The 408047-nt window shown below is 48.4% G+C and overlaps 2 protein-coding genes, 1 long non-coding RNA gene and 1 other non-coding gene across 21 annotated transcripts; all 4 read left to right on the top strand.

The window, feature by feature from the left end:
• Positions 1 to 10041: 10041 nt before the first annotated feature.
• On the top strand, positions 10042 to 379677 carry ST3GAL3 (ST3 beta-galactoside alpha-2,3-sialyltransferase 3). 18 transcript variants are annotated; one of them, XM_039483724.1, is made up of 14 exons: positions 31672 to 31729; positions 33866 to 34110; positions 38642 to 38786; positions 113599 to 113646; positions 116473 to 116598; positions 133321 to 133363; positions 180207 to 180299; positions 255419 to 255513; positions 274233 to 274296; positions 285639 to 285734; positions 288306 to 288492; positions 322949 to 323095; positions 345579 to 345725; positions 353129 to 353496. In XM_039483724.1, the coding sequence occupies exons 3-14, from the start codon at positions 38666 to 38668 to the stop codon at positions 353219 to 353221; spliced, it is 1260 nt and encodes a 419-aa protein (XP_039339658.1). In that variant the 5' UTR covers positions 31672 to 31729; positions 33866 to 34110; positions 38642 to 38665; the 3' UTR covers positions 353222 to 353496. The 18 variants fall into 18 exon arrangements, 13 of the variants coding, with proteins under 13 accessions (XP_039339659.1, XP_039339660.1, XP_039339656.1 ...); XM_039483725.1 differs by lacking the exons at positions 31672 to 31729; positions 33866 to 34110 and adding an exon at positions 10042 to 10117; XR_005583510.1 differs by lacking the exons at positions 33866 to 34110; positions 345579 to 345725; positions 353129 to 353496 and adding exons at positions 307550 to 307727; positions 313642 to 313783 and having other exon boundaries at positions 31617 to 31729; positions 322949 to 323051.
• On the top strand, positions 48324 to 64681 carry LOC120369923. Its single transcript, XR_005583511.1, has 3 exons — positions 48324 to 48428; positions 56501 to 56564; positions 64605 to 64681. It is a non-coding gene; the product is annotated as an uncharacterized LOC120369923 (long non-coding RNA).
• Positions 63313 to 63418, top strand: LOC120371205. Its single transcript, XR_005584200.1, has one exon. It is a non-coding gene; the product is annotated as a U6 spliceosomal RNA (small nuclear RNA).
• A 14207-nt stretch (positions 379678 to 393884) lies between the features above and the next one.
• ARTN (artemin) lies at positions 393885 to 407574 on the top strand. Its single transcript, XM_039483450.1, has 5 exons — positions 393885 to 393950; positions 394322 to 394424; positions 404506 to 404573; positions 404812 to 405001; positions 405441 to 407574. Exons 2-5 carry the CDS (start codon positions 394334 to 394336, stop codon positions 405863 to 405865), a joined length of 774 nt encoding a protein of 257 aa, XP_039339384.1. The 5' UTR covers positions 393885 to 393950; positions 394322 to 394333; the 3' UTR covers positions 405866 to 407574.
• Positions 407575 to 408047: the final 473 nt, after the last annotated feature.

The following is a 408047-nucleotide window of genomic DNA, read 5'->3' as shown; positions in this document are numbered from 1 at the left end:
CCATCTCTGTACCTTTTCCATTTCCAATCTCTCTCTTTTGGGATGGGGTGACCAGATCTGCACACAGTAGTCAAGGTGTACACATACCATGGATTTATATAGAGGCAATATGATATTTTCTGTCTTATTATCTATCCCTTTCTTAACGATTCCCAACATTCTGTTCGCTTTTTTTGACTGCCGCTGCACATTTGAGTGGATGATTTCAGAGAACTATCCACAATGACTCCAAGATCTCTTTCTTGAGTGGTAACAGCTAATTCAGACTCCTTCATTTTGTATGTATAGTTGAGATTGTTTTCCAATGTGCATTACTTTGCATTTATCAACATTGAATTTCATCTGCCATTTTGTTGCCCGCTCACCCAGTTTTGTGAGATCCCTTTGTAACGCTTTGCAGTCTGCCTGGGACTTAACTATCTTGAATAGTTTTGTATGATCTGCAAATTTTGCCACCTCACTGTTGACCCATTTTTCCAGATCATTTATGAGTATGTTGAACAGTAATGGTCCCAGTACCGACCCCTCAGGGATACCACTATTTACCTCTCTCCATTCTGAAAACTGATCATTTATTCCCACCCTTTGTTTCCCATATTTTAACCAGTTACTGATCCATGAGAGGACCTTCCCTCTTATCCCATGATGGCTTACTTTTCAAAAGTCAATTTAAATTTAAATACATTTAAAAAAAATTATATTTTTTTAGAAATCTAGACCTGTTATGTGTTTTGGTGTAACTTGCATTATCCTTATGTTAAATTTGCATTATCTTAACAAAACCTTTACTTTATTCATATCTCTTTTATATATCTCATCGGCCCTGACACCTCCCCTGTAAATTCGAACACATCCCCGCCGCCCCCATTTCAATTCCTGGGGAAACTACTGTAATGTCACATCTCTCTGGTTGGTTGTTCAGTAATAGCGGATGCATTGTGTGATCTGCTGCACAGGTACAATATTTACACCAGGGTGAACTGAGCATTAGAAAGCTACAGTCCAGATGCACCATCCTTTGCTGCGTCTGCGAATGTAATGTTTGGTTCTCCCTCTCTGGTGCTGGGCAAATCCCCAAGTGTTGAAGTGCCAGGCTGTTCCAGTGTGGAAAGATTAAACACTTGCCCCCTTCACAGCCACATCTGCAGACCGTTTCAGAATGTAAAGTCTACTGTCAAGTCCCTATTTGACTTTCTAGCTCGTGCCAGGGGCACAGTTCCATGCTCCGTAGCTTCACACCAGGTGTGCAGGGTCCTGGGGGATAGACTTAGAGGGGTTTGATTTTCACTGAGCTTTCTGGACATACAAACGTCTGTCTCTTGCGTAACCTTTGAATTGCCTGGCTCTGCCTTCAACCTTGCAGCTCTGCTGCCTGACTGGCCCTGCCGTTAATGGTTAACTTTCAAACTGGCTCTTTTTGCTACTTTCATTGCTCCAGCAGGATCAGTCACTTCACTGCTCCTGTCTCCTCGCTTGGTTTCTCAGCAACTTCCTTTCAGTGGTGAGGGCTGTGGAACAGCTGGACGTGTCGTTCTTAGCCACTGCGCTGCGATGTGGCCAAACTGCTGTTGAAACACCTGTCTTGAGCCAGAGCGGGCAGGACTTCTGCAGCCTGACTCGGATGCTGTGGTGATGGGCATGACTGGAGTCTTTTGCTGTCCCATCTCTAGCAGCTCTGAGCTAGGGAGAGCCGGTGAATCTGCAAAGAGAGGGTGGGACCAGAAAGGGTTAACTGTCCACCACTGCGCTGTGCGTCTGGCCTGTGGCAGCTGAATGCTGCCTGGGGCTGGCAGGAAGAAGGTCCGTAGCTCAGTTTGCTTCTGGTTAGATAGTGGGAAGGTGGAGCTGAGTCGCACTGGAGCTGCGAGGTCTGGACTGCATTGAGGGCAGAGATACGGACCTTGTTCAGTTGCTTCATGGCTCTCATGTCGCCTCTTCCAGCAAAGCAAAGTGGCCTGGCAGCAGGTCAGCCTTGATCTGGAGTTTTCTGTCTGAAGACCCCTAACTAAGCTGCCCAGGGCTTGCTGGACTGGCTACAAGCCTGGCCCTGTGCAAAGGCAGGGGCAGGTTCCTCCCGTCCCGGAGCCTGAGTGTAGGGGGCTGTACGTGCCACACGGTGCCTGGAGAGAGGGGCCTGCAGAGGCTGGAGGGAAGGTCAGTACCGTAATGCAGGGCAGTGGGCTATGGAGGAGATGACAAGGCTCTGGGGCGGGAAATCTCCTCTTTGCTTTTTATAAATGTCTCCCCCTTGGTCACAGATGTAAACGATGCAGAACAGCTGGTGTCCAAGGGGACTGGCCAGGAGGCCAAGTCTCTCTGGTGCGTCCGGTCTCTTGTCTGTCTCCTTCCGGTGGGTCACTTCCTTTTCCCTGGAGCATGTTCGGCTGGGCCATGGATGAGGGGTTTGGGGTACAGGAAGGTGCTCTGGATTTGGGGGGGCTCTGGGCTGGTGCAGGGGATTGAGGCGCGGGCTTCCCGCCTGTGCTGGCACCGTGGACCGCACTGCGCCCCGGCAGCGGCCAGCAGCAGGTCCGGCTCCTAGGCAGATGTGCGCAAGTGTCTCTGCGCGGTTCTCGCCTGCAGGCACCATCCCCCCCAGCTCCCATTGGCCAGCTCCCGGCCAATGGGAGTGCAGAGCCAGTGCTTGGGGTGGGGGCAGCGCGTGGAGCCTCATGGCCCCCCTGCCTAGGAGCCGGACCTGCTGGCCCGCTGGGGCCCAATGCGGAGCCAGGACACGTAGGGACTAGCCTGCCTTAGCCCCGCGGCACCACCGACTGGACGTCAGCAGCTGAGCAGCGCCGCCATGACCAGTGCCTGACATTCCACGACCCACTGTCCTAGACGGTCTCTAGGAGCCAGGCGGCTGCTACATCTTCCAGGGGAGCTGGAGGAGGGACACTGGGCCCCAGAGGGAGACATGACGGCTCTTCTCTGGCCGCCCTGCCAAAGCACAGAGGAGAAGGAATAGTAGGTGCAGGGGGAGCAGTGCATTGCATTGCTGCTGGGATGCAGGCAGCACGTCGGCAGCCAACGCTCCCAGCTACCTATGCCAAAGCTTGCAGCGAGGAAGAAGCCTGGATGTTCAGTGAGTGGGGGAGTTCTGGTGGTGGGCAAATTCCCATCCTCCCCTGCCCCCTCCTGCTGCAGCTCCTAGCAACTCCCTTGGAAACGCCTGTTTCACCAAGCGCTTCTCTGGATTAGCTTGTACTCCAGCCACTGGCCTCACGCTGCTCCTGGCCCTTGTGACACTGGTCTGCCCTCTGCCACCTCGCTGGGAACTCTGAGAAGAGCGTTCTCCCTCCTGCTCACCCTGCGCCGTGCTGCTGCCCTGGCACAGCTGTAGCCCTTTGGCCCCAGGCAGCCTTTCTTTGCTGATGCGCCCCAGGCGCCTGCCACTGCTGAGCAGCCTCCAGCGGGAGTGTGCTTGGCCTGGGTTTTTCTTGCTGCCCTGCTGTTCCCTAGCAGCACAGGGTAGGTGGGTGATGCACTGGCGATGGTGGGCAGGGGAACGGGACCCGTCTGGCAGAGCCCACCTGTTTTCTCAGCTCTGCCCCACCCTGGGAGCCACAGGCAGCACGGCCAGTTCTCTGCTCGGCATTGGCCAGGCCCAGTCTCTCAGTGGCATTGAGATGCTCCGGCCCAAACCAAAGCTGCTCTCCCAAGGGGAGGGGGATGGAGGGGGTGTAACCAGGGGACTCTCCTCGTGAAGGAGCAGTGAGGTTATTTCACCGCTGTATTTGGCCCGGTGCAATGGCTGCTGGGATCCTGCGTCCAGTTCTGGTGCTTCAAGAAGGATGTTGATAAATTGGAGAGGGATCAGAGAAGGAGTCGAACCGACTATTTTAAAGTCCGGGTGGGATGTTTTCCTACAGATCTGGCTGGGAGTTGTTCTGGGGATGTTCTGTCCTGGCGCCTGTGCTATCCACGGGGTCAGACTCGGGGACCTGGACTTTGACATGTACAAAACCTCTCTGGGCTTTGCTCCACTGCATGTTGTGAAATGCAGCCACCGAGTCCCTCCTGGGTTTCTATTGCCTTTGCAAACTCGATATTTGTAGCCGAAAACGTCATCTGTGTCCTGTGGGGCAGGAGGAGACACTCGGGGGCTGGGACTCGAAGCAGGAGGCAGCGCAATGGCCCTGGAGCCCTAGTGACTCGAGGGGGGGCCCTTGCCTTCAGCCCCCCTCCCCCCATTGGCTCCCTCTGAGCCTGGGCAGCTTCCCTGGAGCCTGGATTCTCCTGCGCAGTCACAGTCCGGTTGGTGGAGGGAGGAGGGGAGGTGACGTGCTGGGTCTCCCCTCCCAGGTTCCCAGGGCCTGGTCTGTATTTGTCCAGTCCCTCTCCTGGAGGTGGCAGGCCCAGGAGCCGTGTGCCTCTCTCCCTGCACGAGAAGCAGACACAAGGCCCCGCTTGTGCTCCCCGGCAGCCCCGCCGTGCAGCCGCAGCACAGTAGCGCTCTGTTCCTGCTGGGAGAACAGGAAAGCAGCCAGTGGAGGCCACCCTCCTGCGTGGGCGGGGAGCAAGCTGGGGGATCGGGGGTGATTCTAGCCAAGCAGTGCATGACAGGCCCCGTCCCCCATTCCCAGGGCTGTGCAATATTGATCCTTCTCTCACAGGGGCCGTCTGCATCCTGACTCCCGTGATGCAAAGGGGAAACTGAGGCAGGCCTTGAGCCCTGATACGATACAGGTCACTTGGTGATTGGCAAAGTCAGGACTTCTGGTCTCCTGCTCTATCCCACTAGACTCCCTTCCTCCCCTAGAGCCAGGAAAAGACCCTCAGGAGCCTGGGCCCACTAGACCCCACTGCCCTCCCAGAGCCGGGGATAAAACCTCGGTGTCCTGATTCCCATCCCCACCGTCGCTGCTGGGTCTGACTGGCTTTGTTCTTTCGCTGCAGGCTGCGTGTGTCCTGGGAGTTGGGGTCCGAAAAGAGGCACCGTTTCTGACCAGGAGCAGCTCGGCCGCAGGTTCGTGCTGGCTCTGGAGCACCCTGAGGTGCTGATTTCCTCCTGGCCACGCAGCATGATCCACGGGACGCAGGCATCAGAAGAGGGGCGCTGAGGCTGGGACTCAGGTGCCTTGTCTGGCCCATCACAGGCCTGTTACGGAGACTGGCAGTGGCCACAGCCCCTGGGCAGGAGGCACTTGCTGTCCCATGTGTCGTCTCAGTGTGGCAGACTGGGCAGCCGTTCACCCCTCCCGCACTGGGATGGTCACAAGACCCATTAGTCCAAGTGACTCAGCCTGACGCTGGGAGAAGCCGGTGGCCAAGGCAGATGCTGAGTGAGTTGGGTGCAGCGGGCTGGGGTTGGCGCCTGCCGGAGGAGCTGCCTGGCCCCCCGTGCTGGGAGGGGGAGCTGCCCCTTCTTGGGGGAGAGGGTGTTGGACCTGGCACTGACCGAACCCACTAGGAAACACAGGGGTCTCTGCCCCAGCCAGGGCCCTGCGCACACGCCCTGGGGGCTGTGCAGGTCTGTGTTTGCCGTGGGTATTTCTGTGCCAGCGCCTGGGGGCAGAGGTGCCTGTGCCATGCATTGCGGGGGGTGAGGGATGGTCGCTGCAGGGTTAAGGTACCAGAGCGGGGCTCCAGGAATGTGGGTTCAGTCCCTGGCTCTGCCGTGTGAGCCCCCCAGTCTGGACAGCTCAACCTGGGCATCCATTCCTGTCTCTGCAATGGTGCTGACCCAGCCGTGGCCCCCATGGGGAGAGGATGAATCCATCAGAGCTGGGAGGGGCTTGTTTCCTTTAGGCTGGGCACAGACATGCCGGGCTGCGGGAGGAAAATGGTCTGTCTGGCTGAGTGCAGGGCCAGGGGTTGTGTTGAGCTGGCCAGGTGTCATTTGACAAGGAAGGCCCAGCTCGCGGGACTAGTGGGGTGGGACAGGCTGGCACCGGAGATGTCTGTGACAGTGCCTGGCATGTCAGAGATCCCTGATAAACTCCCCTAACCTAGCTGTGAATTCCAGCGTGATATTAGCACCTGGCAGTGGGGGCTGTGGGTCAGGACTCCGGGGTACCAGCAGAGCCATGTAGGGTGAGGGGAAGCCTGGGGCTTCAGTAGGAGGGGGCTGCGGGTTGGGAGTGAGGGGCACCGGCAGAGGTGGGGGGAGCCCGGGGCTGGGGTAGCGGGGGCGGGGGTCGGGAGTGCGGCGCACAGACAGAGTGGTGCGGGGTGTGGGGGAGTCCTGGGCTGGGGTAGCAGGGGACTGCGGGTCAGGAGTGAGGGGCACTGGCAGAGTTTGGGGGAGCCCGGGGTTGGGCTAGCAGGGGCTGCAGGTTGGGAGTGAGGGGCACCAGCAGAGCTGGGGGGAGCCCGGGGCTGGGGTAGCAGGGGGCTGCAGGTTGGGAGTGAGGGGCACCAGCAGAGCTGGGGGGAGCCTGGGGCTGGGCTAGCAGGGTGCTGCGGGTCGGGAGTGAGGGGCACCGGCAGAGGTGGGGGTAGCAGGGGGCTGCAGGTCGGGAGTGAGGGACACCAGCAGAGCTGGGGGCAGCCTGGGGCTGGGCTAGCGGGGGACTGCGGGTCGGGAGTGAGGGGCACTGGCAGAGCTGGGGGGAGCCTGGGGCTGGGCTAGCAGGGGGCTGCGGGTCGGGATTGAGGGGCACCGGCAGAGGTGGGGGTAGCAGGGGGCTGCAGGTCGGGAGTGAGGGACACCAGCAGAGCTGGGGGGAGCCTGGGGCTGGGCTAGCAGGGGGCTGCGGGTCGGGAGTGAGGGGCGCCGGCAGTGCTGCGGTGAGTGATGGGGAGCCCAGGGCTGGGAGTTGGGGTTGAAAGGTGTTGGCAGAGTTGAGAGGCGCCCAGGGCAGGGGATGAGGGAATGGGACGAGGAGGGAAATGTGCAGCTGGAGGTGGGACTCGGGGAGTGTGTCCTGCATAATAATAAAACGTGCGGTTTGCAGGGCAGGCGCTGCTGGCGAGCAAGCATGACAGACGGGAGTTGGACTGAGCCAGCACAGAAGGCAGGCGCGAGGGAGCCGGTGGCAGCTCCTGTCGGCACTCGCTGGCCTGGCAGCCCTGCTCTGTCCTGTGGCTCGGAGCAGAGGCCCAGCGCCAGGCCCAGCGCGGCCCCTGCTCTCAATAGCTCTTTGTGTGCCGCTCTGCGAGCCGAAACGCCCGTTTCCCGTTAGCTGGGGGAGGGGCAGGTGCCGTCTCTGAGCTACCTGGGCCTGAAGTGGAGAGATGCAAAGCTCAAGTCAGCAGAGCTTGGCCGCCCGTCAGAGCCTCCCCTCCCAGGGCCCGTGTTGCCCCTGCTCCGGTCCTGGGCTGCCCATGCCCGTAGTGAGGCGCGCCAGGCTCGGCTGTCCAGGGCCCCAGGAAGAGGTCAGGGAGCGCTGAAGCCGCTGCTGAGGCTGGGGTGGGAGCAGGTGCTGGCACTGTGTGAACCCGGCAGGAGCTCGCCGTGGGCAGCAGCTCTCCAGGTGCGTGTGCGTGACGCGGGGTGTGCGCCTCTGTCTGCCCCTCCAGCCAAGGGGCTGCAGCCTTGGCATAAACGGTGCTAGCAACTTCCCGCCTGCCCGGCTCCTCCCAGGGTCTGTGCCCCACACGGGGCATGGACTAGCCTGGTCTCCCCTGGCCTGATCCCAGGAGCTGGGTTTGGGGGCGGGAGCTGGGGGCCGGTGACACAGGCGGTCAGGGTGGCTGGGCTGGTCCCTGCTGCCCATAAGCTGTGAGTGGCTCTGACATGCTGCTAGAGGCCCCGTAGCTGCTGGGGAAGCGTTACCCCCCCCCCCCCGATGTAACAGGCATGGAGATGCGGGGGCTGGCCCAGCTCTTTATTGGATCCCCCCCTGCCGTGCCAGGTGCTGCACAGCACACGGCCCCTGCCAGGGCCTCCCTCCGCGGCTCACACCCGTCAGCGTAACAGCAGCGACGCTGCCTGTCTTGGGGTGTGGGAGGCTTCCTGTGCCGGGAGCCCTGCCGGGGTGGGGAGTGCAGAGGGAACTCTGGCCATCCCACAGCTGGGCTCGCCCCTGGGAGGGCGCCTCTGTCTCACCCCACGGCAGCGAGGGCAGGAGGCTGGGGAGTGGGGATCCTCTTCCGGGGGGATGAGCAGAAGGGGCAGGAAGCCCCCGCCTGTCCCTGCTGAAGCCCCCGGACTCCTTTGGCTGCCCCCTCGGCAGGGCCCATAGTCGCCCTGTCCTGCTGGGTGCCAGCAGGGGCTGCTCCTGCCATCGGCGCATTCAGAGCCTGGGGCTCCGGGTGCCCCCCACTTGGGCAGCTGCCTGCAGGGGTGGCTCCAGGCCCCAGCACGCCCAGGTCCTCCGAAGCCGCGGGACCAGCGGACCCTCTGCAGGCAAACCGCCGAAGGCAGCCTGCCTGCCGTGCTCGGGGCGGCAAAATTCCTAGAGCCGCCCCGGCTGCCTGTCTGGGAACTGGGGGTGATGGTGAGTAGCCATGGCAGCGTCGCCCAGCACATCCCCGGGGCCAGCTGTGGGTGCAGTGAGCGGCTCCAAGGCCCGGCTGCATGGGCTCCTGGCGCTGGCGAGGGGCCGATGCTGCGGGTGCCAGGCCCTGGGCCCAAGCATGGGGGTGCGGGGGAGCGAGATGTCTGCACTGCTCCCCCCGTCCCTCCCTGCACTAGGGGCCAAGTGTCTAGTGTTTCCCACCGTGCACGTTGCTGGCCAGCCGCTGGGCTGGAATCTACCGGCTGTGCCGGGTAAGGCCCTGTCCCAGGCGGCTCTGCCCATTGCCGTCAGCAGCCAGGCAGCCCAGGGTCAAACTCCGCCCGTGAGCCAGGGACCAGAAGAGCACTTGGCACTGAGCCTTTCCCAGGCTGGGGATCTGGGTCGCCGTGGGACCCGCTGGCTCCGGGCGCTCCCATGCCCGCCGGGGCGGTGGAGCTCCGAGCAGACCTGGGGCAGCAGTGGGAGGGACTGGGACCCGTCCTGCCAATCTGGGGCCCTCGGGGCAGCAGCGTTGTTCGCCGGCGCTGCCAGCCCCTGCCAGAGCCTGCCTGCGACAGTGCTGGGGCCAGCCGGAGCTCGGCCTGCTGAGGAAACATTTGGCTCCATTTGCTCTAATCACACTAATTGCTCTCCGGCTGCAGAGCCCTTGGGGCCGGGCAGACGCTGCGTGTGCCGACAGCCTGCTCCCAAGGAGGCGCTGGCACAGCCGGATGTCAGCAGGTCTTGCTGCTCAGGCACCAGCCTGTTGCCCTGGGGATGCCCCTGCTCCGGTGTAATTGGCCACGAGCTTCCCCTCGTCTGCCGGAGACAACGCGTCCCGCTTGCCAAGCATCTGCTCCCGAGTCGCTGCCATGGGCAGGCCCCAGTGGGCGTCCCAAACGCCAGGGAACTCGCAGGCCGGGGAGGCCACCACGTGCCAATTAGTTTGAAAGCCTCAGAGATTGTGGGGGAGTACGTCTCCTCCTCCTTTGGGGCAGCATGGCGGAAGGGGCAGCTTGGGCTCGGTGTCCAGTCCACTCCTGGGTTCTGGTGAGTTATTCGGTCCCGTGATCAGGGCAAAGGCAGCGGAAGGGCTTTCGCTGTGTGTGGGTGAGGGGGGACCCAGCTGAGGCCCTAGGGAAGGTCCCTCCTGACAGAGCCCAGGACAGCGTTGCCGAATGCGTGGGGGAGCACGACCCCTCGAGAGTTAGCAGCTCGCTGCTGCCTGAGTACACGCACGCCTTGTGCACACTCACCTTCTCTGTCGTGCAAGTGCATCCCACAGCGGGAGTGCTGCTGCAGGAGGGGCCCAGGTGGGTGCAAGGATCCCCATGAACCGTCCCTCCAGTTCCCGGCAGCCCCAGAGCTGATCTCCCCTCCTCTCCTGGGTGATTTTTGTTTCCCAGCTGGTGAAGTGGAAAGGCTGAAGCGATCCCTTTTGCACTGCAGCTGGGCAGTTCCTGTAGCTGCAGCTCTTGCTGGGCTCCAGAGGGTCGGTGGGATAATCTTTCTGCCTTGGATTAGCAATTTCTTTCTCGCTCAGCTGCCAGGGTAACAGATACAGCAGCATGACTTCAGTCAGCCCACTCCTGGAGCTATTTTTAGGTCTGCCTGTGCTGATGAACAGGAGATGAAATGACAATCTCTCTCTGAGCCCCTTTCACCGCCCGTGCACCAGGATTACAAACTGGAGGTTGGCTGCCTGTTGCCAAGAGGGAAGCTCTGGAGTCCAGGTGAGGCTGGGACATGACAGTTTGGGCACGAGAAGGGACGCTCCTGATCTGGAAAGGAAGAACAAGCTGTAATAGCAACGTTATCTGCCATAGCTCTACTGCATGTGTTTGCGCGGCAGAAATGCCCAACGGTGCAGTGTCTGTTCTATCATTATGGAAGGTTTCTGGTGCCAGTGAGTCAGAGGAGGGAAATCCAGCTGTGTAATGCGTGTGGTTTGAGTGTGTCTTATGGTGTCTGGTATTAATTAGAGCTGATCACATAACACACACAGTGGTTTGCAAATATTGTTGGGGTTAAATGTGGTGAGTTCTCGCTGCTGCTAGTTGTGGGGACGTGGGGTTTGCTACTCATGGTGGCTGCAGCTTGGAGGGGAGCGTTTGTGAATCCCCGAGGTTTCACAGAGTCTGTCACCGGTGACTGTTTTCTCGGAAGTGCTTGTGTGAAACTGTTTGGCATTCTCCTTTTTAAAGAGTCCTGCAGTGAGCAGACACCATACCATGTGATTTACATGTGGCTAACCGCACGCTACCAATAGCCAAGGGCACGTAGTCAAAGTGAGGAGTTCTTGGACATTCCTTAGGGGGCTGTTTGTCCTGGGAAGGCTTCCAGGCCTCAGACCCATGCAAATATTAAATTCCCCTCTAGGGGTTGGGTAAAGTCCAAGCACTTCCCTCCTGGCTGCCTCTGAAGTTGGAGGAACATGGGTAGTCTGGGCAGCTGTCGGCAGTCATTGCCAGCTCTCCTCGATTGTGGGCACAATAACCAAGGCCTCTCCTCAGGGAACTAAAGGCCTCCAGGGAAACCGTTTGCTCTGGAGGGCCCGTGTGCAGTTTGGAACAATCCCCATTTTACAAATGCCAATTCATCCTGTAATAAACCAGAGGGAGACAGAAAGGGTGCAGAGGCAGTGCGAGAAAGCAGGCCAGGTGAGATGGTTACTGGATCTGTTCAAAGGATGTTAAAGGCCTGGCCCAGACATCACTCCGTCGGCTTTGCTTTCCATCTCCTAACACGGGTCAATGTGCCACATGCCCATTGGCAGTGTACAGACAGCTCAGAGGGAGCCATGCTATTAGGAGAAGCAGACATGTCCATTTTCTTTCCTTGGCGCAGAGTATGCTGCCCAGGTACTGTGTTCTATTCCAGGATGAGGCTGTCCACCTGGGGGGGCAGTGGGCAAGGATGCAATGCTGGACACAGAGTTTAGATATCCAGGTGAGAGAGAGAGAGAGAGAGGGAGCAAATCCTGTCCCCCTGCTACATGCATAGTCCTGGCGACAGAGGAACCTGTGTGGTGCTGAGGACAGCAGAGCAGAGGTAGGACTTGAGAAACTTTCTCAGGGTGCCTTGCAGCTCAGAAATGAGCTAAGTGGAGTGGATTTTTGTTCACAGCAGGGACTATATTGCTGCCCTTCGGGGATCAGGTGTATTTCTGGGGAGGGGGAGGGGATATTCTATAGAGCCCAGCCCTGTTCACTGCGGTATTTAAGCACTGTCTAAGAATGCTCTGAGACGTGATTTACATGTGCCAGATGTGACATGTCCCTTCTCTCCCCATGGGCAGAATTCTATGTGTAACGTGGGATGTTGCTTTGGTTTTATCAATTAGACGTACATGCTGCTCTGTGTTTATATCCGTGAAGGCTGGTCGGAGAAGTGCCTGGCACAGGGAGCAGTAGGTGGGGAGTTTTGAGGAGCTTCTTCAGGTCTGGGGGAGCTCATTCCGTGATCTGGGACAGGCCCCAAGAAAGCACTGTCTGCCACACAGACAAGCTTTACCCTTGTGTTAGACAGTCCTGTTGTGCCTGACAATATTGAAAAATTGGAAGGGATTCAAAGAAGAGCTATGAGGATGATTTAACGTCTGGAAAACCTGCTCTGCAGTGAGAGATGAAAGGAGCTGAATCTATTTAGTACATTCAAGAGAAGGTTCAATGGTGGCTTGACCAAAGTCTGTTGTTGTCAGTTGCTGGCTGTGTGTGTTCTCTCTGCGTGCTGCACTGGCTGTGGCCAGAGAGCCCGCACAGCAGGCTCCAATCCAGCTGCCCCAAAGACCACAGACTCGGTTTCTGTAACGAAGGCACTCGGCCAGGTTTGTTGCCCATGCAGCATGCTCATAGATCCCCGGATCAATGTCTATACATGCACATGTGACAATGGACGCAGCTCCGTGAATGCTGGGACTTTCCATTCCCCCCTTGGCCAGACAAAGACACCCCCTCGGACACCCCTCTTTACACCTCAACACAAACAAGTTACGCATTGCCCCGCTGATGTGCTTAGTTACCACCCTTCGCCTTGTACATGTTGGTTCGATCAAAATATCTCTATCCAGCACGCTGGCATCCTGACCTTATCTCTAAGGGGGTCGGTGTGTCCTTGTATCATCTTCAGGGAGTGTTTACACACCATAACCTTCATTCGGGGTGTTCTGGTGCCACCTTCTGGACTGTGTTCACGGGAATCCTTAGCACCTAGGAGTGCTTGTCTGCAAGGCCAGCCCTGCTCTTGCCAAGTTCATGTATTGGTCAGTGACCCTGCAAGCAGGCATCTGCTTTGTAACGGGCAGGACCTGACTTTAGTTTGGCGCGTGGGCCTTACACCAGGCCCTTATACTCGGCCTCAAGTCTCAGGCTCTTTCTACTACATCTCAGAGAGAGCCCCTTAATCTAGCAGACAAGGCCAAACAAGATCCAGTGGCGGGACATGGAAGATAGCCAGATTCAGACGGGAAATAAAGCCCAAATGTTTAACAGTGAGAGCAAGTATTCGTTGGAATGACTGACCGATGGACGGGGTGGATTCTCTGTCACTTTGTCTTTAAATCAAGACTGTTTCTAAAACCTATGCTGTGGCTCCATTACAAATTTCTGAGATCAGCGAAAGAATCACTGGATCAGGTTTGATGGCCTGTGCTTTGCAAGAGGCCAGACTAGATTAAAATAGTGGTTCCTTGAAAACATTAGAATGGCCACATGGGGTCAGACCAATGGTCCATAAAGCTCAGTATCTTCTCTCCGACAGTGGCCAGTGCCAGATGCTTCAGAGGGAATGAACAGAACAATCGTCCAGTCAGAGGTTTAGGGACACTTACAGCATGGGATTCCATTCCTGGTCATGTTGGCTAATAGCCATTGATGGACCTATCATCCATGAATTTATCTAGTTCTTTTTAGAACCCTGTTATAGTCTTGGCCTTCACAACATCCCCTGGCAAGGAGTTCCACAGGTTGACTCTGCATCGTGTGAAGAAATACTTCCTTTTGTTTGTTTTAAACTTGCTGCCTGGTTCTTGTGTTATGAGAAGAAGTAAATAACACTTCCTTATTCACTTTCTCCACACCAGTCATTATTTTATAGACATCTATCATATCCCCTGCTTAGTTGTCTCTCTTCTAAACTGAACAGTCCCAGTCTTTTAAATCTCTCCTCATATGGAAGCTGTTCCATACCCCTGATCTTTTGTATTGCTCTTCTCTGTACTTTTTAGAATTCTAATGTAAGCAGAGTCTGAATGAGCTCTCTTGACATCTAGTGGTGAGCTGTGGAAAAGGACTTTAGGAGTTGATCTTGTTTGCATGGGCTCACCTACCCTGCCTAGGTGCTCAGCATGATGGGATTGCTTGCCCAAATGGTCACTTTCGGCTGGGATGGGATCCCCAATCTCCTCGTTATTGAGGCAGAAGTAATACTCTTGGCACGGCGAGTGGCTGGCGGAGAGGCCTGGCGAGTGAGTGCCCGAGCAGTGGAGCGAGTAGGGTGCCTCTTTACCCCCCCCCCCGACCCAGGATGGGAGGTGAACTCAGCAGATGAATCTCTGAACTGTGGGGCTGCACTGACCAAGGACAGTGAGTGGGGTGCAGAGAAAGGATGGGCCCACTAAGGGGACTTTTGGGTTGCTGGACTTAAGAACCTGAGGGGAAACAGACGGTGCCCAACTTATTTGGTGGTGGGTTTTTTACTCATAGTTTATCAACCCTGTTTGTGGTGTTTCCCCAAATTAATGCCATTATTTCCCTCCTTTTATTAAATGTGTTTTTGTGCTACACTCAGTCTCTGTGCTTGTGAGAGGGGAAGTGTTGCCTCTCAGAGGTGCCCAGGGGTGGTGTGTAATTGTCCCAGGTCACTGGGTGGGGGTTCGAGCCGGTTTTGCATTGTATTGTTGAAACGGAACCCCTGGATACTGAACCCAGCCCTTGTTGCTGCCAACTCTGACTGGCAGAAGGGTCACACTAATGTGTCTCTTCTGACATAGGGCAACCAGAACTGCACGCAGTATTTAAGATGTGGGCGTACTGTGGATTTATATAGAGGCAATATGCTATTTTCTGTCTCATTATCCGTTTCCTAACGGTTCCTAACATTTTTGGCTGTTGCTGCACACTGAGCAGACCTTTTCAGAGAACTATCCACAATGACTCCAAGATCTTTCTTGAGTGGTAACAGCTAATTTATTCCCCTTCATTTTGTATGTATAGTTGGGATTATGTTTTCCCCTGGGCATTATTTTGCCCTTATCAACTTTGAATTTTATCTGCCATCTTGTTGCTCTGTTGCCCAGATTTGTGAGATCCCTTGGTAATGCTCTGCCGTCTGCTTTGGGCTTTTGTACTGGCTGCAAACTTTGCCTCCTCATTGTTTGCCCCCTTTTCCAGATCATTTATGAATATGTTGAACAGCACCGGTCCCAGTACAGATCCTTGGGGGACCCCCCTATTTACCTCTCTCCGTTCTGAGAACTGGCCATTTCTGCCTGCCCTTTGTTACCTGTCTTTTAACCAGTTACTGATCCATGAGAGGACCTTCCCTCTTATCCCTCAACTGCTTACTTAGCATAAGAGCCTTTGGTGAGGAACCTTGTCCAAGGCTTTGTGAAAGTCCAAGTACCCTATATCCACTGGATCCCCCTTGTCCACATTTGCTGACCCCTCAAAGAATTCTAGTAGATTGGTGAGGCGTGATTTCCTTTACAAAAGCCACGTTAACTCTTCCCCAACATATCCTGTTCATCTGTGTGTCTGATAATTCTGTTCTTTACTGTAGTTTTAACCAATTTGCCTGGTACTGAAGTTAGGCTTTTGGGCCTGTAATTGCCAGGATCGCCTCTGGTGCCTTTTTAAAAATCAGCGTCACATTAGCTACACTCCAGTCATCTGGTATACAGGCTGATTGAAGCAATAGGTTGTATGAGACAGCTAGTAGTACGACAATTTCATATTTGAGTTCCTTCGGAACTCTTGGGTGATACCATCTGGCCCTGGTAACTTGTCGCTGTTTAATGTATCATTTTATTTCAAAATTTCCTCTATTGACACCTCAATCTGGGACAGTTCCTCAGATTTGTTACCTAAAAATAATGGTTCAGGTTTGGGCATCTCCCTCACATCCTCTGCAGTGAAGATGAATGCAAAAAATCCATTGAGCTTCTCCACAATAGCCTTGGGTGCTCCTTTAGCACCTCGATTGTCCAGTGGCCCCTCTGGTGGTTTGGTGGCTTCCTACCTCTGATGTACTTAAAATTAGTTTTGGTCTTTACATCCATGAATCCTTATGTTAATTCTCACCTTGGATCTGGAATTTTCATCTGCGCACACTGGACTACAAGAGAGAAGTGGCTTTGGTGAGGAAGGAGTATTTCAGGTGGCTGAAGGTTTCAGTTCTTTCCCAGTGCAGTGTCTGTGGTTGGCAGGGTAAGGCTGTTGGTGGAGATGACTGTGATGTTTTGATTCTGTATCTTCTTGTTTTGACCTTTGCCTTCCCAGCAAACTTAACTCTGCCCCCTTCACATGTGGGTTACACCAGGTGATCCTGTAACCCTGGGCAAGATCCTATCCCATGGATGTGGGTCATGGACATTAGATAATATATGGAGATACACCTATCGCAGAGAGCTGGAAGGGACCCTGAAAGGTCATTGAGTCCAGCCCCTGCCTTCACTAGCAGGACCAAGGACTGGTTTTGCCCCAGATCCCTAAGTGGCCCCCTCAAGGATTGAACTCACAACCCTGGGCTTAGCAGGCCAATGCTCAAACCACTCCCCCCCATGGGCTCTGTTATTGCCTGAGTTAGCAAGACTTGCCTAACTAGCTGTGCCGCTGACCTTGAGTGGAGCCTCTCTCTCGCCTCTGGCCATGTGCAGAGCTGGGGGGACTGGTGGAGTTTGGGGTTCCCTCTTTCCCAGGCTGCAGCTCAGGCATGTTGATACCGGAGTGCTCACCAAAACGTGTGGCTGCTGGGCAGTCAAATGTGGAGTGAGTGAGTGCTGATTGTTTGAGTGGCTGCAGGGCCACTGATCTCCCCGCTGTGCCTGGGACAGTGATAGTCCCTGAGCAGACTCCACTTGCGCAGAGATCAGCTTCCACTCCCTCCCCAGGGGAACGGTAATCGCTGGCACTGATGTGCGTGTCCTCACTGCACTGCTGAGTGCGGAGACCAAGAAACCTTCCCCTCTAAGTGCCCTACTGTGCCAGCTGCAGCTCGTTAGCATCCCTCCCCCACTTGGTGAGGCCCAGTCCAGAAGGCAGATGTCAGAGGGGAATTAGCAGGGGAGGCACATTCCTGTACCGTGCAGTGTGTCTTTGGAGCTGGCTCCTGCCAGACACTCAGCTGGTAGTGACCAGCGCAATGCGAGCAGCAAACGAACCTGACATGGTAGGTGATGGAACAGCAGTGGCACCCTCCCCTGGTGAGGGAGGGGCGCACCACTCGTGAGTTGTTGTGGCCACCATTCCACATACACCCCCTGGGTCTAGGTCTCTCCTCCAACAACCCAGCAATCCCGTCTTGTGTTGCAGTGAGAGCCCCAGCCCCAGGTATTCCGGAGGGACATGCCAGGTCGACATCGGAAGAAGTTTGCAAGTATAACGATCCCGACAACCCCTCTGTGCAGAGAACAGCTTATACCAGTGATAGAAGGGTTCTGTGGGAACAGCTTATGGCAGTTTGGGTATAAAATAAGTGACACTGGTGACACCTGTGCAATGGCCCTTTACGGGAATTCTTTGGACATCCCACCTGTGACTGATCAGCCGATGTGGTGAGACAGGGATGGGTTGATAACTTGAACTCACCTCGTGCTCATAAAAATCAGCACGCAGCACAGGCGAGTGGGATCGCTGTAGAGTGTAGGAAGGATCTTGAAGGAGTCCCTGTGGCTGCCAGGTGTGTGGCCTGCAGGAAGCAGCAGGTTTAAAACAAATAAAAGGAAGTTCTTCTTCACGCATAAGCCCGCACCGGGGCGGAAGAAGAGGGCTATCCCCTCTAATTCCCTAACTACTATGCTATACAACTAACTATACAACTTTAACAAGAAATCTAACAAACTATTAACAACTATATACACTAAAACTATTGAGAACGCTAGGGCTGTGGAGGTAAGGGAGCACTCCACTGTTCCTACTAGCCGTCACGGGCGGAAAGAAGGAACTGAGGAGCGGGCGGGCCGGCTGGGGTATATATCTAGCGCCATAGCGGCGCCACTCCAGGGGGCGCCCAACCGGCCCGCCGGAGTTGCTAGGGTAAAAATGTTCCGAAGAACCGTGCACGCGCGGCGCACACACCTAACTGGAATGGATTGGAGCAACACATCTCGAAGAACACCAGTTACTACAGGTGAGTAACCGTCTTTTATTTGATATCACATTTGTCTCAGTGGGTCTTCTCTGGCCTCACTGCCTGTGATCCTTTGAAGGGTCAAAATCCATGGTGAAGAGCAGCAGGTCTAATTGTGGTGTCCTGCCCTGCTTTGACTGGCTCTAGAACTGTGCCGAGTGCTTTCCGGAGTGGGGATGTCTGCTCCCTGGGCCTTACCATAACCTCACTGGGATTTGGCCAACCTTGGTTCCACTGGCCAGGTCCAGCTCATGAGCCCTGCAGAGCAGCCCTTGTTCCTTTTGCTGCAGCCTCTGGAGGGGGCCCCAGCTGAGATGCTGTCCTCTGAGAAACACCTGAATTGGAGAAATTGGCAGCAACATGTGAAAGGGATCATCAGAAAGAGGTATGAAAAGGAACAGCTACTGCAGTCTCTCTGCCAACATGTCCTCTAGTTCAGGGGTTCTCAACCAGGGGTACGTGTACCCCTGGGGGTACACAGAGGTCTTCCAGGGGGTACATCAACTCATCTAGATATATGCCTAGTTTTACAACAGGCTACATAAAAAGCACTAACTAACTAAGTCAGTACAAACTAAAATGTCATACAGACAATGACTTGTTTATATGCTCTATGAAATGTAAGGACAATAGTTATATTCCAGTTGATTTATTTTATAATGATATGGTAAAAATGAGAAAGTCAGCAATTTGTCAGTACTAGTGGGCTGTGACACTTGTATTTTTATGTCTGATTTTTGTAAGCAAGTAGATTTTAAGTGAGGTGCAACTTGGGGCACGCAAGACGCATCAGACTCCTGAAAGGGGTACAGTCGTCTGGAAAGGTTGAGAGCCACTGCTCTAGTTGTCTCATGTCCACACCCATCCTGGTGGGCTGAATTCTCCTGGAACGTCCTGCCCTAGCGCTACTGGCCAAAGAGTTTTCCTCTCTCCTCCTTGTTTGTGTCATTTAGTAGATTTTGAAAATCTCACTTCTCTTCTGAGATACCAGATGTGTGTCTAGGAGATGGGAGAACCCACAATGTCTGCAGAGGGAGACCACGCTTGCGTAACCAAAGTGCTCTGCAGAGCAGATACAGTGCAGGAAATAGAAGGGCTGTCTTCCTCGTGATGCCCTGGCAAAGAGCCTCACGCTCCAGATCCGTTTCTAGGTGATAGTGTGCACATGTTGGTGATAGTGTCAGACACCAAAGATTAAAGCGCAGGGCAGAGAATTAACCTACTCGCGCCTACTGGGAACTGTACTAAGATCACCAGCTCATTTGACACAGGTTGTTGATCAGCTGTCAGATAGTGACCAAAAGTTGTTACCGCTGATTTAGATCTGATTTGTATTTCCACTTAGAAGGAAAGAGCTCCATATCCCATTACCATCCCCTGAGCCGTCCAGCTCAATGACCTGGATTCAGCAAGTGCTGAGCTTGCAGTGCGCAAAGTTCCACTTACAGCAGGGTTCTCAAACTGAGGGTTGGAACCCCTCGGGGGGACACAAGGTTATTGCATGGGGGGTTGTGAGCTGTCAGCCTCCACCCCAAACCCTGCTTTGCCTCCAGCCTTTATAATGGTGTTAAATATATAAAGAAGTGTTTTTATTTATGGGGGAGGGGGGTAGTCACACTCAGAGGCTCGCTATGTGAAAGGGGTCACCAGTACAATAGTGTGAGAAACACTGACTTATAGTATGTCTCTGTCACTGGCTTGCCGTACAATGATTGGCAGTTCTCTGAGTCTCACTTCCCCACCCTCCAGGGGGTGCTGAGGTTCAGTGAGTTAATGTTTGCAAAGTCTGTTGAGATCCTGAGTAGATGCTGGAAAAGAAGCTGTAATGTTATTTCTACTGACAGTAGCAAAGGAAAGGGGGGGGTAAAAGGTGTGTGGGTGTGTGTGTGTGTGTGTGTGGGTGTGTGTGTGTGTGGTGGCACTCTGCATTACACCATAACTTGTTTCTGAATTATCGATAACTCGGAACCAGAGGATACTGAATGCTTAGGCAGCAGTGTGCTCACAAACCAAGCCCAGGCAGGTGTATGGGTGGGGGGCTGCTACAGACCACTAACTCAAACCAGAGAACAGAAGTTGCTCCTTAAACATCTATATGTAATGTGTGGAAAGAATAATATCATTGTTATGAGGGTTTCAATTTGGCAGACACAGGTGGGAGGTTTCATGCAGCTAGCAGTAAAACAGCTTTCTAAAATGTGTAGATGATTTTCTAATACAGAAGGTATTGCCACCAACATCATGATGGATAAAGATGAATTAATCAACAGGTGGTTGACTAGGGACCAGTGATCATGACATGATTACGTTCAATAAGGGCAAACAGAAAACAGTCTCAGACAGTAATATATATGCTTGATGCTTCAAAAAGGCTAATTTCCCAAAGCCGAGGAAAAGTATGAATGCAATTGATTGGGAGGTAAAATTTAGTTAGAAAAATGTGAAAGAAAATTGGGACTTCTTTAAGATGAGTTTATTAGAGGGCAAAAAACCCCGATTCCACACTCAGGAAAGAGGACAACTTTGGTTTAAAACCCATCCTGGTTCAGTGGCAAAGTGAAGGCAGCACTTCAGAAACAAAAATGCAATATATAAAAAATGGGGGGTGGGAATAGAAATCAATATATACATTTGAAGTAATGAAGTGTAGAAAACTGATAGGGGAAGCTAAAGACATCAGGAAAAATCCATGGCTGGCAGGGATGAGGACAATAAGGAGTTTAAGTGTATTAGGAAATAAATAAATTTTAACAATGGTATATGTCTATTTCTAGATGGAGATGGTAATATTGTCTACAGTGGTGCAGAAAAGTGTTCAATAAATACTTCTGCTCTCTGTTTGGAAGGATGATGTACTCGTATGAGAATAAGGAAGTACTTTCCAGTCCATTAGTAACTAAGGAGAATGTTAAACAATGTCTGCTAGGGATAAACATTGTAAAATCAGCAGGCCTGTGCAACTTGCATCCAAGAGTTCTAAAAGAGTTGGCAGAGGAGTTCTCTGGCCCACTGATAATTTTTAATAAATCTTGGAATAATGGGGAAATTTCAGAAGACTGGAATAGTGCAAATAGGATGACTTGGGTAAGGCCAGTTATCCTAACATCAATGCTGGGCAAAATAATGGAAAAGCTAATACAGGGTTAAATTGATAAAGAAATAAAGGTTAGGCATATAATTAATGCCAGTCTAGACGGTTCCTAACATTCTGTTCGCTTTTTTGACTGCCACTGCACAGTGAGTGGATAGTTCTGTAAAAACATCCATGATGACTCCAAGATCTTTAGCTGTTTTCACTCAAGAATTTAGACCCCATCATTTTATACATATAGCTGGGATTATGTTTTCCAATGTGCATTACTTTGCATTTATCAACACTGAATTTCATCAGACGTTTTGTTGCCCAGTCGCCCAGTTTTGTGAGATCCCTTTGTAACTCTTTGCAGTCAGCTTCAGATTTAACTATCTTGAGTAGTTTTGTATCGTCTGCAAACTTTGCCACCTTACTGTTTATCCCCCCTTTTCCAGATCTTTTATGAATATGTTGAACAGCACTGGTCCCAGTACAGATCCTTGGGGAACTCTGTTACTCACCTCTCTCCACTGTGAAAACTGACCATTTATTCCCACTCTTTGTTTCCTATCTTTTAACCAGTTACTGATCCATGAGAGGTCCTTCCCTCTTATCCCATGACTACTAACTTTGCTTAAGAGCCTTTGGTGAGGGCCATTGTCAAAGGCTTTCTGAAAGTCCAAATACACTATATCCGCTGGATCACCCTTGTCCACATGCCTGTTGACACCTTCAAAGAATTCTAGTAGATTGGTGAGGCATGATTTCCCTTTACAAAAGCTGTGTTGACTCTTCCACAACATATCATGTTCACCTGTGTCTCTGATAATTCTTTTGTTTACTACAGTTTCACTCAATTTGCCTGGTAGTGAAGTTAGGCGTCCTGGCATGTAGTTGCTAGATCACTTCTGGAGCCCTTTTTAAAAACAGCATCACATTAGCTACACTCCAGTTATCTGGTACAGAGCCTGATTTAAGTTATAGGTTATATAGCACAGTTAGTAGTTCCGCAATTTCACAGTGGAGTTCCTTCAGAACTCTTGGGTGATACCATCTGGTCCTGGTAAATTAAACAGTAATAAGTCATCAGTTTGTTCCACAACCTCCTCTATTGACACCTCAGTCTGGTACAGTTGCTCAGTTTTATCAGTTAGGAGTAGGAGCAGGGAAGTGATTTTACCTCTTTATAAGACATGGGTGAGACCAGTCCTGGAATACTGTGTCCAGTGCTGGTGTCCACATTTTAAAAAGATGTCAAAAAATTGGAGAGGGTGAAGGAAAGAGCCACAGAATGACTGGAGAGTTGGAGAAAATGCCTGACAGTGAGAGACTTAAAGAGCTCAATTAGTTTAGCTGATCAAAATTAAGCTTGAAAGATGGTTTGCTTACAGTGTGTAAGTACCTTCACAGGGAGACAATATGGGGCACTAAATAGCACTACTGGAGTAAGTGATACCAAGAACCAATGGCTGGAAGCTGAAGCTAGATAACTTCAACTTAGAAACAAGGCATACATTTTTAATAGTGTGGGTGATTAACCACTGGAACAAACTACCAAGGGAAGTGGTAGATTCTCCATCTCCTGGTGTCTTAAAATTAAGACTGAGTGCTTTTCTGGAAGATATGATTTAATCAAAATGCAAATTCTTATGATCAATACAGGCATAACTGGTTGAAATTTAATAGCCTGCGTTACTCAGGAAGTCAGAGTAGACAATCTAATGTTCCCTTCTGGCTCTAAAATTTCTGAATCTATAAAGGATTCTGGGAAGCACAGTCTGGCAAGACGCTGCCATTCTTAGCTGGTTGGTTCAAGTTCCAGGTATTTACCAGGCGGGGCAATAGTAACAGGGACTTTCTTCCCTGTAGCAACTGCAGGTGGCAGAATTTATCACCTAAGGTTTGATCATTATAACTTGTCATTCATATGGAACCCGTTTGTATTACTGTATTTTTATTGCAATAGTGTCTAGTGGCCTCCACCAGAGCAGGGTCCCATTGTGCCAGTGTGACTGAGACACCAATGAGAGGGGGAGGGGGACGGACAGGGTATGTCTACACTACAGCTGCGAGCGGGCCGCCCCAGGTGAACAGCCGTGCTAACTTCACTCAAACTAGCAAACTAAAAATAGCAGCGTGGACATTGTGACACGAGTGGCATCTTTGTCTAGCCACTTGAGCTCGGACACGGGGGTTTGGGCAGCTTGGACTTGGGTGGCTGCCCATGCCTCAATGTCTGCACTGCTATTTTTAGCATGGTAGTGCAGACAAAGCTAGTGTCTCTCTCTCTCCCTGGGCTGGGTCCTGTAGACATACACAATAATACCAGCATGTTTTAGCCCAGATTATCTAAGAATTGTTAATGCAGTCAGTAGCAATTCATCACAATTTGTATCCAGTCATGGGGATTTGCATTGCCTGTGCTTGGGGAGCTATATCAAATTCCGTGATAGCTATCTGATTCATTAACACCTACGTTAGCGTGTGAGGCTTCAGTGAAAGTATTGGCAAGAGAGCTTGTGTGATGCAGAATGGCCCAGGTGAGAGGGAATCCAGCAGAGTGATTTATATGTTTGGCAACCAGCATGAACAGGCAGGAAGCGACATTTTCATTCTGGGACAATTTACTGCAGAGAAGAGAGACACAAATGTCACAGGCTTTTACATTCTCCTAGCAATGGAAACATGCTCCTGCCCTGCTGATATGCTGCTCTTACAGGCAGCCTACTGCATCTTCTGAGTTAACGATTGTACCTACCATATTGTGCATCTCTTGCATCTGAAGAAGTGGGTATTCACCCACGAAAGCTCATGCTGCAGAACGTCTGTTAGTCTATAAGGTGCCACAGGATTCTTTGTTGCTTTTACCATATTGTGGTACTGCTAAGAGTCCTCAGTCTGGCTGGGGGATTTGCTTTGCCGGGGTAGGTACTGGACAAGCACAAGGGCAGATGCAATCCCTACCCCAAGGAGTTTACAGCCTCCTCTTTAGGAATGGCAGGAGCATTTTCATAGGCTAGGACTGATTGACAATCCCTGCCCTTTCACTTGGTCACTTTGAACTGAAGAACTCCACAGAATTCTGGAAAAGAGGGAGGGCAATATGTTGAGATTTAATTATTCCCCAGCTGTTCATCTTCTAGCAAGATCCAGCTTGACATCTGCTTGAGAATGTGTAAGCTATGCAGGGTCATGTTCATACTAAAGCCCTGGTATATGAGCTAAATTACTCCACTAATCATTGCCCTAATTCATCTCATGGTGATTAGACAGCTGCCTGCAGAGGGATGGCAGTACCTGTTTTCCATGGGTGCACAGTGCTTGCCTCCTCAGATTTTCAGTTTGGGTGCTTTCACCTGATACTGTGGAGTAGTGTTTTCAGAGGAACAAACCAGAGGCTGACTAACAAGCCAGAACCTTGTCATTATTGTCTTAACTATCTAGATTCTTGCTTCTCTGGCCCTTTGTCAAAACCAGGTCATCTGCTCTGCCTGGAGACCAGGTGGTTTAATTTTATAGACTCCTAGACTTTAAGGTCAGAAGAGACCATCATGAACATCTATCTAGTCTAACCCCCTGCACATGGCTCATTGCACAGAACCTCACCCACTCAGCCCTGTAATTGACCCCAACCTCTTCCTGCGTTACTGAAGTCCTCAAGTCATAGTTTAAAGAGGTCAAGTTACAGAGAGAACCTGCAAGTGATCTGTGCCCTATGCTGCAGAGGAAGGCGAACCCCCCCAACCCCCTCAGTCTCTGCCAATCTGAGCTGGGAGAAAATTCCTTCCCAACCCCAAATATAGTGATCAGTTAGACCCACTAGCCAGACACCTGGGAAAGAATTCTCTGTAGTAACCCAGAGCCCTCCACATCTAGTGTCCCATCAGCGGCCATTGGAGATACTTGCTGCTAGTGTAACCCACACACCACCTGGCTGCGGTGTTCTGTTCCATCTAGTGGCACCGAGACCACTTGGAGATTGAGTCTGGTACAGCCTAGGCGAATAGCCACATGGCTTTTAGCTCATGCAGTGCAGGCTCATGCATTTAGCTCCAGAGGTCCTCGGTTCAATCCAGCCGATGACCAGGGTCTGTCAGTGTTACACTATCAGTCGTAGATTGGCTACCTGCCATTGTAGGCAGTCCCTCATACCATCCGCTCCATAAACTTGCTCAGTCCTGAAGCCAGTTAATTTTTTTCACCCCACTGCTCCCCTTGGGAGGCTGTTGCAGAACTTTTCTGGTGGTTAGAAACCTTTGCCTAATTTCAAGCTCAAACTTGCTGATGGCCAGTTTATATCCATTTGTTCTTGTGTCCACACTGGCACTTAACTTAAATAACTCCTTTCTCCTTGGTATTCATCTCTCAGTGTATTCATAGGTAGCAATCATCTCCTCTCAGCCTTCGTTTGGTTAGGCTAAACAACCCAAGCTGTTTGAGTCTCCTCTCATAAGGTAGGTTTTCCATTCCATGTAGTAGCTCTAGTTTTCACTGCACCTGTTCCAGTTTCAATTCCTCTTTCTTAAACATGGAAGACCAGAATTGCACATGGTATTCAGATGAGGTCACACCAGTGCCTTGTTTAGCATTATATCATGGTAACACTTGCCAGTCTCTACAAGGAATACCTTGACTGATGCATCCTAGCATTGCTCTAGCCTTTTTCACGGCTGCATCACATTTTGTGATCAATCAGTACACCCAGGTCTTTCGCCTCCTCTGTCATTTCAAGCTGATATATCCCCAGTTTATAGCAAAAATTCTCATTGTTACTCCCTAAATGTATGACCTTGTACTTTGCACTATTACATTTCATCCCATTTCTATCACACTAGTTTGCAATATTGTACTGGGTTGAAGGAGCATAGTCCTAGATTGGAGAGGAGATGGTAAGGGATAAACCCGCTCAACCTAGGCGCTGACTTCAGGGCTGCTCCAGGGCTGGAGCACCAACAGAAAAAAATTGGTGGGTGCTCAGCACCCACCGGCAGCCCCCCCTTCTCCCTCCAGAGCTTTTTGCCCACCAGTGCTGGCAGCTCCACCGATCAACTCCCCCTCCCCTCCTAGCGCCTCCTGCCCACCCGATCTGCTGTTCCAGAGTGTGCAGGAGGTGCTGGGAGAAGGGGGGACAGAGTGCTTGGGGGAGGGGGGAGGGGGCCTGCGGCTGACCAGGGGTTGAGCACCCCCCCCCCGGGACAATTGGAAGCTGGCATCTGTATGAGGATTATTGGGGTTTACAGAAGAGCTATGGAAGAGGCCAAGAGACTTTCCCGGTCCTTGTCCATAGACACCGCAGGGCATGCCCAGCTGGAGTTTGCTGTGATTGCATTTTCTCTCGGTTACGATCCCTTTTCGTATTTGTGGGTTTTCTTTTTTCTTTTTTTTGGATAAACATCATCCTCCGAAAACGTGTCTCTAGGCTGCCCAAGCCAAACTCTGACCCCTTGTATGGGCTGCACTCAGCCGTGGCAATCTAGTCTGACTTCCTGTATAACACAGGCCAGAGAACTTCACTGAATTAGTTCCCATTTGAACTAGAGCAGACGTTTTAGAAAAAATCCAATCTTGATTTTAAAATTGCCAATGATGGGATGATCCACAACTATCCTTGGTAAATTGGTTCAACGGATAATTAATCTGATTAAAAAAATGTGCCTTATTTCTAGTCTTCAACTTCCATCTGTTGGATCTTGTTACACCTTTGTCTGCTAAACTGAAGAGCCCATTATCGAAGTTTTGTTTCCCATGTGAGTATTTATAGACTGTGATCAAGTCAGCCCTTAACCTTCTCTTGGTTAAACTTAACAGATTGAGATCCTGGAGTCGCTCACACTAGACAGGTTTTCCAGTCCCTTAATCATTCTTATAGCTCTTCTCTGAGCCCTAATTATTCAACATCATTCTTAAAATGTTGACACCAGAACTGGACACAATATTCCAGTAACAGTCTGACCTGCGCCACATATTACCTACTCCTACTTGAGATTCCCATTTATACATCCCAGGATCCCATTAGCCCTTTTGGTCACAGCATCACAGTGGAAGATCATGTTCAGCTGATTATCCACCATGACTCCCAAACCTTTTTTTCAGAGTCACTGCTTCCCAGGATAGAGGCCCCGATCCTGTAAGTATGGCCGACATTCTTTGTTCTTAGATGTATAACTTTACATTTGGCCATATTAAAATTAATAGATTTACAGGTTCCAAGGCCAGATGGGACCCTTGTGATCATCTAGTCTGATTCCCTGTACAACGGAGGCCAGAGACCTGCCCCCAAATAATTCCTAGAGCAAATCTTTTAGAAAACATCCATCCAGTCTTGATTTAAAAATGGTCAGTGATGGAGAATCCACCACAACTCTTGGTAAATTGTTCCAATGGTCAGGGGCGGCTCTAGCAATTTCGCTGCCCCAAGCACGGTGGCACGCCGTGGGGGGCACTCTGCCGGTCGCCGGTCCCGGTGGACCTCCTGCAGACGTGCCTGCGGAGGGTCCGCTGGTCCGCCTGCGCATGTTCCACCGAAGCCGCGGGACCAGCGGACCCTCCACAGGCACGTCTGCGGGAGGTCCACCGGAGCCGCCTGCTGCCCTCCCAGGGACCAGCAGAGCGCCCCCCGCGGCATGCCGCCCCAAGCACCCGCTTGGCATGCTGGGGCCTGGAGCCGCCCCTGCCAATGGTTAGTTACCCTCCCTGTCAAAAATGTATGCCTTATTCCCAGTCTGCCATTGGATCATGTTAGACCTTTCTCTGTTAGATTGAAGACTCCATTATCCAATATTTGTTCCCCATGTAAGTGTTTGTAGGCTGTAATCAAGTCACTCCTTAACCTTCTCTTTGTTAGACTCAGAGTTCAATCATCACTATAAATGCATATTGTTTGCTTGTACCCAGCTCACCAAGTGATCCAGATCGGTCTGTATCAGTGACCTGTCCTCTGCATGACAACTGTGGGGCACATTGTCATTTTTGTGTGTCAGACCTGTCTGACACCCATGTGTCCTAAAGCAAGTACAATATAATACAAGTGCCATTTGGATATCTCAAAATCCTTTGCAGAATTAGATAATACAGTTGCAACATTTTTTTTGCTGCAAAGTCAGTGAGGTTTAAAAATCTGGATAGTTGAAAATAGATGAAGAGCTGATGGGGTGTGGAGATGGCAGGAGCTGCAGAGAAAAGGGCTCTTACACCCAGAGTGGAGAGTTGTGCTGAAAAAGGGAGAGAGGGTCAGTGCTACACAGGAGCTTGGAGTGGGGGAATAAGAGGAGAAGAGAGAAGACTATGGAGGATTTTTAAAGCAGGGAGAATGGGTTTGAACTGAATCCTGCAATGACCAGAGACCCAGTAGAGTTTTTTTGAGGATGGAGTCAGGAATGTCTGGATGATAACTTCATCACAGGTGAAGCTCAGGTGGTGGTATGCAGGAGGAAGATGGGGGATGCATGCATTTGATTAGCACCAGGTAGAGTTCAGTTAGTTGATTAGATCTTTCCATGTATTTTGCCATGCAGTTTACCAGGCTAATATTATTTGCAGGTGTTGGCATCAATTTGGGGGCTTTTGTTTTTTGAGATGTTTGGGAACTGTGATCCACAGCCAGAAAACGCCATCACAGTCGACAATGCTGTTGACAGGTTCCTCGGAGAGAGAGAGAGAGAGAATGAATGGTACCTGGAGACTGGTCATCCCACCAGTGGTCCATGTAGGACATGCTGTGGGGGGGGGGGTGTAGGAAGCTCGTGCTGCCATTGCTTATGCTGTACTTATTCTGGGATAAACAGAGAATTTAACGGTGGTATAAATCTGGAACCCTTTACCAAAGAAAAACCATGGTGAGTTATTTTGGGCTTATCTATGGCAGGCATGGGAGAAGTGGTTATACTTTGTTTACTGCTTCCTTTGAATGCATTGTTCTGCTCCCTTGAAGAGCTTCTGCAGCCTCTTTTCTATCCCTGGGACCTGACTGGTGCCGTTGCTGCTATTATTGCCCCAGTGAGTGACTTGTCTGAGCTCTCTGAATCTGTGTGGCCTGCTGGCTTTCACTTAGTGAGCATATCTCATCCTTAGTATGGATCTGATGCACTGGAGCAGAGCAGTCTTGTCTTGTTTCCATTCTGCAGCCACCTGAAGGAAATGTCCAGAGTAAATAAATAAATGTAGGTGGATTTAGGGACACGGGGGGGAAGCTTCATATTTTTGACATAGGCCCTAATTCTTAGGCTCATGGAGCTCTTCTTTGATTTTTTTTGTTACCAGTGCAGCATGGGCGTTAGAGATGGGGCAATCCTCGTGGCTCCCATACAGTCTGCATGATGCAGGATTGTTCCCTACACTACCTCATCTGATAAAGATTTTCCTGCTACCCCACAATTTTCCTTTACCTCCTTGTTACTCTCCCCCTTGTGCCTTCATATCCCTTCTTAAGCCCCAATTCTGCAAGGAGCTCTATGGAGGAATGGACTTTTTGCCCCCAGTGACAGGGCTCTCTGCAAGCAGCATCCATCCCCATGGAGTTAATTGCCAGATCAGGATCTTACTGTGCTCACCCTTCCCATATATTTTATGCTTAAAGCCCAGCTGTACTGTTAATGCGCAATCCTGCAGTCGCTGAGGGAACTGCATTCCTAGTGCGGACAAAGGCAGTGGAGGAATCTACCTCTTCACTGAAGGTTCTCAGCACCCTGAAGGATGACAGGATTTTTAGTTCTTCTAATCCAATCCCTCCAGGGCTTGGGCATTTTTGTTGCTCTGATCTGCATGCCTCCCGCTTCTCCCAGCATGGCCTGACAGGCCCAGGTGCAGTGCCCTAGAGCACTGCCTGCAGCGAGGCAGTACTGCCAGGCTGCTCCCTGCACTGAGTCACGACTGAACTGGAGCAGAGCTGGGACTGTGGTGTGACCGCTCTTCCCGTCTCTGTGAGTGCCAGGGGATGAATGGCTGTCACGGGCTCCTAGCACAGCCCCTGCACTGCCAGCAGGGCTCCCTCCCGGGGGGCTGGGATGGAGACAGCGCCAGGGCTCGGGGTTAGATTTTTCCACGTGGGGCCGGGCTGATGCCAGGGCTTGCGATGTGGTAGCAGCAGCCAGGCGCGCAGCGTGCAGGGCTGGCGGAGGTAGCTGGGTCTCCGCCCCTCACTCGCTGCCACGGAGCCCCAGGGGTTGGACAGGCTCCTCTGGCCAGCGGGGGTGGTGGGCCCTGGGGGGTGACCAGTGTGGGGCGGGGGCATGTGCAGTGGAGGGGGGGACGCTGTGTAGCGTGTGGTGGGGGCGGCGTTGTGCAGTGGAGGGGGGCGCTGTGTAGTGTGTGTTGGGGCGTTGTGCACTGGAGGGGTTGTGTGTGTGTGTGTGTGAGGAGGCGTTGTGCAGTGGAGGGGTTGTGGTGCGTGTGTGTGTGAGGGGAGGTGTGCAGTGGAGGGGTTGTGGTGCGTGTGAGGCGTTGTGCAGTGGAGGCGCTGTGTGGCGTGTGTTGGGGAGGCATTGTGCAGCAGAGGGGGTTGTGGGGTGTGTGTGAGGGAGGCATTATGCAGTGGAGGGGTTGTGGTGCGTGTGTGTGTGAGGGGGGAGGCATTGTGCAGTGGAGGGGTTGTGGTGCGTGTGTGTGAGGGGAGGTGTGCAGCGGAGGTTGTGGGGTGTGTGTGAGGCGTTGTGCAGTGGAGGGGGTGGTGGTGCGGGTGTGTGTGAGGGGGGAGGCACTGTGCAGTGGAGGGGTTGTGGTGCGTGTGTGTGAGGAGGTGTGCAGCGGAGGGGGTTGTGGGGTGTGTGTGAGGCGTTTTGCAGTGGAGGGGGTTGTGGTGAGGTGAGGCGTTGTGCGGTGGAGGGGGGTTGTGGGATGTGTGTGTGTGAGGGGGGAGGCGTTGTGCAGTGGAGGGGGTTGTGGGGTGTGTGTGTGGGCGCTGTGCAGTGGAGGGGGCGCTGTAGCGTGTGCTGGGAGGCGTTGTGCAGCGGAGGGGTTGTGGTGTGTGTGTGTGTGGGAGGCATTGTGCAATGGAGGGGGTGTGTGTGTGTGTGTGAGAGAGAGGAGGCGTGCAGTGGAGGGAGGTTGTGGTGTGTGAGGGGAGGCGTTGTGGAGGTTGTGGGTGTGTGTGAGGAGGCGTTGTGCAGTGGAGGGGTTGTGTGTGTGTGAGGGGAGGCGTTGTGGAGGGTTGTGGGGCGCTGTGCAGTGGAGGCGCTGTGTAGCGTGTGTTGGGGAGGCGTTGTGCAGCGGAGGGGGTGGGGTGTGTGTGGGAGGCGTTGTGCAGCGGAGGTTGTGGTGTGTGTGTGTGGGGAGGTGTGCAGCGGAGGGTTGTGGGGTGTGTGAGGGGAGGCGTTGTGCAGTGGAGGGAGGTGGTGGTGTGTGAGGAGGCGTTGTGGAGGGGTTGTGGGGTGTGTGTGTGGGGCGCTGTGCAGTGGAGGGGGGCGCTGTGTAGCGTGTGTTGGGGGAGGCGTTGTGCAGCGGAGGGGGGTTGTGGTGTGTGTGTGTGAGGGGGGAGGCGTTGTGCAGTGGAGGGAGGTGGTGGTGTGTGAGGGGGGAGGCGTTGTGCAGCGGGGAGGGCGAGGGAGCGGGAGGGGGCTGTTCCCTGGCGCCGAGGCCCGGGTTCGAGTCCTGCCGGGTGCGTGAGTGAGGCGGGACCAGCTCTCGCCCAGGCACCCCCGTGAGGGGCGGTACCTTGGTGGCCCCCTGGCGTCCCGGGGAGGGACTGTCGGGCCCGCGCCTCCACCCCTCTGATTGGGCAGCGCGAAGACCACCGCCCCGTTGGATTGGGCAGCGCTGTGTCCATCCGCCCCCCCACTCGGCGCAGGATGCTCCGCGCCCTGGGATTGGCTGGGGGCCGCCCCGCCCCTAGAGCAGCCTGGAGTCCCGGCCGGGCCGCCCGGCACCTCCTGCCGCCGCTACCCGGCCTGGCGGCGTCCGCCCGAGGGGCCGCCGGGGCCTGCGCGCCGCGCCGGTGAGAGGAGGGGCCGCCGCCGGGCGCGGGGGTCGGCGGGCTGGGTCGGACAGCGCCGGCCGGTGTGTGGGGGGCCGGGCCCCCTCAGCGCCCCGAGCATCCCCGCGTCCCGCCTCAGCGCCCCCAGTGCCCCCAGGGCCCCGCGTCTCTTGTCCCGCCTCAGCGCCCCCGGGCCTCCCCAGCGTCACCCCTCTCAGCGCCCCCCCCAGGGCCCCCTTGTCCCGCCTCAGCGCTCCCCGGGCCTGCCCAGCGCCCCGCCTCAGCGCCACCCCTCAGCGCCCCCGGGCCTCCCCAGCGTCCCGCCTCAGCGTCACCCCCTCAGCGCCCCCAGGGCCCCTTGTCCCGCCCCAGCGTCACCCCCCTCAGCCCCCCCCCCAGGGCCCCCTTGTCCCGCCTCAGCGCTCCCCCCCGGGCCTGCCCAGCGCCCCGCCTCAGCGCCACCCCCTCAGCGCCCCCGGGCCTCCCCAGCGTCCCGCCTCAGCGTCACCCCTCAGCGCCCCCGGGTCTCCTCAGCGCCCCCAGGGCCCCTTGTCCCGCCTCAGCGTCACCCCTCAGCGCCCCAGGGCCCCTTGTCCCGCCTCAGCGTCACCCCCTCAGCGCCCCCAGGGCCCCCTTGTCCCGCCTCAGCGCCCCGGGCCTCCCCAGCGTCACCCCTCAGCGCCCCCAGGGCCCCCTTGTCCCGCCTCAGCGCCCCGGGCCTCCCAGCGCCCCCTCAGCGCCCCCAGGGCCCCCTTGTCCCGCCTCAGCGCCCCGGGCCTCCCCAGCGTCACCCCCTCAGCGCCCCGGGCCCCCGCGTCCCTTGTCCCGCCTCAGCGCTCCCCCGGGCCTCCCAGCGCCCCTGCCTCAGCGTCACCCCTCAGCGCCCCGGGCCTCCCCAGCGCCACCCCCTCAGCGCCCCAGGGCCTCCTTGTCCCGCCTCAGCGCCCCAGCGCCCCGAGGCCCCCTTGTCCCGCCTCAGCGCTCCTCCCCAGCGTCACCCCCTCAGCGCCCCCGAGGCCCCCTTGTCCCGCCTCAGCGCTCCTCCCCAGCGTCACCCCCTCAGCGCCCCCGAGGCCCCTTGTCCCGCCTCAGCGCTCCCGGCCTCCCAGCGCCCCGCCTCAGCGTCACCCCCTCAGCGCCCCGGGCCTCCCCAGCGCCCGCCTCAGCGTCACCCCCTCAGCGCCCCAGGGCCCGCGTCCCGCCTCAGCGCCCCGGGCCTCCCAGCGTCACCCCCTCAGCGCCCGAGCGTCCCAGCATCCCCGCCTTAGCGCCCCCGGGCCCCCACGTCCCTTGTCCCGCCTCAGCACCCCACCCCTCAGCGCTCCCGCGTCCCTTATCTGCTCCCGGCCTCAACGGCTCCTATCGGTCTCAGCGCTCCTGCCCCCTTAGCGCTCCCTCCTCAGCGTCCCCGTGTCCCTTGTTCCCTCTCAGCGCCCCCCCAGTGTCACCTCCCGTAGCGCCCCCCGCAGCCCGGCCTCAGCGGCCCCCCCACCCCTCAGCGCTCCCGCGGCCCGGCCTCAGCGGCTCCCCACCCCTCAGCGCTCCCGCGGCCCGGCCTCAGCGGCCCCTCTTCTCTTGTCCCCCCTCAGGGCCAGAGCTAGAGCAGGGTGGGCATTGGCATTGTGGCCCCTTTGGGAACCAGGGGCCGCAGGGCCAGTCCGGGTGCAGGGCTTGGGGCCATGTGGGTGTTAGGGTGTTTGTTCAAGGCTGCCCCAGGGAAAGGGGGCTGATTGCTGCTTAGCACTGTGACTGCCCTGCTTGGGCGTGGGGAGGTGGGGTGGGTTAGGCTTGGCAGCCTCAAGTCTCTTTACTTCTTGTTGTGTCTGAATGTCGTATGTTCCGTTATTCAAATTGCACTAACCTTTCTGCAGAGGTGGATCTGCGGTGTCTGCTCCCTCGTCTGCCATTGACTAGGACCTTGACTGGAGGTGCTACACAGCTTCCAGGGCTGAATGAAGTTTCTTGTTTCACTCCTGAACTGTTCAGTTCCAATCTAAATGTTTCTGAGCTCTTCAGACAGAATGTGGCTAAGCTTGGTAGATTTGCCACTCATATGTGGGCTCCTGCTAAGCATGGCTTTGTGTGCATGTGTGCTCGAGCAGCAGTTTATGCTACTGCAGGAGCAACAGGAACCAGTGTCACTTTTGTCTTCTCCAGAATGTATCTCGCCATATCCCTGTTGCAGCTAGTCTCCAGGACGGAAAATTGCATCACATGACTCTGGCCAAAAGGCACAGAGCTGACTGGTTACCAGAATACAGATGGACTACAGGCCCCTGCAATCACCTGTCATTATCCAGCACTGCCCTCTGAACTCGCTTGGAAAGCTGGGAAGAGAGTTGTTGAAGAAGAATCCCTTCCACTCTCTCTAGATTCCCTAAGCCACCTCAGTTGACCTTGTGGTAAATGGTACTAAAGATTGCCATCAATGACACCAGATTTTTGCCTATCACTAGAATGATCGTTAATGAAGTATATCAGTGCAGTCTCTAAATAGCTATTCTTTTGGTAGCTGTGTGTTAAGAATGCTCCTTTAACACAATCCTTAAATCCAGTTTTGAGAATCTTTCCTGGCTTGTCTGTCCTCCATACCAATGCTGTCACTAGCTATCACCTGAAGGGCATGGGTACACCTCATAAATTATAGCCCAAATTTCCCCCAGTGCATCCTGAACTACTGTAAATGAAAGAAGTTCCCCTAATGAAGATGGTACATTTTTTTTTTCACGATTGATTTTGATCCCAGTGAAACAGTCTAGGTGTGGGTATTATCATTTGTATTTATACCGTAGGTGGAAAATCCTTACACTGATAAATGCTCAGAACTGTTTCTGTGTGGAGGCAGGCTGCTCACTTATGCTGGTGTGGGCTTCAGAGTCTTAGTGATGGAAGAGGAAAGAACTCTTGGTGTCCTCCACAGCTACAGTGTGTCTGATGTCTATGGTTCCATCTGATGAAGGAACCTATGAGGAGAATGGAGGGGTTGCTGTACTTAGTGGTTGAAGACACAAGATCACAATCTCCTCCTTGGCCATTGCCTGGAGCATGACCTTGCTGTAATGTGGCTACCTCCTCCTTTTCCCTTGTCTTGAATTGTCTTGGTGAAGAAGGTGCTATCTGTCCTGTAGTGGTTCATGTGATGTAGAAGAGGCTTGGGGTAGCTGCTGTTCTTATTTTCCCTCCATTGGTCCCAGATGTCTATCTGTAGGCATCTTCTTTGCCAGACTAATTGTGACTAGGGCTCCCTAAGCTTCAGAAATGGAGAAGTTTCTTTAATCATCCTTTTAATTTTAACATTTCAAAATGATCTGAGGGATTCTGATGGTCATTGTGGGAGCGACACTGCTAAACCCTGTCACAGTGCTAGAAACTGTAAAGCTACTGCCTTCTTTCTGTGTCATGCAGTATTAGATGGTCAAAAAACTGAACTAAGCAGCATGCAACTCTTTGCTTAATCTTATTCAGAAGTGTGCATAACGGAACAACAGTGTTATGGGCTGCTTTCTCCTTAGATAACTGCATTACCTGTAGTACTACTTAATGTTACATTTGCCCTGCAAGTAGAAGGGTAACATTTTTCTTCCAGTGTACTCCTGTTGTGCTGGCAGGTAGTAATAATGCATGCTGAACTGCTCCTGGGCTATGAATGTTACTCATGGTTATGGGGTAGAGTGCTATTTCCTTTAGCGAAGCCCAAGTGTGCCTTTGGGGTTTTAGCTGATTGTTGGCTGGGATACTGAGGGTTTTGCTCTGCACAGAGGCGGCAGGGTGGGTAGAAAATGAACCTGCAGTGATGAACGCTACTCAAAAGCAAAGTAGGCATCTTCAGGAAGCCTTCCTGGTGGATGACCTTTATGTGATATTACAGAACACAGATCTTCTGGTTGCAAATGCACACGAATATGGGAGGCAGGGTATGGGAATTCTGTCAGTTCTACAGTAACTTCCATTGTTCTGTGCAGCTTAGGCCCATAAAATTTACGTCACTCAGGGGTGTGAATAATCCACCCTTTAATGGAGACAAGGTCTAAGAGTGTCACAGCTAATTATAAGACCAAACAGCTAGTTTACTGTAAGTAGTAAGTACATATTTAAAGGGACCATTCAAAGTGAAGTGGCCTGTTAACTCCCCTGTACTCATAGGACAAACAGCAGGGGAGTGGGTTACAGATAGTTGTAATAAGCCATAAATCCAGTGTCTTTTTAAGACCATGATTGTTAGTGTTTAGCAAGTTATGAATTTAAGCTCCCAGGCTTGTCTTTTGAAAATGTTGTGCAGGTGTCCTTTGAGGATGAGGACTGATCAGATATAGAATAATCGTTTTGCGAAGTGTTCACACACAGGTGATGTGGTATTTGTCTTTTATTATTTTCCTGTGCAAGTTCATTGAGAGTGTAGTGATTGTGTGGTTTCACCCCATAGTCACTGGATGTGGTAACCACATGTTGTGATAGGAATGCGTAAGATCCTTGGATCTCTAAAGATGTGTTGGGGAGTGCGTTGATAATTGAAGCAGTGGAGATGTCTGCATGTTTTGCATCTGTTGTTCTGGCAGGGTCTGGTACCGCTTTTAGATGGTGTGCCCTGGTCTGTGGAGAACTTGCTTCTGTTGATGAGGTTGGGGGGTTGTTTGAAGACCAGAAGAGGGGATTCAGGAAAGATTTCTCTCAGGATAGGGTCCCCATTCAGTATGGGTTATAGTTATTTGATACCCTGTGTGGGTTCCAGTGTGGGGTGTTAAATAATTACTTGGGGTCTGTGCTTGGAGGAGGTTTTATTTCTGTATTGAAGCCAGCTTTCTAACTACTTATGCTAAGCTTGTCCCTCTAGTTCTACAACAACATATTCTTGGAACCTTTCACTGGGATTTTGTAGAATCTCCCCAGCATTTCTGAAGTCTGCTATTAAAGTTAAGCTGAGGGGATGTTAATGGAAGACTTCCCTGGTGTGAACTTTTGCTGTGTTTGAAACAGATAGTTTAGAACAAGGCTTGGGTGGGGGGGGGGGGACCCAAACCAGGCACCATTTATAAGTAGACATGAAAGACAAGGTCGGGGTTCCCACCAGCAAGATCGAGGAGTACCACGTGGGTGAGAAGTCTACTGTCCCCTCCCCTAGCTGCCTAGAGGAGTGGAGAGATTTCTACTAGGATGTCTTAGGAGCCCGCTTGTGGGGCTTTTATCATTCGTATCAGCCTGTGGCTGGTAGATTTCAGATATACTTAAAGATCCCCATTCCTCTTTTTGCTTAGGCCTGGTTTAAATCTAGTTTTTGTATTGGTGTAACTGCTATGGTTATGGGTGTGGCATTTTTAAAAAACTGAAATAGTTATACTGAGGTAACAGATTTCACACTAGGGGGTTGTGCCCCTGTACTTTATTCACCTTCCTGTAAAGGTATAGGCTCTTTCAGTAAAAGCATTTTTATACTAATATAACTGGTCCACATTGTGGAGTTGTACTTCCATCCTTCCTTGAATGGGTTACAGGTTTTTGAATCTGTCCACTGGTACTGAGTAAATCTTTAATTGTCATTGCTGAGAGTTATACTTAAGAAATCAACCATCTTCTTCCTCTAACTGGCAACCTTCTCATCTTCACCACACAGGACACTAGTGCATTTTCCTTCCCCAATAAGCTGTTTTGTGAACTTTCCCATATTGCAAAAAGAACAGGAGTACTTGTGGTACCTTAGAGACTAACAAATTTATTTCAGCATAAGCTTTCGTGGGCTACAGCTCACTTCTTCGGATGCATAGAATGGAACATACAGACAGGAGATATTTATACATACAGAGAACATGAAAAGGTGGAAGTATGCAAACCAACAGGAAGAGTCTAATCAATTGAGATGAGCTATCAGCAGCAGGAGAAAAAAAACTTTTGAAGTGATAATTAAGATGACCCATAGAAGGTGTGAGGAGAACTTAACCTAGGGAAATAGATTCAGTTAGTGTAATGATCCAACCGTTCCCAGTCTCTGTTTAGGCCTGAGTTAATTGTATCTAATTTGCATATTAATTTGAGTTCAGCAGTCTCTCTTTGGAGTCTGTTTTTGAAGTTTTTTTGTTGCAAAATTGCCACCTTCAAGTCTGTCACTGAGTGGTTAGAGAGGTTGAAGTGTTCTCCCACTGGTTTTGGTATATATCATGTGCCAGCAATGCCCCTCTGCCATGTACATTAGCCAAACCGGACAGTCTCTACGCAAAAGAATAAATGGACACACATGTGACATCAGGAATCATAACATTCAAAAACCAGTGGGAGAACCAGCATGTTGGTATAGAGTGTTTAATGCAGTCTGTTATACAAATTAACTAATTAACACCTTTGAGGATGACATTGGTTGAAGTCTTGAAATGGTGTTTTGTGCTGTCTCCTACTGGTGAGAGTAGTAGATGTAAAATTTAAGCACCCAAGTGAGTTTTCTTCCACTTTGCTAATTAAGGAACCTGTAACAGGATTATGGGGGGAGTTGAGGGAACTGAAATCTATAATTCCAAACACCCTATTTATTACTTCTCAGGAATTCCTGCATGCTCTGAATGTTATGTTTTTCTAATGACACTGTCTGGGCTTTTCTATGCTGCCTCCCTTGGAAGAAGCTTGTTTAGGGTCTGCTTAGCTATGATAGCCTGACACTGTATTTTACGAGGTCAGCTGGCTGCACGCACACAGTGAATTGAAAGTGAACTGAGCAGGCTTCTTGTTATTATGTAGTGTCCTAATGGCTCTTTAGAATGGCCGTTACTGACTGAGACCAAAGTTATGTTAATTTTAATTTCACTGGCATCATATTTGGATAACTTGTATGAGTTTTACATTGCTCAGAACATTGACTTGCTTCTTGACTTTCTCATGTTTATAGTGCACTTGCTCTTGAATGAATTGCAAGCTAGATGATTTAAGGTTCAAACTGTTTTTCTCCTCCAGGTCATGTAGAAGAGCAGATTTCGTATGAAGATGGGATTGTTGGTGTTTATGCGTAACCTGCTGCTAGCCCTTTGTCTCTTTCTGGTACTTGGATTTCTTTATTACTCTGCATGGAAGCTGCACCTTCTCAGATGGGAGGACACAAGTAAGTATAGGAACTCTTGCCAGTCCATCTTTAAATGCTCATGAAGTAGTTGTTACATGATGATGTGGTTTTGTGTGTTTCAAGTTTGACGTAGTAGAGTGATGGGAATAAACCCAATCAATTGTTGGAGCTTCAGCATATTGTAGAGGTTGAATTTGTAATTATTTACAGATCCTCTTCATGGCTTTGGATTATCAATGGGTACAAGAACAAAGTTCATGCATCTAATATATCAATTATAGGCTTGCCATTTTTAGGTTTTATTATTTTTTTGTGGAATGGGATCCTTAATTATATTGTCCAAACTAATTGACCTTTGGAATTATTTGCATCTGTTCTGGGATGAAGTGTTGCTCACTGTGTATTTTTTTAAATCTTTTTGGCTTGTGGCAAACAGGTAAAGCAAGATGATCTCTCTCCAGGTGCTTTTGAATGTCTTTAGTGGGCTCTTCTTTCCATCTCTGGATTTTTACATTCTCTATCCAGCATCTCCTTATTTCTTCCTTACATCAGTCCTCATTTTCCCTTTCTCCACTACCTTCAGTACTTACCAGTTATCTGTCATCTTGAAGGATGTCTCCTCCATCCAACTGAAAAAAAGCTTGTCCTTATTTTTAAGTTATGAAAGCAGTTACTCAAATCCATGCTGATTATTTAATGTTCCTTTGCATGTAACTTTGGTCTGCAACTGTTTTTTTCACTATGCTATTTCCGTAGTACAGGGTACTCCTCACTTCCACTTCTCTTGGTTTCTTATCGCATCTTGTCTGATGACTGAGTCTGTGAGCTATAAGTACCCAGCTCTCCCTTATAACATCATTCAGACAGTAGGAATGCTGTTATTGAGTTTGTTTTTAACTTGTCTGGTATTCAAGTAGGTTAGAAGATACTTTAGATTGCAAGACCTTCTGGGCAGGAATTGTCTTTTTGTGTGTGCTCAGCAACCAACACAAATGGTGCTTCAGTCCTGATTGGGGCCTTTGGGTGCTATTACAATATAAATATTAATAGCTACTGCTATTAATAACCTGTGGGGAAGTGCTTCCATTCTGAATGGAAGGAACAAGCTGAGTGAGGTTTTAAAATGAATGCAGTGGCACAGCCTGTCAGTCTGAGAATGCTGTGTATCTTCATCCTTCTTTTTCTTCTTTATTTTTTTAACAGTATCAAAAAGTGTCGAGGCTTTCCAGAACCTGTTGAAAGACATGGTTCCTACCCAAACAGATCACAATCTGATTTTAATTTGCTTATGCTATCTGTTGTCTGTACTGTACGTGGTGCATGACAAGATGTTAGCCTAGGCTCTGAATTTCCTCTTTTTTTTTTGCACATTTTTGTCATTTGTTCATTTAGTTTTGTGGGTGGTATGCTAAAATGACTGACGTTTTTAATTCCAACATGATTCTTTATGTAGTAATGACAAATGCTTAACTTCTTGTTCAGCCTTTTAAGTCAGCACATGTGACATCCCAGATCTCCAGGAATGCAACATGTGAATGCATGATGCTGTTGGTTGCTACAGGACACAGCCTAGCAGAATAGCTTCTGAAGCGCCTGCTTTCTAAGCAGGTTTTATATCCCTATCATGCCCAGACACAATGAGATGAATGCAGGATGAAGTAGCAACTGTACAAATACACAGAAAAGGATCCTGCTTAAGATGCATCTTACTGATCTCACAGACTGATAAGAGCAGAAAAAGAGTTATCTGTTAGTACAAAAGATGTTACCAGGAACATTACAAATGATGTCTTATTGATCCCCAAAGGAGCACTAACAGATACTGGTGTAAAAATGCAAGTTTTCCTAAGTCCAGGCAAGCCTCAGGTTCCCCTTAGATTCTAAGTGTGTGTGTGTGGTGCATATAGTTGATTTTTTTCCCCCCAAATACTCTCTCAACTTATTCTTTGAAAGAAAAAGTATGAAGTTTAACTTATGTTTTAAAAAAAAAAAACACACACACACCCCACAAACCCCTAGGGAACCACATACAAAAACCCGTTAAAAGGAAGTTAAGGTTGCAAAGTCAAAAGACTTGAAATTTAAGAAATGCCAAAAGTAAGGTTGCCCAGGCATTCAGTATTCTTTTTATCCTTATTATTCAGTGTGTGCCCTTACCAAGTAATTAATGACTGTACAGCATACACATGAGAGAGCAGAATTAAGGTTACATTTACTAACTTAAGTACTTGACTTGACACCCTAAATATACTGTTTCTTTAAGTAATTCTATATACTCTTTATCCATCTCCTATAACCAATGTTTTTGTCCTGACTGAATGATTGACTGAATGACTCTTAAACTTTTGTGGTGTGGTGTTCATCTCCCTTGCCATTCTGCTCCATTCTTTGTGCTACTAGCAGCATGAAATTCACTGTAATCCTGATGACTGATGCATCTGTACTCTCTTCAGAGATCATGATTCTAGTGAATTTAACTCTTATGTTGTGCTTGCCATAGAGTGGTATGGAGTACAGTGAAAGGTGCAGAGAATAGGAGAGATGCTATCAGTGACCGAAGCCCCTGCCACGTCAGGGAATTGATTAGGTAAAATATGCCTAGGTGATCCTGTTAGATGAGTGTGAATGGTGACACTGTAAGGAATCTAGCCATACTAGGCTTTAACCTGCTCTCTAAGCAGTTGCTGTACCGTTTGAGCTAAAGAAGAATGCATGGCCAAAAAGCTTCCTTAACACAGAGTTAAGGTTCCATCTAGTTTAAGGCCAGAAGGGACTGTAAGATCATTGAGTCTGACCTGCTGTGTATTCTGGGCTGTTCATCCAAATATCCTTATATTGGGCTCAAAGACTTTAAAGCATTTCGGTCCTAAACATTGAGTACCATAGGCAGAGAATAGGAGAGATGCCACCAATGACCGAAGCCCCTGCCATGTCAGGGAATTGATTAGGTGAAATATGCCTAGGTGATCCTAGCAGGGGATCCATGCTGTAGAGCAGTGGTTTTCAAACTTTTTTCCTGGGGATCTAGTTGAAGAAAATTGTTGATGCCTGTGACCCAACGGAGCTGAGGGGTTTGGGGTGTGGGAGGGGCTCAGGGCTGGGGCAGAGGGTTGGGGTGCAGGGGTGAGGATTGCAGGATGTGTCTGGGAATGAGGGGTTCAGGGTGTGGGAGGGGGCTCTGGACTGGGGAAGGGGGTTGGGGTGCAAGAGGGGGTCAAGGCTCTGGGCTGGGGCTGCAGGCTCTGGGGTGGGGCCAGAGATGAGATGTTTGGGGTGCAGGAAGTGGTTCCAGTTTTGGGGAGGCTCAGGGCTGGGACAGGGAATTGGGACACAGGGTTGGGGTGCAGCCTTACCTCCGGTGGCTCCCGGTCCACAGCGCAGCCGGGTGCAGAGGCAGGCTTCCCACCTATCCTGGCACCGCGGCCCACGCTGCGCCCTGGAAGTGGCCAGCAACAGGTCTGGCTCCTAGGTGGAGGTGTGCAAGTGGCTCTGTGTGGCTCTTTCCACAGGCACTGCCTTCCCCCCAGCTCCCAGCCAATGGGAGTGTGGAGCTGGTGCTCGGGGTTGGGGCAGCACGCAGAGCCCCGTGGCCCTCCTGTCTAGAAGCTGGACCCGCTGCTGGCCGCTTTTGGGGTGCAGCAAGGTATCGGAACAGGTAGGCACTAGCCTGCCTTAGCTGGGCAGCACCGCCGATGGGACTTTTAATGTCCCAGTCAGTGGTGCTGACCAGAGCCACTAGGGTCCCTGGGTGCTGAGCAAGGGAACCCAGTGCCTTACATGTTGCGACCCAATACTTGGTTGTGACTTGAACGTTGAAAAACACTGCTGTAGAGGAAGGTGATGGTGAGGGTCCTCCCAAGGTCCCTGCCAGTCTGATCTGGGAGTGAGGGGGTGGAATTCCTTCCCAAGACAAAATCTGGTGATCAGTTGGACCCTGAGTATGTGAGCAAGATGCACCAGCCAGGCATCTAAGAAATAGGATTATATGTATGAACTCAGAGCACTAGTCCGTTCCATGTCCCATTACCAGCTGTGGCCAATCTCTGATGCTTTAGAGGAAGACGGGGGAAACAGACCCCAGAATATATCAGGCTGATTGCCCATATGACGGGGAGGAATCTTTCCTGACCCCTGCAGGCATCTATCTGAAGCATGAGATTTGATCATAGTTATTGTCTTAATGCAGAGCTACAAGTGTTATGAGTATGTTCAGCGCAACACATAGCTTCCTGTTCTTCCCATGGCCTGTGAAGGAGGGGAATGAACAGTGTGGTTCACAGATACCAAGGCTGGATGGGACCATCAAGACTAACCAGTCTAAATCTCTCTCTCTCTCTCACACACACACACACACACACACTAGAATTTATTTCATAAGCTGAATTCAAGCATGCTTTTAGAAAGATATCCAATTACACCTAATGACTCCAAGGGGTGTTGAATCTACCACCTTCCCTGGTAAGCTGTTCTAATGTTGAATTTTGTTTACTGTTAGGAGATTGCATCTTGTTTCAAGGTTGTTTTTTGAGCTTCAGAATCCAGTGGCTGGAAGCTGTTATGCTTTTGTCAGTAAGGTTGAAAACTCCCACACTATCATATATCTTTTTCCATGTGTAAGTACCTATACACAGAGATTAGGCCACCCCTGAACCTTCTCTGTGATAAGTTTAGTTCCTTAAGTCTCACAGTGTAAGGTTTGTTTTTTATCCGCTGGATCATTTTTGGGATCCTCTTTCAAAATCTTGCTAGTATTTTCACATCCTTTTTCAAGTGAACTGGGCACAGTACTCCAGCATTGGTCTGACCAATAAGGAGTATAGAGGCAAGATCTCTTCCCTACTTCTACTTTATATCTCCTCCTTATACATCCAAGGACTACATTAGCCATTTTTGCCACAGCATTGCAGTGAGTGCTCATGTTAGGGGTCATTGTAGGTAATCACCTCAAATCCCTTCTCTGAGTCACAGCTTTCCAAGCCAGTCTCCCATCTGGATAGATACAGATTGCATTCTTTGTTTCCAGATATATTACTTTGTTAAAACATGTTTTGTTGGATTGTAACGATCTGCAAAGGTGATTCAGATCACTCTGTCAGTAACCCATCTGTCCTCCTTGTTATTTAATACCACCAATCTTTGTCATCTGCAAATATTACCAGCACAGATTTCATTTAATTATCTGGATTAATTAAAAAAAACCCAACTGAATAGTGTTGGACCAAGCACTGATCCCTGAGAGACCCTGCTAGATATGCCCTGCTCCTTGATGTTTTCTCCATTAGCAACAATATTTTGAGATCTGTAACTGAGCCAATTTTAATCCATCTAACGTGTAAGCCCTGTTAGTTCCATATAATGTAAGTTTTTTAATCAAAATGTCATGTGGAACTAAGTCTAATGCCTAGGAGAAATCCAAGTGTACTGTATCAACATAGTTGCCTTTTATCAGCTAGGCCTCCAACAAATCAAAACAAACCAACAACCACCCAGGTTTGTTTGGCAAAATCTGCCTTCTGACTGGCATTAATTATATTTTTAGCCTCTAATGCTTTGAAAGTCCTGAGTTAACCATTCCATTATCTTACCCAGGATTGATGTCAAGCTAACTGGTCTGTAGTTCCCTGGGTTGTCCCTTTTGTGCGCGCTCTCCCTCTCTCGCTCCTCCTTTTTTTTTTTTTTAACGCATATTAACAGCCCTCCAATCCTTTGCAATTTTGCCAGATATCCAAGATTTGTTAAAAATTAACCTTAGTGATTCAGAGAGCTCCTCAGCTAGTTCTTGTAAGACTCTTGAGTGTAAGTTATCTGGCCTGTGGAATTGAAAGTGTTTAACAGATGTTGCATCACATCATCCTTTGTTACATATGGTAAACTTTCTGTTCCACCTGCAATACCATATGGGATGGACATATCCTTCTGGTTTGTTTCAGATATAGACCAGTAATATCTATTGAATACTTCAGCCTCTTCTACATCACTATTTACAGTTTTACTGTCTGCATCTGGGAATGGACTTATACCTGACACGGGGTTTTTCTTGTTCCTAATAATTTTGTTAAAAATTTCTTCTGACTGTTTTTAACTCTTGTGGACATTAATATTTCATTTAAGGGAATCCTTTAGCTTCCCTTAAGTCACCTACATTTTTAATTTGTAACTTATATTCACTGCAATTTACTTCCCCTCTCTTCCATTCTTACTTATTTTATTACTGCTTTTACATCTACTTTTAACCAGGATGGCTTCTTGTCTAGTGTAACTCTTTTTTATGTCTATGGAATCATGGCTGTTTAGGTACCTGGTAGGATGTCCTTAAATAGCTCCCAGTTTTCATTAACACTTCCCACTTTAAATTTAATGTTCCCATTTATGCTGACAGTTGTTTTAAACTTGAAAAACTGGCTCTTTTGGAGTTCCAAATATACATATTATTGGTCAGTGCTGTGTTCTCTTTGCACAAAGTAAATGTACATTGATTGCGATCACTGGTGCCTAGGTAATTGCTGGTCTTAGGTCAGCACCTAACCTCCTTGTTTGTCAGAATGAGGTCCAATATTGAATTATGTTGGGCCTAATTTTGCGGGGGGAGGGACTCTGTACATCCTTTCTGTAGCACAGGCGACTTGCTACGTGTAGCATAGGTGTGAAATGGCCCATTTATCTCGGTGGGTGCTGTCAGCTGAATGAGGACACCCTGTAGAGATATTACATGTACTGAACATGCCTGTTCTTGTTTGCCATCACAAACTCAGTCTGTCATGCCTAGTGAACCTGGTAGGAATTCAGTGAGCATCTCCCAGCACAGAATTGATCCAGCTCTTCTTGTGTAATTTTTACCATGGTACCAAGTCCCTCTCATATCAGCCCAGTGGCACACTACCATACTAGACTTTATATCATGCGCACAATAATGCCCCCCAGCCTGTCCCAGGATGGGATTTGGCACTAGATGATTACTGGTGGAGTGCTGAAATTCCTCAAAACTGGCACTCACCCTTCCCTTCCAAAAGATAAATCTGCAATAACTTGAAATATTTTGTTTTCTAAATTGGTTCTAGATAGTGTTTAGTATTTGAGCTTAGGGGCAGTCCAAGGACAAATGGTTCCAAATATTTGAGAATTAAAAGCAGGTGATTTTGGGGTGCTGTAACTTGGGAGCTCCTTGACCAAATGACCCAAGACGTGCACCACCAACATATACCAGGGCTTTGGAGCGGAGCGCTGAGCTGGAGCTGGAGCGCGGAGAAGCTCCGGAGCAGTGGAGCTGCAGGTTTTTGCCTGGAGCTGGAGCGGAGCCGGAGCACAGGTCCAAAGCCCTGACATATACTCCGATCCCTTAACAGTTATAGCAGTTTTCAAGAGACCTAGGCATATAGATTTTAGAACTGATTTTTTTTCCCAAGGTGCTCTCACAAAGTTGTCCAACTGTAAGCATGGCAATTACTATCGCGTCTCCATAATTCCCATCAGTGTTCCCGCTAATATTTTCCATTCATGTGCGGAATGAATTTTGTTATGTGCAGCACCAGTATCGAGGTAATATGCGGATGTGTGCCATCACTTCCATACTTTCACGGCAACCCTTATCCCACTAAGAGCTCACAATGTCCCACTGCTAGTACCATCTTAGGGATGATCTGTCTTCAGGTGATGTCTGCAATACCTATCTGTTCATTCCTACAAGCCTCCTTCTACAAGGATCAATACATGCTTTGCAAACTATACATATAAATGCACCACTGAAATGCAGCCACCTTTGAGGAAGAAAGTCAGCAGCCAGCTAGGCCAACAGCATAGAGAGCACTGTGCAATAGTTTGGAAAGAGGAGGGGAATTTTGGATAGGAAGAATGTTTTCCTCTTATGCAAAATGCTTGAAATATTCAATGTTCAGACTGGTCTTCATCTGTAAAGGTCTCATATGAATGTAAAATATAATATCACAATTTAGAAATCAAAGTAAATGTTTCTTTTTAAATCAGGACACTAAGGCTCAAAATATTTTTTTTAAAAACTCACATTCCCTTTACTACCATCCTCTTGTATTAACAATACAAAGCACTTTAAAAGTCCTATAAACTATTCAACCTTCATGTTGTTTATATTTTACACTGGATTAGCTTGGACAATTAAAGTAGCACAGTCAAGTTCACCTTCCGATTCTCATGCACACACATAATGTTCCAGTGTCTCGGTTGTTACAGTGAAACACATACAGCTCTGTAAATTTACACAGCACTTTACAAATACATGGGCTCAGGCAAAATTTCACTTGACATGAAGTTCTCCCACTTCTTTCCATGAGGCCACTCACATGAGTAACAGCTACATGAGTAATACTTTACTGGATCAGGCCCCTAGATAAACCACATTTCCTCCTGCCCACAAAAAGCTTTGCAAACACTGTGAGGGGTTTAAATTCACAACAGGGAATTATTGTTACTGGAAATCAGACAAAAACAGTCACAAAAACATTTCCATTAGTCCTAGTTTTGGTAATTTCCTTTTAAAACACAAATAAAAAAGCCAACAATATTTAGTGTTTTTCATTTATAAATATCACAGTGTTTTACACAGGAAGGTCAATATTATTATTCCCATCTGGAAAATGGGGAAACCGAGACACTGTGTGGGTTGAATTGGGGGTACAGAATAAACATCCCAACCTGTGGCCAGAACAGATACATACCCTCTTTGCAGTTGCTGTACCAGACCCTGCGATTCCTGCACACTAGTCTAGTTACATTCCTTGCCATGTCTACTGGATACATATAACCATGGACTTTTTCCATTCCTTGGCCCATTCCTTAAGCCCCTTTCTGTAATGGCCTATGCATAGTTAGTGTGGAACCCAGTTCTGTGACATGCGGGAGGTACAGTGTCCTCTGTGCGCTCACTGAACAGTTACCCATTCACATGTAGTGTAACCACGACAGTTCTGCTGCACTGGGGGACTTTGTGTGGCAACCCATTTTCCTGGGTGAATTTCAACAAATCTGTGCAAAGCTGACATTCACCCTAATGAGGGTTGCATACGGCAACAAACAGACCCCGTAGTTTTCCCAAGGCGAGCTCAACCAACATATACTTGTTTATCATCAGAATATGTCTTCACTTTATTTGTCTTACCTAGAGGTCTGTTCCTTTGCAATCTATAAATGAGAGAGGCTCACTCCTTCAGGCTGATACTTAAAGCTTTCATGGAGTGCTTGACACATGCTCTTACTTCTGAATTCAGAGCACAGTTCAAGTTGAGGGACAAAGTTATATTGATCCAGTGACTAACCTCAATGCAAGAAAATTTTTGCCAGCTGATCCAAGTAATTGATCTCTCATGCAATGGTAAGCCAGGAACAGTGAAGTACTAATTTTGCCATTTTTTAAAAGCATGAGAAAAAATAATGTAGGTAGTGTAACAGCGAAAAAAAAAATTAAATGATAGGTAATGGCCAAGAATGAGGTTTATAAGACCTTTACATGAAGTTAAAACTTATCAACTGGTGTTTTATCGAGGCATTATCTCCTGGCTATTCAGATGGTGACAAAACACATTCTGGTAATTGATACTATGCTGACCAGGGGAGACAGGCATCACTCCAGTCCCCGCCGCTGGCTCTTTGACTCTAAATTGACAGGTCCCTTTGCAGTGGACGTTGGTGCTACTCCTTTGGCAGTGCCAACAGGTGGCTCTTTTGTTGAAAGCGTTTGGTTGCACACTCCAGGGCCCTCTTTCAGGCAGAGGGCTAAGGAAAGAGGAGTGGTAGAAAAGTGGGTCAAATATGTAAACATCGTTGTTGGTTAACCAATTTAAGAAAGCTACTTGCCAGCATGTGGGTCACACTCTGAGGCCATGTCGCTGTCGAACTTCAGTGAAGACACTACTATGCTGATGGGAGAGCTTCTCCTGTCAGTATAGCTACCACCTCTCGCAGAAGTGGATTCACTATGTCGACAAGAGAAGTTGTGTACACTGTCTGCGTAGTGCTGTATACACTGGGGGTTAGGTTGGTATAACTGTGTTGCTCAGGAGTGTGGATTTTTCATGCTCCTGAGCAGTATTGTTATACCGATGTAAGTTTGTAGTGTAGACCTGGTCTGAGTGTCTGTGTATAGCTACAGCCATGGTCCAGCAGCCTCTCAGCATGCATCTGTCACGCTCTGGCTTCCACCAGCTTTGGTTATCACTTGCAGAGTGATCCTAACACACTCCTAGTGCTGGATTTTTCCCAGAAAACATATGTTTAGCATGGGACAGTGCAGACATATTAGGTCTGTTGCCCATCTAAGGGGCTCAAGATACAACAGTTTGCCACTTCAAATGGAGTTACTGCCACAGTTCCCTACACTGGATTAGTTTTGATTAGAGGATAAAACAAGTTTATTTAACTACAAAGAGAGGGGTTTTAAGTGAATACAAGTACTAAGACATTAAAGTCATAAGAACATAAGAAAGGCCGTACCGGGTCAGACCAAAGGTCCATCTAGCCCAGTATCTGTCTACCGACAGTGGCCAATGCCAGGTGCCCCCGAGGGAGTGAATCTAACAGGCAATGATCAAGTGATCTCTCTCCTGCCATCCATCTCCATCCTCTGATGAACAGAGGCTAGGGACACCATTCTTACCCATCCTGGCTAATAGCCATTTATGGACTTAGCCACCATGAATTTATCCAGTCCCCTTTTAAACATTGTTATAGTCCTAGCCTTCACAACCTCCTCAGGTAAGGAGTTCCACAAGTTGACTGTGCGCTGCATGAAGAAGAACTTCCTTTTATTTGTTTTAAACCTGCTGCCTATTAATTTCATTTGGTGACCCCTAGTTCTTGTATTATGGGAATAAGTAAATAACTTTTCCTTATCCACTTTCTCCACATCACTCATGATTTTATATACCTCTATCATGTCCCCCCTTAGTCTTCTCTTTTCCAAACTGAAGAGTCCTAGCCTCTTTAATCTTTCCTCATATGGGACCCTCTCTAAACCCCTAATCATTTTAGTTGCTCTTTTCTGAACCTTTTCTAGTGCTAGAATATCTTGTTTGAGTTGAGGAGACCACATCTGTACACAGTATTCGAGATGTGGGCGTACCATGGATTTATATAAGGGCAATAATATATTCTCAGTCTTATTCTCTATCCCTTTTTTAATGATTCCTAACATCCTGTTTGCTTTTTTGACCGCCTCTGCACACTGCGTGGACATCTTCAGAGAACTATCCACGATAACGCCAAGATCTTTTTCCTGACTCGTTGTAGCTAAATTAGCCCCCATCATGTTGTATGTATAGTTGGGGTTATTTTTTCCAATGTGCATTACTTTACATTTATCCACATTAAATTTCATTTGCCATTTTGTTGCCCAATCACTTAGTTTTGTGAGATCTTTTGAAGTTCTTCACAATCTGCTTTGGTCTTAACTATCTTGAGTAGTTTAGTATCATCTGCAAACTTTGCCACCTCACTGTTTACCCCTTTCTCCAGATCATTTATGAATAAATTGAATAGGATTGGTCCTAGGACTGACCCTTGGGGAACACCACTAGTTACCCCTCTCCATTCTGAGAATTTACCATTAATTTCTACCCTTTGTTCCCTGTCCTTTAACCAGTTCTCAGTCCATGAAAGGACCTTTCCTTTTATCCCATGACAGCTTAATTTACGTAAGAGCCTTTGGTGAGGGACCTTGTCAAAGGCTTTCTGGAAATCTAAGTACACTATGTCCACCGGATCCCCCTTGTCCACATGTTTGTTGACCCCTTCAAAGAACTCTAATAGATTAGTAAGACATGATTTCCCTTTACAGAAACCATGTTGACTATTGCTCAAGAGTTTGTTTTTCTATGTGTCTGACAATTTTATTCTTTACTATTGTTTCAACTAATTTGCCCGGTACCGACGTTAGACTTACCGGTCTGTAATTGCCGGGATCACCCTTAGAGCCCTTTTTAAATATTGGCGTTACATTAGCTAACTTCCTTTTCATTGGGTACCGAAGCCGATTTAAAGGACAGGTTACAAACCTTAGTTAATAGTTCCGCAACTTCACATTTGAGTTCTTTCAGAACTCTTGGGTGAATGCCATCTGGTCCCGGTGACTTGTTAATGTTGAGTTTATCAATTAATTCCAAAACCTCCTCTAGTGACACTTCAATCTGTGACAGTTCCTCAGATTTGTCACCTACAAAAGCCAGCTCAGGTTTGGGAATCTCCCTAACATCTTCAGCTGTGAAGACTGAAGCAAAGAATCCATTTAGTTTCTCCGCAATGACTTTATCGTCTTTAAGCGCTCCTTTTGAATTTTGATCATCAAGGGGCCCCACTGGTTGTTTAGCAGGCTTCCTGCTTCTGATGTACTTAAAAAACATTTTGTTATTACCTTTGGAGTTTTTGGCTAGCCGTTCTTCAAACTCCTCTTTGGCTTTTCTTATTACACTCTTGCACTTAAGTTGGCAGTGTTTGTGCTCCTTTCTGTTTGCCTCACTAGGATTTGACTTCCACTTTTTAAAGGAAGTCTTTTTATCTCTCACTGCTTCTTTTACATGGTTGTTAAGCCACGGTGACTCTTTTTTAGTTCTTTTACTGTTTTTCTTAATTTGGGGTATACATTGAAGTTGGGCCTCTATTATGGTGTCTTTAAAAAGGGCCCACGCAACTTGCAGGGATTTCACTTTAGTCACTGTACCTTTTAACTTTTGTCTAACTAACCCCCTCATTTTTGTATAGTTCCCCCTTTTGAAATTAAAGGCCACAGTGTTGGGCAGTTGAGATGTTCTTCCCACCACAGGGGTGTTGAATGCTATTGTATTATGGTCACTATTTCCAAGCGGTCCTGCTATAGTTACCTCTTGGACCAGCTCCTGCGCTCCACTCAGGATTAAATCTAGAGTCGCCTCTCCCCTTGTGGGTTCCCGTACCAGCTGCTCCATGAAGCATCGTATCGAGAAGCATTAAAGTATCGAGAAATTTTATCTCTGCATTTCGTCCTGAAGTGAAATGTTCCCAGTCAATATGGGGATAATTGAAATCCCCCACTATTATTGGGTTCTTAATTTTGATAGCCTCTCTAATTTCCCTTAACATTTCATCATCACTATTACTGTCCTGGTCAGGTGGTCGATAATAGATCCCTACTGTTATATTTTTACTAGAGCATGAAATTTCTATCCATAGAGACTCTATGGAACCTGTGGATTCGCTTAAGATTTTTACTTCATTTGAATCTACACTTTCTTTAACATATAGTGCCACTCCTCCCCCTGCACGGCCTGCTCTGTCCTTCCGATATTTTGTACCCCGGAATGATTGTGTCCTATTGATTGCTCTCAGTCCACCAGGTTTCTGTGATGCCTCTTATATCTATATCCTCCTTTATCACAAGGCACTCTAGTTCACCCATCTTATTATTTAGACTTCTGGCATTTGTGTACAAGCACTTTAAAAACTTGTCCCTGTTTATTAGCCTACCTTTTTCTGATGTGCCAGATTCTTTTTTATGTGACTGTTTATCATCTGATCCGGCCCTTACATTATACTTCTCATTCCTCTGCTCCTGACTATAACCTGGAGATTCTCTATCATCAGACTCTCCCCTAAGAGAAGTCTGTGTCCGATCCACACGCTCCTCTGCAGCAGTCGGCTTTCCCCCATCTCCTAGTTTAAAAACTGCTCTACAACCTTTTTAATGTTTAGTGCCAGCAGTCTGGTTCTACTTTGGTTTAGGTGGAGCCCATCTCTCCTGTATAGGCTCCTCCCATCCCAGAAGTTTCCCCAGTTCCTAATGAACGTGAACCCCTCCTCTCTACACCATCGTCTCATCCACGCATTGAGACTCCGAAGCTCTGCCTGCCTACCTGGCCCTGCGCATGGAACCGGGAGCATTTCTGAAAATGCCACCATAGAGGTCCTGGATTTCAGTCTCTTCCTTAGCAGCCTAAATTTGGCTTCCAGGACATCTCTCCTACCCTTCCTTATGTCATTGGTACCTACATGTACCACGACCACCGGCTCCTCCCCAGCACTACACATAAGTCTATCTAGATGCCTCGAGAGATCCGCAACCTTCGCACCAGGCAGGCAAGTCACCATACGGTTCTCCCGGTCATCACAGACCCAGCTATCTACATTTCTAATAATCGAATCTTCCATTACTAACACCTGCCTTTTCCTAGAAACTGGAGTTCCCTCCCCCAGAGAGGCAACCTCAGTGCGAGAGGCAACCCCAGCACCATCTGGAAGGAGGGTCCCAACTACGGGAAGGTTTCCCTCTGCTCCCATTGACTGCTCTACTTCCCTGGGCCCTTCTTCCTCCTCAACAGCACAGGAGCTGTCTAAGCGGAGGTGGGACAATTCTACAGTGTCCTGGAAAGCCTCATCAACATATCTCTCTGCCTCTCTCAGCTCCTCCAGTTCCGCCACCCTGGCCTCCAAAGTCCGTACATGGTCTCTGAGGGCCAGGAGCTCCTTGCACCGACTGCACACATACGCCACCCGCCCACAGGGCAGGTAATCATACATGCGACAGTCAGTGCAATAAACTGGATAGCCCCCACTCTGCTGCTGGGCTTCTGCCTGCATTGTCTCCTAGTTAGTGAAAGGGTGGTTTACGGAAAGTAGTTTTGGAATGTAGTTTGGTTTATAGGTTTTAGGATTTTAGGGGGGGGGCACAGGGAAGGGGTTACGGCCGGCGAGGGACTCCCGCTCCCTTCCCACTCCCCTTCTAAACTCCCTTGTGAAACTCCCTGTTAGCAGCCCCTGGTCGCTTGTGCGCAGCTTTATAAAGCCCTGGCCTGAGTGAATGCCCCGCCCACTGATTAAGGCTCAGCCAATTACCAGAGGCTTCGAGCTTTCAAACCTGCCTCCAACTGCCAGCCAGAGCACACGGTCCCTCAAACAACCAACCAAACAAACAGACTGACTGACAAACACAAGCTCGGCACACAGCAAGTAACCCCCAAACACAAACAAACACACACTACAGACAGTCACTTACCCCACAGATGCTGTATTAGCTCCTCCTTCACCTGGAGAACTCCCTTGCGAAACTTCCTGTTAGCAGCCCCTGGTTGCTTGTGCGCGGCTTTATAAAGCCCTGGCCTGAGTGAATGCCCCGCCCACTGATTAAGGCTCAGCCAATTACCAGAGGCTTCGAGCTTTCAAACCTGCCTCCAACTGCCAGCCAGAGCACACGGTCCCTCAAACAACCAACCAAACAAACAGACTGACTGACAAACACAAGCTCAGCACACAGCAAGTAACCCCCAAACACAAACAAACACACACTACAGACAGTCACTTACCCCACAGATGCTGTATTAGCTCCTCCTTCACCTGGAGAACTCCCTTGCGAAACTTCCTGTTAGCAGCCCCTGGTCGCTTGTGCGCGGCTTTATAAAGCCCTGGCCTGAGTGAATGCCCCGCCCACTGATTAAGGCTCAGCCAATTACCAGAGGCTTCGAGCTTTCAAACCTGCCTCCAACTGCCAGCCAGAGCACACGGTCCCTCAAACAACCAACCAAACAAACAGACTGACTGACAAACACAAGCTCAGCACACAGCAAGTAACCCCCAAACACAAACAAACACACACTACAGACAGTCACTTACCCCACAGATGCTGTATTAGCTCCTCCTTCACCTGGAGAACTCCCTTGCGAAACTCCCTGTTAGCAGCCAGAAATGGTTACAAGAAAAGTAAAGATAAAATGCTATTACTAAACTTAACAAACTAGCCTTGGTTCAAGGTGAAATTCTTACCACACATTTCTGCTAGTATTGCTGACCCAATTTCAGGTCAAGATCTGCTTTCAAGGTCCAATGGCTGGCTTCTTTTGTCCTCTGAGGTGAAATAGAGAGATGAACAGGGAGAGAGAACTTGGGGTGGTTTTGCCCCTCACTTTTATAGTTGTCACCTTTTTGAAGTGTATTTTCCAGAGAAAGACACACAGATAAAGCTCTTTCCAGCTCAGAGAAAGGAGACTTGGAGTCTTGTGGGAAAGAGGTTTCATGCCACTGTTTGCTAAGATGCAGAATTTGTTTGTTCCTGTCCCCCTTCTTTACCAAAGAATGGCTACATGATAGGTGATGGCCCATCAGCTCTGATGGCACCTGGCTAGAGGTCTTTTGAGAAACAGATTTACCCATTCCTCAGACTTGTGTGGTAAACACACGTTAGTCATGATTTCAGCTTATGTTCATACCTTTGCGTGTAAATGTTGCTACATGCATTTCACCATGATATTACTGACCAGCAAGTTACTAGTTTTTAAATGATACTTTACAAGGCATTTTCTGTGAAAAGATTATTATAATAGTGTGTTGGGTGTGAATCCAGGGGTGCATTCCATCACAACCTCCTGGGTCTGAATTTTTGAGTTTGGTTTGCTCTCTTGAGTTAATACAACATCCTTGGAAAATGGACAGTATGGTCCTACAAGTTATTTCTCCATTTTACTTTTTTCAATTGTATAATATTTCTATCAATATGTCAAGTATAAAAAAACCTATCTGTGCTTTTGATATTCTTGTCAAAACTTAAATAGTCAAAACAGTAATACTGTGGTGTTGGTCTGAAAGTATCCTAATAATGGTATTGGTCCATTACTAAATGGAAATGGTAGAGTTATCAATAATTATGCAGAAAAGGCAGAATTGTTATATAAATATTTGTTCTGTATTTGGGAAAAGACAGAGGACGATAACACTCTTTCTAGTCCTCTGGTGTCTCAGGAGGATATTAAACAACAGCTACCAAAATTAGATGTATTTAAATCAGTAGGTCAAGATAACTTGCATTGAAGAGTTTTAAAAGAAGTGGCTGAGGAGCTTGCTGGACCGCTGATGTTGATTTTCAATAAACCTTGGAGTACCAGAAGACTGGAAGAAAGCTAACATTGGGCTAATATTTAAAAAGGGTAAACAGGATGACCTGAGTAAATTATAGGCCTTTGGTCTGACATGGATCCTGGGAAAGATAATGGAGTGACTGATATGGGACTCGATTAATAAAAAATTAAAGGAGGGTAATGTAATTAATGCAGATCATGGGTTTATGAACGATAGGTCCCAGCAGACTAATTTCATAGTGTTATTTGATGAGGTTACAAGTTTGGTGGACAATTCAAGAAGGATGTTGATGAATTGGAGAGGATTCAGAGAAGAGCCACAAAATGATTAAAGGATTAGAAAATATGCCTTAAATACAATGAGCTCAGTCTATTTAGTTTAGCAGAGAATGTTAAAGGGTGAATTGATCACATCTATAAATACCTACTTGGGGCACAAATAGTTAACAATGGATACTTCAATTTAGCAGAGAAGGTATACTGTGATCCCATGGCTGGAAGTTGAAACTAGACAAATTTTAGACTGGAAATGCCTAAATTTTTAACAGTGAGAGTAATTGACCATTGGAGCAGTTTACCAAGGAGTTCTGGTAGATTCTGCATCACTGGCAATTTTTAAATCGAGATTGGATATCATTCTAAAAGCTCTGCTTTAGGAATTATTTTGGGACAGTTCTCTGGCCTGTGTTATACAGGAGATCAGACTATATCACAGTAGTCCCTTTTGGCCCTGGAATCTATGAAATGTAAGTTAATGACACTTATATTAATGAGGAAATGTTGAATGTTTGAACAATTAGCTGCATGCGTTTGTATTTGTCCGTATAATTTTCTTACTGTTGTACATTTTTGATTGCTGAACAGCATGACCAATGCATGTTTTATGCTTACTAATGCTTTTATTCATTTCTGTAGAAGTTTTGCAAAGTCTCCTAAAGGTTCCTGAAAATCACATGGCAGGCATCCACCCTGTGGTACTGTAAGTGTGAAACCATTGCTGTCCCAGCTTTGCAAGAGGGGATAGTTCTATTTAGGAATGCTACTGATTTGAGTAATTGTCCATTTAATAATGCTTAAATCACTAGTAACTTTATGGCTTGTTTTACTTACTGCACCATTCTATATTCTGCAAAAATACTGTATCCATTAAAAAGAAAGATTAAGAACAAAGTGTACTGGGAAGGTTCTCCTAAGAAAGGAATCCAATCACAGGTCTCTGGATGAACAGTTGCTTGTTTCTCCTTAGAAACTTAAGGGAGTTCAGGATGGAGAAGAGTGCGCTCTGTAGTGAGCTTTGGTAGGCTGGAAGGATTCAAATTGAGGGACAGTTACAGCCGAATGTTTACAGTAGTGAATGCTGGAATCAGGGCTTGGAAAGCAGCTTTCATTTTACACCATTATTTTTAAACTTGCTTATAACTTTCTAACAATTTTCCTTCAGGGTTGAAGCTTCCCAAAGCTGACTATTTTTGGAAAGTATAGTGTTACTCATGGACTATTCTGCTAATGATCTGTGGGCAAAGGTTACATAAATACTGATTAACTGCCCAAAAACTTTATTAATGCAGTTAAGGTTATTTAGTGCTCCCTTGTGGACTTACAGACCATGGACAGTGGATAAACATAACCCTCTGAAAACCAAGAAATACAATTAAGGTTATGTGTCCAACACCAAACCTGACCTACGCCTAACAAATTCTGCCATTTTGTGTGTTGTCTAATCCAATTCTATACCATCATTCCCCTTTGTACACTCTGTGGCCCTCACTGCTAGGTGCCAGAGCTTGTATTGCCTTTTGAGGAGAGGTTGCAGCAGTTGGGGTCCTTATTTTCTGGGTGTTTATACATAACATCTGAAGAGAAGATCACAATGGGTGTGTCCTATGCTGCAATAAAAGGCTGCGTCCGGCCTGGGTCAGCTTGAGCTTTGGATCTATAAAATAGCAGTGTAGATGTTTGGCCTCAGGCTGGAGCCCAAGCTCTGAGATCCCATGACAGGGGAGGATCGCTGAGCTTGGGCTTCAGCCCATGGTAAACATCTACTGTGAAATGACATAGCCTTAGATTATGAGCCTGAGTCAGTTGACCCAGGCTCTGAGAATCCGTTCCAGGGTTTTTTTCTTGCAGTGCAAGTATACCAAATGTCTCCTTTTGTCTCTGACATCTAAGAATATATGAAAGGAGTTTCAGGTTTGCTCAGACAGATGCCATTGACATTGCCCTAGGTATGTCAAGAAAATGGGGGAATATGATTGCTTATCTCAGTCTAATACTCTTGCATATTCTCAGTGCCCACTAGAACTCTATAGCTGCATTGCCATTCACCGATGCCTCTCTGCCACACTATTGTACCGGGGAGTTGTAGCCAACTGTTAGCATATATCACAGAGCAGAACAAGGCTCAGTCAGGGGCAGCCAAACATGGTGTCCTAGAGGGAATTCTGAGGCCAGGGATGAACATTTATCAATATCTGGCAACTCTTCAGGGGTTTGTGAGGAGTAGGTAAATGGTTGAGTGTAAGTCAGGCTTAGCTAGCTACTGTTCAAGTCTAACCTAAGGTTGGCCAAAACCTAAGAGTTCTTCTTTGAATGCTTGTTCCTATCCATTCCAACCAAGTGTGTGCGTGCCGCGGGCACGCCAGCTGGATGATTTTTCCCTTAGCAGCATCCGTAGGGTCGGCCTGGGCGCCCCCTGGAGTCGCGCCTTCATGGCGCCCAATATAGCACCCTGCCGGCTCCCCACCCCCTCATTTCCTTCTTACTGCAGTGACGGCTAGCTGGAAAACATTGCTCGCTCTAATGGCAAGCGCTTTGGCAGTGTCTTCTGTAGTTTTTTGTACAAACGGTTTAAATAGTTAGAAGTTCGTTAGTTACAGTTGTGGTAGTTTAGCTTTGTTTGGGGGTTTTCCCACCAACAACATCTTCCTCATCTCCGGAGTATGCCTGGGTTCCCAGGGTTTAAGGTCTGTGAAGATTGTGGCAAGTTTATGCCCAAGAATGACCCTCACTCTTCCTGTCTGCCTTGAGGAAAGCCACCAGAAGGACAGGTGCAGGATCTGTAAAGGTTTCCGACCCAGAGCCCTTAAAGACTGGGAGCAGAGACTTAAAATCCTGCGAATAGAGGCGGCACTACGCAGTGCTCTGGTGCCGACAGCGCGTGAACTGGTGCCGACTAAGGACCTTCGGCACCACCACGGCCTGGGCCATAAGACACCATTGTCGGTGTGGAACTGCTCTCAATCCCCAGTGCTGCTAAAGAAGAAAAAGCCGGAGAGGGGTCGGTCCCTCCCGCCAAAGTCTAAAGGCGCGGTGGTGTCCATGGGTATCTCGGGACAGAACACCTCGTCCCTGCAGCCCAGTCAAGTCTGAACCCCCCACGGTCCCCAGATCACCAAGATGACCAGCTCCCATCTACGCCGGAGGCGTTTGAGGTGGCCAAGGACCTGATGTGCCTCTCGGTGCCGACCTCCTCACAGAGGAGGGACAAGTCGCCGGTGACTGCGCGGCCCCACTTCCAGTCTAGGGGCAAACCAGTGCTGATGGCACACCGATCTCCAGCCCCAGCGCACATCTCCCTGCCACAGCCCATCCACGTAGGAGAGCCGCACCAATCCCCGGCCTCTCGGCACCACTCTCTGGCAGCACAGGGCACAGCTCCTCCGTGGTTTTCGTGTTCGGAGACCCCAGAGTCGGAGGCCGACTCTTACCACCTCAGCAGGTCCAGATCCTGCCGGAGTCACCACTCCTACTCGGCACTGTGGCCTCAGCAGTGGCAGCCATAGTTTCAGTGGCCCTTTTGGACACTGTGGACATACCACCAAAGCCAGGGACAGGTCCAAGGTCCCAGTCGGTGTCATCAGTGTCCTTTGTCCCACCACAGACAACACTGGCACTGCCGACCAGAGCGCCAGCCCTGCTGTTACAAACAACAGCTCCAGCACTGACCCTCCCATGAGTGGCATCGGCAATGGCTTTGGCTCCGACTCCTCCGGCATCGATGAGGTTGGCACTGCCGCATCCAGCGGCTCCTGCACCAACTGCAGCACCGAGGCTTCAACCTCCAGTGGCCTTGGCACCGCATCCCATGGAATACCTCGTGCCGAGAGCTCCAAAGGGCGCTGAAGGCAGTGAGCAGGGTCCACTGCCAGGCCTCTCGTCATCCTCGCCAGACTAAGTGGTTGCAGGGGCATCAGTGGCCCCAGCTCTGGAGGATAATAGGGTTCTCCAGCAGCTCCTACGCTGTGCTGCCCAAAGCCTGGGTATTCAGGCAGAGGAGGTGGTGGAGGAATTGGTCCCAGTTGTGGACATTCTTGCACCCTCAGGTCCATTGTGGTTAGCCTTACTGCTGATAAAGATAATAATTGAAACGACTAAATCCCTGTGGCAGACCCCTCCTTCTTTGGCCTCTATGGCCAAAATATATGAAAGGCGTTATTTTGTCCCTTCACAGGGGTATAAACACTTATACCCACCCACCCCCTGACTCGTTGGTAGTTGATGCAGCCAATCAGCGGGAGCACCAGGGTTTCCAGGATCCCACCCCAAAAAATAGGGAGGCGAAGAGACTTGATCTGTTCGTCAGGAAGGTCTGTTCAATGTGGGGGACTACAGCTCTGCATCGCAAACCAACAGGCTATCGTAAGCAGATATGCACGTAATGTCTGCGTTGCAATGGCCAAGTTTGCAGAGCTCCTGCTGCAGGACTTTTGTACTGAGTTCTCCGCATTAGTGGAGGAGGGGAAGCTGGTCTCCTGAGCTACCCTACAGGCGGCTTTGGATGCAGCGGATGCAGCCTCAAGTACACTAGCCATGGGGGTTGTAGTGAGGTGGGCTTCCTGGTTGCAGGTCTCTGGTCTACCCAATGAGATCCGCGGGGCGCCCAGAGCCCTTTGAATCCTGCCCGCAGCTCCGGCGGCCGGGCTGGGGCCGGATTTAAAGGGCTCAGAGCTCCCCGCAGCGGCAGGAGCTCCGGGCCCTTTAAATCCTGCCCGCAGCTCCGGCAAGGCTCAGGGTTCCCCACAGCCACGGGAGCTCCAGGCCCTTTAAATCTCACCCGCAGCCGGAGCTGCGGTGGGGATTTAAAGGGCCCGGAGCTCCGCGGCAGCTGGAGCCCTGGGGGCTCCCAGCCACCTCTGCAGCTGGGAGCCCCAGGTTGATTTAAAGGCCCTGGGGCTCCCAGCCACAGCCAGTGCCCCAGGGCCTTTAAATCTTGAGAGGCACCGCCTCTTCCGGTTGGGGCTACGCCTCTTCCGGTTGAGGCCATGCCCCCTCAGGACTCCAGCTGTACCGGTAAGTCCTGTAAGTTACTTTCACCCCTGCTCCTACCCCTCTGTCGGAGTAGCTGGCAAGAAGGAACTGAGGGGGTGGAGGGTTAGTAGGGCTTAAGGCGTGACTCCAGGGTGGACCCAGGCCAACCCTATGGACACTGCCAAGGGAAAAATCTTCCGTCTGGCTTGCACGCGGCACGCACACACCTGGTTGGAATGGACATAAACAACACATCTCAAAGAACGACCGTTACGAGAAGGTGAGTAACCATTTTTTTCTTTGCCCCCATTCCCCACTTTTGTGCATTTTCCCCACTGTCTGATACATGTTTGGGAAGAGCACAGTCGTGTGATCTCTGACTGATGGGTTGGGGCATTGCTTGGAGAGGGCAGAATAGGAGAGTACCTTAACTCTCTATTCCTGATTTTCAGAGCTTTCAAATTTAGCCAGCCTCATATTCTGCAAGGCGCAAGGCAGTGGTAGGCTTCATTAACTCTGTATTAACACGTTTTTTGGCAGTGAATTTCCCTTGTCTTTTTGAGGAATTGGTGATAGTGAGAGTGTGATTGAGGGGCTTCCTGTGTGTACATCGTTGCTACTCACTAGCTTGAGGTAGCAAGGGCTCTCCAAAGTCTCTATTCCATTTATAGGGGGAAGGGACTTTCCTGCAAGCCTCCTGTGTTGAAGGGTGAAGTGGGTGAATTTTCAACGGAATGAGAACACCCTTTTAGATGAATACAGCTCTGAGAGGTGTGAACTGTTCCATTCATCTCAAGCGATTGTGACGTTACACTCCATATCCTTTATGAAAATATACATATGATATGGATGAGACATAACTGAGGGCTAGTCTACACTTACCAGCCGGGTCGACGCGGTGAGTTCGACTTCTCGGAGTTCGAACTATCGCGTCTAATCTGGATGCGATAGTTCGAACTCCGGAAGCGCCGCAGTCGACTCCGGTACTCCACCACTGCAAACGGCGGTGGCGGAGTCGACCTTGGAGCCGCGGACTTCGATTCCGCAGCGTCTGGACGGGTGAGTAGTTCGAACTAGGGTACTTCGAATTCAGCTACGCTATTCACGTAGCTGAACTTGCGTACCCTAGTTCGACCCCCGCCCTTAGTGTAGACCTTCCCTGAGAGGTACTTTATGCAAGATGGCTCATGTGAGATATCATTGGAAAGGTTATGATTTACTGAATGTGATTATCCAATTTGTATGCCTGTATCATTTCTGTATCTGAAATTAGAAATATTGACCATATATCTGTATTTCAAATATGCTACTTTGGGTATCATAGAATCATAGAATATCAGGGACCTCAGGAGGTATTTAGTCCAACCCCCTGCTCAAAGCAGGACCAATCCCCAGACAGATTTTTGCCCTAGATCCTAGCCCACAACTAGCCCTTCAGGTACAACAGTGAAAAGCCAGACAGGGCTGATGGCCCATCAGCAGAGACAATGGACTGTGAAAGGGCTTAGTCATCTTCTGGATGCTCCAGACAGCCTACAAGTGATGGCTGCCACAGTCCTGCAGAGACATGGGTCTGAGTCATGTGGTACTGCCCCCTACCCCCAGAATGTCAGTGTTTTTCCACTGGAAGACAAAAGGTTCCCACCATACACAAGAGCTATATAAGACAGGGGAGTGACATCATTGTGGTGGTTCTCTGCCTCCCCACCCAAAGAGACACTGAAAAACACCTGGAAGCAAGAACTGAACTGGAGGGAGAAAAGTTGATCCCAAGCTGGGAGGGCGCCTGGCTTGTGAGTAGTAATACTTAAAGTCTCAAGTTGCAGGCCAGTGCAGTTGCCTTTTAAGACTCTCTGTAATCTGCCTGTGACAATATTTAGGGTGAGAAATTACTATTCGTAGCCAATTTCTTCAGTGAATCAAGCTTAGTTTCTGTGTTTTGTTTTGTTTGCTTAGCAAACAGAACAAAGTAGATTACTATCTCTTTAACCACTTAGAATCTGCCTTTTATAGTTAATAAAATTTGGTTTGTTTAGTATTAAACCCAGTTTGTATAATTTCTAATGGGGGGGGGGGGAAGAAGTCATGCATATCTCTCTTCACATTGAGGGCGGGGGCGAATTTATGAGTTTACATTGTACAGATTTCTCTGTAGTGCAAGACAGTATTATTTTGGGTTTATTCCCCAAAAGGGGCATACACATGAGTGCTGGGTGAGTCCTCTCTCTCAGAGCTGACTTCAGTCTGTCTACTGCTGGGTGTGTGTGTGTGCGAGCGAGCGATCCAAGAGGCCAGAGAGCCTAATTCAGCAAAACAGAGAGAGGGAATTCAGGCTGGTGGAGCAGGAGAGTGTCAGTGAAACCCCAGTACATCAGGTGGCATCCCGGACACGGGGGTCCAGCCCGTCACCGTGGTGTTCTTATCCCCCTCCCTGCTCTTGCCATTGTGTGTCTGGTACATGTACAGACCAGAATGCCTGCTCTTCCTTCTGCAGCACATGGTACTGAAATTGGAATGATACAGAGTTGATTAGCATGGCCCCCGCACAAGGATGAGATTCAAATTTGTGTCGCATTTCCATGCCTGTTTCAAGTTGCAAAACTCATCATTGTGTGTAATGCTGCTCTGCAGAGAATAGATTCATCCTGGGTGGGAGTTTTGTGCCGATCTCTCTCTTTTCCTTTTCTTTGTGACAGGTAGGTCCATCCTATAGCAGCCTAGCCTCACATCACCATAGCAGTCGTCATATCCTGCATGCAGTACTACTCATTAGACTGTCCTGGGTGGATCTTGCATAGATGACAGTGGGGATACATTTGTGGGGTGCTGAAGTACTTCAAAATTACAGACACTACTTACACTTTCAGAAGAAGCCCCATGATGGATCTGAGCACCAAGCAGAAGCAGATTGAAAGCACTAATGGGCACAGGAAATGCTTTGAGTCATGAGCCTTGAGTTAAAGAAGCAGTGCTTGTTCCTCTAAGGGCTGGTGTACGCTGAAAACTTATATTGGCGTAGCTATGTCTTTTAAGAGTGTGAAAAATCCATAACCCTCAAAGATGTAGCTATGCTGACCTAACCCGCAGTGTAGACAACGCCAGGGTGATGGAAGACTTCTTCCTTCTTTCGATCTAGCTACTGCCTGTTGGGGAGATGGGTGGATTAACTACATTGATGAGAGAACCCCTCCTATCTCTGTATTGAGTGGCTATAATGAAGCACAAAAGCTGCACAGCTGGGGCACTGCAGCTGTGCCACTGCAGTGTTTCAGGTGTAGACTAGCCCTCAGTCACCACATGAATGTGAGCTCAGTGTGTCTCTCACAAAGGAGTTCCTGAAGAGCAATAGGTCATGAGAATGCAAATTGTAAGCAGTGATACTAAAGCTTTTATTGTGTAATAATTTTTGTAATGTTTCTCAACCAGTTCTTTTGTACTGTTGAGTAGCTGGGGAGCTCGTGGGAAGTTTTTTGTTTGTTCCCCCCTCCCGCCTCTGCACCAAAAAAGTTTTATATGAATTGGATAATATTAAAAGTAGCTTTTTTTGTGCACGGGCTTGTGCCCTATCTCAGAATCTCCTTTCAAAATGATCCCAAATTTGCAATCTGACCTCTAAGCCAGTTCCTGTAGTATGTGAAATTTAAAGGCCTGTGTTGTGCAGGAAGTCAGATTAGATAATCTCGTTGTCCCTTCTGGCTTTAAACTCTGTGAATAATTTGGCCACACATGAATGTTCTGAGAACAGGAACATTTTCCTTTCCTTTTCTCACAGGTGCCATGTCTCAGAAACCGCTTGATCCAGTGACCCGAATATACACCACTAATACTACCCCAGACTCCATTGATCACATCACTTTTCAAGACAATCTGAGTATTCTTATGGATTGTGGAGCACTTTGAAAAATCATCTGCTGAAAAGAAAGCTCATCACAATCTTAACTATGGAGCTAAGGAGAGGCAATTCAGATAACAGCAGAAAAGCTTAAGAGATCTATTTTCCAACTGTAGTGAGTGGGATACAGTGTGACGGGTTCCTTTTAATAAACACGCACAAAGTGAAAATGTGCTAACACTAAAACAAGTAAAGCTCTCGAGGGGTTTCTTAGAAAATATTTAACCAATGACTTGCTGCATACTAAGACTAACTTTAAAGGGACATTTCCTATTAAATATCTATTTAACCTTGTGAAACTGCTTTCAGAAGCTGTTTATACCCTGAGGCGGCTCTAGCTTTTTTGCCGCCCCAAGCACGGCAGTCAGGCAGCCTTCAATGGCTTGCCTGCGGGAGGTCCCCAGTCCCGCGGCTTTGGCGTACCCGCTGCCAAATTGCCGCTGAATCCACGGGACCGGCGGACGTCCCGCAGGCAAGCCATCGAAGGCTGCCTGACTGTCGCCCTCACAGGGATCGGCAGGGCGCCCCCTGTGGCTTGCCGCCCCAGGCATGCGCTTGGAGCGCTGGTGCCTGGAGCTGCTGCTGTTTATACCCTACATCAGAAATGAATTTGTTTAAAAGCACCTCATGGTTCTGTATAAATATTATTATAGGACTGACTAGAGACCCCAGTCAAGTTTGAGGCCCCATAATGGTAGGCACTATGCTAATGTATTGAGAAACAGTCCCTGCTCCGAGAGTTTGCAGTCTAAACAGACAAGACAAAGGGTGGGAGGGAGGGGAAGCAGAGTGATAGGGAGATCAAGTGACTTGCCCAAGGTCACACAGTACTCCTAGATCTAGTGACCTGCTGGCCAGATCATGCTGTATTCCCGATAATCAATAACGCTACATCTGCATACTTCAGAGAACCAACAGCTTATCCAAATTGCTTTCTGGGGGCAGAGATCTTCTACTAACTTTTGTTGCAAATGCAGAATAGCAATATTTCAGAATACTGTATACACAGTGTTCTAAAAGTTGGTAATAATCTAAATGGCTGCTGGTGGTATGATGTAGAATACCACAGCTATTAGACAAGGAGTAAGAACTTTGGTAAAGGTTGCTAAAAAACAATTAAAAAAAATACCCCAAGTACTGTGTTTGGAAATTGGGATTTTTTTAACCTTTGTAGTTTTTAGCTGTTTTGGCAGTAGAGCTTTAAAAAAAAAATTGCAAGATTTTTTTTATAATGGGAAAGTGTATTTTCATCTATCCTCAGAAACATTGAACTGTGTTTATTAAAACCTTTTTAAAACATCACTTTCAGGCCCAGATTAAGCCTATAGAATTATCACATGAAAGATGAATGAAAACGAGGTTATAATGGAAATACTCGCACAACCTTAACTATAGCTGTTGCTAGTGCTTTGGCTATAATTACAAGACTAATTACTATGAATTTAGTTGTCATGACCCTTCTGCTTTGTAAGGTTCTTCCCACGCAATCTCAACACTTGACATCCCAAGTGGACCATAAGTAGTGTTCTACTTACATTGCAATGAAAACAGCAATAGATTTTGTATGTCTAGCACTGCTATATGATCCATTACTGATTAGTGAAGTCTTATTTGGGATATTAAAAGGGTCAGTACCACTTGCAAATATGATTTATTATTACATTTTTGTTATCCTCCACATATTCTAGTTTGATGTTTTTGTAGATGTACAACAGACTATTAAATATAAAAACCTAAGTTAATAGAACATTAAGATCACATATTTAAACACTAGTCAGATACTGAGACTGTTAAGATCATCATTGCTATGCTAACTGACTTGTATTTTATATTGTCCATTAAAAATAACAGCATGTTACATAGATGAACATTTCCCAGCTTCTGAATGCTTAAGTTAGATTTGCATATACTGCTTTAGCTCTGTGTGCTGTGTGTACATGCATTAAAGGTAGTCTCTAATCGCAGGATCACATTTTGCTAATACAATATAATAAACTTTTTATAGAATTTTAGGCACAAGCTTTTACAGTCTGTTACCATGTGCGTCAGACAAATGTCATTTATGCATGAGGTGATCCGTACAAAGTTATGTGACAAATTACTCCTGAGGGCATTCTGCGCCAAAAAATTAAAATTTCTGTGCACAATATTTTAAAATTCTGCAAGTTTTATTTGTCAATAAATAAATGCAGGGGCTCCAGCATGGCAGTGGGGAGCACAAGCCACTGGTTGTATGAAGGTGGGAGATCACCCTGCAGCCTCCCCACACCCTACCCCGGGACACAGACTCAGTGGTGAGGCTGCACCAAACCCTGACACAGCACAAGGTCTGGGCCTATCCCAGAAACACTCTGGGGCCCTGCCCCTCTGTGCCAGGTGCACCAGGTGTGAGGCAGGCTGGCTTAACCAGGCAGGGTCCAAGTGTGGAGGGGATCCAGGTGTGGGGTGAGAGGATTCTGTGTGTGACAATTTGGGTGCAGACAGCTCAGTGGGGGGTTGAGACATGGGGGGATCTGGATGCACAGAGGCTCATTGGGGTGGGGGGTTCCAGGGGCAATGGGACTTTGTAGGGGTTTCCAGATGAAAGTAGTTGGGGCTCAGTGGAGGGGTCTGGATGTGGGGGCTCAGGAATGTGCATGGGGTGGGGCTTGTCAGGATGGGGGTTTGAGTGCAGGGAGCTCAGTGGGGGAGGTCTGGGTGCAGGGGGACTCCAGGTGCAGAGTTTGTGGTTCAGTGGGGTTTGGGAATGGAGGACTAGGGGGGTTCTGGCTGTATGGGGTGATGCTTGGCGGGAGTGTCTGTGTATGGGTTGGGTGAATGGGGGAGCAGCTCCCCGCACAGTCACCCCTCCCCCCACAGGCGGTGGGTCTGAGACAGCCCCAGCCACATCTTGCAGGGGAAGAGGAAGTCCTGTCCTCCCCTGCCTCCAGCCCAGCCAGGACTAGCAGCTGATCCTGGCTCAGGGTAGGAGCCCCTGGCTGGGGTGTCCCCAGCTCTGCAGTGATTTATCTCTCTGTCAGCTGCTCTGGGTTCCTGAAACAATGTACCTGCACAGCTAGGGAGTGGTTTGTAACTGCACTTGCAGGTTCCCTTTGCTTCCGTGTCAGAGAGTCATTTTCCTACGGGGAAGCAAAGAAATCTGTGGGGGACGTGAATCCTGTGCCCATGTAGTGGTGCAGAATTCCCCCAGGAGTAACAAAGATATATTATATGTGTTTCAGTATTTGAGAAATAGTATGTTTTCATGCAATTAAAGACTGTGTATTAAAACATACACAGAAAGAGGCAGAGGTAAGTTGATGTTTCCTAACTTGAGTGCTTAACTCCTAATTTTTCAAAATAGTTTTGTGCAACATCCTTGTTTTAAAAAATAGAAAAAAACTGTCTTGCTCCTTGATTAACTAAACTCCTCTACAGTATGCTGTGCCACACATATCACATGGCATTGTTTCAAAGGATGATTTGAAATCTTTGGATGGAAGGTGCTAGAGAAACCTAAGCTGCTGCTATTTGTATTTATTTGCCACTCCTCTTGTCTTCTCATACAGCCCTATGGAGGCAAACATGTCCTGTCAGCACTTAACAAACAGCATTGCTTATGAGAGCTGCATCACAGCTGTGAGTGGGGATGATGGCTTACCAACACACATTCTATGAGAGGAACAACAAGAAGCAATGGTAGTAAGATTGCATAAATCCATGATACCTGAGGAGATAATCCACCAGTCAGGTATCAATGCTTGTAATGAATATAGCTGGTAATAAGGAACCTGACATTGATAGAAATTTCAGTTTCAATAACTTTAAGAGCCACTTTCATTGACTATGAGTTTGAAACCTGTCTAGAAGGCTAAAAAGTCCAGCCTCTGTTGGATTAATTACTGTTCTTTTGTATAGTGTTTTCAAATATAGTTCGTTCTCTTATGTAGTACCACTTTAGTTGTTCTTGTATCTTTTCAAGGAGGGAGTTTCCCCCATAGCTACCTTTTTTCACCCTTTGTTTCCCCCCAAGGAGCTTAACTAATCTGTGTTAAAGTTTTCTTAAAAGATTCATTTAAAAAAAAGGTTTGAAATTTGTTCAAGTATGTGATTGGAACTGAGTGGAACCTGGGACACTTTGAGGTTTGCATTTAATGTTAAATCTTTCAGTAGCTTGGCTAACAGAGCTAGACAAAAACAATATGAATCTTTGCTCAGCTGTCAACTTTGTTGCTTGTGATGTGAAATCAATGACTACACTGGGAGTGGGATGTGAAGAGCTGTTTATATTTGTGAGAAAAGTGTTAGCAGTTTCGTGATGTTTGCTGACAGCCATGTACCTCCTTAGGAACTCTAGATTCTGCCTTTTATGATATCCCTGAGAAGTATTAATACTTTCAGTACTGAGCTGTTTTCTTTCCTTCCTATTTCAGTCTCTTATCTTTATATAAACAATGGTTTTGAAAATGACATGTGTTTTGTAAAACACACAGAACACTACTTGCATTTCTGTTTGAGGACTTTTATTTTCCCTTGTTGGCTTGGTGACTTTGTCCTCTGGCTGGCTGTTGTTTTGTTCAGAGATTTTTATGTTTATGAAGCCAGTGTAAGACTGCTGGGCCTATAGGGCTGGAAAAAATCCTACTTAGTTTCTGGAGTTTGAGAAGTAGTAGTACAAAGTGGCTTAGTGAAGTGTTTGCTATGATTGCAACATACCACTTGAGGGCAATAGATCTTTTTTTTTTCTGCTCCTGTGCTTGATCCTACTTGAGTGTCATTATTCTTTTATTCATCCAGTGCAGTGCAACATTAACTGTGATTGTTAGACACTTTCTGTTGCATATTGATCAAATCTCTGCCATTTTATATATAAAAGAGCATAGCATACATCTTTTATTACTGTTCCGAAGCTATGAATCCTTAACAAGCATATGCTGCTCTCTGGGTAAATTTAAAATATACATATTTTTGCCAAAATGTTATTAATGTCATTTACGTTCTCTGCAGATCATTTCCTTTCATTCCTAAGAGAACCAAATTTTATCATGTTACTTTTCCTCAGTGATTCATTTAGTATGATTAACGCTAAGATTTTGTCATGGATATTTTTAGTAAAAGTCACAGTCAGGTCATGTGCAATAAAGAAAAATTCACAGAAACTGTGACCTGTCCTTGACTTTTACTAAAAATATCTATGATAAAATGGGAAGGGTCTGGGCAGCTGTGGGGTGGCAGGGAGCTCTGGGGCCCCCACAACCCATGGGGGCTCAGATCTGCAGGGGTTCCCCCTGCCCTGCTGCAGCCTCCGGGGAGTTGTGGGGTATCCCCACTGCCCATGGTGGTTTGGCGCTTGGGGGCCCGCTGCCTTAGGCGGTGAGGGTACCTCACAACTCGCTGCGGGAAGCAGTGGGACCCTGCACCTCCTAGCCGCCGGGGCTGAAGTCACAGAGGTCTTTGGAAGTTATGGATTCTGTGACTTCTGTGACCTCCATGACAAAATCGTAGTCTTAAATATGATATCTCAGGAATTCATGTCAGTGACTTGTGACAAGGTTGGTCTCCTTGTAGCGGGTTGAATTCACCAGTGTGTGGCGGACCAGTACAAAGCCCATACAATGTTTAAATTCTACAGGATCCTGGTCTTGATCAGTGCATGGGATGGATGGGGTTTAGTGAACGAGGCAGCTGCTCAGTATTTTGCTGTATCTTCATAATTCAGTATGTGTCCCCATGCCTTATTTACTGCACAGCATACAAAGCTTGCATTGAATTAGGAATTTTTTTTATTTCCTCCTGGGCTTTTTAATTGCATTCATTACTCTAGTATTTGACAGTCCCAGAAACATTAATGAAATTATCTTCATAACATCCTACTGAGATTGGAAAATATCATAAATCATAGAAGGTTAGGGTTGGAAGAGACCTTAGGAGGTCATCTAGTCCATCCCCCTGCTCAAGGCAGGACCAACCCCAACTAAATCATCCCAGCCAGGGCTTTGTCAAGCCGGGCCTTAAAAACCTCTAAGGATGGAGATTCCACCACCTCCCTAGGTAACCCATTCCAGTGCTTCACCACCCTCCTAGTGAAATAATGTTTCCTTATATCCAACCTAGACCTCCCCGACTGCAACTTGAGACCATTGCTCCTTGTTCTGTCATCTGCCACCACAGCCTAGCTCCATCCTCTTTGGAACCCCCCTTCAGAATGTTGAAGGCTGCTATCAAATCCCCCCTCACTCTTCTCTTCTGCAAACTAAATAAGCCCAGTTCCCTCAGCTTCTCCTCATAAGTCATGTGCGCCAGCCCCCTAATCATTTTCACTGCCCTCTGCTGGACTCTCTCCAATTTGTCCACATCCTTTCTGTATTGGGGGGCCCAAAACTGAATGCAATACTCCAGATGTGGCCTCACCAATGTCAAATAGAGGGGAATAATCACTTCCCTCGATCTGCTGGCAATATTCTTACTAATGCAGCCCAATATGCCGTTAGCCTTCTTGGCAACAAGGGCACACTGTTGGCTCATATACAGATTTTCACCAATGTAATCCCTGGGTTTACTCTGGTTTACAGAGAGAACTGTAGGCACAGAAGGTTTATGGCCAAAATTTGCAAAATTATCTGTTAATTTTGGTTGACGTAACCAACTTGAGATGTCTGGGATCTGATTTTATTTCCAAAGCTGCTGAGCAGTCACAAATCCCATTGACTTTGATTGGAGTGGTTGGTGCACTCAGCACTTTTGAAGATCATATCCTACATGTTTGTAGTTAGAAACCCAGAAAATGAGGTTTGCCTAGCTAGTGGCCACCTCTGAAAATATTTTGGTCTAAGTGACTTGCCCAACATCCTATTAAAAAGTCCATTCCAAGCTCTGGATGCCATTGACACTTTCTAAATTATACAAAGTATGAAATAAACTCAGTTATTCCCACAAACACAATACCCTGTACACAGCAAAGACAACAATAACAAAAGCCTTAAACCCTCCAAAATCCTCTCTATTTAGTTTCATAATTCTGTTTGCTCCTCATGAGTGAGGGAGAAGTGGTGGATCTTGCAGTACACCCAGACAATTAGAAACCTGGGTTCTGTTCCTTGCTCTGTCAAAAGTCAAGTGTGTGATCTGGTATTTCATCTGTAAAATGGAGCGCGGATGATGTTTGTCTGCTTCCTTGGGTAGAGGTGAGAGTTCTTGCTTAGGCCTGGTCTACACCTAAAATTTAGACCAACCTAGCTTCATCGTTCACAGAGACGTGCCATGACATTTTTAGTCAGGCATGCAAAATAGTGTCTTCTCTTCAGTGTGACCTCACATGGACCATACATGCAAGGTCGCACTATGCAGAGGATGTCACTTTGTTTGCATGTTCGAGGGCTGGATGGAATCATTTTGCAGTCACAGCCCGTCCTGGGGCATGCCACTGATTGCTCAGGGCTGTGAAAAATGTTGTGACCTGTGCAACGTAGTTAGGTTGACATAACCGCCACTGTAGATGCAGCTAGGTCAACAGAAGAATTCTTCCATCAACCTATCTACCACCTCTTGGAGATGTGGATTAACTATATCGATGGAAAACCACTTCTGTCAGTGCAGGAAGCATCTGTGCTATGAGGCTGCAGCACTGTAGCTGTTCTGCTGTAATGTACACACACCCTTAGTAACAGAGGTGATTGTGAAGTGTGTAGAGCTATTAACACTGCTCGGTGGAAGAGGTGAGAGTTGAGCTGGTGGTCCAGGGCATCTTTCACTGAACCAAATTTGGTCTATGTCCTGTCTGGAGCGATAGCGCTGCATGGTTATTTCAAAATGACGAGAAAGGCTCTGCAGAATCAGAGAGCATGTGCAGTGAAGTTGAAATGTTCAGAAAATTAAGAATAAGTTGTTTAGCAATTTCTACTGTGCATGTACAGAAGAGGAGTTTCTTTAGTTTATAACTGTGCCAAATCTGGGCATATGATCACGGGGACAGTAAAAATCAACTCCCTGACTTCAGGACTTCCCCTGCCAATTTTCAGGTTTCTGTTGCAAATCACAGACCTGTTCAAAAATCGGCTGAAAAAATGTAACACTGGCTAACCTACCAATTTGCACTAACCTTGTTCTCAAAAACAACTGCAACGTTTTTGATCAAACCAAAACATTCAGGTTGAGAAAATTTAAATTACTCTGTGTCTCCAGACCCAGGCAGAATTCATACAATGGTACTGAAAGCAACAAAAGACCAAAGAATCATAGAATTATAGAAATGTAGGGCTGAAAGGGATCTCAGAGTCATCAAATCCAGCCCCCTGTGCTGAGGCAGGACCAAGTAATTCTAGACCATCCCTGACAGGTGTTCGTCCAACCTGTTCTTAAAACATCCAATGATGGGTATAAAACAACTTCCCTTGGAAGCCTATTCCAGAGCTTAACTATCCTTAGAGCTAGAAAGCTTTACGTAATATCTAACCTAAATCTCCCTTGCTGCAGATTAGATCTATTACTCCTTGTCCTACATTCAGTGAACATGGGGAATAATTGATCACTATCATCTTTATACCATATTTGAAGACTATCAGGTCCCCTCTCAGTCATCTTTTCTGAAGAGTAACGTGCCCAGGTTTTTAACCTTTCCTCATAGGTCAGGTTTTCTAAACCTTTCATCACTTCTGTTGCTCTCTTCTGGACTCTCTCCAGTTTGTCTCCATCTTTCCTAAAGTGTGGTGCCCAGAACTGGACACTTTATTTCAGCAGAGGCCACACCGGTGCTGAGTAGAATGGGACAGTTACCTTCTGTGTCTTACAGACAACACTTCTGTTAATATACTCCAGAAAGATGATAGCTTTTTTCCGCAGCTGCCTCATTTTCTTGACTCTCATTCAGGGTATGGTCCCCAGATCCTTTTCAGCAGTACTACCACCTAGCCAGTTAGTCTCCATTGCACAGTTGTGCATTCGAAGTTGCCTTCATAAGTGTAGTACTTTGTACTTGTCTTTATTGAATTTCATCTTGTTGAATTCAGACCGATTCTTCAGTTTTGTCAAGGTAATTTTTAACTCTAATCCTGTCCACCAAAGAGATTGCAATCCCTCCTATCTTGGTGTCATCAGTAAACTTTATAACATACTATCCACTCCCTAATCCAAGTTATTAATTAAAATATTGAATAGTACCAGACCCAGGACTGACCCGTGTGGGACCCTCCCTGTTTGACAGTGAACGATCAGATCCAGACTAACACGGATATCCCTCTGATGCTGTTTTTAAAGACGTCAAACTATAGTGCCAACTACTATGTTAATGCATCGTTGTAAAAACACCACCTGCCCTGGATGATTGCTAACTTCCTAGCCATTTTTTAAGAGAAACAAGGGTGACTGGGTTGGGGAGGGGACGGGGGGGCGGGTGGGGAGGAGGAAAATCTATTACAAAGTGCTTAGATGAACATCTGATGGATATAAATCAGCACAAATACTTCAAACTTTTAAGGTTCTTTGGAAAACTTAAAATAATAAAGGGCACTGAGGAATGTGTATTAGACTTTTTTCAGAAGCTTTTGTAAAAAGACTAGATGAAACTAAAAGGCCACAGGTATGAAACTGATAAGAGGAAATACTAGTTCATATAATGCACAATTAGCCTGTGGAATTCTCTGCCAAAGTAGATGAATGAGTTCAGGAGTTTAGCAAGTTTCAAAAAAGGAGGGGACACTTTTCTGTAGATAATGAGAACATCGAATTTAAAAATGAAGAGCCTTGGAAGGGATGTAACCTTTCCTACTTCAGGGCATAAGACAAGTTCGATCTGTGCACATGCTTTGGGTCTATTTGCTGGATGGAAGAGCTAAAACAAGCTCAATTTACTGCTGCTGCTAATGAGCCATCAGGTGCCACGTATTGAGCCAAGGTGGACCAACTTTGGCAATGAATTTAGCAGTGACAATCTCAGTTAGTTTCCCAGACCTGAGGAAGAACTCTTTGTACACTCAAAATCATGTCTCTCACAACAGAAGTTGGTCCAATAAAAGAGATTACCTCACCTACCTTCTCTCTCTAACATCGTGGGACTGACACAGCTACAACAACACTGCATGCTTATTGAGACAGTCCTCCTTCACATGAGTTTGTGCCCTAATCTTGCAACACAGTTTGTTAATGACTGGCATAGGATGTCATTATGGCAGAATGGAGGATATGTCTGTGTCAATTTACATTCGGTTTGCTGTTTTGTGAACACCATGTTATATTTTCAATCTACTTTTTCAGTGTAGTTTCATTCGTGGCTTTGAGCATTCGTTCTGTAGCATTTGTGGTTCTGAGCATTGGTCTAGCGGGTAAGATGTTGGACTGGGTATTAGGAGACCTGGGTTCTATTCCTGACTCTGCCACAGATGTGCTGGGCGATCTTGGATATGTCACCTCCCCTTTGAGTTAGTTGGGGACTGATCCTGCTTGGAGCAGGGGGTTGGACTAGATGACCTCCTGAGGTCCCTTCCAACCCTGATATTCGATGATTCTATGAAGAGCTTGACACCAAATGCAAAGACTCTCAGCTGGTCTACATTGGGAACCTACATTGGCATAGCTGTGTCTCTGCCATTTCATCACCAGAAACGGAAGAACACATTGGAGAGAGTGCAGGTAGGAGGGACACTGCCTTCACTAAAGATGATGACCAAATCCAAGGACTCTCAGCAGTGGTAAAGACACTGTGTGTGTGTGTGTGTGCGCGCACCCATTGAGGAGGTAGTTATTTTCCATAGATCTGTAAGGGCAAGTCTACACTACAAAATTAAGTTGACCTAAATTATGTCGACTTATAGCCACTGCAGTAATTAAATCGCTTGTGCATGTCCACACTAAACTACTTGTGTCAGCAGTGCACGGCCTCACCAGGAGTGCTTGCACCAATTTAACTGTCAGTGTGGGGCATTTATGGGATGGCTTCTGAAAGGCAACCACAGTCGATGTAAGCAACATAGTGTCTATGCTGATGCTGCCTCGACCTAACTACATCGACCTCTCGTGGAGGTGGAACTATTAAGTCAGTTTAGTGGGAGAGAGACATTGTGGGGGCTATGTTTTCGTGTAGACACTTGCAGAGTTAGACCTGGTCTATACTACAGATTTAGGTCAACATAAGGCAGCTTATGTCAACCTAACTCTTGTGCTCTGTGTGTGTGTAATTCCTTTGCTAAACCTGTATTTCTTGCTTTACTGCCATGTCACTAGTGGGGTTACTTAGCAAACCAGAGCTTCCACAGGCTAGTTGTGAGGGAATGAGTCTAAGCAACAGGGGTTTCAGGAGTGCTGTGGCACTGATTCCGTGGGCTAGGTGGCTGGACTACAGGGTCCCACTGTCGAAGAAGGGTGTCATACATGGGATCTGCATCTGGGATTGTTCATGAGAGACCCAGAGCTAGAAGCCGTAATCAGACACTGCCCATGCTCGGGGACTTAGAAGAAATGGGGTTCAGTAGTTGAATTACATAACAAAAGGCTGGTGGCCAGAGAGTGGGCTGGACCCAATTGTGACAGTTGTATTCAGAGAAACTGAATGTGGCATGATGCCAAAGACCATATCTTTATGTATTTTCACTAGTCACAAGGCTTTCAATGGGCCTGTCTTCTCCCGTCCCCTGGATTTCCCTAGATATCCCTGCACTGTCGTAGCTCTGGTTATTCAGCTGGATGTGAAGGCACTCCTTTTACTCTAATCAGTCTTACTTTGATCTCTAGACTAAGGGGCTAGTGGTCTAATCTATTGTTCTTTCTACAATCCTCTGTTCTTTGGGGCTGGTCTTCTGTTCTTATATCATTAACGTTTTCCTCAATATAATCTGTTCTAGTCGTATGCATTTGTCTGTTACCATGAAGAAGGCAAGCTTCCCTAGACAGCAGGAGTCTTGGAAGTCTTCATGCAGTAAATTTTGTTTCGTAACTTACAGAAGAGCCTTAGCCATGAATTGACACTCCTCCCCTAAACTCCTTTATTTAGATATTCAGCTGTGATTTATAGCCTACTGAGGTATCAGGTGGATCGGGCAGGACTTTGTGGGTCCCTGGGACTGAAGTACCATACTAACTCCATTACCTTTTAAATCACCCCCATACTCTGTGCTTGCTGGAATCTAGCTTTTTTCTGCAAATTTCAAAATTTCACTGATGTCATTCTAGGTAAAACTAAATTGAGATGTTGCGGGATGTAGGGGGCTCCGAATTAACCAAGACTCTGTTATCTTGAAGTTCTGTTACCAGATAGAGGAGAGAGATGATGTGGAGAAAGGAGCAGAGTGGGTCTTGCAGGACTTGTAGACCCTGAACCTCTGAGCCATGGTTCTTTAGGGATCTCAAACTAGTGGAACTGTTTGGAAGAAAAGAGCTATTGCATCCTCCTATGCAATCAGATGGCCAGAACCATGCAAGGATATTGGATGGGAGGGAGAGAATGTAAATGGTAATTGTGTCATTTGAGATACATTTCACTAATCCTTATTAGGTACTTTCATTTGTGCGCCAATGGAAAAACTGGATTGGCATGGGAACCGTTTCTTGCATTTGAACATATTCCATTATTGCCACCGGCTGTTAGTGTTGGGCACGTCTGGGTTGTGATTACATGTATGGAGGCAGTGGAAATGTTGGACAGAGATCAACTCTTCACCGGAGTTGCTGTAAAATTATATTTGCAAGCTATTTCCCGAGCAAGAGGCTGTTAATAGTACATTCCTCTCAAATCCAAGAAGTGCAGTGACCTTGCTGAGGATATTTTCCCTTGTGAACATGTGTCCAAAGATCATTTCTGCTTTTTCTCTGCTGAGGGAGGATAAGTTGGGTCCCCCTCTTCCTCCCCAGTGGTTGAGCACCCACAATTTCAGTGAACTTAAATGAAAGCTGTGGATGCTCAGCACCTCTGAAAATCAGGCTGTACTTTGAAATTAAAAAGTCTTAGATATGGCAGACAGGTGCGTCTGTACCCACAGTACATCAAGTTCTATATTTGTTTGTCCTGAGTGCCAATCCATGGTAGCTGACAAGCTACTTTCAAAAGTAGAGAGACTTTACATTCACTGCATTGCCAGTTTACACACATTCTGTCCCTTTGCTGAATCTCTTCATTTACCGTACATCTATCCTATCTTCTTTGTCCCATACAGTGTGCCATAGAGAGGGTCATGGCAGGGTGACAGTTCCACATAATATTGAATCTTGTTGGACCTTTGAAGTCCCATCATCTTGCATTTCTGAACTTTTTCCAAAGAGCTAGTGTGGCAGTCCCACCACTGTCTAATGGGTACTTTGAGGCATTGTGTATATTCATTTTTTATGAAGTCCCTTTAAATAGTCTTTTAAAGTGTTTTTGTGTTTGTAAATATATGTAATACAACATGAGTTTTTCTGTTCCCCTGATGGCTATAAAGGTCTTTTCAGCAGCGGAAAAAGAAACTGACTAAGGTCCTGATCCTGTACTTGAATCCATTCAGCCAAAAGAGTTCACGTGTGTGGATCCAGTTGCGGGATCGGACTCTGAGTTAATATCCAGGAAAATGAAGCAGAATGCAGGCAAATGCACAAATAACAAATTGAGAATATTTTGTTACTGACTTTTTTCAGTGTTGGTAATCTTGGTTTTTGCATAATGTGTATCTGAGGATTTACCTCCTCAAGAGTGTCTTTTCCAGACCTCATGAAGTTTTAGTTGGGACACTGCACATAGAAAGGGGAGCAAGACCTTGGGGAAGTAAATAGCTTTGTGTCTTAAGCCAGGCTAGTCAATCTGAGAGAGACCAATGTAGAGTGCCTTGACTTTGAGAGAGACTAGATGGATTGTAGGGAAACCCAAATATCCTTGGCTTACAAATAGATGCCTTTGTGAATTTCCTTTGAGGGGGGATTTGATAGCTGCTTTCAACTACCTGAAAGGGGGTTCCAAAGAGGATGGATCTAGACTGTTCTCAGTGGTACCAGGTGGCAGAACAAGGAGCAATGGTCCCAAGTTGCTGTGGGGGAGGTTTAGGTTGGATATTAGGCAAACCCTTTTTCACTAGGAGGGTGGTGAAGCACTGGAATGGGTTCCCTAGGGAGGTGGTGGAATCTCCTTCCTTAGAGGTTTTTAAGGTCAGGCTTGACAAAGCCCTGGCTGGGATGATTTAGTTGGGGATTGGTCCTGCTTTGAGCAGGGGGTTGGACTAGATGACCTCCTGAGGTCCCTTCAAACCCTGATATTCTATGATTCTATGTTTGACTAGTCTCACTTGCAACATTAGAGGGCACTGTTGCTACAAGCTGCACTCACTACTGATGGAGAAATGAGCAGTGTGGATTTTTGTAGTCCTGTCTTTGTGTTGGTCTTTGGAGCTATGTAATTGACTGTTACAAGTTTTTCTTTCAAAGGTCACCCTCCATGCTTCTCTCCTGTCCTCTGGCTTTGCTATGTGGTTGTGCAGTTTCATGTCCCGCATTTAAGTAGACAGGGTATGGCTGAATTGTTCCAGATGATCACTGGTTCTTTTAGATTTTTCACTGGGCTGTTTAATATATCCTGCAGCCTTTTTGCATGTTAGAAGGCTTTTAGAACTTGAATGATGCCAGAGTTGCCTAGTTATCTTTTGCATTCTCTGTCTTGCAACTGATAGAGCCAGATCTAAGTGGTGTTTCCAGTCTGTTTAATCAAGCACCTTTAAAGTTCAAGGATGCATTTACATAGGAGTACATACATACTGTTACAAGTGATCAGAAAATGTTGACTTGTCCACCAGCAAAGCCCATCAGTAGAAAGGAGCTTCTCTGGCGAAGGAGGGGCAAAATTGAGTCCAGTAGAGGGGGAGAGGAGATTTTTCTTCTCCTTTTCTCCCCCTCTCTTACCTTCTGTTGCTCCAGCACATAACAGATCCCCAGCCAGAGCATCAGTGAAACTGATGCAATTCTACAAGCTTCCTTTGTTCAGTTTGCTATTTCCTTTGAGCACAGCAGTAGCAAAATGAAATTTACCATAAGAAGGTCTGTTTCACTTTTATGCCTCCTGGAGCTCTGTTCGCTTAAAGCTTCCCAACATGGGGATTTTTCTAGCATAATTCTGCTGGTATAATATAACTCCTTATGTGGCTACTCTTATTGTGGAATAGGTGTGTCTACATGAGGAATTACACTGGTATAACTATGTGGTAGAATTCCCCATGTAGATAAGCCCTTAGGAAATTTGCCCAGGGACCACTGACAGTAGGAGAGTAAGCTGGTGTTAGGTTTTTTTCACATACTCTTTGAGCTTTCAGGGAAGCAAGCCCAAATCTGATAGGGAAAGTCAGGTCTGCATCTTCTTTTACTGGGAAAGTGAAATTTGAACCAAAATTTCAGTGTTCTGAAAATGCTTTTACTCCATGGCTAGTTTGGAAGGTCTCACCTTGTGCTGTAGAAAATTGTTTAAAATTATGTCTGTTCCAAAAAGAGGTGCTACAAGATGGTTATGGAAGGCCCTCTTCTGGGTAAGGGGTCTATTCCTTCTACGAGATCTCTCTTCATCCTGCGTTCATGTCAGTACTCTAATGATAACATCACATTTTTCATTTTGTAAACGGTCTCTGGAAGCATTCACTGTGGGTAATGCAACCACTGATGACTGATCAGACACCCCAGTGAATACAAGCAAGGAAACGGTCTTCCCCAGGCCCAGCCAGGACTCCTCTCCTGGATTTCCACTGTGCTCTCCTATCCTTTGGACCCCCAGCCTATGGCACAAGGTACTAGAAAGATCTCAGATGAGATAACCCTACCAGATGCTAGTGGTATCTTTTTTCTATATTTAGTCAGTATCTGGGACCAGATCGTCTAGGGTAGGATCACACATCTTCCCAGAGCTGGCACACATACTTGGGGTGTTCCTCTCTAACCACTAAAGCCCTTGGCCTTATGGGCCAGGTACAGTAGATATCAGTGGTGGATAAGCATGATGGAGAATCCACATAACCCTGTCCACCTGACTATGTGTGGGGCATTAACAATTCCAAAAACTCAGCCAAATGTAAAAATGAAAGCCAGTGTGGTCTGACTGCGTTAACAGCACAGAGTAGCTGTCTCTATTACATACTAGCTCCATCAGCAGCAGCACTTGAGCTTCAACCCACACCCCCGATGGGTCAACTAGTTTGAGTTTAAAGCACCACTTACCTCAAGCTACAGGCTTTGTGTTTGTTCATGGGACTTGGGTTAGTGGCAACACTCGAGTTATGTCTTAGCTAACAACGTTGAAACGAAGACAAGCCCAGAAACTGATTAAACCCTTCTGCAAGACACTGCACCTTCCTTTCCCTGTTCATAACCTACACTCATGGGTAGGATCTGTTCCTAATATCTGCCAATCTCATAAATAATATGGTTAGTGACAGTACTGACACTATTGATCTCTCTGATCATGCAGCTGTCTTCCTGGATTTGCAATTTATCCTCATTCATAGATTCCATGGACAGAAGGGACCATTATGATCATCTAGTCTGACGTCCTGTATACAGGCCATAGAACTTCTCCAATTTAATTCTTAGAGCAGATCTTCTAGAAAAACGTCCAATCTTGAGTTAAAAATTGCCAGTGATGGAGAATCTACCATGACCCTTGGTAAATTGTTCCAATGGTTAATTATCCTCTCTGTTAAAATTTACACCTTATTTCTAGTTTGAATTTGTCTAGCTTTGACTTCCAGCCATTGGATATTGTTAAAACTTTATCTGCCAGACTAAATAGCTTATTATCATGTATATCTTATAGACTATGACCAAGCCATGCCTTAACTTTTTCTTTGTTAAATTAAACAGGTCGAGCTCCTTGAATCACAGAATCATAGAAGGTTAGGGTGGGAAGAGACCCTAGGAGATCAGCTAGTCCAACCCCCTGCTCAAAGCAGGACCAACTCCAACTAAACCATCCCAGCCAGGGCTTTGTCAAACTGGGCCTTAAAAACCTCTAAGGAAGGAGATTCCACCACCTCCCTAGGGAACCCATTCCAGTGCTTCACCACCCTCTTGGAACCCTGCTTCAGGTAGTTGAAGACTGCTATCAAATCCCTCACCCCCCCACTCTTCTCTAAATAAGCCCAGTTCCCTCAGCCTCTCCTCATAAGTCATGTGCCCCAGACCCCTAATAATTTTCATTGCCGTCTGTTGGGCTCTCTCCAATTGGTCGACATCCTTTCTGTAGTGTGGGGCCCAAAACTGGACACAATACTCCAGATGTGGCCTCACCAGTGCTGAATAGAGGGGAATAATCACTTCCCTCGGTCTGCTGGCAATGCTCCTACTAATGCAGCCCAATATGCTGTTAGTCTTCTTGGCAACAAGGGCACACTCATATCCAGCTTCTTGTCCACTGTAATCCCCAGGTCCTTTTCTGCAGAACTGCCGCTTAGCTAGTCGGTCCTCAGCCTGTAGTAGTGCTTGGGATTCTTCCGTCCTAAGTGCAGGACTCTGCACTTGTCCTTGTTGAACCTCATCAGATGTCTTTTGGCCCAATCCTCCAATTTGTCTAGGTCACTCTGGACCCTATCCCTATCCTCCAGCATATCTACCTCTCTCCCCAGTTTAGTGTCATCTGCAGAATTGCTGAGGGTGTAATCCATCCCATCATCCAGAGCATTAATGAAGATGTAGAAGAAACCGGTCCCAGGACCGACCCCTGGGGCACTCCGCTTGATACTGGCCAACTAGACATCAAGCTGTTGATCACTACCAGTTGAGCCCGACAATATAGCCAGCTTTCTATCCACTTTATAGTCCATTCATCCAATCCATACTTTATTAACTTGCTGGCAAGAATACCATGGGAGACTGTATCAAAATCTTTGCTAAAGCCAAGGTATATCACATCCACTGCTTTCCCCATATCTACAGAGCCAATTGAGTCTCACTACAAGGCATATTTTCTGATACTTTAATCAGTCATTCTTGTGTCTTTTCTCTGAATCCTCTTCAGTTTATAAACATAATTCTTCAATTGTGGACAACAGAACTAGACACACTATTCCAGCAGTGGTTGCAGTAGTGACAAATACAGAGGTAAAATAACCTCTCTGCTCCTATTTGAGATTCCCACGTTCATGGATCTAAGGATTGTATTATCCCCAGGGGCGGCTCCAGGCACCAGCATGCCAAGCGTGTGCCTGGGGTGACAAGCCACTGGGGGTGCTCTGCCGGTCGCTGCGAGGGCGGCCAGCAGGTTGCCTTCGGCGGCATGCCTGCGGAGGGTCCGCTGGTCCCACGTCTTCGGCGGACCTCCCGCAGGCGTGCTGCCAAATCCGCGGGACCGGGGACCTCCCGCAGGCAAGCCGCCGAAGGCAGCCTGCCTGCCGTGCCTGGGGTGGCAAAATACCTAGAGCCGCCCCTGATTATCCCTTTTGGCCACAGTGTCACACTGGCAGCTCTTGTTCCTCTGATTATCCACCACGATTCCCGCATCTTTTTCAGTTACTGCTTCTCAAGATAGTCCCTCATCAAGTAAGTATGGCTTACATTCTTTGTTCCTAGATATATATGTTTACATTTAGCCATATTAAAAGGCATATTGTTTGCGTGCACCCAGTCTACCAAGCAATCCAGATCACTCTCTGTCAGTGACCCGTCTTCTTCATGGTTTACTACTTCCCAGTTGTTTGTGTCATCTGCAGACTTTATCATTGATGGTTTCATGTTTTCTTCCAAGTCATTAATAAAAATGCTAACTAGCGTAAGGCCAAGAACAGATCCCTGCATGACCCCACTAAAATGTGCCCACTTGGTGATGATTCTCTGTTTACAATTACCTTTTGAGACCTATCAGTTATCCAGTTTTTAATCCATTTAACATGTGCCATGTTAACTTTATATTTATCTAGTTTTTTAATCAAAAACTTGTGCGATAGCAAGTCAAACACCTTACAGAAGTCTAAGGCCATGTCTCCACCACAAAGTTAAATCTACTTAAGTTATGTCAATGATCATAAACTGCTGTAATTACTTCACTTGTGCATGTTCACATAACACAGTTTGTGTCGGCAGAGTGCGTCCACAGTTGGTGCTCTAATACAGACAGGGAGAGCAACACACCGTGGGTAGCTATCCCACTGTGCAAGTCGCCACCTTCTGTCGCTTGGAGTTCTGGGAATGGATTGCAGTGCATGATGGGGGTGGGCTCATGGCGTAGAGCCTCCACGTAGGAGCTGGAGTGGGGACATGCCGCTGCTTCCGGGAGCTGCTTGAGGTAAGTGATGCCCGGAGCCTGCACCCCTGACCCCCTCCTGCGCCCTATCCCCCTGCCCCAGCCCTGATCCCCCTCACACCCTCTGAGGTGTACTTTTTATAATTTTTTAAAAATCCAAATAAATAAGACTTTAAACTGTTTGGAAATGCCATGTTCTATTCCTTGAATGAGTGATCAGTGGTCCATTGTTATGCACTATAAATGTGTATATCAAGCTTCCACTTTTACTAATCACCTTGTGGCATAGGTGCCAGCTCTGGGTGGTCTGGGCTGGATCACCCATGGAAAAAAAAAAAGTGGGTTCTCAGCACCCACCAGCAGGCCCTGCCGATCAGCTCTTCCTCCCCACCCCAGTGTCTCCCGCCTGCTGCTGATAAGCTGTTCTGTGGCAGGCAGCAGGTGCTGGGAAGGGGTGGAGCAGGGGTGGGAAGAGGCAGAGCAGGGGGTGGAGCCTTCGATAAAGGAGGGCCTTGGGCAGAGCCGGGGTCGAGCACCCTCAGGGAAATCAGAAAGTCTGCGCCTGTGCCCTATGGGCTCTCCTCCTCCTCTCTTCTACTTATCCCTTTATTTCCCTGCTTCCTAGTCTATTGATCTTTTTTTCCCTTGGGAGCTGCATTCCTTCCTTTCATTGTGTAATTGTATATCTCCACGAAGTCAATAAAAACTTACTATCAAAAATGGAGAGGCTGTGGGCTTGCCACAGTCTGGGAAGTGGCCATTTTCCGGTCTGGACTGGGTCACAGGCCTGCCTGCAGTAAGTCATTTTTAGTTGGCTAGCCAGGGGCGGTTGCACTGGGGAGGGAAGGCAGCTGCTTCTCCATAATAAGGTTGATAAAATAACTATTGCCATTTATGAGGAGCTCTGCTAGTGGAATAATCCAAAAATGGTGAAAACTGTAAAGTGTGTTAATCTCAGTAAGTCTATGAAATTCTGGCTTGTGGTGGCAGGTGCCTGGAAACACTAATAAGAAATTAGGTTCCGTCACAGAATTTTAACGGAACACTGGTCTTCCTGAAAATATCCTGTTTTGGTTTTTTTTGCGGAAATTGAATACATTTCAAATTGGAAATTACTCTTGGCAACTGTCAATTTCTGAAGTTCCAACTCATGGTGAAATTGAGCTGGCAGTTTCTTATATGTCTAGCTTGAAGCCATTCAACATTCTGAAGATGTTCATGTTGAAACGGCTGTTCTTCTGCGAGTGGTGGTCCCTACTGTATTTCACTGAGGGTTACTCATGTGCACCATGCTCCTGGAGCTGGAGAATTTGAAAGCAGTGTCTGTTGGTCCTCATGTGTGCCCTGGCTCACCTCATGCCTACAGTCTACAATCCCTAAGGGCTAAAAGGTGGGTGGACCGACCACCTCTTCTGTTCCTTCTCACCGCTGCATAGTTCAAGTTGCAACCTTTAGTGTCCGCAGTTTCAACTTTGTTCTACAAAATAATCATATAGGTTTTAATAGTTTTTACTGTTTAGCATTAGATTAGCCTAAAAAACCAGGGGAGACCTCCCCCTCAATGCCCCATTTGAGTACCGGACAATGTCCAGGGCTCCAGGCTTCAAACTGGGTGCTTCCGAACCACAATTCTTCTAGGTCAGTGACAACCACCAGCTCTGCTTGTACTGCCTTGGGGAAGCACACATCACGGCAAGGCGCAGTATCTGGCAAGATGATAGTTTGCATCTCTACCTCTGCCCAAACCTCCCTTCCTGTCCCCTTCGGGGAGCACGCTTACAAGAGTATTGTCAAACAAGAGATGATCTCCTTACTGCAATGAGGAGTGATTGAACTCATTTCTCCTCAATATCAAGGGAGAGAGTTTTATTCAACCTGCTTTTTGATACCCAAAAAGAAGGGCAGTTGAAGACCAGTCCTTGACCTCTGCCATCTCTACTGCTTCATTTGCAAACTCAGATTTTCCATGATCATATTGGCAGTGATAATTCCATCTTTAGAAAAGGGCATGTGGTTCATGGCTCTCAGTATAAGGGACACCAACTTTCATGTAGACATTCATCTCGCCAACAGATGCTTTCTCAGATTGATGATGGGCTCCAACCATTTTCAGTCCAGAATATTCAAAACAGTGACCACCCCCGGAGTCTTTACCAAGATATTCTTGGTAGTAGCGGCCCATGTCAGATGTTGTGGTCTCATTGTCTTCCCGTACGTCAATGACTGGCTCCTTGTTGCCAGTCCTCACGGGGAACCTGTGCATCAATTTCCATGATGCAACACCTCCTCTCCTCACTAGGAGTCAGCATAAACACTGAAAAATCTGTTCTCAGCTCCGCACAGATTCTGGACTTCATTGGGGCAACCTTAAATTCTACCGCCGCAAGATCAGACTTGTCTAAGAACAGGTTCCAGTTAACGAACAATATCATAGCTCATGTCACAAGCAGCCATCGAGTACTGGTCAAGACATGTCTGTTTCTCCTAGTTCACGTGGCCTTATACCCATATGTTACCCCGTTCTCCAGATTCCACCTTCATTGCCTTCAAACTTGGCTGCAGTTGGTATACTTCTCAAGCTGCCATTCCATCAACCTCATGGTGACAATTCCAGCCAAGTTAGTGTCTTCCCTGTTGTTGCGGACAAACCCTCAATAGATGTATGGGCATCCCTTTTCTCCCTTCCTCTCCAGACAGGATCATTGTTATGGACACATCCCTATTAGGTTGGGGCGGCCCACATGAACAGCCACACACCCTGAGGCTTCTGGATGTCTGAGAGCCCAGGATGCACACCAACATCCTGGAGTTGTGAGCAGTCCAGAAAGCATGCGAGTCCTTTCTTGCGTTCATTTGCACTCACCATTTCCTTATAATGCCGGACAATGTTATGACTGCCTTCTACATCAACAAGCAGGGTGAAGCAAGATCCACCTCCCTGTGTGCAGAAGCATACAGCCTCTGGAACTGGCATATCAGCAATCAAATCACCCTATCAGCAGCCTACCTTCTGGGGAAGCAAAATGTGCTTGCAGATTCCTTCAGCAGACATTTCACAGTTGACCACGAGTGGCAGCTCCACGACTTGGTACTGTACAATATTTTAACTCGATGGGGAACTAGGGATCTGTTTGCCTCTCAAGCAAACAGGAAATATACCATGCATTGCTCTGAGGAGCCCTAGATTGCCACTCCCAGTGGACCAATTCAACTATGCCTTCCCTCCACTACCTCTCCTGCCATAAATTCTACACAAAATCCAGCAGGACAGAGTGTGGGTCATCCTGATTGCCCCCTTCTGGCCCAGACAGTTCTGATTTCCCAACCTTCCACGCATGTCATCCCGACCACCAATCATCCCAATGTTCCGAGTGCCTGACCTAGAGGAATGGCAAGATCAAACACCCTGATCCATGTCTGTTCTACCTCAGGGCTTGGTATTTGGATGGGCATCGTCCTTAGAACTTTCATGCTCCACAGCCATATGAGACCACCTGTCTAATAGAATGGACGCTACTAGAAAATGTTACTTAGCTAAATGAAAATGTTTCTATTCTTGGGCACACCAAAGAGGCAGATCCTTCATATGCTATATTCCATAACAATAAGGTTTCTTTGTGTCTACACCCCAAATTCACACCTACAGTAGTTTTCAGAATTTTACCTTAACTAGTCCATTCTTTTACCTGTGTTCTTCCCAAATCTGTCCACTTCCACAGAGGAACAAAGACTCCATTCCCTCAGTGTTTGGCAGGCCTACCGACAGAGAAGAAAACCACTCAGGAAATGCCCGAGACAGTTGGTTGCTATTGCAGAAAGAATCAGAGGGCATGCCAAATCCACTCAGAGAATCTCCAAATGGATCTCTGGTTGCATTCTACTCTTAGCAGTTTTGGAACCTTCCCACCCCTGGTAAAAGTTCATTGCACCAGAGTGCAAGTAAGATCTCTGGCATCTCTTCAGGAGATACCCTCCTTGACATCTGTAAGTGGCCACTTGGTGCTCCGTTCACACATTTGTGAGACATTATGTATTTGTGCAGGACTCTTCTGCTGATGGCTCCATTGGGAAAATGGTACTCCGCTCAGCCCTACTTCTCCATCTTCACACCCTCCTTCCTCCCTATTTAAGTACTGCTTGTCAATCACTCTCTTTGGAATACAATAGGGATCATCACTTGAGGAGGAGGAGGAGGTTTACTTACCTGTAACTGGAGGTTCTTCAGGATGTGTGGTCCCTATCTGTATTCCACTGTCTGCCTCCTTCTCCTCTGCTTTGCATCTTCTCTGATGTGTGGTAGAGAAGGAACTGGAGAGGCAATCTGTCTGCCATGCCCGTTATCCCATCAGTCGGAGGCATGAGATAAGCCAGGGAGCATCTGTGGACCAAAGGACACTGCTTTCAAATTATCTGGCTCTGGGTGCATGGCACACATGCGAAACCTACAGTGGATACAGATCGGGACATGTGACACTGAGCCAGAGAGGGTTAAGCAGATGTGTTGATTTAAGAGGGTTGTGTTGGTTCATGAAACTTGCTTTAGTTAGGTGCTTAGAGTTGGTTCTAAGTCCACTGATCCTTGTTCAGATCAAATACTTCTCTGTATGTAACTTTTGGGTGCTCTGGGAGTTTATTTTTCTCACTGGATTATTTCTTTGCCAAGTGCTAATTTTAAAGGGATTCATTATATTTTTATGTTCAGTATAGTGAATAGAATGTTTTTTTCTTTCAAAAGACTCCAGCTATATTTGTCTAGGGACTGCATAGTTTCATAATTTGCTTCTTCATTTGCTGCTGCACTTTCAATAGTTTTTATTGCCCTGCAGCTTTCTGCATATAGAGATGACCAGCAACTTAATGTGCCTCAAAGCTGTTCTGATGAAGGAGGTTCTTTTTCTTCTGAGATCAAACCAAAAAAATCCAACAACCTAGAAATGGGAATCGCAGCACATGACTGAGCAGAGCTACCACGGTCTTTCTCTGATTTTGAATTTGACAACTTTCAGATCCTATATCTGTCGTAAACGTTGTGTGAGATGATCAGTTTTTAACCTGCTAAGAGTTGTGCTGTTCACATTTCCTCTTAAGTGACTTTGTTCTAGAACATCTTTACTCCTGGTATATTAGAGTTGCATTTTTTTTTGGAGGAACACATGTTTCACATCTCTCTGTATTTAGGGGTTAGAAATAAATCATGGTTCTTTGGTGGCTAGAGATGTGCACTGTTTTTCTTTATTGTAAAAAGTGACAGAGTCCTGTGGCACCTTATAGACTAACAGACGTATTGGAGCATGAGCTTTCGTGGGTGAATACCCACTTCGTCAGACACATTCACCCATGAAAGCTTATGCTCCAGTACTTCTGTTAGTCTATAAGGTGCCAGAGGACTCTTTGTTGCTTTTTACAGATCCAGACTAACACGGCTCCCCCTCTGATACTTTATTGTAGAACACATTAAATCACAAATTTCTCTGCAGTATGAAGCCAGTGAGCCTGTAGGGAATGAAAAACCAGTAACCTCTTGAAATTCAAATTCTGGTGATGCTGCCAGTTAAGGCACTGCAACCATGCAAAGACAGCAATGGAAAACAGATCCACAGGCTGGGTCTGTTAAATATCAACTTTCATTCAATAAATATCCTGTTTTGGGTCTTAGTAATGAAGAAAAAAGTAGGGCATTGCCACTTTCGACAGCGGGTACCTGTAAAGTGCTCTTTGTCAGAAGATAGTGTACCCCTCATATGCCTCTTTTCTTGTACCTTAATCCTGCCTGTCTTTTTTTTTTTTTTCTGTTCTCCGTAGAACTGAGAGAGCGGGGAAGTGTCAGTGTAAAGCTGCTGTGAGCTTGCTGACCGTTCTTTTGGCAGCTGGGCCAGATGATGTATGCTTTATGGTTTTGGGAGGCTTTTGACCACTGGCTTCATATCAGAAATACCGGTAGTAGATCATTTTCAAAGAAACCCAAGAGCACATGTTCCATGGTGGAAGTATTTACATTTCAGGAGTACTGGTTACTCCTTTTGATGTAACAGAACTTCCTTAATGTTGATTTTCTTGCAAATGTAGTTAAAACTGAGAGAAATGTCAGTATTTTAAGAGTTATATAGTTTACCCAAAAGGGAAAGGAAAGAGGATTCAATCACTTTCATATGTCAATGTAAGGGCAAGGATTGGATAGTACAGATGCAGTGGACTGTAAAACAGGTTGAGGGCATGAAAATTGTGGAGTTAATCTAATTTTCATTTAATTTCATATAGATAGCATCTTTTAATTAAAAAGATGATTGATACCTAACCTCATAAAGCACTTTTTGGATAAATAAGTGCAAAACATTATCACTCGTATAATTCCCAGACAAAAAAGTTCTTAGAATTAAGGTTGAAAGTACCTGCTAGTAAGTTAAGGGTAAAAAACATTGCCACAAAACATTACATTACAAACCCAAGAAATTCAGACTTGCAATTACATTTAAAAGAAATCAAACATGTTGGAGTATGGAAATACACCAGTAAGGCACCCAAACAACCTTAACTCTGTCCTATAGCAACATCATTCAATAACCATATGATTATGGCATTTTAGTGTTTGTGATCTCACATTAGTTTTAAACTGATTTTTAAAGACACATTTGAGTTTTTTCTATATATTTTTCTCTTCATGATGACAAGTCACTAATAGACACTCTCAACCTTAATGCCCTTTTAATGTCGTGTTTTTTTTTTTTTTTTGGTCTCGGAATTTCCTTGGCATTTTAAATAATTATTAAAAGTTTCATTCACGCACCAAACAAGAAACCCGAAGGGAATGCTACCTTACTATGTTGCTAATGATTTGAAGACCTGTATTATCACTCTTAATTTCCTTTTTAATTTTTTTATTTTTTAAGGACATATTGGAGCAGCACAATGTGCTGTCCAGTTGATCTCAGTTTACAGCCAGAGTAGCAGCCAAAGTGAACTACATGCCGTATTTGGCAGGGACCCCACCAGCACCACACAGACCACTGTGTGTACCTCTGAGAGGATTCAAAGTGTACACAAGCATACAGTGTACTGGTAACTTTTTGGCCTTAAGTTGCAGTTGATTTATTGGTTTAGAGGGCTATGTTACAGAGATAAGTGCTGTGTGATAGGAGGGATGGGGGAGCCCAGTCCTTGAGTCCAAGTGTCTCTGTATTTTAACAGTTTCCCTGTTGTCCTGCTTCAGTCCCTCTAGCACTCCTGCCTCTGTGACCAGTGGAGCTGAGGCAGCAGTGCCATAGGAAACCTTTTAAGCACTGGTGCCTAATCACAGAAGACTAGGGTTGGAAGAGACCTCAGGAAGTCAGATAGTCCAACCCCCTGCTCAAAGCAGGACCAGCCCCAACTAAATCATTCCAGCCAGGGCTTTGTCAAGCCGGGCCTTAAAAACCTCTAAGGATGGTGATTCCACCACCTCCCTAAGTAACCCATTCCAGTGCTTCACCACCCTCCTAGTGAAAAAGTTTTTCCTAATATCCAACCTAGACCTCCCCCACTGCAACTTGAGACCACTGCACCTTGCTCTGTCATCTGCCACCACTGAGAGCAGCCTAAACTGTCATGCAGCCATGTAGTCTTTAAAGAGCAGTGATAGTTGAGTCTCTCAAGCTACCAATGAGAACTCCTGACATCTGTCCAAACTCCATCATATCACTGATTCATTACAATCGATAGGCTTGCAAAACAAATGGTGATTGGTTTGAGTTACCTCTGTTACTATGGCTTCTCTGAAGAGTCACCTGAGCTGTTGCCCTGATCTGCCTGCAGCCTATGTAATCATAACAATTAGATACAGGTCATTAACAACTTAGGCCTGCTCTACATTACAAAGTGAGGTCCATGTAAGTCACTCTGCGTTGACTTATTTATGCATGTGTCTACACTCAAATTTGTCTCTGGCTAGCACAAGCATCCCGCTACAACGATGTACTAAAACCATGTCCCCGAATGCTGCAGATCTGTGATTGACCTATTTTGGTCAATGCAGTGTGAGTGTAGACACTGCTTGACCTATGTTGATCCTCTCAGTTCTCCAGCCAGTGTCTCACAATGCCCATGTCCAAAGTAGTCATTGTCACATTGTAAACTCTATTGCCCAGGAGTCACAGACCAGAGCTCTGTCCTCCCCTTTAAAAACCCTGGTGTTTTCCTGGTTGCCTATTTGGCAAGCACACCTTGCAGCTCACTTTTGTTGTATGCATCCAACTAGCCATGGCTCCATGCACACACAGGGTTACTAAACATGCTTTTGCCTGGAGCAGGCAAGAAATGTTGGATCTCCTGGGCCTGTTGGGAGAAGAGGCTGTGCAAGCCCCCACTATGGACCAGCTCTAGAAAAGAGGATGTCTCTGAGCAGATTGCATGGGGGATGCAGGCAAAGGGGTACAGCAGGGATCAGCAGCAGTGCCATGTGAAAACAAAGGAGCTTTACTAGGAATATCACAAGATGAGGGAGAGCAGCAAGAAATCTAGTGCTGCCCATCAGACTTGCCGTTTTTACAATGAACTACATGCCGTATTTGGCAGGGACCCCACCAGCACCACACAGACCACTGTGTGTACCTCTGAGGAGCCCAAGATAGAGACTCCTGCCCTGAACAGTAAGGAGGAGGAGGGGGGAAGACATGGTGGGTGACTCCAATGATGCCACGAGCCAGGATTCATTTGAAACTCAGCAGAGTCTAACCAGTCCCACCAGGCAAGTGCAGATGAACTGCTCATGAAGGGGAAGGGAGTTCCGGTAACTCTGTGGATGCATTTGTTCTTAAAATGTTCTAGTTGCTTTTCCTTCCCCCTTTCCCCTGCCATTTAAAGATGGCGCCTGGCCTATCCACAAATGGACAAGACAAAGATATTGACTTTTCATTGTTTTACCGGTATACCATGAGAAAATAAAAAGTTAGAAAGGTAAATTCAGAACCAATTCCTGCACAGTACTATGGCACTCTGATTACATGATCCACATCCATTTAGTGTCCAGTGGTAGGGTAGAGGTGGAACAGAGGTAGAGTCGGTATCTGCCTTTCAGTTCCTTGTTGCCTTGGGGGGGGCGGGGATTGGGGAGCACTTTATGTGAAGAAAGATGTCCCTTTTATCCCCCTGAGAGATCTCGCTTAACTTGCGTGGGGATACTCTGCAATCCCCTCCCAAAGGTTTCTAGGATTGGCGGCCTTATTTCTTCCTCTGCAATAGGAACTTTGCCATGCGACTCTGCAGTGAGGTTGGCTGGTACCGTTGCAGCAAACAGGCTAGTGACATGTGCGTAGGTGGCTTGGGGGAAACCAGCAGCAGCTTAGTTCTCTGTGCCTTTGTGACATTCAGGAGTAAGACATCAGCCAAAATCCCTACTGCCAGTGAAAAATAGTGCCAATGTTCACTGCCCAGCCTTCTACTTGTACCCATGGAATAGAGGCTGAAATTGTATAGCTTCATACAACAGAACTTCACCCCCCAACCCTTCCTCCCTACCACACCGCACTCACCATGGCTGGAGCTGGAACACGGTGCTGTACCGAGGATCCCCAGAGCTGAAGTGTCAATGGGCATTTCTTCTTCAAAGTATTGATGGGAATATGGGAAGGGAGTTGTGAAACATCTTTCCCTTTCCATTGTGACTGAAAATCTAATGGTGCATCTGTTCTTAGCAGCAGCTTCTGACGTGGTGGCCTGGAGGGAAGCCTCTTCCACACCTGTAGAATTCCTGACCCCGATGAGAAGGAAGAGGACTAAGGAGGACATCTTCTGTGAAATCCCACAAGCCAGGGCCTCCCTGCGCTGTGAACACAGGGCTTGGAAGGCCAATATGACTGAGAGCATGGAGAAGGACAGAGAGGACAGGCAAAAGGCCTGGGAGTCCCAGGAGGACAAGGAGTGGGAAGTGCACCAGGACAATTGGTCTTCTGAGGCAGAAAACCCAAATGCTGCAGACCCGGTTGACGTACTGGTCCCCAAATCCTGGACTCATCAGCCTTTCAACTCTGGAAAAACTCCACGGTTGCTGCTCCTTACATCTTTGAGTATGCCACGTGGTATTATGGACCACATCCTTATCCCTACCACTCCACACTGGGGAACAAGGAAAACTTTAGCTTCACATACACTGACGTGTGCAAACCACAGATTGGTGTATGTGTAGCCACAATGGAACAAAGTATCTTTATTAGTTCAGAACAAATATTGCAGAATGCATAGCTGCAGTCAAGACATCAAACAGTACTTATAAACGTGCATCAAGTACCACAGAATTTATAGCCTCAGGAAAACACCCAGCCATATGTATATATGGACAGCAAGCACCACACAGTTCATAGTGGCAGGCAAAGTCTCAGACACAGCAGTAGTTATCTTACAGCAGGCAAAAACCAAAAAATACATAATTCAAATTACTAGTGAGGTAATTTGCCAAAGACTCTTCGATCTACCAAAAGTCTTCCTTTTTGTTGATGTACTCAGTAGAATGGTAGGCTGGTCCCAAAATAGGGATGTGTGTTCCATCTATTGCTCTACCACAGTTCAGGAACCCTGTGGCCACAAATCCATCCACTATTTCTTGCACATTGCCAAGAGTCTTCAGTCCTGTGTGTCAGGAGACAATGGCCCTATACACTTGCATGACAGAGGCTCCCCCTCATGGATTTTCTAACTCCAGAATGATTTCCTACTGAGTGATAACAATCTGGCATTGCAAGTTTCCAGAGTGTGATCGCCACTTGATTCTCTGCTATCAATGCTGGTCTCCTTCTGGTGTCCCTGTGCTGGAGGGCTGGGGCAAGCTTGGCATACAGATCCAGAAATGGGGCTTTTCGAACTCAACAGTTCTGCAGTCACTGCTTGTCGTCCCAAACCTGCATTGGGACCAAAAGTGACACTCCGCTGTCTGCAGCTGCTCTGTGAATGCCACAAGGAACCTAGAATGTATGTATGTATGTATTTATTTATTTAGCTACATCCATCAACAAATTATCCTTGAAGATACCCTCATCTTCCTCATTGTGATCTCAGCTGTTGCAGTGCTTCCTGAAGGTCTGCAAATACAGGGAGAATTGTGTGTCCTGTATTCATAGTGTTCATGATAACAGTGCTGAGCTCTGTGAGCTCCATGCTTCTGGCAGAAATGCCAGACACAGAACGCCACTGTGCAGGTTTGTGGAAATTTTTTAAAAAAGGTGCAAAAATTATGGGATGTGGAATGTATTATGGTATGGAGAAAGTTGCATGCTGGGTACTTGACCTCTAGCTCACAGAAACCCCTGAGTGAATTGTTAGTATCCCAGAAAACATTGCAAAAATGTCCCAAAAGACATTGCTCTGGGCGATGTGGCACACTGGGATTACCTACCTATGGTGCACTGCACTTCATATTGGCTCAACCACATGCAGCGCCAATGCAAGCAGCCAACTATGCACGCACCAGAGCACTATACACACTTTGGTGGCGGTACACCAATGTAATTTGTACTGACCGAAGTTTGACATGTATGCATGGCCTTAGTTTAACTATGATGTAATTTCTTCAAAGATAGACTACGTACAAGGTTTCAATTAACGTTAAATCCATGGAAAGTGTCAAGAGTTTGTGGTGGTTTTGTCTTTATTATTAGTTATTCAGGACAAAGAAAAGACTGAAAAAGATGCTGAATTTCTTAAAGGACTTGTTTTAAAATTATTTTAAACTCATAAGCTAAGTAATGGATTTACTTGTAAATTCTCAGAAAATGTATTCTCTACTTAAAAAAGCAAGTGCTATAAGTTTGGGGGCGATGCACTGTATTTTTCATACGTAACAAAAGGGCTGACTACGTCAAATACAAAATAGAACTTAACCTTAACTGTGAACCCTTCACCAGCACCTCCAGAATACTACTATTTGGTTTTCTGGACAATGAGGCCTAACCAGAAATGAAATATCAGAACATTTGAACTTTTAAGAGAACTAAGCACTTTAAGGAGATCAGGTTTTTTTAGGATCTGTGTGGGATTGATCAAATGTTTTCTTTCTGTCATTAAGGGGAAAGTCTTCTGGGATTCAAGATCCTCTCCATCCCACACTACACTCTTGATCTTTCTCCTCTTGACTGAGGAGTAAGTCTGTCTCTCCTCTGCCCTTTAAAATGAGGCTTCTGGAAGCCAAGCTTACCTCACCTTGAGCTTCTCCAGCACCCTGGCAATCCCCATACCTCTGGCCATACTAGCTGGTATGGGCTTCACCTTCTGGAGGGTGAGTCTTCCAGGAGAGTGGTACAGTCAAGCTCATCTTCCTCCACAACTCCTGAGATACCTGAGGACACCCATAGCCTCAGTGAGACCACCCTCTAGTTCATATGTATGCAGATGTACCTTCTAGTAGGGATGATGATTGGGATTCCCCACGGGATTAGAAGTAGGACCAGCTGGAATCTCACCTGTTGTCTCTGGACAGCAGGCTGGGCTTAGATCCTACTTCCCTGCAAGATATCTGGAGCTCTCAACATCTGTTTCAATGGCTCTGGATCCTAACCTGTTGTTCGTCTAGGGGAAGATCTGGCCATTTGTGCTCTTCAAAGCTAGGGCTAGCCAATCTTAAGAGATCAGCCAGCTTTTAGTACACTTTTACTGAAACTCTGGATCTGAGAATAAGCAGCAAGAAATTGTATGTTACCGACTTGCTGTGGAATTCATGGAGGCTTTTCTGGACTAATACAAAAGCATTTAGGGCCAAGCATGCTGTTGGCATTCAGTAAATAAATATTTTTTTTTCACTGTTCTTTTGGGGTGAAGTTCCTCTCTGACTTGCAATTTGTGCCTGCCTTGTCTTTCACCTCTGGTTGACTGACTACCTTGTGCAACAGAAGCAATCAGAACATGGTGTGTGTATACTCTGATGCTATGCAGCACTGCTGTTGCTGTACAGCCTGTGCTTATGTGAAAACTGGATACAAGCGTGAGCCCGGTACAGGGTTCCTGTCCGAGTTGTGAAGCGCTGTATGTGGGCCACTTTTGTACAGCAGTACTTAACTGGTTCCCTGATTCCACCTGCAGCAACTGTAGGAAGGGGACCATTTCTCCTGTTTTTCAAGGACAAACACCAGGCAACTGTGCTATGTCATGGCATTCCTGTGCTGATACCAAGAGAACTTGTACTTCAAATGTTGAGGTTTTTTTGTTGTTTAAATGTGCCTTGCAACAAAAAAGCAGAATACATCTTAGGCAATTTCTAAAGCGGGAAGTAGAAAGAGAAGCCTGTGGAAGATTCTGGGAACTACAGGGCAATGACCTGAGCTGTGTCTCTGAGGAGCTCCAAACACAGGAACACTGATAAATGAAGTGTCACATTATGGTCTCTCACACAGCTTCGTATACCACTGAGTTGGGAAGGTTACATAACTCCATATTAATATTAGTCTTGAGATTAAATCACATCAAACTTCCCAGTTACTGAGTGACTGTTCCGGAACTGTCAATAAAATCCTTCTGAAACCTTTGCCAGCTGGAGCATGAAAACTAAAGGTTTCCATTGTGGTTACTGCTGGATAAAGGAAATAATTTTAAAATACTTTAAGCACGTTGAGCATGCAGCAGTGTTTGGAATATGAATATTGTACTTCGCTTTGCAAACACACTATTTGTTCATGAATGGCCTGAGGGAGAGTGGCCAAATATGACATCAGTAAACATAAGGAAGCAGGAGGCTTTGTAGTAGTGCAGAGAAAAGGGAGATTGATCACCTCTCCCATAATATAACAGTGAGAGAGGCTTGATTAAATTAAAAGGTAACTTTCAGCATTGAGAAAAAGAAATACTTTTCAGCCGATAATTAACCCGTGGAACTCAGTGCTACTTGATACTATTGAGGTAAGTAATAGAATCATAGAGTCATGGAACCATAGGGTTAGAAGGGACATCAAAGGTAATCCTAGTCTAACCCTATACCAAGATGCATGATTTGTTGTGTCAAAAGCATCCAAGGCAGATGACTATTCAGCCTCCTTTTGAAAAATCTCCAGTGAAGGAGCTTCCACAACCTCTTTAGGCAGTTTGTCTCATTGTTCTATTGTTCTTACAGTTAGGAAGTTTGTCCTTAGATTTAATCTAAATTTGCTATGCTGTAGTTAGGACCAGTTGCATCTTTTCCTGGCCTCTGTGGCAAGAGAGAACAACTTTTCTCCATCTTTTTTATGGCAGCCTTTCAAGTATTTGAAGACCACTATCATGTCCCCTCCTAATCTCCTCTTTTCCAAACTAAATACACTCATTCCTTCAGCCTTTGCTCATGTAGCTTGCATTCCATTCTTTTGATCATCTTTGTCACTCAGCTCTGGAGCCTTTCCAGTTTCTCTACATCCTTTCTGTACATTGGTGACCAAAATTGGACACAGTAATCCAGCTGAGACCTAACCAATGCTGAGTAGAGCAGTACTATCACCTCCCATGACTTGCATGCTCTATACCTCTGATAATGTAACCTAAAATTGCATTTGCCAACCCTCCCCCCCCTTTTTTTGGGGGCAACATCATCACATTGATGACTCATGTTGAGGTTGTGATCCACCACAACTCCCAGATATTTCTTACCAGTGCTGCTGCCAAGCCAGCTCTCCCCCATTCTGTATTTGTGCATTAGGTTTAAGGGTAGCACCTTACCTTTGTCTTTGCTGAATTTCATTTTGTTGTCTATAGCTCAGTTCTCCAATTTATCAAGATCCTTCTGAATTTTAGCTCTATCCTCCAAAGTATTGGCAACCTTCCCCCACCAGCTTTATGTCCTCTGCAAATTTGATCAGTAAGCTCCCTATTCCTACATCCAGGTCATTAATAAAGCTGTTAAACAACAATGACCCAGAACAGATCCCTGTGGAACCCCACTTGAGACCTCCCTCCAATTTGACGACATCCCAATAATAGTTACTCTTTGTTTGCAGTTGTTTAACCAGGTATGTATCCACTTAACAGTAGTTCTGCCGAGCCTCCAATTCTCGAGCTTATTTATCAGAATGTCATTTGTGACTGTGTCAAAAGCCTTGCTGATGTCCAGGTATATTCTGATCCACCAAATCAGTTACCCTGCCAAAGAAGGCAATCAAGCTGGTTTGGCATAATTTGTTCTTAGTAAATCCATGCTGACTGCTAGTGATTACCCCTTCATCCTCCAGGTATTTTCAAATTGAATGTTTTATATCTTGCTCAAGTAGCTTCCTCAATATCAAAATTAGGTGACACAGTGGTTTTCATTCAGAGACATCAGAGTTCTTTCCAGAGGTGTGAGTGTGCATATTTTATATATGAGGAAACGTGACATAGTGAGATTGAGTGACTTGGCCAAGTAAGTGACTCATGCACTAAGTCAGTATTGTAACTGGGGGCGGGGGGGTGGATCTAGATGGCCTTGTTTGGTACCCTAGGCGCATTGGTCCACACTGCCTTCCTAGCTTTGTAAGTTTAAAACTGTGATGTTTATATGAATAAGCATAGCATCCATAGAGAGGCTAGCTTGGATAAAATTATATGGGTATTTCAATTCTCCGTTCTGCAAGGGATAAGTGGATTGTTACTTGGGTCTGGGAGAAATTTCCCCCTTTTTTAATCTTTAACAGTAATGAGCACTATGGGAACTTTAAGCCTCTAGCTGCCTCAGGTTAGAAAATAACTTTCCCCATTGTGGGGTTTGCTGCCCCTTCCTCTGAAGCATCTGGCACGTGGCACCATCAGAGACCAGATACTGGGTTAGAAGTACCACTGGCCTCATCAACTATGGCAGTTTCTGTGTGCAAAGAATGAAATAACAAGGGAAGCGACTAGAGGGCAAGTGATGGGGAAAATTCATTCTCAACCTGATTGCAGAACTGAGCTCTTACATTTTGATGCTATGAATGTAGTGGAGGCTGTTTTCTGTTGCTTTATCATGGTTGTGCTCTATGGAGAGGCTATACTGAGATACGCTTTAATGCTAAGTTGCTGTGGAAATTGCATTAGTTGATAGATGTATGTATAATTTGGAGAATACATGCTAAAGTAAATCCTGTGTCCTTGTCTGAAATACTCCCTGGTGAAACAGTCTGATATCCTGTTGGCTGCTTAAATTCTTACCAACAGCAAAACATGAAAAATAACTGATGGGCAATGGGTTTTGGGCAGAAGAAGGATGTTAAAGAGCAAAGGACCTGGTGAACACACACAGGAGAGGAGGAACTCTGTTTCTCCATGAGAGTGAAGATATAAACCTTTCTTTTTCCCCATTCTTGTCTCAAGTGGGTAGCAGTCATTCTGAAATCAAGTCAGATGACTATTGGAATTGTCTTAGAACTTGCAGCCTGTGTGTGCCAAAAACGGAGCCATCATCTCTTAAGAGGTCTTAAACTGCTGGAAGTGCAGGGAATGGGAAATGTAGCAGAAGATTAGGACTCCCACTAAAAATCAGTAAGCGGTTTCTCAATACTTTTTGGTAGTTTTAGGGGAATCTTGTTTTGAGTCTAAGGGGCTCTGACTTGTTTTGGGTTATTTAGCTGTACATTATTTTTAATTTTTTTCTAATGGATTTATACAATTGTTTTTGGCCATTTATTTGCTGTATGGTTTAATGGGACAAGAACCTAAGAATGGCCATACTGGGTCAGACCAAAGGTCCATCCAGTCCGCTATCCTGTCTACTGACAGTGACCAATGCCAGGTGCCCCAGAGGGAGTGAACCTAACAGGTAATGATCAAGTGATCTCTCTCCTGCCATCCATCTCCACCCTCTGACAAACAGAGGCTAGAGACACCATTCCTTACTCATCCTGGCTAATAGCCATTAAAGCCTCACTATTGGCAGAATTGAAGATTTTGGTTTTCTGTAGATTCATAACTTCCCCCAGCCCTGTCCTTTTAAAAAAATGGAAATTTTGTTTTGGAAACTTGGGTTGGTGTTGAGCAGAAACATGTTTCTATCTGAGCCAGAACTTGTAAACCTCCCCCCACCCCCACCCCAGTCCCAGGTCTGTTTCCCAATACGGAGGTGGCCATGTGGTACCCGGAGTAGGTATTCCAATTTAATGAAACAGAAACACAGTAAGTATGGAAGGGAACCTCATTTTGAGGCGGTTTATTAAAGTAGAAAATCCGGAATTTATTGGAAATGGTTTTTACAATCAGATGTTTCCTGTTGTTGGATTCTAAAGTGACTTTTTTCCTCTTGTAAAGGGAATAAAAATGAACTTTGGGCTCAGTTCTCCTATCAGTTGGAGACAATACTTGACCAAGGCTTCATTCACATGGTTCACTTGCCAACAGCTTGCAGTCCCCATGTTTCACGTCACCATGCACATCTGCAGTCAGAAGTTTGTGTGCGCGGTATATATGGTGTGTTATAGATATTCACTCTTGTGCTCATGATATTGAAAATGTTGTAATAACTCAGCAGCGAAAATGTGCGTAAGGTTTTAATTTCTTGCAGTGCTTATGCATGGGAGTACTTTTTGTATTTTTTAAGTGTGTGTGTATTGAGAAAATAATTGATGAGTAAAATCTTAAAAACCTCACTGTTAATGGGTAAAGTGATATATAAATGGCATTCAAGTAAATGCCCAATGTTGTTGTTTTAAAGCAAAAAATTAACCTTGGTAACATTCTGCAGCTCCATTTTGGTTAGCAGTGGGGGAAGCGCTGCTGTAGATAAGGTTTCTGCAGCCCCCAGTGTTCTTAACACAGTGTTGTCTTACCTTGCTCAGAAAAAGGACGACAAAAGTAACATGAATTAATGCTGCCAAAGGGAGTGAAGTGAATATAAAGAGCTTGAATGAAAAGACCCAGAGGAAAAGCAATGCTAACTTGAAAGTAGGATCATCGATAAATAAGGAGCATAAAATTCACACCTTTACTTGATTTGCCTTTACTTTCCTGAGTGTTCCTGTGTAGACATGGCCTGAGAATCATTAAATGGATGAATTCCTGTTCTAGTCTGTGTTTAATAGGAAAACTAGGACACCTGGGGAAGCCATACGTGCCCCCGAAAGGGGCCAGGCACCCCCAACCTCTGCAGTCAGAAGTGACTCTCAGCCAGCTACCTCTCTCTATCTGATGTAAAACTGTTAACTCCTGTACATTAAAGTGACCAGAAATAAGTTTAATAGCCGCAGGTATGCCTTATTTCTTCCCATCCCCCCACTCCCCTCCGCCCCAAATTCAAAGAGAGCTGCTTTTGCTGAAATGTTTAGGGTTATTTTTTCATAACTAGCCATAAACCTTTGGGTGCTTGGGAAAGCTGGGTGAGGCAATATCTTTTACTGGACCAACTTCTGTTGTTGGAGATGATTCCTCACTTTTTCCAAAGTCCTTCTGCAGAGTTGGTCTCATAGCCTGGGATCAACACGGCCACAACAACAATGGAAGATACCGAATTTTGCCATCTGAAATGGAAACTCCACAATATAAAAAGGGAAGCCACATTTAACAGCAACATCTACTTCCTTACCAAATGAAGAAACAAAATATCATCCCCAGAGGACTCACTAGCTATAACCCTCTGAACACTATCTACACCTCTAAATACGCTGAAAAACTCTGCAAAAGGACTTCAGAAAAACTGAGGAATCATCTGCTGCATCAGAAGTTGTTCCAATAAAAGATAATACCTCACCCACCTTGTGTCTCTCGCTTAGAAGAGTGAGTTACTGCATATGTGCCCTAACAAAACTCTTCAGAGACGTGTTTATTCTGGGAGTTAGTTCCAAGATAGAATGTAAAGTCCATTAAAAAAAATCCTAATATCTTATTTCTCATAGTTATTTAGCTAATGACCCATACTGTACATTCAACGCAGTCTGATTTTAACTGTGTCCCCAGCTGGCTGACTTCCCTTCCCCAGCCAGGGCAGAACCTGTCTCTTGGCTAGTGATGGGGTACACTGTGCCACTCCTGCTTTACTCACATTAACTTTGATTAGGCAGAATCACCTGTGTTCATTCTAGGCTGCATATGTTACTAACTGGAGGTAGGAAATAGCCCAAATCTGTGATGTGTGCACTCCTCATGCTGTATAAATAAGATTGAGACTTTCTCTGTGAAGCCCACGTGTGTGTACATTGATTTGAACTACTCTAAGGCAGTCAGTATAATGACTGAATTTGGCTAGTACAAGGAATGTTTACCAATACTCACCCCAAACTTGGGATCCAGTTGAGGACTGAGGCCTTATTTTGTAGTTTTGCAAATTATTTTTGGTCCAGTTCAGTGTTTTTAAAAAAGGTAATATTGTATTTTCATCTTGGACCCTGTTCACAGACCTTGTAACTTGGGGGTTGGATTTGGCAATAAAATTTGCCCCTGTTGTGTGCTACAACAAGGTCCTTCTCAGGCATTTTAACCATTCTTTACAGAACTAGTGGACAGGTAAAAATGTGTGTAATCGAGAGCTGGATTGATCACAGATGCAGTCTTGGGTCTGTTATGCTGTTTTTGTCAGAACAGTTTCAGTACAAGTCTAATCTAAATTCACATGGTAGACATGAACTCCAAAGGTGCTGTTACAGTCTGTTGGGCTTTTAGTATGCAATCCAAGGATTCATACACCTGTAATCAGGGTGGATTTGATTTAATCAGGGTTTTCTACATAAAAGTTCATTCTTGTTGGTTGTTATAACCTTAATACATATTCTTCACAACTCAGATAGATGTAGGTTTAACTTTTAGAAGGTACACACTATACATTTTTACACAGTGATTTATTTTGAAAACTTTTCACATTAGTTTTACAGCTATATCAGAAAATGAATGATTGTTTGGTTATTTCATTTACCAAGAGTAATTGAAGCAGATATGTATGAAGTCATTGGGAGGTGAGCTATCTCCAATTCAACAGGTTAATCATTAATATTTGGAGGATTTTCTTGCCATACCGTATTAGGAGGAGAACATCACCAGACAGACATTTAAATTGTTTTATTTAACTAAAACAACAACGTTATGTATTCTGGATTTTTTTTCTTCAACAGCAAACAGATAATTTTTTAACAAAACAAGCATATGTCCGTCTCTTCTCACATTTATCTCCAGACTTCCTCTCCTTGTCCAGATCTATTCCGCCCCCAACAATCTTCTATTCATTGAACTTTTTGAAACTTTGCACTTTTAGAGAGAGGTAAGGGATTGACGCTGTGTATACAAATTTGCAGAGGGACGATAGAGCTGAGGTCTGTTATTTCTCACCTCTCTATATTATTTATTTATTTTAAAACATTTTTGCTGCAAACAAGCATGTTACCTCTGGAGACACTAATCCACAGTTTGAGAACTGCAAAACTAAGCATCCCTGATGGTATCTTCTAGACTGAGCACTGAGTCCCATTGGGTAGATAGAAAGATTAACCTAAATAATCTCTACAGAAGCCTGTGGAACCCCATAAGATTGGGTCCCTAACCCATGAACTATTGGCACTCATCTACAAAACTTTTCTTAAACATTACATGGATATATTGTCTCATACTATAGAATTAGAATTTAAAATCCCTATTCCATGATGAGATATCTTTGAGCTATAATGCATCTTAATTAAAACTATCTTTAGATAAGTTTTTTTTTTAAAAAGCATTTTATCAAAAAAATCCGATTTAAATTTAAAAAATCAGATTTTTTTTTAACTCATTGATTTTTATCCACCCTGCCTGTGATGGATTGCTCCTTTTTTAGAGAAGTAGTATTAACAAAGTAAACGCATTTTGCTACCTATAATTAAATTAGCCAATGCCTGGTAACTCCTCTCTGCAGCCAAAGCTGTCTCTTGGGCTGGCATTTCTTTTCTCATTTTTGAGGTGGGGAGTGTTCTGATACTGTTGGTTCTTTCTGCCAAGCGGATCCACTGTGGTGTGTCTACTGTACAAAGTGGTGAGTGCTAATCATCCTCCACTTCCCATGCTGAATGGTGGAATGTTTCTCTTTAACATGGCTCCAACTGCTCCTGTGTTTTCACTGCGACATGGCCTTTGCAGAGCTTTGGAAGGGATCAGGAGACCAAAACCTAGTGAGTTGGGAAACCCTACACACCTTCAAGTCACTAAACAAGTAAGAGATTAATAGTGTCTCCAACTATTTAAATTCTTAAATTTTCCCTACTATCTCTTAAACTCAAATAGGCAGTAGTGGTTTTGGTAACTAATGAAAAATATTGATCTTATCCTTTATCAATGTGCCATTGAAAATAGGAGGTCTGCGTTTGCATGACAGACCATTTCACTTACAGTACAATCTTCTGATTCCAACGTGGAAAAAGTGACTCTAAAGCCTCACTTGGACTGCAATAGTAGACTTCTGTTTCATGAATGTTGTCATTGGAAATGCCACCCTAAATGTAGGTACCTGGTGATCAGGCTTTGGACACTTGCGGTCTCTGGTGATCAAGCTTTGGATGTGGGAATTTTTAATAGCATTCAGTGCTCCCACTGGTTCTGTAGTGGGCCTGACAGGATATCTGGAGAGCAGTGTTATGGAATTAAAAACACTGCTGTCCTAACAATGTTCATGATGCACAATTTGGCAGAAAGAAGTACAGTTTCTAAAGCCTGTACTTTTTTAAAGGAGATGGGCCAGAGTGCCGTCTCAGCATATTGCTGTGTTCTGAGTATGGCTTGGTTTGTGGAGCATATTACTATAGTGATATGTGACATCCTGGCTGAGTTAAACCTTTATTACTAAACTCTTATAACTCCTCTGAGACTAATGGTTTGCGTTTTGTGATTTCTCAGAACCACTTCCAAAACAGCATGCAATATTAGTTGGTGAATGTCTTTTTTTTGTTTTTTTTGGGGGGTGGGGAGGGGGATGGATTGTTGGGGGGTTAGTCTATAACGAAAATCTGTTCCTGCTGAAAACATCTTCTCTGTGTGTGTAGGATTTGAAAAGATATTACTTCAGCTTCTTTGGTTTCTGGTGGGATAGGGCAGTCTCTCAAAATCCTCTGAGAGAGAATCTGTAAAAAGAACACAAAAGCTGGGAAGTAACTTCACAAAGAGACTGTTTTCCAGTAAAAAGTATTAACTGAAAAGTTGAAGTAACACTTTAGAAAGGTGAACTAAAACTGGATTTGGCTACATCCACTGCACACTACTGTTGTTTACTATGCTCTGTCTTTTACCCCATCTTACGTTCAGTCCTTGCGGCTGAAGTAAGACTCGATGGAAACACAGGTAATCATATATTGTACAGGGCATCTGAATTGACTGAGCAGTGGTAATATTCAGCAAACTGGTGTCTTTACTGAATGATGAAATCAGTGCAGGGACAGCAGTTGCGTAAAAGAATGGCTGCCTTACTTGTGCCTGCATCAGTTCAGTATGGCCGTACAGCTTGCTGGCTGCTGGAGTTTTGTTCACATATTGCTCGTAATCGTTGGTGTATCAGTACTGTCAGGGACAGTCTGTGTTGTATCCAGATTGGATTGATTTAAATCAAAACAATTTAAATCACCAGTTTAAATCATAATTTAAATCAGTAAGGAGGAAACCTTGATTTAAATTACTAATTTTAATTGTGTTTTGCATTTGTACTTTTTATTGATTCTCATTAGCTGGTAACCATTAAATATGTTTGCAACTAAAATCTAGCCTTTACACTAACTTTAGATTTTGTTGTGAAATAAAACACTTGATACATAAGAAAAAAGGCTATAAAAGGTTATGAAAGTATGTTTTGTGTTTATAACTAACTGATTTATAAACAAAGGAAGTATTATCTGTAATTAATTAATTGTTTCTGGTTACTGTGCCCTTCAAGATTTTAGAACTAGTAGATGTCATCCTCTCTCACGTAGGTTTTTATTAATAGAATGAAAAAGGAAAACAAGCTTCCCTGCTTTTTCAGTTCCCAGTTGGTTTCTTTCTTTTGAATGAACTAGTCATTGAACTGAGCATGTTGAATAAACTGAAATTAAGAAAATACACTCTTTGCATCTGCAGAAGAGGCTACTGCTGTCAAAAGCTGGTTTAGCACTTCAACAAACTCTGGTTCTAGGTGCTTAACAAGAGACTTCCACCAGATCAGTGGTTTGACTTACTTTAAAACTTGGCAGCAGACATGTATAGCATAATATTATTTTTTGTATTTAATTTAAATGATTTAAATAGATGATAGGTTTAAGCCTTAACATAGGTTGTCATAATTTCAAGTATCAGAGGGGTAGCCATGTTAGTCTGGATCTGTAAAAGCAGCAGACCGTCCTGTGGCACCTTATAGACAAACAGATGTATTGGAGCATGAGCATCCGACGAAGTGGGTATTCACCCACGAAAGCTCATGCTCCAATACGTCTGTTAGTCTATAAGGTGCTTAAAAAAAACCCCTATATTTAATTTAAATTTAAAAACAGATTATTTTATTGTGTTTTATTTTATGTTTAACCACTTACTTGATACAGAGTGGATAAAAATATCTATCCGCTAGTGCTCAGTAACTCTTACTTGGAGCAGAAGACTTGTCTAACTAGCTGTGTAGCTGATTTAAGCAAAGCCTTCTTCTCACTCCTGGCCATGTGCAGAGCCTATCAGAGCATGTGGAATTTGGGAATCATTCTTTCCCATGCTGCAGCTTTAGTCACATTGATGCATGCTCACCAGGCTGTGTCATGCTTTACGGAACTGGTGGCTACTGGGCAGGCAAATGTTTAGGGAGTGCTGATTGTTTGAGTGGCTGCAAGCCTGCAAGGCACTCATATGCTGTAGCTCAACCAGAAATGATGGGCTTGATGAAGGAATTATTGGGTGAAATTCTGTGGCCTGTGTTATGCATGTAGACAGATGACATTGTCATAATGGCCCCTTCTGACCTTCAAATCTTATATAGCTTTTGAAAGAGATATAAAAGTCAGATCCTGACCCCCTGATTTTACTAAAAATCCCATGGCCAGAGCCCTGTGTGGATACAAAATGTGAATCCACATCCAATCCATAATCCACAAACAGGATCTGTGGATATAAAGCGGATATCTTCAGATTTGCAGGGCTCTACCCGTTCATTTTGTGTCTAATCTAAAAACTGCTGTGGTGACTGAAGAGCTAGTGAAATTATGGTTTAATCTAAAGAGATAAGACTGAAAGCTGAGCTGCTGAGAAGACAAGGGATTTTAAGACAGACTTTTAAAAGTTTTATGTTTTTGTTTTGTATTTCACACTATTTATCTCCCAGTGCTTAAGGAAAAGCATGTCTTTGTTTAAGATTCAGCATCCTTGCCTCTTCAGTTTATCTGTCATAAAGAAGGGAAAATTGTAGATGAAAATTTCCTAACTCAAAAAGTGTTGCATCCAGCACATTACATCCAGCCTGGGGGAATTCTATATAAGACCTCTTCTTGACTGATAAAGAAGAATTTATTTCAGAATTAAAAATTAATGGTTCCTTAGGTACCAGTGATTGTGACTTAATCATATTTACAGAATATTGTCTAGTAATATATGTATTTGACACTTTAAAAGGTCACGTTCACAAATCTGAAAACAATTATGAGCCAAATCCAGGTGGAAGGAAGAATTTAAACAGAAAAATAAATGTGAATAATAGTTGGGAATTATTCAAGAACCATTTACTAAATGTCCAACATACCACAATTCAGGAAGAAGGCTGTATTGGTTAAAAAACCAAAGTAGTGTAGAGGGGAAATAAAAGCAGCTATAAAAGAATGGAAGAAAGGGGAAGTTGATAGGCATTAATATAAATTAGAAGCTAGGAATTGTAGAAATTTGATAAGGGAAGAGTTAAGGACAATAAGGAATTCTTAAATCATATTAGGAATATATTTTTATGGCTGACTTAGAACAACGCTTCCTTTGCTCTCGTCCCCTTACGCCCCTACTCTACTTGCACTACATTGATGACATCTTCATCATCTGGACCCATGGAAAAGAAGCCACTGAGGAATTCCACCATGATTTCAATAATTTCCATCCCACCGTCAACCTCAGCCTAGATCAATCCACACAAGCAGTCCATTTCCTGGACACTACAGTGCTAATAAGCGATGGTCACATAAACACCACCCTATACCGGAAACCTACTGACCGCTACACTTACCTACATGCCTCCAGCTTCCATCCAGGACACATCACACGATCCATTGTCTACAGCCAAGCTCTAAGATACAACTGTGTTTGCTCCATTCCCTCAGAGACAAGCACCTACAAGATCTCTACCAAGCATTCTTAAAACTACAATACCCACCTGCTGAAGTGAAAAAACGATTGACAGAGCCAGACGAGTACCCAGAAGTCACCTCCTACAAGATAGGCCCAATAAAGAAAATAACAGAACACCACTAGCTGTCACCTTCAGCCCCCAACTAAAACCTCTCCAGCGCATCAAAGATCTACAACCTATCCTGAAAGATGATCCCTCACTCTCTCAGATCTTGGGAGACAGACCTGTCCTCGCTTACAGACAACCCCCCAACCTGAAGCAAATACTCACTAGCAACCACACACCACTGAACAAAAACCCCACTGATCCAGGAACCTATCCTTGCAACAAAGCCCGATGCCAACTCTGTCCACATCTATTCAAGTGACATCATCATAGAACCTAATCACATCAGCCATGCCATCAGGAGCTCATTCACCTGCACATCTACCAATGTGATATATGTCATCATTAGGGTGACCAGATGTCCCGATTTTATAGGCTCCTATTACCCCCCACCCCCTGTCCTGATTTTTCACACTTGCTGTCTGGTCACCCTAGTCATCATGTGCCAGCAATGCCCCTCTGCCATGTACATTGGCCAAACTGGACAGTCTCTACGAAAAAGAATAAATGGACACAAATCTGACATCAGGAATCATAACATTCAAAAACCAGTAGGAGAACGCTTTAACCTATCTGGTCACTCAATAACAGACCTGAGGGTGGCAATTTTGCAACAGAAAAGCTTCAAAAACTGACTCCAAAGAGAAACTGCTGAGCTTGAATTGATATGCAAACTAGATACAATCAACTTAGGTTTGAATAGAGACTGGGAATGGCTGAGCCATTACAAACATTGAATCTATCTCCCCATGTAAGTATTCTCACACTTCTTATCAAACTGTCTGTACTGGGCTATCTTGATTATCACTTCAAAAGTTTTTTTTTCTCTTACTTAATTGGCCTCTCAGAGTTGGTAAGACAACTCCCACCTTTTCATGCTCTCTGTATGTGTATATATATCTCCTCAATATATGTTCCATTCTATGCATCCGAAGAAGTGGGCTGTAGCCCACGAAAGCTTATGCTCAAATAAATTTGTTAGTCTCTAAGGTGCCACACGTACTCCTGTTCTTTTTATTAGGAACAAAAGGAATCCTAATAATGGTATGGTTCCTTGACTAGATGTAAGTGGTAGAATTGTCAATTATAAAGCAGAAAATCCAGACGTGTTCCATAAGTATTTTTGTTCTGTATTTGGGGGAGGGGGGATGTCTGCGGCTAAAATAGGGAAAGAATGAGTTAGCCTTGGTCTACACTAGTAATATGTTGGTGAACAATCCACATCCCTGAGCAATGCAGTTCTACTGACCTAACTCCCGGGGTAGACAGCGCTGTGTTGATGGGAGGGCATCTATAGCCTCTTGGGGATGTTATAGACTAACAGACGTTTTGCAGCATGAGCTTTCGTGGGTGAATACCCACTTCTTCGGAAGAAGTGGGTATTCACCCATGAAAGCTCATGCTGCAAAACGTCTGTTAGTCTATAAGGTGCCACAGGATTCTTTGCTGCTTCTACAGAACCAGACTAACACAGCTACCCCTCTGATACTTGGGGATGTTGATTACCTGCACTGACAGGAGAAGCCCTCCTATCGGCCTAGGTAGCATCTTCACTAAAGTGCTAGAGTGGTGCAGCTGCAGCCTTTTTAAGTGTAGCCACGTCCTTAAGAATTACTTAGACAAGATGTTTTAAAGTTGCCAGAGCCTGGCAAAATACGTCCTACAATACTTAAGGAACTGTCGGAAGAGATCTCTGAGTCATTAGCGATCATCTCTGAGAATGTGTGGAGGCCGGGAGAGATCCCAGAGGACTGGAAAAGTGCAAGTGTAATACCTATCTATGAAAAGGGAAACAAGGACAACCCAGGGAATTGTAGACCAGTCAGCTTCACTTTGGAACTCAGAAAGATAGTGGAGCAAATAATCAATTTTTATTCTCCTAGGGCAGTGGTTTTCAAACTTTTTTTTTCTGGCGACCCAGTTGAAGAAAATTGTTGATGCCCATGACCCAACGGAGCTGGGGATGAGGGGCTCAGGGCTGGGGCAGAGGATTGGTATGTGGGGGTGAAAAGGCTCTCTCCCCAGGGAACAATTGGGGTGATTGCTGCGGGCTGGGGCTGGGAATGAGGGGTTCAGGATGTGGGAGGGGGTCGGCTCTGGGGTGGGTTTGGGGATGAGGTGTTTGGAGTGCAGGAGGGGGCTACGGGTTTGGGGGGCTCAGGGCTGGGGCAGGGGATTGGGGCCCGGGCTTACCTTGGGCAGCTCCTGGTCAGCAGCACAGCAGGAGTGCTAAGGCAGGCTGCCTGCCTGTTCTGGCATTGTGGACCGTGCCCCAGAGATGGCCTTTCTGGGGTATAGCATAGGGGTGGTCTCTTAAAACCAGTAATTGGTAAAGTACAAGCTCTAACCACATGCCTTGTCCTCCAAACAAAAAGGCAAGTGAGGCAATTCTTGGGCCTGCTGGGATATACCAGAGGTTTATCTCTAACTTCACTTCACTCATGGCCCTCTAACAGACTTTATAAAAAGATAGTAACCCCAGAAAACTCCAGTGGGATGGGAATTGTGAAGATGTTTTTAAGACATTGAAGCCCCGCCTGTCAATTGCCCATGGTTTTTAATCTTGACTTTTTGCAAGAATTTATATTACATACAGATGCCTCAGATATCGGAGAGGGCCCTGTGCTTTCACAGGACTTTGCAGGTGAGCAGCTCTCGGTCCTGTATTTAAGTAAAAGATTGCTCCCTGGGGAGAGGGCCTTTTCAATTATCAAAAAACTAGCACTGGCAATTTAAGCGATTCGTAGATTTTCTCAGTACTACCTGCTGGGTAATCCCTTCTCATTGATCACTGACCCAGGCCCCTGGCATTGGTTGAATACCATGAAGGACTCGAACCCACGTATACTGCAGTGGTACCTGGCACGTCAACCTTGTAGGTAAAGAGTGTGTTTTTTCAAGGGAGGTCGGCAACGCAGACACTTTGAACCAGGAACTGCTACCCATTTTGATGGATGGAGCATGTGATGGGGCACACCTTAATCCCAGCCAGGAAAAGGTTAATGAGGTCCTCTGGGCTCAGCTGACACTAAATAGGCATATGTACAGAGCCTCTCCACTGGGAGGAAATGAGCTTAAAAGGGAGTCTGTCACAGGAAGGGGTGGCAACCAGGAGGGAGACTGCTGTGCTTCAGAGTTTGCTGATTCCTGCAACAAAGCTGCTGGGAGGAAGACTGCTTGTGAACCTCTGCTGCCTATAAGAGCCCACCAGACCAGGCACAAGCTGATTGCAACATGGCGGGATTGAAGATAAGTCCTGGTCTGGAGTCTAGCTGTATTTAACCTTCAAAGGCAAGCTAGGCCGACGAAGTGGGTATTCACCAATGAAAGCTCATGCTCCAATACGTCTGTTAGTCTATAAGGTGCCACAGGACTCTTTGCTGCTTAGGCCTCTATAGACTCTCGTGAAACACTCAGAGACCAAGTGTTCCCACAATTGTAAGGACCTTTAAAGGAGAAAGGGTTCTCCAAATACCCAAATGGGATCTACAAAGACCCAGTTTATCACAGGATGACTTGATCACATTCGATAAGTACCTACACGGGGAACAGAAATTGGGTTATACTGTAGAATCCTCTTCAGTGTAGCAAACAGAGGTCTAATGTGATCCAGTGGCTGGGAGTTGGAGCTAGACAAATTCAGACTAGAAATAAAGTAAAATTATTTTATACCTCAACAACATCCCCCCAGCAATGGGGCATTATTATTAACTATTCATGATTTTTTAAATAATGTGTATTCTGGCTGTGCCAGCAAATGCAGGCATGCCCCAAAAGAGACAGTCCCTGGCTCAAACAGGATCAGCATTCAAATCCTTTTTTTCTATGATGTAGATAGCAAGCTGAAGCTTCTCCCACTTCTCAACACATGTGAATCCTCTGGGTGCTCCAAGCATTAGACTTTTGCTGTGCTACACAGCTAAACAAATAAATAAAACCCATGCTGAACACGTAAGTGTACCTATCTGTCAGGTTTCATATGTATAAGTCATTTATTTTTCATCTGCTAATCACCATCTGAGATTCTCTAACTTCAAACAGCACCCTCTTTTGCTAGATGCCTGTTATTGTCTGTAACACTGGGGAACAGTGGGCATGCATACCTGACTGGTGAAGAGGTTCATGTTCCTCCTGATGGAACATAGCAAGGGGGATTACCTCCTTACAAGAAAAATGCAGAGTACTGCAAGAAACACAATGCAATGATTTGTAGTTCTCTGCCTTGTAATGGCAACGGGGGTATCGCTTAGAGTGACATCTGTAGGCCGTATATGCTGGACTGTGGTGTATTTGCCAGATGGCATGTGATTCCTGCCGCAGTACAACTAAACATACTCTGAAGGTATGGATTGATTCATATGCACATTAAAATGTGGAGTATGCAGCCGCTACATGATAAAGAGAAAAGAGAAGCCTCTTGTAAACAATTCATGGATTTATTTAAAAGGGGAAAATGAACTTGTACTCTTGTGTTACAGATTCAGTGGTTCTTTCCTTTGACTCCGTTGGACGTACAGTAGGCTCAGGTACAACATCCCCTTCTCCCCCCTCTATCTCCCTCACAAAAAGGCTTTTATTTAATTAGACTTGGTAGCCATGTTGGGAGGCAGATAACAATGAGTCAGATCTTGGTGCAGGATTACATTGAAAATTGGCTGTCTAACCAAACTGGCTAAATATATCCCTTTGTTATGAGCACTGGAAATGTTAAGGGACTTATTGTGGCACAAGGTCTTGTCTGCATTTGAAATGCTACAGAGACACAGCTGCAGGAATGCAGCTGCATTGCTTTAGTGCTTCAGTGTAGACACTACCTATGCCGATGGGAGGAGTTCTTCCCTCGGTTCAGGTAATCCACCTCCCTGAGAGGCGCTGTCTGCACGGGGATTTAGGTTGGCTTAACTACATTGCTCAGGGGTGTGGATTTTTCACATGCCTGAGGGGCGTAGATGGGTTGATCTAATTTTCTAGTGTAGGCCACTTCCAATACTCAGGCCATGTCCACACTAGTACTTTTGTGGGTATAACTTGCATCGCTTAGAGATGTGAAAAAAAACACCCTCTGAGGGACATAAGTTACACTGATAGAAGCACCAGTGTGGACAGCCCTATGGCTACAGGAGACGCTCTCCTGCCGACATAGCTACCACTGCTCGTGGGAGCGGTTTAATGATGTCGACGGAGAGCTCTCGCCTGTCAGCGTAGAGTGGCTATCTGAGCAATCTTGCAGCAGTGCAGCTGCTTCGGCACCGCTGTGAGCTCGCTGCTGTAGATGTGAAGTCAGTCAGGCAGAGGAGCTGGGCGCACACAGTGAAGTTAATGGCCCAGTTTCTAGTGTGAAAGACATTGAATTGATGTTGCCCACTGACTGGGGAACAACGGTTTCATTCTGCCAGGAGAGGTTCTCAGCTGGACGTGCAATTGAATTATGTGAGGGAAGGGTGAGGAGGAATGCTCTGAGGAGGGGAATTTCTATAGTTTCTCAAGCAGGGCTGTGATGTTGTTTTCTGCAGAGCTAAGCAGAGTTAATGAACCCAAGGGGAGCGTCTGGATGATTACATTGCCCTCTGAGTATGACCATGTGTATTACTGGCCATCACATAATTAAATTGAAGCAAAAAACAAAATTGAAAGGTTCCTTTGTGCTTGGGCTGCTTCAGGGAACTAGTGAATATTAGCTTGGCTGTCTGCAGCACAACATGGTCTTTAGTTAAGGCACACGGCACTGAGGTAGACATTTCTGTAGAGTAGCCACAACATTGGATAAAATTCAGTTGACACAGTTTATAGTTGTGTGTGTGTGTAAAGTACCTACGCAGGGGTTCTCAAACTTCATTGCACTGTGACCCCCTTCTGACCAAAAAAAAATAAAATTGCTACATGACTCTAGGAGGGGGAACCGAAGCCTGAGCCTGCCTGAGCCCTATCGCCCCAGGTGGGGGTGGGCCAAAGCCGAAGCCCAAGGGCTTGAGGCCTGTATCCTGAGCTTTGGCGCCGAGGGCTGACACTGAAGCCTGAGCTCTGCTGTCCAGGGCTGAAGCCCTTTGGCTTCGGCCCCAGGTGGTGGGGCTTGGGCTTTGGCCCCGGGCCCAGCAGGTCCAACACAACGTGTCCTTTTATACCTGCTAAAAGTCTGGCCTGATTCCCTTTCCTTTTCAAAAATGAAATTTGCTCCTGGATTTCTTTTGTCCAATACTCTTTCCTCCCAGGTTGGTAGGAATAGTTTGCTGCCTTCCAGCATGGTACTAGTCTTCTGCCTGCACGCTTATCAAACAAAGCCTGCTGCCTGGCACTAACAATGAAGCTTGTGCAGAAAACTCAGACTTACCCTGGCCTTGGTGTCATTTAGTTCATTTTTAAGCCCGAAATGCATTCTGATGTTCTTTCGTCATTCTCTAGAAACTGATCTATGAAGAGTGCATGATCTGATTCAGGAACAGCTTAGGGTTGCTGGCACTGCGTGCAGAATGGAAATGCCGCCAGGTTTTGGTGAAAACAGTTGTCTTGGTGCTTTGCATTAACCCCTCCCCCAAACCCTGCGACACTAACTACTGTGCAGAGTTTTCTCTTGTACTAAAGGACAGTTTCTTTAATCCTCAGAATTGGGCAAGAATGGAAAAGATTAAAAGTATATGAAATCTCTGGGTGAATTCAGAGGGGCATAATTCGATCTTGGTTTCCCCTGAATCTTTGCTTAGCTACTTACCAGTTTTAAAGCATAGTTAATTCCATGGATAATCTGAGTTTGGCATACCTTTACAGAACCCTGACCGGTTACTCATCAATGGGGAGTTACAATATTATCTTCCTATGTGCCAGTTTTCTATGAATGTTAAAAATAGGAGCATTATCACCCGAATGGGGTGTTACAATTTGAGAGAAGATAAATAATTAGAAATTTAATTTATTAATGAAAAACAAATTCTCTTGATCAGTGTCTCTGAATTCGTATTTTTGTGAGGGGTGGGGAACAAGGCTAGTTGTAAGCAGGCTGACTCGCTGGGACTATTTGAAGAGACAAGTCCCTGCACTCTGATTTATTACATCTCAGGGAGAGCAGTTGGAGTCCTCAGGAGGTCAGTAAAACACCCTTCTGTAACTCCATCTCCCCCAACAAAATCCAATTTCTCTCTTCTTATTATGAAGCAACCTGCTACTCTGGAGAGAGGGACTGAGAAATGCCCAAGAGAATAGGTTTTCCAGAGATCTGTGTGCTAAATTGCCCTTGTATTAAAAACCTTGGATTTATTATGCTGCAAATTCTAGCTCATGCTGAGAATTGAGACATGTAATAAGACATCAGTCTGTGTGTGGTCTCTGCCCACTGAGGGATAGCTTTCCTTGTTAAACAGGAAGAGGAGAGAGAAAAACTGAGACTTTTGTTCTTCTGTCGTCCATCCCATCACACCTTGCTGCGAACCCAGGAACTGGCAGTGCCCAGAAAGAACCTGTAGCTGCACCAGGCCCAGCCATTCTGAGTAGGTGTTGTTTCAGGTCGGGGTATGAAAGGCGGAAAAGTTGAGTATTAAAAAAAATAGTTTAGTAAATTAATTATTCAAGATGAAGCTGTCAATCACAACATCATTCCTAGGATTTCATATTTTAAACAAGCATAAGGAAACTTTCTATTGTTACCTATCAGCTCTGTGTTCTTGGGGAGTCAGGGGGCAGTGTCCAGCATGTCTGACTCATGAAAGACACCCCTCACCCCCAGCTTCTGCGTGAACCAAAGCCGATCAGAAGCAAGACTTACAAACAGCAATGACAAGACGGTGGAAGAGACACCTAAACCCCTCCGGACAAGGGTGACAGCTTGGAAATGCTGCTTGACCCAGCCTGCTGAATCGAGGGACATATAAGGGGTCAGCTTGGTAGTGTTGATTAACCTGGTCCTCTTAGATGCGCTCTGTTAGAGTGTGTGTGTGTGTGTGTGTGTGTCTGATTCTGGGGCTGGAAGAATCCAGCCCTAGGGAACCTAGGTCCTGCAGGATAGCTCCATTGGGAGGGGACTTGCAGAAGGGAAAAGTAGACCTAAAAGTAGATGAGAACACAAGTAGTACATTGATAGAATTACAGAACCCCCCCAAAGAGTAACCCTAATAAAGACTATACCCCAAAGTAATGGGCAAATCTGGTAACACTATTTACAAATGGGCAGACTGGGTACTTCGTTTAACTTTTTAGAAGTGCTCAACCATAACCACTAATTCACGTCTTTCTATGGCCAGAATAATTTCTTGAATTGACTGTAAGACTTCATTTTGGTTTTGTATTTACGGTTCTGCTTATGTGCAATTCTCACCTTTCAGGAGTGCCGAAAGACTGCTGCACTCGTAACTCTTCAGCAGGTGGAGGTCGGGGTAGTCAGGATAATTCTGTGAAATGTGCAGAAGGATTGTCCGGCGGTCACTGAGCACCTAGCTATGTGTTGATTCACAGAATAGCATTGGCATGGAGCCTGTGGCTAGCTGATGTGATGAGAGATGGAGTGAGGTTTAGAAGCAACAAAGAATCCTGTGGCACCTTATAGACTAACAGACGTTCTGCAGCATGAGCTTTCGTGGGTGAATACCCACTTCTTCAGATGCAAGATGAGGTTTAGAAGTGTAAAAAGACATATGGCCCTAAATAAAGGGGTCCCAGAGGCCACATCATGATCTTGTCTGATAGTTGGGGCTGGATGTTTCTGGGGTTCTCCTTTGGCCCATGCATCAAAGATAAGATCTTGAGCAGCAAGGGAAGGTCCGTGCTTTAGTCCTGGGTGTATTGTCTGGACCAGCTTTTTAGTTGGGGCCAGACATCATAAGAACCTGTGTTCTGAACTCTGGGGTCTTCAAAGCAGAAAACAAAGTAGAAAGGGAGTTTGAGTGGAGCCTGGATCTCATTCACCTGGAATGGACGCTAAGTGCTTTTTTATAGTTGCTTTGTTTTACATTCAGATGCTGGCTACACCCACTTAGAGCTTAAAAATCAAATTTATATCTCCACTAATTTTGTACAAGAGGTTGTTGGGTTTTTTTCTGTCTGAGAGCAAGCAGATTAATTGCTCTGCTCTAGGCGTGGGGAGGATAAAGGTGCATTGAAGATATCTTTCCCTACAAAGACTGCTGGAAGCTATAGATTGAGCTTTACTCGCCATCTTGCTAACATGCAGATTGAAAGTGGTAAGAGTTTTGGTACACACATGCCTGTGTGTAAATCGTATCTGTGCACCTGTCAGAAAGTGAGGTTTGATCCACAGTTGCCAACTTCAATGTGGTAAATAAGCACCCCGACTTTCACAATAAGCCAAAAATCAAGCTAATCCTATTTCAGAACAAGGCCAAAACAAGCCAGTCCCTAAGAACTCCGACACCCTATGTGACTAGATCCCCCGACGTGAGTCTGGGACTATGGTGGGCCCCCTGTGCTCTCTGCCCCTGCTTGCCCCTTGCCACTGCTTGCCAGGAGCCGATCAAAAAAAAAAAAGAAACAAAAAGCTACAAGTCAAACAAGCTACAAGCCAAAAACTAGCCAACAAGCAACTCACAAGCCAATTAAGCCAAAAACAAGTCCAATTTTTGCATTTTTTTGTGGTGGGTTTGGCATGTCTTGGCATGTCTGGTTTGATCTCAGCAGTACCCTTTGGTATAATAGCAGCTGGTTTAAGCTGCTTTGTTCAAGCAATTTAAATAGTATACAGGTTTTGAGCCTCCCACATATTTTAAGGTTGGTTTCTAATCTGACCCTTCTCCTCTGGGGAAGTAGTGTGGACTGATGAATATAAAGAGTGGTTTTCAAAAATGTGTGAGTGATTTAAGAGCAAAAGACCTATGGGAATTTAGGTGCTTGTGAAAATCCCACCCAAAATGTACTGTAAAGAAAAGTATGACACAGAATGCAGTACAGAGCTAAGTGCCAGAAAGAGAGTCTGGGATCCTAAATGACACATTTTAGATGGACCCCTCTGATCAAGTACTGACTGCTTAGCCGTTGCATGTTTGGGGCTGTGTTGGTATCCAGAGCTCCTTCTACTGAACTCCTGGACCCTGATTCTTTTCTTCAGGAAAAGCTGGAAGGTGTTTCTCGCTCTACAGCCAAAAGGGGCTGTGAGGTGGGAGGAAATATAGCACCTTCTTTTGCAGCAGCCTGCTCTTTATTCCCTAAGGCACACATAGGGTTAATTTGGTGGGTCAGAGGGTTTTGTTTAGTACAGTGGATTTTGGTGGTTTATATTTACTTATTCTGCAGAACTGCTTTCCCTTTTTGTTAATCTTTGATTAATGGGACTTACTTCCTATTTTATTTATCTGACTGTAGACTAAATGGGAGATGGTGGATTTTTGCCAATGACTTTCATGTGCTGGTTTTCTGATGTAGACAGTCTTTCCATGACTTGACCAACATACTCAGTATCCCTGTCTGTTCCCTCACCACTCCTGTTGAGTGCAGCTGTGAGGGTGTCCATTCGGAAATGCTGAGAATTGGTTTATAATGGATCTTACAGTAATAAAACTTCAATGTCATTTTTCTTTGTCTTTGGTATCTCTGCAGATTGTCAGCCTCCCCTGTAGGTCACTGAGAGCTCATGTACATTACTTTTTTATTAATATTATCTTTGATTTTTACTAGGAAATATGATACAACTTCTAAAATGGAGAAACATATTCTCTTGAAAGATTCACTAAGGGATCATTAACTGTATTTACGCAAGTGGACACGTGGCATTGAGTGAAATAACAGTTTATTTAGCAAAGAATGTGAATGGATTTAAGCAGATAACTTCTTGGGAGAATAAAGGGCATATGCAGTTCATAGGGTGAAATCTTTCACCTTCATACCGGAATTCATTCCCTGAATTCAGTCTAAACCAGACTAATAGATTTTCCTGTCCATGGAAGTTACTGTAATTTATTAGGAAAGGAAAAAACTCTCAAGATTTACACATTCCATTCACTTTATTATGAAAACTGGAACCGCTCAGCCTTTAATAATACTAAAACATTGTGTTTGGAATGACATCAGTTGTCTCATTCTCTGAACTAGTGAAACTGGCACCTATTTTGAGGGCAGGGTCATGACTAAGGCTTTTGTCATGGTTATTTTTAGTAAAAGTCATGGACAGGTCATGGGCAATAAACAAAAATTCACAGAAGCCGTGACCTGTCTGTGATTTTTTGCTTTTGTGGCTCCATGGTTTTCCCTGCCAATGTGGTGGCTTGGAGCTGTGGGGCTCCTGCTCTGCCCACGGCAACTGGAAGCTGCTGTGGGCGGGGGGGGGCCCTCCACCCATGGCAGCTGGGAGCTGCAGGGTGACCATATTTTCCAAGGAGAAAATGGGACACCCCCAGCTGCTCACCCGAGGCATCCCCCTCCTCCAGCATGAGGCCGTCACCCATTTTTGGAACCTTTCAGGAGGCCTCCTGTTGCTGGATCCCTGCCAGGGCCCCTCTGGCTGCCAACTCCAGAGTCCTGCAGCCCCTGGGGCTGAAGCAGAGAATGTCACGAAGGTCTCTAGAAGTCACGGATTTCACCTGCAACATAAATGTTGCCTTAGTCATGACTGCTACTAGAGACACCTCTTCTGATGGATCATCCATGGAGTGGTATTGGCGACTGCTTCTCAAATGATTGCTCACTTGCTCTTCTTTCTGGTTGGGAATGAATTAGGTAATCACTTTGTCGTGAAGAGGACCTCTCTAGTATATTGCTTTCTACAGGATATAAAGCTGGGGCAGATGTCTTAGGGGCCACCTGGTCAGAGATTACAGGGAAAGGCAAATTAAGGGATATTACTTACTTTTGCTGTAAAATTTGGAACAATAAGTAGTAGTCTCATGATTTCTGGTGTCACCAGTATTCTCAGGGGATTGGTGATAGGATATGGAGCCTTTCTCCTTGAGCATATAGGTTTGAGTTGCAGCTGTGTTGGTAGAGTTAAAAAATCATTGCCGTGTGATGTAATCTGTGGAAAATGAAGTATTGGTCTCAGGGTATTGGATATTTATCCACATTAGCTGGCACAATTATTGTGGTGATTATTATAGGCTGAGCTGGTAATGGCTTTCTACACTTAAGGTTGCCCAACACTTCTTATTATCAGACCCCGTTTTCAGTTGCTTGTGCCTGTGCCAAATTTGAATGGTATGGATTGAAATTTCCTATGCTAGCTGTGCGTCTCAGGCTGAAATTTTGGGAAAGTTTCAGAAAAAAGATTCAGCCATTTCTGAGAACAAGATTTGGGAAAAATACATTGTTTTGTCTATGTTTTTAAAAATGAACTTATAAGTGTTTCTTTGAGAGAAGCTCTAGTACTGCCTGTACTTTAAGGTGACCAGAGAGCAAGTGTGAAAAATTGGGGCAGGGATTGGGGGGTAATAGGAGCCTGTATAAGAAAAAGACCCCAAAATCGGGACTGTCCCTATAAAATTGGGACATCTGGTCACCCTACTGTACTTTGGAGTCAGAACGTGAAATTTTGTAAAGGGGGATTGTCAGCATGGTATCAGGGATGTGCCTTCTGCTGCGCCAGTTAGAAATGAATGCCAAGTTTTGTAAGTCTTTGAAAAATCTCAGCTCACGCATGACCAGTACAGACTTGTTAGAACTTGACAGCTAAATTCCCCAGGTTCCTACATGTACTGGGCGTGCTCCAGACTAGGGTTGCAGGGGCTGAGCGGAACTTCCTCTGCCATTGATGCTCCTGGCTGCTGTGCCGCCAGGTGCAGGAATGGAGCACAGGGAGACTGTCTTCTGCTGTCAGTGCTCCACCTGCTGGTGCTCGGGCAGTGAGCAAGAGGAAGCTGCCTGACTTGAATGCAGGGGGAGCAGATTGGGAAGAGGAGCAGCATGGGGCAGATAAAGGAGGAGCTGGGGGTACGGGACTGGAGCTGGGCCAAAAGGCTGGGCCTGGGGTAAGTAGACCAGCCCACCTTAATTCTGGCATTTCCTAATTTTTGACTGCTTGGTTTTGCAATCTTAATGGTGTTTTTTTTAAAAACACTTTTTGTGTTTAATTATTTATATAACTCTCCAAATCATGCTACATGCTTTTATAGCTTTAAACAGGTTCCTGCACCAAAGAGATTGCAATCTAAGCAGTAGAAAAAGGAATCAACTCGAGTCCCTGCTTCTCCCAACACTTTCAATATTACCTTTCTTTAATCTGGACCTATGTTAAATATTGAAGTTATTTAACCCTTTGTTTTCCCTTCCCTATTTTAGTTACTTATAACCCACTTATTCCTCTTCCTCGCTGATTCACATTTCTAGTGACCCTTAGCCTATCTGCTTGCAGTCCTTCCTACCCCTTCCTCTGAATAGTCTTCTCAGTCTTGATAGAGACTGAACTGCACCAGGACAGGGTTGACACGTAGTTGGGGAGAACTACTACTACTAGAGGACTTCAATCTTCTGAGTTGTCCAGCTTAATTCCTCTGACAGTCAGTAAAATTTAAACAAAGGAATTGGACTTGCGTTCCCACCATGCTGTATAAGAAGTTTAAAACTGTAATTCCATATCTAGGCCCTGATCTGCAAACAAGCAGCAATTCTTTCTCGATTTTTGTGGCACAAATCATTCTATTCACAGTTATCAAGTAGATGTTGAAGGGGTAGCACTTGTGCCTTCTGGTGTGATTATTTGTGGGTAAATGTTTCAAAATCAGGCTCATAGTGGGAGGCCAAAAATACTGTGAGCCAAATTCATCCCTGATATATTGACTGCAGTTGAGTTCACACCAGTGAAGAATTTGGCCCACTGGGTTTCTATATATCTGTGTGGCTATCACTGTAAAACACAAATTTGAAAATTTGTATTTGGTTTAATCCTTCATGTCCTGGGACGGTCTGTTTGGGTGGTCTGTTCACAGTTTACAGAGATTAGACTAAGTGCTTCCCACTCACAGACCAGCAGCTGGATTACTGTTGGATGCTTGGGAGAAAGGGCCATATTTGTGCCAGCATTTAACTTGGCACATGATTTGCATCAGTTATAGAGCTTGCTATGCTTGGCTGTACTTCTGTTTTTATAATCCCTATTACACTTTTATTATTAAATTGTTGACAGCCATTAGGTTCTGATTCAACTCTGGTCTTCCCTACAGTATATAAATGTGTTTTATTTCTGACCTGAGGAGATCTCATGCTCTTCTGGGGTTGGAGAAAATTTATTTCCCATGTTCATTCAATTCTGAGCTTCCCCACATTACTCTGCTGTTCTTTGTCAGCTGTGGTCTATAATTTCCTAGCATGAGTGAGAATGTAGTCACCAGGTCTGTTCAGTTACATCTACCTCTCAGCATAGTGCTTCTTTAGTGTATTTCCCCTGTGGCTTGGAGGGGAAACCCTTTTCCAGATTCTCTCTCATACTGTTCTGCCAGTGAACCCATTGTAAGAATCTTTGTATTTGTTTGTTTATTTTAATATCTTCTTTTTTGGCCTATTATTTTCTATATCACTCCTGTTGTCATGAATGATTTAGCCACAGTGCCTTGGAATTAATGGGAAATCCTGTTGTCCACACCAGAGTGGCATGAGAGACTATGCAAATAGAGAAATCTGAGGGGCATCGCTCTCTGAGGGAAATACTGTAACTATGAGTTCGGATCAGGGTGTGTTTTCCACACAAAAAGATGTGTGGAAAGACAGTGAGAGCTGTCTAAAGAGAAGGACCTGGTTCCTCTTTTCATCTTAAAAATGCACTAAGACGCTGTAGCGGTAGGTGTAGTATAAGTTTGTAGATCAGAGGTCAGCAGCCTTTCAGACGTGCTGTGCCGAGTCTTCGTTTATTCACTCTAATATAAGGTTTCGCATGCCAGTCATACATTTTAATGTTTTTAGGTCTCTTTGTATAAGTCTATAATATATAACTAAACTATTGTTGTATGTAAAGTAAATAAGGTTTTTACAACGTTTAAGAAGCTTCGTTTAAAATTAAATTAAAATGCAGAGCCCCCCCGGACCGGTGGCCAGGACCCGGGCAGTGTGAGTGCCACTGAAAATCAGCTTGGGTGCCAAAGAGGTTGCCTACCCCTGTTCTAGATAGATCTTAGGGTCTGTTAAGGCTATGAAGTTTGCTCGGTAGTACTTTGAGAATGGCTCTCCTGTTTTACCTCTTGACTATACAATGTGTAGTGACTGGAGACTTGATTTTGTAGTAACAATATGCTAAGCGTAATTTCAAATAAGAATACTGTATGGACTTGGGCAATGTCCACACTGCACTGCAGTGTAGACTATGGGGGTGTGAGTTGCACAGCACAACAGAGTGTCGCACTCCAGCTGCCCTGTATGGACCCTGCTGATGCAAACTAAAAGGTACCTGGTGTGTGTCTCCACACAGGACAGGCAGAGTGCATCACTCTGGTGTGCTGTGCAGTTCGTACCCAGCAGCACAGTGTCGACAAGCCCTAAGACTGCATTATGCACTCCGATTTCCAAACGTGCTATCATGGATTGCTTTTGTGCCCTCATTGTGCTTGATTCCAGTCATATGGATAGTAATTATAAAGCCTCTGCCTCCACTCACCAGAGTGCTTGTACAATTGCACAATATCATAAAGGCAGGTTAAAAACAAAGCAAAGTAAAATAAAAATCACCTTAAAATTGAAAGTGTATGAATGTATTTGTACTGTGTGGACATAGCGTATCATTGTGGGCCTGTTTGTTCAGTGGAGCCTGAACAAAGAAGTCTTGTGGTGCTGGAGTCTTGCTTTTCAGTGTTGTGCTGAACAGTAAGGGTTGACTCTGAACTGTGTTTGAATGAAGTTTGCACCTCAGAAGGCCTGTAAAATGAACTTCTATAGCAGAACAGACAGCACCAAGTTTCTGACATCAAATAGCTATCACCGGTACTTATCTCTGAGTGCCTCATAATCTTTTAATGTATTTTATCCTCACACCACCCCTGGGAATGAAGGCAGTGGTGTTGTCCTTGTTTTTCAGATAGGGAACTGAGGCACAAGAAAGCAAAGTGACTTGCCCAAGGCCACCCAGGGAATCTGTGGCAAAGCGGGGACTTCAACTCAGGACTCTGTCCTAGGCTGGTGCCTTAACTGCTGGACTATCCTTCCTCACTGTTAGTGAAGGTTGGGTCTATAAATCTATAAATAGCCATTGGTAGAAACAGAGGAATTCCCAGAGGTCCATCTAGTCTAGTATCCTGTCTCTGACAATGGCCAGTACCAGATGCTTCTGCAGGGTGTTTACATCTTCCTCTGAAGGAGGTTGTGAAATAAGCTGCCCTCCACAGTAGGCCTCAACCTGATCTCCAGTAATTAGAGATTGGCTTAAGACCTGAAACACGAGGTTTAATATCCCTGCTAATCTTTATCCTTAATTGTAACAACTCTGGATATTTTTGTTATCCATACAATCCCTTTTGAGTCTTAAATTCTTGGCCTCTGTGTGGCAATGTGTTCCACAGTTTAATTACACATTGTATGAAAAAGAATTTCCTCTTTTCAGGTTTGAATTTGCCACCTTTTAATTTGATTGACTGTTTCATTGTTCTTGTATTATGGCCCAGGGAGGAAAGAAGTTTCTGATCTCCCTTCTCTAGATCATTGATTCCATTATATACTTTTATTATTCATAGATTCATAGTTTAAGACCAAAGGAAGGGACTGTAAGATCATCTTGTCTCACCTCTTGCGCATCATAGGCCATTAATTTTCACCCAGTTGTCTCTGTATTGAGCCCAATAACTTGTGTTTGACTAAAGCATCTTCCAGAAAGGCAGCCAGTCTTGATTTGATCATGTCCCATTTTATTCGTCTCCTCTCTCAGGGTAAGTAATCACACTCTTTTCATATGAGCCTTTCCTGTGCCCTGGATCATTCTCCTTGTTCTTCTCTTAACTCTTTTTACTTGAATCTTTTTGAGATGGGGACACCAGTCCTGCACACAGTATCCAGGTGAGGCTGCACCACTGATTTATACAAAGGCATTAGAATATTCTCACTGGTCACTATCATATTCCTGATTTTTCCTAACATTGTGTTTGGGGTTTTTTTTGACCCCAGCTCCACGTTTGAATAGAGGTTTTCATTGAGCTGTCTGCAGTGACTCACTGGTCCCTTTCTTTAATTATTCAATTAATCTAGAACTCTGTAAGGTGTCTGAGTAGTTTAATTGTTTTCCCTGCTAATGTGAGTTACTCTGCATTTATTGAATTAAATTTCATTTGCTGTCATGTTGCCCATTCATCTAGCTTGTTTAGCTCTCTCTGAAGTCCTTCACAGTCCTCTCTGGTGCTGAGTAACCTAAAAGACTGTATGCTATCTGCATATTTTACTCCTGGGGGAATTTTGCGCAACTGTGCATGCATAATTAATGAGCTGAACATATTTTTAATTTTTTGTGCAGAAAATAAGCTTTGCCAAAATGTTGCTGCAGTTCTGCCTTTTGCCCACCAGAGGGTGCTGTGGTGATAGCACAAAGCAGTAGCTCCCGGCCAGCACAGGGAGGGAATAAAAAAAGCCTGCCTTCTTCGCAGTGCCTGTCAGGCCAGGCCAGGTCAGGAGGCAGGGGCTATGGGGAGACAGACAGCGTGAGGTGCTGGGCGGGGGGAGTCAGATGGGCTAGTGGGGGAGGACAGACTGGGGTAAGGGCTGAATGGAGTGGAGGCACAAGACCACAGGGAGGAGGGAGGTGCAGAGGGAGGGCGTGCAGAGCTACATAGGGACAGGGGCGTGGCTGAGTGGGGGCACAGAGACACTGGGGTACAGGGACACATAGGGACAGGGGAGTGGCTGAGTGGGGGCACAGAGACGCATGCGGATGGGGGAGGGGGTACAGAGCCACATAGGGACAGGGGTGGGGTGCAGAGCCACATGGGGATGGGAGGAATCAAGTGGGTGTCTGAGTGGGGGTGGAGGGACAGGTGGACTGAGGTTTCAAGGACACATGGGGATGGGACAGATGTGCTTGACTGAATAGGAGAGGCTAGGGGTCAGCCAGGGTCTGCATGGGGGAAGCTCCCTAACAATCCCTTCCCAACCCTCAAAAAACCTGTTCCATACTTTCCCCACCCATACCAACAACCCTCCAAGTTCACACCCAGGCTCCTTCCCAGCAATTTACTTCCCTCTCCCTCAGCTCCTCTGTTATCCCTGACTCCCCCAAGCCTTTGCACTGCTTCTGAGGGGTGCGGGAGATACGGTTCTGTATTGTAGTGTAAATGAATTATTACTCAGAGTTCTGTATTAATATACCTAGTAAGGAATCTGTTTGTCAAAAAAACATTTCTTGAATCTGTTTTTGTTGTCTGTATTGTTACAGACATACTTGCTGAAAGGTATTTTGAAATAAATGACCAAAAATAATTGAAACTGGTGTGGTTATATTGTGTTATTTTGACAAATAAAATGTGCAGAATTTCCCCAGGAGTAATATTTACTGTCTTCCTACTCATTCCCTTCTTTCCAGATAGTATATTAAACATCACAGAACCTAGTTATAGAATCCTAAGATCCCTGCTGTTAGCCTTTTGCAACAATTAAAATGACCTTTTAATTCTAGTCTTTGCCTTCTGTCTTCTAGACAGTTTTTTGTCCATGAGAATAGTTCGCTTCCCACCCTGTGACATTTTAGCTTGTGTAGTAGACTTTTGTGTGGGGCCTTGTCAAAGGCATTTGGAAGTCTAAGTAAATTGTACACATCAGGTTGTTCGGTTATCTAATCCAGTCCCCTGCACTCAAGGTAGGACTAAGTATTATCTAGACCATCCCTGACAGGTGTTTGTCTAACCCAGTGGTCTCCAACCTTTTCATCTGGTGGGCGCCAGACGAAGGACCGTGGCGGCGGTTGAGCATCCGCCGAAATGCTGCCAAATTGCAAGCGGCGTCATCGAGAGGTGTCGCCACCAAAATGCCGCAGAAATTCGGTGGCATTTCGGCGGATGCTCGACCACCGGCCAGGACGTGGGCGCATTTAGATGCCACTGTGGGCGCCGTAGCACCTGCAGGAACCGCGTTGGGGACCCCTGGTCTAACCTGTTCTTAAAAGCCTCCAGTTACAGAGAGTCCACGACCTTCCTAGGCAATTTATTCCAGTGCTTAACCACCCTGCCAGGAAGTTTTTCCTAACATCCAACCTAAACCTCCCTTACTGCAATTTAAGCCCATTGCTTCTTGTCCTAACCTCAGAGGTTAAGGAGAACAATTTTTCACCCTCCTCCTTGTAACAATCTCTGATGTACTTGAAAACTGTTATCATGTCCCCCCTCAGTCTTCTCTTGTCCAGACAAAACAAACCCATTTTCTCCAATCTTCCCTCATAGGTCATGTTTTCTAGACCTTGAATCACTTTTGTTGCTCTTCTCTGGACTTCCAGAGAAGGTCCACATCTTTCTTGAAATGTGGCACCCAGAACTGGACACACTACTCCAGCTGAGGCCTTATCAATGTGGAGCCGAGTGGAAGAATTCCCTGGGTTGTCCTTACTCCCCTTTTTATAGATAGGCACTATATTTGCCCTCTTCCAGTTGTCTGGAATCTCTCCCATTTTCTATGAGTTTTCAAAAATAATCGCTAATGGCTCAGAGATCTCCTCAGTCAGCTCCTTGAGTATTCTAGGATGTATTTCCTCAGGCCCTGCTGTCCTGAAGGCATCTAACTTGTCTAAGTACTTTTAAACTCGTTTCCCCCCTATTTTAGCCTCAGATCCTACCTCATTGTCACTGGCATTCACTCTGTTAGATGTTTGATCACTACTAACCTTACTGGTGAAAACTGAAATAAAAAAGGCATTTAGCAGTCCTGCCATTGTCACATTTTCTGCTACAGACACCCCTCGATTGATGCATTCATTCCGTTCCGAAAAGCCTTGCGTAACTCGAATTTTGCATAAGTTGGAAACCTGTACATTACGCAAAAATTTCCGCAACTCGAAAATCCTATTTCTGGCTTATGGAACTTTTTCTGTAAGTGTGAATTTGCGTAAATCGGGTCTTGTGTAACCCGGGGAGCATCTGTATTGTCTCCCCCCCCACACCACATCCCATTGAGTAATGAGCCTATTCTGTCCTTGGTCTTCCTCTTGCTTCTAATGTATTTGTAGAATGTTTTTTTTTTGTTACCCTTTATGTCCCTCGCTAGTTTAATTTTGTTTTGTGCCTTGGCCTTTCCAGTTTTGTCTCTACATGCTTGTGTTGTTTTTTTATATTCATTCTTTGTAATTTGACTTAGTTTTCACTTTTTGTAGGACTTCTTTGTTTTTTTTGTTTCAGATAATTGAATATCTCCTGGTTAAGACCCAGTGGTTTCTTGCCATACTTCCTATCTTTCCTATGCAGTGGGATTGTTTGCACTTTTGCCCTCACTGTCGCTTTGAAAAACTGCCAACTCTCCCGAACTCTTTTTCCCCTTAGATTTGCTTCCCATGGGATCTTGCCTACCAACTCCCTGAGTTTGTTAAAATCTGCCTTCTTGAAATCCATTATCTTTATTCTGCTGTTTTCCGTCCTACCATTCCTCAGAATCATGAACTCTCTCATTTCACTTTCACTCAAATTCTCAATCAGTTCCTCACTATTTGTCAAAATCAAATCTAGGACAGTCTCTCCCCTAGTTGCTTTCTCCATCTTCTGAAATAAAAAATGGTCCCCAATTCCAATAACTTGTTGGATAATGTGTGCCCTACTGTATTATTTTCCCAAGAGATAAGTCCCCCATCACCACCAATTCCTTTGCTTTGTATGATTAAACTGACTAACCTGATTGCCTTCTATGACGAGGTAACTGGCTCTGTGGATGAGGGGAAAGCAGTGGATGTGTTATTCCTTGACTTTAGCAAAGCTTTTGATATGGTCTCCCACATATTCTTGCTGGCAAGTTAAAGTAGTATGGGTTGGATGAATGGACTATAAGGTGGACAGAAAGCTGGCTAGATCGTTGGGCTCAACGGGTAGTGATCAATGGCTCTATGTCTAGTTGGCAGCTGGTATCAAGCGGAGTGCCCCAAGGGTCGGTCCTGGGGCCGGTTTTGTTCAATATCTTCATTAATGATCTGGAGGATGGCGTGGACTGCACTCTTAGCAAGTTTGCAGATGACACTAAACTGGGAGGAGTGGTAGATATGCTGGAGGGTAAGGATAGGATACAGGGGGACCTAGACAAATTGGAGGATTGGGCCAAAAGAAACCTGATGAGGTTCAACAAGGACAAGTGCAGAGTCCTGCAGTTAGGACAGAAGAATCCCATGCAGTGCTACAGACTAGGGACCGAATGGCTAGGCAGAAGTTCTGCAGAAAAGGACCTAGGGGTTACAGTGGACGAGAAGCTGGATATGAGTCAACAGTGTGCCCTTGTTGCCAAGAAGGCTAACGGCATTTTGTGCTGTATAAGTAGAGGGATTGCCAGCAGATCGAGAGACGTGATCATTTCCCCTCTATTCGACATTGGTGAGGCCCTGTCTGGAATATTGTGTCCAGTTTTGGGCCCCACACTACAAGAAGGATGTGGACAAATTGGAGAGAGTCCAGCAGAGGGCAACAAAAATGATTAGGGGGCTGGAGCACATGATTTATGAGGAGAGGCTGAGGGAACTGGGATTGTTTAGTCTGCGGAAGTGAAGAGTGAGGGGGGATTTGATAGCTGCTTTCAACTACCTGAAAGGGGGTTCCAAAGAGGATGGATCTAGACTGTTCTCAGTGGTGGCAGATGACAGAACAAGGAGTAATGGTCTCAAGTTGCAGTGGGGGAGGTTTAGGTTGAATATTAGGAAAAACTTTTTCACTCAGAGAGTGGTGAAGTACTGGAATGGGTTCCCTAGGGAGGTGGTGGAATCTCCTTCCTTAGAGGTTTTTAAGGTCAGGCTTGACAAAGCCCTGGCTGGGATGATTTAGTTGGGGATTGGTCCTGCTTGGAGCAGGGGGTTGGACTAGATGACCTCCTGAGGTCCCTTCCAACCCTGAGATTCTATGATTCTATTTTGTTAGTTGTTTTAAAATAGTCTCATCCACCTCTTCTTCCTGGTTTGGTGGTGTATAGTTGGCACCCTGAATGACTCATCTCCTAGATAGAAAGAAAAGAAATAATAATGATTGCAGGGGGTGGGGGTGCACCCAGCCATGGTATAGGGAGGATAATGGGGGACCATGGTATTGTGGGGGGAGGTGGAGGGCATACACAGACTCTGACATGGGGGAAATGGGGGACACAAAATTTCTGGCAGGGGAAGAATGGGGACCTGGGTACAGGCAACATTTGGGACTTGGAGGGAAAAGGGAGAATGGGGGCAGGGCCGGCTCTGGCTTTTTTGCCGCCCCAAGCAAAAAAAGCAAAACACAAAAAAAACGGCAGGGCCGGAGCGGCAAAGCAAAAAACAAAACAAAACAAAAAACACCTGTGAACACCGGCAAAGCACAGACACACAGGAAAAAAAAAACCTGCGGGGCGGGCGGAACCAGAGTGTAGGGGGACTCCCTGTGCTGCAGACATGCAGCGGAGTGCGCGCCCGGTCGGGAGGGGGAGGGAGAAGGGGGCGGCCAGGGCTTCAGCGGGGCGGTCGCCACGCGGCCTCTCCTGCAGCACCGCCTGCCGGGAGGGCTCTGCGCCGCTCTGGTCGGCTGGGAGGGAAGGACGCGGGCTGCCCTGCCGAGTTTGCGGCAGGCACTCCCCTCTTCTGTGCCGCCGCCCCCTACAGGGGGGCCAGAACGGCAAACCAAAAAGAAAAAGAAAAAGAAAGGCATCCGGTATGCCGTCCCTTGGAATCTGCTGCCCCAAGCATAAGCCAGCTCGGCTGGTGCCTGGAGCCGGCCCTGAATGGGGGGCACAGAGCACCTGACATGCGGGGATAGTGGCAGTGGTATGGGGGGGAGACAGAGCCTCAGGGAGGGGTAAGGGGATTGCATGAGTCCCTGAAATAGAGGGAGAATGGAGGAATGCAAGGAGCCTGTGCTGTATGCAGTAAACTCAGCTACAGGTGCTGTGAAGCGTGCAACCCATTGTGAGCTTGGATCTTAATTCTCCTCATTTACCAAGGGTGAAATCGCGATCGCATTGAAGTCAATGGAAAAACCTCCACTGACTTTGGTGGGGCCAAGATTTCATCCCAGGTACGTAGTTAAGCTGTCTCCTTCTGGCTGTATGGTGTTTGGATGACCCGTGAGCTCATAAGCAATATTTACACCAGAGTTTCCCAAATCATTTTATAATGAAGACTAACTCTTAGCAGTGAGGCCATCTTATAGGCCGCCTCTTCTCAACACCCCCCAGTTTCACAGTAGCACGGGCTATCCTCTTGCTCCTTTCCCCTGGTATGTGCAGGAGCAGCATTTTCATTCTTTTTCCTTTAGTATGTCCTGATTGTTACACTCTTTGGAGCAGGGATCATGGTTTTGTTATATATTTGTACAGCCCCCAGTTCAGTGAAGCCTGGCGGAGGCTGCATGTATGGGGGCCCCTAGGCACTACCACAATACAAATAATGCATTATAGTAATAAGCAAAAAGTAAGTCTCTTGGGATGTATCACCTGGATTCTCAGAGAAATCATTATTTTATTACAATAGTTTAATTGATTTACAAGATTACACGGTATTTCTAGTTGTTAAAATAAGTGTTTGCATTCAATTCTACACATGAATCATAGAAACAGACTTTCCCATGGGAATGTTTCTGTGGCTGTTCGCTGTTGTTCCTGAGAGGCACAGATTCTGACTAGCTCATCCCCGGATTCTCATTGCAGGGCTCCAGAGCTCTCCACTCCTCTCAGATGCAGTTCCTGCATTACCAGCTGTACCCAGAGCGTAACTGTGCCCCTGTTAGCAACCCTGGTCAGGAGAGCACTTCTTTAATCGCAAGGCTGGAGGCAGGGGGTGGTCTTAGGCAGTCAAGAGAAATTGGAAAGCTCTACCAGTTCCCGAAGTGGGTGAGTTAGTGACCAGACTAGCCCCACTCCAATCAGGAAAGCATTATATGCCTTCCTATTCCCTGTCTTGCATGGTGCTGCTTCTTTGGGCTCTTCCTGCAAAGGTCTCAACTAGTTCTAATGACTTTGGAATTAATGAACCTGAAGATTCAGAGGAATTATTTTGGGGCTGTGCGTTTAATTAATGTTACTCTGTAATGTGTATAGGTTGACTACACTGTATATTCAGCTGTCATTGCCAATCAGAAATAGTTGTGCTGTTCAGTGAGGAGTTGCTGTCCTGTTTTGTGGTGGGAGAAGTGACTAGCTGCTGTTGTTTCATGAAGTCTCCTGTTTTTGTCTTTCAGAATATGACAAACTGGGCTTTCTTCTGAAACTGGACTCAAAACTGTGAGTAGAACAATGGGAATGCTACTTTCCTTTGCTTTTTTTGTTATGGTTTCTATTGCAGACAACAAAACGTCTGGGTTACTCGTGCAGTGTGTGGATTGGTTGAGAGGACAGTGCATTGTCAGATGGGAGAGCTGAGGTTAGGAGCAGACTGAAGGTTCCTGCTTTCTGGGTGTCACTGCTGCATGCCTAGCTAGGCTGGCAGAGACTTTGGTTCACTCCCTTTCAATTCTTGATGGCTGATCAAGAGGATAGTAACATCAACCTTAAACTATGCCTGTCTTTCTGCCTTATGAGTCTTATTCCGAGTCTTCAAAATAAGGAAAGGTTAAATAAGCCTGAGGAACCATGGAAAATAGTAAGCTGTAATGTAACTCAGAGGTTGGAAACTGATTCCTTCACATCTGGGCCATTCACACATGACCCCAGAAGCTTGTTGAAAAATTGGAGATGGTGCAAAGAAGGGCCACAGAAATTATTTGGGGGCTGGAAAAAATGCCTAAAAGCAAGAAACTTAAGGAACTTAATCCGTTTAGCGTATCAAAAAGAAAATTAAGAGGTGAGTTCAATAAAGTGAATAAATACCTTCACAGGGAGATACCAGGTACTAACTGGCTCTTTAACATAGCAGAGAAAGACATAACAAGAATCGGTGTCTGGAAGTTAAAGCCAGACAAATCGAAATTAGAAATAAGGCACAAATTTTATCCATGAGAGTGATTAACCAGTGGAATAAACAACCAAGTGGAGTGGTGGATTTTCCATCTCTTGAAGTTTTCAGATCAAAGGAGGCTGCCTTCTAGGAAGATGTACCATCATCTCTGTTTTTTTTCTGGCTTAAAGAGTAGTAACAAAGTAGCAGAAGATACTATGCATGTATCTGAGATGATAGAAATAATTGTGTATTAGTTACTGTATAGAACCCCAAAAAAACTGCATGAAAAGACTGTTTAGGTTGGAGGTTCAACTCCATTCTACACATGGGAAACTGAGGCACAGAGATTAAGTGAAAAATAGTTAACTAGTTTGGGGTGCCCAATTTGAGAAGCCGTGGGCCTGATATTTCAAAGTACTTAGCATTTTATAGCACTTTCTATGTTTAATGCAGAGGTCCCATTGACTTCAGTTACAGTTGTGAGCGTTTGGCACTTCTGCAAACCAGACCCCAGGTGTTTTAAATTGGGTACTCAAAAAATGAAGCTTATAACTTGGTCAAATTTGGGTAAATTTTCACAGGGATGATCAAAGGTACATCTTTGACACCAGGCTGACCATCCCCTCCTTCCCCTGCCAAATTTCAAGTTTCTATTTCAAAGCATGGAGACGACAGGGCTCCTCAGTTAAACATCTGTAAGATTTTTTTTTAACAGAGACAAAATAATGTATTTTCCCCCAATATTGTTCTCAGAAATGACTGAAGTGTTTTTGATCTAACTTTCCAAAAACATACAGCCAGAGGCAGAAATCTGGGATAGGAAATTTCAGCCCAAATTGTTTACATTGGCAAAATTATAAACAAGTGAAAACAGGTGTGATGGGTTGGACCCCTCGGAATGCTGCCTGATGTGCTGAGATACCACTGAGTCTACCTGTTCTGCCAGCATGGGCCCCCTTTAACCTGTCTTGCTGAGCCAGGCTTTTAAAACCTCCTGTAACACACACATAGGCAGGGCCACCCCCAGCTGCAGATCTGCTCTGGGCAGACTCAGCCTAAGGGACTTGCTCCAGCACTCACATGTCTACCTCCCTTGGAATACAGACCCAAAGATATATTATGAAATTCGCTCCCTCCCTCAATGTGGAGAGAGGTGTGCACATTACTTGCCCCCACAGTTAGAAATTACAGAAACTGGGTTTAATAATAAACAAAACAAATGTTTTTAAGTATAAAAGGCAGATTTTAAGTGGTAAAAGGGGTAACAAACAGAACAAAGCAGATTACTAAGCTAGTTTCACTAGAGAAATTGGTTACAAATAGTATTTCTCACTCTAGATATTGTTGCAGGCAGTTCACAAAGGTTCTGTGGTTCAGAGTTCCAGCTGTATTCCTTTTCAGACTGGACCCCTGTCTCAGTCTGGAGTCCCCACTTGCCTTCCCTTTTGCAATCTCTATTCTTGGGCAGACAGGCCATGGAGAGGAGGAGTCCTATTTGCCTTCCTCCCCAAATGTGACCCCCCTTCTTTTACTGTGGAAAGTTACAAGAAGTCCCAGGTAATGTTTTCGTATCAGGTGACAAGACCACCTGACTCTGTAGGATCACAGTGTCCATGAGTCAGGGGCAGTATGGAGTGTCCACAGGAAGGCCAAGCTTTTCACAGTCCATTGTCTTTGCTGATGGGCTTTCCGCCCCATCTGGCTTTTCCATTGTTGTACCTGAAGTGTTAGCAGGGGGCGTCACCAGGGGTGGCTCTAGACATTTCGCCGCCCCAAGCACAGCAGCATGCTGCGGGGGGCGCTCTGCTGGTCGCCGGTCCCATGGGACCAGCGGACCCTCCACAGGCGACTGGCAGAGTGCCCCCCGGGGCATGCGGCCCCAAGCACGTGCTTGGCGTGCTGGGGCCTGGGCCCGCCCCTGGGCGTCACCCAAAGTAGCGTAGTTGAAATACAGATACATAGTCAATATTCCTAACTTCAGATACAGACATGATACAGGCATACAGATTGGATAATCACATTCAATAAATCATAACCTTTCCAATGATATCTCACATGAACCATTTTGTAGAAGCAGCAGAGAATCCTGTGGCACCTTATAGACTAACAGACGTTTTGCAGCATGAGCTTTCGTGGGTGAATACCCACTTCTTCGGATGCAAGCATCTGCTTGCATTCACCCACGAAAGCTCATGCTGCAAAACGTCTGTTAGTCTATAAGGTGCCACAGGATTCTTTGCTGCTTCTACAGAACCAGACTAACACGGCTACCCCTCTGATACATGAACCATTTTGTATAAAGTACATCTCCGTTATTTCATATTCATATCATAAGCATATTTTCATAAGGAATATGGAATGACAGATCACAACAGAGTCTTATGGAAAGGGTTAGGCAGCCTTAGCTTTAGGTGTTCCTACTTGCACCACCTATAATGATGTGAGAACTATTATGTGAGCATGTAATTAACAATTATATTGCAATGCTGCACACTGATGGGGTTGCCTGCAGGAAGTAGCAGCACTAGGGCATTGTGTGCTTGCTTCCCCGGCTTGTAAGGCAAATGATATGTTGCATTGGGTAACAGAACATTGACCTGCGTGGCAGTGAGGTGCTGAGCTTGCGCCTGCTGGCATCAGGGACAGCTGGCCACGGCGCCTGGCCTGGGTCTGAAGAGGTGTTTTTTGAAAATGGATTATCACTGTTCATGGGTTAATACTGGGTAGGAGAGACTAACCAGAAGGACTGTGTACCATTTATAATGTGTATAGCAATAATTTTCCTGCATGCGCCAGTCATGATGGGACTTTACTTTCTGTATTGCTTTGAAGAGGACTGGACAAAATACAGCTCCTTCTCTCCACCAGCTACAGTGATACTTCTTATCCTGTTGTGTTTTGAGGCTCCCCTGTTTCTCATATTCACATCTGTACTGCTTGGGTCTCAGGTGTACTCCTTCTGCAATGATGAAATGGGAATAGAACGATTGAGAATGGAAGAGAAAAGATGGGCTAAAAAACAAAATGGATCCACATGAAAACTATATTTAGCCATCCATTCTCTATAGCAGGACTTACTCCACTGGTACTTCAGAGCAAGGAAAGGCAGACCCATACCAGTATTACTCTGAAGAATTTGTGACCAGCATTTCCAGTAAACCAAACCCCACATTTCAGCACTATTGTTATATACATTTTACATAAATGTTTAGAACAAGAAGAAAAAATATTAACAGTGAAAGTAATTAACCATTGGAACAATTTACCAAGGACTGTGGTGGATTCTCTATCACTGACCATTTTAAAATCAGGATTGGATGGGTTTTTTTTTTTTAAAATAAATGCTCTGTGTGTGTGTGTGGCGGGGGGGGGGGGTCCTCTGGTCCATGTTATACAGGAGGACAGTGTGAGTAATCCTAGTGGTCCCTTCTGGCCTTGAAATCTGTGAATCTGGGCAATCTTAATGCAGGCCTTTCCTGATATTTGAGTACTTCTCTGCACGAATTTAACATTAGCCCTCTTTGGTCGGAAAATGTGCAGGGGAGATCCCTATCCAGCCAGATGGGCCCAGGAAAAGAAAGTCTCCATAATGGAGCCAGACTCAGGGCAGAGACTCAAGCTGTCAAGAGCAGCTACAGAAGCTGTCTCAGCAGGCACTGGTGGACACTGATGATACAAGACTATACTTGCTACAGTTTTTCCTCTGGATATTCTTTTTCTTCTTCGAGTGATTGCTCCTATGCATTCCATTTAGGTGTGCGCGCCGTGCGTGCACGGTTCTTCGGGCGCCCCCTGGAGTGGCGCCGCTATGGCGCTAGATATATACCCCAGCCGGCCCGCCCGCTCCTCAGTTCCTTCTTTCCGCCCGTGACGGCTAGTAGGAACAGTGGAGTGCTCCCTTTTCTCCACAGCCCTAGCGTTCTCAATAGTTCTAGTGTATATAGTTGTTAATAGTTTGTTAGTTTCTTGTTAAAGTTGTATAGTTAGTGTATAGTATAGCAGTTAGGGAATTAGAGGGGTTAGCCCTCTTCTTCCGCCCCGGTGCGGGCTTATGCCCGGGGCACCGGGATTCAAGCCCTGCGTGGCTTGCCAGCGGCCCATGCCAGTGAGTGACCCGCACGACTCTTGCCTCCGCTGCCTCGGAGAGTCGCACCGGTCAGATAAGTGCCCCATTTGTGTGGCTTTTAAGCCGCGTACGAGGAAGGAGCGGGACTCTCGATTAAAACAGCTCCTTATGGAGTCGGCTCTCCAACCTCCGGCACCAGCTCCATCGGCGCCGAAGCCGGCCTCCGTGAGCAGCGCACCGGCAGCACCGAGCCGCTCCGGTGCCGACGCGTCCCGGCACCCGGCACCGAAGACCCGGCACCGCTCCCTCTCCCCGGGGAAGAAGCAAAAGGTGCCGAAGACGGCCGCTGCAAAACAACAGCACAAGCCGTCAGCCCAGCCGCCACCGACTACAACGGTACAGGCTGAGGCAGTGCACAAGAAGTGCACCGGGCCGTCGACTCCGGCGCCGCAAGGGCCGTTGAGTCCGGCACCGCCCAGCTCCCCGGTGCCGACCGAGGAAGAGCTGAGGCTCCCGTCTACGCCGGAGGCGTTCGCAACGGCGAGGGAGCTAATTGACCTCACAGCGGATACGGGCCATCAGCTACCGGCACCGCCGGTGCGGACACTGAAATCCATTGGAAAGCCTCTGATGATGCGCCCTCCTTCTCTTGGCCGAGGTGATCGCGGCACCATGATCCGCTCTCGCTCCCGTTCTCCTTCAAGAGGGCGATCGCCACCGCACCGGGCCCGATCCGCACGGCGGTCGACGTCGAGACGCCGCTCCCCATCTCGTCGCCGGTCGCAGTCCCGGTACCGCTCGCAATCGCGGTACCGGTCGCACTCCCGGCGGCGTTCCAGGTCCCGGTCGCCGAGTCGCCGGCACCGCACCAGGTCCGGCTCCAGACATCGCGGACGATATCGCGATTCGCGCAGCCGCTCAAGGCGCCGCCGATCGCGCTCGAGGTCAGTCTCCCGGCGCCGCCGGTCGAGCTCCCGGTACCGCGCCTCGCGCAGATCTCGTTCGCCGATCAAGCCACATGACGACCGGCACCGTCCATCGGCACCGGAGAGGCAGTTTATCCCGGCACCGGATGTTCACCCGGGTACCGCCACGGCCCCTCCCTGGCCTTCGAGGGAGCCCTCAGTTGCTTCTCCGGAGGGCAGCGCGGTAGACTTCAGAGCGGGGTCTATTCCGCAAGACCATGGACCTCAGCAATGGGGGTTTTGGGTACCCTGGGCCCAACATGAGCAGGGGCCTCCCCTTCCACCGAGACAGCCAGGTTCGGCGCGTTCGGTGCCAGAGGCCACTGTAAGCAGGCCACCCCCGTCTCCCACGCCACAATCTGCCCCCCGCGATACACCGTTGGGGCATGAGACACTGGCACCGGGCAGACCAGACGCGGAGCCAGCTCCTGAAGAGGTGCTGCCTGGTCACTCCTCGTCCTCCTCTCCCGACGAGGCGGTGGCGGGGGCGTCGCCATCAGAGCCCCCGCCGATAGACCTCAAAGCGCACCAGGACCTTCTTCGGCGGGTAGCGAAAGCCATCAACCTGCCAATCGAGGAAGTCCAAGAGGTCGATGACCCCATCACGGACGTCGTGGGAGCAGACGCCCCCGTGAGAGTAGCGCTGCCATTCATCCGCACAATCCAGCGGAACAATGCCGCCATCTGGCAGTCGCCCTCCTCCGTCCCTCCCACGGCACGCGGCGTGGAGAGGAAATATTCGGTACCACCAAAAGGGTACGAATACCTTTATGTCCACCCGACTCCGGACTCGTTGGTAGTCCAATCCGTGAACGACCGGGAGCGTAACGGACAGCCTGCCGCTGCGCCGAAGTCAAAGGAGTCCAGGCGCATGGACTTGTTGGGGCGCAAGATTTACTCCGCGGGCGGTCTCCAACTCCGCATCGCTAATCAAATGGCCCTGCTCTCCCGGTATACCTTTAACATCCTGGGATGTCTGGGAAAGTTCGCGGAGCTGACCCCACAGGACTCCCGCCGGGAATTCTCAGCGCTCCTAGAAGAGGGCAAGTTGGCCTCCAGGACCTTGATTAAAGCTGCGGTCAACTCAGTGGACTCAGGGGCCAGGACTGTGGCATCCGGTGTAACCATGCGACGCATCGCGTGGCTACAGTCATCCACTTTGCCACCGGAGGTACAATATACCCTCCAGGACCTCCCCTTTGAAATGCAGGGCCTGTTCTCGGAGAAAACTGATACGAGAATTCAGACCCTGAAGGACGGACGAGTGGCAATCCGTACTTTGGGGATGCATACACCAGCCACTCAGAGGCGTCCGTTCCGGCAACAGCCCTATCGGCCCGGGCCGCAGGCCCGGTCTCGGCCATTTAATAACCGCAGGGCCCCATTCTGCCGCAGACCATCGGGCGGGTGGCGTAACCAGTCTCAAGGCTCGTCCAAGGCTCCTCAAGGTCCCAAGTCGACCTTTTGATGGGACGCCCGAGGACGGCACACCACTCTCCCCTCAGGATCCATCCCTGTTGTTTTCACATCGCCTTTCCCGCTTCCTCCAGGCGTGGTATTCGGTAACATCAGACGGCTGGGTGCTCAACACCATCCAGCACGGCTACCGCCTACAGTTTATTTCGCCCCCTCCCTCCCACCCACCCTCCCCGTCCCTCTTCAGGGACCCCTCTCACGAGCAAGTCCTCTTACAGGAGGTCCAGTCTCTGTTGAGCGTGGGTGCCATCGAGGAGGTGCCTCCCGGCAGGCGGGGCAGGGGATTCTACTCCAGATATTTTCTCATCCCCAAGGCGAAAGGGGGTCTTCGTCCCATCTTGGACCTCCGAGAGCTGAACAAGTACCTCTGCAAGCTCAAGTTTCGGATGGTAACTTTGGGGACCATTATCCCTTCTTTGGATCCAGGAGACTGGTTTGCCGCCCTCGACATGAAGGATGCTTACTTTCATGTGGCAATTTACCCCCCCCCACAGACGCTACCTGCGCTTCATGGTCAACGAGGCCCACTACCAGTTTGCGGTGTTACCCTTCGGCCTCTCCACCGCACCGCGGGTATTCACCAAATGCATGGCGGTCGTAGCTGCGGCCCTCCGTCGTCGTCGGATTCACGTGTATCCATACCTCGACGACTGGCTGATTCGTGGCCGTACCCAAGAGCTGGTAGCGGCTCAGGTATCCGAGATACTGCGTCTGTTTCGATCTCTCGGCCTGCTTGTCAACACCGACAAGTCCCACTTAGTTCCGACACAAAGAGTGGAATTCATAGGAGCCGTCCTCGACTCCACTCTGGCCAGAGCCTGCCTCCCTCAGGCTCGGCACGAGACGTTGGCATCCCTGATACGGACACTTCAGGCCTTTCCAACGACAACAGTGCGGTGCTGCCTTCGTCTTCTAGGTCACATGGCAGCGTGTACGTTTGTGACCACGCACGCAAGGCTGCGCCTGCGCCCGTTCCAAATGTGGCTGGCATCGGTGTACCACCCTCAGCGCGACCCACTGGACATGGTGGTGGTGGTGCCGAGTCCCGCTCTTCAGTCGCTCACCTGGTGGCTGGATCCGGAGACAGTCTGCGCAGGGGTTCCGTTCCGCCCTCCTCGCCCATCGATCACCCTGACCACAGACGCGTCGGCGCTGGGATGGGGGGCTCACATAGGAGACCTGCACACCCAAGGTCTCTGGTCAGCCCAGGAGCTCTCCCTCCATATCAACGTCCGGGAGCTGAGAGCGATCCGTCTGGCGTGTCTCGCCTTTCGGACCCACCTTCAGGACCGCTGTGTAGCGGTGTACACGGACAACAGCACAGCCATGTTCTATGTCAACAAGCAGGGCGGAGCTCGGTCCTTCCCGCTTTGCAAGGAGGCGATGCTCCTCTGGGATCTTTGCGTGACCCACTCGATTCGCCTCGAAGCGTTTTTTCTACCGGGGGTGCAGAACACGTTGGCCGACCGTTTGAGCAGGTCCTTCGCCTCCCACGAGTGGTCCCTTGGCCCAGATGTGGCTTACGCAATCTTCCAGAGGTGGGGGTTTCCCCAGATAGACCTCTTCGCCTCCCGGGCCAACAGGAAGTGCCACAGGTTTTGCTCCTTCCAGGGTCAAGCTCCAGGCTCCCTCTCGGATGCATTTCTCCTGCCATGGACGGAGCCTCACCTCTATGCGTTCCCCCCGTTTCCGCTCGTCCACCGAGTATTACTCAAGCTTCGGAGAGACAGGGCACGCGTAATACTCGTCGCTCCGGCCTGGCCGAGACAGCATTGGTATACCCTGCTGCTCGAGCTATCGGTTCGGGAACCCATTCCCCTTCCGCTATGGCCGGACCTCATCACTCAGGACCTCGGCAGACTTTGTCACCCGAACCTGCAGTCGCTACATCTTACAGCTTGGTTCCTGAGTGGTTGACCGACGCAGAGAGAGGATGTTCGGCAGCGGTGCAGCAAGTTCTGCTGGAAAGCAGGAAGCCTTCGACGCGCTCTACCTACCTCGCGAAGTGGAAACGCTTTGCGCTATCATAGAATCATAGAATCATAGAATTCAAGATCAGAAGGGACCATTATGATCATCTAGTCTGACCTCCTGCAAGATGCAGGCCACATAGTGAACCCTGCCCCATGCAAACCTCCAGGGCCATTGCCAATCTTCCCTGGAGGAAAATTCCTTCCCCCCAAATATGGCGGTCAGCTGAACCCGAGCATGCGGGCAAGACTCTCCAGCCAAACCTCTAGAAAAGGTTATGTCATACCAGGCAAATAATTGACCTATTGACTAAGCCCGTTATCCTATCATACCATCCTCCATAAACTTATCTAGCTTAATCTTAAAGTCATGGAGGTCCTTCTGTTTAGACTGTTCCAGTATTGCACTCCCTGATGGTTAGAAACTAATTTCAAGCCTGAATTTCCTGACTGACAGTTTATATCCGGTCCACATTAGCACTGAGCTGAAATAATTCTTCTCCTTCCCTGGTATTTATCCTCTGATATATTTAAAGAGTGTAATCATATCTCCTCTCATCCTTCTTTTGGTTAAAAACAAACCGAGCTCCTCAAGTCTCCTTTCATACGAAAGGCCTTCCATTCCTCGGATCATTCTAGTGGCCCTTCTTTGTACCTGTTCTAGTTTGAATTCATCCTTCTTAAACATGGGAGACCAAAACTGCACACAATACTCCAAATGAGGTCTCAGACTAGCACCTCCTTATCCCTACTAGAAATACTAATGCCCAAGACCGCATTAGCCATCACATTGCCTACTCATAGTCATCTTGCGATCAACCAGGACTCCTAGGTCCTTCTCCTCCTCCGTTACTTCCAACTCCCAGCTTATAACTAAAGTTCTTGTTAGACATCCCTAAATGCATAACCTTACACTTCTCACTATTGAATTTAATCCTGTTACTAATACTCCAGTTTACAAGGTCATCTAAATCTCCTGGAGAATATCCCGATCCTCTTCCCAACTTGGTGTCATCCGCAAACTTTATCAGCCCACTCCTACTCTTGGTTCCCAGGTCAGCAATAAATAGATTGAATAAAATCGCCTTGAGGAACTCCACTGGTAACCCTTCAATACTACCCTCTGCAGTCTCCCTTTAACCAGCTCCTTATCCACCTCTGGATTTTCACTGATCCCCATCTTTTCCAATTTAACCAGTAATTCTTCATGCATCAAATGCCTTACTGAAATCCAGATATATGAGATCCACCGCATTTCCCTTGTCTAAAAATCTGTTACTCTCTCAAAGAAGGAGATCAAGTTGGTTTAATCCATGCTGTAATCTATCCCAGTTGCCATTTAAGATTTTTCCATGACTTTGCATACTACAGATGTTAGACTAACAGGCCTATAATTCCCGGGTCACTTTTTTCCCTTCTTGAATATAGGAACTACATTAGCTAATCTCCAGTCAGTATTTATTAAAGATTATTAATATTCTAGGATGAAGATTATCCCCGATTTACTTCCGTTAAGCTGTTCCAGTTTGGCTTCTACCTCAGCTACCGTAATGTCTACCCCATATCTTCATTCCCATCGGTCCCTCTATCACTATTCCTTAGCCCTTCATTAGCCTCATTAAAGACCGAGCCAGAGCAAAGTATTCAGATATTGTGCCATTCCAAGATTATCCCTAATCTCCACTCCATTTAAAGTTTTAAGCGGTCCCACTTCTTCTTTCTTGGTTTTCTTCCTATTTATATGGCTAAAAACCGTTTGCTATTGGTTTTAATTAGATCCATCTCCACTCATCGCTTTGCCTTTCTCAGCTTCTCCCCCCCTCTCTGACCTCAAATAAGGTAGGTTTTTTGCCCCCCCCCATTTTCCACCCCTCTCCTGGCTTTTGCTTTTTTAATGACCCCCCTAGAAAGACTTGCTCATCCAGCTCGGTCTAAAACTGCTACCTGATACATGCCTCTGACAACTCCTGCAACTTCAACTTGAAGTAACCCCAGGCGTCATCTGCCCTTAGATCCCTAAATATGTTAGCCCAGTCCACTTCCCTAACTAGTCGCCTTAATTTAGTAAAATTAGCCCTTTTGAAATCATACACCCTAGTCTCAGATGCACTATTGATTATCCTCCCATTTATTTATTAGCTCATGATCACTCAACAATGTCCTCAACAAGGTCCTCGTTACTCACCAAAATCAAATCTAAAATGGCATCCCCCCTCGTCGGTTCAGCAACCACTTGATGAAGGACTTCGCTATGGTGCGACCAGCGAAGTCTTAACCCATTCTCGGCCCCCATCCAGACCGTCCTCGATTACCTCTGGTACCTGAAAGGTCAAGGTCTCGCGATCTCGTCCCTGAGGGTGCACCTGGCGGCTCTGTCAGCCTTCCGGCCCGCTATAGGAGGGCGCTCCGTCTTCTCCAACCCAATGGTAGCCCGCTTCCTTAAAGGGTTAGACCGTCTCTACCCTCAGGTGCGTCCGCCTGCTCCGACTTGGGACCTGAACCTGGTTCTCGCCCAGATGATGGGCCCGCCCTTCGAGCCCCTGGCCACGTGCTCTCTGCTCCATCTTACCTGGAAGACGGCCTTCCTCATGGCGATCACATCCGCCAGACGAGTCTCGGAACTCCGCGCCCTGACAGCAGGTTCCCCATATACCGTCTTTCACGGGGACAAAGTGCAGCTTCAACCACATCCGGCCTTCCTCCCCAAGGTGGTGTCGGCCTTCCATCTCAATCAGGAGATCTTCCTCCCGGTTTTCTTTCCAAAGCCGCACGCCTCACCTCGTGAACGGCAGCTCCACACTCTGGACGTCCGTAGGGCCCTCGCCTTTTACATCGACTGGACAAAGTTCTTCCGGCGTTCCTCCCAGCTCTTTGTGGCAATTGCTGAGCGTATGAAAGGCGAGCCGGTTTCCTCACAACGGATTTCATCCTGGGTGACGTCCTGCATACGAGCGTGCTACGAGCTTGCTCGCGTCCCCCCGTGCCACCTCACCGCACACTCGACGAGGGCGCACGCCTCGTCGGCCGCCTTCCTGGCCCACGTTCCCATCCAGGACATCTGCAGAGCGGCTACCTGGTCTTCAGTCCACACCTTTGCTTCCCACTACGCGTTGGTGCAGCAGTCTCGGGACGACGCAGCCTTCGGCTCTGCAGTATTACACTCCGCCACATCTCATTCCGACCCCACCGCCTAGGTAAGGCTTGGGAATCACCTAACTGGAATGCATAGGAGCAATCACTCGAAGAAGAAAAGGCGGTTACTCGCCGTAGTAACTGGTGTTCTTCGAGATGTGTTGCTCCTATCCATTCCAGACCCGCCCTCCTTCCCCACTGTCGGAATAGCCGGCAAGAAGGAACTGAGGAGCGGGCGGGCCGGTTGGGGTATATATCTAGCGCCATAGCGGCGCCACTCCAGGGGGCGCCCAGCCGGCCCACCGGAGTTGCTAGGGTAAAAATGTTCCGAAGAACCGTGCACGCGTGGCGCGCACACCTAAATGGAATGGATAGGAGCAACACATCTCGAAGAACACCAGTTACTACGGTGAGTAACCGCCTTTTCTTCTGCTGTTTGACGAATTGCTCTGATCCACCCCTCATCATCGCTTGTCTCCCTCCACCCTGTCCTCTATGCTCTTCTCATTCTCCCTTCCCATCTTCCAATCACCTCTCCCTTTGTCTTTAGCTTTTAGCTAATCCCTTCCAGCCTTCCCTTCCACTCTGCTTGTGTGTTCTCTCTTTCTCCCACCCTTTGTCTGTCTTGTCTATTTAGATGGTAAGCTCTTTGGAACAGGGACTGTTTGTTATTCTGTGCTGTACCTCGCACAGTGAGACCCTGGTCTTGGTTGGGGTCTCTGGGTGATAAAATAATAATATATTTTCTTTACTGACTTCTTAAATGAAATCTGTATATAGCATCATAAATGTGCATGTTTGGCACCCATCATGTGAGTTAGTAAAACACTCCTGAAAAGCTTGCAGACTGAGGCCTGACATGAAGAAAACAAATACTGTGAAATTAGATTATGGCTGTGGGGCAGGAAGTGCTGCATGGATAAGATCATGTGGTTGTTTACGGTAGTTGCCATTAGTGGATTTGGTATTGTGCTCTCCTTGTATTCTGAATACATGCTATGAACTCAGTGAAAGGCAAAGCTTAAAAGCTAGGCTAGCTAATAAGTTTTCTACAGAACTTAATAATGAAGATAGTACTGTGGTGGGAGCAGTTGGTGTTGGACACCTGGGCTCAAGGCCTGATAGATCATGTGTTCTGTGTTGAAGACCCTGTTGATAGAAATGGCTTCATTACATGGCTGCTGCTGTAGGTGTGGTTGGTATTCTGCCACTCGTGTGTAATTTTATAATGTTGCCTTAACTATTGGCAGCATGTGAGAACCTTGTGTGACCAGGTGAAACACTTGGGGCAACAGAACTCAGTTCCTCCTGATTCCCGTACTCTTCAGTTGTTCCATGTCTGTCTTTTTTGTCATTAGTTGGTGACATTTAAGGTATTCATGAAGGACTAACCTCCCTTGTGAAGGTAGCCCTGCAGTAAGACGTAAATGCCTTGGTTCACAGTTTAAAACAAATTATACACAGGAAATTATTTAGCTGGAATAAATATAGGGTGATATTTCACATTTGGCAGTTTAATTTTACCCTTGTTGCTATCTCTGCCTCTTTTACACTGCACATGCCCAGTCCAGGTTATTCAGATTGATTTATAGTGTAGTTGTTATAATTATAGCTATATAACAATTCTTTTGCTTTTGGAATTCTCCTGTGTTTATGGGAGTTGCACGGAAACCAGATTTGTTTTTCCCCCTTTGTAGGAATATCTGGAATTGCTTTGAATTCTATTTTCCTTTGAAATGTTGTTTCTGATGCATACCTCCCTGAAATGTTTAGCAAGGCTGGCCTTGCAGGGGGAATCTGACTTGGAAGTGGAATGCAGATCTTTATAATATTGTGCTGTTCCCCTTTTAAAGGGACATCTGGAAAATAGTTCTCTTTGCACAGACTGTTTCAGGCCAAAAACCTTGTCATTAGTGAAGAAAAATCACGCATCCCGAGGAACCCTCCTCTCAGCTGGGAGGAAAGCTTTGCAATATATATGTAGGAGGGAGAGACTTCTTGTTCTCTTCTGGCATGTATTGGCTAACTATTATGTAGACTCATTCTGTGGGAATACTTTGCATTTTTTTTTAAAGGTAGGGTTTGTTAATGACTTGCAAGTGGCAAGAGAGAGGGGGGAGTGGCAAGGTGGACAAATTTGCAAACGGCACAGGTTCTGAGTACCTTCATGGATGCTCAGGGAAAGAGGTCTGTTAAGTGACTCAGTGAGTTGTTTATTTTTATTTATTTACATTTGTACCTATCATATATGCAGTTGCAGAAATTAGAATCTCTAACCAAAAAATATGCATAGCGCATGAAACAAATTGGACTCCTAGAAGACCTTCCAATTCTAAGAATACTTTAATTTGTCTCGCTTCAACTTCCGGCCATTGGATCATGTTAGTCCTTACTCTGCTAGATTGAGGAGCCCATTATTAAATATTTGTGCCCCATGCAGGCACTTATAGACTGCAATCAAGTCACCCCTTAACTTTTTCTTTAAGCTAAATATATTGAGCTCTCTGAGTCTGTCACGACAAGGCATATTTCTAATCCTTTAATCATTCTCATGGCTCTTCTTTGAACCCTCTCCAATTTATCAACATCCTTCTTGAATTGTACACTGGAACTGACCACACTATTCTAGCAGTGGTTGCAGCAATGCCAAGTACAGAGATGAAATACTCTCTACTCCTACTCGAGATTCCCCTGTTTATGCATGGCAGGATCGCATTAGCTCTTTTAGCCACAGCATCACACTGGGAGCTCCTGTTCAGCTGATTGTCCACCAGGACCCTCAGATCTTTTTCAGAGCCCTAGCTTCCCAGGATAGAGTCCCCCATTGTGTAAGTATGGCCTATGTGCTCTGTTCCTAGATGTATACATTTGCATGGAACCATATTAAAACTCATATTGTTTGCTTGTGCCCAGTTTACCAAGCAATCCAGATCTCTCTCTGTTGGTGACCTGTGATCTTCATTATTTATTATTCCCTTAATTTTTGTGTCATCTGCAAGATTTATCAGTTTTGGAACAGATTGATAAACTAAACAGTAATAAATCATCAGGACCGGATGGTATCACCCAAGAGTTGTGAAGGAACTCATATATGAAATTGCAGCATTACTAACTATTGTTTGTAATTTGTTGCTTAATCAGGCTTTGTACCAGATGACTGGAGTGTAGCTAATGTAACGCCAATTTTTTTAAAAGGGTTTGGAGATGATCCTGGCAATTGCAGAAGCCTAACTTCAGTACCAGGCAAACTGGTTAAAACTATAGTACAGAACAGTCTCATCAGACAGCTAGATGAATACAATATGTTGGGGAAGAGTCAACATGGCTTTTGTAAAGGGAAATCATATGGGGGAATCACCATTCTATTGGAATGCTTTAAGGGTATCAGCAAGCGTGTGGACAAAGGTGATCCAGTGGATATAGTGTACATGGACTTTCAGAAAGTCTTTGGCTCTAAAGCAAATTATGCAGTCATGGGATAAGAGGGAAGGTCCTGTCATGGACCAGTAACTAGTTAAAACATAAGAAACAAAAGGTAGGAATAAATGGTCAGTTTTCACAATGGAGAGAAGTAAATAGCGGGTGCCGCAAGAATCTGTACTGGGACCTGTGCTTTTCATCATATTCATATATGATCTGGAAAAGGGGGTGAATAGTGAGATGGCAAAATTTGCAGTCTATAAAAAATTACTCAAGATAGTTAAGTCCAAAGCAGACTGCAAAGAGTTACAGAGAGACCTGGCAAAACTGGGTGACGGGGCAACAAAATGACAGATGAAATTCAGTGTTGATAAATGCAAAGTAATGCACATTGGAAAACACAATTCCATTTAGACATACAAAATGAGGGGGTCTAAATTATCCGTTACCACTCAACAAGGAGATCTTGGATTAACTGTAGAGTTCTCTGAAAACAGCTGCTTAATATGCAACAATAGTGAAAAAAGCGAGCAGTGTTAGGAACCATTAGGAATGGGATAGATAACAAGACAGAAAATACGATAATGCCACTATATAAATCCATGGTACACCCCCACCTTGAATACTGCATGCAGTTCTGGTCACCCACCCCATCTCAAAAAACATATAATTGGAAAAGGTATAGAGCGAGGCAACAAAAATGATCAGGGGTATGGAACAGCTTCTGTGAGGAGAGATTAAAAAGACTGGGACTGTTCAATTTAGAAAAGCGATGATTAAGGTGGAATATGCTAGAGGTCTATAAAATCATGAATGTTATGGAGAAAGTGAATAGGGACGTGTTATTTACTCCTTCACATAAAACAATGACTAGGGGTCACCTGATTAAATTAATAGGTGGCAGGTTTAAACGAGCATAATCATAGAATATTAGGGTTAGAAGGGGGTCATCTAGTCCAACCCCCTGCTCAAAGCAGGACCAATCCCCAGAGAGATTTTTACCCCAGTTCCCTAAATGGCCCCCTCAAGGATTGCACTTGTCCTTGTTGAACCTCATCAGATTTCTTTTGGCCTAATCCTCTAATTTGTCCAGGTCCCTCTGTATCCTATCCCTACCCTCCAGTGTATCTACCACTTCTCTCAGTTTAGTGTCATCTGCAAACTTGCTGAGGGTGCAATCCACGCCATCCTCCAGATCATTAATGAAGATATTGAACAAAACGGGCCCCAGGACCGACCCTTGGGGCACTCCACTCGATACCGGCTGCTAACTAGACATGGAGCCATTGATCACTACCTGTTGAGCCCGACGATCTAGCCAGCTTTCTATCCACCTTATAGTACATAAGAACATAAGAAAGGCCGTACCGGGTCAGACCAAAGGTCCATCTAGCCCAGTATCTGTCTACCGACAGTGGCCAATGCCAGGTGCCCCTGAGGGAGTGAACCTAACAGGCGATGATCAAGTGATCTCTCTCCTGCCATCCATCTCCATCCTCTGACGAACAGAGGCTAGGGACACCATTCTTACCCATCCTGGCTAATAGCCATTTATGGACTTAGCCACCATGAATTTATCCAGTCCCCTTTTAAACATTTATAGTCCTAGCCTTCATAACCTCCTCAGGTAAGGAGTTCCACAAGTTGACTGTGCGCTGCGTGAAGAAGAACTTCCTTTTATTTGTTTTAAACCTGCTGCCTATTAATTTCATTTGGTGACCCCTAGTTCTTGTATTATGACCCCTAGTTCTTGTATTATAGTCTTGTATTATAGTCCGTTCATCCAGCCCATACTACTTTAACTTGCTTGCAAGAATACTGTGGGAGACCGTATCAAAAGCTTTGCTAAAGTCAAGGAATAACACATCCACTGCTTTTCCCCTTATCCACAGACCCAGTTATCTCCTCATAGAAGGCAATTTAGGTTAGTCAGGCATGACTTGCCCTTGGTGAATCCATGCTGACTGTTCCTGATCACTTTCCTCCCCTCTAAGTGCTTCAGAATAGATTCCTTGACGACCTGCTCCATGATTTTTCCAGGGACTGAGGTAAGGCTGACTGGCCTGTAGTTCCCCGATCCTCCTCCTTCCCTTTTTTTAAAGATGGGAACTACATTAGCCTTTTTGCAGTCATCTGGGACCTCCCCCGATCACCATGAGTTTTCAAAGATAATGGCCAATGGCTCTGCAATTACATCCACCAACTCCTTTAGCACCCTCAGATGCAGTGCATCCGGCCCCATGGACTTGCGCTCGTCCAGTTTTTCTAAATAGTCCCAAACCACTTCTTTCTCCACAGAGGGCTGGTCACCTCCTCCCCATACTGTGCTGCTCAGTGCAGCAGTCTGGGAGCTGACCTTGTTCATGAAGACAGAGGCAAAAAAAAGCATTGAGTACATTAGCTTTTTCCACATGCCCATGATGCCACCCTGCCTCGCCCACTTATTAGATTGTCAAATAATCAGCTTTGTGCTTCTCCCCTGCTGCCCCAGATTGCTTGTGAGGAGTTCCCTGTAAACGCCTGCATAGCTACCTTGTTAACTTCTTCAAATACCTCCTTAGAATTCTCTTTGCTGTGCACACTAAGACCACTGTCTATCATGCTGTCTGATGTTTGTGTTTCCATGTACTTCCTTGTCTGTGTGTCTGTCTCTGTCTCTTATCCTGTATGTAGATTGCAAGCGGACTGTGGCCGGGACAGTCTTATTTGTTCTGTGGTTTATAGCACTTGGCACAATGGGGTCTGGGTCCAGGACTAGGGCATCCAAGCAATGACGGTGATATCGATAACATCCGCGGAGACGAAGGAATGGTTACGTAGCAGTAACTTGGTTCTTTGAGGTGATGGTGTCCATCTGGAATACATAACCTGCCTCTGTCCTTGCTTTTGGAGTCCTCAGCTAACTCTGGTTTAATTGTGAGGGAATTGAAGGAGTGTGGCAGTTGCCTCACCTGTTATGCCCTCACATGGGCTCATAAGGAGGCATTGGGTGCATGCGCACCCCCAACAGGCACTGCTGTCTAACCTCTCCATCTGAAAATGGGACTAAAAATACTACTACTCTCACCGTGGTTGTGAAATTAAATTTAATTAACATTTGTGAAACACTCAGATACGATAGTAATGAGTTCTATAGAAAAGCCAATGAAGAAATTAGTAATTGTCTCTCCAGAGCAGGGTTTGAATAGCATGTAGTAAATAGGGAATGGGACCACACATTGAACAACAAGGAGAAAATTAATATTGAATAGCTGCTCATTAAATTAGCACCATCCGTTCTGAGGCAAGCGTCCTATGAAAAAAATAGTATGTGATCATATAATTAAGACTATAACATAATGCATATGCACTGGGGGGGCACATTAAGTTTGCACAGGCAGCCTTTATTAAGCATTACCAAACTTTTGAGTGCTTGACTTTGCAACCTTAATAATGTTTTTTGTGGTGATGTTTTGTGAGGGTAATTTATTTTAAATTATAGAATGAGAATTATATTGTGCTAACTAATTCAATGTAATTGACATAAATATTTATTTATTATGTTGAACAAGAAATATTTGGACTATTTTCAAAATTGAGCGGTAAAGCATGGAATGGAACCATAACCTAATGCTACCAGCCATTTTCACAATGAAGTTTGAATGGAGCATCATTGCATTAATGGCAGGTCTAAACGCACTGATAGCACTTGACTTAATAAAATGATCGTTGCTGATGGGTGACTACACAGTGATGCAGAAGGATACTAGTATGTAGTGTGAGACATAGAAGTGAGATATTTATCGTATATGTGCAAAAGATTTGCCAAAAAGAAACTATTAGATCAACTTAGATGATTATAATGGCAACCACTATTAATAAATAGGATTTTGTATACATTTTGGGCTTACATCAGCTTTTTGGGTGCTTATTTAAATAAAATGAGGGATGTTCTTTAAATCTTCTGGGCTCAGTGGCTAGACACTCTGTGGTACTGAGTAGTTGGCATATGTTGTCTTGCAAATTTATTTTGTAGTGGAGATGTGGGAGATGTTACAGAGATGTTTGAATATGCAGTGTAATCACAAACCTGATCTCATAAGAAATAAAATGTGAAGAAATTGAGGTCTTAGTTTTTTTGGCTCTCCGTTTATTTTTTACAAACTTTCACCCTCCAAATTCAAATGAAACTTGATCCCGACTGTTAGAGAGCCATAAAAATGGAGGGAGCCTGTGCTAGGAATACAGAAAGATTGGATTACTGCTGTTTGTTTAAATTCCTTCCCTTCAGAACTTCAGTAACAGAGCTGAAACAAACCTTTTTCTCTTCACCTTGTTTCTGGGGTGCGAGGTAGATTTGAAAGTGTGTGTGTGTGTGTCCTTACGTGGTGCTTTGCCATCAAAAACTGCCAAAAAAAACCCCAAGTGGTAAACTTGTGGAATTCTAGACTTCCTTGGTACTTGTTGCAGAGAGATTTGTCCCTGCCTATCTCTACATTGATTTTTATCTTTTTCTTTCTTTCCCCATAGAGTCATAGAAATTAGACATATCACATTTTTTCCAATCTGCCAGGGTAGGAACATTCTCCGTTGTGTATTTCTCATTGTTTCCACAAGCCAATTTTAACTGTCTAAGGTAATGGAGCTTCCATTGTTCCCCTTGGGAAACTATTCTATGGCTTAATGCATCTCTTTCTTTGCATTATGCGTAAAGGATATATACACTTGTTCTGAGGCCCAGAAGGAGATGGGAGGCAGACCATTTGAGAGTCTCTGGGTAAAGATAAGAGTTAAAAATAGGGGTGATGTCATGGTGAGGGTCTGCATAGACTACCAAATCAGGAAGAGGAGGTGGATGAGGCAATTCTAGAACAAATAACAGAAATAGCCAAAACACAGGACCTGGTAGTAATGGGGGACTTTAACTATCTAGACATCTATTGGGAAAGTAATACGGCAAAACACAAAATTGCCAATAAGTTATTGGAATATACTGGGGACAACTTTTTTTTCCAGAAAGTGGAGGATATAACTAGGGGCATAGCCATTTTAGACGTGATTCTGACCAACAGCAAGGGATTGGAAGTGAATCTGAAGGTGAAAAGCAGTTTGGCTGACGGTAATCATGAAATTTCAGGATTCTAAAGAAGGAAGGAGCGAGTGCAGCAGAATAAGGATAATGGACTTAAAAAAAAAAAAAGATGTTAACAAACTCAGAGAATTGGTAGGCGAGATCCCATAGGAAGAAAATCTAAGAGAAAAAGGAGTCAGAAGAGCTGGCAGGTCCTCAAGGAAACAATATTAAAGGCAGTACTGCAAACTATCCGGATGCAAAGGAAAGAAAGGAAGAATAGTAAGAGGTCAATATAGCTCCACCAGGAGCTCTTTAATGACCTGAAAATCCTACAAAAAGTGGAAACATGGTCATATTGATGAGGAACACAAAAGAACAAGCACAAGAATGTAGGGACAAAGTCAGAAAAGCGAAGGCAGAAAATGAGTTACATCTGCCAAGGGACATAAAAGGCAACGAGAAGAAATTCTTTAAATACATTAGGAGAAAGATGAAGGAAAGTATAGGTCCTCTACTTAGCAAGGAAGGCGAGCTAATAACTGGTGACATCAAGAAAGCTGAGGTGCTTAATGCCTATTTTCCTTCAGTCTTCACTTAAAATATTAATGATGACCAGATACTCAACACAATTAATATTGACAATCAGGAGGAAGGAATGCAAGATAAATAGGGAAAGAACAGGTTAAAGAATATTTAGATAACTTTAGATGTATTTAAGTCAGCAATCTCAGAGCCATTAGCAATTATTTTTTAGCGCTTCTGAGGACAAAGGAGGTCTTAGACTAGAGAAAAGCAAACATGGTACCTATCATCTTTAAAAAGGTGAACAAGCGGGACCTGGAGAATTATAGACCAGTCTGCCTAGCTTCAGTACCTGGACAATTCTGGAGCAAATTATTAAACAATCAGTTTGCAAGCACCTGGAAGATAATACGGTTATAAGGAATAGTTAGCATGGATTTGTCAAAAACAAATCATGCCAAACCAACCTAATTTCCTTCTTTGATGGGATTACTGATGTAGTGGATGGGGGGAAGCAGTAGATGCGATATACCTTGATTTTAGTAAGGCTTTTGGTACTGTTCCACATGACTTCTCATAATCAAACTAAGGAAATGTGGTCTAGATGAATTTATTATAAGGTAGGTGCACAGCTGGTTGAAAGACCATACTCAAAGAGTAGTTATCAATGGTTCACTGGCAAATTGTGAGGGTATATTTAGTGGGGTTCTGCAGGAGTCAGTCCTGGGTTTGGCACTGTTCAATATTTTCATTAATTACTTGGATAATGGAGTAGATAGTATGCTTAGGAAATCTGCAGATCACACCAGGTTGGGAGGGGTTGCAAGCACTTTGGATAACAGGGTTAAAAGCCTCACATGCACCCAGATGAGCAAAAGCTTGATTCACTAGATGTAAGGAGAACATTGGCCTTCTAGTTGGATCCTCAGCACAGTTATTTGTCAGGATTGCAGACAGGGCAAAGTGGTTTCCACTCAGAGGATTTCCTCTTGCATTTGGTTGTGCTGCCAGTTAGCTAATATCACACCACTCTCCAAGAGCATTGGCTCATTTGACTAGAGTGCAAGTGGCTTCAGCAGTTTTGCTTGGACAAGTTCTATTAAAGACATTTGTAAGGCAGCAGCCCGACCATAATTTCACACTTTTACTGCTCATTTTGCCATTTCCCATCAGTTCAGGAATGATGCCAGTTTTGGATGGATTGTTTTTCAGCTGCTGTTTAGGTAGACTCTGAACCCACCTCCACGTTAATCTGCTTGTGATTCACCTGCAGTGGAATAGATTTCTAATCACTTGACGAATTAAAATCAGTTACCTACCTTTCTGTAACTCTTATTCTTTGTGATGTGTTGCATATGTCCATTCCACGAGCCACCCTCCTTCCCCTCTCTACTAGAGTCTACCCGGTAAGAAGGGACTGAGGGAGATTGGGAGTGGCTCCACCTTCGTATACTGGCATGCAGTGGCACATGCTACATAGGGCATTCGAGCCACCCTGATGGGAACCTCTGTGTGGAAAAAGTTATCCGATGACTGTACACATGTACAATGGAGCAGACACGTGCAGCACATCTCAAAGAACAACAGTTACAGAAAGGAGGTAACCATTTTATGTGAATGATAATTGGGAACTATTTTAAGAACAATTTATTAGATGCCTCAAAAACACGATTGCACATTGAAGAGAGATGACTACACTGGTTAAAAACCAGGTTAGCTTAGAGAGGGTAAGTGAAAACCGCAATAAAAAAATCTAACAAAGGGGAGGTTGACAACAATGAATATAAATTAGAAGCTAGGAATTGTAGAAAATTTAAAGGGGAAACAAAAAGACTCCAGAAGAAAGTTGTGACTAGCAGATTTAAGGACAATAAGTAGTAGTTTAAGTACATCACCAAGAAAAGGAATTCTAACAGTGGTATTGGAACACTACTAGATGGAAGTGCATCAGTTGTAATGCAGAAAGATAAAAGTGTTTAATAAATATTTCTGTTCGGTATTTGGGAAAAAGCCAAATGATGTAGTCAGATAATCTGATGATCAGTAAGTACTTTCTATTCCAGTAGTAACTCAGGAGGATGTTAAACAGGAGCTACTGAAGACAGACATTTTTAAATCAGTCCATCTGGATAACTTGTATCCAAGATTTTTGGGGCAAAAATGGCTAGGGAGGTTTCTGGACCATAAATATTGATTTTTAATATGGCCTGGCCACTTAAAATTTAGGTTGAGATAACTGCAGTGTTCAGAGGTGTGAAGAATCTGTACCCTGGAGTACTGTATCTATGCTGACCTAAGCCCTTGGTGTAGACAAAGCTAGGAACAAATAATGTAGGCCATGTTACAGGGTGGAGGACTCTATCCTCGACCTTGTGGCCATGGTCGATCTTCAGCTGAGCATGAGCTCCCAGTGCAACACTGTGGCTAAAAGGCTAATGTGATCCTTGGCTGTTCCAACAGGAATTATGTTTGTCCATCGTTGTCGATGAAGACCTCAACAACTCATTCGTTTGATGACTGGCTCTGTGCGTCCGAAGATGACTGATCAGTCTGATTCAGGCGTGGAACGTCCTGTCACACGTCGGGCAGACATGTGATGGCACTGTCGATGATGTGCGGGCAGCTCTGGACTTGCGCAGCTCATGCTTTCTTTCAGCCTCAGCAGTACGCCTCGCCTCAGAGGTATTACTGCCTGTGTGAATGAGGCTGCGCCATGCTGGACGGTTCAGTGCGAGGGTTTCCCATGTGGCAGTGTTGCTCTCGAGGGACTTCAGAGAGGTCTTCAGCGTGTCCTTGAACCGCTTCTTTTGTCCTCCATGGGAGCACTTTCCCTGGGTGACTTCTCCGTAGAAGAGCTGTTTAGGAATGCGCTCGTCTGACATTCTCACGACATGTCCAGCTCATCTGGTCTGGGCTCTCATCAGCAGTGTGTGAACTGATGGCAGACTGGCTCTGGTAAGGACTTCAGTATCGGGCACTTTGTCCTGCCATCTGATTTTTAGAAGCTTTCGCAGACAGAAAATGTGGAAGTGATTGAGCCTTCATGCATGACTCTGATAAACAGTCCACGTCTCGCAGACGTACAGCAGAGTTGGAAGCACCACTGCTTGGTAGACCTTCAGCTTAGTTGGTAGGCTGATCCCTCGACGTTCCCAGACGTTGGAGCGCAATCAGCCAAATGCAGAGCTGGCTTTAGCAATTCTGCAGTTTACTTCATCATCGATTTACACTGCTCGGGAAAGGGTACTGCCCAGGTACGTGAAGTGGTCCACTGCCTGAAGTCTGTCCATTTACAGTGATGGACAGTTCTGAGTACGGAGCGTGGGGAGCTGGCTGGTGCATGACCTCAGTCGTCTTGATGTTAATGGTGAGACCGAAGTTGTTGCATGCAGATGAAAACTTGTCCATACTGGCTTGCATTTCTGGCTCTGTACTAGCATTCAGAGCACAATCATCGGCAAAGAGAAAGTCTCGAAGTACAATTTCCTTCACCTTGGTGATGGCACGCAGTCGCCTCAGACTGAATAGTTTCCCGTCAGTTCTGTACTTCAGGCCTACTCCTTCAGTGCAGTGTTGAAAGGCATCAGTCAGAGTGGCAGAGAATATCATGCTGAACAAAGTGGGTGCTAAAACACACCCTTGCTTGACGCCATTGGTGGCTGGGAAGGCCTCAGATGTTTCACCGTCATCCAGGACACGAGCCATCATACCGTGATGAAATTGACGTACCATTCGTATGAATCTGTCTGGACAGCTGAATTTCGACATGATCCTCCACAGGCCCTGGTGACTGACAGAGTCAAACGCTTTTGTGAGGTCCACAAAAGTTGTGTAGAGTTCATGATTCTGTTCTTGACATTTCTCCTGTAGCTGACGTGCAGCGAAGATCATGTCAATAGTCCCACGTCCCTTGCGGAAGCCGCACTGTGATTCTGGCAGTAAGCCCTGCTCCAGGTGAGTGATCAATCGGTTCAACAGAACCCGTGCAAGAACTTTCCCCGCTGTAGAGAGCAGCGAGATTCCACGGTGATTGTCACATACCTGGCGATTGCCCTTCCTCTTATAGAGGTGCACGATGGACGCGTCTCTAAATTCCTGTGAAATGGATCCCTGCTTCCAGAAGGACTGAAACAGCTCAGTGAGTTTCTGTAGCAGCACGGGTCCACTGACTTTGTACACCTCTGCTGGTATGGCATGTGACCCTGGGGCTTTGCCACTTGACAGCTGGTTGATGGCTTTCTTCACTTCGTCCTCTTCTGGTGAAGCATCCATGGAGTCATTGACTGCAACCTGGGGCATCTTGTCAATGGCCTCATCACTGATGACTGAGGGGCAGTTGAGAACTGCTTCAAAATGTTCAGCCCATCTCTGGAGAATCTGCGTCTTCTCTGTAAGGAGCACAGTGCCATCAGAGTTCAGGAGGGGAAAGCTCCCAGAAGACTGTGGACCATAGAGTGTGTTGAGGGCTTCATAGAACTGCTTATAGTCGTTCTTGTCCGCATATGCCTGTATTTCATCTGCTTTGGCGCTCAGCCACAAGTCCAACAGGAATATCGAGTATGAGTAGGGAGGTTATATTACCTCTGTATTTGGCACTGGTGCAACTGATATTGGAATACTGTGTCCACTTCTGTTCTCAAAAATTTAGAGAAGGAAGTTGAATAATTAGATCAGGTTCATGGAAGAGCCATGAAAATGATCAATGGACTGGAAAACGTACCTTATCTGAGACTCAAGTGCTCAATCTGATTAGTTTATCAACGCGAAGGTAACAAATGAAAGGATGGGCTGAAGAATAATAAGATCATGCAATTATCTTAACTTAGGCATGAGCACTGCTTCATGGGTCAGTAATAATTTTTTGGGTCCTTTACACATTTTCTTGGTTCACTTTTTATGGGTATCATAGTAGAGGTTACCCTTAAGTGATTTAAATGATCAGACTCTAGTGTTTCATTTATCAGAAATCTGAACGTGATATGTTGTGTAACTTTAAGTAAGACTTTGCACCTTTCTGTGCCTCAGTTTCCCCATCTGTAACATGAGAATGAGAATACCTTCTTCCCAGGGTTATTGAGGCATATTTCACTATGCGTAAAATACTTTGAAATCCTGCAATGAAAACTTTTCTATAAGGCATCTAGTCATAGACAAAGGAGATGATAATTCCTCTTTATATTTCTCTTGTGGCCCCACCTGGAATATTGTGTACTATTAGGGTACCTCACTACCAGAAATACATTGGAAAGTTGAAGGGAGTGCAGTGTGGCAAGTTACCTCCTTCACCTCGTTTGCCTCAGAGTTTCTCCCTCGGAAGGTGGGGGCCTGGAGTAAATCAATCCTACTCTGTTGGGTTTCTAGTCTTCACTCTGGTTTATTGTTCAATATATTTACAAGGTGGTCTCAGGGTCGGCCTGAGTAGTTCTCCTAAGCAAAACAACAAAAACCCCAAACTCGGCACAAAAAGGAATACTTTTCCCTGCCCCTTCTGGGGTGTTGCCTTATTACGCTGGCTTCTGGTGGCCAGTCCTTTACCAAAGAACAGTCAACTTCCTATAAGGAGAACAGACAGCCTTCCATCCAGGAGAGACCTTCTCTCCCTGCTGCAGTTTGCTTCTCCTGCCATCTCTTCCTCTCACCAGAAGAGGGGTTTTTAAAGAAATCTTTAAAAAATCACTGGCAGCCCTTAATTGGCCTCAGGTGTCTCTAATTAACATGAGGTAATCTCTTTTCAGTTTATAGGGGAAAGGACCTTCACCATTTTGGGACTGACATATCTGGTTTCCGCCACTCTTCTATCTGTCAGGTCTGACTTTGTCACAGAGAGGAGACACAAAAATGACCAGAAGACTATAGAGTTTGATTTAGGAGGAAAAAAATAGATGGTAAAAATATGTTTTATATATAATGTAGCTGGGCTAAGTGATGAATCAGTGGTGAAGGTTGTAAAAACCATGAATGTAGGGGAAATATGTATGATGGTAGAAAGGTGGTAGGGGTGATGGGATGAAGCCGAAAGCAAAACTTAAGTAGAACATCAGGGAAAATCTTTTTGATAGTGAGATTCATGAGGCTCTGGAACAGTTTTCCTAGGGAAGTGGTTGAAACCCATCACTAGGACATTTAAAACTAAGCTTGACAACACCCTGCTTCTGTTTTGATCCTTGGAAAGCACATGTTTTCTGGAACTGTCCTCCTTGCGTTGAATCTTCTGCAAAATTATCATAAGTTGTCATCTTAATGTATGTCTCAGCATCACTCTCTTCCTGCCCTAAGTAGCTGAGGTTGTGAAAGCTCAGTGCATTTCATCGTTTTCATTTAGACCAGCAAATGTTATCTAAAACAACTTGTTCTTCTGCGAATAGTGTCCCTCTAGGTGCTCCGCTTCAGGAGCGCTTGTGCCCTGTCCCTTTGATTGGAAATATTTGGTAGCTGTGCCCATTGGGCCTGCATGTGCGCACCATACATCCTCATGCCCCATGCCGAGACTATGTGAGACTGCAGTGGCAACCCCCTCCAGTTCCTTGTCAATTACCTTTAGCTTGAGACGGAGTCTGTAACCTGTGCCTGTTCTCTATTTAGCATTTAGGTAGACAGTTTATAGTTACTTACCTTTTGTGTTTTCTTTGTCTCCCCACCCCCCCAAAAAAAATTAGTTTAAAAATAAACCCTTTCATTCTTAGATATAGTTAGATAGTAGTTTAGAACTTCCCCTTCTGGTGGTTGTCCCTTTTGTTGTTTTCCTTTGGGAATGCTGGATTCTCTGGTGTTTAAGAGGTGAGTCTCCTGTCGTGAGACTATTCCCATCAGTAATGGGCATTCTCAGTGCTACTGTTGTTTGGGTGATACCCATATTCCTAATAAGTGCAAGTTCTTCTTCAAGTGATGGTCCCTGTTGTATTCCACTGAGGGTTTTATGCATGTGCACCATGCGCCTGGAGCCGGAAAAATGTAAAAGTAGTATCTGTTGGTCCGTGCATGTACTCTGACTCGCCTCATGGTTTTATCCGAGGTGATAAAGGGTGGGGCAGACTGACCACGTCTTCAGTTCCTTCTCATTGCTGCATCGTCTGGGCCAGAACGAACAATGTCTGCTTCTATGTGACGGACTTCAACAAACACACTTTTATATTATTAGTTTTTTACAAAATTTCAGGTTTCAGAGTAGCAGCCGTGTTAGTCTGTATCCGCAAAAAGAACAGGAGTACTTGTGGCACCTTAGAGACTAACAAAGTTATTTGAGCATAAACTTTCATGGGCTACAGCCCACTTCTTCAGATGCATAGAATGGAACATATATTGAGGAGATATATATATATATACACACACACATACAGAGAGCATGAAAAGGTGAAAGTTGTCTTACCAACTCTGAGAGGCCAATTAAGTAAGAGAAAAAAACTTTTGAAGTGATAATCAAGATAGCCCAGTACAGACAGTTTGATAAGCAGTGTGAGAATACTTACAAGGGGAGATAGATTCAATGTTTGTAATGGCTCAGCCATTCCCAGTCCCTATTCAAGCCTAAGTTGATTGTATCTAGTTTGCATATCAATTCCAGCTCAGCAGTTTCTCATTGGCGCTTCAGACTTCTTATCAAACTCTCTGTACTGGGCTATCTTGATTATCACTTCAAAAGTTCTTTTTCTCTTACTTAATTGGCCTCTCAGGATTGAGAGGTTCAAAGTACCATGGAAGACCTCCCTTTTGATGGTTGCAAGCTCTTTGCGTACTCAACCCCTGGCCAAGAGACTTAAAAAAAAAAAAACAAAAAAAAACCTCCCATCAACTACAACTATATCCTCCCAGACATCCATCTCCTCCAAGTCACAGTTTAGATGGTGGGTCAAGAGTCTCAACCATCCAGTTGATGGGACTTTACAGCTGCGATATCCTACCCGCCCTCCCTCCTTTTGGGTGCCACCTTTACCATTTTCAGGATACACGGCAGCATACAACATCAGACAAATGAGATTTGGAATCCATACCTTCTGGTTACACTATCCATTTCAAGGCTCTCACTCCTACCCATCCCTGTCCTGCCTCAGGAACCTTTCTCACCATCAATTATTAGAACAAGAAGTGACCTCACTGTTAAATTTAGGAGCAATAGAACCCGTTCCTGTACAACACAGAGGAAGGAGATTCTACTAAAAATACTTGTACCCAAATGGAGGGTGGAGATCAATTTTAGCCGTCACATCAGGCGCTGCCTCCCGATAGTCAGGCCTTGTGGTTGCCGTGGAGGTTGAAACTAGGCATAGGGTTGGGACTGGGCTGAGGGTAGTACTGGAACCAGGTTCTGGGGACAAGCAGGGGTCAGAACCGAGATCAGAGGCCCTAGACAGGCCCAAATCAATACTGTGGCTAGAGACCACATGCAGGCCAAAGAGTGAAGCTGGGTGGTCAGAATCTGAGAGTCCAAGGGGGTCAGGAGTTGGAGGTAAGGCTGGAGTGAGTTGATAAAAGGGCTGGAGCAAGGTCAGAGTAGGGTAAGGACAAGGCTGGAGGAGACTGGAACAGGGCTTGGGCAAGGTTGTGGCAGGAACTGGATCAAGAGCAGACTGGGAGTCGAGAGAGTCTCCTGTGAGGCACCATGAGAATTCCTGGTCAGGTAGTGCTTTTGCAGACTGATTTGCAGCTCTGGTGAGGTAGAAGAAATATCTAAGCCTGGGGGGGTCATCTGACCTAGGCTCCGCTCAGGAATAGGCTGCTGCTGCATGCCTGAAGGCTGAGTCACTGCAGACTCCTGTGGAAGGGTAAGTCAATGCAGATGAGTTGTTATAGCATGCCTGATTATTCACTCCGGTTCTGTTTGAGGGGCAGCTGAGCAAGCAGCCCTTGTTTGGCTGTGGGTTTGCCTCACACTTCAAGTCACTAAACAGATACGTAAAACAGAAAAAATTCAGGATGGTGACTCTGGCACCAATAATTCCGTCATTAGAATTAGGAGATTGGTTCGTGACTCTTGACCTACAAGACGCATTTTCATGTCACCATTCCCCCATCGCATAGGAGATGTCTTAGTGTTTGTTGTTGAGTTGGAAGAACCCAATACAGGGTGCTCCCTTTTGGGCTATCTTCGGCACTCAGGGTGTTCTCAAAGAGTTTGACAGTAGTTGCTGCCCACCTAGGTCATTTGGGCATAATTGTTTTCCCGTACCTAGATAATTGGCTGATAAAGAGTAGAACCTGTTGGGAGATGTTGGAGTCTGTAGATCACGTGTTCTCTGTTTCAGTCTGGACCTTCAAATCAATCTTGAAAAGTCTGTTTTGAGTCCACTACAGCATCTAGATTTCATAGGGACTTCCCTGGATGCACTGTCAGGGAGAACATACCTACCATCCAGCAGGTTTCTTGCATAGTGAACCTCGTCTCAAGGATTCAGCGCAGTCCTCGAGTTACAGTAAGAGATTGCCTTGAACTGATGGACACACATTCACATTGTCTTTGTAGTGCAGCATGCCAGGTTACATCTCCAGGGTCTACAGGGACGGCTTTTAACAGTTTATAAACCCAGCAAACACAATCCAGGCAGGTTACTGTCTGTTCCCCAGTGGGTTCTATGCTAGTGGAAGGACCCAACCAACGCCTGTGCAGGTTTTCCATTTGTTCAGCTTCCCCCTACCATGATGATAACATCAGATGCTTTGCTTTTTGATTTGGGGGGCATTATCTGACACTTCCCAAGGTACAGAGCAAATGGTCGCCACAATAGCAGCTTCTCCACATCAACCCTTTGGAATTGAGGGCAGTCAAAAATGCTTGCCTACGCTTTCTACCTCTTATCAAATAGAAGTCAATAAAGATAATGACAGACAACGTGGCATCCATGTATTATATCAACTGTCAGGGAGAAGCACATGTCCCATCTCTCTGTGCTGAAGCAAGAAAACTCTGGAACTGGTGCAAAACCAAACATGTAGTCATCTCAGCTTCTACCTCCCAGGTATTCAAAACACCATGGCAGATGACCTCAGCAGACGTTTCTCTCTAAATTACGAATGGGAACTAAACTGCAGAGTCCTTCACATGATATTACCAGCTTGGGGGCTCCCGTAGGTTGATCTGTTTGCCAGGGCAGCCAGTGCAAAATGCATCACATATTGCTCCATAGGATGTCTTGATCCCCTAGCTCTACGAGTCACACTTCTCATCTCATGAACCAAAGGACTTCTCTACACATATCCATCAACATCATTTCTCTTGAAGAGTCAACAAGATTGGGCCAGAGTCATACTAATTGCACCAATGTGGCCAAGACAAGTCTGGCATCCCTATCTCATCAGTCTTGCTCTCGTCCTTCATGGAAGCTTCTGATCATTCTTTACCTACTGACTCAAGAAGCAGGTCAAACACTTCAGCCCAGCTTACATATTGTGAGGCTCCAAGCAATGGTTCTCAAGGATAGAGAGGTTTTGTTGCTGAAATGTACTACAAGTTTTATTAAATAGTAAAAAACCATCTACAAGAAATACGTTAGCTCCAGAAATGGAAACGATACCATCTTTGGTGTAACAGTCCATCAGATTTTCCCAACTCACTCTCCTCTTCCTAGGATACTGGATTAGTTGTTGGAATTGAAGACATCAGGTCTTTCTGTGAATTGTGTTAGGGTACGTTTAGCAGCCATCCCAGTCTTTCACACATCCATAGGGGATTTTTCTCTCTTCGCTCACTCAGCTGTGGCAAGATTCCTTTGAGATTTGTCAATATCTTCCCACAAATTGGACACCTACCCCTAGCTGGGACCTAAACCTAGTCCTTAATGGCCTTATGAACCATCTGTTTGAATCACTAACTGTGTTCATTACTAGATTTATCTGTGAAGACAGCCTTTCTGGTAGCAATCAGTACTCCCGTAAGGGTAAGAGAATTGGGGGCTTTAATGATCGACCCCCCATTTATGGTGTTTTTCAGAGAGAAAGTGTTGCTACGGGTCCATCTAAGATTCTTACCTAGAGACCTCCACTGTTCCTTTTCAGGTGACTCCTGAGCCGTGTCCCCCTTGTGCAGTAACTGGAGTTCTTTGAGGTGTGTCCCCCTGTGGGTCCTACACTACCTGTCTTCCTCCTCCTCCTTTTCTTCAGAGTTGCTCTTATGGGACTTTGTGGTGAAGAAGGAACTCAGGACAGTTCACCCATGTAGCCCTGATAGCCTTGGCATGGGGCATGTGGATATGTGGGGTGCATGTGTGGGAGAATCGGGCACCACTACCAAAAAATTCTGATTTAAATGTGCAGGGCATAAATTCACCTGAAGTGGAGGGACAAGCATCTTGAAGAACTTCAGTTACTGCACAAGCTGAGTAACCCCTCCTTTTCATCCTTTCCCTTTTTTTTGTCAGAAGAATTCTTGTCAATTATTTCTGCTTTCTTTCTCAACTTTCAGTGTCCCTATAAACACAATTCCCTTATTTTGCTTCTGAGGGCTTGGCTACACTTACAAATTTGCAGCGCTGCAGCAGGGTGTGAAAACACACCCTCTCCAGTGCTGCAAATTGCGGCGCTGCAAAGCGCCAGTGTGGTCAAAGCCCCAGCGCTGGGAGCGCGGCTCCCAGCGCTGTACGTTATTCCCCACAGGGAGGTGGAGTACGGACAGCGCTGGGAGAGCTTTCTCCCAGCGCTGGTGCTTTGACTACACTTAGCGCTTCAAAGCGCTACCGCGGCAGCGCTTTGAAGTGTAAGTGTAGCCAAAGCCTTATGGTGCTAATGTTAAAATGGATGTAGAGTGCAGTCCTATGTAGATGGCATTGCAGTCATGTAACTTAGAGATGACAAAGGCATGAATTATGGTGAGAAGGTCTGTATTTGTGATGAAAAGTTGACTGTACTCAAAAACAAAACAATGTGAAACTTTAGAGCCTACAAGTCCACTTAGTCCTATTTCTTCTTCAGCCAATTGCTCAGACAAACAAGTTTGTTTACATTTACTGGGGATACTGCTGCCCGCTTCTTATTTACAATGTTACCAGAAAGTGAGAACAGGAGTTTGCATGGGACTTTTGTAGCCGGCATTGCCAGGTATTTACGTGCCAGATATGTTACACATTTGTATGCCCTTCATGCTGGCCACCATTTCAGAGGACATGCTTCCATGCTGATGACGCTCGTTAAAAAAGCAATGTGTTAATTAAATTTGTGACTGAACTCCTTGGGGGAGAATCCTATGTCTCTGGTTCTGTTTTACCTGCATTCTGCCATATATTTCATTTTATAGCAGTCTCAGATGATGACCTAGCACATGTGATTCATATTAAGAACACTTTCACTACAGATTTGACAAAACACAAAGAAGGTACCAATGTGAGATTTCTAAGGTTTAAGAATCAGAAGTGCCTTCCAAAATCTGAGAAGGATGAGGTGTGGGGCATGCTTTCAGAAGTCTTAAAGAGGAACACTTTGATGCAGAAACTACAGAACCTGAACCACCAAAAAAGAAAATCAACCTTCTGCTGATGACATCTGACTCGGATTATGAAGATGAGCGTGTGTTGGTCCGCACTGCTTTGGAATGTTATCGAGCAGAACCTGTCATCAGCATGGACGCATGTCCTCTCGTGTGGTGGCTGAAGCATGAAGGGATATATGAATCTTTAGCGCATCTGGCACATAAATATCTTGCGACGCCAGCTGCAATGGTGCCATGCGACAGCCTGTTCTCACTTTCAGGTGACATTATGAACAAGAAGCGGGTAGCATTATCTCCTGCAAATGTAAACAAACTTGTTTGAGCAATTGGCTAAACATGGAAGAAGGACTGAGTGGACTTGTTGGCTCTAAAGTTTTACATTGTTTTATTTTTGAATGCAGTTATTTTTTGTACATAACTCTACATTTGTAAGTTCAACTTTCATGATAAAGAGATTGCACTACAATATTTGTATTAGGTGAATTGAAAAGCAGTAGAAATATTTGTATTAAAAAATATAAAGTGAGCACTGTATACTTTGTATTCTGTGTTGTAATTGAAATCAATATATTTGAAAATGTAGAAAACATCCAAAATATTTAAATAAATGGTATTCCATTATTGTTTAACAGTGCGATTAATCGCAATTAATGTTTCTAATCACTTAACAGCCCTAATAAGTATGTATATGGGGAACATACATTTAATAATGGAGTCTGCAATCTAGCAGTGAAAGGTCTAACACAATCTAATGGCTGGAAGTTGAAGCTAGACAAACTCAGACTGGAAATAAGGCCTAAATTTTTGACAGTGAGAGTAGTTAACCATTGGAACTAGTTTACCAAGGGTCATGGTGGATTCTTCATCCATGACCATTTTAAAATCAAGATTGGATGTTTTTCTGAAAGCTCTGCTCTTGAATTCTTATAGGGCAGTTCTCTGACCTGTGTTACACAGGAGGTCAGACTAGATGATCACAATTGTCCCTTTGGCCTTGCAATATATGAATCTGAGCATTTTTAATCCAATTTTCTGAACAAAGGCTGCATTGTTGACAGGTGGTGAACATAAGCATCACCTAAGGTGCCCAGTGTAGATAATAGACAAGATTTTAAAGCAAGCAGCAAAAAATAGTAAGCTCAGATAATACCATGCACCATGTTTTCTGCTGCCTCATAAAGACCGTCTTATAAAGTGCTCTGTGAATGAGGCCATATCTTGTTTTGTAGCAAAGGAAAATAATGACAGAAGAAAGGAAATCCATGTTTGATCCCCAAAGAAGCAACTGATTCAGAAGTTACCTCTAAGTGTAAGGTCATCCCAGAGGAGGTACCTGTTTGTTCATTTTAATGCTCTTACTCACCTAGTAATCAGTGCACGCTTTTGTTATATAGCTGTCTGGTTACTGATGTCACCCAGATTTAAACCAGATAACTGTGTGTGAATTCAATTGATGAATTACGTGTGTACTCCCTGCCCTTTTGTACAGCTTCTTCTTATAGAGGAAGGATTGTAGTCTGATTTAAGCAAAGGCTTTAATTCTGTGCCAGGATTTTGGATCTTGTTGAAAAATCATAAAACACGTTTATATAGTTAAATTGTATTCACTTGGATAACCTCATGGGATACATATCTCAGTTTTGTGGAGGTCTCGAGGGGACTGAGGGACAGCAGTCATACAATCTTACTCCAGGATGTTTCTTTGACATGGCCCATGTTCTGTGTTAGACAGCATTAGAAATAATTATCAATGAGCATCTTTGTAACAGTTTCTTAAAATTTGAAAACTGTGGTGACTGATGTTAATGTGGTCTAATAAAAATGTCCCCAATGGGATTAAAATGTAAAATTCCTATTTCAAGGGCTCTGTAAAAGGCTAACCCAATGTGAGTAGAGTCGGGGAGATAAACAAGTGCTAAATGATTTGCGATAGCAGCTGCGGTTGGCTTATGCGTGCTGTTCTGCCTCTGGCACTCTGGAACATGAGTTTTATGACTGCTGAGAAATGTTAACTGCTTTGCCCCTCAGGCATCAGCAGTTCTGGATATTTTTGTGGTTTTCCTAATTGACAGCTCAAACATCCGCTACACTGCACCCACTGGCCACCGTACATGAGTCAAATGCACTGAACACTTCAGCCTATTAATTCTTTTACAGGAATTGTGTGGATGATGGCATTTTAATTTGATAATGAAGGCAACAGTATAGAAGCAGCATGGGGGAAAATTTGCATGTTTTGAGAGAAGGGGATTTTTGTGTGAATTCTGGGATCATTTTCAAGTTGATCACTGTGGTTTAAATAGTTATGTCAGTCGTTAGCTACTCAAACTGTATGCTAGTAATGACTCTCTGCCATGGTGGCTACAGATATATTCCAGTTGCTTTCAATTTCATGTCAACTTTGCTGACAGCATTTGGTAGTGGTCCAGAGGCAGGTATTATAGTGCCTATGTGTGAGACAAGGAGGAAGTAGGGAGTACTAGTTCAGGAGACACTGTTATTCAGTAGTTAGTGCAGGGATTTTAATCAAGACTCTAGGATAAATTCCTGCTTCTCATTGATTCAGTGTTTTGAAGTCATATAATTCAGTGGGCAAGTCATATAATTCCTGTATATTTGAGGGTAGCATAAAAAAGGTCAATTCATTTATTCATGTCTGAATATCACTGATATCATGACAGAATTCTAAGCTCTTACACAGTTGCCGTAGAGTTGAGCGCCAGGGATGTCTCCGACCGTGGGAGAGATCATCGTATCTCACTGGAAACCACTGCCCACCATAAAACTGGACAGCCCCCAGACAATAGCTACCTCAGTCTACCTCCTGCAATGGGTGCTTGTAGCTTAGAGTTTTATAACTTGACAAGTGGACTGTAACCAATGCACCAGGCAAATCAAGTAAAAGAAAGAAAACATCCTTAAAGATAGAGAGCTGGAACATTTGCACCATGCCAGCTGTATTATCTGAACACCTTGAACAGATCAACGATGCATGTGAAACTGTTGTGATTAGTGATGAGCTGAAACAACTCAATATGGATATCGCATCCCTCCAAGAAACACGGCTAGCATCAAGCAGATTTCTCAGAGAAAAAGACTACACATTTTTCCGGCAGGGGATAAGTGCAGAAGAAACGCGAGAGCGCAAAGTGGTATTTGCCGTCAAGAGCTTACTTCTGGGGATGGTTGAGCCACATACAGATGGATCAGAAAGAATTTTGGCACTATGCTTGTTCACATCTGAGGGCCCAGTCAACCTTGTGAGTGTTTATGCCCCAACACTCTCTTCATCTTCTGACATCAAGGACCAGTTCTGCGACTAGTTGAACACCACCATCAGCAAGATTCCAAAACACAAATATGTTTTTGTGCTAGGGGACTTTAATGCAAGTGTGAGAGTTGAAACATGGGCCAGCTGTCTTGGTCAACATGGAACTGGTAAGATGAATGGAAATGGTCAGAGACTGCTAGAATTTTGTTCCTATTACAATCTCTGTGTAACAAACTCATTCTTCCAGATAAAGCCACAACACAAAGTGTCTTGGAAACATCCCAGATCTGGCCACTGGCACCAACTGGAACTTATCATCACAAGGCGTATCAACCTTAACATCCTCCTCATTACCTGCAATTATCAAAGTGCTGATTGCGCCACAGACCACTCTCTGGTACGCAGCAAAGTCAGACTTAAACCAAAGAAAATACACAGATCTAAAGTAAAAAGATTTCTCATATTAACATCGCTGGGTAGAACACTACTCTGAGCTTTACTCTTGTGAAAATATTGTTATGGATGCAGCCATCAGCGCCATCAAAAGCCTACCTTTTATGAACCAACTCAACAATGAACCAACCGTTGAGGAGCTTAGCTTTGCCATAGATGGCCTCTCCAATGGAAAAGCCCCTGGAAAATACTGCATACCGTCCAAGGTCATAAATGCGGAAAATCTATTCTACTGCAACATCTTCATGGTTGCTCTGCCTGTGCTGGAAAGAAGGCGAAGTACCACAAGAAATGAGAGATGCCAACATCATCACTCTCTCTATAAAAACAAGGGTGACAGGAGCGACTGTAACAACTATCATGGCATTTCCCTTCTTAGCATTCTGGGAAAAGCCTTTGCCCGAGTTGCCCTCAACAGACTTCAGACCCTTGCAGACAGAATCTATCCTGAATCACAGTGCGGCTTTCAGAGTCGAAAGGTCTACTATCGACATGATCTTCTCACTGAGATAACTACAAGAGAAATGCAGAGAACAAAAGAAGCCCCTCTACATAGCCTTCATCGATCTCACAGAGGCTTTTGACTTTGTCAGTAGAAGTGGACTATTCACGCTTCTAGAAAAGATTGGATGTCCCCACAAGCTCTTAAGCATGATTCAATCCTTCCATGAAAAGATGTACGGCACAGTCCAACATGACGGCTCAGTGTCTGAGGCTTCCCAGATTCGTAGCGGAGTTAATCAAGGCCGTGTACTTGCCCCAACTCTTTTTGGGATCTTCTCCTCCCTGCTACTGAAACAAGCTTTTGGTTACTGAACTGAGGGACTCTACTTGCACGCAAGATCTGATGGAAAGCTATTCAATCTTGCAAGACTCAGAAGACTCGGGAGGCCCTTATCCAACACCTCCTCTTTGCTAATGACACAGCAGTGGCACCCCACACAGAAGCTCATCTTCAAAGCCTAATGGATAGTTTTCCAAAGCCTGCCAATACTTTGGGCTTACTATAAGCCTAAAAAAGACGAACATAATTTGCCAAGGAGTTGAGGAAGCACCCTCCATCAAGAGCAACAACTGTGAATGTGAAATGGTGAATGAAATAACATACCAGGGGTCCACTATTGCAGTCGATCTTTCACTTGAAACCGAACTCAACATCCGCATTGGAAAAGCCACCTCAACAATGTCTAGACTTAACAAGAGGGTATGGTAAAACAACAAACTGACAGACCACACAAAGATCTGCGTGTATGGAGCGTGTGATATCAGCACGCTTTTGTATGGGAGTGAGACAGGGACTTTATACTCTCATCAGGAAAAGAGGCTCAACGGCTTTCATATGCGTTGCCTTTGTTGAATCTTTGGAATCTCCTGTAGGGACAGAGTCACCAACACTGAGGTGCTCAAGAGGGCCAGCATACAAACACTCCTCAAACAGAGACACCTGTGCTGGCTTGGGCATGTGTGCTGAATGAATGATGGGTACATACCAAAGGACATCCTCTATGGTGAACTGGCATCTAGTAAAAAACTCAAAGGATGCCCAAAATTGTGTTTCAAGGATGTGTGCAAGTGAGACCTCAAAGAAATGGACATGGATGTGGACAAATGGGAATATCACACTCAAGACCACAGCCTTTGGAAACAAGAGCTTAACAAAGGTGTCTGGAGTTCCGAGAGGAAACCATCCAGTTTAGCAGAGGAGAAAAGAGCTTGCAGAAGGCAAAGCCCAAAGGTCAAAACGTCACCTTTAAATGTGACAGATGCAGCAGAGATTGTTCCTCTCAAGTGGGTTTCTTCAGCCATGTTCGCGGCTGCCAGAAAGCCAACTGAGTAAATTCTTTACCTCTCAAGGATGCATACCCATGGTCTCTTGAGACTGAAGGATGCCTACTACTATTACATGACACAATTGTGAGAAGTCTTTTCAATCCATTACTAACTTTCCATCCATCTTTTCACTGGTTGACCCCTACTGTCATGACCCTCCACCATTCCTTCCATAGTAACTTTCTTCAGGTTATTTCCATCTCTACTCCTAGTGTGACCAAAGTACGTAAGTTTCCATCTGTTGATTTCTGGCATCAGTTTTCTCTCCAATAATATTTATAATGTAGGCCTTTTTCTTTTTTTCATCCAGGAGATACCTTAGAATCTTTGCTAGCGCCACATTTCAAAAGCTTCAGTTTTCTTCTTGTCAGAAGCATTAACTTCCCATGATTCACATCCATAAATTCTGCACATATGTTAAAGAGGCTTGGGGACAAAACACACCCTTGTCTCACACCCTGGCCAGTGGAGAACCACTCGCTATAATTGAACTCAATGAAAGTCTCTATCACCACCACCAGACCATGGTGTGAATAGCAGATTAACATAGTATTACAGTAAACCGGAAACAGCAGATTAGCAGTCTCAGCCATAGGTTTGGAATACCTAGACTCCCTGGAATGCCAGGTTCAAATCCTGGCAGGGATGGCTCAGCTTTTTCTATTGACATAAGTGAATTCTACATTATGCAGTTTGATGCCAAGGTCTGTTGGAGAAAACCTTAACAAATTGAAGGGCTTTCTGTCCTGTAAGTACTTCACTGTTCAGACAGTAAAGATCTAGTGTCACTTCAGAGTTAGAGTTTGCCTAGTGCATCTAAAATTTTACCCTCTTTCCTATACATACACATATCCTTACACACTTTACAGTGTGCTGTAGTCTGGCTGACTGGCATATCACGCTCCAATTTCTGGCTGCATTTTAGTGGTTCTGGGGTCTTTTGAGTTAAAAAGAGCCTCTTTCTGTATATGTAAAATATTTACCTCTCTCACAGAGGTGCCTGAGTTATTTGATGTTTGTAAACTACTTTGAGTTCCTTGATTGGACGGCACTGTCCAAGTCCACACAATCATCATCATTGATTAGTAGTACTGCTCTCTGTTTGACAGGAGCCAGGCAGTCTTGGTGACCCAATTATTTATTTAGGGTGGGATTTTTCAAAATCAAAGGAAGTGAAGAACACAAACCCCATTGAAAGTCACAGTGGGACTTGTGCTGCTAACTCCTTAGGCACTTTTTAAAATCCCACCTTTACTGTTTTCCTTTGTATGTTAGTAGCACCAAGGAGGAGAGGGACCCTGTTGTACTAGGCCCAGCATACAGACATAGTAAGGTGTGGCAAAGTTCCTCCTCTCCTCTAGTAGGTCCTGCGCTTATTGGCGGATTTCCTCCCCTCAGTGGTCTTCCCCTTGGATGAAACCCACAGTCTGGATCAACTCCTCCTATGTCTGATTAGGAGTAGCGAGGCTCGGGGGGGAACCCGGGCCCGCCCTCTACTCCGGGTTCCAGCCCAGGGCCCTGTGAATTGCAGCAGTCTCTATAGTGCTACTTGTAACCGCTGCTTGACCGCTACAACTCCCTGGGCTACTTCCCCATAGCCTCCTTCAAACACCTTCTTTATCCTCACCATAGGATCCTCCTGGTGTCTGATACTGCTTGATTGTATGGTGTTTCCTCAATCCTCCAGTAGTACACCTTCTCAATTCTTAGTTCCTTATGTCTCTGGCTCCCAGCTCCTCATATGCACTTCCTTCCTCTGGCTCCTCCTCCCTTGACTGGAGTGAGCTCCCCTTTTTATACCAGGTGCCCTGATTAGCCTGCCCTGATTGGCTGCAGGTGCTCCAATCAATGTAGCTCTCTCCGGTGCCTTCTAGGAAGTTCTTAATTGGCCCCAGGTGCCTTAATTACCCTGGAGCAACTGCCATTTTGGTTCCCATGGTACTAGGGATTTGCTTAGCCTGGGGATAACATACCTGTTCCTGAGTACTTTCCTGTAGCCATCCGGCCTTGCTCCATCACATATCCCCACCCCCCCTCTGCTCAACACCATAGGGTTGGGCAATTTGGGACGCCAGGCAGTGTGCTCGTGAAAGACCATCAGCATTGCCATGGTGGCATCCAGCCCTATGCCGTATGCGGAACTGGAATGGTTGGAGGGATAAGAACCACCTGGTGACCCTTGCATTCTTCTCCCTATTTCTCTGCATCCATTGAAGGGGTGCATGGTCCGTCACAAGAGTAAACCGTCAGCCTAAGAGGTAATAACGCAGTGTCTCCATGGCCCATTTGACAGCAAGGCATTCTCTCTCGACTACTGCATACTTCCGTTCTCGTGGGAGCAGCTTTCTGCTTAGGTAGAGAATCGGGTGTTCTTCATCTCCAATCGTTTGGGACAGAACTGCCCCCAACCCCACCTCAGAGGCATCTGTCTGTAAAATAAATTCCTTGGTAAAGTCCGGGGCTATGAGTACGGGGTCATTACAGAGGGCTGTCCGAAGGTCTACAAACGCCTCTTCTGCAGCGTTGGTCCACTTCACCATGTCTGGACCTCGAGCCTTCACCAGATCCGTTAGAAGACTTGCCCTACTGGCGAAGGGGAGAATAAACCGTCGGTAGTAGCCTACCACGCCTAGGAATGCATGGACCTGCTTCTTTCGGGTCGGCCGGGGCCAGTTTTGAATCGCTTCTAGTTTATTAGTTTGGGGCTTCACTATACCTCTTCCTACAATATATCCCAGGTACCTAGCCTCTGCTAGTCCTATGGCACACTTAGCAGGATTAGCGGTGAGGCCAGCCCGCCTTAAGGTGCGTAGCACTGCCTCAACCTTCTCCAAGTGGGTTCCCCAGTCTGGCGTATGGATGATGACATCATCTAGGTATGCAGCTGCATAACTAGTATGGGGGTGCAGCAGCTTATCCATGAGGCGCTGGAATGTGGCTGGGGCCCCATGTAACCCAAAAGGGAGAACAGTGTACTGGAATAGCCCGTCTGGGGTGGAGAACGCTGTCTTTTCTTTCGCTTCTTTGGTCAGGGGAATCTGCCAATACCCTTTTGTCAGATCCAGTGTAGTCAAGAAAAGGGCGCTACCCAGTCGGTCAACCAGTTCGTCGATGCGTGGTATGGGGTATGCATCAAACTGGGATACTTCATTCAGTCAGCGAAAGTCATTACAAAATCTTGTGGTACCATCAGGTTTGGGCACTAGAACAATTGGACTGCACCACTGACTGTAGGATTCTTCGATAACGCCTAATTCTAACATTTTCTTTACTTCGGCCTTGATTTCTTCTCTTTTGGCTGCTGGGATTTGGTAGGGTCTCAGTGTTATTTTGGCTCTGGGGATCGTGCGGATATGGTGATAGGTCTCAGTCGTCCGCCCCGGTTTTGTAGAGAACACATCTCGGTTACGATTAATCATGTCGGCTGCCTCGATCTTTTGATTGGCGTCAAGTCGGGTGATATCTTCACTTGCTCATGTACGTTATCCTCCTGGGGAAGAGTCTCCCGGGTGACTAAGCATGCCTCTCGATCATGCCAAGGTTTTAGAAGATTGATGTGGTAAATTTGCTCCGGTTTCCTGCGGCCTGGCTGCCGTACCTTATAGTTTACCTCTCCCACGGCTTCAATCACTTCATAGGGTCCCTGCCACTGGGCCAACAGCTTGCTTTCTGCTGTGGGCACAAGGACCATCACTCGATCCCCTGGTTGGAACCGTTGAAGCTTTGCTTGGTGGTTATAATGGGTCCGTTGGGTCTCCTGTGCTTTTTCCAAGTGTTCTCGTACAATGGGTGTAACTTGGTCTATCCGATTCCTCATCTGTAGTACATGCTCAACTATGTTCCTTCCGGGATTTGGCTCCTCTTCCCAGGCTTCTCTGGCTATATCCAATGTGCCTCGGGGGTGGCGCCCATATAGTAGTTCTAATGGAGAGGAAGCCTGTGGAGGCTTGTGGAACTTCCCGGATGGCAAACATGAGGTAAGGCAATAGGGTATCCCAGTCTTTCCCATCCCGGCTCACCACTTTTCTGATCATGGCCTTGAGGGTCCTATTGAACCTTTCCACAAGGCCGTCCATTTGTGGGTGGTATACAGAGGTCCGTAGGGCTTGTACATGGAGCAATGAACAGAGATCTTTCATCAACTTAGACACGAAAGGTGTCCCTTGATCAGTCAGCATCTCCTTGGGTAGCCCAACCCGGGAAAATATCTGTACTAGCTCCTTAGCTATTGTCTTGGAAGCTGTGTTGCGTAGGGGGACAGCTTCCGGGTATCGGGTTGCATAGTCTAGTACAACCAGCACATGTTGGTGGCCCCGAGCTGTCTTCTCTAGGGGCCCAATCAGATCCATGGCTATGCGTTCAAATGGTACCTCTATTATTGGAAGGGGTATCAAAGGGGCCCGTAAGTGTGGGCGAGGGCTATGTAGCTGACACTCTGGACAAGAGGTGCAGTATCGCCTGACATCTTCATGTACACCTGGCCAGAAGAACCTCCGCAGGATCCTGGCCTGGGTTTTCTCTACCCCTAAGTGTCCTCCAAACAGGTGACTGTGGGCGAGGCTCAATATGGCTTTTTGATGTTTTCGGGGCACCAGAAGTTGATGTATCTCCTGCTCCTGCATTTGCACCACACGGTACAGGAGATCTTTCTTCACTATAAAGTAGGGTATTGGACCTCGAACCTTCCCTTCCACTGCTATCCCATCTATCTCAGCCACCTCTTTCCTGACGTTATCATATCTGGGGTCCTCTGCCTGGTCCCGTCCGAATGTCTCTCTCCCAGGACTACCCTGCCTGAGCTCCCAGGGTTCCGGCTTCTGCTTCTTCCAATGGCCTGCCGCCATCATGGCTGGGGCCAGCCTCTGGCCCACCTTCCGTGTTGGTAGTTTCTCTGTTGGCTGCTCGTGCCCATCTGCCTACTAGCGCAGTCTTCTGGCCCTGGGTCAGGATCTGGGTTCCCAAAGCCTTTGCGGCCTTCCTTTCTTTTTTTGTCTTCCGGGCCTTTTGGGGGGCTGAGAATAGATCCTGAGAAAACTCAGAAAACAAATGTGTATAAGCTACATTGCTTAGATGTAAACAGCTCTTCTTATTAAATCAACAGAAGGAAGCTGTTCCTTAAAATGCAGATTTCTCTGTAGCATATTTGGGTGTTCCCTTGCCATGAGAGATTATGTTGTGATAAATGGGCCTACAAATTTCCACTAATTGTTCAACTGTAAAAAGTGAGAGAAAGTTCATAAAGTGCCACAATAAGTGATCACAACAAATGTTGATGAGAAAAGAGACAAAAGAGAGAGAGACTGAATTAGTCCAAACAGAAAGGGCTGTACTGATTCCACTCAAGGACTGTGTTAAGATGACTGGTAAACAAGAGTAGTAGAGGAATGGAAATCAATGAACCAAAATTGGTGTGTTTAAAATTTGTCTATTGGAGGTCAAAATAATAAGAGGATGGAGTATTATGCCCAACACCCCTTTCTGGGGTTCTTAAAAAGAGAAGACTTTTGGGAAAAATTAGCACCAGAAGCATCTGTCTGCCAATAATTGCTGGAGCCAACTTTATCGTCCTGGCTGCCATCCCTACTGTCTCCTCGGACCTGGGACCTTCTTCATGCTAATCCTGAAAGATGTCCTGATCAGACTGGGTCAGAGAGAGGGTGCCCAGATGACATCGCCACCAGCTCCATCTAAATCTTACATGCCACCTGTGATGTGAGACTTTCTCTTCTCGTCACTCACTCACATATACACACACATACCCACCTCTCCCCCGCACTGTGCCATGTTTGTCTTCTTTTCCTTCCCCACCTTATTTCTTCTCTTTCCTAGCCTCGTTTTTCCTTCTGTCTAATACGTGTCTGGCTTAGTCAGCCTAGACTGTGTATTTTGCCACACTGCTGTGAGCCTGTGATCAGAAAGAGGCGGCTAAATGCAATATCATAAACAGCCTGATGCTGATACCAGTTTTCCAGGTCTCGGAGTGTCTGGTAAGACTGTGGGCTGGGCTGTTGTTTCTCCAGCAGTGAGGTTGCAAGAGTCAATATCAGAGACAGAAGCTTCATTTTGTATCTCTGCTGGTCTTTTCTCTCCCCCTTCCATGTGTGCGTTTGTCTTGTTTTGTCTTCTAGGAAACAGGATCAGACTTTAACAACAACAGCTCCAGCGTGTTTTAATGAATGTCTTCTCTTTTCCCCAAAAAGGATAGTTATTGCCATCTTAAGAGACTTTAGAAGGAAAACCCTCCATGTTTGACAGACTCTCTTGGAAGGGAAAGAGAACAAGGAATGTTGTTAAAATGAAAACATTAATTAATACTTTACATTTCAAATGCTTTAACTGTGTTTTCTCCCCCACCCCTGGTCTTTAATAAAAGGTTAGAAGGATTTTTAATGGCGTATTTGCTGTGGTACTAAGAAGTATGTGGTCCCTTAACCTTGTTTAAAACTGTTCAGTGTTGATAGTGACTGGTCATGTTAACACCTTTAACTCTTTGGATCTGCATATTCCAAATGAATACAACAGATCCCAGTGCCAACAGGTGTGGGAGGACAAAATAACTAGAGGCGGGATCCATGTAGGCAATGCTTGGAGAAGAAAAAACAGTTCTGGTGGTAACTGAGATTCTTTGAGAGGACTGTCTGCATGGATCCACACTACTCGCCTTCTCTCGCCACTATTTTAGAAACTTATAAAAATGTCTTTGTTGAATAGTTGCTATCAATGGTGCAATATCTCTCTGTTGCTGTAGGACCATTTCTCATCAGTTTTTTGTTTGGAATAATTTTTGTGTAGTGGCTCGCATCTAGGTATCTACAGATATTGTAAAAGCACTATATATCTGTAATATGGATGAGTATGATTATCTCCATTTTGCGGATGGAGAGGTTTGCTCAAGGTCACACAGTAAGTCTGTGGTAAAGTTGTGTACTAGACTCAAATCTCCTCTCCGAGTGCTAAGCTTTAACCACTTAGACTGTGTGTCAGTCACTGCTCTTTTCTTTAGGCTTCTGTATGTGGAGTCACTGCTCGACCCTTGAATTATGTGACCGGCTGTGCTATTAGGCCACTTCCCAATAGAACAAGGGCAGCTCTGTCTATTTGGCTGCCCAAAGGATCCATCCCCTTTAAAGTCTAAACAGTGGCTGGTGACTGTAGGCTAGTAGAAATCTGTTTTGTAATTTGATTAAAATGTTTGAAACTTGTCCTGTAAGTAATACTTGCACTGACATCTTACTTCTAGCATGTAGTAGAAAAATAGCCTGAACAAGTTCTCTGTTACCTTTTAATCTTCACTTCCTTTTGGAGAGGCAGATGTCTAAAATAGTATCTGGCTAGCTTTAATTCCTTCCTGGAGCTTCACCTTCCTAAGAGTGTGAAGTCCCTCAATAGAAGTAGTGATTTAGTGGTGTTTCAGATATTTCTGACCCCACCTTGGTTTGATATTCTCCCATATTAGTGTAAAAAACAAACAAAAAAACTTTTGTTTCTGTTAATATTCTTCATAGCTGTTTTGGAGAAGCACTGTTAAGGAAAAGATTTAAATAATAAAAGGATCAGGGTGACACACTCAGCATTTACATACCCTGGAAAGTCTTGACTCTCATCCTTTTTTCCACAGGCCTCCAGAACTAGCATCAAAGTATGCAAATTTCTCTGAGGGAGTTTGCAAACCTGGATATGCATCAGCGCTCATGACTTCCATCTTCCCAAAGTAAGTGATCAGTTCCCCAGTGTTTGTAATTTACAGCCCTGCTCTTCCCAAACTGTCTTCCCCCTCTGCATGCAGGATTCTATGTAGGCCTGGCTTAACATGAGTAATTGGCTGTGAGTGAGGCCTTCCATTTACCTCCCTAATCCTGTCTCCCCAGAAATGATCAGCAGGCTGGGAACAGAATATTTGTACTAGCTAAGATAAGGGGGGATACCCAGGGAACCATTTACAGTTGACAAGATAATAATGAATCAGATAAACCTGGAATGTAAGATGAAGTAAAGAGTAAGTCATGCATGGACAGTGTGTGTTGTACATGGATTAGTTCCTACAAAGCGACCGAGCCAATCCCAGAACATGTGATGCAATGTATAGTAAATACAATGTAATGTACAAATGTATATAAAGGAAGAGGTTTGCTGTGTAGCTTTGGATGTGTGGTATACTCTGTACCCACCCCCTGTGCTTTAGCCTGATCAACTCAAGTGTAGTTTGATTGTATGCTAGGAAAGGAGGCTGAGTGACGAGACTGGAATTGAACTGAGTTTGTGGGGAACCAAGTGGAAGAGGTTTCAGGGGAACCTTGTAGGTAGCTTGTCTTGTAGATGGTTGCTGCATTATTTTGCTATTCTAGTTCCAGTGGATGCCCCTTGTGAAATCCTGGCTTTATGGAAATCAATGGGGGTTTTGCCATTGACTTCAGTGGGACCAGGATTTCACCCCATGAATATATAGTACAGTATCTTCAATGATGCAAGTAGTAGATCAACAGAGAGTGTAGGCTCAGTGCCAAATTCATTGCTGGTGTCAGGTGCAACTCCATTGAAACTACAAGTGCAGCTCCACTGAGTTGCACCTGCTGAATTAGTGGTAAATTTAGCTATCTGAGGTAGAAGGGTTATAATCTCCTCTACCTGCACACAAGGGCGAACTGGGCAGCAGAGTTTTCTAAATAGTGTTTAGAGAGCCCAAGGCATACTATGAAGAGTCTGCTGGTCTTGCAGTATCTCATTCACTTTTTCCAATGAAATATCACACTAGTCTCCTCATCATCGCCTCTGAACAAGTCTGCTGTGATATTGTCAACCCTAAGTGTTCAAAAATCATGAATCAGGTCCCCAGAATCATGAAATCGGCTTAAAAATAATGAATTAAAAATAATGTTGGGGTTCTTTTGATTTGTCTTTTGTTTTTAAATTCATAAATTGATAAATTCATGGTGGCTAAGTCCATAAATGGCTATTAGCCAGGATGGGTAAGAATGGTGTCCCTAGCCTCTGTTCGTCAGAGGATGGAGATGGATGGCAGGAGAGAGATCACTTGATCATTGCCTGTTAGGTTCACTCTCTCAGGGGCACCTGGCATTGGCCACTGTCAGTAGACAGATACTGGGCTAGATGGACCTTTGGTCTGACCCGGTACGGCCTTTCTTATGTTCTTATGTTTTTGAGTCTTTCTGATACTTTTGGGTCACATTTTCACGCTTTTCCCGGAAACCATGATGTCTGGAATTTTTTTTTAAGTGAAAGCTGAGATTCTTCTTCGAGTGCTGGTCACCATGTGTATTCCATTGTGGGTGTGTGTATACACCTGGAGTCAGAGAATTCTTGCAAGCAGTGTCTGTTGGACCACTCGTGCGCCCTTTACTTTCCTTGTGCTTCCAACCAAAGGAATAAAGGATGGAGTGGCCAACCATCTCTCCAGTTCCTTCTTGCTGTCTTGTAGCTTGGCTCCGAACCTCCAGAGTCCAGAGCTTTTCTTCGATTCCTTTGCTCTGTAAATATTTCAAAGGTTGCCTTAGTGCCTTTTTATATGCTTCTTTATAGTTAGTTTTACAGCTTTTAGCAGAGTTTTCTAATTAAATAGAATCCCTGCCTTGGGGGCATCTCCCCCCTCCCCCCCCCAATGCATCATTACGGGTATTGGATTATGGCCAGAATTCTGGGCTTCAAAACTGTGTGTCATGTCCCCATTCTTTCTCAGTCAGCGACAAGCATCAGCATTGTTTGTACTGTCTTGGGGAGGCCCATATCATGGCTAAGTGTAATACCTGCCGCTTTTTCCCTAGCCATACCCATGAGGTGAGGGGACTCTGGCTTAGAAAACCCCTCCTGGAGAAGGCCATGAGGCTGCAGTTGGACCCAGGCTGTGAAACACTCCCCCACACCCCTGGTACATTGGCTGGTTACACCGCATGCCTCCTGCTGTGAGGTCTGACTCTGTTGCTGGGGAATCCATACCCACAGAGCACCCCATCACGTTTTCATTGGGTAGGCAGAGAATGCTTGCATAAGCATAAGAGCAGGTCTACCTCTAAGTCTGCTTCCGAGATGTCTGACACAGCTCTTCCTAAATCAAGCAAATCCGCTCTTTCAACTCCAGAAGACTTATTATGTCCTGAGTCCCAGAGCCATGTCTCAAAAGCCCGTAAACCAGAGTATTGGACCCTGTACCGGTGACACTCACTCCACCAGTACTCTCTAAGTCAAAAAGTTGGAGTCTGTTGGTTCTGGCACAATCAGAGCTTCTACCACCAATGGTACTCTTTCTGTCTTTCACTCCGGCCACATGGAGTCGTCTTCCTCCGACGCCATCAGCATGAACGTATCAGACTGCTTGCATTGCAGGGAGGCAAGACTTATACTACACTGTAGGACATCTTTGCTCTCCCCGAGGTCCTGTTTCCCCCATCATCAGGACCTTCTTGCACTAGGGAGATTGACTCTACCAGGGGATGTTACCTTTGACAGAAGCCTATCCCCTCTTCCATCTTCCAACTGCAACTTTCCTCTGTTGGAGCTGCTATTGGATCGAGACCTTTTCTTCTCTTTCTTGGGAGAGTCTGAAGCTCCAGAGGAGTCACTGTCTCCTCCTCTGAGAAATGTTATCCAGACAGGAGATCCAGAGCCTCCTGGTACTAACCTCCGCCTCGACATTTACCTTGGGACCTTTGGTACCCCATGCCTTGGGGATACCCAGATCCCCCTCCTGAACCAACATACTGTATGGTATGGGACCTGTATGGAAGATAGACAGAGCCCCCATGAGGTCTGCAAGGGAATCACTCCACCATTGCCCTCTAAGGGAACAATCAGCCTCCTCCTGACCTCATGGTGGAGGAGGAATACAAACCAGTTTACAATATTGTTGTCATCTTCTCCTGATGAAGCAGTAACCCCACTATCTCTGTCCCCTCTGGATGACCGTAAACAATTTCAGGATTCATTGCGAAGGGTAACAGAGAAACTCCAGATCTCTCTAGTGGAGGTCCAAGACCCAAAACACAAACTCTTGGATATCCTGCAAACCACCAGTTACAGTTAATAGAGCTATGCCAGAATTTGCTAGAGCAGTCTGGCATACAACAGCCACATGTGCCCCTAGTCCCAAGAGGGTAGAGAACAGTATTTAGTTCCAGCGAGGGGAGCAGATTTTCTCTTTACCCACCCTACACTGAATTCTCTCGTTGTGTATGCTGCCAGAGAGAGATCTAGACAACATCATCTTAAATCTTCTGACAAGGATGCTAAACATCTAGATTTCTTGAGAAGGAACACTTTCACATCTACTAGCCTTCAGCTTTGTATAGTGAACTGTCAGACAGTGTTGGCCGAGTACTACTGTCTCAACTATTGAAGATTCACAGATTTTTGTAGACAAGCTACCACAGCAGGACGGAGCTCACTTCCAGGCTCTTATTGAAGAGGGTAAGCTGATGGCTAGACCCTCAGTTCAATTAGTGGTTGATGCAGCAGACACATCACCTAGAATGATGGCAGTGGCCATCGTGCTGTGCCATGAATCATGATTGCACACTTTGGGGCTTCCCAGTGAGATCCAAAACACCATGGAGTCCTTACACGAGGGACTCCAGTGTCACCCTCCGCTTCCTGGGTGTAGGTACACCTGTCCCAAAAGGGAAGTATCACAGGCAGCTTGCAAACCTAGACCAGTGTCTTAACAGTTTTATCACCAATGGTCTTATAGCCCTCCACATACGAGAGAGAGAGAGTACAGAAGTGTCATTTGCCTGCAGCTCCCATATCTACAGCACCATGTCAGTCCCATCCTCCAGTAAAAAGATATTTTTGACAGATGCTCAAGAGCTGCACACCATTTATGATGCCACCAGTACCCAATTGCCACATATCCTTTGGGGTCATTTAGCACTCGGGGGAGGGATAGCTCAGTGGTTTGAGCATTGGCCTGCTAAACCCAGGGTTGTAAGTTCAATCCTTGAGGAGGCCACTTAGGGATCTGGGGCAAAAATTGGTCCTGCTAGTGTAGGCAGGGGGCTGGACTCGATGACCTTTCAAGATCCCTTCCAGTTCTAGGAGATTGGTATATCTCCAATTATTACCTATTACTTTGTTTTCACAACTGGAGTGTCATAACCACAGACGAGTGTGTGTTAGATATCCATTCTGGCTGTGCGCTCAGCTTTACTTCCCTACATCTTCCAAAACCCTAATCCCCATTCCTCTTCAGGGACCATTCTCTGAGGGGATTCCCAGGCCAGTGTGTGAAATCCCTTCTCCAGCAAGGAGCAATAGAGCGCGTTCTTCAATACCAAAGGAAAGGCTTTTACTCTATGTACTACTTAGTCCCCAAAAAGACAGGAGATTGGAGACCTATTCTCAATCTCAGCAATCTCAACAGCTTTATTTGTAAAATGACATTTCACATGGTCACTCTGGCATAAATAATCCCATCGCTGGAAAATGGCATATGGGTCACAGCTCTCAGTATGATGGCATTTTCTCAGCTTCACGGAGAGAACTGAATAGTTTCAATACAGGGTATGCCCATTCGGCCTTGCCACTGCCCCTAGTGTCTTTACCAAGGTCTTTCTGGTAAGAGCAGCTCATTTCAGACAGAATGTCTTCTTCATTTTCCCCATCTTGACAATTGGCTTCTCGTTGCCAAGACACATCAGGAAGCCTATAAGTCAACTTCATCAGTGCTTCAGCTACTTTTCTCTCTGAGTCTGTGTGAATTGGAAAAGTCTGTCTTTGCTCCAGTGTGGACTAGACTTCATAGGGGCCACTGTAGATCCAGTCATGGTGAGAATTTACCTATCAAGGGACATCAGCAACCATAAGCAACCTAAGAGATCCGGTTATGCACGACCCTCAAGCTCCAGTCAGAGCTTGTTTTTCCCTCCTGGGACACATGATTTCACGTACTTACATTACCCTGACTCCACCTAGCTTGCCTTCAGACGGCGCTCCAGACCAAACACAGTATAATGCCATAACAAGAATTCCTTGCAGAGTCCCGTCTACCCTGAAGTGGTGGAAGTATTCCCATCAGGTACATGTAGGCATCCCCTTCCTATCCTTCTTGCCAGGCAAGGTGATCCTTACAGACACTTCTGTCTTAATGGTGGGCCCACATGGACAGACATATGGCACAGAGCACTTGAAGATCCCGAAAGACCAGGATGCACATCAACCTTCTGGCACCCTGGCTAATCCAAGAAGCTTGCAAGGTTTGTTTACAATTCATCTGTCCCAATATGTCCACATAATATCAGACAACAAGACAAGCCTCTTTTACACCAACAAACAGGGAAGGGCGAAATCAGTCCCCTATGTGTAGAAGCAGTCGCCCTGTGGAATGGTGTATCAGGTATTGAATCATCCTGTCAGCAGCTTATCTTCCAGGAACTCAATGTGTTGGTGGACACCCTCAGCAGGGATTTTGCTATTGATCACGAGTGGGAATCACATGACTCAGTAGTAGATAGCTTCCTCGTTCAGTGTGCTCCCCCACTCAGGATCTTTTTGCCTTTTGAATGAACAAGAAATGCAACATATATTGGTGCAGAGGAGCTCTAGGACTACACTGTTAGGGCGATGCGCTCGTTCTCCCCAGGCAAACCACCTGAGCTATGCCTTTCTTCCCTTACCGCTCCTACCTCAGGTGTTACGGAAAACTCGTCAGGACAGGGCACCGTCCTCATCACCCCCAGTCGTCGCGCAAACAGTTTTGGTTCTCACATCTCCAGTGATTGTCATCTCGTCCTCCATTCAGCATCCAGTCCTTTCCCAATCTCTTGACCCAGGAGAAGGGCAGGATCAAGCATCCCAATCCCAAAGTCTTCATCTTATGGCTTGGTTTTTGGATGGGCATCAAAATTAGAATATCCCTGCTCTGAAGCAGTACAACCCATTCTGAATAATAGCTGAGAGGACTCCACTAGCAAATGCTATCCAGTCAATTGGACATGATTTTTCCATCTGGGCGCTGCAGAAATCTGCATCCCCTGAGTCAGCAGGTACTCCCCTCACATTGGACTATCTTTCTCTCCAAACAGCTGGGCTCTCTCTATATGAATCCACCTGGCAGCAATCAGTGTGTGCCATCCACCATCAGATGGGTATTCAGTTTTCACTCACCCATTGACTAGCAGATTCTTAAAGGGCCTAATCAGGACTTTCCTGTCACTAAAGAAAATCTACTCCTCATTGGAGTTTAAAGCTTGTACTTTCAGCACTCACTAAGCTTCCCTTCAAACCATTAGCCACCTGTTCTATGTCTCACGTCTCAATGAAAGGTGCATTCCTTGTGGCCAGAAGGATGGGTGAGCTGAGAGCCCTAATGGCAGATCTGCCATATACAGTGAAAGCTGTTTTATCTGGCATGTTGGGGGAATTGGGGGTAAGTGAAAAATTCTGGTTAACTAAGAGGGAGGGAGTTTGGGTTTGGGATGGGACTCGGGGCAGGGGGTTGGGGCATGGGAGGGGATGTGGGGTGCCAGATCTGGGCAGTGCTCACCTCGAGCAGCTCCCTGCAAGCAGTGACATGACCTGGCTACTCGTAGGCGGAGGCGCAGCTAGCTGGCTCTGCGTGCTGCCTCCGCCCGCAGGTGCCACCCCTGGAGCTCCCAATGGCCGGGAACTGCGGCCAATGAGAGCTGTGGAGCCAGTCCTCAGGGCGGGGTGGGGGCAGTGCACAGAGCCTCCACCTAGGAGCAGCTGGGACATGTCGCTGCTTCCGGGGAGCCATGTGGAGCCAGGTAGGGAGCCTGCCGGCCCTGCACTAACCAAACTATAAACCGGACTTTCAATGAAGATCAGAAATGCCAGTTTATAGAGCGTTCCAGTTGGTGCAGTGCTGGATAATACAGATTTTTCTGTACTATGTTCCAAAAGGACAAAATCTCTTTACATCCTAAATTCACCCCTAAAGTAGTTTGAGTTTCACTAAACCAGTCAATCCATTTATCTCTGTTTTTTCCAAAACCACATGCATCTGAAGAGGAGAGGAAACATCATCCCCTGGATGTACGATGCACTCTTGCCTTCTAACTGCAGAGGGCAAAACCAATTAGTAGATCACCTCGACTATTTCTTGCTATAGCAGAAAAACTCTGAGGTCAGGCTATATCCTCACAGAGGATGTCTAAGTGGATCTCTGTATGCATCCTGCTCTGTTGCCATTTGCTGCATCTTCCTCCCCCCTCATGAGACGAGGGCTTGTTCTACAAGAACACAAGCAATTTTAGTGGCATCACTTCAGGAAGTACCTTTACTCAGCATCTGCAGAGCAGCTACATGGAGTTCCATCCCCATGTTTGTGAGACCGTATGCACTAGAGTAGAACTGCACTGCATCCTTTGCGACACCTGTTCTCTGAACGGCTCTGCATCCTTGCATCCTCCTCCTATTGGTCAGTTACCCACAGTGGACTACACCTAGGGACCAGCACTCAAAGAAGAAGAGGTAGGAAACATTGAGGGGAGGGAGTGGCCAAAGCCCTGCCCCCCAAATGGAGCTAGGCTTGAGAGAGGTGCTGTGAACCCTCTCCTGGAGTTAGATGCCTCACCCAGGTCAGCACTTTCTCAAGAAAGGAGGAAGTGCTGGTGCCTTCCTTACGCTCAGGTTCTCTGGCCCAAGTGAGTGCTGAGCTGTAGTGTTGTTCTCAGTCACTCTTTCTGGCTCAATGACTGTATATTTCAGACAAGGTGGAATATCTTCAACAGGAGGGATTGCGAGAGCCCCACTACAGAACACCTCCTGGAGCCCATTGGTTAGGGCACTCACCTGGGATGTGGGGGAGCTGGGTTTAAGTCCCTCTCTGAATCAGGCAGAGGAGGGATTTGAACCCAGGTCTCCCACATCCTGAGTTAGTGGCACTGGGCTTGTGGATGCCACTTCTCCCATCATATTTTGTATAGAACCGGATCTGATAGGCATGTTCTTAGGCAGCCTCTGGGCACCCCAACCAGAACAGGTCCTAAAGGCAAGATGTAAGGAAACACTGAGTTTGTGAATCCTGCTGAAGCTTCGACATGATTTAGGCGCTGAGCTGCTTGGTGCTGTCAGAACTCAGGTGGCTTTGTGCAGGCTCAGTGTTGCTGGTCCCCTCTGGCAGTGGGGAACCAGCTCTCATTTTCCCAGCCTGGCAGTGGGTCACACCAGAGTGAGGATATTGCTGCAAGATTACAGTATTTTCATTGAAGCTCCTTTCATTCTTAATGTCCAGTCTCTGCCGTCTGTTACCTGGCCTATCTGCCATGGAAAATCTACATGCAAGAGAGTGTATGTAATTTTAGCAATGATGTCAGTGACATTATAGCAGATTCTTAGTGTGAGTAAAAAACACATCTGTTGTAGAAAGGGGAGTAACTAAATAAAGAGGGGAGGATGTTAAAAGCTGAATAAAATAGTTACCTCTTGTTTTACTGAAGTAATGGGCTTTGTTTTATATTCACTGATTCCACATATTGAAAATGTTAAAGTTGAATAAAGCCATACTTTAAAGTCTTTGAAACTAAAAGTCCTTTGTCTCTGCCTTCCCTGTCTAGGGGGAGAGGTCTGAAACTGACTGGTGCGTATGCCGCCTTTAGAAAAAGCAACAAAACAAAAAGCAGACCTCTCGATTTGCTGTGAAGGGAGACGAACAGCCTCTCTCTCAGGAATGTGACTGCTAAAAATCTATTTTGCTTGCTTGAGAGTAGATGTAGAGAATGAGCACCACCATATTTGCATATCAAAAGGATACCCCTAACCTCTGAGAAGGGTTGGGCTGCACAGGCTTTGAAATAGCTAACTGTGAGAGGGGAATACTGGATTATGAGGCTGAAAATTACTCCTCTGAATCTCTGTGGCAGTGCTTCAGGCTTGACCAGTCTCAAATTAAGGACTTGGATAAGAACTTCATGGATGGGCAGACTATCCCCCCTCTGCCTGCTGGAGAGTTTTGTGCAACTTTCTCAGAAGTGTCTGGCGCTGACCAATGTCAGCTGCAGGTTACTGGGCTAGATGGTCTATGGGTCTGATCTAGTCTGACAATCCTTATGTTCCTATGTCTTAAACACCTTTCTTCCTAGTGTAGACAGGGCCTCAGAGTGTACAGGGATAAGCTAAGACCAGTACCTGCAAATTGGATTCTGTTTATTGAATACCAACTTGACACTCTAAAGTACTCTAAAGAGATTTAGAAATCCCCTCGTTATTTTTGATCTTTTCAGAGGTTGAGAAGTTTTTTTTAAACAAAATGCTTTTCAGAAACAAAGTTGGAAAATAAAACAGAATTTGAAAGAGATGTATCAGTGTAACTCTAAGAATTTAACAGAAGTACAGTATGCATGTATATGGCAATCATAAGAGAAGGCATTAGACATAATAAAGAGAAGCAGCTAAAGTATCCAGCCTTGGTTGTTTTAGAAAAATTGTTTTGTTCAAATTCTAAAAAAGGAAGGCAAGTTGTATTGAAATCAATATGACCTATTTGTGTCCCAGACACTTTTAAGCCAAGTAAGTCTGTCAGGAGGATCTTTCTTTTTCCAATACGCAGCTAAGGAGCATATTGTAGAACCAACCAGTGAGAAATTAAGTTTAGAATTCTTTAACCTATAATCCTTTTTCACAGGGAAACCCAAAAGTTTCCATAAAGTGTCCAAGAACAGTCTGGATCCATTGATTTCAAGGACTAAATCCAAGATACCAATCCAAACTTGGGCCACCTTCAGACACTTCCACCAAAGGTGGGGTGAAAGTACCACTTCTCAATGCCTGGCAACCTTTCGGCAAGCATGGAATTAACACTTAAACATTTTGTATTTGAAACTACACTTCATAGTGACTTTCTTTGATAGGGATGCACATAGACAGGTTAATAGGTCTTTTCCAAATTTGGGACCACTGCTCAGAATAGTTGTCTTCTATCAGTTTTGCCCCTTTGTCATATTTATCTTACTGTCACTGTTATCTTCTATGCCAGTTTTATGAGTTCTGTGTAATTATTGGAAATTAAACTTTTAGGGCCTGAAGAATCGTGTATTATTCCTTTTCTGTACTAGATGTCTGAAAACCCTTCCAACAGGTGTGTTAAGTGTATTATGTCTTAACTGTAGATATAGGAGAACAGGGATCTGGGGTAGTTTAAATGTGTATTAAAATATATCTAAACTATTCCTATTCTTAAATAACTGACCCATAGATCTTAGTCCAACCTTCTCCACAGAGTTCAAATGTTAAGTACTAGTTCTCTTGAGAAAAATCCAGGTTATTTCGAATTAGCGTAGTAGGGGCAGGGCAAGACTATTTAATATAGCCATAAAGTTTAAGGCCCAAAGAGACCATTATGATCACCTAGTCTGCCCTCCTGCATAGCACAGGCCAAAGAACTTCACCCATTGATTCTGACATCTATCATATCCTAGTTATCTTGATTTAAAGATTTCAACTGATGGAGAATCTATTACATCCCTTGTTAAACTATTCCACTAGTTAATCACCTTCACTGTCTAAAATGCATATCTTATTTCCAGTTTCAATTTTTCTGGCTTCAGCTCCCTACCGTGGGATCTTTTGTCTTTTCCTGATAGCTTACAAAGCCCTAAGTATTAGATATCTTTTCCCTGAGTAAGTGCTTATAGACCATGATCAAGTCATCTTTAACCTTCTCTTCAGTAGCACTCCGTGTGTTTGGCTATCATTGTAAGGCATGTTTACCAGACCTCAGATCATTCTTGTAGCCCTTTTGTCAAATCTTTCCAGTTTTTCAACATTCTTTTTAAAGTGTAGAAACACCACAGTATTCCATTAGGTGTTTCACCACTGCAGTATACAGGAGTAATGACACCTCCCTACTCCCAACTAGATACTCACCTGATTATGCATTCAAGAATCATGTTAGCCCTTTTAGATGTAATATTGTACTGAAAGTTCATGTTCAGTTGATTATCTACCATGACTCCTAAGTCTTACTCAGAGTCACTGCTTTCAGGATGCAATTTTCCAATCTGCATATATGGCCTAGGTTCTTGTTCCTAGATATATGACCTTGTATTTGGCTGCATTAAAACGCATGTTGTTCAATTGTTCCTAGCTTACTAAGAGATCTAGATGGCTCTGTATAAGTGATCTATCCTCATTCTCATTTTCTTCTCCATCAGACTTTGTGTCATCTGTGAACTTTATCAACTGTGACCTTCTATTTTCTTCCAGCTCGTTATTAAAAATATTGACTAATAATGTGTTGGGAATCAGTCCTTGCAGGAATCCATCCAGAGCATCCTCACTAATTTCTCATTCCTCATTAGCATGTACTTTTTGAGATTTTTCAGTTAGCTAGTTTTTAATCTATGATATGTGTCATATTGATTTTGTGTAGTGCTAATGTTTAATCAAAACGTTGTACAGTACCAAGTCAGATGCCTGACAGAAGTCCAAGTTTATTATGTGAACTCACTTAACTTTATCAACCAAATTGGTAATCTCATCAGAGAAGATTAAGTTCTTTTGACAAGTCCTATTTTCCATAAAGCCAATTAATTATAGTACCGTCCTTTAGTTCTTTACCGATCAAGTCTCATATCAGCCATTCCATTGTTTTGCCCAGGACTGATGTCAAACTAACAGATTTATACTTACCAGTTTATCCCATGTAATCTTTTTAAAATACTGACACAACATTGGCTTTCCTCCTGTCCCTGGGGACGTCCCCAGTTTCCCAAGATTTATTACAAATTAACATGAACAGTCCAGAGAGCTCCTCAGCCTAAACTCTTCAGGGCAAGTTATCCAGACCTGCTGATTTTAAAAGGTTTAACTTGAGTAGATTCTGTTTAATATCTTCCTTATTTACTGTTGAAGTAGAAAGTATTTAATCATCATTAGATAAATGTATCATCCAGTTTTCTTCCAACAACCGAGCAAATAGTTATTCAATACTCCTGCCTTATCTGCATTATTATCAACAATTTTATCTAGTAACAGGCCATTATCGCTGCTAGGATTCCTTTTGTTCCTGATATATTTTTTTAAATCTTCCTTATTGTGCCTAACCTTATTGGCTACTGATTTTTTCATTAGAAACTTCAGCTTCCCTTATCATTAGCATGCATATCTTAATTTCTATTTACATGCATTGCAATTAGCTTCCCTTTTTTATTTGTTTCATATTTATTTTTGATTGCTGCTTTCTCATGTTCCGTCTTAAGCAGCATGTTTTCTGTTAACCAAAGTAGCCTTTTTTGGGTCAGGTGCAGGACTGCTGCCTGAGGAATGGTGTGGAGAAAATTAGAAGTAAAAGCACCCTAAGTGACAACCAGTTACTCAATGGCATCTCTGGGTTCTGGTTCAGTGAAATAAGCTATTTTTACTGGGACTTAAGTCAGCTTAAAGATTTCAGTACTCAGCTAATGTTTTGACCTTTTAATGGGGAAGGCTATCTTGCTGCATTTGTGTTAACACCAGAGCGCTCTATATGCCTGGTCTGTTTTGTGTGGGTCTGCACATGACTCTCTCCCCTTTCTTTCTGTGCGCCCTATTCTTGATCAGAATAGAAAGGGCACTTTTGCCCACAAACCACAAATCTGCTGTTCATATGCTCGTTAAACAGGATTCAGCTGCGTACAGCTTTCCAACCACAGACTCGTGTGATGATGGGCTAAGACCAAAAATAAGATTTGTGGTGGATTAGGGAAGGCGTGTTCATAGCCCATGAATGAGCCTGAATTTGCTGCTGAGAAGAGATAATATGGGGAAAGGGTGCTTAAAGGTATTTGACTCAGTGAATGGAATCCTTACGTGCTGAATGTCCCTCTCCCAAAAGAGGTTATCTCTTGAGACTGCCCTTTGACCTAGAGAGTGAAGTGGATTTTGACCAAGGATGAGAATTTCAAAGCAGGAGTAGAGAGAAGAGGGGAAATTCAATAGCATGGTGGAACTGTTAGGTCATAATGTGACCACAGGAATGAATGGGCATACAAGGCAATGGAAAAGATGTATATGGCCACAGCTGTAGTGGTAAGAGCCTCTCTTAGTAACCCAAGTCATTGACATGAATCATAGACTTCCTTATTTTGTTGATGGCTGGGAGCAGAAAGGCTACAGTAGTTTGGTTAATTATTTTGATGCAAGCTTTCTAGAGATTCACAGATTGTCATTCTCTCAGTATTAACTCATTCCATTCCAAGTCCTTTCATCTTTAAATCCACAGCTCATTCTCCATGCTGAGAAAAACAACCCCCATTTGAGCACTGCTGGGTTTACATTTCCCTGCTGAGCTCTCCTTTTTAAATAAGTTTCAAAATACATTTTAGCTCTCACAGAAGAAGGGGACTAATAGTGCAGAGTAGAGCCGTGCATAGAACGATAAGTGCTGTGTAAATTTCCACCCACTGCAATTCTGCCAGTGCCCCTCAGCTCTGTTCTGCAGCATCCCTTGCTGTTCTCATCTTGGTCTTTATCACTTCCCCCCCTCCCTCTCTCTCTCTGTCGGTGCATGTCAGTTCTGACCTGAACCCTGCTTCTCTTCCAGTCCTGGGCTTCTCCAAGCTCTGCAGGTGATTCTCAGTCCTAACCTGCAGTACTCCCAAGGAGAGAGAGTACTGGATCTTGACGTCAAGTATCAGAGGGGTAGCCGTGTTAGTCTGGTTCTGTAGAAGCAGCAAAGAATCCTGTGGCACCTTATAGACTAACAGAAGTTTTGCAGCATGAGCTTTCGTGGGTGAATACCCACTTCTTCCGAAGAAGTGGGTATTCACCCACGAAAGCTCATGCTGCAAAACTTCTGTTAGTCTATAAGGTGCCACAGGATTCTTTGCTGGATCTTGACAAAATGTATTCTTTTTTTTTTTAATGTGGGTAAAAATGGGGAAGTAGAATGAGAGTATTACACTCTCTTTCACTGGGTACCTGAAGCAGAATTTGAAGTTAAGACCCACATAATGAAAAGCTGAAGAGTTAACAGATCATGCCACCAAACTCCATTCCACAGTGAGTGTTGCCACTTTTCCAAATATTTCTTCTTCAAAGTTAAATGGGCATGCATTTTTTAAGACGTACATGTAGTGCAGTGTCTAGCACCATAAGGTCCCAATCTGGTTAACCCTATAGGTGCTTTCACAGTTTACCTATTGAAAGAATACAGTTTAAAAAAAATCAAGATTTAAAATCCTACGTGGAACACATTGTTTACCTTAAAATTAAAAATCAACATATTTTAAACTAAAAGGTCTTTCTCCCTTGCCAGGGCTCCTCCATCACATGCTCTTGGCTGCTTGCAAAACAAAATCACATTCACCTCAGTTCAGCTTCAGCACAAGTGCTGAAGTAGCTGCTGTTAAGTGTCTATTCAATTCAAAGGCTGCAGTTGTCCTCACAGATTAATTCAACTCATCTAAACTGAGCTAGTTGGATCTGCTGTGGTTGTTAACCCCTGCTGTGTTTTCCTATCAGAGAGATTTATTTCAGTTATTAGTTTAATATCTTCGTCACTTTTCCCACAAACCTATTAACTCACAATAGTCCCTCAAATCACAACAGGATATAAGTGAGGGAGAACTCCTGCTATAAAATCAGACTGATTTAATTTTATCTAGCGCTCTGCATGTGGAACACCTGCTCCCTCCCCATGAACTCCCATTCTCTTTGTGATACGTGTTCAAAATGCTGGTATCGTGGGTCTGTTCTTACCCATGCAAGCTAGCTCTGCTGGAGTGGTCGGGTTAACAGTGATGCCACTGCTAATTATTAGTGCACCAAGACCTTGTATAGAGAATGGGGGGAGGAGTTCAAATTGTTCACTGGGATTTTTTTAATACTTCAGTGCATTTATTGATACATTTCAGAAAAATCTAAAAATCAACTCACCAATAATAATATTAGAAGAAGAATGTATAAAACCTTTAAAAAAGAGACAGCTTGTCTGAAGTGGGGATTCCAACTCCCAGGTACTGTAATGCATCCTGTCCTTGAAGATGAACGTACTTGTAAAGCTTGACCAACCCTTAATAGTACTGCATGTGCAACATGTCTTCACCAACCCCATGAGTTCACAGTGCTGAACAAAAGTGTCCTGGGGAAGCTCTGGTTGTAATTGTTTCCTTCAAATATGCTTTATGCAATCTTTGTTTTAAAAAGCATTCCTCTGTTCAGTTTAGGAACCTCTTAAAAGTTTAGCATGGGACTGTATTGTTGTGTTGAACTAGAGCTGTTGGATTTTAATTGGGTCCATAGTTATCTTGAAATTGTGTCCCTTCACCACAAATTCAGTTCAGTTCTGCACTGACACAAGGTCTTTGTACCTGAATCTTAGTGTCTAGTTCTAGATACAATATGGCTTCAAAATGTGTAAAGCAGAGACTGAAGTCATGTGGGTGACTTGTGTGGAACCAAGACAGATGAATATCAACATTGAGGGCCATTATCTAAATCTAGTTTCTGCGTTCATTCAAGTACCTCATGGCTGGTCAGCAGCAAATGACTGTAGGCAAGGCTGCTGAGCTTAGCGGAAGTCTGGCCCAAAATAAATAGAGTGCTTTATGATAAACAAATACCCAGGCTACTTAAGAGGCAACTATACAAAACCATAGTAAGGTCAGCTCTTCTGTAAGTATCAGAGACATGAGTGACCAAAAAGGCACTTGAAAAGACATGAAGCCATTGAAATGAGATGTTAGGGGGTGGGAGTGGCAGTGGGAGGGGTGACATTGCTGGACCACATGTAGAATGATGTCATCGGGAGAGAGACCAAGGTCTGTGATATCCAGGCAAAGCTGCAAGAGAGGAAGCTGAGATGGTGTGGGTATGTACAAAGGATGGATGAAGGGGATCCTGTTAGGAAGGCGTTTGAGACTAGAGTTTGGGGATTTGAGAACAAGAAGATAGCCAAGAAAATGGTAGTCCCATTGTGTACCAAGGGATGGAGTGAATATGGAATGAGAGTTGGTCTGGCAAGCCTGGAAAAGCCTGGTCTGGGGATCCAACCCCTGCTAGTTGGGAAAAGGGAAAGAAGAAGAAATCTGCTCAGGACCATGTGATTGTTGGGCATGACTGTATTATGTTGCTCTTCTTTGAGTTATGGTCCCTGTTGTATTCTACTGAGGGTTTACGCATGTGCACCATGCATCTGGAGCTGGAGATTTTGAAAGTAATAGCATCTGTTGGTCCGCATGTGGGCCCTTGCCTCACCTCATGGTTTCATCCAAGGAGATCAAGAGCCACATTTCCAGTTCTTTCTCACTGCCGCATGGTCCCAAGAACCTCCAGTTGCAGGTAAGTAACCTCCTCTTGTTATGGTCGTGTCTAGAGGCCCCAGCTGAGAATGGGGTCCCATTGCTCTAAGTGCTCTACAGACTTAGTCAGAGGTCTCGATACAATTTACTTTTGAAATGGATGGCATTCCTGTGCTAACATACTAGAACGGGGACAGTATTCAGACTCCAGGTCATTCTTCAACTGAGATATTCTGCCATGGACTTTGTTCAGTCTGGATAGTATATGACAGAGACAGAAACTGTTTTAAGAGTCTGGGATTTTATTCAGCTTCCGAGGAAATTTGCAAATAACAGTGACAGGAAAAAGGCTCCTTAGAACGCTGATCTGGTAAGTTCAGCGTGGGTTCCTGGAGCTCAAACCATAGGCTGAAACTTACTTTCCTCTGCTGTTCTGAGACAAAGACCTAAGGAGATAGATAACCTGCACACTCTTCACAGTTCCAAGGGTTGAGTTCTGGGTGACAAATCAATACAGGCATGGTTCCCTCAGGAGAACGCTAACTACTACCCACTTCCTTAGGTGGCCCCAGCGCTCAGTCTGTCAGACCTCATGACATCCCAAACCAGTAGAAATGAAGGATAAAATAGCAACTAAACAGAATAAAAGATGCTCTGAGCTATTACAACGAGTATTTCAAACTGCTGTAACAGTACCGGTTTCCGTGGATGCTGAGTAACTGATGACTGAGACTCTTAGGACTTCTCTACAATTAAAATGCTGCCACACTTCAGTATAGATGGGAAGTGTTCTCCCATTGGCGTAGGTATTCCACACCTCCAAGAATTCTCCCATCCACTTAACACTGTCTACACCAGGGTTTAGGTTGGTTTAACTGCTTTGTTCGGGGGTGTGGATTTTTCACGCCCCCCTAGTGACTTAGATATAACAAGCTAATTTCCTAGGGTAAATCAGGCCTAAGCTCTCTACCTCTACCACATTTCCCTCCCTTTCCCCAGCTATTCCAGGAATCTCTGTGTTGTATGAAACTGAAGTATGATCAAATTGCACAACCAGTCATCCAAGCAATGTTGTTGTTAGTTCCACATCAAATCCCAAACTGGTACTTAGTGGTGCATACAGTCAGTGCCTCTCTCTCTCTCTCCTTCTTCTTCTGCACCTGCACTCATTAATTGCTGAATGTCTAAAAAACAAAAGCCAGCTCTAGTATTGTTGCCTAGCTGTCAATCTTATGTCTAGAGATAATTTATAGTTGAGCTAGGAGAGAAATCTGAAGTCTCTTCCTATTCCCATCCCTGGTCACCCTCCAAGAAGTTTCCCATAGCCAATTTATGCTGGCCGTGAATGTGAGTAATGAAGACCTGCCAATATATGCAAGAATGTTAGGCAAATTAGGAACAGTCTGATTATGAACCCGCCAAAACTACAGAAGTCAAATGAGAACATAAGAAACCAGAAACTCTCCCAGTGGGAGTGCTGACATTCAGAGGAGGCTCTTTTTCAGATGGTGTGGACCAGAAACTGGGAATGAGTGAAGGGTTGGATTGCTTGATGATTACCTGTTCTGTTCAGTGGGGCACCTGGCATTGGCCACTGTTGGAAAAGAGGATATTGGGCTAGCTGGATCTTTGGTCTGACCCAGTATGGCCATTCTTATGGACAGAGGTTACCCAGACTGTACTGGATTGCAGAGGAAAACATCACGGCTGTACTGCCATCTGTGTTCCATCAGTACAGTGACCCTCTCCGCTTGTGCTTTTTACTGTAGTCCTGGGCTAAATACACAGTGAAGGAAAATCAAGGAGTGAATTAGGACAGTATTATATTTCTTCCAAATCCTGCACATGAACTGTGCAGCACCCATCTCCTCCCTAAGTGTCAGTGTGAGAAATAATCAGTTGGCAAACAGTACCACTCAGGATGTCCCCGGGTGGTCTTCTGTCACAGTGTGGTGGCTGCTTTTCATTCCAAAGAGAGTTCTTGCTTTCTCCTTGGAAGAATGCTCCTCTTGGTTTCAGTTGAGGGAGGAAATAGGAGAGTTAAGATAGAAAGAAGGGACGTTTACAGGAAAATTAGCAGCCTGGAGAATCTTCCTGTTCCTGAAGGGCTCTTACAAACTGATGAAACACAAAACAATCAAAACTATCTAACTTTGAAAGTGGTCACTTTGCTACACACTGAAAACAGAGGGTGACTATAAGTGGATTGTATATAGGTGGCAGAATTTTTTTTTTATAATTTCAACAGATATCAATGTTTGTTTTAAGAATTTTTTTATCAATTTAAATTGTCACAGTTGTACAAAATTGTGTTTTAATCCTTTTGTGTTAGATTTGTATTGATTACATTTTCAGTTGTGGGAAATTAAGGGATATCAGACAGTGGGGTTGCTCAGACAACCAGGATTCAAAAAGTTAAAGATTTATAATTATTAAAACACAAATTGTCAACAGCACATGTCAAAATATACAAAGTAAATATCTTTAAATCAATAAGTTCTCTAGTAAGTTCTCAAGCACCATTTTTCTTTCTTTGCCTCTCTGTAAAGTTCAATTATTAATCAGTTAAAATATTTTTTCATCGGTTTGTCTGTACAGTGAAATTGATATTTACCAATTAAAAATCTCATCCTTCCAAACCTATGGACACACAAACCTGCTTCACACAACCACAGTCAATGTGTGGAACTTGTTGCCAGGGGATGTTGCGAAGGCCAGAAATATAACTGGGTTCAGAAAGGAATTAGACAAGTTCCTGGAGGATAGGCCCATCAATGGCTATTAGCCAGGATGGGCAGGGACACACACCATACTTCAGGTGTCCCTAAACCTCTGACTGCCAGAAGCTGGGGGTGAACGACAGGGGATGGATCACTGGATAATTGCCCTTTTCTGTTCATTCCTTCTGAAGCACCTGGCATTGGCCACTGTCAGCAGACAGGATACCGGGCTAGATGGACCATTGGTCTGACTCAGTGTGGCCATTCTTATGTTCTTATAATTACAATAGTCTTAACTAACACACACACACACACACACACACACACGTACAAGTCTCTGGTGCCCGCAGCCTGGAAGCCAGGGAGCGGGGATATGGGTAGGGGAGTTTGGCCTAGAAATTAGAGCAGAGGACTGGGGAGCCAGGACTCCAGGGTTCTGTTTCTGATGGTTGTGCCTTGACTCCATGATTTTAGACAAGTCACTTTCCTGTCTGTGCCTCACTTCTTAGCAAATGGGGACACGAATATGTCCCTCCTGGGTGGGATGGGGGGTTGTGAGGCTACATCCCTGAAAGGCTCTAAGGTGCTTTGGATTGGGGGTGGGGTGAGCACAGCCAGTGGCTACCCCATGCTCTCAAGGGGTAGCCCTGTCCTGCTTTTATCCTCCTGGCCTGGTAAAGTGTTTTACAACCCTAGCAGACTGGCAGAGTGCTGGTCTCTGACTCTGTTCCCCTCTTCTCCCCTCCCCAGAGCCAAGCAGCCATCAGGGCAAGGAACAAAGAGCAGGTCTGGATGTGCCGGCAGTGGGTCTAATGGGGTGGGGAAGAGGCCGGGGGAGGATGTGCCACCTCTGGGAGAGGTGAGCTGCGCAGAGCCACTGGTGTGTGTCCCCTGCACCCTGCTCCCCAGGGTGGATGGGGAGCTGAGGCCCCAGGCTGGCAGTGGCTGCCTAGCCCTGTGTGAAGTTGCCAGTGGGAACCCACTGTGTGCTGGCTTGGGGGTCAGGGCATGGGGGTGTGGGGCAGAGAGCCCGCAGAGGTTTGCACCATCTCATGGCCAGGCTGGGATGTGACGTGGCATACACTCTGCTCTAGAACACCAGCTGTGGGGGTGAGGAGGAGGCCTCAGGCGTGTGGAGCAAGAGCCAGATCCTAATTCTCTTTAATTTCAGTTGGAGTTAGGTGCCTAAATACCGTGAGGATCTGGGCCAAGATCCTCAACCACCTGCTGTCATCACCGTGTGCGAGTGGACGATACTCCAGGGTTGCCACCCGCACACAACATTCCTGGCCGGCTGCTGGAGTATTTGCATGGCACTGTGCCATCCAGCTTGCTTCGCCCTTCTCCAGGCCTCTCCATCCCAAGGTTTACAGGCAGCCATTGGCCACCCTTACAAACTTTGGTGCTTTAACTGTGCCAGCAGAGTTAAAGTGGCAAAAACTCCGTGTGTAGAAGCAGTTAGCCTGGTATAAAATTACTTAGACTAGTTTAGTGTATTCTGGTTTGGTGATGCCAAGTAAGTTCCAAAGGTATGAAGTATCTCATCCCAGTGCAAAGGCATCCATACATTAGTGCTAAAATCACTTCCCAGCCAATATGGTTGTGCTGAAAAATCACGATAGGTCAGGGCAAATGAGCTTTACTGCCAGGTTATTCCAATTTAAGTGCCTGCATGTGTCTGGTTTTATTTCTACTCCTAAATAATTAGATGTGTCTCTGGTTGTGGGCTCTCTGCTTTCTCATGTCTCCATCTGAAATGGTCATTTACAGGCTTGGATTTATTTATTTAAATTAATTGACTATTAAAGCAAGAGAAAAGAACTTTTTTGGGGAAAGAGCTACTCCAAATATTAGGAGCTGTTAGTTACTTCAGGAAGGAGGAACAGAAGCAACTGACCAGAGCTGGGCAGTCAGTGGAGAAGCAGTTTGGGGCTTTCTTCACCATCATGGACTGCTGCAGGACCGGTCTGCTACAGACTGTACAAGACCACCACCCTGGAGTATCTTCTCACTGCTGAACCCTGCACCTGCAGCTCAAGTACTTTGGACAGCAACCTTTATGGTTCACAGCACAACGATCCTTGAGCTGTGCATCTTACACTTTGTTTTTGGAGGAGGGAAAACAGCTTTTGAAGAGTGTGCTAACAGGAATGCTCAAAGCTGAACCTAGTTGTTCACCAGGCGGCAGATGAGAGAGGAGCAACACAAGCAAGCTGTTCCCTGTGTCCTGTGTTTAGATTTCGATGCTGGTTTGTAATGCATGGTGTGATGGATGGATCGATATTTAAAGCTACCGGCTCCAGGCTGCCTTAATGTAACCTGTGTCTTGGCAAACAGGCGCCTCCATGGAGCAGGTTGTGGCAGACTCTCTGCCTTTGATTTGTGTTTCTTGTTTACTTAAACATCACCTGGGGGATTGAGACAGCTGTAACGGAAGATGTGGGGCTCAAAGCTCTGCTGAAGAAGTTAGCATGCATTCTCCCACTGCTGAACTTGTTCCTGCTGCCCTGTGCCTGTTGGCAGGGGAGTATCCGTAACTCAGGGAGGGCAGGGTAGATGTACAGGTCCTGGTGTAAGAGGACAGGAATGTAAAAACCTCACCACCTTCCTCACAAAGCCTGAAATGCTGTCTGGGACTATTGGCCCCCAACAGAATCAGCCTTTGGCCAGCCCTGCTCTACAGGCAAACTACAACGAACTATTTATGGAACAACAGGATACTAAACAGTTTATAAAGGCAGAGTCTGTTTACTTCTGCTGTGTAGCTGGTCATTTCAAGTGGGGATTTCCTCATATGTCCAGGATAAAGAAACTTGGCTTAAATAAACACGAGTTTGTAAGGAAACTGATGACCCTACACTGGACTGGCTCAGCATTCACTGCTGTTAAACTATCCTGGATCGAGTTCTGTTCTCACTTACCTTTGAACTTCTTTGGGTTGCATGAGAATAACAGTATTTGGCTCCTTGAATGTTGTGAGCATGTGAAATTACTTGGGGGTTCCTTGATGGTACAGTAAGAGTAGAACTCCTTGCAGGGATGGGAGCAATGTCTGTGCTTTTCCCTTTGCTTTCAGACTGCTATTTGAAAAGCATTTTTCTGTGCCCTCTGTGGTACACATTAGATCAAGAAAAGAGAAGTTATTTCCCTGCAAAAAGAGCAAGAGAGTTTTCTGTCCTGCTCAGCCAGCCAAGTAGGATTTTCTCCTGGGTTCTGCAGGAGAGGTAATTTTAGCAGAAAGAGGAAGTGTCCTTGCCCTCCTCCCAGTTCAGTGCGGCAGCCAATCTGGGAAGTTCCCACACCCTGGCCCAACTAGAGGGCTTGAAGTGTCTGAGAGATACTGACTGCAGAGGCACCCCTGGTGACATGCTTTTCTCCCTGGCCCCACAACTCCGGCAGATGAGAGCTAGGGCACTCCCAAATCAAGCCCAGCCAGGAGGCATGGGAGCGTCTGGAACGAACGGCTTTGTTCATATCCAGCAGCAGGACTTGACTTCCCCCATGTGGCAAAGCAACAGAGATAGGCAGGGCCTAGACTAAGCCCTGACCCAGGGTCATGGAGAGTCTAGGGAATGGACTGAGCTACCCTCACAGACAGTGACGTCTCTCTCTGGATTTGGCAGAGGACCTTGTCTGGGGAATGAAGCTGAAGGAAGCCTCGGGTTCCCCTTCTATAAACTGGTTAAAGCAGAGAAGCTTTGTGCTGGGAAGCTGATGCATTAAAGTATTTCTCCTTTAGGGTTTTTTCTAGCATTCGATGCTAAGACCCTGACCACGCTAATAGAAAAGGCGTCCCCGTCCTGCACCCCTGTTTGCTGGTTGCTTTCTGTCAGATCAGCTGTGTAGCAACACAGTTCTTGCAGGCGTGTAACACTTCAGCATGTGGTGTGTTTTTATTCCTGGAAATCCTGGATGAGGAAAGAAGCAGCACCCTCTCTGGGGTAGCACTTCCCTCCTTCTCACAGTTAGCATCCAGACACTGCTCTGCTTTCTGAGTTTGAGGAAGCAGTGACAGTAGCTGGCCTTCTGACAGTAACAGGAGCTGTACTGTGAATGAAGCTGCAACAGGTGGCTGTAAGATGCAGAAAGAACCCACTCTGAGTTTCGGATTCTAGGTGAAGTTTATCATGCTGGCCATTAGAACTATCATCTGTCAAACACACGTACTGGGGAAATCACAGAGTCATTGTGACAGATGCCATTCGGGGGTCACCCGTACAGACTCCTTTTAACGACTAGAGGCACACTTTTTAAGCAGTTTGTTGTCTTTGTTGTTAAATGTTTGTCTTTATTCATGTACTATTTGTTTCATTTTGGTGAAGGTCCTTAGCTTTTTGCAGTGAGGGTCAGTGAGCTGAAAGTCGCCCCCATCAGTGAGTTTATTATGGATATTTTCACTGACAGGGCTGTCTTTATTCAGTTAGATTCAAAATATTTGAACGTCATTTTATGATTAACAGTTAGAAGATTCCATCATTAAAACAAGCTAATACCGGGAGGGTGGTTTATTCTGAGATAATCCTGTCTCTAGCTAGACGAAGGGAATGTTTGTCTCATGGGATTGCAGAGCCTTCCTTGTCCTGTACCCTCTTTACTCCGCTGAAGTCAAATCAGCCGAGTTGTTTCCCAGCACACTAATTGCTCTTGGTTTATTACAGAGACTACTTGGTGCCCTTTCTGGAGGACTGTTTGTTCCGGACAGCATGTTTTAGGATATGTTTGTATGTGCTGGCAGATTTTTCAGGTTTTTATTTTTTTTTAAAGGTCACCCTGGGTTTAGGAAAGTTTAGAGAGCAGCAACAGCTAAAATAGACACAAGTAATTCAAACAAATCTAGAATCGTGGAATTCTCTTCATTCTAGATGCTTCTCAGTCTGAACTGCCCTAGAATTGCCAAATGACTTAACTGAATTGACCCGTTCCGAGCCGAACTCCGTTTCATTTGTTGCTTTTTGTGCATCGCTGCCTTAGGACTTTCATAGTCTTCTAACCCTGCGATCGGTTATTGGTTTATCTCTGTGCTGCATGGCTGTCTCCCTGCTGCATCAGTCCAGTCATTCCCGGTGGCCACAGCCCACCCCGGAAGCCACTCTATGCATGCACTGCTCCTATGGGCTGCTGCTTCATCTCCAGGTCATGCTGTTCCATTTGCTCCATGGGCTGCCAAGCTTCATCTCCACGCTGCACCATTCCTTTGGGTCACAACACTGTTAGCGTGCACCTTGGGCCACTGTTCAGCTTGCAGCAGCAGCGTGCCATAGATTCATTGCCTTGTTCTAGTCACACAGGCTATTGCCGCAATAATAAGGGTTCGGTCCTGCTGGCGTTGCATTACTTTGTTGTCTCTGAATGTGTAAGACCTGTTCAGCAGCCATCTGATTGGAATAGTTTGATGTGTTGCCATGGTAAGCAGCACTGGAATGCACATTGGGAACACCAGAAATGCAACCCAACACGCAGGAAATAGCAAATAATTTTAATGGGCGAGGAAACCTGAACCTTTCGAGTTCTGGACTGGCTTCTGAAAATGGAAGATCAGCAAGGTGATGTGGGAGCCCTGGATCCAAGCCGCTGAGTAATGGAACCAAACTGTCCCGTGAGTGAAATTATGTATCATACGGAGCCATAAACCATGGGATTCCATTCAGGAATTGCTTCACAAACAACCTGAGAATATTCCTAAGATTTGACCTTTGCCTTCCATCTGCTCAGCTCAGCTCTCATCTCATCCTTAGGGATGGGTGCAGAAGACTGGGAAGGAAAGAGAGGAAAAGGAGGGGAGTGAGATGAGGCAAAAGGGTCCTGTGATGGAGTGTCTACCCGCACTCACCCTGCAGGGTTTAATGCAGGCCAGATAGGCCAGTTAATCAATTTGGCAGCTAATTAAGGGGGCTCAGCTGGGCAGGAGTAGGCAGGGCCTATAAAGCCCAGGAGCTGAAAGGAAAAGGGGCTGCTGGGAAAAGACAGACACCCCCAGGAGAAAGGGAGGAGTGAGTGGAGACTGCAGGCTGCAGTCAGTCCCTGGAAGAAGGAGGCGGCTTTGGGAACTGGCAGGCCCAGGAAGACAAGGGGAACCAGTAGCAGGAAGAAGCCCAGGGATAGTGTAGTGAGGGCAGAGAGACAAGGCCCAGACTCCTGATCTGAGTGCCCCTGGGCTGGAAGCCAGAGAAGAGGGCAGGCCCGGGTTCCCGTACCAGCCACTGGGTGAGTGGCACTGAGGCACTGAGCGAGAGGGCTGCCTAGGTCTGTTGAGGGGCTAAACCCTCCCCAGAATGGGGGAACACGGACAGTGACATGACTGGAGGGCCAAGAGGCTGCGAGAGGGGTTGCAAGCAGACCGCAGAGGCAGAGTGATGGTGTGCACAGCACGGACAGGGGGCATCAGCCTCGAGCTAATCCCCAGAGTACCAGGAGGATGCGCCATTCTGGCAATGAGTGATGTGACCCATGACAGGTCCCAACATGTCTGTCTGGAGTAGGGAGGTACCTCAGTTTGAAACAAGTGATCTACCTCTGCCAGATGCTTCCACGAACCAGCCCAAGGAGTTGGAGCCTGGGATGTTGACCAGTTTGTCCACCTTCGGGATAGAGCAGAGGAAGGATGATGCTTTAAGGTGAGATATCACTGAATTGCTGTCATTAATCAGACGGTAGTGAAACCTGCTCAAAGTGTTCTGGACACTCCTGGAATGCAGGAGAAGAGAGAACAGAAGATCAAAAACCAAACTCCATTTGGAATAACAGAAATCCACAGTGTTGAGTGAATTCACTCAAAGGTGACCCGAAATGTTACGTGTCACTCTCGGGAGAGGATTCTGAATTACAGAAATGTCAAGCTGGAAGGGAACTTATCTGGTCATCAAGTCTAGTCCCCTGCACTGAGGCAGGACCAAGTAAAATTAGACCATCCCTGACAGGTGTTTGTCCACCCTGTTCTTAAAAATCTCCAGTGAGGGGGATTCCACAGCCTCCCTTGGAAGCCTGGTCCAAAAGTTAACTACTCTCATAGCTAGAAAGTTTTTCCTAATACCGAACGTGATATCCTATATCAAAAAGAGTTACATGCAGCACAGGGGAAATCTATATTAGACCTCACCATGACACACACACAGGAATTGATCACAGAGCTAAAAATTAATTGTAACTTAGGTACAAGTGATCATGACACGATTACGTTTGTTATGTGCAAACACAAAGTCCAGACCAGTGAGGTAGGTGTGTGTGTGTGTGTGTGTGTATTTTCTTAGTGCTTTAAAAGGGTCAGTTTCACGGAGCTGAAAACAATTATGGGCCAAATCAGCTGTGAGGAAGAATTTAGTGAGGAAAAATGGGAATTGTTTAAGAACACCCTACTAGATGTCCAAAAAGCTACAATCTGACAGTTGAGGAAGAAGGCCATATTGGTTTAAAAATGACTTGGTTTAGGGAGGAAGTAAAGGGAGCTATAAATATATAACAAATGGAAGAAAAGGGAAGCTGATAGTAATGAATATAAATCAGAAGATAGGAATTGTAGAAAATTGGTGAGGGAAGCCAACGAACACAAGGCAAAATCTATGGACAGCGGAGTTAAGGGCATGAAGAAGTTATTAAAGTATATTAGGAACAAAAAGAATCCTAACAATAGTATTGGTGCATTACTAGATAGAAATGGTAAAATTGTTGTTAATAAAACAGAAAAAGCAGAAGTGTTCAATAAATATTTCTGTTCTGTATGTGGGGAAAAAATAGATGATCTAGTCAGGTCATATGCTAACAATCTTTCCATTCCACTAGTATCCGAGGAGGATGTTAAATGCAACTACTGAAGTTAGAACATTTTTAAAATCAGCAGGTCTGGATAATTTACATCCAAGAGCTGGCTGGGGGAGCTAAGTGGACCATTGATGGTGCTTTCCCATAAGAAGTCTTGGAACACCAGAGAAGTTCCGGAAGGCTGCAAGAAAGTTCTTGTTGAACTAATATTTTAAAAGGGTAAATGGGATAACCCAGGTAACTACAGGCCTGTCAGTCTGACATCGATCTCTGGCAAGATAATGAACAGTGGATACTGGACTCGATTAATACAGAATTAAAGGAGGGTAATGTAATTAATGCCAATCCACATGGGTTTATGAAAAACAGATATCAGGTCAGTTTGATAGGATCTTTTTTTGGTGAAATTACAGGTTTGGTTGATAAAGATAATAGTGTTGACTTCTGTAAGGCACTTGACTTGGTACCAAATGACATTTTGAATAAAAAAAACCTAGAACAATATCAAAGTAACATGGCACATATTAAGTGGATTAAAAACTGGCTAACTCCGGTCTCAAAATGCAATAGTAAATGGGGATTCACCACTGAGTGGGTGTTGATGTTCTAGTGGGGTCCTATAGGAATCAGTTCTTGGCCCGACGCTATTTAACATTATTATTAATGAGTTAGAAGAAAACAAAATCATCACTGATAAAGTTTGCAGATGACACACAAATTCGGGGAGTGGTAAATAGTGAAGAGGACGGGTCATTGATACAGAGAGATCTAGATTTCTCGGTAAGGTGGGCACAAGCAAACAATATGTTTTAATATGGCTAAATGTAAATGTATACATCAGGGACAAAGAATGTTGGCCATACTTACAGGTCTGTCCACCACGACCCCCTGCAAAATCTTTCAATCAGCTGAACATGAGCTTCCAGTGTGACACTATGGTCAAAAGAGCTAAGGAGTAGAGAGATTATTTTACCTCTATATTTGGCACTAGTGTGTCTAGTTCTGCTGTCCACAATTCAAGAAGGATATTGGTAAATTGGAGAGAGCTCAGAGAAGAGCTACCAGAATGATTAAAGGATTAGAAAATGTGCCTTTAGTGATAGATTCAAGGAGCTCAGTCTATTTAGGTTAATGAAGAGAAGATTAAGAGCTAATTACCGTTTATATGTACGTGGGAAACACATTTAATAATGGGCTCTTCAATCTAGCAGAGAAATTTATAACACGATTCAGTGGCTTGAAGTTGAAGCTAGACAAATTCAGACTGGAAATAAGGCCTAAACCTTTAACAATGAGTGTAATTAACCTTTGGAACAATTTACCCAGGGTTGTGGTGGATTCTCCAATCGGGCAATTTTTAAAGCAACATTGGATGTTTTTCTAAAAGATTTGCTCTAGGAATTATTTTGAGGTTGTTCTCTGGCCTGTGTTATACAGGAGGTCAGATTAGCTATCACATTGGTTCTTTCTGGTCTTGGAGTCGATTAATCTATGAATAAGGTAAATTTCCTTTGTTGCAGAATAAGCGTATTACTACTTGTTCTGCTTTCAGTGGCATGGAGAACAATTTATCACTGTCCCCTTCATAACTGCCCTTAACCTATTCGAAAACTGTGATCAGGTCCCCCCCTCACCTCACTTGTCCTTTCTCAAGATTAAACATTCTGCCCAGTTTTTTAACCCTTCCTCATAGATAAAGTTTTTTAAACCTTTTATCATTTTTGTTGCTCTCTTCTGGACTCTCTCCAATTTATCAACATATTTCCTAAAGTGTGGCACCCTCTTTGGACGCAGTGCTCCAGCGGAGGCCTCACTAGTGCTGAGTAGAGCAGGACAGTCACCTCCCATGTTTTACATATGACACTCCTGTTAAAAAATGCCAGAATATTAGCTTTTTCCACAACTGCATAACATTGTTGGCTCATATTCAGTATGTGCAGTACTATCGCCTAGCCAGTTATTCCTCATTTTATATATGTGCATTTGATTTTCCTTCCTAAATATAGTGACTTCTCAATTCTTTATTGAATTTCATCTTGTTGATTTCAGACCAATTCTCCAAGGTCATTCTGAATTCTAATCCTGGCCTCCAAAGTGCTAGCAACCCCTCCTAGCTTGATGTAATCCGCAAATTTTATAAGCATATTTTCCATTCCATTATCTAAGTCTTTAGTGATACTGGACCCAGCAATGACTCCTGCGGAACCCGCTTAGATATCTCCTCCCAATTTGAGAGAAAATCTTGATAATTACTCTTTGATCTTTCAACCAATTTTGCACTCACCTTATAGTGATTTCATGTAGATCATATTTCCCTAGTTTGCTTATGAGAATGTCATGTGGGACTGTGTCAAAAGCTTTACTAAAATCAAAATCTATCACATCTACTTCTTTCCCCCATCCCCCCTAGGTCAGTAATCCAGTAAAAGAATAGGGTTACTGGCCAGTCCTGCATCACAGAGGTCATTTCAGCTCAAAACTCCTATTTACAGACGCTTTTAATTTGGGGGGGTCCTTAATGGAGTGTTCGCAAACTTGCAGATAGGTGGCAATGCAGGTTGGTCATGGAGAAGGGGGAAGTCTTACTTCTGAACCATGTTGAAGTCTTCACTACTGCAAGTTATACTTGCATTTGTAAACTAGATTGACTCCCCTGGTTTGGACTGAAATGACAGCCTGCAGATGAGCAGACCAATTGTGGAACATTTTGAAGGCGCTAATTTTGGTATGGTTAATTAGCATTCTGTGTACTCCCTGGGTGCACTTTGTGCATTGAGTTAATGCAGCTCTGTGTTTACTGTCATGTATTTGTTCCCATGTCCTCCCCTCAGCGTGATGGTAAGGAGAGTTATTTCTCTGAAAGAACAACAATTGCGGCTATAGCGTCTTACGTAGGAGGGTGAAGGAAATGTAAAAGGACGATAATTCTGGTGCGAAGGTCAAACCTCTGCCTGCAGATACTTAGGGGACTCGTGTTAAAGGAAAAGGCAAATCTTTCCCATTTCAGTCTAAAGGAGAAGCATCTCTTGAGGGCACTGCAGGTGAAATAGCAAAGCCCATGCCAGTGACAATCACTGCATTTTCCAGCAGCGTTATCTGTTGTGTGTCATATTGAAGCTACCTGTTGTTAGCATTAATTGTATGCAAAAATGAACATTAATGCAGCTAGATGTATGGCAGATATTTAATAACCTGAGTAATTTTAGGTAAATTTTTCAGAAGTGCCTAAAACTTGTGTGTCAGAATGAAAATATTAATGGAAAATGTTACATGTGAGCAGTGTTGCTTAGTCAATGTTAAAAAGCTGAACATTGGAATCTCTTGGCTTTTGTGTGGTTGTATTCTCAGCTTAGTGCAATACTATATTAATGTTAGTTTTAAAAAAAAATTAAAAGGGAAGAGACTGTGACCAACAAAACAACAACTCAAAAATCCTTCACTGCATCTTCACTAAAAACCCTTCACTAAGCAGTTCTAGCTTAAAGGTGCCAGGAAAAAATGAATAGAAAATACTTTCATAAGCTGAGAGAATTTTTGCTATCTCGAACCATTCATACCTTTGAAAGCACTGAAATGCTTTTCTCCAAACCTGTATTGTTTCCAATGATCACAAACTCTGTAAAATAAACTAAGCTTGAGGTCTGTAGATTCAAACCATCATTTTCAAAGTTGGATGCCTATAAATTAAATAATCCAAATCCATAGTTTAGGCATGTGAATAAACAATTGACTGATTTTTCATAGGTACTTCAGACAATTAGAGCTGCATGAGTCAGTACCTCTGAGCACAAGACTATTTTAGTTAGGTGCCTAAAAAATGGATTTAGACTGCTTGCCACAAGGAATCCATGGCTGAAAACGTTGCCCTCCATCATTGCTGAGCAGGAATGCACAACATTCTATTTGGCGCATTTGGAAAAAATGTCTTTCAACTCCAGCAGGCATTACTCAGAAGTGACTTGACTGAGTATGTGCTAAAGCTTTCTAAAATAAGTCCCCTTTGGGATGAAAGCTATTACGGATCAATTCAGCTCAAAAGACGTTTGAAAAGGCTGTGTGACAGGTATCGAGGCCCTCCCTGGTCACTAGCAATGAGGGGTTTCACGCAGCTCTCCCCCCTCCTTTCCTTGCACAGGTGCTGGGGAAGATAATGAGGTAAGGCTGGGGTCTCCTGCAGGCTCATCAGCTTCCACAGGAAGAAGGCAGACATCTCCATGAAGGTAGCTTCTTGGGAAACATGAGTGTGAATTAGAGGTGTGTCTTTGGCCTGTGTGCAATGGGTTGTGTAGATTGGTCAGTATGTAGAGTATGTGATAATGTATTGAGGGTAAGCAGGTTTTATGGGAGTTCAGAGAAAGTGCTATGGGGTGCGCCAAAGATTTAGGAAATGGGATGGTTGGGGATTCAGCTGGTGGCAAAATGTGGAAGTGTGTGAACCTTAACTCCGAATTTCTCCACGTGTAATACAATTTCCCCCACCCTAATTCTGTCTTAACAAAATGTCTTGTTTGGGTGTTTCACGGTCATAATAGAGCTTACCAGTGGCAGTGTTGGCTCCACATGCTGGGTCCATGTGCTCTGAAGATCCCCTGGGTCTCAAAAGGCTCCAGCAACAGTCTCAGCCTCTGACCTCTTGGGCACGCTTCCTAGGCACAGACTCTGCCTGGTGCCACCTCCAGGAATGGAACCCTGTGATCCAACTGCCCTGGGTCCCCAGGATAAGTGCTGATCCCTCAGTTGCTCCAGCACATCTTCCCCAGACCTCCATCCTTGTGGGTTCTCGGATTTACAGTTTAACCCTTCAGTGACTTGACAGTTGAAGCAAGTAGGACACAGATGTTGCAGAGTAATTTCTAAACCAATCTTTCTTTACTCACAAACAGAGCAAAGGAGATACATAGATGTAGGCAAAATAAGAGACATCTGTGATCAGCTCCCTCCCTCAGAGTCCTCACTACTCCTGAGTGTTCTTTAGGTTTGGGTTGGTGCCTTCGGAGTCCCAGGTTCTTTCTGCTGGATGCTATTTCACCAGCCTCAGGCTTCTCTGACTCCTACAGCGAGCTTCCTTCAGCTGATTCAGGTCTGTGGTTACATTGTGTTCCCAGAACTTCTCAAAATCTCTTTTAAAAGCCAGTTCCAATACCTTGTTTCTTGGTTTCTTCTTTTCTGCTGGGGATTTTCTACTGCTTCTACATCTCCACCTTCAGGCAACCTGGACAGAACTGGTTTCATCTGTGCTATGGCCATCCCATTGTTCTAAGGTTCTCCAGTTTGAATGGCAGGATTTTCAGGTTAATGATTCAGTTGTTCCTGATCTGGAAGATACATGACGCCAGCTCTGGTAGCAAATGGGTGATTCAGTATATACAGCAGTTTCATAAAATCAGTCGGAATTTATAAGTTTCAGATAGACAAATTTCCCAAATATCACAGGGAATATAAGTGTTTATATCTGAATTTTGCCCACCAAGGGTTCCATGAATGTTGGAAGTACATTAAATATGGCAGATGTATGTATGTTCTTTGTGGGTTGTGTTGGGTACTCCAACTAACTACCTTTTGAATCAGCAGGCGGTCTGCTCTAAATGACTTGCTGGTTGGATGGATTTTGCAACTCCTGAGGGCTTTGCCTACAGGATGACCCTTCTGAGGTCATATTGGGATCTCTATTGGGATTTGCCGTGCTTTTCGGTGGATTTGTTCCTTATTGCTTTATGCACAATGCTATGAATTCCTGTCCCTGATCTATAATGAAGGATTGAACACTGGGCTGCTTCTCCTTCTGTGATACAATTCTGTATCATCTCGTGCGTCTCCTGCTGAAAGCCTCCAGTAATGAAAATACTAGTTCAGTGTGGAGAAGATTTTGGTTGAACTCAAGGACATAGAAGAATGAACATAAGACCTTTTCATTCGGCCAACAATTTACAGGTTTTTTTATTCTAACAACCAGTTACCTAATTATCACCTCCCCAAACTCCAATTTTTTCTTACACCCCACTCCCCGGCTGCCACCAGGAAGTGTAACAGTTCACAGACATGTGATTGGAATTAAACTACTGCCGTGCCCCATGTTTTTGTTCTTTCAAGGATATTTCATGGGGCGGGTAAAGCCTTCTTTTTCTGTCTGCTATCTATCTAAACTGATCTCTTGCTTTGTGCCTTTGCCAGTCCAATAGGCTGGATGCTCAAATGATGTTAAAATGAAACTCTCATATCAGAGAAGTGGGAAAACAATTACCTCCTCTATTAGACTCCAGAAATATCATGCTTTTATCCTGGTTGACCCCACAGCTAGGTACAAGGTTTTGAAGTGAGGTGTCATGTGCTCTGAGCTGTGCCCTTTCGGAATGTAATCGCTCCTGTGCCAATTGCTGAATGAGTCATAAAAAGGCTGTTGAGAACTAAAAGAGAAGCTGGTGGATTTCTGAACTCTGCTAAGATAATTCTAGGACAAAACTGAGGGCCTTTAAAGCTTTTTATTACCCCTATTCCCCAGCTTTGTTGCTACTGCAACTCAATCCTGACGTGCAGCACCCCAGCTATTCCAGTCCTGGATCTCTCTTCAGTAGACACAGTTCCAGATTGTGTGATGTATTCTGATGTAAGCTTATTTATAAGTGCCTCCGAGGCCACCTCTGTTAGAATTAGAAGGTGCTGAGCTATCTGAGTAAATCTGATGCATGGAGTGCATCTGAAGAAGTGGGTTTTTTACCTATGAAAGCTTATGCCCAAATAAATCTGTTAGTCTTTAAGGTGCCACCGGACTCCTTGTTTTTTTTGTGGATTCAGACTAACATGGCTACCCCCTGATACTTGAGTAAATCTGAGCTGTTTATACAGTTATTATGAAGCAGGAAAACTAAACCATAAAATAGAGAAAATCACTTTTTTGTCAACTAATTCCTCCCTCTTCCTCAACTCAATCAAAGGGGAATAATCAGTAGCCTGTAATAATAGCTCCTAGGCAACAGCAATCGAGAGTATTTTCTTTTAAAACAAATGGTATTCACATTGTAAGGGCACCCTAAGTTCAAAGTCCGCGGGTTAGGAATGTATAGCTTAACACATTGGTTGAGTGCCCCTTAGGTGCTTTCTGATGGGGACAGATGCCCACTAGGAACTGGATTAAGGTACCCCACAGCTTTTACTTGTGATAGGTGCCAGGCTTGACCTGGGGTCTCCAGAGGTGAACGTCTCTAGCCCATGACTCCAATGTACCTCAAGTTCTGCCTGTCCTAGTATTAGCTCATTTGAATAGCTCCCATGAAAATCAAATGCCATTTTTCTATCTTGAAATCTCGTCACTGTTGAGCTGGTTGGTTGAGAACTGCCGGAATTCGTCAGACATGTAGGTCTAGCAATCCATTGTTTCTGAGACTTGTACAGGGGAGGAACTTGACTAGTCGGATCTGAACATTCCTCGTTATGTAGGGAGTAAGCAGGGCAGGTGCTGACCAGTGTACAAAGAATCCATGAGGAGGACTAAAGGAAGCCTTTGCTTTCTTCTCTAAGAGTTCTCTTTCACCTCTTTGCTCTTACCTTTCACTGACCTTCGCAACATTCCCTGGCATTCGCTTTAAACACTGGTGAAGAACTGCAGTAACTACACAGTGTCTTGGGGAGTCAGACGTAGAGGCAGGACTGAGGGACCCTTCCCTTTTTACATTCTCCTCAAAGTAGCTACAGAAGGTAAATAAAAAAAAGTTGTACTTGAATTTTAAGTAAAATCGGGCTCTCTTGTAACTGTGTATATGTGCCTGGGGGAGAGGGAAATAATCTGTTCTCCTGTTCAGAACTTGTCTCTTTCATGGTACAGGAGGAACACTTGCAGGTACTGAGTGGCAGGAACTTTGTAACCTGACCTCCTGCCTCTCGTCTTTCCAAGTCCCTGTGGTAGGAACAACTTCAGCGAAGAGCAGCAGAAGCTCCCTAAAAGTGAGGGGGAGCACTGGTGCTTGAACTGGGGCCACGTCTCTCCTTTCCCCGAGGCCCTGCCCTTGTGCCTCCCCTCCCCCCTGAGGCACCCTGTCCCCCACTCCTCTCCGCCCCCTCCCCTCCGTCGCTCGCCCTTATGGCCGGTAAAAAGTGGGAGGGCATAGTCCTCCCAGATTTAAAAGTGATGGAGCCGTGGCCCCTCTGGTTCCCCCTGTTCCAGCGCCCCCCAAAGCACTGCCAGAAGAGGAGGTTTTGGGCTGAACTGATACAGTCACCACAACAGCATAGCATTCATTCAACAGTTCTGTGAGGGCTGAAGAGTGAAGGGACTGAGCGGCTAACGAAAATATGCAATATCTCATTAAGTTTCTGTACAGGAGGACTTGAAGTAGCAAATGTGTTCCCTAAATTTAAAGAGAGACAATAGAAGATGGTACTGGGCACTACAGATCAATTAGTCATACTTCAGTAAAAGAATAATTAAAAATAGAATTATAAAACACTTGGATGGTCATGAGATGATAGCAATAAATGAACAGAGGTTCTATAAAGGAAAATTGTACCACTCTAATCTGCTAGAAGTTTGAGCGTGTTAGCATTGCTCTGTCTCTTGGTCTTACCCAGACTTCCAGTCAATCAGCATTTGACTTGTCATCTGCTCTGACTTCTCCTTCGTGCCCTCTCTTCCCATCTTCCATGATACGGTTATTGATTCTCTCCACAGATTCTTAGATTCCAAGGCCAGAAGGGCCACTGTGATCATCCAGTCAGACCTGCTGTGTAACGCAGGCCAGAGAACTTCCTTGAAATAAATCCTGTTAAAACTAGGGCAGATCTTTTAGAAGAAATCTAATTTTGATTTAAAATCGCCAGTGATGAAAAATCCACCATAGCTCTTGTGCTCAGTTCCAATGCTTAATTATCCTCACTATTAACAGTTTACACCTTATTTCCAGTCTGAATTTCTCTCTCTTTAACATCCAACCACTGGATTTTGTTATATCTTTATCTGGTAGGTTGAAGAGCCCATTATCAGATATTTGTGCCTGTAACAGGATGCTGGCCTAAGAGGCACTGAACCAGCCCCTGTTAGCTCAGAACCTGCTAGCACAGCTCCCATGCAGGGGAACTGGCTGGAGCTGGCGGGTGTGGCTCATTAAGGGAGCCTGATAGTAATCACCTGTGAGCCTGCTGGGGCGAAGGCCTATAAAGCTGGCAGGAAGGAAGTGGAAAGGCGGTAGGGGAACAGGAGGAGTGAGGACCTGCTGCTCCTAGCTAGCAACAGGAACTAGCTGTCCCCCTACCTAACGCCTATTGAATTGTACAGAGTTGTATATAGATGGTGATGGGAACGAACACAGGGAAATAAAAGGACACTGGGGTTTGCAAAGTAAGAGATCTCCCTCCGGCTGATTTGTACCATGAGCGATGAAGCGCTCATCTACAGTGCCCCATTAGGTACCTAGAGATTGTGATTATCATCCCGTAACTTTTTCTCTGCTAAAATAGATTCAAAAGGAGCGTAATCTATTTAGCACTATAAATTATGCTTTCTAATCCTTTAGGCATTATTGTGGCTCATCTCTGAGCCCTCTTCAGTTTGTCAGTATCCTTTTGAATTGTGAGCACCAGAACTGGACACAGTACTCAAGCAGTGGTTGTACCAATGCCAAATGCAGAAGTAAAGACCCCTGCTAAGGGGATCGTTTCTCGAAGACCAGCCTCTTGTTCTGCACTTTGCTTCCTGCAGCCCTTCATTCAGACCTGAAGCAAGGGCGCTTCACACAGCATTCCACTCACCCAGGCTAAACCAGAGCTCTGGATCTCCCTTGCCCCATTCTCCATCACTCTGGAGAACACCACTATTCTGCCTGTCACTCAGGCCCATAACCTGGGTGTCATCTTCAACTCAGGGTATGTCTGCTCAGTGACTAGACACCTGCAGCTGGCTCATGCCAGCTGACTCAGGCTCCGGGGCTCAAATTGTGTGGCTGTTTCATTGCTATGTAGACTTCTGGGCTTTGTCTGGAGTCCGAGCTCTGTGACCCTCCCACCTCGCAGGGTCCTAGAGCCCAGGCTCCAACTTAAGCCGAGAAGTCTATGCAGCAATGAAAGAGCCCTGCAGCCCAAGCCCTGCAAGCCCACATTGGCTGGCACGGGCCAGCCAAGGCTTTTTCTTTGCTGTGTGGATCTCTCTCTCGGTCCCCGCGTCCAGGCTATCTGTGAATCTTGCCAGTTCTTTCTGCAGAACACCTCTAAGATATGGTTTATCCTGTCCATCGACACAGCTAAAACCCTCATCCAGGCTGTTCTCACTTTTTGAGTACTGCAATAGGCTTGACTCTGGCCCTGACAAATGCAATCTGCCCCGCTCACCTCCATTTGAAATGCTACTGCAAAGATCTGTCTCCTTGCCCCTCATTTGGAGCACCTCATCCCCTCACTGGCTCCCCCTTCTTCATTGTATCAAACAAACTACTAGTCTGCACTTTTAAGCCCCCTTATGCCTGCCTCCACACTATCATCTCTCCTTCATTGTCAAGATGTGGAGTCCTGCCTTGGATCAGTAGTGATGCCAACCTTCATCATCCACTTGTTAAATGTTCAAATAAGCACCTTTGTGCTTTCTCCCTGCTGCGCCTGATGCTTGGGAGGAGCTGCCCACAAATCATAGAATCATAGAATCTCAGGGTTGGAAGGGACCTCAGGAGGTCATCTAGTCCAACCCCCTGCTCAAAGCAGGACCAAACCCAACTAAATCATCCCAGCCAGGGCTTTGTCAAGCCTGACCTTAAAAACCTCTAAGGAAGGAGATTCCACTACCTCCCTAGGTAACCCATTCCAGTTCTTCACCACCCTACTAGTGAAAAAGTTTTTCCTAATATCCAACCTAAACCTCCCCCTCTGCAACTTGAGACCATTACTCCTTGTTCTGTCATCTTCTACCACTGATAACAGTCTAGATCCATCCTCTTTGGAACCCCACTTCAGGTAGCTGAAAGCAGCTATCAAATCCCCCCTCATTCTTCTCTTCTGCAGACTAAACAATCCCAGTTCCCTCAGCCTCTCCTCATAAGTCATGTGCTCCAGCCCCCTAATCATTTTTGTTGCCCTCCGCTGGACTCTCTCCAATTTATCCACATCCTTCTTGTAGTGTGGGGCCCAAAACTGGACACAGTACTCCAAATGAGGCCTCACCAGTGCTGAGTAGAGGGGAATGATCACATCCCTCGATCTGCTGGAAATGCCCCTACTTATACAACCCAAAATGCCATTAGCCTTCTTGGCAACAAGGGCACACTGTTGACTCATATTCAGCTTTTCGTCCACCGTAACCCCTAGGTCCTTTTCTGCAGAACTGCTACCCAGCCATTCGGTCCCTAGTCTGTAGCAGTGCATGGGATTCTTCCGTCCTAAGTGCAGGACTCTGCACTTGTCCTTGTTGAACCTCATCATATTTCTTTTGGCCCAATCCTCTAATTTGTCTAGGTCCCTCTGTATCCTATCCCTACCCTCCAGCGTATCAACCACTCCTCCCAGTTTAGTGTCATCTGCAAACTTGCTAAGGGTGCAGTCCACACCATCCTCCAGATCGTTAATGAAGATATTGAACAAAACCGGCCCCAGCACCGACCCTTGGGGCACTCCACTTGATACCGGCTGCCAACTAGACATGGAACCATTGATCACTACCCGTTGAGCCCGACCATCTAGCCAGTTTTCTATCCACCTTACCGTCCATTCATCCAGCCCATACTTCTTTAACTTGCTGGCAAGAATACTGTGGGAGACTGTATCAAAAGCTTTGCTAAAATCCAGAAATAGTACATCCACTGCTTTCCCCTCATCCACAGAGCCGGTTATCTCATCATAGAAGGCAATTAGGTTAGTCAGGCATGACTTGCCCTTGGTGAATCCATGCTGACTGTTCCTGATCACTTTCCCCTCCTTTAAGTGGTTCAGGATTGATTCCTTGAGGACCTGTTCCATGATTTTTCCAGGGACTGAGGTGAGACTGACTGGCCTGTAGTTCCCTGGATCTTCCTTCTTCCCTTTTTTAAAGATGGGCACTACATTAGCTTTTTTCCAGTCATCCGGGACCTCCCCCGATCGCCATGATTTTTCAAAGATAATGGCCAATGGCTCTGCAATCTCATCGGTCAACTCCTTTAGCACCCTCGGATGCAGCGCATCCGGCCCCATGGACTTGTGCTCGTCCAGCTTTTCTAAATAGTCCCGAACTACTACTTTCCCCGCAGAGAGCTGGTCACCTCCTCCCCATACCGTGCTGCAGAGTGCAGCTGTCTGGGAGCTGACCTTGTCTGTGAAGACAGAGGCAAAAAAAGCATTGAGTACACTAGCTTTCTCCACATCCTCTGTCACTAGGTTCCCTCCCTCATTCAGCAAGGGGCCCACACTTTCCTTGACTTTCTTCCTGTTGCTAACATACCTAAAGAAACCCTTCTTGTTACTCCTAACATCTCCGGCTAGCTGCAACTCCAAGTGTGATTTGGCCTTCCTGATTTCACACCTGCATGCCTGAACAATACTTTTATACTCCTCCCTGGTTATTTGTCCAATCTTCCACTTCTTGTAAGCTGTTCTTTTGTGTTTAAGACGAGCAAGGATTTCACTGTTAAGCCAAGCTGGTCGCCTGCCATATTTACTTTTCTTCCTACACATTGGGATGGTTTGTTCCTGCAACCTCAATAAGGTTTCTTTGAAATACAGCCAGCTTTCCTCGACTCCTTTCCCCGTCATGTTATTCTCCCAGGGGACCTTGCCCATCAGTTCCCTGAGGGAGTCGAAGTCTGCTTTTCTGAAGTCCGGGGTCTCTGTTCTACTGCTTTCCCTTTTTCCTTGTGTCAGGATCCTGAACTCGACCATCTCATGGTCACTGCCTCCCAGGTTCCCATCCACTATTGCTTCCTCTACTATTTCTTCCCTGTTTGTGAGCAGCAGGTCAAGAAGAGCTTTTCCCCTAGTTGGTTCCTCCAGCACTTGCACCAGGAAATTGTCCCCTACACTTTCCAGAAACTTCCTAGATTGTCTGTGCACTGCTGTATTGCTCTCCCAGCAGATATCAGGGTGATTAAAGTCACCCATGAGAACCAGGGCCTGTGATCTAGCAACTTCTGTTAGTTGCTGGAAGAAAGCCTCGTCCACCTCATCCCCCTGGTCCGGTGGTCTGTAGCAGACTCCCACCACGACATTACCCTTGTTGTTCATACTTCTAAATTTAATCCAGAGACACTCAGGTTTTTCTGCAGTTTCATACTGGAGCTCTGAGCAGTCATACTGCTCTCTTACGTACAACGCAACTCCCCCACCTTTTCTGCCCTGCCTGTCCTTCCTGAACAGTTTATATCCATCCATGACAGTACTCCAATCATGTGAGTTATCCCACCAAGTCTCTGTTATTCCAATTACATCATAATTCCCTGACTGTGCCAGGACTTCTAGTTCTCCCTGCTTGTTCCCCAGGCTTCTTGCATTTGTGTATAGGCACTTAAGATAACCCGCTGATTGTCCCGCTTTCTCAGTCTGAGAGAGGAGTCTTCCCCTCTTGTAATCTCCTGCTTGTGCTTCCTCCTGGTATCCCACATCCCCACTTACCTCGGGGCTTTGGTCTCCTTCCCCCGGTGAACCTAGTTTAAAGCCCTCCTCACTAGGTTAGCCAGCCTGCTTGCAAAGATGCTCTTCCCTCTCTTCGTGAGGTGGAGCCCGTCTCTGCCTAGCAATCCTTCTTCTTGGAAGACCATCCCATGGTCAAAGAATCCAAACCCTTCTCTCCGACACCATCTGTGTAGCCATTCGTTGATTTCCACGATTCAACGGTCTCTACCCTGGCCTTTTCCTGCCACAGGGAGGATAGACGAGAACACCACTTGCGCCTCAAACTCCTGCAAATGCCTGCAAAGCTGCCCCCTTCAAACTCTCCTTTGCTATGATGCCTACAAAAAACTGGGTAGTGGTTAGGCTGGCTCGTGCAGTGAGACCACTGTCCCTCATATTGACCAATATCGACTCTTCGTTTCCTTGTACCTCCCTGTCTGTCTGTATCCACTTGTTGTCTCTGGTCTTATATTTAGATTGTCAGCTCTCTAGGGCAGGGACTGAATGTTTGTTCTGTGTGTGTTTGTACAGCTCAGAGCATAATGGGGACCTGGGCCATGCCAAGGCTCCTAGTGCTACGATAATAAAAATAACAGTATATAAAGGAGAACTAGTTGATATAACTTATGCGGTCTTTCAAAAAACCTCTGACAAAGTCCCTCAAAACAAACATAGTAGCCATTGTATGAGAGGGGAAGCACTATCATAGGTTAGAAATGGGAGAAGATACTGAACTTACAGAGGGAATAAATAGTCAGTTTTCAAGATGACAAAAAGCTAACAGTAGGCATCCAGGTTCTGTACCGAGGCTGGTGCTCGATACACTTGTTAAGGACCTGTATGAGGGGATTGAATGGGGATGTGGCAAAATCTGTGTACGATGCAAAATTATTTAGGGTAGTTAAGGCTAGAGAAGATGGTGAGGCGCTTCAGAGCAACCTAACAAATCTACCTGACTGGATAGCAAAATGGCAGATGAATCTCTCTGTTGACAAATGCAATGGGAAGAACAATTTGAATGTCTCATGTACTCTCCTGGGTTCTATATTAACTGTAACCACTCAGGGAAAAGATTTGAGCATCTTTGTGGCTATCTCAAGGAAAACGTGTGCTCAACACTCTGTGATGGTCAGCAAAGTAAACACAATATTAGGGTTCATAAAGAATGGGGTAAGAGATACTGGAAATGTTTTGCCATTGTTCTCAACTAATGGTATACGCTCCCCTGCAGCATGTGCAGAAAGGATAAATGGCACTCTTATTTACCCTCTCTCATCATAGAACAAGGAGATCTGCAACTGAATTGAAAAGCAACATTTTTAAAACTGGTTAAAGAAATGCTTTTTTACCTAATTAACCTGTGGAATTCAGTGCCACAGTATATCGCTGAGGCTAAGAGCTGAGCAGGATATAAAAAATGAGACCATCCACAGATACCTTAGATAGGAAAAAAGAGGAATATAATATATACCCTCCCGCTTAGGGGCATTTGTCAGTTACTAACTGGGGAGAGTTCTAAAGAAATGTCCTCCATGAGTGGTGTATTCCACAATTGTTCAGTACAGCGTTTTTCACATATATCTGAAGCATTTGTTACTAGCCCTTGTTTTAGATGAATCGCTGGCCTATTCTGATACCACTTGTGTTATGTTTCTAAGTAACACATGTTCCACTGTCATGTAGGTGGATCAACACACACATGGCTGTGCACAACTCATAGGAAATGGTTTTTCGAACCTTGACCTAGTCTGATTTTAACTGTGTGGTTAAGTGATTCCAGCTCCTAGCATAGCACTATGTCAGCACTTCCCATATGGTTCTTGGTCTTAGGTCATTTTTGCTGTACCAAAGACCAGGTAACCAGATACAAATGTGTGCATTTTACTGGGCTTCCCACAAAATCAGAGACAATTGTGGGTACACAAGACACTCCTGCCCCCGTTCCTGTGCATGTGTGCGCATGCACAGACACTCCAAACCTGGTCATCTACCGGTGTTGGGATTACCTTGTTGGGACTGTGGAATTACACTACTAGACTGGTTCATAGCTACCAGTGAGACACTTTTTCTCTCTCCTTCCTGTGTCTCAGACTTGTTCATATGCCAGCTCTGTGACAGCTGCTGACATTGCTACAGAGACAGTTTTCCTACTGAGGTTTGTTCCCACGCTAGCTGTGGGTCAGGGGAGGGCCTGATCTTGTAGCTATTTGTCATTTGTAACTGCATGTGCTCCCCATTTCCATGTGAAAAATTTGCATTCAAAAAGCCACATTTTACTTCTCATGGTGCTGGACAACCTTGTCGAGATCCAGTCAGAGCTGCTGATGGAAGACATGGTTGCTTTTTCCACCCCTTCCTGTTCAGAACATCGTGTTCTAGGGACCTGCTGGCATTGTGTTCTTTACAAAGCAGAAGCACGATTCCCTTGACTTCCTTTCGTTGTTGGCATTCCCCGGAGTGTGTCGTGTTTTGTACAGCTCTGATGAAATGGCAATGCCATTTTAAACCTTTATGTTCAATTGTTTACAACTTCCTCAAAATCATTACCTTTCGGGCTAACATTTTTCATGCGTGGTCTGGGGCCAGAAGTAGAGGTTTTTGTGGGGAAAGAAGGCTTAATAGCAATTGGTTTAGTGAGTTTTGAGAAGCATGTAGTAGTTTGTTTCAAAAATTCTCAAAATTTCAACTTCTCTTTGGATTATTGAAAACCAACTTCCCCAGAGTTCTGAGTGACTACAGGTGTGCTTTGATGTGTCTGAAGAAACTAGATTTTATCTAATGGTCCCAATTAGTGTTCAAGACTCGCCATTTTTGAATTGCATGCAGAATTTAGTTTGACATTAACTTCAGAAAGAGGCACCAGGCTGCAGTGCACAGCAGGAGCAGATGTTGGCTATCTGCATTTCTTAAGGTCCATCACCATAGGATCTAGGTTGTTCTGACTAAGACAAGGGAGATTTTCTGACACGGAGACCTTGAGGTATTTCGCTACATGATTCATATCTTCTACAGACTCTGGACACTTCACTTGGTGCGAGTGGTGCTCTTTGGCTTTTAACTACAACAGTAACTCTTGGTCACACTTGAGGTTTGTCGTCTGTGCAGCATTTGAAAACTTTTTAATATAGCTAATTGTACCTCCTGGCTAGGTAGGCTGTGAGCTCTTTTAAACAGGGACTGTCTACTATTCTGCATTTGTGTAGTGCCTAGGCCTTAGGCACTAGTGTAATAAACGTAGCTAATAATAATATTAGCTACAGTTGTGGTTTTCCTTTTATTCAGAATTCCTATTCTCAATTGCTTACAGAGCTACAGTATAAGTAGGAATTCTAGATTTAATTAATAAAACTTGACTGGATCTTAAGTGCATGTGTTTTGTTGTTGTTCGTTGCCTTTAGCCCAGCCAGTATCAGGTGGTTTGTTGATTTGATCCACCTGAAGCCTGACATCTAGCACGTGAGAAACAATCATTGTTTTCTGCAAAACAGAATGACAGCTGAGGAATGTCACTGTGGAAAAATACCAGGGAAGGTCAGAACCCTTCACCACATGCATACCTAGAAGGAGGCATGTAAACAAGTGACCTCATTTTCAGAGGGCCTGAGGACCTGAAGCTCCCATTGAATTCAGTGAGAAAGACAAGTGTTCAGAACCTTTGAAAACCAGACTACTTTATTTATGCATTTAGGTACCTAAGGTTAGGCACTGATGTTCTGACAAATGTTGGCCTGTTAACTTGAAAGTTTTAATTCCATTGTTTCTGGACATCATTGCCAAGCACACTCAATCTGCTACTCAGCTGAAAACAGAGGGTGGGAAACAAGGGTGGAAGGGAGGGATTGGTACGACTTGTGCTTAGCCTGATCATTATAGGTCTTAATAGGAAATGTGAAATAAGGTGAGATGTTACTCAGGTGTTTGCTCGTGTCATGGGTCAGTCTGGAGCCAGTTTGAACTGTTGTGCAAGTGAGCACCTGTAAACATCCATAGGAAGTAGTTCATTTAGCTATTGAATACGAATATAGTAGTGCTATTTTGCTAACTAATGACAATCTGTACCCTCTTCCCCCCAAAGTATCCAGGGCTAGTCAGCTGAACCAGTCCCTTTCATCCTTCCAGTTCAGCCAGGAAAATTGAGTGGCCTGAGTGATTGGATTATGTTGTGTATTTTAGCCCTTTTAGTGCAATGCGCAAATACGGAAAAATTGTTTTTAGAGAGAGACATTTTTGGAAAGGATTTCCAAGGACTCTCTTAAAATACCCTGTGGGATTTTGTTATGGCTTTGAGCTAAAAATGAATTTCACTTTTTTTTTTTAAGTTGTTTTTTACTACCATTTTGTATTACCCCTTCTAACATATATTCTCACAAGATAAAAATATTGTAAAAGATAGCTGGGGAGTTTAATGATGGTTAATGTTGCCTGAGTATTTCCAGTATAGCCCCCCTATTTTTATTCACCAATACCGTCCCAAAGCATTCCACTGTAGGTGTACGGGCGCCCACATGCGTGGCCATCAGAGATTTTTGCCTTGGCGCTATCCGTAGGGCTGGCTGCGTTGCCCCCTTGAGTGCCATGCTCATGCACTGGTATATCAGGTGCTGCCGGCCCTACTCCCTCCTGCGGTGGTCAGTCGGAGTGCCTTCCGGGCTTGTCAGGGGCTGGTGGTTTCTTGTCTTGGACTTTGTGCCTTAAGGCCTTGTATATAGTTATCCTTTGTAGTTAGTGGTACGTATCTGTTGATTAGTTGTTTGTTAGTTAAGGTCCTAGCGGAGACTTTGCCCAAGGCGGGACGTGCCCCAGTCTCCAGGTTTCAAGCCCTGTGATTCCTGTAACGGGCCTATACCTGTTAGTGTGTGTGTGTCTCTCTCTCTCTCACACACACACACACACACCCACCCCAGCTGTCTCAAGTGCCTGGGGGAAGCGCATGTTAAAGAGATGTGCTGGATTTGTAAAAACTTTCGGCTGCAGAAGGAGCGGGACATCAGCCTTAGAGCTCTCCTTATGGAGTCCGCTCTGCGCCCGCGGCGAATCTCCAAGCACCTCGACATCGGTGTGAAATGCAGCACCGGCACTGGGCTCCACCCAGCACCGCTCTTCGTCACCGGTACTGAAAATGAGGGTGAAGAAGCATGGTTCCCGGCACTGGCAAAGAAGGGTCAGGCGATATTGAGCAAAGAGCCTGTCCCAGCCCACTCGGCCATCCCGGAACCCCACGGTCGGCCTTCTCCATTTGGAGCTGTTAACCCGGTGAAAGGTCCTCCTCCTGCGAGCAGGACTGGACCAACTCCCCTGCTGGCACCACCGCCTTCGAGAGGCCCTCAGGCATTGAAGGAGTACTGGCCTGCACCCATGCCGCCAGCGCAGCAGGTGCTGCAGTCTTCAGCAAAGGCTCCCTAAGAGGGCAAGCCAGCCAGTAAGGCTCCCCAGGGAGCGGTGGAGTGCTGCCGATCCCACGAGACAATGGCGCGCTCTCCACCTCTGCGCCACTGGATGCCGGTGCCACCATCAAGATCAGCACAGACTTACCATTGGTGGCCAAGAATTTGGGCCTGGAAGTGGAGAAGATGGCTGAGCAGGAGGATTCCTTGTTCAATGTCCTGTCAATATCCCTTGGGGGGAGGGATATCTCAGTGGTTTGAGCATTGGCCTGCTAAACCCAGGGTTGTGAGTTCAATCCTTGAGGGGGCCACTTAGGGATCTGGGGCAAAAATTGGTCCTGCTGGTGAAGGCAGGGGGCTGGACTCAATGACCTTTCAAGGTCCCTTCCAGCTGTAGGAGATTGGTATATCTCCAATTATTACCTTTTTATTATTACCTTTGTCAAGCTTGACCCTTACCTGTGTCGCACTACCAATGCACAGCGGGGTCCTCAAAATTGCCCAGGCCATCTGGCAGATGCTTTCCTCCATCCCTCCCACCTCAAAATGGGCTGAAAAGAAAAGAAATACTTTTTCCCAACCAAAAGTTTTGAGTATTTGTATACCTGCCCTTCCCCAGCTTGCTGGTGGTCTCTGCGGCCAATGTAAAAGAAGCAGGGGCACTCCAGCTTGACCCTGAAAAATAAGGAGGCCAAGCAACTGGACTTGTTTAGAAGAAGGTTTTCACAGACGATCAGGGTTGGAAGGGACCTCAGGAGGTCATCTAGTCCAACCCCCGGCTCAAAGCAGGACCAATCCCCAGACAGATTTTTGCCCAAGATCCCTAAATGGCCCCCTCAAGGATTCCACAGCAAGTTTACAGTTTCAAGTGGTAAACCACCAAGCCCTTCTGTGCTGTTATAATTTCAACGTCTGGGACTCCCTCCGTAAGTTCAAGGAGTCCCTCCCACAGGATCAGGCCCAGGAGTTTGACACCCTGGAGCAGGAGGGCACCACGACAGCCCGGAGCACCCTGCAGATGGCGTTGGATGTGGCAGGTTTGGCAGGCAGGGTGGTGGCATCCCCGGTGACGATGAGGCGCAGCACCTGGCTTCAAACCGCTGGCTCTCCCAGGAGAATGGGAGGGGCCAGATCCTCAGCCCTATGTCAGGAGGTGCTCAGCCTCTGGGACTTCTGTGTGTGGCATGCCATTCATCTAATCGCCACCCACCTAACTGGCTCCAAGAATGTCCTAGCAGATCACTCCAGCAGGACCTTCTCATCTCGCCACAAGTGGTCCTTCCATCCGGAGATGGTTGACATAATCTTCCAAAGATGGGGACTCCCCAGGTGGACCTGTTCACATCCAGACAGAACAGGAAGTGCCACCAGTTCTGCTCCATCCAGGGTCTGGACAGAGATTCCCTTTCAGATGCCTTCCTCATCCCTTGGTCGGGAGTGCTCATGTACGCCTTTCCGCCAGTGCCGTTAATCCACAGGGCCTGGTGAAAGTCCAGCAGGACAGAGCAAAAGTCATTTTGTGGCCCCTGCGTGGCCCCGCCAACACTGGTTCAGCATGCTGTTAGACATGTCGGCAGCCACCCCTCTTCTGCTGCCTCTTCGACCGGATCAGCTATCGGAGAACCACAGCAACCTGCTGCATATGAGCCTCATCGCGCTGCATCTGATGGCCTGGCTCCTGCATGGCTAAGTGCGGATGAATGGGCGTGTTCAGGCCATGTACAGCAGGTTTTTCTGGGCAGCAGAAAACCCGCGACCAGGGTGACCTACCTAGCAAAATGGAAAAGGTTCGAGTATTGGGCCTTGGAACGGCGCCTTCGGGCCTCGCAGGCCTCACTGCAGGATGTCCTGGACTACTTGCTTCATCTCAGGCTTCAAGAGTTTTCCCTCTCTTCCATTAAGGTCCAACTGGCAGCCATCTCAGCATTGCATTCCCTGGTCCAGGGAAGGTCTCTCTTCACCCATTCCATGGTGGCACGATTCCTGAAAGGACTGGAGTGCCTCTACCCACACGTCTGGGATCCAGTCCCCCCTTGGGACCTGAATCTTCTGCTGTCAAGGCTCACGGGCCCTCCCTTTGAACCCTTGGCTTCCTGCTCTCTTCTGCTTCTCTCTTGGAAGGTTTCTTTCCTGGTCGCTATAACTCGGCCTGTAGGGTGTCTGAGATCAGGGTGCTCATCTTGGAACCATCCTATATAGTCTTTTTCAAGGACATGGTCCAGTTGCTCCCACACTCGGTGTTTCTGCCCAAGGTTGTTTCCCTGTTTCATATTGGCCAGGACATATACTTACCAGTCTTCTGTCTGAAGCCTCATGCGTCGGATGAGGAGCACAGGCTTCATATCCTGGATGTCAGGAGCGTGCTGACTTTCTACATAGATAGAATGAAGCCGTTCTGTAAGTGGATGCAGCTGTTCGTGGCAGTGGTGGATAGGATGAAAGGTCGCCCAGTGTCTGCTCAGAGGATCTCATCCTTAGTCACAGCCTGCATCCGCTACTGCTATGAGCTGGCAAAGGTGCCCCTCCCGGTGATTGTGACAGGTCACTCGACTAGGGCACCGGCGTCATCGGCAGCCTTACTCACTCAGGTGCCGATCCAAGAGATCTGTCGGGCTGCGACCTGGTTGTCCAGCCACACATTTGCATCGCATTATGCACTGACCCAGCAAGCTCGAGATGACGCTGGCTTTGGCAGAGCAGTGCTCCAATCTGCAAGATTGTGAACTCTGAGCCCACCTCCAAGGATTCTGCTTGTGAGTCACCTAAAATGGAGTCGACATGAGCAAGCACTCGAAGAAGAAGAAAGTTACCCACCTTTCATAACTGTTGTTCCATTACCTGCCCCTGTGTCGGAGTTGTCGGCAAGAAGGAACCGAGAGGGCGTAAGGCCGGCAGTGCCTGATATACCAGCGCATGAAAGCAGCACTCCAGGGGGGCGACACAGCCAGTCCTACGGATACTGCTAAGGCAAAAATCTCCAATGGCCGCGCACATGGGCGTACGCTCACACCTACAATGGAATGGACATGAGCAGCACATCTTGAAGAATAACAGTTACGAAAATGTGAGTAACTTTTTTTCTCCACACGTCTCAAATCTCTGTATGAAATCTCGTGAGATGTACAGCAGCAGTGGTCAAGGAGCCTATCCACAGCTGACTAATGTGCTGATAAATGCATATTGGGTTTTGATTCGGGACAGCAAGAGGTTGAAGGATGTTAGTGTAATAACACCAGTGAGTATAGTGGCTGCAAAGGTGAGTCTCATTGACTGGCGCCTGCAGTGGAAATGGGACAGGAAAGGTCATCTGGGTTCATTATGTTTGTTTGTTTGTCATGTTAATCAAGTGGAACCTCCATTAGCCAGTAGTTCTCTCCCCGGCCTAATCTTTAAGCTCATCTCACAGGTCTTAGGAAGGTATTTTCACTATAATGTGATGGGGAAAGGACAGCATACCCTTCCTGTTCCCCACGTTTTATTAACGTGTATAGAATGTGATAACACCATTTCCCCTGGAAATTAGAATCAATGTAAATTGGCGTTGGTGTCCGTCCTACGAACACAAGGATGTCCAGTTTGGAACTAGCTCTCTGCACCTCCATCTGTGTCTGATAATTTTCCCCACCTTTGGGGTAAACTTGGGCCATTTCTGAAGGGAACGGAAAAGCCATTTGCTCCATTGTTGTGTGGCCTGTCTAACATGGGCACTTTCTTCAGTATCCATTCCTCAGGCCGTATCTCTCAGAGCAGTTCTCAGAAAGAGGTTTTACAAGCTCAGTGTCTTACCCTTGTTTTGTTAAAATATTTGTTTATTTTTTTTTAAATTTATTTAATGTCCCCAAGGATCAAAGGAGAGAGGGTTATATTAAACAGCGCCAATGTTATCTGGCAGATTGGAAAGCATGTTGCTTTACTGATAACTCTGAGTCTGGGGGCTGGAATTAGTAGGGCAGGCAGACAGAGAAATACATGGAACTGGGCACAGGGTCCCTATCTCACATATCAATCACTCTCTGGAACAGCAGGGAGACCTGCTGGCATTGGCGCCTGAGGAGGCTGCTTTTTAAAAACCCTTTCTAAAAAGGCTCACTTTTCACTTGGTGTGTATATTTTTGTCTGCTCGGTCTATCTCTCTCAGCCAAAGGATGGAGGATGCTAAAATCACTGGGGATTCTTATATATGCTCAGAAGGAAAAAAGGTCTCTCTCTGGACTTCAAAACAGCCACAGTTGGCTGACACCAGTGGGTCTTGCAAATGTAATGGAAAGTGGATTTCCTTAGTTGAGTAACATCTGGGATATTTTCCTGTCCAAATTGGGATGGATTCAATAATGCTTGCTTTATAGTTTCACTGTAACAAAATCATTACATTCTATTATTAATGAATTCTAGTACATGTTTTATAAAATGCTGGCTTGACCATCCTTCAGTTAAATCACCCTGCACCTCACTGTTAAAGGGAACAACCTCATTCTAGGAGCAGGTGAACTATGCACCTTTGATTGACAGAACTGTTTAAAAGTTGCATGTGTGTTCCTTGAACAGCCCTATGCAGGAAGCAGCATGCCCAGGTAAATTCTGTTGGCATTACGAATTTGTCCAACAGAAACCATTTCTACCCACAATGTTAGTTAGGGTATATTTTGTGTCCTGGATGTCAGAGTATGCCAGTGCTGATCCCAAGCTGGATATCCTTCCTACCCAGTGATTAAAAATAGGGCTGTCACACAAGAGCAAACTGGATAAAAGAAATCACGTGTACAAAGAGAAATGTACTTATCCAGTGTCGTGTGTGTGTGTGGTTTTTTAACCTTTTCCTTTTATTGCAGAATTGTTTTGAGTAGGTCTTTCTCCTTCCCAGCTCAGATTTCCTCCTCCTTTCTGCAGTGAAATCATAATCCTGTGTTTAACATCAGTTGACTACCATGGCAATAACTGATGTCATAAAAACAGCTTTATGAAATGGGGGTGGAAGCCTCCTGAGTTATACACAAATTGACTTGATAGTTAGCAAAAATGCTAACTAAGAAACATCATAATTGGAGTATCCATGTGATCCTCATTGCATGTTCATTTATGCAGTGGCCTGACAAACTGAATGAACTACCTTCTTTGCCCTGCCGTGGTCCTTCTGGGTTTAATTGCCTGCTTACCTTGAGTGCTGTTGGTGGGCAGCCTTGCTAGTGGCCTCTCTACACCAGTTTCTGCAGCTCTTCTCTTCTGTCACTTGCATTCTTCTGGCCCCCTTCCTGTGCTCCACTTACATCTCCATCACAGGCTCTGTTTCTCTGTAACACCTTTAAAATGACTGTCAACCCAAGGTGGTTTGTTTTGTTTTGTTTTAGAACGGGAAGTTGGGTTCTTTTAATATGCCTTCTGGTCTGTGAGCCTTTAGCTCTTGGGGTACCTCGCCAAGCTTTTCTTGCAATCATGAGGCCTAGAAGCTTTCTTTCACAAAATAACTTGACACTGGGAACCAGGGCCTCAAAAAAAGCACCAAATATTGTGATAAAATTATGAGAGTTGGCAACATTTCTCTTAGTATCTTGGTGCAGTTTGTTGCCTTTTACGTCCTTGGTTTCACCCCCCACAAATAGAATTTCTGGTGTACTCAGATCCTTCTATTGGCACTCCTCACTGTGGTACCTGAGTCTAAACAGTCCTCTTCCAGACAAGTCTTTCCACTATAAAAATAAGTCAACATTAACAGCGCTTCTACCACAGAACCCCTACCACTAAAAACATCTTAATACAACACCCCTCCAACCCTACCCCCAGCAGCTCTCTGACCCTGAAAAGGGGAGCAGTATCAGAGACTTCTTGAAGTCCACTAGCGATTTAGAGTCTGCTATTGATTCGTATGTGGAAGTAACTCATACTGTGGTGTTGGTCAGCAGTATAGAATCCCAAAATAGACCATACAGTAGAAGTAGGATGGGAGCAAAGAACTCCCAGGCAGTGAATGCAGTTTAGCATTTATTTTCCATGAAACCTCCAGTGCAGTTCAGGACAGTCGCATGCAATCACTGCAGCAGTGGCAGGTAGTGAAGAGATGACTGAAGCAGTTGGACAGGGAAAGGCTTTCATGTCCACATTTGTCTCTGCATACAGGGTGAAGAGCACTGAGATAATCTTGTAAAAACCTTTGACTCTGCACAAGGATTGTCACTGTTTTAACTGGCCAGAGTACTTCTGAAATACTCTTAGTAAATTGTTCTTCTGTTTGTATCGTGATGCGGGACAGGGTTAATGACAATGTGAGCTGTGCCCCTTGCTTGCATTCCCTGTCATGTACACTTTCCTCTGCCCTAAGGCCTGTTCAGAAGGGATGACACACCCTTTCTCTGTAGTGCCATTAACACGGACTCTTGAGTAATAGTACAGGCTGTGTCCAGCTGATGACTGCTCTCCTCCTTCCTCTGTTCTGTTCATTCATTAGAAACAGCAGTTGCCCCCTGTCCTGGTGAAATGTGATCTGGAACATAATTGTGCTAAACTTTGTCTGACTGATGGAGTTGCTGACTCCAGGCTGTGCGTGCCTGGGCAGGCCAGTATCTGTGAGAGCTGAGCCCCTGTGCCATGGAATACGGATTGAACCCTTGCTCCCCTGCTCCCCACGTCTCCCTTCTTTACTTTGCACAGGAGGCTTTACACACTCAAGGCTTCAATTTCATCCTGTTTCCAAATACCATGACACTGTAACCTTATCTCTTCGGCTCAGTCCTCTCTCTGCGGCCCTGAACGCCCCGCCTGGCTTCTGGTAATAAAGACTAGTTGTAATAGAATCTTGCAGCGCTGACAGTAACACATGAAATACAAAACATGACACTGAAATAATGTTAAGAGACTGGTTTTTAAACCAACATCTTTCCAACCCCATGTCTGAAACTCTGCTTTTCATCTCTTGCCTCATTGTGCTGGGTATCAGAGGGGGCTGCAAACAATGGTGGATTTTGCAAGCTGCAATCTCCGGGCATAATGGGGCAGGTCAGGACAGCGTTTTTCTGCCTTAACCTGAGTTTCCTGGCTTTTGTCAAGTTGGCTCCAAACACTTAAATACAAAACCTCTCTCTTACAATAACGTTACTTTTATTTCTTGTCTTTCACAGTATTTGGAGAATCAGTGCGGGACACACTTAGGGCTTCTTCAGAGCAGGTGAACTGGTGACTCTTGTTTTTAATTTTGTAGTCGTCATATCTCCAAAGAGTCTCCATTACCACGAGTCGTCATTTCCATTGCACAGAATCACTGACAGTTGCCTGTTCCTGCACTTTGTTAGACTGGCTCGTACATGTCAAGACATACACAGCAACAGTCATTAGCAGAAGAGATTGGATCCTCCTAGTCCTGGACTGGTGTGCATGATTGTGTTCCTGCATGCGTGTGAACAGAGGCTAAGTGTGAGGTAAGGTTAAGTGTGAGGAAGCAATCCCAGCTGTGCTCCTCCAGCCTCAATGTCACGTTCTGGTGAGGAAACTGCTTTACAGCTCTAACTCTGACGTGACTCCCTTCCTCTCTACTCCCTTCCCAAGCATTAGAACATAGGAATATAAGAAAGGCCATACTGGGTCAGACCAAAGGTCCATCTAGCCCAGTGTCCTGTCTGCCGACAGTGGCCAATGCCAGGTGCCCAGAGGGAATGAACAGAACAGGGAATCGCCAAGTGATCCATCCCCCGTTGCCCATTCCCAGCTTCTGGCACACAGATGCTAGGGACACCATCCCTGCGCATCTTGGCTAATAGCCATTGATGGACCTATCCTCCATGAAGTTATCTAGTTTTTTTTTTTAACCCTGTTATAGTCTTGGCCTTCACAACATCCTCTGGCAAGGAGTTCCACAGGTTGACTGCACTGTGTGAAATAATACTTCACAGGAGCAATGGACATCATGTGACAACAGATACCATATTTCAGGGAAATGAATGTCTGATGCCATTGATGCTTCCTCCTCCTGGGGTCAACCCTACCAATGACTATCGGTATTAACACTGTTTCCATTACTGCTTTGCCACCATGTTTCCAGCACACTCACCACTATTCCAGGAACCTATTGCTCCAGCTCTGCTCATTCTCAGCCAGATTACAGTTCCAAAAGGTATCCAACAGACCTGCCTTTCCCATGGCATCTGGTGAACCAGACAGCTGTTGTTCTACTCAGATCATCCCTTAGAACAACCCATTTAATCACCTAGCATAGTCCAAACTGTCAGGAACACCCCAAAGAAACAGAAAAGCAGACATAGGAAACCAGATTCCAGACCTCTAACATCTGTACATTGCACAGGACCACTAGCTGGGCATGGACCAGAGCCAGACAGCACATAGCAACATGAACTAAATGTGATTTTGATCAACAACAGGCTCTGCTGCTAACAAACCATACACTACTGCATCAGCAATGAAGCACCCAGCGTAGCCTGCATCATTGAGACCTGACTGGATGACACCACGAACCCTGTGCAAGTTGCCTTGTCTCCTCAGGATACTTGGTACATCACAGACCTATGCAGGACAAGAAGGCAGGTGGTACTGTGTTAATCTTCTCTGCATATGTCAAATCCAAGAGGAGACCTGAGGCAAGACAACTTTATTTGAGTTCATTCATCTGATAATAGAAATCAGAGCCAAAGCTAAAATAATTTTTTATGCTCAGGTACAGACCACCTCACATGGAAAGGGATTAATGAAGGAGCTCACTGGCACCTTATTAGTGATGATTGTGAAATACCCCAGACTTGTTGCCCTCGGAGATCTCCACAATCATACTGACAAGGCTGCAGATGCAAAAGCCCTTCCCTTCTTACGTGGGTCATCTCTGGTCCAACCCACGCAGCCAGTCATACTTTTGGTCTAGATGTCAAGACTGCGGACATCGCAACCCAGCCGCTGTCTTGGACAGACTATCACCTCATTAACACAGTGGTCAAAGGGCTTCCAGCTCCCAGGCAAGAAGAAAGACCTGTGAGCCTGATGTGATCACAAAAACTCATGAACTTGAACAAATTTCAAAGGCTGCTAAATGACTGCAGCACTCTGCCCATAGGTTGAGTAGCTGAGGAAGGATGGTCCACCAGTTAGAGAACTAGCCTGGGACCTCCAAGACCCCGGTTCAGTTCCCTGCTCCATCTCAGACTTCCTCTGTGACCTCTGGCAAGTCACTCAGTTGTTCTGGCCCTCTGTTCCCCATCTGTGGAATGGGGATAAAAGCACTGCCCTTCTTCACAGGGGAGTTATGGGGCTAAATACATTAAAGATTGTGAGGTGCTTAGAAACTATGGAGGTGGGGGGCTATATAAGCACCTTAGAGGACCTTGTGAATCATTATCATTGTACCCTAGCCTTGTCCATTGACACGGCCTAAAATTGCCCCTTCCTCCCCATTACCCATGCAGATTTGCTTGGTTTTCAAATATCATGTGACAGATGAGGAGAGCAGGGAAACTCAAGTGATGATAGTAGAAAACAAAGGCTGAATCAGACAGGATCAAATATAACAAATGTCTCCAAGTCTGTGCTGAGGCCGTATTAAAGGCCAAAAGAATCTTATTAGCCTCCATTGAAGCTGCCGACTCCTGCCCCAAGGAGCTGTCCAGGGTGGTAAACCACTTCATCAATCATGAGTGACCACGACCTGCATCAGATCCCAGCACCAAGTGTGGCAAAGAACTGTCATCCGACTGCCGTGAAAAGATCACATGCATTCCAGAAGCCTTCTCAAACACCATGGATCTGCTCCACCTGCAGCCAACAGCCCCCTGCATTACCAGCATTCAGTACAATCACTCATTGAGAAGAGCTGGACACCCTAAAGGAGTCTGTACCCAAGACCTGTGAATCTGACCATGCCCTTCCTGGCTTGTGAAAGAGAGTCATGAACAACTGTTGCCACTCCTGATCAAAATAGGCAGCCCCTCATTCAAAGAAGGAATCTTCCCTTCCTCCTTGAAACATGCAGTAATCTGACCAACACTGAAGAACCCCAAACATAGGATACATCTGTTTTAACCAACTACCACCCAGTGTCAAGCCTCCATTCCTGAGCAAGCTCGTGGAGAAGCTAGCCAAAGGCCAACTATAAGCTCCTCTAACTGAAGCTAATGTTCTAGCTCTGGTACAGTCTGGATTCAAGCCAGGACATGGAACTGAAACCATGTTAGTGGCACTGATAAGATGATTTGTCAATAGATAGAGGGCAAACATCCATTCTCATTCTCCTGGGCCTCTCTGCACTGCATTTTGACACTGACTGTGAAATACTGCTTTCTCCGTTGAGAGGTGGCAGGGGTCCAGATTAATGCACTAAATGATTTCAGTTCTTCCTGGAGAGAGACACCCAAAGAGTTGTAATAGGAAATTGCACATCTACCACTAGACCCCTCACTTGTGGAGTCCCACAAGGAACAATTATCTATCTCCAAGTTCGTCTCAAAATGTACATGCAGCCATTAGGTGAACTGGTCAGACAACATGGACTCAAGTGCCAACAATATGCAGGTGAGACACAGCTCTACTTTACCCTAAGAGGCTCTTTCTGGTGGTAGGTTCTTGTGGCTCTCCTGGAGCAATCAGAGACTGCGTGGTAGGTTTGGGGAAGACGCTCCACCAAGGCAGAAGTCTCCTTTCACAGCGTAACTAAGTACCGGTTGTGAAGGCCTGTTACACGACAGCAGCAGTTCTCAAACTTCATTGCACTGCAACCCCCTTTTGACAACTCAAATTACTATATGACCCCAGGGAGGGGGAGACAATGCCTGAGCCCACCCCCAAGCCCTGCCACCCCAGGTGGAGGGGCCAAAGCCGAAGCCCAAGGGCTTCAGCCCCAGGCAGGGGGCCTGTAACCTGAGCCCCGCTGCCCAGGGCTGAAGCCGAAGCCTGACCCAGGGATTTAGCCCTTGGGCTTCAGCTTTGACCCTGGACAGTGGGGCTCGGGCTTGGGCTTTGGCCCCAGGCCCCAGAAGTCTAACACCAGCCATGATGATGCCATTAAAATGGGGTCACGACCCACCGTTTGAGAACCCCCGTCCTACAGTATTACTGTAGCCATGGGCTGGTAACTCCCTCCTTAGAATGAGAGCTAACCATCAAAGTTGGTGGTGCTAGAGCACAACACTGTGCAGTCAACACCCTCTAGGTATTACCATGCAGAGCAGGACAAAAGGGGAGAGCCTATAACCTTCTTGGGGACAGTATATTACCCCGATCTCTCACACAGCTGCAAAGATCTACTCAACGTCAGAGAACTCTGTGGTTAGTCTGTGACTAAGGAGAACCCTATATCTCGGATTAGCTGCTGTTCTCACTCAGCTTCCACCTAGTAGTTCTCTGATATCAGAATGCAGGAATCCAACAAAATCTGGGAAGGTATAGACACTGTTTGTGTGGAGACTGTGGGTGCAGAAGGCCCTGGGAACATCAGCAGTGAGACCAATACTTCACATGCAGACAGAGAGCCCCTCGGGTGCAGATGCTGCCATTGATGAAACAGCACTTCAGTTCTGTTGATTTCTGAGTTGCCGCAGGGTGGAGTGTGATCTAGTGATAATGTTGTTATTGAGAACTTTGAAGCCATCCACCTTTGTGGCTGGGGTCCAAATTTGGGGTTTCTTTGGAATGTCTATTGAGGGCTTCAAAGGAGCCACCCAGAAGCAACTGATTGTCTCATCAGTGCTCTGTGCCAGGAGCCCAGATGCATCAAGTGGCCCAGGATTCTGGAAGGAACTAACTGGGATGTTCAAAGGGCAGCAGCTTGAAGGCTCAAGAAGGGGCTTTGTTGTCAGCCTGGCCCTACCGCTGTCTGTGAGGCCCAAAATCCACCTAGACCTTGGATGTTCCGCCTGCGTCATGCTAAGAAGCTGAGACCTTGTAAAACAACCCTGCACTGTTGGTTATCTTTAGAGAAGAAATCTGTCAGCTTTTCCTGTCCCAGCCAGCCATGCATGGCACAGCCTGCCAGGCTGAGTGAGGAACGGAGGTGTGTCGTTTGCAGGATGGGGTTAATCCTTTTACAGCCCGTTTCTTAAACTGCTTCACCTCCCTGGAGCTTGAGGAATCTTCAAGCTCATTTGATTTTTGACAGGGGATTAATGTCAGGAGAGATGTGAAGTCAGGCTAGGACAAGCCTCCCCCTTCCCCTGCACTATCTCTAGAGGAAGGGGATGAGAAGCAGAATGTACATCAGGGCTGGTTGGAAGAGATCTCTTACCTAAACTATCCTTTCTCTTCACGCTTTCGTAAGTGCTGGTGTCTCAAGAGCTGAGCCAGTTATTCTGGGGGGCTATGCTGGGTACTTAACAGGGGTTTATCAGGTTTGGTCGGTCTTCCACTAGCCTTTTTATTACTAAACTCTCTAGCTCTTGTGCCTGCTTTAGAAGGTGTTGAGCTAATCCTGAGTACATCTGAACCTGAAAAAACAGAGGAGATCGGTTTCATGCCAAAACAAACAAGTTGTATGTCTGTTTATTTTAGAAATCTGATTTTGGAGGCTATATGCTGCCTTTGTAAGCTTTGCAGATGTCATGTGCATACTGCGTACATGACATTCCATCACTCTGGAGTGGGTTTTTTCCTTCTCCCTCTAGTTCCTACTCTGCTGCTCCTCACTAATAACAAAAGGTCAAGACCACAGTAGAACTCTTATCAGTCTGTGAGAGTGTCTTAGAAAAAACCTGCAGTTCATGAGGACTGTAGCCTGTATACAGTACTCAGTGGCTGTCAGCCTCACTTCTTGTTGCATTCTTACAACTTAAAAGTCTCTCTCATCCTCATGCATTTTCTCCTCCCCTCGCAGGCACGTGGCCGTATCCTGTTCTGCCTCTTTCTTGGGCCTCCCTCATTCAAGGGCCAGCACTAGCTTCCTCTTCCTCCACTTTTGCTCTAGTTTCTCCCTCACAGGCATTTACGGCTAGATTAAGTGTTTGCCCAAAACCAGCATGTAAGGACAGGCGGATTTGTTCAAGTTGTTGGGCTAGATTTTGATCTGACTTAGACTTTCTGAAACACCGCTGATATCAATGGTGGTAGATGAGGATCAAATTCAGAATTTAGCCCAGTATGTAGGGAACTGGATGAACATACACATGATGTCACGTGACTAGGTCAGCACCTGAAACAGACAAAAACCTAGTCAAAAATAGCAGAACTACTAATCAAGGTGCACAATGTCGGAGAAAAACTTAGTTCTCACTTTTTGGTTGGGTGCAGCAAAGTCAGATACTTAATTTCTCAAGCAATTGCATAGAGGGAGAGAGTGCGCTGGGACACAGGGTTTCCCCCTCATAGGCAGGTCTCTCTACAGGTAAACAATTACAGCAGCATTTATACTTTTTGTTACATACAATAATAAGCAACAGCTGCATTTTGTTTATACATAGGTCATCCTGTTATCTTATTTTTCTCACTTCTATTTAGACGCTAGTCTACATTCCACCTTATCGACACAAGGTCGCAACAACTTCTCACACAGTTCTTTCCCACTCGCCTCACGCGATCCTCGCTTCTACAAATCTCGCGTTAGTAGGTTTACAGCTAGCCTGACTCTTGCTCTACTTCCACAACAATGAAATGTTCAGAGAAGCTGGTTTGACAGCTTCCATCCCAACAGGACAAAGCTAATAACTGTAAAGTCAGTTCTGTGCCAAAGGAAAATGTAATCCTCCTCAAAAGTGTATGTTTTTGAGCAGGACTGTCTCTTGTCATCTGTATCCGTTGTTCTGAGCCTCTAGGGTTTGGTTTAGGAGAAGATGACTTATCATCAGGTGCAGGAGTTGTAGTATGAATCCACACACAGAGCTGGTTCGGCCTCATAGGTAGAAACATGTCAAGATCATGTCTCTCCTTAATAATTAAGGAAGAACTGATTGGAAATGCCTAGTTTTGTGTTCTGAGCAGGATTCCTATAATCCAATATCTGTCAGTTATCCATAGTCCCATATAGATTGACCTATTTGGGGATATTTTTCTTGCAGTGCACTTATTTCCAGTGAGCAACATCATGCAGAGAGATTCTTAATGGCTTCTGTATTGTGACGGGGCAGCACCGCCCTGCACCAGCCCCAGCAGTGTCAGGCCGGAAGCACTGACGGCGGAAGTCCCGGCCCGTCCATAGTGGGCATGCTCCAAGTCCTCTGGGAGTATAAAAGGAGGGAGCCCAGCTCAGTCTGGGCTGGCGGCCGCAGGGGAAAAACCTGACTGGGAAGCTCCTGCGGAGGACCAGCCACCGCTCGCGGAGGCGCTGGGCACTGAAGCCTCTCCAGGCTGGCTCAAAGCCCTACTACAGGAGGAATCTGGCAAAGTGACTGACCCAGAGGCCCACAGGGAACCTAGGGCCTCGTGGGAGACCTGCACACTCAAACCGGTAGGAAGTGACCCGGGGTGGGGGGGTGGGGTGACGGACTGGTACCTTGCCCCCAGCAAGCCTCAGCGTGTTTCGGTCGGACCCCCCGCTGAGACGGGGCAAGGTCCTACACCATGGTTAGGCCGGAGGCTGGGACCCGGTGGAGTGGGAGAATCTCTGGCCACCAGGCCACATTGCCCCGCAACCTGGAGCGACCCTAGAGACTCTGGCCACTAGGCCGCATTGCCCTACAGCCGGGGGTGATTCTATGGACTCTGGCCAATAGGCTGTACTGCCCTGCAACTAGGGGCGGTTTTATGGACTCTGGCCACTAGGCCATATTGCCCGGTAACCAGGGGCAGGTCTATGGACTCTGGCTAATAGGCTGTACTGCCCTGCGACCAGGGGCGGGTCTATGGACTCTGGCCACTAGGCTGTACTGCCCTGCGACCGGGGCGGTTCTATGGACTCTGGCCACTAGGCTGCATTGCCCTGCGACCAGGGGCAGGTCTATGGACTCTGGCTAATAGGCCACATTGCCCTGCGATGAGGGGTGGGTCTATGGTCTCTGGCTAATAGGCTGTACTGCCCTGCGACCAGGGGCGGTTCTATGGACTCCGGCTAATAGGCTGTACTGCCCTGCGACCAGGGGCAGGTCTATGGACTCTGGCCACTAGGCTGTACTGCCCTGCGACCAGGGGTGTAAACCCTCACATATATAAGGAGGACAAATCTCAGAGCTGGGAGCAACATCTATTGCATCTTGTGTAGTCTGTCATTTCACCCTGTCACTGTGGTATCTGGATATGCCACTCAAATGTCTTTCTTCTCCTTTGTCCTCCTGGACCATCAGGTGCATAGGGCGTCAACCCGTTTCTGCCATTTATTTCAGTGTTGTGCAGGTCTGCTCAGGCTTCTGAGTTTTATGTTGACAGATTTGGCTTCTTTCTCTATAGTTCTGCTTAGTGTTTCTCAGGGTTGCCCTCTTTTTATCGTCTGAGATGCTGTCAATATTAAGAAAATAAGAACATCCATCTTGTCCAGTATCCTGTCTTCTGACAGCGGCCAATGCCAGGTGCTTCAGAGGGAATGAACAGGGCAATTATCCAACACCTGTTGTCCACTCCCAGCCTCTGGCAGTTAGAGGTGGAGGACACCTGGAGCATGCTGTAGCATCTCCGATCATCTCGGCTAACAACCATTGATGGACCTGTCCTCCATGAATTTATCTAATTATTTTTTTAACCTAGTTATATTTTTGTCCTTCACAACATCCCTTGACAGTGAATTCCACAGGTTGGCTGTGCGTCGTGTGGAGAAATACTTCTTTTTGTTTGTTTTAAACACGCTGCCTATTGTGTGACTCCTGATTCTTGTCTTATGTGAATTTGTCAATAACACTGTTATTCCCTTTCTCCTTACCACTCATGATTTCATAAACCTCCATCATATCCCCCTTTAGTCGGTTGTTTTCCAGGCTGAATAGTCCCAATCTTCCCTCAGATGGAAACATTTCCATATACCTAATCATTTTTGTTGCCCTTCTCTGTTTGTTGACCTTTTCCAATTCCAATCAGGGCCGGCTCCAGACCCCAGCGCGCCAAGCACGCTCTTGGGGCAGCATTTTGCCGGGAGGGCGGCAGGCGGCTCCGGCGGACCTCCCGCAGGCATGACTGCGGAGGGTCCGCTGGTCCCGCAGAAATGCCTGCGGAGGGTTCGCTGGTCCCGCGGCTCTGGTGGAGTATCCGCAGGCATGCCTGCAGGAGGTCCACCAGAGCCGCGGGACCAGCAGACCCTCCGCAGGCACGTCTGCAGGAGGTCCACTGGAGCCGCGGGACCGGCGACCGCCAGAGCGCGCCCCGCGGCGCGCTGCCCTGCTTGGGGCGGCGGAATTCCTAGAGCCGCCCCTGATTCCAATATATCTTTTTTTGATATGGGACAACCAGAACTGTATGCAGTATTCAAGGTGTGGATGTATCATGGATTTTATATAGTGGCATTATGATATTTACTGTCTTATTATCTATCCCTTTCCCAATGGTTTATAACATTCTGTTTGCTTTTTTGGCTGCTGCTGCACATTGAGTGAATGTTTTCAGAGAACTATCCACAATGACTCCAAAATCTCTTTGAGTGATAACAGTTAATTTAGACCCCATCATTTTGTATGTATAGCTGAGATTATGTTTTCCAGTGTGCATTACTTCGCATTTATTAGCATTGAATTTCATCTGCCATTTTGTTGCCCAGTCACCCAGTTTTGTGAGATCCCTTTGTAACCCTCACAGTCTGCTTTGGATTTAACTATCTTGAGTAATTTTGTATCATCTGCAAATTTTGCCACCTCACTGTTTATCCCTTTTTCCAGATCATCTATGAATATGTTGAATAGGACTGGGCCCAGTACAGATCCCTGGGGGACACTGCTATTTATGTCTCTTTTGAACAGTTACTGATCCATGAGAGAACCTTCCCTCTTATCCCATGATTACTTACTTTGCTTAAGAGATGTTGGCTAGGGACCTTGCCAAAAGCTTTCTGAAAGTCCAAGTACACTATATTCACTGGATCACTCTTGTCCACATTTTTGTTGACACCCTCAAAGCATTCTAACAGATTGGTGAGGTATGATTTCCCTTAACAGAATCTGTGTTGACTCTTTCCCAATAAATCATGTTCATCTATATGTCTGATCATTCTGTTCTTTACAATAGATTCAACCAATTTGCTTGGTACCTAAGTTAGGTTTAGTGGCCTGTAGTTGCCAGGATCACCTCTGGAATGTTTTTTAAAAATTGGCTACATACATAGGTTACATACCACAGTTAGTAGTTCTGCAATTTCATATTTTAGTTCCTTCAGAAGCCTGGGGTGAATACTCTCTGGTCCTGGTGACTTAACTACTTTTAATTTATCAGTTTGTTCCAAAACCTCTTCTACTGACACCTTAATCTGGGACAGTTCCTCAGTTTTGTCACCTAAAAAGAATGGCTCAGGTGTGTGAATCTCCTTCACATCGTCTGCAGTGAAGATCAATGCAAAGAATCCATTTAGCTTCTCCATATTAACCTTGTCTTCCTTGAGTACTCCTTTAGCACCTCGATTGTCTAGTCACCCCCCACTGATTGTTTGCCAGGCTTCCTGCTTCTGATGTACTTAAAAATTTTTTTGCTGTTTTGCTGGTCTTGCTAGTTGGTCTTCAAATTATTTTTGGCCGCCTATTTATGCTTTTAGACTTGTCTTGCCAGAGGTGATGCTCCTTTCTATTTTCCTCAGTAGGATTTTACTTCCAATTTTTATTACTTGACGTAGAAGTTATGCTGGTGGGATCCTTAAAGCATGTTCCAAATGTGTTCATCCTTGTCTTTTTACAACTTTGACACTGGGAAAGGGGTGAATGTGGGGGTGAGTGGTAGGGGGCTAGGGAGGAGAATAACGGCAGGGCCACCTAGTCCAAACCTTTGTAGACGTGTGCAGTAAAGATTTAATCATTCATGTTGCTTGCTACACTTTGTCTCTATTATAACATGTTTTTATTTTATTGCGAGGTTTCCTGGGAACACAGCAGAGCAGTCAGCAGCCAGTCTAACCAAAGGTTTTGTTACATTGGGTGGGGAGAAGCTGGAGACAGGCAGGAGAGGGTGGGAAATTAGGATAGGCAGTAGGCAAGCCTTGGACTGGTTGTTTGAGAAAATCTATATTTTACTAGCTTCTCGAGGAGGATTTGGGGTGTGTACAAGTGGCTACTTCTTGATCTCAGGGCAGAATAATGTGGTGGTTCAAAAGACGACTCGTGTGGGGGTTTGAAACTGGTCATGCAGGTACCTTGAGCTCTGAGGGAAAAGAAATATCTACGCTGACGGTTGACAGCATGTTGATTCTGGGTCATTCCCTGGGTCACGAGGTTGCAGAAGCTTGTGGGAGAGCAAGCAGTGCACCATGTCACAGGGGTTGCTGACTACAGGCTGATTGGGGCACAGAGAGGTGGTCTGCACTGGCATCTTGTTTTGCCCACTCTGCAGCCTCTCACCGGTGACTTACGAGGTTGTGAGCTACTGGACATAGTGATGATTCAGTCAGGTCAAAATGATCTGGGCCTTGTTCCTGATGTGCACCTCCTAAGGGGTCTGAGGGCAGATATGGAACACATCTGAGAGATTTGTCAGGAGCTGTGATAGTTTTCTGTGCTTTGGCTGAGTGTCTGAGTGTGATGTGGCGTCTATCCAGCCTTCTCTGCTCCCTGCTGGACTGACACGCCCTGCCTGTGGAAAATCCATTCAGAGTGGGTAGCCAACAAGAGAGTCCTCCAGAGGCCGAGAAGGGCCACAAGGAATACGGACCAATCAAGAACCAGTAGGCCAGTTTTGCTCAGAGGCAGAGCTGGGTGAGACTTGCCCAGGCAGGGTCTTGCTCTAAGCCAGGGGTAGGCAACCTATGGCACATGTGCCGAAGGTGGCACATGAGCTGATTTTCAGTGGCACTCACACTGCCCGGGTCCTGGCCACCGGTCCAGGGGGCTCTGCATTTTAATTTAATTTTAAATGAAGCTTCTTAAACATTTTAAAAAACTTATTTACTTTACATACAATAGTTTAGTTATATATTATAGATTTATAGAAAGAGACCGTGTTAAAATGTATGACTGGCACGCGAAACCTTAAATTAGAGTGACTAAATGAAGATTCGGCCCAGCACTTCTGAAAGGTTGCCGACCCCTGCTCTAAGCGCTGCACCTAAGCGCTTGCATTTTGAAGGTTTGAGCGAGTTTTTCTCTTTGTTTAAAGGTGCTGAGTTGCTGTTTTGTTACTTGATTGTTTAGAGACTGACACGAAGCTTACGGCACAGGCTGCCAACCCTTGCAGGTGAGGGAGAGCACCTGCAGTATCACTCATGGAAATCAGAGGGTTCGTGGCTGACCAGAAAATGTAGGAGCTCTGACACCTCGCTGGCCCTCGGAGAGGGCGTACTCCTGTTGATCAGCGGTCAGAGGTTCTCTCTCTCAAAGGTAAAGCTGTCAGTGTTTTGGAACAGAAACCCAGTCGGTGATGTCTCTCGCCGGCCCTGCCACAAACTGCCCCCTCCAACCATTCTGAAACACGACCAGGAACACCATTCGGCTGTAACATAGTTGTCCTTTGCTCAAGGCACTGCGTGTAAGTCAGGTTTCAAGGGGGCGGGGAGTAACAGCAGTAGAAACCTTTGTATAGCAGGGAGCGAGCGCTAAGTGAGCTGTAGCTCACGAAAGCTCATGCTAAAATAAATTTGTTAGTCTTCAAGGTGCCACAAGTCGTCCTGTTCTTTTTTCAGGGAGATGTGTTCCCTTGGTACAGAAGTGGAGTGAGGGGCAGGTTGGAGAGGGGGGTGAATGGGTTGGGACATAGCTGGGGAGGTGTGCCAGAAGTGGGCCCGTGGGACCCAGCTGATGTGCGGGGAGGCGGGCTTGGATGGCTCAGTATACAAAGTGCAGGAGATATGATGTACACCTACCTAAATGACTACTAACAACACAGCTTGTCCTGTTCAAAAACCCTGTGGTGTTGTCCTTTAACAGCGGTAGATGGAATCCTGTGGGTGATGGTGAAGGGTTGTAAAAGGAAGTGACCAGCGTGTACATTTTAGGACTGTGGGGTTGGCAGAGTAAAGGTCTGTGTGTTATTGAAGCATTGGGGCATTACTGAAAGAGAGTAGCGTTAAGGTTGCATGGGCAACTAATTAGAGGCAGGCGCAGCTGGGAGGAACAGGAGGGGCCTGTAAAAAGCCCAGGAGCTGCAATTAGCAAGGGGGGCTGCAGGAAGGCAGGCTACAGTTCCTCCCTGAGAGGAGGGAGTTGGGAGGCTGGAGGCTGGCGTACCCAGAGAGGGTGGGAGCCAGTGATGTAGGAAGAAGCCCAGGGAAACAGCAGCAAGGTGTATGACAGTACAGGCCTTGGCTAAATGTTATAGGATCCCTGGGCTGGAACCCAGTGTAGAGGGCAGGCCTGGATTCACCTGCCAGCCACTGGGTAGTGGCACAGGGCGTTGGTTCAGAAGGATTGTGATTTTCCCTGGAAGGAGAGGAACTCAGTGACCTGGCTAAAGGGCCAAGCCACAGACCAGAAGCTGCCTCTCCGAGAGGGGGAGAGAGGCTGCAGACCAGAGACACCGCTGATGAGGGCGAAGCTCCTGGCAGAGCTGATCCCCAGGATAGCCAGGAGGAGGCGCCGTGAGCAGCGAGGGAACTCCATCACAGTGCCCCTGTGACCTTATAGTCCTGGTGACAGGAGATAGGACAGCCTGGAATGATGAGCTAATGATCTTGTCCATCTCTCATTCCTGCCTGGCTTTTTGTTACAATAGCGAAGCTTAACCAGAAAAGTAGCTGCTGTGCATTTGCGGTGACTTTTTCCGCCAGGAATTCCAGTACAGTATGCAGTTGTATATCCATGGTGCACACCCAGATACACATGATGAAAAGCACTGTCACAGTTGGTAAATAATACACCGTGGGATGAAATTCTGGAGCCATTCGCCTCTCTTCAGTACATAAGGGACTGTACTCTTCTGCAAGTACATTTTTCCTCATCAAAATAATGGGAAAAATGTAATTATGATCCTGTAGTCGATACTAACCGAAGTCGAGGCATGCCTGTTGTCAGTCACTGAGGCAGATTCTGTGCTCTTCCCAGCTTCCTTTGGGCACATCAAACTGGGGGGCTGACAAAGAGTTGGTCACAGGTCTCTGATTCTCTGCCCCAGCCCAAGTTAGAGCAGCCTGGGCCTGCTATAAGTTGCCTAGCTTGGTATGGTCACTGAAACAGCATACCCGATGGGAATGGCTAGACACATCTCTCCATCTATTTCCCCCCCCCCCTGCCCTCAGCACACCCCTGCACCAGCAGCTGCGGGGAGGGGGTCACATAAGAGCCTGTTATGCCAACTTTTGTCTGCTGAGGGATCTGCTCCTCCTCTCAGCTTTTAACAAGCATCACTGAAAAAGGAAAGAACTCTCCAATCAGCATTGGCCTAAGCAGTCAGGTCCTGACTTTTGCCCGTTTGTCTCTGCTGCAAATAAATACCAGAATTGGAATTCAGGTGTGACATCCTCCTGCATTGGTTAGAAGTGATGAAAACTATCTCCCAGTCAGTGCTGGGAGGGGTGGGAGAGTTCTATATTTCCCAAGTAGTAACCAAAGAGAGGTACTTTCAGTTTTTGGTATTTAATGTAACTCCATGCTTAAATCTGATAAATCCTCCAGTGTAAATACTGACCGTTCTTTTGGCTGTTTAATCTTTGATAGTTTCAGAGAAATATTGAATCTAATATTGTTTAGATTATAGAAAAATTACTTTACCTGACATCCAGAGATCCCAAGGTGATTCCATGGGCTCTTCTAGCATCCTTGGGCCTGCTACGCATTGCAGAGTTGTCTTCCTCTCCTTCTTGAGCTGTCACGCAATCCATTGTGTCCTACTTTTATGATTGTGGATTATCTTGTTAATGGATGCTTGGGTGGGTGTGACTCATTCTGTTCTGGTAGTTCATTAGATACCCCTGGCTTCTCTCCCCCTCCCAGTGATTTGTGCAGGCTCTTTCTGATTTAACCTGAATTTGTGGTTGCACCAAATTTCAAGTGATATGGAATTCAGCCAATGTTCCTTCTTCCTGTGTGGTGATTGTACTAGGATCTGAAAGTGGCTGGGTTGCATTTGTTTCCTAGCTTCACCTGCAGCTTTCATGCTTTTTCACAGCTTGCTTTTCAGTTTTGCATTGGTAGGGTGCTGCTGCTGTTTTACTGCTCTGAAATAAACAGATTTCTGATTGAGGTTCTACTCTATACAAACTCTGAGTTATGAACTGCCCAGTCAACCACACACCTCATTTGGAACTGGAAGTACGCAATCAGGCAGCAGCAGAGACCAAAAAAAAAAAAAATGCAAATACAGTGCAGTGCTGTGTTAAACATAAACTTCTAAAAAAAACCCAGGAAAAGCCGCATTTTTCTTCTGCATAGTAAAGTTTAAATGTATTAAAGTCACTTTTCAGTTGTAAACTTTTGCAAGAACAACCATAATGTTTTGTTCAGACAGAGTTATGAACATTTCAGAGTTACAAACACCTCCACTCCTGAGGTGTTCGTAACTCTCAGGTTCTGCTGTACTTGCTGGGAAATGCTCTTGCTGTATTCCATGCTGACTAGTGTTCCCTGCCAGGCCTCTAAATCTGTCCTCAACTCCTGCCTCTCTTGGCAGCTAATATTTCCAGAGTTGCTCCTGCATGGTAGCGTGGTGACCTTTTCCTTCAGAGTGGCATTGTCTTAGCTGCAGGCCAGTGATTCTTCATCCAGAAAAGAAGAAACTAGCTGTTGTCTTTCCCTAGCGGGAATGTTTCCACAGGCTTTCAGTCCCAGAAGTTAAGGGCAAGTTCTCTTTCTTTGTAAGTGGTTCTGGAGTCACGGTACTTGCCTGGCTTGGTGTGGCATGTCTCCTGGATCATTTGTATGTTTAGTGAATGGATATTCCTGATTAGAGAAGAAAAGAACTGCATCGGTTTACAGTCTCTGTAAACTATTAAGTGCTATTTCACAACCTCCTGAACCATGTTTGCGTTCTTGTGTTTGTGTGGTAGCTCAGATAGTAGCTCTGCATGCATAGACCAAACCAACGCAGCCACCTGTGTAGATGCCCCTTTATCTACTTTCACAACTCACCCTGCACATTCATATACTCTCAGAGCCATACTTGTGCATCTGTATCTAAAATACACCACAAACACACTGGTGGAGCTCTACCTACATGCACATCTTTGCACCCATGTCTGCGTGAGCACCCATGCTTGCCTGTGCCCTCGCAGGTGTACCTCAACTTCCAAGAAAAGTGCTCCAGGCACTGCTGTGCCCACAGAGGCTTGCCAGAGTGCCAGTCCTGGCAAGCTTCAGTTATCCCAGACAAACCGGCTTGTGGTTGAAGTGATTAGGGATTAAATGCTTTGCTGCACATGTCTGTGTTGTCTTGCCAAGCAGCCCCTCTCTGCTATTTTAATCAGAACGTGGTTGTTATACGAGATGAACAATTTAGGCTCCCCGTCCACTAGCCCCTGCCCCAGCAGATTCTGTATTAAGAATCCGACGAAGTGGGTGTTCACCCACGAAAGCTCATGCTCCAATACGTCTGTTAGTCTATAAGGTGCCACAGGACTCTTTGCTACTTGTATTAAGAACGTGGCAGTGGCTTGTTAGCATCAACTAAAACTCATTCTAACTTGGATAGTTCTTCTTCGAGTGCTTGCTCATATCGATTCCAATTAGGTGTGCGCGCGCCACGTGCACATTCGTCGGAAGATTTTTACCCTAGCAACACTCGGTGGGTCGGCTGGGCGCCCCCTGGAGTGGCGCCGGATATATACCCCTGCCGACCCATCCGCCCCTCAGTTCCTTCTTACCGCCCATGTCGGTCGTTGGAACAGTGGAGCGCGGCTTAGCTGACCTCCACTTCCCTAGCTTCTCGTAGTTCTCTTGTTAATTCTTGTGTATATAGTTCAGATTTATATTCCCTCCACGCCGGAGACATTTTTGACGGTGAGGGAGTTGATTGCAATGACGGAGTCTGTGCTGCCTCAACCCCCGGCACCGCCGGTGCGGGTTATACAGTCGATCGGCAAACCTGCCTTGATCAGACCACCCTCCGTCGGCACCACAGAGCGGCACCATTCACGATCGCGGTCCTGCAGACGTTCTCGGTCCCGACGCCGCTTGCAGTCCCGGCACCGTTCTCCATTTTGGTACCGGTCATACTCGCGGCACTGGTCAGCGTCCCGTTCGCCGGCCCGGTACACTCGGCACCGATCCAGCTCCCAGCACCGCTCCACGCACCGTGACTCCCATAGCCACTCCTGACATCGAGCCTCGAGATCTCGGTCGACCTCCCGGCACCGCTCCGGTCGCAGGTCCCGTTCTCGCTCCCGGTACCGGTATGCTTCCCGGTACCGATCCCCGGTGCCGTGTCGAGCGACGTCAGCTAGAGAGGGAGACTCTGCCCAGGGCTTTTCAGCTCCTCCATGGCCATCCAGACATGCATCAGTGTCGTCCCACGCGGGCAGTTCATACGCGCAGGACCGTGATTTGGATGTGCCCACCAGAGTCTTCCAGAAGCCCCAGGCCCAGGACCCTGGCCCCCATCCGTGGTCATTCTGGACACCTTGGGCGTACCACTAGGCCCAAGGCGTACCTGTGATCCCATCTCGCTCTGTTCCGTCAGAGCACCGGGTGCCGGAGGTGACAGTTAGCCATCTCCCTCCGACTGGTACGGAGGAAGCCCCGGTTCAGCCACCGGACTCCCAGATCCCACCGGAACAGGAAGTCGTCCAGGAGCACGAGCCCACACAGGACCCGCTTGTCCCCGGCCTTTCTTCTTCCTCCTCCCCAGATGAGGCGGTGGCAGGAACATCCTCCTCGGGCCCTCCTCCAATCGACTTGAGGGCCCATCAGGACCTCCTGAGACGGGTGGCACTCAATATGAACCTCCAAGTGGAGGAAGTCTCGGAGATAGAGGATCCAGTCGCCCCCACTAGAGTGGCCCTACCATTCATTCGGACGATCCAGGCCAATGCGGATACCATCTGGCAGTCTCCAGCCACTATCCCGCCCGCGGCCAGGGGAGTCGAACGCAAGTACATGGTACCCTCCAGGGGGTATGAGTTACCTATATGTACATCCTCTCCCCTGCTCCCTTGTCGTCCAGTCCGTCAATGAGAGGGAACGCTATGGCCAGCAGGCACCAGCCCCTAAATCGAAGGAGGCTAGGCGAATGGACTTACTGGGCTGTAAGGTGTACTCGGCAGGGGCCCTGCAACTCCGCGTAGCAAACCACCAAGCCCTGCTTAGCCGCTACAATTATAACTCCTGGGCGGCAGTGGGCAAATTTACGGAGTTGGTTCCTCAGGACTCCCGTCAAGAGTTTGCTGCCCTCCTGGAAGAAGGGAAGAAAGTGGTGAGAACTTCCCTCCATGCCTCATTGGATGCGGCTGACTCCGCTGCCAGGACTCTGGCCTCGGGTGTTGCCATGAGGCGCATTTCATGGCTCCAGGTGTCGGGCCTTCCCCTGGAGCTGCAGCATACTATACAGGACTTGCCCTTCGATGGCAAAGGCCTGTTCTCCGAAAAAACTGACCCTAGGCTGCAAAGCCTAAAGGACAGCAGGGTGACTCTGCGCTCTTTCGGCATAGACACACCGGTGACTCAGCGCCAACCTTGCCGTCCCCAGCCTCACCGCCCTTACCCTGAGCCTAGACAAAGACAGGACTTTGCCAGCAGGCGTGGCCGAGGCAGTCGTAGTCATTAGTCAGGACCCCAAGGGGGCCAAAATCAGGGTCCCTCTAAACCACCAACGGGGCCAAAGCCTAACTTTTGAAGGCACGCCCGAGGACAGCGTACCAGTTATTACCCAGGATACGTAACCTCCAGTTTATTTCGTCCCCCACCTCCCACCCTCCATCCTCGTCCCTCTTCAGGGACCCCTCTCACGAGCAATTCCTCTTGCAAGAGGTGCGGATGCACCTCGCCATCGGAGCTATAGAAGAGGTACCAAAGGACGAAAGGGGCAAGGGGTTCTACTCCCGCTATTTCCTAATTGCCAAGGCGAAGGGAGGTCTCAGACCTATCCTAGACCTGCGGGAACTCAACAAGTTCATGATAAAGCTGAAGTTCCGCATGGTATGCCTGGGGACCATCATCCCATCCTTGGATCCTGGAGACTGGTATGCCGCCCTCGATATGAAGGACGCATATTTTCACATTGCCATTTATCCTGCACACAGAAGGTACCTCCGGTTTGTGGCCAACCGTCAATATTTCCAGTTTACGGTCCTTCCGTTTGGCCTCTCTACAGCCCCAACAGTATTCACAAAGTGCATGGCTGTAGTCGCCGCCTCCCTCCGCCGCCATCAGATACACGTTTTTCCGTATCTAGACGATTGGCTAATTCGAGGGACCTCCGAGGCCCAAGTTACCCGTCATGTGGGCATCGTCAAGGACCTATTCCTGCGTCTAGGCCTGATGATCAATATAGAGAAATCCACTCTGATTCCCACACAGAGAATAGAATTAATTGGGGCCATCCTGGACTCCAATCTCGCCAGAGCCTGCTTACCTCAGCCTCGGCTTCAGGCGATGGTAACAATTATACAAGGTCTACGGAACTTCCCGACAACTTAGGCTTGCACTTGCCTAGGTCTCCTGGGTCACATGGCTGCCTGCACGTTCGTAACCAAACATGCCAGGCTTCGCCTCCATCCACTCCAGTCATGGCTCACCTCGGTGTACCACCCGGGCAGAGACAGCATAGACATGATCGTCACGATCCCCCCGAGCATCCTAGGCTCCCTCGACTGGTGGTTGACACCATCCCTGGTGTGTGCAGGGATGCCGTTCCATACACCTCACCCCTCGGTGTCCCTCACGACGGACGTCTCATCTCTTGGCTGGGGTGCTCACTTTGGTCAGTTTCGCACTCAGGGCCTTTGGTCAGCTCAAGAGCTGGCCTTGCACATCAATGTCAGAGAGCTGAGAGCAGTCCGCCTTGCGTGCCAGGCGTTTCAGCAGCACCTAAAAGGCCATTGTGTCTCAGTGTTCACAGACAACACAATGGCCATGTATTACTTAAACAAGCAGGGAGCAGCATGGTCCTCCCCTCTTTGCAGGAAGCTATCCAGCTCTGGGACTTCTGCATAACCCAATTGATAGACCTGGTAGCGTCCTTTCTCACAGGGGTCCGGAAAACTCTGGCGGATCGCCTCAGCAGATCCTTCCTATCTCACGAGTGGTCGATTCATCCGGACGTTATCCATTCCGTTTTCCAGAAGTGGGGCTTTCCCCGCATAGACCTCTTCGCTTCTCGCGAGAACAGGAAGTGCCAGACGTTCTGCTCATTCCAAGGCCTCTCCCTGGGCTCGATCTTGGATGCTTTTCTGATGCCGTGGACGAGCCATCTGCTGTATGTTTTTCCACCGTTCCTGCTGGTTCATAGAGTCCTGCTAAAACTCCGCAGGGACAGAGCACACCTGGTCATGATCGCTCCAGCATGGCCCAGGCAGCACTGGTACACCATGTTGCTAGACCTGTCGATAGCCAACCCGATTTCCCTGCCTCTTCACCCAGACCTTATAACGCAGGATCATGGCAGACTTCACCACCCAGACCTGCAATCCCTGCACCTCACAGCATGGCTGCTGCGTGGCTAAACCGATCCGAGTTACGTTGCTCTGCCTCGGTACAACAGGTACTCCTGGGTAGTAGGAAACCTTCCACTTGGTTAACATATCTGGCCAAGTGGAAGCGTTTCTCCTGCTGGTGCAAAACGCACAATGTTACTCCCACCGAGGTCCCGATCCATTCCATCTTGGACTACCTCTGGTCTCTCAAACAGCAGGGCCTGGCGGTGTCATCATTGAGGGTGCACTTGGCAGCCATCTCTACCTTCCACCCCGGGGAGAGTGGCTGCTCCATATTCTTGCACCCTATGGCTTCTAGGTTCCTCAAGGGCTTGGAGCGCTTATACCCCCAAGTTTGCTGCCCCGCCCAAACCTGGGACCTCAACCTGATTCTAACCAGACTTACGACTGCCCCATTCGAGCCACTGGCAACCTGCTCGCTGCTATACCTGTCCTGGAAGACAGTTTTCCTTGTAGCCATTACATCGGCCAGACGAGTCTCCGAGCTTTGGGCTCTCACGGTGGACCCACCATATACTGTGTCAAGGTGCAGTTGTGACCACATCTGGCCTTCCTCCCTAAAGTGGTGTCGGCCTTTCATATCAACCAGGATATCTTCCTTCTGGTCTTCTTTCCGAAGCCACACTCATCGCGAAGGGAGCAACAATTGCACTCCCTAAACATCCGTAGGGCGCTCGCATTTTATATCGAACGGACAAAGCCCTTTCGTAAAACTCCCCAACTCTTTGTCGTACTGGCAGACCAAATGAAGGGCCTACCTGTCTCCTCACAGAGGATTTCATCTTGGGTGACGTCGTGCATCCGCACCTGCTATGACTTGGCCCATGTTCCATCGAGCCACCTCACTGCACATTCCACCAGGGCTCAGGCTTCTTCCGCTGCCTTCCTGGCTCACGTTCCCATCCAGGAGATATGTCACACAGCTACCTGGGCCTCGGTCCACACCTTTGCCTCACATTATGCACTGGTCCAACAGTCCAGAGATGATGCAGCCTTTGGCTCAGCAGTTTTGCATTCTGCAACATCTCACTCCGACCCCACCGCCTACGTAAGGCTTGGGAATCACCTAATTGGAATCGATATGAGCAAGCACTCGAAGAAAAGATGGTTACTCACCGTTGTAACTGTTGTTCTTTGAGATGTGTTGCTCATATCCATTCCGAACCTGCCTTCCTTCCCCTCTGTCGGAGTAGCCGGCAAGAAGGAACTGAGGGGCGGATGGGTCGGCAGGGGTATATATCCGGCGCCATAGCGGCGCCACTCCAGGGGGCGCCCAGCCAACCCAACCCACCGAGTGTTGCTAGGGTAAAAATCTTCCAACGAATGTGCATGCGGCACGTGCACGCCTAATTGGAATGGACATGAGCAACACATCTCGAAGAACAACAGTTACAAAGGTGAGTAACCGTCTTTTTCTAGCGTCTCTGAGAGTTTCCTGCCTTGCTGTAACTAAGCTCACCTGGCAGGGTTTTTTAACCTGCTGAGTGGGAAGTGAGTTGCAGGTTTGTGAAGTGCCACCCTTGGTTCCTCTGTGGGCGGATTCCAAGGTAGTAATAAAACCTGACAGTAGACCTGCTGATGTTTTCCTCCTGAGCGTTTGCAATCAGCACTTGGGCAGTGCGTCCCTGGAGCCTCCTACAGAAAGTTATTCCTCCCCTGGTTCACATTTGTGTGTCTCTTGTTTTGTTTTTCAGGTTCTCCAAGCCAGCACCAATGTTCTTGGATGATTCCTTCCAAAAGTGGGCACGGATCAGGGACTTTATGCCTCCCTTTGGAATTAAAGGACAAGGTATGATGGGACTGTATGTCAGTGAGAGAGCAGATATGGTTGTGGAGTCAGGAAATTGGCCCTGTAATTTTGTTTTCCTTTGTAAACGCAGTGTTTTGATCTGTTGTGCTGTGGTTTCTTTCCAGTTTGAATACGGAGTACACATGCATGCTCGGAGAGACTAGCACGGCACAGCCAGAGCTTGTGCCCCAGAAACTGGCCTTTGCGAGCACAGTTAAGACCCCAGTGAGAATCCAAGTGCAGCAGTGCCAGTGTTCTGCAGAGCACTCTACTAGTATAGACACTATTCCAGTGTCACTAAGGATGTTGGTTTGTAGTAATTTGGCTGGCAGCAGCAACTGAAATGCCCCTTCAAGCACCAAACTGATTTGAAAATCATTCTAATTGGCCGTTGGCAGAAGGGCGAGTAGTGCGTGTAGTACTGCCTACATCGTTAGCCTACTTGTGGGTTCCCTGAGGATCCACAATGGACTCCAAAAACCCACTCAGATACCACAGTGATGGGCTTAGTATAAGAAAAACAGAAAATGTGACCCTTATCATTAGCTTTTATTCCTGTGGCTGTGATATTTGGAGCTGTGTGACCAGTGGTAGAATATACTGAATCCAATGAGAAGGGCGCTTCTCTCTGTGGGGTAGTAATCTGGTCTGAAATTTCCTTGTTGGAGATAAGGCAGGGCAGATTATACAGAAGCAAACTGGGGCCCTGGGCACATCATAACATGGTGATGATGGTGGGGTAGGGGTACGGGTCCATTCCCATGGCCCTGCCCAACCATTTGGAGTGCTGGTGGCAGGGTAGCTCCCGTCCTCCTTCCTGAGAAAGGCAGGCCTGGCAGAAGGGAAGCGTGGACAATTAACTACCCCTGCAGCCAAGATGTGTGCCTGCTTGGGTGAGTGGAAGAGGCCTGCTTTCATTCTTCTTCTCCTTCCATGCCACAGTTCTCTGCCGGTGAGGTGTTGGTGTGCATCGTGTTGTGTGTCGTCTCCCCCACCCCCCGAGCAGTGGATCTCAGGAATAACACTCCATCGACATGAATGGAGCAGTTCACATCTCTGAGCTCTCATTTCAGATTGTCGGCAGACCCAGGCAGATGTTGCTGCATCACTTACATGTGGGTCACATTTTCAAGTTTTTTCACAACGTTGAGGGCTAGAAACTTCTTTTTTCCTGCTTAAAGTTAAAGCTTTAGATTAGATTCTGATGTAACCGCGAACTGGGGGGGTCTTAGGCATGGCCCTTGAGTGCCTGTGTCTTGGTCGAGCCTTGGAGGCAGGTTCAGTTAGCTGAACGTGGCAGAAGTAGGAACAAAAAGTCTCTGATCAAAGCTCAGACTTTATTGAGCAAGTTCTCCTGTCTGGCAGTGTAGACCTTCTCCCCTCTGGTTCCCTCCCAGCTCAGTGAGAGAGTGATTGCTGCTGGGTAACTCAGCCAGAAGGGGTTGCTGCAAAGGGCATTAGAAGCCACAGTGGAAGCACAAGTGGAAATGCTACATCAAGCACAAGAGAGGGGATCTTTGCTTTAAGCAGGCGTACAAGGGCAGGGGCAGGCGTCCTGACCGGGCTGGGGATGAGGTTTGAAGATTACACATGACTGCAGCCAGGCCTAATAAAACTCATTTTGCAAAACTGAATCCAAGTGGAGAAAGTTGCCAGAGGGGAATGACTGAGTAGCTTTGGCAGCTTTGCTCTGGGTTTCCTGGCTGCTGCCAGCTTGTGTCACCACCAGTGTTATGTAAATCTGGTGTTTTTTATTGGATTTCCTCAGTGAAGAAGAGAAATGAGAAATTGCCATTGTTTAAATGGCTGAGAGCTGAAGCAATGGGACAGAAACAGCTGAATGGGTTTTTTTAATGCCCTCCTGGGACTAAACTTTGTGCCAAGTTTCAGTCTAGAGCAATTTCTGTGTGTGGGAGGGATGAGTTATAAAGCTATGTAAAGCGGGGTTTCTAATGGCCGTGCTGACAGGCGGAGAGCTCTAGCGATGCGAATGGCGCCCCGTTTGTGTCACACGTCACTTGGAATTCGTGCATCAGGCTTTTCTAGCCATCCCACGGGACGTGTTCTGGATGAATTGAGTGACTTGATGATGGGATCAGCACCTCATTAGGGCCTTCAGTCAGAGCACGTCTAATGATATCCAAACAACTGCCCTAGGCAGGCACCGTGCTTGTGCAAGCTGAAGACTGTCAGAGCTGTGCTGTGCGTGGGAAAGACAGAGCAGACTGGGTAGCTCAGGAAATTAGGAGGAGATATGCGTACCTTGAAACGGATGGGGTGGGGTTCTGTTCGGTGTGGTAGGAAGCCCCTTAATGCTGAGAGTTGGAATTTCCCTACAAGATGTACCTTGTGAAAGGTGTTGGGTGTTTATCGGCACCAGCTCCAGCTAGGCTGAGGTCGGAAAGGTTTTATTGAGGACTTGTGAATCTCATCATGGTCTAGTCCGCGTGCGGGAGTTTTGTGAAGTGATGTTACAGCAAGGGTTTGCTGACCTACTACTCAGGGCATTCCTGGAGATTCCTACCCAATAGTTACACTCTGATCTAATTACTTAAGGTAACGATGCAATGGAATCAGCGGTTTTTCAGGCAGAACCCTCCCATTCTACCTTGTATTATTGAAGCTGCTTTCTGTGTTCCAGGCTTTGAACTCCGAAGGGCTTTTGAATTCATGGCCTTTTGTTCAGTGCTTGTGTCTTTGAAGTGAAACCAGTAGCGGGGCCCTGTTTCACCTAGTCTCTGGTTTATTCATTAGGGTTCCAGGCAGGAGCGATCTTGCAGGGCCGCCCGGGGGGGGGGGGGGGGAGAGCGGCAAGTGGGGCAATTTGCCCCAGGCCCCCACGAGAATATAGTATTCTATAGTATTGCAACTTTTTTTTTATGGAAGGGGCCCCTGAAATTGCTTTGCCCCAGGCCTCCTGAATCCTCTGGGTGGCCCTGCGATCTTGCAGAGTCCTGTTTACAGGGTAACATGTCTGTATAAATTGAGAGTCAAAGGCCAGAATTGGGTCAGAAAGGCACAGGCCAGTGTTACAAGGTCTTTACACGCTATCACATCAAGAGGAGGCAGCATGTTGATTATTCTGACACAGTTCAGGAGGAATCCTAATTTTCTGTGAGAAATCTCACTGTAAAGACAGCTCCAGCTCCAGATGTGAAACATTCACTTTACACACTCCATTGCAGAGACCTCCACGTAGCTGCACCAGTAAGATCCCCCTTTCCTCAGGGCTTCACTTCTTAATTTGGCCATTGGCCTATGAGGAGGGATTTCACAGCCAATGTGCTGAGTCACATTGAGAAGAACAGCTGCACATAAAGGTCCCCAAGGTGCGTGTAGCCCTGAATAGGTGAGGACCTTCAAAGACTGGGTGTGGCTGTGAGCCAGACAGTGAGGCCCATCATATGTTCTTCATAATCAAGCAGTGAGGCATTGGGTGCCCACCTACCCTGCCAGGAATCCCTGCAGGCTTGGCAGCTTGCAGTGCAAACTTTTCTGGGATCAGTTACCTGCTAGGTAAGAGAAATACACTTGCAAACAGGATAAGCTGCTCAGTAGTAGACTCGCCATGAATAGTCCCTGGAGCAGGAGGTAGTAGACAAGAACTTTTCCACCTGAGGTAAACAGTTGAAAGTCATGTGGAGAGCTTTGCTGAACAATGAGCTCCCAGTTCTTTCAAACAAGTCATTGGAAATAGACAGCATTGTGGAGAAATCTCTCTGGCACCTCTGCTAGGCAAAGATCCTGACCGTGATAGAGACAGACCAAAGTCCCTCAAACTGTCTGAGACAAATATACTTCTCAGCTACTTTTAGGGGTGGTGGTCTAGTTACATCTGATCACACACAGCCAGGACACCTGTTTACATCCCAACCTGGGATCCCTCTCCCTGTATGTATGGTTCCCGAGAAGGTAGATATCTTGCATTTCTGAGCAAATGTGTCCAGTCATAGGTTTTAAGACCAGAAGGGACCATCATGATCATCTAGTCTAATCTTCTGCTTAGGGTTGCCAGGTGTCCAGTTTTTGCCCGGAAAATCCAGTCGAAAAGAGGACCTGGCCGTGTCCAATACCAAAAGTCTGGTTACTGCAGGTGGGAGGGTGTGCCAGATCATCAACCCACACCAGCCCCTCGTCAGCTGGGGCCCTTCCTACCTGCATCTCATGGGTGGGCAGTCAGCAGGCGCCATATCAGGCCGCAGCTCCCATTCTAGCCTGGAGCAAAGGGAACCCAGCTGGGGTGGGGGAGAAGTGGAGAGGATTGAGGGATGAGGAAATGGGAGAGCAGCGAGTGATTGGGGGGGGAGAGAAGAGTGAGTGGGGAGCAGGGCCTCAAGGGAAGAGACAGAGCAGGGGCGAGGCTTTGGGGGAAGAGGAGGGGCGGGGCGGGGCCTCTGGGGGAAGAGATGGGGTGGGGGGGGTTGGTTTTCAGAACTTAAAAAGTTGGCAACCCTACTTCTGCATAACACAGGCCCTAGATTTCACCCAGTGATTCCTGCTTTTAGACTAATAATTTGTGGCTGAACTAGAAGGTAAACCAATCGTGATGAAAAGACTCTAAGTGCTGGAGAATTTGCCATGCCCGGGGTAATCTGTTCCAATGTTTGGTTACACTTGCTGTTAAAAATGTGCATTTTAGTTCCATTGTGAAATTTGCTGCCTCCTTGTAGTGACTTGGCTAAAGCCTGGAAATAGGATGCATAATTGCAAGTGACAGCGTTTGCAGTCTGTTGCAGTCACAGACTCAGATCCCTGATGAACCATCCAAGATATCAAGAATTTGTGTATATTTAAATTCTGTTGAATAATTTCTCCTTAATTGGCCTTGTGTTTATATAAATGTACTTCCCCCACCTCAGAGGTGAAAGGTGGCAGCTGTTCTGGGACAGGAAGTGAAGGATATACTATCTAATTGAAAGTGTTACGGTGATTGGAGGCAGCAGAATGAAATTATCCACATTAGAATAGCCCAGGATACCGAAACTCTTACTCTGACACAGAGTGTCCTAGGAACTCCGATAACCCCAAGTGCCGACACCTCCAGCGGCACTGCACCCTCTGTGTTATAGTGTTGGTTCAGTATGTCTACACTTCAATGAAAGACAGCGGCATGGCTGTGGTTGGCCTGGGGCTGCTGATTCATGCTCATGAGACTTGGTGCATGGGGCTAAAAATTGCAGGGTAGACTCTCGGGCTGGAGCCTGAGATCTGAAACCCCGTGAGGTGTCAGAGTCTCAGCTCCTGAGTTCCAGCCCAAGCCTGAACCCTGCAAGCCCGAGTCAATCGACCCGGGCTTTGAGACTTGGTGCTGCCGTTTTTTTATTGCTTGGTAGATGTACCCTAGAAGTGCCACCGACAGAAGAACCATCACCATTTCCTATACAGTGTCTAGTATCAGGGGGTAGCCATGTTAGTCTGTATCCACAAAAACAACAAGGAGTCCGTGGCACCTTAAAGACTAACAGATTTACTTGGGCGCATGGGCGGCGAGTTCTATGGCCCGTGGAGCCCAGGCCCCACCAATAATCCCGAGGGTGGGCCCAGCTCCAGCAATGTTTGGGCCCCAGGCCCTGTGCTTTGTGGGGTCCCCGCGTCGCAATGCCGGGCGCTCTCACCGCAGCGGCAGCTCCCGGGAGAGACCCCAGCAGCGACTGGGCTCACAGCCCATTGGCCAGGAACCCCAGCCAATGGGAGCTGCTGGGGGCGGTGCCGGAGCTGCCTGGCCACACCTCCACAGCAGGGAGGGGGAGCGAGCCACCGGCAGCGTCTGAGCCCTGGGCAGAGCAGCAGCAGCGTCTGTGCCTGTCAGACAGACTCAGCCGGTGAGCTGTGGGGGCAGCCAGACACAGACACAGCCGGGGAGGGGGGTTTGGTGGGGACAAACAGACACAGCCAGGGGGTTGTGGGACAGACAGACACAGCGGGGGGGGGGGCAGCCAGACAGACACAGCCGGGGTTGTGGGACAGACAGACACAAGGACACAGCCGGGGTTGTGGGACAGACAAACACAGCCGGGGTTGTGGGACAGACAGACACAGAGACACAGCTGGGGTTGGTGGGGACAAACAAACACAGCCGGGGGTGGTGGGGCCAGACAGACCCAAAGACACAGCCACACAGCCGGGGTGGTGGGGACAGACAGACACAGACACAGCTGGGGTTGGTGGGGACAGACACAGCTGACAGCCAGACAGACACAGCTGGGGGTTGTGGGACAGACAGACACAAGGACACAGCCAGGGGGTTGTGGGACAGACAGACGGACACAGCTGGGAGGTTGTGGGGACAGACAGATGGAGTCGTGGGCGGGGAAAGGAGCAGCAATGAACACCCCGGGGCTGGTATAAAATACACAGGATGGGGGGAGCTTCCTGAGGGGACTATATCAACACCCCCCGCAGAGCAGACCCAGGTTGCAGCTGGCTCTGCCCATCACAGCCCCCTGCCCCACAGAGACCCACACAACCCTCTGCCCCCTCGAGAGACTCCCAATGACCCTGTGCCCCTGTCACTCCTCTCCAGAGAGCCCTCCCCTTTGTGCCAGCCCACTCCCCTCCCCCACTGCCTCCCCTCCTCCAAAGCTCCCCACAATCTCCCCCTTTGCCTTCCGCCCCCCCAGCCCAGCCCATTCCATTGGCCGGGAGGCTCCCAGTCTAGTGGCTATCAGGGCCCACGGGAGCTGCACATGAGGCAGGGTGCCTGCCCGCAGATGCAGACCTGCCTGGCTGTGCCTCCACAGCACAGGGAGGAGGAGCCCGAGCCACAGGTGAGCAAGCCCTGGTCATCATCACAGGCCCAGTAATTCTCTGGATATTTAATTTCACTGAGGCAAAATGTGTGCAATTTTATGGGTTGAATGATTGAATGACATAATACCCACCTGCCCACATTGTCCATCACTAAGTCCAGTAATTTTGTCAAGTGTTTGTTGCACAACATGGTGGTGCCTACCCCTACCTTGTGCTTCAGGGGGTGATGGGGCCCAGGGCAGCCTGTTATAGAACTACCTGATTAGTAACTGGATATGTTGTCTGGCATCTTTTTTTTACGTGTTCGCTCCCCCTGATGTTAGAACCTGGCTACACCACTGGGGAGGGGAGCTTCCTAGACCTGTGCAGCTGGGGCTTGGGTGAATTTTGTGATTCTCTGCCCCTCCCCAGCTACCACCCTGCAGTCCCCACTCCTGCACCATGCTGGGCAAGGGGCAGCCCCATCCCCAGTGAGGCTATGGTGAGGGGTGGCAGCAGGGGAGGCCACACGTGATGGCAACCTCCCCCCTCGGTACCCACCATAGGGGAGCCGAGTGGGCTTTCTGGACCTGAGAGGGACCTAGGAGCATGTGCAGTGAACTGCGGGGGACAGGAGGGGTCCCTCCCCTGGAGCTTGCTGCTGCCAGGGAGGGTGGAGGGGAGTCCTCTTTGGCCCTAGCCCTGGGGCAGCCTGTCTGCATCCCAAGTTCCTTATCCCCAGCCCTGCCCCAGAGTCCTCACCTGACGGGAAAAAAACATGCAACTTAAATTTGGTGGTCAGTTTAGAGTATCATAGAATATCAGGGTTGGAAGGGGCCTCAGGAGGTCATCTAGTCCAACCTCATGCTCAAAGCAGGACCAATTCCCAACTAAATCATCCCAGCCACGGCTTTGTCAAGCCGGGCCTTAAAAACCTCTAAGGAAGGAGATTCCACCACCTCCCTAGGTAACCCATTCCAGTGTTTCACCACCCTCCTAGTGAAAAAGTTTTTCTTAATATCCAACCTAAACCTCCCCCACTGCAACTTGAGACCATTACTCCTTGTTCTGTCCTCTGCTACCACTGAGAACAGTCTAGATCCATCCTCTTTGTAACCCCCTATCAGGTAGTTGAAAGCAGCTATCAAATCCCCCCTCATTCTTCTCTTCTGCAGACTAAACCATCCCAGTTCCCTCAGCGTCTCCTCAGAAGTCATGTGCTCCAACCCCCTAATCATTTTTGTTGCCCTCCACTGATTTTCCAATTTTTCCACATCCTTCTTGCAATGTGGGGCCCAAAACTGCACGTAGTACTCTAGATGAGGCCTCACCAATGTTGAATAGAGGAGAATGATCATGTCCCTCGATCTGCTGGCAATGCCCCTACTTATACAGCCCAAAATGCTGTTATCCTTCTTGACAAAGGCCAGAGGAGGGAGTGTTAGTGCCTGTGCAGACTTCTGGGAAGTGCATGGGGTGGAAGGGGATGCTGGGATGCTCTGGAACCACTCCTTCAAAGCCAGTCAGGACTCTGGGGGAGCCTCCTCTCTGAGCAGACTGTCTCCAGGGCAAGAAGCTTACACCTTCCTGGGTCTGACCTCAGAGCATTCAGCATGCCCTTCCACACCATGCACTTTCCGCAGTGAGTCCGCCCAGGCGGGGTCCTGGGGCAGCCAGAGGTCCCTGCACCCCAACTCTGCAGTCAGATGTGACTCTCAGCCAGACTGTAAAACAGAAGGTTTATTAGATGACGGGAACACAGTTTAAACAGAGCTTGTTGGTACAGAAAACAGAACCCCTCTGTGAGGTCCATCTTGCGGGGTGGGGAGCCCAGAACCAAGTTCTGAGTCTCTCCCCATTTCCCCAGCCAGCTCCAAACTGACACTCCCTCCTCTGGCCTCTGTGTCTCTTCCAGACAAGGAGGCCACCTGATTTCTTTGTCCCCAACACCTTCAGTTGGCATCTTGCAGGGGAAACTGAGGCACCCACGCAGTATTCAGAGAAAATATTAAGAACATTCCCACTTCATCACAACAGGTGCAACAAAATATAATACTGTATATTGAAGTAGGCAAGTGCTGCTTCTGACTTTCCACTTTTAATTGACCCTTGTAATCTTGTGGCGCTGATGCGTTGTAGCTTCATTTTATATCGGCTTACAGGGCGGGAGTGGGGGGGCACCACCATTTTGGGCCCCACCAAAAATTATACAAACCTGCCGCCTATGCTTGGGCATAAGCTTTTGTGGGTAAAAACCCCACATCTTCAGATGCATGGAGTGAAAATTACAGATCTATGCCTGCATCTGTAATTTTCACTCCATGCATCTGAAGAAGTGGGGTTTTTACCCATAAAAGCTTATGCCCAAATAAATCTGTTAGTCTTTAAGGTGCCACTGGATTCCTCACTGTTTTTATACAGTGTCTAGGTTTTCCCTTAAGGCTGTTTCCCACCAAGCACTGAGTTCAGCCCCGGGGCTTATTTTATGAGAACAAGGCGATCACAGCACAGGGTGGGATGGTTCCAGGAATCCTGAGCAGTTTAACTCTTTGCGGGTTTTTCAGTTGAAATTTCTTCTTTTCTCTTTGTACAAGTTTCTGGCAGCACTCCTCTGTTGGCATGGAAGGTTATACAGGGCTGAGTGTGCATGCAGTGTCAAGGGCCCTCTGGGGTTTCTCTGACATGTGCACTGCTTTATGGGCAGGATTCTTCAGTGAACAAACAGTGCAAAAGGGCTTACAGCACCAGAGAGATTAGTTTCAGAGTGGTAGCCGTCTTAGTCTGTGTCAGCAAAAATGAGGAATTTTTGTGGCACCTTAGAGACTAACAAATTTAGGTGCCACAAGGATTCCTTGTTGTTTTTTCAGTGAGACTAGTAACACTAGAGGAATCCACCTCTCTCAGCTGGGTTATCTGGAGTATAGAGGGACAATGAGCAAGATCGGAGGACTCCCTAGCTATTTTTGGAAATCTCAATGAATAGCATTTGTCACTAGATGCAGCTTAAGTTGTATAAAAAGTGATTAAGCGGAGAAATGTGGCTAGTATCTGTCCGTGGTCTCTGATGTGAGAAAGGGAGAGTTAACAGGTTCTTTGCTGGACTTCAGTTTACACTCTGTCAAATGCTTTTGGCTTAAAAACTAAACAAACAAAATGTAATGTGTTAATCTCTCCTCCATGTATTTAGCCAGGAATCGTGTCATTGTTTAGCAGTAATTGCCGCTCTTCAATTAGCTTTGTTTCCTCCAGAGCTTTTTTTATGCAGAAGGCCTGCTTTGCTGGCACTGAAATCTGCTTGCCTTTTGGGGTGATATCTGTTCCACTGGGCGGGACGGTCCTGTCACCATCCCAGAATTTGCATTCCACTCGGGGATCTAAAAAGTGTGGGGGTTTTTCAGCTGTAATAAGGAAATGGGAAGTTCATCTTGATGCATCTTGGTTTTGTTTAATGTAAAATACAGCAATAAGAAGGGGACTTGCTTCCTCCCCGTGACAAGAGTGACAACCGGAATTAGTGACAGATTGTGTGGCAAAGAAATCTAAGGCTTTGCCTGGGCACACAGCCTAATTGCTGTCTTCTGCAACAGTTAATTGTCGTTCTTGTGCTGACTGCATGTTTGGATGTTTTCCTTGGTGTGTCAGTGCATCTGGGAGGAACTCTGGGTTCAGAGCTGCCCAGCTACTTTCTGGTTTTTATCTGACTTAGAAAGCTCTGCTCTCTCAGTGGAAATACAGGGTTTGTCTACACATCCATTAGACTCCCGCGGCTGGCCCGTGCCAGTGACTCAGGCTGCGAGGCCCTTTCATTGTTGTGCAGGCTACTGGGCTCAGACTGAAGCCCAGCTTCTAGAACAGTGCTCCCCAACCTTTTCGTCTGGCAGGCGCCAGACGAAGGACCATGGTGGTGGTGGAGCATCCGCCGAAATGCCGCCAAATTTCTGCGGCATTTCGGCGCGACGCCTCTCGATGATGTTGCTTGCCGCTGACAAGCGGCATCATCGGGAGGCGTCGCCGCTGAAATGCCGCAGAAATTTGGCGGCATTTCGGCAGATGCTCCACGCGGGCACCGCGTTGGGGACCCCTGGTCTAGAACCTTGCGAGGCGGGAGGGTCCCAGAGCTGCACTGCAGTGAAATAGCCCCTTAATCTGAGCCCCGCGAGCCCAGGTCAACCGGCATGGGCCAGCCGGCGCTTTTCTTTGCAGTGCAGGAACACGCAGAGAATTCAAGGGCAGGTTAGAGCTAGCCCAGCAGCGCACCATTGGAAAAGCTGGCTCCCCTTTCCTTCTCCACACATTCGAGTTGCATAGCACTGTCTCCTCCACATCTGGCTTCCTGGCATGAATCATGTTTTGACATCAAAACCAAAATTTACAATGGACCAAAATATTTCTTCCCCCTCCCCAGGACCATGTCATAGAATCATAGAATTCAAGATCAGAAGGGACCATTATGATCATCTAGTCTGACCTCCTGCAAGATGCAGGCCACATAATCCACCACCACCCCTCCCTGCGCACCCCCCCCCCCCCCCGGAGGGAGGAAAAAAAAAAAACCTCCAGGGCCACTGCCAATCTTCCAATTCCTTCCCCCCCCACCCCGGTCAGCTGAATGGAGAACCCCTGCATGACTCTCTCACCAAACCCTCTGGAAAAGGGAATATCATAATATACCATTGATACCATTGTACCCCAGTGTGGCTTTTTAATTAAACTATATTAAAAGCCCTATTATCCTATCATCCTATCATCTCCATCATACTTTAATCTTAAAGTCTCATGGAGTGGAGGTCCTCCTTCCCCCACTCGTTCCCTCGTTCCCCTGTTCCAGTGTCCTGATCCTTAGAAAAGAACCTTTTTTCAAATTTCAATTTCCTGTGCCTCCATGGAAGTTACAGTGGTGCATGCAGGAAACTTACCAGGCTTTTGGGAGGGCCATCTCATAGCCAGGTCTCTCTTCCCTGTTTCTCTCACCTCTCCAGCTGGGTAGGAGGGTGTCTTTTTTATATTTATTGGCTGGGCAGGTTCTGTTGCACTGCTGTCTGTCCCAGATCAAGCATTTTGGCCCTGCTTGAATCCCCTCTAACTAACAAAAAAGCAATGCAAGGATTTGACATCTTTAGTTCTGTCCAAGAAGAACCTGGGATTGTGAGCCATGTTAGCTGCTAACACATAGTTGTTTGTCCTTCTCTGATGATTGGTTCAGGCAAAATTCTGAGTTAACCACCAAATTAGAATTTTTCTTTGGACCAAAGCTGGGAATTGCTTATTTCATGCAGATTTCCATGTGGTAAAAGTTGCTCTTTCCCCAGTTCAGCTAGTGGATATGGCCACAAGAAAGGAAACTTTTAAATGAATAAGTTGAGGGCAAGAAGCCAAGGATTCTATTGGAGTACAGGCAGTGGCTTTTGATTACTAAACAAGGACTCCAAGGTGAGGTTATTTTGTGACTGTCGGGGTTAAAACAATAGATCTCCCTGAACAGCCTCTGGAGAAGAGGAGAATCCCTTTGCGGAGTCCCCTATTTCAGTCAAGTCTGGTGCCTCACTCAGTAGTGGGCTTCTCTAAACCTGATGAGATTTTTCTGAACAACCGTCAGAAAGAGCAGGGACCAGCTCTTGGGTGAGGTCTCAAACCCTGAGTCCATAGTTAATCAACTATGGGGTGCTGAGAGCCATTGAACCAAACTATAAACCCTGTATATAATGGAAACCACTTCAAGCCAGGGGATGCAGCAGCAATCCCCGCAGCCCTAGTTCCAGCACCAATCTAATCAAATGACTTGTGAGCTCTGAATTAAAATTCCTCACGGATGTGTCTCTGAGTGACTAAGACGTAGATAATTCCCCCCCTTTTCAGTCTGCTCAGGAGAGAGAAACTCTCACACTCTCCTGCTGACTTTTAGGAGTTGTGTCTCCCCCAGGGAAATGTAACCTCCTGATGCTTTTGTGGGCCTTAGAGGGATGAGAGGAGGGTCAGACATTGAGATGTGGTGGATATGGTTTCGGGATCACATGATGCTACAAGGCAAACAGAGAACCCAGTGGCTAGTCTAAAAATCTCATTATTTTTATTTTTAAGGTAATCTCATAATTTTTGGAGCCTAACTCATGACATCTGAATGCTCTGAGGTTAGCACTACTGGCACCGGGACTTGCTGTTCATTCAGGAACGTGACTGACGGGGACATACTGCAAATTCTCTTAGCCGCTTTACCAGAAAAGAGTTCAGGAAAGGCCTGAATCGCTCACTGCCAAGACAGAAACTGGCACCTGGGAGAGCCATAGGTGACCCCTACTGGGTCAGAAATGTTCCGCTTCTCACTGACCCAATAATAAAGATGGCTGAAGTTCACTGGTCAGTCTTGCTGATGCAGCAGTGAAGTTTTCTGCCTTTCCACTTAAATAACCTCGATGAAAATGTTAGTCAGACTTGGGCTGGTTCTCTCTGTGTGGTCATTGCCTGCCTGTTTCCTTACTATTTACTTTTAGCTTTTTCCAGAAGCCTGCAAACTTCAAGGTCAACCTGAAGTCAAGTCCAGAGAAACTGTGCAATGCTGCCCTGCTTTTGAATCTTCTGATATCTGGAGACAAAATCTGGCAGAATATATCACAGCAACTCAGGGTTCTTAGATAATATCTAGCCAGGATGGAGCAGCTTCTAGCCTGGCCTGGAAATGCAGGGAACTTGCTGAGATGGCTTTGGGTACAGTGACTGTGCCCTTCAAAGGATGCAGAGGCTCGGCTGCAGAATCATTGCATTGTTTGGCAATGACACATGACTCGTGTGTAGCTCAGTGGAGGGGCAGGGAGGTAGATGGGAGATTCCTTGAGTAGTGCCAGAGGGAAGTGAGGGATGAGTAATCGGGCTTCATAAACAAATGCAGCTGGTCCAAAGGGCTGTTCCTCTGTTTCTTCATTCTCGCTCCCCTGGTGTCACGCAGCAGCCTCTGCATCCCCATGCTGGCAGGAGCAGAGGTGCATCTCTGGCTTCCTTGGGAGGTTAGTCAGAGGCTGTCGAGCAAACAAGACGGCTAAGGGGTCAGGGGAGCTTAAGCTTTTAAGAAAGGAAGAAGCTAGTTTATGAGGCGTCTGGGAGATGCAGCATCGCATGGACACACGTGGCATGGAAATGTTTCCAGCAGAGGCATTTGAAGGGCCCAGGCTCCTATTATCTGTGAGTAGAGGTGCTCATGAGGGATGTCCCCACTATGATGTGTTGCACTCCCAGGAGTCTGCAAACATCCACAGCATCCCTAAGCACAGTTGCATTGTGCAGGCCATTGGGAGTATAATTGACTGGCTGTAGCTGGAAGGAGGGGGTTGATACTGAGTAATTTCCTCAAAGCTGCCCTGGCGTTTGACTGCCCACGTTTCATGGGAGTTGCTGAAAGCTGTGACCATCAGATGCTGTTTGGTGACCTGTGTGAAACAAATTTGGTGATTTGAGTCGGGTTCCCAGTGGGAAGGTGTGTGCTTCACAAAACCATCCGAGCGGTGAGAAACTTTCCATGCTAAATATCTTGTGGTCAGGCTAGCGTCCCATCCACACACAAGTGCTCGGAGTGGGGTGTGTGCATATCAACTCCAGTTTGGATTAGACTTGCTTTCAGCAGGTTTAGTAGAAACTGCTCCAGCTGGCACCATTTTAGTGCCAGTGTGGACGGCCTTAGAATAGTTCAGATAGCCCTGCCACCACTTTCCCACAGTCTAGCTTGGCCTCCAAAATCTCCCAGAATCCACTGTTTCCTGTGTGTCCATAACACTGTCGGGGCGTGCGTGTGCTCTGCATCGGTGCTGGCGCAGTCCTGCCCAAAGCCGAGCTCCTCGTGCTCTAAAGTGAGAGGATAAATAGCAGAGTTGCCCCACCCCTTCTTCTGTTGCTTACCGTCTGTGGTCAGTGATCGGCGCATTTGTTCCCTTCTTGTCGTCTGTCCTTTTCATCACTCGAGGCTTTTAAAATCTTTAGTTTAGTTTAGTTCTTTTTAGTTTTTTTCCAGTCAGCAAGGCCTCCAGGCCCTGCCCAGTACCGGGGAGCCTGTGCCAAGGTCTCTGCATTTTAAACCTTGCTCAGGCTGCAGAAACCTTTGCCTGTCAGTGACTCTCATTCTCACTGTCTCAGGGCTTAGGCGAGGGTCACAGTGGAGACAGGTGCCCCATTTGTCCTGTTTCAAATGCAGGCAGGGGAGGAAGGAGTGTCTCACTTACATCCTCATGGAAGCTGCCCTTGCACTGGCATCAGAAGCCTCTCGGTCATCCCAGGGTCGTTCTTTGACTGCTTCCCCATGTGCCCCCCAGCTTTGCCTGCAAACAAGAGCCACAGGAGAGCCCTGTCTGCAACAATCTCATTCCAGGCCCCTGGCTTCAGAGCAGCCCCAGCCTCAGATGCACAAGAAGAAATCAGTATTGGGCTCTTCTAAGTCCAGACCCCAGGACTCCTCTACAGCTGGTCATTCTGGTACGAATGGTAGAGTGCACCCTCCGGCTTGTATAGAGGAACCTGAGCCATCGATTCTGTTCCCTTCCAGGGACCATCGAGACTGGTTACCTCTCCAGCAGCAACGGAGCAGTTCTCCCTGCTCACAGTCATGTGTGTCTGTACTGACTACTCCCAAAGCTTATGCTGTGGCCAGCATCTTGTTTTGTCACCACTGATTCAGGGTGAAGTCCCTCATCTGGCACCGGCACAGCTGCTGAGACTGTCAGCACCTGTATGTTCTAATTCAGGGTCACCAGCGTTGGGCTTAATACTGCCTCCTTCCACTTCTGGTCAGGGACCACATTCTCTGCATGTTATGGGTGGCTAGAAAGTCATGCACACTTCCCCTGACATCAGTCTATATCTTGGTCACTGAGGACCCCACCCAGTGTGTCACCACCCCGGCTCTCAGAATACTCCAATTCATCAGACTCTGAGGCAGGCTATGGCGGGTGTTGTCACTGAGCGTTAAGAGCTTCCTCCCAATCTTGTTCTTGCTCCCACCCATGTGGGTTTGAGAAGACTTCAGCGAGGGGTCAGGACACCTGGACCAGACATGCCTGGGGACTGGTACCTTACCAGACCCCCTCTATTGGATACCCGGGGGATGCTTCCAGGATTCATGTCTCCATCACTATACCTCAGACACACAGTTCCCCCAGGAGAAAGACTTCTCCAGACAGTGCTGAGATCTGTGATGGTGGGAGCTAATCCACCTTTGGACTGTCAAGCTCAGAACTTACCTCAGCCTGCTCTGGATTTGCAGTCTGCCCTGGTAACTTTTGCCTCTCCTTCAGGTATCCACCTCATCAGCTGATGAGGCCATTGTACCAGCAGCAGCATCCTCGGTACTCGATGACTTCAAGACAGATCCGGAGCTCCACAGAGAATGGCAGCCTCAATGGGCAGTCAGGAGAATATCCACCATCTGATCAACATTCTCTGTCCCCCAGTGGTGGGAAAGGGAGCCCTGCCTATTAACAAGGCCATTATACACCTGTTCAAAACTCCCGTGGCCAAACAAACCAAATGTCAACACCAGGTTCCATTGCCAGGGTTTGCACAGCATGGTCTGCATCCCACACCTGGCTCTTTTTAGATGTGGTCACACTGAATGAGAAGACCCAGCAGGCCCAGGCTAAGTCTACCCCCAAAGACAAAGATGGAAAAACTCTCAACCTGTTCTGTGGAAAATTTATTCTACGGCAGTTTAGAACAGCACATTGCCAATCACCACACTCTGTTGTAGAGGTATTGCTTCTCGAAGTGCGAGGCAATATCTCAGTTTGTAAGCAAGCTGCGGGAAGGCTTGAGAGAACAATTTCAGTCACTTGTTGCTGAGGGCTGCCTCATCTCTTGATCCACTCTGCAGGCTTCTTTAGAAACAGCAGATTCCGCAGCCAGGGCTATAGCGATGGTGGTGATTCTGCACAGTTCCTCCTGTTTGCAGTCCTTGGGGATTCCGATGGACATGCAACAAACCACCGAGGACCTCGCCTTTGAGGGATGTGCATTGTTCTCATCTAAAACAGATGAGGCATTGTACACGCTATGGGACTTGACAGCAGTTTTGAAATCCTGGGACCTTTATACTCCAGTGGTGAAGAGGACAAAGTGTCATCCCTAATACCAGTCTAGGCAGCAATAATACCCCTTTCATCAGACTGCCCAGTCTAAGAGATGGCAGAGGTCCCAGAGGAGGAGCTTGATGCCTTCTGCTTCCTCAGTCTCTTCATCTCAGCATTGTCAGGACCTGAAGAAGCCAATTTGACTCTTGTGTCAAGGACAGCATACTACCCAGCCTAGACCTTGCTACCCTTCCCCACCTTTCCAGGACAGGATATCCTATTTCCTGGGTGCCTGGCAGTCCGTCACCTTGGCCACATGGGAGATAAGCATGGCGGAATCAGGATATCCTACATTGTCTTTCTATCCTCCCACCTCCCTAGCCACTCCCTCTTCAGCAACCCCTGTCACAAGTCTTTACAAAGATGAGATGTGCAGACCCTACATTTCTTGGGAACCATAGCAGAAGTTCCATTTCTGTACTGGGGAGTAGGGGTGTTATTCCCCTTATTTTCTAATACCCAAAGCTCAGAACCATCCTAGACCTTTGGAAGCTCAACAAATACATCAAGAAGATAAGGTTCTTTATGGTATCCTTGGCTAAGATTATCCCCTCCCTGTGCCTGGGAGACTGATATTCTGCCCTCGATTTATAGGAAGCCTACTTCCATGTGATGAGGTTCGTCATGGGAATGACCATTATAGAATCATAGAAGATTAGGGTTGGAAGAGAACTTAGGAAGTCATCTAGTCCAACCCCCTGCTCAAAGCAGGGCCAGTTGCAAACTAAATCATCCCAGCCAGGGTTTTGTCAAGCCTGACCTTAAAAACCTCTAAGGAAGGAGACTCCACCACCTCCCTAGGGAACCCATTCCAGTGCTTCACCACCCTCCTACTGAAATAGGTTTTCCTAATATCCAACCTAGACCTCCCCCACTGCAACTTGAGACCATTACTCCTTGTTCTGTCATCTGGTACCACTGAGAAGAGTCTAGATCCATCCTCTTTGGAACCCCCTTTCAGGTAGTTGAAAGAAGCTATCAAATCCCCCCCTCACTCTTCTCTTCTGCAGACTAAACAAGCCCAGTTCCCTCAGCCTCTCCTCATAAGTCATGTGCCCCAGGCCCCTGATCATTTTTGTTGCCCTTCACTGGACTCTCCAATTTGTTCACATCCTTTCTGTAGTGGGGGGCCCAAAACTGGACACAGTACTCCAGATGTGGCCTCACCAGTGCTGACTAGAGGGGAATAATCACTTCCTAACCTTTAGATGCACATTTAGATGTAGCCAGGCTGGGCTGCAAGGATCATTCTGCCATGATCTTGCTTGAGCTTGAGAATGACTCTAAGAATCAGATAGTAGCGGGTATCTCCCCTAAATGTGCCAAATGCAATTCTGATCCCCCTGTAGTAGACAATCTCCATTAGGCACCCATTCATGTTAGTGTTTGAGTGGTTGTTAGATTTCACTTCAGTGAATTTTTTTTTAACATTACAATGCCTTTGTAGGGGGATGGGAATAACTCTGCTTCTACAGTTTGTGGCATGAATTCTCAGTTGGTGTAACTTGCACTTTCTTCTGGCTCCTTCAACATCGATGAGACACCAATTTAGACGGTGTTAGACTTGCTTATTCACACTCGTATCCCCTTATCAGTGACGTGTAACTTACACATCACCTCTGAATGTGGCACATGAGATCCCCTTGAGTTCAAGTATCTCACACCCTGAGAGTCTAGACTTAGAGCAGCTACTAGGAGGATATAGGAACAGGTAAAGTTCAGTGGGTTGCCGCTGCTCCTAACGGACACTTACTGTCAGGTCCTCGGCGTGTAAGTTGCACTCGTAGACTCCCTGACTTACTCCACCTTGCACATAATCTTCATTAAAGGTGAAAACTTGTTTGAAATGGTCTGACCTTTCTAATGCCTTCTTTTCTTTCTCCCCAGATAATCTGATCAAAGCCATCCTGTCAGCAACCAAAGAGTATCGCCTCACTCCAGCCCTTGACAGGTAAGGTGAGACCCTTCTGAAGCAGAAGGAGCAAATAGTGACACTTCATCACATTTCCTAAACATCCCAGGAATTGCCGGTGCTTTGGACATAGGTCAGGAGCTGAGAATAGAGTTCTCATTCTAGTGAACTCCGGGAGCTTTGTTAGCTCAAACATACAAAGGGTACGTTTACATTTTGCCTGCTTCCTAATTGTTTGCTTCTAAAAGCACAAAAGTAACGCGTACCATTGCATAGCTACACCCTCCCCTCATCCCCCAGCAATGTACTGGCAACACAACCAAATCACGCAAAGGTTTATTCAAACAAAAGAAAAGGGGTGCAGCTTGTTCCGACAAGAACAGTTCACTAATATATCACTCTTAAAGCTGGTAGGTGTGACTACAGTGGTTGAGTTGGTGATAAGATGGATGTAGGAACTTTTATGGGGACTTGAAGGCTTGAGCTGGTATAATGCAGATTTGTGTATTCAGAACAAGCTCCTTCAGACTTTCTGGTCCTATCATAGAGCTTGTTCTGGAAAATCCTTGGCATGTTTATGATCAGCTGTCTGATCCTTTACCCTCTTGCATCCTGAGCCTTCCCCCCTTGTTTGACCTTCAGCCTTGAATCATAGAATATTAGGGTTGGAAGAGACCTCAGGAGGTCATCTAGTCCAACCCTCTGCTCAAAGCAGGACTAACCCCAACTAAATCATCCCAGCCAGGGCTTCGTGAAGCTGGGCCTTAAAAATCTGTAAGGATGGAGATTCCATCATCTCCCTAGGTAACCCATTCCAATGCTTCATCACCCTCCTTGTGAAATAGTGTTTCCTAATATCCAGCCTAAACCTCCCCCACTGCAACTTGAGAACATTGCTCCTTGTTCTGTCATCTGCCACCACTGAGAACAGCCAAGTTCCATCCTCTTTGGAACCCCCCTTCAGGTAGCTGAAGGCTGCTATCAAATCCCCCCCTCACTCTTCTCTTCTGCAGACTAAATAATCCCAGTTCCTTCAACCTCCTAATCATTTTCATTGCCTTCCGCTGGACTCTCTCCAATTTGTCCACATCCTTTTCGGGGGGGGGCAAAACTGGACGCAGTACTCCAGGTGTGCCCTCACCAGTGCCGAATAGAGAGGAATAATCACTTCCCTCCATCTGCTGGCAATGCTCCTACTAATGCCGCCCAATATACCATTAGCCTTCTTGGCAACAAGGGCACACTGCTGACTCATATCCAGCTTCTTGTCCACTATAATCCCCAGGACCTTTTCCGCAGAACTGCCACTTAGCTAGTCGGTCCCCAGCCTGTAGCGGTGCATGGGATTCTTCCATCCTAAGTGCAGGGCTCTGCACTTGTCCTTGTTGAACCTCATTAGATTTCTTTTAGCCCAATCCTCCAATTTGCCTAGGTCACTCCAGACCCTATCCCTACTCTCCAGCTTTCTACTTCTCCCCCCATCTTAATATCATCCGTGAACTTGCTGAGGGTGCAATCCATCCCATCATCTAGATCATTAATGAAGATGTTGACAAAACTGGCCCCAGGACCGACCCTTGGGGCCACTCTGTTTGATACTGGCTGCCAACTAGACATCAAGCCATTGTGGGGAGGGATAACTCAGTGATTTGAGCATTGGTCTGCTAAACCCAGGGTTATGAGTTCAATCCTTGAGGGGGCCATTTAGGGATCTGGGGCAAAAATCTGTCTGGGGATTGGTCCTGCTTTGAGCAGGGGGTTGGACTTGATACCTCCTGAGGTCCCTTCCAACCCTGACAGTCTATGATCACTACCCATTGAACTTGACAATTTAGCTGGCTTTCTATCCACCTTATAGTCCATTCATCCAGCCCATACTTTTTTAACTTGCTGCCAAGAATACTGTGGGAGACCGTATCAAAAGCTTTGCTAAAGTCAAGATATATCACATCCACCACTTTCCCCATATCCACAGAGCCAGTTATCTCCTCATAGAAGGCAATCGGGTTAGTCAGGCATGACTTGCTCTTTGATTAACTCCCTCACTAAGTGTTAATTTCTGGACCTAGGGTAAATTTTTTCAGAAGCTCTTAGGTGGCTTAGCCCTGTTCTTTACTGAACATTCTCCCACTTTGATCTCCCACTAACAAAGTTCTTGCTTTCTGACCAATTCATTTTTTGCCTCCTGACCCCTTCTGAGCTTCCAGTCAGACTTTCCATGACCACCAAACTCATCAGCATTCCTGATATCTCTGCAGCTGTCAGCTGCCTCCCCACTCGCCTTTGCTTTGTTGCTTCCAGAGCAGTAGCTCTGCTGTAGTTAAGGTGGAGAATTGCTTACTGTTTAAAATATGACTATTCTAGGTGCTCTAAAATGCACATCTGGATCTAAAATCTGCAGACTCAGATTATCCTGAAATTTCCTGTGCCTCATGGGAGTGTGGGGTGGGCAGGGTTAGTGTCCAAATTTGGAGTTCTTTGAGAAAGGGGCTCTTGAGATATAGCCCCCTTTTAAGAAATCCTGTGTTTAGAAAATTACCGGGTTCTGCAGAGGGGTTTTTTGGCTCACACCTGGGGCTCAAACAGTTGTTCTAATCCTCCCCAGACTGATCTCACCCACTCGGGAATGATCTCAAGTAGTGCAGGGCTTGCACTGCTCCTTTGGGGAAGCAATATTTCAAAAGGAGTTGAGGGTTAAGGTTGTAATTCCAGCTCCGTTTGAGCTGAACGGACACACTGAAGAGGGTGAAGTGCACATGTGCCACAAGACTAGTGCTCTTTTGCAGGTCAGAGGCTTTGCAGGCAGACTTATGTCACAGTAATTGGGTGGCTCGAGGGGACATGCTGTGGCCCTTTAACCTGAGCAGCATTCATGGCCTATGGTTTTGAGTCCGAACCTTGGCAGCTTTTTGAGACTGTTGAGCATGTTGTTATGTCTCTGCCTGCGTTGATTAGAAACTTCTTTAGGAAGTTTTTCCCTGAGACCAAAACTTCTGGTTTAAGAGCCAGTATTTCAGAGTTCTCTAAAATCCACGTGCAGCCTCTGATTCTACGTTAGATGTGTTATCAAGGAAATAGGCATTAATTTAACAGACAACGGACTCTAGTAAGTAGTTAGGGTAATATAATCACAACTCATGTTCCTCACCTGTTTCTTGAACAATGTGACTGAATGGGATCAAAGGAAAGCAAGTCACTGGGTTACTTCATCAACTCTAGAGAGCTGGAAAAGCTACTGTTGCAGCATTATTTTAAAAGGGTAAATGAGATGACATCAGTTCTGGGCAAAATCATGGAAAGTTTAATATGGAATAGAATCACTAAAAAGATGGTATCTCAACTAGTGCAAATTAACATGGGTTTTATGGGAAATGAATCTTGTCAAGCAAATTTGGTATTTTTTATGAGATTACAAGTTTGATTGATAAAGGTAAATGTGTTGTGTAGTTAGACTTCTGTAAGACATTTGACTTAGTCCGAATGACATCCTGCTCTAAAAAGAGTATCACTATACAAGATAAACGTAGACCATATTATATGGATTAAAAGCTAATTAAATGAGGGATTTCAAAAATTAATTATAAATGGGAAATCATTATCTAGTAGATGTGTTTTTAGTGTGGCCCTGCCGGGATCTGTTCTTGCCCCAATGTTGTTCAACATTTTCATTAGTGATATGGAAGAAAATAGAAAATCAAGACTGGTAAAACTTGCAGATCACACAAATGGGTGGAGTGGTAAATAATGATGTGGACAGGTCAGTTATAAAGGCTGCTCCAGATTGCTTGTAAACGGGACTCATTTGAACATGAGCTTCCAGCGTGATGGTGTAGCTAAAAGAGCAAATGCGATTCTGGGATGCCTCAGCAGGAGGATATTGAGTAGTAGGCAGGTGGCATTACTCCTCACATGGCACCAGTGAGACTGTTACTGGTTTCAGCACTTCAAAAAAGATGTTGAAAAATAGAATGAGTTCAGAAAAGAGCTATAAGACTGATTCAAGGTATGGAAAATCTGCCTGAGAGTGAGACACTTGAGGAGCTTAATCTACTTAGTTTATCCAAGAGAAGGTTAAGAGATGACTTGATCATGGTCAAAAAGACACCTTTTAAAAATTGGCAGTCAGATCTTACTGAGGCAAATAGAAAGGAGCCTAAATCCTGGCACGTCAAATGCAAAAGTATAGTTAGGCAGGCCCAGAAAGAATTTGAAGAGCAACTAGCAAAAGACACAAAAACTAACAGCAAATTTTTTTTTTAATATATCACATGTAGGAAGCCTGCCAAACAACCAGTGGGCCACTGGACAGTCTAGGTGCTAAAGGAGCACTCAGGGAAGACAAGGCCATTGCGAAAAGCTAAATGAATTCTGTGCATCAGTCTTCATTGTAGAAGATGTGAGTGAGACTCCAAAACCTGAGCCATTCTTGTTAGGCAGCGTTTCTCAAACTTCATTGCACAGCAACCCCCTTCTGACAGCAAAGTTACTCCATGACCCCGGGAGGAGGGGGATTGGGGCAGAGCCCGGGCCCCGCTGTCCCGGGTTGGGGGGAGAGGGGGCCGCAGCCCGGGCCCCGCGGCCCCAGGTGGGAGTGGATCTTGGGCTTCAGCTTCTGCCCCTGGTCCCAGCAAGTCTAATGCTGGCCCTGGAACCCCATTAAATGGGGTCCTGACGCACTTTGGGGTCCCAACCCACAGTTTGAGAACCACTGTTCTTAGGTCACAAATCTGAGGAAGTGCCCCAGATTGAGCTGTAAATGGAAGAGGTTTTGGAACTAATTAATATGTTTAAAAAGTCATGTTACCCCGAGCAGATGGTATCACCCAAGACTTCTGAAGGGAACCCAAATATGAACTTACAGAACCAACTGATATGTAACCTATTGCTTAAATCAGCTCCTGTATCAGATGACTGGCAGATACCTAATGTGATGCCAAAAAAAAAGGTTCCAGAGGTGATCGTGGCAATTACAGGCTGGTACGCCTGACTTCAGTACCAGGCAAATTGGTTGAAACTGTACATAAGAACAGCCATACTGGGTCCATCCAGCACAGTATCCTGTCTGCTGACAGTGGCCAATGCTAGGTGCCCCAGAGGGAGTGAACCTAGCAGGTGATGATCTCTCTCCTGCCATCCATCTCCACCCTCTGACAGACAGAGGCTAGGGACACCATTCCTTACCCAGCCTGGCTAATGGCCATTAATGGACTTAACCTCCATGAATTTATCCAGTTCTCTTTTAAACCCTGTTATAGTCCAGCCTTCACAACCTCCTCAGGCAACGAGTTCCACAGACTGACTGTGCGCTGCGTGAAGAAGAACTTCCTTTTATTTGTTTTAAACCTGCTGCCCATTAATTTCATTTGGTGGCCCCTAGTTCTTGTATTATGGGAACAAGTAAATAACTTTTCCTTATTCACTTTCTCCACATCACTCATGATTTTATATACCTCTATCACAAGGGTCGGCAACCTTTCAGAAGTGCTGTGCCGAGTCTTCATTTATTCACTCTAATTTAAGGTTTTGGGTGCCAGTAATACAGTTTAACATTTTTAGAAGGTCTCTTTCTGTAAGTCTACAATATATCACTAAACTATTTTGTATGCAAAGTAAATAAGGTTTTTAAAATGTTTAAGAAGCTTCATTTAAAATTAAATTAAAATGCAGAGCCCCCCAGACCGGTGGCCAGAACCCAGGCAGTGTGAGTGCCACTGAAAATCAGCTCAAGTGCTGCCTTCGGCACGCGTGCCATAGGTTGCCTACCCCTGCTCTCTCATATCCCCCCTCAGTCTCCTCTTTTCCAAGCTGAAAAGTCCTAGCCTCTTTAATCTCTCCTCATATCGGACCCCTTCCAAACCCCTAATCATTTTAGTTGCCCTTTTCTGAACTTTTTCTAGTGCTAGAATATCTTTTTTGAGATGAGGAGACCACATCTGTACGCAGTATTCAAGATGTGGGCGTACCATGGATTTATATAAGGGCAATAATATATTCTCAGTCTTATTCTCTATCCCCTTTTTAATGATTCCTAACATCTTGTTTGCTTTTTTGACCGCCTCTGCACACTGCGTGGATGTCTTCAGAGAACTATCCATGATGACTCCAAGATTTCTTTCCTGATTAGTTGTAGCTAAATTAGCCCCCATCATATTGTATGTATAGTTGGGGTTATTTTTTCCAGTGTGCATTACTTTACATTTATCCACATTAAATTTCATTTACTGTTTTGTTGCCCAATCACTTAGTTTTTTAGATCTTTTTGAAGTTTGTCACAGTCTGCTTTGGTCTTAACTATCTTGAGCAGTTTAGTATCTGCAAACTTTGGGATAACTCAGTGGTTTGAGCACTGGCCTGCTAAACCCAGGGTTGTGAGTTCAATCCTTGAAGCGGCCACTTAGGGATCTGGGGCAAAAATCAGTACTTGGTCCTGTTAGTGAAGGCAGGGGGCTGGACTCGATGACCTTTCAGGGTCCCTTCCAGTTCTAGGAGATTGGTATATCTCCAATTATTTTATTTAATTTTTAATTTTGCCACCTCACTTTTTACCCCTTTCTCCAGATCATTTATTATTAAGTTGAATAGGATTGGTCCTAGGACTGACCCATGGGGAACACCACTAGTTACCCCTCTCCATCCTGAAAATTTGCCTTTTATTCCTACCCTTTGTTCCCTCTCTTGTAAACAGTTCTCAATCCATGAAAGGACCTTCCCTTTATCCCATGACAAATTAATTTACGTAAGAGCCTTTGGTGAGGGACCTTGTCAAAGGCTTTCTGGAAATCTAAGTACACTATGTCCACTGGATCCCCCTTGTCCACATGTTTGTTGACCCCTTCAAAGAACTCTAATAGATTAGTAAGACACAATTTCCCTTTACAGAAACCATGTTGACTTTTGCCCAACAATTTATGTTTTTCTATGTGTCTGACAATTTTATTCTTTACTATTGTTTCAACTAATTTGCCCGGTACTGACGTTAGACTTACTGGTCTGTAATTGCCGGGATCACTGCTAGAACCCTTTTTAAATATTGGCATTACATTAGCTATCTTCCAGTCATTGGGTACAAAAGCTGATTTAAAGGACAGGTTACAAACCATAGTTAATATTTCCGCAATTTCACATTTGAGTTCTTTCAGAACTCTTGGGTGAATGCCATCTGGTCCCGGTGACTTGTTACTGTTAAGTTTATCAATTAATTCCAAACTGTAGCAAAGAACAGAATTATCAGATGCAGAGATGAACACAGTATGTTGGGGAAGAGCCAACATGGCTTTGTAAAGGGAAATCATGCCTCAGAATTCTTTGAGAGGATCCTCAAACATGGATAGGGGTGATAGGCCCAATGACCACAAGATTTGTTAAGGGATGAAGACACCCAGCTAGGTTCATTATCAATGAAGCACTGTACTAGTGTTCCGCAGACTTTACCAGACCACTAATACATGCATGCCCGTAACAATGGACCAGCTTAGTGAACGGCAGGACTTTCCGTTCCTCCCTAGGCCAGACAAAGATACTTCCTTTCAGATACATTTTATACCCCAATACAAACAAGTTAGTACTGCCCTTCTGACATAGTTACTGCCTGCTTACCTGGCTAGTTATCACTCATCACCCTGTACATGTTGGTTTGATTAAAACATCTCTCTCCGTACTGTCGTCCTGACCTTATTTTTTTAGGCGGAGTCCATGTTTTTCCTGTTATCCTTGGGGTTTGTCTTTGTACCATCCTTGATATCAGAATGTTCTGGTACCACTGAATATCAGGATGTGTTTGTGTAAGTACTCTGTAACTAGCACTTCTTAGGAATGTGTATTTCTGCAGTATCAGCCCTGTTCTTGCCAAATTCTGTGAGCAGGTCCTGCCTCATACCAGGCCTCTAATACAAGGGCTTATGTCTCAGGCTCTCTTCTTAATACAGGGATCAAATTGACTACTTCCTCTCCTCCTTGCCTCATGTGAGGGCTATTACCACCAAGTCCTGCCACTGCTTTCTCCACATCATTTAGAAAATATATTCCTTCCTTTCTGTCCCATTGTCTAGGGCTCTTGTTCATACCCTGGGTAAGTGTCTGCCTTGACAGGTGTAACTATCACCTCCTCTCTGCCCTCTGTGACATCTGTATTGCATTCTCCAGACACTCCAAAATACAGTGGCCAAAATTATCTTAATTGCCAATTAATCCAACCATATCATTCTCCTTGCCACATCTCTCCATCTTGCTCTCCCTTGGTCAGCATGTCCAGTTTAAGATTCTGGTCCTCCCATCAAAGCTCTGCACAGCTCTACCCTTGCCTACTGCTTTTATCCTGTGATGTATCATGACTTTCCAGCAATGCCAGTCTTTAAAGCCCTTTTAGGATCTTCTCCCACTCCAGTGGCAGTGCCTTGGTGCCATTCGTGGTATGCCAGATCCCCATACTCACCTTGTTATTGGGGCCTCTGGGAGCCGCCTCGGTGCCAGCCAGGACCCCATTGTGCTTGGTGCTGTGTCAAAGACCTAGCATGCTATTCGGGGCAGGGGCTATCTAAAGGCTGGAGTAGCCTCCTAGTGAGAGTAGCGGGGGAGGGGGGTAACAAACAACCGAACTAGTTTTAAGGTGGATCTAGATAAGTTTATGAATGGGAAGGGATGATATGACGGGGTTGCCTGATATAGCAGGTGACTAGACTCGATGACCCAGGAGCTCCCCTCCAGTCCTATGTCCCTATTCTAAGACTAGATGCAAACAGCACGAGGGAAGTGGGAAAGGCAGCAGTGAGTAACGAAGATGGCTTATACCTCACATGCTGAGTTTTGCACAGCTTGATTCCTGATGGCTCCAAAACAAAAGACAAACCCAAAAGGATGGTTTTAATTTTAAAAAAACTCTAATTACATTAAAATCTGCCCTCTCCCACTAGTCCATGACTTAGCTCTTGCTGGTTGGCTGATTCTTTTTAGGGCTATTTCAAAGGAGAAGTTGGCCCTAAATTGGGCTTCCTGTCCGTGTTCCAGCCCCACATTAGCTGCTTAGAGATGTTCAAAGAAACTGACCCTGCCAGAAGCTTTCACAGCTGGAATAGCGGGATTTCTGGCTTTCATTAATACGCGCCTTGGTTGTGCTGAGAGGCTCGGTTCCTGTCGTTCTCTAATATCTTTTTAGCTGTGCTTGGAAGCAGTTCCTGAGTATTCCTTGGGCACTGTATTTGTTAATTCTGTGCAAGTCTCCCCCTAACAGGCCTGTCAGCAGGTCAAGCCTCAGTTCTTTAACCCAAGCCAGGACATTCGCTTCAGGTCCAGTCTTCACGAACAACAGCTAAGCTCGGCGGGGGATGGGTTTCCCATACAGTTGTGTTAGGAGGTGGTTGCAGCGAAGCGAACTCTTGGTGATATCAAAAGTTGGCTCACCTAATCCCCCTTCCCCTGTTATAGCTCTGGCGCTGGGTCTTCTCTTTGGACTGATGTATGTTTTTAAAATCTCAGCCATGTGCTATAGCTTTGAAGGCACCTCTTATGTTGGGGAGCGGGTGTGGTGAGGATACCCAAGAGAGAGCATTTTGGCTGGCTCTCCCAGAATTCCTCTGAAAGGAACACACTTGAGCCGCTGCCCTCCCACTTCAGAAGGTCCGGTGTACACTCCTCTCACTGACAGCTGCACTGGGCTGAAAGTCCTTGTGTTCCCTGCTGTGAGTGTGGGTGGCCCCTTCTGGGGGAACCCGAAGGGGAAGGTCTAGCCAGAGTCTGGCCCTTCATTTTTTCTGAAGTACATGGCACAGGTTTTGAAAGAATGTGCAGGTCTCTTACATATATGTTTGGTTCTTAGTAGTCTCTGATGAGTGGTTCCTTTTTATACAGTACTGTCACTTCTGCCATATGAATGATGGGTGATCTTTGGCTGAGCATTTTAATGGCTTGTATTCCTGCAGAATAATATAACCCTGCCGCGCTCTGACATAGCACTTTTCATTTGTACATCTTAGAGCGCTCTATAAAGGCGTGGTCAGTATCACTGTCCTCATTTTACAGACCAGGAACCTGAGGCACAGGGAGGCAAGTGACTTTCCCAGGGTCAGCCAGCAAACCAGTGTCAGAGTCAGGAATTGAACTTAAGTCTTTTGAATCTGAATCAAGTCCTGCGTCATGATTGTGTGAGGAGAGAGGCTGCCATTTAATGTCCCCATCCTGTGCATTATCAGATACTGTGTGTCAAACAGCTATTCGTTTCTAGACTACAGACTGATTTATTTACATCTAGTGTAGTCTATATAATGGAGAGAAGGGACATTTTATTATTTATGCATTTATTTCATTATGCAACAATCAGTTGCACACATACAAAATGGGAAACAACTGCCTAGGAAGGAGCACTGCAGAAAGGGATCTGGGGGTCATAGTGGATCATAAGCTAAATACGCATCAACAGTGTGACACTGTTGCAAAAAAAGCCAACGTAATTCTGGGATGTACTAGCAGGAGTATCGTAAGCAAGACACGAGAAGTCATTCTTCCGTTCTACTCCGTGCTGATTAGGCCTCAACTGGAGTATTGTGTCCAGTTTTGGGCACCGCATTTCAGGAAGGATGTGGACAAACTGGAGAGAGTCCACAGAGAAGAGCAACAAAAATGATTAAAGGTCTAGAAAACATGAGCTATGAGGGAGGATTGAAAAACTGGGTTTGTGTAGTCTGGAGAAGAGAAGACTCAGAGGGGACATGATACCAGTTTTCAAGTACATAAAAGGTTGTTACAAGGAGGAGGGAGAAAAATTGTTGTTCTTAACCTCTGAGGATAGAAGCAATGGACTTAAATTGCAACAAGGGAGGTTTAGGTTGGACATTAGGAAAAAGTTCCTAACTGTCAGGGTGGTTAACACTGGAATAAACTGCCTAGGGAGATTGTGGAATCTCCATCATTGGGAATTTTTAAGAGCAAGTTAGACAAATACCTGTCAGGGATGGTCTAGATAATTAGCCCTGCCATGAGTGCAGGGGACTGCACTAGACGACCTCTCGAGGTCCCTTCCCGTCCTGTGAGTCTATGAAATGGAGGTTGGGTAATTGTTTAAATAATTAGTGGGTTTCATGTGACCCGAGCAGAGTGAGGAAATGATGAGAGGAGATTGCCCGCCCTGGTAGCCCATCTCTCCATGCCGCATGGGGTGTGAAATACCGGGCAGTTTGCCACCTCGGCACAATGGGGTGAGCTAAGGATGAGTGCAGCTCTGCCCTCCGCCTCGACTCAGCTTCCTTCTCTTCGTTCTGAATGTTGCCAAAGATTTCCTGTCATGTCTGGAGAGATGCAGGCTGCACGGAAACTTGCCTCTAAGCAGCTCTGTGTGACAGTGAATTTTGACATGTTGTTACAAGCAGCCTTTCTCTGCGTTTCCTCCTCAGTCTCAGCTGCCGGCGATGTATCATTGTGGGAAATGGAGGAGTGCTTGCAAATAAGTCATTGGGGTTGAAAATTGATGACTACAATGTTGTCATCAGGTGAGTCCTTGGTATCCCATTTTGGATATTTTTGTATTCGTTTTCAGTATAGCACGAACAGACTGTATAGAGGTTCAGCCTCCATTGTTCACACTTTGACCAGGAACAATCGACATTGGTAGGGACGCTTAGAATGAAGTGTAAAATAAACCAAGAATGTACAGATTGTCCGAATTCTAAATGTCCGTGGCCCTCCTGACGGGGAAGGTAGTTTGTCTCACTTATCCCACAAGTGCCTCCATGCTGTCCCTTCCGCGAGTCAAGCTCTTACCCTCTCCGTACTGAAGTTCTTCCCAAACAGCACCTCTTCCATGGTGCCCGCAGTGTGTGTGCATCAGGACTGTCTGATCAGCTGCTATTAAAGAGCTGCTCCCAGTTAGAGTCCATAGGCCAGGTACTGTCACACACACATGCACGGCGTTGCCCAGGACCTACTGCTTCGGAGCTAGGCAGGAGCAGAGCTGTGTCCTGCCCAAGGTAGGAGAGTCTGCGGCAGAAGCTGCTCGCTTCTCCCCTCCCTGGCCCTGGACACAGGGAAAAGTGCTCAGAGTGGGATAAATCTTTTCCACCTCACGCCCCCTGGCAGAATGTGCTTAATTCTTTGCAATGGTCTTGTGATTACTGTTCCTTTGGGCTGCAACAAACTGTTCCCAGAGGGCCCTTCCTGGGACTCCGACTCTGCTCAGAAAGCAGGAGGAGGAAAGGCTTCAATTCTGTGCACTAAGCCACCCACTTCGATTTAAATCCAAAATACCTCAAAAAATGAGACGCTCCATGAGGAGTTCAGTGGTCTGGCAAAAATAAACCCATTCCTGTAGCTAATAACTGGATGGGTTGCCTGTAGTGTGTCATTGCCACACCCAACATGACCCTTCTCCTCACATCAGTAAATCTGAAGCTAGTCTGTGGCCTGGGATGATGAGGGTGGTATCTGAGCATCTGTGCTGGCAGGGGGCTGTGAGAGGAAGTGAAAAGGCAGCCTTAAAGGTTAAGTGAAGCCAGGTGCTCAGCTGTGTGAGAGAGCGGGTGAGAGCAGACATCTTCTTAAATGTCTCCACCTGTTAGCTCGAGTCCCATGGAAGTCAGGGGAAGGAGAGGTGCCTTTCTCTTGTCCGTTGAGGCCTTTCGTTCTGGGCTGCTTGGCTGCATTAGCAGGATTTGGAGGAACTAGACCTGGGTGCTGGGGGTGGATCTCTGCAGCAGAGAAATCTGAAGAATCCGTCGGTGCAGCTAGCAGATAATGCAGGGGCCCCGTCACATAGTGGGGTTCGGATTGACTCCTAACAGGGCGTGGGCCAGTTTTCCTGAGGTAAAAACAAAGGCAGATGTGCCCTAGCGATCCCAGGCTAGCGCCACTGGGTGCTGCATGAAAAGAGGAGTTGAGCTGGTCTGAACTATGACACTCAGCTGACAGGGGCAATCCCCACATGCTGCTAAGTGCAGGCTTTAAAGCCTGGGCACCTCCGGGGGCTCCTCCATGGGATAATATTGGCAGTTTGGTTTCTGGTAGCATTTGGAGGCTTCAGTCAGGGATTGGAGCCCCGGGGATATCCAGGAAATAAAGTCAGTCCCTGTGTGAGCTGGCTGGAATTTGAAGCTAGACACATTCAGACTGGAAATAAGACTTGCGTTTTAAACTGCGAGGCTCAGGTGAGGCGGAAGCTCCCTGTGAATGAGCAGGCAGAAGCTTAAGGGGAGAGAAAGTGAGGGGAGGTACTTAGTGGTGGGTGGGGCAGCCAACTCCAGGTCTGGAAGGAGGATCCCAAGGGTTCCAAGTCAATAATGTAACCAGGCTCTGCTCCCCCACCAGAAACGCAGCCTGAAGTCACTGGGACTGTGCACCAAAGTCAGATGGGGCTTTTGAAAATCCCACCCTTACGTGCCAAAGTGTGGGCTTGAGTTCTTAAATCAAGTGATTTAGTTTTGAAATTTTTGGCCTGTGTATAAGAAGTTCCCAATAACTTTAATTTCTTGAAAGTCTTAATAACTTTGTACTGTTAATACTGTAGGAATTTTGTTTTAAAGTGACAAAGATTTTGTGTCACTGAGAAAAGTTTTAATAGTACAGATGAAGCCCCGTATACTGTAAACACTTTAAGCACATGAATAGTCCCACTGACTTGACTCTTCATGCGAGTAAAGTTATGCACCTGCTTAAGTGTTTGCAGGGCCTTAATTTTCAGTGTTTTGTTTATTGTCTATAGCAGTGTTGTGAAATTCAGATAAGTCACTTTAGCAGTAGTGGCTCTTAAAACAACACTATAATTTACTCCATAATGATCTTTTCTCTAAAGTTTCAAGAGCACAAATTTTTAAATTAGTTTTCCAAAGCCCTAGCCTGATTTAAATCATTGGAGCTGTTTTTTGGTTTCTTAAATCAAGTGTTTTACATTGCCTTGACTGAAATAGCTTCATAACGAACCTGACTGATAACAATAAGCTATGGCTGTGGTTAGGCATAGTGCTGGGTTTCATGGTCAAGGAAATCACTGCCCAATGGCTGCTACCTCACCAACCGTATGTGAACGTAAATGAGAGTCTCTGGTAGTTTATCCTCTTGTCACCCGGCAGGCTGAACTCTGCTCCAGTGAAGGGCTTTGAGAAGGATGTGGGTGGCAAGACAACGCTGCGGATCACGTACCCTGAAGGGGCCATCCAGAAACTGGAGCAGTATGAGAAGGACTCCTTCTTTGTTCTGGCCGGATTCAAGTGGCAGGATTTCAAGTGGCTCAAATACATTGTTTACAAGGAGAAAGTGGTAAGACTTGGTCTGTGTCGCTTAGGTGGATGGGGTGGGGCACTATTAGTAAGTCATGATTTTACCTACAGCGTTTGGATCTGGGCCCGGATTCTCTGCCCCTGCCCAGGTGTCTGCATTTCACTGGGTGGTCTGTCACTTCCAGGGACCCCGTTTTTAATGAAATAGGCTTTGTAATGCCAGCTCAATGGATCTGGCTGCCTCTGTAGAATCTGGGCTCACACCATAAGAATGTAAGAACATCCAGACTGGTCCAGACTGGGTCAGAGCAAAAGTCCATCTAGCCCAGAATCCTGTCTCTGACAGTGGCCAATGCCAGGTGCTTTTGGCAGTTGGAGGTTTAGGGAAACCTGGAGTATGGGGTTGCATCCCTGCCCATCTTAGCTAATAGCCATTGATAGATAAGTTCATGGAGGATGGGTCCAGTTCTTTTCTGAACCCAGTTATACTTTTGGCCTCCACAACATTCCATGGCAACGAGTTCCACAGGTTGACTGGGCATTGTGTGAAGAAATACTTCCTTTTGTTTGTTTTAAACCTTCTACTTATTAATTCCATTGGGTGACGCCTAGTCCTTGTGTTATGTGAAGGGGTAAATAACACTTCCGTATTCACTTTCTCCATACCAGTCACGATTTTACAGATATCTATCATATCACTCTTAGTTGAACAGTCCCAGTCTTTTTAATCTCTCCTCATATGGAAGCTGTTCCATGCCCCTAATAATTTTTGTTGCTCTTCTCTGCACATTCTCCAATTCTAATGTATATTTTTTTAGATGGGGCAATGAGAACTATATGCAGTATTCAAGGAGTGGGCGTACCATGGATTTTATACAGTGGCATTGTGATATTTTCTGTTGTATTATCTATCCCTTTCCTAATGGTTCCTAACATTGTTCGCTTTTTTGACTGCCATTGCACATTGAGCAGATGTTTTCAGAGAACTGTCCATGACGACTCCAAGATCTCTTTCATGGGTAAGAGCTAATTTAGACCCTGTCATTTTGTATGTATATTTGGGATTATTTTTCCATACAAAATGATGGGATCTAAATTTACTTTTACCACTCAACAATGCTTGACTTGCCAGAGTTTATGCTCCTTGAATGAGTCTCCCTATTAATCTTATGAAGCCTGTTACAAACAGTGAATTTAATTGTATACTGATCCCAATTTATGTGAAAGAGCGAGTGTTGATTTTAATCTATTTCATAGATTCATAGAGTTTAAGGCCAAATGGGACCATTACAGTGTTTAACCTGACCACCTATATATCGCAGGCAAGTAACAAGAACCAATGGCTGGAAGTGAAGCCAGAAAAATTCCAATTAGAAATAAAGCTCAGATTTTTAACAGTGTGGGTGATTAACCACTAAAGCAAGCTGCCACGGGAAGTGGTGGATTCTCCATCTCTTGATGTCTTCAAATCCAGACTGATGCCTTTCTGGAAAGTAGGCTGTAGCCAGACACAAGTTATTGGGCCAATACAGGGGTACCTGCATGGAAATGTAATGGCCCGTGATATACAGGTCAGACCAGATGATCTAATGTTCCCTTCTGGCCTAAAACTCTATGAAATCTATGAAACCACACACACAAGTTTGAGAGAGAGGTGAGGGATCTGTGTGGAAACAAGCTTCCACAGAGGGATTTAGCTATTTTGTCTGATGTGCTGCCTTTGTAGGCTGCTCTGTATCACATTTTATGATGTTCTGATATTCTTTCTTTAGCTGCTTGAGAATAGAGACGCCAGCATGTTGTGTGGAGCTTTAGATCAGAATCTTCAGAAATGTGGAGGGGAGCCCAGAGAAACAATATTCTCTTATTCAAGTAGTTGACCACATGGATTCCACTTACGGTGTCAGGCACCTGAGATTAGATGCTGTTGACTGAGTATCTGGGGCCACCCCTGGGTCCTGGATGCTCTTGTGCCCTTCCCACCCCAGGCCATAAAGGGAAGACCCGACCCAGCCATCATATCAGATCCTTGCTACCACCCATGGCTGTCTCTTACTGTTATAGCCAACAGAGGTCATCTGCGTCTCCAAGGCAAAGGCAGTGCCTAAGAAGAAGACCCTCTCCCCACTCCTCTTCTGCCACATACTCTGTGTTGACCTCTTATCAGCAGATTTAAAGCTATGGTCAAGAGCCATATAGAACCATTGGCTCCATCCTACCCCCTTGTGCCTCTTTGGCAGCTCTCTCTTTGGGTTTTGGGACACCTGGAACCGAATAACATCTGACCAGTCAGTCCTGGAGGTGATAGACTAGGAGTATTCTATCCAGTTCCTCCCTACCCCCTTCCCTGTCGCTCCTCAGGGATCAATCTCACAGGATATGGCTAAGGAAGAAAGTAAACTTCTGTCTGCAATTTGGGGTGCCCTGGGAGTTCCAGGGCCAGGGATGCTTACTCACATTATTTCCTGATCCCAGAGAAGAAAGAGGGGGCGCCCCATTCTGGACCTTTTAATGTCTCAACAAAGCCCCTTTGTTTCAAGTTCAGGATGGTAACTCTAGCGTCCATAATCACCACTGCTGATCCACATACCTCTCAACTTGCAAGATGCCTGTTTCCATACAGCTAGTCACCCAGACAGGGGCGGCTCTAGAAATTCTGCCACCCCAAGCAGGATGGCGTGCCATGCCGCTCGCGCCGCCCTTCCCCGGTCCCGCGGCCGGGGGAGAAGTGGCTGCGGACGGTCCCGTGGTCCCGCGGCTCCGGTGGAGCATCCGCAGGCATGCCTGCGGGAGCTCCGTCCGAGCCGCGGGACCAGCGCACTCGCCGCAGTCATGCCTGCGGGAGCTCAAGCGGAGCCGCGGGAAGAGGGGACCCTCCGCAGTCATGCCTGCGGCAGGTCCACTCGTCCCGGGGCTCCGGTGGAGCTCCCGCAGGCATGACTGCGGAAGGTCCGCCAGAGCCAAATGCCGCCCTGCCAGGACAATGCCGCCCCACGCGCCTGCTTGGCACGCTGGGGTCTGGAGCCGGCCCTGCACCCAGCCCACAGGAAATATCTCAGGTTCCTGGTGGGGAAGTCCCACTATCAGTCCAGAATGCTTCCCTCCACGGCTCCCAGAGTACTTTCCAAGTACCTGCTGGGCCATGGCAGCCCTCCTGCAGAGACAAATGATACACCTATACCCAGACCTCGCTGGCTGGCATATTCAGGGGCAGTCACCTGAACAAATGAACAGCTCCAGCCAAGTAACTCTAGTGCTCTTCGCTGCTCTGGGTCTCAGTGAGCAGAGGTGCCTGTTCTCTCTCCTGCTCAGAGCATAGTATCCACAGGAGCAGTATTAGATTCCAAAGCAGCAAGAGCTTACCTACCACAGGAAAAGGTCCACTCTCTACTGAACCCTGTCAGTCAACTCCAGGCACACCTGAAGACATCACTTAGAGTATGCCTCGGCTCCTGGAACAGAACATGTTTGGTGAGCTCTTAGAGTTGTTTCGAATTTTCACTTGAACCAAATAAATCCATCTGCCTGTTTTCTTTCCTAAGCCTCACATTAGCCAAGGGAAGCTAAACTTCACACCCTCGATGTTGTGAGGTCCTTATCCTACTACCTGGATAGGGCAAGACCCTTCAGAAACTCTCCCAGGCTGTTACTGGCCTTCGTTGACAGGATGAAGGGTCAACCTGTGCTCACCCAAAGACTATCCAAATGGGTGTCTGACTGTATGTATTCCAGGACCTGCCCTTCCCTGCTACTGCAGAGGCCTGTATCATCTGGATTCTGTTTCAGTGAAGGGACTGAGGGGTAGTTGAGCTAACTCCACTTTTTATACCTGTAATTGAGAGGGGATGAGGGCATCCAGGGCACAGGCATGGTTCCAACAGACAGTGCTCTTCAAAAGATGCAGATCTCACACCAGAATCTCATTCCATCAGAATCCATGTGGACCACATGTCTCCAGGAACCAGTTACTGAAAAGTAACTGTTGGTTGGATAGTTGTTCTGGCCAGGAGGTGGCCAAGTGGCATGCTTACTCTAGTCATCCAAAAAAACCCAAACAGAATAACAAATCAGAGAATGAAAGATTGTCTACTATGTTCAGAGCAGACAGTTCCTGAAACCACAAGACCAGCATGTGCGCACCCTTATGCAAACTAGGTATATAAGGAAATGGAGTTGGGGCTGAATCAAAGAGAGTTCTTCATGGATCATTTCGTCAGAACAAGTTACTGCATTTTATACATTCATAGATCCCAAGTCCGGAAGGGACCACTGTGACCACCTAGTCTGACCTCCTGTATAGCATGGGCCAGAGAACTTCCTCAAAATAATTCCTAGAGCAGATCTTTCAGAAAAACATCCAGTCTCGATTTAAAAATGCCAGTGATGGAGAATCCATCATGACCCTTGATACGTTGTTCCAATGGCTAATTACCCTTGCTGTTAAAAATTTACACCTTATTTCCAGTCTGAATGTGTCTAGCTTCAACTTCCAGCCATTGGATGATGTTAGACCTTCCTCTGCTAGCCTGGAGAGCCCATTATCAAGTATTTGTTCCCCCTGTAACCGTTTATGGACTGTGATCAAATTACTCCTTATGCTGATTTTCATTAAGCTAAATAGATCGAGCTCCTTGAGTCTGTCAATAGAAGGCAGGTTTTCTAATTCTTTAATCAGTCTCGTGGCCCTTCTCTGAACCTTCACCAATTTATTAACATCTGTCTTGAATTGTGGACACCAGAACTGGACACAGGATTCCAGCAGCGGACACACCAATGACAAATACAGAGGTAAAATATCCTCTCTGCTCCTATTCAAGATTCCCATGTTTATGCATCCCAGTATCACATTAGCCCTTTTGGCCACAGTGTCACATTGGCAGCTCATGTTCAGCTGATTGTCCACCACGACCCCCTCCAATCTTTTTCCAAGTCCCTGCTTCCCAGGATAGAGTCCCCCATCCTGTATGTACCGCCTGTCTTTGTTCCTAGATGTGTACGTTTACATTTAGTTGCACTAAAACACAGACTGTGTGCTTGCACCCAGCTTACCAAGCAATCCAGATTGCTTTGTATCAGTGTCCTCTTTATTATTTACCACTCCCCCAATTTTGTGTCATCTGCAAACTTTATCAGTGATGATTTCTTTTTCTTCCAGCTCATTGACAAAAATGTGAAATAGCCTAGGGCCAAGAACCAATCCCTGCAGGACCTCACTAGAAACACACTGATTTATGATGATTTCCCTGAGTACGATTAAATGTTGAGACCTATCAGTCAGCCAGCTTTTAATCCATTTAATGTGTGCCATGGTCATTTTATAATCATTCTAATTTTTTAATCAAAATGTTGTGTGGTCACAACTGAAATGTCTCACAAAGGTCTATTACATCAGCACTGTTACCATTATCAACAAATCTTGTCATCTCATCAAAAACAGATACCAGATTAGTTTGAGAGGATCTGTTTTCCATAAACCCATGTTGATATTAATTGTTGCCCTCCTTTAATTCTTTATTAACCGAGTCCTGTGTATGCTGCTCCGTTATTTTGCCTGGGATCAGTGTCAGACTGACAGACCTGTAATTACTCCGCTCATCCCATTTACCCTTTGTAAGTATTGGAATGACATGAGCTTTCATTCCCGTCTTCAGGAACTTCCCCAGGGTTCCAAGACTTACTGCAAATCAACATTAACAGCCTGGGTAGGGCTCTCTTCCTTGAACATTTGGCACATGGTGGTAAAGAAGCCAAGTGAGGGCAAAGGTTTCACTGGAAATTGGCAGCTTCCGGACTTCCTTCTCTTGTAGTAATAACCATGCTAACACTTCCAGCTGCAACCTGAAGAGCCTTCGCCAGAAGGAGCAGCTTGTGGAGAAGTGCCTGAGGGAGCAGGAAATTCTTTGATAGTGAAAGTCTGGAGGTGAGTGAGCCTGCTTGCAAGTGAGGCCAAGTTCAGGTGTTTGCCCATTGTAGAGGCATGTCTGTCTGGCACGCTACACTGTGCAACGACCAGCAAGTATCAACACCGCAACAACAGGCAGGGCATAGACTCTGCCCCGTCTAAACCTAAAGTGCATCTGCTGCCTGTCACCTGTAGGGATTCAATAAGGTTGATCTCTGAGTAATGCTCCTGGATGAAGGACATTCTAATGCATCTCTCTCCTTTGAAGTGGAAAGTTTCCCCTCCTGCCATGTCTTGGTGCTCAGGACTTTGGGGACCAGCAGTGGAGGAGGACTTCGGTTTTCTTTTGACTTGAAATAAATACTCTGAGATTTCTACTTCAGAGCCACGTTTGTGTGTTTAGTCAGTAGGCTGTTGTGATCCTAGCTGAATATAGAGTTGGTAAGTGCATGGCTCCCTGGCTGGATTTATCATGCCACACCAAAGCTGGACCCCTCAGTGCTACAAGAAGACAGAATATCTGAGCGCTTTTTCTGGAGGCTCCCTTCTTCCCTCGTTTGGTGGCCCTGCCATATTACCTGCTTGCTGGGGCTGACTGATAACTTCGCTGCTCCTTTCTACGTTGTCGGTTTCTGATCTCTGACTGATAGGGTTTGTTTGAGAGCCTCCATCCGATGCTATCTCACATCTCTGGGAACAGCCGGGACAACCACCTAGTTGGGCCAAAGCAGCAGCTGATTCTGAAGGATTCAAAGATTTTCCCTGCCGTGCACTGAGGAGGAAACTGCTTCGTTAGAGGGCTAGAAAGTAAGTCCAAGAGCAGAGAAGGAAAGCCCAGAGATCCCCCCCTGTGTGTTACTCTTATGCCTCCAGATCTTTGACCAGTAAGCTTGTCAGGGACAGTCAAACAGTCAGAGGTGAAGACTAAATGTTGCTGTTCCAAGAGGTCTCTTTGGAAGTGGAGCAGTGTCCGTGCAGCTGCATTGTCCCAGGTGAGGGTGCAAGGTCCCACTTTCAGGCCATAGCACTCCTGGTGAATAGCTTCCTGAGATGCTGACGGGTGCCGCCTGGGATTGGTGATGTGATTCTCATGTCAACTGTAAACCAGCCACTGAGTGGCACGGTACAGAAGAGCCTCTCTTGGCTCTGGTTAGTATTGCTCATGTCATGGCATACCTGGCTCCCATTTGGGAACCCCTGGCGCCACAACTGAGATCAGCATTGTTCCCTCAGTATAGAGGGGGTGTTGGTGGGAGGCCATTCTCGGCTAGTCCCTCACCTGGTCTGGAATAGCCCTCCATCTGTTTGTGCGGCTTTTGGCTGGAGTGCTGCTTGAAGGTGGGTATTCCCCTTGTTTTTCCTTTACTGGTAGTATTGGCATCAACTCTAAGTCTCTGTTTGTTTCTTTGGACACACCTTCTGCACACTGCTCCTTTCTCTCCTGTGCCCTGCCGAATCAGGGAGTGGGGAGTGCAGGTATGTGAGGTGGCGGGCTGAACAAAGGCTTCATCATTCTGTGCCTTGGCATAACCTCTGCTGTCATTGGAGCCCAACAGCCTTGGGCGGGCGCCCTCTCTCTGTGCTGCTGTCTGCTCTGGCACTAGTGCACTTCCAGATCAAGTGTGTGCAATTGCTGTCTTCTCTTTACACAGGCTTCTCCTCTCCTTTGCTGTTTCCCACTTGCTGCCTGTTACGTTCGTTCTCATTACAATTGTAATGCAAACAAGTAATGTCTCTCTCCCTCTGAATAGACGGGTCAGATGCTCAGTGGGAGACAGCAAAGCCAGCCACTGCAGCCACCCTGTAGCATTGATTTATTAGAGAGGCCCATGCCTGGTGACGCACAGCCAGATGGGGGTGCTGTTCAGTTACTTGTTGGACTTAGGAGCCTGGCACTGGACCCTGTAGTTCCCTCTGAATTTCAAAGACGACACTGAAGCAATTGCTGCAGCTTCCTGAGCTGGGTAATCAAGTCTTGGAATCTCTCTGCAGTTACTGTGCTTTCCAAGCTCTCTGGCTCTGCCTTGAAACCTATTTTTAAATTTTAAAAATTCCTATGTGCTGCAATGGGCAAAGTTTTTCTGAAGGCCTCTCTTGAATGAAGCTAGCCTTTGGGATAAAGCCCTGGTAGGCAGAGGCCAAGAGCTATTCTGACAGGAAACATGGGACCAGTTTGTCCAACACAAGAAGCTGGAGTTTGGAAAGTAGCTTTTAAATTCAAGTTGTGAGTGGAGTGTTATGGGAACTGTGTATAGGTAGACTCCTCCCCTGTTGTTGGTGACAGTCCCCGATGTGAAGAGCAGGCATGGGAGGCTACAGGACTCTGAACAAGTCCATGTGCGGTGTTACACCCCACACTACATCCGCCTGTTCTGGTGTAACTGTCCAATGGGAGAGGACAGGCCCTGGGCTCCAGGATGTGGTGATGTTGAGGGGAGGTGGTTGATTTGAGAAACGTACTTAAAGGTTGTGCCTGTTTCTTTCAGAGAACTGCAGTGCCGGACTCAGGGCAGCTGAAGTGTTAAATGTGACCCAAAGAAAGCACCCTCCGCAGCTCACCTTTCAAATCTGGGGGGCGCTGCAGCAGGGTGGCTGCACTCATGCAGCTGTAGAGCGTCTGGTGAAGAGGGTCTGTGCTGATGGGGGAGAGCTCTCCCACTGACATAGTACTGTCCACACCAGCTGTTAGGTCGCTGTCACTAACGTCACTCGGGGGGTGACCTGTTCACACCCCGCAGCACCATAAGTGGTGGTGTATGTACAAACCCTGAGGTTTTAAAGTCAGGTGAAGAACATTATAGTGAACCTGGACAGTAGCTGAATTGCACCTGGGGAAGAGATTCAGGACCACAGAGTCCTGAGGCATGAAGCTTCCCTGAGCCCTTGTCATTCAGTCTGGGTAGCTTTTGTCTGTCTGTCCTTTACAGCCATGACTCCCACCTTAGAAAGTGTTTTTACCCTTTGTTCTTAATTCACCTGCTGTTAACTTAATCAGGTGACACATTCTCATATTACGGGGTGGGAGGGATTTATCAGTTATGGGCTCGGTGGGGAAATCACTGGGTTAGATCTTCTGGCTTGTGCTTTTCAGGAGGTCATCATAGATGGTCATAATGGTCCCTTTTGGCTTTAGAATCTATTCAATGTCCTAAGACAGTGGTTCTCAACCAAGGGTACGTGTACCCCCTGGGGTATGCAGAGGTCTTCCGGGGGTACGTCAGCTCATCCAGGTAGTTGCCTAGTTTTACAACAGGCTATGTAAAAAGCACCAGCGAAGTCAGTACAAACTAAAATGTCATACAGACAATGAGCTGTTTATACTGTTGTCTGAAAAGAGACTCCCTTACTCAGCTCCAGGGGTTTTGCTATCGGCATTTGCTTTCTGTACACCAAAAAATGTCTGAACAAGAAATATTTATCCGAGAAGTGTGGTGGTGAATCCAATCCAGATTTCAGTCCTTCGGAACGGGGTCATGCCGACAGACGTTAATTCAGAAAGGAATACAGATTGGGTGATTTATGCCTGAAGTATGTGTGTTCCTTGGCGGGCTTCACAGGTTACTTGTAGAGTTTGGGCTGTCGGAGCAGTTTGTAGGGCTTGCTGTGCCTCAGAAGAGCGAAAGCTCCAGGACAGGAGTTTGATCTACATCTCCAGTTTGTGTAGTAAATGCTGAGGTAGCCATATGCCCCATCTTCATTTATCTGTCTGGCTGCTCTCAGTGCTGCTGGCTTCTCCCTGGGAGGGAGGCGTGTTTTCCTCTGAGAAAGGGAAGTGGCCTGCTGGCCTTAGAACATGAGTCCCGAATTTCTCATCTGTGACAGGTTTCAGAGCGGTAGCCGGGTTAGTCTATATCAGCAAAAAGAACAAGGAGTCTTTGTGACACCTTAGAGACTAACACATTTATTTGAGCATAAGCTTTCGTGGGCTACAGCTCACTTCTTCGGATGCATGCAGTGGAAAATACAGTAGGAGGATGTGTGTGTATGTATATATATATATATATATATATATATATATATATATATATATATATATATACAGAGAACATGAAAAAACGGGCGTTGCCATACCAACTGTAACTAATCGATTAAGGTGGGCTATTATCAGCAGGAGAAAAGAAACTTTTGTAGTGATAATCAGGATGGCCCATTTCCAACAGTTGATAAGAAGGTGTGGGTAACAGTAGGGGAAAAAATTTGCATGGGGAAATAGCATAGCCATGTCTTCAGACACAATAATTAGGCCGTCTTTCAAAAGTGACACTTCTCCCCTTACCTGTGGGATACAGGAACAATCAGAATAACATTCAAACTAAGTGTGTTTTGTAGGTAGCCTTAAGGGTGTCATCTTGATGTCCACTTTCTCCCCAGTAATCTTTCCTGCAGTGTCCTGTCCTCACACTGCGGACTACGTTCTGCTCTGGCCTGCACCATTGTAAAGCCAGAGAGACACGTTAAAACCAATAGTGTTACTGGGGATTTACACTGATGGAACTGAGAGCGGGACTGGGCCTCCTGACTCGCAGAGGCAGGATTGTGTCTCGCACGGCCCATGGACAGCTAACTGGAAGCGAGCAGGCAAGCCAGGAGAGGTGGGTTGCACCACAGGAACTTCGCATTTTTCACCCAGCTCAGCTCAGCTAGAAATTCTCTGCTGTCAGGAGGAGTGCTCACAAATCCGCACAGATTAAACAAAGCCTGAAAGTCAGGGGGTTGTTTGTTTAGTTTTCCACGTGTTCACAATGTTTGTTTATGTGTATGCAGGGCAGAAATGTCCCAACGTCAGCCACAGGAATGCACAGGCAATCATGGGTGTTGTAAAAACGGAACTTGTGCTCAACACAACAACGCCACACCCTCCCCACAGCTCACCTTTCACCTCCCAGCACTACTGAAGTTGTCGGAGCAGCGTCCTGCACTGCAAAGTCCTTAGCTTTTTTTTTTTTTTTTAAAATACAAGGAAACCTTTATTTTTCAGTTTTATCAAGATTTTTTTCATCTTTTTTAGCTGTTTATTAGTGGACAAGTCCAGTCAGTTTTTGTATTAAAAACGATCTTGATGGAGGTAGCTGTGTCTCTGTCCTGGCTTTTGCTTGGTCTCATCTGTACACTCATCTCAGTAAACAAACTCAAAATAAGATTAAAACAAAAAACGTGGAACTCCAGGCTGAGGCAGCGAGCAGTGCAGCCAGGATTCTGTGTAACAGGACGTGGCGCTGTGGCTAGAAGATGTGGTCTTGCCTGTTCTTGACATGGTCCTCTGCTTGCTGAGGGTACTGGTCAGATCATATATAAAGTAGTCCATATATTTAATCCTCTTGAACTCAAAAGCCTCAGACTGCTGCTTGGAAATAATACTCTGCCCTTCCCCAGGGCTTTCCATCCAAGGCTCTCAACACACTTGGCAGAAATTAATGAATCAGGCTCATACCAATGTGATGAAGCATTATTAGCCCCCTATACAATGGAGACGCATAGGCACAGAGATGATAGGTACTTGTCTAGGTCAGGGGTTCTCAACTTTCTTTCTGAAGCCCCCCCAACATGCTATAAAAACACCACAGCCCACCTGTGTCACAACAACTGGTTTTCTGCATGTAAAAGCTGGGGGTAGCAAGCAGGGCAATTGCCCGGGGCCCCACGCCGCAGGGGCCTCCATGAAGCTATATTGATCAGGCTTCAGCTTCAGCCCCAAATGGCGGGGCTCAGGCCCCCGGGCTTCAGCCCCATGCAGCAGGGATTCGGCTTTCTGCCCTGGACCGTAGTGAGTCTAATAGTGGCCCTGCTTGCCAGCCCTCCTGAAACCTGCTCGCGGCCCCCCAGGGGGCTCCGGACCCCTGGTTGAGAACCACTGGTCTAGGTTGCAGAAAAAGCCTTAGAGCTGGCAATACACTTTGGTTTTCCTGACTCTGCCCCATGTCTTATTCTCTGTCTCGTTGGGGTTGCTCTTGCTGTGGAATCCCCTAGGAAGAGTTCTTCACCGAGCAGAGAGAGATGGGGTGAAGGTGGCAAAGAGGTTAAAGGGAAGTGTGGATTTGGTGTGGCTTGTCAAGAATTCTCTTCACTAGAATCACCCCTTGTGTCTGAGCCATCAGTCCCCTGAGAGTGTCGGGTGGGAGACTCTTGCAGCGGAATATGGTGAAGAGTTAGAACAATGAATTCTTGATGTGGAACACTGGGGCGAGTTCTGAGAAGAGCGACAAGAATGATTAATGGATTGGGGAGGTGGGGGAGGAAATGCCTTGTAGTAAAAGACACAGGGGCTCAATCTGTTCCATTTAAAGAAGTGATGTGATCACTGTCTACAGGAGGTGCCTCGGCGGGAAGAGAAATTTGAAAATCGAGGCCTCTTCAATTTAGCAAAGATCTAATGCAATCCAGTGGCTGGGAGCTGAAGCTAGACAGATTCAGACTGGAAATAAGGCTCACATTTTTACCAGCGAGTGTCACTAACCTCTGGAACAATTTGTCAAGGGTCCTGGTGGATTGTTCATCACTGGAAGTTTTTAAAACAAGACTGGAATTTTTCTAAGTGATGTGCTCTAGTTCGAAGAGCAATCAATTCAGGGAAGTCCTGTGGGCCTTGTTAGGCAGGAGGTCAGGCTGTATGGGCACAGGGGTCCCTTCTTTATAATCTATGAATTTATTTCAAGAGGAAACTGTTTGTAGCAGAAATGAACAAAAGCCAAAGAGGCCTAGACGTACACAGCAAGCGCTGGAATCTGGGGCTGGATTTCAGAAGTGCTTCGTGTTGGCCTCACACTGCTCCCGCCACTGTCACTGGGAATTTTACCATCAAGTTCTGTGGGATCAGCCAGAGCATCCCACCCCAAGCTCCGCAATGAGAGAGAGTTTTCTAAGAGCTTGTCCCCAAGGGAAATTGACTGGCTTAGTACAGTGGGCTAATGACTCTGTGTTAGCTGTGCAGGTGTAACTTCCTTAGTGTCCAGCACTGCCTCTCTCTGCTCCTTAAACAAGAAAGTAGTGGGGCGAGAAAATCGGTCACTGAGGGCTTGTCTTCACTGTAGGTTATGTCGGTACAACTTGTGTCATTCCAGGGTGTGAATAGGCCACCCTCTGAGCAATGGAAGTTACGCTGACAGGTAAGTAAGACTGACGTAGTTACACCAACCAGCATAGACAGTGCTATGTCGACAGGAGAGCTTCCCTCGTTGACGTAGCTACGGCCGCTCGGGGAGGTGGTTTGATCATGCGGACTGGAGAGCTGTCCCCTGGCAGCAGAGCGCGTTTTCACCTGGCTGCTGTAGCACTGCTAGAGTAGACTAGGCCTGTGTCCTTCCTGTGGGAAAGCGTTCCCAGCTCTAATTCCAGAACAGGCTACTGCTGCCCTACTGAACTGAGTAGGAGTCCTAGAATTTCTCGGTAAATGTTTGCTGCAGCTTTCGGACGGTGCTGTGGGCCTGCACCCTGTGGGGATTTGTTAGTTTCTTTTGAAATTCCCTTTCACATTGATTAGCTGAATGTTAGTGCTTATGAACGTGAGGCCCAGGCTCAGCTGCCCCTGCTCTTCCAGCCCGGGTCTCCCCGGGTTGTTCTAACACTACAGCCCCTACCCCTCAGTCCTGACCCATGGCATCTCCCTCCCCCTGTTCTCATTGCTGAGATGTTTAGTGGAGGTGATGCAGTTTTATTTCATTTTCCCTTTTATAGAATAGCATTTTCTAGGCCTTGGTACCTACTTATGCTCCTCAGACATGCAGCGTGACCTGGAAAGATTGTAATTCCCCAGTGGGAATGCACTGTCAAGATCTAATCCAGTTATGTCTGAGTAGAAACTTTTTCAGAGCCTCCACAGGTGGTGGTGTCACACTCTTGTCTGTTCCTTGTGTCAGTGTGACAGTGCGTGTTTGTGCGGAGATGGGGATTGAATAGCCACTTCCCTACCTGAGTGGGGAGAGCCAGGAGGTTCTCAGTGAACTGTGCAAACCAGGGCGCTGCAGGGCCTTGTGGCTGCCACATCTCTTTCTTTCTGTGGCTTTTTCACTTCCTCATGCCCACCTTTCTCCCCACTTCAGGCACTACCAGTGACTGCCAGCTAATTGCTTTAGGCTTGGTCTACACTCCCAGCTTATGCTAGTAAAACTACATTGCTTAGGAGAGTGGGAAATCCACACCCCTGAGCAACACTGTTATACAGACCTAACCCCTGGTGCAGACAGTGCTGTGTTGACGGGAGCCCTTCTCCTGTCAGCAGTGCTGCCACCTCTTGGGAAGAGAGTATCCATGCCAATGGGAGACGTGTAGAAGTGGCTTCACTAAACACTACAGCAGCTCAGTTACAGCGCTGTAAGTGTGGGCCAGTAACAGTCGTCATAATTAACACAGTGTCTACACTAACACTGGGTCAACCTAACTGCTAACTGCACCAAAGTATTCCAGTTCGTTACATCCACAGCAGACTGCAAGGAGACAGAGAGACGGTTCTCACAAACCTGGTTGTGTGGGCAACAAAATGGCAGATGAAATTCAATGTAATGCACATTGGAAAACATAATCCCACCTGTACGTATAAAATGCTGAGGTCTAAATTAGCTGCTACTACTCAAGGCAGAGATCTTGGAGTAATCGTGCATTGTTCCCTGAAAACTTCCACCCAATGCACAGTACCCTAGTCAAAAAATCTAGCAATATATTAGGAACAATTAGGAAAGGGTATGAAAATATAATAATGCCACTAGCTAGATCCATGGTGCACCCATACCTGGAATACTGTGGCCAGTTCTGCTCCTCCATCTCAAAAAGGATACAGTGGAACTAGAAAAGGTTCAGAGAAGGGCAACAGAGAGGATTAAGGGTATAGAGCTGCTTCCACATGAGGAGAAACTAAAAAGATTGGGGCTGTTGAGTTTAGAAAAGAGACAACTGAGGAAAGATTTGATAGAGGTCAATAAAATCATGACTGGTGTGGAAAAAGTGAGTAGAGAAGTGTTACCCTGTCGCACATCAGGGGTTAGCCCAGGGGTAGGCAACCTGTGGCATGGGTGCCGAAGGCGGCACACAAGCTGATTTTCAGTGACACTCACACTGCCCAGGTCCTGGCCACCAGTCCGGGGGGCTCTGCATTTTAATTTAATTTTAAATGATGCTTCTTAAACATTTTAAAAGCCTTATTTACTTTACATACAACAATAGTTTAGTTCTATATTATAGACTTCTAGAAAGAGACCTTCTAAAAACGTTAACATTTTTACTGGCACGCGAAACCTTAAATTCGAGTGAATAAATGAAGACTCAGCACACCACTTCTGAAAGGTTGCCGACCCCTGCATTAGCCCATGAAATTAATAAGTAGCAGGTTCAATACTAACAAGAGGAAATGCTTTTTCACATAATGCACAGTTAACCCGTGGAACTCATTGCTATGGGTTGTGAAGGCCAAAAATATAACTGGTTCAAAAAGAACTGGATAAGCTCATGGAGGATAGGTCCACCAGTGGCTATTAGCCACTGTGACGAACTGGGATTATGTTTTCAGTACTTGGGAAGATCAAGCTTCATAGTGGGAAAACATCAGGGGGACGAAGGGAGTATATCTGAGTGACACCCCCAGTGAGAGAGAATAACCTTCTGAGATGTCTTGTTTTCTTGGCAAACTTCCCATGCTGTCAGCCTGAGAGCGTTTCTGTTTATTGCTATAGTGCAGGCAGTAAAGAAGCACGTGGGGTGGAATGGGAAATACGCAGCTGAAAGCAGCAGGTTGAAAGGTAGGGGAAGCCCCGCAGTATGTCACAAACAATGTGACATTCAGTGATCCAGCAGGGTCTGCCTAGTGCTGGAGCCTACGATCTCCAAAACTGATTAGCAGTTTGGCCTGCCCACCAGAAAGGGGCCTGGTTTTCAGAAAGTACCGAGCTTCCAGCCTCTGGAAGTCAAAAATGGCTGGTTCCTTTTAGTAATTGGGCATGTCTGGGAACCTAGCCAAGGTGCTGCTCAGGTTCTTGTGGGAGGAAGGTCTTGCCATTTTCCTCTCTTTGATTAGGGGGCTGGAGCACATGACTTATGAGGAGAGGCTGAGGGAACTGGGATTGTTTAGTCTGCAGAAGAGAAGAGTGAGGGGGGGTTTGATAGCTGCTTTCAACTATCTGAAAGGGGGTTCCAGAGAGGATGGATCTAGACTCTTCTCAGTGGTACCAGATGACAGAACAAGGAGCAATGGTCTCAAGTTGCAGAGGGGGAGGTTTAGGTTGGATATTAGGAAAAACTTTTTCACTAGGAGGGTGGTGAAGCACTGGAATGGGTTCCCTAGGGAGGTGGTGGAATCTCCTTCCTTAGAGGCTTTTAAGGTCAGGCTTGACAAAGCCCTGGCTGGGATGATTTAGTTGGGAATTGGTCCTGCTTTGAGCAGGGGGTTGGACTAGATACCTCCTGAGGTCCCTTCCAGCCCTGATAGTCTACAGTTCCATTAAGAGTGTCTTGCAAAGACTCAGCTAGTGACTGGGAGGGGACCTTGGGCAATGTAAGGTACAGAGGTCAGACACTGGCTAACTGGAGAAGTGTGTTCCCCAGCCATGGGGCAGGTGAGCGGCTTCAGGAAGGTAAGATGGGAGGGATCTGCTTTATTATAAGTGGCCAGCCAAGGAGCCATTGTGCTCTGTAAGGATGGAGGAGTGGGGAGCATGGGAGATATGGGGGCCTCTATCAGTTTCATGTATGTGGTAGCGCCCCCACTGCGTTTACTATTGAAAGACAGTGCGGTGTGCATTAAGCAATTCATGGCTGGATTCTTCCACCTTATCAGATTGTCATAGCTGAGTGAGGTGGAGTGCCTCATTAAAAAGTGTGACCTTGCTTTCCCTAGGTGAGCTGCTTGCAGAATCGGAAGCACGGGGGTTTGTTTGGGCTCTGGAGAGGGCGCAGGCTGTGAGTGGGGCTGGCCCTCCCTTTAAAACAGGCCCTGGAGAAAAAAGGGAAGGGCCCCCCTGCAGCCCTGCCCTGCCCTGCTGGGCCAGGGTCCTCAGCACTGCCGTGTAGTCTGGCCCCCTGGGTTGTGCTTGTGGCCTCTGTATTCACTATTTAGCTAGTGCCAAAGATGTGCCTAGCATGTTACAGGGCAGCTGGAGCCAGGTAGCTGACAGTGTAGGTGGGGCTGCTGGAGCCATGTCGGTCCAGGATACTAGAGAGACAAGATGGGGGAGGGAATAGCTTCTCGGTGGTGAGAGAGAGACGCTTTGGAGCTTACACAGAGCTTGTCCTCAGGGCTGGGAAAGGTGCTAAGAGTGTCACAGCTACATACCCAGTGGAAGTGGAACAGCTTGTTTAGCATTAGTAGTTAACACACATTCAAAGGACCATTCAAGCCTGGAGGGGCCTGGTACCACCCCTCCAGTCATAGCGGGGAGGAAGGAAGGGGGTGCGGCAGAAGGTAGGTAAGGTAAGTGGGGAGTTGTTATGTAATAAGCCATAAATCCAGTGTCTCTATTCAGTCCATTATTTTTAGTGTCTAGCAAAGTTATGAATTCAAGCTCCCAGGTTCGTCTTTTGAAAGCGCTGTGCAGGTGTCCTTTGAGGATGAGGACTGAGAGGTCAGATACAGAGTGATCACTTTGTGAAAAGTGTTCTCCCACATGTGCCACGGTGTTTTTGTCTTTTATAATTTTCTTGTATGAGTTAATTCGAGACCGTAGTGATTATGGTTTCACCCACATACTTGTTACTGGGGCACTTAGTGCACTGGATGCGGTACACCACATGTTGTGATAGGCATGCATAGGTCCCATGGATCTCGAAAGGTGTGTTGTGGGGGGTGTTGATCATTGTAGCAGTGGAGATGTGTCTGCATGTTTTGCATCTGTTGTTCTGGCAGGTCTGGTGGTGCTTTAAGTTGGCATGTCCTGTTGTGTGGGGAGGTTGCTTTTGATGATGAGCTTGGCACAGTTGGGGGGTTGTTTGAAGGCCAGAAGAGGGGCTCTGGTGGGTGCGGAAGGGGCGGGGCTGGGGTTCACCCACCGCCCATGCTCTTAACAAGTGTCCTGCTTGCTTCCCTTGCAGGGCAAGTGCTCCTAGATTCAGTGGCCTCCTACCCAGAGGCAGCACACTGTGTCCCCACGGGCACGGCAGCATCACCCCTCGCTCTGCTGCGATCTACTGCTGCTAAGAGTGCTGTGACTGCCTCTGGGCTGGGGCTCAGATCCTTCTCCCACTTGTGCTCTTACAGCAGAACTTGCCCTCTGTGTGGTGCCACTGCACTCGGTCTTGCTCTGTTGACTTCCCTTGGTTTTGTGACCTGTTGTACCCAAATGTGCCTTTCCCAGGGTCAGAGGTGGTACTGAAAGGAGCTCATGAATCTGGCTGCAGAGAAATGTGGGTGGTGCTTGTCAGTTGTCCTGTTTCCCTCCTTTCAGCCTAAAGAGGGACACGATTCATGGGTAGCAGGTGGAGCCCCACTTTGGGGAGGCTAGTCCCCCCCGACCTCCTTCCACAAGAGGCCCCACCCCTCCCCCGCAGCCAGAGCCCCCCCAGCAGCTCCTTGCCTCCCCTTCGGAGACCCCAAGCCACCTCGTGGGAAAAGTGTGTCTCTTCCCAAAGAACCACCTGAGCTTTTCCTATGCCCCATGCAGGTTCTGGGGCAGCTGAGGAGGCAGCATCTGCTGCTCAGCTTCCTGGATTCATCAGTCATCTCCCTGGAGTTCAGGGAGTCGCACATACCGCCTCCTCAACCGCCCCGGAACCTGCATAGGACATAATAATAAGCAAAAACGTCCTCGTGCAAACCCTACAACCGGCATCCTGCGGCTGTGCCAAGGAGGCTGAGCCTGCCCTGGCCTATTATACCCTCCCCCTACGCCAGGATTCCATGATGGGATGAAAGTAACTGCTTTGGAAACGTCACTGAACACCTGTGTCCAATCAGACGTAATAGAGGCTGCCCTAGGGGGACACCAGCACAAGGGGGCTCACAGCTGGTGGCGTTAGCAGGCTGCCTGTGGTTTGCATTGTGGTGGTGCAGTGCATTGCTGTGCGCCTGTGGTGAGCTGTCGAACAAAACCACAAACCGCGAGATACATCACAAAGCTGCTGGGTTTGCAGAACCAAACCCTATTGGTGAGAATGCCAGTAATTACGAGCCAGGAACTAGTTTCCTTCGGCCCTTTGACAAGAAGGCCAGTCTTGAGACTTCGCAGAGGTAGCAATGTGAGGATCACTCTTCTCACTTTCTTCTGTATTTTCTTTCCAGATTCAGTCTAGTGAAATTCCCGAGGAAAATGTTACAGAGGGAAAGGAGATTCCGCAGGAGGAGCCGCAAGACGTGGAAGGGAGTGAGATGAGGCAGCTAGTGAGAGACGAAAGGGGGACTCCTGAGCCATTGCAGAGCCACAAGGAGCTGAGAAAGGGAGATGCAGGCAGCTAGGGAGGTAGCAGTACCAAAGGGCCAGACGAACAGCCATATTGAATGCACCAAAATAGGCAGGTGATTCGCCCAGAGCTGGTAATATCCACAGGTATTTTGTATCTACCCCGAGCTATCTGAGAGCACCACAGGTATTTGCCCAGCTCTTCACGCAGGGCCACCCTCATGTAGAAAAATCCTCCGCAGCATCTCCCTTTCCCCTCGATCTCATTCCTGTTTCAATCTACCCCCTTTGCCTTTTCTGCCCCTTGTAAAACTGCTCCATTCTTGCTGTTGGGTTAAACATCACCCCAGTAACATCCAGAGCCTGGTAAAACCACACAGATGTGTGTGGGATGGGGGTGGAGTTCCAGGCTGGCCCAGGACGGCTGCAGCCTGACTTGTATGGGTGTTTCTGGGGGATACGGACACATGCCCTTTAATGCGTAGTAACAGCAGCCTTTCAGGCCTTGCAAAGCAGCCTAGGAAATGCTGACATTTTAGAACAATCAGATGTAAGCTGGCTTTGCTCAAATGAGTGCGTTCAGCCTTGCTCTCTGCGTCATCCCAGGGCAGTGCAGGTGCAGGGCCTGCTCCCAGGGTTGCAGAGGGCTGCCAGTTAAGGCTGTAATTCAGGGAAGGCACTGGAGTAGGGGAGGAAGGAGAGCCTGGCTGTCATGCCCAGTCCCTGGCTTCCGTATGGGTGCTGTCAATTTCCCATCTCCTCTTCGTGTGCAGGGCTGTATTTCTCACACTCTGACACTCTTGTGAGGAAATCCTGATGTAATCACTTGCAAATAGCGAGAGAGCAGCGCAGTGAGGAATGCAGAGAGAGAGCAGGAGCAGCCAGACGCCCAAACAGCCACATGGGTGAATGACTGACACAACTTCAGCCTAGCTGTTCAGTGTCAGTCTGATCCCAGAGCCCTCTGCTGGGTACCTCGCAGGCAGTGAGGGAACCGTTCGCTACTTCCCACAAATTCCTCCATTTCCTGGTGAATACCTCAGGTCAACCCTGCTGTCCTTTCCCCCCAGAGCACCCCAGATTCAGCTCACTTCCCATTGCACTTCCTCCTTGGCATCCCGCTGTGCCAAGTACAGCGCATGAACCAATGGAACACCTGAGACCTGCTTACATCTGGCTGCAATATGGGGGCTTGGTGACCATCTCCGAGGCCCTGAACTTCCTGCACCCAGGTGCCTGAGCTGACTGCCTCACCCCTTACATCCCGCTGGGAGTGGGTGAGTTCTCTTAGTAAAGGACTGTCCCCCAGGGCCCTTCCTTTGGCTTGGCTGATGACTCTTGGCAATGAGGAAGGGTATGTGCAGCCGCCCGTTTCCCAGTAATAGCAGTTTATTAGGCTACCAGAGGTGAGGCCTTATCTGGTTTTGAGGGTGGTTTGTTCTTGGGAACTAAGATGCCCAGAGGCTAAGCTGACATAGAAAATACTTGTAAAACTAAAGTGAAACACAAACCTCAGAGCTAGCATTGCTCTGTGAAGGGCCATTCTGGAATTCAGTCATGGGGGGATGTTAAACTGTGTTATGCTTTGTAAGTTACTGTTTTATGAAAAGTGCAAAGCAAAAAGCTTTGATGGTTGTTAAGGTTTTGTTTGTAGCTTAAAACCAGTTTCCATTTAACTCCTGTAACCTCTTCAGAAACTGCTGGAGATGTAGTCCAGGCAATAGATAGTTCCGAGGGGCACCTTCCCCCCCCCCCCCAGATTTCTGCCTTCCGTTTAGCAACAGCTCAGTGTTCTGAGGGGACCCATCCAGAGGGACCACTGCAGACTCTGCCCCATAGGGCAGTGGGAGTGGGCAAGGCCTCGGGCTGCTTCTCACCCGGCTGCCGCGAGGAGGCAGCAGTTCCCCCTGATGGCAACACTCACCATTTGTCCATGCAGCCCGGGGAGGAGAAAGCAGCAGGTCAGCTGGCTAAGGGCTGAGCTCCCCACCCCCACCCCACTACATGGGGAGCATGATTGTAGACTTTGGGAAGCCTTGGGTGCAAGTAAAGCTGCAAACTTGAAACTAAATAGAGAGAAATGTATCCTAGGGGCTACAGAACTGTCTTTTGTTGGAGATTTTATTTCCAACCAAAGTATAAAACCTAATAAGATGAAGGTTTCAGCCATTGAAATACCACCATGTCCCCAGTCAAAGAAAGATTCCAGCAGTTCCTGGGAATGGTTAACTATCTTGGAAAATTCATACCAAATCCATTGGCTTTGAGGAGACTGCTAGAAATAAAAATGAATGGTACTGGGCTGCAGAACAGGAGGAATCGTGGGAAGGGTTGAAACAACTGATGCAAGGGCCAGTGTTGAAGTTCTGTGCGCCAGGCGAGCCTATTAAAATTTCAGCAGATGCTTCACATTCTGGGTTAGGTGCAGTGATGTTACAGAGACACAGTGATTGTTGGCAACCAATCTCATAAGCAACAAAATCACTGACTGAGGCAGAAACCAGATATACCCCAACTGAGAACAAGCTTTTGGAAATATTGGTTGCCTGTGAGAGAGTCAATCAGTATATTGATGGCCAGACAGTGAGTGTTGAAATGGACCACAAGGGCCGATAGCATTAATTAGCAAACCGCTAAATGACTTCACCTTAAGGATTCAAAGAATGATGATAAAGCTGCAAAAGCATGATTTGGTTGTGACCTACGTGCCCAGTAAATTCATGTTTACTGTGAATTCACTTTCCAGAAAGGTGACTCCCACTGTGAACCCAGAAAAGACCTTCGAGACAGAGATGCAAGCCTATGTAGATTTGATTGTAAAGTCAATTCCCATAGCTAGCGAGAAACTGTACCAAGTTAGACGGGAAACGGAGGAAGTTGAAGCATGGGGGACCCTTAAAGAAGTGACAATTGAAGGGTGGCCTGATGAAATAAGCAGTTGCTGTGCAAGTGTAAGAGACTAGTAGAACGGCAGACATGAACTTACTGTGATAGATGGGGTGATTTTCAAGGGCAGCAAGATTGTAATGCCAATGAGCCTCCAGAAAGAAATGCTACAGAAGACCCATGAGGGTCATTTAGGAATTGAGAAGTGTGGACGAGCAGGAGAGGTGATTGTGATGTTCCCGGGGTACAGTCTGGACGGTTGAACAGCTGTGTCCCCTCAATTCTCCAACCTGGGTGCCTTTTACATGGCTTCGCTGTGAGCGCAACTGCTCCTGGCAGGGCCGTCCTTAGAATTTATGGCTCCCGGTGCAAGTTACCTGAGGGGGGATATTGAGGGACGGGGGTGGGGAAGGCGGGGGCTCCACTGAAGGCAGTCCCCAGCCAGCGCCGCTGACCATGGACCCCTTCCCTCCGCTGCTCACCCGGCGTGGCTTCTGACAGGACTCCCAGGCGAGCTCAGGGCCTCTTCCACCCTGCGGCTTGGGCTGTGTCTGTGAGTGCCCATTTTTCTGGGTACCCCATATTGGCCGGGGGGGGGCCTCTGGGCCCAGGCCCTGTTGGCCTGTGTGTTAATCTGCATGGGGGGGTGATGGAAGCTCTGGCCAAGAGCCCCCCCACACTCCCAGCTTTGAGAGGAGATTCTGCTCTCCAGCATGCATGGCTCCCTCCCGGCACCCACATCACCACTCCAGCTCCTACCTTGTTGATCTTCCAGGGGGTGGAGAGAAGCCCTCCGGCCAGCGGGCAGGCTGAAGGGAGTGAACAGCAGGCGAGGGGGAGGAGCCAGGGGACTTCTTCCACTTCCCCCCTTCTTTTTTAAATTTCCCACCCGTGCTGCTGATTGGTTGTCCTGATTCACTCTGCACATGTGCAGCAAGCGGCACACAATCCCAGCCAGCCTCTGTACGGGTAGCGACAGCGGAGTCAGAGCACAGCACAAGCAGAACAGGCTGGGGCCCCAAATTTCTGGGTGCCCGACGCAGCTGCGTATGCCTAAGGACGGCCCTGGCTCCTGGCCTGCTCACACACAGCCTCCAGCATTCACTCCCAGCTATATTGTCTGAGTGCTATAGCCAGCCACTTTGAATTGCACTGCAGAGCAACCCCAGCAAACTCGCAGTCCCAGATTTCCCCCAAAAATGTGCGTCTTTTACTGCCCAGCTCCCTCCTGCACAACACAAGCTCATATAAAGTCTGTCATTTCATTAACAGCAAATGATATGCACAAATCTTGTTACCCCAAATGGAGTTTCCCAAACACTTCAATCCAAACAAACACTGGTTTAGATAAAGCAATCAAACAAGTTTATTAACAATAGAAAGATGGATTTCAAGTGATTACAAGTCATAAGGCATAAAAGTTAGAATTGGCTACAAGAAAATATAAGAGAAAATGCAATTAATATCTAACTTAACAAGCTAAATGAATTCAAAGTAAAGGTTCTCTCAGCACATGGTCTAGCAGTCTTACTGGCTGGAATCCTTTCTGCCAGGACACTCCCCCAATTCACTGTTCATTTCCTTGTCCTTCCAGTATTGTTGATGGCATGAGCGGAGAGAAAGGGAAGAGAATTTTGGAGCATCTGTTCCCCTTTCTTACAGCTCTCTTTTTCTTTGAAAATCATCTCCAGCTGGGTTTCAGAAGACAGCAGGTCTTTGAGGAAGGAAACTCTAACTGTTTTGTCGCCAAAATGTAGATTTCTCGCTCACACCCTTTTTCCTGCCAAAGAGGAGCTGCTTAACCAAGTGATGGTCCATTTGATTTTGTTGACACCTGGCTGAGGCATCTGTTTGCCTTTTGTCTTCAAAGAACTGTTTTGCGCCTGCTTTTCTAAACTTGAGACATGTCTCGATAATATTATATAGCACAATCTTATAATTTTACATAAAATATGCCACACATATTTTACCAGGACAATAATTGGCAAATTATGAGTTTTCAAATGAGCCATTATAGTTTTGTAAACAGGGTGAACGTAGGGACACAGATTCACAATGTTGTACTGCCCATGGGTCAAACTCTGTGATCGGAAACTGCTTTCGTGCTTGAAATACAAGCCATTCCAACAGGCAGAGCTGCTGACACCTCGCCCAGTCCCACAAAGGCCTTATGAGAAGGTAGGCGCTGATTTGCTTATCTGGCAGTCAAAGATTATTGTTCTCTGTATCCAGAAATGTGCACACTGCACAGTACTAGCAGTAAGTAAGTGATAGCTGGCGTGAAGAGAATCTTCTCCAGACGTGGACTCCCAGATGAAGTCTTTAACAATAATGGGCTGCAGTTTTCCAGTGAATGGACTTGTGGAACAGTCTATAGGGACAATAAAGAACCTTATGAAAAAGACTTTTGACAGTGGGGGTTGATTTGCATAAAGCTTTATTGGTTTACCGAAATACACCTCTGGCGAATGGCTCTTCCCCAGCTCAGTTGTTTATGGGAAGAAGGATCAGGTCTAATTTACAAATCCCTGATAACTTGCTGAAATCTTATGAACCATATAGAAGATGAAAGAAAATCAGAAGTGGAAGCAGAAATATTTTAACAAAAGGAGCTGTGATCTCCCATCTCAGGCACTAAAGCGCGCCTGAGGAATCACACCTCTGAAACTTGGGGCTGAAGGGGTACCATTAAAGAACAGCAACATACAAGGTCTTATGTAGTTCAGACAGACCAAGGGGCCACATTTCAGCATAATCAAAGGGATCTAAGAGCTTGTCTACTCCGCTGTAGCTACACCAAAGACACTGTCTATGACGACGGGAGAGGTTCTCCCATTGGTGTAGGTAATTTGCCTCCCTGAGAGGCAGTAACTAGATTGACAGGAGAATTCTCCTGTTAGCCCAGCTCTGGCTGCACCTGGGCTTAGGTCCATTTAACTGTGTTGCTCAGGGGAGCGGATTTTTCACCGTCCTGAGTGATGCTGCCCTAATAGACCAGGCCTAAGGGTAATCCCAGAAAGTTCTGAAACACTGACGGTAGATGTGGACTCTGGCATTCACCAACTGACTGACTGTTTATCATCAACAGACAGAGGAGAAACAGCCACGGAAATAAAGAACGAGGAAGATTGTAATGACAGGCTGATACTGAGATCAGCGAGAGAGATTAAACATCCTGGAAGTCTTATAGAGATTTGCTAACCTGCCTGGAAAAGGGGTATTTGAGAAAAGTGAGTGGTAGAGACTTACTCCAGAGTGATGTGCTTGTAACCTCTCCTCTCTTGGTAGCCGACATGCTGGAAATGTTTATGGAAATGTACTAGAGTTGAGAAGGTAACGATGTGTTATCAGATAGTTGTTAGCTGTTTCTGTATATGTACATAAGAGCTAATTGGGTTTTTTTAGGAGGGAAGATGTAGAGAGATGTTTGCACAAGAATATAATTTAGAGGGACTCCCTCATAAGGAACACACAGGAATTTTGAGCCATGCCCTGGAAGCAAGGGGTGAGAATACAGTAGCTGTGTACAGCAGTTCACCACAGACGTTCTCTAGTTTGTTTTTAAAAGGTTCCTTTCTTATTCACTGGCTTGTTGTTTAATGAACCCCAAGCTCATTGCAATAACTCTGCTAGATACAAAAAATCATGGACTGAACAGCCACGCGGGGTTTATGGCCAATTACAACAATCTGTAATTCACTTAACCCCTCCCTTTCTTTCCCCTCCATGATAGGAGGGGTGTTAACAGGCCCCTTCGCCTTGAATGGCCTCTTGAAATGTGTTAACGCTTATGCTAACAAATCCCAGAATGTTTCCAAGGAGCTGACTGAGGAGATATCTGAGCCATTAGCGATTGACTTTGAAAAGTCATGGAAGACAGGCGAGATTCCAGAGGACTGGAAAAGGGCAAATCTAGTGCCAGTCTATAAAAAGGGAAATAAGGACAACCCAGGGAATTACAGACCAGTCAGCTTAACTTCTGTACCCGGAAAGATAATGGAGCAAATGATTAAGCAATCAGTTTGCAAACAGCTCGAAGATAATAAGGTTTTAGATAACAGTCAGCATGGATTTGTCAAGAATAAATCACATCAAACCAACCTGAGAGCTTTCTTTGACAGGGTAACAACCCTTGTGGATGGGGGGGAATAATAGATGTGGTATATCTTGACATTAGCAAGGGGTCTATACTGTTTCACGTGACCGTCTCATAAACAACCTAAGGAAATACAACCTGGATGGAGCTATTGTAAGATGGATGCATAACTGGTTGGAAAACTGTTCCCAGAGAGTAGTTATCAGTGGTTCACAATCAAATTGGAAGGGCATAACGAGTGGGGTCCTGCAGGGATCAGTTCTGTGTCTGGTTCTGTTCAATATCTTCATCAGTGATTTAGATAACAGCATAGAGAGGACACTTATAAAGTTTGCAGACGATACCAAGCTGCGGGGGGCTGCAAGTGCTTTGGAGGACAGGATTAAAATTCAAACTGATCTGGACAAACTGAAGAAATGGTCTGAAGTAAATAGGATGAAATTCAATAAGGACAAATGCAATGTTCCTTCCTAAGTGGAGTACTGTCAGTTGCACACATACAAATGGGAAACGACTGCCTAGGAAGGATACTGCGGAAAGGGAGCTGGGGGTCAGAGTGGATCACAACGTAAATATGAGTCAACAGAGTAACACTGTTGCAAAAAAAGCAAACATAATTCTGGGCTGTATTAGCAGGAGTGTTGTAAGCAAGACATGAGAAGTAATTCTTCCACTCTACTCCGCGCTGATTAGGCCTCAGCTGGAGTATTGTGTCCAGTTCTGGGCACCACATTTCAGGAAGGATGGTGACAAATTGAAAGTTCAGAGAAGAGCAGCAAAAATGATTAAAGGGCTAGAAAACATAACCTATGAGGGAGGATTGAAAAAACTGGGTTTGTTCAGTCTGGAGAAGAGAAGACTCAGAGGGGACATGATACCAGTTTTCAAGTACATAAAAGGTTGTTACAAGGAGGAGGGAGGTAAATTGTTCTCCTTGATCTCTGAGGATAGGACAAGAAGCAATGGGCTTAAATTGCAGCAAGGGAGGTTTAGGTTGGACATTAGGAAACACTTCTGAACTGTCAGGGTGGTTAACACTGGAATAAATTGCCTAGGGAGGTTGTGGAATCTCCGTCACTGGAGATTTTTAAGATCAGGTTGGACAAACACCTGTCAGAGATTGTCTAGATCAAGGTGGGCAAACTTTTTGGCCTGAGGGCCACATCAAGGCATAGAAATTGTATGGTGGGCCATGAATGCTCATGAAATTGGGGTTGGGGTGCGGGAGGGGGTGAGGGCTCTAATTGGGGGTGCAGGCTCTAGGGTGGGGCTGGGGATGAAAGATTTGGGGTGTAGGAGGATACTCTGGGCTGGGATCAGGTTCAGAGAGTGGGAGTGGGATCAGGGCTGGGGCAGGGGGCTGAGGCGTGGGGAGAGGCTCAGGTGCAGGCTCCGAGCAACGCTTACCTCAAGCGGCTCCCGAAAGCAATGGCATGTCCTTCCTCTGGCTCCTACACAGAGGTGTGGCCAGGTGGCTCTGCACGCTGCCCTGTCCTCAGGCGCTGCCCCTACAGCTCCCATTGGAGCACATAGGAGATGGAGCGGGGCCATGCCATGGCTTCTGGGAGCTGCATGGTGCGGCCCACAACCCTGAGCCCTGGCTGGAGCGCTGGAGCAGGGCAAGCCCTGGACCCTGCTCCCCAGCGGGAGCTTGCGGGCCGGCTTAAAACAGCTCACGGGGCGTATCCGGCCCATGGGGTGTAGTTTTCCCACCCCTGGTCTAGATAATATTTAGTCCTGCCATGAGTGCAAGGGACTGGACTAGATGACCTCTCGAGGTCCCTTGCAGTCCTACGATTCTGTGATTCTGTGCTGAACAACCTGTTCCACCTTGTGTTTGGCTGTGGTGTTCTGAGTGTGTTTGGCAGAGCTGGAGAAGAGCTGTTAGCTCGAAAGCTTGTCTCCCTCATGAACAGCAGTTGGACCAGTAAAAGACATGACTTCACCCCCGTGTCTCTCTAAGGCAGGGGTGCGGAACCTTTTTTCTATCAGGGCCATTGACCCACATCAAAAATAAGTTGGGGGCCACACACAGCCCCAGGGTGGGGGGCACGGAGGCTCAGGGCTTCCCTCCGCAAAGGGGAGAGTCAGTGCTCATGGCTCCAGGCCTGTGGGGGGCACGGCGGCTTGGGACTTCCCTAGGCTCTGGGATGAGGCCAAGGGGTTTGGGGTGTGGAAGCAGGCTCAAAGCTGGGGCAGGGGATGGGGGGGGATGCAGCTCCGGCTGGTGGTGTGGGCTTCGGGGTGGGACAGGGGGTGGGGGTGGGAGGAGGTTTGGTGTGCGGGCTCCAGGTGGCAGCTTGGGTGCAGAAGGGGGTTCAGGGCTGGGACAGGGTTGGGCGGGGTGTGGGGTCTGGAAGGGAGTTTGGGTGCAGGAGGGGGATCTGGGCTGGGGTAGAGGGTTGGGTGCAGGAGGGGGCGTGGGGTGCAGGCTCTAGCCGGGAAGCACTTACCTTCCGGACGGTAGCGCAGCGAGGCTAAGGCAGGCTCCCTGCCTGCCCTGGCTCCGTGCTGCTCTGGCCTCTAAGTGGAGGGGCCAGGTGGCTCTGCACAGTGCGCACTGCCCACGCCCTCTGGCACTTTCTCCGCATCTCCCATTGGCTGCAGTTCCTGACCAGTGGGAGCTGCAGAGCCAGCACTGGGGGCGGTGGCAGCACGCAGAGCTTCCCTGGTCACTCCTCCCGCTAGGGGCTGCAGGGACATGCCGGCGAGCTGGTGGTCGCGGCTCCAGCCCCACATTGGGGAGCCAAGGCTTGGGGTATCTGGCCCACGGCACAGAGACTTGCCGCGGGCCGGATGAAAAGAAGCAGTGGGCCAAAGCCCCACCTGTGCTCTAAGGAGAACGTTGCAGTTCTGTCGGCTCTTCCGTCCAGAGCTCTCAGATCACTTTTACCAAGGCCACAATCTGAATCACAGCTTAGAACACTCCTGTCATGTGGACATAGAATGTGTGCGGTACACAAACAGCTTCATCTGCCTGTGAAGTGCAGCCCCCTTTGAGGTGGGACATGGGACCATAACATGGTTGTCACAGCATCTTACACTGTTTCATTTGGGTAACAATCTGCATCCTCATTCCCTGTCCCAGCCAGTTGTGTAATGTTGCTTATTACTATATAATTATTATTATAAAGCTAGGGGTGCTTGCAGATTTTTTTCCAGATCTGAACTTCCCCAAAGTTTGTGTGTATTTGCAAAGGGGAATTTGATTCAGGCCCTTCTGCATAGCAATGTTTGTACTGTCTGAGTTTAGGGCTTCTCCCAATTGTTCTAATAAATTTTCTTTTTTATGTAAATTATCTTGGAATTCAGGTGTGTTAGGGATAATCCTCAGAGACAAGGCAAACAAAATGGTTTGACCTGTGGTGAGAGGTGGAAACGGTGGGACCAAGGCATCTGAGCTGTGGTGCTTTGGTCAAAGACAATAGCCCAAAATGCTGATTGAAGTCATTGGGGAGCACAAGGAAAGCCGGGGGAGCTGAAGGAATGACGGGACTAGGTAATACACCTCATTCCCTAGATCACCTCTTGCTGGGTGGGGCTAGTACTGCAGAAAGTAGAAGCTCTTTCCAGGTATTTCTAAAGCTTTCCATACTGTGCTTAAGGTGGGCAGTGGAGTAGTTGTGAGTGCGTCACAGTGCTCCTGCCATTTTCCCTACAGCATCATCATCTCTGGAAGACTGGGCCTGCAGAAAATGAGCTTCCCCACATGCACTGCCCTGTGCCATTCCTTACCGTTACCTCCCGCTGGTAGAAGCAGCCACTGTTTATGATGGATTGGTCTAAAATAGCTGAGAATGGGTTTGAGAGTCTTTGTTTAGTATCTTTATAATTCATGACCATGGAAAACATGTCACGCACTGTGAAATCTGGTGGTGTGTGTGCTTCTACTCTACTCTACAGATTTCACAGGGGAGACCAGTGTTTCTCAAATTGGAGGTCCTGACCCAAAAGGGACTTGCAGGGGGGTCACAAGGTTATTTTAGGGGGTCGTATGGCCACCCACTTTTACTTCTGCGCTGCCTTCAGAGCTGGGCGGCCGGAGAGCAGTGGCTGTTGGCCAGATGCCCAGCTCTGAAGGCAGTGCTCTGCCAGCAGCAGCGCAGAAATTAGGGTGGCAGTGCCACAACCTCCCCCCACAATAATCTTGCAACCCTCCCCCCACAGCTCCTTTTTGGGTCAGGACCCCTACAACTACAACACTGTGAAATTTCAGATTCAAATTGAAATTTATGATTTTTAAAATCTTATGACAATGAAATTGACCAAACTGATCTGTGACATTGTAGGGCCCCATTTAGAATAGGGGCCTATATTTGTTGGAGCTGTTCTATTTGTGTTATTCTTCACCCACATGTGGATACCTTCGCATACAGTCTGTTTTCCCAATGGTCTGTTACGAAGTGAACTCCACACTCAAAGAAAGCAGTAAAGAAAGATGCTTAATCCAGTTTAGACATGAGTCAAAGGTCCCGCTTCCTTATCTGTCAGGCACAGCTGTCACTGGATTTATGAAGTGTTCCACTCCGCAGTCAATTACTCTTTCCCACAGCGAGGGTATGAAAGACTCAGGCAGTCTGTCCTTTCTGCTGCCAGAGTGAGGGAAATGTGTGACTGCAGAGGTCAGTTTGGGGGGCAGGCAGGCAGAATTTCACTGTTCTTCTGTTCACTGTATTTTGGGCTTAGCTTCAGCTTGGTGGTTTTGGGGGGATAACAAGAGTTTCCAGTCACAACAGTAGTGGAATTGTGGAGGGAGTAGCCATGGTCCAGAGCGAATGTTCCGTGTACTTGAAATGGTTCTAGATGCACCTAGTGTCTTTTGGGGCATTACCTCCCAGGCCCTGCCCTCCAGCATTGGAGGAGGAGTTGTGTACTTACTGGACACATGCTGCATATCTGTATTGGAAGTCCATGTTTCTGTGGCTCGATCCTATGAGGAATGTGACTGATGCTCCCTAGGGGTATCCAGGGTTGGGAGGCATCTCACCACCACCTGCCCTTAGTGTGAGGCAGCCTTGTCTGTGTCTGCTGTGGGTCAACTCCCCAAAACCACCAGCCTCTGGCAGCACAAGCTCTGCCTGCCAGGCCTCTGCAGGCCTCGCGCTCTCTGTACAGGTAGCAATAGACACACCAACCCCCGAGTTCCCAGAGCGTTCCCTGCAGTGTCCAGCCCCTTCTCCACTGAGCACTGACAGATTTACCAGCCCTGCTGTTCCCAAAGGAGAGAACACACCAGCTTGTCTGGGGTAGTGCAGGACCACCTTGCTTAACCACAGCACTTAGATACATTCATAGTGAAAACAAGAATCAGTTTATCATCAAAGAGTCAAGTAATAGTGAGTAAGAATGTAGGAAACAAATGGTTAAATATAAAACGAAATCACGATACTTTCTAGAGAATAAACCTAACTAGCACGTTAACCTCCTGAAGCTTTGTCTCACCAAAATTCTCTTCAGCATTTTCAACCAAGTCTGGTTGAGACCCCTTTTCCAGGAAGCAAAACCACTTGTTTTTCTTTCTTCCTTGGTGAAGGGTGCCTGGGTGTCTTCCCTGCGTACAGCCAGGCAAACCTTTGAAGTTCATCTCCAGATACGGTTCTTCCTCCCCCACTGTTTCTCTTTGACCGTGTCCACACTTGGGCTTGTCTGGCAGCAGAGCTGCAGCACTTCAGTGTGGAGACTCCCTGTGCCAAGCGGACTCTCCTGTCTGCATAGTGAATCCACCTCCCCATGTGGCGGTAGCTAGGCTGAGGAAAGAATTCGTCCATTGACCCAGCACTGTCTATACTGGAGGTGAGGTTGGCTTAACTGCGTCTCTGCAAGGTGTGGATTTTTCACACTCCTGAGAGATATGGCTATGACCATGGAACTTTTCACTGTAAACCAGTCCTTAGGTCCTTCCTCTGAAGTCCTCACACTCAATTTACATATTAACAGGTTGCTGGATAAACATTCTTGTCTGACAGAAAACCTGTTTTTCACCTTCACTGGTGACCAGTACCTACCGACTTCAGGAACATAACTTCCGTATATATACATTTCTCCTTGTATAGTTTGTGTACATACATGTCACAATGATTTTGATGACTGTAGTGGCACAGGCATTTATTCAAGACCTCACCTGACACCCTTTGGTGAACTAGAATGGACACCCCACACCTGGGGAATCATCACTGAGTGGGTCTGATTCCCGTGGGGTCCTGCAGGGATCGGTTTTTGGCCTTATGCTGTTTCACATCTTTATCAATGGCCTGGAAGAAAACACAAAATCATCACTGATAAAGTTTGCAGATAACACAATACTTGGGGGAGTGGTTAATAATGAAGAGGACAGGTCACTAATTCAGAGTAATCTAGATTGTTTGCCAAACTGGCCACAAGTAAACAGTATGTGTTTTGATACAGCTAAATGCAAATGTATACCTCTAGGAACAAAGAACTAGTGTGATCCTGGGCTGCAAAAACAGGAATCTCGAGTAGGAGCAGAGAGGTTATTTTACCTCTGGATTTAACACTGGTGCAACCGCTGCTGGAATCCTGGGTCCAGTTCTGGTGCCCACAGTTCAAGAAGGATGTTGATAAATTGGAAAGGGGTCCAAGAAGAGCCAGGAGAATGAGTCTAGAAATAGACTCAAGGAACATAATCTGTTTAGTTTAACAAAGAGACAGTTAAGGGATAATTTGATCACAGTCTATATTTAACTGGGGAACAAAGATTTAATAAGGGGCTCTCCAGTCTAGCAGAGAAAGGTCTAACGTGATCCAATGGCTGGAAGTTGAAGCTAGACAAATGCAGACTGGAAGTAATGTGTCAGTTTTTAACAGTGAGAATAATTAACCACTGGAACAATTGGCCAAGGGTCTTGGAGGATTCTTTATCACTGAGTTTTTAAATCGAGATTGGAGGTTTATCTAGAAGACGTGTTCTAGGAATTACTTGGGGGCAGTTCTCTGACCTGTGCTGTACAGGAGGTCAGACTAGATGATCGCAGTGGTCTCTTCTGACCTTAAAATCTATGTCTCTAGAATCTGTGGCCCACGAGAGGCCTGTAACCCTCTGCATCCCCTTGCCATTCGGGATTAAGAGGTTCCTGGGTCACTGTGACAAACAGGCAACCTCAGCTAGCAAGTGTTGTTACTGCATTTTGGCTGTGAATGGATTAAAAGCCCTCTAGTTCTTCCCATGTTTAAATTCTTCTTTCCTCTGATGTAAAGATCCAGAACACTACCAGGTAATCATGCCCTTGATCCCCCAGACGTGGTTTCTTCTTTAGCAATTTTATTTTACACCTACAAAGTTCTAGCTGGGTGTGTATTCCTAAGGGTAAACAATCTGATACAGAAGCTGAGGATGAGGCTACCTGAGCATTGCAGAGCTGTGTCTGCCAAGAGCTAGGAGAATCTCTGAAACACTCAGCACTGCTTAGTTATTGCCCAGGAAAAGTGCGTCTTGTCACATGTGTGAGATTTGGTGAATGCAAAAAGGGTTGGCTAGAGAACGTGATTAAAACGGAGAGAAACTATCCATGGTCATTATCAGTCATTTTATCAGCCACCTTCTCCCTGTTCTTGTTATGATCATGAATGTTCTCTCTTTGTCTCTTTTCTTCTCCTGTGTGTTAATTCCCAGTTGTTTCCCAGTGAGAGGACACTGGAAGGCGAGTAGGACAGTTCTCTCGTAACTGGCCCCATCCCAATGTCCTATGCTCCTCCCTCCTTTTTTTTGTTTTCCACTTTCTGCAGCTGTGGGATATTTCTGGAGGCTAGTGGTTCCAGGGTAGCTCTGAAAAGGCCAGCTTGGCACGGAATGAGCCATGTTCATAAGGCAGCTTCCAGAACCAAGTGGCTATGTCCATCCCACTGGTCTCTCAAGTTTGCTGAGTAAACACTCTAGAAAGGCCAGTTAATGGGGAAGACACAATTACCCTGTTTATTTATGGTTTGTTTGTTTTTATTCTGCACATGCATGTGCATGGCAGTTTACAGAGCAAGATAGTCTCTTATAAGCTTACAGCCTAATTCAAGTATGACCCAGCAAGGGATGACAGTAACTCTAGAGTAGAAGTGGGACATGGGAAAATATGATTCACACACTGGAGGAGTATGTGGCATATGGCATCAGTTAGAGATTTTCTTGGATGTTTGGCTAATGATTTTTGATCAGTTGTGACCAGTACTAGTGCTGTGTCCAAGGGGAGAATGAGAACAGCTGTCTCTGGTGGATTTTCGGAGGATGACAGGGACATGGCATCTGTGTTCTCTAACCACCTGTGCTTGTTTTGCTGTCTCCATTCCCTAGAGTGCATCTGATGGATTTTGGAAGTCAGTGGCTACCCGTGTCCCAAGAGAACCTCATGAGATCCGCATCCTGAATCCGTACTTCATCCAGGAGGCAGCTTTCAGCTTCATTGGCCTGCCTTTCAACAACGGCCTGATGGGCAGAGGGGTAGGTGCAAGGTGGGGCAAAGAAATCAGAGGGGATGGAAGAAGATGACACCAGAGCTTAGTCTGTTTACACATCTGCTGCTGGTTGAAAAGGAAATGTGAAGTATGAGGGTGCTGACAACAGAACTTACCCTATTAAAAGTGTGTCAGTAGAGATTGATTGGAGCATTCGAACAGGGCACATTGTGTAAACTAGCAGAGTGAAAACATGTGTGTAAGGACTTAAAGAAACATGTATATCGTATTGTATAATTTGGGAGACAATCTGTGATCATTTAATCAGATTGTATTGTAATGCTGCATGTACACAAGGGAGCCGTTTGGCATTGCCGACTTGTGTGTGTTTTACCATGCCATCCTAATGTGCCGTTAATTTTTTCCTCCTAGATTAATTCCTCCAACCCCGTTATCAGCTATTCCTCTTCTTCTGACTCCCTTCAGTGGGTCAGTATCTTTCTGGCAATGAGAAGGTCAGAATTTGAACACAATGTGTTAGGTGTAGTTACCCCAGAGTCATATTGAGACAGACTGTTGACTCCACACTGTGTGGTGTGATGGCTTTGCGTACAGCCCCAAACTGCATCCCAAATTGGGTCCCAGTCTTCAGTGTTGAGATGTGAGAGATTAATGTCCTCATTAACAAGAGCAAGTGTGAATCTTTTCATCAGCTCCTCTAACCTGACCTTTTCTTCAGGAATATAGCAGTTGCCAGGCCAGATCAGAGCAAGAGCCCCCAGTCCAATATCCTGTCCCCATAGTGATCAATGTGAGCTGTGCTGGAGGAAGGTGCAAAACATACACACAAACTACATTCCAATAACACTAGTAAGGGTGCAGGGTCAAGCTCTCAAAGCTGAGGAAATGCCAGAACTAAGGCTGCCTGTGTGATCTTAATTCAGCGCCTTTGTGCATCTACATTAGGACAGTCGTTACTTACACAATCACATATTGTCGCTTCCACACAAATCCTGCCTCAGTCAGTGCCCAGGGTGGACAGCGCTCACAGAATGAGCAGCTGTTCAATAGTTTGTTTTCTCCATATTGTTCAGTGTGTGGCCCTATGCCTCGTTTATTGCACACTTCAGACCTTGCTTGGAGGATAGAATTACAGATCCCCACTGGCTTGTCTCGGGGGCTCAGCACTGTAGCACCTGAGCACTTTGTGTACATTAATTTATTTATTTTCACAACACTTCAGTGAGATGAATGGGTTTTATCTCCATTTTCTCCTTTGAGTGTGCGCTGCCTGTTCCTACTCTTGGAATGCTCTGACACAGCCTGAAGGGTAGAACTCTAGCTAGCAGCACTCTTTGGAGCGCTCACATGCCTCCCTCACCCCTCTCCTCCGTCACCATGGGAAATTCCAAGGTGACGGTACAAACAGGACGGGACGGGACGCTCTCACAGCCTCAGTTCCTTCCAACCGCGAGCAGCAGAATGGTTTTCTGTGGGGCGCCAGAGTCCCCTCAGATCTGTGATCAGTTAGCTGGTTTAAATCTTAGTTACGAAGTAGTTAAATTGTTGTCAGTTAGGTAATAATATAGTTACAGTAAGTTAGTTACTTGGTCTGGAACTGAAGAACAAGCCTGGTTTCAGAAGATGTGTATTTTGTCCGGTAGTGTTCCTGGCATCAGATACACGTGATAGATGCCTCCCATGTTTAAGTGAAGGACACTCACCCTCCAAGTGTTCAGTTTGCTCAGTGTTCACAGTGAGGTCAAAGAAGGAAAGACAAAAGAGGCTTCAAGCAATTCTCTTACAAGAAGTACAGTTGGCCAAATCCTCTGGAACTTGGAAAGAACAGGATTCCAGGAAAGCCCACAGGCTGGCACTGGCAGCAGACATGTCTACTAGAAAGAAAGATAAATCTTCCTCCTCTACATCTACTGCTAAAAAAAAAATCCAGCATGGATTTGTAAAGAACAAATCGTGTCAAACCAATCTGATAGCTTTCTTTGATAGGATAACGAGTCTTGTGGATAAGGGAGAAGTGGTGGATGTGGTATACCTAGACTTTAGTAAGGCATTTGATACGGTCTCGCATGATATTCTTATCGATAAACTAGGCAAATACAATTTAGATGGGGCTACTATAAGGTGGGTGCATAACTGGCTGGATAACCGTACTCAGAGAGTAGTTATTAATGGTTCCCAGTCCTGCTGGAAAGGTATAACAAGTGGGGTTCCGCAGGGGTCTGTTTTGGGACCGGCTCTGTTCAATATCTTCATCAACGACTTAGATATTGGCATAGAAAGGACGCTTATTAAGTTTGCAGATGATACCAAACTGGGGGGGATTGCAACTGCTTTGGAGGATAGGGTCATAATTCAAAATGATCTGGACAAATTGGAGAAATGGTCTGAGGTAAACAGGATGAAGTTTAACAAAGACAAATGCAAAGTGCTCCACTTAGGAAGGAACAATCAGTTTCACACATGCAGAATGGGAAGAGACTGTCTAGGAAGGAGTACGGCAGAAAGGGATCTAGGGGTTATAGTGGACCACAAGCTAAATATGAGTCAACAGTGTGATGCTGTTGCAAAAAAAGCAAACATGATTCTGGGATGCATTAACAGGTGTGTTGTGAGCAAGACACGAGAAGTCGTTCTGCTGCTCTACTCTGTGCTGGTTAGGCCTCGGCTGGAGTATTGTGTCCAGTTCTGGGCACTGCATTTCAAGAAAGATGTTGAGAAATTGGAGAGGGTCCAGAGAAGAGCAACAAGAATGATTAAAGGTCTTGAGAACATGACCTATGGAGGAGGCTGAACAAATTGGGTTTGTTTAGTTTGGAAAAGAGAAGACTGAGAGGGGACATGAGAGCAGTTTTCAGGTATCTAAATGGGTGTCATAAGGAGGAGGGAGAAAACTTGTTCACCTTGTCCTCTAAGGACAGAACAAGAAGCAATGGGCTTAAACTGCAGCAAGGGAGGTTTAGGTTGGACATTAGGAAAAAGTTCCTAACTGTCAGGGTGGTTAAACACTGGAATAAACTGCCTAGGGAGGTTGTGGAATCTCCATCTCTGGAGCTATTTAAGAGCAGGTTAGATAAATGTCTATCCGGGATGGTCTAGACAGTATTTGGTCCTGCCATGAGGGCAGGGGACTGGACTTGATGACCTCTCAAGGTCCCTTCCAGTCCTAGAGTCTATGAATCTATGTATTAACGAAGCTCATAAATGAATGAGGTTGTCCCTTCCTCAGCAAATTAGAACACATTCCACTAGATCGAAGACAGCCTCTGTGGCTGTTTCTGGGCATATTCCTCTAACAGAGCTGTGCAGAGCAGCAAGGTGGAGTTCTGCTCACACCTTTCTTAAACACTGTTCCTTAGGTGAAGAATCTAGAGCTGATGTGAGATTTGCCACAGACGTCCTGCTGTCCTCCTCCAGTGAGGACTCCACGGTCCCACTGGCCTGGGTCAGAGAACTGCTTATTCATCTGTCTCATGGGTGGAAACGTGCAGAAGACACTCAAAGAAGTGAAAGTGACTTACCTGTAACCAAGGTGCTTCGAGATGGACTCTGCACATTGACACTCCCCGCCCTCCTTTCCCTACTGCTTCAGAGTCCTACTGACCAAAGGGCTTGGGTCATGGGGGAAGGAACAGGGGTGGCTGGAGCACCACGTCCCTTTTATACCCTTGCCCTGGAAGATCAGGCGTTCCTGGAGGGAGGGACGAGGGAGGTGTGTGAGCGCTCCAACTACTTCTGCTAGCTGGAACTTTGCCATTCAGGCTGCCGGGCAGAACATCCCGTGAGTGGGAATAGGCAGAGTCCATCTCAAAGCACCTGGGTTACGGGTAAGTCCCCTTCGTTTACAAGTGGGGAGCCGCGGCAGAGACAGCAAGTGTAAAAATAACCATTAATTTTGGGTGTCCAATTTGAGACACCCACAGACCTGAATTTTCAGAGTACTTACAGTAAGTTTATAGATTGCTCTGCAAAGCACAGCTTCCACTGCCCTCAGCAGCAGCTGTGGGTGCTCAGTGCTTCTGCTGATCAGACCCCCGCATCTCAAGTCAGGCACCCAGAAATGAGGAACACACAGGAACCCCTGTGAAAAGTTTGGGTTAAGTGACTTGCCCGGCATCACACAGGAACTCTTTGTCAGGGTCAGAATCTGGTTTCCCAGGGCAGCATTCAGCTCCTTTGAACCACAAGACCATCCTTTCTCTTCCTGCAACAAGCGAGGCCGGGTCCTATAGACAACAGCCTCCTTCACTGCACAACCCTGATTCGTCCCCAGGGCAAATCCTGTGCACTGACTGAGGAGTCATTTCCTAAATTCTGAGTGCTTGACTTTGCAACTTATTTTTGAGAGTGATTTCCCAGGATTTGTAAAAAGGCATACTGAAAACCAAATTCCCTCGTGTGGCATCGTGCTGACACCCACATGGGTCTTCAGGGGGGCTAAATCTAGCGCACAGACATCTACCACTTCAGCTAACAGAGTAACCGATAGTAGTAGGTTATCATCTATGTGGACCAGCACTAGAGGTGGTTTTGCCAGTGTGTTGCACAGATATTTGCGGAGGGCAGAGGAATGGTGAGACTCATGAATCTTGGGTTCCATTCCATGCTCCTCGGGGGAGTGTGTTCTAGTGGGCACAGACTTTTCCCATCCCCCCAAGCTTGACCCTTTCTTCCCCATGTTCTCCAACCTGTTCCCATCCCAGTCCTGTCTCCCCCTCCCCCCCTCCCCGGCTCCTCATGCCAGCCCCATTCTCCGCACTTAGGCACTTTGTCTCCTTGCCCAGCAGTTCCCAGTCTCCCACCTCTGGACTCCCAGTTCCCCCTGCACACAGCTAAGTTCCATCCCAGTCTCCTTGTCTAGCCAGTCCCCATTCCCCCTGTCCCTCTGGATTTTCAGTTCCTCATCCAGCCTCTCTCTCCCCCAGCCTGGCCTCCACTCACCACCTCCCAACACTGCCCATGTTCCCAGTTCCCACTGGCTCCTGGTCTCAGCTTCCCGCCCCAGGCTCCTCATCCAGCCTCGGTGTCTTTGTCCAGCCAGTCCCAGTTCTTCCCCTGGATCCTGGCTTCTCATGAGATCCGTCTTCTCTTCCCCTTTGCCTCCTTTCTCCTCCCCCGCAATGCTCTCCAGTCTCACCTGCTGGCTCCCAGTTTTCCCTCCACGGCTCCTAATCCCAGTGTTCTGGGACACCCAGTCCCAGTCTCTCTCCTCTACTGCCAGCCACCAGCTCCAGTTTCTGTCTCTCCCCAGCTCCTTGTTCCATCTCCCCCCGAACCCAGTCTGGCCCCGGCATTCAAATCAGGCAGCTTCCTGCCCCACATTGCCTGGGTCCAACGAGAGAGGCATTGAGAGCCCGGAAGAGACTGGCTCCCTGCTCTCAGTCAGGCGCCTGAAACTGGCCCTGGCCTAGTCCATAGCAGCACAGACCTGCAATTGCAGGGGAGCCCTCTCAGCTCTGCACTGGAGCGTGCTGTGGACAGGCTCTTCAGGGAATTTAGCTGCTAAAATCTGAGCCTCTCTTGAGCAATGTTTCAAAGGCTTATACCTTGCCCGAATTTGGACAGATTTTCACAGAGTTGGCAAAAGGTCACCCCATCCCAAAGGTCAAGTTCAGTGGTGGGCAACCCGTGGCCCGTCAGGGTAATCCGCTGGTGGGCCGCAAGACAGTGTTTACATTGACTGTCCACGGGCACGGCCGCCCGCAGCTCCCAGTGGCTGGGAACAGCGAACCAGGAGCTGCGGGTGGCCGTGTCTGCCAACGGTCAGTGTTAACAAACTGTCTCATGGCCCGCCAGCGATTACCACCACTGGGCAAGTTCCTTCTTCAACGCTTGGCAGGACTCGAGATTTTTCAAAGAAAACGGCATAAGAAATTTTTAATGTGGGGAAATAACATATTTCCTCTTAGCCTCGTTCTCAGAAACCATTGAACCGTTTTGGCCAAAGTCGCCCCCCCGCCACACACACACACACACACCCCAAAGTCAGCCTGAGGCAGTCACCCAGCATGGAAAATGTCAGTCCAGATGGTTAAAGCTTGGCAAAATTATGAGCAACTGAAAACAAGGTCTTATAATGGCAAGTGTTGGGCAGCCTTAATAATCGGCAGTGCTCCCAGCCCTATTTATAGGAGCCTTCCATAGACTGTTCCGGGATAACCTGCCCCCGGGAGACTTCCCTCCTAACCCCTACAGACGGTGCATTAAGCCCTGAAGAATGGTTCAAATCCCTTCCAAAACGCTTAGTATTTTCATGTTTACTATTCTCTCTCTGTCTGTTCTTGTTACCCAGGTAAATATCTAATCTTTATTTTTATCCTGCTGAGCTTGTCTCTAATGATATCCAGTGGCAATGAGTTCCACAAGCCAAATGTGCATTACGTGGGGCTGTCTGCACAGAGAGTTAGCGCACGGTAAGCCAGACTGTAAACTGACAGCACACTAGCTGACCATGGTCTAACTCAGCGCGTGGACCCTGCTACAGTGAGCTAAAAGTTCAGTGGAGCACTTTGACATACCGCCACCAAAGTGTGCTAAGGAACTTCCAGTGCACTGTAGCCAGGTCCACATGGGGAGATAGTGCGCTGCAAGCTGGTGTGCCGACTTGCTGTGCTTTAACTCTCCATTTAAACAAGACTGGGGGGTCCTTTTCTCCCCTTTGAACTTGCTACCTTTCAGTTTCATGGAATGCTTCCCGGTGCTTGTGTTATGAGAGAAGGTGACTAGAAGCTCCTGATCTACCTCATTTAAACAGCAAATTGTTTGTCTACTTTGGCTTTATCATGTCCCCTCTTATGTATCTCGTATCGAAGAGAACGAGTGCCAATCTTTTCAGTCTCTCCCTGTATGCTCCTGATCACTCTCCTTGCGGTTCTCTGAATCTCCTCTGTCCTTTCCGAGCTGGGGAGACCGGGAGTGAACACCGTATTCCAAGTGAAGGCTCTAAGGCAGAGTCTTCTGCAGAGCTGCACGTATGGATGATGCTACCTACAGATTGGGAACATCATTCCCCACCATGCACTCTGCCCACCAGAGCTCGGTGTACGGTGGAACATCATGCCTGTAACAGACCAGCTCCCCGGGCTTGCCACTTTTTAGTGAGCGGTAGAGCAGTCCAGTGCTCACAAATCTAAAACTACACAGAGCTAGGGAACCCAGCGTGCCTGCTGAGATCACAGCACGCACGCTGGGTTCCCTAGCTCTGTGCTTTCTGGTGGTAGTTTTAGCTTTCCTCTCCCTGTGCTGGCACACTTCAACCATTATTCGTTAATAATGAAGTGCAAAGAGAGAGAGAGAATATAAAACCAGTTAACAATCTCAGCCTTGCCTCAGAACGGCATGCCTCAGACAGCTTCTGAACTGAATCTCCCTGGCCTCTCTCAAACGCCCTGTCTCTGGGTTCGTTTTACGACGCTGAGTCCTGCACCTGGCACTTGGTGAGCTAGTGCCACTGACTGGTGCTCAGCCAGCCAACCTGCTTGCTCCTAACTGAGCCAGCCCAGAGCATGCTAGTGCATTGGATCTGATGGATTAAACACGGTGTTTGTCGTGCTGTGAATGAAGAGTGAACTGTTTGGAAACATTGGGAGTTCGGTGCTTGATTTTTGTCCAAGTGCTGATAGGTGGATGCCCGAAGATAGGAAACACTTTGGATGCAGCCAGTGTGCCCCATTAAAGAGCTGCAGACAGAGTCAGTCTAGGAGGACTGTTCATGTGCGGAGGGTCGTATGCCTCTGGTGGCGTTCTGCAGCACGCGCACACACACGCTGCCATGCAGTTCTGGATGCACCAAATTTCTGCTCTAGCACGTAGAGTTCCCTACTTCAGCCATTCCCTCCAGGTAGGAACCACTTAGCTGACTCTTGGTGTTTGCTCTAGTGGCTACCCTGGGAGGAGGTGTCTGCCAGGCCCTGAGGAGGGACAGAAACCACCAGACCTTTATTTTTCTGGACTTGGTTTTATTTTTAAGCATTGTGTCTTAATACACGAGCTATTTCATTTGCTGTGAGAGGAGCAGCGAGTGTCCGGAAATGAGAATGCTCTGAACTGAAGTTTATGAGGTTTTGATAGGTTGTTTAACACACATCAGATTGGGAAACCAAGAGGGCTTAATTGGAACCTGATGTTTCACTTCACTGGGCATTTAGAAGAAAACTAGTTTATGAGGCTTTCTGAGACGCGGGCTTTGTGGGTGACCTCTGTCGGACTGTGTAGCCGATAGTTCGCTCCATCGGCAGGGGAGCCGGGGCAGGTAGGAGCTGGAACAGCATGATGCAATGATTCCATCAGAGCTTGCCTGAAGGGAAGGGAGGAAGGTCCTGTGGGTGCAAATACGATGTTTAACGTAATGCAAAGTCTTCCATCAATGAGCTTCCAGGGCTGCCCCTGGTGCCCAGTCTGCCTGCACTCCAAAGGAGCATGGCTGACTTCTGCAGCAGCCCAGAAGCTGAGCAGTTACAGAGGGGAGGAGAGGGAGAGTAGGACCCTGTAGCTAATACAGACCATGTCGCCAGAGCGTTTAAATGGGACCCTGCAGGTATAGGTATTGTGACTCATTCTCCCAGACCGGGAGTGTTCCTGGAGGGAATTTGGCCCCTATAATGCAGGGATATCAATGAGCATAATCCAGGTAGTTTCACCAGTGAGGCTGTGGGGAAATAAAACCCTGCAGCTGCATTACTGCAGCCTGTTCAGTCCAGAACTGTGCTCTAGAAACCCCTGCCCTTGGAACGGCTGTGAGCGTGCGAGGGCTCTGTGTTGTGGGGAGGGCAAAGGAAAGCCCTGAGGAGCGGTACTAAAGCTGTGTCACATGGCGGGGTCAGACATTCCACTGGGGAGTCTGCTCGGGGGCCGATTGGCGCCCTGCACTGCTCATGTGTGTCAGGCAGGCCTCGCTCAGGAGGATCAGGGCTCATAGACGCCTCAGTAACCAAGGCCGACATGAAATCCTCATCAAGAGCAGTAATATTCCACTGTTTAAAGAAACGTCCAGGCTTCTAGCACACCGCATATGGTAACAATATGCTGCCAATTACTGTTCGGGCTTTCGCAGTGAGGTTGAGGAGGGTAAGTAAATGGTTCAAGGCTGATCTCAAAGCGTTTTTTCCAGGATTTAATAAAGGGTGAATTCAGGGACTTGCTCTGGTTTGCTAATGTAATTGGGGCCAGATGGGCCCGGAGGATGACAGCAGGTCTGAGGAAGAGGCGTGTTCAGGTTGCACATGCAGCACGAGTGTCAGAAGGTTCCTTTAAAGCAGCGTGGGGTTAGATTGGGACACAAGCTCGCTGGGAGGGAGAGTCCAAGGCTGGACCGACCGTGAACAACGGCCCCTCTTCGGGAGTGAGCAGACGTTCCTGAGGCTGTGACAGTCTGCCTGGGGGTCGGCAAGGGATGGGGAGCACGGTTAGTCCAGACTCCTAAGAAATGAGCAAACCATTTGCGGTGCTATGTTGTCTGTGCTTTGTGGGACCAGTTGGAGGCAAGGTTGGTTGGGATCCCAGTGATGTCCAGGGGAAACTGCCTCTCTCCTAGCGCTGGGCACACAGAGGGGCCCCAGCAGGCTTGTACGCTTGCTGACCTGCTTCTCTTGTATGTAGCGTGTCAGTTGAGGGCTGGGCCAGGCCAGGCCATCTCTTTCACCCTGCCAGGTGGCACTGGGAGTGGACAATCCCAAATTGGCCAGAGCTGAGTCTGTGTCATTATGTATTAGGCTACTGATAGGGAAGGGATGGGGGAGCTGCCTCACTTGGGACACATACAACTAGAGTAGGCAAAATGCTAAAATGTACAGTGAACAGTTAGGCTGTGGGAGGAGAGACTGGCGTCTTTGACAATCCTTCTCAGGCCCCAGAAGCCCCCTGTGAGCTCCTTGCAGCCCAGGTTCTGCAGACTTCAGCAGGGCATGGCTGGCCGGGAGGAGGAGGACAGGCACTTTATGGAGCTTCATCCCCCAAGCACCTGTAGGGAAACATCCAGGGGAATGAAAATTGACCCTGGCAGCATTAACTCCTGCAGGTTTCACCCATCATCTCAAATGCCCAGGGTGAGGTTGTGTGGCCCAAGAGCAGATGGGGGCAGAAGAGTTCTGACCTTGCCGGTTATTCTGCCCTAGAAGGATTAGGTGTTTAAGTGGTGTAATGTACCCACACAAGAATAGTCTGCTTTTTTGGAGGACATGCCATTGGGAGCCAGGCTGCTGAAGCCATGGAAGCAGGCATAGCAGCGTCCCTATCAGGCCAGAAACCTGGCAAATAAGGCGTGTGAGCATCCCAGTGCTCCCTGGGGAGAGCTAGCCCTCACTGGTGCAGCGATAGCACGAGTCCCCCATGGCTGTTCCCGGGGTGCCATGTGTGCACTATGCAGAAAGAGGGGCCACCTCAGCACCCAGGACACTTGGTCCATCAAGATGGATCCAGAGCGATTTAATTGGTGTCCCTGTTGGCTGCACTGACTGATTGGAATCCGGGATCCCTGCGCGGTGCCCAGAAGGGCATTTCAAATGTCACACTTGTAAATCAACAGCGCCAGAAGTGCTCATGCTGCCGTGTGGATTTGCGTTTCTCTCCATGCTGGTACCGATTGTCTGTGGCACAATGAGCTGTAGATGACTTAACATCCTGTGAAAATTGGACTCTGCAGCCCAGAGTTTCCTTCTAATCCTTTGTTTTGTCCTGTTATGGAAACAGCTGAGATTTTCAGAACCTTTGTTAGGGAGATAAAAATGTCTCCTCGGGCCATCACGCACTGGCCAGGCCTGACTTAGCCAGGAGGAGCTGTGAGCAGGAATGTTATCAGCATGTGTCAGGCACCCAGCCATGGATTCCCGCCTTGGCAGCGTGCTGACAGCCCTGCTGCACATACGGGATTAACCTTTGGTGCTGCAAAGTTAGTGCTTCATTTCCCAAAGCTCCTCTTTGCTGGGATGTAGCCGGGCAGGCGACCCTTCCCTGGGTGCCGATGGTAAAACCCCTGTTTGGTAAGTAGATGGGGGACGCAGTCCCCTGAGGTGCCCATGGTGACCTCTGGGGGTGGGGGGGCAGGCAGTTCCTCAGGGCACCAGTCATGACCCTTGCAGGATAAGGGTCCCATCACACCATCATTAAGTTCTACTTTCTTGGCAGGAGCTGTGGCCTCATCACTGCATGAGGGCTGTGTATTGCAATCCCTGGGTTCCTGCCACTGGGTGGGTGGGTGGGTGGAAGCAGCGTAAGGAATGGAGGGAGCTGATGGCCATCCCCATTATTCCAGTCTCAGCTGTGTTTCCTTTTCCTGCACCGTATGCCATCCTAGGAGGCAGATCAAGAACCAGGGAAAGGGGCCACTCAGCTGCATTTCCAGTTACAGCAATGATTTGAGTTAAACACAAGCTTTGAGTCTTCAAGAGAGTGAATGTACTTCTCTTCAGTCTCTGCTGGACAGTTAAATCCATCAGCACTGCCAGGCAAGCTACTGAGTGTCAAAAGAGATCCCCTCTTCCTGATCCCCATGCTGTCCTCTGCAGTGCCAATCATCTGCCCAGGAACCCTCCTAGACAACAGAGTTGGGAGTAGGGTTTCGAGGTGCCCAGTTTTCAACCAGAAAGTCCAGTTGAAATAGGACCTGACAGTGTCCAGTCAGATCTACTGATCGGACACCCAAAGTCTGGTTGCTATGGGCATGGAGACACCAGGTCATTACCCGTGCCAGCCCCTACTCAGCCGGGGCCGCCTCCTACCTGCGTTGGGCAGCTGCAGCTCCCAACCCCAGCTCTGTAGGTGAGTCCCTCCCGACCCGGGGAGAGGGGAAAAGCAGCTGGGGACGGGGGTGGGGGAAAGAGAAGCGAACAAGGGCGGGGCCTTGAGTGGAAAAGGCAGGACCTCAGGAGAAGAGGCAGGGCAGAGGCAGGCCCTTGCAGGGAGGAGACAGGTCGGGTGGAGGGGTTCTGGCACTCCTGCTTGAGTGTCCAGTTTTTAAAGATTACAAAACCCTAGTTGGGAGAGCTCATTACACGCTAGCTCAACAGTGGTCAGAGTCCTGGGATTGAGGCACAAATCATTCAGGAAAGAGAGTGACGGGCTCTCCATCTTCCATTAAATAGCAAAACTAAAATCTACTGGGGCATTACATTTCCTCTGTTGGCCAGTCACTACCTTGTCCCTTCTCTCCACCATCAAATCACTGACAGGTTCAGGAGAATCCCCCATTTACAGAAAAAGATGAGATAAGAGGCTGGGGCAGGGAAAGCAAAGAGGCATTTTTGTTTGTCTATGATTCGGGTTCTGTCCACATGGAGTCAGCTGCAGCCTTGGAATTTGAGCTCCTCCGGCAGGGACCACGTCTGTCTGTGTGTTCTGTAGACGGCTGAGCCCTTTCTCGGTACTTAATAAGTGACTAACTTTCTATTTAAAATGGTGCATTTTCAAATGCTGGACCTTTTGGGTCATAAGAGCTACTCGTCAGCCAACATGTCAGTTTTGGAGAGCTGACCAGCAGGCACCATCTGACCACTTGAACTATGGGATGTTTAATGCTTTTAGTGACCATTCACCACGGGAACATCTAGAACAGCTCAGCACCATAATAAAGGAGGATCAGCTCTCGGCAAAAATTTCACAGCTGTCTTCACTTGATGCGGCAGACTCTGCATCCAGGTCCGTTTCCACTGCAGTAGTGATGAGGCAAGCTTCCTGGCTTCAGTTGTCTGGGTTTCTGTGAGAGCTACAATCAACGATGGAAGATTTACTTTTCAATGGCCAAAAGCTTTTTCCAGATTCCATGGACAACTCACTTCATACCTTAAAGGACTCTAGAGCAGGAGTCAGCAACCTTTCAGAAGTGATGTGCCGAGTCTTCATTTATTCACTCTAATTTAAGGTTCCGTGTGCCAGTCATACATTTTAATGTTTTTAGAAGGTCTCTTTCTATAAGTCTATAATATAGAACTAAACTATTGTTGTATGTAAAGTAAATAAGGTTATTAAAATGTTTAAAGAAGCTTCATTTAAAATTAAATTAAAATGCAGAGCCCCCCGGACCAATGGCCAGGACCCGGGCAGTGTGAGTGCCACTGAAAATCCGCTCGCGTGCCGCCTTCGGCACCCGTGCCATAGGTTGCCTACCCCTGCTCTAGAGTGACACTTGGGTCTTTAGGGATATACACATCTGCAAATAAAAGAAAGTTTACCAGGTCTCAATTGGCACAAAGATCCTGCCCTGCTCAATTTTCCGCCTTCTGTGGGCCACCAGAACCTCTGGCTTAAGAGGTCAAGGTTTCAAAAAAAAAAAAAAAAAAAAGCCTTGCAGCTATCTCGACTGCTTCAGCCCAGCCATCAACATTGTCCAGACTATAACATCAGACAAACGGGAATTGGAGGCCATTACTTCTGTTCATTCTATCCATTTACCTCCATCCCACCCTTCCAACCTCTTCAGGGACCTGTGTCACAGAGTCCCCGGGCGATGCTCTGGAACTGCTCCCCACCAAGCCAGTCAGGACTTTGGGGAGCCTCCTCTCCCTTGGAGCAGACTACCTTTAGGGCAGGAAGCTCACACGTAGCATTCAGCAAGTGCCCCTCCGTGCGCTTCCCACAGCGAGTCCACCCAGTCGGGGTCCTGGGGAAGCCACAGGGTCCTGCACCCCCACCTTGCAGTCAGACGTGACTCTCAGCCAGCCAGTAAAACAGAGGTTTATTTAGATGACAGGAACACAGTCCAAAACAGGTCTTGCCAGTACAGACAACAAGACCCCCCCCTTAGTTAGGTCCATCTGGGGCCCCAGGGAGGCCAGAGCCCTGCTGGGAGGCCCAAGCCTCCTCGAGGCTCCCCTCCATTTTCCAGCCAGCTTCCAAAAAACTATCAAACCCCCTCCAGCCCCTCCTCTCTGGGCTGTCTCTCTTTCCCTGGCCAGGAGGTCACCTGATCTCTGTCTCCAACACCTTTAGCATCCCCTTGCAGGGGGAGGGCCTGGCCATTAGTTGCTTGGCGACAGAGGGTCGGCCAGAGCTGAGGCCCCCCCACAGTATTCAGAGGGAACATTAAAACCAGTCCCACTTCATTACACCTGTCTCATGATCAGTTGCTGACACAGGAAATCTTACTACTACTCGGTCTAGGAGCCATAGACCCAGTCCCACTTCAACATGGGAAAAGGCTTCTATTCTGGATATTTTCTGATACCCAAGAAAAACAGGAGTTGGAGGCTGATATGAGATCTCAGACAGCTGAACAAGCCTGTCCAACATCTGAAATTCAGGGTGGTGTCCCTAGCAGCCATAATTCCCTCCCTGGAACTAGGGGACTGGCTTGCGACCCTTGACCTCGAAGATGCTTACTTCCATGTAGCAATTCATCCTTCTCCGTAAAAATTTCTTCATTTCACATTCAATCACAATCATTACCAGTGCCAGATTCAACCTTCTGCCTGTCATCCTCCCCAAGGGTGTTCGCCAAAATCATGGCAGTCTTTCCCTACCTTGACAACTGTCTCCTCCAGGATCGGTCATGTCAGGAGGGATGGTCGGCAGTTCAAACAACAACTTAATTATTCCAAAGTCTAGGCCTGCAGATAAATCTTGAGAAATCTATCTTGACACTATATAACAAATTCTCTTTATGGGGGCATTTTTGGATTTGATCATGTCCAGAGCTTATCTCCCTCTCGACAGGGTCCTTACACTAAAGAAGAGTGCAGCTCAGCCCTCACGTTTCAACAAGGGCACGTCTGCAACTGCTGGGGCACATGGCAACTTGTGTTTTTGTGACACATAACACCAGGTTGTATCTTCAATGTCTCCAGAGGTGGTTTAGGACAGTTTTTGTACCCAGCATAAACAGTCTGAACAAGCAGGTATCAGTACCCAGCCGGGTCCCACAGTCACTCACCTGGTGGATGAATCCTTCCAAGGTTTCCTGTTCAACCAGAATCCCCCTTTGGTCATGTTAACATCAGACACTTCCCCCTTGGGATGGGAAGCACACTTGGGTCCTCACGCAGACCAAGGCAAATGGTCACAACAGGAACAGCGCTTGCACATCAATCTGTTGGAATTAAGAAATGCTTGCCTGCACTTTCTTCCCCTACTCAAAAAAAAGCCCATCAAGATCATGCCAAACAACACAACATGCATGTATTACATCAATTGTCAGGACAGGGTGCAGTCCCCTTCACTCTGCACCAAGCGACAAAGCTTTGGCACTGGTGCATAGCTAATCATCTCGGCTTCTGACCTCCCAGCTACACAAAACACCATGGTGGGTGACTTCAGCAGACATTTCTCTCTAAATTACAAGTGGAAGTTGGATTCTTCTGTTCTCAACAAAATATTCCTAGCCTGGAATTTCCAGACATCAACCTCTTTGCCACAGCAGCCAACATTAAAGTGCAGGAAATTCTGTTCTAGAAGGCAACGAAATCCCCAGTCCCTAAGAGATGCTTTTCTCATTACATGAACAAAAGATCTTTTTTATGCATATCCTCCAACTCCATTGCTTTTAAAGATCAGACAGGACCACGCCAAAGTCATTTTGATTGCACAAGCTTGGGCAAGACAAGTCTGGTTTCCTTATCTCATCAAACTCACCTCTCACCCTCCATGGCAGCTCCTGATCATGCCTCGGCTAGTATCTCAGGGTATGGGTCGGATGCTTCACCCCAGTCTGGACATTCTGTAACTGCAAGCTTGGTTCCTCAATGGTTCTTGGGACTAGAGATCGCCCGTTCATTGAAAGTACAAAAGGTACTTTTTAAATAGCAGAAAGGAAACTACAAGGCATACGTGCCATCAGAAATGGAGAAGATAACTTTTGGTGTAATGGGTGCCATCATTCTCCTGTCCACTCATCCCTTTCCTCAATTTTGGATTACCTGTTGGAATTGAAAAATGCAGGCCTTTCTATGAGTTCCACGAAGGTTCGTTTACCTGCAATAACAGCTTTCTATGTGCCAGTCGAAGGTTTTTCAGTATTCACGTGTCCAAGCACAGCGAGATTCCTAAAAGGATTTATCAATCTTTTTCCATACATTAGAGCCCCTACATCACTTTGGGATCACAGCCTTGCTCAGCTACATGCTCGCTGCTACATCTGTCTATGAAGATGGTGTTTGTGGTGGCTATCACTTCTGCTTGAAGGTTTGTGGAAACAGGGGCTCTAATGGCAGACTGTCCTTTTACTTTGTTCTTCAACGAGAAGATATCTTTACAACCCCTCCAACGTTTTTATCTAACATATCCCCTGAATTTCACATCAACCAAACTATTCACCTTCTTGGGGGTGTTCCTAAGCAGCATCAGTCCATACAGGAGTCTGCCTTTCATATGCTAGATGTTAAAAGGGCATTAACCTTTCATTTGGACAGGACTAGGCCACTCAGGAAGGCCCCCTTGACCCTTTGTTTCTATTGCAAACAGGTCTAAGGGAGCACCTGCCTCCACGCAGAGGTTTTCTGAGTGAATCTCTGGATGTGTTCTTGCTTGTTATGGTTTTGCTGAGGTTACACCTTCCCTACGAGTGCCTGCACTCTTCTAGATCACACTCTACATCTGTAGCCCTACTCAAAGACGTTCCAGTTGCTAAAATCTGCAGGGCTGCAGCGTGGTCCTCGGTGCACCCATTTTCCAACCTCTGTGACCAGTTCAGGCTGCAGGATCAGATGTGGCAGCGAGCAACACGGTTGTTTCTTCAGTGACGGACTCTACTCTGAAACTCCCACCTCCTTAAAGGGTTGCTGCTAGGGAGTCACCTAAAGTGGGCACCTACAGGGGTGCTGCTCAGAGCAGAAGGAGAGATTACTCACCTTCCGCAGTAACTGCATCCCTCTGTGGGTGCGCCACTTGCCCTTCTGCTTAGAGCTGCCTCTGTGGGCTATGCCGTAGAGAAGGAACTACGGGTGCTTTGCCCACACAGCCCTAGATAGCCTCAGTACAGGGCACAAGGATGTGTAGGGTGCACGCATGGGCTGAACAGGTACTGCTACCAGAACACTTCGACCAAAGGGACTGGGGCACATGTGCACCTAAACTGGAGGTGGAGGGACCCACACCTCAGAGAACTCCTGTGGAGCACCCAGAGGGGGACCCACCTCAGAGAAATCGCGTGGAGCACCCACAGGGACCCACACCTCGCAGAACTCTCATGGAGCCCCCTCAGGGGGACCCACACCTCGCAGAACTCTCATGGAGCCCCCCCAGGGGGACCCACACCTCGCAGAACTCTCATGGAGCACCCACAGAGGGACCCACACCTCGGAGAACTCTCGTGGAGCCCCCCCAGGGGGACCCACACCTCGGAGAACTCTCGTGGAGCCCCCCCAGGGGGACCCACACCTCGCAGAACTCTCATGGAGCCCCCACAGAGGGACCCACCTCGCAGAACTCTCGTGGAGCACCCCCAGGGGGACCCACACCTCGCAGAACTCTCATGGAGCCCCCCCAGGGGGACCCACACCTCGCAGAACTCGCGTGGAGCCCCCCCAGGGGGACCCACACCTCGCAGAACTCGCGTGGAGCCCCCCCAGGGGGACCCACACCTCGCAGAACTCGCGTGGCGCACCCCCAGGGGGACCCACACCTCAGAGTAACCTCTCCTTTTTCCCAAAGAAATAAGGCAACATTAAGTTACTGTATCAGTTGACGTCAATGTTAATATTCCGTGGTATTTATGCTGCTTTCCAGAAATGTTTTTTAACAACACTTGTCCTTTTATTTAAAGATAATGGAAATATTTGGAAAATTTAGTATTTCTTTAACTGAACTAGGTAAAACTCCATAAATGACTGGAACTCAATTAACGTAAGAAGAGTGTCAAATATTTTGAAAAACAGATTTACAGCAGTCATTTCCTTCCAGCCCAAAAGGCAGTGACACGGGAATGACCCTGGCAAGGCATTAAGAGCAGCAAGAGATTTCGCATGCAGCAGTTAAAGTTCAGTGAAAGTTTCACTTGGGTCCTGTTGCTTTTAAACAGCACAGGCTCTGTGGTCCCAGGCTGGTGGGGCATCTGGTACCTCCCCATGTAAACTTGCAGGCTGGGGATGGAGAGCGAAGGGAACTGTGCAGTAGACAGGGTGGAGTTCTCTCTCAGGGGCAAGGGACAGGAGCACAGCCGCCAAACCCCACAGACAGCAGGGATTCACAGGGGATGGAAACGCCAATCCCTTATAGGAACACCCTGTTCTCCTCTTCCTGTAGCGTAGGACAGCATGGAAGGAACAGGCATCTTCTACGAACATGCTTCCCTGGTCCCAGTGAACCCCCAGAGCTGCAGTTCCTTAACAGACCAGAGCCGAGAGGTGCTTCCACTGGGTCATAGATCTTGGGAGTGCTGCTATATTGGGGCGCCTCTGTACTTTGGAGAAGAGATGGGCTGGGGGGCACCCACAGGATCCTAGGGCTTTCACTGTGGAATTGAGAGCTCACTTCATTTTTAATGGAGGGAAGAAAATCAGAGACCCAGGGCTTGTCTGGGGGCAGACAGAAGAGTTAACATTCATTTTCAGTGAGTCTCCTGGTGGCTCTCCTGTAGGCGGCAGGGTTTGTGATCCTGTAGCTCAGCAGCAGTGGTGTAAACCCATAATGGCTGCGTATTTCTCGTGGCTGGCTGAGTGCCACAGACGTGGGGGACTGAGAACATGGATTTAGTTGTTATTTAGTTTAATATCATGTTGCAAGGGAACTATATAGACCAGGGGTCGGCAACCTTTCGGAAGTGGTGGGCCGCGTCTTCATTTAGTCACTCTAATTTAAGGTTTCGTGTGCCAGTCATACATTTTAACATTTTTAGAAGGTCTCTTTCTATAAGTCTATAATATAGAACTAAACAATTGTTGTATGTAAAGTAAATATGGTTTTTTAAATGTTTAAGAAGCTTCATTTAAAATTAAATTAAAATGCAGAGCCCCCCAGACTGGTGGCCAGGACCCAGGCAGTGTGAGTGCCACTGAAAATCAGCTCATGTGCCACCTTCAGCACGCGTGCCATAGGTTGCCTACCCCTGATATAGACATTGCTGCTTAGTTAATGTAAAAGCTGCTGCCACAGTCAAGTCTTCTAATGTGATGTTATTTTAGGGGCATACGCAATTATTTTTCTAAGGACTGTGGGTCAGTTCTTAGTGTAATGGGACTAGACAGCTGTTGCTGGTGTAATGTTAGAAAACAAGAAATCTTTGGGGGTTGTTTGTTGGGGTTTAAAGAGGAGCAGCCAAAGACATGCTCAGAAATCCTCACGATAGGGACAATGCAGGAATTGTACAAGTTACACCCAAATAGGTACTTAGCTCAAATGTCTGTGACCAGGAGAAAATTCACCTTTTATTACTAAAAAGCGACACAGAGTCCTGTGGCACCTTATAGACCAACAGACGCATTGGAGCATGAGCTTTCGTGGGTGAATGCGTCTGACGAAGTGGGGATTCACCCACGAAAGCTCATGCTCCAATACGTCTGTTAGTCTATGAGGTCCCTAGGACTCTGTGTCGCTTTTTACGGATCCAGACCAACACCGCTCCCCCTCTGATACTTTTATTACTAGAATCTGTGTATTAACAAGCTGTATGCAAACAGAATCAGAATTGTGTGTAAAAATGTACAATTGTGAGAGTTTGGAAATTCCCAGTGCAGGTTGGGTGTGACGATCAATTCTCATCAGTTTGTACATTTCATACGAGAACGTTTGCTCTTGTGTGTTTACTTGGCCAGTAAAAATCCCTGCAGGCAAAGGCCACAGGAAGAGGAGGGGGGAGGGAGAGCTCAGGGGTTTGAGCACTGGCCTGCTAAACCCAGGGTTGTGAGTTCAATCCTTGAGGGGGCCACTTAGGGATCTGGGGCAAAATCAGTACTTGGTCCTGCTAGTGAAGGCAGGGGGCTGGACTCAACAACCGTTCAGGGTCCCTTCCAGCTCTCTGAGATAGGTATAGCTCCATACGTTTATATCATTCTCCCATTGGAGTGGGGCCCAGGTAAGTGGGGGCAGAGTCCGGCCATCAGACTCTTCAACAGCTTTGTCTTCTCATGAACATAACCATTTTCATGCTGCTGCCACACAGTGTATGTGTGAGAGAGAGAGAGAGTGCAATGAATGGAACTAGTGTCGCTAGTGGACAGGGCTTTATGGGAAGTACATAGAATTGTAGGGCTGGAAGGGACCTCGAGAACTCAAGTCCAGTCCTCTGGGCTGAGGCAGGACCAATTAACCCTAGATCATCCGTGACAGGCATTTGTCCAGCCTGTTCTTAGCACCCTCCAATCATGAGGATTCCACAACTTCCCTTGGGAGCCTGTCCCAGAGCTTAGCTACCCTTAGAGTTAGGAAGTTTTTCCTAATCCTAACCCGAATCTCCCTTGCTGCAGATGAAGCTGATTACTGCTTGTCCTACCTTCAGTGGAGGTGGAGAACAATTGATCACTGTACCCTTTATAACAGCCCTTAACCTGTTTGAAGATTATCCATAGGTCCCCCCCTTCAGCCTTCTTTTCCCAAGATTAACCAGGCCCAGGTTTTAACCTTTCTCCGTAGGTCAGGGCAGGGTTTCTAAACCTTTTACCATCTGCGTTGCCCTGCTCTGGACTCTCTCCAGTTTGTCCACACCTTTCCTGAAGCCTGGCACTCAGTGCTTCAGCTCAGGCCTCCCCAGTGGCGAGTAGAGCGGGACAGTCCCCTCCCGTGTCTGGATGCTTTGCTGGGGAGCTTGGAAGAAATACGTTCAGGTTCCCTGTTTGTTTCAAGTGGTCACCTTTCTAATTGCATTAGGCAAGTCTGAGTTTAATAAATGTTGTTATTTTAGTCACCTGTAGTTTTTGCCCTTTCACGGGTACCTCCAATACACTACAACTCCCAATAAACTGCTGTGCACTCCATCCTGCTCGAGCCAAGGAGCTGTGCTCTCGGCTGCTGCTCCCTCAGGAGCAGGTCGGGGGGAGGTCTTTGTGTGGCAAGTGCTGGTCACATTGAGTAGTTCTTTGCCAGGACAGTGGTGCCAAAGAGAGGACAGAATAAATCAATCTCTCACTGTCTCTTGAGCTCAAGAAGAGCTGGGCTACTGAGCGATGGGCAGTGCTGTTTGGGTTCACCCGCCTGGGCAGCTCTGTCGAGCAGTGACTTTACTCACCTTGCATGAGGACATCATTAAGGCCTGTCTAAACATGGCAGTTGTGCTGTTTTAACTAAACCGGGGTAGTTAAAGCAATACAACATACTGGGGACGTCAGGTTGCCAACTTTGCAAAATTTCAAAACCGGATCCTCCAGCAGGAGTGCGGGAATCTTCCCCATAGGCCCTGCCCCGCCCCACCTTGTCTGAGGCCAGGCCCCCTGCTCGTTCTTCTTCCCGCTTTCCCCCATCTGCTCTTCCCCTCTTTCCTACCAGGAGGGACTCACCTGTGGAGCCAGGGCTGGGAGCTGCAGGTAGGAGACGGCCCAGGCTGAGTAGGGGCTGGCGCAGGTGATGACCCAGCACCTCCCCCACCTGCAGTAAGCAGACCTTGGGAGTCCAGTCAGTTGATCTGACTGGACGCTGTCAGGTCCCCTTTTTGACCTGCCATCCTATGGGGGTGTACAGCGGATTCCCCTGCCCTTTCGTTGTGCTTTCAGGCTTTGAGTGGGTGCATTAGGAGCGAAAGGGAAAGACGAAGGGAGGGAGGGGGTAATGAGAAGAGGGTGTTGGGGCAAACTGATCAGCCCACGGGGGAGACCGTTCGGAGTGAAAATGCAGCAAACGCTCTGACACCCTCTGTGTTCTCGTTTCCTGCTTGGACTGTTCTGCAGCAGCTCTGCTGACTTCAGTCTCTGGCTCCTCCCTGCAGTTTTCTCTAAGGCCACATGGCTGGGGAGTCCTAGTGCCCTAATGGGGGGTTCCCCCAATCCAGAAGTGTGCAGGGGTGCTGGTGAGGAAGGGGTACTCCTGGCTGGCCCCATTCTGCTCCCCCAGTGCAGCGGTACCTGCTTACACTGCTTTGAAAGCTGCTGACGGTGAGACTCCGCAGAACCCCATGCGTTACGTTCCCCATTCAGCATTAGTATTCCCCCTCTGTCATCTGAGAACCGCTCCTGGATTTAGAACAGCAGCTCCGTGCTTATGGCTATTTTAATCTCTGAAAACAAATTTACCCACTTCCAGCAAAGAATTGACCTATTTCATGCTTCCTCTCCCAGCAGTGCTCACTGTCCTAGCCCCAAGATCCAGCGGCTGGAGAAGGGAGGTTTAACCCTGTGCGTGAATCGCTGTATTCATGCAGGAAAGGCCGAGCATGGTCGCTTGAACAGGAGCCTCTGCTTGTGGGCTGGGAGTTTCAGATGGCGCTGGCTAGCTGGGCAGGAGGCAGCTACCTGGCAAGCCGGAGGTGGTGGTGGTGTGCCTAGGAGACCTGAGTTTCTCTACAGATCCAGAGGCTGGTGACTCTGAGAGTTGGCACTTGGCAGCTGAGGTGCAGATGTAGCTGAAGGCCCTGCAGAGGCAATATCTGTCCCAGAGCCATTGGCTGGAAATCAGTTCTAAGGATGACAACTAACAGTGTATATTCCTTCTTTTCCCCACCTCAGAACATCCCCACCTTGGGAAGTGTCGCCATCACCATGGCACTGCACAACTGTGATGAGGTAGCAGTAGCTGGATTTGGCTATGACATGAATTCACCAAATGCACCACTACATTACTACGAGAGCATCAAGATGTCTGCCATAAAGGAGGTAAGGCGCCCGGGTGCTCGCTGAACCGCCTGAGTCCAGGACTGTGAAACTGGTGCGAATGGATATTGCTTTTCCTGTGGAGGAGCATGAGCCAAGGGTGGCTGGGCTCCAAGCCTCTGCCAAGCAGACGACAGCCGGATGTTTACACTTCCACTTCCAGGGACACTCTCAAGCATAATGTATGTTACCAATGGCTACAGGCTGCTTGGGAAAGTCCTCTGGCAGACACGGGTGGGGGCGAGTCCTTCCCCTTTGCAGAGCTAGTGCTGGAGGCCAAAGGAAAGGATGGAAAAGCTGCAGATAAATGTAAACTAGAATGGGCTAATCCTGCACTGGTGCTGGGGAGATGGGCTCAATGGGGGCTGGTAGGATTTTTCCATCTATTTTATTACTCTAACCAATATACTTTTTGTCATATGACCCTCTCCTCTCCGCTCCTGCTGAGAACTGTGGAGGAGAGGGCTTTGCCGATGCATGTTGTCTTCCTGCTGCCTGTGAGCCCGCAAACGAATATACACACACGTCCTTCCACCTACACAGAAGTATTTGACGAGGCTGGATCGACACTACCAGCTTTTACTGGGACAGCAATCCTGGGCAGGGGTGTGACGTTTGCAACATTTCTATACTGATAAAATCCCTGGTGTAGACACAGTTATACTGGCATAAAAATGGTATTGCTGGTTGTCACGGAGTCCCCAGGCGATGCTCTGAACTGCTCCCCACCAAGCCAGGCTGGACTCTGGGGAGCCTCCTCTCCCTCGGAGCAGCCTGTCTGCAGGGCAAGAAGCTCCCACGGCTTCACCTTCCTGGATCTGACCTTGGAGCATTCAGCATCCTCTGCCCCTCCATGCGCTCCCCACAGCGAGTCCACCCGGGCGGGGTCCTGGGGAAGCCACCGGGTCCTGCCCCCTCCCCCGCACTTTGCAGTCAGGCGTGACTCTCAGCCAGCCAGTAACACAGAGGTGTATTTAGACAACAGGAACACAGTCCAAGACAGGTCTTGCCGGTACAGACAACAGGACCCCCTCAGTTAGGTCCATCTGGGGCCCCCAGGGAGGCCACAGCCCCGTTGGGAAGCCCAAGCCCCGTCGGGGCCCCCTCCATTTCCCAGCCAGTTCCAAAACTGAAAACTCCCCCCAGCCTCTCACTCAGCCTCCCCGCAGCTCCTCCCCCAGCCTTTGTGCAGTGTCCCGGGCAGAGGTGTCACCCAGCTCCAACCCCCCTCCTAGTTCTCATGTTACATACTCACGTATCTGGTCTCAAGGAAAGTCTCCCTTGCCCAATGCAGACAGTCCCAGCACAACTCCCCTGCAACCTTCCCAGGTCAACACTCCCCACTCAGCATTCACATCTCACAGCAAGAACATTCCCACTGTGTCACACTGGTAAGCTTATTTCAGTCGGGGAACTGGCGTAAGTTGCATGGGTGAAAGTGCCTTTTTGCCAGTTTGAGCTGTGTCTGCACAGGACGAGTTTGCTGATGTAGCTAAACTTTCCTAGTGTAGGCCTGGCTTCGGCCTTTTTAAAGGTACCTCCTGTGGTTTGCCAGCTCTCGGGCATGGTGAGGGGCCAGGGGCCTGGCAAAGGGAAGGCTGGCTCAGTGCTTAGGGGTGCTAAGCTGGGACTTGGGAGAGCTGGGTTCAGTTCCTAGCTCCTGATACAGATCTTCATATATGAAGACACCTTGGATAAGTCACTCAGTCCCTCTGTGCCTCAGTTTCCCTATGTAGCCACTGAACAAGGGAGCTTCCTTTCCTCACAGGGGCGTTGTGAAGAGAAATATCTTGGGTTGCAAGATCCTCTGGTGATGGAGGCCAGCTAGGTAACCTGTGATAGGTAAATAGTGGGCTGTGGCAACTCTCCTTCTTGTTCAACCTCTGAGCCCATCCACTGGCAGGGCTTCTGTTGCCACATGTGGAAATGACCCTCAGATCTGCCCCACAGCTGTGGCCATGTGCAATGTTCCGCTCTTTCCTACAGCTCTTCCAGGTTGTCCAGCCATCATAGCTAAACCAGAGCTCCCACCGTTCTGAGCTCCTCGCCCCACCCCACAGGCTTCCCATCCTCTCTACATCTGTTCCAAACAGCTGGTCCTCACTTCCAGGGCTCCTCCCTGCCAGCCATGCTCCTCTTCCGGTTCTGTATTCTGTCTGCTTCCCCCTGCACAACCTCCTGCCCGTCCATGCTGCCCGGGAGTCCTCCCTGGCGCTGCATGCGATACAGCCCCCCTCTCCTCTGTCAGATTCTCCACCGTCCCGCCGAGTCCCCCAAATGAAGAGCTGCCTGGGAACAGGCCCGCTGGGACTGTCTCACCCAGGCAGCCCCAGAACTCTGCTCTGTATGTTCCTGCCTCGTGCCGAGCCCCGTGCTTCTATCTCCCCGCAGTGCCTTGCCTCGGTCACTTTACAGTAGAAACTCTTCAGGGTGGGACCCGTGTTCTTACTTGAGCTGTGAAGTGCCCAGCATAGCTCTGACCCTACACCCAACTGCGATCTAATGCCACAGCCCACAGCGCTGTGCAGCTGCTGCAGAGCCACCGGGGTGCTCAGCTGTTCCTCACAGACAAGGGTTGTTTCCTGGCCACGGCCAGTTAGCTCAGCTCAGTGCTCCTGCAGCAGAATCATTGCTGAGCCCTGCCTCTGTCAGGCGAGCGCACGCACAGCTGCATTCACACAGGGCAGGCTGCGCTGGAGAACGGGGATGCTGCATGCCAGGCCTCAGCAAGCCACCGTGGGCATTGCTGCCTCCATTGCTCTGGTACAAAAAGGCCGGGGAGAGATGCTCAGCTCTCTGCTCTTGCATGTTCTCCATACGCTGCTATTACATGTCACAGGAATTTAATTCAGGTGTGTAGGGGGCTCCCGCTGGCGAAGTCCTGGTGAGTCACAGAACGTGGCGGTAGAGCAGAGCTCTCTCCAGGGAGGTTGCAGGAAGTTGCACTCTGTAGAATGGAATGAGCCCAGGGCTTTGCTGTGTCACCATTAGCATAGTCTGTGATGCAACTGCACTAATGTGGAGAGTCCTCTCCAGCACTGTCATGAAAACATCATCTTCTGCTGGAGGGGCACGTTTGTAACAGCTGCTAGCAAGGAAACTTTTGTCTCTTGGTGCATTTGACAGCACTTTGTGCAGAATCTGATTAGCTGTTTTGTTCAGTTGCCCTTCCTGTCTCCCATTTAATGACCTCACTCTCTTGCCGTGTCTTGCCCTGGGCATGGGGAGAGCTCACCGGGGAGCAGGCCCTGCCCAGGCCCTGCACTAGGGTATTTAATCGCTCACCAACAGAAGCTAGCCCAATAAAAGGCCCTCGCCCTCGCCCACCTGCTCTCCCCGAGTTTGACTCGGGCAGCCTGGGAAAGAGGTGCACAGATTCCAAGGCCAGAAGGAAGCATTGTGATCATTTAGTCTGACCTCTTGTATAACACAGGTCAGAGACCTGCCCCGCAGTCATTCCTAGGGCAGAGCTTTAGAAAAACGTGCAGTCTTGATTTAAACATTGCCAGTGAGTCACCATGACCTTGGTACGTTGTTCCAGTGGTTAATTTCCCTCCCTCTTAAAAATGTATGCCTCATTTCCAGTCTGAATTCATGTAGCTTTAACTTCCAGCTGTTGGGTTGTGTTTTCCCATCCTCTGCTAGACTGGAGAGTCCATTGTCAAATATTTGTTCTCCATGCAGGTACTTAAAGATGGTAATCAAGTTACCCCTTAACCTTCTCTTAGTTTAGCTAAATAGACTGAACTCCTTGAGTCTGTCATTGTATGGCAGGTTTTCTAACCCTTTAATCATTCTCGTGGCTCTTCTCTGAGTCCTCTCCAATTTACCATCATCCTCCCTGAATTGTGGGCACAGGATTCCAGCAGCAGTCGCACCGGTGCCAAACACAGAGGTAAAATATCATCTTGTCTCCTATTTGAGATTCCCCCATTTATGGATCCCAGGATCACATTAGCTCTTTTGGCCACAGCATCACACTGAGAGCTCAGGTTCAGCTGATTATCCACCATGACCCCCAAATATTTTTCAGAGTCACTGCTTCCCAGGATGAGTCCCCCATCCTGTAAGTGCGGCCGACATTCTCTGTTCCTAGATTTATATGCTTATATATAAGCCATATTAAAATGCATAGTTTCCTTGTGACCAGCTTACCAAGCAATCCAGATTGTGCTGTATCAGTGACTTGTCCTCTTCGTTATTTCCCACTCCCTCAATTTCTGTGTCATCTGCAAACTTTAACAGGGATGATTTTGTTTTCTTCCAGGTCATTGATAAAAATATTAAATACAAAGGGACAAGAATGAAGGGAGGGTTACATGGAGACCTATCAGTCAGCCATCTTTTAATCCATTTAATGTGTGCCATGGTAATTTTATATCCTTCTAGGTTTTTAATCAAGATGTTGTGCAGTGCTCAGTGAAGCTCCTTGCAGAAATCTATAATATCAACACTCTTACCTTTATCAACCAAACTTGTAATCTCATTAAAAAAATACCAAGTTGGTTTGACAGGATCTGTTTTCCATTAACCCATGTGTTTGGCATTCATTATAGTACCCCCTCTAATAGAGCCCGTGGGGGCCAGGAGGCCTGTTGGGTAGCGCACCCAGTACCGTGTCTCAGAGAGAGGGCCTTTCAGTTCCATTCATCACCCAAGGACAGGGTTAGCTTCACCTTGGGTTTGCAGTGTCCTTGCCCTCTTCGTATCGGAGGTGAGTGAGACTGGAATGTGGCTTGTGCCCCTCCCGCAGCGCGGGCAGTTGGAAGGGGAGCCTGGGCCCCTCCACTCCACCAGGTTCCGTTCCAGCTCCCTGGAGTGCCCTCAGAGTTACCCTCCCCGGGTCACTTCCTACCACCTACCCCTCCCGCCAGCTCCAAGTCCAATACAAGGTAACAAAAGAAAAGACAAGTAAACCTTCAGCCTTGCCCGGGCTCAGAGTGCAGTCCTGTTCCCCACAGCGAGTTGTCTTCCACGCCCTTGTCCAGGACCCCTCAGACAGATCTGTCTTCCTCCCACCCTCCCACTTCCAGGGCCGCCCAGAGGATTCAGGGGCCTGGGGCAGGACCGGGTCTTCAGTGGCAATTCAGCAGCGGGTCCCTCTCGGAGGGAAGAACCCACCGCCAAATTGCTGCCAAAGAATGAAGCGGTGGCGGTAGAGCCGCCGCCGATTGCTCCCCCACCCTACCGCTTGCGGCGCTGTGCTCCGAGCACTGCACTGAAGGACCCGCCGCCAAAGACCTGGAGCGAGTGAAGGGCCCGCCGCAGAAGTGCCGCGGAAAACCTGGAGCAGCTCAAGGGGCCCCTGCGGGACCCGGGGCCTGGGGCAAATTGCCCCACTTGCCCCCTGCTCTGGGCAGCCCTGCCCACTTCTGAATGGAGTTGCTCCCTTTTAAGCTTCCTCTCCAGCTGGAGCATGCTTTGCAGGCCTGGAGGGCAGGGCTATCATGGCTCTGTGTTATCCGTTAACCCCTTCGGGCCAGTGTAGGTTTTGTACACATCATCACACTCTCCTTTAATTCTTTACTAACAGTCCTGTATCAACTGCTCCATTATCTTGCCCAGGATCAGTGTCAGACTGACAGGCCTCTAATTACCCAGGTCATCCCATTTTTAAATATCAGCACAACAATAGCTTTCTTCCAGTCTTCTGGAACTTCCCTGGTGTCCCAAGATTTTTTTGAAAATCAGCATTAGCAGTCCAGCGAGGTCCTCCGCCATCTCTTTTAAAACTCTTGGATGCACGTTATCCACACGAGCTGATTTTAAAATGTCTAACTTTACTAGGTTCTATTTAACATACTCCTGAGATACTAGTGGAATTGAAAGAGTGTTCTTATCATCATACTACATGACTACCTCATTTGTTCTTTTCCCAAACACAGAACAGAGGAATGTATTGAACACTAATGCCACTTCTGCATTATTGATGATTCTATCATTTACATCTGTTATGGACCAATACCATTGTTATGATTCTTTTTGTTCCTAAAATATTTTTAAAACTTTCTCATTGTCCTTAATGCTGCTGTCCATAGATTTCTCCTTGTTTTCCTTTCCCTTACTTTCATTTGTTATATGGTGTGTTTCAGTTCAAACCCACCTTCTTTCCATAACTGGCCTGATGGTTCAGTCTTTGGTTGGGAGCATGGCACCTCAGATTTACACTCCTCTGCTCCCTGAGAAGCTATCTGTCACTTTGTCCAGGGTGTTCTGTACAAAGGTAAGGGAGAGTTGGAAACTCCTGACATAAGAATGGCCATACCAGGTCAGACCAGTGGTCCCTCTATCCCAGTATCCTGTCTTCTGACAGTGGCCAATGCCAGATGATTCAAATGGAATTAACAGAACAGAGCAATCATCAAATGATCCATCCTCTGGCAGTCAGAGGCTTAGGGACACCCTGAGCATGGAGTTGCATCTCTGAATGTCTTGGCTAATAGCTGTTGATGGACCTTATCTAATTCTCTGTTGAATCCAGTTATAGTTTTGGCCTTCAAAGCATCCCTTGTCAAAGAGTTTCACAGGTTGGCTGTGCATTGTGTGAAGAAGTACTTTGTTTTAGGGCTGTCAATTAATTGCAGTTAACTAATGCGATTAACTCAAAAAAATTAATCGCGATTAAAAAAATTAACTGATTAATCGCAGTTTTAATTGCACTGTTAAACAATAGCATACCGATTTAAATTTATTAAATATTTGGGATGTTTTTCTACATTTTCATATATATAGTATTCTGTGTTGTAACTGAAATCAAAGTGTATTTTTTTATTACAAATATTTGCACTGTAAAAATTATAAACAAAAGAAATAGTATTTTTCAGTTCACCTCATACAAGTGCTGTAGTACAGTCTCTTTGCTGTGAAAGTGCAATTTATAAATTGTTTGTTTATATATACCTTCCCCTGGAAATTTCCACTACATGCATCCGACGAAGTGGATATTCACCCACGAAAGCTCATGCTCCAAAACGTCTGTTAGTCTATAAGGTGCCACAGGACTCTGTTGCTTTTTACTGTACACTTTTTATTTTGTGTTGTAATTGAAATCAATATATTTGAAAATGTAGAAAACATCCAAAAATATTTAAATGAATGGTATTCTATTCTTGTTTAACAGTGCGATTAATAGCAATTAATTTTTTTATCACTTGACAGCCCTACTTGGTTTTGTTTGTTTGAAACCTGCTGCCTAGTAATTTCATCACTAATCAAAGCATCATGAATCCCCTTTTTATTTTGATTTCTTTCCAAAGCTGGGGCTGTTGGTGAGAGCCCTGAAGGACCATGAGCTGCTCACATTTGATCTTTGTAGCTAGGGTCCTGTTCTGTTTGAAGTGTGGTCATTCGATATGTGGCTGCCAGTCTAATCCTCACCTCACACACAGGTTCCTCTTACGTTTCAGTTCCTTGCTACAAGAAAAGCCATCTGCTCCCAACTATCAATAATTGATGCCCCACGAGCCTCCTTGCCTGCCCCCATGACAAATGGTTTGTGATATTGTGGAATCTGAAGAGAGGCAGGTGGATTGCCTTTCTTCCTCTCATGTTAATAGTCATGGTAGCTGGTGCCTGTTAGTCACCTGGGGAGAACGTTGGACGGTGAAGGGGACAGTTGCCTGGATTGTGCCTGCTGCTGCGTCCCTCAAAGAGCTCACAGGCTGGAGTTGACCAGACTGAATAGTAGATGTCGGCTGAAGACAGCGTTCAGAGAAGATACCAATATGTTGTTCCCAACCAGAAGGCTTTCCCCAACCTGCCATGTTGGTAGCCTGTGCGAAATGCTGCTCTTAGCGCTAAGCCTCCAAGTGAGACGTGTCTCTGCCAGTTGTTCCTGTGTCCCCACGGAGGCTTCATCCCACAGACCTAGAGCATCAAGTGCACTTACTTGGGCTCTGCCTGTGGGCCTCTGTGGCCCAGCCCTTCCCATACTGTCCCTGTGGCCCGGCCCGGCCCGGCCCTGGAGGAGCAGTTCATGGAGTTGGCTGTATTGAAGCCATTTGTATACTAACTGTTTTTAGTTTGACAGAGCTCTGCAGAAATGGGAGGGGATCTAGCGTAGGGAGCGGGGGAGGGACTTTGTGTGTGGCTCTTAGAACACAGCTGAGGGTAGCAATGTGTTAACACTGAGGCACACTGGAGCGAGTGTCAGGTCCGTTCTACGGGACTTTCGGTGTGTCACAGAGACGAGCCTCCCATGTTTGTTCTGGACTGACTTGGGCAGAGTGTGTCTCTAAAACGGGCTCTCCGGAGAGCCGGGAGCTGACCCCCTGAAGTAGCCATGCTGGGTGGGTGGAGTGTACCAGTGAAACTTGAATTCCTCCGAGTTGTGCATAAGGCAGAGCCATAAAGCCTAGGATTAAATGAGTCCAGGGACAATTTCCTGTCCCTCCTTGCTCTGCCAGTCGGCCACTGAAATGAAGTCAGGATTGCTAAGACAAGGGACTGCAGTCTGGAGACCTGCCTTCTCGTTTTGCTCTGCCACAAACGTGCCATACAACCTGGGGCAATTCGCCGCACCTCAGTGTCCCTCTCTTCAAAGAGCATTAAGATCTGCCAGTGAAAAGCACTAAGGGAGGCTAAATACCAACAACAGCTGAGCCTGCATGCGGCTCGACAAGGGCCCCTTTGGTGTGATAAGGAGTTGTGGGGAGATATTGGAGGTGGGGTGTGATGGGGTATCACGGGGTTAACAGAGGCCTGAGAGAGGGAGGAGCGGGGTTACTGAAAAGGAAGCTCAGCTGGGGCAGCGTATAAAGCCAGGGAGCTGGGAGCAGAGAGGGGCTGCAGGGGAAGGAGTCCCCGGGATGAGGGAGGTCATCAGGGGCAAGGAGTAAGTCCGGGGCAGAGTGAGCCCTGAGGGCTGTCCTGGAGAAAGGACTCTGGCAAGGAACTAGAAGGGGCTGATGCAGCCACAGGGCGTAGAGTCGGCTCCCGTGGGAAACCCAGCACAAGGCAAGAGAAGATAGAGAGGCTTGGTAGGAAGGAGCCCAGGGAAACAGGAGCAGACCTAGATTGCTGGTTCTAGGTCCTTGGGCTGGAACCTGGTGTAGTGGGTGAGCTGGTTCCCCCACCAGCCTCTGGTAGAGCGGCACAGAGCCCAAGGAGGGGCTGAACCCCCCCTGGAAACAGCATTTGGACAGTTCCCTGGTGCACATTGTAACCCCAGAAGGGGTGGACTTTCTGGTTAGTCAGAGGGCCAAGTTACCAGACCAGAGGCTATTGCAGAGCAGCCAGCGAGCCGCAAGGGAGAACCCAATGGAGGGGCAGCGACGTTTCCAGGCACAAGGAGGCGTGCTGTGAGCCCCGTTCCAGATGTCCTGCCAGGGTCTGCTTTGGGCCTAGTGCTATTCCAAATCGTCCCTAGCAACTCTGAGGGTGCAGTGAACAATGGGGTGTTTCAAAGCTGTGGGGGTATCAGAGGATGGCCTGGATCCTCTACGGGGGGCTGGCCTGAGACAGCCCCCATTGGAGGTCTCTTCCAGCGTAAAAGACTGTGAAACCTTTCCAGTGTCTAAGCACTAGTTAGCAGCTGCAGAAAGGTGCTAGAGCTCCTCCCCGAAACCACTGTTATTCTTACAGGGAACGTAAATACAAACTTTCTCCCGCCTGTGTGTGTGTGAGCATGTGAGAGAGAGAGAAAATCTCTTTGGGAATGTCCATCAAACCGACTGTTCATTGTGCTGTGTCTGGAAGGGAACAGGCCTGCGGGCTACAGTGTGCGTTTCTCAACCACAAGGTGTGTCACTGATTTACATGAGATGCCTACTTGACATCTCCCTGGACACCCCCGAAAGCCCAGTGACTCATCTCTAAGGAATTGGTTCTGATTACACAAAAAGGCCAGTGAAAGACACTCGTTGGCTCACTGCTGGGGGTGGGGGATAATTTTTCACTGTAGAAATGCTGAGTGGCATGGAGCTGTACAGAAGAGGTGAAGCACAGTCTGAACAAGTGTGTACACTTGCTTGGTCTCTGCTTTCCTCATGGGACAATGTGTCATGGTCCCTCGATGTCCAGGGAGGCACCATTATCTGTGCGCAGAAGGCTTCTCCCTGCATCATGTCCTTCAGTGTCCTGTATGGCTGTACGAACATTGCATGCCCTGCCGCCATGCAATGGAACGGCTGAGGACACCTGAATGCTGTGGTTTCTGGGCCATCCGAGAGTTCTGTGTATGTTCCCTGTGGGCAGAAGTCTGGGTTTGGAACCACTGAACTTATTCCTCATGTGCCCCTTAGGACAGTTTAGCTGCCCAGCAAGGATCCCTGTGGAGCAGAACCCGAGGGGTCAGCTTGTGAGAACTCCTGAAGGCCTGGGAGTTAATTTCCTCGTAGGTGAACTTGCTTCCCTCCACACAGGGGGCAGATTGACTTTAATGGAGCTAAGGCAGGTTAGCCCAGCTGAGGATCTGCTAAGAAAGGGTTGGTTTTCCTAGTCCCTTTTGTGCTGGCAGGCATGCTTTAAAGGACGGTGAAGCCAGGGCCAGCCATCTCCACAATGGTTTCTGGTGATCTTGAATATTTCTGATGATGAGCTTTGTGGTTGCCTCTTGTGTAGCACCAGTGCTGCTGGTAACTCTAGCAGAGCACAGGCCTTCTGGTTAATGACTTCCCTGGGGCTGCGTAGTTCTCCAGCAGGCAAGAGAGGCTGACTGTGGAATTCACTTCAGTTCACAAGGAAATGTGATCATATGTGAGAAACTTCAGAGTGAAAGCCTACTGCTGCTCAGCTGTCCATTTAAACTCCTGCTGGGGGACAGCCAGGTCCCCACCAGAGTGTGTCCCATTCAAAGGTGTCCCTGGCAGCCCAGGCCTTCACAGAATTTCGGTGCTGCTTGGCATTGTCTCCTCCTGGGGGTGACATGAAAGGTTGTGTACGATCTGTATGAGCTTTACCTGCAGTACCATCCAGGGGGCTCATGTTTCAATCCCAATTTCTTTTGCTAATAGCTCTGGCTAGGACTTAGGCTCCATGTTGTTTGGAATGTCTTGCAGGCTTTCAGCAAACCTTGTTTGCAGCGCTCCCAAGCTCTTGACAGGGTTGGCTCATTCTAGACTTTTTTTCTTCTGCCACTTTCTCATCCCACACTGCTACTGCAGTAAGCAACAGGATGGCACCAGTAATGGTGTCGTGCATCTCAGCTTTCTGCATGAGACCAGATGATGCATTTTTGAATAAGAAGAAACCCTGTTGCGGGGGAGTCAGCAGGATGTCATAGAGAAGGTTTTGGTGACCTGCCCAACACTGGAGGGCCTGGCCGTACCCTATTAACATCACCTTAAAAGCAAGATTCCCTCCCTCAACCCCCATGCATTTCCTCCTGGAGACCCCACTGGTTCCACTCGCCACCTCGTCCAATATCTTCACAGCTCAGGGATGTTCTCTCCCTCGGCTCAGCCCAGGGGGTAATCTGAAGCATTTTCATCCCATTACAAAACAGCTGGGTTATTTTGATTTCATTTCATATACAAATATTTGTAAAAGATTAAAAACATGTAACTAATAAACTCGTCTTGATGGTGATCCAGCTGAACCTTAGCAACCAATCATCTTACAACACTGAAAGCAGGAGAAACAAGACTGTCTCAGAAAACTAATAAATGTCTCTAAAGATGCACTTGCTCCAGTTACCGTTTATTGAGAGACTTCTACTGTCTGGGGTACTGGAAAATTCCCCCTGATTCTCACAGCTTGATTTAGAACAATACACTGTCTCAGTTAAGCAAATGTCAGTCCCCACCCTGTCTCAGCCATAATTGCTTCAAGGACTTCTTCAGCCCCCAAGGAATAACAGACTAACAAAGCCACACAACATAAACAGCATCGCAGCCACAACGAGGCTTAGCAGTTCTCGAGGTATTTTTGATTCTTCTTTTCCAACAAACTGCACAACAGAGTGGCCGGTCCCATTCTGGTAATACAATCTGTTAATGGCAGCTATTGCAAGACATGGACACTGCTGAGCTGCTGGACAGTCACTGTGCAGACGTAGAGGAAGACCCAGTCTGGGGCTTCTGTTCTAAGCTGGTCAAACAGGAACTCGCTGGTCTGAATTGTACTCTGAGGTGGGGGGTGCCCTGGGGATCATTTGTGTAGGGAGATCCTGTGTACCCATCTCCCCTGCCCACTCAGAAGTCACCTCCAGCATGCTGTCTCCAGACCTGTGGAGGATGCAGGGAGATGCATAGAATCATAGAATATCAGGGCTGGAAGGGACCTCAGGAGGTATCTAGTCCAACCCCCTGCTCCAAGCAGGACCAATCCCCAGACAGATTTTTACCCCAGTTCCCTAAATGACCTCCTCAAGGATTGAATTCCCAACCCTGGGTTTAGCAGGCCAATGCTCAAACCACTGAGCTATCCCTCCCCCCCATGTTGTGAGGGAGAGCCCTGCAGGGGGAACCCCTCTTCCTGTGGGATATCCTGCAGGATTTGCTTGCACCATCACTTGGTGGGAGCTGGAGGAGGGAGGCACAGAACCTCTGGATGGGTATCACCAGCTGATCAGCAGAGCTGAGGAGCTGGACCTGCTGCTACTTCAGAGGGTTTTTAGGTGGAGGAGCCAAATCCTGAACCCTGGTGGAAGAAGTTGGGGGACAGGGATGGATACATTCTGGACAGTGGATTACACCCTCGGGAGCTGTGGCCTATAAGTGCATCCGCTGGATAATTTTGGCTTTACATACCTCTCACTCTCACACCTATTGGTACCCGCGGAGCTTGTTCCCAGCAGAGCATGCATCGACCTGCAAATCTTACTGACATTATATCTCAGGTTCTGATTTGTGTGTTCTGTCTCCCTCTAGTAATTCTTACAAAACACAGAAGCCCTGAGCAGCTCATCTCTTAGGGAACAATTTTTTGTTGTTGTTTCCAATAACTTTCTAGCAACTTTTGACCTTCAGCTGCCTCTGTGAGTGCTGTGCAGACAGAGAAGCAATCAGTGGCCCCTTGCCAGGGTGTGGGTTTCTTGCTTGTTCTGCCTTCATGGTGACCAGCTCATTGGCACTGAATATTAGTGCAGTTTGCAGTAGCTCAGAGTTTTACCTTCCGGTCAAGCCTGTTCAGGGTTCCCACCCTTGCTCCCCAAATGCCCCAGGAATGTATATTTAATCTCACAAACCACTTTTACTAATAAAGGGCAGGGGAGCCAGAACATCCCCAGGAAATATACAGATGGGGAAGAATGGGGCTGGAGGAGACAAGAGTAAAACTGGCCATTCAAACCAAGAACCCAATAGCAAGAATTCTAGCCAAGGGTTTTGTTGCTATCAAAGGAATCCTCTGCTTCATGGAGAAATGAATTCAAGGTGGACAGTGACAGCCACTGAAACAATACAAATGTGTTCATGGAACAAGAGGTGTGAGTGAAGCCGCGGGGGAATATCAGGTGAAATTCAGCCCTGTGCACAAGAGCAGGCCAGGGCCCAGCCTTTGAGGTAGTGATACAGAGACTGGGTCTTGGCCCCTCTGTGCAGGGGTGACGTCCCCCGTAGGAGATTAAAAAATACTGATATGTTCCTGCAGGAGATGCATCTAGGTAAAGACCCACCACGCAGGGTGTCAAGGGGGAGGAGTTAGGCCAGTGGTCCCCAACCTTTCAGACGAAGGACCACTATGGCGGTGGAGAACCTGCTGAAATGCCGTCGAATTTCGGCGGCGATGCCTCTTGACGTCACTTGTCGACGGCAAACGATGTCATCAAGAGGCGTCGCCGCCGAAATTTGGGAGCGATGCCTCTTGATGACATCACTTGTTGGCGACAAGCGTCGTCATCGAGAGGCATCCCCGCCGAAATGCCGCTGAAATTCGGCGGCATTTCGGCGGGTGCTCTCCCAGGGGCCAGGACACGGGCACATTATGATGCCCCCACGGGCGCCACGTTGGGGATCACTGATTAGGCCTTCTCAGCGAAGGGCCCACCGGGGCGCTACAGTCCTGTATAAAAAGCAGACATTTCGTTCTGCTAAAACTGATAAAAATGGGCGGTACGTGGTCGCCCACCCATCAGTCTGGTCCCGTCTGGGTCTGTCCTGAAGCCTGTCCTGGTGGTGCTGCTCTCCTAGCTCTGCGGTAGAGCACGTGCCCATGCGGACATCGTTCCTGCTCTCCGGTGCCTTTGACACAGCTGGACGTGGGATGTTGTTGACTTACTCCCATCCAGACCTGGGTGGGTGTAGAGGGCATTGCCCTTCCATGGCCTCGTTCTCCTCTGGCCGAGATAAGCAGGCAAGGGCTCCGCTTGCCTCTGAGCTCCCAGCATGAGATGCTGCAAGGTGCTTTCTTGTTAGCTCTGGGGGCAGAGCTGTCCGTGTGTGGATGACACTCAGCTTTGGCTCTGTCTCATGCAGCCAGTAGCTACCTCTCCAGTGAGTCCATAACGTAACATTGCCTTTATCTTTAAAGGGGCAAACAATAGCGCTGTGTTTCCATCTGAACTCTGTGCAACCGTCCGCTGTGTTTTAAATCAGCAAACGTAGCCGGGCAGGAGGGGGGCTGCCCCAGGCGCCCGGCTATCCGAAGGGTTCAGCAGCAGGCAAGAACAAAACTCCTTTGAATACAGTGTAGATGTCTAGCCTGGTGATTTATGGACTGAGAACAGAGCCATTCGAGCCTGGCTGATGGATTGTCACTGGCGTGCAAGAAATGGTGGTCAGCGTCAGAGAGGGGCATAGGGTTTGGAGACAGGGGACCTCCGAAAGGTCAGTCTGTTTTGTGCCATGATGACTGATGAGGTTGTACAATTTTAGCCATTGTTTAAAGCCACCTGTTTGACTCTACCATCCTCTTGATTAGATGGAGGCCTCAGGCTCCGTTTCTGTGCGTAGGACAGAAATATACCAGCAGAGACACCCAGGGAGTGAACATTAACTACCTAGCACAGGACTGAATCGAATGTACGCAGTATCAACTGCTGGGTTATGTACTTTGGGGTAAGAGAAATGAAAGCTGCTGGCAACACAGCTGCAAACAAGACAGTAACGGGAGTCCTTCGAATGAGAGATCTTTTACAGTGAGCTCTTATCCCTGGCGGAAGAGATTCAGGATCCAGGTGAACCAAACCTGTACTGATCCAGCTGCGCTGCATCCCCCCCCCACACACACACACAACCCCCAGTGCTGCCATCAGACAGGACAAAGATACCCAGATGGGGGAGGAATTTGGTGGTACAAGGGGCTCTAACGAGGGAATATGGGATGCAGCTGAGCAGAGAGAAGATCTCTAGAGGCATTTAAAATTAGACTGACCAATGCCTGGGTGAGTGAGATGCACAGACCCACCAGGAGATGGATGTGCATGGATCTCATAGATCTTGGCCATCCCTAATTTCTACCACTTTCCTTATCAGGGACATTGAACGGCCGCTGTGCCCACGGTGAAAGCTCAGGATTTGTTCAGGGTTCTGTGAGTTTGAGTGTCTCTGCTCTTCTGCTTGTCCTGGCATCTCTCTGCCCTTGTGTTCACCATGCTGCTGCAGTCCCTCCTCCCCTCCCTGGACTGACGCAATCCCTGAGTGACTGTGGCCAAACTTCATCTGTCCTGGGTGACTGGGTGGGAACTAAGATTCTTCTTCGAGTGATTGCTCTATCTTTCTTTCCCCCCTCCCACCCACCCTCCGTCCCTCATCAGGACCCCTCTCTGACAAAGTCCTCCTACAGGGAGGGTGCAGGCTCTGTTTGTGGTGGGTGCTATCGAGGCCTCCCCTCCCTGCAGGCAGGCGGGGCAGATTTTCTACCCTCCTCATCCCCAAGGAGGAGAAAGGCGTCTGATCCCCATCTTGGACCGGAGATATCTCTGCAAGTCTCTCTGCAAGCTGGTAACCTTAGGTAACCTTGGTCCCCCCCTCCGGAGATTGATGCTTACTTTCATGTGGCGATTTACCCCACAGGCGCTTCGCTTCCTTCTTCAGTCACCCAGACCCACCAGTGTTTTGCGGTGTTACCGCCGGCCTCTCCCTGCCCCGGTGTTGCGCTCACGAGCTGGTGACAGCTCAGGTGTCAGAGATACTGCACCTGTTGAGGCTCCGTCCCGCCAGATGTGGCTGACTTCCGTGTACCCCCCCCCCCGCCCCCCCTAGATCTGGTGGTCGGTCACCCTTCAGACCCCACTCGCTGGCCTCACCTGGTGGCTGCATCAGGGTGGTGTGCGCTTCGCCGCCCGCCCCCCCGCGCCACTCTGACCACAGGCGCCTCGCTTGGGGGCGCCTTGGCGCGGGCTCCTGCACTCAGGGCCTCTGGTCCTGCCCAGGCTCCTGCTGCCACATCAACGTTCCCTGCAATCACACCTGGCCCGCCGCTTTTGCTTCCACCTCTCTGCACACCTCCGGGGACGCCGGGGCGGACACACGACGGCAGCATGTTCTATCTGAACAGCAAGTTCTCCTTGAAAGCAGGAAACCGTCCACACGCTCTACCTACCTGGCAAAGTGGAAAACGCTTTTGCCCTTGGTGCGATCAGGTCTGTCTTAACCCCTTTCCCCCGATCCAGGCGGTCCTCGACCCTCCTGTACTGAAAGGCCAAGCGAAGGTCTCCGATCTATCTCGTGACTGCGCGCGCGCTGGCCTTCCCTGCTGATGATGGCTGCTTCGTGTTTTTCCAAACCCCATCGGGTCCCCATATACCGTCTTCCACGCGGACAAAAGTGCAACCGCCACATCCTTCTCCCCCCCCCCAAAGGTGTGTCGGCTTTCATCTTAATCAGGAGATCTTCCTCCTCTTTCTCTTTCGCAAAGCCCCTCACCTCGCTCGTGCTCAGCAGCACCACCTCGGTGTCGCGTGGAGCCCTTTACATTGACCGAACTAAGTCCTTTCCTATTCCGACCCCACCCGCCTAGGGCTTGGGAAAATCACCACCATGGATGATAGGAGCAATCACAAAAGAAGAAAAAAAAGTACTCACCTCACCTAACTGGTGTTCTGTTGATGTGTGCTCCTATCCATTCCAAACTCCCCTCCTCCCCCCCCACTGTCGGAATGGCCGGAAAGGAACTGAGGAGGCGGACGGGGGCCGGAGGGGTATATATATATGCCGCGCCGGCGCGCCGCCAGGGCGCCAGCCGCCGCCCCTAGGGTAAAAATGTTGAGTAACCGTCTTATTCCTGGCATGACTGGTGGTGTCCTGTGTAATTGCCCCATAGCTCTAGGGTGCTCCAGAGCACCAACCTGGCACATGCTGTCTGAGGTCAGTAGCTGGCAGGGTCTGTGCTCTTTTGCTTGTGCTGGTTGCTGTGTTTTTGACATCCCCAGTGGATGCTGCTTTATGTAAAACACAGCAGAGGGGGAAAGGCACCAGGGCTTCACAAGGCATCAGATCTGCTTAACCCATCAAACCCAGCCTGGCAGCAGTGAGGATTCCAGATCTGTCTCGCTTGCAATATCTTGTGGCTCATGAGAAGGCGTCCGCAGGGCAGCATCAGGGCAGGACGAGAAGCAGATGGCATTGCTTCAGAGACAGAGGGGAAGTGGCACTTGGACAAAGCCTGGCTTTGCCAGACCAGTCCAGTTTCCTGGTGTGATGGCAGCCTGGGGACTGTGGGACCACTGTACCGCCTTAACTCTCTCCTGCCTGGGCTGTCTCTCACAAAGCCGTGCTAGTGACCAGCAGCAAACCCCTCCAGGCGCTGTGATCACTCAGCACAACCGCATGTGGAGCGCCACAGCCAGCTAGATTGCATGAATGCTGCCAGAGCCACTCACGAATCACCCAAAGAAAGGCACCAGCCAAATCCCCCCAGCTCCCAGCCTTGCATCTTAGGAATATACCATCTTGCACCACTCAAGATGAGCAGTGCAACTTTATTAATTGGTTCACCACTTCATCGATGGAACGTGGACATAGACCAACCTTTGCAAACCTGAGCACATTTGCCACACACTTCAGGCAAACTCGCTGGTAAAGATAAACAGTTAAACAGATTTATTGACCACAAAAGATAGATTTTAAGTGATTATAAGTGATAGGCAAAAAGTCAGAGTTAGTTGCCAAAATAAAATAAAATCTAAGCACGCAGTCTAAACTCTCAGCCCTCTTAGACCGGGCACTATCTGTTGGAGTCTCAAGTCTGCAGTGTCCTTGTTGCTTGCAGGATAGATGGGGGCAGGAGAAAGGCCAGACATGGGGCCCCTGTGTTCAGTTTTATACTCTCAGTCCCAGGTACTTGGGGAGCACAAGTCCAGGTCTGTCTGATGGGCATTGCTGAGTCTCCAGGCAAGACTGAGCAATTCCCCTGGTGGGGCCTCATGCAGGTGAGTCATCACATTGTAGCTCCCTTGCTGGACAATGGCTGTTGATGGTTGTTTGACACCCCACCGGGCCGTTGATTACTTTCCCTGCTGTTGTCTCTCAGGAGCTAATATCTGGCTGGTTCCCCCAATTTACAGCATGTTTTAGTGACAACCATACCTCACAATTCTCATAACTTCATATGCGTTGATGATACACATATCCTTTATATGTAAGATCACGATTATATAAAAATGAGGAATATGGGGGTTCCAGGGTGCTCCCCCCCGACACAGAATGTCACACCTGGTTTGCCCACGCATTAGTGCAGTACTCAAGAGGCAGTGTTGCCTACTGGGTAGAGTATTGGACTGGGGTCTCTTCCTGTCTCTGACGCTGACCTGCTGCGTGGTCTTGGGGTTGGCATTTCACCTCCCTGTGCCAGAGTTTCCCATCTGTGAAACGGGGATAATGCTACTGACCCCCTTTGTAAAGCGCTTTGAGAGCAATGGGTGAAAAGTGCTATGTACGATCTAGGTGCTATTAGCATTTAGTTAGTTAGTGAAGAGAACCCTCCCCTTCCCCTCCCATTGCAGCTCAGAGTCTGCCACTAGCTATTTCACATTGCAATCTGCCCTGTCCTTCTACCCCGCTGGCCTGCAGCTTTAAATACGTTTTGAGATGCAGCAAGTCCAAGATAATGGGAATGGCATGAATAAAATGTTCTGTCTGGTAGCCCAGAGCGGAGACTGCCAGGTGGGGAGTGAGTGATCAGAGCTCATCTATCTCAAAGACTGCAATGGGTAGGTGTGATGCCCCACTGCCCCTGCTGCAGTCCCACGGGCACCGCAGGAGTAAATCTTCCCCACTGCTTGGAGCAAAGGTTGAGTCCTGTTCCTATAGCTCCCAATCCCAAGGAGACGGCAAAGAACAAGAGCATGGGCACGCTGGCCTTGAGGCTGCTGGCCATGTGAAGTGGAGACTGCTGAACAGTCACCTGAAACGGGCGCGTGCCCTCCCTTTGCTGCTCTAGGCTGGGGAACGGTGGCCCCAAATGAGTTCTGGGGCATAAATGACCTTGTTTTTCAGCCTAAGGTCTTACATTGCCTAGAAGACACTGAGGCAACTGGAGAGCTAGAGTGATCCGGATGTCACAAGAGGCCGGAAGCTGCAGGTCCTTGGGGGAAGGGGCCAGACGAGTTTTAAGCGTCTCTTTCACGTCTCTGCCTGATGAACAAAGGAGACTGGATTTCAGACCTTCTCCCCACCTGCAATGGGTGCTGCCAAGACACAACTCCAGGAGAGCCAGGCGAGAGCAGGCGTTAGCAGTTCCTATTTACAATGGGCAAAGCAGAATTTAAAAAACAAGCTCTTTAGTTTTTAAGGTTTTTAAAAGAAACCTTTTTATACAAACCGTAAGAAGAAAAAAGGGCACAAAACCGACTGATTTAAACCCCCTTTGCTGGTCATCTTTAACCCTGACCACGCAGAGTTTGGCTCTAGGCAGCGAGTAGCCCCATTGAACTCAATAGGATTACTCACTAGTGTAAAGATAGCACGTATGTAACTGGGACCCAGTTAGGGGAGAGAGAGAGAGAGACTTAGGCTGGTGTGAGGAGCTGGGCTAGTAAAATACGTATAATACAAACAACCAGATCCCCTGTCTCCAGTCACATTAATTGACCATTATTCTCTACAAGACAGTAATTATGCCTCCAAACGGTTAAAGACATTGAAGTCGTTAGTAGTTTCTGTGATAGGAAAATGATTTGTGAGGGAAAATTCCATCTCTTCCCAACAGACCAGAGCTCAGATCCTACTTCCTCCTCTGTTTCAGTACCTCCAGCTAAAGTGCCATGCTGGCAAATAGGGGAGAGGTGATTGAGGCAGGACAAAGCATTCAGCAGCTATGGAGCAGAGTCTGATGTGAACCTAGCAACGCTGCAGAGGTGCTGGCAGGCAGCCTTAGAGATGTAGGAGGAAAAGAAAACTCCAGGGTCAAGGATAACCCCAAGGCTGTAGACCAGTGGTCTCTAAAGGGGGTGTGCAAGAGGATCCTTGGGGATGCGTGGCAGGAGGAGCGCTTTTTTCTTCTTCGTCGGTTTGGGCGGAGGTCTGAGCAGTTTTATTTTTTTATTTTTTGCTTCTGCAGTTCGGGCAGGAGTCCAAGTGGCTTCCCCTCCCTCCCCCCCCCCCGCCAAAAAATGGTAAAGCCGATGCGTCCAGGGGTGCATGCTCAAAAAATTTTTTACTGCTAGGGGTTCACAATCAGAAAAGTTTGGAGACCTCTGGTGTAGACATTGGAGGGGCTGGGAGGTCAGAATGGAGGAGGACAATAGGGATAGAATTGGACTGGAGGAGAGCCCGCTCCCCTGGCAGAAGCACTTTGGTTTGAGCATCCAATACCAGGTGACATGATCACATGACCCTGCAGTGTCAAAGCAGGCATCGGTCAAAGGCTTAGCATCTCGGGAAGCTTCTCGGGAAGGTGGGAGATTAGCATCTTCAAAGTCCTATTGTTCTCCCTAATGGCCCATCCAGCCTGATTGCCTTCTGTCTGGTGGGCATTCCCCAGGTGCAAACACTTTTGTAATTGATCCATAGTCAATAGCTCTATCTTCAGGTACAGAAATGATGCAGGCATACAAATAAGATAATCATATTCAGCAAATCAGAACCTTTCCAGTGATATCTCGCATGACTTACCTTGCACAAAACACAGCTCAGTTGTACTATATTTATATCATAACAATAGAAGAATATGAGGCATAGTGTCACACCTGCACTGGCCTGGAAAGGGTTCATGAGGCTGGGAAGGGGCCAGTTAACCGGACAGGCCACCGCTGAGGGCAGTGAGGTGACCTAAGCAGCCCCTGAGTAATGATGGAGCCCAGCGGAGAAGGAACAGCGGGGCTGGTATAAAGCCAGGAGGTTGGCAGCATGTCATGTTATTGACTTGAACTGAGACCATATAGAACATGGTTGCAACCAAGGTCCTGTAGTGGCACCAAATCTTGTATAAAGGGGGTCAAATGAGGTGTCTAAGACGAGGTTAGGGGTGGCTGGTTAGGATCGTGCTGTCTGGGTGCATGTGTCATTTTGTAGTTTGAAGTTATGAGTATTGGCTCTGTCCTGTCTGTATTTCAAACTTCTGCTGTGCTGCTGGGTGACATCCCAGACAAGTTGGTGTTAGTTCTGCCTGGTCTGCTTGATGGCCCATTAAGGACCATCAGCTACACAACTGACCCATTGAGAGAAGGCAGATATGCCTTGTAACTCAGCAAAGTGCAGGGACTTGCCCATGTGACTCCAGACCCCATTTTGCTGTAATTTTCCACAGTAAGAACAAAGAGATGTTCTTACACCTGGGAAAAGCCTATAAAAGGCTGATGCCTCATCTCCATCTGGTCTTCAATCCTGCTTCTTACCTCTGGAGGGACTTTGCTACAAACGGAAGCTTTACACAAAGGACTGAATGACCCATCCCAGCTGGGGATGTTCCAGAAACTTAATTTAAACCTGCAGTTTATTCTATCACTGCTACATGCCTGAACCATAAACTTTGCCATTACTGCATGTAATTGATTCCATTTAATCACTTCTAGCTCTCATCTATATCTTTTTCCTTTTATAAATAAACGTTTAGTTTTTAGAGTCTAAAGCAGTGGTCCCCAACGTGGTGCCCGTGGGCGCCATGGCGCCCGCGGGAGAGCACCCGCCAAAATGCCGCCGAATTTCAGCAGCATTTCGGTGGGGACGCCTCTCGATGACGATGCTTGTCACCAACAAGTGATGTCATCAAGAGGCGTCGCCCCCGAATTTCGGTGGCGACGCCTCTCGATGCCGTCGCTTGCCGTCGACAAGTGACGTCGAGAGGCATCACAGCCGAAATGCCACCGAAATTCGGCGGCATTTCGGCAGGTGCTCCACTGCCGCAGTGGTCCTTCGTCTGGCGCCCATCAGACGAAAAGGTTGGGGACCACTGGTCTAAAGGATTGGCAACAGCGTGATTTGTGGGTAAGATCTAATTTGTATATTGACCTGGATCTGGGGCTTTGTCCTTTTGAGATCGGGAGAACCTTTTTCTTTTACTGGGGCATTCGTCCCCATAATGAGTGGCACTGGTGGTGATACTGGGAGACTGGAGTGTCTAAGGGAATTGCTTGTGTGACTTGTGGTTAGCCAGTGGGGTGAAACCAAAGTCCTCTCTGTCTGGCTGGTTTGGTTTGCCTTAGAGGTGGAGAGTCCCCAGCCTTGGGCTGTAACTGCCCTGTTTGAGCAATTGGTCCTGAATTGGCACTCTCGGTTGGGTCCTGCCAGAACCGCATCGTCACACAGCAGAAAGGGGCTGCAGTGAGGCAGACTTCGCTCACTGTCTGGTCATGAGAGAGGGCCAGGAAGAAAGCCAGCAGGAGAGTAGAAGCCCTGGGGATCCAGGCCCTGAAGGAAGGTTTACCCAGAAGGACGTTGAAGCAGAAGCCTGAGAGAGAACAGTGTAGGAAAAGGCCCAGGAGAATGGCAGCAGGGTTTAAGACAGAACAGACTGTGACTGCTGATTAGAGGGTCCCTGAGCTGGAACCTGGACTAGAGGACAGGCCAGGGTTCCCCTACCAGCCCCTGGGGAAGTGGTATGGGCTGGATAATGGCGTTGAAGATGGCCTGAGACAACTTGTCTAGTGAGACTTTGATGCCCCAGAAACAGGAGAACAGGTAGTGCTCTGGCCAGAGTGCAGTTATACGAGAGAGCACTGTGTGTCCTGGAGAGCCAGCGAGGATGCAGCGTGAGAAACTCACAGAGAGGGCAGCAAACCTTGAGTGGAGCCAATCCCCAGATGTGGTCACCAGGCGGCACCTGGCAGTGGGTGACATCAGGTGTCCTGTAACTTGGTGCAATGCAGAAAGCTTTCCCTTATGTCCTCCCTTCTGTGAGCCCCACTGGCAGATGCCTCACCCTTAACATTCTCCTAAGTCCCATCATAACCAGCCCTCCACTGGCACATGTGCCATTTCCACGTGTTTGTTTGTATCACTGCTGGATTCTGCAGCCCTTCCGTGAGAGCCCGTGGAGCACCTGGTTCCACCAGAACCTGCCAAAGTGCAGCTGATCCTTGGGCCACCCTGCTCCTGTGTGAAGTGCAGCAACGGTTCCCTTTTCCAAATCACTCCAGTGACTGAGGAGCCCAAGGGCATTGAAAGTCTAGGGCTCCTAAATACCATTTGAAAAAGTGAATTAGGAGCCTAAGTATCTTAGGCACTTTGGAAAGTTTGACCCCACATCTTTCTCCCACCCACCGTGGGACATATTTGTACGTGCCGGCTAAGCTGGGTCTGTCAGTGGGAGTAAATCCCTCTCCAGTAATATGTAACCTCACCCCTCCTGCCTGTACCCATGCAAAAGAGTCCCATGGAGAAAAGTCTTTGTGGAGCAGCACCACGTTGAAGCAATGGTGGCTGCACCACATTGGAGGCTCTGGAATTGCCAGCCCTGGTGTGGGTCAGAGCCCTTCGCTATGAGGGAATCGCTTCTGCTGTGACTTGATATTCAACCACCAATCGTGTAGTCGTAGCCCCGCAGCCACCAGCCCACCGGTTCCACACGCAGGCTGGGATCTCAGTGATGTGGCCTCTTAGTGCCAGGTGGAGCTGCTGCTGGAAGTAGCCATTGACCATGCCAGGCTTACAGGTTGTCCAAGAATGCTCCTCGAACGCCAGGAGCCAGATTCAGCCGTGGTCAGAGTGCCCCTCTCCTGCCTTCACTGGCCTTTCCCCAGGGCTGAGGTTGGCATGGGAGGCTTTGCACTCAAATCCCGGCTCCACTTTGCTGTTGCCTCTGGACAGGGCGTCCCTAGGTGCCAGTGTAAGGGGTGCTCTGTGGGAGTGCCTGGCATTTCAGAAAGTGGGTTTGGCCAGAGCTGGCTGTTTCTCCAGTTTCTGTGCATGCTGAGGGACCCAGCCAGGCTGTAGTGAGCGAACCCATAGGATTCTTCTGTTGTGTTAGACAGTACAGAAAGAAGACACCTGGGAGGAGCGCGTGCAGTCAACTCCCCCCAGCGCTCCATGCACACCTTGGGCACCGTGTCTCACAGCCTGACACCAGTGAGATGGTAAACTGGCCATTTCAGAGGGGACTTCATGAGAGAGGCAATTCCAGGGAGGTTATTGCACATACATTTGAGCTCTGCATCGGAGCCCGTGTGACCCAGTGGACAGAGCGCTGGCCTGGGCTTTGGGAACCAGCTTCTGCTCCTGGCTCTGCCACAGGCCAGCTGGGTGAGCAGGTCACTTCCCTCCTCTGTCCCGCACTCTCCCCAGCTGTAAAAATATCTGCTGCTTGTGTGAAGCGCTGGACGTGAGACCCGTGTGTAGGAGACTGGTCACACCTCGTGTGCTGTGATCCTGCACAGACTCTGATCTCTCTAACTCAACCAGGAGGCTTTGATTCTTAAGGGTATCTTGCATTTCATTTTTTCCTCTTCAAACAGTAGGGTATGGCCGTAGTGGAGATGGGTGTCTGCCCCTGGCGGAGGGGACGGGGGAGTGGGTTTCTGCCCTGGTGCTGGGGAGAGGAGGGAGGTGTGGGTGCCTGCCATTGGGGAGGGGTGAGGAGGCGGGAGTGGGTGTCTGCCCCTGTGAAGCTCTGTGCACCTTGTGGCAGGTGTGGGTCACGGCTTTGCCCCAGTCTGGCTGCTCCTGGAGTGCTGGGCAGGGTTTGCAGGAGCAGAAGGACCTATTGTTTTGGGAGGGATTGATGGGGGGGCAGGAGAGCGGGGAGGGAGGGGCATAGCCTGTTCCCTTAACTTCTCTGTGGTGCTATTAACTCCAGGGGAGTCTCCATGCACTTGCTTGCTCAGCCAAATCCTCTCTGGAGGGAGACCCAGGAGACAGGCCACAAGCAGGTCCAACGCCACAAGCTTTCTGGGGGAATGAACAACCCCACGATGGTCTCCGAGCTGGCGGTCTCCATTCTCAGAGAAGCCGTTTCAGTTTACAAGGCATGTTCCTTGAATGTATTGTTCGTTTGGTCAGGGACTGTCCTGGAGGCATTCTGGGCCATTCCTCATTGTTAGTCCCCGAGATCCAGAGCAGCCACCAGAACTGGAGTACGCCACCCCAGAGCAGTGGACCCCAAGCCAGGCCACCTTGCATGAGCTCAGCACTGGTGAGCCGCCGCCTGACACAGCCTCAGTCCAAAGCAGAGAGGGCTTGGATCACGGGGTGGGAGGTGCTGCTTTCCGCTGATGTCAGCCCAGCTGCCCTGGGCTCTCCCTGGGGCAGCAGCCACCACTGCCCTGAGCCTGGGTCTCCATGTGTCCTTCCTCTGCGTGTGTGGGAACACTTGCCCTTCTGTCTGTCAATTGCTTGCTAGAGCACGAAACCCAGGGTGCCTGCCCCCCTCCCTTCCCGAAGGGCCCCTCAGCTGGCCTCTGGGCTGGATCCTTTCTACACCAGAGGGAGACGAGGCACAGCTCTTGTCCTGTGCACCCTGCTAGCCCCAGAGGGATGCCTGGCTGACCCTTCCGACCTGGCCAAGTGTGTAAGGAGCAGGCTGTTCTGGCTGAGGGCCGCGTGTGGAAGCAGGGGACGTGGCTAGGAATCCTGATGTTGTTCCAGGCTCACCCTGTCCCTGAGAGCCGCATGTGTTGGACTCAGGCCAGAAACAGATTTTCTCTGCAGTCACTGTCCCTTTCCCCATGGCCACAGGACATCTGCATGGCCCCTGACGAGGGGCCGGAGCCAGGCCTGCCTTTGCAGCAGAGCAGCTGTTTCAGGAATCCTGGATCAGGTTTCATCCACTCTGCACTGGCAGCCTGTAAAGTGAAGGATTAGCTTTAAATTAGCCTGTTGATTTGCAAAGCTCTTGTCAGAGAGGGGGATTTGGCTGTCTGCAAGGCCTGCCATGGACCCTGCTCCTGGTAGGTGTCTGTGTTCTGAGGTCAGGTGTCAGAGGGGGAGCCGTGTTAGTCTGGATCTGTAAAAGCAGCAGAGAGTCCTGTGGCACCTTATAGACTAACAGACGTTTGGGAGCATGAGCTTTCATGGGTGAATACCCACTTCGTCAGATGCATCCGACAAAGTGGGTATTCACCCACGAAAGCTCATGCTCCAAAACGTCTGTTAGTCTATAAGGTGCCACAAGACTCTTTGCTGTGTTCTGAGGGACCTCCTGTCACAGGGTGTGGGAGAGTCAGGGCCCTGCACCCCCCATTTCCTGCGATTCCCCGGGACTCTCAGCCAGCCAGTAACACAGAAGGGTTATTAGCCGACAGGAACACAGTCCCAAGCAGGACTTGTAGGTACAACCAGGACCCCTCAGCTGGGTCCCTCTGGGGGCAAGGAGCTTAGACCCCTGATTTGAGGTTCCTGCCTCTTCCCAGCCAGCCCAAAAACTGAGAGAGACCCTGTGACAAAGTGGGACTGTGAATACTGGGTGGGTGCCTCAGTTTCCCCAATGCATTTCTTAAGTCGCCAGTGTGCATAAATGGCTGACACTCTGTATCCTGGCAACAAATGGCCAGGGCCCTTCCCCCCTGCAAGAGAATAGCTAAAGGTGAACAAAGAGATCAGGTGACCTCCTGGCCCAGGAAAGGAACTCAGCAGAGGAGGAGGGGCTGGAGGGGGGTTCAGTCTGGAGCTGGCTGGGGATGAGGAGTGAGGGCAGACGTGGGGGTCTGGCTCGCTGGGGCCCAGAATGGACCCGGCTGAGGGGTCCTGTTCTCTGTACCTACAAGCTCTGTTTTAGACCCTGTTCCTGTCATCTAATAAAGCTCTGTGTTACTGGCTGGCTGAGAGTCACGTCTGACTGCGCAGTGGGGGTGCAGGACTCTGTGGCTTCCCCAGGACCCCGCCCGGGTGGACTCGCTGTGGGAAGCGCACGGAGGGGCAGAGGATGCTGAATGCTCCAAGTCAGACCCAGGAGGTGAAGCCGTGGGAGCTTCCTGCCCTGCAGACAGGCTGCTCCGAGGGAGAGGAGGCTCCCCAGAGTCCTGCCTGGCTTGGTGGGGAGCAGTTCCAGAGCATCGCCCGGGGACTCCATGACATCCCCCCCCAGCCAACTCCCTCCCCTCCCCCCAGCTCCTCCTCCAGCCTTTGTCCATTTCCTGGGCAAAGGTGTCACCCAGCTCCAACCCCCCTCCTAGTTCTCATGTTACATACTCACGTATCTGGTCTCAAGGAAAGTCTCCCTTGCCCAATGCAGACAGTCCCAGCAAAACTCCCCTGCAACCTTCCCAGGTCAACACTCCCCTCTCCCTGCTGCATCACAGGCACCCACACAGTATTCAAAGAAAACACGAACTTTCCCAGTTCATCACAGCTTCCTTCTGCCAGAGCCCCCCCCCAACTCCATTCAACCAGTGTGCAGCCCCCTGCCCCCGGCTCATTGCCGCTCGTGGGCTGGTTCGGCTATACTTGTACTGGCCTGGCAGCCACAATCAGCATTCTTTGCTCTCAGGACGGGCTCTCAGGATCGTCACATGCCTGGGCCTTGCTGTCAGAGAGAAGCTCTGTGTCTATGGGAGAGGAAATGCCCCGAGAAGAGGCACAGCCAGGCTTTAAACATCTGGGCCTGTCCCTGGGGACGGAGCTCCTCCAGCTGCATGGTGGTGGAGGAGGTCCCTGGCTTGTAGACAGCTGCATAGGGAATCGGGCTCATTCCCAGGCTGGCTCTCCGGAACGCATTCATGGCATGGCGGAGTGTCTGCCTTGCTGCTGCCTAAGGCAGGACGTGTGTCGGTGAGGAAGGTTGAACGGCCAGTTTGTTAGCTGGTATTGGAAGGTGCTGGCGTGAAAAGATTGTGCAGGCAGAGCTCAGGGCGGCTGCTGGCGGGAGGGGAACGTGGGGTGCACCCATGCACACTGAGTAGGAGAGTGACTCTCTTCTTATCTCTTCCTTTCAGTCCTGGACGCACAACATCCAGCGAGAGAAGGAGTTCCTGCGGAAGCTGGTGAAAGCCCGAGTCATCACCGACCTCACCAGTGGAATCTGAGTTGTCCCAGATCCCGCGTCGGAGGGAGGCGAGGGACGCACGCTACAGCCAAGGGAGCAGGCAGTGGGAGAGCCACACAGGAATCCCAACTCAAAGGAAACACAAGAAATGCACAGGTGCTCTGCGAGAGACTTCCCGGATCTCCAGTCGGCACCAGTGCTGCACCTGCTGCATCCCTCATGGGGCTGGCAGGGGAGAGCTGGGAGTGGGGCTGAGGGCGGTTTCCTGACCTCAGCTCTGCAGATAGAACTTTTGTGTCTAGAATTAGCTGGAAAAGCCTGAAGAGAGAAGGGAAGACAGGTCAGTGACACACAGCAGAGAGTGCCAAACAGGAGCGGTGCTGGCCGGGACAGCACCGCCTGAATGTACAAAGTAGTATTTTTAAAAGAAATGTTGAATCATGCTAATAATATCATGGTACAAAGCGAAGACTGGCTTGTGCCCACCTCCAGCAGGAGCCAGGCCTCCCCACATGCAGTCCGCAGCTCCTGGCCTCAGTCCTTGCCCTGGGAAAACAACTCCGTCCATGACTTTGCTCCTGTTGGTGCTGCTATAATTTAAAGAGACAATGGCCTTCCGCTGTTCTCCACCCAGGCTGCTGGTGGGAGCTGAGCATGGGTTTATTTTTCTGCACTTTCCTTGATTCCTGCATAGGCGCTGGAGCTGCCATTTATCCAGCTGCATTTTCCACAAGCTGTTTGCCCCACCCTGGCTCTGCCTTGACCCTGAGCTGGAGCCAGGAGCCAACTGCCTCCTCGGCCTTGTGTCCTGGAGGAGCGGCAGACAGGACCCTGCCTGGTGCTGAGGGGCGTTCGGCCCTCGATCTGAGCCGGCCAGGCAGCACGCCATGGGCAGGTGCATCTCTGTGTTCAGTGGTACCAGGGTTTCTCAGCAGTGTCAGACTTTATCTTTATGTGGGGAGAGGGATAATTTATTTGGAGGGAGGTCAGAGTTCATGTTGTGATCCAAAGCTTCAGTGTTCAGCAGCAGACAGCTACAGCAGGGTTAATTTTATGTTCCACACCTGGTCTTGTTCCCTGCTAATGACTCCTTGATGATGGACCCCCCAGCAAGGGGCAGGGGAGCGACCTGACTGGAAACCTTCACTTCTCGTCCCCTTCCCGGGCATTTCCTGGCTGCTCCCACGTGGCTGGGCCGCTGCTGTTGTCAGCGGGGTACAAGTGTGTCCGTGGCTTTGGCAGCGTGGCTTTGGCAGCGTGGCTTTGGCATGCAGAATTTGCACATTGGGTTCTGTCCCTTCTGCACAGAAGGTGGCACTAGACCGAGCAAAGCAAGCGGCTGGGGGGGGCGGGAGCTGCCTCAGTTATTCTGTGTCTGTGCAGAAGAGGGGGGCACTTGGGAGGGGACGGACGCTGAGCGATGTAACTAACCTTTCCCTCCTGTACTGTAATGTGAATACATCAGGCTGCTGTGCGGCAGCATGTGCTCTGGATCTGAGCCCCAGGGCAGAAATGGACTGGCTACTGGCCCGGGATAACCTGGCCCCACTCTTCTCCTCCTGCCAGCTGCACTTCTTGTGCTGGTTGATTTGGGTGCTGGGGAGGAGGCCGTGCAGAGGTCACAACCCTGAGGCAGAGAAGGTGCCTTGAGGGTCCCTGTAATTCGTTTCCAGAGGGGTCAGGGTCTTGCTCTGGATTGCAGAGCGAGAACGCGGGTCCAGGATGTGTAACTAACCCAGGACAAGGGGCACGTGGCGCAGACCAAAGCCTACAGCTCGTCTCCTGCTCCTCCAGCCTTTCCTGGGGCAGGGCCCGTAAATGTGGCGAGGGAGGTTTGCCAGCGCAGGACACGCTGCCTGGGTCAGAAGACAGAACCAGCAATGGGCGAGTTGAGCTGTGTGAGGGGCTGGTGCAGTAGGCGCTGTCGCCTGCAGGGGTAGAGGCGCTGCCTGACACAGGCCTGGTGAGACATGGCATGGGCTGCCCCTGGCAGCGCTGCCCGCTCAGATCAGTGCAGGGGAATGAGCTGTCTCCTTGCAGCTCCCAGTCTTGGACAGCACCTCGGCTTTGTGTCCGGGCCGCTCCCAGCGTGTATTCTCTGAACGGCTTGCAGAGGCCTGGCCCTGCTCCAGTCCCTCAGAGCCAAGGCAGCTGGGGGTCCTCTCCTGCTCCTCTCTGGAGGGTGGGTCTGTCTGTCTAAGCCTCCCTGCTTCCTCTCTTGCCTCTGGCTCTCAGTCCATCGCTCCCCATGCTGCTGCTCGGAGGGAGCTCCTTTGAATATTCTCCCAAGTTGTTTTTCCTGTTCCATTCAGCCCAGGGATTGTGTTTCAGTAAATGTCACACGCAGAAGTTCACGCTACATTTCCCAATGGTCCAAAGCAACCCTGGTAGGTGGGGCAGAGTCCCCAGCCCAGCCCTCCTGCTCCCTCCGCCTGCCCTGCTCAGAGGGGCTCAGGGCACCTCCGGGTGCATCCTCCCTCCGCATGTGCTACAGCAGAGTGGGAAGTGCTCACCCTGGGAGCTTGGGAGGTTTGGCCACGTGCTCTCCAGGCCGGAGCCGACTCACTTCGCTCCCTCTTGTCACGTCAGTGCCGTTGTTGTTACCTTTGCGGTAGGGCAGGACCCACCAGCTGGGGAGCGCAGGTGCAGAGAGCTGGCTCAGGGCCTGCAGTGGGCACTGTTGGCCAGCCAGCCGCAGGAGCTGCTTTCCTCACACCTGTGCCAGGCAGGGGGCAGTGGAGCAGAGGAGAGGGGCTGCTTGTATTACACAACAGCCATGCGTGCTGGACCCCTTCCCTCCCGCAGCGATTGTCTGACTTCCTGTATTACACCAGCCATAGCACATCCCCCGACCAATTCCTGCTGCAGCCAGGGCAGCTCTTAGCAAAACGTCCCCTCTAGATGTGCAAGTTGCCAGGCCAGGGAGGCGAGGAAGGGAAGTGACTTCGGCTCACCCTGTTCTTCAGCTGGGTCACCGGCACAGCGCCCTGCTATTGATGCTTCTCAGAGCGGTGATCCGTCCCCCGAGACCTGGACTGAGTGTAGCGACGCTGGCCCCTGATCCTTTCAGTGCCAGAGCAAACCAGCCGCAGCCCCGGTGTGTGTGCCAGGAAGTTGCCCCTCGGCGTGGCTCTAGGTGGGTTTTGTGAGCGATGCTCGTGCATGCCCGTCCTGCCACCTCCAGATCCCTTGATCCTTAACAGGTGCAGACACTGGCAGACTGTAGCCCTGCCAGCCTGCCCTGCTGCCGCCCAGGCACTGCAGCTACGGTGCTGCTGATTCAGATCAGCGTAGTGCTGAGCAGCCCCAGTCACGGGCCAGGGCTCCGTTATGGTAGGTGCTGGACAAAACGAATAGAAGGACAATCCCTGCCCCGATCTAAGTTAAGCCAAGAGACAATGGATGGATATGGACAGACAAGGGAGCACGAGGAAACAGTGGGACATAGGTCAGCATGAGCGGCCCTGGGCTCAGCACACCCCCCATAACCGTTGTCAGGTTGCTTGTCGATGTCACGGCAAAGGAGCGTTTTAAGGGGGACTTTGCCCACGCTCGTCGCCACAGGAGTGAGCATTATGCCAGGGCTATCCCCATACAGGCCTGTGCCCACTGTCCCTGCGACAGTCAGGACTAAGGGGTTTCTTCTCCTGTCCTCTACCCTCTGCTGTGCTGCCAGCTTGCTGGGTCCCATGCGTCCGAGTCCAAGGTCCCTTTGCTCTGTTCTCACCATGGCTGGAGCTGGCTGTGCGCAGTACCGGTGCAGTGCGATGCTCGGGAGGGCCAGCGGCATGGAGCTGGGTGCTGCATGAAGCATTTTGAGTCAGACTGGCCCTTTGAGCTCCTGGCCATGTGCTCTGTGACCCATCTGTCTGTCAAGGTGGCCTTTCTGAGAGCTAGAACATCAGCCAGAAGAGTCAGTGACCTGGGAGCACTTACTGCGGGTCCACCATGTACTCCCTTCTATAAAGAAAAGGTCAGGTTCATATCCAAGGTAGTTTCATGAGAGCCAAGTCATCATACTTGTTCCTAAACTACATGCCTTGGAATAGGAGAGATCTCTGCAGCCTCTGGACTTCCCGAGGGCTTGGCTTTTTATCTGCAAAGAACAACGGATGTTAGAAAGGCACCTAAGCGATTTGTTTCCATAGCAAAGTGATCAAGAGGTCAACCTATATCAGTGCAGAGACATTTGAAATGGACCTTGGGTTATATTGCATTTTGTTATAGAATCACAGACTATCAGGGTTGGAAGGGACCTCAGGAGGTATCTAGTCCAACCCGCTGCTCAAAGCAGGACCAATCCCCAGACAGATTTTTGCCCCAGATCCCTAAATCCCTCAAGGATTGAGCTCACACCCCTGGGTTTAGCAGGCCAATGCTCAGAGCACTGAGCTCTCTATTAGCTGGCAGCCCCCTGGCAGGGATAAAAGGGCAGGCTCCTTCAGCTGCAGCCCTGAGAGACGTACTCCTCTGTGAGGTATGTAGGGCAGTGACTTGGAGCTCTTTGCAGGCCTTCGTGAGACATGACACCCTGGAACACTCAGCAGCTGTGGATACGGCTGCAGGGACAGCCCTACTGCAGGCGGCTAGCACCCACCATCTGTTTGACTGCTGCTTGGTCATCTGCCACGCATGGAATACAATAGGGACCATCGCTGGAAGAAGAGGAGGCTACTTACCTGCAACTGGAGGGTCTTCAAGACGTGTGGTCCCTATCTGTATTCCACTGTCTGCCTCCTTCTCCTCTGCTGTGTAATCATTACACTGCAGTGAGAATGGGCAGCCTACGTGCCCTTTATGCCCTCGGCTGGGAGCAGAGCAGAACTACGGCACATGTGCCGGCCAACGGACGCTGCTTGCAAGAAATTCCAGCATCAGGTGCGTGGTGTGCGTGCGTATCCCAGGCATGGAATACAGAGAGGGGCCACACATCTTGAGGAGCCTCCAGGTACAGACGAGTAACCTTCATGGATTTGCTGAGCTCTCGTCTGTGCCCAGGGTAGATGTGATGGGCAGGAGGCACAGTTTGCCCTGTTCTGTCTCTGCATTTTCCTTCTCATTGTTGCTCACCAGCTTCCTCTGTGACTTCTTGAGACTCCCATCTCCTGAGAGATGCTATCAGAGACCCCCCCACACACACACTTGTGACCTTCCCACCTCAATGCAGGTGCTGGGAGGGGAAGGGAAGTGCAGAGATGGGACATGGCACCAAAGGGGGTTGGGTAAAGGTCTGTTAATTGGCATTTACCCAACTGTGATGGGAGCTCTTAACTGACATGCTGGCCAGGTGCTCAGGGAAGCCACCGAGAAAGGGATAGGGCCAATGAATGATTTAGTTGGGTTTGGTCCTGCTCTGAGCAGGGGGTGGGACTAGATGATCTCCTGAGGTCTCTTCCCGCCCTGATAGTCTATGAGCCTATGACTGCTTCACAACGCCTGTGAACGAGAGCAGAACCAGCCAGAACCCAGTATTCACTATGCACAGCCTGCATGAAAGCCAGCGCTGCAGAGACACGTCCTGTGGTATGAGTGAGCAGCAGGCCCTTACCCTGACCCCTCGATTGTCCCACGCTGCGGTTGCTCACGCCAAAGGCTCGGTGGCTCTTTGTATTTTACCCAGGTGAAGTATTCGAGCTCGTGGAGTTTTTAAAATAGTTTTAGGTTCTATTTTTTGAATTTCCCCTGTAGGCACAGAGGCCTTGCAGGGAGGGCAGAACTTTTGTGGGCTTCTCCATGGCTTGTGTCACATCAATTCAGTCATATCCCAGAAGCAATAAAACTATCAAACTAGCCCGGTTGGTCTCTTCACTCTGCTCGTTGGTCTCCCTCCCGCCCTCTCCTAGAGGAGGCGTTGGGGGGGACTTGCCTGCTGTTTGCCTGTATCTCTCCACAGGTGTCGCCCCTGCATGTTCATTCACCCTTAAAGACCCTATAGGACACTGCTCCAGGAGTGCAGCTCACTCCTCACCTGCTCTCCCAGACTCCGCGCCTGCTTGTCACTGGCATTGCATGGAGAGACCGGGGCGTTGCCCTGCAGCACCAGCACACTTGGAACACGAAGGAAATACAAACGGTCCTGCTCCCTCCCTGGTGGTGCGTGGGGAAGATGGGCAGGATTTTAATTGCAGCCAGCAGCAAGTGTTTCACCTAGTGCTGTGGGACCCAGGCCTGCTGGGTACCAAGGAGAAAGGGGTGGAAGAGCCAGCAGGAGAAGAACACGGTTGGTAGCCGTGCAGAACCTGGGCTTCTTTTAGGGGTGTCCCTGCCACGGTACTAGGCTGCAGGAGAATGAGACTGGTGAGGTCTGTACAGCCGGACGTGCTGCTGCTGGCAGGGCACATTACACACACACACACACACACAGCCTGCCAGCCTGTGCTTCCTGGGAGGTGCGTGAGCACGGCCGTGCCTCCGGCTCACATGAGCTGCTGCTAATGATGGCTCTGACGCCTGGGTTCTCCAGTTCCGCTTGTAACCCAGGATGCACTTCCAGAGGCTGTTGAAATGCTTTGACACCTGGTGCAAAGTCTGACTCCTGCTAGCGTCTATCGGGCATGGGTGGGAGGATTTGGGGTAAACGGCCCACGTACGATTCTGAGCCGCGCCACACGAGGTGTTCTACAGCACTGAGCTTCTTCGCTAATGTTACTGGGGAGTGGGGCCCGACGGTGGCCATGCCTGAGCGTTTGTTCACCTCACCTCCAGCCACCAACTGCTGCTCCTGGATTCAACCTCCTACCTCCTCTGCAGGCTCCGTACCAGCATCACTGTTCCTGGGAGCACGAGTAACAGCAAAGCCTGGCTGAGGGGCCTGTCCTTCCTCCCACTTCCGAGAGCTGCCCGAGTGCCCAGCTAGCAGCTTGGTGGGATATAACCGAACCAAAGCTGCTCCCGTGATGCTCTAGCGCAGACGCCGCCCTGCCAGCCCTGGTCCGTGGTGACTTTGTGTTCCTGACTGGCGCAAAGCCTGGCTCGCCTGTAACCACACACACAGTAGCAATGGCTGGGTCGGGAGCCAATTAGCCCAAAGGAATACAAGGCTAATTAGGATGAATTAACATTTGAACAGCACTTTGAAAGGCTAACACGCAGCATGAGGCTGCTGTTCAGAGTGTGTTTGTGGCTGCCTGGCGATGGGCACTGTGGAACCCGAAGCAGCTCCGCGTGGGTTCCTTTCTAGGGAGGAAGAGCCGGACGACCTAGCTTAATAGAAACCTGGCCAGTGACGCCAGACACGGTAGGAAGAGCTGTGCCGTCCCTGCCTCTCGCTAGGAATCGGGGCGTTTGCCTGACGCGAACACGCTCTGGGTGTCTCTTCCTCTTTGTCATGCTATTGCCACAGTGACAGCATGGCCTGCGGTGGGGGAGCCATGGGAAGGCCAGAACACACGGCAAATCCAGCGGTAACGCAGGACGCTGACCTGCTTAGCCCACATGCCCATGTCACGAGGAGTGTGTGGCTGGAGAACCAGGAGGTGGTGAGTTAATGCCCTTCAGCAGAGCTCCCTGATGGTGAGCATCCACGGGGCACGCTAGAGAGAGAGACCATGGGAAGGGGGCACAGGGACCAGTCCCCCAAGGTCATTGGGCTTCCTCTTCCCAAAGTGTTGGCCCAAATAGCAAAATGCCACTAACAAGGCTTTAGCCCCCTGGAAAGGCAAACCCGGGGCAGGCACAGGAGTCTCTTCTTACTGTCTTGCAGAGACTGCAGATGCTGGTTCTCCAGGGAGCACTGGGAGGAGGAAGCACAGATACAGATTTTGCAAGCACAGGAGCCAATCGGCATCCTGCTGGAAGGAGGGATAACTCTCCGATTCAGAACAGGACCCATGTGGGGGAGGAAAAGCAAAAAAGAACCAGTTCAGATCCTTTGAATACATGCTTACGGGGGCAGTGTCCAGCTTAGATCAACCTCCGAATGCAACCCCTAAGAAAGGCAAAGAGGGGGAATCAGAGCAGACATCCCCCTCACCAGCCCCAAACAGAATCTTACATTCCTCTCAATGCTGCCTTGATAGATATCAGAATGGCCACACTGGGTCAGACCAATGGTCCATCAAGCCCAGTCTCCTGTCTGCCAACAGGGGCCCATGCCAGGTGCTTCAGAGGGAATGAATAGAACAGACCAGTCACCAAGTGATCCATCCCCTGTCGTCCATTCCCAGCTTCTGGCAGTCAGAGGTTTAGGGACACTCAGAGCATGAGGTTGCATCCCTGACCATCTTGACTAATAGCCATTGTTGGACCCATCCCCCATGAACTTATCTGGTTCTTTTTTTAACCCCATTATACTTTTGGCCTCCACAACATCTCCTGGCAACGAGTTCCACAGATTGACTGCATGTTGTTTGAAGAAATACTTCCTTATATTTGTTTTAAACCTGATGCCTATTAATTTAATTGGGTGACCCCTGGGGCTCGTGTTTATGTGAAGAGGTAAATAATACTTCCTTATTTACTTTCTGCAAGTAGGAAGAGGAGTTCTCACGAAAACCTAAGAGACGGAACAAGGTGGCTAAGAAACCTTATAATGAAACCAGTCTAAATCAGAGTTTGTTTCCCTTCCTAAGGTCAGTGCTGCACTGACCTCCCTAGCTAAGGACACAGCAATACCTACAGAGCGAGACTCAAGTCCTGGGAATCCCACAGAGCTGAGGATGGACATACCACTCGCGAAACACTTTGAGACACCTGCACATCTCTGAGACTTTCCACTGAATCCACACGCTCAGTCTGAGCAGTATGGGCCTGGATGGATGGTCTGTCTGACTCTGTCCCCCTCAGATGCAGAAAACACCTCGGTCTGGGGCTGCCTTCAGTTCAGACTCTTCTTTGAATGTCCTCAGGTGCTCAGCAATAGTCATGGGCTTCAGTGCTGCTACCTGGTGGCATGTGTAAGACAGATGTCCAGACTAAGTGACTTTGGCATCAGTTAGCATTCAGGAGGGAAATTATATGGGGAATCGATGGATGAAGTGGTGTCTGACTCCTTAGATAAAGAGAAAATGACTCTGGCTCCTGCCCAGCCCCACAGTGGGGAATAAAAGTTCCTGTTGCAAACCCAAGCAGTCTTTTTAAGGCTTCCAAGCCAGCAGTTTAGCAGACTAAACGATTCCAGCTACTCCAGGTGAAGGTGGTCTAGAACCAGAGGTGGCCGCTCCAGGGGGTAACACATCCACTCAACTGTCTGGTCCTCTCGGACACCCAGCGTCTCCTCCAGCTTGCAAAGTGTTGGCCTCAAACCCCTCCAGCAAGTGGGTTCTGGAGATTGTCCAGAGAGAATGTGCCCTGGATCTCCTCCGTTCTCCTCCCAGATGTCTCTGCTTAATGAGATCCCGAGGCTGCTGAGGTTCAAGACAGAAACGTTAAAGTCCCCCTGGCAGCTGTTGACAAAGGAGAGGGTCTGTTGTCAACAGGCAGCCCATTCGTCGATCTTCATCCATAAGTCTGACCGAGTGCTCTCCATTTCCCCCTCTGGATCCCAGCACGTCCAGTTCAGGTCATCACTCTTTGGCCTGGCCACGAACCACAGGGTAACTGCAGATGTGTTCCTGGTCTTGGTAGCGGCAGGCACGAAGGAAGGGGTCAGCTCTAGCCATTCCTTGACAACCTGTTGCTCAGAGCACCAGCCAGAGGAAACGTGGCACAAAAGGACAACCTGGATCCTCAAGCACCACAGGTTTTTGTGTCCCTGAACTAGGAAAAGCGCCACCTACCCCACAGCACGAGCTCCCCTCGGCGGTGCTGTCCCCTAGGCCAATACGAAGATGCCCCTGCTTCCACTCTTCTTTTGTGCACCGATACATCCAAGTTACGCATTACACTCAAGCTGCTTTTCGCTACCACCCTGTACCTGCTCATTCAAATAACGTGTCCTCACCCATTACCCTGTCAGTCCCTCCTGGTCGTACGAGAGGCTGTGTCTCTGTGCCATCTCATAGGAATGTGCGTACGTAGTTACTGGAGAGCCCTGTGGGGTCATGTACCACTCAGGACTGGGCTGACCTGGTCCTGCCAAGATCTGCTTTGGTCCATACGCTTAGTCGTGCCCAGGGCTCCAGCAAGGCCTGGGGGGGCGGGGAATCCACACCACCTCACAGGGGGGTTAGCTCTCAAGAGACTGAACAAATTAGCTGCTTTGGCCAGGACAGTCAGCAGCCTCCAGGACCTTCAGACCAGCCCCGGTGTCCCTGCTGGGATGTTTGTATCACATGGAGGGTGCAGTCGGCTCGAGCACACATGAAACCGCTCCACTCCTTTCTGCAGTTCCCGTCTCCTCCCACCAGGACAGCCCCATAATACAGAACTCACCTGTAGGCGAGCTGGACAGACCTGTGCTTGCACTGATGCCAGCCGGGAGGGAGCGGTAGCTCACGTGCAGATGGTGAAGTCAACACAGGCAGTTTGGACAGCACACGGGAGGCAAACGGAGTATAAACTGGGTACTGCTCAGGGCAGTTCCCTAGAGACTCCGCATGGGTGAACAGCTCCTTGGTCCTGATCATGACAGACAATGGCCAGTGCCGACAGACAGGGTGGGGCGAGGGCCTCATCCCTGCAGAGGGAAGCCTGTTGGCTGATGTCCTGGGCAGAACAAACCCTCCAGTCTCTGTGAGTGCTACATGTTCAAGGACAGAAAACCACTGTGGCCAAAGTCTTAAACCAGAAATGTTTCAGTTCCCAGTGAGGAAAGTCAGGGTCCCACTGAGACCTATTCACAACACACACACTTCAAGCTCCTACCTGCCCCCAGTCATCCATTCAGACTCCTCCAGATTTCACAACCTGGACAACTCTGGCATCCCCGGATGCTGCCTTCAGGAGGAGAATGGTCTGCAGGGTAGGGTCCCCATAGCAGAGGAGGAACTGAAAACTCTGGATCTACTCCCTTGTGACACCTCCTTGAGGGCTCACCACTATAAAACCCTATTGGGCACCAGGTCTGTGGGCCTTGTAGACACAAGAAAATAGGACAGTTTTATTTGACTTACTGAAAATGTCCTTTCTCAGAGTTAGAAAGCCCACAGCTTCCCCCTCGCTCCCCTTCTTTGGAGACTGTCCTGAGCCGTGGGGTAAAGAGTTCTGTTTGGTTTGTTCCAATTGGCTCAGCAAGTTCTGCTCTGCAGTAGGAATTGGTTATTGCAACATACACAAGTTCAGTAAGAAGCGTGAGGAAGTCAGGCCGGGCGGCTGCAGGAGGGTCTTGGGAGGCCGAGATGGGAGCCCTACAATGTTAACGGCCCTTTTCCCTACAAGCTGAGAAGGGGTTACCTCAGGTCAGTCAGGGACACCTGATTCCAATTCAGGGCTGCCTGAGGCCTTTAAAAACCCTCCTCTGGGCACAGAAGCGGGGAGGAGGGAGAGACAAGCTGCTGCCACACGAGGGAAATGAGAGGCCGTGCTCCTTCCCATAGGGGAAACGGCCAAACCTGGGTGCCGGCCAAGGGAAGGACTGACACCCAACAGGATGACACCCTGCCCCAGCGAGGAGGCGGCGAAAGGTGCCCTCTGCCCCGGGTTTTTGTTTGAGAGACTGTTTCCTTTTTGTTTGGTGGAGGATCACCCCTTAGGCCGACCCTCAGGCCTACCCTGAAAATACGACCAAGGGAGCACAGAAGGGAGAAGGCAAAACCCTGCCTGGAGTGGGGCTGATTACCCCAGGCCTGCCATGGCCAGAGGGAGGGCGTAAGTCTGGCGAGACGAAGGAGGTGCCTTGCCACACGAGCGTCAGGGCACGGGCCTGTTGTCCTTTGCTACAGACACTGTCTCAAGTGGTGGCTCATCAGTGTCGCTGGTGGTGCCTTCCCCGGTCAGCGACTGACAGGTCTGGTTCTGCTTCCTTAGCTGTAGCCAGGCTGAGAGAACCTGTTCTGTGTGTCAGACTCAGTTTTTCTGGACTCCCTCTGACTTGGGTGTCCGGTTTCCATGATACTGCATGTAGGTAAATCTTGGTATAAGCCAGGGCACAGACTTCAACCGATGCAGCCTTTTGGCTACTTCTTTTCTTGGTTCTCCATGTTTCTACTGATGGAAACAACCAGTGACTAACCCGCTCCCCATCAGTTCCTCAGGGCCCCCCAGAGACAGCCCCGGCTCACAGACCTTCATGAACTTTTACTTAAGGTTGCTCAAGTGCCCATCCTGCCCAGCAAGTGGCCGGGACTTGAGGTGCCGAGGTTAGCGGAGAGGCACATCACCAGCAGCCCCAGCTCCCACGTGCGCTGACCCCGCAACTCCCTAGGTCACACACTCCTAGCACCGAGCCTGGGAGTCCTGCTCACGCACGTCCCCTGAGCTCCCGGCCCGACGGAGGCAGCCTCAGGTAGCCATGCCTGCGAGGTCACCAGCCACAAGGGGTTATTTATCCCAGCGAGCGCACAATTAATTGTAGGTTTTACCGACTCCAGGGGTTTTTGCTGCCCCAGGCACATGCTTGGGATGCTGGAGCCTGGAGCCGGCCCTGTTACCAACCAGCTGGGCAAACCCCCATCAGGGATGGTCTGGGGGTACTTGGTCCTGCCTCAGCAGAGGCCTGGGCTGGCCCCACATTCCATGATTCTGTTATGGGGGGGCAGTCACAGCTCCCCAAGCTCCCAAGGGAGCCCTTCATGTGTCCCAGCTGGAGCCCCGGGGTGATGGACTGCCCGGCTCAGCCAGGCCCGGCTCCCCTTGGTGGTTGTGGCAGCCCCGCCTGAGGACTGAGGAGCTCCGGCAGCGAGGGAGAGCAGCTGCGAGCCTGACCAGCCCGGCTGGGGGCTGGGCCTGCCTGGCAGCCAGGGAAGGTGAGTGCGAGGGGCTGCAGGAGTAGCTTGTCGGGACGCTGCCCAGCCACCCCACAGCTGCAGTCTCTAGTCTGGCCAGGCCAGGGAGCAATTTTCTGGGTGCTTCTGCTCCCCCCTGCTGTCTCCCTGGCCCTGCTGCCCCCTCCACCTCTGCCAGGTCGAGGACTCGGCGAGGCAGGGATGTGGGGAGCAGCTGCTCCAGCCCAGCCTCGCAGGTGCAGAAGGAGGGGCAGGAAACCTGTAATGAGCCATTCTGGGATCTGGTGCCTGGGGAGCCCCTCGGTCACCCCCCTCAGACAGCCCAGCCAAGAAGACAGGACCTATCACGTCCAAGCTTTCTGTACTTTGAAACCATGCTAATGCCCTTCTGGCCATTCTCATTAGCCAGGCAAACGGCCAGCGCTGCTGAGCCCTTGGTCTCCTTGAGAGCTTGTGGCAGTGAGTTGCACAAGTGAATTGTGCATTATGTGGAAAAACAGTGTGCCCCTTTAGGGGTCTCAGCTTGCTCCCTCTCCATTTCATGGGCTGTCCCTTGGCCTGTGCATTACGCTAGAGGGTAAAGAGCTCCCAGTCTGTTTTATGGCCCTGCAGCACGGCCCCTCATTTGTCAGAGTCACTGAGCCCATGAGGTTACATTTAAAAACTGGGTTTTAACTGTTTGTGCTCAAAGTAATATCAGCGGTTTTAATCGACAAGACTCAGTTTCCCTAAGTGGTAATTGTGAGAAATCAGGTGTGACTTGAATAATTATATGGATCTAAGGCCCTTAGTGGGCCCCTCTGAGCACCTCCCAACTGTTACTGCCCGGCAGGGCCAGCTGTGGTCTCCATTGAAGCCCAGAGAAGCTAAGGGACTTGCCCAAGGTCACACAAAGTCTGTGGCAGAGCAGGGTCTTTCAAGTCCTCGTCTAGTGCCTGGCCTGCTGACACGTCCATCCTTCGCCCTCCCTGAAGTGAACAGCAAATCGCTCTGGTCGCTCTGGGGTGACTCCTGCTGCCTTCGTGATCCAGCGGCTGCTCGAGCTTGGGGAGTGAGTGCGGGCTCGCTGGGGCTTGGACGGGAATTCAAATTGGCATCACTGTAACTGTGGCTTAATTCTTGCTCCTTTGGAAAGAAAAGTGGGAGCTGGTCTAATGCCAGACACATCCCATGCTGACTACGGCCCCAGGAGAACAGCTGTCCGCCAGCGCCAGGGCCAGAGAACCCTTCAAAGGGTTATGCTACTTGTGGTGCTGTCTTCACCCCCCACCAGCCTAGAAGGGGTTAATGAGTCTGGGAAGGGGCCAATTAGCTGGATAGGCTACAGCTGAGAGGAATTAGGTGGCCTAAGTGATCCTGGAATGATGCTGGAGCCCAGCAGAGAAGGAGCTGGGGGGCTGGAGCCAGGAAGCTGGCAGCAGAAAGGGGCTGCAGTGTGGACGCCTGTGCTCTCTAGCCTTAGAGAGGGAAGGAGGCCAGCGGGGAGAGAGGAGCAGGGTCGGGTCCTGGCCCTGAGGGAAGGGCATGTCCAGAGGAGGTGGAGGTGAAGCAGGAGCAGCTCAGGGAAACTGTAGCAAGGTTTGGGTCTGTGCAGCCCTTGGCTGCTGGTTGTGGGTCTGTGGCTGGACCCTGGAGCAGTGGGTGGGAAGTGGCCGACCAGGCAGCGGGGCAGGAGGCTGCCTAGGACAGTTGTCCAGTGGAACTTTTATACTCCAGAAGGAAAACACGGTGACCCGGCCCTCGAGCCGAGCCACGAAGACAGAGCCCCCCGAGGCCCAGAGCCAGGCTGCAGGGCCCACCAGGCCTGGCAGAGGAGGGGGTTGGACCTGGGAGGAGCTAATCCCCAGAGCAGCCAGGAGGTGGGGAATGGACCTTGTGACACAACTGAGGTAACTTGGTCCAAGGCCTCCCGGAGGCCGAGCTCCCCCGTGTACTGGAGGGGAGAGTGGCCCTACGTGTGCCTCGTTTGACCCCCCATGGGTCCCCGCTGACCCGAGTTGCTGCGCTCTCTGCAACCTGGCTTTTCTCCCAGGTGCAATAGCTGAGATCCAAGGCACAGACCCACGCTGGCAGCCCTGCCCTCCTCTGCCTCACGGAGGTGGGTGCTTGGCAGCCGTCATGCAGGAATCGCCAGCGCCTTGTGAGCCAAGACCGCAGTGGTGCAGCTGCCTGGTGACGGCCTAGCGGGAGCCAGGTGGAGCCAGGACCCAGCCGAGCTTGGAGCTGGCTTTGGCCCCTGTGGGGCCTCGGGCTGCAGGAGCCGGGTGAGACACGCCGGGAGAGGAAGCATGCAGAGAAGGTCTGTGGTTTGCCGTGGGGACTTGCCTTGGTCTGCTGGGTTGGGCTGGGTTTGAAGCCTGCCCTGGCCTATGGGAACAGGGCTGATGCATACTGAAGTGTGCAGTGGTTGGAGCCCAGCTCTCCTGCTCTGAGGCAGCTGCGCTGGAATGCAAATCTTGACAAGAATTTCTGCTGACGAGGCCCGGAGGAGGAGCTGCTGCCCGTTCCCAGGGCCTCTCCCTGCAGGGCATGGACCGCGTGCGTTGCTTCCACCTGGCTGGCTGGCTGCCCCGCCTCATGCACCAGCTCTGCTGGGGGCGCCCGCTGGGCCGCCTGCTCACTCCAGCCACCTCTGGGCTCCTGCTGGAGACCGGGCACCTTTTTGTCTTTGCCCAGCCCCCCTCGTCAGGCCACTCATGACGCTTCCAAGGACGGGCCCTGGGCCAGGCACTGCACAGAGCACAGCCCTGCCCCCAAGGGACCCCCAAGCGGTGGCAGCTCGCAAGGAGAGCTTCCCCCTGCACCCTGCCAAGGCCTCTGGGCTGTGTCCTTTCGCCAGCCCCTTAGTTTCCGGTGAAAACTGACTCTCTGCAAGGAAGGGCCAGTAGCGTTCCCTGGTGCCCCAGGAAAATGTGGGAGCCATTTTCCTTTGCCCTGTCCCATTGCTCACCCCAGAAACCCCAGCCTCCCTCCCAGCATTTAACCCCTGGTGCACCCAGGCAGCTGTCTCAGAACTGACCAATCGCAGCCACCTGCTGCCCAAGGAGCCTGCCCTGGATTCGAAACATCAGGTTTGTCCTAGGCTAGAACCCCCCAGCCCTGGGCCTAGCAGGCTCCTTGCTGCTCAGCAGCGCCTCGTCGGCTGCAGGTGTCAGTGTCTCCAGAGCAGGACCCCTGCCCTTCCCCTGGGGAGCCCGTGCTCCAGCCTCGCAGGGCTCCTGGGGCGCGTGGCCGGAGCGATCCCCGGGGCTGCTGCAGGCGCATTGGCCACCCTGCTGTGTTGCTGGGGCCCGTGGAGCCCGGGGCCCTAGCGCTGGGACCTGTACGGGGCAATGTTCTGCCCAGAGCCCCGTGGCCCAGGTCAGTGGCCAGGGTCGGAGCGGACAGGCTGGGCCCAGTTGTTCCAGTTGTTCATGGGACCATGTGGGGGGCAGTGGTGGCAGGACGGAGGGGCCAGGCAGCAGCCCCTCAGGATGACCACACCCCTGTATTGTCTGTCGCCCTGAATCCTGCTCTTGGGGGGCTGGGGCTCTGCTGCCACCTGGCCGCTGCCCAAGGGCAGCAATGACTGCGCCCCCCCCAGCAGAGAAGGGCTGGCCCAGCACCGCTGAGCAGAGCCGGGCCTGGCCCATGAGCACTTCGCTAACCCCACGGGGGGCCCCAGCAGAGTTCCCAGCCCCACACCCCCCGTCTAGCTTCTCCTCTGCTCTGGCTCCCCCCAGGGACCCTGCCTGACTCCGCCTGAGGAGCTGAATCTCTGGCCAAAGCCGCTGGGTTTTACAGCGCAGCACCGGGGCCGGGATGCTTCCCTGGCCTGGGGCTCACCAGGCACTATCATGGCAGCGCAGAGCCTGCAGCCCAGCAGGCCAGGAGCGGGACAAGGAAGGGGCACCTGGGGCGTTAACAGACTCCTTCGCTGGGGCCGGGCTGGGATTCCACACCTGTGCCCTGGACTCGTGGGCATCCTGCAGCCTCCAGCCCTCAGCAGGAGACGGGCCCGCAGCCTGGAGCCGTTCGTCTTTGTTCCCCTCACCAGCATGTTCCAGGCAGCCTCAGCTGCTTCCCTGTCAGTCCCCAGGCCTCTGCCTTCCCCAGGGAGCTGCACAGCTGTGACTGGCGCTGGGTGCAGAAGGAACCTGGGTGTCCAGCCTGGCGGGGGACCAGGCCCTGTTCCCACCTGCTCCAGTGGCTCACCCGGGCGAGTTAGTGCAGGGGGAGACTGGGCAGGGAGGCAGCTCAGGGGAGAGCCCACCAGGCAGGAAAGTAATGGGCCCCACCCGCCCTTTGGGATTTCCGAGTGAGGAACGACTGGTGCCGCTCCCCAACCATGTCCTCAAAGCGCCCACGTGCTCCCCACTTCCCAGCGCTGCTGCCAGGACCGGAGGCAGCAGCAGGGACCAGGAGGCACCTGTCAGCCCATCAGAGCCGTGTCCAGCGCGCTGCCCCCGGCCCCCAACCCAACGGGGAGCTGTTAAGGAACGACACCAAAGGGCAGTGGCGGGGGCTGCAGCACCAGGCCCTGGCTGGGAGGGGCTCCTGGACCCCTGGCTTGGCTCCGTGGGAAAGGAGAGGCAGCATGAGCGGCGGGGAGGGGGCAGATCTGGTAGAAACCAGCCAAGCCCAATGGAAACATTGTCAGTGCTGGTGACTCCAGCATGGCCCCTGGGCACTAGCGCCCCGTTCAGGGCCCACCTTTGTGCCAGGCGGAGCTGGGCCCCAGGCAGGGCTAGTCTAGCTGGGGGGCTGGGGGTTGGGCCCGGCTGGGTTTGGCTTTGCTGTGGCTCTGAAGGGCCACGCCAGGTCGGCTCAGCACACAGCAGGGCAGAGCAAGAGGGATGTGGGGAGGCGGTTGAGCCTCAGGCCTCCGAGGCTAATCCGGCTGCATTAGGCAAATGGGTTCCGCGTAGAAAATGCCGCCGGCTGCAGTGTAAGAGGTGCCAGGCCGCAGGCCTGCAGGCGTTAGTGTGGCAAAGGGGCAGGGTGGGGACAGCCCCGAACTGGCCACGCTGAGGCCAGCGTGCAGCAGCCCGAATGGCCACGGTGAGGCTGGCCTGGCGCCATCCTGGTGTGTTACGTGACCCCGTGTTCCCTACGCTCACAGCGAGCACAGGGCCCGTTCCAAGAGCTGGTTACAGTGAAGGGCGCCCAGCCCCGGGCAGCTGTGCACCAGCGGCAGAGCAAAGCGGGGGCCCTGCCGAGGGGCTGCCGGAAAGCGCAGGAACAGCCTCGCGCTTTGGCCCGGCCGCAATGGGATTAAGCACAAAGGTGCCCGAGAGGTGAAGCGACTATTTCCGTGGGCTCAGTGGTGCGAGCGGATTACGCGGGGTGGGTTATTTGGGGTGGGTCCAGGAGCACCTTGGAGGGGCAGGGCAGAGACTGGCAGAGGGGTCAGTGGAAGGGCTGGGCACACACAGGAAGGGCAGAGGTTCTGCAGTAATGAAGTGAGAGGTGCGAGGAACTGAGGACTCAAAGGGGCGTTCGAGAGCTTTGTCCCTGGGCACTGCTGTGGGCTCACACCCACTGCTGGGGTGAGGGCTGGGCAGGTCAGAACCACCCACTGGAACAAAACCTGAGAGAACGTGAAGGGTCCTCATGGCCGCCCTAAGGGGGTGTCGGGCTGGAGAGGCTGAGCGGGGCCAGCTGCTGCCCACCCTAGCACCTGAGTCTGTTACCCAGAATCCCCTGGGGCCACACCCTAGCACCCCCGTCTCTGTTACCCAGAATCCCCTGGGGCCCCACCCTAGCACCCCCGTCTCTGTTACCCAGAATCCCCTGGGGCCCCACCCTAGCACCCCCGTCTCTGTTACCCAGAATCCCCTGGGGCCCCATCTTAGCAACTGAGTCTGTTACCCAGAATCCCCTGGGGCCCCACCCTAGCACCCCTGTCTCTGTTACCCAGAATCCCCTGGGGCCGCACCCTAGAACCCCTGTCTCTGTTACCCAGAATCCCCTGGGGCCCCATCCTAGCAACTGAGTCTGTTACCCAGAATCCCCTGGGGCCGCACCCTAGCACCCCCGTCTCTGTTACCCAGAATCCCCTGGGACCCCATCCTAGCACCTGAGTCTGTTACCCAGAATCCCCTGGGGCTGCACCCTAGCACCCCTGTCTCTGTTACCCAGAATCCCCTGGGGCCCCACTTCTCTGTTACATAATTTGGCCCAAGCAAACCAGGACAATAAAGAGACAGGCCTGAACTTGAGCAAGCCTGTGTCTGTCCCTGGCTGAGGGGGGGGTCCGTGTGTCTGTCCCGCTGGCGGGAGGGGGTCGGGGAGGGTCCGTGTGTCTGTCCCTGGCTGGGTGTGTGTGTCCGTGTGTCTGTCCCGCTGGCGGGAGGGGGGGGTCCGTGTGTCTGTCCCGCTGGCGGGGAGTGGGGTCCGTGTGTCTGTCCCTGGCTGGTGGGGGTCCGTGTGTCTGTCCCGCTGCCGGGGTCGGGGAGGGTCCGTGTGAATGTCCCGCTGCCAGGTGGGGGGGGTCCGTGTGTCTGTCCCTGGCTGGGGGCGGGTCCGTGTGTCTGTCCCGCTGGCGGGAGGGGGTCGGGGAGGGTCCGTGTGTCTGTCCCTGGCTGGGGTGTGTGTCCGTGTGTCTGTCCCGCTGGCGGGGGTCCGTGTGTCTGTCCCGCTGGCCGGGGGGAGTCGGGGGGGGTCCGTGTGTCTGTCCCGCTGGCGGGAGGGGGGGTCCGTGTGTCTGTCCCGCTGGCGGGGTGTCCGTGTGTCTGTCCCGCTGGCGGGAGGGGGTCGGGGGTCCGTGTGTCTGTCCCTGGCTGGGGTGTGTGTCCGTGTGTCTGTCCCGCTGGCGGGGCGGTGGGGCTCCCGACCCGTGGGTGCCCCAGCTCCGCCCCGCCCGGGGATCAGGTGACGGGGCCGCTGGAATTTGACACCAGAAGCGGCCGGGCGAGGAGGATGGAGCCGGCTCCTGCCTCCCAGAGGCCGCCCGCGAGCCCCGCCGGCAGCAGCAGGTCCGAGCCCGCCCGCCCGGCCCCGGAGCCGCTTCGCCCCGCTCGGTGAGTCCCGGCCCGGCTCGGCTCGGTGAGTCCCGGCCCGGCCCGGCCCCTGGTCCCACCTGCCAGCTCCGGGGGGAGGGGGGCAAGCGAGCCCCGGCCCGCCCGGCTCTAACCCGCCTCCTCTCCCGCGCAGGGCGGCGCAGGCAGCGCCGGGCACCTGCCCCCCGGGGCTCGCCATGCGGACAACGTGAGCCGGCCGGGCAGGGCGGCGAGTCCCGGAGCCCGGCCATGGCCCCCGGGGCCGGCTGAGCGCCGGAGCCCCCCCGGGGACGCGCCCGCACCGCAGCCAAGAGGTACCGGGTGGGGCCTGGGTCTGTCCGTCCCGGGACGGGGGGGGGGGGTCGGTCCGTCTGTCCGGGACGGCGGGGGTCGGTGTCCCGGGCCGGTCGGTCTGTCCCGGGATGTGGGGGTCGGTCCGTCTGTCCGGGGGGTCGGTCGGTCGGTCCCGGGACGGGGAGGGGTCGATCTGGTCGGTCTGTCGGTCCCGGGACTGGGGTGTCCGTCGGTCGGTTCGGTCGGGGTCGGTCTGTCCAGGACTGGGGAGGTTGGTCGGTCGGTCCCGGGACTGGGGAGGTTGGTCGGTCGGTCCCGGGACTGGGGTGTCCGTCGGTCGGTCTGGTCGGGGTCGGGAACCCCGGTGATTTTGTCCCTTTGGCGGCCGCAGGGAGCGGACTCGATGCCCGCCAGGGACCGGTGCCCGGGGCCAGAGGGAGACGCGTCCCAGCCGCGACCCCCGGAGCATGTTCCGCAGGCTCCCGGCGCGCACGGTGAGTGGAGCCGGGCCTGGGGGCTGGGGGTGGAGGTTTCCGGGCCTGGGGGGCCGGGCCGGGGTCCGCTGCAGCCGTTTCCCTAGACTGAGAGCCGAGCTGCAGCTGGCCCTCCCCGGGCAGCAAACGTGGGGTTGTTGTGGTAGGGTCGCGCCGCCGGGGGTGGGGGGCGGGAGTTGTTGTGGTAGGGTCGCGCCGCCGCGGGGGGGGGGGTAGGGTCGCGCCGCAGGGCGGGTTGTGGTAGGGTCGCTGTGTCCAGCCTGCCCTGGGCTGTGTGCAGGGGAGGGGGGCCCCGAGGTGGGTCACTCTGAGGCCGCCCCCAGTCAAGGCACACGTGGCCCCACACGCTGGGCCCAGCTGAGCCGAGCCACTCCGGGCTAATCCCCTGTTTAGTCTCTGGCAGCTGCCCAGATTAGCTCCGGGCAGGGGCCTCCCTCCTCCGCTCCCTGGGACTGTGCCTTGGCCCCCCCCCCCCCCGCCCCGCAGTGCATCTCCTTCCCAGCCTTAGGGGCACCCTGGGGCTCTGCCGGGCAGGCTAAGCCCTGCTGGGACCCCCTCCGGCAGGACACTTCCTTCTCCTGCCCAAGGGGTGGGTGCAGAGGCCAGGCTGGAGGTGCCCTGGCCTGGGATCTGTGGGGCAGGTGTGTCTCCATGTAGCACCTCTGGCCCCGGGGCGGCACTGGTGTCCTGCTCCGGAGCCTCGGGGACAAGAGGGAGGGGTCAGCGTGGGGCAGAGCGGGGGCCTCCGTGCTGCCTCATGTTCTGGTTCCCAGGGGCTGCTTCATGCCTCAGCTATGGGTGGCTGGGACCTGGCAGTTCTGTCATCGGCCACTTGACGGTTGGGTTCCTGTGCACGTGCCCCGGGCAGTGGAAACCTGCCAGGACGTATCTCGCTGGGGATGTGCCTCCTTGCCTCCCCCCACCCCCAGCGAGCGGCCTGGAGTCACTCCTGACTCACGCCCCCCTGGCCTGGCTGGAGCGTAGGGGTAGCACAAGGCTTCTCGTTGGGCTCTGGCTGTGGGCAGAGCCTGGGGCTGCGGGAGCCTGGCCGGCCTGGTGCCGCTGGGTGCCGCCCCGGGCGGTTTAGGGGGGGTGCGAGGCTGCGGTTGGGTCGGCCCCAGGCAGGAGGATGGGCTGGGCGCTGGGTTCCCATCTCAGCCACGGAGCCGGTGAGCTGGGCCCCGCGGAGGCAGCTCCGCAGGCGGGCGTGATCCGTCCTGGAGGCATTGGGCGTCTCTCTGTGAGGTGAGCAGGACACCAGGCCCTTGGGCGGCTTCCAGCCCATGGAAGGCTTCACGCTGACATTTCGAAGTGTTTGTGTAGGAACGTAAACATAAATCTCCCTCCTCCCTTCCTCTGGAAAGTTTCTCCGGGAGCAGCAGCCGGAGCTCTGGCTTGTCCGGGCAACACACGGCCCTGCAGCCCCTTTCTGCAGCATGCTGCCTGCGGAGGCCGGGGGGAGGGGAAGCCCCAGGTCGCTCTTCCAGCCATGCCTGGTGTGGGAATGAGGCATCCTGAGGCAGTAGCCCCTGGGAGGGAAGAGGATGTAAACATCCTCTGGTCTGCAGGGACGATTCTCCAGCTGGCTCAAAGGTTTCCCCTCCCCCCCCCCCCCCCCCAGCAGGAGGGACCAGGGACCCTGTCCCGTCAGCCCATAGCCACCTTCATTGGCTGCATCACCCTTGCGGTCTGTGGAAATCAGTCACTGGCAGGGACCTGCTGGGAGTGCCCAGTCCCTCCCCCTCTGTCAGGCCTGGGCAATTTGTCCTTCCCTGTCTGCGATGGGTGTCTAGGCCCAGTGAAGACTAGAGAGAGCCCTGAGGGTCAGTCCAAAGGAGATGCAGGAAGCTTGGGGTGGCGGTTTCTCCAGAGCTCTGGCAGAGTTAATGAATGTGTATTTGCTGCAGACACTCAGCTAATCCTACTAACTAGCACCCGCTTGCCGAGCTTGATGCAGCGTGGTCTGCCTGAGCCTGCAGCCAGCTCCAGCATCTCTGCTGCTGCTCATCACTGCTCTCCCCTCCCCCACAGCTGCCTGCTGAGCTTACCTGGACCCTGGTCTGTCGGCTGCTGCTCTCCAGAGCCCTGGGGTGGCATTGATGGTGACCAGAAGCGTGTTGGCTTTACTTAGCTCTGAGCAGCAGCAGGCGCGGCCCTGGAGCTACTTGGGGACTGGGAAGGTAGCTCCACAATCCTCTTTCTGCAGCAGCCAGGAGACCCAGGGAGGGCTAGAGTCACAGCCACGGCCCCCAGCAGCCCTGGTCTCCGACAGGATGCACCTGGCTCCCACAGATCTTAGGTGGGATTGCCCCAGCAGAGCTCCTGGAGCAGGTCTCCCCCTCCCCCTCCCCCCACGCTGCCCTTTGGAGCCTGGAGGCGGCTGGGGAGAACAGCGTCTCCCTCCCAGCAGGCAGATTGGGGTCATGCTAGCCAGAGGCTGGCAGTGTGTATGTGGGCAGGGGGCTGCCAGCCATGGAACCCCCCCCACACACACCCTGGCCCTATCTCCAGCCAGCAGAGCACAGCCAGGCTGAGGGGGAGGGCCGGAGAGGTGCCAGGCGTCCTTTCAGGCAGGTGTGCGTCCCAAAGAGCCTGTAGCCTGAATCTGCCCTGCTGCCGCCTGGGGCTAGTGAGCAGGATGCACCCTGTGTCTCCAGCACACCACAGCCGCAGAGCAGCCCCGGGCCCTGGCCTCCCCGTGACTCCGGGTACCCTAGCCTCTCTGCACCGAGCACTCACCAGTCCATCCTGGAGCCTGGCGGAGCCCAGGGCAGCGGGATAGAGAGGGTGCGGGTTACGTGGGGTTCTCACTGACGTGCCCCAAGGGAGTGCCATGGCTTGGGCCCAGCCCAGCACCCCTAGTCCGTGCCCGGGGCCTGCCTTCCTGCACGAGCCACCACCCGCTTCCCTTCACCAGCTGCTGCTGCTCCCAGCCCGAGTCCGTCATTCCTCCGGCGTGGGCTGTGTCCGAATGTGCCCCGCCTGCACGCCACACGGTCTGCGTGACCCCCGCCGGCTTCGGGTCAGCGCCTCTCTGCCTTACTCGGGAATCTCCAGGAGAACTGGAGTCCCCCCCGGGCAGTGTCTCTGGCAATGCTGGGCTCCATGGCCAGCTCTGGCAGAGAGAAAAGGAGCCAGGAGCCTGCAGGTGCAGCTTCAAAGGGAGGAGGAGCCAGCCCGATGTGAGCAGCCGCTCTCCAGGGGCCAGAGCTTGGCAGTGACTGCCCAGTGCCCAGCTCTCCTGGCGCTGCGGGTAGCGGGTACCTGAGGCTCGAGGATCCCTGTCCCCATCATAACGCCGCTGTCCTGCCTCCTTGTGCTGCCTCTGCCTGGCACACGCCCCAGGCGTGGCACTTGCTTTCCGGCCCTTGAGGGGCCTGTCCTCCCTCCCCAGCCTTCCTGCCCCTCCCGCCACCCCTGCTGCCCTGCAAACTGCTGCAGCCTCCCCAGCTCTGCCTTCCAGTCCTGGCTGCTCTGCGTCTGCCAGTCCCTCCTGTGACACCTGGTTCCCTTGGCCTCCTTCCGCGCTGGCCGCCTGGCCCTCTGCACTCAGCGGGGCTGGTGGCCCAGACGCCTGGGTTCTGCCTGCAGTGCTGTGAGCTGGCGGCTGTGACGGTGCCATGTGTGCTCTCACCCTCCCTGTGTTTTGCCAGGCACCTTGTCTGGCTCAATCCTTTGATCCCACGGCTGTAAGTAGCCTCCCAGCCATGGGCACCGTGCTGGGGCCTTCCTTCCCACAGAGGCTCCAGGCGCCCCGGCCCTTCCCTCCTGGTGCCCCCCGGCTGCCTGCCTTTGTGTTGTGTCCCGCTTGAGTCACTAAAACCTGCTGTTGGCGAGCAGTGCCGGCCGTGCCGTGCTCTGTCGCCCCACCAGCAGGGTACTCCCTATGGGAGCTGTTCTCCATGGGCCTGTCGAGCCGGGGAACCGGGGCTGGGAGTGGCACGTGCCAATCCACAGGCTGAGGAGCTGTTGGAGGAGAAGCTTTGGGGCTGGCTCCCGTGGCAGGAGGGGCTGGGAATCCCAGATCCGGACCAGCTGCCCTTTCGGGCTGAAGGGTGGCGTGACCTTGTCCTGTCCCCTGTTGTGGACCCTGGGTGGGTCTGAACAGCTCCAGGCCTACCAGGGTGGGGGCCCGGGACAGGCATTTCCCGCAGACCTGCCTGTGTCTGTTGCCCAGCGGCAGGGAGACAAGCCCAGAGCCCTGGTCTCCTGTGACTTGGTGATTGAGGCCGGGGCTGCGGCTGCAGTTAACAGGCCTGCTGAGAAGGTGACTTGTGGGTTGTGTGTCCTTGTGTTTCCCCAGGTGTGACTCTGCCCCCATCCCAGTCCCTGAGGGTGTGGGCACAGCTAATGGCGGGGGGGCGGGGGAGTCGTTCTTGCTGGAGCAGATTCGGTTCTGTCCTGGGTTCCCTCCCCATGGGCCCTGGGAGGGGCGGAAGCTGCCCGCCCGGCCCCTGGGTGTCTGCACTGCCGGGGCACAGTGCCCCGCTCTGAGCTCCGTCCCAAGTGTCTGGCACAGGTGGGCATGCCTGGCCTGCGGGGAGCCGGTGGCCCCCTCTGCTGCCCACAGCGCCCTGACAGCTGGTAGGGGTGGAATCGCTCCTCCAGCAGAGCTGGGCTCTGAGCTCGGCCTCTGCTGGGTCTGGCAAGGCAGCCGTGCGGGCTGAGGTGTGGGCAGCGTGTGGGCACCCTGCCAGGTGACAGACTGCCCGTCCGCCCATCCCCCTCGGGTCAGGCTGGGGCCAGAGTCCCCTTCGCTGCGTCGAGGGGGGTGACCCAGGGGGCTCATGTCTGCCAGCACTCGGGGTCACTGGGTGCCCCTTGGCCCCTGCGGATCCTCCTGCCTGTGAGGTGCTGGCCAGTTAGTGTGGGATTGGAGGTGACCGTGTGGGGCTGGCTGGCCCCCGGGGGCGTGGGAAGGGATGGGGAAGGGGGGATTCTCTCCCGATTGAGAGTGACAGGGTGAAGGGCCGGCACAGGCTGGGTTTGTGCTGCCACCCTCAGGGCTAGTGGAGAATTGCAGCTCAGCCAGCCGTGGGATACCGGAGCGGGACCAACCTGGCAGGGCCGGTGGCGCCCAGCTCCCCACGCGGGGAGGCTCCCAACCACCCCCAGGACTAGCTGAAGCTGGGCAGAGACCCTGCTGGCATCTCTAGCGGCACTGGCCCCACAGCCAGAGGGGATGTGGCCGGGCCCCGTCTCCCCTGAGGCTTCGGAGGGGCCCAGCCGGAGGTGACTGCCCACGGCACTCGCTCCACGCTGGGCCTCGGAGCAGGGCTGGCACCTGGGCTAGGTACCCGCTGCAAAGGCCTGGCCCAGCCCCCTTCTCTCAGGCTGGCATCTCCAGCTCTGTCCCAGAGGGAGCTCGCCCCCTTCTCCTGCGCAGCTGCTGCGCCTTGGCCCAGTGGGTTACGAATGCGGGGGGCTGGGGCCGAGTCCAGGCGTTGGTCGGGGCCGCCTGGGGCCGGGACAGTCACAGGGACGGCATGTGGCTTTCCACACGCTGCTCAGAGGGACTGAACTGCTCTGGCTGGCCCAAGACAGCCGCTGGGCTGGGGAGGGAGCGGTCGCCACCCAGGGGGTCGCCAAAGGCCCTTGTGGATTCCCATGGCCAAGCCCCAGCCACGGCTCTGCTGCCAGCACCGCTCTGCCTTCCCGCAGCTCCGGGGCTGGGGATGCAGGCCAAGCCGGGTGGGCCATGGGAAGGCAGCTCAGCCACTGGGGAGGGGTTTGCTCTGGGCGAGGCAGGTAAAGAGGGCACTGCCTGTCCCCACTGACCTGGGGCCTGCCATGGGTGGAGCGGGGAGCAGCTGCAGCCCCCAGGTAACAAAGCTTTCCAGCTGGATGTGACAAGCTGCCTGTGCGCTGGGAGCCAGGGCACTTGTGTAAGTACCTGGCTGGCTTTCTGCTCTGTGGATCTGCTGGCAATGGGCCACATGCCTGCCTGGCCGCTGTGTGCGGGCGCAGGGGGCTGGGCCGACTCCTCCTCCCTCTCCCGTCAGGGCAGAGGCCAGGCCGGGGCTGCAGGTGCTGGGCTTGGGGTTGGGGGCATATCCCTCTACCCATGCCCTGCACCCTGCTCGTGGGGCTGGCACTGGCTTGATGGTCCCCTTTCTCCGGCAGTGCCCATCCCATCAGTCTGCAAAAGCAGGCCAGCCTGAGTCCTGCCATGGCCGGGCAGGGGCGATGAGACCCGATTTGCAGCCGTGCACAGGCCCCCGGTTGTGATGCATTGTGGGTGATCCAGTGCGGGCCCCTGGGGCTGGCCAGTTAATACTCACTGCCCCGTTGCCGGCTGCTCGAGCGCCCACAGCAGCCATTTCTCCTGCTTCTCCCGGGCACAGAGCAGGAACGGGCGGAGCTGGGCAGAGAGGGGTGTGTGCATGGGTTGCAGCCCAGGGGCGGGTTGCCCCATGGCAGGGGGCTGCCCAGCCGCTCTCAGGGCCAGGCGCCACATGCAGCATGGGTCTATGGCCAGGAGATCTGCTCCGCCCCGAAGGGATGTGGGAATCCAGCTGCCGTGGCAGAAGGCGCCATCCGGTGCTGGCCCATGTTCTGTGCAGGGGGTGCTGCAGGGTAGCTTGTTGCTGGGTTTGGCTTGGCTTGCTCAGGGACTTGGTGCCCGTGGGATGAGTGTCCTAGAGCTGGTCTCTAGTGTGCTCAGACACCCTCCCCGGGCTCCCCTGTTCTGCTCCTGGCATCTCCAAAGCACGGCAAGACTAGGGGAAGGAGGGGCTCAGGGCGTGGTACTGACCTGGGTCAGAGGCCAGGAGAGATGGGCAGGACTATCTCCTTCTCCTGATCTCCTTCTTTGAGAAGGTAACAGATTTTTTAGACAAAGGAAACGCAGTGGATCTAATTTACCTCGATTTTAGTAAGGCATTTAACACGGTTCCACATGGGGAATTATTAGTTAAATTGGAAAAGATGGGGATCAATATGAAAATTGAAAGGTGGATAAGGAACTGGTTAAAGGAGAGACTACAACGGGTCGTACTGAAGGGTGAACTGTCAGGCTGGAAGGAGGTTACTAGTGGAGTTCCTCAGTTTTGGGACCAATCTTATTTAACCTTTTTATTACTGATCTTGGCACAAAAAGCAGGAATGTGCTAATAAAGTTTGCGGATGACACAAAACTGGGAGGTATTTCCAATAGAGAAAAGGACCGGGATATCATACAGGAAGATCTGGATGACCTTGTAAACTGGAGTAATAGTAATAGGATGAAATTTAATAGTGAAAAGTGCAAGGTCATGCATTTAGGGATTAACAACAAGAATTTTAGTTATAAATTGGGGACACATCACTTAGAAGGAACAGAGGAGAAGGACCTCGGAGTATTGGTTGATCACAGGATGACTATGAGCCGCCAATGTGATATGGCCGTTAAAAAAGCAAATACAGTTTTAGGATGCATCAGGCGAGGTATTTCCAGCAAAGATAAGGAGGTGTTAGTACCGTTATACAAGGCACTGGTGAGACCTCATCTGGAATACTGTGTGCAGTTCTGGTCTCCCATGTTTAAGAAGGATGAATTCAAACTGGAACAGGTTCAGAGACGGGCTACTAGGATGATCCGAGGAATGGAAAACCTGTCTTATGAAAGGAGACTCAAAGAGCTTGGCTTGTTTAGCCTAACCAAAAGAAGGTTGAGGGGGGATATGATTGCTCTTTATAAATATATCAGAGGAATTAATATCAGGGAGGGAGAGGAATTATTTAAGCTTAGTACCAATGTGGACACAAGAACAAATGGATATAAACTGGACACTAGGAAGTTTAGACTTGAAATTAGACAAAGGTTTCTAACCATTAGAGGAGTGAAGTTCTGGAACAGCCTTCCAAGGGGAGTAGTGGGGGCAAAAGACATATCTGGCTTCAAGACTAAGCTTGATAAGTTTATGGAGGGGATGGTATGATGGGATAGCCTAATTTTGGCAATTGATCTTTGATTATCAGCAGGTAAGTATGCCCAGTGGTCTGTGATGGGATGTTAGATGGGGTGGGAGCTGAGTTACTGCAGAGAATTCTTTCCTGGGTGCTGGCGGGTGAGTCTTGCCCACATGCTCAGGGTTTAGCTGATCGGCATATTTGGGGTCGGGAAGGAATTTTCCTCCAGGGCAGATTGGCAGAGGCCCTGGAGGTTTTTCGCCTTCCTCTGCAGCATGGGGCACGGGTCACTTGCCGGAGGATTCTCTGCAGCTTGAGGTCTTCAAACCACATTTTGAGGACATAGGTTAGGGGTTTGTTATAGAAGTGGGTGGGTGAGATTCTGTGGGCTGCATTGAGCAGGAGGTCAGACTCAATGATCATAATGGTCCCTTCTGACCTTTAAGTCTATGAGTCTATGACTAGGGGAAGCACCGGATTAGCCTGTGGAACTCACTGCCACTAGATTCCAGAGGGCCACCCGATTCAGAGAAGGACTGGCCATTCCTATGGAGAAGGAGGACCTCAGTTATGCTAGTGAGGAGTTAAACCCTCTTGCTTGGGCCATGAGCCTGCCAGAGACAGGCTGCTCCATCCTGACTCCCTCCCTCCCCCGGTGCTGGTGTGAAGGCGGGCAGGGGGGACTTCCCCTGGGTGTGGGGTTGTGGTTCCCCAGTGACCAGTGCTCTGGGCACAGACAAGCCCCCCGTCCCATCCCTGGGGGGCTAGGAGCAGAGCTGGACCTTGCACCCACCCCCCGAAATTCTGCCTTCGAACTGAGCCATTAGAGCCTGGGGCTAGGGGCACCTCCAGCTGCCCAGGAGCCTCCCAGGGCTACCCAGAGGAGCTGGTGGGCTCTGGGACACCCCGGCTCCCCCCAGGCTCAGGGAGTGGCTCCCATGCTCTGGCCCAGCCTGCTCCTGACCAGAGATTGTGGGGACGGGGACATGGCGCCTTCTGGCTGCAGATCCTGCCTTGGCTGCAGGATTCATGGGCTCCACATGGGACAGGGGCCTGGGGCTGGTCCCCTCTGCCTTCGTGGCCCAGCAGAGCCCCCTGCGCCTGCCCAGCTGGCCCCATAGCGGGCAGGGCAGGCGGGCGGTTCCTGGGGGGCGCAGCAGGGTCTGCTGAGCCTGAGCAAGGCTGGCAGGATTGTCCTGGGCTGGCTGGTCACATGGTGCCCCCCGCCTGCCTGCAGCACCCACAGCTGGAGGCTCTCTGCCAGTCCATGCTGCCCGGGGACAGCTCTGGGGCTTGTGCCCCACTCCAGCCCAAGCAGAGGGGGTGGGTGGGAAGCCACCCATGGCTCCGCAGCCCTCCCCCCAAGGAGCCATGCTCACACTGGCTCTGGCAGCGTGGTGGGCTCCCCTGCCTGTGGGGCTTCCCTGGAGAGGGAGGGTCATTGCAGGGCTCTGCACCCCCTGCCACCCCCATGGTCCAGCTGCCCGAACCCTGGCACCCCAGCTCCCCTGCCTCCACCACTGGGCACGGCTCCTCCTCTCATGTGGGTCGCAGCAGCGGGGTGCAGGGCTGTGGACATGAGACTGGCGGAGCTGGGCATACTCTGGCACCTAGGGACCATGGCGCTAATGGATCTCCGAGCTCGGGTCCCAGTACCCTGAGCTCCTGCCAGGGTGACCCTGGCAGCCCAGCCTGTGCCAGTCAGGGGTAGCCACGTTCCCAGGGCCCTGGAAGAGGGCCCAGGCCAGACTGGCACTAACCCCTGTTGGGAGGCCATGGGCTGGCCAGCTGCTAGTTACAGCCCCAGGGACCCACGGGGGGGCTATTGGGAGTCGGAGGGCTGTATGGGGGTGTGAGGGGGCATCAGTGTTCGGGTGGAGGGCAGTGAGGGGAAGGTGGGGGAGTTGATGTTGTGGGTGGGGGGGTATGGGGCTGTGTTTACTAACAGGCTGGAGGGAGCTGTGTCCTGACCCCCCGCACCCCACGTTAGTCCAGCCCTCCCTGGGAACGCTACCTGTCTGGAGCGAGGCAGGGGCCAGGCATGTGGGGCTGAGGGGTGAAGGCGCCATGTGTCCAGGGCAGGGGGTGGTTGGCCAGGTGGGGTGGGTGGAGAAACCCTGTGGGTGAGTTTCCTTCCCCGGCATCCCCAGCCCAGGGGCGTTCACACTCACCCCCATCTTTGTGTTTGCAGACAGGATGGAGCAGCCAGCGGGGGGGGCAGCCTCCCCCCCCACGAGGACTCTGTGCCAAAGGCCCAGGGTGAGTGCAGCCCCACGGGAAGCAACGCACGGAGGGCTGGGGCAGCGGGGCCCAGGCGAGGGCTATGCAGCCGTGGCTCGTTTGGCTTTCCCCTGTGGGCCCTGCCCCCCTCCCCTGGCCTGCCCTCTCCTGGGCAGGCTGGGAGCCCTGCCTTTGCGGCTGCCACATGGAGCGCCCCATGTACCCGGCCCGCACCCTGTGCGCGTTGCTGCCATGCTAAGCCTGTGCTGTGTTCCAGGAGGGGGCGCTGTGGGGTGCCCTCGCCATCCTGTCACTGCTGAGCGGCGTGGCCACGGGAACCCCGCACACCTGGCACCGCAACACGACCCTGGGGGCTGCACCCACTGCGGGTGGCATGGGCACCGCCAGCCCTGGAGCAGAGGCCAGCCTGGAGGCACCGCTCACTGCAGCCTGGAGCCACCTCTCCGGTAGGTGTGGGTGTGGGAGGAGGGGTGAGCGGGAGGGCATGGGGCAGGAGAAGGGCCAGGCACTAGAGGGGGTCTGGGGTCAGTACTGCTCAGGGCAGGGCAGGCCTCTCGTGCCCCTGCGTCCTGCCTCACGCTCTGGGAGCAGAGAGCCCCGTGGGCCCCAGCACTGCTCGGGGGCTGGTGACCCTGAGCCCCAGAGCCGAGGCAGGAGTGCGCCTCCCAAAGGGCCCTTGGCCACCCCAGGAGGGGATGGGTGGAGCCAAGGGCAGTGGGACCTGGCCCTGGGCTGTCGCTAGGACCGAGTCCTGGCCGCAGGAGCCACTTGGCATCTCCCTGCCCGCTCTGAGCCCTGGCTGTGTGCATGGGCAGGTGGGTGCTCCCTCTGGGGGCAGGAAGGAGTGGGGGGCACGTCCTCTGGCTGACTAATCTGTGTTCCCAGGGGAGAACGTGACAGCAGCGGGGCCCGGGGAGGGGGAGCTGGCCAAGGAGCTGCTGCTCCGGGCCGAGCGCTCGCCCCCGGGCACCGCCAAAGGCAACAAATCAGACCGGCGCAGGAACGGCCCCAACTGCACCGTCCGCAGGCTGATGGTGAAGGTGCGCGACCTGGGGCTGGGCTTTGACTCGGACGAGATTGTGCCCTTCAAGTACTGCAGCGGGTCCTGCCACCGCAGCCGCAGCAACTATGATCTGACGCTGGCCACCCTGCTGCAGGAGAAGGCCATCAAGCCGGGCCCACCGGGCCACGTGGCCAGCCACCCCTGCTGCCGGCCCACCCGCTACGAAGCCGTCTCCTTCATGAACGTGCAAAACGCCTGGCAGACGGTGGAGAAGCTCTCTGCGGCTGAGTGCAAATGCATCGGCTGACTGGCTGCAGGCTCGGTGCCCACTCTGAGCTCCTGGCGCTGCCCGCCTGGCGCTGCCCAGACTCGGGCCCCATGGCACATGGGGAGCGGTGGGGATACGCGAAGGCTGCAGTGGTGCCAAACCTCCCAGAGGAGCGGCTCAGTGGGGAGACAAGAGTTCTCCCTGCCCCGGGCGCTTGGAGAGGAGTCCTGTCTGCTGAGACCGGGGGGCAGCGGGACCCCCAGCGTGGGGCTGGTGGCAGCAGGGCGAGTCTCATTGCTTGGGCTGAACACCGCCGGTCCCTCCAGTCACTGGCCAGCTGCAGCCAGGAGTTTGCCAAGCAGTGGCCGGGAGCCTGCCAGCTGGGCTCTGCTCTCTGCTCTGCCATGTTCACTCAGCAGCCTCTGAGCTGCCCGCTCCAGTGCCAAACAGCCACCCTCGTCTGCCTGGCATGGCCTGCCCAACCCTCCCCGGAGTGCCAGCTGCAGGGCTGGCGTCCGCTCCGGTCCCAGCTCAACAACGGGCTTCCGGGGCCCCCCGCTGCCCAGGCTGGTGGCTGGGAACCTGAGCGCATCTGTTGCAGTCAGATGTATGAGAACCAGGCAGCCGCTGTGCGCGCTCTCCTGGCCCAGCTGCACCCCCTAGCACCAGGGGCAGAGCTGCCAGGCTGGGCCCTTGGCCGCATGGGCTCCCTGCTTGGTCCTGGGCCCTGGGGGATGCGTGACCCTGCAGGACACTGTCCCCTGGCTCCAGCTGGCGCTAGCCCAGCTGCAGAGTGTGTGAGAGGCAGCTGGCCCCAGGCCCGGGCTGGGGCAGTACGAGAGGCTGTGCTGACCTCTGAGCCCCATAAAGGGACAGACCCCTCGTTGTGCTTTGGGGTGCACCCTTCCTAGCTGCTTGTGGCCTGGCCCCTTTCCCTGGGATTTAAACCCAGGACCCCCCCCCACTCCCAGGAGGGGAGTTTTTAGCCCCCTGTATTTCTGGGGGAACAGCTGCCAGTGCTGTGGGAGCGAAGGGGCGCGGGGGCCTCCCAGACGCTCCCCACCTTCTCCTGCCAGCTGGGGGAAGCTGGAGCTGAGCGTCCAGCCCAGCAAAGGAGGTGCGGGGGGCTAGAAACCAGGCAGGCCTGGCCTCCCATCCTGTCCCTCTGGAAAACATCCCTGGCCCCTTGGGACAGGGCAGCTGGGGGTGGGGGGCAGGGAGCTGTCCTTGGGGGCCCATTGGGGAGCAGGGTGGCTGCAGCAGAGGAAAGTGCTGGGGGCCTGAGGGCTGCTGGCAGAGGAGCAGGTGCCAGCCCGGGGGTGCAGGTGGCAGGGACCCAGCCTAGGGCAGAGGCCACAGCCAGGCACGGGCACCCCCTGCTGTGGGGCTGGGCAGCCTGTGTCTGCCCCCAGGGGGAGCAGTGTCGGCTGCCCAGCACTGGGGCCCAGGCAGGGGAGCTGGGCCGGCAGGGCACCCCCCAGCCATGCTGGGCACTGACTATTTATTACTCTAAGTTATTTATTTATTGGTCTCGAGCGGCGGCTCCTATTTATGACATTGGGCCGGACGTGGGGCGGGGCAGGGGGGGAGGCTGTTGCTGTAAAGCTGCTGCTGCTATGAAGGCCTGGGCCTGTGGCCAGCAGCCCTGCCCCCCACCCCCTTTTATATTATTCTGACCCGTATTTGCATTTGTAAAGTTGGATAAACTCTATTTTTGTACAGTTGTATTTTTCTGTAGCAATAAAGTGATGGACCATGTGGCTGAGTCTGTGCCTGGGGCAGGGACAAGGGAGGCCGCCACCCTGCCCCACACTGCTGCCCCATCTCCCATGCTCCTAACGAGTCTGCCCCTGGGCTATGACCTCATTTCAAGCCATACCTCCTCAGGAGCCCCCCCTCCCCGGTGCAGTCCCCAGGCCTTCCTGCCTCTGGGGTGCACCCGTCCCCTCTGTATGACCCCTGCCCACCCCAGCATGGGAACTCCCCCATTCTGCTTTGCCCAGGGGCAACAGCTGGGGCTGTCCCTCCTCTCCTCTCTGCACTGGGCCCTGGCCCTCTCCAGCCCGTGCAGGACGGGGATGTCACGTGGGCATTTCCTCATGAAGGCAGCTACAGCCCCACGGCAGCTGCCACGTCCCCACCCACACTGGGAGTTCTGGGCCCTGTAGATGGGGAGCCAGAGTTGGGCAGGTAGCAGGTAACCCAGCCAGGCCCTGCGCCA

The sequence above is a fragment of the Mauremys reevesii genome, linkage group 8, assembly GCF_016161935.1.
Source record: "Mauremys reevesii isolate NIE-2019 linkage group 8, ASM1616193v1, whole genome shotgun sequence".
Lineage (NCBI taxonomy): Eukaryota > Metazoa > Chordata > Testudines > Geoemydidae > Mauremys > Mauremys reevesii.
This window is presented reverse-complemented; position numbering and strand designations above follow the sequence as displayed.

Coding starts and splice junctions, on each gene's coding strand:
- ST3GAL3 (XM_039483725.1), top strand. CDS start 38,666: ATGAAGATGGGATTGTTGGTGTTTATGCGTAACCTGCTGCTAGCCCTT. Junction 38,787..113,598: donor TCTCAGATGGGAGGACACAA/GTAAGTATAGGA, acceptor CTTGTGTTACAG/ATTCAGTGGTTCTTTCCTTT. Junction 113,647..116,472: donor TGGACGTACAGTAGGCTCAG/GTACAACATCCC, acceptor CTTGTTAAACAG/GAAGAGGAGAGAGAAAAACT.
- ARTN (XM_039483450.1), top strand. CDS start 394,334: ATGCCCGCCAGGGACCGGTGCCCGGGGCCAGAGGGAGACGCGTCCCAG. Junction 394,425..404,505: donor GCAGGCTCCCGGCGCGCACG/GTGAGTGGAGCC, acceptor TTGTGTTTGCAG/ACAGGATGGAGCAGCCAGCG. Junction 405,002..405,440: donor AGCCTGGAGCCACCTCTCCG/GTAGGTGTGGGT, acceptor CTGTGTTCCCAG/GGGAGAACGTGACAGCAGCG.